General features: G+C 43.4%; 13 protein-coding genes across 28 annotated transcripts; 6 read left to right on the top strand and 7 right to left on the bottom strand.

Moving 5' to 3' along the window:
• Positions 1-27,584: 27,584 nt before the first annotated feature.
• LOC139415197 (spermatogenesis-associated serine-rich protein 1) lies at positions 27,585-33,278 on the bottom strand. The gene is made up of 6 exons (XM_071163099.1): positions 33,113-33,278; positions 32,217-32,341; positions 29,336-29,503; positions 28,434-28,539; positions 27,978-28,037; positions 27,585-27,779 (listed from the first exon to the last, which is right to left on the bottom strand). Exons 1-6 carry the CDS (start codon positions 33,223-33,225, stop codon positions 27,662-27,664), a joined length of 690 nt encoding a protein of 229 aa, XP_071019200.1. The 5' UTR covers positions 33,226-33,278; the 3' UTR covers positions 27,585-27,661.
• A 2,745-nt stretch (positions 33,279-36,023) lies between these two features.
• LOC139415196 (protein cornichon homolog 3-like) lies at positions 36,024-93,991 on the top strand. 3 transcript variants are annotated; one of them, XM_071163097.1, is made up of 7 exons: positions 36,024-36,341; positions 42,841-42,909; positions 49,560-49,607; positions 77,699-77,811; positions 89,399-89,542; positions 90,113-90,141; positions 92,494-93,904. In XM_071163097.1, the coding sequence occupies exons 1-7, from the start codon at positions 36,264-36,266 to the stop codon at positions 92,511-92,513; spliced, it is 501 nt and encodes a 166-aa protein (XP_071019198.1). In that variant the 5' UTR covers positions 36,024-36,263; the 3' UTR covers positions 92,514-93,904. The 3 variants fall into 3 exon arrangements, with proteins under 3 accessions (XP_071019198.1, XP_071019199.1, XP_071019197.1); XM_071163098.1 differs by lacking the exon at positions 90,113-90,141 and having other exon boundaries at positions 92,494-93,991; XM_071163096.1 differs by lacking the exon at positions 92,494-93,904 and having other exon boundaries at positions 90,113-90,438.
• Positions 93,992-208,898: 114,907 nt separating this feature from the next.
• On the bottom strand, positions 208,899-212,927 carry LOC139415608 (leucine-rich repeat-containing protein 15). The gene is made up of 4 exons (XM_071163721.1): positions 212,695-212,927; positions 212,260-212,448; positions 211,384-212,082; positions 208,899-211,201 (listed from the first exon to the last, which is right to left on the bottom strand). The coding sequence occupies exons 2-4, from the start codon at positions 212,441-212,443 to the stop codon at positions 211,011-211,013; spliced, it is 1,074 nt and encodes a 357-aa protein (XP_071019822.1). The 5' UTR covers positions 212,444-212,448; positions 212,695-212,927; the 3' UTR covers positions 208,899-211,010.
• A 5,662-nt stretch (positions 212,928-218,589) lies between these two features.
• On the bottom strand, positions 218,590-232,201 carry LOC139415179 (lamin B receptor). 7 transcript variants are annotated; one of them, XM_071163070.1, is made up of 14 exons: positions 231,925-232,201; positions 228,305-228,479; positions 227,865-228,026; positions 227,439-227,516; positions 224,699-224,870; positions 223,356-223,549; positions 222,706-222,760; positions 222,280-222,474; positions 221,877-221,980; positions 221,319-221,444; positions 221,063-221,231; positions 220,852-220,932; positions 220,598-220,720; positions 218,590-220,408 (listed from the first exon to the last, which is right to left on the bottom strand). In XM_071163070.1, exons 2-14 carry the CDS (start codon positions 228,467-228,469, stop codon positions 220,248-220,250), a joined length of 1,785 nt encoding a protein of 594 aa, XP_071019171.1. In that variant the 5' UTR covers positions 228,470-228,479; positions 231,925-232,201; the 3' UTR covers positions 218,590-220,247. The 7 variants fall into 7 exon arrangements, with proteins under 7 accessions (XP_071019171.1, XP_071019167.1, XP_071019166.1 ...); XM_071163066.1 differs by having other exon boundaries at positions 227,847-228,026; positions 231,925-232,134; XM_071163065.1 differs by lacking the exon at positions 231,925-232,201 and adding an exon at positions 230,634-230,793 and having other exon boundaries at positions 227,847-228,026.
• A 748-nt stretch (positions 232,202-232,949) lies between these two features.
• On the bottom strand, positions 232,950-371,707 carry LOC139415177 (protein enabled homolog). Of its 5 annotated transcripts, none has more exons than XM_071163063.1 (14): positions 371,333-371,707; positions 308,043-308,208; positions 297,696-297,873; positions 273,725-273,797; positions 252,335-252,780; positions 248,874-248,978; positions 245,228-245,538; positions 244,316-244,473; positions 243,980-244,028; positions 243,615-243,672; positions 243,317-243,383; positions 236,659-236,737; positions 236,175-236,232; positions 232,950-235,946 (listed from the first exon to the last, which is right to left on the bottom strand). In XM_071163063.1, exons 1-14 carry the CDS (start codon positions 371,335-371,337, stop codon positions 235,909-235,911), a joined length of 1,791 nt encoding a protein of 596 aa, XP_071019164.1. In that variant the 5' UTR covers positions 371,338-371,707; the 3' UTR covers positions 232,950-235,908. The 5 variants fall into 5 exon arrangements, with proteins under 5 accessions (XP_071019164.1, XP_071019162.1, XP_071019161.1 ...); XM_071163061.1 differs by having other exon boundaries at positions 248,874-249,614; positions 371,333-371,672; XM_071163060.1 differs by lacking the exon at positions 371,333-371,707 and adding an exon at positions 337,294-337,494 and having other exon boundaries at positions 248,874-249,614.
• Positions 371,708-381,960: 10,253 nt separating this feature from the next.
• Positions 381,961-384,201, top strand: LOC139415174 (signal recognition particle 9 kDa protein-like). The gene is made up of 3 exons (XM_071163055.1): positions 381,961-382,154; positions 382,587-382,655; positions 383,217-384,201. The coding sequence occupies exons 1-3, from the start codon at positions 382,083-382,085 to the stop codon at positions 383,328-383,330; spliced, it is 255 nt and encodes an 84-aa protein (XP_071019156.1). The 5' UTR covers positions 381,961-382,082; the 3' UTR covers positions 383,331-384,201.
• A 214-nt stretch (positions 384,202-384,415) lies between these two features.
• Positions 384,416-392,435, top strand: LOC139415173 (epoxide hydrolase 1, microsomal (xenobiotic)). Its single transcript, XM_071163053.1, has 9 exons — positions 384,416-384,500; positions 387,115-387,305; positions 387,425-387,605; positions 387,780-387,998; positions 388,142-388,271; positions 389,981-390,195; positions 390,937-391,045; positions 391,166-391,288; positions 391,483-392,435. Exons 1-9 carry the CDS (start codon positions 384,416-384,418, stop codon positions 391,688-391,690), a joined length of 1,461 nt encoding a protein of 486 aa, XP_071019154.1. The 3' UTR covers positions 391,691-392,435.
• Positions 392,436-392,977: 542 nt separating this feature from the next.
• LOC139415607 (transcription factor 24-like) lies at positions 392,978-394,289 on the top strand. The gene is made up of 3 exons (XM_071163720.1): positions 392,978-393,112; positions 393,480-393,770; positions 394,044-394,289. Exons 1-3 carry the CDS (start codon positions 392,978-392,980, stop codon positions 394,179-394,181), a joined length of 564 nt encoding a protein of 187 aa, XP_071019821.1. The 3' UTR covers positions 394,182-394,289.
• Positions 394,290-396,443: 2,154 nt separating this feature from the next.
• Positions 396,444-410,610, bottom strand: LOC139415172 (solute carrier family 5 member 6a). The gene is made up of 16 exons (XM_071163052.1): positions 410,483-410,610; positions 410,200-410,379; positions 409,267-409,736; positions 408,808-408,873; positions 408,620-408,671; positions 408,368-408,435; positions 408,098-408,252; positions 407,821-407,961; positions 407,578-407,707; positions 403,519-403,607; positions 403,213-403,325; positions 402,887-402,954; positions 402,613-402,699; positions 402,232-402,419; positions 401,824-402,049; positions 396,444-401,686 (listed from the first exon to the last, which is right to left on the bottom strand). Exons 3-16 carry the CDS (start codon positions 409,612-409,614, stop codon positions 401,522-401,524), a joined length of 1,896 nt encoding a protein of 631 aa, XP_071019153.1. The 5' UTR covers positions 409,615-409,736; positions 410,200-410,379; positions 410,483-410,610; the 3' UTR covers positions 396,444-401,521.
• Positions 410,611-430,176: 19,566 nt separating this feature from the next.
• Positions 430,177-432,632, bottom strand: LOC139415171 (ribosomal protein L7-like 1). Its single transcript, XM_071163051.1, has 6 exons — positions 432,563-432,632; positions 431,925-432,033; positions 431,645-431,808; positions 431,303-431,440; positions 431,042-431,151; positions 430,177-430,866 (listed from the first exon to the last, which is right to left on the bottom strand). The coding sequence occupies exons 1-6, from the start codon at positions 432,580-432,582 to the stop codon at positions 430,658-430,660; spliced, it is 750 nt and encodes a 249-aa protein (XP_071019152.1). The 5' UTR covers positions 432,583-432,632; the 3' UTR covers positions 430,177-430,657.
• An 844-nt stretch (positions 432,633-433,476) lies between these two features.
• LOC139415175 (nuclear receptor coactivator 1-like) lies at positions 433,477-536,456 on the top strand. 4 transcript variants are annotated; one of them, XM_071163058.1, is made up of 21 exons: positions 433,477-433,866; positions 446,521-446,702; positions 484,454-484,559; positions 494,748-494,914; positions 518,327-518,433; positions 518,964-519,141; positions 521,018-521,197; positions 523,118-523,219; positions 524,393-524,533; positions 524,736-524,883; positions 525,119-526,208; positions 526,743-527,166; positions 527,307-527,474; positions 527,628-527,745; positions 527,896-528,064; positions 528,355-528,636; positions 530,504-530,602; positions 530,971-531,358; positions 531,610-531,784; positions 532,086-532,266; positions 532,440-536,456. In XM_071163058.1, exons 3-21 carry the CDS (start codon positions 484,471-484,473, stop codon positions 532,605-532,607), a joined length of 4,374 nt encoding a protein of 1,457 aa, XP_071019159.1. In that variant the 5' UTR covers positions 433,477-433,866; positions 446,521-446,702; positions 484,454-484,470; the 3' UTR covers positions 532,608-536,456. The 4 variants fall into 4 exon arrangements, with proteins under 4 accessions (XP_071019159.1, XP_071019158.1, XP_071019157.1 ...); XM_071163057.1 differs by having other exon boundaries at positions 433,478-434,039; XM_071163056.1 differs by having other exon boundaries at positions 433,641-433,866; positions 527,893-528,064.
• A 2,339-nt stretch (positions 536,457-538,795) lies between these two features.
• Positions 538,796-539,524, bottom strand: LOC139415606 (putative peptidyl-tRNA hydrolase PTRHD1). Its single transcript, XM_071163719.1, has 2 exons — positions 539,315-539,524; positions 538,796-539,032 (listed from the first exon to the last, which is right to left on the bottom strand). Exons 1-2 carry the CDS (start codon positions 539,522-539,524, stop codon positions 538,862-538,864), a joined length of 381 nt encoding a protein of 126 aa, XP_071019820.1. The 3' UTR covers positions 538,796-538,861.
• Positions 539,525-546,889: 7,365 nt separating this feature from the next.
• On the top strand, positions 546,890-552,807 carry LOC139415605 (uncharacterized). Its single transcript, XM_071163718.1, has 5 exons — positions 546,890-547,020; positions 547,102-547,126; positions 547,302-547,700; positions 551,873-552,001; positions 552,186-552,807. Exons 1-5 carry the CDS (start codon positions 547,014-547,016, stop codon positions 552,397-552,399), a joined length of 774 nt encoding a protein of 257 aa, XP_071019819.1. The 5' UTR covers positions 546,890-547,013; the 3' UTR covers positions 552,400-552,807.
• Positions 552,808-576,716: the final 23,909 nt, after the last annotated feature.

Genomic DNA, 576,716 nt, shown 5'->3' with positions numbered 1-576,716 from the left:
GCTCTTTTAAAAAGTATGTGAAAATGGTAACTCAAATTGCCAAATTCAACCTAGCTAATTTCCGATTCATACGCAATTGTTTGACTACAGAGGTAGCAAAACTGTCATTCAAATCTATGATACTCTCCCACATAACATACTGCTTGACTAGTTGGGCCCAAGCTTGCTGTACAACATTAAAACCCATGCAGTGTGTCTACAAACAGGCTCTCAAAGTGCTTGATAGAAAGCCCAATAGCCATCATCACTGTTACATCCTCAGAAAGCATGAGCTCCTGAGTTGGGAATATCTTGTGCAATACACTGACCCATGTCTTGTATTCAAGATCCTAAATGGCCTGGCTCCCCCACCAAGTACTTTTGTTAAACAGAAAACCCAAACCCATGGCAGCAGATCCACAAGGTCTGCCATGAGAGGTGACTGTATAGTTCCCTTAAGAAAAAGCACCTTTAGTCAATCTGCTTTCTCTGTGAGAGATTACCATGTCTGGAACAAACTGCCACCAGAAACACATAACTGCACCACCTATCACACTTTCACAAAAAACATAAAGACATGGCTAAAGGCCAATCAGACTTGTGAACATAATCCCTAGCTGTGTATTGCCGCTTTTAATGTTGTCTGTAGTTTGTGAGGTGTGGAAACACTGTTGCTTTTATGTATTTTGTTTTGTTGCTTTTTGTGGTATTGCTCTGTCTGCCTGTTACGTGTTGCTTGTTCTAAGTTGCTCTGCATGTGCTCACTGCTCATTGTTTGTCTGTATTGTAATTGTTCTTAATAACCTGCCCAGGGACTGTGGTTAAAAATTAGCTGGTTGGCTAAAAAACGTCACTTTTACTGAAACGTTGAATGATGTGTACTGTCCCTGTAAAAATAAAAAATCAACTCAAAAATGTGATTTTCCTGTGTTTTATATGCATTTCTACACTATGAAATTGGAATTATACTATGAAATTGTGAAAATTACGATAATGTCCTTTTAGTGTAAGAGCTGTTTGAAAACATCGCCTGAAATTTCAGCCTGTTTTGGTGGGATGAAAATTAGTTGGGATTAAAAGTAATTAGCTAATAGACCAATAAGAAAGAGAGTTCAAAACCTCTCAGCCAATAACAGCTAGTTTTCCCCTTCCCACTCAGATCACTCCAAGACAGTCCTAGCAAACATTTTGCTTGAGAAATTGCTAATAAGCCATTTTTATTTATTTTTGACCATTTTAATTGAAAACAATCATACTAAGGTACCTAATTGTTACCCATAAATGATTTGATATTGAGAAATGGCTGTGTTGGACCTTTAAGGCCTAGTTTATCTTTGTGGCATTTTGACACGAGCCGTAAAATGGATTGCAAACAAAATTGGAGTTGAGGGCTGAGAGGGGACATAATGGATACGGTCAAGAAGTCATCTGGTATAGGCATGCCTCTTAAGGATCCGCCCCTTTTGTTCAATTTTCGCCTAAAAATGACATACCCAAATCTAACTGCCTGTAGCTCAGGCCCTGAAGCAAGGATATGCATATTATTGGTACCATTTGAAAGGAAACACTTTGAAGTTTGCGTAAATGTAAAAGGAATGTAGGAGAATATAACTAATTAGATCTGGTAAAAAATTATACGAAGAAAAAAACCAACCGTTCTTTTGTATCTTTTTTGTGTACCATCATCGTTGAAATGTAAGAGAAAAGCCATAATGTATTATTCCAGCCCAGGTGAAAATTAGATTTTGGCCACTAGATGGCAGCAGAGTATGTGCAAAGTGTTAGACTGATCCAATGAACCATTGCATTTCTGTTCAAAATGTTCTATCAAGACTGCCCAAATGTGCCTGATTTGTTTATTAATAACATGTTCAAAATTGTGCACTCTCCTCAAACAATAGTATGGTATTCTTTCACTGTAATAGCTACTGTAAATTGGACAGTGTAGTTAGATTAACAAGAATTTAAGCTTTTTGCCAATATCAGATGTGTCTATGTCCTGGGAAATGTTCTTGTTACTTACAACGTCATGCTAATCGCATTAGCCTACGTTAGCTCAACCGTCCCGTGGATGGGACACCAATCACTAAGAAGATGTATAACTCTCTGCACTTAAACTTGTACATGAGCCCTGTATGTCAGTGTCAGTGGATATATACGGTACAGAAAGGTCCCCTTCTATTTGTCTGTGATGGGGTGTATACCGCAAGACTAAAGGCCAGTTGAAGAAAAAAGCAGTCCAATTAATAATGTGAGGGTACAGCCGTCCCCCATGCAGTCTGAAACAAATCCATACAGAGTGCTGTGTAGGGTGTTTCTCTGATCAATTTGTGATAATGTGTTAGTCAATATGCCCTGAGGCCAAGCGTACTAGTGCAATAAAAGTAAAACCAAGCCTGAGAACTGGAATTGTACTGTTCCAGTCACATCACTGTGTCAGTAGAAATCAGGCCTTGCTAAAATGTGCATACTATAAGGGACATTCTGTATCTCAAGGAATGTTAATGAGAGCAAAAAACAACAACTTCACTCGGACTCCTGAGTGGCGCAGTGGTCTAAGGCATTGCATCTCAGTGCTAGAAGTGTCCCTACAGACCATGGTTCAATCCCTGGCTGTATCGTAAACGGCTGTGATTGGGAGTCCCATAGGGCGGTGCACAATTGACCCAGTGTCGTCTGGGTTAGGGGAGGGTTTGGCTGGGGTAGGCCGACTTGCCTAATAAAATAAATACTGTACACTAAATGTGGGTTGTAGTGCATTCCATTAATGTATCATAATCACCCACCCTTTGAAAGGGTAGCTGTATATTTTATCTTCTGTTAAGAACAAAGCTGTGTCCTACAGTATATCAGCCAATTGCCCACTTGCAATTTCTTGCCATGAGAGGTCAATGGAAAGATACCTTTGGGGATCTGCTTTTCTCCAGCCTATTGCGTGCCAAGGATTTGTTATTGCAGCAGTGACACAAATGTTTTAAAGGTAATCCTCAAAGCTTTGTAATTCTTGACTGAGCATGGCATTCTTCTTAATGAATGTCAGGGGTGTTAAATGTTCCATCATGAACAAGGCCGCTGCTTTACATTTCAACAGGCACTTTCCCTATCAAAGAATACCCGGTGTTTCTTCAGTTGTAGGATACACCTCCATACAGAGACTACACAGGCAACATGCAATACAGGTCATAATATTAACAAAGGAAATAGAGACTAACAGTAGGTTGGGAAAAGTATGTGAACCCCTAGGCTAATGACTTATCCAAAAGCTAATTGGAGTCAGGAGTCAGCTAACCTGGAGTCCAATCAATGAGATGGAATTGGCGATGTTGGTTAGAGCTGCCTTGCCCTAAAAAAAAAACACTGACAAAGTTTGGGCTTGCTCCTCACAAGACGCATTGCCTGATGTGAACCATGCCTCGAACAAAAGAGATCTCAGAAGACCTAAGATTAAGAATAGTTGACTTGCATAAAGCTGGAAAGGGTTACAAAAGTATCTCTAAAAGCCTTGATGTTCATCAGTCCACGGTAAGACAAATTGTCTATAAATGGAGAAAGTTCAGCACTGTTGCCACTCTCCCTAGGAGTGGCCATCCTGCAAAGATGACGACTGCAAGAGCACAGCTCAGAATGCTCAATGAGGTTAAGAACAATCCTAGAGTATCAGCTAAAGACTTACAGAAATCTCTGGAACATGCTAACGTCTCTGTTGATGAGTCTACGATATGTAAAACACTAAACAAGAATAGTGTTCATGGGAGGACACCACGGAAGAAACCACTGCTGTCCAAAGAAAACATTGCTGCATGTCTGAAGTTTGCAAAAGTGCACCTGGATGTTCCACACCGGTACTGGCAAAATATTCTGTGGACAGATGAAACTACAGTTGAGTTGTTTGGAAGGAACACACAACATTATGTGTGGAGAAGAAAAAGGCACAGCACACCAACATCAAAACCTCATCCCAACTGTAAAGTATGGTGGAGGGAGCATCATGGTTTGGGGCTGCTTTGCTGCCTCAGGGCCTGGACCACTTGCTGTCATCGACGAGAAAATGAATTCCCAAGTTTATCAAGACATTTTGTAGGAGAATGTAAAGCTATCTGTCTGCCAAATGAAGCTCAACAGAAGTTGGGTGATGCAACAAGGCAACGGCCCAAAACACAGAAGTAAATCAACAACAGGATGGCTTCAATAGAAGAAAATACACCTTCTGGTGTGAGTCCTGACCTCAACCCGATTGAGATGCTGTGGCATGACCTCAAGAGAACATTTCACACCAGACATCCCAAGAATATTGCTGAACTGAAACAGTTTTGTAAGAAGGAATGGTCCAAAATTCCTCCTGACCATTGTGCAGGTCTGATCCGCAACTACAGAAAACTTTGTTTGAGGTTATTGCTTCCGAAGGAGGGTCAACCAGTTATTAAATCCAAGGGTTCACATAGTTTTCCCTCCCTGCACTGTGAATGTTTACACGGTGTGTTCAGAGACATGAAAACGTAGAATTGTTTGTGTGTTATTAGTTTAAGCAGACTGTGTTTGTCTATTGTTGTGACCTAGATGAAGATCAGATAAAATTATGTTAGCAATTTATGCAGAAATCCATACTTTTCCTTGCCACTGTAGAAATGCTACCAAATATATTTATTGAACCTCGATACAAATGACGGAGTCTCCCATGATTCATCAAACCTACAGAAAGACTAAAGTGAAGAATAAATGACAGAGGAACTTCTTGATGCAATTAAAGCTTTTAAGTCTGGAAAAACTCCAGGGCTGGATGGCATACCAGTTGAGGTATACCAAACCTTGTTTGATGTACTCAGAGGACAGTTATAATAATGTTTTAACCACTCCTGTATAAATGGTTGACTATCAGATACTCAACAAGAAGGTCTGCTTTCATTATTACTGAAACAGGACCCAAGTGGTAAATATAAAGATCCAATCCATTTAAAACATTCACTTCAATGTTGTGATCATTGACGTCACCAGACCCAGACTTTTGGGGCTCCAGCCCCGAGTCTTTGCCCTGCTGGGATGGTGTAAAACAAGCTAGGCTACACTGCATTACACACTGCAATGGATACTCCAAACATGAGCCCTGTCCTGTCCTGTCCTGCCTTTTTAGTGCTGCCGAAAAACAGGATTTCTGTGTACAGTGGCACTTTAGGAGGCGGAGTCAAAGTGGTTTCCCAAAGTCATTTTTGATTCATCCAAAACAATTATATTTTGGCGCGCTTGTTCATTCTCTGAGGGAGAGAGCGCAAACGTAAGAAGAAGAAAACTTTGTTAGCTTGCTATTGCTATAGAACATTTTGTTAGCCCATGGTGAGGTTATTCAGAGTTATTGGCCTCACAGTAATCCAGACTCCAGTAACATACATTTCAACATGTTGACTCAAAAGCTGCAATGACAGATAACATTAAGCTAACTAACTAACATGAGGGACAACACAGTCTCGCTAGCAGTGCTGCTTCATTAGCAGCCTTGCAAAATGAGCAGGGTTTTGGCAGTACAGTTATTGATTAGCTACCACCAGACAAAGTATCACTAACTAACAAATTACTGTCTAATCAAGTACTCTCCAAATTATGCTAAAAGTTACTAATAAGGATAGCTAGCTAACTTAAGGTTAGCTACTTTTGGTAATGTTAGCTCAATAAGCTAGCTATCTATTGAAAAAACTAAGCTGGATAGCTGAGTTTAAAAAAAATCGTATGTAGAGAAGATGGACGTATAGAATTGAAGATGCAGCTCAGCAAACATAGAGATGGTTGTTGCATTTGCAGGAGTAAGTGAATATATTGTGTGTCTGTGTATACAATACAGGGATTTAGTATCTACAGTTGAAGTCGGAAGTTTGCATACACCTTAGCCAAATACATTTAAACTCAGTTTTTCACAATTCCTGACATTTAATCATAGTAAAGACCCTGTCATAGGTCACTTAGGAACACCACTTTATTTGAAGAATGTGAAGTGTCAGAATAATAGTAGAGGGAATGATTTAGTTCAGCTTTTATTTCTTTCATGACATTTCCATTGGGTCAGAAGTTCACATACACTCAATTAGTATTTGGTAGCATTGCATTTAAATTGTTTAACTTGGGTCAAACGTTTTGGGTAGCCTTCCACAAGCTTCCCACAATAAGTTGGGTTAATTTTGGCCCATTCCTCCTGACAGAGCTGGTGTAACTGAGTCAGGTTTGTAGGCCTCCTTGCTCGCATACGCTTTTTCAGTTCTGCCCACAAATGTTCTATAGGATTCAGGTCAGGGCTTTGTAATGGCCACTCCAATACCTTGACTTTGCGTCCTTAAGCCATTTTGCCACAACTTTGGAAGTATGCTTGGGGTCATTGTCCATTTGGAAGACCCATTTGCGACCAAGCTTTAACTTCCTGACTGATGTCTTGAGATGTTGCTGCAATATATCCACATAATTTTCCTGCCTCATGATGCCATCTATTTTGTGAAGTGCACCAGTCCCTCCTGCAGCAAAGCACCCCCACAACATGATGCTGCCACTCCTGTGCTTCACGGTTGGGATGGTGTTCTTCAGCTTGCAAACCTCCCCCTTTCTCCCCCTTTCTCCTCCAAACATAACAATGGTCATTATGGCCAAACAGTTCTATTTTTGTTTCATCAGACCAGAGGACATTTTGTAGCTAAAACTAGAATGCCCACCCTAGTCACACCCTGGCCTAACCAAAATAAAGAATAAAAACCTCATGGGCATAACAGTACCCCCCCCAAAGGTGCGGACTCCGGCCGCAAAACCTGACTCTAAATGGGAGGGTCCGGGTGGGCATCCCTTCATGGCGGCGGCTCTGGTGCGGGACGTAGACCCCCCTCCACCCGCAGATCCCTCCGCTTTGGTGGCGGCCCTGGTGCATGGACCTTCACTGGAGGAACCGGGCCGCAGATCATCGCTGGAGGAACCAGACCACCGATCCTCGCCGGAGGCCCCGGACTGGGGACCGTCGCTGGAGGCCCCGGACTGGGGACCGTCGCTGGAGGCCCCGGACTGGGGACCGTCGCTGGAGGCTCCGGACTGGAGACCGTCGCTGGAGGCTCCGGACTGGAGACCGTCGCTGGAGGCTCCGGACTGGGGACCGTCGCTGGAGGCTCCGGACTGGGGACCGTCGCTGGAGGCTCCGGACTGGGGACCGTCGCTGGAGGTTCCGGACTGGGGACCGTCGCTGGAGGTTCCGGAGTGTGGCCCGTCGTTGGAGGTTCCAGGCTGTGAAACGTCACCCGAAGCTCTGAACTGGGAACTGTCGCCGTAAGCTCTGGCCTGTGGTAGCGCACTGGAGGCCTGATGTGTGGGACCAGTACAGGTGGCACCGGGCTGATGACACGCACCTCAGGGCGAGTGCGGGGAGGAGGGACAGGACGTACTGGACTGTTGAGGCGCACTGGAGGTCTGGAGCTTAGAGCTGGCACAACCCGTCCTGGCTGGATGTCTATTTTTGCCCTGCAAATGCGGGGCGCTGGCACAGGACGCACTGGGCTGTGCAGACGCACCGGAGACACAGTGAGCAGAGCCGGCGCAGGATATCCTGGTCCGAGGAGGTGTACTGGAGACCAGGACTCTGCCACTCTCCCCCCCCCCCCCCCCTCCAAAAAAATATTTTTGGAGCTGCCTCTCGGGTTTCCGTGCTAGCTGTGTCCCCTCGTATCGTCGCCGTTCCTCTTTCACTGTTTCCACCTGTTTCCATGGCAGGGTCTTGTCCCCTGCCATAACCCCCTCCCAGGTCCAGGATGTCCTCCACTCTCTTTTCTCCCGGGCCCAGGATCCCTGCTCCTCTTGAACACGCTGCTTGGTCCTTTTTAGGTGGGTAGTTCTGTAACGATCATCGTATGAAGGAGTGGGCCAAAACGCAGCGTGGTAAGTGTTCATGATAAATGTAATACTCAAAACACTCGAACAAAATAACAAAGAGGGAAAAATTAAACAGTCCTGTCAGGTGCAGGCACTGAACAGAAAACAACTACCCACAAAACCCAAACGAAAAAGGACAACTTATATATGATCCCCAATCAGAGACAACGATAGACAGCGGCCTCTGATTGGGAACCACACCATCAAAGAAATAGAATCATAGATTTGCCCACCCAAGTCACACCCTGACCTAACCAAATAGAGAATAAACAAGGCTTTCTAAGGTCAGGGTGTGACACCTACTGCTAATACATTTATGCTGTTCAAACATAGTCCAAAACAATGGCAGCCTAAAATCCTAATCCAGCTGTAACTAGATTTTTTTTAATGCAAAACATTAATTCATTTTTGGTTTATGCTGCCACCATATGGAATATTTTGGAACTGCACAGTGCGCGCAGCATGACTAGCTCACATTAGTTATAGTATTGTGACTAACATCAACATGAGGCTTTTTTATTGCCAATCAAATATTGGACATGGTTTATGAAAACATTGCAACAAAATGATAAATACTATTTCCCATCAAAAAAATATTTAATGGAAAATGACGATATAGTTATGCACTTGTAATTAGTACTTGCTAATAGATTTAAAAAATATATTATTGACACAATATTCTATGGGTTTATTGACCACAATCCATTGAATTACTATTAAGAAGTGTTAATTATTTAGCATCAGGAGAACACAGAGCATGGAAGAAAGCAGTGAGATATGCAACATTAAGTTATGTTTCTGAAAAACTGCTAGGGTGAGGGGGCGTTATCCCCCCCTCCCCCCTCGGAGTCACCCTAGGTCTTCAGGGCTGAGCCCTGGATGTTCTGAATGTCTAGTGACGTCCCATGATGTTTATACTTGCGTACTATTGTTTGTACAGATGAACGTGGTACCTTCAGGCATTTGGAAATTGCTCCCAAGGATGAACCAGACTTATGGAAGTGTACAATTTGTTTTCCGAGGTCTTGGCTGATTTCTTTTGATTTTCCCATGATGTCTAGCAGAGGCACTGAGTTTGAAGGTAGGCCTTGAAATACATCCACAGCTACACCTCCAATTGACTCAAATGATGTCAGATAGCTTAACAGAAGCTTCTAAAGTCAGGACATCATTTTCTGGAATTTCCAAGCTGTTTAAAGGCACAGTCAACTTAGTGTATGTAAACTATTGACCAACTGGAATTGTGATACATTGATTTATAAGTTAAATAATCTGTAAACAATTGTTGGAAAAATGACTTGTGTCATGCACAAAGTAGATGTCCTAACCGACTTGCCAAAACTATAGTTTCGTAATAAGACATTTGTGCAGTGGTTGAAAAACGAGTTTTAATGACTCCTACCTGAGCGTATGTACATTTCCGACTTCAACTGTATATGGGGGATTGGAAATTATGCAGACAATTACACTGATGTAAGCCATAACCTATCTGCAATATTAAAACTGATCTACCCCCTAATAATTAAAACAATTATGATAATAAAATAAAATGAACATTCAATACAAGAACTAAGAGCCCATCCTTTATCAAAAGAATGGTGTTGTATGTGGATACAGTGTGTTTTTCCAACCTGGTCTCAAAGTATTTGGTATTATCCTGTATGTAAATCCGCAACACTCCATTTAGTATGATATCTTACAAATTAGAATTCACATTATATGTTACAAATTTACAAAACGTACAGTGTGTCAATAATTCGCATAACTATTATATGCTATGAATTCTAGCTAGGTTGCTAGGTGGCTAACATTAGCTAGCTGGTTAACGTTAGCTAGGCTAAGGGTTAGGCTTAGGGGTTATGGTTAAGTTTAGGAGTTAGGTTAACGGGTTAAGTTTAGAGTTAGGGCAGGTGTAGGGTTAGCTAAGAGGGTTAGGGTTAGGGGAAGAGTTAACTAAAAGGGTTAAGGTTAGTTAAAGAGTTGCTAATTTAGCTAAAAGGCTAAAGTTGTTTGTGATGAGATTTGAACTCGCAACTTTTGGGTTGCTAGACCTTCGCATTATACACCCACCCATCTACCCTGACCAATCATGTAACCATACCAAACATAACTTATCATACTAATTTAAGTATAACGGATTTACATTTACTATGTTACTATGTCTAGTCCAGACCATGCTGGTTATTCATATTACAATATTTGCCATTAGCCAGAATATCATACAGTAGGAAACAAAAGCTTTAGAATTTAAATTTCCAGAATCTTTCAAACCCTGATTTACTGAGTAAAGCTCTTTTTAAACGAAACATGACAATATTGCTATTGTTCTCAGAAAGTTAATTGTTCTCCAATTATAAAATAAAAAAGCAACACAATACATATTCTTGTGTTCAGTTCACCCAAAACAACTGCAGATTTCCATGCATTTTGAGTCAGTGTGAAAGGTCAGCGGTCAAGACCAGGGTCTGTTCCACCCAGATAAGGTAATAAATATTAAGCATGGGGGAACCATGAGTTAGAAAAACAGTGGTTAATGTTGTAAACAGATGCTCAGCCTATTGCGCAGCAGGGAGAGCCTGTCAGCCTGTGCTTCTAATCTCCCCCTCATCAGGGACAACAGGCATGCTCTGTGAGCTGTGGGTGGTCAAGCAAGGCTGCAGGTACATGACAATGACAAAATACAAGCTGGGGAGAGTCGATAGAACCGTAAGTGACTCTCCTCTACTCTCCTGGAACGAGGGAGGACCGGACAGTCAGTCCCTAATACACTGAGGCACACACAGGGAAGCAATGGCAGGTGTATGTTTTTACATGTACTGTAAGTTTACATTTAAATGTTAATGGTCACATGCACCAAATAGAACAGGTGTAGACTTTACCATGAAACGCTTACTTACGAGACCGTTCCCAACAATGCAGAGTTAAAAAGTAATTAAGATATTTGCAAAAAATATATACAGTACCTTCAGAAAGTACACACCCTGGACTTATTCCACATTTAGTTTTTTACAGCCTGAATTTAAAATGGATTAAATTAAGATGTTGTGTTACTGGCCTACACACAGACCCCATCATTTCAAAGTGAAATTATGTTTTTAGATTTTATTTGACAAATGACCAAAAAATGAACATCTGAAATGTCTTGATTCAATAACTATTCAACCCCTCTGTCATGGCAAGACTAAATAACTTCAGGAGTAAACAAATCACATAATAAATTGCATGGACTTACCCTATGTGCAACAATAGTGTTTAACCAACATTTTGTATGACTACCTCATCTCTGTACCCAACACATACAATTAGCTGTAAGGTCCCTCAATCAAGCAGTGAATTTCAAACACAGATTCAACCACTAAAACCAGGGAGGTTTTCCAATGCCTCGCAATGAAGAGCACCTATTGGTAGATGGGTAAACATTTTTTTTTAAAGTAGACATTAAATATCTTTTTGAGCATGGTGTGAATATGGTATCAATACACCCAGTCACTTCAAAAATACAGGCGTCCTTCCTACTGTAACTCAGATGCCGGAGAAGAAGGAAACTGCTCAGAGATTTCATCATTAGACCAATGGTTACATTAAAGCAGTTAAAGAGTTCATTGGCTGTGATAGGAGACAATTTAGGATGGATCAAAAACAATGTAGTTACTTTACAATACAAACCTAAACGACAGTGAAAAGATGCATCCTGTTTGGAATAAGGCACTAAAGTATAACTGCAAAACATGTGGCAATGAAATTGACTTTATGTCCTGAAGGCAAAGCGTTATGTTTGGGGAAAATCCAACACAACACATCACTGAGTGCCACTTTTCATATTTTCAAGCATGGTGATGGCTGTATGTCTGTCATTGGCAAGGACTAGTGAGATTGTTTAGGATAAAAAATAAATGGAATAGAGCTAAGCGCAGGCAAAATCCTAGAGGGAGACCTGGTTCAGTCTGCTTTCCAAAAGACACTGGAAGACAAATTCACCTTTTAGCAGGACAATACCCTGAAACAAAAGGCCAAGACCAAGACAATATTGAATGTTTCTGGGTGGCCTAGTTACAGTTTAGACTGAAATCGTCTAGAAAATCTATGGCACAACTTGAAAATGGCTGTTTAGCAATGATCAACCAAACAACTTGACGGAGCTTGAAGATTTTTTTTATGAATAATGTGTAAATATTGTACAATCCAGGTGTGCAAAGAACCTAGAGAAAGAAAGACTCACAGCTGTAATCGCTGGCAAAGGGGATTCCAACATGTATTGATTCAGGGGTGTGAATACTTAAGTAAATTAGATATTTCTGTATTTCACTTTCAATAAATTAGCAAACAATTCAAAAAACATGTTTTTGTTCAGTCATTGTGTGTAGATGGGTGACACAAATAATATATTTAATACATTTTTAATTTCAGCTGTAACACAACAAAATGTGGAATAAGTCAAGGGGTATGAATACTTTCTGAAGGTACTGTACAAGAAGTACCAGTACTGAGTCAATGTGCAGGTGTAAGAGGTAGTTGAGGTAAATGCGGTAATACAGTATGTACTCGTAGATAAGGGTAAAAGTGACTAGGCAATCAGGATAGATAATAAACAGAGTAACAGTCGCTTGTGAAGACTGTGAAAGAGTGTGAAGAGTGTGTCTATATGTGAGTGTGTGTGTGCGTCGTCAATATGCATGTTGTGTGTGTGTGTGTGTGTGTGAGCGTGTGATTGTGTGTTGGAGTGTCAGTTTAGTATGTGTGTGTGTGTGGGTAGAGTCTAGTGAGTATGCATAGAACAAGTACAAGAGAGTCAGTGCAAAGAAAGTAACAAATAATCATAACAGTAATGATACAGTCTACTGCATAGGGAGGCATCTGCATGTAAGTTCATATGTCAAATACAGTAAATAAAGGAAAACAGTCAAGCTTAGCTAAATAAGCTAACATGTACACACTCACACAGACAGACTTTCACGCTCTGTCACACTCTTCACATTCTTGCTCACTCTTTCACAGTTTTCACATGCTGCTGCTACTCTGTTTATTATCTATCCTGATTGCCTAGTTACTTTCACCCTTAACCTACATGTACATACTGTATTACCTCAATTTCCTCATACACCTGCACATTGACTCTGTACTGGTACTCCTTGTACCGTGCCTTCAGAAAGTATTCATACCCCTTGACTTATTAGCCATTATGTTGCATACAGTGCCTTGCGAAAGTATTCGGCCCCCTTGAACTTTGCGACCTTTTGCCACATTTCAGGCTTCAAACATAAAGATATAAAACTGTATTTTTTTGTGAAGAATCAACAACAAGTGGGACACAATCATGAAGTGGAACGACATTTATTGGATATTTCAAACTTTTTTAACAAATCAAAAACTGAAAAATTGGGCGTGCAAAATTATTCAGCCCCCTTAAGTTAATACTTTGTAGCGCCACCTTTTGCTGCGATTACAGCTGTAAGTCGCTTGGGGTATGTTTCTATCAGTTTTGCACATCGAGAGACTGACATTTTTTCCCATTCCTCCTTGCAAAACAGCTCGAGCTCAGTGAGGTTGGATGGAGAGCATTTGTGAACAGCAGTTTTCAGTTCTTTCCACAGATTCTCGATTGGATTCAGGTCTGGACTTTGACTTGGCCATTCTAACACCTGGATATGTTTATTTTTGAACCATTCCATTGTAGATTTTGCTTTATGTTTTGGATCATTGTCTTGTTGGAAGACAAATCTCCGTCCCAGTCTCAGGTCTTTTGCAGACTCCATCAGGTTTTCTTCCAGAATGGTCCTGTATTTGGCTCCATCCATCTTCCCATCAATTTTAACCATCTTCCCTGTCCCTGCTGAAGAAAAGCAGGCCCAAACCATGATGCTGCCACCACCATGTTTGACAGTGGGGATGGTGTGTTGCTTTTACGCCAAACATAACGTTTTGCATTGTTGCCAAAAAGTTCAATTTTGGTTTCATCTGACCAGAGCACCTTCTTCCACATGTTTGGTGTGTCTCCCAGGTGGCTTGTGGCAAACTTTAAACAACACTTTTTATGGATATCTTTAAGAAATTGCTTTCTTCTTGCCACTCTTCCATAAAGGCCAGATTTGTGCAATATACGACTGATTGTTGTCCTATGGACAGAGTCTCCCACCTCAGCTGTAGATCTCTGCAGTTCATCCAGAGTGATCATGGGCCTCTTGGCTGCATCTCTGATCAGTCTTCTCCTTGTATGAGCTGAAAGTTTAGAGGGACGGCCAGGTCTTGGTAGATTTGCAGTGGTCTGATACTCCTTCCATTTCAATATTATCGCTTGCACAGTGCTCCTTGGGATGTTTAAAGCTTGGGAAATCTTTTTGTATCCAAATCCGGCTTTAAACTTCTTCACAACAGTATCTCGGACCTGCCTGGTGTGTTCCTTGTTCGTCATGATGCTCTCTGCGCTTTTAACGGACCTCTGAGACTATCACAGTGCAGGTGCATTTATACGGAGACTTGATTACACACAGGTGGATTGTATTTATCATCATTAGTCATTTAGGTCAACATTGGATCATTCAGAGATCCTCACTGAACTTCTGGAGAGAGTTTGCTGCACTGAAAGTAAAGGGGCTGAATAATTTTGCACGCCCAATTTTTCAGTTTTTGATTTGTTAAAAAAGTTTGAAATATCCAATAAATGTCGTTCCACTTCATGATTGTGTCCCACTTGTTGTTGATTCTTCACAAAAAAATACAGTTTTATATCTTTATGTTTGAAGCCTGAAATGTGGCAAAAGGTCGCAAAGTTCAAGGGGGCCGAATACTTTCGCAAGGCACTGTAACTACCCAAATAATAAATGCATAAAGGGTTAGTGTGTATGCTGCAGGGGTATTCAAATGGAAATGTATCCAACATGCCCAGGGCCATTGTTCAACCCAAAGTCATTACCACAAATACAAATTGTATCTACCTCGTCATATCTACACTACCAAGACAGAGCAAATATCAGAAAATGACCTGTAGTTTGCATAACAATGCAGTTGTAAAGCAGACATTTGTATCCACATTACAAATTATGTGCTGACAACCCAGAGTTTCAGTCAGTTACCCGAAATGGGAGGCTTTTGCATTCAGCCCATTGAAAACAGTCAAAGATGGATCTGTTTTTAGGAGCCATGAATGGCAGCCTTTCTTTCTGTGATTAAATCCTAATCAATACAACAACAAACTCTAGAGAGAAACCTTGGGAATTAGGCCTACGTTGTTGTTACATGACGTTCTTGCCTTCTTTTATATACAGTAGTTGTGTAGGGTACTTATTAGCAAATTCTCTAAAATAAACTGTCTGGCAAACCGATTTCCAGAGGTGTTGTTGTTTGTGAAAAGGTCAACGTGCCCTACTGTCTTCGTCTTATGGGCATTTTTGGTTTTCTAAAAAAAAATAACTGTAGGTAGCAGGGCTAGCGTTATGGGCGGGCCCTAGGCGGCCTGCCCTACCTTACCTCCTTGCCAATCCCTACCAAAAATATTGAAATATGAATAATTTTGTTGACCGAGACGCGCGCCGACATAAAGACGCATCAATCTCAGATAAAGCATCCGAGCGAGCCAAACAGTCTGGACAAAAAGTATGGCATGTCATACTTTTTCTGGCGAGATGGCATCAGAAACATGGTCGCTCGCTAGTTTCAGCAGAGAGGAAGTGGCAATGCGCGAGGGCTCACTCTCACCAAAATCTGTCCTGAATAAGCCCAATGTGTTTCTATGGGCATAATATGCAGACCTAAGCTTGTCGCCTGCATTCCCGCCTTTGGGACAATGACTCGCATTGTTAGGGTGGAGACATGAGCATCTTGTCATTATATACAAATCTCTAATTTCAGCCACTTGCAAATTAAAGGAACATTGGCGGGTGCACAGTTTGGATGCTTGCTTCCTGCCAAAGTAAATTGATGTTTTGACAAAATTATATAATTACTCCTGTCTAAATTAAATCATTCAAAATATTTTACCAGAGAGCTTGGCTTAGCCACAAAGGATCATTAGGTTATTTAAAAAATAATGTAAATACAGTAGCTGTGGACTGTTTCTAATCACAAGTGTGTAGGCCTATGCATATTTGAGAAGCCAACAATTTGGGCAGGGCACGTGGCAATTGGCCTAGCTGATTATTGAGTTGCGGCTGTCTGTGAAAAACATCTTAAATGTGTGAAGATAATGTGTCTCGAGTATAATTTAAAATACTGAGACATGAAGAAGGGAGGGGAATGTAGAGAATATGGGCTCTTCATAATGCATGCACTCAGCTCTCCAGAATGTGCTCTGCTGTCTCCCACCGATTCTTGCACATTCATTGTATCATTGTGTGAATTGTTTGCCCTTTGATTGTTTCATTTATCAGTTCCTTGTTACATATGTAACCAGTAGGCCTAGTAAATGTACTGTTAATCCCCGTAATTTGGTTACATTAACTTTCCATAAATACATGATTGAAAGAACCTGCATTTTCATCAGCATATTTTCGATTGTTTTTATTTGTCGGCTTTAGGCCTATGTATTTTACCTAGATGGCAATGTAGACCTACTGCTGCATTGGCCTTTTGGCCATCTCTGAGTACCATGCATAGCCGCAGGAAGTAGTTTGGGGGTAGGGGTGCTGCAGAAGAAAAAGACTTTGCCTGCGCTGAAGACATCTATATTCAATTCAATTCAAGGGGCTTTATTGGCATAGGAAACATATGTTTACATTGCCAAAGCAAGTTAAATAAATAAACAAAAATGAAACGTTAACAAAAGCTCCAAAAGAATAAAGACATTTCAAATGTCATATTATGTCTGTATACAGTGTTGTAATGATGTGCAAATAGTTCAAGTACAAAAGGGAAAATAACTAAACATAAATATGGGTTGTATATTAGGCCCAGTGCACTACATTTGTGAAAAAATGTAAACTAAATGTGCTGTATTTAAGTGTAACTTGAGTCTGATAATTATCTGTACAAAACAGTTAAATCTGATAATACTTGTGAAATTTTATAATTTTTTTATTTTTTACAATGTTTTATATTGTAGTAACCAAAAAAGTGATAAACAAATCCAAATATATTTTATATTTAAGATTCTTCAAAGTAGCCACCCTTTGCCTTGATGACAGCTTTGCATACTCTTGGCATTCTCTCAACCAGCTTCACCTGGAATGCTTTTCCAACAGTCTTGAAGGAGTTCCCACATATGCTGAGCACTTGGTAGCTGCTTTTCCTTCACTCTGCGGTTCAACTCATCCCAAACCATCTCAATTGGGTTGAGGTCCGGTGATCGTGGAGGCCAGGTCATCTGATGCAGCACTCCATCACTCTCCTTTTTGAGCAAATAGCCCTTACACAGCATGGAGGAGTCCTGTTGATAAACAAATGATAGTCCCACTAAACGCAAACTAGATGGGATGGCGTATCGCAGCAGAATGCTGTGGTAGCCATGCTGGTTAAGTGTGCCTTGATTTCTAACTAAATCTCTGACAGTGTCACCAGCAAAGCACCCCCACACCATCACACCTTCTCCTCCATGCTTCACAGTGGGAACCAAACATGTGTAGATCATCCGTTCACCTACTCTGCGTCTCACAAAGACACGGCGGTTGGAACCAAAATCTCAAATTTGGACTCATCAGACCAAAGAACAGATTTCCACCGGTCTATTGCCTATTGCTCGTTTCTTATTGGTGTACTTTAGTAGGTGTTTCTTTGCAGCAATTCGAACATGAAGCCCTGAGTCACATAGTCTCATCTGAATAGTTGATGTTGAGATGTGTCTGTTACTTGAACTCTGTGAAGCATTAATTTGGTCTGGTAACTCTAATGAACTTGTTCTCTGCAGCAGAGGTAACTCTGGGTCTTCCTGTCCTGTGGCGGAGAGAGCTAGTTTCATCATAGCACTTGATGGTTTTGCGACTGCACTTGAAGAAACTTTCCGAAGAAATGTTCCGTATTGACTGACCTTCGTGTCTTAAAGTAATGATGGACTGTTGTTTCTGTTTGCTTATTTGAGCTGTTCTTGCCATAATTTGGACTTGGTCTTTTACCAAATAGGGCTATCTTCTGTATACCACCCCTACCTTGTTACAACACAACAGATTGTCTCAAATGCATTAGGAAGGAAAGGAATTTCACAAATGAACTTAACAATGCACACCAGTTAATTGAAATGCATTCCAGGTGACTAACTCATTAAGCTGGTTGAGAAAATGCCAAGAGTGTGCAAAACTGTCATCAAGGCAAAGGGTGGCTACTTTGAAGAATCTCAAATATATTTAGATTTGTTTACTACATGATTCCATATGTGTTATCATCACTATTATTCTACAATGTAAAAAATTGTACAAATAAAAAAAAACCCTGGAATGAGTAGGTGTGTCCAAACGTTTGACTGGTACTGTACAGTTCAGTTCAGTTTTTTTAATACTTTGCAAATGCAACTTATTTCTATGTGAAACTGAAATAAAGAACTCTCCGGGAAGAAGAGAAGCAGGGGTGTATGCTTCATGATTAACTACTCATAGTGTGATTGTTATAACATTTACAAACATTTAAAAGTCCTTATGTTCACCCCACCTAGAATCTGCTAACTGCTAGCTTGTTTAGCCCCGGCCTACTAACTGTTAGCTTGTTAGCACAGGCCTGCTAACTGTCTGAATCGCTGTGTCCTCAGCCAGCCCAACCACTCACTGGACCCATATTTATTTTCAATCTATTTTCGATTTTTAATTCGATTATACCTTCCGGTAACCTGCCTCACCCAATGTGATACGGAATCGCTATTATTCTTAATTTTAGAATACATTCAAGAACCTCCAGAATCTAACCAGCTAATTAGCTACAAGCTGTTTAGTCATTGTTAGCCACTGCTAGCGGCTTTTTTGCACAGCCAGCCCTGTTTTTAGCCTGGATAATACTCGCCAGTCTACTAGTATCGAACTGTCTCTCCACAACAACGCCGGATTCCTACCGTAATCCCAGGACCACTACTTCTGATCTTCACAGCTAGCTTGCACCCAGTACCGAAGCTATCCCTGAGGCCAACCTCCCGGCCTACTCAGCTGTTCACCCGAACCCCACTCATTCACGGCTAAAGCCCAATACTCCACCGGATCCTTGCTGTAAACTCTGGACCTTGGCTAACGCCACTGCCACGAAGCTAGCACCAGCTAGCCGTGAGCCAGGCACATCTCCCTGCTAGCAAACTAAATTCTACAATACCTCCTTCGCCATCTGGCTTTGATTCTCTGTCGACACGGCCCCCCGCCGCACCACCACGACTGGTCTGCCGACGAATACTCCATCCGCTGTGCCTTCAACCGGCCTCCGTCTGAGCAGATCCGTCGGCCCCAGCCGCGAACTCAGGCTCTGTGTGTAGTTAATCCGACCCTCTCTGCCTAGTCATCGCCATTTTACCTGCTGTTGTTGTGTTAGGTGACTAGCTGTTGTTGTCTCACCTGTTGTTTTAGCAAGCTCTCCCAATCAAGACCTGCGATTACTTTATGCCTTGCTGTATGTCTCTCTCAAATATCAATATGCCTTGTATGCTGTTGTTCAGGTTAGTTATCATTGTTTTAGTTTACAATGGAGCCCCTAGTTCCACTCCTCACACCTCTGATACCTCCTTTGTCCCACCTCCCACACATGAGGTGACCTCACCCATTATAACCAGCATGTCCAGAGATACAACCTCGCTTATCATCACCCAGTGCCTGGGCTTACCTCCGCTGTACCCGCACCCCACCATACCCCTGTCTGCACATTATGCCCTGAATATATTCTACCACACCCATAAATCTGCTCCTTTTATTCCTTGTCCCCAATGCTCTAGGCGACCAGTTTTGATAGCCTTTAGCCGCACCCTCATCCTACTCCTCCTCTGTTCCTCGGGTGATGTGGAGGTAAACCCAGGCCCTGCATGTCCCCAGGCACCCTCATTTGTTGACTTCTGTGATCGAAAAAGCCTTGGTTTCATGCATGTCAACATCAGAAGCCTCCTCCCTAAGTTTGTTTTACTCACTGCTTTAGCACACTCTGCCAACCCTGATGTTCTTGCCGTGTCTGAATCCTGGCTTAGGAAGGCCACCAAAAATTCTGAGATTTCCATACCCAACTATAACACTTTCCGTCAAGATAGAACTGCCAAAGGGGGAGGAGTTGCAATCTACTGCAGAGATAGCCTGCAAAGTTCTGTCATACTTTTCAGGTCTATGCCCAAACAGTTCGGACTTCTAATTTTAAAAATTAATCTCTCCAGAAATAAGTCTCTCACTGTCGCCGCCTGCTACCGATCCCCCTCAGCTCCCAGCTGTGCCCTGGACACCATCTGTGAATTGATCGCCCCCCATCTAGCTTCAGAGTTTGTTCTGTTAGGTGACCTAAACTGGGATATACTTAACACCCCGGCAGTCCTACAATCTAAGCTAGATGCCCTCAATCTCACACAAATCACCAATGAACCCACCAGGTACAACCCTAAATCCGTAAACATGGGCACCCTAATTGACATTATCCTGACCAACCTACCCTCCAAATACACCTCTGCTGTCTTCAATCAAGATCTCAGCGATCACTGCCTCATTGCCTGTATCCGCTACGGGTCCGCGGTCAAACGACCACCCCTCATCACTGTGAAACGCTCCCTAAAACACTTCTGCAAGCAGGCCTTTCTAATCGACCTAGCCCGGGTATCCTGGAAGGATATTGACCTCCTCCTGTCATTTGAGGATGCCTGGTCATTCTTTAAAAGTAACTTCCTCACCATCTTAGACAAGCATGCTCCGTTCAAAAAATGCAGAACTAAGAACAGATATAGCCCCTGGTTCACTCCAGACCTGACTGCCCTCGACCAGCACAAAAACATCCTGTGGCGGACTGCAATAGCATCGAATAGTCCCCGCGATAAGCAACTGTTCAGGGAAGTCAGGAACCAATACACTCAGTCAGTCAGGAAAGCAAAGGCTAGCTTTTTCAAGCAGAAATTTGCATCCTGTATCTCTAACTCCAAAAAGTTCTGGGACACTGTAAAGTCCATGGAGAACAAGAGCACCTCCTCCTCCCAGCTGCCTGCCCACTGCACTGAGGCTAGGTAACACGGTCACCACCGATAAATCTGTGATAATCGAAAACTTCAACAAGCATTCCTCAACGGCTGGCCATGCCTTCCTCCTGGCTACTCCAACCTCGGTCAACAGCCCCCCCCCCACAGCTACTCGCCCAAGCCTCCCCAGCTTATCCCTTACCCAAATCCAGATAGCAGATGTTCTGAAAGAGCTGCAAAACCTGGACCCATACAAATCAGCTGGGCTTGACAATCTGGACCCTCTATTTCTGAAACTGTCCGCCGCCATTGTCGCAACCCCTATTACCAGCCTGTTCAACCTCTCCTTCATATCATCTGAGATCCCCAAGGATTGGAAAGCTGCCGCGGTCATCCCCCTCTTCAAAAAGGGGGAGACACCCTGGACCCAAACTGTTAGACCTATATCCATCCTGCCCTTCCTATCTAAGGTCTTCGAAAGCCAAGTCAACAAACAGATCACTGACCATCTCGAATCCCACCGTACCTTCTCCGCTGTGCAATCCGGTTTCCGAGCCGGTCACGGGTGCACCTCAGCTACGCTCAAGGTACTAAATGATCATAACTGCCATCGATAAAAGGCAGTACTGTGCAGCCGTCTTCATCGACCTGGCGAAGGCTTTCGACTCTGTCAATCACCATATTCTTATCGGCAGACTCAGTAGCCTCGGTTTTTCTAATGACTGCCTTGTCTGGTTCACCAACTACTTTGCAGACAGAGTTCAGTGTGTCAAATCGGAGGGCATGTTGTCCGGTCCTCTGGCAGTCTCTATGGGGGTGCCACAGGGTTCAATTCTCGGGCCGACTCTTTGCTCTCTATATATCAATGATGTTGCTCTTGCTGCGGGCGATTCCCTGATCCACCTCTACGCAGACGACACCATTCTGTATACTTCTGGTCCTTCCTTGGACACTGTGCTATCTAACCTCCAAACGAGCTTCAATGCCATACAACACTCCTTCCGTGGCCTCCAACTGCTCTTAAACGCTAGTAAAACCAAATGCATGCTTTTCAACTGTTCGCTGCCTGCACCCACACGCCCGACTAGCATCACCACCCTGGATGGTTCCGACCTAGAATATGTGGACATCTATAAGTACCTAGGTGTCTGCCTAGACTGCAAACTCTCCTTCCAGACTCATATCAAACATCTCCAATCCAAAATCAAATCTAGAGTCGGCTTTCTATTTCGCAGCAAAGCCTCCTTCACTCACGCCGCAAAACTTACCCTAGTAAAACTGACTATCCTACCGATCCTCGACTTCTGCGATGTCATCTACAAAATAGCTTCCAATACTCTACTCAGCAAACTGGATGCAGTTTATCACAGTGCCATCCATTTTGTTACTAAAGCACCTTATACCACCCACCACTGCGACCTGTATGCTCTAGTCGGCTGGCCCTCGCTACATGTTCGTCGCCAGACCCACTGGCTCCAGGTCATCTACAAGTCTATGCTAGGTAAAGCTCTGCCTTATCTCAGTTCACTGGTCACGATGGCAACACCCACCCGTAGCACGCGCTCCAGCAGGTGCATCTCACTGATCATCCCTAAAGCCAAAACCTCATTTGGCCACCTTTCCTTCCAGTTCTCTGCTGCCTGCGACTGGAACAAATTGCAAAAATCTCTGAAGTTGAAGCCTTTTATCTCCCTCACGAACTTTAAACATCTGCTATCTGAGCAGCTAACCGATCGCTGCAGCTGTACATAGTTCATCGGTATATAGCCCACCCAATTTACCAATTTACCCATACTGCTTTTATTTTATTTACTTTTCTGCTCTTTTTTTTTTTATCTCTACCTGCACATGTTCATCTGATCATTTATCACTCCAGTGTTAATCTGCTAAATTGTAATTATTCACTCCTATGGCCTATTTATTGCCTACCTCCTCATGCCTTTTGCACACAATGTATATAGATTCTTTTTTTCTACTATGTTATTGACTTGTTTATTGTTTACTCCATGTGTAACTCTGTGTTTTTGTCTGTTCACACTGCTATGCTTTATCTTGGCCAGGTCGCAGTTGCAAATGAGAACTTGTTCTCAACTAGCCTACCTGCTTAGATAAAGGTGAAATAAAAATAATACCTCAATGAAATGCAGACCGTATTACCTCCCAAGAGAATTCTCTTCGGTTATAGTCACAGCCGTGTATATTCCCCTCAAGCCGATACCACGACGGCCCTCAAGGAACTACACCAGACTTTATGAAAACTGGAAACCACATATCCTGGGGATGCATTTATTGTAGCTGGGGATTTTAACAAAGCAAATTTGAGGAAAACTGTACCGGAGTTCTATCAACACATTGACTGTAGTACTCACTTAGAAAAACACTGGATCACTGCTACTCACCTTTTCAAAATGCCTACAATATCCTCCCCCGCACTCCCTTCAGCAAATCAGATTACGACTCCATTCTGCGCCTCCCTTCCTATAGGCAGAAACTCAAACAGGAAGTACCCGTAATAAGGTCTATTCAACGCTGGTCTGACCAATCGGAATCCACGCTTCAACATTGTTTCGATCACGCGGTCTGGGATATGTTCCGGGTAGCCTCTTAGAATAATATTGACGCTTACATGGACACAATGACTGAGTTCATCAGGAAGTGTATAGGGGATGTTGATACCAAGTTGACTATTTAAAATTACCCAACCCAGAAACCATGGACAGATGGCAGCATTTGTGCAAAACCACCACATTTAACCATGACAAGGTGACTGGGAATATGGTCGATTACAAACAGTGTAGTTATTCCCTCTAAGGCAATCAAACAGGCAAAACGTCAGTACAGAGACAAAGTGGAGTCGCAATTCAACGGCTCAGACACAAGACGTATCTGGCAGGGTCTACAGACAATCACGGATTACAAAGGGAAAGCCAACCACGTTGCGGACACCGAGGTCTTGCTCCCAGACAAGCTAAACACTTTCCTCGCCCACTTTAAGGATAACACAGTGCCACCGACGCAGCCTGCTCCCAAGTACTGTGGGCTCTCGTTCTCTGTGGCTGACGTGAGTTAGACATTTAAGCGTGTTAACCCTCGCAAGGCTGCCGGACCAGACGTCATCCCTAGCCGCGTCCTCAGAGCATGCGCAGATCAACTGGCTAGAGTGTTTACGGACATATTCAGTATCTCCCTATCCCAGTCTGCTGTCCCCACTTGCTTCAAGATGTCCACCATTGTTCCTGTACCCAAGAAAGCAAAGATAACTGAACTAAATAACTATCTCCCCATAGCACTCACTTCTGTCATCATGAAGTGCTTTGACAGGCTAGTTAAGGATCATATCATATCACCTCTACCTTACCTGACACCCTAGACTCACTTCAATTTTACTACTGCTCCAATAGATCCACAGACGATGAATTCGCCTTCGAACGGCACACTGCCCTATCCCATCTGGACAAGTGGAATACCTACAGTACGTCAGAATGCTGTTCATTGCCTATAGCTCAGCTTTCAACACCATAGGACCCTCCAACCTCATCATTAAGCTTGGGGACTTGGGTCTGAACCCCGCCCTTTGCAACTGGATCCTGGACTTCCTGACGGGCCGCCCCCAGGTGGTGAAGGTAGGAAACAACACCTCCACTTCACTGATCCTTAACCCTGGGGGCCCCACAAGGGTGCATGCTCAGTCCCCTCCTGTACTCCCTGTTCACCCATGATTGTGTGGCCACGCACGCCTCCAACTCAATCATCAAGTTTGCAGACAACACAACAGTTGTGTGCCTGATTACCAACAATGACAAGATAGCCTACAGGGAGGAGGTAATGGCCCTGGCGGAGTGGTGCCAGGAAAATAACCTCTCACTCAACGTCAACAAAATTAAGGAGCTGATCGTGGACTTCAGGAAACAGCAGAGGGAGCACACCCCTATCCACATCGACGGACTGCAGTGGAGAAGGTGGAAAGCTTTAACTTCCTCGGCGTACATATTACTGACAATCCGAATTGGTCCACCCATACATAGAGTGTGGTGAAGGCGGTGCAACAGCGCCTCTTCAACCACAGGAGGCTGAAGAAATTTGGCTTGGCCCCTAAGACCCTCAAAAACATTTACAGATGCACAATTGAGAGCATTGTGTCGGGCTGTATCACCGCCTGGTACGGCAACTGCACTCCCCGCAACCCAGGGCACTCCAGAGGGTGATACGTTCTGCCCAACGCATCACCGGGGGCACACTGCCTACCCCCCAGGACACCTACAGCACCCTGTCACAGGAAGGCCAAAAAGATCATCAAGGACAGCAACCAACCGAGCCATGGCATGTTCACTCCGCAAAGTCAGTACATGTACATCAAAGCTGGGACCGAGCTGAAAACAGCTTCTATCTCAAGGCCATCAGACTGTTAAATAGCCATCACCAGCCGGCTACTCAACCCTGCATCTTAGAGGCTGCTGCCCTATATACATAGACATAGAATCACTGGACACTTTAATAATGAAACAGTAGTCACTTTAATAATGTTCACATTCTGCTTTACTGATCTCAAAATGTATATACTGTATTCCATTCTACTGTATTTAGTCAATGCCACTGCGACATTGCTTGTCCTAATATTGATATATTTCTTAATTCCATTCTTTTACTTTAAGAATTGTGTAGTGATGTGAATTGTTAGATACTACTGCACAGTTGGAGCTAGGAACACAAGCATTTCGCTACACCCGCAATAACATCTGCTAAATATGTGTATGTGACCAATCTATTTGATTTGATTTAGAGCTCTGCTACCTTACCCGAGCATGACGGCCCCGACATTATACTGTACATCGGGTTAGGGCCACGTAGGGCCTGTTTTTCATCAATAACTAGGGTACAGGCAGGGCTCGGGTATCACTAAATTGATCAGAGCCGCTATGAGGCAATGGTTTTGCTAGTCCTGTGTGGCTCACTTGGTAGAGCATGGCACTTGCAATGCCAGGGTTGTGGCTTTGATTCCCACAAGGGACCAGTATGAAAATGTATGAACTCGCTCTGGATAAGATGGTCTGATAAATTACTCAAATGTAGAAATGTAAACGCGTGCAGGGAGTGAGTGACAGACAGAGAGCAGCAACTAATGGAGCCCAAGCTCGGCCCTTACATTTGGCAGAAGCAAATTGGGCCTGGGGTAGGCTAGGGCCTGAACGGCATGGCTAGGGCTCGGACTTAAAATTAATGCCCGTGCAGGGCTATAATGTGTGGAATTTGCGGTTTGCTTTCAAAATTAAAGTCCCTCACTGAAAACGATGCAATGGTTACCAATAGTGGAATCATGACATGTTTGGACTAGATAATGCTAAAGGTTGGAATGTTGTTGCCTAATTTTAAATTAAATACAATAATTAATTAGTTTGACAACAGAGAAACAAACTGTTGAAATCCCATTGTGGATGTATTAGACTGCATAATTGCATTGGGGCATACTTATATGCACTGTACAGCTTTACCTATGGATTGTGAACCCATCGTGTCAACAAATATGTAATAACATTCCAACCTTGTTTAGTATTATCTAGTCCAAATATGGCATTAATCCACTATTTGTATCCGTTTGCTTCACTTTCAATGAGGGACTTAGATTTTGCAGACGAAACACAAATTCCACTATTGTGGCTAGTGTCACATACGTAGAGAGAAGTGGGTAACAACGATGTATGTAAACTCTGGATTGCTGATGTTATTTATTGGCCATTGATAGGCTTTGAAGGCACCGGTTGGCCGTATTGGCACTCCCCAGTAGGAGCAGTCCTCCATAGGAATGAATGGAATTCTACAGTATTTAAATTAAATTTTGTTTTTTTGTAGTGGGACAGTAACATTAGTAATCTCAAAAAAGTACACTTAAAGGAAACATTCAAAAACGTTTTTTTTGTACTGAACATGCCCAGGCTAACCCACTGACCTATACGATTCCTGCTCTACCCTTTGCTTGTCGGTCTGGAAAGCCTCCGCAAATGAAAACGTACCTTAACACAGATGCTGCATTCATCACATGTCGGAACCTCCAAAATAAGTTATTTGCGTGTAGCTTTCTATTGGTTGATTCTGATACTTTCCAATTGGAAAACTCTGAACGACCTACCTCCTATCATCTTTCTACAATGTCGTACAAATTCTGAGTTTCCTTGATCTGACATGTCATGAATGCAGAGATTCATGGGACTATTATTAAAAACCTGTACACACCCCCTCCCTAACCTTGAGGCATGCTGAAGTGACTAAGCAGCTAATAGTGGCAGCCCTAGTTGTCCCTGTCTATCCTGAACGGGATCAGCAGTGTTGTTTTGCTGAATGAGGGATTGAGCCCACCACTTATCTTCCCCTGGGAATTAAGGAAATCTATGCGATGCACCTCTGCCAGACTATAAGGCAAAACAGAGGTCAGGTTATCAACTGTTGCTGACCTAACTGCTTTTGGAACTCATCAAAGTCAGGCCACCTGGGAACTTTTATTCCCTGCTTGGCTTATTGTTGCTTATCTCCCCTCAGCAAATTGCATAACCCAATTGTTCAAAAGTGAATAGTGATGGCAAAAGCTCCAAATGATGTCATGACAATTAGTCACACTTTATTACATCATTGATCCCCCCCTCCCACCAAACTTCCTTATCAAACTACAGTAGAATCAAAACCACGTGGCTGTAATCATGCCGAATGATCATAATATACAGTTTGGAATTGTTATCCATTTCTCCTCATTCATCCAAAAAACATTTTGACATGTCAGTTGTCCAGCACAGTTTTGAATATGACTGGTGCAGGCCTCCATTTACTCAGCTTCTTCACTTCTAGTATGTCTGCCTCCCTGTCCTCCATCCTCTTCCTCGCTACATATGGAATACTGCAGAAAGACATCACACACACCAGCCACAAATAAATGGCAAAACATACTATACATCTGGAATGCCTCTTCATCTAAACCTTGCATCAATCATGTACATTTGCATAAATAATATCACTTGTTAAATTCAATTCTTCTTCCACAGTTCTCCAGAAGTGCACAAGTTTAAACGTTATCTTAATTGGTTATATGTCTCACCATGTCTTTTTTGGAGGTGGCTGAAGAGGAACGAATGTATCTGCACTGAAGGTCAGTGACCTACAGAGGACAATTCCACTGTGAGTATGAAACCACCATCACACTTCACTGAGCATGCTGATACCCATCTTTTCACAAATGTGAAACTGTGGTTATGTCTCAATTATCTCTCTTTCCTTCCAAATTGTGCATTTGTCCACTCCCCTTCACTGATTTGAAAGGAAATATATCTACTGCCTTTAGATTTCACTTCAGGTGAAAGGAGATATTATTGGGATGCTCCCTGAAACTGGGCAATATAAAGCAATATAAAGACCAATAGCACCATCTTTCAGCCATCTGTAGTAATTCATGTATGAAAACAAGACAGAGCTACAGTATATCTACAGCACCGTAGCCTACTGTATCCTATTCCAATCAAATATACTATCAACACAAGGAAAACAAAAACCTTACCCAAAATGTGTTGTTGGTAATGTTGATCCAAACTTGTGAAAGTCAGGACTGTACTCAGGTGTTAGATAGGGTCTAGAACCAGGTGCAGAATGGCAGGTAAACCTGGCTGGAATGGAGGAACAAGCGGCTACATTATGATACATATATTCTCTTGTCTACAGACTACATAAACATAATCGAGCGTCTGACCAAATAATGCAAGATTTTAGTTCTGGGTTAACTGAGATTATAATACATCTAACACTGAGCATAACCTTGTTTAACCCAGAAATAAAATTGTGTGTAATTGTATGTTTACTTAGTCTGTCCAGGAGAAATTACTCAGAGCTGTCACGCCCCGGCCATAGAGAGGCTTTTATTCTCTATTTTGGTTAGGCCAGGGTGTGACTAGGGTGGGCATTCTATGTTCAGTTTCTATGTTTTGTATTTCTTTGTTGTTTTGTCCGGGTGTGGTTCTCAATCAGAGGCAGCTGTCTATCGTTGTCTCTGATTGAGAACCATACTTAGGTAGCTTTTTCCCACATGGGTTTTGTGGGTAGTTGATTTCTGTTTAGTGTTTTTCACCGTTCAGGACTGTTTCGGTTATTCCCTTTTGTTATTTTTGTATTTAGGTGTTCAGTGTCAATAAACAAACATGAACACGTACCACGCTACGCTTTGGTCCTCACCTTCTTCAAACAGCCATTACAAGAGCATAGCCAATCTAGAATGTATTATTCTATTAGCCTAAGTCATGCATTCCAATGTACCATCAGAAAGTCTAACCATAAACGCAGATAATCCTAAACTACTTATCAACTTTAACACAATAGCCTTCATCGGATAATCTTGTTGAAATAATACTTTGAACATTCTGCAAAACGTATGCGTTTTCACTGCTACTGAATATTTGCAGTACATACCTTGTTTTTTCCTCCCGATGGTGACCTCCAGAGTTCTCTCTGAAGAACACCGTATGGTCCTATAATGGTGACCTCCCTCCAGCAAACAGCGTTTGCCAACATGGAAGGTTCTGGGCTGACCAAAGTTGGGATAAAACGTCCACTCAGTCTGGGACACCATGTTGGCCTCTACAGAAATAAATAAAGAGAGTAATAGGAGTAAATAGAGGTTTGATAAATAGTATGCAAAACACCAGCGTTAGTGATCTAATAAAGAATGACGTCACACAGTTCTATTTATGATGTAGTACTGTACATTCAATAGGGGTTACTGACGAGGTACTGTTTGTCAGATTATTGGCACTTTATACACAGTGCACAAAACATTAAGAACCCCTTTTTGCCCTCAGAACAGCCTCAATTTGTCAGGGCATGGACTCTACAAGGTGTTGGTATTTTGTATTTATTAAGGATCCCCATTAGCTGCTGCCTCTTCCTGGGGTCCAGCAACATTAAGGCAGTTATATACAAGTTAAAATATTACATTTCTTAACACAACACATTAAGTGTGTTCCCTCAGGCCACTACTCTACTATTACATATCTACAATACAAAATCCATGTGCACATCCGTGTAGAGTGCGTGTCTTATCATGTACGTCTGTGCCTGTGTGTGTCTCTTCACAGTCCCCGCTGTTCTAGAAGGTGTATTTTTATATTTTTTAAATCTGATTCTACTGCTTGCATCAGTTACCTGATGTGGAAGTGTTCCATGTAGCCATGGCTCTATGTTGTACTATGCGCCTCCCATAGTCTGTTCTGGACTTGGGGGTTGTGAAAATACTTTTTTTGGCATTTTATTTGTATTTTTATTTAACTAGGCAAGTCAGTAAAGAACAAATTCTTATTTACAATGACGACCTATCTCGGCCAAACCCGGGTCAATTGTGAGCCGCCCTATGGGACAATCACGGCTGGATACAGCCTGGAATCGAACCAGGGTCTGTAATGATGCCTCTAGCACTGAGATGTAGTGCCTTAGACCGCTGCGGCACTCGGGAGCACCTCATGTCTTGTGGGGTATGCATGGGTGTCCGAGCTGTGTGGTAGTAGTTTAAACAGACAACTCGGTGCATTCAGCATATCAACGTTTCTTACAAAAACAAGTAGGGATGAAGTCTATCGCTCCTCCATTTTGAACCATGAGAGATTTACTGCATATTATTAACATTAGCTTTCTGTGTACATTTAAGGCCCAGCTGTGCTGCCCTGTTCTGAGCCAATTGTACATTTCCAAGGTCCCTTTGTGGCACCTTACCACACAACTGTAGTCCAGGCGTGACAAAACTAGAGCCTGTAGGACCTGCCTTTTTGATAGTGTTGTTAAAAATGCAGAGCAGCGCTTTATTATTGGCAGACTTCTCCCCATGTTAGCTACTGTTGTATCAACATGTGTTGACCATGACCGTTTACAATCCAGTGTTACTCCAAGCAGTTTAGTCATCTCAACTTGCTCAATTTCCACATTTTTCATTACAGTATTTAGTTGAGGTTTAGGGTTTAGTGAATGATTTGTCCCAAATACAATGCTTTTAGTTTTTTGAATATTTTGGACTAACTGATTCCTTTCCACTCACTCTGAAACTAACTGCCCTTTGTTAAGTCCTGCAGTGATTTCACTCGCTGTAGTAGCTGACGTGAATAGTGTTGACTCATCCGCATACATGACACACTGGCTTTACTCAAGGCCAGTGGCATGTCATTAGTAAAGATTGAAAATAGTAAGGGGCCTAGACAGCTGCCCTGGGGAATTCCTGATTCTACCTGGATTGTATTGGAGAGGCTTCTATTAAAGAACACCCTGTGTTCTGTTAGATAGGTAATTCTTTATCCACAATATAGAAGGGTGTGTAAAGCCATAACACAAGTTTTCTATTAGCAGACTATGATCGATAATGCCAAAAGCCGCTCTTAAGTCTAACAAAACAGCTCTCACAATTGTTTTATCATCAATTTCTCTCAGCCAATCATCAGTCATTTGTGTAAGTGCCGTGCTTGTTGAATGTCCTTCCCTATAAGTGTGCTGAAAGTCTGTAAAATAGCATTGTATCTGGACAAAAACAGTGTTGGTAACAGGCTGATTGGTCAGCTATTTGAACCAGTAAAGGGGGCTTTACTATTCTTAGGTAGCGGAATAACTTTAGCTTTCCTCCAAGAATGAGGTTACACACTTTCTAGTAGACCTAGATTAAAGATATGGCAAATGGGAGTGGCAATATCGTCCACTATTATCCTCAGTAACTTTCCATCCAAGTTGTCAGACCCTGATGGCTTGTCATTGTTGATAGACAACAGTTTTTTCACCTCTTTCACACTCACTTTACAGAATTCCACAGGGAGCATTCCAGATGGATGCTGGCCCATGTTGACTCCAATGCTTCCCACAGTTGTGTCAAGTTGGCTGGATGTCCTTTGGGTGGTGGACCATTCTTGATACCTACGGGAAACTGATGAGCGTGAAATACCCAACAGCGAAATACCAGTGCCCCTGGCAACTACTACCATACCACATTCAAAGGCACTTACATGTTTTGTCTTGCCCAATCACCCTCTGAATGGCACACATACACAATCCATGTCTCAAGGCTTTAAATCCTTCTTTAACCTGTCTCCTCCCCTTCATTTACACTGATTGAAGTGGATTTACCAAGTGACATCAATAAGGGATCTTAGCTTTCACCTCAATTCACCTGGTCAGTCTATGTCATGGAAAGAGAAAGAGTTCTTAATGTTTTGTACATTGTGAAATCATGGCCTCTTATATATTGGTAAATTAAATACATTTTTGTCAAACAAACAATCAATCAATCATTTGTAGACATGATCTAAGCCCAGTGACTCACGTGGGAAGGACCTGAGCAGTCTGGTCTCTTCAGGGAACTTGATCAATTTGATGTGAGGGAGTGGAGCATCACTGTAGCGAGGTGCAGGCAGCCACCGCAGACCAGAGCTCCAGTCAAGGTCACACCTGGAGAAGTACAGTACGCAGTCACCAATCCGTGTGCTGGACAGCTACTTGGTGTGCAGGCTTTTATTCCAGCCCAGCACTTACACACCTGACAGAGCTAATCTGTTAATCATCAACTAACAATCAATAGCTTGATTAGCTGTCTTAAGTTAAGGGTAAGGTGCCATAAAGATGAGGCAACATGAAATTGGTAAAAAATATATATATTGCAGATAAGGAGAGAGGTAGGCTGAGCTACCTTCTAGAAGCACTGCAGGATTACTGGTTGCTGGCTTGCTGCAGCTTCCTCTGCTCTGACATTGTGACATAGCTAATGATGAGACAGACAGCCCTGTCAGAATGCTATTGTGTCAAGCCAGTTCCAGAGACATGGGAGTGGTGTGAATAAACACTTTCTCAGTTAGTCTTTTGTGTTCATCTTACATTAACTCTGCCAATGACGTATCTTGGTATGTCAATGAATGAAGTGAAATTATAAAGGAATGCTATTGCCTACAGTCTGGTGTTCTTAGATCCTCTCAACGCGCTGGACTTGGATTTAGCTTGCAAAGGTCACTGTGCCTGTTCTGTATCTTAGCTACCCTACAAACAAACCGTGTAGAAAAAGAGAAAGCACACAAAATAATGTGATTGGTAGGTTACAAAACTTTAACCTCTAGACTATAGATTGTTGTTTGTAACGTAACCCTTTATCCCTGTACATTGAATCCCTTTTAACAACTTTGTTTATGTTCATACAATGTATACAATAGTCTAGAGACGATCACTTACTCTGTTAGGTTGGGCTCTATGTGCTGAATGTGCGGTCTGTAATTTCTCTCTCCTCCATGTGAATAGTGTCTGCCGTGGGGTCCGAGCTTGTCCAACGCGCCAAAGGAACACATGCTGAATGGGAACCACCTTTTGCACGAGTTTATTACTTTATATTTCAAGGAAGCGTCTCCTGATAGCTATTTTACTTTGACCGTGTTTTGCAGCGGGCATTCATGTTATCTAGATTAAGTTTAATGCGTCTCGCCCAAAAAGGTTGTTGGAAACAATAGGCCTCTATGACACGTTTGTAGCCTATAGAACGACCCAAGCTGTTGCTAGGAGAGAATGACAAACTTCTCTGAGAGGGGTGGGTCGTTCCACCAATTAGGTGTCTTTTGAGGAGTGTAACTTCGTGAGAGAAGAAAACGTGTTATTTCTCCCAATTGTAACATTCTGTCATAAAGAGCAAATGTTCAACTTAATAAAAACATGTTTCCCCATCTCAAGAGGTCAAATAAAATATCTACTATTACATTTACATTTGAGTCATTTAGCAGATGCTCTTATCCAGAACGATTTACAGGAGCAATTAGGTTAAGTGCCTTGCTCAAGGGCTCATCGACAGATAACAGGGTTGAACGTGAAGGTGCCCACATACATCGGGTTGGTTTGCTTCTAGCAGAACACCGCTAGGCGAAACAAACATCTGTGCTTGCATACTCCCTAAAGACTGTCAATATTGCTGTTTGTCGTTCTTGAGCCACTGTAGCAACAACATTGTCAGAAACACTTCCTCAAAATAGTCAGAATTAACCTAAAATAAATCAATAAATCTGTTCATCATTTCAACGTTTTTGCCCAGGAAGACTTAGTCACAATTTTAAATCTAACTACGATGTTTGGTGCAGTATTTCTCAAGTGAAAACATTTGCATGAAAACTAATCTCTCATTGAATGACAACAAACACTTTGTGTTCCGACTCCTACTACTAGTGTTTTTGACCAGTCACCGACAAAGAGGCGTAGACTTCGGCTACAAACTTTGACTTGCTTTAAGAAGAAAATGTGTGCTCAAACAGCCAAAAACAAACGTGCCGAATACCAAAACCAACAAAAACATCATAGAAGTTCTTCGTAATATATGTGCAGTTTTACAAGCATTCGGTAAACTTTAAAGTGTTGACGATTTCATCTTAAATAAATATAAAAATAGAGTCTGTCTATCTACAGTATGGGTAATGAGTGTTGATGTGTGAAGAGTAGAACCATCTCACCCACATTACACTATGATTTGATATTGATATTCAATGTTTCTTTTAAAGGAATAGTTTCACTATATTAAAACAATTCAGTTCACGTAACAGGGATTACCTTAAAATAAGGGAGTAAATTGTTGTTTTGTACCTTAATATGAATCACTAATCACATGAAATGAATAATAATCTTGAGAAATTAGGGCTTTACAATGATGGTGAAAGCTTGGAGAAATGTTGGTGTTAAATGGATTAAAATCTTGCTTAAAGTCACAGAGGATACACGAGGAACTTTGGCAAGTCTCTATTTGTTTAAAAAATCAGATTGGTTGACTTTTCAGTGCGTCAATCTAATTACATAATTTACAAAACCCCATTTTATTAAACCAGAGATAGCTGTGTGTGTGTGTGGGGGGGGGGGGGGGTAGTGCATCAGCAGTTTTCTACTTATTATGTCAGTCACTGACAGTCACTCAATTAGCCCATGTCAGCTAAAAACACATGTTGCAAAGTAAGGTAGTCTAGCCAGCCATCCAATAGTACTGTTGACCAAGTGCTGTTTACAAATGTAGACCTTTTCTTGTAGGCTACTATTTAAAAAGAGCATCATTTGCTTCTTTGTCATCATTATGGTCAGAAACGAGATATGGTTGTTAGCTGACATGGGCTACAAATGTTAGGTGACATGGGTTAATTGAGTGACTGTCAGTGACTGAAATAACAAGTGGAAAACCGCTGATGCACTACCAAATTTAGAAATTGCACCTTGTGTATTCTAATTTACTAACTCTCAACATTAAATTGAGTCCCCGACTGAGTTCCTAAGTTAAAAAATAAAAATAAACTGCCAGAGGCGCCTCTGATTATGGTGTCATTATCTGTCACAACAATTTATCAGTGTCATGTTTTTTTGTATGTTCAGACAAGTAAGCTATACTATGTAACCATAGTCACTAGATGGCGCCAACAGATAATTTACCAAGCATTTGCCTGGCTACTACCTAGTCAAGACATAAACTTGACTGTCTCATAATGGTGCCCTGGTGTGCCCTAGTCTAGATACATATGTCAAAGGCTTTGGCAGAGTAAATTGCAATTCGTATTGCTATCCCAATACATTTCACGGAGCCACACTCAAAATGTAAATAATCTGTGGCATCTTTTTACTTAGCTGTACTTAGATTTTTAAACCCTATCTATGTAGCCTAAATGTTGGATGTGTCTTATTATTTGAGATAATCTGTCGACTCTTCACTTGCTTGAAAACAATAGATTTCAGTAATTTATATTTGCTAAAACTTCAAAATCCTAAAAAGCATATGCTTTTGAATGGGAAATGGGAAGATAAATTAGGTAAACACTACTGCCTGAACACTGGCCCTTTAAATCCACCTGTTGGGGCGCAAGACTGCGCCTTCGGAATCGTGGAGCTATAGGTTAACTGTGGTTTGAAGACACCGTTTATTACGAGTGCCAGGAGTGTTGCGGAGCTCCTATTTTAATACCGCCACATTGTAGCCAACCAGATTATTTGTAGTAATTTGCCTGTCCAAAGCATTCTTCCTCTCCGGGATGTTTTTGAGCATAATTTGGATCTCTTGATATCCATTTCAAGACATCGCTTGGATTTATATTATTTATATTCTTGTTGTGTAATCTCTGCATTGAAATGTCTGTCGTTTTCATCAAGTCTAGGCCACTGGTCTAATTTCCAATTAAGAAATTGCGCCGCAAAACGTTTCGACTTCAAAGGGAGACCTTGGATGCGCGTTTCGTTGGAGACGTTCTGCAACCATTTGTTGCAAACATTAAAAGCAAAGTGATGGATGGAGTCGTTATCACCTCGGTTTGCCATAGCACTTTAATCATTTCGTTTTTTTAAATCCTCTTTTCGTCCTCTTTTCGTGTATTCAATAATGTTCACTTTCGCTGCCTTTTGCTATATGCTGTCACTGGTCCTCTGTGCTTCCCTGATCTTCTTTGCGATATGGCATGTAAGTGGGTGATTTATTACTTGTTTTTGTTGTTGATATACGTTTTTTAAGATGTGAAAATACATTTTGATATGATTATGAATGATTTTGGCTATGGACAATATTCCATAATGATGCGTAATAGCCCAGTGTATTTATACCTGCTCACAACCCCTTGGCCTTTTGCGCAAGATAATTAATACATTATTCGATGTATGCAAAGGTGCTGTTTCAATGCCCAACCTTTAACTTGAATTATAATTTTATTAAGATCCCCATTTGCTGATGCCACGCGCTCTAATGGGTAGGAAAATGCAATACATTCCCAAATTGACACGTGCGAACCTGTATCTCAGACGTTTAGCCTAAAACGCCACTCATTTCCACTTAATTGACTAAATGGTCATATCAGTTTTATTTTGTTTTTGCAGATTTTTTAGCTATGGTTTCATCAAAGGGTTTTTTACAATGTACTTGACTCAGTCATCATGCACCTCTGTAATCGATTAGGAAATCTGTTAGAGACGCTGGACACACTGAGACGAATTCTCCCCCGCACACAGTTTTTATCTGTGTGTTATTGTCTTTGTTCAAACCAGCCGGGAGACCCTGCAACACAGAAATACCAATAAGAACGTATTACAATATTTTGATAATATAATTATTTACTCTGAAAGCCCTTGCGCCCTCCTGCGGAACTTTATATAAAGACAGATTTCGGTCCACACAGTTCTTGGCCCCCATCGACCGGCGTACCTTTGCATAGCAATAGACCTGAGACTGAAGGAGAGCTTCAGGTTTACTTCTGAGCCCAGGCAATTACTGGAGGCATGGCATGTGTCAGGCCCATATGGTGTTCAAAGCAGTGGACAGATCTTATCTAGTCTGCTTGCTACTTAAGAACATACAGCTTATGCCAAGAGCAGAATTATCAACATGGATATTTTCATTCTGTTTATATTACTGTAATATACTGTAATATACACACAGACACAAATTCACACCCTCTGTTATCCAAAACAACTAACAGCTCATGCATACAGTATATTAAATATATCTGGCCCAACTGTGGTCTTGGAAAGCACCGTGTTCCAACCAACTGAGACTTATGGGAAACACAATGCTTCTGATGGCAGGGTGGCAATTTCAATTCACAAACACAGGCATAAACTACAGACAAATCAGAATAGTATGTTATGCAGGCTACATGGCGTGATGTCACATGCATAGTCAAATAAATGGGTTTTAATTACCAGCCCTTTTTCACATTACAGCATGCCTGTCATCCAGACATCATCTGGGTAATTGTAATACATGATCCTATACACTCTGACAGTGAAATGTACCCATACATCCTACAGTAAATATCCATCCCACTGGGCAAAAACTGGTTAAATCAACAGCAAAGAATCCAAGTCATTTCAACCAAAAATATAAATCTGATGATGTTGAATCAACATAGAAAAGCTCATTGGATTTGCAAAAAGTAATCAGTAATCAATGTATTTTCTTCACCCAGCTTTTAACCTAAATCCAATGACTTGGTGACATTTGATATTGATTTCACATTGAATTCACAGTTAGTTGACAACTCAACCAAATGTAAATAAAAACTATGTTGTACTGATGTCTGTGCCCAGTGGGACTTTATTCATTCTCTTTCATCTAATTGTCCTGCCAAATATTGCATCCCTCTACTTGACAGGTTTATTACAGTTCTGCCTGTTTTTCAGTGGACCTGTCAGGTGTAGCATGACCTACGTATCCTCCTCTTCACTCTCCCGACACGTTCAGAATATCAGGACTTGTCTTGTCATTAATCACTGCCTGTTAACAGGCAGTCTCATCTCTCACAGGGCATGTACTGTACTGCACTGAGGCTGACTGATGAGAACCTTATCAGACACTACGTTGACTGATGGATATGATTTGTTGAGCTTCCATGTCCAAGAAATCATCATTTCAGTCTCAGTGATGATGCTTCTCTACATGTCCAGACCGCACCGCACTCCCCATTCTGGGCTTCGGGGGACTCTGAAATGTTCTATCTAAGCAGTGAAATGTATTTTTTATGGTAGTGACAAAGTCAAGCTGACGTTCAGTCGTCAAGTTCATTGACTAAGCTGAAACCCTCGACTCTATCTAGCTTAACACATGTTCAAGGTTGATCAATAACAAGATAATCTCATTCAATACCCTTAAAAGTCATTCAGTCTGTGGAAGGAAAATCACACCTCGCTGGGTAGCTATCTAGCTTCTGTCCAGATTGAATGATCAGTAATCAATCATGTAATCCCGGTTACACCATCACTCCTGGGACTGCTTGTAACAGATTAGGGGGAATTTTAATTAACATACCCAATGAACTGTGTTCTCTTGCACTCCGCTCAGCTCCACACTCGCCGACAGAAAATGGTTGAGTGATTTCCCTCCATGTAGCAAAGCCCCTAATGTATTATGAGTGTCATTATCACCATGTGAACTGCTCCTCTGGATCCAGTGACTTATGGGAAAACCCCTGTGCCCATACGATGTGTAGAGAAAGTCCATTGGCTAAGAGGGCATATGTTAAGTTAACATCATTCACTTTCATTGTGGCCATAAAATTCCCCCTATTGTTGTTTTAGTTTTTCTGACGGTTTTAGTGGATGCCGGTTAGATTACCATAATCGTAGGAGGAGACTATGAACGAGTCATTTGTACGCTGCTTTAATGTGTGCCTCATGCTGGTTCCTTAGGCAAGTACAGGACATTCACAGGTCTAATGATCCTTCACAGGTCTAATGATCCTCAGAGCATGCTATTATTTGGAAAGGACATCTTGCCTCAAATTTCAATCTATGTGCAGTACAAGAACATTTCTCTTCGTCTTTGAGGCTGTGAGTAACCTAAGTGGCTCTATAAGAGTCCGCTTGGGTTTAGTTCAGTAGGGCTGTGCTTATAAAGGAAGCCCAATTCTGATATTTTTTTTCACAAACTAGTCTTGACTAATCAGGTGAGCTCTGACAAATTTCTGATGTGATTGGTCAAAAGACCAATTCTTGGAAAAAATATTTGGGGGCTGCCTGTATAAACACAGCCTTTGTGGTTGGTTTTGCACGTAGTCCCACACATTCATTAATTCCTCATAGGTTGTTCATCCATCAATGTGACATCAATTACATTAAGTTACATTGTTTCTCACTGTATGTTATATTGCCTTGTATAAATGAAATTGTATTTTCCTGGCAAGAGAAGATAGGAATTGTATTATTCTGAGCCAGGGGGAAAAACAAACATGTTCCTTGCCATGCTGGTCTTTGGAGATATACTGTAGGCCTATACAGATGTGAGCATGTTTTTAAGGCCAGTCAACCATGACGAAGCAGAAACGTCCAGTCCCAGATATGGAACCAATGCCATTAAAAAAAAGTATTGATAGAAAGCTTCAGGAAATGTAATAAAATAAATAAAACACACAGTATAAAGTCCATTCCCTTCATGTAGCTCTGCTGCCTGCAGCCACATCAAAAAGAGCAGCAATCCCCAAATGGGCAGTCTCCACTCACCGAGGAACCATTTCTGAAGCTTCCAAGCGGTTGCACTGGGCGCATCAGACATTTTATTGGTATTCAGTTTAGTGAGTTGATTTGGGGCGTCATCCTGCAATGACTGTGACTGTGAGCAGACCAGACCTGTCAGTCCATGATTGCCTTTCCAGTCATAGAGAAATCCTGCACCCAATGATGACAAAATTAACCAGTTTCAGGCGTTTTAAAATACTCCTGAATAATTCACCATAGCTGGTCAATTATTAACATTGAACTTGTCGTCTTTTTCATCAGAATTTATGTTCTCCGCATCACGGTTGTACTGTTATTTTTTATGTAATTATTTCTATATGAATGCCTAAAGTAGAATGGCAGTGACGTATGGTAGGGAATGTGTTCAAAGAGAGTCAGGGTCTTTCACAAACAAAGATAACAGTTGAGTTGCCAGTCGACCATAGAGTCTGTGGACCAAGGGCGGCCAGCCATCCCCATGTATGGATGTACACAACAATTCAAAAGTTTGGGGTCAATTAGATATTTCCTTGTTTTTGAAAGAAAAGGACATTTTTTTTGTCCATTTAAAATAACATCAAAATGATCAGAAATATGGTGTAGACATTGTTAATGTTCTAATTGACTATTGTAGCTGGAAATGGCAGATTCTTAATGGAATATCTACATAGGTGTACAGAGGCCCATTATCAGCAACCATCACTCCTGTGTTCCAATGGCACGTTGTGTTAGCTAATCCAAGTTTATCATTTTAAAAGGCTAATTGAGCATTAGAAAACCCTTTTGCAATTATGTTAGCAAAGCTGAAAATGGTTGTGCTAATTAAAGAAGCAATACAAATGGCCTAGTTGAGTATCTGGAGCATCAGCATTTGTGGGGTTGATTACAGGCTCAAAATGGCTAGAAACGAAGAACCTTCATCGGAGACTCATCAGTCTATCATTGTTCTGAGAAATGAAGGCTATTCCATGTGAGAAATTACCAAGAAACTGAAGATCTCGTACAACGCTGTGTACTACTCCCTTCACAGAACAGTTTAAACTGTCTCTAACCAGAATAGAAAGAGTGGGAGGCCCCGGTGCACAACTCAGCAAGAGGACAAGCACATTAGAGTGTCTCATTTGAGAAACAGACGCATGACAAGTCCTCAACTGGCAGCTTCACTAAATAGTACCCGCAAAACACCAGTCTCAACGTCACTAGTGAAGAGGTGACTCCGGGATGCTGGCCTTCTAGGCAGAGAAAAGGCCTGGCCAATAAAAATAAAATATTAAGATGGGCAAAATAACATAGACACTGGACAGAGGTACTTTGCCTAGAAGGCCAGAAGCCTCTTCACTGTTGACGTTGAGACTGGTGTTTTGCGAGTACTATTTAATACAGCTGCCAGTTGGGGACTTGTAAGGTGTCTGTTTCTCAAACTAGACACTCTAATGTACTTGTCCTCTTGCTAAGTTGTGCACTGGGGCCTCCCACTCGTCTTTCTATTCTGGTTAAAGACAGTTTGCGCTGTTCTGTGAAGGGAGTAGTACACAGCGTTGTACGAGATCTTCAGTTTCTTGGCAATTTCTCGCCTTCATTTCTCAGAACAAGAATAGACTGATGAGTTTCAGAAGAAAGTTTTTTGTTTCTGGCCATTTTGAGCCTGTAATCGAACCCACAAATGCTGATGCTCAAGATACTCAACTAGTCTGAAGAAGGCCAGTGTTATTGCTTCTTTAATCAGAACAACCATTTTCAGCTGTGCTAACATAATTGCAAAATGTTTTTCTAATGATCAATTAGCCTTTTAAAATGATAAACTTGGATTAGTTAACACAACGTGCTATTGGAACACAGGAGTGATGGTTGCTGATAATGGGCCTCTGTACGCCTATGTAGATATTCCAATAAAAATCAGCCGTTTCCAGCTGCAATAGTCATTTACACCATTAACCATGTCTACACTGTTTTTCTGATCAATTTCACGTTATTTTAATGGATAATTTAAAAAAAAAAGTACTTCTAAGTGACTGCAAACTTTTGAACGGTAGTGTATGTTTTCACCTGGTGAGCAGGAGGTGTCACTGTGTCAGTTTAGGCAACATTGAATTCAAAGACTTCTATTGAAACCACCCAAAGATGGCATGTCTGCTGTGTGCATACAAGATGTCACCTCATATGGTGAGGATGATAAGCATGAATATATAGCGTGTATTTGCTGAACATTCCATCTCCTCATCACACCCCACTGCCCCAGGTGTTTACAAAAAGTCCATCCATGTTGTTTGCCATTGGCCCGTGATGAATTAAGGGAGCATCAACACAGAGAGCCCGCCAGCCAGCCGCCAGAATCACACCATAGGGAAATATGGCTGGCTGGCTGGCTGGCTGGCTGGCTGTGTGTGTGTGTGTGTGTGTGTGTGTGTGTGTGTGTGTGTGTGTGTGTGTGTGTGTGTGTGTGTGTGTGTGTGTGTGTGTGTGTGTGTGTGTGTGTGTGTGTGTGTGTGTGTGTGTGTGTGTGTGTGTGTGTGTGTGTGTGTATGTGTGTGTGTGTGTGTGTGTGCACGTGTGCGTGTGCGTGTGTGTGTGTGTGTAACACAGAAAAAATTAATAAAATACACACACGCACACACATGACCCTAAGGACTTACATACATGCAAACACATCCACTCCCTGCCTCTGCTGTGCCGCTGAATGGCCACAGGGAATAGACATGCAATGTCAGCTGTCTCTATAAAAGACGATACCCCCCTATGCAATTACTAGCACTGCTTCTAGTCCTATTCCTAATGCAGCTCTGTCTGTCTGATTGATCCTGTTTGTCATGCAGTGTTGTAATCGCTGTGCTAGCTCCCAGACAGCCTATAGAACCACTGACACAGCTACAGCCACTGACACAGCCACTGTGTGTGATTAACACTGATGCAGGCAGAGAACTAAAACACATTGTTATTTTTCCTCACTTTGTCACTCTCTCTCTCTCACTCTTTCTCAGATAACAGCCTTTGATGAACTGCAGGCAGACTTTAAGGTCCCCATCGATCAGGGCAATCCACTCCATGCGGTACGTGTGTTTCTTTGCTGTGCTAATACACTTACATGTTACTCATGTACTACTGTCAAACATGCTCTACTGTCAAACATGCTCTCTCACTCCAGTAGTGAGTTTATTTTGGCGAACGTGTCTGGAATATGTGAGCGTGTGGAAAGTGTGGTGACTGTAGGATGTGCTCGTGGTGAATTAGTGTATGATGTGTCATGAGTGTGGTATCTGGAATATGCATGTGTAACCAGCGTGTTTAGAGCATGTGAGTGCGTCTGCTGATTGTTTTGGGCAAATATGTGGTGCGTGTGTTAGTGTATGCGTGCGTGTGTGTCTGCGTGCCTGATGCTTGCGTGCGCGTCTTTGTGTGTGTGTATCTGTGTGTGTGTGTGTGGGGGGGGGGGGGCGGGGGGTCTTGGAAGAGGTGTGTAATCAGCACCAGGGGCCGCGGCCAGGTGTAGTGCTACCCTGCTGCTCCAGAAGATCTCCCTCAGTCATCTGCAGCTCTGCATTAATACAACAGGAACCAGATGGCTGCATGCTGTTCAACTCCTCCTCCTCTGGACTGGGACTGAGTGGCTGACAGGCACCTCACATCACAGGTTTAAAGGCCACAACACCCTGGCTGTGTCTGAAATATCGTGCAATACTTTTGACCTGGGCCCACGTACAATGTAGTGCAATTTCAGGTGCACGCTCTGTATAAATTATATCCCCTTCATCAGAGGAGAGATGGGACACTGAGGTTGATAAAGGACAGGTTCCGCTCCATGAATCCCCCCTGGGGTTTCTGGGTTATTATTCCCTCTGGCTCCTTAATAGAGGAGAATGACTTGAGCAGTTTAGGTATGATGTCCCTGGGACAACACAGTTTAGAGGTGACTTTGACTGTACTGCCGCAGCACTTGAATGTTGACAGCTGTGTGTCCTTTGGGATAACTAGAGAGAAAAGGTGGATGGAGAGACAGCGTATTCGAGGAACAGGATTACTGAGCAGTTTCAAATGCAAATGTTTGAGTTACTTTTTTCAAAGTCATTGTTGCTTTGAAAATGATCTCAAAGTACAGCGACACTTATTTTTTGTAGCATTTGCTTTGCATGTAATTATGAACAGCACCAGGATACTTAACTTGATGCTAATACTTGTGATCTCAGAGAGAGAGAGAGAAAGAAAGAGCCTGAGTGTTCAGTCTTTGCCACTTAAAGAAATTGTGTCGTTATCACTGTGCAGATTTTGTTTCAAAGCCATTTTAGCTGTCGCACTAGCTGTTCGGTCAAAACGGATTCCCAAATGAAAATTTGTCAGGCTATGCAGAAGTTGCCTCCCACTGAGGCACACGTTGCTAGGCAACCCCTTGGACCTGCCCAGGCAGGCTCTGGCTCAAGCCAGTTTAAAAGACTTGCTAGCAAACATTTGTGCTATGGAACTAAATAAGTACTGCACTCTGACCACAAAACGTATTTGCTAGATTAGTTCATCGTGTTTTTATTCAAGCAATGAAAGTGAACTTCAAAACGTGGTGTAGTTTTATTGGGATTTGCAGCTGTTGTTGGTAAGAAGTGAAACTGCTAGCTTCTGATATGACATACTCAACCTTTAAATACTTTGACATAAAAATGTATTTAGTCAAATCCATTGCACAACTTCATAGTCTCTCTCTCCCCATGGCCTCCATGCTCTTTCCTTCCACTGTGACATGGATACTACCTTCCATTTTTCTCTCCCTCCATCTATCTTCTTCCACACTATTTCTCCCTCCCTCTCCTACCTCCCTCGACCACCTCATGAGTCCTGATTGGAGATTGATGGCCCTGGGCACCACCCTGCTCCCCTGCCACCCTTGCCACCTCTGCCACCAGCGGTGTCATTCCCATAGGGAGCACAGGGGAATGTGCCCCCTCAGATTTGTTTTTAAAGATAATTGTTTCTCTTTAAAACTACTTGCCATCTAGCAATTTTATGAAGTTGGCTTTAGCTAGCCCAGATACTGTAGATTCCCAATCTCCCAACCTCATAACTAGCCACCAAGAAGCCATTTCAGGCTATCAATCAAGTTAGAGTAGCTATCATAGCTAGCATGCCTGCTGCCAAGGTTGGTAGAGTTTTGAAAAGCAAGCAATAACTAAATGTACTGAATAAGACTCCCATTCCTCTCAATCTTTTACCCAGATTTTAGTAGAGCTGCAGAGAAAAATATATAGTTTATTTAATAAAGAACCACCAGTCAGGAGGATACAGACAGCTCAAGAGGTATGCTTAGATAAAACATGTTTTTACATAGAATTAAGCATAATGATTATGGCTCTAGATTGCAGGAACAAGCTGTTTCAGGTGTTTGAAAAATGCACAATCCTCCACCACCAGCCATTCTCACATACTTTGTGCCCGTTCAACATTTTGGGGTGCATGATGCCCCTGTCTGCTACATCAGCCTCACACCCAGGCAGCAGGCTAATTAGTGGCTGACTGTCATCTGCCCTTCCCCCAGGGGACTTTCTGGGAGTCAGGGCTCACACTAGACCTAGAGAAACCATAGTAGGGATCCACAGACACACAAACACACACACAGAGTCAAACACACACACACACACACACACACACACACACACACACACACACACACACACACACACACACACACACACACATATAGAATCCAACCTCACACACAAACATACACACACAGCTGTGAGTCTCTGGTTCTGGGGCTTCAGGCACATATATAAAGACAGGGCCTATTATCACAGGGAGGAGTGCCAACACAGAGAACAGTGGGCTGAAAAAAAGTAGGTTTATTCCTAGAGAGTTTGTGTTCGAGAAGGAGGTGGACGTGTGTGTGCGAACCCTTGTGTGTAGTGTATAAGTCCTCTGGGTCTATGGGGACGTACATTCAGGCCCAGATGTCTTTCAGCACTGCCAATGCTGTTTACTTTGAGGAGGCCAGTGCCTATCTGCCTATCTCTTCTGAGACTCTCAGATGACACACCAGTGCAGAGCCTGATGAGAATACATCATGCTTTAATACTTTATTCCCCACAGCGCTCAGGGCCCTTCTTGTGATGGGGCCCTGCTTTGTGATGCTGATGGCATATGTTGCTTCTCCGACTCTGAACTAACGTTCTATCAGCCAGGGATTAGCCTGAAGCGAATAATATAATCTAAGTCTTGCATTAAAAATCAGACTGATAAAACAGTGAATAAATTAATGCAAGGAAAGGGAAGCAGTTACCATAGTTGCATTATCACGCAGAGAGAGGAGTATTACTTATGTTATGATTTTATTTCCCAAGACTGATCGTGGAATTCTGTACTACTCATGTGTAACCTATAGGTTACATTTGAATTAGATCTCTAGTAAATTAGTACTATAAGTTATATGTCAGTGTGACTCCAAAGGGTGAAGGGTGGATTGGCATAATACTGGGTCCTGTCTAAAAACATTGTTGTTGTTGTTACAAGAAAAGCTTTACAGTAGGCCCATGTAATCGGCCAGATATCAAACCTGGGATGACGGCTCACTGGGTAAACTCTAGGTGTTAGCTCTGGGAGCCGACACAAGTCCTGAGATCTCAGGCAAGGTAAGTCATAATATAAAGCCAACTTGGAGAACCACCTGCACTATACTGACAGTACATCAGTCTCCACTACTGGATCGTCACATTTCTCCTCTCCTTATGAATATTATTGACGTCAAACGGGAGAGCCAAGGACACAGGTAGTTCCTAATGTTGTAAGATTCTGGTTAGTGTTTACAGAACAACTGGTTCTGAGAGATTAGGATCCGGACTTGCAATTGTAACAGTAAGCAGCTGTAACAAAAATGGATGACTGCAGTGTGGCCGTTATTATGAGTACATGTTCCAAATCAAATCACATGTTATTTGTCACATGCATCGAATTCAACAGGCGTAAACTTTACCATAAAATGCTTACTTACAGGCCCTTTCCCAACCAAACAGTTAAACATTAAGAAAAATGTGCAATAAAAAGAAGGAAATAGTAAGACATTAAAATAACAATAACGAGACTATATACAAGGAGTACCGGAACCGAATCAATGTGCAGGGGTATGAGGTAGTTGAGGTAATTATGTACATGTAGGTAGGGGTAACTGTGACTAGGCAATCGGGATAGATAATAAACAGAGTATTCAACAGCGTACGTGAGGAGTGTGAAAGTGTGTCTGTGTGAGTCTGTGTGTGTGTGTGTGTGTGTGGGGGGGGGGGGGGGGGGGGGGGGGGGTTGGCATATATGCATGTATGTGTGTGATTTGTGTGCATGTGAGCATAGGTAGTCTATGTGTGTGTTGGAATGTCAGTGTACAGTGCCTTCAGAAAGTTTTCACACCCCTTGACTTTTCCCACATTTTGTTGTGTTAAAGCCATCATTTAAAATGTATTATATTGAGATATTATATTGACATTGAATGTTCCTGAGTGGCCTACTTACAGTTTTGACTTAAATCGGCTTGGAAATCTATAGCAAGACATGAAAATGTCTGTTTAGCAATGATCAGCAACCAACTTGACAGAGCTTGAAGAATTGTTTGTCTATTCATGTTTTGTATTGTGTCATGTTTTGTGTGGACCTCCAGGAAGAGTAGCTGCAGCTTTGGCTGTAGCTAATGGGGATCCTAATAAAATATTAAATGCTCATCTCCAGAAAGTGAACCAGTAATTAGCCCATATTCATTCACTCCTCTGACAGAGCACTGTGTGTACTGTGTACTCTAGACAGTGAAGGTACACACTCCAGAGACGGGTTTCTCACCTGTCAAACACTCCTCTTCTTCTCTCAACAGCTCCTTGACCTCTCTAGCTCTCCTCTCTATCCTCACCCTGAGCCTCAGTTTACTTTTGTGCGTCTTATTTACAGTACCCCAACACACTTGCTTGTCAAGCAAATTCTCGCTGAGTAGCATTTCAAAGCGAGCCCTGTCTAATTGCTTGCTAATGAGAAGTGTTGATACCTCGGCAGTTATCTGGCGTCTCCATGGCTACCACTGGAATATATTAGCATGGCCTCGTTCATACTCCTCGAGATGGGAGAGGAGAGGAAAACATGTGTTGAGGCAAATTCAGGTTCGCCCAAATGAGGTGCTGCAGTCCCAAAATAGGGCTAATTTACGGTAACTTCTCATAGATGTTGTGGTTTCATATGCTGAACTACTGCAGTGGGTCGTGAGAGGACATGGGGAGGAGGAAGCAATGCAAAATGTGCTTGGAGAACATCAAAGTATTCTGCAGATTTGACTTCACGTATGCATATGAGACTACCCGCAGCTCAATTTGACGTCTCCTCAACCCCGTCCTCTTTCCTACCTCTACTCTTAATATAATACCACATTTCTCTCCGTGGAAGGGGACTTCCTTAAAGTCAAACTTTAAAGTGCATTTACAACATCTCAATACACTTGGCACTTTTAAAAAGAAAAACAGTACAGTAAAAGGAGGCAATTGAAGACATTTTCCACCGTCTTAACCCAGAACAATTCCAAGAGGACTGACGTGTAGATTATGTGTCGTATCAGATTTTGAGATGAGAGATAAAAAAACGTCTGATGCTCAAATGGAGATTAGCCACCAGACTGCACATTTTCCCCCACAGAGCCTGTAGAATCGTTGCAATGGTCTTAGTTCCAATGTACGCTAGACTGGCTTTCTACAGTAGTGTTACCTCAGATTACATTATTTAGAGGCGTACAGGCGACTCCATGATGAATTATACATCCCATCAGAGGAAGTTCTTCTGTAGTGTTTTTTTCTCTCCAAAATACTAATCAAATATGTATGTTTAGTCTTGATTAATGTAGCTTTTGGGAAATAACATTCAACCCCCCCCCCCCCCCCCCCCCCCCCCCATTTCACAGGCACTCTGCAGAGGAAGATAAGCCTGTTTGGGTGTCATTCATATATAATTTCTCCTCAAGATAGCACATCATCCCAAGTATGACAATTTTGCACATCAACCAAGTCAATTTGGTCTGATAGAGACACATGTAGAGACTGGGACTCTCAGGGCGAGGTATCCATCCACAACAGGCATAGGAACAAGCACTGCCCAAAATAGGGAACGTTTCTATGTAATCGCCATATGCCATGCTGCTCACATGCGCCATTCAAGAAATGGTGTCGCCTGGCATTGGTTTTTCTAAATATGGCCCTTGATGTCCTCGCCAGTTTCTGGTTGCACTGTAGTTCTGCAAAGAGAGGAGCGCTGGGCCAAGAAGTGGGGGGTAGACAAGTGCTTTAGGCAGTGCTGGGTTGACTCCACAAAGCCCCAGCACCACACACAGACAGACACAGGCAGAGGAAGATGCAGAGTCTGCTTATAGCTCAGCAGAAGTGGGAAGGTAGGAACCAGCATCATCCATGTCTCACTGTGGGCCTACACAATGCAAATCCAGCTTCACAGGCCAGCGGCATCATGCTACCCAAAACACTCCTGTATACCTAACACACTCCTGAAACATTCCTGATTCTCCCCAGCTTGTAACAAGTATGCTACAGGCCTTAGTGACTAGACAGTTGTACTTACTACATTATCTAGTCACTTAGGTGTGTAAAATACCCCTATTTTTGGACTGCTGAACCTCATCAGAACAACTGTTGTGTTTCCATATGTATATTTAATGCAGGTGATGTAACTGTTTCCTGTTTGGCTCCAACAGAGAGAGCGACTCCGGAACATTGAGAGGATTTGCTGCCTGCTGAGAAAGGTAAATAGCCACTGAACACTGTCCTATTTAAAACATTTCCTTTATTACTTCATGTGCATGTGTCATTTAGCCTACATTTTAACACCAGCAAAAGATCACTGTCTTCTATATCTAGACTGGTGGCCCGCTAGTTTGTGAGAGGTAAAATAGTAGAATACACAAGGTGCAATTTCTAAATTTGGTTGTGTATCAGCAGTTTCTCTCTTGTTATGTCAGTCACTGACAGTCACTCAATTAGCCCATGTCAGTTAACATTAGTCTAGCTAGCTATTTAAACCTGTAGTTATCATGGCTGAATTACCGACCAGGGGCCCCCCCATTGATTTTGTTAGTCACTCTAACTCAGATATCATATAAAAAAACACGTCTCTCCGCCCCATGGCAGAATGTGTAGAATTGAAGGAAATTAGCTGTAAAACTGCAACATTTTCTCTCCGCCACATGGCAAAATTAGTAGAATGAATTACATTTGTTATACATTGCAAAAAAAATTCTCTGCCCATGCCAAAATGTGTAAAATTGCCACAAATAAGCTTCAAAACTGCTATATTTGATCTATGCCCCATAACAAAAGAGGGGGGGCCACTAAAAATGTTTTGCTAGCAAGGTATATTTAATATTAGTATTTTATTAGGATCCGCTGCCAGGGCAGCAGCTACTCTTAATGGGTGCAAACAGGAAACAAAACACAACAAATAGAATACATAATATACATATACAATGCATAATACAATGCATAATACAATACATAATACAATACATAATACAATGCAAAATACAATACATAATATATGAAAAAGTCTGTGTCTCTTCACAGTCCCCGTCATGCCGTAAGGTGTTCTTTTATCCTAAAAAATATATATATATGGTTTTATTGCTAGCTTGAGTTAGCTGGGGTGGCACGGAGTTCCACGTAGTCATGGCTCTATTTACTACTGTGAATTTCCCAGCCTCTGTTCTGGAACTGGGGACTGCGAAGAGACCTCTGGTTGCATGTCTTGTGTTGTACCGATGAGTGTCTGAACTGTGGGCCAACTGCTTGAACAGACAGTTCGGTACCTTCAACACCTTGCACAAAGACCAATAGTGATGCAGTCAATCTCACCTCAACCTTGAGCCAGGAGAGATTGACATGAATGCCATTGACATTCGCTCTCCATGTATATCTAGTTGCAATATGTGCTGCCCTGTTTTGGACCAACTACAACTATGCCTATGTCCTTATTTGCACATGACCACACAACTGGGCAGTAGTCCAGGTGTGACAAAACTAGGGCCTCTAGGACCTGTCTAGTTGATTGAGATGTCAAGAAAGCAGCACAGCGCCTTATCTTGGACTGACCTCTTCCCATGTTAGCAACCATTAAGTCTACATGTTTTGACCATCACAGCTTGCTATCTTGTGTTACACCTAGCAGTTCAGTCTCCTCAACTTGCTTAAACGCCACATTATTCAATAATAGATCAGAGGTTTAGGGTTGAGCGAGTGATATGTCCCAAAAACGATGCTCTTAGTTTTTGCAATATTTAGCAGCAGCCTATTGCTAGTTACCCATTCTAAAAGTGACTGTAGCTCTATGTTAAGGGTGCCAGCTGTTTATTTTACTGTCATAGCCGACGTGTATACAGTTGACTCGTCAGACACACAGGCTTTATTCAAGGTCAGTGGAAGGTCATTGGTAAAAAACAGAAAACAATAATGGCCCAAGCCGACTGGCCTGATTTTGGAATGAGATGTTCGACAAGCAGGTGTCCACATACTTTTGGATGAGGTCATTTCGTCAAACTTGTGAGGCTCTCCATGCTCATTAGTTTCTCATTCAACATCATTTGCTGCTGCTTCACTCAGTCTCAATCCCGCTTGAAAAGCCTCCCTTCCTAGCTGTTTTACATTCCCTAAAACCAAATATTGGCCAAACATTCCCAGATTTTCATTAAATGGCCATACGTGGTCTCTCGTTTCTGCATCACCAAATTTTGCGGTAGGCAACCATTAGTTTGCTAGTTGCGCCGAGTGCTGTGTAGTGCTGCACTTCTCACAATAGTGCTCATTCAGTAAAGTTAGATCAAAGCTGAACCAATGTCTTGGAAGATCACATAATGATTCATTAGTATTCCACATAACATAACCAAGTATAATAGCATAGTATAATGTTGCTGTTACATCAAAAACACCATCTCATTTCATGAGATTTTAGGATGGTTAGCTGAATAGTCCCAAAGAAATCTCCAAAACTCAAAACAGTGCACCACTAGGTTGAATGTGCTCCGACTGAAACAAAACACAGGAGGGCTCTGTAGTTTAACACCAACTGCTCTAGTTGGCTCACAAAACACTTAAAGAAGCTCGAAATGCACATTCCCATGAAACTGATTGAGATCAAATGATTGGCAGGCAGACGCAGTTTGGACATTTTCACTGGTAAAACGTGAAGAATTATCATTCATAATTTACAGTGATGATGCCATGGCCTATTTTCAAATGGTGTTTGAGGGTATTAAAAATATATTTTTATTTTGAGACAATATGTGTGGGCATGGGCAGATGTTGCAATTGGAAGATGCATTTTATGCATATTCTATCATGATATTCAATAGTGTACATCTGTCAGTAAAATGTTTTGAAAATGATGACGTAATTTACATTTTGATTGCTCTCCGGCACTTAAAAAATGAGCGAGAGGTGTGGGTGTGTGTGTGGGTGGGTGGGTGTTGTCGTGGAAATTTCCTGTATTTACCAAATCATGAGAGCAAACCACACACAAGTCAGAGTTATCATAAATTCCATCTTTATTTATATAAGCTCCATCACAATCCTGTGACTCTCAGATCAATTCAGTGTCTATCAAGGAATTCTCTGAGAGTCCTTACACATTGCAACTGAGATCCTTTATAGCAAAGACACACATAGCCAGACAGCATTGGCTATAAATTATCGTTCAGCTTTGTCTCCTAAACTATGTTCTCATCTCGCTCTCAGGACCATAAAACAAATCCTCATGAACAGGCATATATCAAATACACCCCTCCTGGACAAGATCACAGAGACACAGTGACTGGCACACAGACATTGTGGAGCCAAGAGATAATTGATTTAAAAGATATGTTTACAAGCTTGACTCCTCCCCTCTCTGCGGCCCAAGTAACTTACCCCATGACAGAGAACAGATAACTGCAACCGGACAACAGTATTATACAAAAATAGACATTCTGATGAGAAGTAACTCACAAGCATATAATGAATATAAAACATCTTATCTATGTTACCCAACTAATTCTGATTATTCCCCAACATTCCCCTCTCAGGGACATTGTCCTAAAGAATCTTCTAAAGAATCAGAATATTAATTACATACTCAATATTTAAAAGAAAAGAAAAAATCAAATCCCCTCAATGTCAAATACCTTAGCTTATATGTAAGCTTTCTCCCTTCTGAAACTAAGTTTACAACCTTTATTCTACAAGACAAACTTGCACATGTTTAATAACACAGAATAATACATTTGAGGAAAATAAAAACACATAGAAATGCTCCCTAAGTTACATGAGAACCAGTATCTAAACACAGGCCTCCTCACAACATATAGGACAGACATCCCTCTAAGTCCTCATGCTCAGAAATATACTCAGGAATAGAGAATAGGTCAGGGAAATCATTCATATTCCAAATCATAAGTAACAACCCAACTATTTATCCAACCAATATTTAGAATGGCATTCCTCAGTGATTCAAATTTGTCTTATCACTCAAAGTAAAAACCTCAATTTAACACACATCAATATTAGCAGATTTACATTCAGTATAATTATCCCATAATTCTACTATTAACTTTTTTAATCATGATTATAATACAGATCAGTATCTCAATGCATTCTTAATCTAAATTACTACAATTTACATGGTGTAGACCTCTTCAATCAACCTGATACCACAAAAGTATAAACAATTTTATTGGCACAGTTGACCAACCCCCCCTCTCAGGCACTGATTCTTCTGGCGTCTCTTTCGTTCTTCTTCAGATAGCTTTACAGTTCAAAGTGGACGGCCCATGATAATGTCCCAATTTCAATGTCTCATCTTTACCACTCATGTCTTGTCCATTCGTCAACCAATATACCAGCATCATAAGAAAATGTTAGAACAGATCTTTCTCCATGATCACTCCAAGTGGACTCTCACTGTATGAGAGAAACATGAAAGAAAAGCAGTTGATAGCTTAGATCTGATACTGTACACCAATTTCTGGCTTGGTTCTTTTCTCTCAGTAGAAGTGGTTCGGAAAGCCTTCTTCAACGCCTTTGTCACTCTTCTTCAGCCAGTTAGAGGGGGTTTTGAGATACACACCCTATTCGGTCCAATTATCTCTTCCATGCATTAAGATACCGTCTGATGTCACTTTTCATGATAACCTCGAAAGAACAGATCAGAACAACAGTTTAGTTCAGTTCATTAACTACATGATAAATTATTACTTTTACCAATTATTCTTAATACACATATCTAAACATATTTCACAAAGAATATCAAAACATTCTATTGAAACTATTCTTTCAAATTGGTTTATACTCCCCATCTCACTGTCAACTCCATCGTAGAGCCAAGGATCAAGAAGTTAGACCTATACCCCTCGGGAATAGAACAAAACAAACACAACAATACAATACACTCAACAATACAATACACTCCTTCACATATAACTTAAGGTGTATAACTTCAATTCAAACCCTCAAAAAACAGAATCCTCCCCCATGTTTTACACATATCTCTCCATATGAGAGTAATGTAAAACAAAAACTGAAAAAAATATAAAACAACATTTCAACTGACCTAATCAAATTAAAATCACTAAACTGAAAAAACTCCACAAAGAAAAATTATTTAACCCCTATTGTCATAGGAAAATAGACTTAAAGCAGCATACCCTTAGTTAAAAGCAATGCCCTCTCCCTCTTCACAGTGGTCAAAATTACAAATATGGCTAAGAAACATATTTACCAATTACACAAATTATCTTGAAAGCAGTATTACAAATGACCATAAATTCATTATCCAAATGGCTTTCCAATGCGGGTGATCAAGCCACAACGGAAGGTCATCAGAAGGTCATAGGTCATACAAAACCCTTCAAAGCAGTGTTTTTCACTATATTAAACAAATTGCAAACAATAGTCAACTAGTTCCAACATTTTGTATCCCATGTTCCCAGAACATTCCTTTATCAAAATAATTAGCGTGTGTAATTAAAACTCAGAAAAAAACTCATTAAAATCCCATGTGGTGAGTGCCCCTTTAAGATACCTTTGCACTAAAACAAAAACCTCCAGGCCCTTTTCAATATGGTAGTTTATGGCCTCAATCTCACTCACTCTCCCCAAGAGTATAGTCCCTGGAAACATTCCAAAGAGAGACTATGAAATATCAATTTTCCCGGAGAAAACACAAAATACTTAGTTAGTATTCATTACACTACATCGATTCAGAAACTCAAACGTGAACTATAAACCAAACCTAATGATAATTCCACTGTACCTCAAATCATTAATCATAAGTTTTAATCAACATCAATGTATATGTATGATTCAATGTTTAATTAAGTTAAATCAACTCCTAAAACAAACCATAAGCAAATAAACAAACCCCTTTAATCAGCAATCTAATAATTTTTACCTGTTGATATAAATTTAGTAAAAACAATCCTGATTTTTTTAACAAATCTAAAATCTTTCAAATGTTGGCGCTGTCTCATCAGCGTAAAAATCAAAATCAAATCGCCCACTCATATCCACAAAGCTTTCATTCCCAAAAGGTCAATACTGTTCAGCACATCCATTAATTATCTTCCTTTAGTCTGTACAGGGTCTGAAGTTCCAATGTATGCAGATGATACAGTGATAAATTCATGCAAATAACAAACTACACAAGAACTCACTACTATAATGGTTCAGATGACAAAATTGCTCAGAGACTCATGTTTACATCTCAATAAAATAAAACACAGTCTGCATGTTCCTCAAAAAACAACTACTGATGGAAAAAGCTCCTGGTGGTATCTGATTTTAAGTGCCAAGGCATCATACTTGATTCCAACCTTTCTTTTAAAAAGCCAATAAAAAAGGAACTCAAATAACCAAATTCAATCTAGCTAATTTCCCAAAACATATGAAATTGTTTTGACTATTGCAGTAACAACACTATAATTAAAATCTATGATACTCCCCCACTTAACATACTAGTTTACTAGTTTGGCCCAAGCTTGCTTTTCAACATTCATACCCATTCAGTCTTCTGCCAACAGGCTCTCATACTACTCAACCGGCAATCAACTTTAATGACCTGACATTGTTCCACATAAAGGAAACATACTATAATGTTAGACTACATTAACTTTCCTGCTCAAATTAACTGGTGTTACTTAAACAATCAAACCAATAATCAATAACCATCAGAATCCATTTTCACAATGTTTTACTCACTCACAATTTAACATCCTATTTCTTTTCTCCCAGTGGGCAAAAATATAACCCCTCCCTTTTCAAAGTTTTTCCTTACCTCTATCGTAAGATTAAAACCCCAACTTTATAACTTCCTCTTCTCTTTGCTCTTCACACTTATGAAATGTATCCTATGTCTTTAAAAATAACACACGCAGTTCCAAAATTATAACATGCGTCAATCAATCTATAAGAATGAAAATCATTTCGGTAATCACTTTCTATCGCCATCATCTCTCCGCTATTATTCAGAATTTCTTTAACTTAGGTAACTGTCTTCTCTATTGATACAGTAATTTAAATACCACTCAATTCTCAATTTAGTGAACAGACATCGTCTTGCATCAAAATTCGCTTCGTTATTATTTTAAATTGAATTAGTCTATCAATTTAACCTAAACAATCTATTGTAAACGTTCAATTTATCCCTTCTATCAATTTGAACCAAACAAGCTTTTAAAATGTTCAGTTTATATCTTATACAAACACTAGCGACCATAATTTTCCAGGCAAAACATACAAATAGATTATTTACAATCAAAAACTCAGAATTCATTTAGCACATTGACTGGGAAAGGAACCCCGGCCTCCCGCGTGGCAGGCGAGAATTCTACCATTTAACCACCACTGCTATGCAAAAAAAACTGAGTTTCTTTTTTTTTTTTTTTTTTTTTTTACCCCTTTTTCTCCCCAATTTTGTGGTATCCAATTGTTGTAGTAGCTACTATCTTGTCTCATCGCTACAACTCTCGTACGGGCTCGGGAGAGACGAAGGTTGAAAGTCATGCGTCCTCCGATACATAACCAACCAAGCCGCACTGCTTCTTTAACACAGCGCACATCCAACCCGGAAGCCAGCCGCACCAATGCGCCGGATGAAACACTGTGCACCTGGCCACCTTGGCTAGCGTACACTGCGCCCAGCCCGCCACAGGAGTCGCTGGTGCGCGATGAGACAAGGACACCCCTACCGACCAAGCCCTCCCTAACCCGGGCGACGCTAGGCCAATTGTGCGTCGCCCCACGGACCTCCCGGTCGCGGCCGGTTACGACAGAGCCTGGGCGCGAACGCAGGGACTCTGATGGCACAGCTGGCGCTGCAGTTAAGGGAGGCCTTAAAATTATTTTTTTTTTAAAACTGAGTTTCTCCGCAAATAAACCCACTTTACAAGTAAAATCAAGCAATAGGTTATAATCAATGATATCAAAGCTGCACTGAAGTCTAACAAAACAGCTCCCACAATCTTCTTATTATCAATTTCTTTCAGCCAATCATCAGTCATTTGTGTCAGTGCTGAGCGTGTTGCGTGTTCATCCCTATAAGTATGTTGAAAGTCCATTGCCAATTTGTTTTCTGTAAAATAACATTATATTTGGTCAAACACTGTTTTTTCAGAAAGTTTGATAAGCGCAGGTAACAGGCTGATTGGTCGCCTGTTTATACCATTAAAGGGTGCTTTGCTATTCTTTGTCTCGCTCCTGCCCTGAGGGCACACACCATCTTCTAGGATTAAATTGAAGCTGTGGCAAACAGGAGTCACAATGCATTCTGCTTCCAACCTCAGCAATTTACCACCCAGACTGTCGGTACCAGGTGGCAGGTGGCTTTTTGCAGAACTCAAAACATACTGCGTTTGTCTTTCATTATTTGGTTCGATATGCATGAATATGAAGGCTCAGCATTTGTTGTTTGCATGTAATGCTTAAGTTTGCTAATCTTATCAACAAAAAAGTTATTAAAGTGGTTGGCAATATCAAAGGCTTTTGTTAAGAACAAGCCATCTGCCTCAATGAAAGAGGGAGCTGAGTTTGCTTTTTTGCCTAGAATTTCTTTTAAGGTACTCCAAAGCTTTTTACTATCATTCATTAAATAATTTATCTTTGTTCCATAGTATAGTTCCTACTTCTTTTTGTTTAGTTTAGTTACGTGATTTTGTTGGCCAATCTGCTGTGTTGTCAGACTTATTTGCGATTCCCTTTGCCTCATCCTTCTCAGCCATACAGTTTTTCAATTAATCACCTATCCATGGGGATTTGTCAGTTCTAACAGTCAGTTTCTTGATAGGCGCATGCCTATCAGTAACCGGAAGAAGCAATTTCATAAATGCTGCAAGTGCTGCTGTTCCTCATTACATACATCAGACCAACAAATATTTTTCACATATTTGACATGGGAATCATTGCTAAACCTCTTGTATGTTGTATATTCGCTTATACACAATGTAGTTTTTTCTAGATATGGCTATTATATTGTGATCACTACATCCGATGTAGTGAGGGGGGGGGGCTCTGTCTGACTGCAGATGTGTGTACGCAGACCCACGAGCCACTGCGGCCCCTCATGATATTTATATGTTATATATATATATATTTTATCCCAGCCCTTTCCCCGCAGGAGGTCTTTTGCCTTTTGGTAGGCCGTCATTGTAAATAAGAATTTATTCTTAACTGACTTGCCTAGTTAAGTTAAGGTTAAATAAATGATTTTTTGTGGCCCCCACCCCCATCAAAGTTGCCCATCCCTGATCAAGACTTTGCACAGGGGTGAGTACAGTACTTCAGTCACTGTATCTCAAAACATTAAAGGGATAGTGCGAGATGTATCGATTTACCAAGGGTCAGATGAACTCATGGATACCATTTTCATGTCTCTGCATCCAGTATGAAGGACGTTTGAGGTAGCTTGGAATGCTAGCTGTTCCAGTAGACTTCCAGTCATTGCACTTCCAGTCATGCTAACGCTAGTTAGCATTGGCTCGCGAAACTACCTCTAACTTCCTTCATACTGGGGCTGCTGGAATTGAGGCCGTTTTTGTTCTTTATCTCTGTTGTCAACACTGCCTTAGGCTCATCTGTCACTCCTGGGGACTGTTGCAGTACTGACCCAGTGAGAGGGTTGAGCTGCACCATCAACACCACATCAGAAGTTCATTTCCTGCCCTGCCTGGAGTCATAAAGCTTATTCATTAGATTTCATCGTTCCTAGAGGATCTTCAGCACTACATGGACTATGTGTATGTTACTGTAGAAATGTTTATTGTTTGTTCCTTGTCTGTTATAAGTGCATTCTCTCAGCATTTGCGGATATGAGTCACCCCACACAATATTACATAGAAAATGATCTTGGATAGATTGTGGGGTTTGTCTTATGGCAGCAGGTGCTGTACTTTGCAAGCCAGTCACAGAGGAGCACTAGCTGGTGGTTTTATTTCTCCCGCCCCGTTCGGTTTGTGACTGTAAAACAGCGGTGTTGTCACAGCAACAGAACCAACCATAGAGTGCTGCTCATCTATCTTTCTTTATTTTTTTGTCTCGTTCTCCCACCCCATTCCCCACACACCTCTGTGAGTACCGAAGCAGAAGCACAGAGGTGGTTAGGCCAGCGTGTTCATTTGCAAGGAGGCTGCAACCCTGCTCGATTCCTGCTCCTAAAATACATAGGAGTTCCATTTTCTCCCTCCCCTATCATTTGAAGGGAGATTAAATGTCGGTACAGTAGATGAGAGGAAGATAGAGAGGGGGAAAGATAGGAAGAGATGGAGGGGGAAAGATAGGAAGAAATGGAGAGCGATAGAGAGGGGGAAAGATAGGAAGAAATGGAGAGCGATAGAGAGGGGGAAAGATAGGAAGAGATGGAGAGCGATAGAGAGGGGGAAAGATAGGAAGAGATGGAGAGCGATAGAGAGGGGGAAAGATAGGAAGAAATGGAGAGCGATAGAGAGGGGGAAAGATAGGAAGAGATGGAGAGCGATAGAGAGGGGGAAAGATGGGAAGAAATGGAGAGCGATAGAGAGGGGGAAAGATAGGAAGAGATGGAGAGCGATAGAGAGGGGGAAAGATAGGAAGAGATGGAGAGCGATAGAGGGGGGGAAAGATAGGAAGAGATGGAGAGCGATAGAGAGGGGGAAAGATAGGAAGAGATGGAGAGCGATAGAGAGGGGGAAAGATAGGAATAAATGGAGAGCGATAGAGAGGGGGAAAGATAGGAAGAGATGGAGAGCGATAGAGAGGGGGAAAGATAGGAAGAAATGGAGAGCGATAGAGAGGGGGAAAGATAGGAAGAAATGGAGAGCGATAGAGAGGGGGAAAGATAGTAAGAGATAGAGAGCGATAGAGATGAGGGAGGGCTGCTGCTGTGGTCCAGTGATTCCAAGCCAATCAGAGCATTTCTGTCTGCTGTTGAGTCATGGAGGATTCCACTCCCCCCCATGGTGCCTGGCTGGACCCACGCCATGCCACCATGTCTGGATTTACAGACAACCTCCAGTCATTCAGGCTGCACTACCACAGACTGAACAGACAGCCTCCAGTCCCGACTCTCCAGGCTGTACTACCACGCATAGTTTTTAGCTCAGCAAACTAGACTTCTCACAACACTTGAGCATGTTGTTTGGCAATGGATGGGGAGTGTCATCCTGACCTACTGTATTACACTCAGGCACAGTTCAGCTCATGGAGAGTTAACAGAACACCTTGTATGCTGTTTTCCAATGTGTGGGGTTATGAAGCCATAAGGAGTGTACACCTTCTGACCTTCTGTCCTACTGTATTACCACCAGGCACAGTTTAGCTCATCAAGCTATACACTGAGTGTACAAAACATTAGGAACACCTGCTCTTTCCATGACATAGACTGACTAGGTGAATCCAGGTGCAAGCTATGGTTCCTTATTGATGTCACCTGTTAAAGTGAATCACTGTAGATGAGGGGGAGGAAACAGGTTAAAGAACGATTTTTAAGCCTTGAGACAATTGAGACATGGCTTGAGACATGTGTGCCATTCAGAGGGTGAATAGGCAAGACAAAATATTTGTGCCTTTGAACAGGGTAGTAGGTGCCAGGAACACCGGTGTGTGTCAAGAACTGCAACGCAGTGTTTTTCACGCACAACAGTTTCCTGTGGTATCAAAAAGGCCCACCACCCAAAGGACATCCAGCCAACTTGACACAACTGTGGGAAGCATTGGAGTCAACATGGGCCAGCATCCCTGTGGAATGCTTTTGACACCTTGTAGAATCCATACCCTGACGAATTGATGCAACTCAATATTAGGAAGGTGTTCTTAATGTTTTGAACACTGTGTCATTTGCACTCCTCCTGTTATGCTGTTTCCCAATCAAAGTCAAAGCATACATCCTCTTTCAGTGTGCACTATTAATGGAGCACAGTTTTTTTTTCTTCCTTTATTTACTAGGCAAGTCAGTTAAGAACAAATTCTTATTTTCAGGAACAGTGGGTTAACTGCCTTGTTCAGGGGCAGAGCAACACATTTTTACATTGTCAGCTCAGGGGATTCGATCTTGCAACCTAGTTACTAGTCCGGTTACTAGTCCAACGCTCTAACCACTAGGCTACCCTGCAGCGACATACAGTTATACTGTATGTCGCACACAGAAATTATGATGAAATATGAATGTAAATGATGACACAACCAAGGAAGAGAGGATTACCATGGATTATTAACGTTAGAGAGTCTTAGTAGATGTGTGTGTCTTCACAGGATATTGAAAATAAATTTTTACCTGATATTCTTAGATCTCTCATACTTGACTGTACTATCCTCTTGTCTTTCTAACAGCTCATCCCAGTTCCCAGCCCCACATTATTACACTACAGAAGGAGATATAAAAATAAGTCAATAAAAAAAAAACTCTTCCTCAAATCCTGCATGTGGCTTTGCATCATCCTGACAGAAAAACAACAAATCCTTGTGAGCTCAACAGTGATAAGGAATAGGACTGAGTGTTTCCTCAACACCCTCCCTTGCCCAGGTGCGTGAAATTGCCAACTTCTCTCTCCAGAATATTTTGAGTTTATGCAAAAGAACTGGAGCTCTGATCCCAGGCAGTGGGAGAGAGGGAAATAACACCCAACTGGTGATTGACAGCCTTCGCTAAGCAATTGGAATTAATATTAATAATGTCAGTGCAGTGTGTTTGGCATTGGAAATGGAACTGGGATATGAGTAGTGGGGAACATAGTGTTATTTGACTGTTGCTGGTGTTGTATGCTTGCAATGAAGGGATTGTACATTATAACAGTAGAATTCCATTCACCTAATAATTCATTTAAACTCATTTTGTAAGTTTAATCTCGGATCGATTCATTCATGTTTGCATTTATTATTTCTCCAAGTCATCCATTGATTTGGGTAACTCATGCAGGAGTTGCGCCTGTAGCCTCCAGTATTTTGATTAGAGCGCTGCTTTAGAGCTGCTCTACTCCTCTGCTTTGATACTCGGGCTGTCGAATAATAAAAATGTCCCCAGCAGGAAGACTTGGATACCAGCCTTGACCTCCCCAGCGCTTAACACATCCATCTGCATCTACTTTTCATCCCTTGTTCATTCCTCCTTTCCTCCCTAATCGAGTAGGGTTAAATGTCCCGGTTGCAGAAAACCTCCTGGATGAAGAAGCCTTGTTTTTTCTTCTTCTCCAATGTGAGTGTCAAGGTGAATCTCCCTCACATCCAATCAGTGCTCAGCGAGCGGTTGAGCACAGAACAGTCCCCGGTGGTTTCCGTAGCGCCTCATGTTTATTCTTCAAACGAGGAGCTACTTTTGATGTTTCAGTACAGAGTTTCATTCCTCTCCAATCCATTTGCATAGGATTGTCAGTTTGCAGAGAAGCAGGGAGGGAGGTAGGGTGGGTTGGGCTTGACAGATAAGATGTGTGCTTCACGTGGAGAAAGTAGATGTTACCAGGGTACAGACACAAGCGACTGGCAATGTAGTCAAATGATGTAGCTACAGTGTCAAATGTAGGCCATAGATGACTTGGTGGTTTGAAGAAGCTCTTGTAAGGACTGTTGATGTGGACCAGGAAGTACGACAATGCTAGGTACACTGCACTGAAGACCTGGGGCTATACTATACTGTGGTTATGGGTTTGTTTGTCGTTATGTTGATGTGTGGGTTATTTCAAGTGTATGATGTCCGAACTGTTGCTGCTTTGATTTTATGGTTGGATAGTGAGATACACTTTCACTCTCACGGTAATGCATATACATTAAGATATTTGCCCGATTGAGTTACTATAAAAAAAAAAAGACAGACTTTCTTTTCACTGCTCTGATAGAGAAAACACATATTTTGTAGAGGACCTGAAGCTGTATATATATATATATATATATATATATATATATATATATATATATATATAGTACATTAGGCTACTTCATTTACAATGTACTGATAGAGACAGGCACATAGACATCGTTAGACAGAGCGAGATAGTCTTTCTGGAAATCCCCCAAATCATTGGTTCAGACTGTTGAGCCCGTTAACTTACTTTGGTGGATATTGTGAACTCTGCATAAAATCAATGTTCATCTCTCTCTCAACATCAGTACAGTATAATGAAGGAATTCCCTTCAAGACTGGAACGAGATTTGTTTGTTTGAAATCCTGCAGTGATTCATTAAAGTTTCCCATTTGATTTGTCACATGCACAAGTACAGTGAAATGCTTAACTTGCAAGCCCTACCCAACAATGCACTATTCAATATCAAAATATTTTAACAAAAAAACACAATAAATCGGAAATAATAATGAAAGAATAAAAATAACAGGAGAGTGTAAGCAGGGTCAGTGCCAGTACCAAATGTACAGTGTGCAGGAATATTGGAGTAGTTGAGGTAGGTAGATAGTAGATATGTACATATAGGAAGGGATTAGGAGAAAGAGACTGGTAGCAGGATAAATATTAATAATATTAATAGTAAACAATATAACTGTGTAAACAGGACTGAAAAGTGACTGGTAGCAGGAATATGTAAATATTTATGGTAATATAAATGATAATATATACATGCAAACAAGTCATATTGACCAGTAGCAGGATAAATAAATGGATACTAATGGTAAATGCAATCAATAATAAATGAACAGCAGCCTAATGATAGTAATAAATCTAGTCAATAATCATTTTAGTAGCAGTGTAGGTGTGAGGGAGTCTGTGCCTGTGGGTCTAAGTATGTGGCTTCAGTAATGACTGCGTGAGTGAGGGTGTGTGTGAGTGTGTGCGTGTGCGTGTGAGTAAGAGTGACAGTGAAGGTGTGTATGTCTGAGTGTGTAGAGACCTGTGGATGGGCATCGAGTCATTGTGGCTAGATAGTCTGTGAGAGAGGGAGAGCAGTAGTTGTTAGCCATTTAACAGTCTTATGACCAGGTGATAGAAGCTGTTTAGGAGTCCGTTGGTCTAAGCCTTGATGCACCGGGACCGCCTGCCGGATGGTACTCATCCCCTTTGATGCGCTGGGCCGTCTGTACCAGCCTCTGTAGGGCATTCCGGTCGAGGGCGGTGCAGTTGCTATACCAGAGGGTGATACAATCACTCAGGATGCTCTCAAAGGTGCAGCTGTAAAAGTCCTCCCCTGCTCCCTGTTTCCTGTAGTCCATGATCAGCTCCTTAGTCTTGCTGACGTTGAGGAATATGTTGCAATTCAGTCCAGTTGTAATGGTGCTGTGCAGGCACTGATGTACTGTAGGGAGACGAGTGAATCAAGTTGAGTTTGTTTGCACAGTGACCGGATACAATACAAAGTACCTGTATTGCCTTACTACCGTACTACAAGGCCACAGAGAGGACCTTTACTTTCCTCAGGCACTGTGTCACAGCAGCAGTGAGCTGCTTGTGTTGTCTCAGACAAACCTGATCTACACCCTCTATGCTGTAATGCACTCTGAAGAAACAACCAGTACTGCCTGGAGCCTTTTGCCTTTAATGTGCTGTGGCCAGGGAAAATTGGAAGAGAGGAGAGGATGCACAGGGGAAACACTCTCTCTCTCTCTATATCTCTCTCTCTATGTCTATCTCTCTCTATGTCTACAGTGGCTTGCGAAAGTATTCACTCCTTGGCATTTTTCCTATTTTGTTGCCTTTCACCCTGGAATTAAAATTGATTTTGGGGGGCTTTGTATCATTTGATTAACACAACATGCGGAGACCCCGGGCTGGGGACCGTCGCTGGAGACCCCGGGCTGGGGACCCCGGGCTGGGGACCGTCGCTGGAGGTTCCGGACTGTGGCCCGTCGTTGGAGGTTCCAGACTGTGGCCCGTCGTTGGAGGTTCCGGACTGTGGCCCGTCGTGGGAGGTTCCGGACTGTGGCCCGTTGTTGGAGGTTCCGAACTGTGGCCCGGCGTGGAAGGTTCCGGACTGTGGCCCGTCGTTGGAGGTTCCGAACTGTGGCCCGTCGTGGGAGGTTCCGGACTGTGGCCCATCGTTGGAGGTTCCGGACTGTGGCCCGTCGTTGGAGGTTCCGAACTGTGGCCCGTCGTTGGAGGTTCCGGACTGTGGCCCGTCATTGGAGGTTCCGGACTGTGGCCCATCGTTGGAGGTTCCGGACTGTGGCCCGTCGTTGGAGGTTCCGAACTGTGGCCCGTCGTTGGAGGTTCCGGACTGTGGCCCGTCGTTGGAGGTTCCGGCTGTCGCCGGACGCTATGGACTGGGTACTGTCGCCGGACACTCTGGAATGCCGAGGCGCACTGTAGGCCTGGTGCGTGGTGCCGGCACTGGTGGTACCGGGCTGGGGACACGCACGTCAGGGCGAGTGCAAGGAGCAGGAACAGGGCGTACTGGACCATGGAGGCGCACTGGAGGCGTGGTGCATGGTGCCGGTACTGGTGGTACCGGGCTGGGGACACGCACGTCAGGGCGAGTGCAAGGAGCAGGAACAGGGCGTACTGGACCCTGGAGGCGCACTGGAGGCCTGGTGCGTGGTGCCGGCACTGGTGGTACCGGGCTGGTGACACGCACCTCAGGGCGAGTGCGGGGAGGAGGAACAGAGAGTACTGGACCCTGGAGGGTTATCTTTGGTCTTTTTGTTGCCTCTCTGATTAGTGCCCTCCTTGCCTGGTTTGGGAGTTTTGGTGGGCGGCCCTCTCTTGGCAGGTTTGTTTTGGTGCCATATTCTTTCCATTTTTTAATAATGGATATAATGGTTCTCCGTGGGATGTTCAAAGTCTCTGATATTTTTTATAACCCAACTCTGATCTGTACTTCTCCACAACTTTGTCCCTGACCTGTTTGGGGAGCTCCTTGGTCTTCATAGTGCCGCTTGCTTGGTGGTACCCTTTGCTTAGTGGTGTTGCAGACTCTGAGGCCTTTCAGAACAGGTGTATATATACTGAGATCATGTGACAGATCATGTGTCACTTCTGAAGGTAATTGGTTGCACCAGATCTTATTTAGGGGCTTCATAGCAAAGGGGTGAATACATATGCACACACCACTTTTCAGGTTTTTATTTTTTAGAATTTTTTTAAACAAGTAATTTTTTTCATTTCACTTCACCAATTTGGACTATTTTGCTGAATACTTTTCTAAGGCACTGTATCTCTCTCTCTCTGTCAATCAATGAGAAACAGCTTGGTAGTCCAAATTTAGTGGCTTTTAAGCTGTACATGTAAATGCTAAACTGGCTTGACCAAAATATGAGACAGAAAAAATAAATCAACTCTTATGCCTTGGTGTTTAAAGTCCCCTTCTAGCTCTCTTTCATTGAAAAATACATTTTCAAATCTCTACGATTTAAAAAATCGAATAGTACTGCATGCAGGATGTAATCAGCTGATGTGTCTTGCCGAGACCTGATGCGGCTGAGTTACTGTTGGGTGCGTGGCGGGGGCTGGGGGCTGGACGGAGCCATTAGTGTGTCACGCGTCGAGATGTGCAGCCAGTGGAGGTGTGAGATCGCCTCGCAGAACTACTGCATGTTATCATTAGTTGAAACACACTGAAACACACTGTTCTACATCTAGCCTGTGTCTTGATCAATAAGATCCTCTAGTATACAGTAGTCTACCCATTATCTCCTCACTTTGCCCCTCCTTTCTCTGTCATTGTATCTTGTTCTACCTCTCTTAGTAGGCTGTAAGGGTGAGTAAGGCATGTCTGAGCTCTGTGTTCATGATGCCATGACTCTTCCAAACGGGGTGTGTGGAGCAGAGCAGCTCCCTGCAGATTTCTGCTATGTCACTGGACACTAGATCAATGGGGGCTAGCAGCAGCACTCTGCAGCATCACTCTGCAGCAGCACTCTGCAGCAGCACACTCTGCAGCAGCACACTGCCTAGATACCTGCACTTCATTAACAAGGGTGTTGATGTGTCCCTGGAGACTGAGGATCAAAGGTCTAGTAGCAAAATACTGCAGAGATACCAGTTGCCTAGTTTATTGTCAAGTGTCATCTGAAGTCACTCTAGCTCCTCTTTATATGGAGACTTGTGGATTTGTTTTATTCCTGTACCCATGGGGTAGTGACCATGGCTTTCACTGGAATGGATTGGAGTGGAATTCAAACCATTTGTTCCTTTCATGTGTAAAAAAACAAGAATGGTACGCAGACTTTTGTGTTCAGAACATGAACCATGTTTCACCTGATTAGTAATAGGTTTTCCTGATCAAACTCTATCTTCAAGCATGTCAAATATCAGAGGTGCTGAGTGGGAAATTGTCGGTAAAAATGTTTTGAAGCTACTGTATGACTATCAAAGCAGTAGCAACTCTGTATGCTTGTAATGCAATTATACCGTTCGGTGAAGTCCGTTGGAAATCAATGTATGCGGAGTGCGTAAAGAAATAGAGCCTGTGTACACGTGTCACCTAATATTCTACAGAGGCCTTCCAGTCCAGCCTTTGGGGACAACTTTTCATCTATCCACAAAGTTTGACAAACTAAATGTACTTTGGACTCATTTGCTATTGGGTCTCAGAGGAACAAGTCTATTTTAAAGAGAAAATATGTATAATTATTTGCTACATTTAATTATTGTTGCTGTTGTAACGAGAGAGAGTAATTGGAGAGTAGGAGCTCTTTTGATCAGCAGAGGAAATTTGCTGCTGCTAAAATGAGAGCGATATCCAGATTAGTCACAAACACAAATGATTGAGGCGGAGAACAATATTGCATACATGATTGCGGATATGTTACAGGCGTTTCATATGATGGATGCCTGGAGAGGCCACTGGGTTTGCTCGACCAGATAAACTTCAGTTAGTTTCAACCCCTTTTCTGCTTCAAGTTAATTCAAGTAATTGAATGTATTCCTTTTTATAATGGACAAACTGCTACTGTATAATTATGAACGTACTGTACCATAGCTATTGATGGCAGCAACACTTGGCACTGTCATGGGACTTGTAGAAAGACGGATTTTCTGGGTTGGTGCTATGGTTTCAGACAGTTAGTAAACCTTGTTAACTTTTTATAACATTTGATCCTCTGGTTCCATTGTATTGTGAGTGTACTGAAGGCTACATGCACTCCCCTCCATGTTTTTGGACAGTGAAGCAATTATTTTACATTTGGCTCTACTCCAGCAATATGGATTTGGAATACAATGTGTCATATGAGACATATGAGACATATGAGACAGTACAGAATGTCACCTTTTATTTGAGGGTATTTTCACATACATAGGCACTTTATGTATCTAGTCCCCCCATTTGAAGAAGTCAATAGATATTTGGACAAATGCACTTATAGTTTATTAAAGTTGTCAAAAAGTGTTGTATTTGGTTCCTATACTCATAGCATGCAATGATTACGTCAAGCTTGTGACTCTACAAACTCATTGGATGCATTTACAGGTTTTTTTTGTGATGTTTCTGAACCCATCTAAATGAATCCTGATTATACCATGACTAAGACAAATCATGAATGAATCATGAATAATGATGAGTGAGAAAGTCTACAACATAACATGCTAACCTCTCACCTTTACCAATAACAGGGGAGGTTAGCATTTTTGGGAGGGTATGATCTTTGTGCCTCTGTAAATTTCCACTCATCTCATCGATGAGTCCATGTACCGTGGAGAGGTCGACCGGCTGGTGGCCTAGTGCAGTCACGATAACCTGAAACTCAACACAGAAAAAATCATGGATATGGAGGTTGACTTCTGGAAACACCCTGCACCATCTCTCCCCCTTGAGATTGATGGCTCTGCTGTGGGCACGGCTGAATCATTCAAATTCCTGGGGACCATCATTTCCCACAGTATCAAGTGGGAGGACAACATCACATTGGTCACCAAGAAGGCACACCAGAATATACTACTTTGTAGAGTCACACGTTTGATTTTGTCATTGAGTGCTAGGAATATGGGAACAAATACTAAACGTTTGACTACTTTAATAGACTGTAACTGAATTTTATACTTCTGACTTTCTAAAATGGGCCGACTAGATACATAAAGTGCCTTCATTTCTAAACGGTAGAACATATATGTATGAAAACAACCTTCTGTACTGTTGCCTCATATGAAACATTTGATCTCCAAACCAAAATGCTGGAGTATAAATTTTAGCTTCACTGTCCAGATCCATATGGAGGGGAGTGCATGTCATAAGGAGCCTTTGTAGTGTTGAGGGCTGTATAATCACTGTTAAGTGGTGTTAATTGGCCGTTGCAAGCAACCCAACATCGAGCAGGAGAGGAGGAGTGAAGGACTGTCGATCAGTGAGAGAGAGGGGAAGAATGGAAGGAGTGGGGTAGAGGAGAGTGGGCTATAGCTCTGTATATCACCAGAGTGGAGTAGAGGAGAGTGGGCTATAGCTCTGTATATCACCAGAGTGGAGTAGAGGAGAGTGGGTTATAGCTCTGTATATCACCAGAGTGGAGTAGAGGAGAGTGGGCTATAGCTCTGTAGATCACCAGAGTCGAGTAGAGGAGAGTGGGCTATAGCTCTGTAGATCACCAGAGTGGAGTAGAGGAGAGTGGGTTATACGTAGCTCTGTATATCACCAGAGTGGAGTAGATGAGAGTGGGCTATAGCTCTGTAGATCACCAGAGTGAAGTAGAGGAGAGTGGGCTATAGCGCTGTAGATCACCAGAGTGGAGTAGAGGAGAGTGGGCTATAGCTCTGTATATCACCAGAGTGGAGTAGAGGAGAGTGGGTTATAGCTCTGTATATCACCAGAGTGGAGTAGAGGAGAGTGGGCTATAGCTCTGTAGATCACCAGAGTGGAGTAGAGGAGAGTGGGCTATAACTCTGTAGATCACCAGAGTGGAGTAGAGGAGAGTGGGTTATACGTAGCTCTGTAGATCACCAGAGTGAAGTAGAGGAGAGTGGGCTATAGCTCTGTAGATCACCAGAGTGGAGTAGATGAGAGTGGGCTATAGCTCTGTAGATCACCAGAGTGGAGTAGAGGAGAGTGGGCTATAGCTCTGTATATCACCAGAGTGGAGTAGAGGAGAGTGGGCTATAGCTCTGTAGATCACCAGAGTGGAGTAGAGGAGAGTGGGCTATAGCTCTGTAGATCACCAGAGTGGAGTAGATGACAGTGGGCTATAGCTCTGTAGATCACCAGAGTGGAGTAGAGGAGAGTGGGCTATAGCTCTGTATATCACCAGAGTGGAGTAGAGGAGAGTGGGCTATAGCTCTGTATATCACCAGAGTGGAGTAGAGGAGAGTGGGCTATAGCTCTGTAGATCACCAGAGTGGAGTAGAGGAGAGTGGGCTATAGCTCTGTAGATCACCAGAGTGGAGTAGATGACAGTGGGCTATAGCTCTGTAGATCACCAGAGTGGAGTAGAGGAGAGTGGGCTATAGCTCTGTATATCACCAGAGTGGAGTAGAGGAGAGTGGGCTATAGCTCTGTAGATAACCAGAGTGGAGTAGAGGAGAGTGGGCTATAGCTCTGTAGATCACCAGAGTGGAGTAGAGGAGAGTGGGCTATAGCTCTGTATATCACCAGAGTGGAGTAGAGGAGAGTGGGCTATAGCTCTGTATATCACCAGAGTGGAGTAGAGGAGAGTGGGCTATAGCTCTGTAGATCACCAGTGTGGAGTAGAGGAGAGTGGGTTATAGCTCTGTAGATCACCAGAGTGGAGTAGAGGAGAGTGGGCTATAGCTCTGTAGATCACCAGAGTGAAGTAGAGGAGAGTGGGCTATAGCTCTGTATATCACCAGAGTGGAGTAGAGGAGAGTGGGCTATAGCTCTGTAGATCACCAGAGTGGAGTAGAGGAGAGTGGGCTATATCTCTGTATATCACCAGAGTGGAGTAGAGGAGAGTGGGCAATAGCTCTGTATATCACCAGAGTGGAGTAGAGGAGAGTGGGCTATAGCTCTGTAGATCACCAGTGTGGAGTAGAGGAGAGTGGGTTATAGCTCTGTAGATCACCAGAGTGGAGTAGAGGAGAGTGGGCTATAGCTCTGTATATCACCAGAGTGGAGTAGAGGAGAGTGGGCTATAGCTCTGTATATCACCAGAGTGAAGTAGAGGAGAGTGGGCTATAGCTCTGTATATCACCAGAGTGGAGTAGAGGAGAGTGGGCTATAGCTCTGTAGATCACCAGAGTGGAGTAGAGGAGAGTTGGCTATAGCTCTGTATATCACCAGAGTGGAGTAGAGGAGAGTGGGCTATAGTTCTGTATATCACCAGAGTGGAGTAGAGGAGAGTGGGCTATAGCTCTGTAGATCACCAGTGTGGAGTAGAGGAGAGTGGGCTATAGCTCTGTATATCACCAGAGTGGAGTAGAGGAGAGTGGGCTATAGCTCTGTATATCACCAGAGTGAAGTAGAGGAGAGTGGGCTATAGCTCTGTATATCACCAGAGTGGAGTAGAGGAGAGTGGGCTATAGCTCTGTAGATCACCAGAGTGGAGTAGAGGAGAGTTGGCTATAGCTCTGTATATCACCAGAGTGGAGTAGAGGAGAGTGGGCTATAGCTCTGTAGATCACCAGAGTGAAGTAGAGGAGAGTGGGCTATAGCTCTGTAGATCACCAGAGTGGAGTAGATGACAGTGGGCTATAGCTCTGTAGATCACCAGAGTGGAGTAGAGGAGAGTGGGCTATAGCTCTGTATATCACCAGAGTGGAGTAGAGGAGAGTGGGCTATAGCTCTGTATATCACCAGAGTGGAGTAGAGGAGAGTGGGCTATAGCTCTGTAGATAACCAGAGTGGAGTAGAGGAGAGTGGGCTATAGCTCTGTATATCACCAGAGTGGAGTAGAGGAGAGTGGGCTATAGTTCTGTATATCACCAGAGTGGAGTAGAGGAGAGTGGGCTATAGCTCTGTAGATCACCAGAGTGGAGTAGAGGAGAGTGGGCTATAGCTCTGTAGATCACCAGAGTGGAGTAGAGGAGAGTGTACTATAGCTCTGTTTATCACCAGAGTAGATATAGTGGGCTATAGCTCTGTAGATCACCAGAGTAGATATAGTGGGCTATAGCTCTGTAGATCACCAGAGTAGATATAGTGGGCTATAGCTCTGTAGATCACCAGAGTAGATATAGTGGGCTATAGCTCTGTAGATCACCAGAGTAGATATAGTGGGCTATAGCTCTGTAGATCACCAGTGTGGAGTAGAGTAGTGGCAGTCGCTCTGCAGCAGCAGCCCTCTGTCATTAGCTCTGTGTGCTGTAGAGAGCCTGCCTCCAAGTGTTGCTCTGCTCTCCCTCCCAGGGAGCTGCCTCAAATCACACTTGAAAAGCACTTTGGCACTCCGGCCTCTTGAACTGTGGCTGGGTTGGGCAATCACAGGAGTCCCCTCTAATTGGCCGACAGGTTGAGCCCTGCCTCGCCACTGGCTAGTGTGTGTGTATGTGTGCCCTGGGGTGGTCAGATGTGGAAGACAGAGAGGGAGGAACCCTTCAGGGCTCAGGGCTCAGAGCCCAGAGACAGATCGCTGATCCTAGCCTTGCCCGGCCCAGATGAGCCCCAAGCTCCACACAGCTGGATCAATACTATACCTTCAAATGGCCCGGCAGGGTAGCCTAGTGGTTAGAGCGTTGGACTAGTAACCGGAAGGTTGCAAGTTCAAACCCCCAAGCTGACAAGGTACAAATCTGTTGTTCTGCCCCTGAACAGGCAGTTAACCCACTGTTCCTAGGCTGTCATTGAAAATAAGAATTTGTTCTTAACTGACTTAAATAAAGGTTCATTTTCTTTTGTTTTTAAATCAACACAGAGCATCAAGGCTGTTACTTTCCCCTCGTCGTTAGACTTACAGTATCATGTAGCTGTGTTGCTCCGTGTGCCTCGCAACCAAATCCTTTGTCTTCCATCATGTCACTGTTTTAGTCACGGTTGGTGTGATGACTGCTACTGATGTATGTGCTCACAGTGTTTTTTAGATTGTAGGTTGAATTTAGTTATGCAGAAGCCCTGTACATTAGCATGGGAGTGGTTCATAATGTTTGTCTGCATTCAGCAGGAGTTTAGCAAGCGACAGCGAGGGTAGGATTGGGACTTGATGGATGGGGGCTGAGAATAAGTGGGGGTAATAAAAAGTTTAGCGTGACTATTTGTATTTTAATGAGCATGGCGAAGTGTCGTGTTTATATATAGATCTGTTTGAGCAGCAGTTTCTCCATCACCTGCTGTTAAGGAGCTTCTCCACTGTGCTCCAATGTGTTTTTATGTTATTAGGGAGTATGCAGCTCTGTGAATAATGTATAATAGAGCCAATGCACATCATGTACAAGTCCAGGTGTTTCAGACAAGGCTCCAGTTGTACCTTTAGCTTGTTAAATATACATGAACGTGTGGAGGGCTTCACATCAAATCAAATCAAATCACATTTTATTTGTCACATGCGCAGAATACAACAGGTGTAGACCAACAATGCAGTTTAAAAAAATAAAAATAATAAAAGAATACCTATAAAACTAAATAAGAATAAGAAATAAAAGAGTGGTCTATATAATTAAAGAACAGCAGTAAAATAGCATTAGGGAATAGCATTAAGCCTACGTACAGTAGCTCTCGGCCGGTGCTTCTCTCCTTCTGCTTCCCTGAAAGCTTTTTTTATTTTTAAATCGTTACATATTTTAGAGTTTTCAACAGTGCACATCTGTGGCACTAAGGAGCACAAATCCTGGTATTGTTGGTATTGCCTAGGATAAAACCTCCTGTATGAGTCAAACATAATAACCTTAAACCCCTTTCCGTGTGTTTACACAAACACAGAGCTGGAAACAGGGCTTACACCGTGAGCATTCAGGACTCAAGACATTGTATTTATCTGCACTGTGGTGGCAATCGCATTGAATTTCAGGTTGACTACGCACATGAATACAACTACTAATCCTGTTGTATTACCGTATTGATATCCTTAGTCTTCCACCACTATGTGCCAAAATAATCAATGGGATACGCTTATGACTAGCACGCCTGACTCGTACCATAATCATATCCACAAAGTTCTCTAAAAACTATTCAGAGCAGACGCAATTTAAACTAAGGCTTTCATTTTTGACTTGACGCATTAACGTTTATTGGGTAGGCTCCTAGCGTCCTCCAAATGTTTTATTTCACACAGCGTTCATTTCACCAGATGAAAGATGGCGCTGACTTTTTGGGGAGAGAGACACTGTATGTGGCCCAGCTAGTGCTAATGACTACTCTGTAATCTCGGTACTCACTCTTTGTCAGACTCTAACCATGTTTGGAGCTCCGCTCTGATGACTAATAGCTGCTGAAGCTGGATTCATTAAAGTGACCGATGGCAGTTTGCCACCATGTGTTTGACACCACTCACTCAATATGGAAAGCTTATGTACAGTAATGCTATCAAACACATGACATGGCACAAGATCAGTGAGTAACGTTTATGATAATTGCCCATGTATATTTGCTCCCTGGTGGCGCAGCGGTCTAAGGCACTGCATCTCAGGGATAGAGGCATCACTACATACCCTGGTTTGATTCCAGACTGTATCACAACCGGACGTGATTGGGAGTCCCATAGGGCAGCGCACAATTGGTTAAGGGGTTGGCCGGGGTAGCCCATCATTTTAAATAAGAATTTATTCCTAGTTAAATAAAGGTTCAAAAAAACTAAAACATTTACAGGCTAGCCAGTTGCTCAATGACATTGTGAAGCCCTGTGGGTAATTGTTTGGAGCTGTCTATGATTGCCATATTTTACTGAGTTACAGTTCATATAAGGAAATCATATGACTGTGAATACAGATATGCCTATGTTGGTCACAGATACCTATAAAAGTAGGGGTGTGGAAAACAGGTCAGTATCTGGTGTGAACACCATTTGCCTCAAGCAGCGCAACACATTTATTTCGCAAAGAGTTGATCAGGCTGTTTATTGTGGCCTGTGGAATGTTGTCCCACTCATCTTCAATGGCTGTGCGAAGTAGTTGGATATTGGCGGGAACTGGAACACACTGTCGTACACGTTGATCCAGTGCATTCCAAACTTGCTCAATGGGTGACATGTCTGGTGAGAATGCAGGTCATGGATGAACTGGGGACATTTTCAGCTTCCAGGAATTGTGAACAGATCCTTGAATCATGGTGCTTTGCATTATCATGCTGAAACATGAGGTGATGGCGGCAGATGAATGGCATGACAATGGGCCTCAGGATCTCATCACAGTATCTCTGTGCATTCAAATTGCCATTGATAAAATGGAATTGTGTTCGTTTTCCATAGCTTATGCCTGCCCATACCATAACACCACCGCCACCATGGGGCACTCTGTTCACAACATTGACATCAGCAAACCACTCGCCCACACAAAGCCATACACACTGTCTGCCATCTGCCCGGTACAGTTGAAGCCAGGATTGATCTGTGAAGTGCACACTTCTCCAGAGTGCCAGTGGCCAACAAAAGGGAGCATTTGCCCACTGAAATCAGCTATGAAACTACATATAAACTACAGTCAGGTCAAGACCCTAGTGAGGAAGACGAGCATGCAGATGAGCTTCCCTGAGACGGTTTCTGACAGTTTGTGCAGAAATGGTTTGGTTGTGCAAACCCACAGTTTCATCAGCTGTCCTTGTGGCTGGTCTCAGACAATTCCACAGGTGAAGAAGCCAGATGTGGAGGTCCTGGGCTGGCGTGGTTACACGTGGTCTAAAACGACGTTGGAGGTGGCTTATGGTAGAGAGATTAACATTCAATTATCTGGCAACAGCTCTGGTGGACATTCCTGCAGTCAGCATGCCAATTGCATGCACCCTCAAAACTTGAGAGATCTTTGGCATTGTGTTGTGTGACAAAACTGCACATTTCAGTATGGCCTTTTATTGTACCCAGCACCAGGTGCCCCTGTGTAATGAATGGTGGATGGATTATCTTGGCAAAGAAGAAATGCTCACTAACAGAGATGTAAATAAATGTATGCACAACACTTGCGAGAAATAAGCTTTTTGTGTGTATGGAACATTTCTGGGATCTTTAATTTCAGCTCATGAAACATGGGACCAACATTTTACATATTGCATTTATATTTTTGTTCAGTGTATATTTAGAGCTCTATTTTAACTAACCCAACACAATGGTAAATCTAAACGCAGGCGGTAGCACTATAGGTTCAGGGGTGTGTCAGAAATATTTGTAATATTTTCACTATTACAATTATCCGCACACTTGCTGGTGTTGGCGCAAAAGGGCTGGGTTTTGATGAATTAACAAGTTGTGGGTGTGTCAAGGCTTGGTCCATGGCGAAATATATGGTTGCTTTAGGTTGTGTATTTACTGTCTTTTATGCATTTGCCTTTGATTCAATTCCAATTTCAATGTTAGTCCGTAATAGTTTATCAAAAGGCTTATAGAAACAAAATAACAAAATATAGACCTATCCCATCTTTGCTAAATTTGCAGTCATTGTTCTAAGTAATCGTATGACTTCAATAGCATTCACACTGATACGGGGGCAAGGCCTACTGTAAAATGCATTATGGTTGAGCATGGACATACCAAACATTGTCAATAAGCAAGATTCAATTCATTATTGATAAGGCCTAAAAAGAGAATAAATAATTCTAATCAAATTTTAAATAAAACTAAACAGGCTATGCCACACTTACAGGCATATTATTTTCTCCCCGTGGGCATATAATATTAAAACAACTCAGACTATGGAGGATTTAATGCACATCCAAAACCTGCATGGCTAAAATAATGTGGGCCTGCCTACAATTCATAGATTAAAAGGGAATGTTAACTCACTGTTTCACTCCTCTCAAACTTGATATTTTAATAAAGTTTTGGGGATTAAGATTTATTTCCAAGAAGCCTCTGGAGCCAAACTCTTTACTGACAGTCTTTTTGATTACTTCCATATTGCATTGGGTCAACAAAAAAGCCGCCATTGAGATGAGGGGAGGCTATGCTTGGTTGTATGTTTCTAAATACGAAGTATGCAGGCTTCAAGTCACATTAGGCTACTCTTTTTGTAAATGTTTTGTTTTATTTGTTTGTCTTTGTCTTTTTATTTCTATTTTCATTTGATTTTTTATTTTAAATTTTTATTAACAACAAATCAATACAAAAAGTACATGAGGACATTAGGCTACTCTTGTTCCATAGGCTGTGTTTCCGCTGTCAAAATTCATGCCATAACCAACTGCGTTACCGCTAAAAACCAGCTTTTAGCACTTCCTGTCTTAAAAACATGACCCGTAAATAGCCAAACCTGGCGTTAGGGCTGGAAAATGCGAGTGCGCCAGTTTTTGCATGACGAACTGTGTTAGACACAAAGCACGGCCTTAACGCCATGTCAAATGGTGATGAATAATCTGTGAATGAGAAGATTTGATGTGAAATGACCTCTCTCAAGAGCATTTCACTTTCCCTCTTACCCCCCCTCTCTTCCGTTCTCTCTCCTTCCCTCCCTCCCAGTTGGTGCTTCCAGAGTATTCTATCCATGGGCTGTTCTGTATCATGTTCCTGTGTGCCCAGGAGTGGCTGACAGTAGGCCTCAACATCCCTCTGTTCTTCTACAACACATGGAGGTAACTATCGAAGCTAGACTAGTCTTTTCTTGTCTTTCTTTCATTTTGTATGATGCCATTAATTCAGTATGGTGCCCAGAAGATAAGCACTTATTTATGTATGTAGGTATTTTATTATGTATGTATTATATTATATGATGTATGTATTATATTATGCATGTGTTATATTATGTATGTATTATATTATATGATGTATGTATTATATTATGCATGTGTTATATTATGTATGTATTATATTATATGATGTATGTATTATATTATATTATGCATGTATTATATTATATGATGTATGTATTATATTATATATGTATTATATTATGTATGTGTTATATTATATGATGTATGTATTATATTATGCATGTGTTATATTATGTATGTATTATATTATATGATGTATGTATTATATTATGCATGTGTTATATTATGTATGTATTATATTATATGATGTATGTATTATATTATATTATGCATGTATTATATTATATGATGTATGTATTATATTATATATGTATTATATTATGTATGTGTTATATTATATGATGTATGTATTTAACGACTGGAGCATTTGTAATTTGACAGACAGGCTGTGAGTGACTTTGGTTATGACGCACTGAAATCTCACCTTGAAAATTGGTCACCTGTCAAGGCGTCCTCCCATTAATATGTTGTTTTCTCCCTTCTTTGGGCTTGTTGTTGTTTCGTTATTTGATGTGAATCACTTGCAGAACTCTGTGATTGTTTTGCTCAGCCAGTTAAAGTTACGCAGCAGCACTCACTGTTTCATTAATTGCAGACTCTGCCAGATGCCCAGTGGCTACAGATGCTGTTTTCTCTACACATCTGAGGGGAGACAGGGAGAGGGGGGGGGGGGGGGGGGAGAGAGAAAGAGAGGCACAGAGACAAAGATAGAGGGATGAAGAAATAAAGAGAGTGATACAGAGATATGGGGGAGGGTGACCCACAGCAGCTACAGATCTATCCATTTCTGTTTTCCTTCCCAGTGAGCACAGCTGATGCCTGATGTCTTCAGCGCGTCCCCCTCCTCTCCTCACCATCAGCCCCCACTGGCTCTGCCTCTGCCAGCCTCTCCTCCCCACCTCCACATGCAGCAGGGGCTCAGTGACACACAGGATAGTAGAGAGGTTTAGATGTAGGTTTAGCAGCAGCAACACACTGGAATGGAGCACCACTACCTGTGTAGCGGAGATAATGTACATACTGTACATGCCGATGTAAAGCAGTGGCTACATTTCTGAGAAAGACGTCTCAGTTTAAGGCCAATTCCAAAGCTTCATCAAAAGAGGAGGCTCATGGTTCTCACCCACTTCTATAGACTTACACAGTAATTATGAATACTTCCGGAGGACGTACTCCAACCTATCAGAGCTCTTGCAGCATGAACTGACATGTTGTCCACCCAATCAGAGAATGTATCTTGTACCGAAAGCATAACCTACAGCTAGCTAGCACTGCAGTGCATAAAATGTGGTGAGTAGCTGACTCAAGAGAGAGAGAAAAATAGTTAAACAGTTTTGTACAAATTCATTTCTTCCTAAATGAAGGGAGAGAAGTACAGAGAGAAATACAGAGATTTTGTCTTTTTTTCAGTTTCACTTACAGTACTTAGCTAGCAAATGCAGCTAGCTAGTTTAGCCTACTGAAACACCCTGCTCAAACAGCTATGTGTCACGCCCTGACCATAGTTTACTTTGTATTTTCTATGTTTTGGTTGGTCAGGGTGTGATCTGAGTGGGCATTCTATGTTACATGTCTAGTTTGTCCAGTTCTATGTTCGGCCTGATATGGTTCTCAATCAGAGGCAGGTGTTCGTCATTGTCTCTGATTGGGAACCATATTTAGGTAGCCTGGGTTTCACTGTGTGTTTGTGGGTGATTGTTCCTGTCTATGTGTTTTCACCAGATAGGCTGTTTAGGTTTTCGTTACGTTCATTACGTTCTTTATTTTGTAGTGTTTGTATTGATTCGTGTTTTACGTTTGTTTATTAAAACATGGATCGCAATCGACACGCTGCATTTTGGTCCGATCCTTGTTCTACCTCTTCATCAGAAGAGGAGATAGAAGAAAACCGTTACAGAATCACCCACCACAAAAGGACCAAGCAGCGTGTCAACAGGCAGGAGCAGCGCGAGGAGACGCGCAATAAGGATTTCTGGACATGGGAGGAAATCCTCGACGGGAGAGGACCCTGGGCTAAACCAGGGGAGTGTAGCCGCCCAAAGGTGCAGCAGGAGAAGAGGCAACAGGAGCAGCCCAAAGAGGAGGTATGGACATGGGAGGACGAATTAGAAGGAAGAGGACCCTGGGCTCAGCCAGGAGAATATCGCCGCCCCAAAGAAGAACTGGAGGCGGCGAAAGCTGAGAGGCGCAGATATGAGGAGGCAGCACGACGTAGCGGATGGAAGCCTGAGAGGCAGCCCCAAAAATTTCTTGGGGGGGGGCTAACAGGGAGTATGGCTACGCCAGGTAGGAGACCTGGGCAGACTCCCTGTGCTTACCGGGGGGCTAGAGAGACCGGACAGGCACCGTGTTATGCAGTGGTGCGCACGGTGTCTCCAGTGCGGGTGCATAGCCCCGTGCGGTATATTCCAGCTCCGCGTGTCTGCCGGGCTAGATTGAGCGTCGAGCCTAATGCCATGAAGCCGGCTCTACGCAGCTGGTCCCCAGTGCGTCTCCTTGGGCCGGCTTACATGGCACCAGCCTTGCGCTCGGTGTCTCCGGTTCGCCTGCATAGCCCAGTGCGGGCTATTCCACCTCGCCGCACTGGCAGGGCGACCGTGAGCATTCAACCAGGTAAGGTTGGGCAGGCTCGGTGCTCAAGAGCTCCAGTGCGCCTGCACGGTCCGGTTTTTCCAGTACCACCTCCACACCCCAGCCCTCCGGTAGCAGCTCCCCGCACCAGGCTTCCTGTGCGTGTCCTCGGCCCAGTACCACCAGTGCCAGCACCACGCATCAGGCCTACAGTGCGCCTCGCCTGTCCAGCGCTGTCGGAGCCTTCCTCCTCTCCAGCGCTGTCGGAGTCTCCCGCCTGTTTAGCGCTGTCAGAGCTTTCCGCCTCTACAGCGCTGCCGGAGTCTCCCGCCTGTTCAGAACTGCCAGTTAGCATAGAGCTGCCAGTTAGCTTAGAGCTGCCAGTTAGCAAGGAGCTGCCAGTCTGCAAGGAGCTGCCAGTCTGCAAGGAGCTGCCAGTCTGCATGGAGCTGCCAGTCTGCATAGAGCTGCCAGTCTGCATAGAGCTGCCAGTCTGCATGGAGCTGCCAGTCTGCAAGGAGCCGCCAGAGCTGCCTGTCTGCAGGATGCCGCCAAAGCTGCCAGTCTGCAAGGAGCCGCCAGAGCTGCCAGTCTGCAAGGAGCCGCCAGAGCTGCCAGTTAGCATGGAGCAGCCAGGGCCGCCAGTCAGCATGGAGCAGCCAGGGCCGCCAGTCAGCATGGAGCAGCCAGGGCCGCCAGTCAGCATGGAGCAGCCAGGGCCGCCAGTCAGCATGGAGCAGCCAGTCAGCATGGAGCAGCCAGTCAGCATGGAGCAGCCAGAGCAGCCAGTCAGCATGGAGCAGCCAGAGCTGCCAGTCAGCATGGAGCAGCCAGTCAGCATGGAGCAGCCAGAGCTGCCAGTCAGCATGGAGCAGCCAGTCAGCATGGAGCAGCCAGAGCTACCAGTCATCATGGAGCAGCCAGTCAGCATGGAGCAGCCAGAGCTGCCAGTCGACCAGACTCTTCCAGAGCTGCCAGTCGACCAGACTCTTCCAGAGCTGCCAGTCGACCAGACTCTTCCAGATCTGCCAGTCGTCCAGACTCTTCCAGATCTGCCAGTCGTCCAGACTCTTCCAGATCTGCCAGTCGTCCAGACTCTTCCAGATCTGCCAGTCGTCCAGACTCTTCCAGATCTGCCAGTCGTCCAGACTCTTCCAGATCTGCCAGTCGTCCAGACTCTTCCAGATCTGCCAGCCGTCCAGACTCTTCCAGATCTGCCAGTCGACCAGACTCTTCCAGATCTGCCAGTCGACCAGACTCTTCCAGATCTGCCAGTCGACCAGACTCTTCCAGATCTGCCAGTCGACCAGACTCTTCCAGATCTGCCAGTCGTCCAGACTCTCTCAGATCTGCCAGTCGACCAGATTCTCCCAGATCCGCCAGTCGACCAGATTCTCCCAGATCCGCCAGTCGACCAGATTCTTCCAGATCTGCTAGTCGACCAGGATCTGCTGAAACCGCCAGCCAGCCAGGTTCTGGTAGTTTCTACTACCTGCCTGGGCTTCCTCTCAGTGCTGAGCTTCTTATCAGTGCTGAGCTTCCTCTCAGTGCTGAGCTACCCATCTGTCCCGAGTTACCTCTGTCCCGAGCTGTCCCTCTGTCCCATGTTATCATTGTGGTGGGTAACCTATTTAGGGACGTTTAGGAGGGGGATTAAAACTGTCATGGAGTGGGGTCCATGTCCAGCGCCAGAGCCGCCACCGCGGACAGATGCCCACCCAGACCCTCCCCTATAGGCTCAGGTTTTGCGGCCGGAGTCCGCACCTTGGGGGGGGGGTACTGTCACGCCCTGACCATAGTTTACTTTGTATTTTCTATGTTTTGGTTGGTCAGGGTGTGATCTGAGTGGGCATTCTATGTTACATGTCTAGTTTGTCCAGTTCTATGTTCGGCCTGATATGGTTCTCAATCAGAGGCAGGTGTTCGTCATTGTCTCTGATTGGGAACCATATTTAGGTAGCCTGGGTTTCACTGTGTGTTTGTGGGTGATTGTTCCTGTCTATGTGTTTTCACCAGATAGGCTGTTTAGGTTTTCGTTACGTTCATTACGTTCTTTATTTTGTAGTGTTTGTATTGATTCGTGTTTTACGTTTGTTTATTAAAACATGGATCGCAATCGACACGCTGCATTTTGGTCCGATCCTTGTTCTACCTCTTCATCAGAAGAGGAGATAGAAGAAAACCGTTACACTATGACTATCCAACACAACACTGGAACTCTTCCAAGTCAAGGCAAGCGTTTGGTTTGACTAATTTATTGCCACCAGGGCCCGCCGGTGTAACTGCTTACTGTACACTGTAACGTTACTGCATGATTGTAGTGGGTTTACTAACGCGTTAGTTCTCTTAGCTATGCTGACTATTACGTTACTTTAGCTAATATGGTGACAACAATGTAGGCTGTGTGTAGCGGTTTGGCTTGGAAAGGTTTTGTCACCTGGTCACATACAGCTGATGTGTTGTGCATTGAAGTCCACAAGTGAAGGGAAGAAGTGAAAGGAGGAGAGCGCATAACGTAGATGCAAGAAGGAATACAACATGGCTATGAAGGAATTCAACGGGGTGTATTCAATCTTTCCGATTCTGTTGAAAAACGTTTCACAAAGAGAAGCAAACGGAACAAAACGGGGATAAACATACCTGAATTTATCCAATAGAAACTCTCGTTTGCAACTGTTGGACTAATGATTACACCCACTATCAGCTGGATGCAGGCAACAATGTGCAAGGTGGGATTGATTTCACTGTCTATCCATGTGTCACTGTCTGTCACATCAAATTTGTCTCTCGACCTGTGTGCAACTACGTTGTAAGCTTTCATTCATAGGCATGATGGGTATAGGCAAAATTTGAGTATCATGTAGTAGCCTAAACCTATGACTGTTACATTGAGCTGGGTCATTGGAATATGAATGACAGCCATCCAATATGATGTAATAGAAATAAGGCCATGGTCATAAAAAAAAAAATTGTCATCCTAATCTGAAACGGCACTGACCGCCACTGTTCTAAATGGTACCAGATAGGGGTTATTAAGCTTGTAACCATAGCGTAACCCTTTTTTGGTGCTATTGAAGGTTCAATAAAAAACCACGCTCATAAGGTTCTAAATGGAACCTGTATGTTGCTATAAAGAACCCTTTCTTAAGGTTCTATAAAGAACCATACTATTTATTTTCTATATAGCACCAAAACCAGTTCCGCTATGTTTACAACCCTATTTGGGGCTATATAGAACAATTATTTATGGTTCTTTATATAACCTTTATGGAGAAGGGTTCAATAAATAACCTTTCAAAATCTTAAAGGTTCTTTGTAGATTATTTTGAAGAACCACACAGGTTTTTTTTTATTCTGGTCAGACATATTATATTGTTAACATTAAATTCTTATTATTGTGTTCATTGACAAGTTGAATCAAGTGAGCTATCTCTGGAACAGCTGGGGGTCCCTGAGGAGAGAACCACTGACTGATTTAGTCAACTGTTCTCAATTGACACAAGGCCATACATGAGTCTTTCACAAGACACCGTCACTGGCCATAGTCATATACTGTATCATTATCACTTGTACACTTCGGTGCACAACACAACAGCTGTCTGTGACCAGGTGAAGAAAAAAAAACTTCATACCATAACCGCTACACACAACCTACATCATTGTCACCATATTAGCTAACATCATAGTCAACATAGCTACAAGAACTAACGCGTTAGTACACCCACAATCCAACCCATGTGTACAATCACACAGTAGTGTACAGCAAGCAGTTTAGCAGTTACACCGGAGGCCCCCGGTGGCAATACATTTTTAAAACCGAAAGCTTACCTTGAATTGGAGGTGTTGGATAGCCTTAGCCAGCTAGCTAACATACGTATCTTTTTGAGTCAGGATGTTGACCAGGCAAAATTAGCTAGCGTAAGTGAAAGTTTAAAAAAAAAACTTTTTGAGTCAGCTACTCACCATATTTTATTCACGGCAGTAATAGCTAGCTGTGGTTTATGATTTCAGTACTAGATTAATTCTCTAATCCTTTGATTGGATGGACAACATGTCAGTTCATGCTGCAAGGAAGATGTCCCCCGGAAGTCGTCATAATTACTGTGTAAGTCTAAGGAAAGGGGGTGAGAACCATGGTTTTGTATAGGTTTTGTATTGAAGTCAATGTACCCAGATGAGGACAGAAGCTAGTTGTCCTCCGGGGTACACCATGGTGCTACCCTACAGAGTGCTGTTGAGACTACTGTAGATCTTTAGTGCAAAACAGTGTTTTAATCAGTTATTTGGTGATGCAAATATATTTAGTATAGTTCTATCTAAGAAGGATAACTTTCTAATGTTTCACAATTTTTTTATTTTATTAAATTCACTGAGTAGGATGGTCCTCACCTTTCTCCTCTGAGGAGCCTCAAATGTAATATAGTATAATAAGTAACAGGATAACACAACACATTAGTGGAATGACACATTCACTCACTTTTGAGCAAAAAGAGCTGTATGCAAACCACACCCCAAAATATTGTAATGAGCTGCCTCCCCTACATTTTAAAAGAGCAAATAAACATTTTGTGAACTGTAAAGAACCATTGAAGAGCTCAAAGGTTTCTTTGTGTTATTATGGATCCCCATAGAACTATCACCCTTCCAAAATAAACTTGAGGAATCTTCTTTTTGTGTGTGTGTACAGTAGAAGGGATCCCGCTCTCTGTGTGTTTTGAGCTGAACACATGCTTTAGCACACATACTGTACAGACAGCTGCTCCCTATCCCCCACCATGGCCCCCTCACTGTCACAGAGAGGGATGTCTTTCTACAAACCTCCATGTGGGTCCCTCTCTCTGTGCCTGTAGCTCATGCTACCGCAGGTGCTGTGGAGCCCCACAATCAGGTAGAGTCAGTCAATGTGTTGTAGAAATATAGGCCACCCCACAGCAATGAGTTATGGTGTGCTGTGAAATAGGGCACTACTGTCTCAGGTGGTGCTTGTCCTAACAGTAGAGGTACTATATGATGCAAATGTGTTAGTGGAGTGGCTTACCAGGTGGTAGTAGTAAGAGTACTAGTAGTGGGTTGAGATTCAGGTTCAGCTGGGTTTTGCATGTGTTACAAGGTGCATGAGTAGAAATGGAATGGGCAGAATGGTTCTGATTTTGTATCATTTATTTTTGACTAACCTTTATTTTATCAGGTACATTAAACTGTCTGGCAAGACATTCTCTCACACATTCTCATTTACAGCAATCTTGTTCTACATGAATTTCAAAAGCCCTGTCACAATTTATTTAATAGTCTGTCTAGTACAAACGACTTATAAATCATTACTGAATAGTTTGTTAGTCATTAGCAAACTATTGGTAAATCATTATAAACCATGTGTTCATGTATCTATTAACATAATTAAATACATGTACAGTGCCTTGCAAAAGCATTCACCCCCTTGGTGTTTTTCCTATTTTTTTGCATTACAATCTGTAATTGAAATAGATTTTTTATTTGAATTTCATGTACTGGACATGTCACAAAAGTGAAATGTAAAAAATTACTTGTTTAAAAAAAAAAGGAAAAGTGGTGTGTGCATATGTATTCACCACCTTTACTATGAAGCCCCTAAATAAGATCTGGTGCAACCAATTACCTAGAAGAAACATAATTAGTTAAATAAAGTCCACCTGTGTGCAATCTAAGTGTCACATGATCTGTCACATGATCTCAGCATATATACTGTTCTGAAAGGCCCCAGAGTCTGCAACGCCACTAAGCAAGGGGCACCACCGAGCAAGTGGCACCATGAAGACCAAGGCGCTCTCCAAACAGGTCATGGACAAAGTTGTGGAGAAGTACGGATCAGAAAATTTGAACATCTCACCAAGAACCATTAAATCCATTATTAAAAAATGGAAAGAATATGGCACCACAACAAACCTGCCACGGGAGGGCCGCCCACCAAAACTCACGAACCAGGCAAGGAGGGCATTAATCAGAGAGGCAACAAAGAGACCAAAGATAACCCTGAAGGAAATGCAAAGCTCGACAGCGGAGATTGGAGTATATGTCCATAGGACCACTTTAAGCCGCACACTCCACAGAGCTGGGCTTTACAGAAGAGTGGCCAGAAAATAAATAAGCGAACATGTTTGGTGTTTGGCCAAAGGCATGTGGGAGACTCCCCAAACATATGGAAGAAGGTACTCTGGTCAGATGAGACTAAAATTGAGCTTTTTGGCCATTAAGGAAAACACTATGTCTGGCACAAACCCAATACCTCTCATCACCCCATGAACAACATCCCCACAGTGAAGCATGGTGATGCCAGCATCATGCTGTGGGGATGTTTTTCATCAGCAGGGACTGGGAAACTGGTCAGAATTGAAGGAATGATGGATGGCGCTAAATACAGGGAAATTCTTGAGGGAAACCTGTTTCAGTCTTTCAGAGATTTGAGATTGGGATGGAGGATCACCTTCCAGCAGGACAATGACTCTAAGCATACTGCTAAAGCAACAGTTGAGTGGTTTAAGGGGAAACATTTAAATGTCTTGGAATGGCCTAGTCAAAGCCCAGACCTCAATCCAATTGAGAATCTGTGGTATGACTTGATTGCTGTACACCAGTGGAACCCATCCAACTTGAAGGAGCTGGAGCAGTTTTGCCTTGAAGAATGGGCCAAAATCCGAGTGGCTACTGTGCCAAGCTTATAGAGCCATACCCCAAGATACTTGCAACTGCAAAAGGTGGCTCTACAAAGTATTGACTTTGGGGGGGGGGGGGGGGGGGGGTGAATAGTTACGCAGTAGTTCTGTGAATAGTTACGCTCAAGTTTTCAGTTTTTTTGTCTTATTTGTTGTTTGTTTTACAATAGAAAATATTTAGGATCTTTCTTACATACAACATACAACGCATGTTGTATAAATCAAATGATACAACCCCCCCCAAAATATTTTTTCCCCCCAGGGTGTAAGGTAACAAAATAGGAAAAATGCCAAGTGGGGTGAATACTTTCGCAAGCCACTGTACCTACGTACAGTGCCTTGCGAAAGTATTCGGCCCCCTTGAACTTTGCGACCTTTTGCCACATTTCAGGCTTCAAACATAAAGATATAAAACTGTATTTTTTTGTGAAGAATCAACAACAAGTGGGACACAATCATGAAGTGGAACGACATTTATTGGATATTTCAAGCTTTTTTAACAAATCAAAAACTGAAAAATTGGGCGTGCAAAATTATTCAGCCCCCTTAAGTTAATACTTTGTAGCGCCACCTTTTGCTGCGATTACAGCTGTAAGTCGCTTGGGGTATGTCTCTATCAGTTTTGCACATCGAGAGACTGAAATTTTTTCCCATTCCTCCTTGCAAAACAGCTCGAGCTCAGTGAGGTTGGATGGAGAGCATTTGTGAACAGCAGTTTTCAGTTCATTCCACAGATTCTCGATTGGATTCAGGTCTGGACTTTGACTTGGCCATTCTAACACCTGGATATGTTTATTTTTGAACCATTCCATTGTAGATTTTGCTTTATGTTTTGGATCATTGTCTTGTTGGAAGACAAATCTCCGTCCCAGTCTCAGGTCTTTTGCAGACTCCATCAGGTTTTCTTCCAGAATGGTCCTGTATTTGGCTCCATCCATCTTCCCATCAATTTTAACCATCTTCCCTGTCCCTGCTGAAGAAAAGCAGTCCCAAACCATGATGCTGCCACCACCATGTTTGACAGTGGGGATGGTGTGTTCAGCGGTGTTGCTTTTACGCCAAACATAACGTTTTGCATTGTTGCCAAAAAGTTCAATTTTGGTTTCATCTGACCAGAGCACCTTCTTCCACATGTTTGGTGTGTCTCCCAGGTGGCTTGTGGCAAACTTTAAAATACACTTTTTATGGATATCTTTAAGAAATGGCTTTCTTCTTGCCACTCTTCCATAAAGGCCAGATTTGTGCAATATACGACTGATTGTTGTCCTATGGACAGAGTCTCCCACCTCAGCTGTAGATCTCTGCAGTTCATCCAGAGTGATCATGGGCCTCTTGGCTGCATCTCTGATCAGTCTTCTCCTTGTATGAGCTGAAAGTTTAGAGGGACGGCCAGGTCTTGGTAGATTTGCAGTGGTCTGATACTCCTTCCATTTCAATATTATCGCTTGCACAGTGCTCCTTGGGATGTTTAAAGCTTGGGAAATATTTTTGTATCCAAATCCGGCTTTAAACTTCTTCACAACAGTATCTCGGACCTGCCTGGTGTGTTCCTTGTTCTTCATGATGACCTCTGAGACTATCACAGTGCAGGTGCATTTATACGGAGACTTGATTACACACAGATGGATTGTATTTATCATCATTAGTCATTTAGGTCAACATTGGATCATTCAGAGATCCTCACTGAACTTCTGGAGAGAGTTTGCTGCACTGAAAGTAAAGGGGCTGAATAATTTTGCACGCCCAATTTTTCAGTTTTTGATTTGTTAAAAAAAGTTTGAAATATCCAATAAATGTTGTTCCACTTCATGATTGTGTCCCACTTGTTGTTGATTCTTCACAAAAAAATACAGTTTTATATCTTTATGTTTGAAGTGAAATGTGGCAAAAGGTCGCAAAGTTCAAGGGGGCCGAATACTTTCGCAAGGCACTGTATATGCATAACCATGCATTACAATTCCTACAACCTTTAATCATGTACAACGTAATCATACGAATCATGAACAGTCAGATGTTTCATGTGTCCCCCTACTCATCCTCCATCTCTCCATTCTTCCTTTCATCTTCCCCTCCATCCCTCCGTCTCTACGGGTCAACTACCCCTCGTGTGTCGTGTCCCTATTCGGTAGGTACTTCCACAGCCCCACAGACACTAAGGAGCTCCTCTACGACCCAGCCTCGGTCATGAACGGGGACACACTCAAGTTCTGCCAAAAAGAGGCCTGGTGCAAGATGTCCTTCTTTGTCCTGTCTTTCTTCTACTATCTCTACTGGTGAGTGACGATGGCACTTTCCACTGTGTTGTTTGGTAATGTGTTAGGATTTCAGACAATGATCATCGTTCACCTCAGGGACTATCAACTATACACAGTACATCTAGCCTAAGTAGAGTATAGTTGTTATTCCTCTTGTACATTTTTCCGATGTTTAGTACAGGCCTTTACATGCTTTTACAAGCATGATATGTGCATATTGTTTTGTATTGCTAGGTATTATTACTGCACTGTTGGAGCTAGAAGCACAAGTATTTCGCTGCACCTGCGATAACATCTGCAAATCTGTGTACGCAACCAATAAACATTTATTTGATTTGATTTGACCAGGGATGGGGTCAATTCCATTTCGGTTTAGCCAATTCAGGTAGTGATTGGGTAATTTTCAATTCCCGAACTAAAACGCTTTAATAAAACGTTTTCATAAACCCATTCATTTCATTGACTAAGTTGAAATGGAATGGAACCCACAGTCCCTGGAGTACTCGTGACCTCTCACCAGAAGCACAGGGGTTTTTTCAATTGACCAATCAGAAGTGTTGAATGTGACTCTGCTCCTCTCGCCTGTAGCGTGTACTGGACCGGACCTTCCCCTAGTAGTGAGTCTCTTCAGTGGGTTTGTCACCTCGTGATACTGACCCCCTCACTGCCCCACGGTGCCCTGCCCCCTGCATACACCACCATACCACCCTGTGAATCTTTCCCTCTCTCTCTTTCTCTTTCTCTCCCCTCCTTTCTCCCTCTCATTCTCTGTTTCTCCTCACTCAGCGATACTGTAACACTAATGGACACAGCCTTTTCTGGAGAATGGGCCTCCTCAGGGAGATAATCTTTAACCCCTAACCTCTGACCTCCATTACTTCAGTCCCCCCTGACCTACTGGTGTTTGTTACAGTGGAGGTGGTCACTCTGATGTAGTCCAATATGGAGTCCAATATAACAACCGACCTCCATTGTTTAACCTTGATGAGATGTGCATTTTCTCCTGATGTTTAACCCCTGCTATGGATGTTATGTACTGTAACTGAATATGAATGCTTCCCTCTTTGTCTAATAAGTACCACTCCTAACTTGTTCTCACCCACTTCTCCACTTGTCTTTGGCATGATCTCTAACTCTTCCTTGCACGCACACACTTCCACTTACACACACACTTACACACACGCACACACTCACACTTACTGTACACACGCGCACACACACTGTTGAAGCTATTGAGCATCAGCTGAATAATGCTCTCCCACTCACAGATTGATGGGAAATCAAAGATTGACTCTGGAGGCCTAATCCTCCCAATTACAATGGCCAGGTTTGCTTCGGTTCATTAGCCCAAAAGCCGTTTAAATATAATGGAACAGGAAATTACTACGTGGCTCTGATAAGGAAGCAGAGCTCTATATAAATGTTTATGACAAACCCTCAGTGAGGAATATGCTATATTTGCCTGTGGAAGCCAAGCTACTGGGTGAATTGAAACAACCTCAATGACAGAGAGATGACAAGCTGACAGCAAGGACATATGTAGCATCTCTGTCTACCATGAATAGCAGTCTAAAGACGAAATGTGATGTCATTCACATCGTATGCCGTAATGTGATGTAATGATATAATGTTATGTTAATGCAGTGTCAAACTGAATGTAGATTCCAAGTACAGGGCTTGAAGTTTTTTTTTTACAGTACCAGTAAGTGGGAGATCCAGTAGCTAGAGAGTGTCTGTTCCACACATCTCCTCAGCTGTTGTTCAGCTTGTTGTCTTACTGTTTGGTGCAGTGTTGAAGACCAGACTTGGTCTTCATCAAGTGACCAGGTGATTAAACCAGTCTTTTTTCACCTAACAGCTGAGTAATAATGGAGATGTTTGTACGGTAGAATAGGCCCAGTGATCATGTGATGAGCTACGATTTGTAGATACAGGCTACTAATTAATCTAGCTACAGCTCTGATGGGTGATGGAGCCTGGGCATGATGGAGGTCATGATCTGTCTAAGCTGCCTCTGGGTCCCCTGCGTATGACACCTCCAGGCCACCATACGTATTGTGCGTCCATTATATTAGGAAACATGGATATTGATAACCCAGACAGACAGGTGAACTCAGGCTTCACCACAGCAGCAGGGATTAGTGTCTCACTGGCCAGAGGACACCAGACTGAATGCAAATTTCTCCATTTGGGAGAAGCTAAGTGATCATGATTAGTTTAAGCAGTAAATAAGCTATTATGGTACAGTTAGCTAGGAAGCTGAATTATTTTAGAAGATGTTTATTTACCTAAGGCTAAGAACAAATGTTAAGTATTGGCATCTGGGAGATCTAGGCTTGTCTGAGCAGCTCACAAAATGTTATTAGACTAACATGACTAATAGTTTGTAAAGAACAAAACTCTAGGACTGTCCTTACTTTATTAAACCATCAAATTGTATATTTCATGAGCAGTGTTGTCCCCGCTAAGACATAGACATACCTCTTAGTTCGAGCCCAGTTCTCCAAATGAATATTAAATATTACAATTTGGTTTATCGACAAGCTTAATCAAGCATAACTGCAGCGGCCTCACATCAATGTCTTGCTTATTTATTTGCTTGTGTTTTGAATAGGCAAAATGTTTATCCTTTGTAGTTGAGAAGGCTATATGCAGAACATTAAAGGGCTCTTTTAATTGCAACTTCAAATAAAGAAACACAAACAAATATCAGTGAATCTGGCAGGCACCCAGGCATGGGTCATAAAAAAGACTGAACACACTACTATACCACACATGGGTTAATCAGTTGTTTCTGAGACACTTTTAACATACACTTGAATGCTTATTAATTCCAGTGGATCAGTTTTAAATGGGATCATTTTTGGTACTGTTGATAGTTTTTGTTTTTACGGTTTGGTCCAATCATGTACTGTTGTCTCAGTCATTGATTTGTTATCTTGTGTTTTTCCTCCTCTCTTGTCTTCCAGTATGGTCTACTCCTTGGTAACCTCATAACAGCAGAACTCTCAGTATTTGAGCCATCCTCCGGATATCAGAGACTGTTTTCTGGAATTCAAACTAGCTAGCACAAAAACCAACTTTGCAGCAAAAAATAGCACTCTGGGTCACAACTTTTCTGTTTCGTCAGAAGGACAGTCGGTGGGTCTGGTCTGGGGGGAAGGGAAGAATTTCAGCTCCAGTCCCCATTGTCTCCTCAATGTATGTAAAGGGACATTACTGTTTACAGTTCTCTATAGGTCAAAAGTCCTTTATGAGTCACAGTGACCACCATATCTACTTTTGTCCGTCACTGCCCGGCTAATGTCTGTACTTACAGCCTGTCCTGTCCTGGAGAAGTACAGTAGCATCACCACTACCGTAGTAGGGTACACAGTAGTGTTTGCACAGTTTGTCTCAGGCACAGCACATAGAAACACAGCACAGCACATTCGTGTTTGTCATCGGGACAAACAGGTCTTCTTCTTCACCCATCTGCCCTTAGAGTCTCACCGATAGTAGCTTCTTCTTCACTGGTGGGAAGGGGAGATGACACATCCTGTACAGAGACATGGTGAACCTTCTGTTCAGGGACAAGGAAACCGGGTCCGCGAATGTTGCATTTTTACCTGCTGCAATACAATACATGGCCTGTGTGTTTATATACATTACATACCTGTATGTGAATGGCTTTTGTGATATGTGCATTTTGTGTATTCTTAACAAAATCATTTCTAATGGAAATATGATTTACGAAGAATCATATACAAATGGAATATTGTGTGATTCTCTGTGGTTGTAGTGTTGTTATTTGGTAGAGAAATTAAAGCTTGTTTTTAGAACTAGAAAATAAGTAATTCTTTGCACAGTAGTGTAGGCCTATATCATTTTCTTGCCAAATATTTGCGATGTTTGGTTGTGTTTCAATACTCTATAGTCTACCCAAATGAGCAAAGGTATCACTGTTTCCATAATGGACAGAATGTGGTACTTATTCATTCACTTAAATTATTCATAGTCATTTAAAATGAATTGTTTCCCTTCACACTTTGTCCAAAATACTTTTCTGCAAATATAAGTGAATGGCATATCAGCCTCCACTGTAAGATGACTAATATATCAACTGAACGACACTGTTAATGTTCTAACTACCCCCTCTGTCATTACCATTAGCTAGCAGATGCTGCCAATAATGAAACAGTGTCTGAAAACAGCTATGGACTTCAGAGCTTTTGGCAATGCTGTTTCATTTTATTGTCTTTCAGAGAATTCATTGAGAATTCAATGCTGTCGGTTTGCCGCATAGTTCGTAATCATGCATCTTTGCGCAGAAGTTTTGCATTAACCTTTACTCAAGGACAAGACAGGAATGCCCATATTGTTGTTTTCTTATTTAAGAGCATTTTGTATGTTTGCTGTGTATGTGTCAACCTAAGATGAATTTAAATAATTGTTTATGAAATAAAGTATGACTATTTTAAAATGTGACATCAGAGGCTTTCTCTTTTTGACATTTAATGTTTAAAAAAAATCCTGTCATGGTGTAGGTTTTTGAAATGGATAAAGGACTATAACCTATATCTGCACACATGCATTTGTTGTTTCCTAATCTCAGCACCTAGAACTAAATATATCACCAGAGACTAGTTGTTTCCTGATAACAATATTTGATGCAGTGACACTGTCAGAGTCCTACAGTCCCACATCTCTTGTCTCCTCCTGCTGTATCCTGTCCACCTGTCTGGCATCTGTATCAGTTCCTTAATGTGGTTACGAAAAGGTAGGATTCTTTGTTCTTCTGATTTGTGTGAAGAGCAAAGGAAGCTGTGATTCCTGCTGTTGTCATTTGCAGTCCTTACCTGTGTGATTATACAATGTGTGTGTGTGTGCGTGTGCGTGTGTGTGTGTTTTCATGCATGCTTTCTGAACTGTGCCTATGTCGCCAATGCGACGTGAGGGCGGCAACAGATCGGTGACAGCCTGTCCTCCCACAATACACCTGGGCACTCTCCAGATCACTACCACATGCCTCATAATTAAACTGCACTCAGACTGCCGTTACCCTCGACGTTTCTCTACTCTCCCTCCCCCTGCATTCCCCCCTCGCTTCCTCTCTGCTCCCCTTGGCAGCATCTGACGCTCCTCACTTATAGCCGTGAAATGGCATTCAGCTCATGTCGAACGCCTCTGGCACTCAATCTCAAACTCACTTAACTGATTCTGTGCTCCCACTCCAAAGACGCCCCTTACCCAACTACAGACGGCTGTGTTGTACAGTAGATGCGCTGTACTGCATGTGCTAAGAGGCTCCGTACAGGACATCTCTTTTTGATCTTTTCATTTTAGAGAGTAATAAGGTGACTGAGATGTTAATATGTCATGTCTTGCTACGCTGTAACGTCTCACCTCCTCCCTAAAAGTGAGTGACAGATTCCCGATCCCAGCTTTCTACCTACAGAGCCAGTCTGACCTGAAAATACCCCCTACGTCTAAAGCCACCTGCCTGTTCCTGCCTGTTCCTTCCACTCCCTCTAACCCTGGATCTGAACACATATGACACCCTGTGCTGTATCTCCCGTCATAACTCACCCCCGGTCCAGATCAGAGTCTGTCTCGTACTGTCCACTCCACTGGCTTTGGTTTACATGGGATACCAGACACAGTAGATGGGAGTCTGAAACAGTGTTATAAGTTATAACACTATGTATTTTTCAAAAGGAGTTTAAATAGATAAATAATTGAAATGCTAAAATAACTCTTGGCCTCAGCTGTAGATCAAAACGCAAATCTGAATGTGACATTAAAAGGGCATATAGAGTGCATTCGGAAAGTATTCAGACCCTTGACTTTTTCCATTTTGTTACATTACAGCCTCATTACAGACCCTTTTTTCATCATCAATCTACACACAATAACCCATAATGACGAAGCACGAATGACGAAGCAAAAACAGATTTTTTGAAAATGTTCCAGGTTTATTACAACAACAAAAAAAGAAATATCACAAAAATATTCAGACCCTTTACTCGGTACTTTGTTGAAGCACCTTTGGCATCTATTACAGCCTTGAGTCTTCTTGGGTATGACGCTACAAACTTGGCACACCTCAAGCTCTGTCAGGTTGGATGGGGAGCGTCGCTGCACAGCTATTTTCAGGTCTCCTGTTTGTGTTGGTTGTTTGCTTCGGGTCGTTGTCCTGTTGGAAGGTGAACCTTCACCCCAGTCTGAGGTCCTGAGAGCTCTGGAGCAGGTTTTCACCTTTACTCAGTACTTTGTTGAAGAACCTTTGGCAGCGATTACAGCCTCGAGTCTTCTTGGGTATGACACTACAAGCTTGGCACACATGTATTTGGGGAGTTTCTCCCATTCTTTTCTGTAGATTCTCTCAAGCTCTGTCAGGTTGGATGGGGAGCATTGCTGCACAGCTATTTTCAGGTCACTCCCAAGATGTTAGATCGGGTTCAAGTCCAGGCTCTGGCTGGGCCACTCAAGGACATTCCGAGACTTGTCCAGAAGCCACTCCTGCGTTCTCTTCATTGTGTGCTTTGGGTCGTTGTCCTGTTGGAAGGTGAACCTTCACCCCAGTCTGAGGTCCTGAGCGTGCTGAAGAAGATTTTCATAAATGATCTCTCTGTACTTTGCTCCGTTCATCTTTGCCTCGATCCTGACTAGTCTCCCAGTCCCTGCCGCTGAAAAACATCCCCACAGCAGGATGAAGACACCACCATGCTTCACCCTAGGGATGGTGTCAGGTTTCCTCCAGACTTGACACTTGGCATTCAGGTAAAAGAGTTCAATCTTGGTTTCATCAGACCAGAGAATCTTGTTTTTCATGGTCTGAGAGTCTTTAGGTGCCTTTTGGCAAACTCCAAGCAGGATGTCATGTGCCTTTCACTGAGGAGTGGCTTCCGTCTGGCCACTCTACCATAAAGGCCTGATTGGTGGAGTGCTGCAGAGATGGTTGTCCTTCTGGAAGATTCTCCCATCTCCACAGAGGAACTCTGGAGCTCTGTCAGAGTGACCATCTGGTTCTTGGTCACCTCCCTGACCAAGGCCCATCTCCCCCGATTGCTCAGTTTGGCCGGGCGTCCAGCTCTAGGAAGAGTCTTGGTGGTTCCAAACTTTTAAGAATGATTGAGGCCAAGATTCATCAAATACAAATTGTTCTTGGGGACCTTCAATGCTGCAGACATTTTTGGAACCCTTCCCCAGATCTGTGCCTCAACACAATCCTGTCTCGGAGCTCTACGGACAATTCCTTCGACCTCATGGCTTGGTTTTTGCTCTGACATGCACTGTCAACTGTGGGACCTTATATAGACAGGTATGTGCCTTTCCAAATCATGTCCAATCAATTGAATTTACCACAGGTGGACTACAATCAAGTTGTAGAAACATCTCAAGTATGATCAATGGAAACAGGATGCACCTGAACTCAATTTTGAGTCTCATAGCAAAGGGTCTGAATACTTATGTAAATAAGGTATTTCTGTTTTTTTATGTTTTATACATTTTCAAAAATGTCTAAACCTGATTTGCCTTGTCATTGTGGGGTATTGTGTGTAGATTGATGAGGAAAAACAATTATTTAATCAATTTTAGAATAAGGCTGTAAAGTAACAAAATGTGGAAAAAGTCAAGGGGTCTGAATGCTTTCCGAATGCACTCTAAATCAGCAGTAACCAGACATACAGTATACAGTATTTTCTATTTGGATAAACTTGACATTTTCAAGAAAGTTTCAGAAATTGTCTTGTCAGAGGTTATACAGTAAAGTGATTGTTAGTTTTAGGGAGGGCTTTAAAAATCACATATAAAACCTGTCAGATTACAGAATCATCCCATAATAACAAGTAATTGTTTCGTTGCCTCTTTAAATGATCCTCATCACACCAAAGATTATATTCATATCCAGCTAAGACTCCTCCTGATGCTTCAAATCAACCTCTGAATGTTCTGAGAGTTAGCATTCTAGTAACATCTTATTGCCTTCAGGTAAAATAGCCTACAGAGTTGGGATGCAGAGACAAAAAAACTGGATTAATTAAGAAATAATGAGAGACTTATCATTAATCACTTTACAACACTATCTGGCTCAGTGTTCAGGATTAGCTAAATGGCCAAAATGTTTTTCGCTCCTTGACTGAGATCTCTCTTTAGACAGTCGTTTCTGCCAGCATTAATGATGAAGTCAACTAGGTCAAGTTAAAGTACAGTCTCTCTTTTCAGTAATTAGCAGAGTGAGTGTTTGCCCGTGACACCCTGCAGGCCTGTCTCTAAGGGGTTTCCTGAAGCACACAGTGATGTATGGCTCATTAGTCAGTGGTGAAGTAAGCAGACTCTTAAAAATACTACTTGAAGTTACCTGACTGCTCCAGGCTTTCACTGTTGGGTTTGTCGGAGATACAAACACAGAGGTCATTAATATACTGTACGTTGAACCACATTAGTGCCTTTACTGTGTGTAGGTTGAGCATTTCATGAACCCAAAAAGGAGACACCTCTAGAATAATTATTGTTCTAATGGCGCTAGGCTAGACCTATATTAGAGTCATGGTCAGACAGTTAGACAGTTCGCTAAAGCCCATCCAGACAGATCTGGAACCAGGATAAGAGGGCAGTGAGTTTGGTTTCCTTCCACTGTGGATTGACTGGTGTGAATCAGATCCAGTCCACAGCCCACCAGGCCCAGTAAACGCACAGTGCAGAGAGCAGAGATCCTATTCAATTAATATGTAATTCTATGTCGCTGAGAGACAAACACGATGGCATCAGATTAAATACACAGCCTATGACTCTGTCTGCACCAAATATCTCCCCATTTACTTCCCACCACCTACATAGAACAAACTGCTGTCTAGAATATCCCACTGCCTTTCCCATTGTGCTCAGTGTGCTCAGTCATTGGCTGCTACGCTAACCTAACTAGAATAGATGACCCACTCCCTTTTGTCAGCCCGCGAATCAAAATCATAGTCTCAATTTATTGTTGAGAGTTAGACTAGTAGAATACAGTTTTTCTCTTGTTATGTCAGTCACTCAATTAGCCCATATCAGCTAACATATAATTTTTGGGGTAAGTTAGTCTAGCGGCCAGCTTTCTAAACTTATAGTAATCATGGTTGAATTACCAACCGGGGGGCACCCGCTCAGATATTTATGTTAAAAACAGAACATTTTTCTCTCCACCCCATGGCAAAATGTGTAAAATTGCATGAAATGAGTTATATAATTGCGAAATCTTCTCTCTGCCCCATGGCAAATGTGTAGAATGTCAGAAAACTTGCTTTAAAACTGCAACATGTTCTCTACGCCCATATGGCTCTCCGCAGTCGAGAGAGGGCCCGTTCAAATAGGTTGCTTGCAAAAAGCACACCACTGATATCACACATCACACTCTCTCTCTGTCTCTCACACACACACACACACACACACACACACACACACACACACACACATATATTCACAGCTTCTCTCAGCGGGAGCACAGTGGGTCAAAAGCCACTCCTTTCCAAGAAGATGCCAATTCTCATTGTTCCTGACCTTTCCTGATAACCTGTTCTGCTGAGGATCCTAATAAAATAGGAATTCTTCTAAGGAAAGCAGCAGCTCTAAAACAAGACACGGGCTCATAACTGTGGACCTCTGTCGGGTTGTTCTCGGCTTGTATTCAGATTGACTACAGCATGATACCACTTGTTCATTGTCTGCGGCATGGCTCACCATGTCTGTGTTCACTTGCTTTTCTATGTCCTTATCTCCCACCTGTTCTAACGCATGCTCTCTCTCTCTCTGTGTGTGTGTGTGTGTGTGTGTGGGTATGGATGTGAGTACGCAGTCACTGCGGCTCCTCATGATGATTTCAAAGTTGCCCTTCCCTGATCTAGACAAAAGGTCAGAAGACAGGCGAGCTATGCCATAAACACACACAGACACACGCAGAGGTAGGCTGTTTTTAGGAAAGACTAGATTCGTGACTGTCTGATGATTGCTGTATAGAACTACAGTGCCTTGCGAAAGTATTCGGCCCCCTTGAACTTTGCAACCTTTTGCCACATTTCAGGCTTCAAACATAAAGACAAACATCAGTTCTTTCCACAGATTCTCGATTGGATTCAGGTCTGGACTTTGACTTGGCCATTCTAACACCTGGATATGTTTATTTTTGAACCATTCCATTGTAGATTTTGCTTTATGTTTTGGATCATTGTCTTGTTGGAAGACAAATCTCCGTCCCAGTCTCAGGTCTTTTGCAGACTCCATCAGGTTTTCTTCCAGAATGGTCCTGTATTTGGCTCCATCCATCTTCCCATCAATTTTAACCATCTTCCCTGTCCCTGCTGAAGAAAAGCAGGCCCAAACCATGATGCTGCCACCACCATGTTTGACAGTGGGGATGGTGTGTTCAGCTGTGTTGCTTTTACGCCAAACATAACGTTTTGCATTGTTGCCAAAAAGTTCAATTTTGGTTTCATCTGACCAGAGCACCTTCTTCCACATGTTTGGTGTGTCTCCCAGGTGGCTTGTGGCAAACTTTAAAATACACTTTTTATGGATATCTTTAAGAAATGGCTTTCTTCTTGCCACTCTTCCATAAAGGCCAGATTTGTGCAATATACGACTGATTGTTGTCCTATGGACAGAGTCTCCCACCTCAGCTGTAGATCTCTGCAGTTCATCCAGAGTGATCATGGGCCTCTTGGCTGCATCTCTGATCAGTCTTCTCCTTGTATGAGCTGAAAGTTTAGAGGGACGGCCAGGTCTTGGTAGATTTGCAGTGGTCTGATACTCCTTCCATTTCAATATTATCGCTTGCACAGTGCTCCTTGGGATGTTTAAAGCTTGGGAAATATTTTTGTATCCAAATCCGGCTTTAAACTTCTTCACAACAGTATCTCGGACCTGCCTGGTGTGTTCCTTGTTCTTCATGATGCTCTCTGCGCTTTTAACGGACCTCTGAGACTATCACAGTGCAGGTGCATTTATACGGAGACTTGATTACACACAGGTGGATTGTATTTATCATCATTAGTCATTTAGGTCATCATTGGATCATTCAGAGATCCTCACTGAACTTCTGGAGAGAGTTTGCTGCACTGAAAGTAAAGGGGCTGAATAATTTTGCACACCCAATTTTTCAGTTTTTGATTTGTTAAAAAAGTTTGAAATATCCAATAAATGTCGTTCCACTTCATGATTGTGTCCCACTTGTTGTTGATTCTTCACAAAAAAATACAGTTTTATATCTTTATGTTTGAATTCTGAAATGTGGCAAAAGGTCGCAAAGTTCTATAATCATTGGATATACTGGATATATTAATTTTAACAGAACTACTTTTAAATGTTCTGCTCTTCACCAGAGCAGATATCCTCTATTGATCCTTATCATAGCAAGCTTTGGGCCGTGGATGATCAACACTATGTGATATTGCTGCTGAGGTTTGATATAGATCTGAGAGTGGATATGCTGAAAAATAAGTTGTGGGAAAGGCACTTTCTTGCTCCTTACGCCTTTTGACTTCAATGGAAATTAGTGATGGTAACTGAGATGTTTGTATGGCCAGCAGAAGTCTAGATTTGCATCCATCAGAGCAGAGGCATATCTTGGTGACACGTAGGCTGATTCAGTGTGTGTGTGTGTGTGCGTCTGTGCGTGCCAGGGTGCTCGTGCGTGCGTGGGTGTGTGTCCACGTGTGTGTGTGTGCGTGTGTGTGCGCGTGCGTGCGTGGGTGCGCGTGGGTGTGTGTGTGTGTGTGTGTGTGTGTGTGTGTGTGTGTGTGTGTGTGTGTGTGTGTGTGTGTGTGTGTGTGTGTGTCCTGCGGCTTGCTGAGACACAGATGCTGGGCTCTCAGTCAGAGTGCTAATTAGCACCGATCTGTTTCTCCTCGGCACTGAAATGACCTTCATCACTGTTCCCTCAATCAGTGCTACTGTATACACTGGAGTTTACACAAACACACACACACACAAACACCATAATGCTGTGCATAGAAAGCACACCGCTAATATCACACTCTCACACACACACACACACACACACACACACACACACACACACACACACACACACACACACACACACACACACACACACACACACACACACCTTTCCTGATAACCTGTTCTGGATCCTAATAAAATACTAAAACTTCTAAGAAAAGCAGCACCTCTGAAATAAGACACTGGCTCATAACTGTGGACCTCTGTCGGGTTGTTCTCGGCTTGTATTCATATTAACTACAGCATGATACCATTTGTTCACCGTCTGTGGAATGGCTCACCATGTCTGTGTTCGCTTGCTTTTCTATATCCTTATCTCCCACCTGTTCTAACTCATGCTCTCTCTCTCTCCCCCTCTCTCTCTCTCTCTTTCTATCTCTCGCTCTCTATCTCACACACACAATGTACTACTCAGCCCTACAAGTCCATGGACACAGAAATGTATGTTAGTGGTCTTTCCACACGCACCACGGCTCTCCGGTGTTATGTCATAACATGCATTCCCCTTCAGTATCTCTACATGGCCTATATGTGGGGTTCCCACAGTGATGATGAATGTGATAGCTGTCGTGTATCAGGCTGTATTTCTGTGGAACGGGGCTAGCCTGTGTCTGGTAGCCCATGGCTGTCCCTCTACATCAGGTATGTCAGCATGCCCACAGCCTGGACCCTACCAATGCCACTGAAGGCTGGCCAACACAGGGCTCCAGCACAGCCATGGAGCTACACACACATAGAGTAGAGAGGCACACACCCACATACACACCCACATAATGCACACATACTCGGCCCCCCTGATGTTAACCATACAATAACCTCACTCACACATACACACACACACACACACACACATTTATCTGTTAAACACACACAAACACACTCAGACACCGTATACACATACTCAGTCTCTCATGTACACACACACACACACACATACACTCACCATACAGAGAAACTAACACACACTTTCTGCACGCAATACACTCAAACACACCACACACTGTGTACTGGGGGAGCCAATGTGAGGGGGCTGTGTTTACTCGTAAACAAATCTATTAACAAAGAAGCTGCGGGCTGCTTCAGACGGAGGACCTCCTAAAATAGCCGAGCTCCTGTGTGACTACTGGGATGACTCCAGCTACTGCCTGCCTTCTGCATGCTACAGCTAGCTAGCTACATCTAACCCGCCGTCTGCAAATGGAGTGTGTTCAAATACTCATGGGAGTCCTGCTGTGGTCCTGAGAGAGGAGAGGAGAGGAGATGAGAGGAGAGGAGAGGAGAGGAGAGGAGAGGAGAAGAGAGGAGAGGAGAGGAGAGGAGAGGAGAGGAGAGGAGAGGAGAGGAGAGGAGAGGAGAGGAGAGGAGAGGAGAGTGGTATTCTCTCACAGGCTGTTGGTTTAACATTCTGGCAGCAGTTTGACTTATTTTTACATGTCTACAGATAGGAGCTGTTTAAATGTTGTTGCTATTTATATACAGTAGTTCTGTACTGTATGTCCCCCGTTCTTGCTTTGTGCTCTTTGGAAATGGAGGAACAAATAGGCAGTGACAGGGTATCAAATGTAAAGATAAGGGTATAGGCAGGGACAGGGTATATAATGTAAACATAAGGGTATAGGCAGTGCCTGGGCATCTAATGTAAACATGGCAGGGACAGGGTATATAATGTAAACATAAGGGTAGAGGCAGGGACAGGGTATATAATGTAAACATAAGGGTATAGGCAGGGGCAGGGTATATAATGTAAACATAAGGGTATAGGCAGTGCCTGGGCATCTAATGTAAACATGGCAGGGACAGGGTATATAATGTAAACATAAGGGTAGAGGCAGGGACAGGTCGTTCAATTTTTATATTTTTTTATTTTTTATTTCACCTTTATTTAACCAGGTAGGCAAGTTGAGAACAAGTTCTCATTTACAATTGTGACCTGGCCAAGATAAAGCAAAGCAGTTCGACACGTACAACAACACAGAGTTACACATGGAGCAAAACAAACATACAGTCAATAATACAGTAGAAAAATAAGTCTATATACGATGTGAGCAAATGAGGTGAGATAAGAGAGGTAAAGGTAAAAAAAAAGGCCATGGTGGCGAAGTAAATACAATATAGCAAGTAAAACACTGGAATGGTAGAATTGCAGTGGAAGAATGTGCAAAGTAGAAATAAAATAATGGGGTGCAAAGGAGCAAAATAAATAAATACAGTAGGGAAAGAGGTAGTTGTTTTGGCTAAATTATAGATGGGCTATGTACAGGTGCAGTAATCTGTGAGCTGCCCTGACAGTTGGTGCTTAAAGCTAGTGAGGGAGATGTGTTTCCAGTTTCAAAGATTTTTGTAGTTCGTTCCAGTCATTGGCAGCAGAGAACTGGAAGGAGAGGCGGCCAAAGGAAGAATTGGTTTTGGGGGTGACCAGAGAGAACCTGCTGGTGCGCGTGCTACAGGTGGGTGCTGCTATGGTGACCAGCGAGCTGAGATAAGGGGGGACTTTACCTAGCAGGGTCTTGTAGATGACCTGGAGCCAGTGGGTTGGGCGACGAGTATGAAGCGAGGGCCAGCCAACGAGAGTGTACAGGTCACCTTGGTGGGTAGTATGTGGGGCTTTGGTGACAAAACGGATGGCACTGTGAAAGACTGCATCCAATTTATTGAGTAGGGTATTGGAGGCTATTTTGCAAATGACATCGCCAAAGTCGAGGATCGGTAGGATGGCCAGTTTTACGAGGGTATGTTTGGCAGCATGAGTGAAGGATGCTTTGTTGCGAAATAGGAAGCCAATTCTAGATTTAACTTTGGAATGGAGATGTTTGATGTGAGTCTGGAAGGAGAGTTTACAGTCTAACCAGACACCTAGGTATTTGTAATTGTCGACATATTCTAAGTCAGAACCGTCCAGAGTAGTGATGCTGGACGGGCGGGCAGGTGCAGGCAGCGATCGGTTGAAGAGCGTGCATTTAGTTTTACTTGCATTTAAGAGCAGTTGGAGGCCACGGAAGGAGAGTTGTATGGCATTGAAGCTTGTCTGGAGGGTTGTTAACACAGTGTCCAAAGAAGGGCCAGAAGTATACAGAATGGTGTCGTCTGCGTAGATGTGGATCAGAGACTCACCAGCAGCAAGAGTGACATCACTGATGTATACAGAGAAGAGAATCGGCCCAAGAATTGAACCCTGTGGCACCCCCATAGAGACTGCCAGAGGCCCGGACAACAGGCCCTCCGATTTGACACACTGAACTCTATCAGAGAAGTAGTTGGTGAACCAGGCGAGGCAATCATTTGAGAAACCAAGGCTATCGAGTCTACCGATGAGGATGTGGTGATTGACAGAGTCGAAAGCCTTGGCCAGGTCAATGAATACAGCTGCACAGTATTGTTTCTTATCGATGGCGGTTAAGATATCATTTAGGACCTTGAGCGTGGCTGAGGTGCAACCATGACCAGCTCTGAAACCAGATTGCATAGCGGAGAAGGTGTGGTGGGATTTGAAATAGTCGGTGATCTGTTTGTTGACTTGGCTTTCGAAGACCTTAGAAAGGCAGATATAGGTCTGTAGCAGTTTGGGTCAAGAGTGTCCCCCCCTTTGAAGAGGGGGATGACCGCAGCTGCTTTCCAATCTTTGGGAATCTCAGACGACAAGAAGGAGAGGTTGAACAGGCTAGTAATAGGGGTTGCAACAATTTCTGTAGATAATTTTAGAAAGAAAGGGTCCAGATTGTCTAGCCAGGCTGATTTGTAGAGTTCCAGATTTTGCAGCTCTTTCAGAACATCAGCTGACTGGATTTGGGAGAAGGAGAAATGGGGAAGGCTTGGGCAAGTTGCTGTGGGGGGTACAGTGCTGTTGACCGGGGTAGGGGTAGCCAGGTGGAAACTCTGGCCAGCTGTAGAAAAATGCTTATTGAAAGTGACAGAGTTTCCTAACCTAACAATGCAATCATAAGGACAGTCATGCAGGTATAATAGGGCATTCTGGACTAGGTTTGAACCCAGAAACATGATTTGGCTTATGACAGTGCTAATATTGCTCTCAAACACATAAAATGACACCCCATTCCCCTCTCTCATTATCCCCCCCATTGGCTGTTTCGTACCACGTTAACCTCTGCAGGACATGTCTGTTTACTGAGGCATAAAGCCACTAAAACAAAGAAAGATGGAGCGGATGGAGCCTGTAAAACCCTACAGCAGCTGTCGGCAACAGGCAACCCACGGGCCAAAACAGGGAATCAGAAAAAAAATATTGTATTCCCACAAATAAGAAAAAAGACATACAGTGCATTCAGAAAGTATTCAGACGCCTTGACTTTTTCCACAGTTTGTTACATTACAGCCTTATTCTAAAATGTCTAAAATATTTTTTTCTACACACAATACCCCACAATGACAAAGTGGAAACAGGTTTTTAGACCTTTTGCAATTGTACAAAAAATTTCAAACAGAAATACATAATTTACATAAGTATTCAGACCATTTGCTATGAGACTCTGTGCATACTGTTTACATGTTTTATTGTATTTAACTAGGCAAGTCAGTTAAGAACAAATTCTTATTTTCAATGACGGCCTAAGAACAGTGGGTTAACTGCCTTGTTCAGGGGCAGAATGACAGATTTGTACCTTGTCAGCTTGGGGATTGTGAACTTGCAACTTTTCGGGTTATAGTCCAACGCTCTAACCACTAGGCTACCCTGCCGCCCCTCATTGATCATCCTTGAGATGTTTCTACAACTTGACTGGAGTACATCTGTGGTAAATTCAATTGATTGGACATGATTTGGAAAGGCACACAACTGTCTATATAACGTCCCACAGTTGACAGTGCATGTCAGAGCAGAAACCAAGACATGAGGTCGAAGGCATTGTAGAGCTCCGAGACAGGATGGTGTCGAGCACAGATCTGGGGAAGGGTACCAAAAGAATTCTGCAGCATTGAAGGTCCCCAAGAACACAGTGGCATCATTCTTACATGGAAGAAGTTTGGAACCACCAAGAGCCTTCCTAGAACTGGCCGCCCGGCCAAACTGAGCAATCGGGGGAGAAGGGCCTTGGTCAGGGAGGTGACCAAGAATCCGATGGTCACTCTGACAGAGCTCCAGAGTTCCTCTGTGGAGATGGAAGAATCTTCCAGAAGGACAACCATCTCTGCAGCATTTCACAAATCAGACCGTTATGGTAGAGTGGCCAGACGGAAGCCACATCTCAGTAAAAGGCACATGACATCCTGCTTGGAGTTTGCCAAAAGGCACCTAAAGACTCTCAAACCATAATAAACAAGATTCTCTGGTCTGATGAGACCAAGATTGATCTATTTGGCCTGAATACCAAGTGTCACGTCTGGAGGAAACCTGGCACCATCCCTAGGGTGAATCATGGTGATGGCAGCAACATGCTGTGGGGATGTTTTTAAGCAGCAGAGACTGGGAGACTAGTCAGGAACGAGGGATTGATGAACGGAGCAAAGTACTGAGAGACCCATGATGAAAACATGCTCCAGAGCGCTCAGGACCTTTGACTGGGGTGAAGGTTCACCTTCCAATAGGACAACAACCCTAAGTATACAGCCAAGACAATGCAGGAGTGACAAGTCTTTAAATGTTCTGGAGTGGCCCAGCTAGAGCCCGGACTTGAACCCAATCGAACATCTCTGGAAACACCTGAAAATAGCTGTGCAGCGACGCTCCCCATCCAACCTGATAGAGCTTGAGAAGATCTGCAGAGAAGAATGGGAAAAACTCCCCAATTACAGTTGTGCCAAGCTTGTAGCATCATACTCAAGAAGCCTCGAGGCTGTAATCGCTGCCATAGGTGCTTCAACAAAGTGCTGAGTAAATGGTCTGAATAATTTTATTTTTTATTTTGCAAAGATGTATAAAAATCTGTTTTTGTTTTGTTGTTATGGGATATTGTGTGTAGATTGATGAGGGAAGAACCTATTTAATCAATTTTCGAATAACAAAATGTGGAAAACGTCCAGGGGTCTGAAAACTTTCCGAATGCACAGTATGTTATCGTGTGATGTAATCAAGGAATGTCATCTTTTTGGATTTAATTGTGTTCAATTTGCAGTACACAAATTATTGTAATTATGTTCTGTTATTATAAATGTGTTTGTGTGTCTGTGCGTCTGTATGTGTGTGCGTGCATGCCTGGCAGTCAGAGACTGGCTCCTGCCTCTTTCCTTTCCGTGTTTCTATGTCTGAAGGGATTAAAGCCACAATATTTCCACAAGCACTCCTTATTCTCCAGCCTGTTTGCTGCACAACATCCAGCAGGAAGGAAGGGCTTAGCTTTCAATTAGGTCAAATGGTCTTCATGCAAACAATGGAAGACGTATGCACCAAGATGTTCACTTCACTGTCACTTTTTTACATTCAGAATTTTTTATGAATTCTGTTTTACGTGTTACTCCATTGACTAGAGACACTTTTTCCTAGATTCCTCAAATAGCCTCAATATGTGAAGGTCTTAATGCAGTTGAGCTGAATGCTGAATGTGTGTGTGTGTGTGTGTGTGTGTGTGTGTGTGTGTGTGTGTGTGTGTGTGTGTGTGTGTGTGTGTGTGTGTGTGTGTGTGTGTGTGTGTGTGTGTGTGTGTGTGTGTGTGTGTGTGTGTGTGTTGTCCTAGACTTCACACTTGACAGAGTGAGTGTAAAATGCAGCCTCTGGGGAGGCTAAAATAGCCTGGGTGAGAAGAGAACACAGGCTCTGCAGCCAGCTCAGCACTGATGCTTACTGCTTATGCATGGGGTTGTTTATTCTCCTTTATTCTTTATTCTCCCCCTCCTCCCTCCCCCCATTCTCCCTCTGTCCTCCCTCGCTTCATCCTCTCTCCATCCTCTCTCCTTTCATCCTCCCTCCTTTCATCCTCCCTCCCTCCAACCTTCCCTCTTTCCTCCATCCTCCCTTTATATTCCATCCTCCCTCCATCCTCTATCCTTCTCAGTCTGTTCCATCTTCCTCAGCAGATCTGTCCACGGTGGAGGAAAAAGGAGTTCCCAAACCCCCACATCAGGAACTATAAATGGCTTCTTAGACCAAATGTGACCTACAGGCTCGATTCGGTTTTCTGTAGCAAAATTTGACATTTGTTTTTTACATTTGATAAAAGTAGAGACCAGAGCTAGAAAATAGTATATCATACACTACAGTTGAGGGACAATGGGAAAGTAATTCTGCTTTGAAAGTTGATAAACGTGTAACCTCACTTTTGAGAAAATGAGCCTGGAATGTTTTGGTACACCTACCAGAGAGCTCTTCTTTGTCCACACCCATTCAGCATTGTTCACACCCTCTTGAGCCTTAGCCTCATCCATCTCTTTAAGGATTCACATGTGAGGCCCTGTACTAAACAGCCAAAGATTTCAAGACTAAAGGCTGGTTGTCGCAGTGACAACATTTTATTGTCGTCCAACATCAAACTTGTCATTGTCGTTATGAAAAAGTATAAACACAAAAAACTACAGGCTGCATTACAGCCTTGTGGTCCAAAATAGCATAACTAGTGTATTTTATCACCAATAAACCCACCCGTTTAAAAATAAATGTAGTATATGTCAATCTAGCAAAACATGCAACTAAAATCAACTTTCTAAACACTGTTTGGTTGTTTCTAGCTTGTTAGCTAGCTAGCTAATGTTAAGTTAGCTTGCTAGCCAGATCAAATAATGACCATATCATATACAGTAGCTGACAACGTCGTCACTTGTCATTTGTCTTCATTATTACAAGAAAATAGACTCACAACAAGATAATTATTTACAAGTTAATGGTGAGTCAATTACAGAAAATAGCTTACGGTGAGTGTGACAAAATAAAAGCAGGGCATTCTACCATTGAATTTTAGAACTCAGACACTGTCTTGTTGGCCTAACATTATATCCTAATTATACTTTGGTGCAGGTCATGTTGTTCATATTACCGTCTCTGGTAAACACATACTATATCAAATAAAATCAAAGTTTATTTGTCACATGCACAGGATACAGAAGGTGTAGCGAAATGGTTACTTGCATAGTGGAGTCTTTTTTTTTTTTACATGTTGCTAGCAATCAAACGCCAGAGATTTCTCCATCTCCTTAGCTATCATACTCTAATTCACGGAGTATTACACTGATTTCAAAACTCGGTCCTCCAGAAAGTGGAGAGCAACACTTTTTCAGTTCTACTAAGTGATATCTTTCAAAACAGCAGCGTTATAAAGGATTATCTACACATACTGAACAGCTCATGTTATAGACAGAAGCATGCAGACCAATCCAAACTCATCTCTTGGCATGTCCAACCCATCCATTATCTCAGCCAATCGTGGTTAGCGGGAAGGTTCCTGTCTTTTTCCACGTCTAAACCAACTAGGCTCATAATTTAACAATTTTATTCGTATTTACAGATGGCATACACATTTGTTATTGAGGCACATGAAAGTGCAAATGTTCCAGAAAGCATTTCTGCCAAAAAAAGCATTTTGATTTTTTAAAAGTTTACGTTTAAATGCCTCTCCTGTGATGTAGTGACACATAACATACGCCACGTTTCCTGAAACAAGTCACAAATGTTATGACAGGGTGGAGAGGCATTACTGTAGTGATTCTAGTTCTTGAAAAGTATCTCAATTGATCACCCTGGAGCCCTTTTCTTTGCTTGGTCCCCTAAAGGGAGAGGCGGTTTGAGCGTGGAGTTTTTACAGACGATAGCTGCTGGCCTTGCATGGCCTATTGTTCTGAACCATGGCACTCTGAGAGCCAAAGCCTGTATTTTCACCGTGCTTTCTCATTCATGTATGCACCAAACAGCATTGCTGATGTGATGTTTGACTCTCCTGTTGAGCGTATAATGAGAGTGCTCTGTAGTCCTGTTATTACCTGTGACACCCACTGTAGTGGAAATAAAAAGCTGTCAGGGCTCAGTAGAAAGAGAATCCAGATGTCAACGCTCACAGAACCTTCTGATTCCCACCACAGGTCCTGTCTCATTAGATATCATCCAAAAGTTTTAGCATATCTGTCTGTATGGAATGTGTTCATTCTCATAGTTGGATTTTACTCTCTGTCAAGGCTCAGGAGAAGACACAGATGCAGACAGTTTTGAAGTAACAAAAGATCATTACAAAAACAGGGGGAAGGCAATGACAGGTCAAGGGCAGGCAGAGGTCAGTAGACCAGAGCAGTAATCCAGGGTGATGTGACAAGGTACAGAACGACAGGCAGGTTCAGGATCAGGGCAGACAGAATGGTTAAAAACGGGAAAGCTAGAAAACAGGAATTAGAGACAAAGGAGCATGGGGAAAAATGCTGGTAGGCTTGATGAAACAAAACGAACTGGCAACAGACAAACAGAGAACACGGGTATAAATACACTGGGGATAATGAGGAAGATGGGCGACACCTGGAGGGGGGTGGAGACAAGAACAAAGACAGGTGAAACAGATCAGGGTGTGACAGTATCCCCTCTAGGGGCGCCACCTGGTGTCCTATCTGGGCGCATACCTGGTTTACCGGGGTGCTGGCGTTGGAACTCAGCGAGTTCGGGGGAAAAGTTTGCGGGACTCCACCCGGGGGGGCAGGTCTCAAATGGACAGCCATAACCTCTGCCCGAGGCGTTACCTAGGTTCAGGGACGGTCTGCTCGTCATCAATACCTGCAGGTAGTCTTGAGAAGAGCCATCCGGGCTCTCTTCCAGGTACGGTGACAGAGGCGGACAAACATCTGGGCCGAGGGTATGCCGACCTCTTCCTCTTGCTCCAGGAAGAGTGGAGGCTAATAACCCAGGGAACACTCGAAAGGTGAGAGCCCAGTGGCAGAGCAGGGGAGGGTTTTGCGGGCGTATTCTTGATTTGCTCGCTCTGACTGGCTGTTGGACTGAGGGTGGAACCCAGAGGACAGGCTGGCCGACGACCCAATGAGCGTGCAGAACGCCTTCCAGAACTGGGACAAGAACTGAGGACGCAGGTCGGGAGACCATGCCCACCGGGAGTCCATGGATCCGGAAGATGTGCTGCACCATGAACTGGGCAGAGGGTTGCTTGGGGAGATGAATGATCTGGGCGGCTTTGGAAAACCGGTCCACTACTATCAGGATGGCGGTGTTGCCATCAGACAGAGGAAGACCTGTGACCAAGTCCAGGGATATGTGAAACCAGGAACGGTGAGGGGCAGGCAGTGGTTGAAGGAGACCAGCGGAGCTTGCCAAGGAGTCTTGTTTTGCGCACAGACCGTGCAGGCGGCAACAAACGTGGAGACATCCGGTACCATGGCCGGCCACCAAAAGCATTGCGACACAAAGGCCACTGTCCGACGGGAGCCTGGGTAGCAGGCAAGCCTAAAGGAGTGGGCCCACTTCAGGACTGAGGAGCAGACAGCATCAAGAACAAACATCCGGTTATCTGGGCCCCCTCAGAGTTTGGCTGGGAATGCTGCGCTTCACGGACTTGCTTCCCTATTCTCCAGCTGAGTTCCGTCGCCAGCTACAAGGTGGGAAGGATGGTCTCGGGGTCCGAGGGTGTAGCCGTGGGGATATAGCGGTGTGACAGCACATCCGGCTTGATATTCTTGGACCCCGGTCGGCAGGAGAGGGAGAAGTTGAACTGGGTGAAAAGCAGGGCCCACCTAGCTTGCCTGGAATTGAGAGGCTTGGCGGTGTGGAGATATTCCAGGTTATTGTGATCCATCCACACAGTGAACGGATGTTCCGCCCCCTCTAACCAGTGTCTCCACTTCTCCAATGCAATCTTCACAATCAGAAGCTCACAATTTCCCACATTATAATTTCTCTCCGTGGCGTTGAGGCATTGGGAGAAGAAGGTGCAGGGACGTAACTTGAGGTCCAGGGCAGAACGCTGGGACAGGACAGCCCCCACTCAGACATCCGAAGCATTAGCCTCCACCACGAACTGACGGGACGGGTCAGGTTGAACCAATATGGGAGCTCTGGTGAAGCGGTGCTTGAGGTTCCAGAAGCCCGGTCAGCAGCTGGGGATGATGTGAATGGAACCATGGGAGAGGTGAGTCCTGACAGGGGGAGCCAGGGTGCTCTATCCCCGGATAAAGCAGCGATAAAAGTTGGCAAATCCCAGGAAACGTTGCAGCTGCACTCTGGACGTAGGCTGGGGCCAATCCACCACCACTCTCACCTTCCCGGGATTCATCTGTACATTCCCTGCAGCAATGCTGTAACCAAGGAAGGAGATGGTGGAGCGATGGAATTTGCATTTCTCAGATTTCACAAAAAGCTGGTTCTTCAGGAGGAGCTGGAGAACCTGTCAGATGTGGAGCATGTGTTCTTGGGCTGAGTGGGAGAAAACAAGGATGTTGTTGAGGTAGACGAAGACGAACCAGTTCAATATATCGCAGAGAACGTCATTGACCAGGGCCTGGAGCATTGCTGGGCGTTGGTAAGGCCAAATGGCATGACCAGTTATTTGTAGTGACCGCTGGCCCGTGTTGAAGGCAGTCTTCCACTTGTCCCCCTCCCATATCCGCACCAGGTGGTACGCATTCCACAGGTCCAACTTGGAGAAACGGTGGCCCCCTGGAGCAGATCGAAGGCCGAGGCGATGAGTGGTAGTGGGTAGCGGTTCTTCACCATGATGTTATTGAGGCCCCGGTAGTCGATGCACGGGAGCAGGGTTTTGTGCTTCTTCTCCACAAGGAAGGCGGGGGAGGCAGAAGGACTGATACACCCTGCAGCTAGGGAGTCCTCGATGTAGGTCTCCATAGCCTTGGGCTCCGGACCCAAGGCTACAGTCGTCCCAGGGGCGGTGTGGTGCTTGAGAGAATGTTGATCACGCTGTCAAAGGGTCGGTGCGTATGAAGTGAAGTTGCCCAGGCCTTACTGAAAATTTCCCGGAGGTACTGGTACTCCGCGGGAATGGAGGATAGGTCCGGGGCAACTTCTGAGCCCACCGGAAGACGTCCCGGGGAAGGCTGCGCTGACTTCAGGCAATAGGCTTGGTAGAACGGGCTCCAGCCCATGATGGCACCAGCAGTCCAGTCAATGAGGGCATTGTGTCGCTGGAGCCAAGAGCATCCGAATACTACGGGAACGGGAGGAGACTTAATTATCATGAATTGGCCTCGCTGTGGTTCCCTGACACTGGTAGGTTGATGGGAGTGGTAGTGTGGGTGACCCGGCCTATAGAGTGCCCATCCAGCTCTCTAACGTCCATGGGAATGGATAGGGGCTGAGTGGGGATGCCCAGCTCAGACACCAGGGTAGCGTCCATAAAACTCTCATCGGTCCAGAGTCGATGAGTAGCCGGAGAGATTTTGACAGGTTCCCCCACAGCAGAATGGCATGGAAAGGGGTGTGAGTAAGGGGAGAGGAAAAGTTCTGCGTATTGCCACCAGAGTTCTTGCCCCTACTGTTGAGCCTGGTCTTTTAGTGGACAGGAGTACACAAAATGACCAGTAGTCCCACAATAAAGACAGCTCTTCGTGTGAAGCCGGTGTAGACGTTCGGCTGGGGACAGCTTAGCTCTCCCTAGTTGCATCAACTGAGGAAGAGGGCATTTCTTAATTTAATTGAGGAAAATAAGAACAATCCAAAATGTATTTTTGATACTGTTGCAAAGCTAACTTAAAAGCAGCATTCCACAAGTGAGGATGGCTTTCACTTCAGCAATAATAAATTCATGAACTTCTTTGAGGAAAAGATCATGATCATTAGAAAGCAGATTACGGACTCCTCTTTAAATCTGCGTATTCCTCCAAAGCTCAGTTGTTCTGAGTCTGCACAACTCTGCCAGGACCTAGGATCAAGAGAGACACTCAAGTGTTTTAGTACTATATATCTTGACACAATGATGAAAATAATCATGGCCTCTAAACCTTCAAGCTACATACTGGACCCTATTCCAACTGAACTACTGAAAGAGCTGCTTCCTGTGCTTGGCCCTCCTATGTTGAACATAATAAACGGCTCTCTATCCACCGGATGTGAACCAAGCTCACTAAAAGTGGCAGTAATAAAGCCTCTTGAAAAAGCTAAACCTTGACCCAGACAATATAAAAAAATATCGGCCTATATCGAATCTTCCATTCCTCTCAAAAAGTTTAGAAAAAGCTGTTGTGCAGCAACTCACTGTCTTCCTGAAGACAAACAGTGTATACAAAATGCTTCAGTCTGGTTTTAGACCCCATCATAGCACTGAGACTGCACTTGTGAAGGTGGTAAATTACCTTTTAATGGTGTCAGACCGAGGCTCTGCATCTGTCCTCGTGCTCCTAGACCTTAGTGCTGCTTTTGATACCATCGATCACCACATTCTTTTGGAGAGATTGGAAACCCAAATTGGTCTACACGGACAAGTTCTGGCCTGGTTTAGATCTTATCTGTCGGAAAGATATCAGTTTGTCTCTGTGAATGGTTTGTCCTCTGACAAATCAACTGTAAATTTCGGTGTTCCTCAAGGTTCCGTTTTAGGACCACTATTGTTTTCACTATATATTTTACCTCTTGGGGATGTCATTCGAAAACATAATGTTAACTTTCCCTGCGATGCGGATGACACACAGCTGTACATTTCAATGAAACATGGTGAAGCCCCAAAAATTGCCCTCGCTAGAAGCCTGTGTTTCAGACATAAGGAAGTGGATGGCTGAAAACGTTCTACTTTTAAACTCGGACAAAACAGAGATGCTTGTTTTAGGTCCCAAGAAACAAAGAGATCTTCTCTTGAATCTGACAATTAGTCTTGATATTGAACAGTTGTCAACTGTTCACAAAACTGTGAAGGACCTCGGCGTTACTCTGGACCCTAATCTCTCTTTTGACAAACATATCAAGACTGTTTCAAGGACAGCTTTTTTCCATCTACGTAACATTGCAAAAATCAGAAACTTTCTGTCCAAAAAAGATGCAGAAAAATTAATCCATGCTTTTGTTACTTCTAGGTTAGACTACTGCAATGCTTTACTTTCCGGCTACCCGGATAAAGCATTAAATAAACTTCAGTTAGTGCTAAATACGCCTGCTAGAATCCTGACTAGAACCAAAAGATTTGATCATATTACTCCAGTGCTAGCCTCCCTACACTGGCTTCCTGTTAAGGCAAGGGCTGATTTCAAGGTTTTACTGCTAACCTACAAAGCATTACATGGGCTTGCTCCTACCTATCTCTCTGATTTGGTCCTGCCGTACATACCTACACGTACGCTACGGTCACAAGACACAGGCCTCCTAATTGTCCCTAGAATTTCTAAGCAAACAGCTGGAGGCAGGGCTTTCTCCTATAGAGCTCAATTTTTATGGAATGGTCTGTCTACCCATGTGAGAGACGCAGACTCGGTCTCAACCTTTAAGTCTTTACTGAAGACTCATCTCTTCAGTGGGTCCTATGATTGACTGTAGTCTGGCCCAGGAGTGTGAAGGTGAACGGAAAGGCTCTGGAGCAATGAACCGCCCTTGCTGTCTCTGCCTGGCCGGTTCCCCTCTCTCCACTGGGATTCTCTGCCTCTAACCCTATTACAGGGGCTGAGTCACTGGCTTACGGGTGCTCTTTCATGCCGTCCCTAGGAGGGGTGCGTCACTTGAGTGTGTTGAGTCACTGACATGATCTTCCTGTCTGGGTTGGCGCCCCCCCTTGGGTTGTGACGTGGCGGAGATCTTTGTGGGCTATACTCGGCCTTGTCTCAGGATGGTAAGTTGGTGGTTGAAGATATCCCTCTAGTGGTGTGGGGGCTGTGCTTTGGCAAAGTGGGTGGGGTTATATTCTTCCTGTTTGGCCCTGTCCGGGGTTATTATCAGATGGGGCCACAGTGTCTCCTGACCCCTCCTGTCTCAGCCTCCAGTATTTATGCTGCAGTTTTTTATGTGTCGGGGGACTATGGTCAGTTTGTTATATCTGGAGTACTTCTCCTGTCTTATCCGGTGTCCTGTGTGAATTTAAGTATGCTCTCTCTAATTCTCTCTTTCTCTCTTTCTTTCTCTCGGTGGACCTGAGCCCTAGGACCATGCCTCAGGACTACCCGGCATGATGACTCCTTGCTGTCCCCAGTCCACCTGGCCTTGCTGCTGCTCCAGTTTCAACTGTTCTGCCTGCGGCTATGGAACCCTGACCTGTTTACCGGATGTGCTACCTGTCCCAGACTTGCTGTTTTCAACTCTCTAGAGACAGCAGGAGCGGTAGAGATACTCTTAATGATCGGCTATGAAAAGCCAACTGACATTTACTCCTGAGGTGCTGACCTGTTGCACTCTCGACAACCACTGTGATTATTATTATTTTGTATTATTTTGTATTTTGATGTAAGAAGGGCTATATAAATCAATTTGATTTGATTTGATTTCGGAGACTCTCGGGGAAGCCTCAGAGGCAAGGTGGAATCCTTGCGTTGGCGAGTGGAATTGTACCCCCTCTCCTTCCTGCGTTCCCTTAGCCGCCCATCGATCCGGATGGTCAAGGCAATGAGCGAGTCGAGATCTGTCAGTAGTTCCCGGGCTGCTAGTTCATCCTTTACCTCCTCCGATACTCCATGCAGAAACATGTTGAACAGCGATTCCAGGTTCCAGGCACTCTTGCGGAAATCCACCGTATAGTCTGCCAAGCTGGAGTAACTTCCAGCTTCGGCCTCTCACTGACTATTGTTCTGACACGGCCGTAGCTCAGCCGAAATCCCTCCCGGACATCAGCGTGATGAGGTACGCTATTTTCAAGCGGTCCGAGGGGAAAGAGAAGGGCTGCAGCTGGATGATGAGAGAACACTGCGTGAGAAACACCCGACAGGTTCCCAACTCTCCAGCGAAGCAACTTCTAAATGCTTTATAATATGTTGTCGTTTTTAGGTGTCATTAGGGGTTAATTGGGAATTCAGTGGTGACTGAGCCCTATTTGGAGGGACTACGGTTAAGCCAGAGTTGAACATAGAGTAAGGCTAGGGTTAGGGTTATGGCTATGATTAGGGTTGAGTCGGGTTGCGGAAATGAAGCTAGGGTTAGGGTTATGCCAAGATCAGGGTAAGGGTTAGGATTAGGGTTACCATAGAGAGCAATAGTAATGGCATCTTTTCGTAGGCCCTAACAGATGCTTACTCCACTATGGCTAGCTGGCCAAAGTCTACGGGGAACACCTCACTGTCAGTTTTTTGTATGTTTACATTCAGATTTATTTTATCAATTCTGTTTTACGTGTAACTCTATCGACTAGAGACACTTTTTCCTAGATTCCTCAAATAACCTCAATCTGTGAATGTCTTAATGCAGTTGTGGGCTTGCATATGTATGTGTGTGTCTCTGTGTGTGTTTGTGTGTGTGTGTGTTGTCCTGGACTTCACGCCTGACAGAGCTCCAGCGGGACTGGAGTGTAAAATGCTGCCTCTGGGGAGGCTAAAATAGCCTGGGTGAGAAGAGAACACAGGCTCTTCAGCCAGCTCAGCACTGATGCTTAATGCTTATGCATGGGAGTGTTTAATCTCCCTCCATTCCTCCCTCTCTCCTCCTTCCTTCTATCCTCCCTCTATCCTCCATCCTTCTTCCCTCCATCTTCCCTTCTTCCTCGCTCACTGTGCTTTCTCATTCATGTATGCACCAAACAGCATTGCTGATGTGATGTTTGACTCTCCTGTTGAGTGTATAATAAGAGGGCTCTGTTGTCCTGTTATTACCTGTGACACCCACTGTAGTGAAAGTATAAAGCTGTCAGGGCTCAGTAGAAAGATAATCCAGACGTCAAAACACACAGAACCTTTTGATTCCCACGACAGGTCCTGTCTCATTAGATATCAAATAAAAGTTTTAACATATCTGTCTGTATTTCCCTTCTCATAATCTGGTTATGCTCTCTGAATTATGTGAAATCTTTAAGGTAAAACTTCCAAATGCTTTTAATATGTTGGGTTCTTTAGGTGTCATTAAGGGTTAAATTGGGAATTCAGAGGTGGCTGAGCCCTATTTGGATGGGTTAAGGTGAGAGTTAAGCCAGGGTTGAACTAGGGCTAAGGTTAGGGTTATGCCAAGATTAGGGTTAGGGTTATGGTTAGGTTGAGCCGGGTTAGGTTGAGCCGGGGTGTGGACATGAAGCTAGGGTTATGCGAAGATCAGGGTAAAGGTTAGGGTTACCATAGAGAGCAACAGTAATGGCGTCTTTTCGTAGGCACTAATGGCTCGTTGGCCAAAGCCTATGGGGAAATGAATGTTTTTTTAAAGGGGTCTGTGATAAATACAGGCTTAGGAGATATTATACATTTTTTTGTATAAGAAAATATAATCTCATCAGCTAACATCAGTTTTTGTGAATTTTGAAGCATTTATGTGATCAAATCAAGTAAAAAGCTAACTATGTGCTAACATTTAAAAAATTCAACTACAGCTCAGTTTGCATGCCTTTAAGTCTAGCTAACATGCTTAGCTTAGTGGGGGGAACCGACAAAACAAGAACCTACCAGCAGGAGAGATATGGTTGCAGCCTGGAGCAAAACAATATACAATCCTTGCGTTTTCGTTCGAGCTGGTACGAAGAAAGCTAACTACAGTAACTAGCTTTTTGGCGGACTGTAGCTCAGACTAGTTTGCGTAGTTGGCGTAGTGACAAACATTTTTGCAACTGTTGTTGTCGTTCCATTTCTCTGACCGTTAGCGACTGGTTAGCAACTGACACATTTTGAACACATAAAGGCTTCATAATTCATAAAGGTTATGTTAACTGACTGATATTATCTCACAGAACAAAACGTATAAAATCTCCTAAGCCTGTGTTAACCTCAGACCTTATTTTCAGCATATCCCTAAACTCCATTCTTGCCCTGCCCCCATAAGAATGCCCAACAAACCAGAGGTAGAAAATGATAACTAATTTCAAATTTTTAAGACTACAAACTGCGGAGCTCTATAACAGCTGTAGGTGCATTGCATTAATTTGTTATGGACTTGGTATTTTACCAAATAGGACTATCTTCTGTATACCACCACTACCTTGTCACAACACAACTGATTGGCTCAAACGCATTAAGAAGGATAGAAATTCCACAAATTAACTTTTAACAAGGCACTCCTGTTAATTGATATGCATTCCAGGTGACTACCTCATGAAGCTGGTTGAGCGAATGCCAAGAGTGTGCAAAGCTGTCATCAAGGCAAAGGGTGGCTACTTTGAAGAATCTCAAGTGTAAAATCTATTTGGATTTTGAAACTCTTTTTTTTGGTTACTACATTATTCCATAGGTGTTATTTCATAGTTTTGATGTCTTCACTATTATATTCATTATTCTACAATGTAGAAAATGGTAAAAATAAAGAAAATCCCAGGAATGAGTAGGTGTGTCCAAACTTTTAACTGGTACTGTATATACAGTACAACGATCCTATATAGGCTACCTGAACCTGGGTCCGACTGTTTTCTATACTGAGTATTGCCAAACCAGACATTGTGAATTATACTGCATGTCCATCACACTGCACACAATTTTAATGTAGACTTGAATGATTCATTCCAAGAAATACCAGAGATAAGGGTCTATTGATATTGCAGCCACACAACTCAAATGCCGATTCACTAGTATGAACAAAATTGCAAAACAGCTTTTTTTGTTCAAGCCCTCAAGAAATGTTTTCTGCTAAATATGATAATCTGTTTGCATCTGCCAATAGCCAAACAACTTGTCCTCAGAGCTTCCTTTACAGTTTACACTGTCTATTTGACTTCCCAGAGTTGCTTTTTTTGTGTTGTGAACATCCATTCCACAGATTTTACAGGTGAGTGGCTGTCTGAAGTACACCGCTGCCTTGTCTGGTCAGTGCTTCTGCAGCCCAGTGGGCGGTGTACCAACCATGGTCACTGAGACACATACACTGGGCCAACCTCTTACTGTGCCCAGAGACAAACTACTGTGCTGTACCACTGACCTAACAACACCTGTTTCCTGAAGCACAGTGTACACTGTTTATCCACAGAGAGTACACACACACACACACACCAAATCCAAAGTTAGTTTGGAAGAGGATGTACAGCGAGCACTACAGATAACGGACTCACCACAGGTGATTTTTGGAAGCAGTGGATATGGAGTTGGTTGGTTTTCCTAAAACTCTTTCCTTCCTCAAACGCTGCATGTCTGCTTGTACCCACAAGGCTTGTATCTACATGCCCTCAAACTGGGCATTGTAGAGCTAAAGCAGCCGCTACTAAAGTATACCTGGCTTCTATTTCAAATGGTGCCTAAACCAGAGTCACCACATTCCTTCAGCTCTATTGTGCAGCATGGGACCGTTGCATGCAGAGCATGCACACTAGTGCGAAGGTTCTCTCTCTATCGTTTTCTCTCTATCTCTCTATCTGCCTGGCTGTCTCACATATGCTCACTGTCTGCTGCTTCACTTCAATTATCAGGCAGCAGCAGGGAGAATGGAGCATGTGGCAACAGAGTTTTTTTCTCCTTCACTTCTCCCGCTCTTCTCCCCTCTTGTTTTCTTGGGCTGCTAATACAAGGGAGCCAGTAACAATGTCACGTCAAAGAATGTTCTGGATTGATTTTGTGGCATGTGTTATTGAATTGTGTCTTTCTGTTAGGCTAATGCCTCACTGTGAGGGTGCCATCTTCTCCCAGTCAGGGTTGAAAGGGTGTCAACAGCAATCTTTAGCATCCTCTTTCGACCTAACACGACAGACATTCCACATGAAAAAGTACTATAGTATACTATGATATGTATTTACTGTAGTATTGTCACGAACCTCGCCGAGGATGGTGCCTCTTCCTGTTCGGGCGGTGCTCGACGGTCGTCGTCGCCGGCCTATTAGCTGCCATCGATTCCCTTTCCGTTTGTTTTGGGTTATTGGTTAATTGGGTACACCTGTTTTGTATTAGGATTTGTTTGTAGGGTATTTAAGGGCACTAGGCCCGCTGGGTATTTGTGCGGGCTTGTTTTTGTTACTCTGTGTTTTGTTGGTGTGATTTATTATTGTATTTATTCTCCGGACTGTTTAGTCCTGTAGTTGTTTTGGACTAGCAACGTATTTACGCCCTGTGTGTTGGCGTGACTGTTTTTGTTGCGCTGGGGAATAAATCTGAGGAAAACGACTGAACCTGCTCTCTGCGCCTGATTCCACCCACCACACCTAGTAGATCGTAAAAGAAGCCCGCACCATTTGAAATGGAGTCAGCAGGAGCAGCGACCACTCCTCTCCCCACTATGGAGGAGCGCGTTCATCACCATACAGCTGTCCTCCATCGGATTGGTACCGCGATGGACCAGATGATGGAGAGGATGGAACGATGGGAGAGGAGTGGTCTCCCGACATCTACCCCACTCCCGACACCACCTACTCCACCTACATCGTCCTCTGGGTCCGGCGCACTACGTCTCTCCCCCCCGAGGGAGTACGATGGAGCGGCTGCTGGGTGCCAGGGATTTTGCTCCAGCTGGAGCTCTACCTGGCTACCGTGCGTCCGGCTCCCTCGGGTGAGGAGAGTGTGATCCTCCTCGTCTCCTGTTTAACGGGCAGGGCCCTGGACTGGGCTAACGCAGTATGGAACAGTCCAGACTCAGCTCGGGACAACTACCTGGAGTTCACCCGCCGTTTCCGAGCAGTGTTCGATCATCCACCAGAGGGTAAAGCGGCGGGTGAGCGACTGTTCCACCTCAGACAGGAGACGAGGAGCGCGCAGGACTTCGCGTTGGAGTTTAGGACCCTAGCTGCTGGTGCTGGGTGGAATGACAGGGCCCTGATGGACCATTACCGGTGTAGTCTCCGGGAGGACGTCCGCCGGGAGCTGGCTTGCAGGGACACAACTCTCTCCCTGGATGAACTAATAGACATGTCAATTCGATTGGACAACCTGCTAGCTGCCCGCGGGCGTTCAGAAGGGGTCCTGTTAATTCCACCGTCCAGCTCTCCCACTCCCACTCCGATGGAGTTGGGAGGAGCTGCATCTAGGGGGATCAGAGGGGGCTCCTCCTGCTCCTATTGTGGACGGAGAGGACACACTTCGGACCGGTGTTGGAGGAGTCCCTCTGGGAGTCGAGATGGTCGGCAGAGCGCTCCTCGGCCACCCCAGGTGAGTAAGCACCAAACTCACCCAGAGCTCCCTGTTGGTCACATGTTTTTGTTAGTTTTTTTCCCTGCATTTTTCCCCTCTCTTCAGCATAAGGCGCTAGTCGATTCAGGCGCAGCTGTGAGTTTTATGGATCGTGGACTCGCCCGTAAATTGGGTATTCCGTTAGTACAGATAGACCCACCTGTCCCCGTGCACTCCTTAGATAGCCGACCGCTAGGGTCAGGGCTGGTCAGGGAGGCCACGATTCCGCTGGACATGGTAACGCAGGGGAATCATAGGGAGAGGATCAGTTTCTACCTTATTGATTCACCTGGGTTTCCGGTGGTGTTGGGGGTTCCCTGGCTGGCTATTCACAATCCCCTTATTTCCTGGAAACAGGGGGCTCTTAAGGGGTGGTCAGACGAGTGTTCAGAGAGGTGTTTAGGAGTTTCCATCGGTGCCACGACGGTGGAGAGTCCAGACCAGGTTTCCACCGTGCGCATTCCCCCTGAATATGCCGATTTGGCTATCGCTTTTAGTAAGAGGAAAGCGACCAAATTACCACCCCATCGACGGTGGGATTGCGTGATAAACCTCCTGGAGAACGCTGCACTTCCCCGGAGTCATGTGTACCCACTGTCACAGGAGGAGACGCTGGCTATGGAAACATATGTCACGGAAGCTCTGAGACAGGGGTACATTCGGCCCTCCATGTCACCCGTCTCCTCGAGTTTCTTTTTTGTGAGGAAAAAGGAGGGAGGTCTGCGTCCGTGCATTGATTATCGAGGTCTCAATTCGATCACAGTGGGTTTTAGTTATCCGCTACCTCTCATCGCTACGGCGGTGGAATCATTCCACGGAGCGCGTTTCTTCACAAAACTGGACCTCAGGAGCGCGTATAATCTGGTGCGTATTCGGGGAGGAGACGAGTGGAAAACAGCGTTTAGTACCACATCAGGCCACTATGAGTACCTCGTCATGCCGTATGGGTTGAAAAATGCTCCAGCCGTCTTTCAATCCTTTGTAGATGAGATTCTCAGGGACTTGCACGGGCAGGGTGTGGTAGTCTATATTGATGACATCTTGATTTATTCTGCCACACGCGCCGCGCATGTTTCCCTGGTGCGCAAGGTTCTTGGGCGACTGCTGGAGCATGACCTATACGTCAAGGCTGAGAAATGTGTGTTTTCCAAACCAGCCGTTTCCTTCTTGGGTTATCGCATTTCCAGCTCGGGGATGATGATGGAGTGTGACCACGTTAACGCCGTGCGTAATTGGCCGACTCCGACCACGGTAAAGGAGGTGCAGCGGTTTTTAGGGTTTGCCAATTACTACCGGAGGTTTATCCGGGGTTTTGGCCAAGTAGCGGCGCCCATTACCTCACTGCTGAAGGGAGGGCCGGTGCGTTTGCGGTGGTCAGCAGAGGCTGATGGAGCCTTCAACCAGTTGAAGGCACTGTTCACTGGGGCTCCCGTGTTGGCGCATCCGGACCCTTCGTTAGCATTCATAGTGGAGGTGGATGCGTCCGAGGCTGGGGTTGGAGCCGTGCTGTCTCAGCGCTCGGGTACGCCACCGAAGCTCCGTCCCTGCGCTTTCTTTTCTAAGAAGCTGGGTCCGGCAGAGCGGAACTATGATGTGGGGGACCGGGAGTTACTAGCTATGGTAAAGGCCCTGAAGGTGTGGAGACACTGGCTAGAGGGGGCTAAACACCCTTTTCTCATCTGGACTGATCACCGTAATCTGGAGTATATTCGTGCAGCGAGGAGACTGAATCCGCGCCAGGCTAGGTGGGCCATGTTCTTTACACGTTTTAGATTTACGATCTCTTACAGACCAGGTTCCCTCAACACTAAGGCCGACGCGCTGTCCCGTCTCTATGACACCGAGGACCGGTCTATCGAACCCACTCCCATCCTTCCTGCTTCTCGGCTGGTGGCCCCAGTGGTATGGGAGGTGGACGCGGACATCGAGCGGGCGTTGAGGGTTGAACCTGCGCCTGCACAGTGTCCGACTGGCAGAAGTTACGTACCGCTTGGTGTTCGTGATAAGTTGATTCGGTGGGCTCACACACTACCGTCTGCGGGTCATCCGGGGATCGATAGGACAGTGCGGGGTCTTAGAGGGAAATACTGGTGGCCCACCTTAGCTAGGGATGTGAGGCTCTATGTCTCTTCCTGTTCGGTATGCGCCCAGAGTAAGGCTCCTAGACACCTTCCTAGAGGGAAGTTACAGCCCCTCCCGATTCCACAACGGCCATGGTCCCATCTCTCGGTAGATTTCCTTACTGATCTTCCCCCTTCTCAGGGGAACACTACCGTTCTGGTCGTTGTGGATCGGTTCTCTAAGTCCTGCCGTCTCCTTCCATTGCCTGGTCTCCCTACGGCCCTACAGACTGCAGAGGCTCTTTTTACCCACGTCTTCCGGCACTATGGGGTCCCAGAGGATATCGTCTCCGATCGGGGTCCCCAGTTCACATCTCGGGTTTGGAAGGCGTTTATGGAGCGTCTGGGGATCTCGGTCAGCCTTACCTCTGGTTATCACCCCGAAAGTAATGGGCAGGTGGAGAGAGTAAACCAGGAAGTGGGCAGGTTTCTGAGGTCGTATTGCCAGGACCGGCCAGGAGAATGGGCAAGGTACGTCCCATGGGCAGAGTTAGCCCAGAATTCTCTTCGGCATTCGTCCACGAATATGTCGCCATTCGAATGTGTACTGGGTTACCAGCCGGTCCTGGCTCCGTGGCATCAGAGTCAGACCGAGGCTCCTGCGGTGGAGGAGTGGGTACAGCGCTCTAGAGAGACCTGGCGGGCAGTCCAGGATTCTCTCAGGCAGGCCAGTGAACGGCAGAAGAGAGACGCTGACCGCCACCGCAGTGAGGCCCCGGTGTTCGCACCAGGGGACAGGGTCTGGCTCTCGACCCGAAACCTGTCCCTCCGCCTGCCCTGCCGGAAGCTGGGGCCGCAGTGTGTGGGGCCATTTAAAGTCCTGAGGAGGATAAACGAGGTGTGTTATAGATTGCAACTTCCCTCTTATTATCGTATTAACCCCTCGTTTCATGTGTCTCTCCTCAGGCCGGTGGTAGCTGGTCCCCTACAAGACGGTGAGGTACCGGAGGTCCCTCCACCCCCTCTGGACATCGAGGGGTCCCCGGCGTACACAGTACGAGCTATTCTGGACTCGAGACGCCGGGTGAGGGGCCTGCAGTACCTCGTGGACTGGGAGGGGTACGGTCCGGAGGAGAGGTGCTGGGTACCGGGGAGGGACATTTTAGATCCTTCCCTCTTGAGGGATTTCCATCGCCTCCACCCGGATCGCCCTGCGCCTCGTCCTCCGGGTCGTCCTCGAGGCCGGGGTCGGCGCGCTGCGGGAGCCGCGCGTCAGGGGGGGGGTACTGTCACGAACCTCGCCGAGGATGGTGCCTCTTCCTGTTCGGGCGGTGCTCGACGGTCGTCGTCGCCGGCCTATTAGCTGCCATCGATTCCCTTTCCGTTTGTTTTGGGTTATTGGTTAATTGGGTACACCTGTTTTGTATTAGGATTTGTTTGTAGGGTATTTAAGGGCACTAGGCCCGCTGGGTATTTGTGCGGGCTTGTTTTTGTTACTCTGTGTTTTGTTGGTGTGATTTATTATTGTATTTATTCTCCGGACTGTTTAGTCCTGTAGTTGTTTTGGACTAGCAACGTATTTACGCCCTGTGTGTTGGCGTGACTGTTTTTGTTGCGCTGGGGAATAAATCTGAGGAAAACGACTGAACCTGCTCTCTGCGCCTGATTCCACCCACCACACCTAGTAGATCGTAACAAGTATTTACAGTTAACTATAGTATAAATACTGTAGTAAAAGACCCCTTGACCTTTTCCACATTTTGTTACGTTACAGCTTTATTCTAAAATTGATTAAATTGTTTTTTTTCTTCCCCTCCTCAATCTACACACAATACCCCATAATGACAAAGCAAAAACAGGTTTTAATTGAAATATCTGAAAATATCACATTTACAAAAGTATTCAGACCCTTTACTCAGCACCTTTGGCAGTAATTACAGCCTTGAGTCTTCTTGGGTATGCGCTACAAGCTTGGCATACCTATATTTGGGAAGTTTCTCCCATTGCTATCTGCAGATCATCTCAAGCTCTGTCAGGTTGGATGGGGAGCGTTGCTGCACAGCTATTTTGAGGTCTGTCCAAAGATATTTGATCGGGTTCAAGTCCGGGCTCTGGCTTGGCCACTCAAGGACATTCAGAGACTTGTCCCGAAGCCACTCCTGCATTGTCTTGGCTGTGTGCTTAGGGTCCTTGTCCTGTTGGAAGGTGAACCTTCACCCCAGTCTGAGGTCCTGAGCACTCTGGAGCATGTTTTCATCAAGGGTCTCTCTGTACTTTGCTCTGTTCATCTTTCCCTCGATCCTGACTAGTCTCCCGGTCCCTGCAGCTGAAAAACAACCCTAAAGCATGATGCTGCCACCACCATGCTCCACCGTAGGGATGGTGCCAGGTTTCCTCCAGACGTGACGCTTGGCATTCAGGTCAAAGAGTTCAATATTGGTTTCATCAGACCAGAGAATCTTGTTTCTCATGGTCTGAGAGTCCTTTTGGTGCCTTTTGGCAAACTCCAGCGAACTGTCATGTGCCTTTTACTGAGGAGTGGCTTCCGTCTGGCCACTACCATAAAGGCCTGATTGGTGGAGTGCTGCAGAGATGGTTGTTCTTCTAGAAGGTTCTCCCAACTCCATAGAGTAACTGTGGAGCTCTGTCAGAGTGACCATCGGGTTCTTGGTCACCTCCCAAAGCCATTTCCCCCCGATGGCCAGCTCTAGAAAGAGTCTTGGTGGTTCCAAACTTCTTCCATTTAAGAATGATGGAAGCCACTTTGTTCTTTGTGACCTTCAGATCTGTGCCTCGACACAATCCTGTCTTAGAGCCCTATGGACAATTCCTTCAACCTCATGGCTTGGTTTTTGGTCTGACATGCACTGTCACCTGTGGGACCTTATATAGACAGGTGTGTGCCTTTTTTTGCTTTTCCCTTTTTCGCTTTTCCATTGTGTGTAAATGGATGAAGAACATTTTTTATTTAATATATTTTAGAATAAGACTTATTTTAGAATAAGCACTACACAATCAAGGGATACTACAGTGTGCAGTATAGTATTCTACTGTATACTATAGTTTACTACAGAATTTGGTAGTAAGTACTATAATATTCTATAGTAAACTTTAGTATATTTTCAAATGGGATGTTCACATTTTATACATCACAATAATAATGGGGGTCTTGCACACACTCAGATTAAGCTGACTCTTGGACTGTGAAGCTGTTTAAATGGAAGTACTCCAATCCACCCTAATGTGTTATTCTGTTATTCACAAAATGTGTCATTTCATTAGTCTTTCAGTATGGACACAATCATGAAGGTCCTTTGTTTACAAAGCCAAATATCACACGTGGATAGGATCTGTGAATCAATTTTGCATTTACGAAGTAGCAGAAATGCATCAGAGAAATTGCAGTCAGCTGAGTAAAGATAACACTAACAACACAATGATTCAGTAACATAAGTGTGCTCCTTCTGTTCCAGAGCTCCCAGCGAGCTTCAAAGGGGTTCACACACATAGCTTGTCAGATGATATGGAGGAGTTTCTAAGGCCCTTCTCGAGCTGAAAACAGGCTTCAACTCTCCTCAGAGCTGCTTGCTGGAAAATCTGTTTTCAACTCTACACATGAAGAAATCTCTCTAACTCGTTTAATAAATTACTCATAGCTCACTCCAGACTGTTAATGACTCACAGAAGACCTATGTATCTGGTTGAAACACACAGTGCTGGGTTTTCTGTGCTGAGACAGTCTAACAGTGTCAATAACTCCATTCCTACTCATACTGTCTGTTTTTCTGCACTGCAGCTGCTGATGGCGGAATGGAGAATACTGTGCTGTCATGCAGTTCAAACAGACCTATTCTGTCAGATTCATCCATCATACCGAAGTTAAATATCTACAGCGCTGTGGTGGCTCTATTGATCCTCTTGTCGTGTGTCACATGCTGTGGGTCCTACAGGAGGGTTGGTTGCAGGCATTTTCAGTGACTTCATATACTGTAGAAGCACTATGCACACAATGAGAATGAGTGCAAAGATCCATATTGCTAGTAAAAGAAATTAGAACGTAGATTCACCAGCTTGAGTGTTTTTCAACTCCCGGTTCGAGGACCGGCACTAGTCCCTGGGATGTTGCTGACTAGTCCCTCAGATGGGCTAATGTGCTTAAAGTCTGGGTTGCAAGGAGATTGCCGATCAATGGTAGAAATGGACAAATCACAAATTACACCCTATTCCCAATGTGGGTCTGGTCAAAGTAGTGCACTATAAATGAAACAGGGTGTAATTTCAGACACAATTGAGAGACACTGCATGAGAAATGTATCATTCATCATTCACCCCAAATCATCATTATTAAGCCATCCTCCATGTTATCATTAAAATGTTGTTGCGATGGTGGACGATTTAGTTTGACCAATCGAGAGTCTACGCACACAGTCTGTGTCTGTACAATCAAATGAGGGTTTCCAATACTATATTATTGCAGGCATTTCAGCTTAATAATTACATGCACTCCAGTGGCTATTAAAGTAAAGATGATTTTATGGAAAAAATACCCACTATTACATAATTGAGATGTACTGTGATAAAAACGAGTAGATTTAGAAACAGACAAACAACTTGTGCAATGGTAGACTTATTTCTGTCGTCTCCCTGTTTTTTGTGTGTTTTTTTGCATGATCTGCATTATGAGCTGTGGGGATGACTAGGAGAGATATAATCCAGTTAAGAGATGGAGATTAAGCTATTGTAGCTCAATTCTCTGGCTGATATCCTGCTAACAGAATGTAATGCTGACACACATAAAGTGAGAGGAAATTTAACCAAACAATTTATTATCGCTCGTTTGTAGGTAGAAATTATTGTAGCAATATGTTTTTTTGTTGTGTTGAAATGCCTATTTGCATTTGCCCCCTTATGGGGGCACCATAAGCCACTTTGGGTTCATCCTCTGGTCATCTGCCTCCGGTGCTGTCTCCCAGATGCCAGGAAGATTAGGAATACTGAGGCCTTTGTTCTGTTCCTCTAGGCTATCTCTATCTCGGTGACACCTACGACAACTTATCTATGGAATGCCAGCTGTAGGTTTTTACCTAGCCATCACTTAATCAGTTGCCAGCCCCAGCTTCAAAAAAACTCCTCTTCGTTCACTCAGAATGAAGGAAAGAAATGTCTTACTACAGTATTAGTTAAGTCAATAATAACTAACTATTAATCTCAAACAAATAAGGTGAATACATCATTCTCCCCTCACAATAGTCCGTAGAACATCTGCAGATGGTTGCTCCAAATAAAGTGTTGCCGTGTATTTTTGTACCTTTAGGCAAGAATATCTTGCCAACACCATCATTTGTGGGAACATTCCTACAAGTACACAATATTTGAATAATGAATAATAATACCTACCTTTGTGTGCCATCAGGAGATAACACATACTGTACAGTCAGCTATGGGAATCGTTATGGTAAGATTGTCATGCTGCGTTTCAGCTGTGTGACTATCATGGGCCTCCTTACAATTTTCAGTTGACATCCTCATTTGTCTGTTTCAATAGTAAGCCTACTATTAGCCTGCTTGCACAGTACAGCTTGGGTAGGCCTGACGGTGAAAGACCAATGCAGGATTTATAGTTTTAGGCCATTTAGGCCAACAGTATGTCACTGTTTCTCATATAATTTTTCACACAGGGTGCCTTATACAGCCACTTTTCCATTTACCACAACACCACCGAGTGTTTAATCTAGAAATACATGTTTCATATTGCAATACATGTTCATATGAAGTGATTGCCATTCACAATGCAATTCTCACATTACTTTTGATGCGATGCTCTTATTTATTTATTTTATGAGATGTTTTTACTATTACATAATCCGAATGATCTTCATTGATTGTCGCTTAAACGTTTGGTGAACCTAAAGATTTTACATGTGAACTGGCTTGTCTATTACAGATTCTGAGAACTACATAAGGAAACGGTATGACTGCAAATTAGAAACACAAAAAGTACGATAATATATAGTCAAATGTACTACGGTGATGATAAAATTGACAAGATCAGGGATGTACTGTATGTAACAAATCAAATCAACGTTTATTGGTCGCATACACAGATTAGAAAATGATACAGCAGGTGCAGCGAATGCTTGTGTTTCTAACTCATACAGTGCAGAAATACAATATCAATACAATACCAATACGCAAATAATCGAGAAAGTCCAAAAAAAGAATGAAATGCATCCCCTATACAGTAAACATCCTAAATAAAGTTGCTGAGGTAGGCTTTACTACTGTTACTGTTTAACACTCACATGTACAGGGTTGCAGGTGTGATTGCAAAATATGAAAACGTTATAAAGACAACAATAGAAATGGTGTTAAATGCGGAAGACACATTTCAGTTGAATGCATTCAGTTGTACAACTGACTAGGTATCCCCCTTTCCCTTCCCTTTCCTTTATATACATAATAACAACTGGGACAGTGATGAATAAATATATGCCTTTCTAATACGTAGCATGGACTCACTCTGTGTGCAATAATAGCATTTAACATGATTTTTAATGACTACCTCATCTCTGTACCCCACACATAAAATGATCTGTAAGGTCCCTCAGTGAAGCAGTGCATTTCAAACACAGATTCAACCACAAAGACCAGGGAGGTTTTTCAATGCCTTGCAAAGAAGGGCACCTATTGGTAGATAGTTTTTTTTTTTAAAGCAGACATTTGAGCATGGTGAAGTTATTAATTAAAGCTATTCAACTTTGGATGGTGTATCAATACACCAAGTAACTACAAAGATACATGCGTCCTCCCTAACTAAGTTCCAGCAGAGAAGGGAAGCCGCTCAAGGATTTCACCATGAGGCCAATGGTGACTTTCAAACAGTTACAGCGATTAATGGCTTTGACAGGAGAAAACGGATAACCAACATTGTAAACTCAGCAAAAAAAGAAACATCCTCTCACTGTCAACTGCGTTTATTTTCAGCAAACTTAACATGTGTAAATATTTGTATGAACATGACAAGATTCAACAACTGAGAAATAAACTTAACAAAAATCTAAAGTTTCTGTCAGTATCTGGTGTGACCACCAGCTGCATTAAGTACTGCAGTGCATCTCCTCCTCATGGACTGCACCACATTTGCCAGATCTTGCTGTGAGGTGTTAACCCACTCTTCCACCAAGGCACCTGCAAGATCCCAACATTTCTGGGGGGAATGGTCTTAGCCCTCACCCTCCGATCCAACATGTCCCAGATGTGCTCAATGGGATTGAGATCCGGGCTATTCGCGAATGAGCAGTATGGCTGGTGGCATTGTCATGCTGGAGGGTCATGTCAGAATGAGCCTGCAGGAAGGGTACCACATGAGGGAGGAGGATGTCTTCCCTGTAATGCACAGAGTTGAGATTGCATGCAATGATAACAAGCTCAGTTCGATGATGCTGTGTCACACCGCCCCAGACCATGACGGACCCTCCACCTGCTGTAACTCGGGCAGTTGTTGTTGCCATCCTGTATCTGTCCCGCAGGTGTGATGTTCGGATTTACCGATCCTGTGCAGGTGTTGTTACATGTGGTCTGCCACTGCGAGGACCATCAGCTGTCCATCCTGTCTCCCTGTAGAACTGTCTTAGGCGTCTTACAGTACAGACATTGCAATTTATTGCCCTGGCCACATCTGCAGTCCTCGTGCTTCCTTGCAGCATGCCTAAGGCACGTTCACACAGATGAGCAGGGACCCTGGGCATCTTTCTTTAGGTGTTTTTCAGAGTCCGTAGAAAGGCCTCCTTAGTGTCCTAAATTTTCATAACTGTGACCTTAATTGCTTACCATCTGTAAGCTGTTAGTGTCTTAACAACCGTTCCACGGGTGCATGTTCATTAATTGTTTATGGTTCATTGAACAAGCATGGGAAACAGTGTTTAAACCCTTAAACAATGAAGGGTTTAAACACTGAAGATCTGTGAAGTTATTTTGATTTTTACAAATTATCTTTGAAAGACAGGGTCCTGAAAAAGGGGAGTTTATTTACTCCACAATACTAACATAATTGGCAGAGTGAAAAGAGAGAACCCTGTACCGAATACAAATATTCCAAAACATACATCCTGTTTGCAACAAGGCACTAAAGTAATACTACAAAAAATGTGACAAAGCAATTCACTTTTTGTCCTGAATACAAGTGTTATGTTTGGGGAAAATCCAATACAGCACATTACCGTGTACCACTCTCCATATTTTCAAGCATAGTGGTGGCTGGATCATGTTATGGGTATGCTTGTATTTGTTAAGGACTCAGGAGTTTTTCAGGATAAAAGATTACTCATGTCACACCTACTCCTGCTCCCTCCCTCCAGTGCTCGACGTCGGCAGTCTACTAACCACCGGTCCTGGCAACCCACAATGTACACACCTGCCAAAAATCATTGCACACACCTGCTCCCCATCGTTAAACACACCTGAACTTCATCACCACCCTGATTACTCTCCCTTCATTTAGCCCTCAGCAGCCTCAGTAATCAGGCAGTATTGTTTTCTCTCACTTCAGTATGCTTCTCATGTTTGTTCTTCTGTACCGTTTCATTATTAAACTCACCTTCTGCACCTGCTTCCTGACTCCCTGCGTATACGTTACAACTCATTGTATTTCACAGGAAACGTATATTTTGGACCAATGCTTGTATGGTGAATGATGTCTACAAGCAAAATGATAGGTTTTGAATGGCTGTGTTAAAAGTGTTATCAGTTTGGAGTTTTGTGCTGAGTTTAGAAAATTCACATATCAAAGTGATTTAAAGAAATACTGTAAATGGAAGGTCTACCATACGAATAACACCACACGGAACACATCTACACCCTCTCCCTGCTTCCTGTGTGTGCATGTTCAATTGCGCATGTGTGTGCATGAATCAGTGTTTGTATATGTGCGTGTTTGTATGTCTCCTGGAGGGTCCCCACCATCAGAGCTCTCAGAGGGGTGTACTTCATGTAGGGTTCATGACCTTATCATTGCCTTGAAGCCAAAACCTCAGGAGCCAACCATTCAATATTAATGATTGGGCCATGCCAGTGACCCAGCACTCCGCACAAGGTTGTGACTGACTACTTCATGAATACAGATACCTTTAAAAACAGTCTGTAAAATGATCTGAATTATTTGATCATTTTCCTTCTACACTGAAAGTAAACACATACGTACTGCATGTGAAATGATGCTTATTCAAGGCTTTTTCGGGAGGACCGTGTGTAGGAATGTGTGAGAGGGCAGGGCCGAAGGCAGGGATGGTCAACTTTGATGGGGGAAGGGGCCGCAAATCTGAACTCATCATGAGGGGCCGCAGTTGCTCGCGGGTCTGCGTACCTGAGGGTGAATGGGCAAGACAAAACATTTAAGTGCCTTTGAATGGGGTATGGTAGTAGTTACAGCGGTTGTGTCAAGAACTGCAACGCTGCTGGGTTTTTCATGCTCAACAGTTTCCTTTGTGTCAAGAATGGTCCACCACCCAAAGGACATCCAACCAACTTAACACAACTGTGGGAAGCGTTGCGTCAACATGGGCCAGAATCGCTGTGTAATGCTTTCGACACTTTGTAGAGTCCATGCCCCGACAAAAGAGGTTGTTCTGAGGGAAAAAAGGGAGGGGAGGTGGGGTGCAACTTAATATTAGGAAGGTGTTCTTAATGTTTAGTACACTCAATGTATATGTACAGTGCCTTGCAAAAGTATTCATCCCCCCCTTGGCGTTTTTCCTATTTTGTTGCATTATAACCTGTAATTTAAATAGATTTTTATTTGTATTTCATGTAATGGACATACACAAAATAGTCCAAATTGGTGAAATAAAAAATGGAAAAGGGGTGTGTGCATAAGTATTCACCCCCTTTGCTATGAAGCCCCTCAATAACATCTGGTGCAACCAATTACCTTCAGAAGTCACATAATTAGTTAAATAAAGTCCACATGTGTGCAATCTAAGTGTCACATGACACTGTTCTGAAAGGCTCCAGAGTCTGCAAGCAAGTGGCAACATGAAGACCAAGGAGCTCTCCAAACAGGTCAGGGACAAAGTTGTGGAGAAGTGCAGATCAGGGTTGGGTTATAAAAAAATATCAGAAACTTTGAACATCCCACGGAACATCATTAAATACGTTCTTAAAAAATGGAAAGAATATGGCACCACAATAAACCTGCCAAGAGAGGGCCGCCCACCAAAACTCACAGACCAGGCAAGGAGGGCACTAATCAGAGAGGCAACAAAGAGACCAAAGATAACACTGAAGGAGCTGTAAAGCTCCACAGCGGAGATTGGAGTATCTGTCTATAGGACCACTTTAAGCCGTGTGGTACATTCCACAGAACTGGGCTTTATGGAAGCGTGGACAGAAAAAAGCCATTGCTTAACCTCTCTGGTATAGTGTCCCACCTCGACAACAGCCAGTGAAATTGCAGGGCGCCAAATTCAAAACAACAGAAATCCCATAATTAAAATTCCTCAAACATACAAGTATTATCTGCCATTTTAAAGATAATCGTATTGTAAATCCATCCACAGTGTCCGATTTCAAAAAAACTTTACTGCGAAAGCACACCATGTGATTATGTTAGGTCAGCACCTAGTCACAGAAAACCATACAGCCATTTTTCACGCCAAAGAGAGGAGTCACAAAAAGCAGAAATAGAGATCAAATTAATCACTAACCTTTGATGATCTTCATCAGATGGCATTCATAAGACTTTATGTTACACAATACATGTACGTTTTGTTCGATAAAGTTCATATTTACAAAAATCTCAGTTTTCAATGGCACGTTATGGTCAGAAATGCATTGTCTCAAACAAACATCCGGTGAAAGTGCAGAGAGCCACATCAAATTACAGAAATACACATCATAAACATTGATAACCGATACAAGTGTTAAATATACGAATAAAGATAAACTTCTCCTTAATGCAACCGCTGTGTCAGATTTCAAAAAGGCTTTACGGAGAAAGCACACTTTGCGATTATGTTAGGTCTGCACCTAGCCAGAGAAACCCATACAGCCATTTTCCAGCCAAGAAGAGTGTGATAGAAGACAGAAATAGCATTAAAATTAATCACTTACCGTTGATGATCTTCATCTGGTGGCACTCCCAGGTCTCCATGTTAGACAATAAATGTTCATTTTGTTCGATAATGTCCCCTCTTTATGACCAAATACCTCCTTTTTGTTCACGCGTTTTGTCCAGTAATACGAATGCTTAAGGCGCGTGCACTAATAAGTCCAGACAAAAGGTTTTTAAAAAGTACAGTAAAAGTTAGTAGAAACATGTCAAACGATGTTTAAAATCAATCCTACGGTTGTTTTTGTCATAATCAATAATATTTCAACTGGACAAAAGCTTTGTCAATAGGAAAGGAGAAACAAGAAAGGCGCATTCCCGATTGGGAGCATGGCTGATGAATGGAAATTTCCACTGGCCACTGATTGAAAGTGATGAATCTCCCTCATTTTTCAGAGTAAAAGCCTGAAACAATGCCTAAAGACTGGCCACATGTAGAGGAAGTCACAGAGCTCGTGAATTGGGTCCTAAGTCTTTGTATGGTGGATAGGCTTTCAATGGAAAAACAGCCTTTAAAAGTAATACTACTTCCTGGTTGGATTTTCCTCGGGCTTTCGCCTGCCATATCAGTTCTGTTATACCCACAGACATTATTTTAACAGTTTTGAAAACGTTATAGTGTTTTCTATCCAAATGTACTAATTATATGCATATCCTATCTTCTGGGCCTGAGTAGCAGGCAGTTTAATTTGGGCACGCTTTTCATCCAAAACTCAGAATGCTGCCCCTACCCTAGTGAAGTTAAAGAAAAGAATAAGCAAACATGTTTGGTGTACGCCAAAAGTCATGTGGGAGACTCCTCAAACATATGGAAGAAGGTACTCTGGTCAGATGAGACTCAAAATTAGCTTTTAGGCCATCAAGGAAAATGTAATGTCTGGTGCAAACCCAACACCTCTCAATACCCTGAGAACACCATTCCCACAGTGAAGCATGGTGTTGGCAGCATCATGCTGTGGGGAAGTTTTTCATCAGCAGGGACTGGGAAACTGGTCAGAATTGAAGGAATAATGGATGACGCTAAATACAGGGAGATTCTTGAGGGAAACCTGTTTCAGTCTTCCTGAGATTTGAGACTGGGACAGAGGTTTACCTTCCAGCAGGACAATGACCCTAAGCATATTGCTAAAGCAACAGTTGAGTGGTTTAAGGGGAAACATTTAAATGTCTAGGAATGGCCTAGTCAAAGCCCAGACCTCAATCCAATTGAGAATCTGTGGTATGACTTAAGGATTGCTGGTCACGAGCGGAACCCATCCAACTTGAAGGAGCTGGAGCAGTTTTGCCTTGAATAATGGGCAAACATCCAAGTGGCTAGATGTGCCAAGCTTATAGAAACATACCCCAAGAGACTTCCAGCTGTAATTGCTGCAAAATGTGGCTCTACAAAGTTTTGACTTTGGGGGGTGAGTGCACGCTCAAGTTTTTTTGTCTTATTTCTTGTTTGTTTCACAAGACAAAATATTTTGCATCTTCCAAGAGGTAGGCATGTTGTGTACATCAAATGATACAAACCCCCCCAAAAATCAATTTTAATTCCAGGTTGTAAGGCAACAAAATAGGAAAAATGCCAAAGGGGGTGAATACTTTCGCAAATATTCAGTGGGGAGAACAAGTATTTGATACACTGCCGACTTTGCAGGTTTTCCTACTTACAAAGCATGTAGAGGTCTGTATTTTTATCATAGGTACACTTCAACTGTGAGAGACGGAATCTAAAACAAAAATCCAGAAAATCACATTGTATGATTTTTAAGTAATTCATTTGCATTTTATTGCATGTATTTGGTCACCTACCAACCAATAAGAATCTCCGGCTCTCACAGACCTGTTAGTTTTTCTTTAAGAAGCCCTCCTGTTCTCCACTCATTACCTGTATTAACTGCACCTGTTTGAACTCGTTACCTGTATAAAAGACACCTGTCCACACACTCGATCAAACAGACTCCAACCTCTCCACAATGGCCAAGACCAGAGAGCTGTGTAAGTACATCAGGGATAAAATTGTAGACCTGCACAAGGCTGGGATGGGCTACAGGACAATAGGCAAGCAGCTTGGTGAGAAGGCAACAACTGTTGGCGCAATTATTAGAAAATTGAAGAAGTTCAAGATGACGGTCAATCACCCTCAGTCTGGGACTCCATGCAAGATCTCACCTCGTGGGGCATCAATGATCATGAGGAAGGTGAGGGATCAGCCCAGAACTACACGGCAGGACCTGGTCAATGACCTGAAGAGAGCTGGGACCACAGTCTCAAAGAAAACCATTAGTAACACACTACGCCGTCATGGATTAAAATCCTGCAGCGCACGCAAGGTCCCCCTGCCCAAGCCAGCGCATGTCCAGGCCCGTCTGAAGTTTGCCAATGACGATCTGGATGATCCAGAAGAGGAATGGGAGAAGGTCATGTGGTCTGATGAGACAAAAATAGAGCTTTTTGGTCTTAACTCCACTCGCCGTGTTTGGAGGAAGAAGAAGGATGAGTACAACCCCAAGAACACCATCCCAACCGTGAAACATGGAGGTGGAAACATCATTCTTTGGGGATGCTTTCCTGCAAAGGGGACAGGACGACTGCATCGTATTGAGGGGAGGATGGATGGGGCCATGTATCGCGAGATCTTGACCAACAACCTCCTTCCCTCAGTAAGAGCATTGACGATGGGTCGTGCCTGGGTCTTCCAGCATGACAACGACCCGAAACACACAGCCAGGGCAACTAAGGAGTGGCTCCGTAAGAAGCATCTCAAGGTCCTGGAGTGGCCTAGCCAGTCTCCAGACCTGAACCCAATAGAAAGTCTTTGGAGGGAGCTGAAAGTCCGTATTGCCCAGCGACAGCCCCGAAACCTGAAGGATCTGGAGATGGTCTGTATGGAGGAGTTGGCCAAAATCCCTGCTGCAGTGTGTGCAAACCTGGTCAAGAACTACAGGAAACGTATGATCTCTGTAATTGCAAACAGATTGCTTGATCTGTAGACCTGTTGGGGCGCTTTGCAAACTGAAGTGGGTCTACGGTGGCCGGGTAAGGTGTTGGCGATATGATCCTTGACTAGTCTCTCAAAACACTTTATGATGACAGAAGTAAGTGTCATTTCGTTCAGTTATCTTTGCCTTCTTGGGTACAGGAACAATGGTAGTCATCTTGAAGCATGTGTGGACAACAGACTGGGATAGGGAGTCAATTGAATATGTCTGTAAACACACCAGCCAGCTGGTCTGCGCATGCTCTGAGGACATGGCTAGGGATGCCGTCTGGGCCAGCAGCCTTGCGAGGGTTAACAAGTTTAAATGTTTTACTCACATCAGCCACGGAGAAGGAGATGGGGGGACACAGTCCTTATTAGCGAGCTGCAATGGTGGCACTGTACTATCCTCAAAGCGGGCAAAGAAGGTGTTTAGTCGGTGTCCGTGATGTGACTGTTTTTGTTTTTGTAGTCCGTGATTTCCTGTAGACCACATATGTCAGAGTCAAGGCCCGCGGGCCACATCCGGCCCGCAAGAAGGTTTTTTACGGCCCCTGGGATGATCTTGATTTATTATTAGAACCGGCCCGCAGCAAGCCGGCAGCCCGCAGATCTTTTACACGCACCAATACTACATTTCCCACAATGCAAAGGTGACGCACCGAGCAGTAGGCTGCTTCATTTCAATATTTATTGGCACAGCAGTCGTCAGCATCACAGTAAAATTAACTTTCAGATACCCATCAAAAATGGCAAAACGGAAGGTGGATACTGAGAACCGGGGGTTTCAAACAAGGTGGGAGTCGGAGTATATGTTCACGAAGGTAGCTGGAAAACCTGTGTGTCTTCTGTGTGGAGAAAGTGTGGCGGTACTGAAAGAGTATAATCTGAGACGACATTATGAAACGAAACACGCGGACACACACGCGGACGCAACTGTCAAGGCCAGTTTTATTTTGGCAGAAGAGATCGCTAAATCAGCCCGGCCATTTACGGAGGGGGATTTCATCAAAAACTGCATGATTAAAGTTTGTGACGAAGTTTGCCCAGAAAAAAGGCAACTCTTTTTAAATGTGAGTCTGAGCAGAAACACCATTGCCGAGAGAGTAGACCAGTTGTCCATCAATCTAAAAGAGCAGCTTGTGAAAAAGGGAAAAGATTTTATTGCATATTCCTTGGCTGTGGATGAGAGCACCGACATTTCTGACATTGCCCAGTTGTCAATTTTCATCCGCGGAGTGGACTCCAACCTAAGCGTGACAGAGGAGTTTTTGGCTTTACGTCCTATGCATGGCACAACTACGGGGCATGATTTGTATGAAGAGGTGTCAAGATGTGTAAATGAGATGGAGCTGCCTTGGGAAAAACTCGTGGGTTTGACAACCGACGGAGCACCTGCGATGTGTGGACACAGGAGCGGACTGGTGGCGAAGATACGGGAAAAGATGCAAGAGGAAAACGCGACAGGTGAGCTGACAGCTTATCATTGTATCATACACCAGGAAGCGTTGTGCGGTAAAGCCTTGAAAATGGAGCATGTAATGAGCATCATCACGCGCACAGTTAACTTTATCAGAGCCAAAGGTTTGAATCACCGCCAGTTCAAGGCATTTCTGACGGAGTTAGAAACGGAGCATGGTGATTTGCCTTATCACACAGAGGTGCGATGGCTAAGCCAGGGAAAGGTGCTTCAAAGATGTTTCGAGCTTCGTGAGGAGATTTGTCTGTTCTTGGACAGCAAAGGGAAAGACACAACACAACTCCGAGACGAAATGTTTCTGTGTGAAATGGCTTTTCTGTGTGACATTACGAGTCATCTGAATGCAATAAACTTGCAGCTGCAGGGTCGGGATCGTGTCATCTCTGATATGTACAGTACAGTGAAGGCATTTAAAACCAAACTGACTCTGTGGGAGACGCAGATGCGGAAAGAAAATTTGAGCCACTTTCCCAGCTGCCAGACCATGAAAGAGAAGCTCTCTACCAGTGCGTTCCCGAGCACACAGTTGGCTGATAAAATAGGTATGCTTGCCGCTGACTTTCGACGCCGATTTGCTGACTTTGAAGCACAAAAAAGCAGGTTGGAACTGCTCGGTAACCCATTTGCTGTTGACGTGGAAAGCTCACCACCAAACCTCCAAATGGAGTTGATTGACCTCCAATGCAATGATGCACTGAGGGCAAAATATGCGGCAGTGGGTGCTGCGGAGTTCGCCCGTTTCCTCCCCGGCACAATGCCCCAGCTGCGCATCCAGGCTGCTCAAACGTTGTCTATGTTTGGCAGCACATACCTGTGTGAACAACTGTTTTCTTTGATGAACCTGAACAAAACATCACACAGAAGTCGACTTACTGCTGAACACCTCCACTCAATTCTGAGGATTTCTTCAGCTCAGAGCCTTACCCCGAACATTGATGAACTTGTGGAAAAGATGGGACACCACCAAGTATCACCCTCAACCTCAAACAAGTGAACATTACTGTGCAATCACATATTTAGAGTTTTTACTCAGTTCAAGTTTAAAAGTTAAAATTTAATATTTGTTTTCACTGCATGTTACTTCTCCTTAAACAAAGTGTTGTTTTTGATTAATAGATTTTTGCACTTTATTTTTTTGTATTTCAATCCAATTATATTTTAAAAATATTTCAGTTGAGTGGATGATAGAAAATTGCTATTATTGTTTTTTCTTTTAAGTAAATTTAGCCCACTTTTGCTAAAATAGAAAATATAGTCTACTGATGGTGCCTTGAATACCGGTTTCTTTCATTTAATGTTCATGTTATGGGGATATTTATATAAAGGAAATTTGTCTTTTGTGTCTGTTGAAAATTAAAGATTACTGACAGAGCCATAAGAAAATATTGCTTTATTTATCTGATCATATTGTAATATATTTGTTAGGTTTTCAGTAGGTTCAATTAGGTTCACTAGACTATATGCGTCATTTAAAAATTTTTCAATGAACATTCGAACAGTCCGGCCCTCGTCTTGTAGCTGATTTTTTTATTTGGCCCTCCGTCCATTTGACTTTGACACCCCTGCTGTAGACCCTGCCACATACGTTTGTGTCTGAGCCGTTGAATTGCGACTCCACCTTGTCCACCTTGTACCGAAATTTTGCTTGTATGATTGCCTTGCGGAGGGAATAACTACAATGTTTAAATTCAGCGAATGCTGCCATCCATCCACGGTTTCTGGTTAGGGTAGGTTTTAATAGTAACAGTGGGTACAACATCTCCAATGCACTTCTTAATAAACACACTCACCGAGTCAGTGTATAGGTCAATGTTGTTTTCAGAGGCTGACCGGAACATATTCCAGTCCGCATGATCAAAACAATCTTGAAGCATGGCTTCTGATTGGTCTGACCAGCATTGAATGGTTCTCATCACTGGAACATCCTGTTTGAGTTTCTGCCTATAAGACAGAACAAGCAAGATGGCGTCGTGGTCGGATTGGCTGAAGGGAGGGCGGGAGAGAGCTGCATCAGGAAGTTAGAGTAGCAGTGATCGAGAGTATTAGCCCTGTGAGTCGTGCAAACAATATGCTGATAGAATTTAGGAAGCCTTGTTCTCAAATTTGCTTTGTTAAAATCCCCAGCTACAACAAATGCAGCCTCTGGATATATGGTTTCCAGTTTACATAGTCCAGTGAAGTTCCATTAGGGCCTTATTGGTGTTCGCTTGAGGGGGAATGTACACAGCTGTGACTGTAACTGACGAGAATTCCCTTGGTCGGTAAAATGGCCAGCATTTGATTGTAAGGAATTCTAGGTCGGGTGAGCAGAAGGACAAGAGTTCCTGTATGTTGTTATGATTGCCCTATGAGTCGTTAATCATAAAGCATAGACCCCTGCCCTTCCTCTTCCCAGAGAGGTGTTTATCTCTGTTGGCGCGATGCATGGAGAAGCCCGGTGGCTGAACCGATTCCGACAACATATCCAGAGAGAGCCATGTTTCCATGGAACAGAGAATGTTGTAATCTCTAATGTCTCTCTGGAAGGCAACCCTTGCTCGAATTGTGTCTACCTTGTTGTCAAGAGACTGGAAAAGATTGTTGGAAAATAATTCCTCATGAAGTTGGTTGAGAGAAGCCAAAGAGTCCGCAAAGCTGTCATCAAGGCAAATGGTGGCTACTTTGAAGAAAATATGTTTTGATTCATTTAACACTTTTTTGGTTACTACATTATTCCATATGTGTTATTTCATAGTTGTGATGTCATCACTATTATTCTACAATGTAGAAAACAGTAAAAATAAAGAAAAACCCTTGAATGAGTAGGTTTGTCCAAACCTTTGACTGGTATTTTGTATACACCACACTACCGTCCAAAAGTTTGGGGTCACTTAGAAATGTCCTTGTTTTTGAAAGAAAAGCACTTTTTCCGTTAAAATAACAGAACATTCATCAGAAATACAGTGTAGACATTGATAATGTTGTAAATGATTCCTTTAGCTGGAAACGGCTGACTTTTAATGGAATATCTACATAGGCGTACAGAGGCCCGTTATCAGCAACCATCACTCCTGTGTATCAATGACACGTTGTGTTAGCTAATCCAAGTTTATCATTTTAAAAGGCTAATTGATCATTAGAAAAACCTTTTGCAATTATGTTAGCAAAGCTGAAAACTGTTGTGCTAATTAAAGAAGCAATAAAAATGGCCTTCTTTAGACTAGTTGCGTATCTGGAGCATCAGCATTTGTGGGATCGATTACAGGCTCAAAATGGCTAGAAACAAAGAACTTTCTTCTGAAACTCGTCAGTCTATTCTTGTTCTGAGAAATGGCTATTCCATGCGAGAAATTGCCAAGAAACTGAAGATCTCGTACAAAGCTGTGTACTACTCCCTTCACAGAACAGCGCAAACTGGCCCTAACCAGAATAGAAAGTGGGAGAGAGTGGGAGGCCCCGGTACACAACTGAGCAAGTGCATTGAGTGTCTAGTTTGAGAAACATAAGCCTCACAAGTCCTCAACTGGCAGCTGTATAAAATAGTACCCGCAAAACACCAGTCTCAACGTCAACAGTGAAGAGGCGACTCCGGAATTCTGGCCTGCTTGTCAACTGTGGGACCGTATATAGACAGGTGTGATTCTTCCTAAATCATGTCCAAACAACTGAATTGGCCACAGGCTGGGATTGGAACGAAAATTCCTCTTCTTATTATTATTTTTTTCATTTTTTCATTCATTCCACAGTTTGAACCAGCAAAAGAAAGTTCTGAACCGGTTCGAACCAAAAAAGTACCCATTTACATCATTCCTTTCTGTTCCTTTTTTAACTTGTGAAATCAACAGTTTTTTTTTACATTTAATGACTTAACCAATCAGTGTGGATAGAACAGGCAAACTAGATCTTTACGTGCATGATGGACAGACAAGTGTAGCCTATGGCGCAAGATGCGACAGAAATCTTGGGTGGGGAGAGAGTGAGAGAGGGTTGGGGTGGAGGTTTGAAGCGCTGTGCATCTTGTTATGACATGCATTATCTGAATTAGGGCCACAGAATTGTATCTAGGAGGAGCGGCCTCTATGGAGGAACTTTGAATGTCCTTTGAGCTAGCTTAGGACATTCTGGTGCAGAGCTGCACCAGAATAAAAACATGTTTTACCTTTTTGCAGTTAATTAATTCAACGTGAAACATCCTAACTAGGCATCTATTATCCTCAACTAGTATTGATAAAGTTAATCCCTTCTTCTATAACTAATTAAAAAATCACTCTCCCTATCTTCTGATTCACGCTTGTAAAGTCAGTACAGTAGCCAATGCTTCAGATGGGGGAGTGGCAAGTAGCCTAACCATGCACACACACTGGCAAAGATTTTCAGACACTGGAATCCATTTCTGAGTGACAGCTTTGCAAAGGCTCTGTGTTGTGTTTTTTCGTGAGACTAGAAAATTATCTGGAAAGTAAAATACCGCTATGAACCGGTTCCCATGCTTTAAAATAAAGGTTCTGTTCAGAACATTACGGGTCACTTTCGTTCCCGGTTTTCAGTTCTGTTCCCTGGACCGGTTCCAACACCCGTTTTGCCCTTAGAACAGCCTCAATTCGTTGGGGCATGGACTCTACAAGGTGTCGAAAGCGTTCCACCGGGATGCTGGCCCATGTTGACTCTAATGCTTCCAACAGTTTTGTCAAGTTGGCTAGATGTCCTTTGTGTGGTGGACCATGCACACAGGAAACTGCTGAGTGTGAAAAACCCTACAGCATTGCACTTCATGACACAAACCGGTGCACTTAGCCCCTACTACCATACCCCGTTCAAAGGCACTTCAATCTTTTGTCTTGCCCAGTCACCCTCTGAATGCCACACATACACAATCCATGTCTCAATTGTTTCAAGGCTTACAAATCCTTCTTTAACCTGTCTCCTCCCCTTCATTTACACTGGTTGAAGAGGATTTAACAGCTGACATCAAAAAGGGATCATAGCTTTCACCTGGATTGACCTGGTCAGTCTATGTCATGGAAAGAGCAGGAGTTCTTAAAGTTTTGTACACTCAGTGTATGTTCTTTACTATACTCATTGATAGAAAGAATGAAGCATAGCATAAGGTAACCAGTCCATCCAGTATGCATAGTAATACAGTCCGCAATCAAAGGTGATTACCAGAATAAGTTTAATTATATAGGCTAGACCAATTATGTACCAAAGACACCTTAAATCATTTTTTCTGCCATGCATAATATGCAGTAGGTTATGTATTGTATAATGGCATAATCATTATTTTAATTCAGGTAATTTTTTCGAGCTTGAGCTCATGAGTATGCGTAAGCATATGGGTGTTTTGAATTAATCATCACCTTAGAAAGTGCTCTCCATTTCGTGGTGTTAGGCTTTGAAACAACAACCATGTTTTCCACTCAGATTCAACCTGTATTCTGAACTTCTTTCTTCAAATGTATCAATCACCGTGAGGTGAGTTTTAAAAGCACAAATTGTTTTGATGATAAGTGTTTGATGTCATTTTTGATTGCATTTGCATTGCTGCCATAGTGGTTAGAGGGACAATAGAGCCCTGAGTACCATGCCATTAGAACCTGATGGAGGGACAATAGAGCCCTGAGTACCATGCCATTAGAACCTGATGGAGGGACAATAGAGCCCTGAGTACCAGGCCATTAGGTCCGATGGTCATTAGCAAGTTGGGTATTACGAAAGCATGTCCAGAGTGCATAAAAGGAGATTACCGTGGAATTTTACTGTGGTCATGACTCATCACTGCCAGTGTGGGTGTAATATGGTCACCGCAACAGGCCTAGGTGCATCTCAATATTAGGAAAGTTCCTAATGTTTCTTATGTTTTGTACACTCAGTGTATATACCGTATAATGGTGTGTATAGACAGTATGAACAGTATATGAATAGAAAAGGTGTGTACAGCAGTAGTTATATAGGGTGATCCATGACTAGAATACAGTATATACTTATGAAGTGGGTAAAATGATATGTAAACATTATTAAAGTGACCAGTGTTCAATGACTATGTACAGTTGAAGTCGAAAGTTTACATACGCTTAGGTTGGAGTCATTAAAACTAGTTTTTCAACCACTCCACAAATTTGTTGGTAACAAACTATAGTTTTGGCAAGTCGGTTAGGACATCTACTTTGTGCATGACATAAGTAATCTTTCTAACAGTTGTTTACAAACAAATTATTTCACTTATAATTCACTGTATCACAATTTCACTGGGGCAGAAGTGTACATACACTAAGTTGACTGTGCCTTTAAACAGCTTGGAAAATTCCAGAAAATGATGTCATGGCTTAAGAAGCTTCTGATAGGCTAATTGACATCATTTGAGTCAATTGGAGGTGTTTCTGTGGATGTATTTCAAGGCCTACCTTCAAACTCAGTGCCTCTTTTCTTGACATCATGGGACAATCAAAATAAATCAGCCAAGATCGCCGAAAAACAATTGTAGACCTCCACAAGTCTGGTTCATCCTTGGGAGCAATTTCCAAACGCCTGAAGTTACCACGTTCATCTGTACAAACAATAGTATGCAAGTATAAACACCATGGGACCACGCAGCCGTCAAACTACTCAGGAAGGAGATGCGTTCTGTCTCCTAGAGATGAACGTACTTTGGTGTGAAAAGTAAAAATCAATCCCAGAACAACAGCAGAGGACCTTGTGAAGATGCTGGAGGAAACAGGTACAAAAGTATCTATATCCACAGTAAAACGAGTCCTATATCGACATAACCTGAAAGGCCGCCGCTGTTCCAAGGAAGAAGCCACTGCTCTGGAGAAAGGGGGAGACTTGCAAGCCGAAGAACACCATCCCAACCGTGAAGCACGGGGGTGGCAGCATCATGTTGTGCAGGTGCTTTGCTGCAGAAGGGACTGGTGCACTTCACAAAATAGATGGCATCATGAGGAAAGGAAAATGACGTGCATATATCTCAATACATCAGTCAGGAAGTTAAAGCTTGGTCACAAATGGGTCTTCCAAATGGACAATGACCCCAAGCATACTTCCAAAGTTGTGGCAAAGTGGCTTAAGGACAACAATGTCAAGGAATTGGAGTGGCCAGCACAAAGCCCTGACCTCAATCCTATAGAAAAAACTGAAAAAGTGTGTGCAAGCAAGGAGGCCTAAAACCTGACTCCGTTACACCAGCGCTGTCAGGAGGAATGGGCCAAAATTCACCCAACTTATTGTGGGAAGCTTGTGGAAGGCTGCCCAAAACGTTTGACCCAAGTTAAACAATTTAAAGGCCATGCTACCAAGTACTAATTGAGTGTATGTAAACTACTGACCCACTGGGAATGTGATGAAAGAAATAAAAGCTGAACTAAATCATTCTCTCTACTATTATTCTGACATTTCACATTCTTAAAATAAAGTGGTGATCCTAACTGACCTAAGACAGGGATTTTTTACTATGATTAAATGTCAGGAACTGTGAAAAACTGAGTTTAAATGCATTTGGCTAAGGTGTATGTGAACTTACGACTTCAACTGTACGTAGGGCAGCAGTCTCTAAGGTGCAGGGTAGAGTACTGGGGGGTAGCCGTCTAGTGACTAAGGTTTATTTAACCTTAGACCTTAACAGTCTGATGGCCTGGAGATAGTAGCTGTTTTTCAGTCTCTCCGTCGCAGCTTTGGTGCACCTGTCTCTCTCCGCCTTCTAGATTGTTGCGGGGTTGAGGTCCTCGATGATCTTCTTGGCCTTCCAGTGACACCGGGTTCTGTAGATGTCCTGGAGGGCAGGCAGCGTGACCCCGGTGATGCGTGAGGCTGACCGCACCACCCTCTGGAGAACCCTGTGATTGTGGACAGTGCAATTGCCATATCAGGCGATGATATAGCCCGACAGGATGCTCTCAATGGTGCATCTGTAGAAGTTTGTGAAGATATTAGTGGCCAAGCCAAATTTCTTCAGCCTACTGAGGTTAAAGAGGCGCTATTGCGCCTTCTTCACCGCACTGTCTGTGTGAATGTACCATTTCAAGTCCTCAAGGATGTGCACGCTGAGGAACTTGAAGCTCTCTCCAAGCCTTGTGAATAACACAGCCGCAGTGTCCTTATCTGACTAGGAGAAGTGGGAATTGCTTCTGAAATTAATCACAACTCAGTGAGGTGAGAAATTCAAATGAATCAAAATAGGATGCAGTTTAATCATCTTTAAAATATGCATTTGAATATTTCATGTTTATAATCTGGAATGGCATCTGCTTCTCTCTAAAGGAAAATGTATTAGGTGGTAGCAATTGAAATACTGTTCTATTCTATAGCAACGCACATTGATACTTTCATGTTGTACAATAATAACAACTATTGCAAAAACCTTTGGCTAAAAGAGAAAACTTAGCAAATGAAATCTCACATTGTTTCGCCAACATCAAAGGTATTTTGCTCTTCCCCTGCCAAGAATGAATTCCATTACTCAAGGATTTGTCTCTATTTTGGAGACCATTACACAGTAACTGTGTCTATGTCTACCCCTACAGCTACTGTAAGAGGTTAATGAACATTCATTTGCATCGAGCAGTTGGTTTAATGATCTTATTCCTAATGATAATGACTGTTGTTATGATCCATTATTTCACCATCCTACAGTAACTGTTGTCATTTGGCAACAAAGTCATGATGGATTCAGCAAAGAGGACAAATCAGACAAAATCACTGTTCTCAACATAGACAATGCTGTGGTTGTATTTAGTGATACTAAAAATTATGTTTGATGATGTGGTGATTGTGTGGGGTGTCTCGCTTTGCAGAGGGGTAGTGATGTTTTAGGATGCTCTTTTCCGCAAGACTAGGGAGGTTGGGGAAGCTGTGTGTGCTTGTGCATGCTTGCGTTTGTCTCGTTCTCCCCAAGACTGTGAGTATGTGAGTCACAGGTCTAATGGCAGTCTATTCAGGCAGAGTCTAACAGTCTAAGAGGATAGCCTCTCTCTGTCCTTTATATACACCGGGAGAGGTGTATATATTTTAGAATTAGAAATAAGATCATGTATTACTCTAACATATTACTGAGACTGGAGTATAGCCCCAAAGCACTTACTAAGCTGGCATAAGGAAATTGTATTTTTATGCACTTCATTTGTTTCCTATGAACATCTCGTATCTTCATCAACAAATCACATGTTCATACACATGTTCATACACACTAGGCCAAGCAGTCAGTAGCGCCTGTAACAGGAACACCGTGGACAGAAAAAAAACTGCAAATGTTTTCCTTCAAGCATGACACATTCATCTGACATCTCCCCATGAAAGAAACTGCTAATACAGTTGCTATGTACCCCCCCTCACCCACCTTGCCCTAATTTCATAGACAACACAGAAAACAGAAAAAGATACCTCTTCACGGTTTGCGTCTAAATGAGAGGCAATGTTTTAACATTTATCCACAGACTAAAGGAGACCTTTTTATCTGTGCAGCCGACCGTGCTCAATCCAGAGGATATATTTTTTGTGTAGTTATAATGGCTGGGATTATTGAAGCATAATGCCACTGCCTAGTCAAGGGTAGCAACATGACAGCATAACTCACAAGGCATGAATGACTGAGTTAGTAACACAGGGGGCATCATGTACTATACAGCTGTTTAAAGCACTGAGCGCAGCTGAAATGGTGTAGAAACAATGTGTAGAAATCAGTCCAGAGTGACGCAATCTGCTCTTCTATACTAGTAATACTCCATTGACTCAGGGTGTGATACTGTAGTAATTGTCTGCTGTGCTCTCATCTATATTATTCGTAGCCGTCTATTTATCACCACACGCCGATACTGGTACTAAAACCGCACTCAATGAGCTGTATAAGGCCATAAGCAAACAAAAAATGCTCATCCAGAAGCGGCACTCCTAGTGGCCGGGGACATTAATGCAGGCAAACTTAAATCCATTTTACCTAATTTCTACCAGCATGTCACATGTGCAACCAAAGGAAAACAAACTCTAGACCACCATCTACTCCACACACAGAGACAAAGCTCTCCCTGACCCTCCATTTGTCAAATCTGACCATAATTCTATCCCCCTGATTCCTGCTTACAAGCAAAAACGAAAGCAGGAAGTACCAGTTACTTGCTCAACAGGGAAGTGGTCAGATGACACGGATGCTACACTTAGCCGGTGACTGAGGTGGTATACTCCTCAATGCCATTGAATGAATCCCAGAACATATTCCAGTCTGTGCTAGCAAAACAGTCCTTAGAATAGGTTTCTATTTACTCCTCAGAAACAAAATGTAATCAAACTATAATATCTTACGTAAATAAGTATGTTCAATAGGAAACCGATTTTAGCAAGTGCATCCTTTCTTCATGGAGCGCGCAAACACGAATTTCCAAGACTGTGTCCCTGTACTAAAACTGATATTTCTTATTCGTTTTATCAGCCTGAAACCTTGAACATAGACTGTTGACACCCTGTAGAAGCCTTAGGAATTGCATCCTGGGAGCTCATTTTACAGAATGCCCTTATACCTCCCATTGTAAAAATTCTGGTTGTTTTTTCTCCTACCACCTCAGTCACCGGCTTCATAACAAATTGCATCGACGACGTCGTCCCCACAGTTACCGTACGTACATTTCCCAACCAGAATTAATGGATTACAGACAACAGCTATAGACTAGAGCTGCCGCTTTCAAGGAGCGGGACACTGGAGAAATAAGAAATCCCGCTATGCCCTCAGACGAACCATCAAACAGGCAAAGCGTCAATACAGGACTAAGATTGAATACTACTACACTGGCTCTGACGCTCGTCGGATGTGGCAGGGCTTGAAAACTACTACGGACTACAAAGGGAAACCCAGCCATGAGCTGCCCAGAGACATGAGCCTACCAGACGAGCTAAATGCAATTTTATGCTCGCTTCGAGGAAAGCAACACTGAAGCATACATGAGAGCACCAGCTGTTCCGGACGACTGTGTGATCTCGCTCTCCGTAGCCGATGTAAGCAAAACCTTTAAACAGGTCAACGTTCACAAAGTTGCAGGGCCAGACGGATTACCAGGACATGTATTCAAAGAATACACGGACCAACTGGCAAGTGTCTTCACTGACGTTTTTCAACCTCTCCCTGGACGAGTCTGTAATATCTCAAATGTTTCAAACAGACCACCATAGGTAACCTGTCGAAGGTACAAAATGACAAAATTATTACCGCCCTGTAGCACTCACGATGGTAGCCATGAAGTGATTTGAAAGGCAGGTCATGTCTTTTTTTAAACAAATCTTTTTCATTTCACTTCACCAATTTGGACTACTTTGGGCATGTCCATTACATGAAATCCAAATAAAAATCCATTTAAATAACAGGTTGTAATGCAACAAAATAGGAAAAACGACAAGGGGGATGAATACTTTTGCAAGGCGCTGTTGAAGCAACATGAGCTCATGGGCTCTCATTAAGTGTTTGATTTGATTTTCGACTCATTTGCATTGATGTCAGAGTGATTAGAGCATCTCTGCTAAAATATGGGTAAAAGATTGAAAGGAATGTCAATCTTATTCAGTACATTTAGTAATTGCTTGGTTTTATAAAGTCTAGCAACCTTGCCAGCAGGCATGCCTGCTAAGATAGTTAGACAAGCAATTCTAACTTCATTGATGGCCTGAAATGTCTTGGTAGCTAGTTATGAGGTTGGGAGATTAGGATCTATCTAGATGGCAAGCTAAAGCCAACTTCATAAAATTGCTAGGTGGCTAGTATTACAGAGAAACAACAAAACATATTTGTTTTATTTATTCATCAAGGATTAATGAATAGGCTACATATCTTGATCAAATTAATTTACAAACATACCTCCTGCGAGTTCTGTCCATCACCGGCAACTAAAATCAAATCACTGTACACTCTCTCTCTCTCTTGCTCTGTGGAGCACCTTGGAAGGAACCACCTACTAGGGAGAATAGGGGGGTCCAGTCAATGTGCCCCCTTCACAAAATACCACTGACAGAGGTTTTTATAAATAATGATGATAAACTGTGGGTTTAAAAATTAAGTTTAGTAATTATTCTAACATCTCTTTTTTTTAAACAGGACAAATCCGAGGAGGCATGACGCCTCTGATAGTCACTGTTCAGTATGGGATGAGCTACGCTGTCACGGCTTTCTTCTGTTGAAGGAGAGGCGGACCAAAACGCAGCGTGGTTATTTTGATACATATTTAATAAAGATGAAAATAGAACAATATACAAAAACAAGAAACGTGAAAAACCGAAAACAGCCCTATCTGGTGTAACAAACACAAAGACAGGAACAATCACCCACAAAACCCAACACAAAACAGGCTACCTAAATATGGCTCCCAATCAGAGACAATGACTAACACCTGCCTCTGATTGAGAACCATATCAGGCCCAAACACAGAAACAGACAAACAAGACTTCCAACATAGAATGCCCACTCAGATCACACCCTGACCAAACAAAACATAGAACATACAAAGCAAACTATGGTCAGGGCAGCTCGGGACAGAGGGGCAGCTCGGGACAGAGGGTCAGCTCGGGACAGAGGGGCAGCTCGGAACAGAGGGGCAGCTCGGGACAGAGGGGCAGCTCGGGACAGACTGACGACTCTGGCAGATCCTGGCTGACTGGCGGCTCTGGCAGATCCTGGCTGAATGGCGGCACTGGCAGATCATGGCTGACTGGCGGCACTGGCAGATCATGGCTGACTGGCGGATCCTGGCTGACTGGCGGCACTGGCGGCTCCTGGCAGACTGGCGGCACTGGCGGCTCCTGGCAGACTGGCGGCACTGGCGGCCCCTGGCAGACTGGCGGCACTGGCGGCTCCTTGCAGACTGGCGGCACTGGCGGCTCCTTGCAGACTGGCGGCACTGGCGGCTCCTTGCAGACTGGCGGCTCCTTGCAGACTGGCGGCACTGGCGGCTCCTTGCAGACTGGCGGCACTGGCGGCTCCTTGCAGACTGGTGGCACTGGCGGCTCAGGACAGACGGGAGCCTCTGATGGCGCTGGGCAGAAGGGTAGCTCAGGCGGCGCTGGGCAGACTGGAGACTCCGGCAGCGCTGGAGCGGAGGAAGGCTCCGGCAGCGCTGGACGGAGGAGCTCCGGCAGCGCTGGACGGAGGAGCTCTGGCGCCTCTGGACTGAGGGGCAGAAGCTCTGGCAGCGCCGGACAGGCGGGAGACTCCGGCAGCGCTGGAGAGGAGGGAGACTCCGGCAGCGCTGGACAGGTGGGAGACACCGGCAGCGCTGGACAGGTGGGAGTCTCCGGCAGCGCTGGACAGGTGGGAGACTCCGGCAGCGCTGGACAGGCGGGAGACTCCGGCAGCGCTGGACAGGCGAGGCGCACTGTAGGCCTGGTGCGTGGTGCCGGCACTGGTGGTACTGGGCCGAGGACACGCACCTCACGGCGAGTGCGGGGAGCTGCCACCGGAGGGCTGATGCGTGGAGGTGGTACCGGATAGACCGGACTGTGCAGGCGCACTGGAGCTCTTGAGCACCGAGCCTGCCCAACCTTACCTGGTTGAATGCTCCCGGTCACCCTGCCAGTGCGGCGAGGTGGAATAGCCCGCACTGGGCTATGCAGGTGAACCGGGGACACCGTGCGCAAGGCTGGTGCCATGTAAGCCGGCCCAAGGAGACGCACTGGAGACCAGATGCGTAGAGCCGGCTTCATGGCACTTGGTTCGATGCTCACTCTAGCCCAGCCGATATGCGGAGCTGGTATGTACCGCACCCGCACTGGGGACACCGTGCGCTCCACCGCATAACACGGTGCCTGCCCGGTCTCTCTCACCCTCCGGTAAGCACAGGAAGTTGGCGCAGGTCTCCTACCTGGCTTCGCCATACTTCCTGTGGTTCCCACCCCCCAATACATTTTTGGGGCTGCCTCTCGGGCTTCCTTGCCAGCCGTGTTCCCTCATATCGCCGGCTCCTCTCTCCGGCTGCCTCTGCTCTCCTAGCAGCCCCCACCTGTTCCCATGGAAGGCGATCCTTTCCCGCCAGGATCTCCTCCCATGTGTAGCAACCCTTGCCGTCCAATACATCATCCCATGTCCATTCCTCCTTGCGCTGCTCCTGCTTCCGCTGCATGTCACCACGCCGCTTGGTCCTGTTGTGGTGGGTGATTCTGTCACGGCTTTCTTCTGTTGAAGGAGAGGCGGACCAAAACGCAGCGTGGTTATTTTGATACATCTTTAATAAAGATGAAAATAGAACAATATACAAAAACAAGGTACGTGAAAAACTGAAAACAGCCCTATCTGGTGTAACAAACACAAAGACAGGAACAATCACCACCCAACCCAAAACAGGCTACCTAAATATGGCTCCCAATCAGAGACAATGACTAACACCTGGCTCTGATTGAGAACCATATCAGGCCCAAACACAGAAACAGACAAACAAGACATCCAACATAGAATGCCCACTCAGATCACACCCTGACCAAACAAAACATAGAACATACAAAGCAAACTATGGTAAGGGTGTGACATACGCAGTATGGGATGAGCTATGCAAAAATGTTGGAAATATCAGTGCTGCTTCATATCCACAGTCAGTTATGTCACAATCGATGAGAGTCCATTTTAAATCCTTCTACCAGACCAAAGACATCAGAGTTACCCTAGACTGTCCTTATAGAAGGTAGATAATACACTCATCTATCACTGCTCTAGTAGCCTCAACACCTACAGTCATTGCTCTAGTCCAGTCTACACCGAGACAGCTGAATTTTTAATATCCCTCACCTCTAACAATGACTAATAACCCCACTCAGGCACAGGTAGCTCTCTCACAGAGTGAGTCTCACCAGGGGTCCATAGCCTTTAAAAACAAACCAGAGCTTTCCCGCACATTGATTAGCCCTTTTATTCTGGGGTCACCAGTGACACCGTGATCCCCAGGCACCCTCTGACCATCTCTTTTCAAAAAGGACCTTTCTTCTAAGTGGCCATCGATTGTAGAAGAGGCTTGGTTCTTGTTTAAGAGTAGTCCCCTGGGTACAGAGAAACACAATCGCAGTAGAATGCCTTCCTCCTCACTTCATTTGTTCTCTCTCAGTCAATGCTCAGGAAATCTCCATAGAGCCTCTCACTCACTCACTCACTCACTCAACCCTGGTTTAAATGTCATTAGTGTGATCTGTTTGGAGAGAGGGTGGTGGAATTGGTTATGTAAAGGTAGGGTCATTAATTTGTGTCTAGAAGTGAATTGAGAGAGAGATGACTGGTGGATGTTGGAATGCTTTAATGGGGAGGGAATGTATGAGGTGGATCGATATAGAAGACACCACAAACCTTTTTTCCACACCATTTATCATTGTTGAACAGTCTCACTGTGCACTGAGAAATGGAGGGAAAGTCGAAGAACACATGGTAATTGAGGTCAATTAATGTCCTGAATACAAATTTTGTTTAAAGCCTGCATAATCACAGTTTCACCCCCCCCCCCCCCCTCCTCACCACTCCTCTCAGACTGACAACCTTCCACGGGGACATTGGCGCATCGTGCCTCCACCTCCCTCTTGAATAGCTGTCAAACTCACTATGCAACCGGAAGACTTTGGAAAGTTTAGAGGGGTGGAGTAGAAGGGAGAGGGAGGGGGACAAGGATTTAAGTTTAATACAAAGTTCGATCACAGACGTCTCGTCGTCGTGGTTATCTGTGGGGATGAATTGTGACGGTAGCTGAGCCTCAGGGTTTTCAAGTCGGTCCAGTAACTCCTTCCTTTTTTTTGAAGTCTTTTTGACTTCACACCCCTTAGGCATGAAGCAGCAGCTGTAGAATTGTTAGGATTCATTAGCAGACTCTCTCTTGTTAGCTCCCTCTCGACCCCTTCTGTCTTCACAAGTAGCATTAGTTCTTTATTAGGCAGAATATTTTTATGAGGAGAGGATGAGGGATTAAGTCCAAAGCAAGCAGCTGGTCTGGTCAGGCCTGTTTGTGGTGTCAATCTCCCTCAACTCTGGATGTGTACAGAATGTGGCTTTATGTATTATTAGGTTAAGAAAGATAAGTCCTCCCTGTGTTGTTTATCTCACAGGTTTGAGGCCAAATAATGGAAGCAATTATGGGTATTTGTTCCACTTTCTACGCAAGAAGTGTGAAAATGGGTGTGAGTAATACATACCTGAGAGTAGATGTGATGTTAAAGCTAAGATACTTAATGACTTGGATTCATTGATGTCATGGATGAGTAAGAAATTCAACAACAACAGTACATGCGCTACCCACCTGTGGAATATGAATGATTTTGATGATGATGCTCGTCAAACAGCCAAAAGTGCCTCCTCTAAAATATCTATACATCTATACCACAACAGCTGTATTCATCTCAGCAAGCTGAATGTGTGTGTGTGTGTGTGTGTGTGTGTGTGTGTGTGTGTGTGTGTGTGTGTGTGTGTGTGTGTGTGTGTGTATGTGTGTGTGTGTGTGTGTGTGTGTGTTCTGTTTTGTGTCTCTGCAGCTGTATTTCCTTGGCTACATCTTGTCTTTGTCATGCTACAACAGACTGAGCATGTAGCTTGCAGCCCTTCCCCTTCCTCCCTGTGTTGTGCATGCATGCTTTGTGGGCTGTTAGGGCAAACACTCTGCAGCTGGCCAGACCTTTGACAGAAGTGACAAGTTAAAGTAAGTGAGCTTGCAAAACAAACAAAGATCCCAGCTGCTATTTTTGCCATAAGAAATTCTGTCTTTGCTTGGGTTATGATAGTGTAATGCAATCGTCAGCATGTGTGGGTGTATGGAGCAGTCATGTCAAAAGTGGTTTGATTTACGACAGTTCATAACTGCATGTTATGTTTGTTGACAGATATGTTGGGATTGTTCGCTCGTGTCATGGACCAAAACTATTCTAGTTTCTTTGATGGCTAGATATAATGCACTTAGCAGAGATTTTTATACAAACGTATGTTCAGTGAAGGAATGAAACCCACCCCACTGGGCAAAAGTTGGTTGAATCAACCTTGTTTCAACGTTATTTCAACAAAGTAAGTAAATGTGATGCCGTTGAATCAACGGGGAGCAAATGTCTTTTTTTTCCTAAATCCAATGACATGGTGATTTTTTGTTGTTGATTTTACATTGAATTCCCTTTAGTTGACAAGTCATCCAAATGTTTTTTTAAAATAGACATTGAGCTGGCATCTGTGTCCAATGGGACATCCCTGGTGTTGCCAGCACCTTAACCAAACCTACATTAGTGGTGTTGCCAAGACCATGATCAAACCCACTGAGCCATCAGATAACTTGCTGAATTGCATTCTGGCTGCTTGTTGTTCCTACACTGCTGAGAGATTTACTTAGCCTAGAGAGTCAGGGCCCTGCTGACTGTGTAGAGAGTTTGACCTATAAAAATGGCGTACTGGTCTGCAGGGGGTGTCTCTATACCCTCGCTCTGAGGTGGTCTACCTACCTGTTAACTCACACGTACTGGAAAATACAAGTCCTATTCAAATGTTTACCTGGAGCTAACTCTGCAAATAGCACTGCTGGGTGAATTAAATAGTCATAGTCAATCGATTAATAATATAACAATATGTTTATCTTTAAATTACAATATGTAGAATCTATGAGAATAGAAAGGTTCAGAACGTTAAGGAAACATCACAGTACAGTTGAAAAATAAATGGCAAATAGAAATCAAAACTGGATGGTGTTCAGAGCTAGATAGGAGGGGTTGAGTGGAGCTGAAGGATGGGACTAAAAACAAACAAAGATAACTACTGTAAACTATACGTGTCCGTAAAATGTATATAGCACGTATAATCTGGAAGTAGAAGCCTAAGAGTTGTTATCCATTAGTTACTCCAATTACGGGAGGGATGGTAGGGTTAGGGGAAAATAATAAAGAAAAATATATTAAAATATATATATATATACAGTGCCTACGGACCCCTTGACTTTTTCCACATATTGTTCCATTACAGCCTTATTCTAAAATGGATTAAAAAATAGAAAACAATAATCGAAATTCAATACTCCATAATGACAAAGCAAAAACAGGTATTATGGAAATTAAAAACAGAAATACTTTATTTACATAAGTATTCAGACCCTTTGCTATGAGACTCGAAATTGAGCTCAGTTGCATCCTGTTTATGTTGATCATCCTTGAGATGTTTCTCAAACTTAATTGGTGTCCACCTGTGGTAAATGTAATTGATTGGACATTTTTTGGAAAGGCACAGACCTGTCTATAAAAGGTCAGAACAAAAACCAAGCCATGAGGTCAAAGTGATTGTTCGTAGAGCTCCGAGACAGGATTGTGTCACGGCACAGATCTGGGGAAGGGTAACAAAACATTTCTGCAGCACTGAAGGTCCCCAAGAACACAGTGGCCTCCATCATTCTTAAATGGAAACAGTTTGGAACCACCAAGAGTCTTCCTAGAGCTGGCCGCCCGGCCAAACTGAGCAATCAGAGGAGAAGGGCCTTGTTCAGGGAGGTGACCAAGAACCCGATGGTAACTCTGACAGAGCTCTAGAGTTCCTCTGTGGAGATGTGTTGGGAAAGTTATGATTAAATGACTGAACAAATCATTTTAAATGGAACTGTAACTAAGTAAACTTATACTCTGTTTTATTATATCTGATTAACAATATGAGTTCATACGATGGGATTGTGTGACACAGACAAGGAGTAATTAAAGTTAATGAACACCATTCCAACTAGGAAGAAACGAATGGGTTGTGGACTGTGTAAACAGATAAGGTTGTTAACCTATGGTTGAACCTACGGAACTGAGCTCTGGGGTTTTTAGATAAGACAGTGAGTGCATTCCAAAGTTTTCTGTTAATTAGAACTGTCAGCTCAGGGGTGATCGATAATGTCGAGGGGTCAAAAGTTACCTGGGAGTGTGTTAGTAAGTTAGAATGAACTTTTCACCTCACTTTGTCCCGGTCGAGAGGAGGGGATTCTGTTAAAACAATGAAATGACGTCACGATTTGTATATAAACTGCTGCTCGTGGTGAAGTGGCAGCGCGCTCCGAGAATAAATTCTGTTACCTATTATTGAAAAGACTGGTCTCCGTCTATTTTATGCAAACAAGAATCTTACAAATTCTCATAAAATAGATTAAGGGTTTTCAATTAATGAAAACACATTGGCATCATTAAATTACAGTAACAAGATGGGATAACCTTCCAGAAGGACAACCATCTCTGCAGCACTCCACCAATCAGGCCTTTATTGTAGTGGCCAGACGGAAGTTACTCCTCAGTAAAAGGCACATTACAGCCCACTTGGAGTTTGCCAAAAGGCACCTAAAGACTCTCAGACCATGAGAAACAAGATTCTCTGGTCTGATGAAAACAAGATTGAACTCTTTTACCTGAATGCCAAGCGTCACTTCTGGAGGAAACCTGACACCATCCCTACGGTGAAGCATGGTGGTGGCAGCATCATGCTCTGGGGATGTTTTTCAGCTGCAGGGACCGGGAGACTAGTCAGGATCGAGGCAAAGATGAACGGAGCAAAGTACAGAGCGATCCTTGATGAAAACCTTCTTCAGCACGCTCAGGACCTCAGACTGGGGTGACGGTTTACCTTCCAACAGGACAACGACCCTAAGCACACAACCAAGACAACGCAGGAGTGGCTTCTGGACAAGTCTCGGAATGTCATTGAGTGGCCCAGCCAGAGCCCGGACTTGAACCCGATCTAACGTCTCTGGAGTGACCTGAAAATGGCTGTGCATCAATGCTCCCCATCCAACCTGACAGAGCTTAAGATAATCTACAGAAAAGAATGGGAGAAACTCCCCAAATACATGTGCCAAGCTTGTGTCATACCCAAGAAGACTTGAGGCTGTAATCACTGCCAAAGGTTCTTCAACAAATTACTGCGTAAAGGGTCTGAATACTTATGTAAATGTGATATTTCATTTGTTTATTATTGAACTATTGACTGCGCCGATTGCTTTGGCCTCTTTGAGATGCTTTATCCAGCATGGTAACTAACCTTTTACTGCAGTGAGCTAAATCAGAGTGTTTCTTGGTAGTCTTGAAACCAAAGTATACAGCTCACACACATTGTTATGGGCTTAAACAAATAACTCACCTGTAGCATTTAATAAGAGATAGAGTTGACATGTATTACATTTTGAGTTTGCATCCCAATGTTACACTTGATATACATCACAAAAGACTGAAATATAACTAAACTGTTTAACATAGAAGCACCTGATTTTCTGTGGTAAAAAAAAGAAGTGTATTAATTATGAAATTATGAAAAATATGAATAGCATTCCACCCGAGGCCACTAGGTCATTTGACTGAGGGAAAGGGCTACGAAAGCTGTGATTAACTGAGATGTAATCTCACTAATTGACCCACTGTCTCCATATGTAATATGCACAATGTATAATCCAGACATGAAGGCATTAACCTTATCAGTCCCAGGAAATCCCACAGTGAAAAAAACTGAAATTCATTAATCTGCTTGCTCTGCCCTCATATTTAGCCTCACATGGAGGTGTTTTACCAATTTATTTTCAGGACAAGTAGAACACAAAACAATTTGACATAAGCAACTGCATTCATGAGTTTTATTGACAAATGTCAATAGAAAAACGAGATCCACCAAACAAAAAAACGGGGGGAAAAATGCATTTATAAGAATCCTGCAAGTACAGAAATTGTTTGCTAATTGGGAAAGTAATATCCAACTAGTCAGTGACAACTGTGTAGAGTTTGGAGTTTGTGTCGGTAACTATGTGAGCTTATTACAGTACTATAGACACTTTGGACATTTTCACAAATGGAATTCAGTATCCTGGTTCGGTTTCCTGGAGCGATTGTGAGAATTCTACAGAAAGGTTTTGCTTACACAAGACCTGAATATAACCCTATCAGGGTACAATTAGCAAGATGCACATTCTATTTGATGTTAGCGAGCTAGCTTGTTTACAACAGGCAATAAAGTGCAATGCCGCGTGTCAACCTGGTACACTGGTCCTACTCACACGGGTCCAGGATTAGTTTCAGCTAGGGTTAGTTTCCTGGTTCGGTTTCCTGGAGCGATTGTGAGAATTCTACAGAAAGGTTTTGCTTACACAAGACCTGAATATAACCCTATCAGGGTACAATTAGCAAGATGCACATTCTATTTGATGTTAGCGAGCTAGCTTGTTTACAACAGGCAATAAAGTGCAATGCCGCGTCTCAACCTGGTACACTGGTCCTACTCACACGGGTCCAGGATTAGTTTCAGCTAGGGTTAGTTTGCGTTTCACACATGCTTTATAGCGCAGATCAGGGTACCAAATGCTCCAGGATCCAGATCATAAGGGGATATGTGAAAGCACCCTATGTCCTGGTTTCTCTATGATCTTCTACAGTGCATTTGTAAAGTATTCAGACCCCTTAAATTTTTCCACATTTTGTTATGTTACAGCCTTATTCTAAAATGGATTCAATAAAATGTTTTCCTCGTCAATCTACTCACAATACCCCATAATGACAAAGCAAAAACAGGTTTGTAGAATTTTTTAAATTTACATAAGTATTCAGACCCTTTGATAGAGTGCCTTCGGAAAGTATTCAGACCCTTTGATAGAGTGCCTTCGGAAAGTATTCAGACCCTTTGTTAGAGTGCCTTCGGAAAGTATTCAGACCCTTTGATAGAGTGCCTTCGGAAAGTATTCAGACCCTTTGATAGAGTGCCTTCGGAAAGTATTCAGACCCTTTGATAGAGTGCCTTCGGAAAGTATTCAGACCCTTTGACTTTTCACACATTTTGTTCTAAAATGGATTAAATAAATTAAAATCCTCTGCAACACCAACCTCTGCAACTGGATCCTGAACTTCCTGATGGGCCGCCCCCAGGTGGTAAGGGTAGGTGTTAATAACCAACTAAAATTAATCACTCTGTCAAGTCATAAGGGGTTGTAAGACCCTTATTAGTATAAAATGGACAGAGACCAGCGTTTGAAATCAACCAGCTGTGTTTATTCTCGAGAGTACTGCTCATTACACATTTTACCACAGGTTATAAACTGAAAATGACGTCAGCGTTTTCTAAATGTTCCGTCTCTTCTTGACACTGGTAGAAAGGCTCTATAGTTCTCAAGCCTTCCCACCTCGCCTAGAGCCAAGGTCAGCCTGTGTAGATAAGCATTCTAGCCAGTCTGGCGATATAGTTCATTCATTTCTACCAAGGAACAGACAGTCATTGGTCTAATTCTTGATTATATTTACACACATTATATTCAGTACTAGGATTAAAAAGAAAATTCATACATACAGTAACATAATAGTATTCTGATTAGTACATATACAGTAACATAATAGTATTCTGATTAGTCAGTCCTGATTGAAATGTATACTTAATTAGTCATCATTGATAAAAATTCCCTTAACAGTAGGTAACAACACATCCGACACGCTGATCCTCAACACGAGGGCCCCTCAGGGGGGCGTTCTCAGTCCCCTCCTGCACTCCCTGTTCACTCATGACTGCATGGCCAGGCACAACTCCAACACCATCATTATGTTTGCTGATGAAACAACAGTGGTAAGCCTGATCACGACAACGATGAGACAGCCTATAGGGAGGAGGTCAGAGACCTGACCGTGTGGTGGAAGGACAACAACCTCTCCCTCAACGTGATCAAGACAAAAGAGATGATTGTGGACTACAGTAAAAGGAGGAATGAGCAAGCCCCCATTCTCATCGACGGGGCTGTAGTGGAGCAGATTGAGAGCTTCAAGTTCCTTGGCATTCACATCACCAACAAACTAACATGGTCCAAGCACACCAAGACAGTCGTGAAGAGGGCTCAACAAAACATATTCCCCCTCAGGAGACTGAAAAGATTTGGCATGGGTCATCAGATCCTAAAAAGGTTTTACAGCTGCACCATTGAGAGCATCCTGGTATGGCAACTGCTCAGCTTCCGACCTCAAGGCACTACAGAGTGTAGTGCGTATGGCCCAGTACATCACCTGGGCCAAGCTTCATGCCATCCAGGACCTCTATACCAGGCAGTGTCAGAGGATGGCCACCCTAGTCATAGACTGTTCTCTCTGCTGCCACACGGCAAGTGGTACCGGAGCGCCAAGTCTAGGTCCAAGAGGCTTCTAAACAGCATCCACCCCAAGACATAACAGCTAATCAAATGGCCACCCATACTATTTGCATTTCCCCCCTTTTTTACACTGCTGCTGCTGCTATTATCTATGCATAGCCACTTTAATAACTCTACCTGCATGTATATAATTACCTCAATAGCGACTCGAGGCTGCAATCGCTGCCAAAGATGCTTCAACAAAGTACTGAGTAAACTGTCTGAATACTTATGTAAATGTGATATTTCAGTTTTTTCATTTTAAACATTTATAAAAGCCTGTTTTTGCTTTGTTATTATGGGGTACTGTGTGTTGATTGATGAGGGGAAAAAACTATTTAATCCTTTTTAGAATAAGTCTGTAACGTAACAACATTTTGAAAAATTCAAGGGGTCTGAATATTTTCCGAAGGCACTGGAAATAAACATCTATGGGTGATAGACGTACTGGATGATTACATCATGCCATTCTCTGGAACTCGGTTAAAGCAGAGACTATACTGTAGGAGTAAAATCAAAAGTGCCATTTAAAATGGTTAAGATCTTGTACAATGTGTATCAGAATGATGACTTGTTTTCATACTTGGAGCACTGAAATGCATGTAATTGAATGTACAGTAATTGTAATGTGTTCCATAACTACACAATGTATTTCCTCATAACCCTGGTCATATAGGCACAAGGCAGATCAGGTCACAACAAAGTTCAACTCAGTCAAGCATGGCAAACCAAAAGGTTGTCCATAGACTAGATATCAGCTTTAACCACATCTCTTTTTCACAAACAGGATTGGATGAATACTACAGTACAATGCTTTAATGACACTATAGGAAGTTACAGCACGAGTTCATTTGTACTATAGTGTAATTGTAGGCGTTCCAGATTTGGTGACTCAGATGTACTGTACAGATGTACAGATCTTAATTGAGCCAGTTTGCTACAGCAGCAACAGGAAATGTGATTTATTATCTGGATTATAATTCATGGATATATTTGTAGGGGTTGATACCATATTTGTAAGGGAAAATCAAGTCTAAAATTTCTAAATGGAAATTGGGGGGTGCTTATATTACTCCAGAAGGCTTTTTAAACCTCAAATATGCTACAAGCTTAAAATGTCCTGCATTTCAGGAAAGTTCTCATGCAACAGGGTGATCAAATTAAGATCTGTACGTGTTAGTTCTCAGAGGAATGCAGATGGTACTGAGGAAGAGGTCAGTCACACTCTGTCGCTGTTAGCTGTTAACTAAGTGCTCACACAGGAACACAGACCCACTCCTTCCTCAGAATGTGTTGCTAATAATCAATTTTATCTTCTCTCTCTGCCACAGCCAGAGCAAATTATTAAAAGTGGAGATATGGCTTTGTTTCAAATTTGTGTGAATACCACTGGTGATATGATCTGATCTGATTACACTCTAACCCAGGAAGTCACAGAAGTCAAACGTGTATTAGCAGGAATACTAATTAGTGGAAAGATCATTGTCAATGTCCCTGTCTACAGAATAAATTATTGTACCTATTCAGACAAATGTTAAAAAACAACAAAAAAAACAAATCAATAACGTTTGGCTCAGTTGCTGGTGCATGGCACATACAATGCCAGGGTTGTGGGTTCAATTCCCACTGGGGACCAGTATGAAAATATATACACTCACTACTGTAAATTGATCTGGACAAGTACATCTGCTAAATAATTTTTTTATTTTTTATTATTAATGAATAAGTTGCTCCTGAATTCCCTAGGAAAGGATCCTTTCATTTCTGGCAGGTAACTGGGAGCACCTCTGGGAGCACTTCAAGCCCCAGAATGTTTCAAACTTCAGAAATGAAATAAATGTTTTTGAATTATACTAAAATCAACCAGCAGTGGGGCTTAAACCACAGACGGAGTGATGAAACAATCATGGGAATGTCCTGTTTTTTTGTGATAACAGAATTTTGCAGCCCAAACCCATCAGAAAGAAGCCCCTTAATCCAAAGAAGAGTTTTCAGCCCCCTAAAAAACAGATTGCTGTGCATCCATTATCCCAGTCACCTGGAATTACAGAGATGGCTTGGAGGAGGCTGCTGACATTGGATTGAAAGTTTCATGTAAAGGGGATTTCGAGCTTTCTGCAATCTCTTGGTTTTATGGTCAGTTGAAGGTACAAAAATGAGCACAAACCCTAACCCTGACCCTAACCCTATGTCTAAACCTAAGCCCAAGCCTAAACCTAAACCCAAGCCTAACACATATCAAATCACATGTTATTCGTCACATACACAGTTTACAGCAGCTATAAGGTGTAGTGAAATTAAATACAACAATGCAGTACATTAGTAATTAGTAAATTAGTCACTAACTCCCAAATTACAAAACTGCTTTTATGCAGGTGTAAGCAATGTGGTAAAAATCCCACCTATCAGAAGACAAGATGGAGCTGTTGCCATACTGCTATTTCCAGAATGTTAACCTACTGTACATGTATGTAATCCTCTCAGATCTACACCAGTGTCTAGAGGGGTCCCCTGTTTTAACAGTTAAATGGCCTTAAACAACCACTGACCTTCAGCAGATCAAAGAATGGTCAAATATCTATTTTATCAGGAAATAAATCAAAGTCTTTCATGCTGCAGCTATACACCCTCTTTGCTTTCCCAAGTCAACTCCATGTGCTTAAAGGTAATTCAGTTTACATTCAACCACAAAGATCAGGGACGTTTTTGTCAACAGTGTGCACAACTGGTGAACTGAAGTCAGGTGTAGGAGAGCAGAGATGAGTGAACAGGCACACTTTATTTGGCAGAAGGAAAACAGTCGGACACAACTGTATAACGACACTCCCGCCAAAGGCAAAAGCGAATAGCGCACTTGTCACAAATAGTGTACAGCATACAATACCACGGGTTCCAAACAAGACCCGGCGAAAAACCAGCATGACGCGTCACACATGACACGTAACAAACAATTACACACACAGACATGGTGGGAACAGAGGATAATATACACGTAGAGTGATGAGGGGATGTAAAACAGGTGTGTGGAAAAACAAGACAAAACAAATGGAAAATGAAAGGTGGAGTGGCTATGGCTAGAAGACCGGTGACGTCGACCGCCGAGCGCCGCCCGAACAAGGAGACAGTTTTCCAATACCTCGCAAAGAAGGGCACCTACTGTATTGGTTTAAGCAGACATTGAATATCCCTTAGAGTATGGTGAAGTTATTAATTAAGCTTTGGATAGTGTATCAATACACCCAGTCACTACAAATATACAGATCCTTCTTAATTCAGTTGCCGGAGAGGAAGGAAACCGCTCAGGGATTTCGCCATTAGGCCAACGGTGACTTTAAAACAGTTACAGAGTTTAATGGCTGTGATAGGAGAAAACTGAGGATGGCTCAACAGCATTGTAGTTACTCCAAAATACTAACATAATTGCCAAAGTGAAAAGAAGGAAGCATGTACAGACACGAATGCTGTTTGCAACAAGGCACTAAAGTAATACTGAGAAAAATGTGGCAAAGCCATTAACTTTTTGTCTTAAATAGAAAGTGTTATGTTTGGGGCAAATCCAATACAACACATTACTGAGTACCACTCTCCATAATTTGAAGCATAGTGGTGGCTCCATCGTGTTATGGATATGCTTGTAATCATCAAAAACTGTTTGTCAGGAGAAAAAAGAAGCGGAATGGAGCTAAGCATAGGCTGCTTTCCACCGAACACTGGGAGATGAATTCACCTTTCAGCGGGACAATAACCTAAAACACAAGGCCAAATCTACACTGGACTTGCTTATCAAGAAGGCAGTGAATGTTCCTGAGTGGCTGAGTTACAGTATTGACTTAAATCTGCTTGAAAATCTATGGCAAGACCTGAAAATGGTTGTCTTGCAATGATCAACAACCAATTAAACAGAGCTTGAAGAATTTTAAAAGAATAATGGGCAAATTACGCACAATCCAGGTGTGGAAAGCTCTTAGAGACTTACCCAGACTCACAGCTGTAACCCAGACAGCTGTAATCGCTGCCTAAGGTGATTCTAACATGTATTGACTCAGGGGGTTGAATACTTATCTAATCAAGATATATTAGTGTGTTATTCTTTATGACATTTATGACACTATGACATTGCAGAGAATTTTGTGTAGATCGAATAGGTGGGAATACCCAGAATACCTCGGAATATACCAGAAATCAGTAGAATTGTGACCCCATGAAGTCTAAACAGTCTCTGGGGTGTTCCCCTGCTTCCTCTCTAACACATAGTTACATATGTGGCTCTCTCCACCCTGGACAAACAGGACATTTGTCAATTACATATGAATAGAGTTACTATAGGTTCTCCTGTTGCTCAATATCAGATATTCATCAATATTCAGAGATTGAAAAAAAATATATTATCTGACAATGTTCCAGAATCTGTATTTCAGAGTGCACATGTTTCAGGGGTTAAAGTGGCAAGGAGGGATGAGGAGGGGGATGAGAAAGGGGGATGATGAGAGGAGTATGAAGGCTGTCGAGGGATTAATTAGACTTTGGTCCTTTATGAGAGCGAGGATCATTATGAGTTAGTTGTGAGGGTAACAATTGGTGTCAGTGTTGGACAGGGATTATCTAACACAGAGATATGACTCCTTCACTACTGTTTTTGGGAAACAGGAACAGGAAGAGCCCCCATCCAGATCCATTTCTCCATCCCACTGCCACCCATGTCAACACTTACTCCCTAACAATACCACAAAACTGATGACTCTAGCTCCATGGCCAGCAGTTTCACTGAGCTTTGTGTTTCAGTTTTTAGCTATAAGGGATAGATATTGCTTGCTTGCTGCAGATAGATAGTGAGCTATAATTACTCCCATTTTAGTCCACATGCTGTATCAATCTTTTATATATAATTAGGGTATTCAGGTCTGCTGTCCTAAGGGACAGAAACAGAATCTTGCCCCATAGATACGGGCAAACAGCTGGCGGCTGTGTAATTGAGATTTAGAGAGGTCTCCCTGACACTATGGGAATCTGCAAATGGGAACATCTTCAAAGGGTGGAAAACAACATTTAACTGAGAAAATGGAACGGGAAAAACACATTTATTTATTTAAGAAAATGTGGATTGCTTCAGGGCACTGGATCATAAGACTCATACCAATCAAAGTTGTCGAAACTATTATTACCACTGTAAATGATGAGTAAAACAAGAAGAGGCAGCATTACAGAAAACAGTTGTGCCAATAAATAGATGGCTGACCCTTTAGTCTGGTATGGTCATGGTCCTGAAAAGACCATGACTATACCGGGCTCCCAGAGGCCCTCGGAAAATGAGTGACCAAACTGGTGGCACTGCATGGTGTGTTTGTGTGTTGGACGGGAGCTTGGACAGAGCTGGGAGGCTGTTGGAGTGACATAGAGTGGTGTATGGAAGCAGGAAGCACCTCAGCAGACAGGATCACAATCTGACAGCAGCACATCAGGAGCTCAGACTCAGCTAGCTAGAGGAGATCTGCTGGTACGCTACACACACACACACACACACACACACACACACACACACACACACACACACACACACACACACACACACACACACACACACACACACACACACACACACACACACACACACACACACACACTCATAAACACACTCACACACACACACACACACACACACACACACACACACACACACACACACACACACACACACACACACACACACACACACACACACACACACACACACACACACACACACACACACACACACACACACACACACACACACACACACACACACACACACACACACACACACACACACACACACACACACACACACACACACACACACACACACACACACACACACACACACACACAGAGATAGAGAGAAAGGCATACAGAAATGTGTGAGCATTACACACCCCACACCCAGAGACACACTTTGATATACCTAGGTCATAGCATGATAATAACCAATAATATTGCAGCATATTTATTATTGGGAAAAACAAGTAGATTATTTTTTCTGTCAATTATTATCTATTGATGTCATATTTATTTTGTCCCCAAAATGTAAACAATCCTTTTAAATGTGAGTTGTCTTTATTAGTTAGGAGCTGAGTAACATGGACAGCCGCTGTGCCCTGGTAGAAGAGGGGAGCAGAACCCTGAGTATAATCCTCATCCAGAACCCTGAGTATAATCCTCATCCAGAACCCTAAGTATAATCCTGGTTCCTCTCTAGGTTTCTTCCTAGGTTTTGGCCTTTCTAGGGAGTTTTTCCTAGCCACCGTGCTTCTACACCTGCATTGCTTGCTGTTTGGGGTTTTAGGCTGGGTTTCTGTACAGCACTTTGAGATATCAGCTGATGTACGAAGGGCTATATAAATAAATTTGATTTGATTTGATTTGATTTGAATCCTCATCCAGAACCCTGAGTATAATCCTCATCCAGAACCCTGAGTATAATCCTCATCCAGAACCCTGAGTATAATTCTCATCCAGAACCCTGAGTATAATCCTCATCCAGAACCCTGAGTATAATTATCATCCAGAACCCTGAGTATAATCCTCATCCAGAACACTGAGTATAATCCTCATCCAGAACCTTGAGTATAATCCTCATCCAGAACCCTTTGTATAATCCTCATCCAGAATTCAAAACGAGCATATATATAAGCCCCCAGCTGGGTCTTAGACAGAGAGGGAGAGATAGAGATTTAGGGGGGGAGAGGCTGAGAGAGAGCAGGAGAGAGATGTTTAGAAATGGAAATGCAGAGAGAGAGAGAGAGAGAGAGAGAGAGAGAGAGAGAGAAGCAGAGAGAGAAAGCAAGAGTCGCAGAGTGAAATTCAGAGAAGGGGAGAGGGAGAGGGAAATTTGAAAAAAGAGGAGGGTGGTGATGATGGAAGACAGATCAGGCAGACAAAGAAGGGAGCGGATGAGGAAAACAGTTCATTGAGGGGGACATTCCCCAGTCATTCCTTGTCCTTGTGTGAAATTCGATTCTTGTCGTTGACCAACTGGGCAGTGATTGACAGGCGTGACAGTACCTTTGAAGGGAACAAAACAGGCAGAGGCAGGAAAGACAACAGCATCACAGCAATTTATGATCTGAAACTTACAGACAAACATGATAACATTACGTGTGTTTGTGTTTGGGTTTGAGTTTACAGTATGGTTTGTATGCCAGAGGATTTGATGAACCATCGCCTTCCCCCCTTATATCCTCCGGCACACTCAGTCATTTACATCTATAGAGTGAGAGGACAGAGGAAGAGTATCGTATGGGTAGAGTGGATGTGAACACCATATAATTAGATGTGCAGTATGCTTCAAGGGCACACATAAGGGTATAGGCTCTGTGGCAGTGAAACACAATACAACTCCACAGCTCCACAGCAGAATCAGGCTCCTTTTGAAGTGTTTGATATCAGCCCCCTCAAAGACGTGGCCACAGGGTTGAGCCAGAGCTCTCTGTGAGAGGAGAAATGAGCAGAGGAGGGAAACACAGAGGGAGTAAAAAGGGAAGCAGAGAAAAAAAGAGGGAAGAACAGCTCTATCTGGGACACAAAAATAGGTGGGATGTACGTACCTGAGTAGTATGTGCTTGTGAGTGTGTGTGCGTGTGCGTGTATGTGTATGTGTGCGTGTGCGTGTGTGTATGTGTATGTGCGTGTGTGCGTGTGTGTATGTGTATGTGTGTGTGTGCGTGAGCGTGTGTGTATGTGTATGTGTGCGTGTGCGTATGTGTATGTGTGTGTGTTTGTGTGTGTATGTGTGTGTGTTTGTATGCGTGTGTGTATGTGTGTGTGCATGTGTGCGTGTGCGTGTGTGTATGTGTGCGTGTGTGTATGTGTGTATGAGCTTGTGAATGTTAACTGATGTGTGTCCGCTGCCTCCATTCTTCTGCTAGCACATAAAGCCACAGGGTTCTGATTGATCTAAAGGCTAAGAAACACAAATCTGTTAGTATCAACAGAGACACAACTTTGCTTGCCGTATTCAATGAATATCTTCAAGTTCCCCTAGATAACATGAATGACTATAACAAGAAGGTTATTGCTATGTAAAGCTTATGTCCGTCACGAATGATAAATATATACTGAATCCAAAGTACATGAATACACCATCATTCCAGCATCATAAAATACATTCACTTTTATCTAGTCAACAGCGGTATGGTATAATCAAAAAAAGATACCCCAGCAATCCACCTGTACATATAGTACAGCCATACAGTACAGCATGGTTCTGGTGTCACCTCAGCGACGTGCAATCCTTCTGTGTCAGCTGGCTTATCTACACATTCATACCTCGTCTGTGTTCAGACTGGGAGCTTTGCACCCAACCGCCAGCCATCCAGCTAGTCAGACAACCAGCTAGCTAAACAACCAGCCAGCCAGCCAGACAACCAGCCAGACATCCAGCCGGCCAGACAACCGGACAGAGAGCCAGCCAGACAACCAGACAGACAGATAGACAGCCGCCAGCCATCCAGCCGGCCAGACAACCTGACAGAGAGCCAGCCAGAGAACCAGACAGACAGATAGACAGCCGCCAGCCATCCAGCCGGCAAGACAACCGGACAGAGAGCCAGCCAGACAACCAGACAGACAGACAACTATTACCCATTATCCAGGCTTGCTGTACTGTCTGTGAAGCACCTGGAGGGGCACAGTGTGATAACCGTGTCAATAATTTAGGGGTCACACATTGTCAACGCCTTAGTGCCAGACACCATCCCGTGATAACTGCTTTGACATCCACGTTCATGTGACACTGGCCACACTGCAAGAGAGATTAAACAAAAACCACAGAGTTAAAGCCTTCATGTCCTCTTAAGGAGATAACGGCTGCTACGATTGTGATATAACACCGGTGTAAGACTTAAGTCATTCAGCCATCTATCATTCTACAGTCCCCCCCCCCCCCCCCCCATTTAATAAAACAGATCAGACTTTCTTTCTCTCTCCTCTCTCTTTATTACTCTCTCTCTCTTTATCTCCTCTCTCTATCTCTTTCTCGCTTCCCCTCTCCCCTACATTTTCTGTCTCTCCTGATTTCTCTCTCTCCTTCTCTCTCTCTGTCCCTCGCTCTCTCTCCTTCTCTCTCTCACTCTCTCTCCTTCTCTCTCTTTCTCACCCCTGATTTCCCATCTCTTATCTCTACTGTCATGCTCAGTCCACAAAGGCTGCTGTTCATGCTTCTGTGAGGAAATTCATAAGACCTCGCAAAAATAGAAATGGTTGTCAAGATGTCAAACTTTGGAGAGGAAATCGCACACAAAAACAAGCCCCTTATTTTTACACATGCCATGGTCTGTACGACTGTGCATATTCCCTGTGGCTATTGAAAAAGCCTACCCATTCATTTAATGAGGCTCTGGCATCACTGTACTACATATACCCCATTCATTTAGTATACCCTTACCGCCAAATACCACTCAAATGTCATTATCTTCACTTTACTCTAGGTCAACTCGCCAATATGACAGTGTGTGTGTGGGATGCACACATCTATAAGGCAAACCATGTTATTAGAGGCAGATCTCTGGTAACCCTTCATTCTACAGCCAAGGTAGTAACTAGGTGTTACGATCAACTAGGAGTGGTGGGTGGAATCAGGCGCAGAGAGCAGAGTTCTGTCGTTTGTCAAATTTATTCACCAGCGCAACAAAACAGTCACGCCAACACACAGGGCGTATATAAGTTGCCAGTCCAAACAACAGGACAAAAATAGTCCGGAGAATAAAGACGCGAATAAATCACACCATCAAACACAGAGTAACAAAAAACAAGCCCGCACAAATACCCAGCGGGCCTAGTGTCCTTAAATACCCTACAAACAAACCCTAATACAAAACAGGTGTACCCAATTACCCAATAACCAAAACAAACAGAAAGGGAATCGATGGCAGCTAATAGGCCGGTGACGACGACCGCCGAGCACTGCCCGAACAGGAAGAGGCACCATCTTCGGCGAGGTTCGTGACACTAGGTAAATACCTAGTAACAAAAAATTACTATTTGGTCCCAAACATACTTACTACGATTCAAGCAAATAAGTATTAAATACTTAGTACTAAATACTTAGTAAATACAAAGTAACAGCATATAGTAAGTAGCCTTTAGTCCCAAAGGTTGTAATTAAGGACATATAAGTAAATACCTAGTCAGAACATTTATGTGTTCTTTTATTTACTTATCACTACGTATTTACCATATAAATACCTTGAAGTCAATCATCCTAACGTTGGTATTATCTCACGTTGTTTCTATGTACTTTGCCTTAAGTTACCAAATATGTTTGTTTTTAAAGGGCTGTAAAATGGGGCTCCTTCTGTAAATGGATTAGGGACGGTTGAGCTAACATTCGCTAATGTGATTAGCATGAGGTTGTAAGTAACAAGAACATTTCCCAGGACATAGACATATCTGATATGGGCAGAACGCTTAAATTCTTGTTAATCTAGCTGCACTGTCCAATTTACACTAGCTATTACAGTGAAATAATAACATGCTATTGTTTGAGGAGAGTGCACAGTTATGAACTTGAAAATGTATTAATAAACCAATTAGGCACATTTGGGCAGACTTGAACAGAAATGCAATGGTTCATTGGATCAATCTAAAACTTTGCACACACACTGCTGCCATCTAGTGGCCAAATTCTAAATTGCGCATAAACTGGAATAATACATTGTGGCCTTCTCTTGCATTTCAAAGATGATGGAAACAAATGTTTTTTAAATATGCATGTTTTTTTCTTTGTATTATCTTTTACCAGATCTAATGTGTTATATTCTACTACATTCTTTTCATATTTCCATAAACTTTAAAGTGTTTCCTTTCAAATGGTATAAAGAATATGCATATCCTTGCTTCAGGTCCTGAGCTACAGGCAGTTAGATTTGGGTATGTCATTTTAGGCAAAAATTGAAAAAAAGGGTCCAATCCTTAAGAGTGGATTAAGATTTTATATATCGACCCCACTGCAGAAGTTGTCACTAACAACTTGATTTCACAACCTTTTTCAGGGCACGAGACAAGGTTGTTGTCCAGCCAGTCCAGGACTCTTTCTTTTAGCGAGATAACCATTTGCCATTGCAGTAAGGGCCCACCAGTGAGTTAGTGGAATTAAAGCATACGATTTTGAACATTGAGTGGCCATTTATGCTGATGATACCCTCTTATTCCTAACAGATCAAAATAATTCTATCTATTCACTCTCCAATTTAATTAATAACTTTGGTCAATTTTCTGGGTTTAATGTTAATGAAACCAAATCTTCCATCCTTTCCCTCAACAAGCAAGAGAGACTGAATCCAGTAGTACAGCATCCATTTGTGAATGCAGAACATTAATTTATCTTGGTATTAAAATCACACCAGAAATGAGTTCCTTTAGTTGAACAAATTATGAACCCATAATAATGAATGTGACAGAATCCATCAACAGATGGACATCATTGCCTATATCGATTATTGGCCATTAAGATGAATATTCTGCCCAAATGTATTTATTTTTTTCAATCAATACCTCTGGCTCCACCATATTTATTATTCCCAAAGATCAGAAAGATACTCTCAAATGTTATCTGCATCAACAGAAAACCAAGGCTTAGATTTTGTCTTGTTTATTTGCCCTAAGACAGAGAAGGGTTACAACTTCCAAACCTACAGTGGTATTACTGGGCTGCACAACTGTCATGACGTTGGCCTGAGAGGGGGAGGTTTATGACCCCCATAAATACCTTTCCCCCTTTTTCTCTCTCTACTCTACCGATGTGACTATTGAAAATCCCTTTGTTAACATTGAGAGAGAGTCTGGTGACGTCAAAAGATGGGAACGGAACCATATTTTGGTAATCCAACCAGCTGAAAATATGCTTTGGTACTAAATGAATATGATGCCAGATCAGTTGGCATCTGAGACATTATTACTGATGATAGGATGACATAAACTGTATCTTGGAAAGTCTACACATTGTAGTTATCAGATTCACATGGGATTGTTGTGCAATTTAAATGTTTAAATATGAAACTATTTGTGAAAAGATTAAATGTAATTTTAGCTTCCAAATGAGAGAATTGGGTTTTCATGAGTGAACTATGCTCAACTCAGTGGCCCTGCCCACGTGAACAGACATTGGTTATAAACTATGAAACACGCCCTTCTCTTCCCTCCTATATAAGCCCCTTGACGAAAATGTAACGTTCTGTTCTGAGGACGTTAGGCCGACAGTCCTACGTTAAAAGGGCTCAGATAATAACCTGTTCCAAGGACGTGTGGACTTGAGGTCCCCACGTTTAAAGGACACAGACCACCTACAGAACTAAGCCAACCTCAGCAAGAATCTAACAAAATTAGCATTGAATTTCAATGTGAAGATGACGGTCAACACCCCCGAAAGGTTGAATTTCGACTATACCAGCCCGAATATAGCATGAGCTTAAAAGTATGGCAACTTGGTATGAACTCTTATTCACTAAAGAAGTGCTACCCCCTCTTCCCACTAAACGTGGGCTAGGAGAGGACGGACAGAGTATCCATTCTCCCACGCTCCAGTGCACCACTAGACAGTCTTCAGAAGACCAGAGATCCATAATGGACAACCCAAACTACCATCTACGACCAATCTACCGAAGCGCAGCTCAGAGAAAATATTTATTGCATTTTCCTTTTTCAAATGGGCGGTTATTTAGAATGCATAAGATTCTGTATTTACGATAGCATAGCTTCTCCCTTTGTTACTCAGTCTTCCCGCTCTTTCACTCAAGCACAACCCCCTCTCTTTGTGTAACCAGCTGTGATATCTGTTCCATCCGCTAAGGACGTTTTCCTTTATGACAAAGTTGTAGTCAATGTATGATACATTCTGTGTATATGTAATTCTGTGTGATTATTTAGGTATTTAGTAAATAAATAATGAAACCAAATTTTGCTTTGTTGATTCAACTTGTTAGCCAGGGTTTGTGAAGATAACCAAGAATTTACAACTTTCAGATGAGACTAAACAAGGTGACGATTAAATATTGACTGCTACTGACGTAAAAGATTACCACGTCTTTAAGAGTTTATTCGGGACGATAACAGCTCTACAAACATTATTTCGTGGTGCCACGACTTCCTAGTTAATTGTTTACCTGATTAGCTTAATCAGGTAATATTAAATACAGAGAAATGGTTTTATAGAATAGCATGTCATATCACTTAATCCGGCAGAGCCAAAGACACGACACAACTGGGGGCTGGAATGTTTTGGATTCTCCAAGGAACCATACTACCCTGACTGCAGACTGAAATGTCCACAAAAGACTTCACTTTGGATGGATATTTGTACTCTGCTCCCTTAAAGAAACTAAAGAAGAATACTACTAATTATTTTGTTAAAAACACCCTAACTATATCTGCATCATCCAGTTTTACACCAATTTGGGCAATGACAATTTCACACCTGGTGAAAATGACATGGGGTTTAAAGAATGTCCAAGAAAATATATTGTTAGTCTAATAGACTTATACAACGAAAAAGGGCTCATATTGTTTGAAGAACTAAAGGGCAAATTTAACTTACCACAAAAGCATTTTTTCAAATACTTATAATTGAGGAGATTTATTTTTTCCATACGAAAACAATCTGCCCTACCACCTCCTTTGACCACTTTAGAAACTCTCTCTGTTAATATGTGTTATGGGAGAGGTCACATGACGTTACTACGTATATGGGAAAATGGTAGCTACTGTACTCTTAAAGACAACTCCAATAGCAAAAGACTTCAGTGGATACAAGATATGCATGAAGATATTTCAGAAGAGGACTGGGGTATGATATGTTCTAGAGCTCACACACAGACAATAAACACCCGCCTGAGATGGTTGCAATACAATTGTATAATGAGAACATACCCTATATCACCCCTGTTAAGTGTAGTATTATCTAAAATAAGGACGCACAACAACGAGGTTCTAGCTCCAGCATGTTTATTAACCTAACCCTCGCATGTCATACCTAGGTACGGATACCCCCAAGGGGCATCCTACTACATCTTCCCCTCTCCCATGAACAAGAACTCAACATGCATAACCACTGAAGCATAACTGAAATGCAATTTGGAAACCAGTATTATTCTCTAACCTGCTACTTCCCATCCTGAAACAGTATGAAAGCATTAAATTACACAGTATGAACATTAACTTAGGTACAGTCTCTTTTTGCTGGGTATGGTCCCCAACAGTATGTTTTCTCTTCACGTAACATAGTCTTTCAGCCACTCTGGTGGCTTCACATCCCTTTTTGGGTGCGCTTGTGGCTCTGTGAGCATTCTCTCTCCTTCACCCTCTTTTTGTGCATTTTCTGTGGCCTCAGTCTGTGTGGCTGGTAGACCTGGAAGAGCTCTGAGGTGTGTTTTGTTCCTTCGTACCTCTTCTGAGCTTGTGTCCACCACATAGGAGCGCGAGGCATCCGCTTTCCTCAGCACTATTGCTAGTGTCTTTGAGTTTGTAATCCACACACTTTGACCTTCTGTCAGCTCTGGCCTTTCCGTAGCACGGTGACACCGATTAAAGTCTCCAGTTTGCGTTTGTTTCAGCCGTTTGTCCCTGTCAGCGAAGGCCTTCCTGTTAGGCCATCGGGGTTTAAGCTGAGCCGGCAAGACAGGCAATGGGGTACACAGCCTCCTGCCCATCAGGAGCTCGGCAGGTGACGGCCCATGATACAGAGCCCTGTATGGATCCTTGTTCTTTTTCAGCAGTCCTTTGACTGTTTTCACAGCTCTCTCTGCCTCACCATTACTCTGTGCATGGTAGGGGCTACTGGTTACATGTGTGAAGTCATATTCTGCGGCAAAAGCAGAAAAGGAGCTTGCAGAGAACTGGGGAGCGTTATCTGTAACCAGGACCTCAGCGACCCCTTGCCTGGAAAAAACTGACTTTAATCCATTGATAACACCAGCTGAAGTGGTTATGGGTATCTTTGCTATTTCAATGTATCTTGAATAGTAATCTACCACTAGCAGATAAGTGTCATTTTTGCAATAGAACATATATGCCCCTACCTTTTGCCATGGCTATTTTGGCAGCTCTGTTGCCATCATTGGCTCCGGATGACAAGGTTGACAGTTTGTACAGACCTCACACTGGGCCACCAGCTTGGCAATCTGAGTACTCAGACCAAGCCACCACACTGACTGTTGAGCCCTCAGTCTGCATTTGGTTATCCCCCATGTGTCCATCATGCACTCTGTCTAGCATTTCTGTTTGTAGAGTCTCTGGGATAACTATCCGTTGTTCTTTCATGAGAAGGGCTCCATTACAGTGGAAGTCATTTTGGTGCACCCAATAGGGCTTCAGCAGCTGAGGCAGTTCCTCCTGCCTGGGCCATCCCTTTTTGCACTGCTGCACTATCTGTCGGCAGATGGGGACTAGTTGTTGCTCCTCTGCAATCTGCTGCAGTTTGGTCTGAGATGCTGGTAAAAGAGAATAAAGTAGACGGCATGGGTCAAAATGTTGATTTATGACCCTATGTCCGGATGACGCATAAAGACCCAAATATGGGCATCCGGCCAGGACATCCGGTTCCTGTTGTCACGTGTTAGAGGGTGTGTTATTTTATATCTATGTTGCATCTATTCCTTTGAAGTTGTCATGATGATTGATGTGTAGGGACCTGGTTGAACTGGGGGGGGGTTGAACATTTCAAAGAGGGTGACCCCACACCCACCCTATTTTATTGCCCTTAGGGTTGTTGTTTATGAAGTAGGAATGTTCGGGGGGGTTGTATTTGCGGCAGACGCATTATAAATAAAGCTCAGAGCAAGACATGCGGCCCAGAACACTAAACAAGTTTTTTTTTAAGAAAACCCAGAACATTAAACAGAAAATTATGTCTCCTAGGCCAATTCTCGGGGTGCTATGCGTCTCTTGTCATGAACCCAATGACAAAAGCATCAAGGAAGTTTTGGGTGAGGCCCCTGAATGTTTTAAAGGAGTTTACGAGTGATCGACATATGTCTTACATATTCCAACCTGAGGATTCTATGGTTAAGATATTCCAGACAGCGGTCCCAAACCCATTTATCATGCAAAACCCGGGAGTTTTTCTCCTGCGCTGCGGATGAGAGAATGGTTTAAGATATGGCTAGCGCTCTGTCAAATTGAACAGGCCCTGAGTGGTACAACCCTGCCAGGATATGCAATGGAAGAACTGCTCTGCGGCCGCAGTGATCTGAAGGCCCTAAGAATCGCTTCAATGGCGTATAGCCCCGACTCCAAAGTGACAATTTTAGCATGTGAACATTTTGATAGTTCAAATGCGACGAAGTCTGTCAGTTCATGTGTTTTTTCCAAAGCCTGCAAGCATGTAAACTTTTTTATGCCCGTGTTTAACTTTAAATGGATTGATTATCCCATATTCATAACCCTGATGAATAAGCTGGACAGTCTTTTCCAAGATCGTGAACAATTACGGTGCTGGCAGCGTCTATCCTTAAGACATACCCAGGATCTACATGCCAGACGTTTGATCTATCCCTGGAGTGAAAACTTACCGAGCCTTGATGGGTCGTATGTGGGATATCCTGCGAGCAAGAGAGCCTGTCTTGACTCGGGTGATTTGGAGATGGATGCCGGTCAGGGCTAACCAGGCCCCTTTATCTATAATAAAGGAATAGTAAAAAAATAAAAAATAATTATAGCATGTTTTCAAAGGTCTGTACTAAAGATTTATAATTAAATTGTGTTAATGATATATCTCACCCCTTAACAAATGGGAATCTCTCGTTTTCTCTCTCGCCTCGGTCTGTTGGAATGACAAAGGAGAGTTCAGGGCTCTGTTGTCAGGGGTTCACATTTGCTTGACTTGCTTAAAAGTACCACGGCTGCCCACAAGGTTGCTGATGACAGAAGATAAATAGAATACTCTATATAGCTGTAGGCCGTCATTACTAGCCTTCTAGCAACATGGCTGGGTGGCGTCAGTTTCTTAAGGCCCTGGCAATCCTCAACATTCCCCTCTTGGGGGTACCCAACTATAAGCTTCGTCAACAGATTTAAGTTTTAAAACAAAAACCTTCAACGACCTACAGCACCCCTAAAGATGCCCCAACAACCCCTCCCCCCTATGAAAGGGATGATGGTAACTCATTTACCCCCCTGAACGTCTCCGAACCTTTTCCTAATCCCGATCACTCAGGGTGGTTAGACTTTTGAATTACTTTTGAATGACTATGATTAAATTTAATAAATTTAATTTGAAAAAATAAGCAATTTAACATTTGTGGCATTCTTGAAACATTTGACGTGAGTATACGCCTTGATTACACGGTCTTAAAGGACACACATTTGAACACTTTTGATATTTTCTAACAAAACAAGCTACAACGTTATCATTACTTCGTAAATCATCCTTATAAAGAGACATAACATCTTCAAAAGAAACTCCCCGGGCTCTTTGGCATAGGTAGAATACACAGTGTTGACCACATGTAGTGGAAAGGTTATCTTGCACTTGTTTGATGCTGTAGTATATCTTATATTTTTGGTCAAAAATTCTTTAATAGATTTGGGGGAATATGAAAAACCGGGGGGAACGCCGTAGGAATAAAAAAAAAAGCTTAGATTTTTCTTCCTCCTTCGTCTTCTAATGTCACAGCTAGCCAATGTTCACCCGGCATGTGTTTAGGATGGGTATTGCCAATAAACATGGCCGGCCGCTCCATTTCTCAATAGGTAATTCATCACAAGCCAACACTGTCACGCCCTGACCTTAGAGATCCTTTTTATGTCTCTATTTGGTTTGGTCAGGGTGTGATTTGGGGTGGGTATTCTATGTTCTATTATTTGTATTTCTATGTTTTGGCCGGGTAGGGTTCTCAATCAGGGACAGCTGTCTATCGTTGTCTCTGATTGAGAACCATACTTAGGTAGCCCTTTTCCCACCTGTCATTGTGGGAAGTTGACTTTTGTTTATGGCACATAGCCTGTAGCTTCACGGTTTGTTTTGTAGTGTTTATTGTTTTGTTCGGCGTATTTTCTAAATAAAATAATATGTACGCTCACCACGCTGCACCTTGGTCCAGTCCCTTCAACAGCCGTGACAGAACTTCCCACCAAGCAGCGTGGTCAGGAGGAGAGGACACGACGGAAACCTGAGAGAAAGCGCCAAAATATTTATTTTAAAATCTTGTTTAGTGTTCTGGGGCCGCATGTTCTGGGCTTTATTTATAATGCGTCTGCCGCAAATACAACCCCCCCCCGGACATTCCTACTTCATAAACAACAACCCTAAGGGCAATAAAATAGGGTGGGTGTGGGGTCACCCTCTCTGAAATGTTCAAACACATCCCCCCCAGTTCAACCAGGTCCCTACACATCAATCATCATGACAACTTCAAAGGAATAGATGCAATATAGATATAAAATAACACACCCTCTAACACGTGACCACAGGAACAGTATGTCCTGGCCGGATGCCCATATTTGGGCATGTACGCGTCATCCGGACATAGGGTCATAAATCCACATTTTGACACGTGCCGTCTACTTTATTCTCTCTCAGGTAGAGTGTCCCTTACGACATTAATGGACACCTGTACCTCACCCTTCTGATAATACTCCTCCGCTGATAATGGACATTTAATTGGGGCCCTGGAGAGTGCATCTGCTGTGATCAGTGCCTTCCCTGGCACATACACCATCTTGTAGGTGAACATCAGTAATCTGAGGCGGAAGTGCAGAGCTCTGGGAGGCAAGTCGTCCAGTGTTGTTGTCCCAAACAGAGCCAACAGTGGTTTGTGGTCAGTCTCTGCTGTAAACTGCAGGCCAATAAGGTATTGACAGAACCTTTCACATGCCCATGTGATAGCCAACTCCTCCTTCTCCACTTGTGCATACCTTTGCTCTGTGTCGGATAAGCTTCGGGAGATGTATGCTATTGGACGCCACTCCATGTTGTCCTGCATCTGTGTGAGGACCGCCCCTTGCCCAAAGGATAATACCTTTGTCTTAGTGTGGGGACGGTTCTGGGCCAGCACTCTTTTTGAGGCCAGATCTACTTTGAGTTTGTCAAACGCCACCTGTTGCACGTGACCCCATGACCAGTCATTATCTTTGGCTAGTAAGTCTTTCAGGGGTTTGGTTGTATCTGAAAACTGTGGGAGGAACTTACCCACCTATGTAGCCATGCCTAAGAAGCTTCTGACTTCAGCCACATTCTGGGGTCTGGGCATATCTGTGATTGCGCTGATCTTCTCCGGGTCCTGCTCTATTCCAGCTGCACTCATTTTGTGTCCCAAGAGCAAGATCTCTGACTCTGCAAAAGTGCATTTTTCATTAAGTGTCAGGCCAGTCTCCTGGAGTCTGGTCAGAACTGCTGTGAGCCTTAAATCATGTTCTGCTCTGTCCCTTCCGCACACGAGCACATCGTCCGCGTGGACTATGATGCCACTCAGCCCATCCAACAGCTGGGACATGCGTCTTTGGAAATGCTCAGGACCGGAAGCGATTCCAAATGGAAAAACATTAAAACAGTAACGGCCAAACGATGTTATAAACGTTGTGAGTGCCCTACTCTCTGATGAAAGCGGTATCTGCCAGAAACCTAAGCGGGCATCCAGCTTTGTGAAGACTTGTGAGCCATCCAACTGAGCCAGTGACTGCTACACTGATGGTAAGATGTGTCTCTCTCTGCAGAGTGCCTCATTCAAGTTAATGTCCACACAGATCCTTATGTCCCCATTGGCTTTTGGGACCACTACCATCCCTGCACACCAGTCTGTGGGACTCTCTATTTTAGACACCGCCCCAATTTCTTCCATCCTCCCCATCTCTTCCTTTACTCTGGCCAATAAAGGGATAGGCACAAGGCGGGGGGTAGTAAGGGCATAGGGGACAGCATCCTCTTTCAGGCAGATTTTGTAGTCACCTTCTATCCTTCCTAGACCAGAAAACACTTTTGGGAATTTATTTTTGAAAACCTCACCTGGTTCCTCCAGTTTGCTCACTCTCTCAATGAGTTGCAATGCTTCAATTGCTGGCAGCCCCAGCAACGTTCTGGCCAGAGAGTCAATGACGAAGACAGGCTGGATGGCACTTTTGTCTTTACTCTCCAGTTTAATCACCAATTGCCCTACCACTGGTAATACCTTATTACTGGGCCCGTACAGTTGTTTGTTTGTAGAGAGCAAAGGGCCATCTCTACTATAGCTATACAGCCTATTTGGGATAGCTGTCACTGCTGCCCCAGTGTCTAGTTTAAATGACACAACCTCCCCATTGAGTGTAATGTCTGAATGCCAGCCTCATTGTTTTATTTTACTTCTCCCAGAAAGATGCTGTCCTGCTGTACCTCCTCTGAAAACTCATGCATTTGCTTTAATCGACAGACAGCTGAAAAGTGTCCTCTCCTGTGACATTTCCTGCATTCCGCATCCTTTGCTGGGCAATCTTTCCATCTGTGGAAAGGGGATTTCCCACATTTGCGACAAGCACTTGAACTAGCTACTGGTGCTGTATGTGATTGTTTTCTCCATGTCTGTCTCTGTTCTGTGTTCTCCTCCATTTTTTTTAGCTAGGTATGAAAATGCATTTATTTCCTCACTCTCTTCGCTCTGCAAGGAGCTGCTGTCGCGCAGCATCGTCTGCTGTCTTTTTACTTTCTCACTCTGCCTAACCTGGTTCACAGCTTTGGACAAGGTAAGCTGGGAATCCAACTGTAACTTTTCAGAAAGTGATACACAGTGGGGAGAACAAGTATTTGATACACTGCTGATTTTGCAGGTTTTCCTACTTACAAAGCATGTAGAGGTCTGTAATTTTTATCATAGGTACATAGTTCTTGACCAGGTTTGCACACACTGCAGCAGGGATTTTGGCCCACTCCTCCATACAGACCTTCTCCAGATCCTTCAGGTTTCGGGGCTTTCGCTGGGCAATACGGACTTTCAGCTCCCTCCAAAGATTTTCTATTGGGTTCAGGTCTGGAGACTGGCTAGGCCACTCCAGGACCTTGAGATGCTTCTTACGGAGCCACTCCTTAGTTGCCCTGGCTGTGTGTTTCGGGTCGTTGTCATGCTGGAAGACCCAGGCACGACCAGTCTTCAATGCTCTTACTGAGGGAAGGAGGTTGTTGGCCAAGATCTCGCGATACATGGCCCCATCCATCCTCCCCTCAATACGGTGCAGTCGTCCAGTCCCCTTTGCAGAAAAGCATCCCCAAAGAATGATGTTTCCACCTCCATGCTTCACGGTTGGGATGGTGTTCTTGGGGTTGTACTCATCCTTCTTCTTCCTCCAAACACGGCGAGTGGAGTTAAGACCAAAAAGCTCTATTTTTGTCTCAACAGACCACATGACCTTCTCCCATTCCTCCTCTGGATCATCCAGATGGTCATTGGCAAACTTCAGACGGGCCTGGACATGCGCTGGCTTGAGCAGGGGGACCTTGCGTGCGCTGCAGGGTTTTAATCCATGACGGCGTAGTGTGTTACTAATGGTTTTCTTTGAGACTGTGGTCCCAGCCCTCTTCAGGTCATTGACCAGGTCCTGCCGTGTAGTTCTGGGCTGATCCCTCACCTTCCTCATGAATATTGATGCCCCACGAGGAGAGATCTTGCATGGAGCCCCAGCCCGAGGGTGATTGACAGTCATCTTGAACTTCTTCCATTTTCAAATAATTGCGGCAACAGTTGTTGCCTTCTCACCAAGCTGGTTGCCTATTGTCCTGTAGCCCATCCCAGCCTTGTGCAGGTCTACAATTTTATCCCTGATGTCCTTACACAGCTGTCTGGTCTTGGCCATTGTGGAGAGGTTGGAGTCTGTTTGATTGAGTGTGTGGACAGGTGTCTTTTATACAGGTAATGAGTTCAAACAGGTTCAGTTAATACAAGTAATGAGTGGAGAACAGGAGGGCTTCTTAAAGAAAAACTAGCAGGTCTGTGAGAGCCGGAATTCTTACTGGTTTGTAGATGATCAAATACTTATGTCATGCAATACAATGCTAATTAATTACTTAATCATACAATGTGATTTTCAGGATTTTTGTTTTAGATTCCGTCTCTCACAGTTGAAGTGTACCTATAATAAAAATTACAGACCTCTACATGCTTTGTAGGTAGGAAAACCTGCAAAATTGGCAGTGTATCAAATACTTGTTCTCCCCACTGTATTTATTTTTCCCACTACAATCTGATACCGGATCAGCTCTTCCCTGAGCTCGCCAAACTGACAAGGTTCTGCTAGTTTGTGAACAGCTGTGATAAAACTGTTGGTGGTTTCACCCTGCTCCTGTTTGCGCATATTAAACCTAGCTCTCTCAAATATAATGTTGTGTCTCCTTACAAAATGCGTTTCAAAACCGTCTTTAACGGCACTGTAGTTAAGTTTCTCTTCCTCAGTCAACGTTGAAGCATTTAATATATCCTCGGCTTCATCACCCATAGAGTAGATCAGTGTATTAACTTGAAATGCCTCATTTTTTCACGTTTAAGCTTGATGCTACCCTGTACCTTTACATTGAAAATTCTCGGAGGGACTAATGCGAAATTTGTCAGTACTAGCCACTGGCCTGTCCGTGTTTGCGCCAGAGCCAGTTGAACTTGGAGTCGCAAACCCTGAAATCCTGCCAGCTTCTTTCTCTTGCAACATGTTGCTTAGCAGTAACTTATTCCTTGCTCGTTAGCTAGCAAAATAATGATATGCGCTAATTTATCTCCAACACTGTGCCCTCCCTGCTTTAAAACCGCCTGAATGTATGATTCACTGGGTACGTCCTTCACCTTTATGTGATTATTAAAACCACTTCTGACACCATGTAGTATTATCTAAAATAAGGACGCACGACAACGAGGTTCTAGCTCCAGCATGTTTACTAACCTAACCCTTGCATGTCATACCTAGGTACGGATACCCCCAAGGGACATACAACCATCACACTTACAGGATATATACAGGGTAAGAGGAATGTAAAATGAAGCTGCTATATAATCATGTAAATACCAAATACTGTCAAGTTTACAACAGTGCCATAGACCCATTTTCCGGCCGTGTCATGAAAAGGTGTACACACAGTGCCTCATCAGAAACTAGCTATGTTTTCTAGTGGATATGATCACATGCCACTTCAAATGCAGCTCGTACAAGGTAACAAACATGTAATAAGCTATCAAGCCAGCGAGGCAAGGTAAAATATCACAAATAGAGCTAGAAAAACCAGAAGAATAATGTACTTGTTAAATGTATCTATAGCCATCAGTCTTGTGTGTTTTCATGGTCATCACTCACTCACTGTTAAGTTTGTCAAGGTCCAGAAATCAGTGTTAGATATCCTGCTACAGAGCTATTTGGTGCCGGGATGCAGGTGCATCACTGGAGCGTTCTACCACCCAAAGGACATCCAGCCAACTTGACACAACTGTGGGAAGCATTGGAGTCAACATGGGCCAGCATCCCTGTGGAACACTTTCAACACCTTGTAGAGTCCATGCCTCAACAAATTGTTCCTAATGTTTGGTATACTCAGTGTATAATTACATTTTGTTACTTTGTATTTACTAAGTATTTGGTACTTTCTTGCTTGGTTCCTAGTAAGTATGTTTGGGACAAAATATTTCCAATGTATTTACTTTTTGCTACTGGGCTGGGCTGTAAAATGAAACCAGCTCTCCCAGTAACTGTACCAAACGGTTGGGAAGGAGAGGTGCATCATGGGAAACCTACCAGGGTTTTATGTTCTCTGTAATCACCTCCCACTGGATTCATTATGGGAGACAATTTTGAGACAGCCTCTCTTTCTTCTGCTGCTACATCAGCACCCATTCTCTTCCTGGAAATATTATCTGCACCTGCTGGGGAAAAAAAGCTGACTGACATATTTTAGTAATGGCTTTTCAACGTGAAAAATCCCACTGGTGTGCCACACTGTAATGTAGCTAAACCCCAGCAACAAGGATAACAGGCCAATAACATATTTTTAATACCATGCACATATCCCTCACAGCACAAAGTGATTCTGCTGTGATTTCAAGAGAATAAGTGCTACCAGACCAGAGCAGAGAAGAATTGCAGTGTTTACAGCCCTCTCCACAATCTCTCCATCAATCAATCTTCTACAATCTCTCTATCCCATTCTGGGCAATGAGGAGCTCACCATGAACTGAGATGACCCCTAGGCTAAATCATAAAAATAAGAAGGTTATTATGTTGAGGTGGACTAGCCTAATGGGCAGGGATGGCTCTGTTATATAAGACACTAACTTCCTGGTTGACCTCCTCCTCCCTGTGTTTTGGCCCAGTCCTTTCATCTGTACATGTCCTCCCTCGATCGCCTCCTGATTCCATTAATTACTACTGAGTAGTAGAGGGAGATAAGAAAAAATTGCTGACACATGCAGATATAGTTGGCTAAGAGACCAAAAGGATCCCTAGTTCATTATTATTCTGCTCCAGGTTTCTCAGAAAGTCTGGTTTCTGAAATAATTTTCTAAATTAAATATCCGCTCATGATACAGGCAATACAAGGAAGAGATGTGTGATGTTGTTACAGGTGGAGCAAAGCAAGTATTATTGATCTAAGTCTGTATGAATATTAATCAAGACCAATAACAGACATCATCATCATCATGCAAAATGTATCTTGGGAGTAATGATACTGTCATTAATCATTTATGGTGACAGTCATGATTTGTATGAATCAATTCCTTCATCGCTGATGAATATTTAATAGAATTGTAAGAAGCTAATATGCTGTTCCAACAGAGGTTATCTAACTGTGAATTGAATTGAATCCATGTCAATCATCGGTGAATGTACGGATGCATCTATAAATGTATTAGTAGCGTGGCTAACATTGAACATTTTACCTTTTCGTTTGTGTTCAAAAGGTGCAATTCTCATACTTTAGAGACGGCATAGACACTCTATAATTATACTCCATCCAGAAAAAACTTGGCCTCAGAACTGGAGCTCAGTGTATTGACTGGAGAATTGGTCCAACTACATCGAAAGCCAGATTAAATAATCTGAGATGCTGTGATCTAGATACCCTGACCCAATGGCTTTTGGAGCCACACTATTAATGGGAATTCAAGCAAATTGGACAAACATTCAGGGGTTGAACAAACTGCAAACCCAAACTGGCTTTGTCATTTTGTTGTATCCTTGGTGCCACACTGAGCCTTTTGCTGGGAGAGAACTGAAATGTAGCTAAACGTGTTTTCTAAAATAACTGGACTCCCTAGAATATATTACATTTCTTGTTGTTTTGTGTCTGCTCTTCTACAATCTCTCACAACATGGTGAGATGCCCTGGTCACAAGTGTGTCCCTGTTGTGGGTTTTTCATCCTCCATCAGTGAGATGTAGATATACTGTAACTTTAACATTCAGATAGGATCTTAATTTGAGCCAGTTTGCTACAGCAGGATAATTATCCTGCAGCAACAGGAAATTATTATGTGGATTATAATGAATGACTGTTTTGTAGGGGTTGATACATTTTACTTTAGGGCAAATCAAGTCTGACATTTCAAAGGGGAAATTCCAAACTTTAGAATAGTTTTTTAATCTCAAATATACTACAAGTTAGCATTTCCTGCTGGGCATGAAAGTTCTCAGCAACAAAAGTGTGATCAAATCCTGCATCTATAATCTGGCGTTCAGGGCAATATCTCCGCAATTTGTCAACTTTTACTGTGTTTTCCTAAACCCTTCTATCACGCATTAAAGTCAAGGAAGATCAGACCCCCAAAATATTCATGGTAAAAGTGATTTTAGTGGAAGGACAAACTTGTTTAATAATGCACATTTTCAAGACACCATTGCGTTATTAGTTATATTTTATGCGTGGCCATGAAGACTTCCTAAATACTGTGCTTCCCAGTCCTGAGCCTCCTTAGTTTAACTGTTGCGTTCTACTGCATTATGTAGTCGTGTTAAATCAGTAATAAGCCTGTTAGATTAATGTGATGCTGCATGTTCCAAATCAATATGACAAGCTCAGTGTTTCCTCCAGTATGTTTGGGCTGAGATTTTGGCACTATAAGAACTGGTGGAACTCTCAACATCCTTTAAGCTCATGCGTCTCTCAAATTTGCAGACCTAAATGAATTACTAAAAAGTTGCATTCTTACTCTCTTAAATTGAAGCAGAAGTGTAGCGAGGCTTACTGACTTACCACTGAACTGTATGTGGTAAAATTCAACTATAGGGGCTATCAGTATGTTCTGAATCCGTGGAAGAATTGAAGTGTGATCCAGAATACTCCTCCATAGGAGTTCATTCTAGCTCAAATTGACCAAATATACAATGAAGGAAGTGTCCTGGCACACCCTTGAACAATCAGAGAGCGCTTTCCGGGTAGTTAAACACACTCTGTACCCGTCGACACTTTATCATCAAGCTCATTAAATGCCATTTATTCAGCTTTTTTTATGTTTCTATCATTAAAATGAACTATCCAGGGGAACATTTCAGAGACTTAATGCAGATTTTTACTGAAATTAAAGACAACAATGTATGAAAGGAAGTTGTAGGCGGTGGGAGATACAAAAGTAGGATTTCTAGAAATATCTAACATTTTAATCATACTGACAGGATCATGATGGTATCATTACTGCCTGGTAACCTCGCTTGAGGCAAGATGAGCTGTCATCTTGGTATATGGGAATATTCCACCTATCTAACTAGCAACCGTAAGTTGAGTAATCATCTGGTGGGTCTACATTAAAATATCTCCTTATCTAAGAAGCAACCATGAGGCATTGTACTGGCAAGTACATTCATCGCTGTTTAGAAGTCAGCTTCCCCACTAAGGTATAACACAGTAAAACCCGATAATGCATTAGTAGGCTGAATAAGATAAGTACTTATTAATCCCTCAAAGGGGAAATTGATTGCACCAGCCATTACATCCATCACAATAAATACACAATAAAAGCACACAAGGACACACAGACACTAAAAGCAGCACATTCTCAATGAATGTATAAACTCAGTGTTCATGTTGAAAGCCACATAGCATGTGGGTAAAGGATCTGAGAAAACATTTGTTTTGCACCTGGGTAAAATGAATGTGTCTGCCATCATACTGCGATGTTCCAAGCCATTACATGCATCACAATTGAAAGGGTATGTCACGACTTCTGCCGAAGTTGGTTCCTCTCCTTGTTCGGGCAGTGTTCGGTGGTCGACGTCACCGGTCATCTAGCAATCACCAATCCATTTTTTATGTTCCATTTGTTTTGTCTTGTTTTCACACTCACCTGGTTTCAATTCCCTAATTACATGTTGTATATTTTCCCTCTGTTTCCCCATGTCCTTGTCAGGAAATGTTTATTGTAAATTCTTGTGCTATGCGTTACTGGTGCGCTATGGGTTTTGTACCAATGTGTTTGTTGTTTTATATGCTGTTAGTTTTATATATTAAACTGCTCCGGCTATTCACCAAGTTCTGCTCTCCTGCGTTTGACTTCCCTGCCACCAGTTACGCACCCCTTACAGGGTAGCTAGTGTTGGCCTCTATGTCACCACAACTTAACCGTGAGCTCTTGGCTATAGCAATAATAGTAGCCATGCCATAACGACTGTTTTAAAAATATACATATTTCACCTTTATTTAACCAGGTAGGCCAGTTGAGAACAAGTTCTCATTTACAACTGCGACCTGGCCAAGATAAAGCAAAACAGTGTGACAAAAACATCAACACAGAGTTACACATGGGATAAACAAACGTATAGTCAATAACACAATAGAAAATCTGTATACAGTGTGTGCAAATTAAGTAAGGAGGTAGGCAATAAATAGGCCATAGTGGCAAAGTAATTACAATTTAGCAATTAACACTGGAGTGATAGATGTGCAGATGAGGATGTGAAAGTATGAATACTGGTGTTCAAAAGAGCATAAAAAAAACTAAAACAAATATGGGGATGAGGTAGGTAGTTGGTTGGATTGGCTATTTACAGATGGTCTGTGTACAGCTGCTCTGACAGCAGATGCTTGATGCTAGTGAGGGAGATATAAGTCTCCAACTTCAGTGATTTTTACAAATCGTTCCAGTCATTGGCAGCAGAAAACTGTAAGGAAAGGCGGACAAAGTAGGTGTTGGCTTTGGGGATGACCAGTGAAATATACCTGCTGGAGCCCGTGCTTCGGGTGGGTGCTGCTATGGTGACCAGTGAGCTGCAATAAGGTGGGGCTTTACCTAGCAAAGACTTATAGATGACCTGGAGCCAGTGGGTTTGGCAACGAATATATAGCGAGGACCAGCCAACGAGAGTATACAGGTCGTAATGGTGGGTAGTATATGGGGCTTTGGTGACAAAATGGATGGCACTGTGATGGACTGCATTCAATTTGCTGAGCAGAGTGTTGGAGGCTATTTTGTAAATGACATCGTCGAAGTCAAGGATCGGGCCAGTAGCTGCGGGGGGGTGCAGAGCTGTTGGCCGGGGTTGGGGTAGCCAGGTGGAAAGCGTTGCCAGCTATAGAGAAATGCTTATTGAAATTCTCTATTATCATGGATATATCGGTGGTGACAGTGTTTCCTAGCCTCAGTGCAGTGGACAGCTGAGAGAAGGTGCTCTTATTCTCCATGGACTTTACAGTGTCCCAAAACTTTTTGGAGTTAGTGCTGCAGGCTTTCCTAACTGACTGTGTATATTGGTTCCTGACTTCCCTGAAAAGTTGCATGCTCATTTAAGATGGTGAGGAAGGCACTTTTGAAGAACAACCAGGCATCCTCTACTGACGGGATGAGGTCAATATCCTTCCAGGATACCTAGGCCAGGTAGATTAGAAAGGCCTGCTCGCTGAAGTGTTTTAGGGAGCGTTTGACAGTGATAAGGGGCAATGACGCAGGCAATGAGGCAGTGATCGCTGAGATCCTGGTTGAAAACAGCAGAGGTGTATTTAGAGGGCAAGATCGTCAGGATGATATCTATGAGGGTGCCCATGTTTACGAATTTGGGATATTTGTTAGGTCCGTCGTTAGATTAGTGAGACCAAAGCGCAGCGTGGAATGTGTTCATGATTTTTTAATACTGAACTCCGACAAAACAACAATATACAAGACCGAACGTAAAGTTCTGCAGGGCTAGACAGCAACTATGCAAAAACAAGATCCCACAATCTAAGGTGGGAAAAAGGGCTGCCTAAGTATGATCCCCAATCAGAGACAACGATAGACAGCTGCCTCTGATTGGGAACCATGCCCGGCCAACAAAGAAATACAAAAACTAGAATGCCCACCCAAATCACACCCCGACCTAACCAAATAGAGAAATAAAAAGGAGGGTCCGGGTGGGCATCTAGCCTCGGTGGCGGCTCCGGTTCGCTCGCTGATCCCTCCGCTTCCGTGGAACCGGACCGTGGATCGTCGCCGGAGGAACCGGACCGTGGATCGTCGCGGACTCCGGACCGTAGATAGTCGTCGCGGGCTCCGGACTGTGGACCGTCGCTGGAGGCTCTGGACCGTGGACCGTCGATGGAGGCTCTGCACCGTGGACCATCGCTGGAGGCTCCGGACTGGGAACCCTCGCAGGCGGCTCTGCACTGGGAACCTCCTGTTGAACGCTCTAGGCTGCAGACTGTCACTGAAGGCTCCGGACCGCAGACTGTCACTGAAGGCTCCGGACCGCAGACCGTCGCTGGAGGCTCTGGACCGCAGACCGTCGCTGGAGGTTCTGGACTGCCGACCGTCGCTGGAGGCTCTGGACCGCCGAACATTGCTGGAGACTCCGGACCTTGGCTCATCGCTGGAGGCTTCGGGCCATGGATCATCACTGGAGGCTTCGGGCCATGGATCATCACTGGAGGCTTTGTGCCATTTGTGGTGGGATCTTCTGTTACGTCCATCGTTAGATGAATGAGACCAAAGCGCAGCGTGGAAAGTGTTTATGATTTTTAATACTGAACTCCGACAAAACAACAAAATACAAAACCGAACGTAAAGTTCTGCAGGGCTAGACAGCAACCATGCAAAAACAAGATCCCACAATCTAAGGTGGGAAAAATGGCTGCCTAAGTATGATCCCCAATCAAAGACAACGATAGACAGCTGCCTCTGATTGGGATCAATACCCGGCCAACAAAGAAATAGAAAAACTAGAATGCCCACCCAAATCACACCCTGACCTAACCAATTAGAGAAATAAAAAGGCTCTCTAAGGTCAGGGCGTGACAATGATACATTGCAGATGATACAGGACATAACAGCCAATGCATGAATTAGCACAAGCATTCACCTCTGCAATGTTATGGATACAGAGCCTAAATATCCACATGCTCCCACAAATGCAATAACGGCAGACATGCCTTTATACAATACTGTGTGAAGACAATGAAGCAAAGAATATCAGCTAAAACCTGAATGTGCTAGTATTGACTAGAGCAGGTATTCCCAAACGGGGATGTGCGTGCACCAGGGGTACGCCAAATAAAAACAGGATTCACATTAAAAAATAACAAATTTGAATGTTTTCTTCACATTTTCAAACAGTACATTTAGATTTTCCAGCACGGCTATACAGTTGGGTGAGGTTTTTTTCTCGCCTAAGTAGCCTCGTTTCACTGCCCATAAAAAAATTTACCATCTAGTGTTCAGCAAGATGACAACACATTATTAAAATACAGGTAGCCTAGTCAAATAATGAACATCCAATCACGTTAACCGTTACTCTCTCACGGGAATTTCACTAATGGTCCGTATGTAGCCAAACGTAGCTGCTGCTCATTCCATTTGCTCAAAAATATATTCATGGTTAATTAAAAAAAGAAAAGTCTGCATCCATGAAGACACATACCAGCTCTACTGGTAGTACTGCTACTACCAGCAGTACTACACCTGCACCTGTCGGCGACACAAGTTGTTCCGCTACCACAAGCACATTCAATGCTAGCACCAGTAATTCTACATTTGTTGTTAACCCAGCTAGCATGGACACTGAGAGTTGTGAATCTGATGCAGACGAAGAACTACTGCCCCCTTACACGGGAAAGCACCGAACAACAGACAGGGAAGTTGGACCATTGAAGAGGCGCAAATATGATACTCTACATTGATTTGGGGTTCACTTATAATGGGAGTAGTGCCTTTCCTCAGCCACTGTCATATGTGCAAAAGTACTATCTCACAACTCAACTATCTCTTCACTCTTACGCAGATATTTAGAAAAAAAACATGCCGTTTGAAAAATAAGCCACAGGAGTTTTTTGAGCGAGAATTAAGACGACTTTTGAGTAGTAAGACATGTATAAAAGCAACAGATACCATTAATAGGAAGGTGCTAGAAGCGTCTTACATGGTGAGCTACCGAGTGACCAGGACAGGCAAGCCCCATACTATTGTGTAGGACTTCCTGCTACCGCAGAAGCATACAAGCCAGTGAATGAGTCAACAGACATGGAGGGCCTGGCACAGCTCCTGGTATATGCCCATTATGTTTATTGGGGGTCAATTGAGGAAGACATCCTATTCTGCAAACCACTGGAAACCAGGACAGCAGGAGAGGATATTTTTAGAGTACTGGACAGCTTTGTGACATCAAATGATCTTTGGTGGTCAAGATGTGTTGGTATCTGTACTGATGGTGGAAAATTCATGACAGGGAGACATCATGAAGAGGTAACGCGCGTGCAAGCAGTTGCTGCCGATGCTACTTGGGTACACTGCAGAATCCACCGAGAGGCTCTTGCTGCCAAGGGAATGCCTGACATCTTGAAAGACGTTTCGGACACTACAGTGAAAATGGTTAACTTTGTTAAAGCAAGGACCCTGAACTCTCATGTATTTTCTGCATTATGAAATGATATAGGCAGCGACCATGTAACACTTTTACAACATACAGAAGTGCGCTGGTTATCAAGGGGCAAAGTATTGACAAGGTTTTTTTTTAAATTGAGAGACGAGCTTAAAGTTTTCTTTACTGACCATAATTTTCACTTGTCTGACCTCTTGCATTATGACAAGTTTCTCACACGACTGGCCTATCTGGGTGATGTTTTTTCTCGTTTGAATGATCTGAATCTAGGATTACAGGGACTCTCCAACTACATTCAATGTGCGGGACAAAATTGAGGCTATGATTAAGAAGTTGGAGCTCTTCTCTGTTTGCATTAACAATGACAACACACGTCTTTCCATCATTGTATGATTTTTTTGTGTGCAAATTAGCTCAAGCTTACAGACAATGTCAAATGTGTTATAGCGAAGCACCTGAGTGAGTTGGGTGTGCAATTACGCAGGTACTTTCCTGAAACGGATGACACAAACAACTGGATTCGTTATCCCTTTTATGCCCTGCCTCCAGTCCACTTAACGATATCTGAACAAGAGAGCCTCATTAAAATTGCAACAAGCGGTTCTGTGAAAATTTAATCAGAAGCCGCTGCCAGATTTCTGGATTGGGCTGCGCTCAGAATATCCTGCCTTGGCAAATCACACCGTTAAGACACTGATGCCCTTTGCAACCACGTACCTATGTGAGAGTGGATTCTTGGCCCTCACTAGCATGAACTAAATACAGGCATAGACTGTGTGTGAAAAAAATATTTGAGACTCTCTCCAATACAACCCAACATTGCAGATTTATGTGCATCCTTTCAAGCATACCCTTCTCATTAACCTGTGGTGAGTTATTCACAATCTTCGATGAACAAATAAGGTTTTATATGTAAGATGGCTAAATAAAGAGCAAAATTATTGATTATTATTATATTATTATTTGTGCCTTGGTCCTATAAGAGCTCTTTGTCACTTCCCATGGGCCGGGTTATGACAAAAACTCACACTCATTGTTATGTTTAATAAATGTGTCGTATAGTGTGTGTGTGTGGCAGGATTACAATGATGGCAAAAAACTAAATTTGAGAGTGTGCTGTCCCTGGTGCTAGAGGGAGTACACAGCTGGAGGTTGAATGTTTGAAGGGGTACAGGACTATAACATTTTGGGAACCACTGGACTACAGCATTAAGAATTGCAGCCTAATGATATATTTAGTATCTAAGATATGAAGATATCAAAATGAAAGCAGAAGGTGAATAAATAATAGTAGCTAATACAGTGCCGTCTGTAAGTATTCACACCACTCAACTTTTTCCACATTTTGTTATGTTACAAGGTGGGATAAAAAATGGATTTAATTGTCATTTTTGGTCAACGACTGTATTGTCAAAGTGGAAGAAAAATTCAAACATTTATAAAAAAAAAAATTATATAAAATAAAACACACATTCATTTTCCACATTTTGTTACGTTACAGTCTTATTCTAAAATGGATTAAATAAATACAAATCCTCAGCAATATACACACAATACCTCATAATGATAAAGCAGAAACAGGTTGAGAAATTTGCAAATATAATAAAACTAAATAACAGAAATACCTTATTTAAAAAAGTATTCAGAGCTATGAGACTCGAAATTGAGCTCAGGTGCATCCTGTTTCCATTGATCATCCTTGAGATGTTTATATAACTTGATTGGAGTTCACCTGTGGTAAATTACATTTATTAGACATGATTTGGAAAGGCACATATAAGGTCCCACAGTTGACAATGCACGTCAGAGCAAAAACCAAGCCATGCGGTCAAAGGAATTGTCCGTAGAGCTCAGAGACAGGATTGTTTAGCAAAACATTTCTGCAGCATTGAAGGTCCCCAAGAACACAGTGGCCTCCATCATTCTTAAATGGAAAAAGTTTGGAACCACCAAGACTCTTTCTAGAGCTCGCCACCTGGCCAAACTGAGCCATCGGGGGAGAAGGGCATTGGTCAGGGAGGTGACTAAGAACCTGATGGTCTCTCTGACAGAGCTCTAGAGTTCCTCTGTGGAGATGAGATGAAGATGAGTCCACCAATCAGGCCTTTATGGTAGAGTGGAAAGATGGAAGCCACTCCTCAGTAAAAGGCACATGACAGACCGCTTAGAGTTTGCCAAAAGGCACCTAAAGACTCTCAGACCATGAGAAACAAGATTCCCTGAATGCCAAGCATCATGTCTGGAGGAGATCTGGTACCATCCCTACGGTGAAGCATGGTGGTGGCACCATCATGCTGTGGCGATGTTTTTCAGCAGCAGGGACTGGGAGTCTAGTCAAAAATAGTCCAAAGAGATCCTTGATGAAAACCTGCTCCAGAACGCTCAGGACCTCAGACTGGGGTGAAGGTTCATCTTCCAACAGGACAATGACCCTAATCACAAAGCCAAGACAACACAGGAGTGGCTTTGAGACAATTCTCTGAAGGTGCTTGAGTGGCCAGGCCAGAGCCCGGACTTGAACCCGATCTAACTTCTCTGGAGAGACCTGAAAATAGCTGTGCTGCAACACTCCTCATCCAACCTGACAGAGCTTGAGAGGATCTATAGAGAAGAATGGGATAAACTCCCCAAATACATGTGTGCCAAGCTTGTAGTGTCATACCCAAGAAGATTTGACGCTGTAATCGCTGCCAAAGGTGCTTCAACAAAGTACTGAGTAGGGTCTGAATACTTATGTAAATGTGATATTTCCGTGGGGCGTTTTCTTCTAAAAACCTGTTTTTGCTTTGTCATTAGTAGATTGATGAGGTATTCACCCCCCTGAAACAGTACACGTTAGAAACACATTTGGCAGTGATTACAGCTGTGTGTCTTTTTGGGTAAATCTATAAGGGCTTTGCACACCTGGAATGTACAATATTTGCACCATATTCTGTTAAATTCTTCCAGCTCTGTTAAATTAGTTGTTGATCATTGCTAGACAGCCATTTTCAGGTCTTGCCATAGATGTTCAAGCAGATGTAAGTCAAAACTGTAACTAGGCCACTCAGGAACATTCAATGTCATCTTGGTAAGCAACTCCAGTGTAGATTTAGCCTTGTGTTTTAAGTTATTGTCCTGCTGAAAGGTGAATTTGTCTCCCAGTGTCTGTTGGAAAGCAGACTAAACCAGGTTTTCCTCTAGGATTTTGCCTGTGCTTAGCTCTGTTCCATTTCTTTTTATCCAAAGAAATCTCCCTAGTCCTTGCTGATGACAAGCATACCCATAACATGATGCAGCCACCGCCATGATGGAAAATATAAAGAGTGGTACTCAGGGATGTGTTGTGTTGGATTTGCCCCAAACATAACGCTTCGTATTCAGGACAAGTTCATTTCTTTGCCACATTTTTTGCAGATTTACTTTAGTCCTTTATTGCAAACAGGAAGCATGTTTTGATTTGTATTCTGTACAGGCTTCCTTCTTGTAACTCATGTAGGTTAGTATTAGTATTGTGGAATAGCTACAATGTTGTTGATCCATCCTCAGTCTTCTCCTATCACAGCCATTAATTAAACTGTGTAACTGTTTGAAAATCATAAGTGACCTCATGGTGAAATCCGTGAGCGGTTTCCTTCCTCTCCGGCAACTGAGTTAGGAAAAATGCCTGTATCTTAATAACTTCATCATGCTCAAAGGGATATTCAATGTCTACTTTAAAAAAAAAAATGTATACCTAACTATCAATAGGTGCCCTTCTTTGCAAGGCATTGGAAAACCTCCCTGGTCTTTGTGGCTGAATCTGTGTTTGAAATCCACAGCTCGACTGAGGGACCAGATAATACAGATAATTGTATGTGTGGGGTACAGAGATGAGGTAGTCATAAAAAAATCCTGGTAACCTTTACTGCAGTGTGCTAAATCAGGGTCACACAGAGTGTTTCTTGGTACACTCTAAAAAAATATGGGTTCAACAAGGGTTCTTCTAAGATCCTCAAAGTTCTTTTGGAGAACCTTAATACCTCTTTGGGCTGCAATCCCTTTAACGGGATGATATGACAACAGCCAGTGAAAGTGCAGGGTGCCAAATTCAAAACAACAGAAATCTCATAATTAAAATTCCTCAAACATACATGTATCTTATACCGTTTTAAAGGTATTCTGGTTGTTAATCCCACCACAGTGTCCGATTTCAAATAGGATTTATGGCGAAAGCACCACAAACGATTATGTTAGGTCAGCACCTAGTCACAGAAAAACACAGCCATTTTTCCAGCCAAAGAGAGGAGTCACAAAAAACACAAATAGAGATAAAATGAATCACTAACCTTTGATGATCTTCATCAGATGACACTCATAGGACTTCATGTTACACAATACATGTATGTTTTGTTTGATAAAGTTTATATTTCTATAAAGAAATCTGAGTTTACATTGGCGCGTTACATTCACTAGTTCCAAAATTATCCAGTGATTTTGCATAGCCACATCGATTCAACAGAAATACTCATCATAAATGTAGATGATAATACAAGTTATACACATGGAATTATAGATATACCTGTCCTAAATGCAACCGCTGTGTCAGATTCCAAAAAAACTTTACGGTAAAAGCAAACCATGCAATAATCTGAGATGGCGCTCAGAACAATCAAGTCAAAATAGCCGCCATAAATTACATGCTAAATATTCCCTTTCCTTTGATGATCTTCATCAGAATGCACTCCAAGGAATCCCAGGTCCACAATAAATGCTTGTTTTGTTCGATAATGTCCGTTATTTATGTCCAATTAGCTACTTTTGTTAGCGCTTTTGGTATACATATCCAAACGCTCGTTCTGGTCAGCGTTACGTCGGACAAAAACTTCAAAAAGTTATATTACAGGTCGAAGAAACATTTCAAACTAAGTACAGGATCAATCGTTAGGATGTTTTTAACATTAATCTTCAATAAAGTTCCAACCAGAGTATTCCTTTGTGTCTTCAGGAGCCATGGAACGCAGGTCGCTGTCATGTGCAATGCGCATGTTTTATAATGACCTCATATTTGGATTTTGAAATTCTGCATTACCACTAAAATCATAATAAACATTGAGAACAAAAATGTTGTGTATTGTTGTTATTGTTATGCATATCATTATCATTAATAGTAGTTCAAAATGAACCCCACAAGGTCTTCAAAGGGTTATTCCAGGATCCATTAAAAGGGGTATTTTGAAGAACCTTTTTAAAGGGTTCTTCTAAGAACTTATAGGGGTTCCCCCTGTCACGCCCTGATCTGTTTCACCTGTTCCTGTGATTGTCTCCATCCCCCCCAGGTGTTGCTTATTTTCCCCAATGTATTTATCCCTGTGTTTCCTGTCTCTCTGTGCCAGTTCGTCTTGTGTGTTGGTCAAGTCAAACAGTGTGTTTTTCCCGTACTCCTTTTGCTATTCTCCTTTGATAGTCTTCCTGGTTTTGACCCCTGCCTGACTATGGACTACTTTCCAGCCTGCCTGCTCATCCTGCCTGCCCTGACCTTTATTCTGCCTGCCCTTCGGTACCTTTTGGATTCTGAACTGGTTTTGACCTTTTTGCCTGTCCACAACCATTCTCTTGTCTTACCCTATTGGATTAATAAATATTGTAAGACCTCATCCATCTGCCTCCTATGTCTGCATCTGTGTCTTGCCTTGTGCCAAGATACCCCCACCGTTTCAACTTGAAGAACCCCTAAAGAATACTCCAGGAACCTTTTCTTTTTAGAGTGTAGTCTGAAACAAATCTATTTTGAAACAAAAGTATTCACCTCACACACATGGTTATGGGCTTACAAAAATGACACCTGTACCATGTCAGATATAGAGCTGAAATGTATTCCATTTTGAGTTTGCGTCCCAATATTACAATAATATCACAGAAGACCGAAATATAACAAAACCGTTTGACACAGAAACACAGGATTTTCAGCAGTTTAAAAAAAATTATGTTTCTTAATTATATTATTAACATCCACCCATGAGGCCACTAGGTCATCTGACTGCAGGAAAGGGCTACACACTATTATTGCACACAGAGTGAGTCCATGCAACTTATTATGTGGCTTATTAAGCACATTGTTACTCATGAACTTATTTAGGCTTGACATAACAAAGGAGTTGAATACTTATTGACTCAAGACATTTCAGTTTCTCATTTCTAATTCATTTGTAAAAATGTCTAAACGTAATTCCACTTTGACATTATGGGCTATTGTGTGTAAATTTCTCAATTTTATCCATTTTAAATTCAGGCTGTAACACAACAAAATGTGGAAAAAGTCAAGGCGTGTGAACACTTTCCGAAGGCACTGTAATTGTGTGTGTGGGGTACAGAGATGGGGGTAGTCATTCAACCACATTTTGACTCCTGAACCTATTTAGGCTTGCCATAACAAAGGCGTTGAATCATTTTTGACTCAAGACATTTCACCTTTTCCTTTTGTATTCATTTCTACAATTCCACTTTATGGGGTATTGTGTGTAGGCCAGTGACACAAATTCTCAATTTAATCCATTTTAAATTCAGGCTGTAACACAACAAAAAGTGTTAAAAGTCAAGGGGATATGAATACTTTCTGAAGGCACTGTACTTCATGACTAGAATGAAGCGATCACTACAATTAGCATACAATACTACTAGAACACAAAGACGGACTGACAGGGAGGAACTACATATGTAAAATGCATGACATATGATTAGAACATGGATAATAAATCAGCCTTAACCTACTGCTGCATGTAAGGATGATGACCTGCAGACAAATGGCCTGAAGCAGTATGCACTAATAAGACAGCAGATACTCTGACTTGCTCAGAGCAGAAAGCACCAGATTTGTATCTATACAAGCACACTAATCCAGACCAGTCTGCAAATTAAGTGAAATATGTTTATAGCTTAAACCTTGTAAAGGAATAAGGTTCCAAAGAATAGTCAGAAATCATTTGTACAACATTTAAAGTGTGACTGCTGCACTGATGGTGTGCCTTGCAGCGGTCTCCTGAGCTGCTCGACAAACAGTGATAGCTACTATCGATATTGATGCTGCACTAAACAAATGAACGGCTGCATAGAGACAGAAATACTGTCGAATCACTGTGCTAAGCAACATCTCCTGCTCATGATCAGAAAACATTGCTACTCACTCACTGTCTATCGACACATAGGCCTGTATAGCTAGCTTAGCATAGGCTACTTCCTCCTCGTATGGTCAAGAGATTATTCTCCATGATGGGGTGTGTGTTCACCGAGTGAGCGCACAGACTCTGCCCGAAAGCTGTCATTGGGAACAAACAAAGTATACTCTGACACTAATTATACTTAGCTAGTTGTAGCCGGCTATTGCCTGACAACAGTAGAGCAGCAACATGGCTCAATCTATAGCTAGAGGATATATCTCCAGGAGTGATTAGTAAAATGTTTGTCTTAATCTGATGTTGGTTATTTTGAGTACTGTCTGTCTTCTCAGTAGCCTACTTGGTGTGTGATTTTCTGACTGCTCATAACTTGCAACTGATTGTTGACACATCAACCAGTATTAAGGGGCAGAGAAATTTGTGACTGTTGTTGTTTGGCAATCAGTAGCTGTATTGGAAGGGAGTGGTTTCTTCTCTACTAGGCAATCAGCAATTAGTACCAGGAGGTGTGCCCTTCAGCTCTGCTAGGCAATTAGCAATTCATGTTAGTACTTCAGCATCCCCTGTTTTCTCAATGGCAGCTGTAAGCGGCGGTCTCGTCGCCAAAACAAAGACGGTTCTGCCGAGTTGTTCTAGGAAGGAAATAGAGAAGGCGGCACTTACTCACTTGAGTATTTTACCTAGTTATTTTCAGATTCTCATTTTGTTCTTTTGTATTTTTGTTAACTATGTGTGTGTTTTCTATACCTGTAAGCTCCTCTTTTTGTAGGAAATGAATGTGGACTACGAGAAAAGGAGGACCGAGCACACCCCCATTCTCATCAACGGGGCTGTAGTGGAGCAGGTTGAGAGCTTCAAGTTCGTTGGTGTCCACATCACCAACAAACTAACATGGTCCAAGCACACCAAGACAGTCGTGAAGAGGGCACAACAAAACCTAATCCCCTCAGGAGACTGAAAAGATTTGGCATGGGTCCTCGGATCCTCAAAGTCCTACAGCTGCACCATGGTTGCATGGTGCCTTGCTCGGCCTGTGACTGCAAGGCACTACAGAGGGAATTGTGTGTACATCACTGGGGCCAAGCTTCCTGCCATCGAGGACCTCTATACCAGGCTGTCAGAGGAAGGCCCACAAAATTGTCAGACTCCGACCACCCTAGTCACAGACTGTTCTCTCTGCTAAGGCAGGGCAAGCGGTACCGGAGCACCAAGTCCAAGTCCTAGATGCTTCTAAACAGCTTCTACCCCCAAGCCATAAGACTCCTGAACACCTAATCAAATGGCTACCCAGACTCTTTGCATTACATTTTTTTTTTTTACTCTTGCTCCTTTATTTATTATAGTTTTTTTTAAACTGCGTTGTTGGTTAAGGGCTTGTAAGCATTGATGTATTTGGTGCCTGTGACAAATAAAATTTGATTTACAGATGCTCAAACCCTTCTATTTTAGTGTACCCTGCGCACACAACCCATGTGGAATTCCTGGTCTTCGATCTGTGGTCAAGAATGGCGAGTTCATCTCAGCCTATGCTTGACTTTTTGGCCGTGACGGAGACAAGGATCACCCCAGAAAAACACTGCCACTCTCCATCGGAATACATGTTCTCTGATTGTCCGAGCATCTGGTCATCACGGTGGTGGCACAGGGCTACTCACATCTCCAAAGTGGAGATTTTCTCACTCACTCACCTGTCCATCTCCTCATTTGAATGTCATGATGTCACTTGTGCTGTTGGAGTTCCTTAATGAGTTTGACACCTTGATAAGCACATTTCCTGACGAAGGCTCATCATACTGGGCAATGTCTGCCTCCCAACGTCTGCCTTTCATAAATCTTCATTCTTTGCCCCTTTTTAGACCTCACCCTTTCCCAGTCCCCTCCTACTCACAACGCAGGCAATAGGTTTGACCTCATCTTTAATAGAGGCTGTTCGCCTATTAATCTCACTGCACCCCCCCCCCCCCCCCCAGGTCTCTGATCACTATTTTTTTTATTCTTCTCTCCGTCTCTCCAACAACCCTACCCACTCAGCCCCTACCCAGATGGTCATGAGCCTTTCCTCTCCCACTATTCTCTCCTATGCTATCATCTCCCCCTTCTGCTAAATACTTCTCTCTCCTGTCTACTGATTCTGCCTCTTCGACCCTACTCTCCTCCCTTTTCGCATCTTATGACTCGCACTGTCCCCTTTCCTCCCAACCGGCTCAGCCCTCCCCTCCTGCTCCGTGGTTGAGTGATTTTATTGCGAGCTTACAAAACAGGGCTGTGGGCAGCTGAGCAAAAATACAGAACTAAACATCCGGAGGATCTCTTCTCCTTTAACTCCCCCCTCTGTACCGTATCTTCCTCTGTATCTGCTGCTAAAACAACTTTCTACAGTGCCTTGCAAAAGTTTTCATACCCCTTGGCGTTTTTCCTATTTTGTTGCATTACAACCTGTAATTGAAATTGATTTTTATTTGGATTTGGAAAAAAAAAGGAAAAGTGGTGTGTGCATATGTATTCACCCCCTTTGCTATGAAGCCCCTAAATAAGATCACACAGGTGGACTTTATTATAGTGTCACATGATCTGTGTGTGTGTCTGTGTGTGTATATGTATATATATATATATATATATATATATATATATATGTGTGTGTGTATATATATGTGTGTGTATATATATACCTGTTCTGAAAGGCCTCAGAGTCTGCAACACCATTAAGCAAGGGGCACCACCAAGCGAGCGGCACCATGAAGACCAAGGAGCTCTCCAAACAGGTCAGGGACAAAGTTGTGGAGAAGTACAGATCAGGGTTGGGTTATAAAAAAATATATAAAACTTTGAACATCCAACAGAGCACCATTAAACCATTATTTAAAAAATGGAAAGAATATGGCACCACAACAAACCTGCCAACAGAGAGCAGCCCACCAAAACTCACAGACCAGGCAAGGAGGTCATTAATCAGAGAGGCTACAAAGAGGCCAAAGATAACCCTGAAGGGGCTGCAAAGCTCCACAGCGGAGATTGGAGTATCTGTTCATAGGACCACTTTAAGCCGTACAATCCACAGAGTGGGGATTTACAGAAGAGTGTAAATAAATAAGCAATCAAGTTTTGTGTTTGCCTAAAGGCATGTGGAAGACTCCCCAAACATATGGAAGAAGGTACTCTGGTCAGATGAGAATAAAATTGAGCTTTTTGGCCATCAAGAAAAACGCTATGTCTGGCGCAAACCCAACACCTCTCATCACCCCGAGAACACCATCCCCACAGTGAAGCATGCTGTGGGGATGTTTTTCATTGGCAGGGACTGGGAAACTGGTCAGAATTTAAGAAATTATGGATGGCCCTAAGCATACTCTAAGCATACTGCTAAAGCAACACTCTAGTGGTTTAAGGGGAAACATTTAAATGTATTGGAATGGCCTAGTTAAAGCCCAGACCTCAATCCAATTGAGAATCTGTAGAATGACTTAAAGATTGCTATACATCAGCGGAACACATCCAACTTGAAGGAGCTAGAGCAGTTTTGCCTTGAAGAATGGGCAACAATCCCAGTGGCTAGATGTGCCAAGCTTATAGAATCATAACCCAAGAGACTTGCAGCTGTAGTTGCTGCAAAAGGGGTCTAATAGTATTGACTTTCTGGGGGTGAATAGTTATTCACGCTCAAGTTTTCAGTTTTTTTGTCTTATTTCTTGTTTGTTTCACAATAAGCAATATTTTGCATCTTCAAAGTGGTAGGCATGTTGTGTAAATCAAATGCTACAAACCCCTCAAAAAATCTATTTTAATTCCAGGTTGTAAGGCAACACAATTGGAAAAATGCCAAGGGCAGTGAGTACTTTGGCAAGCCACTGTATCACTCTTACAGCCCTAGGAAACAATTTTCCACCTCTTTAATCCTCCACCCCCTCACCCTCCCTCCTCCCTCTCTGTGGACAACTTTGTCAACCACTTTGAAAATAAGGTTGATGACATTCGCTCCTCATTCAGCCTTTTTGAGTCTTTTGTTCCCACTCACACACAACTACCCTACGCCTTGACCTCTTTCTCCTCTCTTTCCAGATGACATCCTGCGGCTAGTGAGGTCCAGCCACGCAACAACCTGCCCACTCGACCCCATCCCCTCCTCCCTCCTCCAGACCATCTCAGTAGACTATTTCCCATTCCTCACTTCCCTTATCAACTCATGCCTGACCACAGGCGGCATCCCCTCTGACTTCAAAATGGCCAGACTCTCTTCTCCACAAGAAACACTCGACCTCTCTGACGCTCAACTATTTTTGACACCCAGTCTCATCTCTGCCTGCCCGCTTGGTTGTCAGCCCACCACCTCAAGCTCAACCTTGACAAGATAGAGATGCTCTTCCTCTGGGGGAAGGCCTGCCTTCTCCAAGACCTCCCCATCATGATTGACAACTCCATGGTGTCACCCTCCCAGAGTGCAAAGAACCTTGGTGTGTTCTTTGCAAACATCAAAGCAGTGACTCGCTCCTGCAGGTACATGCTCCACAAAAATATGTTGTATTGTCACATACAGCAGATACGTGCAATGAAATGTGTTGTTTTACAGGGTCACCCATAGTAGTACAGCGCCCCTGGAGCAAAGTAGGATTACCTCACACAGGAAGCGGCGCAGGTCCTAATCCAGGCACTTGTAATCTCCCGTCTAGACTACTGTAATCTGCTATTGGCTGGGCTCCCTGCTTGTGCCATCAAACCCCTGCAACTTATCCAGAAGTTCTCCCATGTCACCCCGCGCACTCTACTGGCTTCCAGTCAAAGCTCACATCCACTACAAGACCATGGTACTTTCCTACAGAACAGCAAGAGGAACCGCCCCTCCCTACCTTCAGGCTATGCTCAAACTCTACATCGCAACTCGGGTACTGCATTCTGCCACCTCTTGTGTCTTGGTCCTCCCACTGCCCTCCCACAGGACAGCTCCTGCTCAGCCTAGTCAAAGCTCTTCTCTGTCCTGGCACCCCAATGGTGGAAAGAGCTTCCCCCTGAAGCTAGGTCAGTCCTTGCTCATCTCTCAAAAACATCTGAAACTCTACCTCTTCTTTAATAATCCCACAGCACCACCCCCCACCCCCCTCGTATAAGAGCGTCTGCAAAATGACTAAAATGTCACATGTAATGCTTGACGCTCGCAAACAATGACATCCCCACAGCAGCCAAACATTGTAACATGAGCATATTAAACGACGCGGGCGAGGTTCAAACACAGCTAGCGAGCATTCGCAAAGAACATTTCATATCAGAAAACATCAGCATAGCGAGTACAGGTAGTTACAGCAGCGGCAAAATAAGCAAATGCCTACTAGCGGCAGGGTGTGTGAGCAGAACCAGTCATCTTAAATAGACCGCCAAACAAGGTAGGTACTAGAAACTAGCATTTAATTGTTGCAACCTCAGTTGATGCGTCAGCTGAGGTGGGCACTCAGGTTACCATTGTCAACTGGCTTCACTCTATTTGTCAACCATGTCTTTCTACAGCTATCCCCTTTCGGGGACCGGTTTTCCCATTTAGCTTGCCACACAATTTAGAATTACAATGGCTGATTCAATTTGCAACCTCCACACATCAACCCAATTGAATTAACTTGTTTATCTCACTTTCTGAGTTTTGAGTCGCCTCCCCAACCCTGTCAGCTGTCCCTGGCCTGATACATCATGATGTGTGTGGGAATGTAAGAGTGGGTTGTGAAGTCTCAGACAACCGATATTACAACATAGTCCATGGGCTGTTGTCTTCAGCCCAATTATATTTACAGTAGAGGGGGCCTCTATGCAATGTTGTATCACATACTGTTTGTACTATAATTTCAAACCTTTATCACACTGTTTTGATGTCAAACGTTTCCTCAATTGAATTGACAGATTTCTTTGACTTAATATCGTAATAGCGTTGTATTTCCCATCCCTTCAACAACGATTTCCCAATGCATGTTTACATTTATGGGAGGTAATTGAAGGAAGACAGCCAGCTTGCTATGCGGGAGACGCATAAAGAAGCAAACTAACCATGAGTCTTGCGACCATAAAAAGGTGGGGCCTGTGGTTTGGATTGTGCAGGTAAGGTGAGTGAGTGTCATCAGACAGCTTCTGGCTCCAGACTAGTGGGCTTTTCCAACTGTCCATTCCAACACCATCTGATGGTTCACTCTATCAGCACTGTGAGATCATGGACAACCAGGATTCAGACATTTTTGGAGCTAATTGATGACATCTATTCTTTCTTCTATATGCTGTGTGTCACTGACCATAATTGATTTGTTTTGAAGAGTAATTTTCTATACCAATACAGGTGATCCAAAAATACTTTATATACAGTATATGATTTAGAGCTGTAGAAAGCTAGTTACATAATAGCCTATTTTCACCGCATACTATAGGCCTGCCATAACTATACCCCCTACCTTATGTTGTTGCTGCTACAATGGAAAGTCAGCCATGTGAAAGGTAAGACAGGTTAGCATTTGCGACAGAACTGTGCCATGGTGGAAGTCCTGCCTAGATGCTCAGGTCTGCCTCAGCAGCCTGTCTGACTGGCTCTGGAATGTGGAGGTGTAACGATGACTTCTATGGAAGCTTACTCAGCTGTAACAATCTGATGAGGGATTCCTTATTCCTTCTCAGGTGGTGATGCGAGTTTACTGTCACTTTGCAAGTAAAAAGGATGTTTTAACCTACTTTCCCTCTTTGAAGCAGCACTTCTCTACACAAAAATGGCTGGAGCAGAAAATAGCTGCATTTTCTGAACTTATGAATCATTTTGCAGTTGGTATTAAGGCTTGAATAACTCTTGACGTGATGAAATCATGTGTATAAACAATATCTACTGAACCTCAGTAACTGTGAGAGATGACATGCTGTTCATTGCACAATGGCCTTTATTTCAAAATGTATGTACAGTATGAAATCAATTAGACTACAGACTTAGTAAATGCTGTTTTAGGATTGTACAAGTACAATGGCAGCACATATTTTTCACTCAATGGAAACAATAAGATATATTCATTGTGCTTAAGATTAGGAGATTCACTCATTACAACCTACAGAGACAAGCTCGGAAGCATAGCCAAATCCTCAAAGATATCAAACTAATAAGCATGGAATGATTCCACATCTGTGAAAATAATACAATTGCCCTATATACATATTGAGTTATGAAAAAAAGCTAATGTTAAGATGATAGGTTTATCAGCATAGGATATCACTGTAAAGAAGTGCTAGAAATTAATTTCAGTTAATATAAAATATGCAAGAATAAAAAATAAAGCAGGAGCAGTATTATTGAGGGTTTTACAGTAGCATGTTTCTCAGCGCACTTCGGGAATAGCAGGTTTAACGAACGTGTAAATTGTGTGTTTGGGGTTGATGGAAAGTATAATATTTCAATGACAGAAAGCTCAGGGCAAGCTATTACATATCCCCTTCAGCTCTTCTTTCTCTTTGGCTTGTACAGCTAAACTCAGCAAAAAAAAAGAAACATCCCTATTTCAAGTCCCTGTCTTTCAAAGATAATTCGTAAAAATCAAAATACCTTCACAGATCTTCATTGTAAAGGGTTTAAAAAAACGTTACCCATGCTTGTTCAATGAACCATAAACAATTAATTAAACATGCACCTGTGGAACGGTCATTAAGACACTAACAGCAGACCACGTGTAACAACACCTGCACAGGATCAGTACATCCGAACATCACACCTGCGGGAAAGGTACAGGATGGCAACAACAACTGCCCGAGTTACACCAGGAACGCACAATCCCTCCATCAGTGCTCAGACTGTCCACAATAGGCTGAGAGAGGCTGGACTGAGGGATTGTAGGCCTGTTGTAAGGCAGATCCTCACCAGACATCCCCGGCAACAACGTCGCCTATGGGCACAAACCCACCGTTGCTGGACCAGACAGGACTGGTAGAAAGTGCTCTTCACTGACGAGTTGTGGTTTTGTCTCACCAGGGGTGATGGTCGGATTTGCGTTTATTTGTCAAAGGAATGAGCCTTACACGGAGGCCTGTACTCTGGAGCGGGATTGAATTGGAAGTAGAGGGTCCGTCATGGTCTGGGGCGGTGTGTCACAGCATCACCGGACTGAGCTTGTTGTCATTGCAGGCAATCTCAACGCTGTGTGTTACAGGGAAGACACCCTGTTCTGTGCGTGATTTCCTGCAATACAGGAATGGCAGTGTTCTGCCATGGCCAGCGAAGAGCCCGGATCTCAATCCCATTGAGCACGTCTGGGACCTGTTGGATCGGAGGGTGAGGCCTAGGGCCATTACCCACAGAAATGTTTGCGAACTTGCAGGTGTCTTGGTGGAAGAGTAGGGTAACATCTCACAGCAAGAACTGGCAAATCTGGTGCAGTCCATGAGGAGGAGAAGCACTGCAGTACTTAATGCAGCTGGTGGCCACACCAGATAACGAAGGTGTTACTTTTGATTTTGACCCCCCCTTTGTTCAGTGACACATTATTCCATTTATGTTAGTCACATGTCTGTGGAACTTGTTCAGTTTATGTCTCAGTTGTTAAATCTTGTTATGTTCATACAAATATTTACACGTTACGTTTGCTGAAAATAAACAGGACATTTATTGCGGAGTTTATACTAACTTTCGCTTATGGTTGTACAGTAAAAGCTAATTGTACAGTTGTCAGTTATCGGGCCATGGCTGCCTAGATGTTGCACAATGGCATGTCATTCTGTGGCTGGACCTAGGCTAGGGTTGCAAAATAATGGGTAACTGTGCTGTCGTTGGACCATAGCTAAGTATTAAGTGTTGTATAACAGGTTACTCTGTAGCAGGAACATGTAAAAATGCACTCACTACTGTAAATCGCTCTGGATTAGAGTATCTGCAAAATATGTAAAATGTAAAAATGTAACGTGGTTTATGCAGGATGCTGGTGTGGAGGAAAGATTGGTGTGGCTTTAGTCTAGGTCTGGTAGCACAGAGTAAAGGTTGGTTTGGCTCTAGTCTAGGCCCGACAGCGTAGGTTCTGGTCTTTGAGGCTGCTGAGGGATTTGTTGCGGTACTCTGTCGGGGCAACACACCTCAGGGACTCCAGAGGGGAAAGGTTTGCCTTTGTCTGGGACACCCAGCGCACCAGGCCATTGATGTTGCAGTCACATGTCCAGGGGTTGTCATGGAGATACACCTCCCTCAGGCCTGGAGGGAGGTAGAGGACAATCAGATTATGCTCATTGTGACACTTTTTTTTAATAAAAGAAATGTATATGACTTTTTATGAACAAATGGTCAAACATGAAGTACACATATGACACATATAGTCCACAAATGCATTTGAAAAAACACCTAGAAAAGATTGTTGTACATTATTCATCTCTTACCAGACAGCTGGGTGAAAATGTTTCCATCCATGTTTTTAAAACGGTTTCCACTGAGGGCCAGCTGGGAGAGCTTGGGTGTATGTCTAAACAGGTCCTGGGGCAGCCTCTCCAGCTCGTTGTTCCTCAGGTAGAGCTCCTGAAGGTTGGACAGGCCCTCCAGAGTGGCTGAGGTCAAAGTGGACAGCAGGTTGTTATCCAGCACCAGCATCTCCAGGGAGGCCAGAGGCTTGAAAGCACCAGCCGAGATGCTCTTCAGACTGTTGTTGTCCAGGTTGAGGAACAGCAGCTCTGTCAAGCCCAGAAAGCCTTTGGGGGAGATCCTCTCGATGCGGTTGAGGGCCAGGTCCAGGACCTTTAGGGCGATCAGAGGCTTGAAGGCGTTGGAAGGAAGGGCAATTAGAGAGTTGAGGGGCAGGTCCAGGTCTGAAAGGTTCCTCATGCCTGTGAACATGTCTGGTTTGACACTGGAGATCTGGTTCTGGCCCAGCATGAGGAAGCGGAGGTTGATGAGATCCTGGAAGCCTTTCACAGGGAGTTTGTTGATCTGATTCCCATACAGGTTGAGCAGCATCAGCCTCTGGGCTCCAGAGAAGGCCTGGGGGTGTATTGATTTGATGGCATTGCGTTCCAAGTTGATGCTTTCGATCTTGGGGATGGGTTTCAGGACGTTTGCTGGGAGGTCGACTATTCCGTTCTCGCCTGGGACAAGGACCACAGAAACAGCATGAGAAATCAATACCATTGGAAGATGGTAACACTAGCCTCTTTCTTGTGGTTATGTCAATAAAATAACATATTGATTTGGAGCCAAATAGCTGGCACATACTAAAGTAAGACGGTGGTTTTCCCACAATTGCAAACAGTAAGTGGACTCACCCATCTTTAGGATCCAGGAATCAGGGGGCAGGTTGGAGGGAAATGTCCTCATCCCCTTCTTGTGGCAGTTGACCTCTGACCTTTCAGGGCTGGTTTTCTTGGTGCATTTACAGACATCAGGACAGCTCTCTACAGCTTCTGCCACCCAGAACACCAGCACTGCTAAACAGGCTACCAGCTGCATGCCTACTACACCCACAGGGAATAGAAAAAGTATTCAGCACTTGCAGACTGATTAAGTTTGACAATTTAGTTTGTGTTGGAAAGACGATTAGAAATTCAATTTAAGATAATCCTATTTAAATTATATGAGCGTATTAAGAATGAACATCTTGCAGACATGCTCCAAAAAAATATAGACAAGTGCAGGGTGAAAGGCTGCCGAGCTACAGTTTATGCTATTAGACTGATCAATATTTTCTTATCAGCATTTACCTGAACATTTGGTGAGACTTGTCGTCGCATAAACCTCTTCTTTAAACTGTCTACTTTGTTTTGCCTCTCAAAGCGAGGGAGTCAGATTTTCTTAAGCTGCCTGTTCTGCTGTCGTGTGACTTCCTGTTAGTCAGAGTGAATTAGCCCAGCCGTCTGCCCAGCAGCTACAGCAGCCAGCCTGCAAAACTACCAGCACAGCACCACTGCAATGTCACAGTCCCTGGAGAAAAATGCCATCCTCAGATTATGGATCAAAGCCACCTCACAGAAACCTCTGCCAAGTTAACTCCTCCATACCCTAGAGGAGTGCATGGGGGTGTGTGAGAAATAAGACAACTCAGTCAGTATGTGCCAGTATGTGTGTGTGTGTGTGTATTTGTGTGTTTGTTTGTGCCAGGAGAAGTGATATACAAACTACGCACAGATTGATGTCATGGAGTCTCAAAGACAGAGAGAGAGGATGGTGGGCACCTCAGAAGGCATGGCTCCCAGCCACCCTGACAGCCAACGTCATGGAGATTATACTGAGGTTCTGTGACTCGCGAGGAGCCCAGCCGCACACAGACGGCCCGAAAGGAAGTCACGCTCACAACTGTAATTCCTTATGAGGGGAAAGGAACAATCACACATGTCACTCTCTGTTACACAGGGCCAAGTGCTGAGAAAGGGAGGGGGAGAGTACAGAGAGCGAGAGAGAGCAAGCAAGAGCGAGAGAGAGATACGGAAAGGCCAAGCTCCCCAGTAGTGATAAGGGATTACAGAAACACATGTTGAGAATAGCAGCAGATTGACACGTCTGCTGAGTGAGACAATTTTATTGTATGCTAAAGATTAAAAGCTATTTTCAAGCCTAGCCAACAGCAAGACAATATGCAAGCCATCTGGAGCAGCGTAATTATGGTGTTCTGACTGAAGGCTCAGAGGAGCAGCCACACCAGTCAGCTCCTCTTCACTGGAGGGGAGAGAGAAGCCCAGCTAACACACACTGAGTTTTGAGGAACACACAAGAACTTCTACAGCAATATGATATCATTCACAAACTCTACTCAACTCAATGTGGTGGGCTGGGCATTCACTTGGCATGGCTTGGCTGAAATCATTCCAATATTATTGCCAATTTACAGCCAATTGATCAAATGCTGTTTCTATCGAGTGGCCCGCCTCAGTTTCTAGTGCATACTGACAGGAGGAAGATCATAAAAGCCATGTGTAAGGTCTTGTAAAAGAATAGATGTGAGAAGTCTCTATTTAACACGAGAGCTAGCTGTCTTTACATCCAATCGATTGAGTGGCATTGATTTATCTCCAATTTCTACAGTATGTTACTCTTCAGTTAGCTCCATCATAAAGTACCCTGACTGTCTTTCTACTGCACTGCACAGCTGTAGGCTCTAATGCACACCTAATGATGCCTTCCATTTGGATACACCTACACTTCAAACATCTCCGAAAATGATTGTTCTTCAATCATTTTCACAATATCAAAGCTGGCCATTCTTACAACATTCTTCTTTGTCATCTTGCTTCTGACCTTGTCACAGTGGCCTAAAGGTTCTGTCCAGTTTTACTTTGTAAAATAAGGATTTATGTTTTATTATAGATTGCACAAACCCCCCTTTGCATCTCCAAGGTAACGCCATCCTTCACACTAGTTTTGACAGATGTACTCTGCTCTCTTACAAACTACAGTGAAAAGCAATTTGTCACACAATGCATTCCATAATAAAGAACATTGTCTCAGCAACATGCTCCAAACCCCTCCTCACTGTCAAACGCTTCATTTTATTTCACCTGACAAAGGAGTGTGACAAAGACTATGAGGCCATTGGACCGTTATTCTCACTATTTGCATGAAATATGTATTTCATCTACATCCTGCAGATGCAAAACTGAGGTGTGATAGATTTGAATTGTTCAATGTCATAGTTTTTCCATTGATGCTAAAAAGCCAAGAAGTTTTCCCGGTTTTCCGACTAAAAGAGAGATGTGAGATTACTTTCCTAATGACAGCTCTTTGGGTTTCTATAAGACAGCAGTTGTGTCTAATGATGCTCACCTAAGCATGGCAGCCCAAGCACCTATTTCCTACGTAGAACATTTAGACGGCTGAGTCAACCACTGTCTAATTAACAGAGAAATCAAGCACTGCTATCACCAATGGATCTTCCTCATGGTCTTCATTACTACGCTCTATCTCCAGTTCAGGAGATAGTTCTCTTGCTCTGCAATTTGAGTCCCCTGGATCTGATGTAGGACCCTCAAAGGAACACAATTATCATGGCACTAGAACCATCTGCAGCTCAGGAGTGATTGTGGCTCACTTGCAGCATCTGGTGTTCAAGTCTATTATCACTGTAGCATTAATGTACATTTCACAGTCACATCAGAACCGTCCTATACCCTATAATTTCCCTCCTACAGAGCTGGATCTTGACTGTGTTTGGATGAAGTTTTCTGCTGCTAACAGATACACAGGTGGTTGTTTCAACATTTCTGACCCTGCTTAGTTGCAGAAGGATAAAGCGTTAGGTGTCTGGAGTGAATTTAGAGGACTCAGCTTGTAGTCGAATAGAAAGGGGTTTTAACTGGATTCTTAAACTGCCTCCTTTCTTTCTCTCTCTCGTTCTTCCTCTCATCTAATATCATCTATGCTTTTGTAAGACTTCCTTAAGACAGGCCACTACCAAACATTTGACTAGGTCTGGAGTAATGGAACACTCCATTGTCAATTAGATAGGGATAGGTGGTCTAGCTGAGTTGAAACCTGATTTGGGTGACTGGAAACAAACGAAGAGATATCAGCCACTAAAGCCTGTTTCAACACTTCAATCTATCATGAATATTCTATTTGCATTATTTAGTGCTGTTAGCACCACATATCACACCACGTGTATAGCTGTCAAAGGGGGAATGGTGATAGGCACTTGTTCCCTTCCATCTTTAGTACGAAAGAGACAACGATAGAGAGAAATATTGCCTTTGGCACCTGTCAGAATAGCAGAATCCCAGTCACACATGCACATAGTCAGACACAGATTCCACCATGACAGGCCCAGCGTACATGCATGCTTCAATCCATGCCTGACATGAGCTATGGAGAACAATCAGAAGTTTAGAAGGAAGTGCATTTCAAAGTCTACTGGAAAGTTTAAACTATGCCGTAAGTGTACAGAATTCACAACTCACCATCCATTTCATAAAATAAACTCAAATAGAGTCAGCTATTTCTCAACTGTCAGCAATCAAGGATTGTGAACATACTGTTTTTCCTCAAGAGTTTTCAAATATAGTATACAAATATTACAGTAACTCCAATCACTTTCATAACATGATGTTTTACTCTTTATTATCACTAGTGAGGGCTCTGGCTCTGCTGAAAATGAATAGCAGCCAGGAAAGAAATACCATTAGCTTTATGTAAGGGAAGAACAAACAGCAAAGGAGGAAAAAAATCACAGTGTTTTATGAGTCACTATTTCTCACTTCAAAGACATCTTAGAATCAATTACCCTTGTCAAAACAGCAGCCGCTGTGTTACAGTTTCTCCCTCCTGTATTCCACAAACCATGACCTCCATGTTGTGATGCTCAGTAAACACAGCTGAATGCAAAGCAATGCTGCTTTACTCTGATGTTATAAAATACACTGCTCAAAAAAATGAAGGGAACACTTATTAAACAACACAATGTAACTCCAAGTCAATCACACTTCTGTGAAATCAAACTGTCCACTTAGGAAGCAACACTGATTGACAATACATTTCACATGCTGTTGTGCAAATGGAATAGACAACAGGTGGAAATTATAGGCAATTAGCAAGACACCCCCAATAAAGGAGTGGTTCTGCAGGTGGGGACCACAGACCACTTCTTAGTTCCTATGCTTCCTGGCTGATGTTTTGGTCACTTTTGAATGCTGGCGGTGCTTTCACTCTAGTGGTAGCATGAGACGGAGTCTACAACCCACACAAGTGGCTCAGGTAGTGCAGCTCATCCAGGATGGCACATCAATGCGAGCTGTGGCAAGAAGGTTTGCTGTGTCTGTCAGCGTAGTGTCCAGAGCATGGAGGCGCTACCAGGAGACAGGCCAATACATCAGGAGACGTGGAGGAGGCCATAGGAGGGCAAAACCCAGCAGCAGGACCGCTACCTCTGCCTTTGTGCAAGGAGCAGGAGGAGCACTGCCAGAGCCCTGCAAAATGACCTTCAGCAGGCCACAAATGTGCATGTGTCTGCTCAAACGGTCAGAAACAGACTCCATGAGGGTGGTATGATGGCCTGACGTCCACAGGTGGGGTTTGTGCTTACAGCCCAACACCGTGCAGGACGTTTTTCATTTGCCAGAGAACACCAAGATTGGCAAATTTGCCACTGGCGCCCTGTGCTCTTCACAGATGAAAGCAGGTTCACACTGAGCACATGTGACAGACGTGACAGTCTGGAGACGCCGTGGAGAACGTTCTGCTGCCTGCAACATCCTCCAGCATGTCCAGTTTGGTGGTGGGTCAGTCATGGTGTGGGGTGGCATTTCTTTGAGGGGCCGCACAGCCCTCCATGTGCTCGCCAGAGGTAGCCTGACTGCCATTACGTACCGAGATGAGATCCTCAGACCCCTTGTGAGACATTATGCTGGTGCGGTTGGCCCTGGGTTCCTCCTAACGCAAGACAATGCTAGACCTCATGTGGCTGGAGTGTGTCAGCAGTTCTTGCAAGAGGAAGGCATTGATGCTATGGACTGGCCCGCCCGTTCCCCAGACCTGAATCCAATTGAGCACATCTGGGACATCATGTCTCGCTCCATCCACCAACGCCACGTTGCACCACAGACTGTCCAGGAGTTGGCGGATGCTTTAGTCCAGGTCTGGGAGATCCCTCAGGAGACCATCCGCCACCTCATCAGGAGCATGCCCAGGTGTTGTAGGGAGGTCAAACAGGCACGTGGAGGCCACACACACTACTGAGCCTCATTTTGACTTGTTTTAAGGACATTACATCAAAGTTGGATCAGCCTGTAGTGTGGTTTTCCACTTTAATTTTGAGTGACTCCAAATCCAGACCTCCATGGGTTGATAAATTTGATTTCCATTGATCATTTTTGTGTGATTTTGTTGTCAGCACATTCAACTATGTAAAGAAAAAAGTATTTAATAATATTTCATTCATTCAGATCTAGGATGTGTTATTTTAGTTCCCCTTATGTTTTTGAGCAGTGTATTTATAGTGTAGTTGAAAAGTTGCTGATTAGCTAAAGCTGTCTGTGATAAGATTCGAACTTGCAACCTTTGGGTTGCTAGACGTTCGTGTTACACGCCCGACCAACCTCCTTTCATTTTTGCCTTATGTAACCATACCCAACATACCATATCATTCTAAATGGAGTGTCTCAGATTTAAGTACGGAATAATACCAAATGCTCAGACTAGGTTGAAACTCGTCACTCCTGGTCATGCCAAACAATGTTTGGTTTAACAATGAAGAATGGAGCTGGCAAGAGCACAATCAGACCTTGGACCAGGCTACCAAACACCTGCAGAGATGACTTACATCACTGTGGTGTCGTGCTGAGAGAAAAACAAACACTAAACTGTCCCTCTAGATCAATTTGGGGATTTACTGCTCTTCACACCAGTCAGTGTGATGGATCACAAGATTTAGACATCTCTAATTGATTCCCAGAGGGTCTGCAGCAGGGGCCAGGGGGATAGTCTCTGGTCCTGTCCAGATCTACACCTCAGCAGGCAGTTAGCCCCATTCCTGACTTAGAGGACAGCACATAACCTCTATCTCAGGTGTTGAAATGCTTACTTTCCCAGTTACCTCCGATTGTTCGGTTTCACTTTGACTATTCACAGTGCATTATCTGTTGAATTGTTTGACACCTCTGAATAACATGGGGTAATGTAAGTGGAAATCTTTATTTTTTTGCCAAAATGTTTGTACAATGCAAGCTTTTCAGCCACTGTCACAGGTTTGATCTGTCTCCACCAGAATTGAATGATTCAAAAACCTTGGGTCTTCTTCCAAATTCTTAGTTACTTCCAACTTTTAGCTTTGACAAACTACCTGCTGACCAAAACAGGATATTATTACCAGTCCCATCCGCCACAAACACAGGGGTTGGGTACAGAACGTGGCTCAATGAGAAATAGTTCATGATAAATGACTCAAATCACAAGTAATCTTCTCAGATGACTGAGTCAGTAATAACGGCAGATCTAGCTGTAAACAAAAATGGCTACAATGGTAATTCAGGCAATTAACTTAAAAACAAAAGTTAAAATCAAATGTAACTTTAAATATCTACTTATGGAACATAATATCGATGATTACTACCATTAACGTGAATATTTTTGTTTTACTTAAAAAACAAATTTAGAATATGTACAATGCATTCAGTCACATAAAATGCCACATATTCTAGTTGACATATTGCTGCGATGCTGTTCATCTACAGCTGGGTCCAAAAATACTTGTTTGGGTTTGAGAATGCACAGGATAAAATACCAATATTGCCAGATGGCCACCACACTACACAGCATTGTGCAGAATGTCACAGTATAAACTTGGTGAAAATCCTCAAATAAAAATTATAAAAAGGAATATTAAAAAAAAAATCATGTCATTATTGACACCTTTTTTTTTTAAAGTACGGTCTTGAATAACTTAAGGTTTGTGGTGCTTGAATGGATACTGTCTAAGCACCCTTGCAAATTTTAATGGTTTTAAATAAGATTGTGTGTATGTAGAATTGATAATAGATGGGTAGTCTTCCCTCTAAAACAGTGACTATCACAGGAGCATTAAGCAACACCACCATCCAGAGGACTGGGGGGGAATTTGACAGAACCTGAGGTAGCAAAGACAAATAATAGACTTTGGCTATAAAACGCAATCTCGCATAATGCATTTAAAACCACCTTTTTTAACACTCTCAGTTAACACTAGGCTACATATCTCTATATAAAAATATATATAAATTAAAACCTAAATGCAATTTTGTGACAACATCGTGATCCCGAGGGAGAACGTTAATCCTATGTCAACTGTACAGTGGAAAAAAAGAGCATTTAAATCCCATCATTCACAATATACACAAGTAATGTATACCAAAGATATCATTACAAAATACTTCAAAATAAAAGCCAAGAAAATATTGTATTCCCTCGAATATGGGAGCAAAGAACACTTTAACACAGACCAAATATGCAATGTTGTTAGGTATCTTTCAGTTAAAAAAATGTATATGTACAAAAATATATACACATTACTTCACTAGATTATGAGGCTTATTTTTTCAAATGTTTCTCTCTAAACAAAGGCATAAACCAAATTCTGCCGGCCAATGAGTGTTTACCTTCCTAAAACCATGTAACTTCAAAAGAAAGCTGCTCGTGGTACTTCCAAGAATCAAGTGTCCCCCTTTCCAAAATTCAAATGTCCTCAAACTAATTTCCAAACAAATTGTTTTTTCTCAATGAACTCATGCAGCCGTGTGATGAGTCGTAAGCATGCAGAATTGAAGGGTGTGGTGTGGGGGCAGGGGTGGCATAGGCCTCAGTAGACTCTGGGGATGATGCGGTAGCGGACTTCTCGGCAGTAGTCATCCCACGCCGAACCGTACTTCCTCCTGCACTGGGCCTCGTCTCGGGCCTCCCGGTGAACGAGTAGGATGGATAGGTAGATCACATAGAAGTATGGCAGGATGTGGGTGAACCCTACAGGACGACCACAGACAACACAAAAGGTCAACATACACTACAGCGTCTCATCTTCACACTATAAACCCATCAAAACACGTCTAGCTTTACTGGGCTGTTTCTGATGCCTCGTCAGTACAACTCAGAAAAAAAGACATACAAAAAACAAATACCTGGTAACTAACTAGCTGATTAGACATCACTCACCACAGGGTAGGGACCATGCCAGAGCCATGATGAGGTCACCCAGGTAGTTGGGGTGACGGACTAGCCCCCACAGACCAGATACCAGGAGACTCTTCCCAGTGGCAGTAGGGATAGTTTTCAGATCTGGAAAACAGAGAGATACAGTGAGTCCAACAACATGATGGGGACTAACTCCACCCCTTTATCAAGGCAGAGAGCCTGCAAAATGGATAATGTTTATACATGAATAAGATGCACTGGGACTGAGGACTTACGGGATAATGTGGGGTCTGATGGATTTCTTCTGAAGGCGTTTTTCTGTGAGTTTGCTTTACGGAAGATGCTAAATCCAATGACTAACAAATGACAAAGAAAATGTCACTGTTGGTCATACAACAAAAAGAATATCACAGATGACATGTAGAACTAATATGAACATAAGCCAATACTAAAGGTCTGAGTACGGAGTCAGTACTACCGACTAACCATTGAGAGTGACGATGCCTATGATCCAGGGCAGAGAGAGGTGATTGGGGTGGTGAACCAGATAGTAGGCCTGGAGACTGAAGGTGAAGGGGACCCACATTAAGTCTCCAAATGCCAGCATGAAGCCAAACCCATCATGGGTAATATCCATATAGCTCAGGACGCCCTCCTGGGGAGCAACAATCCACCATTAGATTACAACCAAATAAATGGACTAAATACCAAATCGGGCAGAAAGAAAAATCAAGTTTTGTACCTCATGCCAGAAGGCATCAAGCACATAGAGCAGGTGGAAGCAGTTGACCAGGATCATGGCTGGTGAGGGGTAGTCCAGGTGGTGGAGTTGCATCTCGGCCAGAGCCATGGCAGCGTTAATCACCAGCTGGACAGAACAGAGATGTCAAAATCTAATCAAATTGTATTGGTCACATACACATATTTAGCAGATGTTACTGCAGGCATAAAGAAATGCTTGTGTTCCGAGCTCCAACAGTGCAGTAGTGTCTAACAATTCACAAATCTAAAAGTAAAGTAATGGAATTAAGATCACAGCTCTGAATAAACACTCTCATTGAACAGACAGTTAAACAAACTGGCTCCAAAATGTACAGTAGTATCATTTTAGGATTTACTCAAAGCAGTTTACATTTTACCACTAGAGGGAGTAATGAACACAATGGGAAACTGAACAGAGTTTATTTTGTATTCGCAGTTGTTTGGGGAAATAAACAGCTTAATCTACACTAAACGTCTCTAACATACAGCTGAAAAGTACTTTAATGGAAATATTTCAGTACACTACAGTGAAACTTACCCAACCAATCAATCCTGGGCGCAGCTCACAGAAGTATTTGAGATCAAAGCCTTTGATCCGGGGGTTAAGTTCACTTCCCATGAAAAAGTCATAAATAACACTCCCTGGGGAGGTGAGAAGAACAAATTAATCATATTATGTTGACCATTTGTGAGGCATCATCATTCAAATGGGTAGTACAGAAATACAGCTTTCACCTCGAGGATTGGAATGTATTCTTAAATCAGAATCAATTGAACATTTGATGAAAAAGATGGTGGATACTTTACCTAATTATATTCTATTGCTCTTAACCTTATGCTGGTCCATGTCATAATAGAGCCATTTCATGGAATCATATCACACCCAGATTGTAGAAGTATATTTACCAGTGACAACTACACACAACCACCCACCCACTCACCAGAGTTTCCTCCAGGGGCCAGCAGGTCCTGGGTTGCCCAGCGAGAGCGGACATACAGGTAGACACTAAGTAGGACAGAGCAAAGCAGGGAAGACACAGCCAGCTGGAGGAAGTGGCTGTGGATGTAGCTGAGGTCTATCTTGTGGTGCACTGCAGCCCCCAGGGCAGCCACCGTCAGCACAAAGGCATAGAGGGCTGGTGGTGGATGAGAGGGAGACATACAGGGTTAATACACAGGAAGTACCTCAACCAAAAGGTATTTCCTAGTTTCCTTTTACGACTTACATGTTAATGAAATACATTGGCATAGTGCTTTACTACAGCTATCAAAAGTGCTGGGGGTAACAGACTAGTTCATCTCATTTCATTCCTTTGAAAAAAAAGAAAAATAAAAAAAAGAAGACAAAACACAGAAGAATGCCTCACTGTTCATTCTGTATTTCAGCCTTCCTCCATTCTTCAGGGGCATTCCTTCCACAACCTGGGGACGACAAAAGCACACAGGTTGGACATTCATTCAACCTTACAGGAAATACATTATCTGAGAGGGTAAATGTAGATAGGACAGGTGACTTTTTGTACAACATCCCTTTTACTAATGTCTCCCAGACCTAGAGAACATGTGATTTCCTGGGAGCCATATGGTGAAAGTTTCATACATTCTGAAAAAGACACGTGTGCTTCAACAGTTTTCAGAAGGAAGATCAGGAGATTACGAAAATAAGAACAAAATGCCCCATTCTCTCCTGTAGAGTTCCAGTGTGGATCGTAGCCTACTCCCGCTGACTAATCAAATTTTTCTCCTCTGCTCCGGGTAATGAGCAGAAGTGAGTGCCGGTCATGTGCTCTGTTCAGGTTACAGATGGGAGTCATGTGTACTGCCTGCACTCTCAGGGGTGGTCGGTGTGTGTATTTGCCAGTGTGTGTAGTCTTAAGAGGGGTGGGAGTAGAAATTCTAAGAATGCAGTCATCTACGGTTCAGTTCTTTTTTTCTCTCCACAATGACTAGAACAGAATTAGGTGATTCTGATTCTACATGTGTGCCAACAAAGCAGTGAGGTGGGCGATCATGGTACCTTTCCAACAGGCAGCATGTAGAGCAGGGCCTGGAAAAGCAACCAGAGGACCACCATGCCAAACACCTGTAGGTCCCACAGGGAGTCAAGGGCAGGCAGGGGGGGGGAGCTCATCAGGCTAGCATCCTCCTGACTGCAAACCACCATCAGGCCCAACACCGTCGCAGGCAGGAGCAGAGTCATGCAGAACACTCCTGCAAATACAGTGGGAAAGACACTGAGTGACTGGAGCCAAGGGAAGTCAGCCTGGTCCTTCTCCAACTGTCTGACTTAGGTTTACCCTGTTACCGGCCCCTCAAGAAATACATTGCCAAAGGATTTACAGACTACCTCTCCAGAGGGTAGTGAGGTCTGCACAACGCATCACCGGGGGCAAACTACCTGCCCTCCAGGACACCTACACCACCCGATGTTACAGGAAGGCCATAAAGATCATCAAGGACAACAACCACCCGAGCCACTGCCTGTTCACCCCGCTATCATCCAGAAGGCGAGGTCAGTACAGGTGCATCAAAGCTGGGACCGAGAGACTGAAAAACAGCTTCTATCTCAAGGCCATCAGACTGTTAAACAGCCACCACTAACATTGAGTGGCTGCTGCCAACACACTGACTCAACTCCAGCCAACTTTAATAATGGGAATTGATGGGAAATTATGTAAAATATATCACTAGCCACTTTAAACAATGCTACCTAATATAATGTTTACATACCCTACATTATTCATCTCATATGTATATGTATATACTGTACTCTATATCATCTACTGCATCCTTATGTAATACATGTATCACTAGCCACTAACTATGCCACTTTGTTTACATACTCATCTCATATGTATATACTGTACTCGATACCATCTACTGTATCTTGCCTATGCTGCTCTGTACCATCACTCATCCATATATCTTTATGTACATATTCTTTATCCCCTTACACTGTGTATAAGACAGTAGTTTTGGAATTGTTAGTTAGATTACTTGTTGGTTATTACTGCATTGTCGGAACTAGAAGCACAAGCATTTCGCTACACTCGCATTAACATCTGCTAACCATGTGTATGTGACAAATAACATTTGATTTGATTTTGACTTGGTCTGGGTACCAGTTTGTTTAGCTATCATTCCACTCCTTGCTACGCCAAACATCTTTGACATACGACACGGAGCGCAAGGAGTGGAATGTTATCTAAACAGAAGGTACACAGGCTAGTGCAGACAAGCACCCTAGTGCAATTTGATTGGCAAAACATTGTGTAGACTAGCACCATTGTTTTTTTCCCTCACTTTATCCAGAACATGACAAGATGGGCTAGGCACAGCAACCACATTTCTGTTTCTCACCTAGCCTCCCTCCAAACTCCAGCTCAGTGGTGATGGGGGCTGTGGCTACTGCAGGCTTCTGCTCAACCTCCTCCGTATGCTCGGCTGGCTTGGCATCACCGTCATCCTTCCTGCGTCTCAAGTTGTAGCGGCTCTCTACTACTTTCTTCTCTGGCTCCACCTCTGCAGGCTTCTGGAAGTAGACACACAAGGGACAGGCTGACTGGTATTTATTTACACAGACATGAACATGTCTAACCAACTGTGACTTGCGCTTATGGGGGAGGTTATCGTAGAATAGACAACGTTTGGTCTAGAGGTCGACCGATTAATCGGAATGGCCGATTAATTAGGGCCAATTTCAAGTGTTCATAACAAACCGGAATTTTTGGACACCGATTTTTTTCTCTCTTTTTTTAATACACATTTATTTAATCTTTATTTAACTTGGCAAGTCAGTTAAGAACACATTCTTATTTTCAATGATGGCCTAGGAACGGTGGGTTAACTGCCTCGTTCAGGGGCAGCAGGGTAGCCTAGTGGTTAGAGCTAGTAACTGGAAGGTTGCAAGTTCGAACCCCCCGAGCTGACAAGGTACAAACCTGTCGTTCTGCCCCTGAACAGGCAGTTAACCCACTGTTCCTTTAAAAAAAGATATATTTAATGACAGATTTTCACCGTGTCAGCTCGGGGTAGCCAATCTTGCAACTAGTTAACTAGTCCTTGTGCACTCCACAAGGAGATTGCCTGTTACCCTGGCTTACTGTATTTGCGTAAGTTGCTAGCTAACATTAAACTTATCTTATTAAAAACAATCAATCATAATCACTAGTTAACTACACATGGTTGATGATATTACTAGATATTATCTAGCGTGTCCTGCGTTGCATATAATCTGAATGAACATACAAGGCGCATAAACATTCATTCAAACAGCACATTCATGCATTTTGCCAGCAGCTCTTCGTTGTGCGTCAAGCCTTGCGCTGTTTATGACTTCAAGCCTATCAACTCCCGAGATGAGGCTTCACTTGTAACCGAAGTGAAAAGGCTAGCTAGTTAGCGCGCCAAATAGAGTTTCAAACACCACTTGCTCTGCATGGGTAACGCTGCTTCGAGGGTGGCTGTTGTCGTTGTGTTCCTGGTTCGAGCCCAGGGAGGAGAGGGACGGAAGCAAAACTGTTACACTGGCAATACTAAAGTGCCTATAAGAACATCCTATAGTCAAAGGTTAATGAAATAGAAATGGAAGAGAGAGAAATAGTCCTATAATAACTACAACTCAAAACTTCTTACCTGGGAATATTGAAGACTCATGTTAAAAGGAACCACCAGCTTTCATATGTTCTCATGTTCTGAGCAAGGAAGTTAAACGTCAGCTTTCTTACATGGCATATCTTCTCCAACACTTTGTTTTTGAATTATTTAAACCAAATTGAACATGTTCATTTATTTTTTTGAGACTAAATTGATTTTATTGGTGTATTATATTAAGTTAAAATAAGTGTTCATTCAGTATTGTTGTAATTGTCATTATTACAAAAATATCAAAAAAACTAAAAAAAAACTAAAAAAAAAAACGCCCGATTAATCGGTATCGGCTTTTTTGGTCCTCCAATAATCGGTATTGAAAAATCATAATCGGTCGACCTCTAGTTTGGTCTCACACAGCTGGTGAGATGGGGGGGGGGGGTACAGAGTCTACAGACACCAAAGACTGGCGTCTCGTTGTGACACATAGCCCGAACGCGCACCTCCCCAATATTAAACAACCAACATAGCCTACGCGTCCTTTATTCATTTGAATGTGTTGACGGTTGGAGAAATTTCTTGAGCCGTGCTCAGAATTTAGAAAGTACGAAAGCCAGCGGTGAAATATTCTACAACACTGCTGCGTGTACACGTCCATGTTTTGGTTACACAGGTCAGACAAATATGGGGAAAATACGACAGCAAAATAAACAGTACGACTTTAATAAAAGGTGCAATGTCTCACTATACAGGCCAAAATCTATGATGCAAAGCCAGTGAATTCAGTGACAGGCAGACACTATGAGCGTTCCTGTCATGCCCATCCATTCTATTTGCCAAACAAATTAGCTTTAGATGTGCATCTGCTATTAAAGGGAAAAGTGAACACTTATCTTGTTATAGCAGGAAATACCATAAACCATTGTTTGGTTTTACTACTAAGTTGGCAGTGTTACATGGCCACGGGCATACTGATAGCCAAAGTCTTGGTATTTGTTTAACGTAAACTAGTCCTCATAACGTGCAATGAGAGCCTCTAAGGAGAGCAGAGAAAACAGGCAGCACATGTTCCAACAGCATGTTGGGGCGGCAGGGTAGCCTAGTGGTTAGAGAGTTGGACTAGTAACGGAAAGGTTGCAAGTTCAAATCCCCGAGCTGACAAGGTACAAATCTGTCGTTCTGCCCCTGAACAGGTTCCTAGGCCATCATTGAAAATAAGAATTTGTTCTTAACTGACTTGCCTAGTTAAATAAAGGTTAAATGTGACTGACTGATGGAACATTAGCAAGATGGTGTGCGTGTGTAGCTCAGTCAGGCTGACTCCCCCATACAGTCCTCCCAACACACAGGAGGTACAACATGCACGCATCATAACATTCCTACAAGCAGTACAGCTAGGGAGAGTTTCATTGTCTAATGCCATGACTTTGGTTCCCCCAACACAAACTTTTACATTTGTGATTATGATAATTATGGATGAAGAGTGAAAAAAATATTCCTGAAGTCTCACCTCGTTGACTTTGTTAGCAGTATCATTCTCCTCTGTCATTTCATGCTTATTGTTGATATTGTTCTCAATTGGCTTTGCCTGTGGTAAATTAAAACGGAGTGAAGGAAGCAAAAACATCAACATGCAGAAAAGGGGATGTGATGACCAACATCGCATGTCTAATGACTCTACTGAATTAACACTAAGTGGTTATTTCACACTACACGAAAAAAAAAAAATGGGTTAATTACGCCATTGTTTGCTAATGCTTGATCTATTAAATATCGCCATCTCTTTGGAGGCCATACATTTTACAGTACATCCTGAATACACAAACTCAGGCAGCAAACAAACATCAGTAGAGCAATATTTCAAAACAAAAAGCCATTCTAAATCCCTGCAGTGAGTGTGACATCACATGCTCCTCACCACAGGAACGAGTCTGACCTCCAGCACTTCTTTCAGTTTGTGGGTCTCCGCGATGAAGGTGCCGCTGACAGTGCGTGACGAGGAGCGCCTGGTGGTCCTGGCTGGGCTACGGGAGCGACTGCGCCGCCGCGACGGGGAGCGTGAACGAGAACGACGGCTTGGTTTGAACCCAGTGGGATTCTGGAATAACATAAGTTACAGCATTTAGCAAGGTTACAACTTGTTATTACATAGCTATTACATAAGTGAATTGTAAAAGACAATGGAGCAATCAACTTATTATAAAAGGCTCAACAGTTGATTATGTACTATATAATAATAATATAAGCTCAAAATATCTTAACATTCTCATGGTATAAAAACACCATCCAAAGAGAAGTCACATTATGTGACATTTATATTCATCTGGGTCACGTCTTCAGTGACATGGTTGCCATGGAGATAGATTGTGCTACTACCTTCATGTCAGCCTCTCTGAGCTCCAGTTCGGTGCCGTCCTTGTAGATAACAGTGTAGAGCTGATTCTTGGCATCGTAGCTCAGTACCTTGACCTCGTAGAACAGGCTGCTGCCGGGCCAGCGGCCCATTACTGTGTCCCCACTCTGAAACTTGATACTCGGCATCCTCGTTTACCTGACAGAGAGCGAGAGAGAACAAGTAAAAAATATATTAAAAAAAACAGGAAATACAAGGATTTTGAACCTTTGAACTAAGGCCGAAAATATTATTTCAGTGTTAAGACATGCTGCTTCTGTTCTCTTTCACTTTACCCCGACAAATTCAACAAAGGTGGCAAATTATAAGTAGGCCTATCACGTTAGATAAACTTTTTCAAATGAATCAGGTGTGCATACCAAAACCATCTACGATGGGGGAGAAACGCTCTTTCCCCAGGATTAGGCTAGATGAAACATTTACAGTGTGCATTAAGAAAATGTAAAGGGGGACAGACTCGTGTAACGCTTGACACAATGGAGCAGTGAGGTCAGCAGTATGGAAGGGGCTGCGGAGCTCACAGAAGTGCTGACGTGAACATCCCAACTAGGTTTAACCCCTTTGTCACTCTTTCAATAGCCTTTGTACACTGGATTTGAGTAACGGTCAAGTAACATCAAAAAATGCATTTTAGAAGTTTGACAGACATTGGAAGTTGTGCTTCTATCAAACTGTCAATACACATTACACACACACTTTGAAAACCTAGATCCTCATCAAAGCAGATATTATTTAAATAGAGGGAAACAGAGGTGAAATGCCTGACATATATTCCCAACTACTACCCAAGCTCACTGGAATTCCACAGCTCTTGTCCTTGTAATGACCACAATCAACTACTCAGCACTGGCCTGGGTCATATTTGTCATCTAGTATAAGTCAAAACGAGACACCACAGCTGCTGAAATGTTTTAGAAAAATAATAAATACGTTAAAAAGTGTCCTTTTCCTAATGGCCCACACAGATTATAAATAGAAGCAGTGAGCCAGCCCACTAATGTAGTAAAGCACATTCCATAACATCTCCATTAATGAATACCAACACTGACACACCAATAGGCTCTGTGATGGTGTCCTGGCGTCCCTGATGAATTCCATATGGTTAAAGGTATAGCTAAACGACGCGGACAGTGTTCCCTACTCCAGGAATGATGAAAGTATGCGCGGTATGATGTGGGTGGAGCTTTGAAAGTTAGCCCATACCTTGTGTGTCATACCTCGGGCACACAGCCTTTTAAATACAACACCCAAAAGTAAAATAGTTTCAATGAATAGATCAAAATACTCTAAATGGGAGTTTGTAATTGGTTTTATAGAAAGTAAATTCACCCAGCCCCCGCTAGTTCATTAACCTTAGAGAAGTTCAGCCGCCAGCTAGCTAGTTTCCTTGATGTGACTGAATGATGGATGTTACGCGCAAGTCTGTGTTGAACATATTCCCATAGAATTAGACGTTTAAAGTTACTTTAGAAATATATATATATATATCTCTAAAGGGGGAAAAAATGACATCTGTGGATGTTTGGTCGGAAATATATTTATCCATCTATAGCTAGCTAACTTAGTTGGTCAGAAAAACAAAGCGAGCAACAAAAAACTAACGTTATCTACAAAAAAAGGTAGGCTAGCTAGCCACCTTAGCTAGTCATTAGATTGAATTGGAAGAGCAATCAGAACGGTGTAGTGAAGCTAACTTTGGCGGTTAGCCAACGTCAACTATCAAAATGGGCAACCCAAAATATGATTCAATGTGCAAAAGGTAACCTTAGATTCGTGGAAAAGATTGTTCGAATGTATCTGCTCCTTTAATGACCATAGCTCCAAGTGACAGCGGGATGGAGGGAAAACGTCATGAATTCAAAACTTTGTTAGTAATTGTTGACCTAACTAGCTAGCTAGTAGCAGGCGAGCTAAACTCGGCGACCAAGTACATCACTGATGTCGTCAACGGTCGGTCATTGGAATAGGTCAACTAACATAGATACCTATGTTCCAGGGCATGTTTACGTTTTTGCAACTGTAAACACTGCACCGACGCATAAATAAGTGTAAAATAGTTGAATGAGTAGAGGCAAAACTAAGAGTTAGCCACTAATAAAAAGTTGTTCGCTAGATAACTAAATATGCTCAGCTGTAGTGGTTACTGTAGCTAACTTTAGCTAGCTGACCCCACGCAACCCCCAAACACACTCAAGAAAACCCGTTAGCTAGCGGCCAAGTTCTCAACAAAGACATTTAAAACGTTACCACATTTATGCACAATAAATGGTAAATATGCATCAACGCTATTACCTTTAGATAACACGTACGAATCCAATTAGGAAAATAAGATATGTATCCTGCTAAAAACGTGGAACAAAAATATAGCTAGCTATATTTGTAAAAATCCGTAGCTGAATGTAGAGCGCGTTCTCCCTCCCTCTATCCGCGATGCCCACCAGTCTGATGGCGCGAAGCTCGCTGATTGGCTACAATGCTTTTCTTTTAAAATTATAAAATGTTCTGATTGGTCGATAGAGGATTTTAACAGAGTGCGGATTGGTTGTAACCGGTTTGTCCTTACCACTTTTGTTGACGGTGTCAGATTTCTAGCCTTGCCAGTTACTTCAGTGATTCCAACTCGGTGTACTTGGTGTCATGTGCCATAAGATTTCTACAAGCGTCAGACAAAATGGAGGAAATATTTTTTGTAATTGTATGGAAGATAATCTTTGTTTTAGTAAAAATGGAAGTTAATGTTTAAACGGATTTTAATTACATCAGCATTATTGATGCATGGAAAATGCTATATCATACAAACCCTTTCTTGATTTATGTAGTAAATTGTAGAGCATTTACAACAATTTGTTAATAAACAAAGTAAACTGATTACAGTTGGTCATAAAATGTTATTTAAAATTGTATTAAACTTAAAACGAAACTATCAACAATTGAAATCCAGAAATCTGTAAATAAATGCGCATCATGTATTAACTTATTACTGCCCGTTAATTACACTAACGGAAAAAACGGTTAGACAGCACAGTTCAACACATTTTTCCACTTTCTAAAGTGCTCATGCATTCTAGACGTCATTAGATATTGAATCTAATTGTGAATTAATCTGACTGGAGCTGAAAACAGTGCAGAACCAGTGACACTATCTACCAAATGTCAGGTATATATTAGATGTTCACAACATCTTGTTGCAGGAGTTGCTTTCAACATTACAAACCAGCTGTAACATGGTGCTATGCCATCCCCTCTATGAAGCTCTGATTTATCTTCAACACATTGGGTTAACTGACCTCACATTGAATTGCACAATGTAGGATGTTGCTTTATAGGCTTAGAGATAGATTACAAAACTACATTCAAGGAGTCTGAGATATTGCGAAGAAATAACCAAAACATAGGATTATGAAAGATGATTATCATGAAACATATCTTCTCTCAGCAGTCAGTTATAACTGGGCATGTAAAGTCAAAACAGATGTCACAATTCAAAGTTCACACACAGTCATTTCATGACTACGGAAGGAAACCAAAAAATATTTTGAAAATTCAAACAAACTCTACAGTCCAATTACAGCGTTTTCTCCACCTGCTCTCTCTGAGGTCATGAAGCCAAACAGCCGCTTAGTCGATCTTCCTGTCTTACAGCAGTTTCCGTCCCTGCAGAGCCTTCTCTCTACTCCGGTACAGATGAACTGCAAATGGACTGGCATTCTTCTCAGACCCTCCTCCAGGAAACATCTTTCTACTGTTCATTATGTTGCAAACAACTGCACACAGTAGATTACTCCCACTGTGAGATCTTGTCACCCCTGTAAAAAGAAGCTGCAAGACCAGAAGCAGATGATTGGCCTCATTTTGCAATGGACATAGGCTTGGGTTCAGACAGCAACTGTGTGGGGGGGTTAAAAATAGCTTGGGCAACAGTCGAGAGATTTCTCTGCTTCATTTTCAGTTAGTCCTGCCTCTTCCTGTTCGCCTCAGCTAACCTGTGTCTGTAGAAGAGCACGAAACCCGAGGCTCCGATACATTCACTGCTAATCGGGTGTGAAATAGGGGGTAATGTAACACAATGTGACTGGTCTGCTACTAAGAATAGGCCTGCAGGGAATTCCCTAGACCTACTTAAGGAACAAGTGGCTGAGGCAGTGACTTGACTTGTGAGGGGACAGTTCTAAAGCAAGTACAGTCTTATGACCTCTTTATACCAAACATCTGTAAAGTATTCAACACAGATAGAGTAAAACACAAGGCTTATAATCACCATGAGACAAGACAAGTCCAAGATTTTCACCTAAGCTCAATTTCAGTGTTTCTGCTGAATTATTGTTTTCAAGCTTTTGAATATTTGATGAATGCCCTGCATGTAAAATGGTGTGATCTCCCACACATTCGCTTTGTTGCAGATAAACAAGTTATATTCAAAGGCTGAGAAGAGCTCTGTGAGAGAAACTGCTGATGCAGCACAAGTCCATGTATGGCTTCTTGACTCGTCAGAACAGTCTGAGCTCCTGTGGATCACATTTTGTCCCACAGCAGGAGAGAAATATCCAGATTAAAAAGTTAAGAATGAGTTACTGAAACTATGTCAATTGAACACCACAAAAAAGTTACTTTTTAATCATGTATTGCAATTTTTTTTTATTTAATTTGCTCAAACAATGTTAGCATGTAAGAAAATTCTAATTAACATGAGAACGGTATGGTACAATGTAAATGATAAAAGAATAAAGGAAACTGAAATTCCTTTCAGAGACATTCAATTGAATTTCTCAATATGTCCACCAGCTTCGGTTCCCTCAGTAGATGGAAAAATCTGATTTTGGGGACAAAAATGTAACTGTAGAGCACAGGAGGTTGGTGGCACCTTAATTGGGGAGGATGGGCTTGTGGTAATAACTGGAGCGGAATTGATGGAATGGTATCAAATACACCAAACACATGGTTTGATGCCATTCCAGTCGCTCTGTTTCAGACATGAGCCATCCTCCCCTCAGCAGCCTCCACTGCTGTAGAGGATATATACATTTTCAGATTTCCCAAGCGCTAAGAACCTAAACTATGTAACAAACTGCTCTGTAACATACAAATGGCATGAGGAAAATACACCACTTCTTGTGTTCAATTGTACTTTGTAACATAACTTCATTCTCCCATTAAAATAACTATTCCAGGACGCAAAAAAAACAATGATCATGTGTGAGATTATGACAGTTCCTAGAATTATTACTAGTCTTTTTAAATCTTTGACATATTAAATGTAAATTCAGAACAAGGCACAAACCATGAAGATCACAAACAGAATTATCCATGTAGATATGAATGATCCTTAATTAGAATGTTTCACTCCCCAATCCTAAGGACTCGATATATAGATATCTCCCTTTCTCTTAACAATGCTAAAACAAAAGGCGACTCAGTAAAGTGTGACGTGTGTAAGAGGAGATTGTAGCTGAAACCTTTGGTGTGATAGCCACACTATTGGCGATGGCTGCATCTTGTAAAGCAGGTTCATCATAGTATCATGAATTTCTATGGGTTTATAAAGTGCAATCGATGCTGTAAACACTCTTCTGTACAAACTTCCAATGCTTTGATTTGGAGATGAGAATGAAATAAATTTGTGTTTGAGCAAAACACTCACAAGGGGAGTGTAGTGAAGATAGCTCAGTCACCACGACCCCCTCAGCTGTTGCCACGACAGAACCCTGATCAAAGTCGATCCCCTTACCAGCAAGTCAAGAGAATAGAAGCTAGAGTTTTACATTGAAGACAGCTCTGTTTTACACGAGTCTCAGGTTGACCTCAGTTTGACCTTCTCTCAGTTGATTGTACATCGAGATTTTTAGGTAATCAAAAATGTTTTGTTTTGAAAAGGAAACATTTTCAATTAAAAGTAGCCATTCCCATATGAACAAAGTCAATCAAAGGGCGAAAGAAGTATGCCATTATCAGAACTTCATATTATTAGGAGAGGAAACAAAGGCAAACAAAAATGCTACAAATAATTATTAAGCACAAGTAAAACACTGAATGGCACCAGCATGGATGCGGATATGTCATGCCGACAAACTCATTTATGGGGTGTCCCTTATGTCTTTTTCATGACTATTTTTTGTATTTTTTTTCCTGCAAAAAACCATGAGTGCCATGAATTGATGGAAAATGGCGTACCTCAGTAAATTAAGTACATTATGGCTATAAACAGAGGGGGTCTGTCCATCTCATCTATTCTCTACCCATTTCTTTCAGAACACTTTAGAATCTATTAGGTGGATGTCCAGTCGTGAACAGAAGGAGGTACAGAATCACATCCTCAACAGGGCGCTGGAGTGGAGTTAAATGAACAGGAACATTTCAAGGAAAACATGTGGGGGAAATTCAACCCAGATGCTACACTTATTGCTTATAAACTGACAGACAATAACGCAACTTCTTGGCAGTCTCACCGTACATGCACCAAACACTTGACAGAAAATGAGAGGGAGGGAAAAAAAAGGTTTAGTTCATAATAACAGTACAGAGATTTCAAATAGCTCCATCTCCAGATCTGGTCATGGTGATTTTAGCAGTATTAACCGTCACTAATTGACAGAGGTTGTTTGGTAAAGAGCTACACAGATTGACTGTAGAAAGGCATGTACCCTTTGTGACCGTCTCATCAGCCTGCAACACACCGAAACAGTGAGAAGAAATGCAGTACAGTAGCTTGTTACAGCGATCATTTTGATAGAAAAAAAGAAGATAATGATATTCGGATATTAAGCCAAACAGACCAAAAGACCATCTTGAAAATATTTGATTAAGCTACTTGATATGGCCATGGTTTACATTAAAACAGACAATTGATAGACTTGTAGATATCATTTTTTCTTCTTTTGTACATATTCAGGTTAAAATAGTATTTGAGGAAGACAAGCATTACAGAGTCCTGCAGCAGTAGACAATACCAAGTCCACCAGTCAGTCCCTCATTCACATCAAGAGGCTCCCTCCAATGGCCCTATGGGAAACTGAGTCCTACTTCCCTTTCCCTCCCCTCCTGCCTCCAAACTTAACTCGCCCACTAAACGTGCCTTTTTGCTTTGAAATCACAAGTGCGCACCAACCGTTCCAAATCTTAGTGTGACCGCTGTCTGACTTCTCACACTTCAATGGTTAATACAGTATACAGTTCAATATAGTTAGTTTTTTGTTGATTTTCCTTGTTTTCTTGTGTTATCGACAAAGAGAGAAATCTTTGCATAATGACAGTCAATTCTCTTCATGACCGTGTCCTGTCCTCCAGGTGAGGCTGCGGGAAAATGGCAGCAACGGCCAGGCTTCACAAGATGGACGCCAGCAGTGCTTCCATGCTACACGCCTCCCGCACTCCCTCGTCCCCAGTTGTGTGCCTGACGCTGCTCCGCCCACAAACTCTGTCTGCTGTATTAATTCAGTTATTGTCATCATCAGCGCCACCTTTTTAAACTTTTTTTTTACCTTGTTTGTTGCTTTATAATATTGTCCTATCTGAAGTTGACCTGTCTCAGTTGTCCGGTAATAGGTGTAATTTACAGGGAGGTGAGATCCTTCTACACAGTGTTCGACTTGCCCAGCTCCTCTCTGATGGCTGTGGACAGACAAACAACATGTCAGTTATATTGTGTTTTGTGCTGTCTTTGCTGTGATATGATCTTAGCAGCGGCTTGAATGGTTTGATGCTAATTCTCTGATGACAAAGGTACAGCAGGCCTCGTAAGCGTAAGGACTTCCTCCCTGTGCTTTGAGGAACTTGTTTCACACCCTGTCACATACTACAGAGCAGTATGTGCATAAGGTTAATCAAGCAATCAGTTACCATCAATGAGTTCCTCTTTCAGTTTTGATAACTCCTTCCTCATCTCGTCCAGAATGTCCTGAAAATACAAGTTTGGAAGGTGAAGATTAGAGACAAAAAAACAGTGGAAAAACAAATAACTTGTATCAACCTTCAGGTTCTTTGGACATGTGAGATGGGGGAAAACAGAGAGCATAGCATCAATGAGCGATACTGTCCCAGAGAGCTGAATGAGTTTTAGTAAGCCCATAGTGTCACTCCTCTGTGTTACTGCTCTGAATGAGGCTGCTGCTGTGTGCACAGATAGGGAGGGTATATGAAAAATCTACACTTATCTAACAGGCTCCTTCATAGGGGAGAAGGGAGGGATTGCCGCAGCACAGGACACAGTCATTGGGCACACCCTCTCAGTGCTCTTTAGTATGCTGTGTAAAATACTACAGCTCCAGTGTACTGCCAGTAAACAGCAAATCAGGTCATTTTTTTACTTGTCTCCTCTGAATACCTGTTTCAATCTGTCATAGTCGAGACCTTCTGTTGGTACCCCGTTGGCACTTAGGGATCCAGTCGGTGTGGATTTTGGTCTGTAGACGAGAAACAGAAAAGTTAGAGTAGTATACCTAAACTGGGGCTATTGTCAAGGGGGCCTTCAGAAGTCCCTCTTGGAGGAAAACAAGACAGCTAAGTGCCGACTGTGGCTAGTTCATTCTCCTCCGCATTCAGTCCTCAGACACTTCAATCACTCTTTTAAAAAATGTGCAACTATAACATAAACAAGTTGAAAGAAAGCGCATTGAAACACCAAAGGAGGACATCTGAGATTTCAAATTGACGGTTTGATATCAAAACACAACAGGAAACCTAGGAAGTTACAGACTTAAACAAACAAAACAAACTGTCATCATATACCAACATTATTGTTTTAAATTCAGAATTTGGAAACTGATACACAAATATGACAATGTAGCGCATAAGAGTACCACAATTATTTTCAGGCCATTTCACATCAATTTGTCAGCATTGATCGACACTAGTGGTAAACAACTGAGCCTATTTGACAGGGTACCTAACAATTTGGCTGCCTACATACAGTATGAGGCTCCTTCATGAACTTAGTTAGTTCAAGCATCATTATGCTCAGAGCAAACTGAATCTAGATTTAGGCAAAGCGAACCAGTAAATTAAATGGAAACTGTAGAGTCCTATGACTGGAATCACAAATAGAATAGCTTAATGCCTTAGGTCAGGGATGAGCAACTTTGATGGGGTGGGGCCACAAAAAGCCTGAACTCATCACGAGGGGCTGTAATTAAATGTAAAATAATTATGTTAGCTGAAATGGGCTAATTGACTGACTATCAATAACTGACATAAGGGAATTGATCGGAGGGCCTTTAAATGGGGGGCCGCCAGTTGCCCTTCCCTGCCTTAGGTAAAGCCAGCCCAATGCACATGCTACACACACCAACCATTCGAGTTCACACACCAACTAATAGGAAGGAAACACACAACGGACATTGGGTAGTTTAGCCCGATTTAAACACAATCAAGTAAACTTTGGGAGCCAGAGACAGGCCGCTGTAGTTGCAGCATGCACACACAATTCAGCAGTCACACACAGCCATGCTTCTCTGCCATTGGATCAGCTGGGACAGGAACACCGTTGCCAACAAGGTAATCACCATGGTCTACAACTACAGGAATGATTCAAGGGAACTAAGGAAACTATCTGAGTGTGAAATCAGTGAAGAAATTAACTCTTGTCAGAGAGGAAGTGGAAGCCAAGAGGGGAAGTGTAACAATTCTCAATAGTTGTCTTCTGCGTGTTTGTGTATTTGCTCTCGTGGTCTCTCTGGCCTCCTCTATAGGTCAAATACTAAGGCCAGTTTATGTGAGAGAAATGTAGGATGCCAATGCAGGGCTGTGTGGCTTTATCTATTGGGTGCGTCTGGGTCAGAATTGGCAAGGAAGTGAATATTAACAGCACTGGGCGGGGTGATGTCTCCTCTAGCTTCCTCACTATACAGTAGCACACAGCCACAGAGTGTGTTGAGTATGTGTGTACATGTGAGTAGGGGGCACTTTGTGATGTGTAAGAGGGATTCCCTTTAACAGGAATTTAGCAAAGTAGGCACTGTAGGAGAGATGGACAGTAAAACAAAGATTGTAAAGCAACTGAAAACATAACATGACATAGACCTGTAGATTGCTTATTTTAAAACAAGAATAAACCAATGTATATATGTGGAATTCATTAGAAGTCTGGTGATGACTTTGCTGGCAAAACAGAGATACAGTATGTGGGAATTACAAGGCACTAACCCAAGCCCCCAAAAATATCACTTCTACTTCGATCACAGCAAATGACACAAAATGAGTAAAAAGAGAGAATTATCACTCTACAGGCCTGTATCCCTGTTTACGAGATCAGAACCCATCAGATTTCTCCACGGTGAGTCAAGTCCGTGAGAGAGAGACGACAGCTCTTAAAAGGCCTGTCCTGCAGCCCCAGGTCCCCTCCCTAAACCAACCCAAACCTACAGGCTACAGAGAAAACACGGAGTATAGCCGTATTGATGATATATTGACTTTGCTTTAAGTTAACTTTACAATGATAAAGCATTGTAATAGGAATTTTCTAGGGATCTGTTAATTGTCTGAAACTTTTCACATTAACACGCTAAAATGCAACACCAACCGACTTTAAAGGAAGTTCTAAAAAAACATCTCACATTCTCAGCGAAATAAAACAAAAAAGGACTTGTGGTGGAGGCAGTCAGCATTCTGTTTTGCATATGGAAGCTGGAGGTGCATTTCCAGGAACACGTTCTCGCCGACAAATTTAGAGCCCTGGAATTAGAACCTGGAATTTGGGGCTTTCATTGACACATCTCAGGAACACTCATTTTTCATGTATATTCTTCGTAGTGGTCTATTTACCACTACAAACCGATGCTGACACTAAGACCATACTCAACGAGCTGTATACGGCGCTCCTAGTGGCCGGGGACTTGAATACACTTAAATCAGTTTTACCTAATTTCTACCAGCATGTTAAATGTGCAACCAGAGGGAAAAATATATATATAAAAAAACTTTACTCCACACACAGAGATGCGTACAAAGCTCTCCCTCACCCTCCATTTGGCAAATCTGGCCATAATTCTATCCTCCTGATTCCTGCTTACAAGCAAAAATTAATGCAGGAAGCACCAGTGACTCGGTCAATAAAAAAGTGATCAGATGAAGCAGATGCTAAACTACAGGACTGTTTTGCTAGCACAGACTGGAATTTGTTGCGGGATTCTTCCGATGGCATTGAGGAGTACACCACATCAGTTACTGGCTTTATCAATAAGTGCATCGATGACATCGTCCCCACAGTGACTGTACATACATACCCCAACCAGAAGCCATGGATTACAGGCAACATCCGCACTGAGCTAAAGGGTAGAGCTGCCGCTTTCAAGGAGTGGCACTCTAACCTGGAAGCTGATAAGAAATCCCACTATGCCCTCCGATGAACCATCAAACAGATAAAGCGTCAATACAGGACTAAGATTGAATAGTACTACATTGGCTCCGATACTCGTCGGATGTGGCAGGGCTTGCAAACCATTACAGACTACAAAGGGAAGCACAGCCGCGAGCTAACCCAGTGACACGAGCCTATCAGACAAGCTAAATTACTTCTATGCACACGTTGAGGCAAGAAACACTGAAGCATGCATGAGAGGATCAGCTGTTCCGGACGACAGTGTGATCACGCTCGCCGTAGCCGATGAGAGTAAGACCTTTAAACAGGTCAACATTCACAAAGCCGCAGGGCCAGACAGATTACCAGGACGTATACTCCGAGCATGTGCTGACCAACTGGCAAGTGTCTTCACTGACATCTTCAACCTCTCCCTGTACGAGTCTGTAATACCAAAATGTTTCAAGCAGACCATCATAGTCCCTGTGCCCATGAACACTAAGGTAAACTGCCTAAATGACACCGACCCATAGCACTCGTGTCTGGTCATGGCTCAACACCATTATCCCAGAAACCCTACACCCGCTCCAATTTGCATACCGCCCCAACCTATCCACAGATGATGCAATCTCTATTGTACTCGACACTGCATTTCAGACCTGGACAAAAACAACTCTTACGTGAGAATGCTACTCATTGACTACAGCTCAGCGTTCAACACCATCAAAGCTCATAACTAACCTAAGGACCCTGTGACTCAACGCCTCCCTCTGCAACTGGATCCTGGACTTCCTGATGGGCCGCCCCCAGTTGGTAAGGGTAGGTAACAACACATTTGCCACGCTTATCCTCAACACGGGGGCCCCTCAGGGGTGCGTGCCCAGTCCCCTCCTGTAGTCCCTGTTCACTCATGACTGCATGGCCAGGCATGACTCCAACACCTTAATTAAGTTTGCTGATTTTTATTTATTTCACCTTTATTTAACCAGGTAGGCAAGTTGAGAACAAGTTCTCATTTGCAATTGCGACCTGGCCAAGATAAAGCAAAACAGTTCGACACATACAACGACAGAGTTACACATGGAGTAAAACAAACAGTCAATAATACAGTATAAACAAGTCTATATACGATGTGAGCAAATGAGGTGAGATAAGGGAGGTAAAGGCAAAAAAAAGGCCATGGTGGCAAAGTAAATACAAAAAGCAAGTAAAACACTGGAATGGTAGATTTGCAATGGAAGAATGTGCAAAGTAGAAATAAAAATAATGGGGTGCAAAGGAGCAAAATAAATAAATAAATTAAATACAGTAGAGAAAGAGGTAGTTGTTTGGGCTAAATTATAGGTGGGCTATGTACAGGTGCAGTAATCTGTGAGCTGCTCTGACAGTTGGTGCTTAAAGCTAGTGAGGGAGATAAGTGTTTCCAGTTTCAGAGATTTTTGTAGTTCGTTCCAGTCATTGGCAGCAGAGAACTGGAAGGAGAGGCGGCCAAAGAAATAATTGGTTTTGGGGGTGACTAGAGAGATATACCTGCTGGAGCGTGTGCTACAGGTGGGAGATGCTATGGTGACCAGCGAGCTGAGATAAGGGGGGACTTTACCTAGCAGGGTCTTGTAGATGACCTGGAGCCAGTGGGTTTGGCGACGAGTATGAAGCGAGGGCCAGCCAACGAGAGCGTACAGGTCGCAATGGTGGGTAGAATATGGGGCTTTGATGACAAAACGGATTGCACTGTGATAGACTGCATCCAATTTGTTGAGTAGGGTATTGGAGGCTATTTTGTAAATGACATCGCCAAAGTCGAGGATTGGTAGGATGGTCAGTTTTACAAGGGTATGTTTGGCAGCATGAGTGAAGGATGCTTTGTTGCGAAATAGGAAGCCAATTCTAGATTTAACTTTGGATTGGAGATGTTTGATATGGGTCTGGAAGGAGAGTTTACAGTCTAACCAGACACCTAAGTATTTGTAGTTGTCCACGTATTCTAAGTCAGAGCCGTCCAGAGTAGTGATGTTGGACAGGCGGGCAGGTGCAGGTAGCGATCGGTTGAAGAGCATGCATTTAGTATTACTTGTATTTAAGAGCAATTGGAGGCCACGGAAGGAGAGTTGTATGGCATTGAAGCTTGCCTGGAGGGCTGTTAACACAGTGACCAAAGAAGGGCCAGAAGTATACAGAATGGTGTCGTCTGCGTAGAGGTGGATCAGAGACTCACCAGCAGCAAGAGCGACCTCATTGATGTATACAGAGAAGAGAGTCGGTCCAATAATTGAACCCTGTGGCACCCCCATAGAGACTGCCAGAGGTCCGGACAACAGACCCTCCGATTTGACACACTGAACTCTATCAGAGAAGTAGTTGGTGAACCAGGCGAGGCAATCATTTGAGAAACTAAGGCTGTCGAGTCTGCCGATGAGGATGTGGTGATTGACAGAGTCGAAAGCCTTGACCAGATCAATGAATACGGCTGCACAGTAATGTTTCTTATCGATGGCGGTTAAGATATCGTTTAGGACCTTGAGCGTGGCTGAGGTGCACCCATGACCAGCTCTGAAACCAGATTGCATAGCAGAGAAGGTATGGTGAGATTCGAAATGGTCGGTAATCTGTAAGTTTGCTGATGACAACCGTGGTAGGCCAGATCACCGACAACGACGAGAACACCTATAGGGAGGTCAGAGACCTGGCCGTGTGGTGCAAAGACAACCTCTCCCTCAACGGGAGAGGTTTGGCATGGGTCCTCAGATCCTCAAAAGGTTCTCCAGCTGCACAATCGAGAGCATGGTTGCATCACTGCCTGGTAGGGCAACTGCTCGGCCTCCGACCGCAAGGCACTACAGAGGGTAGTGTGTACGGCCCAGTACATCACGGGGGCCAAGCTTCCTGCCATCCAGGACCTCTATACCAAGCAGCGTCAGAGGAAGAACCTAAAAACCTGTTCTCCTGCCACCCTAGTCATAGACTGTTCTCTCTGCTACCACATGGCAAGATGTACCGGAGTGCCAAGTCTAGGTCTAAGAGGCTTCTAAACAGCTACCCCCAAGCCATTAGACTCCTGAACATCTAATCAATGGCTACCCAGACTATTTGCATTGCCCCCCCCTTCACGCTGCTGCTACTCTGTTTATTATCTATGCGTAGTGACTTTAATAACTCTACCTACATTTACATATTACCTCAACTAACTGGTGCCCCCGCACATTGACTCAGTACCGGTACCCCCTGTATATAGCCTCACTATTGTTATTTTACTGCTGCTCTTTAATTATTTGTTACTTTTATTTCTTAATTTTGGGGGTATTTTTCTTAAAACTGCATTGTTGGTTAACGGCTTATAAGCAAGCATTTCACTGTAAGGTACCTGCAACAATTCAAATTTGATTTGATACAGATAGCCTTGCTAGCAGTAGCCTAGTGGTAAGCAGCAGCCCTGTGCTTTAGTCACGTTATTAACCAGTCATGAACCAGCAAGCCCAGGGGTCGGACCCCAGCAGTGAGCCATGCTCTACTACCCCCTGTGCTCCTTCTCTCCAGTTACATGATAATGAGCAGCAATGCAGAGGCAGTCAATGATTCAGACAGGTAGTGGATATTTTGACTCCGTTGTACTTGACCCAATAATGTGTTTAGAGACTCAGAGACTAACAATGTATTACCGTTTGTACATTTATGGAATGCTGGTACTTACCTTCCAATGACTGGGGATTTGCTACCATTCATAGTGTTACTCCTCTCCCATGGTTTCCTGGGCATGTCTGCGGAGGAGAGAAACACAAAAGCATTAGAGATAATTACACTGATATAACTGAACCACTTCATCAGAAGACAAAAAAATACTGACTGAAAAAATCTGCCAAATTACATTAACTGCTGGCCAACACGGACTAGGATCCTGGTGGTCTGAATGTGGAAGGTGCATGTTTCTGTTCTGGTCCTGTGTATCTCTGACCACTACAGTCCTGTACTGTATCCTGTACCCCACTCACCTGGTGTGCTACAGGCAGACACTTTAGGAGTCGTGGTGCCCTCGCTGCCACCGTCGTCCTATTAGAGAGTAGCACAGTGAGTTCAGAAGGTCAGAAGTTATAGGTCAGGCAGCTTCAGATGATCAGAAATGTGACCAGGCATTTAGTTAATAATCCACTGAGGGAGATCCATTGATCCTCTTTAATGCCACCAATGACCCTCAAATAGAAACATATGAAGCTCCAAAGACATCCAGAAGGGATGGATAGAGAATACAAACACCAGGCTACTGAATTATAGACAGACGGGTAGACTAGATAGGTACTGTCAAGCAGGATATACAGAGATTAACTTTGCCTGGCCTCTGTCTATCTGTCATACTCACAGCTCTCTGCTCCGGCTCAGGCGATGATCCCTTCTCTGCAATTCTTCTCCTGAAAAACACCACAAAATATTTAAGTTATAACATGTTATATTGTATGTCAAAACAAAAATTCTCTCACACCAAATTACTTTGAAATAATGTTAGGCTGACCGCGACAGCTACTGTACATGATCTGCAATGATATGGCACTCAATGAAAATATCTATATTGACAAGAAACATTTGGGCCTCAAGCCTTCCTCAATATTGCCCCCCACCCCCCACTCCCTGAAGCCACCCAAACATGCTGTATCCCTCCTCTCTCCATGTTTCAAACTGGAATGTAGTGTAATGTCACCTCCTGGCCAGGAGGGCGCTCATTTCCTCCATCAACCCCCCTCCTCCAGGTGCTCCTCCCAGAGGGCCGTTTCCTCCAGGTTTGGCCCCTGTAGCACCAGCCAAGCCCCCCGCCATGGCTGCAGCCAGAGCAGCTGCCGCATCACCACCACTATCACTCTGAAGGATAGAGAGAAAGGTCAGAGTCAGAGAAGTAGTGGTAGACTATATTACGAAATAATGACATTACAATGATTTGAGCATTTTAATGGAAATTCCAAAGGCCAAAATGTGGACCTGTCAGGTAGACAGGTCCACATCAATAGAAAATTGTGAAATTACTATGAAATAATCAAATATTTGAGTTGTGTATATTACTTAGTTTTTATTTGATTCTTCATTCCTTAAAGTCATCATTTCATCTCTGCTCAGGCAGCAGCAGTCAGCCTGCCAGGCCATCTAACGTTTCGTGCTCCCCATACTGTACTGTCTTTAGCCATTTTACTTAGCTAGCCAGCATAAGTACTGTAGCCTACAGTATGCTGCAGAGCTGTCTTGACAAAATAATTGTACTAGTTCTTCAAAGTAGATAAGGTATACTTTCACAAACTGTCTCTGTCCCTCTCATCGTTGTGTACATTAGCTTGATTTCTCAGATTTCTCTCGTGAATGAAACAGCGAGCTGGGCTCACCAAAAAAAGTGAACTAAACGGAATTCAAGTAATTGAACAGAAGTCGATTTAATAACCCCAAAAAACTATGAAATGTTAGTTATTAGCTCAGCACTATGTCCAATAGAGGGAATATAAAGTGTGACTGGTGCTGGGCAAGATCACAAGCCTGTTAGGATATGGTATGAGACAAACAGTGGGTGTCTGTGTAAGGGTAAGGGACTTGTGGGTGTGTTTCTGTTCTGTGCGTGTCGGCCTCTCACCCTTGGCACTTTACGCAGCTTGGCTCCAGCGAGGGCAGCGGCCAGCCCGGACAGGGGGCGGTCCTCCGAGGGGGAGAAGAGACCGGGCGGCAGGGGAGGGGCTGGTGGAGGAGGAGGGTGGGCCTGGCCACCGAGGGAAGGTGGGGGACCGGGTGGGGGAGGGGGGCCGCCGCTTGTAGGGGTGAGTGTGGGGGGTAAGGGGGGAGGGGGAGGAGGGCCTGGTTGGGCAGAGGCTGTGGGGGTCACAGTGGAGCCGGGAGGGAGGGGGGGAGGGGGAGGGGGGGTGGGCAGCACCGGCGTCAACACTGTGTCTGTATTGGGGGGGAGAGAAGAGTAAACAGTCAGTATCAAAATGTAGGACTCACAGAAAGAGCAGGGGTCACGAGTTCTCTCCTATTTACTTTATCCTCACACAAAAAAAAAACTCAGGCTTCCTTAAGCACCCATACTATATTCAGCATCAATACTAACATTATCAGGCTTGACCAACCTTAGACTTTAAAACTTGTGTGTGAAGACACGGCATGAAGTCGCTAACATCCTCTTGCTGTTTGTCATACAACATGCACATCAGTGAGTTGTGGAAATGGCTAAATGTATCCATTTGAATGAAGCAAATGGAGACATCCAACACAAAAACAAGACAGAAAATGCATTGGACACAGGAACTCTAGCAGCCTTAGTTAGGTCAATAGCGGCATATGCCTGCAAGAGCAGCCCTAAACCATGGAACCACAGAGATGTATTAACTGTAATAATTAGCTTGTAGAAAATCATTGTGATTCCTCAACCCAGACAGATGATTTGATCAATAAGCCATGATGGAATGTGCCCATATTGAGCTCCTGTTAATGAGGGCGTGACCTATAGAATTAGGAATTTGAATACTAATTATTAGAATAGTCATTTAAATGGATCTCTATAGAGTGACCAGTTTCCTTTCAGCCAAATGAGAGGAGACGTGAGGGCAGAGGTCACTAACACGGGTGGGTCAGTCCAAGTGAGAGAAATAGTCGTACTGAATCATCTACATCTACAGTGCATTCAGAAAGTATTCAGACCCCTTGACTTTTCACACTTTGTTACGTTACAGCCTTACACTAACATTGATTTGTTTCTCCCTCAAATCTACACACAATACCCCATAATGACAAAGCAAAAGAACATGTTTTAGACATTTTTGCAAATGTATTAAAACCTGAAATATCACATTTGCAAAAGGTATTCAAACCCTTTACTCAGTACTTTGTTAAAGCACCTTTGGCAGCGATTACAGCCTCGAATCTTCCTGGGTATGATGCTACAACCTTGGCACACCTGTATTTGGGGAGTTTCTCGCATTCTCCTCTGCAGATCCTCTCAAGCTCTGTCAGGTTGGATGGGGAGCGTCGCTGCACAGCTATTTTCAGGTCTCCCCAGAGACGTTTGATCAAGTTGATGTCTGGGCTCTGGCTGGGCCACTCATGAACATTACGACTTGTCCTGAAACCACTCCTGCGTTGTCTTGGCTGTGTGTTTAGGGTTGTTGTCCTGTTAGAAAGGGAACCATTTCCCCAGTCTGATGTCCTGAGCGCTCTGGAGCAGGTTTTCATCAAGGATCTCTGTACTTTGCTCTGTTCATCTTCGCCTCGATCCTGACTAGGCCCCCAGTTCCTGCCACTGAAAAACATCCCCACAGCATGATGCTACCACCACCATGCTTCACTGTAGGGATGGTGCTAGGTTTCCTCCAGGCATGACGATTGGCATTCAGGCCAAATAGTTCCATCAGACCAGATAATCTTGTTTCTCATTGTCTGAGAGTCCTTTAGGTGCCTTTTGGCAAACTCTAAGCGGGCTGTCATGTGCCCCTTACTGAGGAGTGGCTTCCACCTGACCACTACCATAAAGGCCTGATTGGTGGAGTGCTGCTGAGATGGTTGTCCTTGTGGAAGGTTCTCCCATCCCCACAGAGGAACTCTGGAGCTCTGCCAGAGTGACCATCGGGTTCTTGGTCACCTCCTTGACCAAGGCCCTTCTTCCCCGATTGCGCAGTTTGTCTGGGCGGCCAGCTCTAGGAAGACTCTTGGTAGTTCCAAACTTATTCCATTTAAGAATGATGGAGGCCACTGTCTTCTTGGGGACCTTCAATACTGCAGAAATGTTTTTGTACCCTTCCCCAGATCTGTGCCGACACAATCCTGTCTCGGAGCTCTATAGACAATTCCTTTGCCCTCATGGCTTGGTTTTTGCGGTGTGCCTTTCCAAATCATGTCCAGTCAATTGAATTTACCACAGATGGACTCAAATCAAGTTATAGAAACATCAAGGATGATCAATGGAAACAGGATGCACCTGAACTCAATTGAGTCTGAATACTTTAGTAAATAAATGTTTTATATTTTTAAAACACTTGGGAAAATGTAGAAAAACCTATTTTCGTTTCATCATTATGGGTATTGTGTGTAGATAGATGACATTATTTAGAATAAAGGCTGTGACGTAACAAATGTGGAAAACGTTATACTTTCAGAATGCACTGTAAATGCTACTGACGAGTTACTCAAAGGGCAGTTTTAATACACCACAATTGAAAACTCTATTATGTTACAAAATAGTCTCATTAATGCTTCTGGAGTGTTTGAATTATGTCAAATCTAAACTTTTGAAACTGCAATGGTTTTCAGAAAGATTTAAAAATGTTGAATTAAAATGTTATTTCTCATAAAGTTAAGAAGGTAATCAGATGTGGTGGCCGGTTAAGGAAGTATAATAAAAAGCTTGTCCTCATTTGACATGGTTGTTAGAGGTTATTCGTTTATTTGGATCCCCAAATCCAGAGGGGACAGACGTGTATGCTAACTATTCAATTTAGGAGAGGGAAAAAATGATCTTAATATTTTTGATTCCAGCTGCTGGAAAGCTTCCGACAGGGACAATCCCTCTAAAGACTGCCCCAGAGTTCAGTCAGTCATTTCCTAATCAAAATACATCTAATATCTATGTTAATTCCTCCCGTTCCCTTGAAACGTACAGTAGTGTCATGACAAGAAGCCTAAGTGAACAAGGACAGAGCAGAAATTAGTCTCCATCTATCAGTCCCTTTTGTATCACGTATACAAGCCTACGGTCACCAGGTCCAGTAGGCTTGATGAACACAACACTGACATGACAAGTGAGAATGAAAAGTCATGGTAACATACTAAGGTCATCACAATGGTGAATTGCAGAAAAATAATAGTTTGAGGTGATAAAAAAAAAAAAAAAACAAGAAGCAAAGGAGAAACAAAGAGACATTGATCCCTCCAGACATAGCTTCAGCGATCTATAGCTAGATGCAGCAGAGCCCCCTGTCTGTGAGTGCACACATACATGCCATGCCATGCCCAGACACCATTCAAACCAGTTCACCAGGCAACTCAAGACCACGAGCAATAGCATGGGCATACATGGCGAGAGTATGCTGACAGAGGCCAGACAGACACCTGACCAACACAGATTAACAAGCACCTAGCAGACCTAGAGCCACAGCCGTACTAGCCACCGATGCAGCCAGCATTGGCACCCAGAGCTGGGCCGAGCTGGTTAGGGCAGGCCCGCTACACCCTGGCCCCCGTTAGTGGGTGAGTGGAGGTAGAGAGAGAGGCTGAGAGAGGTGAGGCCTTACCCTGCTGGGCCAGAGGGTCTGCAGGCTGAAAGGCCTCTGGAGCCGAGGAGCAGGAGTCTCCCAGCTCAGAGAGGTTTACAGAGAGGTCAGCAGAGGCAGGGGGAGCTGTGGAAGGAGAAGGGACAACAGCAGGCTGGGATGAGGGAGAGGACACAAGGGGAGCGATGGGGGAGACAACAGGCGACTGCTGGCAGGACAGGGACAGGGAGAGAGGGGGCAGCGGTGGAGGGGGCGGCGGGGTGGGAGGGGGCGGCGGGGTGGGGTTGCTGCTGTTGCCAATGGTGACCGGTGAAGGGGCAGGGAACATAGGAGGCCCATTGGGGGAGGGGGGTTTCTGTGACAAGGGGCTGGGGACTGGGATGGCAATGACAGGGCGAGGGCCTGTTGCCTTGCCCGGGGGGCTACTGATCATGACGGGGGGCGATGGGGGCAGAGGGCTGAAGTTTGTTGCTGACCACACCAAAGACTTGGAGGGGGTTGCTGGGGCAGGGGTGGGGGGCATGGGAGGGACGGGCTGTCGCCTGGGGACTGTGGCGTAGTGGGGCAAGACGGGGTGGAAGGCGGAGCCTAGTGAGGTGGCAAAACGGGAGGCAGAGTGACGTAGAGGCGGGGTGGGGGGTGTTGCAGAGGAGGGTGACGGGGTGGGCGGAGGGTAGTTGGGGGTGGTGGGAGACACAGACGTAGAGGAGGTCTTGGAGGAGTACTCTGGAGGCGGAGGGGTGTAGAGGGTACTTTCAAACGCTGAACAGGACAGGAGAGAAGCAGCCACCGTGCAGCCATACAAAGGGGGAAAGAACACAGGAGAGGAGAGAGAGAAAGGGGGAGAAACAGAAAGAACAGAGAGAAGGGGGCAAATGAAGCAGGAAAAACCAGCACAGACCTAAATCTCCTTTTTCTATACGTGGTCCTTTCTCTGACAGAAAGGATGCTACTATTAGTACACAAGGTTAGCAGTTGAGACAGATCCTGAGGCACACTCTGTAAACAATGCGTCAATGTGAACACATGGATAGAGAGGCAGCAGAAAAACAGAGACCATCGTACATTCAGTCGGGAGCGCTTGGCCTGGCCGCTCAATGAATGAAGCCTAATCAAGTGATGCCCACTTCAAACACTTTATTAGCCTCTGGTGAAACTCCCAGGATCAACACACACCAGACACAGCACTGGTCAGTCGCTCACTCTATCCATGCTGCATCCAGCGGCTCCATTCCAGGACTGGGCAAGCAGAACATGTGTATTCTATACATTTAGAAGTCAAAGAACCACAATTGAGACATGTAACCAATTTGGACATGTTTTGTTCATTGTTCTTACAATAAGCAAAATGGTGCACAGACAATCTAAACGAACTAAATCAATAAAATGCTTCAATATTTGGGTGACTCCAGTTTAAATCAAACACCATTACCACCTAGTTCCTATTAGAACGATTTCAAGTCAGAATCTCCTCTTTCAAATGACAAGGAGTTCACAGAAAGTCTTACAAAACAAAGAAAAAAATACCATCACAAAGTCTGTCTCATCAACACACACATCAGTAGTATCTTCTCATCTCTCATGTAAAGTACAGAATTAGTGAGGTCAGCCATTGCGGGGGTAGTCTCGCTGGGTGGTCACACTGCCAGAGCCTGACTGCATGCTCTGAATTATCCATGCTCTGTTTTGTTGTGGCCCCAGCCAGCGTAGCCCCAGAGTTAGCCCAGAGCGGAGGCCTCTCATGCCATATGTTGAATGAGGGGCAATGCTGCTAATCCTTTGTGCCAGCCTCATTCTACTCCACTGACCCTCAGTGGCAGCCACACACACACACACACACACACACACACACACACCAACCAGAAGTGTTACTCTTGTCCAAATGTTTGTCTCTTCTTTCCTGATTCCCCCAACTGTCTCCCCCTCCCTCCGGCTGGTAAGTGGGCAGAGGCAGGCCCTAACTTTGCTCTGTGATCCCAGAGTAACAACACACACACACCTCACTAACCCCAAAATGGACATACACTCCATCTCCTCCATACACAATAACTAAATGTAGCCTAGTGTGTTCCCTAGGAGAGTGGCCTACAGAAGAAGTGGACCAGTATAGGGCGGGCCGGTCTAGAACCATCACATCAGTAGTAGGAATGGCTGGATTAAAGAGGTTGACATTCACACAAGGAAGCCCTTGTTCTTTTGAACGCGATAAAGGGGCATAGCTAATATGAGACAGACGCCACAGTGTGCTGGACACGTCAAGAAGCTCATCTCAGATAATAGTCCATGGAGCTGCGGATGCCTTATTAGCAGACCTCTCCTCAAGTTTTCAGTTAGAAGTTGAGGTATGGTTACACACAGGATCAGCATGGCCTCCATTAAACACTGACAACATCCAATTGAAAACTAAACATACTATGAATGAAATTGGAAATCCAACCAAAAGCTATTGCAAGGCTATGTACATTAGGCCAACAGCGCACATGTTTGTCTTTCCTGTAGGAAAGACAACTAGAAGCGTATTAAAAGTGCATATTCACACCTCAAACCCAAAAGCGGCCCAAATGTTACAGCAACATGCAGTGCAACATTGTTTCTTGTGTTGGTCTTGTCATGTTCCGTGTGAATTGGATCATTATGTATTGTATAAATGTCCTGGGGAGAAAAAAAGTGAACGCTATACCATGATATGTTAGTTATGTTGTTGTGCTCCTGCGGGGCAGGCAGCATGTTAGCTTTGATGGTTCCTTTTTCTCCTACTAACAGAGAATCTGGCCCAGCTAATGTAATGATTGCGGCACTGAACCATGCCAACACTGGCTCCCCCACTGACCCAATATGTAGCAGCAATGCCCATCTCCCATCCTTGATCCTCCCCTAACCAAACCCAGAGCCTGAGTCCTGCCTATGCTTTGCTGGGCAGGCTGGATGGGGTTCCCCCTACCATCCACCAACACATAGTCAAAGCCATCCCTGGTCAAAACAGGACCCAACAGGAGTAGGCAGAGAGAGCTGAGTGTGTGTCAGTGTGTGTGAGTTCTTGCCTGCTCGCTGAGAGAAGCACCTAAACACTCCCCCTATGCCCTAGCGCCACTCAAGCTGTTCCACGAGCCCGTCCAACACACAGGCAGATGGGCAGAGAGAGATGGGAGAGGAGCCTCGCTATAAGTCACACTAACTAATGAGCGGCCAAGGATGGCTGAGTAGAGTCAGCGTCTCCGCTTCAGACTCCAGCTAAATGTCAAGCTGGGATTTTACACCCAAGACGGCTCTTTGGAAGTACTACTGCTAAATGAAGTGAGACCTAAGCCCACTCACCTGTTGGTAACTATTCTGTCATTTTGTTCTGTCCTGTGTCGTCAGTGTGTACTGTACTACCTTGTCCTGTCCTAGACATCAGATGTGTGCATATGCGTGTTGGTGTGTGTATGTGTATGCATGTGGGCGAGTGTGTAAGAGGTAAGGAAAAAGGCTTGGCTGCTCACCGGCGTTGGAGATGCGTCTCCCTCTCTCCCAGTCCATCTGCTCTCTGTCCAACTGCTGCTCCTGGTGAGTCTCTCGCTCCATCCTCTCCCTCTCCTGCTTCTCGCTCTCCATCAGCTCCCACTCTCTCTCCGCCCGCTCTCTCTCCAACTGCTCTCTCTCCAACTGCTCTCTCTCCAACTGCTCTCTCTCCAACTGCTCTCTCTCCAACTGCTCCTGACGCTCACGCTCCAGGCGATCCCGTTCAACACGCTCCACATGCTGCCTCTCGGCGCGCTCCCTCTCCCTCTCGGCGCGCTCCCGCTCTCGCTCCTGACGCTCACGGTCTTGACGTTCCCGTTCACGCTCCCTCTCCAGCATCTCACGCTCCAGCCGTTCCCTCTCCTGGCGCTCGTGCTCCAGCCGCTCACGCTCCATCTCCTTCTGCCTCTGAAGCTCCTGCAGCTGCCTGCCATGGGGAGAGAGGAGAGAAGAGGTTAGAGAGAGGAAGAGAAAGGGGGTTGATGAGGAGAGACGAGAGAGGAGACACCAGACGAGGAGAACTAAGACAGGAGAGACCACAGAGGAGACACCCGATGAGGAGAACTAAGACAGGAGAGACCATACAGTCAAGAAAGGAAACCATAGAAGAAAAAGGAGAGACCATACAGGATAGTGGAGAAAGCAGAGAGGAGAAAGAATAGAGGGAGGGGAGTGGAGAAGATGGGGTAGTCTAGCGGTTAAGAGCATAGGGCCAGGTAACTGAAAGGTCGCTGTTTCGAAACCCAGAGCCAACTAGGTGAAAAATGTATCAATGTACCCTTGAGCAAGGCACTTAACCCTAATCACTCCTGTAAAATGTCAATGAAGAGATGAGACCCTGACCTCGTTTCACACGCTGGCCTAAACCACCACGCAGACCCACAGTCAGTGCTGTCACTTGGAAAATGCCCTTTTTAAAATCATTATATAAGCTTGTTGTCATTATGTAATTACGGTTCTGTGCAAGACAAACCGTTACGCAACCACAGCTAGCTCTGCACATTTGTTGTTAAACACAAAAATGTATTCTTCTGGCTACAGCCTCCCATTCTGTAGTGATAAGGACAGAAACTGTCTGTTATTCAGCTTCTACTGGCATTTACTTCATAACATTCACCAAATACCAAAACGCATCAGCTTGTTCATTCCAACTAGGTCTGCTGAGTTCGGATAGGAGCTTCCCAGGTTGGGAATGACTTATTTCTGCAGCAAGAAATCTCATCACTAGAGGGCAGCATGCTGTAATAAGAGGTGAGGCAGGCTGCCTCCTGGGGTAGCCTGCTGTAGATCACTTGTGACTGGCTGGTTGGCTGCAGCTCCAAGCCATTTCACAGACTCTTCTCGCTCTCCCCACATCACTACCATGGAGGCTGTGACTGGTACCCGCCCATTCTGTTTGGCTTCATCAGTCTCAACCAGGCCTGCTGACAATTATTACCCAGACTGTCATAATAACACTGCAGATACCCTATCCATGACTGTCAGTTTGGGACATTTTGGATTGGGTCACATCAATACAATTGAAGCCTTGACCAAATTAACCTGTGGTGCTTCACTTGTATAGGGACAAGCTGCGAGCCCTTTTCACTCAGTCACTCCTTCACCCTCCTGTTCAGGTTGAATCATCAACATCAGTCATCAGTTTCAAATGCTATCTGGTGTCACACCTCCCCCTCGCTCCATCTGGCCAGGAGCTAGCTACACACACACCTGTTCCGCAATGATGTCACAGCCAGACACCCCCCTCCAGGTTCACCCCCTGAATATTCCACCCCACCAGTCACCAACCAACTTCCCATTGAACCCCTCCTACTTCCCTGGCCCTGCATCCCCTGGTGGGGAAACATCAAGTCTCCACACACCCTTCAGAGAGGAACATGATGGGAATCAAACAGTTTCCTGCCCCAAAACAGGCCTGGAGGAGTATGATGTCCTATCACATGTGGTGTAAACGACTTACAATGCACCTGTTTATGAATAACAGCACTTCCGCTCCCCTTTTCCTATAAGTGCACTGTGTGTGTCTATTCTACACTATGTGCTCTAAGAGAAGCAGTGATAAGTCAAAGTGGAAACCGGACACAAATAAACCCTCAATGTGCCAAGTCAGTGGATTACAGGTTCAATCAATCCATGTTATTCACCCAGAATGACTTCATGGGTTCTAGTGAACTAAGACTAATGATTTACTGGAAGGCAAACCGTCGCTCTTCTCTTTTTGATGGAGCTCGAAAAAGCCTTGAAATAATCCATCATTAACATATATAGCTTAAGAATGACATGAAAATGATTTCAATGTTACTTAAGACTGTAAAGCTTCAGCTAGTAATAGAACTAGAAACAGTATTATGGGCCCAGGCAGCAATCCACTCTGTAGGCTAGAGTAGCCAGAGGAAGGGCTGAGAGAGAGTTAACAGATTTAGTTTGTGGAGATCCTCTCTCCCCCAGAACCAGAGTGGAAGCGGCTGAGGAGGCTTTCACTAGCTGTTGCCTCAGCCAGGCTTTCCCCAGTAACACTGACCCCATCATCCATATTCACCAGTCTCTCTACAAGGTGTCCCCATAACACACTGTGCTGTTATCGAAATGTAACTGTACCCAGCAGGCTCCCATGAGGATGGCTATTCTCCCCGCCACTGGTGCACTTCATAATGACACTGCCTTGTTACAGCAAGACGGGGAGCACAGAACAGAGCACTCCCGTCCTAACTTCACTAAAGCCCCAGTGCAGCCCTCATCTACCTCTTCTCCATTCTCACACACCTCCCCCTCCACCTCTTCCCCACCTCCCTCGCAGAGTTAATTAAAGAGCAGGAGTGTTGTACTGCTCATTAGGCGCTGGGCCACTAGAGGTCTGGAGGCAAGGTATCTGGCTCGAAGGACCACTCCCAGGGGTTTCGCTATAGGATAACATCCCCTTATCTCCATGCTGATATAGTTACAGTACAGCAGAGAGTCTACTATATAAAGTAGTGTATATCAGCGCTAAGATAAGAGGCATTACAGTGATTAGCATATACTCCACCCCAGGGGCAGTCTGCAAGGGGTGGGGGCAGCAGTTACTCCACAGAGAGTATCAAACTGCGACAGGAGTGCCGACAGTGCCGGAGACTGCTGTACAAGCAGGAGCCTCTAAAATATCACAATTAAAATGTAGAATATTATCAGTATGCCTGAGGTTAAATGTAGGCGGGATGGTGTTGAGAGCAGCAGGAAGGGTTGATTATGCACACCACTAGAACGAACAACAAGGTTAGAGAAGGTCAGTGGTGGATGATGCAATTGACGTGCAATGTCAATGACACCTATATGGGGAGTGGTTACACCGACCATAACAGAGTGAAACTGTATACAGGATTGGTTAGTAACGGATTACATGTAACAAGGATGACATATACCAATCAGCTCGGATTATGAGAAAAAAAAAAGATAATTGTGCTTGGTTCATAGAACCGGGCTTACGTCAGTAACCTGCGGAAGCCACTAGATGTGGTTTGTGTTTTCTTCCTGCAAATGTTGCTCTATCCTTTGAACGGTTTAAACTACAAAATATTATGACCCTATGCCTGAAAGATAAGATTCCCTTTACAATGCCCACAAGCAATAACAGAGTGGACAAGACTAGGAACTAAATCAGACTGGGGGGAAAATAACTATGATGATGATGTTATATTCTACCTTGAAGAGGTAAATAGAGGTTATATTCTACCTTGAAGAGGTAAATAGAGGTTAGAGGTTATATTCTACCTTGCTAAAAAAATATTGCCTGGTGAGCTTCTGAACTTCAATACCTTTCTGATGAATTTCAGTCACTCTTAACCATACTACCTTCAGCTTGAAATACTGTCAAAACTGTCAGACTGATTTGTAATAAACTGTCATAGCTACAATTAAAACAGTCAACATTGTCCGTCGATTACATTACAGTTTTTACATGGTGGGGTTTGGCGAAAAAACATCGAAATGGGCTCAGGGACCAAAACGTTTGGGAACCCCTGCTCTATACGAAACAAGGCTTCACCAAAAAGGGAATATGTTTTACAACGTAGACCTTTGGTTAACTTTGGTAATGGTGACATGACATTACATACCTGTCCACAGCAGTAGTTCAGACTATTTCCATCTAGTGTATTTATTGTACATGTAAACACTATCTGACACACACTGAATTCCCTGGCATACGAGACCATAACATTCCTACACAACACAGAGGAGAACAGCTATAATAAGCACTAGGCCTCACCATGTCTGTTAGACGAGATGGCGTGGCGAGAGGTGGTGGTGGAGAGGAGGAGCTGGAGGGGAGTCATAGGACAGAGTCTGCTTGCCATTCGTCAAGGGGATAGCAATTTGCTTACATCCAGTTTAACTTTCAAGGAAGGGATGTCATGTTAAAGTAATGGTATCCTTGAGATGAACATGGATATACAGTTTCAGTCAAAAGTTGACACACCTGCTCATTCAAGGGTTTTTATTTGTACTATTTTCTACATTGTAGAATAATAGTGAAGACATCAAAACTATGAAATAACACATATGGAATCATGTAGGAAGCAAAAAAAAGTGTTTCACAAATCAAATTAGATTTTATATTTGAGATTTTTCAAAGTAGCCACCCTTCACCTTGATGACAGATTTGCACACTCTTGGCATTCTCTCAACCAGCATCACCTGGAATGTTTTTCCAACAATCTTGAAGGAGTTCCCACATATGCTGAGCACTTGTTGGCTGCTTTTCCTTCACTCTGCAGTCCAACTCATCCCAAACCACCTCAATTGGTTTGAGGTCAGGTGATTGTGGAGGGCAGGTCATCTGACGCAGTACTCAATCACTCATCTTCTTTTTCAAATAGCCCTTACACAACCTGGAAGTGTGTTGGGTCATTGTCCTGTTGAAAAACAAATGATATCCCATCTGGTTTGGGCTTAGTGCGGCTGACTTATCGCTGCAGAATGCTGTGGTAGACATGCTGGTTAAGAGTGTATTGAATTCTAAATAAATCACTGACAGTGTCACCAGCAAAGCACCACCACACCTCCTCCTCCATGCTTCACGGTGGGAATCACACGTGAAGATCATCCGTTCACCTACTCCGCGTCTCACAAAGACACGGTGGTTGGAACCAAAAATGTCAAATTTGGACCAAAAGGACAGATTTCCACCGGTCTAATGTCCATTGCTCGTGTTTCTTGGCCCAAGCAAGTCTCTTCTTCTTATTGGTGTCCTGTAGTAGTGGTGTCCTTACAGCAATTCAACCACGAGGGCAGATGTGTCTGTTACTTGAACTCTGAAGCATTTCGTTGGGCTGCAATTTCTGAGACTGGTAACTCTAATGAACTCATCCTCTGCAGCAGAGGTAACTCTGGGTCTTCCTTTCTTGTGGCGGTCCTCATGAGAGCTAGTTTCAGAGCTTTTTGAATGCACTTGAAGAAACTGTCAAAGTTCTTGAAATGTTCTGCATTGACTGACATTCATTACTTAAAAAAAAAACACAATTTTGGTTACTACATGATTCCATGTGTTATTTCATAGTTTTGATGTCTTCACTATTATTCCACAAAGTAGAAAATAGTAAAAAGAAAAGAAAAACCCTGGAATGAGTCGGTGTGTCCAAACTTATTACTGGAACTGTATCTGAAGCAATAAGGGATAATAAATAAAACTACACTGAACAAAAATAAAAGCAACACGCAACAATTTCAAAGATTTTACAGAGTTCCAGTTCATATAAGAAAATCAGTCAATTGTAATACATTCATTAGGACTTAACCTATGGATTTCACATGACTGGGAATACAGATATGCATATGTTGGTCACAGACACCTTTAAAAAAGGTAGGGGCGTCGATCAGAAAACCAGTCAGTCTCTGGAGTGACCACCATTGCAGTGTGACACATCTCTTTTGCATAGAGTTGATCAGGCTGTTGATTGTGACCTGTGGAAAGTGGTCCCACTCCTCTTCAATGGCTGTGCGAAGTTGCTGGTATTGGCGGGAACTGGAACACACTGTCGTACACATTGATACAGATCATCCCAAACATGCTCAATGGGTGACATTTTCAGCTTTCATGAATTGTGTATAGATCCTTGCGACATGGGGCCATGCATTATCATGCTGAAACACACTTCTCCAGCGTGCCAGTGGCCATCGAAGGTGAGCATATCCTCTGAAGTCGATTACGACGACAAAGTGCAGTCAGGTCAAGACCCTGGTGAGGATAAGCATGCAGATGAGCTTCCCTGAGACTCTTTCTGGCAGTTTGTGCATTAATGTTTGGGTTTTGCAAACCTCAGTTTCATCACCTGGCTAGTCTCAGACGATCACACAAGTGATGTGGAGGTCCTGGGCTGGCGTGGTTACACGTGGTCAGCGGTTGTGAGGCCAGTTGGACGTAATTCTCTAAAACGACATCAGGGGCGGCTTATGGTTGAGGAACGAACATTGAATTCTCTGGCAACAGCTCTGGTTGCTGCAGTCAGCGTGCCAATTCCACACTCCATCAAAATTTGAGACATCTGTGGCATTGTGTTGTGGGATAAAACTGTACATTTAGAGTGGCCTTTTACTGTTCCCAGCACAAGCTGCACCTGTATAATGATCAAGCTGTTTAATCAGCTTATTGATGCCACACCTGTAAGTGGATGGATTATCTTGGCAAAAGAGAAATGCTCACAAACAGGGACGTAAAGAAATGTGTGCACAAAATCTGAGAGAAATATGCTTTTTGTGCCTATGGAAAATGTCTGGGATATTTTATTTCAGCTCACGTAACATGGGACCAACACTTTACATGTTGCGTTTATATTTTTGTTCAGTGTATTTAGGGATGTCAGTTTTGAGTACTAGTGTATACTGCACCCATAGCAGAACTTTCATTACATTCCAATATAGAATCTTTTTGGGATATGACAACTATAAAAAAACTCATACAGTCTAACAATACAATGTATCATCACTATTAGGGTGAGCCAAGCTGGAGCATTAACAATACATATCTGTCTCGCTGAAAGAGGGGAAGGCAGCTCCTTGCAGGTCGTACGGAACAGAACAATGGGACCAGATCAGAAAGGATCAAAGGATTCCTCAGCGCATGTCGACACACAAACACAGAATTTCCCTCACTTTCTCAGGAGCCCTACATGCACACCGAGCCGGGTGGGAAAAGGTTGATATGTACATGACTTCCTCTCTCAGATTTAAGGTATTGAAGGCTTCAAAGATGTGAAAAACCTTGGTGATCCATTTACTAGAGTCTCAGTTCCTGACATGCGTTGCCTGGGGAACGGTTGCTAAGGGAGTGTAGGCAGCACACGGCCTGAATCTGAACGTCTTTCAACAACTTACTACTACCACGGACTCAACACAAAAAAGCTTTGTCAGTATTTTTCAAGAAAACGAGAATCGCTTGAATGTGCTGTGTTTGACAAATTAATTATTTAGACAGTAGGAAACCAGTGCGGAGGAGGAGGACATTACAGTATGAAAGTGTCAGAACGAGGGCAGACTATTAATACAGACAAAATTAGAACCTAGGTTGGGGCAGGAGCTAGAGCTGGGCGATATAGCCAAAATATATTACAATATTTTTCACATTTCTGACGGCATGGCGGTATTTTATGTTTCTGAATAAAAGTTCTAAATATGTTTTATGAGTAGTGCATAACCCTTGAATGTAAACATATGAATTTGGAGTGCTTTTAATGAGTTTTCTCCATTCTGATGGTTTTATACTTAACCAAACTAGTACAAAACTGACGAAGTAGTACAATTTGTACAACTTTTCATTTTATTTAGCACTCTATCATAAAATCGTTATAGACAGTATTGCAAAAATCCATAACGGTATATGTTGATCCACACAGGTATACAGGTATTCATAATATAGTCGCCCGCCCAGGAGCAGATGTTAGACAACATGGTCTACATACAATGAAATTGCCAAAATACAATTCCACACTGAAGAGTGAGCATCTTTGGAGTGGTCTTGAGAACTAACTGCACACAGTCCGAGCGTTAGGGTGTAGCAAGTGTGATGCTTCTCAGCGGTCCTTGATTCTGACAGCCAAGGGAAGCAGAGCCGCACAATCACAAAGCCTGGCAAGCCCCCAGTCCAGTTGGTCAGAGAAGCTTTCCTCATTGGCCTGGCCTGAACAGTTCTGTATCAGTGGACTGAAGCCCAGTTAGCCAATATGGAGCTACACTATAAATGACTCCGTCCAACTCTACAGCTCACAGTTACTTCCAGGTGTCCCCTAACCAAGCGCAGCAAGTCAAACCAGGGGCCTCAGGAACGCACCAGGAACGCACACTCTCCATCAGTGCTCAGACTGTCCACAATAGGCTGAGAGGCTGGACTGAGGGCTTGTAGGCCTGTTGTAAGGCATGTCCTCACCAGACTTCACCGGCAACAACGCCGCCTATGGGCACAAACCACCATCACTGGACCAGACCGAAAAGCAAAAAATGCTCTTCACTGATGAGTCGCGGTTTTGTCTCACCAGGGGTGATGGTTGGATTCACATTTAACATAGAAGGAATGAGCATTACATCGATTTGGAGGCGAAGTGTCTGTCAGTCTTGGGCGGTGTGTCACAGCATCATCGGACCGAGCATGTTGTTATTGCAGGCAATCTCAAAGCTGTTCATTACAGGGAAGACATCCTCCTCCCTCATGTGGTACCCTTCCTGCAGACTCATCCTGACATGACCCTCCAGCATGACAATGCCACCAGCCATACTGCTCATTCTGTGTGTGATTTCCTGCAAGACAGGAATGTCAGTGTTCTGCCATGGCCAGCGAAGAGCCCGGATCTCAATCCCATTGAGCACATCTGGGACCTGTTGGATCGGAGGGTGAGGGCTAGGGCCTTCCCCCCATAAATATCCCAGACCTTGCAGGTGCCTTGGTGGAAGAGTGGGGTAACATCTCACAGCAAGAACTGGCAAATCTGGTGCAGTTCATTGAGGAGGAGATGCGCTGCAGTACTTAATGCAGCTGGTGGCCACACCAGATACTGACTGTTACTTTTGACACCCCCCTTTGTTCAGGGACACATTATTCCATTTATGTTAGTCGCATGTCTGTGGAACTCGTTCAGTTTATGTCTCATTTGTTGAATCTTATGTTCATACAAATATTTACACATGTTAAGTTTGCTGAAAATAAACACAGTTGACAGTGAGAGGACATTTCTTTGTTTTGCTGAGTTTACAAAGAGCAATGACAAATTTGATCAAATATTTTTGGAGGTGTTGGCAGAATGTTATCTTTTGCAGGAACTTAGGCTGTATTTGGAAAAGGACTGACAGTTTCTGAAAGACAATAAAATGGCACATTATTGTGGACATGTCAGCTCTTCTCACTAACAGCAAATGGCTGCATTTTTAAAATTATGTTTAAAAATAAAAAAATGTTTTAACAAATAATATTCATATCACCCATTTGCACAAAATACTTACTTACCAACCACTAGAAAATGTGCGTGCGCATGGTCTAAACTTGTGTCGAAGTAATGACATTCTCACACCAAGTTCAGTTTTTATAAATAGTAACCTTTGGGAGAAAATTGGTGCATGGTTGTTTTGAGATATATTTTGTATTTCATCACATGAGGCCCTAGAACACTAGTCAAGCCAAGGAGAGGAATTGGTTTTGTCCAACAGCAGCCAGCCCTGTGTGTTAGACAATAACAGAACACAAGCACTATATATATGTAGTCACACATACCGTGTGATCAATGTCAAGCAGCAGATAAATGCTCCTCATTAGCAGCTTGTCTCTAAATTATTCTGTCAATCGGGTACAGAGCACCACATCAATTCCAATCTCCCTGCATCAGTATGGAGAATATCTTCCTTTTGTCTCACCACCTGACAGATGCTAGAAGCAGGCACAGTGCTACAGTCAAACTGCTATAGTCTCACACCAGAAACGTATACATCCCATTAGACTCTTTTAATCTAATGGTAGGTTAATACTGGGTATCTCTGGGACTTTAAAGAGGCACCTAAAAGTCTTGGCTGTTGTGTGTTATGTCGTCAGAAGGACTGGGATTTGCGTTTGGAAGAGGGATTTCGGGGTAGGGAGAAAAACATCCAAATCCACACATTTGCTTATGTAATCTTCTGGAAACCACAGCCAGCGATCTTCTGACAGAGGACAGTGATCTAAATATTTATTTATAGCGTGGTTCAAAGTAGAACACTGAGAAATAGTCAGAGTAGATATAGTTATGCGTGACGAAGCACGGAATGTATTTAAGAGATGGATATATAAACAGCCAAGGCTCAATTCATGTGGTCATTCAAGAATTTGGTATGCCATTGTTGGACTGGATTGCGGCAAGCCTTAAAACAGAATTTCCACATTATGTGTATGAATGGCTTGCATTTCCCCCTCAAACACACACGTACATAGGATTTGTGACACACAGTCACACACACTGATCCCTGGGATGCCAGGCTGCTCTGAGGCCATAGCTGAGTAGCTAGAGCGATTTTGGCTGACAACGTTTAGCTAGCTCGTCTGGGCAGGTTGCTGTTAGCTAGCACATGGACAAGCAGTACTACAGTAGTCATACATGACACAAATTACCACCATAGCTGGATCCTTCGTTCTGTTTTGCACTACAGAATAAAGTTTGAGAACAGTCAGCCCTCAAATGCTGGTTACCTAACGTTAGCTAGCATATCCGAGTTGAAACAAGCTAGCTAGCTAACGTGAGCAAGCAGGAATTTTAGCTGGCCAGGTCGGATTTGCTTGGTTAGCTAGCTAGCTAATAGCCAATGCCATGGCAAGCAAGGTAGAAATTAAGTCAGCTAGCTAGACTTATGCTAACCTTTTAGCTAGCTAGCTAACGCCAGCAAGCTAAATACATGGCTCCGAGTCTAGCTGGCACTGGCAGGAGTATGGGGTCACGTTAGTTACAGCATGGTGAAGGGGAATTAATTTCTTCAACATCTTGCTAGCTAGCTAGCTAGCAAAATTAGCAAAGCCAGCTGTAGTCACATATTGGCTACCTTGCAACCTGACATAATTTCTGGAGGCAGCGGAAACAATTTGAGCTAGCCCACCAAGGCCAGCCCAACCTGGATTGACTTCAAAGTGCCAATGGAAACTGGGCTCAAGTCAGCTGGGCCTCTTTCTTTCTCTCCCCATCCCTCTAATTTTAATTATTTGACTTCTGCTCCCTTGATCCTTAGTATTTTATGAAGATATTCCAAATAGAGGAAGCAGCAAGGTCTCTCCCTTATCTGACAGAAATAACTTGTATGTATATGGAAACTGGTATGCATGTACGCAAGCATGACATTGATAGATGTGACTGGATGTAGGCCTTTAGTATAGGAATCTGTTGTTTTCTCAGTGTTTTGTCAGTACGGGACCATTATCATTTATTTATTCTAATTTTAAATGAATGTAGTTCTGTCCTTGAGCTGTTCTTGTCCCTTACGAATAAAGATTGCAGTCGGAGTGCAGTATGACTTCTGTACAGTGCAGTAACTGCAGTATGCTGTAAATACTGCATCCAAATTAACTTTTTTTTAACGACAGTAATGTTGCAGTGTAACTGCAGTTACAGTGTTCACTGTGTCACAATTCCAGTGGGTTAGAAGTTTACTGTGCCTTTAAACAGCTTGGTAAATTCCAGAAAATTATGTGATGGCTTTAGAAGCTTCTGAGAGGCTAATTGTCATCATATGAGTCAATTGGAGGTGTACCTGTGGAGGTATTTCAAGGCCTACCTTCAAACTCAGTGCGCCTCTTTGCTTGACATCATGGGAAAATCAAAAGAAATCAGCCAAGACCTCAGAAAAAAAAGTGTAAACCTCCACAAGTCTGGTTCATCCTTGGGAGCAATTTCCAAACGACTGAAGTTAACACGTTCATCTGTACAAACACCATGGGACCACGCAGCAGTCATACCACTCAGGAAGAAGATGCGTTCTGTCTCACAGAGATGAACGTACTTTGGTGCGAAAAGTGCAAATCAATCCCAGAACAGCAGCAAAGGACCATGTGAATGTAACAGTATAACTTTAGACCATCCCCTCGCCCATACCCGGGCGCGAACCAGTGACCCTCTGCACACATCAACAACAGTCACCCACGAAGCATCGTTACCCATCGCTCCACAAAAGCCGCGGCCCTTGCAGAGCAAGGGAAACCACTACTTGAAGGTCTCAGAGCAAGTGACGTCACCGATTGAAACACGATTTAGCGCGCACCACCGCTAACTTGCTAGCCGTTTCACATCCGTTACATGAAGATGCTGGAGGAAACAGGTGCAAAAGTATCTATATCCACAGTAAAACGAGTCCTATATCGACATAACCTGAAAGGCCACTCAGCAAGGAAGAAGCCACTGCTCCAAAACCACCATAAAAAAGCCAGACTACGGTTTGCAACTGCACATGGGGACAAATATCATATTTTTTGGAGAAATGTCCGATGGTCTGATGAAACAAAAATAGAACTGTTTGGCCATAATGACCATCGTTATGTTTGTCGGAAAAATTGGGAGGCTTACAAGCCGAAGAACACCATCCCAACCGTGAAGCACGGGGGTGGCAGCATCATGTTGTGCGGGTGCTTTGCTGCTGGAGGGACTGGTGCACTTAACAAAATAGATGGCATGATGAGGAAAGGAAAATTGAGGAAAGGAAAATGATGTGGATATATTGAAGCAACATCTCAAGGCATCAGTTAAAGCTTGGTTGCAAATGGGTCTTCCAAATGGACAATGACCCCAAGCACACTTCCAAAGTTGTGGCAAAATGGCTTAAGGACAACAAAGTCAAGGTATTGGAGTGGCCATCACAAAGCCCTGGCCTCAATCCTATAGAAAATTTGTGGGCAGAACTGAAAAAGCGTGTGCGAGCAAGGATGCCTATAAACCTGACTCAGTTACACCAGCTCTGTCAGGAGGAATGGGCCAAAATTCACCTAACTTATTGTGGGAAGCTTTTGGAAGGCTACCCGAAACGTTTGACCCAAGTTAAACAAAAAGGCAATGCTACCAAATACTAATTGAGTGCATGTAAACTTCTGACCCACTGGGAATGTGATGAAAGAAAGAAATCTACTATGATTCTGACATTTCTTAAAATAAAGTGGTGATCCTAACTGACCTAAGACAGGGAATTTTTACTAGGATTAAATGTCAGGAATTGTGAAAAACTGAGTTTAAATATATTTGACAAATCTTCCGACTTCAACTGTATTATGTCATGTTTCATGTAGACCCCAGGAAGAGTAGCTGCTTTTTTTTTTTTACCTTTATTTAACTAGGCAAGTCAGTTAAGAACAAATTCTTATTTTCAATGACGGCCTAGGAACAGTGGGTTAACTCCCTGTTCAGGGGCAGAACGACAGATTTGTACCTTGTCAGCTCGGGGATTTGAACTTGCAACCTTTCGGTTACTAGTCCAATGCTCTAACCTCTAGGCTACCCTGCCGGGGGATCCTAATCAAATAAACTGTACTCCGCATCCATTACACAGTCTATTTCACTCACCTCCAACACAACATGGGGCATGAGAGTAGAGACCAAGAGCCTCATTTATAAACGTTGCCTAGGCACAAAAGAAGGCGTGCGCCACTTTCTAAGCAAACTTTGGGATTTATAAAAAACTAACTTGACGAAAGAATGTGCGGTCCTCCACGGAGACTGACCAATACGTACGGACATTGTTCTGTTTAAACTGATGCCGTTTTCAATGCCTCAGTTAGGCAGATATGAGTGCACAGTTTCATATATTGTTATCACATGTTCATTGCGCAGAACTGTCAATGTGATAATGGACCTGCCAATGTCAGTTACAATCAGGGTAATTACCACACCTGAAGGTGTTACGCAATTAGGTAGCTTCGACAATCAAACGGGTGGGTATAAAAAGGCATGCAATTACAATGGCTGGTTTGGCACTGTTGGAAGATTTGGCGAATGGAAGAATTCCGAGATTGCGAATTTTCAGAGACCAGCAAGATTTACTGGCCAATGATAATAAGTGGCTTATGAGCCGGTTCTGATTACCAAGAGCTGTTCTCTTGGATCTCTGTGCTGTAGTGGGCTGTAGAGAAGCACCCGCAGAAACCAAGCCATGCCTGTCCCACTTCAACTCCTTGGCAACCTAGTTAATGGTGTTGATGGTGTCACTTTGCGTTTGCAGGACTGCATCTGTGAGGACACGGCCGCTGGAGGGTTGTGACGCACAAGGTGCAGTGGAGACACTGGGGCTGGGCGCACTCAGCTCCTGCTCAGCTGCAGCACCACCGACCCAGTGGAACACTCAGCTCCTGCTCAGCTGCAGCACCACCGACCCAGTGGAACACTCAGCTCCTGCTCAGCTACAGCACCACCGACCCAGTGGAACACTCAGCTCCTGCTCAGCTGCAGCACCACCGACCCAGTGGAACACTCAGCTCCTGCTCAGCTGCAGCACCACCGACCCAGTGGAACACTCAGCTCCTGCTCAGCTGCAGCACCACCGACCCAGTGGAACACTCAGCTCCTGCTCAGCTGCAGCACCACCGACCCAGTGGAACACTCAGCTCTTGCTCAGCTGCAGCACCACCGACCCAGTGGAACACTCAGCTCCTGCTCAGCTGCAGCACCACCGACCCAGTGGAACACTCAGCTCCTGCTCAGCTGCAGCACCACCGACCACCAACACAACTTGAATGCATTTGGTTTACTCTTCAAACGAGGGAATACTAATTACATACCTGGATCATCCGGTGCGTCTTGCATGTCTTGTCATCCTCCTTGAGCTCCAGTGTCCCCTTTCCCTGCCAGTGGAACAAACACTTTGTCTGTGTAAGGCTATGCGCCTTTTGGCCACTTTTATGTCGTACCACTTTTTTATTTCTGAAAGGGTCCGACCGTCTGAGCCAGCAGCATTCACAGCATCCGCCACATGCCGCCACTAACTCCTTTTTGACATTTATAATGCCCACACTGTGTCCACCAAACAATATTATTTTTTTGATTCAACCTCCCCACAAGAACTTCCATTTCACACTTGGTGAAATTTCTATTAAAAGGGTGGGTGTTAAAAGGGTGGGACTAAACGCCACCTTTTGACGTGAATCCTCCGCACAGTTTTATAAATGAGGCCCCAGCTCTGGAACACGGACACACTGGACCTCTGCATTACTGACCACAGAACAGTTCATAACCCTGGGTGTGAAAATAGACTAGTGGTGCTAGGCTAGTTCACTACAAGGCTCGATGAAGGAGGGTGTTATAGGAAACTACTATAACCAAAAGTGTCAGTCATTTCATCATTGGGGTTATTTATAAAAAGGGAAGAAAACAACCGTGACCTTTAAAATACATCCATCTCCATTCGGACACTAAAGACTAGAATGTGAGGTCATGGTAAAGTATGCCTAACCTTCAGGCTAAATCTATGGTGGAATTATAGACCTCGAAACAAACTGACTGAAAGTACTAAGCTGTCTCCTGATAGTAAAGTGTGTGCATGTTCGCGATTGCGTACATGCATCCATGTGTGGAGGTGTTTCTACACCTGTGTGTTTCTTTTTTATTTTTTAGAGAGTGCAGATGAGTGTGAGCCTGTGAGAATGTGTAGCCTACTCCATATCTCCAGGGTGCGCCAGGCAGGATTGTAGTGAGTTTGCATCACAGGGATGACACCAGGCATTAAGCACCCAGCCAGTTCCATTGACTGCAACAGCTAAATATGGACGAAGGCCAGAACAGAAGAGTCAGAGTGAGGGGGAAGCTCAGGGCCAGATCCGTTTCACACACACTAGTATAAGTCCTTTGAACACATCCAGGCCTTTTGTGTTAATGACAGAGCCACACAGATCGGGTCAGATATCCTTAAAAGGAGCCATCCTAAAGGAATGTTTACTCTACTAATACAGTACAGAGCTATGTTGGACAGACATGTTGCTATGTCAGGTATGTCTTTGTATGAGGTGGTCCACCAGCCAAGGAACATTTGGAACGGTCCATGGACATTCTTCACAGGGAGGCCTATGTCTGAATGTATACAGAAAGTGTTTTAGACTAGGCAATCACTCAACAAGCTTGAGACCAGGCCACCCACTTCTCAAACTACCCTCCATGTGTGTGTGCCCCATGTTAGCGTGGAGCAATAAACCAGTTTGTTAATGATGGGGTTAATATCAAATCCATGTCAGGATTCAATTTTATGACTTTCAGATGGGAGAATGTGGGTTGACTTTACAAGGCAGCAAAACCACACACATGCACCTGTGTAAATCAACACTTATAACTGCTCTAGTGCAGGATAAGAATCAGATAGGGCTTGCCCCGACAAAAAAAATAATATATATTTGGGGCAATCGATTGGTAGAAATATATATATTTTTAAACATATATTTTTCAATATATAGGCGGTTTTAATCAAATCAACTATATATACATTGAACTTCTCTGATGCTTTAAGCTCCCTATTTGATGAAATAAGACAAATGACTAAAAAGGGAGCCAGATATCAAGATAACCAGAAAAAAAGAAAAAAATGAACCTGTCCCAACCATCCTCCTCCTGTTCCTACTGGCTTTCAAAGATTCTACCGTTACTCTCCAGAATTTGATATACGAGGAGTCAGCTAAATGTATCATGTGGAATAGCAATTTATCTTACCATTTCTACCGATCTGCCAGTTATGTTTTCATATGCACATTTTTGTGGAACAGTTTCATTTCATTTATAATAACGTCTTCGTATCTCAAAACCATGGCTATGTGGTTAGTCAAAACGCTATCCAAATCTAAAAATGATAAACCTAAAAACGATGTAAAAATAGCCTAGAAAGCCAACAAATTAAAACATTGCAGCCTGCAGGCAGAACATTTCCTGATAAAAAATAAATATCCTATAAATCGCATTTGCTATGCATGGCCTGTCTGCAACCAACTTGAAACATTGCATCAACTATTAACTTGGGTCCGGCCCGAAGCTCCTTGCAACATTGTATAAAATATTCTGGGCCCTCAGAGTTTCCCGCCCCAGTGAGCTCAGGACAGACACAGCTGTAGGCTATTTGCGCAAGGGACAAGAAGTAATCAGGCAGGCCTATTTTATGACGTTTCCTCTGGATCAGAGCATGACATTATTCCCTTTCACGCTGAGTGGATATTGAAAGAGAGTTGGAAAGGTTTTTCAAATACGTTTGTTGTCATTCTCAATGGATGTAAAAACAGACTTTGTTTGCTTACTGTTTGAGGTGAAGAAACATTACTTTGAGAAGCTCCACAGCTCATTAGTGGTGGTGCATTAAGCCAATCAGAAATACTATCAGATACCGAAATGGGCAAATTTATATGCCTGCATTTGCGCGCAGGCCAGGTAGCCTATAGGCCTACTTCTATGCATAATCAGGTGAGCGTCCTTACTCAACATTAACAGGAGCGCTCCAAACAAAAGACATGGACTAAATTGACAAAACTCGTAAATGGAATAAAATAAACCAGAACTTGTTTCTCACTAGTGTAGCATAGGTTGTGCGCTCTGCAAACAACATGTCCACTCCGACAATGAGAACGGTAAAAGACTGGAAAAATTATATATTGAATGCATTAACAGACATGAAGTAACCAAACAGACATTGTAGATTAGAAATTATAGGATAAACGGTAAATGTACTACTGATAATATAAGTATTGGGGAATTGATAAACACTAACAATCAAATGCAAACAATTCACACAATGAAGTTATGAAACAACGAATGTGCACAAATTGGCAGCAGAGAGCGCATTCTGGAGACAGAAGTGGACTGCACAGCCACACTCCCCTTTTTGGACTTTGCCATTCCCGTGGCCTCCACAATGGATTAGTCTCGGCCTCCAGATGGATTAGTTCACTGAGATGGGCGCGAACAAGACAGGTGTCTCGTTTGCAAATAAATAAATCAATAAATAAATATGCTACTGCTCAACTAAAAATAATCTTGGTCCACCAACATCCTTTCAACCAGTCAAATAATTGGGGTCAGCCGTAGAATCAGAGATGCCATATACCCTGTGGAACACCTCATCTGAGACTAACAGGGATGGGTATGAATGATATGACAAGTCCATCTCACGTACAATATACTACAATGACATCCCCAAGGCAGTCGCTGCCAATAAACTGCTGCTAACCAAATTGCCAAGTGGCCTTACAGCAGGCCTTGGGGTCTCAGTGAGCCTGCTGAAACAAGAGGATTCATTTAATGAAAAGTGTCATTGTGTTTGCTGAGTCACCATACATCATGGGACGACAGGAAGGGACCGCAAAGACACAAATAGGCCAGATACACACCTATTGGACGGACACACGAACACAGAATCGTCAAACTCTTTCTTACTCACAATCTTCAGAGTTAATTCTCCGTAACGACTAGTGGGTACTAAAGCAAGCAAATCTAGGCCGATTAACAAATAACGTCATGGATGAGTTCTCTTTCGATTGTAAAGTTAAATTCAAAATCCCATGGGCAGGTTGTCTGGGATTGAAATGACCCTGACTCACATACAAACAGTTATCATGATAAAGCTCAACATAGAGCCAAGTCTCTCCATCTTAAGCTTACTTCTATTGCAGCTCCTTTTATGGTCAGACACATACAACATATACTGCTGCCATACCAGGAGTCTGTTCATCATTCATATCACAGCACCCTGACCACCAGCAGCCGCCTACTCTGCAGGCATCACACACACACTCTCCCGCCATACTACTAAATCCACAGCACATTACTCTGTAAATCGGCTGCAGTCAAGAGGACAAGGAGAGAGGGCCAGGGGCAATCCAAACTCCAGATGCTCTCTACCAAACCACCGATGTTCTCTGCTGCTGTGACGCAGGATATGGCACTGAGGGAGGAGGAGGTCATATCGTCATGATGCCATGTCTGTGTACATGGGGACAGGACAGGTGGCAGTCCCTGTGTGGTCCTGTGAGATCAGGCTGCAGGCTAATTCAATAACGTTTTATAGGTTTCTAGGAGTAGGTAATAAAATAGCTGACAGACAGCAGCTGGCTCAGATTAATACTGCTGCTACAGTGATACGCTGGACTGCACTGTCCTGTGGTGCCCCACTGAAGAATGGGGGGCCCTGTACCACACAGAAACTCAGTGTTAGCTGCACATTATCACCACCTAAAGGGGAATAGGTTCATTGCTATTTAAGGAGAAGGAAAAACAATTACAGGTACAGTACTACCTCTAAGAGCTCGCTTGAGTCTGAGCCGCAAAACAGAAGTGATTGCACTAGAAAACACTCTTAACAAAATGTGTGTTAGCCTAGGTAAACGCATTTGAATATGAACACGGACGGATCTCATGCCAAGCGTTATTGAGTGTGTGTGCAGCAGGAGAGAGAGACTCAAAGGATTTAGAACAGTGTGTTTTCAGAATGGGAGAGAAAGCCAAAGTCCCCTGAGAGTGATAGGGGTTCACTGTAGAATAGCTTTTCATTAAGAAAGCCTCTATCAGTCCATTTCTTCTTTTGAAGTCTCCAAACACACACAACATGTCTGCCTCTCTCACTCTCTGATGCACACCAAGTCAGATATGCGTTCTCATACGCACACACTTCTCATGCCTGTGTGTGTGTGTGTGTGTAAGAGAAAGCCAGCTCCTAACCTCAGGCTGTGAGTGTACCATTGCACTCAGCAGTGTTTTGTGATTCCACCTGAAACACTGATGTGGTGCCTGTATACTACAGCCTGCCACAAGCGCTATCATTCTCTCACCCAGCCCTGCTCTACTCCAGGGGTGTCTGAACACAAACTGGCAGCCATCAGCCTCACTCTGTGCCAGGATGTGGAAGAACACCACCTGCAGGCAGGCAAACACTACACCTGCCTAGTTAATATGGGAGTGGAAGTGGTGAGGGCTGGAGAGGTAACAACCTTTTGGAGCATAAGTCCAAAGCCGGATGAATCCATTCAAAAGTACAGCATATAGTCAAAAGTATGTGGACATCCTTTCAAATGAGTGGATTTGGCTATTTCAGCCACACCCTTGCTGACGGGTGTATAAAATTGAGCACACAGCCATGCAATCTCCGTAGACAAACATTGGCAGTAGAAAGGCCTTACTAAAGAGCTCAGTTACTTTCAATGTGGCAATGTCACCTTTCCAACAAGACGGTTCGTCAAATTTCAGCACTGCCACAGCTACCCCGCTCAATTGTAAGTGCTGTTATTGTGAAGTGGAAACTTCTAGGAGCAAAAAAGGCTCAGACGCGAAGTGGTAGTCCAGACAAGCTCACAGAACTGGACTGGCGATTGCTGAAGTGTGTAGAAAATGTCTGCCCTCGGCTGCATCATTCACTACAGAGTTCCTAACTGCCTCATGAAGCAACGTCAGCACAAGAACTGTTCGTCTGGAGCTTCATTAAATGGGATTCTACGGCCGAGTAGCCGCTCCCGAGCGATTCAGGTCTAAGGCACTGCATCTCAGTACTAGAGGCATCACTACAGAACCTGGTTCAATCCCGGGCTGTATCACAACCGGCTGTGATTGGAAGTCTCATAGCGGCGGCGCACAATTGACCATTGGACTCTGGAGCAGTGGAAACGCGTTTTCTGGAGTGATAAATCACGCTTCACCATTTGGCAATCCATCAGACAAATCTGGGATGCCAGGAGAACGCTACCTGCCCCAATGCATAGTGCCAACTGCAAAGTTTGGTGTTGGAGGAATAATGATCTGGGGCTGATTTTCATGGGTTGAGCTAGGCCCCTTAGTTCCAGTTAAGGGAGATCTTAACTCTACAGCATACAATGACATTCTAGACCATTCTGTGCTTCCAACTTTGTGCCAAACAGTTTGGGGAAGGCCCTTTCCTGTTTTAGAATGACAATGACCCCATGCATAAAGCGAGGTCCATACAGAAATGGTTTGACAAGATCGGTGTGGAAGAAATTGGCTGGCCTCCACAGAGCCCTGACCTCAACCCCATCAAACACCTTTGGGATGAATAGCAACGCCGACTGCGAGCCAGGCCTAATCTCCCAAAATCAGTTCCCGACCTCGCTAAGGTCCCAGCAGCAATGTTCCAACATCCAGTGGAAAGCCTTCCCAGAAGGGTGGAGGCTGTTACAGCAGCAAAGAGGGGAACAACTCTATATTAATGCTAATGATTTTGGAATGAGATGTTTGATGAGCAGATGTCCACATACTTTAGATCATGTAGTGTACTTGGATCAATATATTTAGGCAAGCAGGTAGTGTTAAGCAGGTAACTGACTGATTGGCTCATATTTGATTGAAACACTGAACTCTGTATCTACGAGATGGATTGGGGTCTGAGTAACAGTATTATATTTAGTGCTGTCGTGCTGTGTTAAGGGCTGTTGTAGGCTCAGATCTTACTTTCTCTGCATCTCCAGGTCCTCTGGCGTAGGTCCATTCTGAACCTGGGGGCTCTGTCTTGGCAACGTCGGGCCTGGAAGGAGAAACACACAGAGATGGTCAGAAATCCGCTCTGAAGGAAACGGCCTCTGGACTCATCGCTTTTTACTCAAATCTCAACGCCTAAATATTTAGTGTAGTCTCATTTATTGAGGGAATGCAACACCAACCCAGTCATTTGTCTCAGCATTTCATTCAAAGTTTCAGTCTTAAATTTGTTTCAAAATCAGAATCAAATCCAATTCACACAAACTACACTGTCTCCTTCCCAACTATTTCTTCTTTCAGGCCAGACCGATCCTTTAAGCGTAATTCCCTGTCGGCCGGCTAGGTTGTGACCTAACGTCTGTCATACTGATCCATTCCCAGAGCTGTCTATTAGCCTGCTCTCACAGCTACTCCAACCAATCAGCCATCATATCCACTGACAGCACTGGACCACTGCCAAACAGCCACAGAGTTACAAAACAATCTATTATCTGGTAGTTGTAGAGACGACAAGACCATCGAAAGAAAATCAACACAAAACAAACATACTAATTTGATTGTAAGAGAGCTCCACGTTTGGCCAGGGATCAAAGACGAGTCAAAAGTTTGGACACACCTACTCATCAAAACTATGAAATAACACAGGGGCTTGTTCTGACTGGACTTGCCTGGGCTGAGGTGCAAGTCAATAATACCTTTAGTTACAACAGTTTTGTATTATCAATCCTCTTTCGTCGTGGGTAATGGTTATGGAGCTTTTCTAATAAACGTTTGTGATATCAAAGCTTGTTCAGCAGATACTGCTGTTGATGAGGAGTGTGGAGAGGGCTGTGGTTGTGGTGAACTGTCACTAGCAGGTCTGGTGTAGGAACAGAAGGTTATATATGAGTCACTGCTGCCAAACCTTTATAGATAAAAGCCTTATTCTTCCCTCAGATTTAGAGCTCTCTCCATCTGTCTGGAATAGCAGATCAATGCATCACTGCTCTACACAGACACTAGCCAGCCTGAATACTGATAGCATAGAGAAGACTCGTCTCTTTTGGTCAGATCCAAGCCCTCCAACGTCCGGCTACACTGGACTTTGAGTCTGGCCATAACCGCATTGGCTTTTCACCTATCGGACGTAGACTTCAGTGAATCACTTAAAACCACTTTAACGTGTATACATTTGATCAACAAACAGTACCAGTCAAAAGTTTAGACACATCTACTCATTCCAGGGTTTTTCTTTATTTTTACTATTTTTAACATTGTAGAATCAAAACTATGCAATAACACATATGCTTGCCCGTTGGTATGAGGTTCTTACTGTGGAATGCAGTGTTTGGTTTTTACCATGCATAATAGGGCCCATGTCATCCAAAAAGTTATACTTTAGAATCTGTCCATAGAACATTCTAACAAGAGACTTGATCATCCTCCAGGTGCTTTTTGGCAAACTGATCCCAGGCCTGTTATAAGGAGAGGGGAAATTGCATGTGTGACAGTCTCAGTGCTGTGGTCACGCTCACCAAACAGCACACAGCTGAGTCGTAAACTCAGCAGAAACGTTCTCCGTGGCCAATTACCTTATCCCGGCACTGATTATAAAAGTAGCATTTAATAGATCACAGTGTAAACACTAGTCACCCAGAACATGACTCGCAGCAGGCCTGAGATGGGGTGTCTGTCTGGACAATAACAGTGTTGTAGAAGGGCCACTCCCCTTGCAGACAGTTAGAAATTGAGGTAAATAAAATGTTCCGACATGAGACTAGGTAGCAATGCATTTAGATGATCTCATTATGTAAATGAGAAACAATAAGTCCAGGGGGAATGGTTTATTTTTGTTTAATTTCATACTGTACACCAACACTGAACAGTAAAGAAACTAGCTCTTTCTAGAAGGCCTAGATTTATGTTCTGTAAATTAATCACCAAACCTAATAAAATCCATAAGTATTAGAGATTAGGACCTAGACATTTTTTTTCTCATGGTTGTCATGTGCCGTAAAGGCAGCATAACTTAATGACACTTTTTACATCATGTTTCTGATCAAATCGTCTTCCCGGCACCCAATCAAATAAAAATGTCCTTCAATGTGAATATGAATTAAGATGTTAACGCATCATATCCTAAAAACAGGTCAAAGTAAAATGGGCAGTAGCCCACAGAATGAAATCAGACTACGCACGGCTGCAGTCTGGGAGTTCCACTCAGTGGGCTAAATGATCATTATAATCAGCCATTTCAAGGTCTGTAGGCCTATGTGTCCATTTCTGAGCTGATCATGGCGAAGAAGGAAAATGCAGTTCTTATTTTCAAGGTAACATGAGTGAGTTGAATTTGGAGAAGCTAAGAATTGATCCTACCATTTCTACCGATCTGCGTGCGGGTTAGGATTTTCATATTCACATTTTCGTGGAACAGCTTCAATTCAATAACTTTTTAAAATTGTCAACATTATTGTCACGTGGTTAACACAAATCTGAATTACAATTTTTTTAAATCTAAAATTCAACTAACGTGAGAGCACCAGCCTCTGCCATATGGACACATTGATAGGCCTAAACCGTGAGCCATTGGCTAAAGAAATTAGTGCATGGAACTCAGATGGCCTATAGGCCAAATTGGCCAATGCAGCAGCAGACTTAACACTTCCATTGTCAACTTGTCAACTAAGTAAAAATACATAAAGCCAACACAAATAAAAACAGTAGATGAACATTCAGGTTCTTCCAATCACATTCATATCTACGCCCATATCTATCTGCCTCCCTTTCTATCCTTCTGGACTTCTGCTCTCTCTAGTGAAGTGCAACATTGATTTTATACAATAAATTGGAATCTGTCCTCCAGCCTTCGCAAGCGAACTTGTAACATTGTATTAACTAGCCTATTCCGGGGGCCCTCAGTGTTCTGCGCCAGTGAGCTCGAGACAGCTGTTTTTACGCAAGGCCAGGGAAAAGTGTTCAGGTATTTTATGACGTTTCCACTGGATATATGGGAACATCAGAGCATGACATTTTGCTCTTTCACACGGCCTGGCGATTACCGAGGGGGAGAATGTTGGAAAGGTTTTTCCACTACTGTGAGGAACTATTAGCCTATCATTCGCAATGGATGTAAAAAAAAATAACTGACTTCATTGACTTAATGTGTGAGGTGAAGAAAAATAATTACTGAGAAGCTCAGCTTATCATTATTGGTGGTCAGAAATCAGAGATCCCCATATTGGGCACTTTCCTACATTTGTGCGCAGCAGGCCAGGTAGCCTAGGCCTACTTTATGTAGGTGTGCGCACTCCGTCAACATTAATAGGACATAGAAACAAGACAGAGTCCAGACACATGCTCATTTGCTCACATGGAGCACTCCAAAAATCTAATTTAATTAAAACTCGTAGGGCCTAAATGGTATGAAATAACTTGTTTCTCACAAGTGTAGCAGGTTGTGAACTCTGCAAAGAACGTTGCCACTCCGAGAATGAGAAAATAAACGACAGTGAATCGGTGCCACCCCCCTCCGTGGGTCGGTTGAGCTAACATAGGCTAATGTGATTAGCCAGTAACAAGAACATTTCCCAGGACATAGACATATCTAATCTAACTGCACTGTCCAATATACATAAGCTATTACAGTGAAAGAATACCACGCCATTGTTTGTGGAGAGTGCACCGATATGAACTCGAAAATGTATTAATAAACCAATTAGGCACATTTGGACAGTCTTCATTCAACATTTTGAACAGAAATGCAATGGTTCTTTGGATCTGCCCAAAATTTTGCACATACACTGCCACCATCTAGTGGCCAAATCTAAATTGCACCTTTTTCCTTTGTATTATCTTTTACCAGATCTAATGTGTTATATTCTCCTACATTCATTTCCACAAACTTCAAAGTGTTTCCATTCAAATGGTATCAAGAATATGCATATCCTTGCTTCAGTTCCTGAGCTATAGGCAGTTAGATTTGGGTATGTCATTTTAGGCGAAAATTTGAAAAGGGTCCCATCCTTAAGAGGTTTTAATACACACATGAAAATAAATGAATGTAGGCCTAATCAAATGACAGGGATTAAGTATTTAAGTCTTTTTACACCACTACACCCCAGTAAGCACAGAAGTATTTTATTTACAATCAGCACAAGCAGTAATCCAGTCTCTTCTGACAGCAGATATACTGCCACAGTGCATCATCAGGCAGTCATTAGGTGCTCCAACCACAGCCCTGGACAAGGTCCCAACCATAGTCATAGACCCAGTACCAACTAAAACCCCAGATCCAGCCATCATGGCTCCACAAGGCTCATATCCTGGGAACTCAGCGCTCCATGTCCCTCTATCACATGCTAACACACACAGTGCCCTGAGCTGCTACCTACCCACACACCACGCCTGGAGCCAGGGCTATGCTACACAGGCAGGGAGGTGTCTACGGGATGTGGTCCCACGCTCAGGTCAGTCCGCAAGTCGTGTAAAACCTTGTCCTGATCAATTATTCATGGATGAGTGGGCAAGGCATCCTCCCACCTCCCCCGTCACATCACACCGCACGTGTGTCAATTCGAGACAAACCAACTAAAAAACCCAGAGGGAAGACAAAAAAAGAGAAAGAAAGTAAAAAGGAAACAGTGGCACAGAAAATAAGAAGAGTGATGAATACTAGAAAAAGAGGTACAAACAAGAAATCTGATCACACTGCATTGGTCCCTTTGTGCGTTTCCTCACCAGCCCATAAAAGTATTGTACAAACACAGGATGATGCGTTTCCTCTTCTAATCTATTCTTTGCTAATTAACTACATGTTTCTTTCCTCCCAGATCTACGGAGGAGATGAAAGGAGGGGAGGTTGAAATGAGGGTAGTCTTGGGGGGGTTTTCCTCTCTGTGATTCTGTGAAACAGTCCTGTTGTGTTTCAGCCCCATACAGCCCTCGTAGTGCATCTATTCCCCAGGTCCAGCCTATCCTGTCTTATTTCACTTTTCCTGGGTCAGGAAGACATGAATCACTCCCTGGCCCGCTGACCTGTAATCTGACCTGGAACCTGTGAGTTGGGGGTCTTTGGGGATGAGTCATCATGTTAAAGAGGACCAGGCAGAGCTCATACATACTGCTGAAGTCAGAACCATGGCATCCAGTGAAAGTACTTCACACACAGTGATATAACTAATAAAGAGTAAAAATAGGTTTTAGAATCCTGAAAGAGGAATGGAAACACTTTGAATACATCTCTTAGCTTAGATGTAATTCCTAATCAAAATGGCGATTTACATTTACAGCTGGTTGGCGTTCTAAATCCTAGTGTTTCCATTCCCCTTTAAACTTTCATATTAGCATTCATTATGATGTCACACCAGAGGTCAAATTCAAGGCTCTAATTAATTGGTATTCAAACAACTCCAAGCAGGCTGCCATGTTTCTTTTACGGAGGTGTGGCTTACATCTGGCCACTCTACCATAACGGCCTGATTGGTGGAGTGCTGCAGAAAGTTGTTCTTCTGGAAGGTTTTCCCATCTCAACAGAGGAACTCTAGAGCTCTGTCAGAGTGACCATCGGATTCTTGGTCACCTCCCTGACCAAGGCCCTTCTCCCCCAATTGCTCAGTTTGGCCGGGCAGCCAGCTCTAGGAAGTCTTGGTGGTTCCAAACTCTGTGTTCTTGGGGAACTTCAATGCCGCAGAAATTTTTTGGTACCCTTCCCCAGATCTGTGCTGCGACACAATCCTGTCACGGAGCTCTACGGACAATTCCTTCGACCTTGTGGCTTGGTTTTTGCTCTGACATGCACTGTCAACTGTGGGACTGTCCAATTAATTATTTTATAGATTTTTTATTGCCGACCCCACTGCAGTTCCCCCGCGGTTGCGACCCAACTTTCAATAGCACTGCCATAATGTATGAAATGGTTTATTCATTTTTCCTAGCCACCGTGCTTCTACACCTGCATTGCTTGCTGTTTGGGGTTTTAGACTGGGTTTCTGTACAGCACTTTGAGATATCAGCTGATGTACGAAGGGCTATATAAATAAATTTGATTTGATTGAAATTATTTGGACATTTCTATTTATTTCACCTTTATTTAACCAGGTTGGCTAGTTACGAACAAGTTCTCAAGATATAGCCAAGCAGTTCGACACAAACAACAACAGAGCTACACATGGAATAAACAAACATACAATCAATAATACAGTAGAAAAGTCTATACAGCATGTGCAAATGAGGAAGGATAAGAGAGGTAAGGCAATACATAGGTCATGGTGGCAAAGTAATTACAAAATAGCAATTAAACACTGGAATGGTAGGATGTGCAGAATGTGCAAGTTGAGATACTGGGGTGCAAAGGAGCAAGATAAATAAATAAATATATACAGTATGGGGATGAGGTAGCTCATCTGTAAATAGCCCATCCAATCTATGTACAGGTGCAGTGACCTGCTCTGACAGCTGGTGCTTAAAGCTAGTGAGGGAGGTAAGAGTCTCCAACTGATTTTTGCAGTTGGTTCCAGTCATTGGCAGCAGAGAACTGGAAGGAGAGGGGGTGACCAGTGAGATATACCTGCTGGAGCGCATGTTACGGGTGGGTGCTGCTATGGTGACCAGTGAGCTGAGATAAGGCGAGGCTTTACCTAGCAGAGACTTGTAGATGACCTGGAGCCAGTGTGTTTGGCGACGAATATGAAGCGAGGGCCAGCCAACGAGAACATACAGGTCGCAGTGGTGGGTAGTATATGGGGCTTTGGTGACAAAACGGATGGCACTGTGATAGACTGCATCCAATTTGTTGAGTAGAATGTTGGAGGCTATTTTGTAAATGACATCGCCAAAGTTGAGGATCTAGTGAGGGAGGTGTCATTTGATTTAAAAAAATTTTATTTAACGTGACTTTTTTTCTCCAGTTAATGTTACAACCGTGGAAACGTTAGTGACCTGTCAAACACACCCCGGTAATGGCTGAAATGTGCTCAGTAGAATACAAATGAATACAAAACACCAACGATTGGCTGAGGATTTAACCCACCGTCTCGACACATCACAAGAAAAACACTATTTTGGCGTGTGTAGATTTTTTTGGCAATTAAAAAAAGTCATTTTAATACAGTAATGTGCTGAAATGAAAGCAATTTTCCAAAAAGGAACACTGGGATAATAGTGATATTATGTCTGATCTCGCAAACAATGTTCAGTATTTATAGATAGGTATAATCTAGAGACGAGTGTTTTGATTTTAAATTGCGTGGGTATCCTTCTCTTTACACACTTGTAGAATTATGGTAACAGAACGTGACAACTGTAATGGATCATTAATGAGGAAGTCTAGACAGCACAGTTTATGATTAGAGATAGTTTGTGGTTTCACCTGTTTCAACCCTTTATATAAATGTATTCATGTATGCAAATACACCCAGTCTATATGCAAATAAAATTGTAGTTATATATATTTTTTTTAATACCTGATAGTGCGTTAAGAAAAAAAGTGACATATTACAATAATTTGAATTACCACCAAAAAGCCTGAAGTCCATTATTTGTCCATGCCAGTACAGTCTTAATGTGCTATAATTTAGTCAGTATATGATGGATTTAAACCATTCTAAAAGTTCAGAGTATCTTCATCCATTGTCCAGTGGTTGTATTCATCAGCATTGTATTTAAACTACACTGCTCAAAAAAATAAAGGGAACACTTAAACAACACAATGTAACTCCAAGTCAATCACACTTCTGTGAAATCAAACTGTCCACTTAGGAAGCAACACTGATTGACAATAAATTTCACATGCTGTTGTGCAAATGGAATAGACAAATTATAGGCAATTAGCAAGACACCCCCAATAAAGGCTTTCTGGCTGATGTTTTGGTCACTTTTGAATGCTGGCGGTGCTTTCACTCTAGTGGTAGCATGAGACGGAGTCTACAACCCATACAAGTGGCTCAGGTAGTGCAGCTGATCCAGGATGACACATCAATGCGAGCTGTGGCAAGAAGGTTTGCTGTGTCTGTCAGCGTAGTGTCGAGAGCATGGAGGAGATACCAGTAGACAGGCCAGTACATCAGGAGACGTGGAGGAGGCCGTAGGAGGGCAACAACCCAGCAGCAGGACCGCTACCTCTGCCTTTGTGCAAGGAGGAGCAGGAGGAGCACTGCCAGAGCCCTGCAAAATGACCTTCAGCAGGCCACATGTGCATGTGTCTGCTCAAACGGTCAGAAACAGACTCCATGAGGGTGGTATGATGGCCTGACGTCCACAGGTGGGGTTTGTGCTTACAGCCCAACACCGTGCAGGACGTTTTTCATTTGCCAGAGAACACCAAGATTGGCAAATTCGCCACTGGCGCCCTGTGCTCTTCACAGATGAAAGCAGGTTCACACTGAGCACGTGACAGACGTGACAGTCTGGAGACGCCGTGGAGAACGTTCTGCTGCCTGCAACATCCTCCAGCATGTCCAGTTTGGTGGTGGGTCAGTCATGGTGTGGGGTGGCATTTCTTTGGGGGGCTGCACAGCCCTCCATGTGCACGCCAGAGGTAGCCTGACTGCCATTACGTACTGAGATGAGATCCTCCTTTAGTCCAGGTCTGGGAGATCCCTCAGGAGACCATCCGCCACCTCATCAGGAGCATGCCCAGGTGTTGTAGGGAGGTCATACACTACTGAGCCTCATTTTGACTTGTTTTAAGGACATTACATCAAAGTTGGATCAGCCTGTAGTGTGGTTTTCCACTTTAATTTTGAGTGTGACTCCAAATCCAGACCTCCATGGGTTGATAAATTTGATTTCCATTGATCATTTTTGTGTGATTTTGTTGTCAGCACATTCAACTATGTAAAGAAAAAAGTATTTAAGAAGAATTTATCATTCATTCAGATCTAGGATGTGTTATTTTAGTGTTCCCTATATTTTTTTGAGCAGTGTATTTAACAACTTTGATACCCATTGCTACTTTATCTGGGCTCCATACAGAGAGAAACCTTCCTCAACCATCAGCAAGGTCATCCATTCACTTGGGCTGGGGCAAGAAGAGGAAGAGGCCCCGTGCCCAACTTAAGGAAGTAAACATTGTAATACCATAAGTTATTTTTAACTGACAGATTTTCCTTTGAATTCTTAGCCATAAGATTAGAAATGACCAACATGTGAAGCTCAATAATCAAATATATCCTGTAGGTCATGTGGAGATGTTTATTAGCTATCTATTTTGGTTCACCGAAAGAGGGGAAGTAAGTTGGAGAGGAAATTATGACTGATGTACTGTACTTGAGGGGAGCCAAAATTACTTTTTGGGAGGCCATCTCAGGTAATGGTTATTGATCAATCATGTTGAGAGAGACGGGAGGCCAGAGTATTACCCACAGTCTCTCTACATTTTGCTAACAGGGACAAGCGAGGAGACAGTTACACATGAGTTGGCACATCTGCCAATTATCATTCCACTGCACATGCATTTTCAGGTCAAATAGACAAACTGTACTGTCAACATTGTTTACTGTTCAGGACTTTGGTATCAGAAAAGCAAAAACACAGTGAAGCAATAGCCATGTTCTATAGCAATCAGTAGTAAGTAATTGAAAACTGTACTCATTTCCAGTGAATCAAATCTCATGAGAATTGTCACCCAATTCTACCAATCAGGAATCAAAGCAACCACAAGAGGGCCAAAACAAGTCTCCATCTCCACCAAAACATCAGCTTGTTCTCTCGGTCTCAATCTCAATACAGATCTCAATACAGATGGGCGATACAAAATTATGTGTGGCAATAGACATAATACGTCGTCAAGTGTTCCATCATTAGCATTGCTGCAGTAACACCGTCCGTCTCATTCCAACCCCAACACCGCTGCACTAACACCGCCCGTCTCATTACAACACCAACACCAACACCGATGCAGTAACACCGCCCGTCTCATTACAACCAACACCGCCCGTCTCATTACAACCCCAACACTACTGCTGTAACACCGCCCGTCTCATTACAACACCAACACTGCTGCAGTAACACCGCCAGTCTCATTACAACACCAATACTGCTGCAGTAACACCGCCCGTCTCATTACAACCCCAACACAGCTGCTGTAACACCGCCAGTCTCATTACAACACCCACACTGCTGCTGTAACACTGTCGCCTCAGTAGAACCCCAACAGCGCTGCAGTAACACCGTCCGTCTCATTAGAACCCCAACACAGCTGCTGTAACACCGCCAGTCTCATTACAACCCCAACACAGCTGCTGTAACACCGCCAGTCTCATTACAACCCCAACACAGCTGCTGTAACACCGCCAGTCACATTACAACACCCACACTGCTGCTGTAACACCGTCGCCTCAGTAGAACCCCAACACCGCTGCTGCAACACCGTCCGTCTCATTACAACACCAACACTGCTGCTGTAACACCGCCTGTCTCATTACAACCCCAACACAGCTGCTGTAACAACATCCGTCTCATTACAACCCCAACACCGCTGCTGTAACACAGCCCGTCTCATTACAACCCCAACACTGCTGATGTAACGCCGCCTGTCTCATTACAACCCCAACACTGCTGCTGTAACGCCGCCTGTCTCATTACAACCCCAACACCGCCCGTCTCATTACAACCCCAACACCGCTGCTGTAACACCGCCCGTCTCATTACAACACCAACACTGCTGCTGTAACACCGCCCGTCTCATTACAACCCCAACACTGCTGCTGTAACGCCGCCTGTCTCATTACAACCCCAACACCGCCCGTCTCATTACAACCCCAACACCGCTGCTGTAACACCGCCCGTCTCATTACAACACCAACACTGCTGCTGTAACACCGCCCGTCTCATTACAACACCAACACTGCTGCTGTAACACCGCCCGTCTCATTACAACACCAACACCGCTGCTGTAACACCGTCCGTCTCATTACAACACCAACACTGCTGTTGTAACAACATCGTCTCAGTAGAACCCCAACGCCACTGCAGTAACACCGCCCGTCTCATTACAACACCAACACTGCGGTTGTAACACCGTCATCTCAGTAGAACCCCAACACTGCTGCAGTAACACCGCCCGTCTCATTTCAACCCAACACTGCTGCTGTAACACCGCCCGTCTCATTACAACCCAACACTGCTGCTGTAACACCGCCCGTCTCATTACAACCCAACACTGCTGCTGTAACACCGCCGTCTCATTACAACCCAACACTGCTGCTGTAACACCGTCCGTCTCAGTAGAACCCCAACACCGCTGCAGTAACACCGCCCGTCTCATTACAACCCCAACACCGCTGCAGTAACACCGCCCGTCTCATTACAACACCAACACCGCCCGTCTCAGTAGAACCCCAACACCGCTGGAGTAACACCGCCCGTCTCATTACAACACCAATACTGCTGCTGTAACACCGCCTGTCTCATTACAACCCAACACTGCTGCTGTAACACCGCCCGTCTCAGTAGAACCCCAACACCGCTGGAGTAACACCGCCCATCTCATTACAACACCCACACTGCTGCTGTAACACCGCCCGTCTCATTACAACACCAATACTGCTGCTGTAACACCGCCCGTCTCATTACAACCCAACACTGCTGCTGTAACACTGCCCGTCTCATGTAACACTACTGCTGTAACACCGCCTGTCTCATTACAACCCAACACTGCTGCTGTAACACTGCCCGTCTCATGTAACACTGCTGCTGTAACACCGGCCGTCTCATTACAACCCAGCACTGCTGCTGTAACACTGCCCGTCTCATGTAACACTGCTGCTGTAACACTGCCCCGTCTCATGTAACACTGCTGCTGTAACACTGCCCGTCTCATGTAACACTGCTGCTGTAACACTGCCCGTCTCATGTAACACTGCTTGCAACCCGCAAATGAGCCCCCCCAAAAAGCAGAGGAGTCCGTAGTCTCTCAGCATAACACTCACAAATATGCAGTGTCTAAACAATAGGCCTGTGAATATACCAGTATCGCAATATTTTTTCAAAGGCAAAAAAGAAAACATGAAGCAGACCAAAAACTATTTGGTCCTTTAAAAACATGTTGTATGTCAAATATTTTAGTGACATAGCTTGCAAAACAAACAAATGTGACTGGATGACAACATAATTAGGTTTGTTTCCAAGTACCACGATACTGGTATCGTCACAGCCCTATTAAACAATGGCTAACCCCATTTTGTGAAATTGAGTGCTGCCACTGTGAACAGGCCAACAGATGTGAGGATGAAGTGTCAGAGCGCAGATGATTGGTCCCCCTGACTCCGCAGGCTCTCTACGCCTGGATAGGATTGGCTACAAACTTCAAACTGTTTCACTGCAGTTTGGGGGGCCAATCAGGTTGAGCAGTTGTCACAGGTCAGTTCACCGTCCGTGGCAACAGGACTGGGGGTGTGGTGATGGATGATGGTAGGTGTTGCATGTCAGAACATTAAGCCTACTTCCTTTACGGTTACAAAAACAGCTTTCGAGGAGTCACAGACAGCCTGTGATACATTATTCATGGCTGCTGCAGTGCAACCATCTCCCATAGGAAGACAGGCATAGACAAACGGGAAGACGTGTAGACAAACGTAATGACAGGGCAGGCTGTATACACTACCCCCAAAACCTCTATCCCTTTCACCTCCACCCTCTTTTCCAAGGTGGGGTCTTATTCTGGGGCAGAGGGAGAGGCTGGGGGTCTAGGTGTCACTAGGAAAGTGCCCCCTCCCCCACCTGTCCTTAGCAGGGCTGTCAGTAGCACAGCTAGCCATATCCATTTCCACAGGCAAGGCCACTGACACTGAGACCCAGCACCTGACACCAGGCCAGCTCAGGGGGCCGGATGCCTCAGCTCAGGTCTGATGTAAAGTTACCAAATAGAAGCTGCCCTTCTCAAAAACAGTACGCCCATAAGCAGACGCAGTGCAGGCCAGGCCCCCTTCATCCATAGGAGAAGGTAAACATGTTATTTCTGGCCCAGCCACCATGTTAGGGGAGGGGCCTGGGCTATACAACCCCAGATCCTGCCAACCGGCACCTGAGGATGAGTTCATCATGGAGCTCTGCCAACACCTCAGAAGTAGCTGCCCCCACGGAGCATCCAGGAAACTAGCCCCAAAGACACAGCACCCAGGGAACTAGCCCCAAAGACACAGCACCCAGGAAACTAGCCCCAAAGACACAGCACCCAGGAAACTAGCCCCAAAGACACAGCACCCAGGAAACTAGCCCCAAAGACACAGCACCCAGGAAACTAGCCCCAAAGACACAGCACCCAGGAAACTAGCCCCAAAGACACAGCACCCAGGAAACTAGCCCCAAAGACACAGCACCCAGGAAACTAGCCCCAAAGACACAGCACCCAGGAAACTAGCCCCAAAGACACAGCACCCAGGAAACTAGCCCCAAAGACACAGCACCCAGGAAACTAGCCCCAAAGACACAGCATCCAAGTGCTAGACCCAAATGCAACTGTTTTGCATTGTTAGAACATGTGTGTCCCAATTTCATTAGCAGCCATGCTTTTAGCACCTGATAGTCAGCAGGATTGTTGCCTAAACACACAGCCTATTTTAATGAGAAAGCCCTGGTGTTCTGCTGCTGATCCCAACAGCACTATAGGAATCATCAGTTTTGCGAAACAAGCAGCGTGCAACAAAGACATATCCTCATGACCCTAATGCTGGCACAACCGAGAGAGGAGAGACCGGGCTTTCCACAGGGATCGCCTCCAACCGAAAACAGAGCTAGCTGAACGAAGTCAACTGAACACTGGTGTTGAGGGCATGAGAATGGAGCAGAATTCAGAACTATGCCTTTTCTCTCCTCTCCCTCGAGGGTTGAATTATTTGTGTGGACTGAACAGAGCCTGTGTTTGACTCCGTAGCTAGGTGACTCAGGAACACTTTTAAGTGATTTTATTATCTTTCAAAGATCGTCAAAGCACAGAAACAGAGGTCAAGGCTGCCCTCCATCTCCTTGCCATTTTTCTTTCAGCCAGGGGCTTCTTAGACTGATGCTACAGAGCACCAAAGTATTGAACACAGCTTAGCCAATCAGAAGAAAGAGTAACTGATCTCTGACCAATCATAAGAGGACTCCATCTTCCTTCCAGATGAACTGTGTCCATCGCCTATCGGGACAGTGTATAATATATAGCAGGTTACACTACAGGCAACCAACACTTCATTTTCCCTGACATCTCGAATAGAGCATAAAACATTCATATTATACAAGTTACATAAGGACTTGTTATCACTAGTTGTGTTAGTAAGAGAGGAACTCAGTCAGTCGTGCTTCCTGTTCAACTAACGCTCTGTAACATGCAATCAGTGGTGTAGTCATCTGCTCCCTCCCACTCCTGCACCACCCTTTCTTCCCATCAGCTGTCTCACTACACCCCCCAAATCCTCCTCCAAATCAAAACCCCTACCAACCCCCTCCAGTCCAGCTCTACTCACTGCTGAGGATGATCTGAGCGCGACTGATAGTCTGCTGCAGTTGGAAGTGGCTCACTCTGGGAGCAGGCATGTCTGTGGACGCCTGGAGGGCCTTCCTCTGTCTCTACAGTGCCAGCACCAAACAGCAGCAGCAGTCTCTCCCCCTCACAGAGGAGCAGAAGAGGGCTGAAAGAGAGATCTGAGGCAGCAGGGTGTGGAGCACCAAACAGAACAGCACCACCCTGGGCTGGGACACAAGTCTAAAACAGCAGGCCCTGGTCCGTCTCTGGATCACGCTGCTCTCACCGTCTGGTTTCTCCCTCTCTGGTCGCCTTCCCTGATAAGTACAGTGTTGTAGTCTCTGGTAGGCACAGTGCTGGGGTTTCACTCGCTGGGCCATGCAGGGCAGCTGTTCTGTCAGTGTTAGTAGCAGCAGGCTGGCTAGCTGGAGAACCTCTCAGCAGCGTGGGTTATTATGGCAGTATGGTGCAAAAGAGCATGAGCTCATCAACAAAAAAGTGAGGCAGGCAGTCGGGACTCACGTCACACCAACCTCCATCTCGACTGGCCCAGTGACGCAAATGGGGTTCACATGGTGGCATGACGTAAGAAAGCAACACACCCTGAGACACGGTGGAGGGTGTCAGTGTCCAACCCCCCTACTCTGTCTGCACCCATTTAAAAAGGCAGGGACTTTAGCTGCAAAAACAAACTGATTTTGGCTCAGGGATGTTTCTATGACGGGCAACGGTGGGCCAAACAGAACCACAGTCAACCTAGCTCCCGCGTTGTTGTCACACTGAGGAAGTCATGGTAACAGACACACTCGCCCTGTATTCTGCTCTGGCAACATGCCATCACAACACAGTATTTATACCCACAAAAAGGTGCCCGTCAATAAATCTACCCCTGGTCCCTCACACCATGCTGCCAGGCTGGGCTGTGTTGCTAGGGTGTAGTGGGCAGAATGGGGGCTGCACAGGGCAGTGGGTGGAGGTTTAGGGGCCAAAGAGAGGGACCCCACTGTGCAGAGTCCGACTGTGTTCAGCTGTTTGTCCCGGGGCTCAGATGGCCGTCTGACAACATGAAGATCCAAACAGAAGCTGTGGAGTATTATGCTACAGGACCACGTCTGAAAAACACTTTCCCTCTACCTTTCAACTTGGTGCTTTGTAGCCTTACATGGACCTTACCCGCACACTGCCTCATTTCTCTTATGTCTCTCTTTTTCCTCTCTCTCCATATCAATCTGTCCACGGCCAGATGAAGAGGGGATTACAGCCAGACCAGAACACTGACCGGCGTTCAGCGGCCTGACCAGAACACTGACCGGCGTTCAGCGGCCTGACCAGAACACTGACCGGCGTTCAGCGGCCTGACCAGAACACTGACCGGCGTTCAGCGGCCTGACCAGAACACTGACCGGCGTTCAGCGGCCTGACCAGACCACTGACCGGCGTTCAGCAGCCTGACCAGACCTTCAGTCCAGTCCTTTTTTTACCCATTTTAGGAGAGCAGAGAGAGGGAGGTAGACTGAGGACATCTGTCTGTATGGGCCTCTATGGGTTACAGGACATGACTGACAGAGTGAGCCCAGGTCAAAGCCCAGAACTAATGTCACTACTGCCCAAAACATTTAGCACCACACTACAGCTCTTTGACTTGGGGTTCAATGAGGTTGGACCTAGACATGGGGAGAACAGTTGCTTTGGTGTGACCTGAGGAGGGTCACAGACAGGCTCCACCAGACTCGACCCCTCAGTCATCTGACTGACGTGTATTACCAGAAACACTCGACCTTCCAAACGTCACACGACCTCACCAGGCCACAAACACTGCCTCGTCTCTGACGGTAACCGATCGCTCCTTTGTCTTGGCGTGCACACACACCTTCTCGGTAAAGAGGACGAGAAAAACACTCCCAGTGCTGTTATGACAACGGTTCATATTACATCACCTGGGACTCGGTGCTCAACACAGAAAAGGTACAGTTTGTTTTGGTCCGGATGGTTTCTGTGTAAACCAAATTTCACATTACACATTTCCATACAGACAGTCCGATAGCTCATTGTTAGAGTATGTACTCATCTGTCTGCGGACTACAACACCTCATCACAGGGCCTAAACAGAGCAAACATGAACTCTGAACCCATTACGTCCCTGACCCTGATCTCCAGGGGTCTGCTCTGCCCTTTGTCCTGTGGCTCAGTCACTTCCGTCATTTAGTGTTCTGACTGGGAAGGAATGTGACAACAGCCATTTATTTGAGAAAAGCCCACATGCCACACAGTCTCAGGCAATAGCAGCACGGTAAGCGGAGACAGCTCCGGTGTCAGTCTAGCTCCGACTGCCTGCCATGTGATTCCCAACCACACATTTCACTCTGCTAAAATTAGACCAGATACTATAGAGATCGTAGAAACTCCAGGGATATAGGGAGAGAGGAGGGCTTTCTGGAAGTACAGTAGGAGACACGCATGCGCACATATAAAGCACACACACTCATTCATTCAAGAGAAAGAGCTACACACTTACACCAAAGGCAGTAAAATCCTGCACTGCCAGCAAAAGACAGAACCATCACCCTGCGTTTTTCTTCTCTCCTCCTCCCAAGCAGCAGCATCAGTTTTCCAGTGGAGGAACAATGGAGAGAGAGGCAGGACTAATCACAGTGCAGAGTATGCAACAGAACACACAGCAGCTTGATCTACATTCAGCACAGACCACAGGCAGAACAGGCCTCAGTAAATCATGTCAACACTGGATTTAGCTAGCAGTGAAATAAATAACAAGTATTATAAAAAGATAGACTAGCGTGACTCCGTTCCTCTCTTGTCCGGTGATAAATCCCAGTCCGGGAGTGAATGATGTTGAGCCTTGTGTCATGGAAGGCTTATCATGTCTAAAAGGGACACCTAATAGAACAGGAGTGTCATCACATTGGATGATAAGAATAACATTGGAGTGCCTCTGTGCGCAGTTCTATGTACGACCAACAGGAGGCAGAGAAGAGCAGAAAATCAGATCCATATCTTAACTACAGTTCTCAAAGTGCCTCTCAAACAGGGTTGCTGTACCTCAGCTGTAGCCTGGGTGGACTCAACCGAACCCGTGTAAGTGCTGAGCTCCTCTCTGCACACCCCTGACGAGAACTACTGCACACAATACGTTTCCATCTCAGTTAAGGACAAGTATAGGAGAAAGCTTGGCTGCACTGAGCCCTCCAGTGGCGGGGCCCTCCAGTGGCGGGGCCCTCCAGTGGCGGGGCCCTCCAGTGGCGGGGCCCTCCAGTGGCGGGGCCCTCCAGTGGCGGGGCCCTCCAGTGGCGGGGGCCTCCAGTGGCGGGGGCCTCCAGTGGCGGGGGCCTCCAGTGGCGGGGGCCTCCAGTGGCGGGGGCCTCCAGTGGCGGGGGCCTCCAGTGGCGGGGGCCTCCAGTGGCGGGCCAGCCTGTTCCAGCCCTCTATGGTCGCTGAAACCCCATCAAGTCAGGCCTATCCAGCCCCATCAGGCCCCATTACTATGCTGGATTGTGCTGCTGTAAACAGCTTACTGAACACAAATGTGTCTCTGACTGAGGCTGGGCCAATTAGTGTCCCATCGTACCTCGCCTCCCCTTTTCCCTCTGTCAGCCTGGCAGGGCTTTGGTAGGGCCAGGCTAACACTCTCTGCATTATAAAGCCTGTGGCGCTCCAGCTCCCAGCCTCCACCCCAGTCTAGCCCATATGCAGCCTCGGCTACAGAGCAGATCCCCTGCCCCGACAACGAGCCTCAGCCTCTAGCACCAAGTCTAAGCCCCCAACCAAACACAGGGGAATTCTGCAAACTCTGCACTGGAGGAGTTCAGCAAAAAGAATAACAGCTAACAAACCCCCCTTCTCTAACGAGGGGAGAAAGAAAAAGAAAGGAGAACAGCAGAGCGAGAGAGAAGGAGGATAGAGAAGGGAAGGAAGGAGAGAGGAAGAGGGCGTCAGAGAAAAGTCCTTGGTTATGTCGTTATTAAGACAGCTCACACTACAAACGTTGTTGCAAACAGACAAGGGAATTGGAGAGGACTGAAACGTCCTCACTCACTCCCTCCCTCTCGCTCTCACACACATACATGCACACTTTGAGGATATCCTTAGACTCCTTCAAAGTGCAAGCAGACCCCAGGGTCTCCTCCTGTCAGAGGCAGGCTGCAACAGGCAGGCTTTGATAGTGTGAGAACACCCACACCGCTGGAGAATGTCATCACCATTCCCATAATCAAGCTCATCACTATCGGGTAATTAATACAGGCTAGAAAAGTTCAGTGAGAACCAAGCATTCAGCCTCAGGGAGAGATGAGGGCTAGAGGTCACTGGGGAAAACAGACCCAGATACACTAATCAGGCGATAGGCTACTCGGGAACAAAGAGCTGATGGACAGGGTCAGAGTCAGGGGGGGAGACAGGGTCAGAGTCAGGGGGGAGACAGGGTCAGAGTCAGGGGGGGAGACAGGGTCAGAGTCAGGGGGGGAGACAGGGTCAGAGTCAGGGGGGGAGACAGGGTCAGAGTCAGGGGGGGAGACAGGGTCAGAGTCAGGGGGGGAGACAGGGTCAGAGTCAGGGGGGGAGACAGGGTCAGAGTCAGGGGGGGAGACAGGGTCAGAGTCAGGGGGGGAGACAGGGTCAGAGTCAGGGGGGGAGACAGGGGCAGAGTCAGGGAGGGAGACAGGGGCAGAGTCAGGGAGGGAGACAGGGGCAGAGTCAGGGAGGGAGACAGGGGCAGAGTCAGGGAGGGAGACAGGGGCAGAGTCAGGGAGGAGACAGGGGCAGAGTCAGGGAGGAGACAATGCAGATAGCCCGATTAGCCAATGTGCGGGAGGACTGGTTGGTCGAGCCAATTGAGGTAGTATGTACAGTATAGTTGAAGTGTACCTATGATGAAAATTACAGGCCTCTTTCATGTTTTTAAGTGGGAGAACTTGCACAATTGGTGGCCAAATACTTTTTTGCCCCACTGTAGATGAATGTATAGTTAAAGTGACTGTGTATATTTGATAAACAGAGAGTAGCAGCAGATTTGATGTACTGGGCCGTACACACTAGCCGAGAAATTCCCGTACCAGGCATTGATGCAACCAGTCAGGATGCTCTCGATGTTGCAGCTGTAGAACCTTGAGGATCTCAGGACCCATAGGCCATGTCGTGCCCTCTTCACGACTGTCTTGGTGTGTTTGGCCCATTCTAGTTTGTTGGTGATGTGGACAGCAAGGAACTTGAAGCTCTCAACCTGCTCCACTACAGCCACGTCGATGAGAATGGGGGCGTACTCGGTCCTCCTTTTCCTGTAGTCCACAATCATCTCCTTTGTCTTGGTTACGTTGAGGGATAGGTTGTTATTCTGGCACCACACGGCCAGGTCTCTGACCTCCTCCCTATAGGCCATCTCGTCGTTGTCGGTGATCAGGCCTACCACTGTGGCCCGTCAGGAAGTCCAGGATCCAGTTGCAGTGAGAGGTGTTTAGTCCCAGGATCCTTAGCTTAGTGATGAGCTTTGAGGGTACTATGGTGTTGAACGCTGAGCTGTAGTCAATGAATAGCATTCTCACATAAGTGTTCCTTTTGTCCAGGTGGGAAAGGGCAGTGAGGAGTGCAATAGAATTTGCATCATCTGTGGATCTGTTGGGGCTAGGGTTTCTGGGATAATGGTGTTGATGTGAGCCATTACCAGCCTTTCAAAGCACTACATGGCTACGGACGTGAGTGCTACGGGTCTGTAGTCATTTAGGCAGGTTGCCTTTGTGTTCTTGGGCACGGGACTATGGTGGTCTGCTTGAAACATGTTGGTATTACAGACTCAATCAGGGACATGTTGAAAATGTCAGTGAAGACACCTGCCAGTTGTTCAGCACATGCCTGGAGCACATGTCCTGGTAATCCGTCTGGCCCCTCAGCCTTGTGTATGTTGACCTGTTTAAAGGTCTTACGTCGGCTACGGAGAACGTGATCACACAGTCATCCAGAACAGCTGATGCTCTCATGCATGCCTCAGTGTTGCTTGCCTCGAAGCGAGCATAGACGTGATTTAGCTCGTCTGGTAGGCTTGTGTCACTTGGCAGCTCGCGGCTATGCTTCCCTTTGTAGTCCGTAATAGTTTGCAAGCCCTGCCACATAAGACGAGCGTCGGAGCGGTGTAGTATGATTCAATCTTAGTCCTGTATTGACGCTTTACCTGTATGATGGTTCGTCGCAGACAAGATAAAGCGTGCCTATCTATATAATGAATAGGGTGAGTTGAGATGATTAAATATAAAAGCACTAAACCTCTCTGAAAGCTTCACTCATTCAAAAGTTTTATTTGAACCCTAAATGCTTCAAGTAGATTACTAAGAAAAGCTCATCCATTGCTTAAAATTGCATTTTTGCCTTTGTGCAGATGCCATGTCTCATTTTCGATTAATTGAAAATTATGCTCTTTTTTAAACAAGCACTGCAGAGCTGACTACAATTTCAATTTCATCCCCCTGAAAAGATACAACAAATATTATGGCTGAAATAACTGTATTTATGGGAAAGATATTTGAAAACGGTATATTGTTTTGAAATTATATTGTAAATTGGAATGGTAGATTTGTCTTTCATGGAGTTTTCTGAATTGCATGGGAACTCAATCCAAGATTACAACCAATTGATTACAGCTTTACCCCAAAAAATGGAGGAGACCGGTGGCAGTGGGAGGAGGTAGGGAACTGGTCTGTCTGCCCAATATAAAGGATCAAAACTGGCAGAGGAATAAAAACAGCATAAATAGGAAACTATACCAGTTTCATTTGAGGACCAGGATGTTGACAGCTGTGCCAAACCGATTGCAAAATAGTTCGGAAGAGATTTATGATGTACCGATTCCACGGTACAGGATTCAAGACTTTTCAGCTAAAATTATTATATGAAATTCTTGCCACCAACAAAATGTTGAATATTTGGGCCATACAATCACCGAAGCTCTGCAGATTTTGTTGTGAGGATACAGAATCAAGATCATTTCTTTTGATGTTGCCCTCAGGTAGTATGTTTCTCGTCTCAGGTTCAGGAATGGCTGAAAATGCATAACATTTATTAAAAATTGACCCTAGAAATAGTACTGTTGAGAGACTGGGTCAGTCAGTTACTAAAACTCTTAGTAAAAGTATTTATCTTCAACTCACAATCTATCTAATCAAATAGAATCCATGGATTGCATGTATTTTAAACATCACAGCATAGTGGAAAGATATATGGTGTATAGAAATCCACATGTGGAATTGAAGACAGGTGGGAGTAGAGTTGCTGGGCGGGGGATAGAATGACGGTCAATGATAAAAAGTTTAAAAAATAAAGTCAAAATAAAACATAACAAAAAGTAAGTTTGAATGACACTGAGGGGCAGTGTTGTTACAGTTAATGCCGGATTGCCTAAGGCTGATGAGGTGCAGGTGTTTGTACACATGCAATATACACACGCTCTCATTCAAATGCACACATACACGGACACACATGTAAATAGTGCCATACATGCACTGAAACATATTCAGTTGGCCTTGCTGTTATGATTTTTGTTGTATTTGATGTCTTCTGTTTTTTGCTTTGTTGTTTTTTTATATTTTGTTGGTGTATTGGGGGGGTGGAATTATTGCATTTATTATTCTTTTCTCGGGGGGGGGGGGGCTTATAGCTACCTCAATTACCTCGTACCTCTGCACATCAACTCAGTAATGGTACTCCCTGTGTATACAGTGGGGCAAAAAAGTATTTAGTCAGCCACCAATTGTGCAAGTTCTCCCACTTAAAAAGATGAGGCCTGTAATTTTCATCATAGGTATACTTCAACTATGACAGACAAAATGAGAAAAAAAATCCAGAAAACCACTGTAGCTACAATATCTTCTACTCCCTATATAACAATGTTATTTTTACGCATAATTTTTTATTATTTATTCACTGTGTATTTATTCCAAGTGTCACTATTTAATTTGATACTTTTTAAAATCTCTCATCATCAACTCTGCATTGTCAGAGAATGGCCAGTAAGAAGGCACTGTTAATCTACACCTGTTGTCTACGAAGCATGTGACAAATACAAGTGTATTTGCTTTGAAACCTGGATTCATTCATACAGACCTGGTTAAATAGCTTCTGAACTTCAGTCAGTCTTATTCCAAACAGTGGCAAGGAGACTATAAAACAATAACTTTCCCCTCAGGGAAGAGATTGGGTGCAGTGTGCAATTGGAAAACAACAACAACCGTCAGATCTCACAAAATGACTGATGATCCACTCTGCAATCATATTACCAACAACCAAACACACCTCTCTCTGTCCCAGGCAGCCAGCCCTCATTGAGAAAATATCACCAGAGCTACAGTGTGTATATTACTCAGGCGTGGTGGTGGAGATTACAGGAAAGCTATTCACATTAGACGCAGTGGCTCATCGCATCCGTCAACAAATTAAGCGAAGGCAGCGCAGGCAACCAGCATAATCACAGTCTGTTCCAAGGCCACTCCATCTGAGGTAACTGTGGGCTGGGCTCAGCAGACTGCTGCTTGGAGAGAATACAAATACATTGTAGCTATCCCCCCAGAACACTGCCAGGCCAGCCGCTAGCTAGCCTTTCCAGAGATTAAGCATATCTGGAAAACAGAAGTGGCCGCCACTGAAAACAATGCATAATTTGTTAGCAATAAGTAAACAGTTTGACTAAAAGGCCTAAACAGCCCGGTGAGAGATACTAGGCTCAGTGTGACTGCTGTTGTGTGGAACCCCTGAGGGCCTAGTCAGTCACAAGTTGTTGCAGCCACAGAGGGAGGGGTTCAGGAACAGGGCCTTGATTGAGCCCCTCACTAGGCCCCTGCGCCAGACCCAGAGTTCCCCAAACACACACACAACCTCCCAAGACACGCATCAGAACGTCTAATTGCATCCAATTTTACGAGAGCAGGTCCTCAGTAAACATTTGATCTCACTCTGAGGACAAGAGAGTCATTCTGCCAAACCAATATAAACAGCGGATCAAAACGAATTAGACGCAAATCATTTCTTTGTATTTATTTATTTTTTCCCTTCACCCGACCATATTCAGCTTAGTGAAGCAAAAAATTCTGCAAAGTGAGGCAAAACATTGATGAGTCATCTGTGTGGACTGTAAACACAATAATATTTTTTTTAAAGTGCCTTCGGCAAATGTCTGGTCAAGTACTGTAGTTTTAATGTGACGCTCAACTGTGATGACATTTATAGAGGGTTTCGCTCTACCTCTTGGGTCCTGCTTAAATCTACCAATACCTAGTCAGATGAACAAGTGTGTCTGAGAACAGCACTCCAAGGCTAACCCTTACTCAGCTTCTACATCAGCTAAGAGTTGTGCATCCTTGCCCACTAAACATGCAGGACACCTCTCACTACGACTACTTGCAATGGGTGAAGCAACAGAACGGCAACAGGCAAGACCACCTCGCATTTGTCAAAACACCAAAGAGAGCTGGATATCTCAGGTCATTACAGCAGATATACTTCCTGTCGGTCAGCAGAGCTCACCCTCACCTGAGTCCTGAGAGTTGAGCACCTCCAGGGCATGCATCATGGCACTGGCGAATACGTTGGCATCCTCTTTGCTGCCAAAGTTGAGTCCGTAGACCTGCCTGGCATCTCGCCACTGGTGGAAGGTCTGTGTGGCCTGGTTGTACTTGAGCCCCTTGGGAATGGCACAGTTTATTACCACCTGGAGAAGGATAGAAAGGGGGAGAGAGAGGGGATCGAGAGAGATGGGGGGAGATCGAGAGAGAGGGATGGTTTTTGAGATGGTTTTGATAGCTAATTTCAATTCCTTAGAGGACTACTTCTGATGCTCAAAACAATTATCAAATGTATTTGTCATGTGTCGAATACAACAGGTGAAATTAAATGCTTAATTACAAGCCCTTAACTCTATTGTTGGTTAAGAAAATATTTACTAAATAAACTAAAGCAAAAAATGTAATAAAAAGTAACAAAATAACAAGGCTATGTACACGGGGTACCGGTAGCGAGTCAATGTGCGGGGGTACCGGTAGCAAGGCTATGTACACGGGGTACCGGTAGCGAGTCAATGTGCAGGGGTACTGGTAGTCAAGGTCATTTGTACATGAAGTTAGGGGTAAAGTGACTATGCATAGATAATACACAGCGAGTAGCAGCAGTGTAAAAAAAAAAGGGTCTGTGTCAATGCAAATAGTCCGGGAGGAGTCTTATGGCTTGGGGGTAGAACCTGTTAATAAGGAGCCTTTTGGATTAGACTTGGTAGCAGAGAGAACAGTCTATGACTTGGGTGACTGGAGTCTGATAGTTTTTTGGGCCTTCCTCTGACACCGCCTAGTATATAGGTCCTGGCAGGAAGCCAGGAAGCTTTGCCCCAGTGATATACTGGGACGTACTCACTCCAGTCTGTAGCGGCGTACGGTTGGATGCCGAGGAGTTTCCATACCAGACAGTGATGCAACCGGTCAAGATGCACTCGATGGTGCAGCTGTAGAACTTTGAGGATCTGGGGAACCATGCCAAGTCTTTTCAGTCTCCTGAGGGGGGAAAGGCATTGTCGTGCCCTCTTCACGACTGTCTTGGTGTGTTTGAACCATGACAGTTTGTTGGTGATATGAACACCATGGAACTTGAAACTCTCAACCCACTCCACTACAGCCCTGTCGATGTTACCGGGTGTGTGTTCAGCCCGCCTTTTCCTGTAGTCCATGATCAGCTCCTTTGTCTTGCTCACGTTGAGAGAGAGGTTGTTGTCCTGGCACCACACTGCCAGGTCTCTGACCTCCCTGTAGGCTGTCTTATCGTTGTCGGTGATCAGGCCTACCACCGTCGTGTTGTCAGCAAACTTGATGGTATTGGAGTCGTGTTTGGCCATGTAGTTGTGGGTGAACAGGGAGTACAGGAGGGGACTAAGCACGCATCCCTGAGGGGCACCAGTGTTGAGGATCAGCGTGGCAGGTAAGGGTTGCCTACCTTCACCACCTGGGGGCGGCACGTCAGGAAGTCCAGAATACAGTTGCAGGGGGAGGTGTTTAGTCCCAATGTCCTTAGCTTAGTGATGAGCTTTGAGGGCAATATGGTGTTGAATTCTAAGCATTTTCACATAGGTGTTCCATTTGTCCATGTGAGAAAGGGCAGTGCGATTGAGATTGCGTCATCTGTGGATCTGTTGGGGCTGTATACGAATTGGAGTGGGTCTACGGTTTCCGGGATGGTGTTTATGTGAGCCATGGCCAGCCTTTCAAAGCACTTCATGGCTACTTTCATGAGTGCTACAGGGTGGTAGTCATTTAGCCAGCTTACCTTTGCTTTCCTGGCACCGGGACTATGGTGCACTTCTAGGGAGAAGGATAGGGAGAGCGAGTGAGATGGTTTGGATAGCTATTCTGAAGTACTGCGAGGACTACTTGGGTTGTGCCGTGGCGGAGATCATTGTGGGCTATACTCTGCTTTGTCTCAGGATGGTAAGTTGGTGGTTGAAGATATCCCTCTAGTGGTGTGGGTGCTGTGCTTTGGCAAAATGGGTGGGGTTATATCCTATCTGGTCCGGGGTTATCGTCGGACAGGGCCACAGTGTCTCCCAACACCTCCTGTCTCAGCCTCCAGTACCTATGCTGCAGTAGTTTGTGTGTCGGGGGGCTGGCCATGCTGCTGCTCCAGTTTCAACTGTTCTGCCTGCGGCCTTGGAACTCCTGACCTGTTCACCAGACGTGCTACCTGTCCCAGACCTGCTGTTTTCAACTCTCTAGAGACAGCAGGAGCGGTAGAGATACTCTCAATGATTGGCTATGAAAAGCCAACTGACATTTACTCTTGAGGTGCTGACTTGCTGCACCCTCGACAACTACTGTGATTATTATTATTTGACCTTGCTGGTCATCTATGAACATTTGAACATCTTGGCCATGTTCTGTTATAATCTCCACCCGGCACAGTCAGAAGAGGACTGGCCACCCCTCATAGCCTGGTTCTGGTTCTGACCCTGCTGGTCCTAGGTTTTGGCCTTTCTAGGGAGTTTTTCCTAGCCACCGTGCTTCTACACCTGCATTGCTTGCTGTTTGGGGTTTTAGGCTGGGTTTCTGTACAGCACTTTGTGACATCAGCTGATGTAAGAAGGGCTTTATAAATACATTTGATTGACTATTTGTGTTGCTCAAAACAAGTGTATCGTGATTACAGGTAAGGAAATTATGTTTTTAGAGTTCATAAGAGTCATACATTACAGCTAATACAATCTCAGTCAGTCAGTCTACTACCAATGTTCCCTCAGAGCTGTGTGAATGCGCACAGCTCCCCTCAGACTGCCGTGCAGAAGAATAATGAGCCCGCTACAGTTTCCCCCCATTAGTTAACACTCAACGTTTCGCTCTACTGCCGGAATTGTGTTCGAATCAACACAATATTAGCCACTTTCAGTATAATTTACCGAAACAAAACAAACTAGGCAAGATTTAGTATGCAAACTTACTGTGCAAGAGATTTTCTTGTAGGCAGAGGGCATTGGATTAGGATTCTATTGCATTGACAGACTCAGGCCCGTACTCTACACAGACCGGAGCGCCATAACCAATCAGAGCTGAAGTAGGCCTATATGGAAATCGCCATATCACTTTGAACTGGACTGCGTTTAGTCTATAGTATGAACGGTCGGGAGTAAATGTGCTTGTTTTGAGATCAAAGTGAGAGCTGCATGTAGCCACGTGAGCACATTTGTTCATATTCTTTGGTAGTGAGTTATTAGCCCAGTTAACTCATTTCTAGTCAACAATGGGAGAGCGGTTTCTTCCAACGAGAGCAGAAAATGTGTGTATTTCTAGCCATCTTTGAACAGGGAGTCAGGTAAAGAGACTTATGTCTTAAAGGGAAAGTGTTGTATTTTGAGACGGTCTTGAATAAGCTAAGTAGCCAATAGGCAGAGAATGGGAATAATAATTATTTATTTTGTAAAGTGGTTTCTTGCCTCAAATATGTTCAGTCACCTTGTCTGAAGGACAAGTGGATAAACAGCTTCATGTCAAGCTCTGCATGTTTTTTTGTCTCATGGAATGTAGGCATTGAACACCACACATTGGCTGCTACTGTAGGCTAAATGATAGAACAGCTATTTCCATGTTAAAATGTTATGGGATGTGTTATCTCCATTTTTTTGATGGTAGGCCACTTTGGTAGTCCTACATTATAGTTAAATAGCCACAGTAGCCTACTTGGCCACTGTTAAAACTAACTTAAAGGGGAGTACCTAGTCAGTTGAACAAACTGAATGCCTTCAACTGAAATGTGTCATCAGCATTTAACCTAACCACTCTGAATCAGAGAGGTGCGGAGGCTGCATTAATCGACTTCCATGTCTCGGGCGCCTGGGAAACAGTGGGTTAACTGCCTTGCTCAAGGGCAGAACAGATTTTTACTTTGTCAGCTCGGGGATTCGATCCAGCAACCTTTTGGTTACTGGCCCAATGCTCTAACCACTAGGTTACCTGCGAAGCGGGTACAGCCTCAATGTTCACAGTAAACGTGCGACGGAAGTTACACAGAATTTTCACAACATTCAAGTTCGCGCTCAGCAGACAGGAAATTTGTTCAGTGCCCAAATTTTGGGGAGGGAACATTGACCATCACCACACTTGACCTTGAATGATAAATGTGGTTATTTAACAGCTTTGGCAAAAACGACTAAAGAGCAACCCTGTGTCTATAGTCTTCAGGTCAGAGAAACATTAGCACACCTCTCATAAACAAATGGAGGGTATCGAATGAGCTGCGTTCAGCTCACAAGCAATCATTCAGAGCCTGAGGTAGTTCTTCACTTCTAGAATCCTAAGGTTTGCGAAAAGCCGTAGGGAAAAAAATAGCTAGAATATCTGCACCAAGTTCATTTCAAAAATCTATAATTAAATTAGAACATTCCTTTGGCTCTTGAAAGTGAAGATTTCTCACTTTTTTTCCCTCTAGGCAGCCAGGCCAGAGATTTATATAATCTGTTCTATAATTTATTGTTGATGAGCTCACTGAGGCACACAGAAGAGCAGAGAAAACGAAACGGTGTCGGTTCGACTCCAGCCAGAGAAACACAGCACACAAATAGTTAAACTAGCCCCTATCAGAAATCAGCTGTACTGTATCCTGGCCGAGAATCACTCTGGACCCCTATTAGACTTTAAACAAGTCAGGCTCGGAGAGGCATTCAAGGCCTAGCTATAGATTTCACTGCTGTTGTCACCAATTGAAAGAGTCATTGCAAAGGGAAAAGTAGCCCATAGATGCTGCAATTGAAGGATAAACTGAATGTGCTAGTTCTTGGTCATGTTTTTGTTGGGTTCATATTGCATTCTTCAAATAGAAAGGTTCTCTGAGGGGCCAACGCCACAACCAGACAGATAGTCTTTCTCTTAACGATTCCCTTAACGATTCCCTCCACTAAACAGATTCAGACAGGTCAGTCGGATAATAATAAGAGCTATTAAATCGACGCATTTTGCATTTATCCTGTCTCAAATTTGAGATAGAAGTCAATAATCACATCAATCCTAAATCACGCAGTGCGTGTACTTTTGAACTTCTCTGCTTATTATGAGAAACCAGAAATCCATCAAAGAGCCTAATTAATACGCTACAGGATTATGTAGATTCAAGTCTGTCAGTGTATGAAGTCTGACCGAGTTATGATGCAATATAGAAACAGGTCCCTCTATTATCAACTTACTGACTTACTAAAGCAGAGTATGAACAGAACATTTGTGACGACATAAATCCTATTGCAGGTCGATGTTCCATGTCATGCAGTTTAGAGTTAACTCTTGGGTTTGGGTTATACTTAGGGCCGGGATGATACCAATATTGTGATACTCGTTAGTATTGTGGCAAGGAAACCAAACTTACTGAGGAAAACAGACCTAATGTTGGAAACAAACTCACCCCGACTCACATGTATATATTTTCCAAGCTATAGCATGCAATGTTTTACATACAACAGGTTTCTAAAAGGACAAGAGAGTTCATTTTTACCAACAGAAATATATTACAATACTGGTATCTGGCGCACAATTGGCCCAGCGTCATCCGGGTTACGGTTTGGCCGTGGTAGGCCGTCATTGTAAATAAGAATTTATTCTCAACTGACTAGTTAAATAAAGGTTCAATAAACAATTATTATCTCTTAATCGTCCCGGGTCTAGTCATCCTTAGATGGTACATAACGACCAAGTGCTTATGAAAGTCTTACAAATGCTTCACGAATATCTTATCTAGTCCTTGTGCTACTACAATGTAACCAGTTAGCTGCGACAGACGCAGAACGCAGACACAGAACACTGTCAACATGGGCTTACACTGTGTCTAATTATCATGTGAACCCAGTTCTAAGAAGACTAGTTCCTCCTACATGTGAAAGATAAATCCTCAGGTTCAGATGGAGATGTGAATGGAGCTTGGCTGGTGTGGGTGGTGTGTAAGCAGTATCTACGAGTCGTGTGTGCACGTTATGTGTCTACAGTGATGATGTCTATGTGAGAAGGGATTTTTTTTCTTCCATTGTGTTGACATGAACAGCAGCAGGATTAAAATGACAGGCCCACAGGACGGGAGATGTCAGGGAGAAGACAGAGAGGGTTCTGGGATTGCTGATAAAGCACATGGTGACCGGCACCGCTTCCACCGAAACCTGAGTGTTGGATGGATTGGTCACACCTCCTCGTCATACACAGCGTCACTGGGTAAACAGCCTCCCATGACGCTGTTCACACACACGGTCACACACGCGCAGTGTCTTCACACACACACTCCTGGGGTCTGTCTGCTGTGCTCATCCATCACAAGGCATGGCTGGGCCTTGAGGGTATAGATTCTGCATCGCTCAGCAGCTGTGGAGACAACAGCAAGACCTCGCTACACTGGAGACTGTACTATGAAAACCTTCGTCATCACAGGCGAGAGACTACTGGATCAGTATTTAGAAACTGAAGTGTGTTTTTAGTATACGCAATATACATCAACTGTAAGGACAAAAGTGACTGACAGAAGCTCTTTATTGCATTGGTAAAATGAAACAAGATCATAGAGGCTTTTCCACTGCGTTAAATACCTCTGCTCTACAGCAAGTAGCCTAGTAGGCAGGAGGACCGGGGTCAGGCACTCCAGAAACAAGACCTTCACAAGGTGAATGGGGGAAGGAACTAGGTCAGGGCTTATTGCTTCAGGGGAAACAAAAAGAACAGTGGTTTTTCATAAAGTCTTTAAAGAAGAAAAAAAAATCCAATAGTGAAATAGTAGGATTGCACTCAAATCGGTCATTGTCACCCCCTGCATCAGGGCTGGCTTTGGTATCGTCTTTAACTGGCCTCCGTGGAATCAGTTCTCTGAGGGGAGCGAGGCACCGCGCTGAGAGTCCAAACTTCCTGGATTTACTCAACCTTATTATGGCAGGAAACTGTGAATCAGGAAGCCACTGTGGCTTATGTGCTTATGTCTGACCCCCTCCCCCCAATACCACACCTCTCTGTCTGAATCACTGGCTGCATGATACTCACCAGAAACATGTCACAGAGAGAATAAAAGCCTGTCAACTGAGTCCAGTAAGTTTAACTATTAAGCTTCTGGGAGAGTTGACCATTCCAATAAAGAGGGACACTAGACTTAGAACTAAAATACACTTTTAGAGTTTGTAACCAGCCAACTGACATGATAATGATATGTATACTTTAGCTAGAAATGCAGTGCCTCTTTCCTCCAATCGTCTGACCAGTCCTCCGCTCCTCCATCCTGCTCTCCCCCCATGGGCCTCTCCTGAGGCCGCTACAGTATGTAACAGGATCTACCACCGCAGCAAAAGGCCCTGTCCTCTCCTCTGTGCCTCTGGATCAGAGACGGCCAACTTTGATGGGGGTGGGGGCCACAGAAAAATCTGAACTCATGAGGGGCACAGTGGCTCGTAGGTTTGTGATCAAACATCCATTCCATTTTTGTGGCCCCCCTCTTGATAATTTTTTGTACGTTTTGGAGTTAATTTCATGCAATTATACTAACTTTGCTATGGGGTGGAGAGGAAAATGAGCTGTTTAACAGCTTATTTCCTACAATTTTACACATTTTACTATTTGTTTATAGGATGTGTGTGTGGGTGACGGTGACTAACAAAAATCTAAAATGGGGCCCCCCCAGCCGGTAATTCGACCATGAAAGTAATTTAGCTTGTTAATTGACTGACATAGACTTGTTAATTGACTGACATAGACTTGTTAATTGACTGACATAGACTTGTTAATTGACTGACATAGACTTGTTAATTGACTGACATAGACTTGTTAATTGACTGACATAGACTTGTTAATTGACTGACATAGACTTGTTAATTGACTGACATAAGCAAAAAACTGCTGACGCACAACCACATTTTGAAGTTGCACCTTGTGTATTCTACTATTCTCGCAATAGTAAATTGAGACCGACTCCGTTACTAAAAAATACACACTGAACATAAATAAACGCAACGTGTTGGTCCCATGTTTCATGAGCTGAAATAAAAGATCCCAGACATTTTCCATTAGGCACAAAAAGCTTATTTCTCTAAAATTTTGTGCACAAATTTGTTTACATCCCTGTAAGTCAGCATTTCTCCATTGCCAAGATATTCAATACACCTGACAGGCGTTGCATATCAAGAAGCTGATTAAACAGCATGATCATTACACAGGTGCACCTTCTGTTGTGAACAAGGCCACTAAAATGTGCCACACAACACAACGCCACAGATGGGGTTGAGGGAGCATACAATTGGCATGTTGACTTCAGGAATGTCTACCAGAGCTGTTGCCAGAGAACTGAATGTTCCTTTCTCTACCATAAGCTGCCTCAAACGTCATTTTAGAGAATTTGGCAGTACGTCCAACAGGCCTCACAACCACATACCATGTGTATGGCATCGCGTGGGAGAGCGGTTTACTGATGTCAACGTTGTGAACAGAGTGCTCCATGGTGGCTGTGGGGCTATGGTATGGGCAGGCATAAGCTACGGACAATGAACACAATTGCATTTTATCGATGGCAATTTTAATGCACAGAGACACCGTGAAGGGATCCTGAGGCCCCTCATGTTTCAGAATAATAATGTAGCAAGGATCTGTACACAATTCATGGAAGCTGAACATTTCCAAGTTATTTCATGGCCTGCATAGTCACCAGATATATCACCAATTGAGCATGTTTGGGATGCTCTGGATCGACGTGTATGACAACGTGTTCCAGTTGCCGCCAATATCCAGCAACTTGGCACAGCCATCAAAGAGAAGTAGGTCAACATTCCACAGGCCACAATCAACAGCCTGATTAATTCTATGCGAAGGGGATGTGTCACGCTGCATGAGGCAAATGGTGGTCACACCAGATACTGACTGGTTCTGATCCAGGGTATCAGTGACCAACAGATACACATCTGTATTCACAGTCATGTGAAATCCATAGATTAGGGCCTCGTGAATTTATTTAAATTGACCGATTTCCTGATATGATCTTTGAAATGATTACATGTTGCATCAGTTGCCCATCCCTGGATGTACACAATGCCTCAGTGGACTACACTAGTACTGCACTCAGCCCTCTACACAAACACTCTTCCTGCATGCCAATGAGGCCCTGGGATCCTATATCAACAAAGGAACAGCACTAGATGGTGTGAAAGTATATCCACTGACGAACACCATTACAGTGAAATCAACTAAATCACAACAGTCTGATGCACTGAGGGAGTTTCTCCCAGACAGGTAGAGGAAACTCTTTTAGGACAAATGCAGGATCAAGTCAGACCAAGCTAACCATCTGTTCAGTCCCAACCATGGCAGGATAATAAACCTCAGCTCAAAAACTAAAAACAATTCACTCTTAAAGCTGAAAACAGTCCATCATGGCTTCCTTCAAGTCTATTTCAGGGGATACATTTTCAGGGGAAAGAGAGAGAGTTGCAGATAGGAGGCTCACGAACCAGTTTGTTTGTAATGAGAATAACGGAGTTTGTCAGTTCCTGCTGACATAACTGAATTGAGGGGTGGGGGGGGGGGGGGGGGGGGGGGGTTCTGCTAAAAACCCAGGAGCCGGTTTCGGGCCGAGGTCATCAGTAGTGTGTACACTAGAAATACACAGAGGGCTACAAAACAGACAATCAGCTCAGACACTAATCCGCCAATCAGAGCGGTGTAGTCTGGTGCCGTGGAAACGATTCAGCAGCACCTGGTGTTGCGTTTCTCGAAATAGGTCTTTATTTTTCCTGAGAACAGGCCATCCTCTAATTTTTCACTAAAATGTTCCCTTCATTAAATACAGATGTGTATCACTGGCTGTCTGGTCGATCAGATCATATGGAGTAAGACAGTAAGCCAGAGTCAGTGGAGAGGAATGCAGGAGACTTACGTTTCCTCTCTGGCATGGAGCTACATTGTTGCCCCCCTCTGTTGACTCTATAGCTAACCATGGGCTTCACTCTTGGACCAGGGACAAAGACAGATTGATTGATGTTTTTGAGACCTTGGCTCTGCCAGTCCAGACATGGCTGTCTTGTGCTAGTGACTGGTGGAGCAGGAAAGCTCTCAGACCTGTTTTCAATTACAGCGCTGGTCATTCCTGAGAGACACTGGGTCGTCCTGAGAGACACAGAGAGGCAAGATGGCTGCCAGACTGCTTTCCTACTGACACAGGTCAGACAGAATAAAGTATAAAGAAGTCTAGAGTCATCAGATCAGCGCAGTTTCAAGTCACATGTGAAATCCCAGTCCCACTTTAAACTAACCACAACTTTTAAAAGCTTTATATACTGTAGCATTTATATTCATATACAGTAAGCACTACTATGCTTCACACATCATCTAGGCCTAAGTCCCAGTGAGTCACCTGATGGTCCTGTATTTTGCGTCCCACCACCCGGAAGGCGTTGTTGCCCGTGTGGTGGTATATGTGCACTCTGCTGAAGCCCGTGGAGCCGCCGGCTGGAACCCATTTCTTGTTGGCATCGTCATACACCATGACAGCGGCCCGCGCCTGACAGATACTCTGTTCACTGCAGAGAGAAGGAGAAGGAGAGAGAGAAAGAGAGACACATTAACAAGCAGCAGTACACAGGGGGACATTGGTTTTTACCTTAAGCAGAGCAGTAAGAATGTACTACCCCTCCAGATGATCAGAGTTAATCAAGCCTGGCCATCCCAGCGACATCCTTGGTCTCCTGAAAGTCAGGAAGTGATACAGTGGCTGTCTGGGCGGGAAATGGTATTGGAGAAGTCGTTTATGTAATGACATTGGACATGATTAAAAGGAGAAGAGTCTAAGGGAGTCAAATATCCATAAAGATATATCAGAGTGAGTGAGTGTGAATATACATGATAGGCAGTCCACCTGCAGAGGGGAAACCATATAGCCTAGGTCTAGTATTTAACAGTCACCCACCAGACTCCTGTCTGTCCACAGTGAGAACTGACAGGTCCATCTCACCACACAGGGCTCTGTTCAAAACGAATGCACTACACACCGAGTGTAAAAAAGGACACCTGGTATTTCCATGGCAGACAAAGCTATGATCCCTTATTGATGTCACTTGTTAAATCCACTTCAAAATCAGCATAGATGAAGGCTTAAAGAAGGATTTGTAAGCCTTGAAACAATTGAGACATGGATTGTGTATGTGTGCCATTCAGAGGATGAATGGGAAAGACAAAATATTTAAGTGCCTTTGAACGGGGTATGGTAGTAGGTGCCAGGTGCACCAGTTTGTGTCAAACCACAACACTGCTGAGTTTCACACGCTCAACAGTTTCCCATGTTTATCAAGAATAGTCCACCACCCAAAGGACATCCAGCCAATTACACAACTGTGGGAAGCATTGGAGTCATGGGGGGTGCAACAAAAAAATAGGAAGGTGTACTTACACTCACTGTATAGGCTATAGTAATGGGTGTCATTTGAGACTTGTCCAATGACAGTTGTGTAGGGTGATCCCTGACAACTGTTACCGACTAGCGGGACAAAACAAGTAGGCCAAGGCCCTGCCAGGCAGCAGAGTGAATGATTCACCAACGTGCTTCACCCAGCCTCCCACTCCATAGCAACTACTCCAACGGGAGGAGACAGAGGAGCAGAATGTGAGAAGAGGAAAAGAGAAAGGAAAAAAGTAAGAGAATGAGGAGAGAAAGCCAGGGGGACAAGGTACAGGATAGCAAAAGAGAGCCAAGGGACAGTGAGAGGAGAGAGAGAGAGAGAACCTCCCCACACAAACTCTCACCATGTGAGTGTCAGCAGGGGAGAAGGCAGTGTTGTTCAACAACAAACCATGCAGGGGAAACGCCCGCGTTTTCCACTTTCTTCTTTGAAAGAGGCTTGAAACATCTCTTCTCCACAGCTCTGCTTGATAAATCAGAATCCATTTCATCTGGCGGTTGTTACAAATCTAATCAAATCGTATTGGTCACATGCGCAGAATAAAACAGGTGTAGACATTTACCATGAAATGCTTACTTACGAGCTCTTTCCCAGCAACGTAGAGTTAAAAAGAAAATTCACAAGTAAAAAAATTAAGAAATGGTAACACAAAATAACAAAACTATATACAAGGAGTACCGGTTCCGAGTCAATGTGCAGGGGTACGAGGTAGTTGAGGTAATATGTACATGTAATTAAATAATAAACAGAATAGTAACCGTGTGTGTGAAAGAGTGTGTGTAGCGACAATATGCATGTGTGTGTGTTGGAGTGTCAGTGTAGTTAGCATGTGTGAGTGTGCGGGTAGAGTCCAGTGAGTGCGCGGGTAGAGTTCAGTGAGTGCGCGGGTAGAGTCCAGTGAGTGCGCGGGTAGAGTCCAGTGAGTGCGCGGGTAGAGTCCAGTGAGTGCGCAGAGAGCCAGTGCAATAATGGGGTCAAAACAAATAGCCATTTGATTAACAGTTCAGCTGTTTTATGGATTGGGGTAGGAGTTGTTTAGGAGCCTTTTGGTCCCACACTTCGCACTCTGGTACGGTTTTCCGTACGGTAGCAGAGACAACAGTCTTGGGTGGCTGAACACATTGAAAATGTTTAGGACCTTCCACTGACACTGCCAGATATAGAGGTCTTGGATGTAGAGCTGGGCGGTAATCCCATATTTTACTATATACCGGTATTGATGCAGGGACAGGTTTGGGTTTTTACTTTACCTTCTATAAAGGGCATTTGAATGTTTGGATAGTTAAATGTGACACCCTGTATGTAGTGTCCAATTATATAGTTTACATTGCTACTTGAGTCATCTCTCTATGCTCCCTTTCTCTCCATGTCACTTTCCACAGACCTAGCACCGCCCGTCACTCAAGGAGCGAATGTTGTTCCTCGACCACGAGACACTTGCTTTTTTACGGTCAACACAGCACATGCAGCAATGTTGATGACAACGATGCTGTTTTCACTTCACTTCTTAATATAAATCCACTAGCATTCTATAATTACACTATTAGTTTGTGTTTGTTACATCTGCAAATAGTTTGTATTTTCTTAGCAAGTTGGGCCTAAATCTTGATAGCAGCTAATGCTAATCGCTAGTTAGCTGGCTCGCTAGCTAATACATTTACAGAGCAAACGTAATTAGCTATACAGTCTGATAATAACAGTGATGGTGTAGACCTGAATCAGCATGTTGTTTATGCAACAGTATCTTCTAAATCAAAGACGAATATGAGAAGCATGAATATTTTCGCTACATGAAGTAGCTAAGAGAAAACATTCAGATGTAGCCAAAGATTATAATGTCCCCTAGGAAACACTTAACAATTTTGGTTCCTAACCTGTCACAATAACTCCTCCCTGGCATTTTAACTCAATGTCATGTCAAACTACACTGTATTCAAAGTACCCACTATTATATTCTATAGAATAATCATTATATTTCCATGATTCCAACAGGTCACCCAAGTGTTTTGCTCGAAATCTCAATTTCAATATTTGGTTAAACATAAGGCCTACATTGTTTGCCCATATCATGCTGCCCTGCGTGGCAGTGTCGAAATGACCTCAAATGAGTGCAGGATATGTAGAAATGTAAGAAAATGCTTCATTTTGGGGGCTATCCTCTGTAGCGCATTGCGGTCAGATGCCGAGCAGTTGCCATACCAAGCAGTGATGCAGACAGTCAAGATATTCTCAATGGCGCAGCTGTAGAACTTTGAGGATCTGAGGGCCCATGCCAAATCTTTTCAGCCTTCTGAGGGGGAAGAGGCGTTGTCGTGGCCTTTACACGACTGAGGAAACCAACGGGTGGAACAATGATTATTGATCTCTAGTCAGACCGGAGCTGGCCGAGAGACCGAGAGCAATTCCACAAAAGCCTCAAAGGGAGAAAACAAGATAAGAACAGAACTGCAAGGCTGGCTAAACACTGACAGGCCCTAGGCCAGACTTAATGTGGGAAGTGGAAGCTTTGGAAGGGAGGAACAGGGGAGGGCCTCTTACTCAGCAGTACCGTCCTCATCTCACTCAACCCACGCCTCACTCTCAGCACCCATCAGCATACAGAACTAAAAATAAACTAAGCCCAGCCAAACAGACAGAGCCATGAAGGTCACCAGCCTCGCTCTACAAAGGAAAACAACCAATAAGCAACCTCATGCTCACAGACAAGCCTCACTCCATCTTTGATATGATGACCCATGAGAACAGGGTAGGCCATAATAACCGCTATGCTTACTGGCTGTACATTAGAAGGTAATTGGAACATCAAATTGCTTTGTCAATAACACAGTACGAGTCTATTTTTAAGTTACTCTTAAAAAAAAGCACTAAAATATTTCAAAATCGGAACAGTATTGTGGCGTAGCTGGAAGGTGATCGATCCTCTTTCATCAGAGAAAATCATCATTCCATTTTTGCGTTCTATTAGCTACTGTGACTATCTTTAGAACTGAATTGCTTTAGCCGGGCAGAGACAGTTCTATATCTGCCTGCCTGCTGTAGCCTGTCTGTAGTGACAGTTCTATATCTGCCTGCCTGCTATAGTCTGTCTAGTGACAGTTCTATATCTGCCTGCCTGCTGTAGTCTGTCTGTAGTGACAGTTCTATATCTGCCTGCCTGCTATAGTCTGTAGTGACAGTTCTATATCTGCCTGCCTGCTGTAGCCTGTCTGTAGTGACAGTTCTATATCTGCCTGCCTGCTGTAGCCTGTCTGTAGTGACAGTTCTAGATCTGCCTGCTTGCTATAGCCTGTCTGTAGTGACAGTTCTATATCTGCCTGCCTGCTATAGTCTGTAGTGACAGTTCTATATCTGCCTGCCTGCTATAGCCTGTCTGTAGTGACAGTTCTATATATGCCTGCCTGCTATAGCCTGTCTGTAGTGACAGTTCTATATCTGCCTGCCTGCTATAGTCTGTCTGTAGTGACAGTTCTATATCTGCCTGCCTGCTGTAGCCTGTCTGTAGTGACAGTTCTATATCTGCCTGCCTGCTATAGCCTGTCTGTAGTGACAGTTCTATATCTGCCTGCCTGCTGTAGCCTGTCTGTAGTGACAGTTCTATATCTGCCTGCCTGCTATAGCCTGCCTGTAGTGACAGTTCTATATCTGCCTGTAGTGACAGTTCTATAACTGCCTACCTGCTGTAGCCTGTCTGTAGTGACAGTTCTATATCTGCCTGTAGTGACAGTTCTATAACTGCCTACCTGCTGTAGCCTGTCTGTAGTGACAGTTCTATATCTGCCTGCCTGCTATAGTCTGTAGTGAAAGAGTGCTAATAACCTGCCAAGAGAGACTTGAACCCACGAATCCCAGTAGACACAGTAAGTTTCCTAGTCCCAACACACACACCTCCACTAGACACAGTCCTGTTCCCAGTGTAAACACACACACGACAGCAATAAACCCCACAGTCCTCGGTAGAAAGGAAACACTGCATAACACAGAATGGAAGTATTGTGCAACAGTCAATCCTACTGCTTAGATAAAGAGATGACGCGGAATAGGAAAGGATGTGGATTCACATTCCCACTGGTTTCCTTGTATCAGACGAGTCATGAAGGAGATGAGTCATGAAGTACAGTATGGTGCTCTAGTCTAAACCACCAGAGAATCTGAAACATAACGCAGGCCTTTGGTAGCTGATCCGCCACCACTTTCCAACCACAGGCAACTGGAACTCAGAGGAATCCAACCCCAGACTAAGTGTCCAGGGCAGGGGAACATGTGTTAGTGGAGCCACACACCCCTCTCAGTGGGATTGAGGTAGCAACGTGGCATTGGTGGTGGCAGGGCTGCCCTTCCCCATAAACATCAGCGAGGGCATTCATTACCCCTTCACTTTATTAAAATCTGCACAGTCATCTAAGCAATGGTATTGGCTGACCACCAAACACATAACGGTTGAGTAATGTGTGTGTGTGTACCATAGCTTACTGTTGTCATAACACAGACACTGACCCAGAAAGGCTCTTCGCATCACTGAAGCTAAGGGAAATCAGAATAATTGACAAAGCGAAACAATGAAGGTACTGTAAGTAGCTAGCTTCCCAGTGAAGGTTGTTGTGGAGCCCTGCCTAATAGATGTGTAGTGAGGAGTGTAGGAAAACAAAGCTAAGGACACTGGCTTCTCTCTCGTTGCAGATTGTAGTATTTCAAGTCTGGCCTTAATGCTTTGTTAAGTAGACCCAGACAGACACACACCCTCTCATTATAGTCCTGATTCCATTCAGAGTCTCCTTATCTCCCCATTAGGCCCTCTCAGTACACCTACACAGCTGGCTCTGCATGGGCTCTGTTCAGCCTCTCTGAAGGACAGGGCAGAGTACTCCTCTGAGTATCACCACCCCCTTAGAGACATATCAGAAGGGGTCATATAGCGTGAACTCTATAGTAAACACAGTACACACAAAGCTGTAACGTTTGAGCTAGGTGGAATTGTAACACGAATAGGGGAGCGTTTTCCTTCTTTCCCTTCATTAATGTTAATGTCTCTATACCAAAATATAACATCAAAGGGCCTGGATGTGAGAGATGAGGGAGAGCAAGCTAGCGGTGGTGACGTCAGAAAAGCACTCCAGGGACTAGCTAGACCTGCCTGCTTACGCAATACAGCGCCTGCCTTCTATATCCCAACCAAAGAATACATGGCAACATATTACCGCTCTGTTTCTTACTGCTTAGAACAGGAATGCAAATTATTTTGGAAGGAACACTCCATTATTTAGGTGTGGAAACGGGTCCAAATCATTATTTTCATCAACACAGTCGAATGAACAGACCCCATGTGGAGGTTTGTTTGACTGTCCAAGTCTTACAAATAAACTGCAGAGAACAGTTTTTCTGGATTTCCTTCAGACTCCTCAGTCAATCAGTCAGTCTTCCCTGGGGAAGACCGACGGCACTTCCTCTGCCCCCTGTAGGCGCTACACCACAGGGAGGCCTCTGTCGATGGTTGTGTGGTTTCTGATTGTCCACATTGCCACAGAGAGAGCAGAGCAACCCTGAGCCTTAAGTGGTGCGCTGGCATGCAGTGGTTAGGGCTAAACAAACAGGAATGTTGGTCTAGGAATCAGTCCGCAGTTTTAATGCCATGTTTGCTTTAACAAGCGGCTGAACTATGCTCTATACTGCAAACTAAATCCGAGGACGAACCCTGTAAATCTAAACAAAACAAAAGTATGACAAAAGAAACACAAAGGACAATGTTTTTTCCCCACAACTCATGTTCTGAGCCTCTGTGTAGATCTAGATAGAACTTGTTTGTTTTGGACTTAGCTCTGAATTTCCATGGCCAGCATTGTCGGCTCTGTGTGGCTGGATGAGAGGGCCAGGGGCCAGGGAAGAGGGCAGGGTTGAGGGATGGGTTGCTGTTCATGGAGCAGTGAAGGGAGACAGGCGCCCACAACTGCAGCATCCAACGGACACTCAACACTGGGGCAGAATTACTGCCCAATGCAGACAGAGCTAAAGGGGGAAGAGGCATCCAGGTATGGACACAGGAAGGCTGTACAACTCAATTAGCCACTAACTGCTAACTAGAACCAGTCAGTTTAAGCAGTCAAAATACCACGCTAAGGGAAATGTGCAGGGAATGAGAAGGATATAGTAGTACTAAAACCACATCTAATTGTTTGTTTGAAAATGGAAAACAAAAAAACATGAGTAGCCACGGTTACCAGACAAATCGTGAATAGAATGTCAGCCACTGTGACAGAAACCACCTCCAATGAAGGTGTCTGCTAAATTACTGATATGTAAATGTAACAGAATGCTCATTTACCTGGAGAGTCTAATGAAAAATATAAATATGGATCTCTCCACAGTCAACCAAAGCAATATGGGTCTCTCCACAGTCAACCAAAGCAATATGGGTCTCTCCACAGTCAACCAAAGCAATATGGATCTCTCCACAGTCAACCAAAGCAATATGGATCTCTCCACAGTCAACCAAAGCAATATGGATCTCTCCACAGTCAACCAAAGCAATATGGATCTCTCCACAGTCAACCAAAGTAATATTGATTTGTCAGTTCAGCATTCTGCCTGACGTGGTTACGTGTAATCACGTGTCAGTGAGGGGAAACAAAATAATTATTCCAGTCCATCTGGAAGGCTTTAGGGGAGGGGATGGATGGGAGGTCCACAGGCAGTGGTATATAAAGTGTGTTGAGGGACTGGTGTGGGTCAAGGTTATGGTTCAAGACTTCAACTGGACCCAGAGTCCTGTAGAGCCAGAGTGAAGACTCCTAAGGGACATACCCCACTGGGGCTAGCCTAGAACACTTTGATCCACCATTGGCTGACACACACACACACACACACACACACACACACAGCTGGATAGTGCAGCAGCACACTTCCCCACATGGGCCTCCCGTGCATCAGAGTGAACATACCAGTACTAGCCTCCACTGCCTGAAACCCAGAACCTGGCCCCTACTCAGGTGGCTACTGGCTTGTAGTGTCCCTCACACAATGAATGAGGAGGAGCAGAATCTCAGGGCTAACCTAGCTTGACACCAGAGAACTGCTGGCTAGAGATGGGATGCAACGGTACCCTTAACTCAACATGTGACCAGAGAGTGGACTGTTCTGTTCCTAGAATGCTTCCTTCAGAGCACAAAACGTGATATGCTTTAATTTGCTCAGCAAACAGCTCACAGAGGTAGTTTAAACACTCCTACGTTTTAACACTTTCTCCACAGCTCCAGAGGGCTACAGACCTATAGCAGACAGAAATAATACTGTGGATTCCTCTCAGCTATGGTAGAAGAGCAGAAGGGGAGGCGTGAGAAATGTCACTGCTGTAAACTCACTGATGGTGGTGCCAGAAGCCTGCTGTTGTTCAGACTGTTAGAGGCCCAGTGTAGATAGAGGTGTTGGACTGTGACCACCAGACCCCTGCTGAGAAATGGAGGTCCAGTATCAAGGCTAACGCTAGCAGGCTAAATCAGGCTAACGCTAGTATGCTAATCACTGAAAGACCTCAACCTCCCACTCCTCTTCCGCTTGTATTCAATTTTTAAAAAGACACCCGACTGATTACAGAGGTAAGATCTTAATTTGATCACCCTGTTGCACGAGAACGTGTAGTGTATTTGAGACTTGATTTTTCCTTACGAAAAATGTATCTATCAACCCCTACAAAAATGTCCATTAATTATAATCCACATTCCCTGTTGCTGCAGGATCATTTTCCTACTGTAGCAAACCGGCTCAAATTAAGATCCTACATCTGTATGTCATCAATAAGGAATTCATATGACTCATAGATGGTTTGGTGATAGTCTGGACCATCTGTATAGCTTTGGCGAACATGTCTGGCATGACAACAATAGTCAGAGGCAGATCGTTATAAGAGTTGGCTAGATAACACAGCGCTCTGTAGCCAGGATCGTTTCCAGCAGAAGCATTGGAACACTTTGTGGTCTTGTTATCCTTGAATGCACTTTAAATCCCAGTGTAAGAATGAAATACCATGAACACACTACATTTTTCTGAACAGACTAAATCATGTAGTAGAGATGGAAAGAGAAAGCCTTGATTGTCAGGAGTAGTGCTACATGAACACTGAACAGTACAGTCAGTCATTTCCAAGTTCAAGCTGTTCTCTTAAATGGCTGACAGTTGTACTGATGTCCCTAAAAAGACAAGGTGTGTGTGTGTGTCGCTCTCAACCCCCTCCACAGCATGTCACAGTGCAGAAGGAACATTCTCAGTGGAAAGAGTGCCGAAAATGGATTCCTTTTCATTCCCATGAAATCTCCCTCAGACCTTTCACACCATGTGAAACTAGTAATACGCAAGACTGGTTGAAGGGGGGCATGTTGTGGAAATGTGCAGTGAGCCCCCTCCCTCACTAGACACAATCCTTCATTGGCGCTTCACAAATTTTCTCCAAACTACAGCCATCGCCTTAGCAACACTGTGTAGGTGGGTGGGTTTTGATCTGGATCCCTGACTGCTTCCGCATAGCTGGGAAAGAGCGAGACACCCAGACTAAACCATTCATCGCTCTCACTGTTTCACACAGTCACACACATGCTCGGAGAGCATCAGATACGAGGGATGGACCTATTGCCTTGGTGTGTGTGTGTGTGTGTGTGTGTGTGTGTGTGTGTTATGTCACAATGCTTGCATGTCCACGGGTGGGGAGGGAGTGAGAATGTAAGATCACAACTGTTGTACTCTGTCATTACATCCTGCAGTCTGATTATCCTCCTTTCTCACACACACACACACACACACACACTCACCAGCAGCTGTTTTCCTGGTCCTGCCATACGTACCGCCAACAACTCAACACCCTACCTCTTACCTCCACTCTGACGCCAGCCATACAGAGGGAGCCCCCTCCTCACCACCAACCAAACAAACATAGTATAGCACAGAGGGAGCAGACCAACAGCTTAAAAATACACACCACTCACTGCCATGAGTCATGCATAACAGAAGCAGATTTGGTGGGATAGACAGCGAGAGCAGGGATAGGGAGAGAGAGAGCGAGAGAGACAATGTTCATTCATGCTGCTTGATAGGCAGGACAATGTGAGGCATCACTGTAAAAACATTCAGGCGGGCCAGCTGCTGAGGTGACATCTCTGAGCTGGCTGAGGCTAAACTATATGGGCTGTATTTACGAGGCAGGGGAGGCCTGCCCTCAGCCACTGGCACACAGACTGGAACACTCTAAAATGGGACAGTTGGGAGGCGACTGACTGACCATTAATACCTTCATAATTTTATCTAACCTTTATTTAACCAGGAAGGGCTCATTGAGATTAAAATCTATTTTTCAAGAGTGCCCTGGCCAAAATAGGCAGCACCAAGTCATTACAAAAAATCACACAGACAACATGAAAAACTACAAGTAATCTAGTAAAAACCATTGTATTCACAAGAGTATAACATTTAAAAAACAACAAATTAAAAACATTGACAGGTCAGGGAATCAGCCTCAAAATCCTTCATCAGTGATTTAAAAACACTAAATCGGGACAAGTTCTTCCACTTTAAAAGTATTTTGTAAGGTGTTCCAAGATGATGGCGCAGAGTACATAAAAGCCCTTTTACCAAATTCAGTTCGGACATTTGGAACAGTTAAACAGGATAAAGTCCAGAAAACAAAGAGAGTACCCACCACATTTCTGAACAATAAAAATGCCCAAATAAAAAGGTAGTAAACCCAACATGGCTTTGTAAACAAAAGTATACCAGTGACTAAGCCTACAAGTGATTAGAGGGCCAGCCAACCCTGGTATACAAAGTGCAGTGGTGCGTAAGGGTTTGTAGTTTAAAATAAATCTCAAAGTGCCATGGTAAAGAGTGTCAATTGATCTCAAACACTGAGTGGAAGCATTCATATATAAAATATCCCCATAGTCTAGTAAAGGCATAAATGTAGCTGATACGAGCCCCCTTCTGGCTTCAAAAGAAAAACAGGCCTTATTCCTAAAATAAAATCCCAATTGCAGCTTAAATTTTTTTGTAAGTTATTGAATATGCAATTTAAAAGAGAGGCCATTATCAATTAAAATTCCAAGATATTTATGAGGTTACAACCTCAATCTCCTTGCTCTGACAGGTAGTAATAGGTGAAAGGTTCAGAGGTCTATTTCTTGCATTAGAAAACACCATTAGTTTAGTTGTTAGTATTAAGGATAAGCTTCAATTGACACAAGGTATGTTGAACAGTATAAAAAGCAGTTTGAATGTTCTGGAAAGCTTTTGTAAGAGACGAGGCACAACAGTAAATAACAGTATCATCAGCATAAAAATGAAGTTGAGCATTTTGGACATTTTTGTCTAAATCATTTATATAAATAGTGAATAAGAGAGGACCAAGTGCAGAGCCTTGGGGCACACCATTCAAGACAGACAATTTAAGCCCATCAAATTGAGTGCACTGAGTTCTATCAGACAGATAGTTAGCAAACCATGCAACTGCATGCTCCGAAAGACCTACACTCGACAATCTCTGCCTTAGTATTGCATGATCAACTGTATCAAAAGCCCTAGAGAGATCAATAAAAAGTGAGACAGTGCTGTTTTTTGTCAATGGCTTCAGTGATATCATTTAAAACCTGTAAGTGGTTCAGCTATGAAATCAGCTGCCAGATTTAAAAAGCAGGGATCCAAAAGATCAGGACCTGCAGGCTTTCTTTGATCTAAGGATTTCAGGGCTTTATGTGCCACCTACACTGAGAATGGCAAAAAGCTAAAAGTTTGACCAGCTCTCACTGGTTCATCCGCACAGGGTTGTACAGAGACATAGGACACTGAATCAAACAGCCTACAAGATGATACAAAGTGCTCATTGAAACAATTCAGCATTTCAGTTGTGTCATATATAGCAACAGAGTCCTTCAAAACACATGACGGTAATTCATTAACATTACTGTTACCAGACATAGACTTAATAGCCTTCCAAAACTTTAGGGTCATTCAGGTTATCAGTGGTAACAGACATAAAATATTCAGACTTGGCCTTCCTGAGAAGAAAAGAACACTAGTTTCGTAACTGCCTAAAAATAAGCCAATCAGCATCAGAACGTGATTTCCTTGCTTTAGCCCAGGCTAGATTACGGTCGTGAATAATACAAGACAGCTCAGAAGAAAACCATGGATTATCCCGCCCTTTAACCCTGAACCTGCGGAATGGGGCATGTTTGTTTACTATTTTGGAAAAACCATCATGAAAGACTTTCCAGGCAGTTTCCACATCAGGGATAAGCTCAATCTTGCTCCAGTCAAAATAAAACAAATCATGAAAGAACGCCTGCTCATTAAACACTTCAAATTTCTCGTACGAATAAAACGTGGGTTTGTCTTTGGAACCTTAGTATTTCTAACAGCAACAACAGCACAATGGTCACTTACATTATTACAAAAAACACCAACCGCAGAATATTTATGTGGAACATTTGTCAATATCAACTCAATCAGGGTATATTTATCTGGGCATTTAAGATTTGGGCAAGTGGGTCAGTTAATCAACTGGGTAAGATTCATAGAATTACAATGATGACTTTGTGAGCTGTTCACACTGGGGCTCACTGAGGCAATCACAAAGCACAATTCAAATCTGAAAAATAGCTCAACTGGAAAACAGGAGGCCTTCACTTGCTTTCAAGAGATAAGTAGAAATTGGGCATAACTTTATTACCTTCTGTGAAGCCACATTCTGAACGTGTGATATTTTCAGTACATGTGATGCAATCTTCCGGTCAGATGACAAGGGGCAGTACCAGCTCTCGTTCATCGGAGCAAGCGTGTTAACTGGTACATTATAACCGTAGTGAAATGGTTAGCTAGTTAGCGCGCGTTAATAGCGTTTCAAACGTCACTCGCTCTGAGCCTTGGAGTGGTCGTTTCCCTTGCTCTGCATGGGTAACGCTGCTTCTAGGGTGGCTGTTGTCGATGTGTTCCCGGTTCGAGCCCAGGGAGGAGCGAGGAGAGGGACGGAAGCTATACTGTTGTTACACTGGCAATACTAAAGTGCCTATAAGAACAAAGGTTAATGAAATACAAATGGTATAGAGGGAAATAGTCCTATAATTCCGAGAATAGCTACAGCCTAAAACTTCTTACCTGGGAATATTGAAGACTCACGTTAAAAGGAACCACCAGCTTTCATATGTTCTCATGTTCTGAGCAAGGAACTGAAACGTTAGCTTTCTTACATGGCACATATTGCACTTTTACTTTCTTCTCCAACACTTTGTTTTTGCATTATTTAAACGAAATTTAACATGTTTCATTATTTACTTGAGGCTAAATTTATTTTATTGATGTATTATATTAGGTTAAAATAAGTGTTCATTCAGTATTGTTGTAATTGTCATTATTACAAATAAATCAAAACATACATTTTTTATTTATTTTAAAAATCGGTCAATTAAATCGGTATCGGCTTTTTTGGTCCTCCAATAATCGGTATCGGTATCGAAAAATCATAATCGGTCGACCTCTACTCAGTACCGCATCGCCATGCGCCTCCCAAATTCTGTAACAACGTGGATGGCTCCATTGACATGATTGGTTGACGGTAGGTGGGGCAGTATATCATGTATAAACACAAACTCACTTCATTGACAACAGCTTTTCACTGCGCCACCCTAAATTCTGCTGAGGCCATATTACCATAACTGCAGCATGGCCAATGCAGACATCGGCTTGACCATGCGCCCAGGTGCACAAAACACTTCTGTCCAGAATTCGCTCTCTCCACCAATTTGTTTCATAACTTTGAGTGAATTGTTTGCGTTTGATTGTTAGTGTAAATCAATTCCTTCATTACATTCTGTACATCACCAGAAGTGCATGTACCATTCATTCCTATAACTTGTAATATACAACGTTTGTTACATTGGTTATGGTAAGGTAGCCTAGCGGTTAGAGCGTTGGACTCTTAACCGAAAGGTTGCAAGATCGAATCCCCAAGCTGACAAGGTAGAAATCGGTCGTTCTCCCCTTGAACAGGCAGTTAACCCACTGTTCCTAGGCAGTCATTGAAAATAAGAATTTGTTAACTGACTTGCCTAGTTAAATAAAGGCATTCAATATTATTTTTCCAGTCTTTTGAGAATTTTACAGTCTACACTTGTGAGAAATACGTTTGGTTTTATTTCATTCCATCAACTGAGTCTTTGTTTGGAGCACTCCTGTTCATGTTCAATAACAACGTGCATGCATAGAAGTAGGCCTTTAGGCTACCTGGCCTGAACACAAATAAAGGTATAGAAATGTGCCCATTTGGGGATCTGATAGTATTTCTGATTGGCTTAAAGCACCACCACTAATGACCGACCTGTGGATCTTCAAAGTAATGTTTCCTTCACCTCAAAACAGCAAGCAAACAAAGTCTGTTTTAACATCCATTGAGAATGACAATAGTACCTCAAATGTACTTAAAATCTTTCCAGCTCTCTCCCTTTCGATAACCACTCAGTGTGAAAGGGAAAAATGTCATGCTCTGATCCAGTGTAAACATCATAAAATCGGCATACCTGATTACTCATTTTGGGTGCTGCTGCTGTTTATATTTTAGGTACAGGAGCACCACAATACTTTTTAACTAATATTCTACAAGAGGAACAGGAGCTCAAGCAGTAGAAAACTGGGAGGTGACGGTACTCAGCACCGGTGAGCTGCTGCCCAAGTCCTGCTGCTTATCTCTTGAGCAAATAGCCTACATCTGTGTCTGTCCTGAGCTCACTGGTTAGGAAACTGAGGGCCCAGAATATTTTATACAATGCTGCAAGTTTGCTAGCACAAGTCTCTGAGCCAGACCCAAGTTAATAGTTGATACGTTTCAAGTTTGTTGCAGACAAGCCATGTGTAGCCAATGTGATTTATTGGATTTTTATTTATAATTATTTTTTGTTTAAAATCAGGATATTTTCTACCTGCAGGCTACAATGTTTATAGTTGTTGGCTTTATGTAGGCTGTTTTTACATAGTTGGCAATAGAAGTTACTTTAGGTTTTTGTATCATTTAGCTGTGGATAGAATTTTGATTAAAAACATGACAATGATTGAGATAAAGATATTATTATAAATGAAATGCAACCATCATGAACATGTGCATACAAAAACCATACTTGGCACGCAGATCGGTTTAAGTGGTAAGATAAATTGGCATTCCACATGAAAAACATTGTCGACTCCTCGTGTAGCCCATTACCGGCAACTTCGGGAGAGTAATGGCAGAATCTGCGAAAGCCAGCAGGAGAATAGTTACATTTTTTTTATGTTTATCCAGATCTCTGGCGCCCTCGAGGCATGTCTTATTTCATCATACTGTAGGCTTAAAGAGTCAGACAAGCTGATTTGTTTTTTTAAACACATAGGGTGTGTATGGAAAAATACAAGTTAAAAACGTTCAACCAAACAGATTGGTCGAAAGTAGATTACTTTCAGTCGACTAAGATTCATTTTTTGGGGGTCGGGGACATCAATCCTGATTACCAAGTCACTTTTACCCCTACCCACATATACATATTAGCACAATTACCTCTACCTCGTACACTTGCACATTGACTCGGTACCAGTACTACCAAACAGGTTCCACATACTGTAGTAACAGACCATTTCCTTTTTTATTCTTAGCAAATTTGCCCTCCTTTTTAACTTCGCATTGTTGATAAAGGGCTCGTAAGTAAGCATTTCACAGTCAAGTCTACACCTGCTGTATTTGGCAAATGTGACAAATAAAATTGTATTTGAGGTCTGTCTGGGGTTCTAACTGCAAGAGGTTGTAGTAGAGAGAGGTGTGGGAGAGACATTGTAATACAGTGTTGTCATACCAACACTGCACCATGTGTTCTCCTTCTGAAACCGCCAGGTGTGAAGGATCATAACTCAATCAAAAAGCAGAAACAAACCAAACAGGTGCCACATAAACGGAATGAGACTGCAAAACGATGACATGGCAACTGAAAGAAAAACATGTCATACAGAATGTGTTTGAGGAGAAAATCAGTTTGCGTGCAGCCTCAACCCTCCAGAGGCTCCAACTTGTGAACACACTGCTAGCTTATGTGTGAGTGACAGCAGCAGCACTGTGTTTGTGAACAAGCTAACCTCATCAGGCGTTTGAAGGGTGGCTAGCGGGACGGTGTGAAAGTGGCAGGTTAGTGCTAACTTGGACCAGTTCCTCCTCTGGAGGCGTTTTACCCTACTGGGCACTGTGGGCTGCCATTCAGCCAGTCACCGAGAGGAATTCATATGGAACACAGCCATCAATCTACCACCATCCCTTTGGCTAACAGAACAGGCCCTGTTGGGCGGCATGGGAACTGGCTGGACACCACTGGTTTTTGTCTCATGGATGACTGGCCACATTGTGTTGTTACTCAACATCCATGCTTCGCAGTGGGAAATACATATGCAGAGATCATCCATTCACCAACTCTGCGTCTCACAAAAACACGGTGGTTGGAACCCAAAAGGACAGATCTCCACCAGTCTAATGTCCATTGCTCGTGTTTCTTAGCCCAAGCAAGTCTCTTCTTATTGGTGTCCTTTAGTTGAGGTTTCTTAGCAGCAATTCGACCATGAAGTCCTGATTCACACAGTCTCCTCTGAACTGTTGATGTTGAGATGTGTCTTATTTGAACCCAATTCATTTGGACTGCAATTTAATTTGAGGCTGGAAACTATTGAACTCATCCTCTGCAGCAGAGGTAACTCCGGGTCTTCCTTTCCTCTGGCAGTCCTCATGAGAGCCAGTTTCATCATAGTGCTTGATGGTTTTTGCGACTGCCCTTGAAGAAACATTCAAAGTTCTTGACATTTTCCAGATTGACTGACCTACAGGTCTTAAATTAATGATGGACTGGACAATTCCGCGCAGAGGGGAGGGGGGATTGATGTGGGGGTTTTGTGACACCTCACGCCCGGACGTAAATTGTATGCAGCAAAGGACTCTTTTTACCAGTTAGTATTGGTGATTGGAATGTGACTTTGTAACAGACTCTTTTTCTACAACCAAAAATTCTTAAGTCCACAATTTTTTATTTAACTAGGCAAGTCAGTTAAGAACAAATTCTTATTTACAATGACGGCCTACACCGCCCAAACCCGGACAATGCTGGGCTAATTGCACGCCGCCCAATGGGACTCCCAATCCTGGCCGGACACTGGAACAATATTCCTAACATCTGAATGTGGGGAATGATGAGAGATGGTCTATGGAAAACTAATATCTGTTTTGTGATGTCATGAAACATTTATTTCAACATTATAACAAAAATATTGTTCCTTGAACACTATACACACTGCATGTCAGGTTTTCATCCTTTACGTTGCGTAGGAAATATCAAAGACAATGAGTGTTTTTGTTAAGATAGGAATGTGATTAGTTTTCTAACGAGATCATAGTTTTGATGATACTTTGCCTTAGTAAGTAGCCACACCCGAGGGAGCTCAGAGAGTGTGTCAGCATGACAGAACCCCCCCCCCTTTTACCAGAATATAAAGGATGAGTTGAGAATTAACATATCAGACCAGAAGGACTCTAGCTGCAGCATCGGTCTCCATTGGTTACAACCCTGAAAATCAACACGAGGTGAAGACGACAAAGTAGCCTCTCTAACAATCAATGTTACAGCTGAGTAGCTGTTATAAGTACTGTATCTAAGAAAGTTATTTTAAGTAGGACCATCCTGTTATTCTCTTCAACCCGATGTCTACTACACTGCTCGTATCACCCCACTGGGGATCATCGACACGGCTGATTAGCTGTCTTCAGAGGACCACTCTTCCAGAACGACTGAAAGTAAACACCATTCTGTTAGTTCTGCTTCAGACTACAGGATAAGGTATTGAAGCCACAGACAACTAAGGAGGACATTGTGACCTCTTGTAGATAAATCAGAGCCTTACACTTAAGAGCTGGGGAGAAGGCATAACAGAACCCTTTACAAAGGCCTGGGTCCAACAGAGATAAACAACAAAGGAAGACATTCAAAACACATAAATACATTCATTATCTCTTACTCCAAACAGGCAGCGGTTCAGGGGTAAAGTATTATGATTACTTTGAGCATAGCTTCAAGTGTTTAAGTGTTCCGTTTCTCCATTTTCCCCCCTCCACTTCACCCTCTTTTGATAAACAAGCAGTCATGCTGTTAGTCCGCTAGGAACCTGTTTTGATCGTATTAAGTTTCTAATCAATAACCTATACAGTGTATGTATGTATGTTAGTAAATAATTAAATCAATGTGTGTGGTACGGAATGATCAGTAAAGCTGGGGTTTGTGCAGATGCAATGAGTATGCTAATTATGAGACCAATATGAGGTAATGATTAATACTTATCAATATATATCTAGAGTTTAATTCGGGAGATGGTAACTCGTAAAAACAACTTCCGTGGTGCTGCAAATCCTAATGAGTTGTTATATAATTTAATTGAGTAAAAACGAAACCTAGTTAGTTGATTTGATACATAACATTCATTAGATTAATGTCACGTCATGTGTTATTTCATAGTTTTGAGGTCTTCACTATTATTCTACAATGTAGAAAACAATTTTAAAAAAGAAAGAAAACCCCTGGAATGAGTAGGTGTCCAAACTTGTGGCTGGTAGTGTATATGCCGTTTGAAATTATGATTTTGCTTCAGCCCCCAGTAGGCAGGGGCTAAATACGCTCAGTGCACATAGAGCAGATATGTGAAGGAACTGATATTAATATTTGATGAAGATTCTCCTTTGCTTAACTTGATGTTTATGGCTTGCTTAATGTTCCGGCAGCCAGACTAAGTAGTGTACATGTCTACTGCTCGTTGGGGAGCTAGGCAGGAGAACGATACAATGAGCATAGAAACAGCAGCATCTGACAACTACTTCTAGTAACATCAACATCCGCGTCAGGAAAAACAATAATTATATATATATATATATATATATATATATATATATATATATATAATGTCATACCAGAGGAATAATGGAACAATTTAGATATTAATGGACCAAACTCTTCACCTATTTCATAGAACAAGGCTTCATTTGAAGCCGTTCCTGTCCAACCCTTCAAGCTGTGTTTAAGATGCCACAAGCCTGGAGACTCTGCTTGAAAAATATGCAACAGTTTATTTGATGAGGAAGACACGACTGCAGGGCACATTCTGTACTGAGAGAAAACCCCCAAAAAGATTCTCCAACGTAGAGAGAGGAGGAATCTAGTACTATATTAGACTATACAGTACAGAAGGTAGGCAGGATACAGTACGTACCGGTAGATGTCCATTTTGGAAGACAAGCAGCATGATCTTTCATTATGGATGAAGCTGGAAGCCTTGCGGTGTGTGGAGGTATGGAGCTGCATGGCTCTCCCCCAGCACCCCACCCCCCTCCTCCTCGACGCTCCCCTTGACTCAGCTCAGCGCCCAATGCTCGCCGTTACTGCTGCCAGAGTCAGGGCAGTGCAGTCCGTCCCACCGTCCACCTTCCTCTCTACCACCCTCTCGGATTCATGTTGCCCCCTTCTTAAAAAGTCAGTGAATCATGATGAAGTGCTGGATGGGTGCTGCAAGTCAGCGATTCTGCTGCTCCATGCTAGCCTAGCACTGATGTGAACGGCTGCTGATGCGGAATCCGGCTTCTCACAGTGGTGGAGGGGTAACCTAGCAACAGGCTCTCACCCCACCCCTCACCTTGCAGGCAGACAGTTGTTAAATGAAGATCACGTTTGGAGAAGATTAAATCACTGCGAGCGCGCACACACACACACACAGGTGTTTATAGCTGGCCTCAGTTCAGCAGAGCTTTCTTCTCCTCTCCCTCTTATTCGCTCTCTATCCCCCACTTACCCCTCATCTGTCTCCCTCCAAAATAGACTTATCATAATAACCAGGCAGAATAGCGGTGTTTCTGAGCTTATTAACAAGGCTTAACCAGGCATTGCCATGAAGTTATGACACACACGTTGACAGGAGGAAGTCTCCCTTTCTGCAGGTGATGATTATAAAACTACAAAACCAAAAAGAGGACCCATTGTCTGAAAATGAATGGATATGACCAGAATCAGCAGTGCTTATATAACAGTTTTCATGTACAGTATGGAAAGAGCACTGAGGGTATGGCATTGCTCCTGATGACAGGTTCGTCAACACACACCCTTGAGCGAACACTCTCCCACACACAACCATCAGCCAACAACATTCATCTGGACACACCCCTCCTGTACTGGCTACTCCATGCTTGTTATCAGCAGTCACTCAGCACAGTGAGAGAGGATTAACCATGTGATAGCCCCAACAACCCTGGCTGATAAAACCATAGAAACCAACTACTCTCAGAGTCACTATATCATCTTGAGGTCAAAGCTGTCCATAACCACATATTTAGGGTCAGATTGCCAGACCCATAATCCTAATCTTAGGCTAACCGTTAGAGAGGTTACCGACTCCACCTCTAATGATACTACTTTCCCCTTCCATAAAGCCCCAGAAGGGCTGACAGAACAGATGCATTCTGGTCCTGGTGTGTGGCAAGGGTGGGCGGTAGAGAGAGGGGTGATTCCAGACCTCACTGCGTGTGAAGCGGCGGTTGGTTCGCCATGGGAATGGGAGTGAGTAACAGGTCAACTACAAGGACACCGTCAGTAACAGACAGAGCAGGGCTGCCCATGCAGATGCATGGTCATAATCAGGACCCCCACCTCACTCATGAACCCATAAACACGTGTATTAATTATATAGGTGATGACTAGGGAACCCCTGATTGGACAGAAACATTTCAATACATCTTCAACCAGACTAATCTCACTATGGCTGACTAAATCATTGAGCAGCACAGAGACTGTTTACATGCTCAAGAAGAAATTACATAATTTAGAATATGACAACTCCTCTGTTTACCTGTTGATGTATCCTCATCGGGATAGTATAATTGAAATATGCACAACATAAATAAAAAGCATAAAACCTCAGTTTAGAAAAATATATCTGCCCTGGGAATTAATTGTATTGTTGGATAAAAGCACTTACATGAGAACTATTCGTCCCACGTTCAGTAACCCACAAGTCAAGAGCTGTCACTGCTCTCACATTAAGAGCTGTAGGATTCAATTAGGAGCACTCGCAGAGGAAAACACACACTGCTGGTGGGGTATTCTTTACAATACACGTAATGAGAACACATTGGAGACACTAACTGGCACATAATGGCAAAAAAATAGGACCAAAATCCACATTAGAGCACAGATGCATATGTTTCATACCACAACCACTGCCATTGACAGCAGGAAAAGGTATCCAGCTGTGTAATGCCAAGCCCCTCAAGCTAGTGAAGCCAGGCCGACCACATGAGGAGATTCTGCTCTCCACCACTCCATTTCCCCTCCCTCTGCCCATTTTGCATTAAATGTTACCACAGGTGGGGCATGGTTGGCAGGTGACTCAGAGCCATCTCCGTTGAGAGCGAGCGAGCGTGCCAGAGTGTTTGTGCGCTCCCTCGCCCCCACCCCAGACAGAGCCCACTCTTGCCCGCCCCCCAGACAGAGAGCGCGCCCGCAAGCCCTGCCCAATCAAGGATCTCTGTACTTTGCTAAGTTCATCTCCCTCTATCCTGACTAGTCTCCCAGTCCCTGCCGCTGAAAAACATCTCCACAGCATGCTGCTGCCACCACTACGCTTCGCCGTAGGCATGATGCCAAGTTTCCTTCAGACGTGAAGCTTGGCATTCAGGCCAAAGAGTTCAATCTTGGTTTCATCAGACCAGAGAATCTCCCATCTCCCATCTCCACAGAGGAACTCTGGAGCTCTGTCTCCCTGACCAAGGCCCTTCTCCCCTGATTGCTCAGTTTGGCCGGGTGGCCAGCTCTAGGAAGAGTCTTGGTGATTCCAAATTTCTTCCATTTAAGAATGATGGAGGCCACTGTGTTCTTGGGGACCTTCAAAGCTGCAGACATTTTTTGGTACCCTTCCCCAGATCTGTGCCTCGACACAATAAAGTCTCTGAGCTCTACGGACAATTCTTTCGACCTCATGGCTTGGTTTTTGCTCTGACTTGCACTGTCAACTGTGGGACCTTATATAGACAGGTGTGTGCCTTTCCAAATCCTGTCCAATCAATTGAATTTACCCAGGTGGACTCCAATCAAGTTGTAGAAACATATCAAGGATGATCAATGGAAACAGGATGCACCTGAGCTCAATTTCAAGTCTCATAGCAAAGGGTCTGAATACTTACGTAAATAAATGTGCAAACATTTTTAAAAACCTGTTTTCGCTTTGTCATTATGGGGTATTGTGTGTAGCTAGATGAGGGAAAAAAAATATTTAATCAGTTTTTAAAAAGGATGTAACGTAACAGAATGTAGAAAAAGTCAAGAGGTCTGAATAATTTGCAAATGCCCTGTATAGTATCATCATAATTTCTTATTGCCAGGTCACTGGCAATTCCCAGCCCTAACAAATACCCTGCTTAGATCACCTCTACCCATTCCAACTGCCCCATGACAACATAACATCAGAATTCCAGGAAAACACAAGTTTTAAGAAGCCCTTTAACCCTATACCACTGAGGGGACATACATCAGAACTGATATACAGTATCCTCCCCTTTAATCTAACTGTACAGGGCTCAGTCTATCCTCCCCGTTATCTGTCCAGCATCTGGGCATGTGTGGATGAAAGCAGAGAAACAAAGAGCAGAATGAGTCAATTACATCATTAAGCAGTACGTCACCACTTTTCTGCCCTCATGGGAGGGTAAAAAGATCACGGCTGAGTCTGGTCAGAGACAGGCAGCCGAGGCAGTTCAGAAGAAAACGTACAACAAAGAGAACAAGTGCGATGAATACATTTGCCCTTCGCTGCTAAACTAAGGACGACACCCAGCTGCCCAAAGGCTCTTCTCTTTCCCAGCGGTTTTATCTGCACAGACAAGCAAAATCAACCTCTATTCAGATCACACTGGGAAAAACAGTCATGTGTGGCAGCACTTCCGAGCACTGTGGGATCCAGGTCTGAATAACAAAAAGAGTAGGGGGAAAAATAGTGAGAAAAAGGGAGGAAATCAGGTAAGTGTTGGGCATTCTTTTGCCTTTAATTGACTTTGCCAGGCAACGCAACGCACTGCATCATGGCATCAATGACTTCAAAGCGTCAGGGACTATTAATTATATATCAGATGAGATGCGCCAGGTGTCCAGGGGTCTTAGGAGATCAGTGGAGCAGACCAAGTCACGACCAGGAGGAAGAAACAATGAGATGGGGAGAAGGAGGGAGGAGAGGGGGATCGTGTTACAGTACAGACAGCTGTTAAACATAACTGGGTTAGCAACCGTGCGCTGGTGGCGAATGTAACCCTGCTGCAGTGTAACATCAGACTCTGCACCCCCTTGAAGCCCAGGCCTACCCGACAAAGGGGAGACTTTGAAGGGGACTATACTGAGCTCCAGCTCCACTGAAATCAGCGGAGTAAATCACTGATGACGACATCCTGACACCTGCACTGTCACTGCAATACAGGACATCTTAACCCGAGAGGGAAGGAAAGGGACAAAGGGAGACTGAGTAGAAGAGGGACAGGCACATAGTGAAAAGGAGAGAAGCTAGAAGAAAGGACAACAGAATAAAAAGAGAGCTCAGAAAGAGAGAGTTGAGGAAAGTCAAAGAGGACTTGAGAGGTTGAATGAGAGCTCAAGATAGAACGTGAGTGACGAAAGTAAGAGGTAGAAGTTTTGCCAAGGCTGGGCTTTAAAAAGGAGCCTCCCAAGGAAAGCTGTGTTAGTAACACTGTTCCAAGTATTAAGGCTGTCACAGGCCCAGACAGAGGTAATGGATAGCCAACACAAGGAAAAGACCCCCTGCTCCACCAGATGACTTTAACCACACTGCAGACAGTCATGTTAGTCTGGCTAACACCTAACTCTCAAAGTTCTCCTGACTTCAGAGTCCGGAATGACTCTGATGTTGTCGGCGCAATTCATTGACAAAGTGGGCTGTGCTTTTACTGTTTGGTTCTCTATGTCTTTCTCACTCAAACACAGACATGCAGAGCCCCTGAGCACCGCCCTCTTCCATTACAACAGTTGGATTTTCAAATCCAAACAATTTGAGGTCTCAACCCCCAAGTAAAAAAAGTATATTTGAGAGAACCAATCAAACAAACAGCTTCCTTTCCAGACCAGTGTGGTCACAGCTCTCCCTCTGCCGTGAGGCACGTGGGTCGCGTCAGCCAGGCTACAGTTGTGCTGCAATGGTTTCACATTTCGATGTCAAATAGAGGTACATAGGGGGTGTGAGGGGGCGTACAGTATGCGAAGACTTTCCTTGGATGGCTACGGTCTGTGTCCAACCACGTAATAGAGCAGGTCAAATATTTCTGACATCCAGCTCAGTAGAGATATGATCACAACAAGTCACCATGAGGGCTATAACCTAAGTAAAACTGATCATGGATCAGCGTGAAGGGCAACTCCCACAAACAATGACAGATACTGAACACAAGGATAAATATCAACGTCCCGACAGGACAAAAATCGATAACTCCTTTTCTTACACTGATCAGAGGATGGAGGATACAGATGGGACTTCATACACAGGTTATTCACCAGCAGCTGGCCGGTGACGATGGCCAGCTATATGAAATGACACGTGTAATTGAAACTGCTTTGATGGGAAAAGGAGACAGAGGGTAGCAGTCAGACTTACAAACATAGGGACTCCTAGCCTGGGTACACAGTTTATCATGCCGACTCGGATTTCCAACCTTTGACCAAGAAGAGCAGGAAGTAGTTTAAGTCCTCGAGACATACCCTGTTCTTTGGATCATTTTACAGGACAACACATACAGCAAAAGGCAACAACAAAATAGTACACAAAAGCAGGTGTGGTGTGCAAGAAAGACTTCTCATTCCTTTTCTGACAAGGTTGCCCCACGAAACAGACCTGAAAAGCAACATAGTTTACTCATCCATCCTGACAAAGATTAGGCAAGGTGACGGCTACGTGCACAGGTGTGTCACCCAACAAAACCCACTGAGTGATTCACACCAACATTAGCTCTGCTACCTATGTATGGGAACTGTCAGAATGATGAAGGTGGTTAGGAAACTTCACCCGATATGAAGAGAAGGCTTGTTGTTTTAATGCCATGGCTACCTAACCTCGTCCCCAGGCTAATTTCTAAAGAGCCGGATGGTGGACAAGACTACTACCTAATCCACACATCTCCAGAATAACATACAAAAGTTACTTGGATTCCTTGTATGAGCAGAATACAAAAATGGGAGAAGTGCTAACTTTTAGCTCAATATCTAACTCCTGATTTTGTTGTTGTATTCTCGCCAACCATAGTCTGAACAATGATGTCATTGTTGCTGGGTGCTGTTGTCATGAGCTAGAGATAGGTTACGGTTGAAAAAAGCCCCAAACTTCTCCCTAGGGTGGGGCCATGAAGAGAAACAACCAAAGTCTCCCAACAACCAAATGTCAACACCTGTCACACCGGCACCATAAAACTATGTTGACATTCACTATATACACACAAAAAGTATGTGGACACCACTTCAAATTGGTGGATTTGGCCATTTCAGCCACACCCATTGCAGACAGGTGCTTAAAATTGAGCGCACACCCATGCAATCTCCATAAACAAACATTGGCAGTATAATGGCCTTACTGAAGAGCTCAGTGACTTTCAATGTGGCACCATCATAGAATGCCACCTTTTCAACAAGTCAGTTTGTCAAATTTCTACCCGTGCTGTTATTGTGACATGGAAACGTCTAGGAGCAACAACGGCTCAGCTGAAAAGTGGTAGGCCACACAAGCTCATGGAATCACAGAGAGCTGAAGCGTGTAGCGCATAAAAATCGTCTGCCCATGGTTGTAACACTAACTACAGAGTTACAAACTGCCTCTGGAAGCAACATCAGCGCAAGAACTGTTCTCATTGGGAGCTTCACGAAATGGGTTTCCATGTCCGAGCAGACGCACACAAGCCTAAGATCAACATGCAATGCTAAGCGTAGACTGGAGTGGTGTAAAGCTCGCCGCCATTGGACTCAGTGGAAACGTGTTCTCTGGAGTGATAAATCACACTTCACCATCTGGCAGTCCGACAGATGAATCTGGGTTTGGCGGATGATAGGAGAATGCTACCTGCCCCAATGCATAGTGCCAACTGCAAAGTTTGGTGGAGGAGAAATAATGGTCTGGGGATGTTTTTCATGGCTCGGGCTACGCCCCTTAGTTCCAGTGAAGGGAGATCTTAACGCTACAGCATACAATTACATTTTAGTGATGATTGTACTTCAAACTTTGTGCCAAACAGTTTGAGTAAGGCCCTTTCCTGTTTCAGCATGACAATGCCCTCGTGCAAGGTCCATACAGAAATGGTTTGTTGAGATCGGTGTGAAAGAACTTGACTGGCCTGCACAGAGCCCTGACCTCAATCCCCATCGAACACCTTTGGAATGAATTGGAACGCCAGGCCTAAATCGTCCAACATCAGTGCCCGACCTCACTAATGCTCTTGGTGCTGAATGGAAGCAGGTCCCTGCAGCAATGTTCCAACATCCAGTGGAAAGCCTTCTCAGAAGAGTGGAGGTCGTTATAGCAGCAAAGGGGAGGAACAACTCCATATTAATGCCCATCATTTTGGAATGAGATGTTTGACGAGCAAGTGTCCACATGACCTAAAATATCTCTAACTCTTGATAAAACAGCTCTACCACCCCAACTCCATCGGTTCCTGCCATAGCATATGGCAACGTGTCCAATGTACTGTAGCTGCATCTGAGAGCAGAAGAGAATCTCTAAAGTGCAGCCGGTTAGGAAAATGACCATCAGGGGAGAAAGAAAAAACAGCTACGGCCATTAAGTCCAATCGAGTGGAGGCTACTGATAAACCGGTTTTGTAGAACAGCATAGTAAACGGAACAAACAAAACACATTTGTCTCAATGTACTGTACTCCAATGTAAAACACTTATATTTCACGCACACATGGCTGAACATACATATTTACAGTACATATACATTAACACACCCCAGGGTATGACTTAGCTAAAGGGATTTTAATGAACTGGTTCTGTGTGTGCATCAATAAATATAAACCCCCAGCAGCAAGCAGCTGAATGCTCCGGTCACATCACAGGAGAAATTCTACACTCTAACCAGACATCAACTATATCTGAATTGATTCTAAAAAAAATAGGATATTAGTGATAAAAATCTAAATCTGGTTATTATTTTATCATTATTGATGCATCATTTCGTTTTCACAATATCACAGCATTGTCGCCCTAGTCAGCTGTACCTGCAACAAAATTCCAGTATTTTTCCTTCATCATCTTGTCCCTCCGCAGCAGACATATGGTGAGCAATATGTTTAGAATACTGCAATAAAAATCATAATATTGAATCGCAATACATATAGAATCGTTAAAGTTGCAATACATATTGTATCGGCACACAAGTATCATGATAATATCGTATCGTTAGGTCCCTGGCAATTCCCAGCCCTAGAGGACATGGTCTATAAATATGAGCTATTCTGCTTGTAGAAATCAACTCTTATTAGACTAGGCTCTATTAATGATGCAGTACTGGGATGGGGAGTAGAGGCTCATCGGACAGAAGCTAAAGCTGTTCAATCAGCGCAGAGGAGGGCACAAACAGACTAAGCTCTAATCCAAACTGGGAATCGCATAGTCACTGGTCAACTCTAGAGCTTTAAAACACAGAAATAGTGAGGAAGAAAAACATTTACCATTACACTATTACATTACAAACACTATCTGACAATGAAAACAGCCCTCCAAGTCTCCCCAGTACATGTCTCCTCCTCGGCCTTACCCCATCATGTGCCCCATACTAGAGGTCAACCGATTAATTGGAATGGCGCAGATTTAAAAAAAAAATATATATATATATATATATTTTTTTTTATACCTTTATTTAACTAGGCAAGTCAGTTAAGAACACATTCTTATTTTCAATGACGGTCTAGGAACGGTGGGTTAACTGCCTCGTTCAGGGGCAGAACGACAGATTTTCACCTTGTCAGCTCGGGGGATTCAATCTTGCAACCTTAGTTAACTAGTCCAACGCAATAACGACCTGCCTCTCTCTCGTTGCACTCCACAAGGAGACTGCCTGTTACGCGAATGCAGTAAGCCAAGGTAAGTTGCTAGCTAGCATTAAATTTATCTTATAAAAAACAATCAATCATATTCACTAGTTAACTACACATGGTTGATGATATTACTAGATATTATCTAGCGTGGCCTGCGTTGCATATAATATGACTGAGCATACAAGTATCTAAGTATCTGACTGAGCGGTGGTAGGCAGAAGCAGGCGCGTAAACATTCATTCAAACAGCACTTTCATGCGTTTTGCCAGCAGCTCTTCGTTGTGCGTCAAGCATTGCGCTGTTTATGACTTCAAGCCTATCAACTCCCGAGATGAGGCTGGTGTGACCGAAGTGAAATGGCTAGCTAGTTAGCGTGCGCTATTAGCGTTTCAAACTTCACTCGCTCTGAGCCTTCTAGTAGTTGTACCCCTTGCTCTGCATGGGTAACGCTGCTTCGATGGTGGCTGTTGTCGTTGTGTTGCTGGTTCGAGCCCAGGGAGGAGCGAGGAGAGGGACGGAAGCTACACTGTTACACTGGCAATACTAAAAAGTGCCTATAAGAACATCTAATAGTCAAAGGTTAATGAAATACAAATTGTATAGAGGGAAATAGTCCTATAATTCCTATAATAGCTACAACCTAAAACTTCTTACCTGGGAATATTGAAGACTCACGTTAAAAGGAACCACCAGCTTTCAAATGTTCTCCTGTTCTGAGCAAGGAACTGAAACATGAGCTTCATAGCACATATTGCACTTTTACTTTCTTCTCCAACACTTTTTCTCTTCATTATTTAAACCAAATTGAACATGTTTCATTATTTACTTGAGGCTAAATGTATTTTATTGATGTATTATATTAAGTTAAAATAAGTGTTCATTTAGTATTGTTGTAATTGTCATTATTACAACAAATAAATAAATAAATAAATAAATAAATAAATAAATAGGTATCGGCTTTTTTGGTCCTCCAATAATCGGTATCGGCGTTGAAAAATCATAATCGGTCGACCTCTACCCCATACCCACCATGCTCCCATCCCATGTTCCCCCTTTGCCACTACAAGGACTTACGAGCCACGTGTCATGTTGGCGGTGGAGACAACAGGTGTATCCAGCACCAACACCTGAAAACTTTGTCTGTGAGAGGGTCTGCCTTTTTGTCAGTGTCCTGTGAGGTCCGGAAAGAAGTGTCTCAGTAGCTGCCCAACAGCACAGTGAGGAGACCATGTAGACTAGAGGCTCCAACAGGTCTGCTGCCACTAGGACCCCTCCTCCAGAGGGCTAAAATAGGGCTGTCCAGGCAGTCCCCTGAAGAATGTTCCCTTCAGCCCAGGAATAAACATGCTGACTGAAAGGAGTCTTGGAACGGTTTTATTGCGGGGGTTTTCTGAGACTAAGCGCACCCCCCCCACCCCCCACACAACTCAACTCTCCGTTCTCCTCCCTGGCTCAAAACCCATACATACACCCAGCCCAACACCCCTAGTATGCTAGCTGTACAGCACTCTGCCATGTTGGTCTGGTGAGGAAGATGGTAAATGTAGATATGACAGAGGGACAAGCTTCTGTATAAATGTCTGTAAAGCTGTATCATGGTAGAATATCAGGTTGGCCATATCACCCATCTCAATCCAAGTCTCTAGCTAAATCAATTGGACCATGTGGGATAAATGATAGGCCCTTGACTTCAGAGATTTGATGATATAATCCTACAGCGGGTGAAGCACTGCCTCATATTGATTTATCAGACTCTATTCGGTGGTGTTTTCAATCAATATCTAGACTTTCCCATCAACTGTGATTTAGTGAGTACGAGAATGATTCCGTCAGTAACAATGTTTCCATCCAACTATTTCATGCGGTTGAATTATCTGACGTAAAAAAAATAAACTCAAGCCAGGTCTGATGGAAACGTCCCAAAACAAAGTGGGATCATTTGTGTGTCTGTGAAATAGATTCCGCAACAATTGTGGTGGAAACTCCATGCGCACAAAGAAACCATCATGTCGAAGTAAATGGAGTTACTCGATGATATATCTACCACCACCACGTGGAAAAGCATTAAGAGTTTATAGGCCAATGAAATAAGTTAAGTGACGGATGGTGATGAGCTTGATGCAAATTTCCAATAAATATCGAGGGTATTATTTGAATGCTGGTGACATGAAGATTGATGCTTGGCTGCCAATGATTTTTTTTAAAGTTAAAATTTGATTATCGGTATGCCATCATATTACCTACCCTGTCAACTTAAATCAGAGGACTGTTGTCTAGAGAGCATGTGGCAAAAACACATTGGGCAAGTTTGCTATTTATAGCAACAGTTTGTTACAAAACCATTGGTAGAGTAGAAAATGTGATGCACATGGAAACATCCTAAACACAGCGATAAATGTATAACGTCTTAATAAAAAGAGAGCTCTCTCCCTCTCTACCGAACACACCTTTTATCCTAATGATTTATTGATCCTGTTTCTATGGTGACGTGGCCCTTTCATTCCAGCATGGGGAAATGGGCCAGTGGATTTACAGGATTAGGGAGACAGAGGAGCGAAGCCTTCGTTTGGCCTCTCACAGACACATTGTGTGTGTGTGTGTGTGTGTGTGTGTGTGTTACCTCCCTATCTGGTCCCGGGTCTAAAACATCCTGTGCCACTAAAGACAGTGTGAAGACACGGTTCAGCCCAGGACAGGCTGTGATTTAGTAGTCTGGTGGGTCGGTACTTAACACAGCTCAGTGAAGGCCAAATCTCCTAGCCTAGCGGAGGAAGGCCCGACTCTCTCGTCGGGGCACAGGGCCCTGCATATCACCGGGATGACAGATTAAAACTGCAGTGGTGAGAGGAGCTGTGGCTGTGAGATGCCGGAGGAGATTGGCCCACGCAGTAAATCACAGTAGTGCCTTAAACCGCACATAAATCAGAAGCGTGCGGAGCTAGCTAGACGGCTGGGGAGAAGCTTGTCTTGTTTGATAGCAACCAGCCGTTGCTACAATAACCTCCAAACCGGTAGAAGCAGCGTTGTGTAGTCTTCTCGTCGGTGGTTGTGAATGTTCACTGACGCACAGCAGAGGTCTGGGGATACATGGAGTTGTGTGCCTGCATACTAACACACACAAAAAGTGTGAAGTCAGTCACTATCTTGATACTGTGTGTCAACTGAGCTTTGGCCAGTGGTAAAATACAATGGTTTGTCCCCAAAGTCCACACAAGTTCATATTACTTTGTTGGCATCTCCATTGGGCATTCTGTTTGGTCCGAGATATGAGGAAGGTCAGTGCGGTCCCTGTCTCCTAGTCAGTCCCTCCAAAACATCCGTAGTAGGCCTTGAAAAGAGACAGGTTCACTTTAAAAAGGACCGCTACACAGAGAGGTGTCGCTCCAGTCAAACAAGTTGGAATATAATCTGCCCTTTAACGCTCTCTGACAGGAGAGAGAAAGTCTACAGACTCCTGGTCTGGTATGTCCATCTGAATGCCAAAGGGCCTCTTGTTCTGTGCAGAAAAGAGTTGAGTGATGAGGGCGGGTCCTGGTTGTTCATCTGTCGATCATCACACATTGAGAAGCATGAGCCTGCTGGCATTCACTATGCCTTCACAGCACTGATCTCTGTGGACCAAACACTGCCACAGGCACTGCTTTAATTTCAGACTCACGTCTGGTTGGGAATGCAGCAGAGACCGTCTCAAGCTGAAGGGAACAGGTTGAGATGGAGAAAATATCTAAGAAGTAAATCCACCACAGGACCAATTTCTCCTGAACTACCACACAGGCATCTCTTAATGAATGTGAAGCCACCGTGCTGTTGTGTAATTGCACCCAACAAGCATCAAATGCATTTGATGAGGGACTAAATCTGTCCGCTTGTTTTGAAAAGATGATGACTTCTGTCAATTTCCCCTGGTCGATAGAAGACTTACATGGCGGGATACGTGGTAAGGTCTCCAGAGAGGTCACCAGGAGAGCAAGGCTGGGTCTGCTCCCTTGACATCACAGACGGGCACAGCCAGGGGTAATGCAGATGCTGGGACCACCGGCCGAGTTGGTAAAGACCCCTGTAAGGCCGCCTGAGTGACAGGTTGGAAGAAGCAGTCTGCCTTGTGTGTTCAATCAGTCAGCTTATCAACAGACTTCCCTGCCTGGTCACAAGCTGGAGCTGGCCCTCTGAAACGCTGAGACCATAATCCCTAAATCTTTTAATATCATGTTGAACATGCTCTACCGTATGGACAGAAAAGGCATGAAGGACAAAGATGAAGTTTCACATCAATGATGAGTTTGGACTCTTGGGTTGGGCTGAATCTGATAAATGATCAACCAATGCTCAGTGCTACCCACCAACCATGGAGCTATACTAAAACAAGTTAGTACTGCAATTTTATTTCACGCTTGGCCAACACTGGCCAGCAATAACATCCATCACTAGGAGGAAGTGATGAATCAGTGAGTTAGATGTGTCACTCCCACAAACAGAGCACCCAACATGAGTGGAATTCCACAGTCAGCATAAAGCCAGTTTCAACACCAGAGTGCTAAACAAACAGGTGATCTGCATCTGATTACACTAACAAGGACTGGTCAGGAGGTCAACAGAAACCATCACAGTATAAATCTGCCCACTTGTTTGGAAAAGATGATTACACAGTGTGACCTCTGGCGTGGACACGGGCACAAAGTTGCAATGATAATTTAACAAGACGACCAAGTGGTGCAAAGTGAGGAACTGGACCTAAAATATAACATCTGATCTGTCAGTATCACTGCTTCAACTATCTATAATAATCCCTACAGTAACAGGAGTTGACAGAACAATGAACCAATAAACGTGATTAAAGTAGGTGAATAAGTATAGTGGTCTCTCGTCCAGGTTAAGGAGGGCTGTTTGAGTCTCTGGGATGTCTAATCCTTTCCTCCTCTCTCTGAGGTAATTTAACCCACGAGGTGAGACGGAGTCTCTTTGGTACCAAACATGGCAATCACAACCTGATGACTCACACTCCCTGTTAAGCTGCCTGAGCCCTGGCTCTCTCATCGGATCATTCAACAAGAGGGGTGTCTTCACCGCATTCCTTCCACTTCATCATCATCATCAGCACTGTAACAGGGAGGCCCAGGCTGGAAAATGTAGAGAAGCAGTCAACACAATATATTCACCACAGAGCTGGGTAAATTAAAAACCTTCAAGCTAGGAGATGCACAGGAGAGCAGTGCTTTAAACACAAATTACATTCTAACATCACTCTGTTTTGAGGCCCGGTATTTAATTCAGTTCTTGATGGAATAGCATCTGTAAAGCCTTGTAGACAGGAGGAGGGACAGAGTTAGCCAGGGAAAACATCCGTTTCTGGCCTGAGGAGAAACAAACATGATTTCTGCTGTGCTTTTTATAGCCCAAACATACCATGTGATGTGTGGGGGAGGGGGAGTGGTGTAATGCCCTGGTATCATGCCCTGCCACTTTTGACTCTGACAACTGAGTGACGTGATGTGCAGGGAGGGAGGGAGGCAGCAGTAGCAGCAGCAGTCCCTAGGGAAATATCAGCAGTGGTGTGGCCAGCGAGTCTCCAACTGGCCTAGGGCGCTTTCCAAGACACGTGGATGCAGAGTCAAAGTGCTCCCATGCACAACAACACAATGAAATAATTTACTTGGAGACTGTGCTGCTCTAAATGTGGCTTGTGGACATTTGTAGAAAGAGCTAGGCCAGACCTATAGAAATAAAGATCTCACTCTACACTCACCTCTACAGACAGTACCAGGACTGTTTGGAACATCGATCTCATAAATGACCCAAACAATATAACAGACGACAAGTAGAGACATACTTGGACTTGGTCTTTTGTCTTCATCTCAATAATGTACCTAGATATAGTTCTCACTAAATCTTAAGGCAGCAATAAGCATTCCTCTGCACGAGGAAGAGAACACAAGGGGACGAGTCTAACGATCTAATACAGAGCCACAATGACTTGTGAAATGTCCAGGGGCCAGCAGCTCCACTGTGTACATATGCTTTTAAGGGAGCCTGCAATGAAGCTGAATAACACTACAATATCAGCAAGAGAAACATCCAGCACCATTTCTCCCATACCATTTAGATCAAATGACATTTCTGCTTACTGCATGAGTTGATGGTACCACCACCCTCTTTTCCTCTTCTCTCCTCCACTCCTAGCACATCCCATTGCATTGCATTTTAAATTAAGCCTTGCTTTGGGCTTGGCTGTTGGGTAAGCTGGTCTTTTGTGTTGGGTATAATTTCCATTATACCCAAGAGACTAGAGAAAAGACGGACAGGGAGAAGAGGGAAAGAAGAGGGGAATTCTTTACATTTTCACTCCAGGCTGGCCGTGTGCCATGAGAACCCTCTGGATGCCTTTTCAGCAGGCAGACAACATGAAGAGTGAGGAGGCTCTGTGTTAATATTCTCAGATATTCTCTCAGGCCTGTTGTCAACGTCACTGAGGAGGTGTGGTGTGTGGGTGTGTGTTTTGGAGGCAGCTCAGAACTGACCTACACGGCAGATACATTTGTTTGTGTTGGTAGGAGAGATTATGTTTGGCATGCAATATAAATCCTCGTAAGACACTGCAGTCCTGCATCCCATAATCGCACTTCAGCAGCCTGAAATCCTACTGAAAAGCTTGGAGAGTGTTTAACAGCTTGATGAACATCAGAATGGCCATGGAAGTCTTTGTATTGAAGAAGCAGGCTGAGGCCCACCTGTTGTTGTGGCCGTGAGAGAGGAAGGGAAGGAATGAGAGAGGGAGAGCAATAGCCAGGGACCAGCTGACGCCTATGGCAAGGTGATTTATGCTAACCTGTCAGAGTCAAAGCAGCTTATTTAAGACCTGATCATCTGTGCTTCACTTAAGGCACTTATATTACAATTAAGGCTGTTCAACAACCATATTAAATGTTTTATAGTACAAATGAAAAAGCACAAAAAGTTGAGTGAGAGAAAATCCACAATTGGGGCTACACTTCAGTACTTCTGGATGCTAAGGAAATAGGGAAAGTCTTTGTGGCAGGATAACAGCTTGGCCTGCAGTGTGGGAAAACCCAGTGCCGGTGACACCAATTAGTCCAATGATTTCCCTTCTTCCCCGAGCCTCCTGACTCCGCCATCAGAGACTGGAAACACTACAGAGCAGCACCAGCCTTGCCATCAACTAACACGGATTAAAACAGACTTAAAGGAGAAGTTTACCTAAAATCGTACATTTCCCAGGTGATTCCATACATTGAATCTACACTTAAAAATGTAAATGCAACATGAAAAAAGTGTTCGTTCCATGTTTCATGAGCTGAAATAAAAGTTCCCAGAAATGTTCCAGATGCAAAAAAAGCATATTTAACAAATGTATATATATCCCTGTTAGTGAGCATTTCTTCTTTGCTAAGATAATCCATCCACCTGACAGATGTGGCCTTTTATTATCCCCAGCACAAGCTGCATCTGTGTAATGATCATGCTGTTTAGTCAGCTTCTTGATATGCCACACCTGTCAGGTGGATGGATGGTCTTGGCAAAAGAGAAATGCTCACTAACAGGGATTAGAGGTCGACCGATTATGATTTTTCAACGCCGATACCGATACTGATTATTGGAGGACAAAAAAAAGCCGATACCGATTAAATCGGACAATTCATTTATTTATAATAATGACAATTACAACAATACTGAATGAACACTTATTTTAACACCAACAAAATCAATTTAGCCTCAAATATATAATGAAACATGTTCAATTTGGTTTAAATACAAATGCAAAAACAAAGTGTTGGAGAAGAAAGTAAAAGTGCAATATGTGCCATGTAAGAAAGCTAACGTTTAAGTTCCTTGCTCAGAACATGAGAACATATGAAAGCTGGTGGTTCCTTTTAACATGAGTCTTCAATATACCCAGGTAAGAAGTTTAAGGTTGTAGTTGTTATAGGAATTATAGGACTATTTCTCTCTATACGATTTGTATTTCATATACCTTTGACTATTGGATGTTCTTATAGGCACTTTAGTATTGCCAGTGTACTTCCAGCGCCGACAGAGATGGTCGCCTCACTTTGCGTTCCTAGGAAACTATGCAGTATTTTTTTTTTTACGTGTTATTTCTTACATTGGTACCCCAGGTAATCTTAGGTTTCATTACACACAGTCGGGAGGAACTACTGAATATAAGAGCAACGTCAACTCACCATCATTACGACCAGGAATATGACTCACCCGAAGCGGATCCTGTGTTTTGCCTTCCACCCAGGACAATGGATCGCATCCCAGCCGGCGACCCTAAACAACGACGCCGTAAAAGGGGCAAACGAGGCGGTCTTCTGGTCAGGCTGGAGACAGGCACATCGCGCATCACTCCCTAGCATACTACTCGCCAATGTCCAGTCGTGACAACAAGGTTGATGAAATCCGAGCAAGGGTAGCATTCCAGAGAGACAGAGACTAACGTTCTTTGCTTCAAGGAAACATGGCTCACTCGAGAGACGCTAACGGAGTCGGTGCAGCCAGCTGGTTTCTTCACGCATCGCACCGACAGAAACAAACATCTTTCTGGTAAGAAGAGGGGCGGGGGTATCAAATACCTTGATTAACGAGACGTGGTGTGATCATAACAACATACAGGAACTCAAGTCCTTCTGTTCACCTGACTCACAATCTGACTCACAATCTTCTGTTCACATGGGGGAACGGCATCCCCAGCCGCGTCCTCAGAGCATGCACAGACCAGCTGGCTGGTGTGTTTACGGACATATTCAATCAATCCTTATCCCAGTCTGCTGTTCCCACATGCTTCAAGAGGGCCACCATTGTTCCTGTTCCCAAGAAAGATAAGGTAACTGAGCTAAACGACTACCGCCCCGTAGCACTCACTTCCATCATCATGAAGTGCTTTGAGAGACGAGTCAAGGTCCATATCACCTCGATCCTACCCTACACCGACTCCAATTTCCTTACCACACTGCACACTGCCCTAAACCATCTGGACAAAATGAATACCTACGTGAGAATGCTGTTCATCGACTACAGCTCAGCATTTAACACCATAGTACCCTCCAAACTCGTCATCAAGCTCGAGACCCTGGGTCTCGACCCCGCCCTGTGCAACTGGGTACTTGACTTCTGATGGGCCGCCCCCAGGTGGTGAGGGTAGGTAAGAACATCTCCTCCCCGCTGATCCTCAACACTGGGGCCCCACAAGGGTGTGTTCTGAGCCCTCTCCTGTACTCCCTGTTCACCCACGACTCTGTGGCCAGGCACGCCTCCAACTAAATCATCAAGTTTGCAGACGACACTACAGTGGTAGGCTTGATTACCAACAACGACGAGACGACCTACAGGGAGGAGGTGAGGGCCCTCGGAGTGTGGTGTCAGGAAAATAACCTCACACTCAACGTCAACAAAACCAAGGAGATGATTGTGGACTTCAGGAAACAGCAGAGGGAAACACCCCCCCTATCCACATCGACGGGACAGTAGTGGAGAGGGTAGTAAGTTAAGTTCCTCGGCGTACACATCACGGACAAACTGAATTGGTCCACCCACACAGACAGCGTTGTGAAGAAGGCGCAGCAGCGCCTCTTCAACCTCAGGAGGCTGAAGAAATTCAGCTTGTCACCAAAAGCACTCACAAACTTCTACAGATGCACAATCGAGAGCATCCTGTCGGCTGTATCACCGCCTGGTACAGCAACTGCTCCGCCCACAACCGTAAGGCTCTCCAGAGGGTAGTGAGGTCTGCACAACGCATCACCGGGGGCAAACTACCTGCCCTCCAGGACACCTACACCACCCGATGTCACAGGAAGGCCATAAAGATCATCAAGGACAACAACCACCCGAGCCACTGCCTGTTCACCTCACTATCATCCAGAGTCAGTACAGGTGCATCAAAGCAGGGACCGAGAGACTGAAAAACAGCTTCTATCTCAAGGACATCAGACTGTTAAACAGCCACCACTAACATTGAGTGGCTGCTGCCAACACACTGACTCAACTCCAGCCACTTTAATAATGGAAATTGATGGGAAATGATGTAAAAATATATCACTAGCCACTTTAAACAATGCCACTTAATATGTTTACATAACCTACGTTACTCATCTCATATGTATATACTGTACTCGATACCATCTACTGCATCTTGCCTATGCCGTTCTGTAACATCACTCATTCATATATCTTTATGTACATATTCTTTATCCCTTTACACTTGTCTTGTATAAGGTAGAAGTTGTGGAATTGTTAGGTTAGATTAGTCATTGGTTATTACTGCATTGTCGGAACTAGAAGCACAAGCATTTCGCTACACTCGCATTAACATCTGCTAACCATGTGTATGTGTGACAAATACAATTTGATTTGATTAACAGTATAGCTTCCGTCCCTCTCCTCGTCCCTACCTGGGCTCGAACCAGGAACACATCGACAAGAGCCACCCTCGAAGCAGCGTTACCCATGCAGATCGGTTACACCAGCCTAATCTCGGGAGTTTATAGGCTTGAAGTCATTAACAGCTCAATGCTTGAAGCACAGCGAAGAGCTGATGGCAAAACGCACAAAAGTGCTGTTTAAATGAATGCTTATGAGCCTGCTGCTGCCTACCACCGCTCAGTCAGACTGCTCTATCAAATCATAGACTTAATTATAACATAACACACAGAAATACGAGCCTTAGGTCATTAATATGGTCGAATCCGGAAACTATCATCTCGAAAACAACACGTTTATTCTTTCAGTGAAATACGGAACCGTTCCATATTTTATCTAACGGGTGGCATCCATCAGTCTAAATACTCCTGTTACGTTGCACAACCTTGAATGTCATAATTACATAAAATTCTGGCAAATTAAGCGGCCCAAACTGTTGCATATACACTGACTGCGTGCAATGAACGCAAGAGAAGTGACACAATTTCACCTGGTTAATATTGCCTGCTAACCTGGATTTCTTTTAGCTAAATATGCAGGTTTAAAAATATATACTTCTGTGTATTGATTTTAAGAAATGCATCGATGTTTATGGTTAGGTACAGTCGTGCACCGATTGTGCTTTTTTCGCAAATGCGCTTTTGTTAAATCATCCCCCGTTTGGCGAAGTTGGCTGTCTTTGTTAGGAAGAAATAGTCTTCACAGTTCACAACGAGTCATGTTAGCAGGCAATATTAACTAAATATGCAGGTTTAAAAATATATACTTGTGTATTGATTTTAAGAAAGGCATTGATGTTTATGGTTAGGTACACATTGGAGCAACGACAGTCCTTTTTCGCGAAAACGCACCGCATCGATTATATGCAACGCAGGACATGCTAGATAAACTAGTAATATCATCAACCATGTGTAGTTAACTAGTGATTATGATTGATTGATTGTTTTTTACAAGATAAGTTTAATGCTAGCTAGCAACTTACCTTGGCTTACTGTATTCGCGTAACAGGCAGGCTCCTATTGGAGTGCAATGTAATCAGGTGGTTAGAGCGTTGGACTAGTTAACTGTAAGGTTGTAAGATTGAATCTCCGAGCTGACAAGGTAAAAAATCTGTCATTCTGCCCCTGAACAAGGCAGTTAACCCACCGTTCCTAGGCCGTCATTGAAAATAAGAATGTGTTCTTAACTGACTTGCCTAGTTCAATAAAGATTAAATAAAGGTGTAAAAAAAATACATTTAAAAAGCCAAATCGGTGTCCAAAAATACAGTTTTCCGATTGTTATGAAAACTTGAAATCGTCCCTAATTAAAATCGGCCATTCCGATGACTCGGTCGGCCTCTAAAAGGGATGTAAACTAATTTGTGCACAAAATGTGAGAAATTATTGTGCGTATGGAACATTTTGGGGATTTTTTTATTTCAGCTCATGAAACATGGGACCAACACTTTACATGTTGCATTTATATTATTCTTCAGTGTGGTTTTAATGTAAGGAATTACTTAGGAAATTTGGGATTTTAGTTCAACTTCCCCTTTAAGAGTTTGGGTATTTTTGCATACCCTTCATAGGCCAGTTGCAGTAAATTAATAGATCAATATTAATGAGAAAATGTTCTAATGAAAAGAGAAACGAGATTATCAAGATCTGGTCCCGAGTCTTAGCAGCTATGAGTCACCCCACCCCCGAAACAAAACACACCTCACACACAGAGAACAAGGACACTACTGTTACCGAAGTGACAGGTGTGTTCTCTTAAAGTCCAACGGACTGTGTTCAGCTCCCCTGGGTCTCCCTAACCTACTACTACAGAAAGAGATTGGAAATCTTGGCTCCGGGAACCTGGCAACATGACCCCGAGTCTGGAAAGAAAACAAGGCAGGGAGGTGGAAAAGTAGCCATGGGGAAACTGCTGTTACCATGGAAAGATGGGCAAACATAGGAGCCACCTGTTCAGAAACCCTGCCCATGGACTGCCCTGGCCTCAGCTAGCTACAAGACTCCCAGCCCAACTCCCCCACTGCCCTGGCCTCAACTAGCCACACGTCTACCAGCACAACCAAGGCTTCCTGGGGGTTTCAAAGACCTGAGGAAAGAGTGGGAAAAGGGGGAGAGAGAGGCAGGGGTTGAAAAAGGAGGGAGAGAACAAAGCGAGAGAGAAGGTGAACATAAGACAGATGGAGACAGTGGGAGAGAGGCAGACATATCCTTATTCTGCAATCATGCAGAAATGACAGGCAAGATAAGACTGCTCTGTCCATCCATCAGGTTGTCTGTCGGAGGTCATTTACTGGGGGAGGAAAAACACCTCTGTGGTCCAGATGAGTTCATTCTACTTCAGGCTCACACACCAAAGACCAGCGCTGTGATAAATCAAAGACCAGTGAAAGTTGCACGCCTCAGTAGTGATTATATCCTGCCCATGGCTCCTGCATGGCCTGCTACATAAGCAGGCAGCACCAGATACCATCCCCCCTCTTATGTCTTTCCATTTTTCACTAGTGACATCTGCTGCTGCTAAATGCCAGTATCCAGGCAGGCAGGCCCATACACACAAAGAGACCAACAGAGATACACAGAGACCAAGACACACAACATCCATCAGGCCAGTATGGAGCACTCTCACGGGTGTCCCTGGGTGCTCACAGGTCACTGATGTGTGCTGACGTATGATAAATATAATTGAGAGGACGTCCGATCTGTGTCCGCTGATTGACTGTACCACAGAAGGCCCTACAGTATGGCTTCTGATGGAGATATGGCTGGCCATACAAATCACATGAATAATTCCCTGTAAATGCATTTAATAGTAGTGCAGAGTGATTAGTCCGTTCTGAAGTCTTTTTTTACAGTACTGAATCCAAACAAAAGAATGTAAACTGAAATTCTTATCTTAAAATTATTTTAGCTTTTTAAACAATTAAATAATTCCATTGTCGTTTTACAGTTTAATTTGATTACTTTCATTCCTTAGTTATAATCTCATCTCTGCTCAGGCACTAGCAGCCAGCCAGCCAACCATCTAACATCTCTGTTCAGGCACTAGCAGCCAGCCAACCATCTAACATCTCTGCTCAGGCACTAGCAGCCAGCCAGTCAACCATCTAACATCTCTGCTCCGGCACTAGCAGCCAGCCAGCCAACCATCTAACATCTCTGCTCCGGCACTAGCAGCCAGCCAGTCAACCATCTAACATCTCTGCTCCGGCACTAGCAGCCAGCCAGTCAACCATCTAACATCTCTGTTCAGGCACTAGCAGCCAGCCAACCATCTAACATCTCTGCTCAGGCACTAGCAGCCAGCCAGCCAACCATCTAACATCTCTGCTCCGGCACTAGCAGCCAGCCAGCCAGTCAACCATCTAACATCTCTGCTCAGGCCCTAGCAGCCAGCCAGCCAGCCAGCCAGTCAACCATCTAACATCTCTGCTCCGGCACTAGCAGCCAGCCAGTCAACCATCTAACATCTCTGCTCCGGCACTAGCAGCCAGCCAGCCAACCATCTAACGTCTCTGCTCAGGCACTAGCAGCCAGCCAGCCAACCATCTAACATCTCTGTTCAGGCACTAGCAGCCAGCCAGCCAACCATCTAACATCTCTGCTCAGGCCCTAGCAGCCAGCCAGCCAGTCAACCATCTAACATCTCTGCTCCGGCACTAGCAGCCAGCCAGCCAACCATCTAACATCTCTGCTCCGGCACTAGCAGCCAGCCAGCCAGCCAGCCATCTAACATCTCTGCTCAGGCCCTAGCAGCCAGCCAACCATCTAACATCTCTGTTCAGGCACTAGCAGCCAGCCAGCCAACCAACCATCTAACATCTCTGCTCAGGCCCTAGCAGCCAGCCAACCATCTAACATCTCTGTTCAGGCACTAGCAGCCAGCCAGCCAGTCAACCATCTAACATCTCTGCTAAGGCACTAGCAGCCAGCCAACCATCTAACATCTCTGCTCAGGCACTAGCAGCCAGCCAACCATCTAACATCTCTGTTCAGGCACTAGCAGCCAGCCAGCCAACCAACCATCTAACATCTCTGTTCAGGCACTAGCAGCCAGCCAGTCAACCATCTAACATCTCTGCTCAGGCACTAGCAGCCAGCCAGCCAGCCAACCATCTAACATCTCTGCTCAGGCACTAGCGGCCAGCCAGCCAGCCAACCATCTAACATCTCTGCTCAGGCACTAGCAGCCAGCCAGCCAGTCAACCATCTAACATCTCTGCTCATGTACTAGCAGCCAGTCAGCCAGCCATCATCTCTCTGCTCTCCAACGGGTCATCCTATTTAGCTAGGCTAGCAGCTGCCAATGCAGCAGAGCTGTCTGACAAAAATTACTATTTCAGTTCTTCAAAGTAGATAGGGCATACTTTCAAGACTGCTAATTACCAAGTCCAACTATCAATCGGGTAGAGCTACCACACGAACAGTCTATCACTCTCGTCGTTGTGTTGTATACATTCCTTTCTAATACCGTCTGCGTGTATCCATCTGTTCAGGGCCGGGAAGAACATGGCAGGCAGCACACATGCAATGGATTAGGAGCATTGTAGTTCATTCATTGTTTTCTGTGGTGAACTAGGTTGAATATTTTCCTGTTGAAAACAACTTCCTATAGCGTCACAGTTTGATTTCTCTCGTGCTTGTTTTTCTTTCTCTAGAGTAACGCCTCGTTGAGAAAAAAATGTAATTCAAGTAATTGAACCGATGAGGGTCACTTTTTTGTTTAATAACCAACAACATGTTGAATAATCACAGAGCACTATTTGATAGAGATTATGCCCTTGCATTGGGACAGAATTAGCATACTGTGTTTAACTAGAAGAATTTAAGAACAATTGAATTGGAGACCGACTTGCACTATAGATGGCCACACAAGAAATCAAACCAAGACGTTTTGCCGCCAACTTTAGCATGCCGCCAACTTTTCTTTATATCTGAAAGGTGTTGCAGCCAACAAAGCCTGTACTTTTATTTACGCCAAACTAGTCAAGATTGCTGTAACATGTTTAAAAGTCCCACCAGTATAAAATGTCCCCTTTCATCTTACCGGCTTTGGCACCATTAAATCATGAATATTCTATAAACTCCGTACTTGTCATTATGAAAAATTATAAACAAAATGGCAGTCTGCATGCAGCACAGCTGGTCCAAATAGCAATGTTACCAGCTCTATTTTATGCACAAAAAAACCCACCTGTTTGAAAATCTATTTAGGTCAAGATATGAAGTAAATCTAGCAAGCCAGGCAACTAAAAGAAACTTTCTTGACAATGCTTTGGTTTGTTGCTAGCTAAACTTAACGTTAGTTATCTAGCTGGCTACCGGCTCATATACAGTGTACTCTGAAAGTATTTAGACCCTTAACTTTTCCCATTTTGTTATAGCCTTATTTCTAAAATTGAATAAATAAAACATTCCTCAATCTACACAGAATACCCCATAATGACAAAGCGAAAAAAGTTTAGAAATGTTTGCAAATGTAAAAATGAAACAGAAATACCTTAAGTATTCAGACCCTTTGCTATGAGACTCAAAATTTAGCTCACGTGCATCCTGTTTCCATTGATCAAACTTGAAATGATCCTACAATTTGATAAGAGCCCACCTGTGGTAAATTCTATTGACTGGACATGATTTGGAAAGGCACACATCTGTCTATATAAGGTCCCACAGTTGACAGTGTATGTCAGCGCAAAAACCAAGCCACGAGGTAGAAGGAATTGTCCTTAGAGCTCCGAGACAGGATTGTGTCGAGGCACAGATCTGGGTAAGGGTGCCAAATACTTTCTGCAGCATTGAAGGTGCCCAAGAAGACAGTGGCTTCCCATCATTCTCAAAATAGCAGTTTGGAACCACCAAGACTCTTTCTAGAGCTGGCCGAACTGAGCAATCAGTGGAGAAGGGCCTTGGTCAGGGAGGTGACCAAGAACCCGATGGTCACTCTGACACGATGGTCATTATATACAATAGGTGTTGTGTAGAATCAGAAAATATGAAGGCCTCTCGGGTGGCGCAGTGGTTAAGGGCACTGTACTGCAGCGCCAGCTGTGCCACCAGCTGTGCCAGTCTGGGTTCGCGCCCAGGCTCTGTCGTAACCAGCCGCGACCGGGAGGTCCGTGGGGCGACGCACAATTGGCCTAGCGTCGTCTGGGTTAGGGAGGGTTTGGCCGGTAGGGATATCCTGGTCTCATCGCGCACCAGCAACTCCTGTGGCGGTGCGCCACAGTGAGCCTCTCAAGTCTCACACTCCAGAGTTCCTTTGTGGAGATGGGAAAAACTTCCAGAAGGACAACAATCTCTGCAGCACTCCACCAAATCAGGCCTATGTTATAGTGGAAGCCACTCCTCAGTAAAAAAGGCACATGACAGCCCACTTGGGAGTTTACTTGTTCCACATTTTGTTCCGTCACAGCCTTATTATTACATTTATTAAATTGTTTTTTTCCCCCTCAACAATCTACACACACTACCCCATAATGACAAAGCAAAAACAGGTTTTTAGAAATTTTAGCAAATTTATAAAAAATGTCAAACTGAAATATCAGACCTTTTTTACTCAGTACTTTGTTGAAGTTGCTTTGGCAGTGATTACAGTCAAGTCTTCTTGAGCATGATGCTACAAGCGTGGCACACTTGTATTTGGGAAGTTTCTCCTGTTTTTCTGGAAAAAACAATTTAATAAATGTAATAATAAGGCTGTGACGGAACAAAATGTGGAACAAGTAAACTCCCAAGTGGGCTGTCATGTGCCTTTTTTACTGAGGAGTGGCTTCCACTATAACATAGGCCTGATTTGGTGGAGTGCTGCAGAGATTGTTGTCCTTCTGGAAGTTTTTCCCATCTCCACAAAGGAACTCTGGAGTGTGAGACTTGAGGCTCACTGCCTTCTGGCATTGTCAGACCATGAGAAACCAGAATCTCCGGTCTGATGAAACAAAGATTGAACTCTTTGGCCTCAATGCATCACATCCGAGGAAACCTGGCACCGCTCATCACCTGGCCAATACCATCCCTACAGTGAAGCATGGGTGGTGGCAGCATCATGCTGTGGGATGTTTATCAGCGGCAGGGACTTGGACACTAGCCAGGATCGAGGGAAAGATGAACGGAGCAAAGTACAGAGATCCTTGATGAAAACCTGCTCCAGGGCGCTCAGGACCTCAGACTGGGGCGAAGGTTCACCTTCCAACAGGACATCGACCCAAAGCGCACAGACAAAACAATGCAGGAGTGGCTTTGGGACAAGTCTCCGACTGTCCTTGAGTGGCCCAACCATAGTCCGGACTTGAACCCGAACGAACATCTCTGGAGAGAATCCAGAAAAACAGGAGAAACTTCCCAAATACAAGTGTGCCACGCTTGTAGCATCATGCTCAAGAAGACTTGAGACTGTAATCGCTGCCAAAGCAACTTCAACAAAGTACTGAGTAAAAAAGGTCTGATATTTCAGTTTGACATTTTTTATAAATTTGCTAAAATTTCTGTGTAGATTGTTGAGGGGGAAAAAAACAATTTAATAAATGTAATAAGGCTGTGACGGAACAAAATGTGGAACAAGTCAAGGGGTCTGAATACTTTCCGAACGCACTGTAATTACCAGAACACAAGATTGAGTTTAACTGTAGCCAACTTTTTATTCACCCTAACAAGAAAATTAACACATTATAGGGTAATTATTTACAAGTACGGTGAGCTGCTAACTAACTGTTGTGAAAGTCAAGAAATAAAAGCTAAATCTGTCAGAGCAATTTAGAACAACTTGCTGCTGTCACATGACAACGGTCTCAACAACGGGGTCAAAGTTGAATGTCTTGCTCCTTGCCGACTAAAGCAATGGCGATAAAAAAAACGGTAATGCCGACAAGAAAGAGGTAGAAAGGGGGCTGATCGTATAAACATTTCCCAATTGTTTTGACAGGCAACATAACGTGAATCCTATGTGAAAGCAGTACTATACTCCTCTTCATCTTTTTCAGTGGCTCTTGACCTGTGGCATAACAGAAGACCCCAAAATACACAGACTTCCTCACTTCCAGTGAACTGATAAACCCATGGTTATTGTAAGGGAAAGGCAGTAGAGCACGGGGGTGATATTTAACATTGTATCATTGGATGAATGTCTTGGTTCAGCTCTACTCCTTTCTCTCCTGGCCCGTCTTCAGGGTTAATCAGCCTAATGTTCACTAGTGGGAATAGTCACAGACCAAGAACCAGTGCCAGAGAAATTAAGTAAAAAACACTTCAACCTACAAACAAACAACTGCGTGTGTAGCCTAGCGACAGGTGATGAGCCAAATGGTTTTTAGAAGCAGCTGGGTGGCAGACAGTGAGTCAGATACAGGCATGAAAACACAGCCTACAATTGAGACTTTCAAAATCAGCTCCATTTTAGATCATGGTTTCTGTAAGACTGCTTTTGACAGCTTCCTCTACTGTGCTGTGCTACATGGGCTGGTGCTCACTGTTCAGTGGGAGGCCTTGGGCATATTATCCATCCAAAACAAAATGAGCAGCTATGGAGTGCCGTCAAAGCCAAGTGGAGCCCCAGCTCTAAAACAATCAGTCAGGGAGGAAAGTCTGGATTTAGATTAGCACACAAAGACTGAAATCCATTAGAGCAGTTCAAATAGCACTGCCTTTCACAGTCAGAGGAGGTTGGCACTTTTTTCTTCCTCGCTTCACTTTTCTTAGTGAGCGCTTCAATTGCAAATCGAATTTCGTGCTCCTTTCTGTGGTCCAACTTGGCTCAGTGAAAGCCGTTCCAGAACAGTTGAGGTCAACGGGTCAACATTCACAGCCCAGTAAATGGCAGCTCTGAAACAGTCACCCCGGCCTTGGTCTCACACTCCTCCCTCCAGACCTCAAATATTATGCTACTACTTACTATACACAGATGAACAACAGTGATTTGCACCTGTCAAAGTAGCAATATACAGAACCAACACATTGTTTGTCTGTTCAAACTTTGAAGCAAGGCCTCTTGGGTAATTTGTTTCATATACCATGGAAGGGTAGGGTACAATTGGAACACCTTTAGGCAATTAGATAATTCCATCTTGGGAATATTCTGACAGTATTTTCCACAGAGAGCTGGATCATACGAGGACAGTCAGCCAGACCAGCGGCTTGTCCCCATGAGTGGTTTAGAATGTCAGAGCCTAAAAGGGCAGTGGAGAATTTCAGTAGGGTCGACATGGCCAACCGCCCAGGACGGCATCTTGCCGGGGGCGCTACGGGGCGCCTGCACAAAATGTTTTGGAATGGTGACATTTACGCGACCGGTTTTCTATCGCTCATTTGCATGTCATGTCAATGACATGTCACCGTGTGGAACTGTGGATCAATCAACCTTGTCAGAGTGGGAGCCCTGATTCTAGTTGGTGAGCTAGGCAGGCTACTGCCTGGGAAGGTCTCCCACTCAGAGGTATGAGATGGGGAGGGGGGCATGTTGACCTCAGGTCTCCCCATTGGAAGCCCGAGGTAGGGGAATCTATCAACTTTGTACAGTACTAATGCAATTAGTCAAATCAGTCACTACGAAATTCTACCAAATAAAACACAATTCATTCACAATAATGTGAATTTGGAGTTTGACGTAGTTTAATTTTTTTTCTGGTTTGTTACGAAATCGTTAAAAATAATATAAAACCAGTCTGCACACCACCAAGGTGAACTGGTTTAGTTTTGACTCTTGGTTGACAGTGTTGGGGGAAGGGTAATGTATTGATGCTCGAGTGCCAAATCAACACAACTGGATAAGAAAAGGTCTAAGCCATCAGGTGCCCAGTTTAGGAAAAAGAGGAAAGAAGAGGAGAAACACTCAAAGATAAAAGGTATGCAGCTATGTCATCTCTTTATGAGTATAATATTATGCATGTAATGAAGTAGGCTAGTATAATACTTATGTTTGTTAGTCTATATTACTTGCTATGCTATTACACATAGGGCGACAATATTCCATTTTATGTCCAACTAGCTTATATAACATTGGATGTAATTTCACACAGTTTCATCATGATAATGTGTGTAACCTGCAGCAAAATGATTACAACCTAACTAGCACACCATTGATTTGGTTCACTTTCATTGAGGTGACATCATAAAGGTGAATATGCACATTGTATTGTGTTGACTTGGTCCTGAGCTCAGTAAGGGGAATTTCCAATGCTGTAGGCCATCTTAAGACGTATATACACTGCTCAAAAAAATAAAGGGAACATTAATTTAACACATCCTAGATCAAAATGAATTAAATATTCTTATTAAATACTTTTTTCTTTACATAGTTGAATGTGCTGACAACAAAATCACACAAAAATTATCAATGGAAATCAAATTTATCAACCCATAGAGGTCTGGATTTGGAGTCCCACTCAAAATTAAAGTGGAAAACCACACTACAGGCTGATCCAACTTTGATGTAATGTCCTTAAAACAAGTCAAAATGAGGCTCAGTAGTGTGTGTGTCCTCCACGTGCCTGTATGACCTCCCTACAACGCCTGGGCATGCTCCTGATGAGGTGGCGGATGGTCTCCTGAGGGATCTCCTCCCAGACCTGGACTAAGGCATCCGCCAACTCCTGGACAGTCTGTGGTGCAACGTGGCGTTGGTGGATGGAGCGAGACATGATGTGCCAGATGTGCTCAATTGGATTCAGGTCTGGGGAACGGGCAGGCCAGTCCATAGCATCAATACCTCCCTCTTGCAGGAACTGCTGACACACTCCAGCCACATGAGGTCTAGCATTGTCTTGCATTAGGAGGAACCCAGGGCCAACCGCACCAGCATAGGGTCTCACAAGGAGTCTGAGGATCTCATCTCGGTACCTAATGGCAGTCAGGCTACCTCTGGCGAGCACATGGAGGGCTGTGCGGACCACCAAAGAAATGCCACCCCACACCATGACTGACCCACTGCCAAACCGGTCATGCTGGAGGATATTGCAGGCAGCAGAAAGTTCTCCACGGCGTCTCCAGACTGTCACGTCTGTCACATGTGCTCAGTGTGAACCTGCTTTCATCTGTGAAGAGCACAGGGCGCCAGTGGTGAATTTGCCAATCTTGGTGTTCTCTGGCAAATGCCAAACGTCCTGCACGGTGTTGGGCTGTAAGCACAACCCCCACCTGTGGACGTCGGGCCCTCATACCACCCTCATGGAGTCTGTTTCTGACCGTTTGAGCAGACACATGCACATTTGTGGCCTGCTGGAGGTCATTTTAGAGGGCTCTGGCAGTGCTCCTCCTGCTCCTCCTTGTACAAAGGCGGAGGTAGCGGTCCTGCTGCTGGGTTGTTGCCCTCCTACGGCCTCCTCCACATCTCCTGATGTACTGGCCTGTCTCCTGGTAGCGCCTCCATGCTCTGGACACTACGCTGACAGACACAGCAAACCTTCTTGCCACATCTCGCATTGATGTGCCGCACTACCTGAGCCACTTGTATGGGTTGTAGACTCCGTCTCATGCTACCACTAGAGTGAAAGCACCGCCAGCATTCAAGTGACCAAAACATCAGCCAGGAAGCATAGGAACTGAGAAGTGGTCTGTGGTCCCCACCTGCAGAACCACTCCTTTATTGGGGGTGTCTTGCTAAATGCCTATAATTTCCACCTGTTGTCTATTCCATTCGCACAACAGCATGTGAAATGTATTGTCAATCAGTGTTGCTTCCTAAGTGGACAGTTTGATTTCACAGAAGTGTGATTGACTTGGAGTTACATTGTGTTGTTTAAGTGTTCACTTTATTTTTTGGAGCAGTGTATTATGCTGGCTGATATCTTGTATCTTTTGTGATATATTGCGTCTTTTGGGGTGTCTTATGCCTCGAATTAGCCAAGGAGGTTGTATGGTTCATTTGGTTCCTATTATGAAAGTTTGATCAATTGTGCATAATGACATGTATATTTAATTGTGCAACAAATGGATTTAGGGTGTCAGACTCATACTGTATACCAATGTAAATTCAGGGGCACCTCTGAAATATTTTGGAGCACCCTCTGGCATTGGCCAGGATGAGAAGTCATCTACCTCCTCAGCCACACAGGCCTCTTCAGAAATGACCTCGGAGCCTCAGGATGAGGAACCATCCACCTAAGCCACACAGGCCTCTTCAGAAATGACATTGGAGCCTCAGGATGAGGAACCACCTACCTCCTCAGCCACACAGGTGTCTTCACAAATGTTGTCTGAGCCTGAGGATGAAGACCCATTCACTTCCACTTCTCCCCAGCAGGATTCTTCAGGTGTGTTTGTGTGCACGTGTGTACGTGTGTGTGTGTGTGTGTGTGTGTGTACACGCACGTGTTATTGTGCGCATCCCTGCATAAATAATTTTCCTTTTGTAAATTTTTACGTTTCTATTTTGTAGGTAACAATGATGATTGTATATATATGTGGGATGTTCCACCACTATAAATGTGAATAACATGTGTAAACTAATGCCCATGTGCTCTCCATTAGAAATGCCTGTAGCAGCATCCCCACCAAATCCTGCTGCCGAGGCTGAACCAGCGTCCACAGACCCTGCTGCCGAGGCTGATCCAGCGTCCACAGACCCTGCTGCCGAGGCTGATCCAGCGTCCACAGACCCTGCTGCCGAGGCTGAACCAGCGTCCACAGACCCTGCTGCCGAGGCTGAACCAGCGTCCACAGACCCTGCTGCCGAGGCTGAACCAGCGTCCACAGACCCTGCTGCCGAGGCTGAACCAGCGTCCACAGACCCTGCTGCCGAGGCTGAACCAGCGTCCACAGACCCTGCTGCCAAGGCTGAACCAGCGTCCACAGACCATGCTGCCGAGGATGAACCAATGTCCACAGACCCTGCTGTCGAGGATGAACCAATGTCCACAGACCCTGCTGCCGAGATGAACCACCGTCCACAGACCCTGCTGCCGAGGATGAACCACCGTCCACAGACCCTGCTGACTGGCCTTCAGTTCTGAAGTATTTCAGGAAGACCTTGGTGAGTGGTGAAAAGAAATCCCTAGGAGGTTGGTTGGTGTATTCTGAAAGAAACAACAGCCTCTTCTGCTGCAAACACTTTTCTAAGAAGAAAATTGACTTAGCAAACTCAGGACTGACAGACTGGAAACATGCAAGTTGTTTGCTGACTTCACACGACAGCAGTCCAGAAAACAAACTGCATAAAAACATGGAAAGAACTGGAAATGAGGATCAAAAAAGGGGAAACGATTGATCAGCATGAAATGGCACTTATGGAGGCTGAGAGGATAAGATTGAGAGAGGTGTTGGCGTCTGATTGCTATTGTGCAGTCTCTGGCAATTAGAAATCTGGCACTAGAGACACTCAAGCACTCTACTCTCCGTCAAATGGAAATTTCCTCAAAAGAGGTTGAACTGATGGCAGAATTTGATCCAGTCATGAAAGAGCACCTTAACCATGTCCAAAAAGGGACCTCGAGTCACACCTCCAGCTACCTTGGCCACCAAATACAGAATGAACTCATTGATTTTTTGAGCAGCAAGGTCACTTCAATAATGGTGAGTGACATCAAGCTGGCAAAATTCTTCTCTGTCATTCCAGATTGCATCTCAGATGTCAGCCACACTGAACAGTTGTCAGTTGTGATTAGAATTGTGTCACTGGAGGAAGAGTCCCAGATAAAGAAACATTTTCTGGGGTTTCTGGAGGCAGAGGAGTCCATGGGCCAACATTTGGCATCCCGGATTCTCAAAAGATTAGAGCTAAAAATTCATTTTGAGGACTGCCGAGGACAGTCTTATAAATGTGTCCAAGAGCTCTATTTGTGCCATGTGGGGCTCACACATTGAACCTGGTTGTGGCGGATGCTGCCAAAATGGGCCATCCTGAAAAAACATGTGGACATCACTTTGAAGATGTGGACTGACACAAGGTGGGAGAGTAAAGTCAAGAGTGTAGAGCCACTGAGGTATCAGACAGCAGCGGTGAGAGAAGCACTGATTGAGGTGAGGGATCCAACCGAAGACCCTGTGATAAAGATTGAGGCCCAGTCCTTGTCAGAGGAAGTTAACTATTCAATGCAATTATATTTGTGTATGATAGGATTTGTGCAATTTAGTTGTGTGTTTGTTGTTAGCAATAACATAATTCGATTCACTTTATTTGCACTTATATACTACAATGCATTTCTATTTGTCTTTGTTACTTTTTGATATTTATGAGTCTTATTTTTGTATATAAATATATACAAAGACAAATAGATATATATATATATATATATTTTTGTGTTGTTCCAAATGTCTGAATAAAAATGACAGGGCAGAATCAAGGTTTATCTGGGGGGGGGGGGCTCGTCCATGGAGCCAAACAAGCTACAGCCTCCACTGCTAAAGGGTCAGTGAATCAGGAGTGTAAACTGCTGTGGGCTAGTAGGTTGAGGTGTCACACACTTTCACTGACACCCCCCCCCAATCCCCCCCCCCCCCCCCCCCGTTGTGCTGAGAGGCTGTCATTAAGCTTTGTGACAACATTATCGACCATTCATTCAGCCAAGTTGTATGTTGGATATGCACTTAAGTACTGGATATAAAAAGGGCTGAGCAGATCTCTGAATGTAGATAACACGAAACCGAATATTCATACAAGGAGAACTTTGTATTGAACCTGAATGTTTACAGGCTTTATTACATCCTCCATGTGGAGCAGCAGTAGTGAGGCAGTATGTTAGGCGTGTGTAATGTGGCAGTAGGACTGTGTTTCCCTTTGATTATCCTGACCCAGTAGTGATTAGTGATTTCCTGTGGGGCTTCACATGGCTCTCTCGCTGTCCCTTAGCACTAACAGTGTCAGATTACACACACACTGACACAGCCTCTTAGCAAGGCAAGGATCTAATCACATGGACATTTGGCCAAAGGACTGAAAAATCTTGTCACATTTTAAAGGACGCTAACAGAGGGACAGGAGGTGCAGTGGTGCAGTGTGGGTAATAAGCTCCACTGCTGTACAAAGGTCAGGTGGTGCGAGTTTGGTTTTAGTCAGACTCCGGTCGAGTACCTCTCCTCATAGCTACAGTAGTTAGTACGACAGTGATACTGACTGCTCCGGCTCTTAAACGACATCTATGGAAGTGTTGGCTAAAAGTCTCTAAACAATCCATCATACTGTCATATTATGACATAGCTAAACCAAAACCATATATGTGACCCGTTTCAGGAAGCTAGGCGTATGTCACAAGTCATAAGTTCACAGGAGAGCCATTTGAATGTTGTTTTTTTTGTTTTGTTGTGTTCTAAAAATATATATAAATGCGTTTTTTGGCTGAAATTACTTCTAGAATGTGAACTTTCATGTGCCTTAATAACAAACTTGTATGCCATCTGTAAATAAAAGTTACAATTACGAGACTTGTTGGTAAATCCACAGAAAAAGCCAGCAACCTTCCCACTAGCCATGATTGGCTGAGATAATGAGTGGGCTGGACATGCCGAGAGATAAGTTTGGATTAGTCTGCCATATAGAAGGCTTCTGTCTATTTGAGCTGGTTGGTCTGTGTTGGTAATCCTGTGGAACGTTGTTTAAAATTTTTTTTTAATGATTATGTGGTGGAGCTGCAAAAGTGTTGCTCTCCACTTTTTGGAGGATCGGGTGGAATTAGAGTACGATAGCTAAAGCGATGGAGAAAACACCCATCTCCGGATTACATCTTCAAACATGGGGCAACCGTGGCATGGCATCCATGACATGGAGATGCGTGCATCATGCAGGATGGTGTTTAAGGATAAGATAGTCTAGCTAGCAAAATTTCAGATATTACGCAATTATAATTTTGACAAAACGGATTACTTTCAAGCTAAAGTGTACGGTTAGCTGGCTGGCTCCCTAGCTAACGACACATGTATGACATTATTATTCATATCCCAGAACCGTTTGCTTGCTAGTTAGAGCCTAATGTTAGCTAACTAACAGTAAACCTGGTTGGTTTGCTCCCAGCAGATTCATGCAGGGTAGTAATGACATGATTTGGCACTATGTTCATTGTTGTTTAACTAACTGGCTGGCTCATTAGCTGATTTTACACGTTATTTATCTGGCTAGGTTCATTGTTTACCTAGCTAGCTACCTTCCTACCGGTCTTAAGCTAAAAAGTGTACAACACCTGTTGAATATGGCCGGTGTCAGTAAAAGCATAATGAGGCCTTCCGAGTAGCGCAGTGGTCTAGCTGTGCCACTAAAGATCCTGGTTTTAGTCCAGGCTCTGTCGTAGTCAGCCGCAACCAGGAGACCCATGGGGCGGCACACAATTGGCCCAGCGTCGTCCGAGTCAGGGGAGGGTTTGGCCGGCAGAAATGTTCTTGTCCCGTCGCACACTAGCGACTGCTGTGGCGGGCCGGGTGACGCTGACACGGTCGCCAGGTGTACGGTGTTTCCTCTGACACATAGGTCCGGCTGGCTTCCGGGTTAAGCGGGCATTGCGTCAAGAAGAAGTGTGGCTTGGCTGGGTTGTGTTTCGGAGGACGCACGGCTCTCGACCTTCACCTCTCGAGTCCGTCCGTAAGGGAGTTGCAGCGATGAGACAAGACTAATAACCAAATTGGATAACACAAAATAAAAAATAAAATAGAAAACATTAAAATTGCAGAACTGGTTAGGCTGTTTTCATGTTGGAGGTAAACAAAATCGTCCAGAGTGTCAAGTGTGAGCTCTGAACGCACCAAGAGCGAAACGAGATAGGCTTAAAAGGGTGTGAACAATGCTGAATGGTTGTAGACAAAGCAAAGCTCTTCACTAGATACCAAAACATTCAAAGGCCATTTTCTCAAAAGTGAGTTTACAAGTTGATCAACTTTAAAAAGGATAATTACTTTCCCAATGTTCCTCAAAAATGCAGTGTATGATAACATTTTGTAGCTTTGAATCTTTACTTTTATCCAATGTAAAAAACACAATTTCAAATGTTGCTACATAAGACCAAATCCAGGTGGTGAGTCACATATTTAAACCACAAAATATTAGGCAAAAGCATACCTGCTCTCCACAATAGGGGCCTGATGCGTGCTTGGTTTTGATAATAGGTCATTAGAAAGCTCTAGTGTTTCCTGGAATCTCCACCCCTACATAGAAGAGAAGTTAAACTCTGGCGGGGTTGTCTTGGCTCTGCCCCCACAGCTTTTCTCCCACCAACGCACACTAATTAGTTGAGCTTTTCAGGCAGTTCACACTTTGCTAAAAAGAGGCCCTTTCAGAAGATCTGCTTGTACTTCGCCAGTTCTCTTTCCCCTAGAAGTAATGTGTTTCTTTTCTCAATCAATGCGCCGAGCGGTCACGAAACAAAGGAGAGTGTTCTCAGTCAGGGGAGTTCATGTGTCAAATTATTCTCTTTCAGTGTTCCATTGATTGTCACACAAACAAAGGAAAGATGTTTGTACGGGTTAGTTTATTATCTAGGGCATTGTGGGGTTCCTAACTCAATGCCTTCACCTCCACCATAACCTTGGAAGCTTTTCACCACCTCGCTCTTCCTTTAAAGACTAGACTTTTTCGGAGGCGAACAGAATTTAGATTTCCCTGCATTTTGTGTTGCCTGGGCAACCCCTTTTATGTGGAAAAGTATTCTGCGTTAACTATTCAATGCGCTCAGCATGGAAGACTGCACACAGGCATACGAGGCCAAACAAAGCAAGGCTGCATTACAGAGCTAAACTGCTGGTCTGTCTCATCTGTATGCGTGGATCGATGCACCCTGCTCTCAACAAATTCGTCCTTCAGGCAGGACCATTTCTGATGTATGCCACAACACTGAGAATTCATCAATTGTGAGCAAAGAGAGAGAGAGAAAGCTAAAAATCATGACATTTCCAGTGTGTTCTGGTGGGTCTGCATAATCACCCGTGTCCTCCTCCATACAAGCACAGCTACATCTGCCCTCTACCCATACTGGCCCTAAGCTTCTCACAAATGACAACTTTGCATCTAAATGTCTCCATATATAGTGACAGGGCCGTGCAGCAAGGCTCACTGCTGTGCTGCTGATGCGTTCGGCTCCTAAATGGGCTTCAAGTGTTCTACAACAAGCAAAAGGGAGCAGGGTGAAAAGACAGGGCTGTGTCCAAGCACCCAGAACTTAGCACCACCGAATATTATGCAGAGTATGTAAAGTGATGGCTAACATGGACACACAATAACACAGACAATCCTAGCAGAGTGCACAGCTCCAGATGCATGGGCACTGCAGTGATTCTAGCCCTATGGGGTATAGTTGGCACTGGAAACAGAGGTCACGTGCTCCAGAGCTAACCCCTGACAGGGGTTTCTACCCAGGCTGTAGAGCAAGAGAATGTATGAGGATAATTGAGAGAGCGACTGCCACACTCAATAACACAGGCTGGCTGCCTACGCTACAGTAGCATGCGGCAGCAGTAACAGGGTGAATAGCTTGCAAGAGCTGAATTTAAAAAACACACACACACCAGTCAGCGCTCGGCAGGCAGCTCCAGTCGTATTGAAAGATTTCCAGAGACAGCTTCTGCAGCAAGGACGACCAACTTGTTTTACTGTCTCCATCAGTATAAACAGGGTTCTGCTTCTCAAAACACCAGGTTTCAAAGGATCTACAGGAGGCTAACAATACTTTGACGCTGTCACGGATCTGGTGAGCCGGCCGAGTGTTCATTTCAAGCATCTGTAGTGGACAGTGACCTGCTAGCTAAGGGTTCACCATGTTAGCAGTGCAGGGGCAGCAAGGGCGCAATATTAATCCCTTTAGCCAGCACTGTAGGAGTCTCTGTAGGTCTGTTTTTACTACAGCTTCAGGTCACATTCCAGTGATCACCAGTCAATCTCCCTAGAGACCCACCCTGCTTTTAGAGAACAGATCAGAGCAAGGTAATCCCATTGTCCAAGCCTGGCACATCTGTTCCAGAGTGGCACTGCTGTGTGGCAGGTGCGCCGGCACGCTATGGAATGAAGGCCTGTCTGTGTCAGTGAGCCATACAGCCTGCTGCGTGTCAACTCACTGATATATGGGGTGGGGAAGGCCGTGTAGGCCCCCTCTAACACGCTCTTCCCAGACATTTCTTATTCAGATCAATAAAACATGAATTGATATCAATGGGAGACTTATGAGTCATGTTGCTCATAATCCGCAGTGAGAGTTAAGATGGTGGACGGATGGGAATGGACTGAGGAGAGCATGCAGAGAGATGCACATCTACGACCTGCCACAGGAAATCATGCTTGTTGAGGATCCCACGAGTGCGTCACGCACACATGACTGAGCAGCCGTGCCCTGCACTGCCCTGTCGTAACCACGCACTGACCAGAGAGAATGGGAATGACCATGTCCAAAAAACTATTAGGTCAAATACACTAAGTGTACGAAACATTAGGAACACCTGCTCTTTCCATTACAGACTTACCAGGTGAAAACTATGATCCCTTATTGATATCACTTCTTAAATTCACTTCAAAATCAGTGTAGATGAAGGGAAGGAAACAGGTTAAAGAATCATTCTTTAACCTTGAGACATTTGAGACATGGATTGTGTATGTGTACCATTCAGAGGGTGAATGGGAAAGACAACATATTTAAGTGCCTTTGAACGGGGTATGGTAGTAGGTTCCAGGTCAAGAACTGCAATGCTGCTGGGTTCACACTCAACAGTTTCCCCTGTGTATCAAGAATGGTCCACCACCCAAAGGACATCCAGCCAACTTGACACAAGTATGGGAAGCATTGTGTCAACATGGACCAGTATCCCTGTGGATGCATCCCTGTGGAACGCTTTCCACACCTTGTAAAGTCCATGGCCCGACCAATTGAGGCTGTTCTGACGGCAAAGGGGGGGTACAACTCAATATTAGGAGGTGTTTTTAATGTTCGGTATATTCAAGACACACCCAAGACCCCAGGGTAACTGATCCCAAGGACAACAGGAGAGGGGTGAAAACCACATTGGGCCAAAGGCAGAGAAAGCACTGAGCATTTCTTTATAAAACTCTGATATTTAATCTTAGGACTTGACAGCTAACAGGTGTTAGTGGTAAACATTGCCCTTTTTAATATAAATAAATTGGGTCCGGATCGGATTGTCCTCAGGTGGGACCAGAGAAGACCTCTACCGTACACAAACAAGACCTGTCAATCAAAACTCTACATCCACACCCCTCAAAAGGTGCTAATCTTTGACCCCTGTTATAGATGCCAAGTTTACCTTGCAGGCAACTATTCCATCGCCAGAGAGTGAGAAAGGAAGGGAGAGAGTGAGAGTGTGTGTTAGAGAAAGAGACAGTGGGCTGGGCATATGTCAGGGTTTTATCCCCTTGCCACCTGGCCCAACCACTCAACCCCCACAGCAGGGGGCAGGGCTCATGGCTTCGCTCCATAGGGACAAATGGTAAAACTGTAGGCCGAATCCTGTTTCAGGTAAACACAATGTAATATGTAATTTTTTTAAATGCAGTCAATGTTTTATAGACCGTAATAAATGGTAACTGATATAATTTGTAAGGTCATACCAAAGAAAAGGTTGGAAAACTTGGAATAATACCTCAGGAGGTTAAAATAACATTCCTGTTTTAAAGAGCGAGACGACAGGAAGTTATAACAGAGCTTAACATAACCTATTTCCACCAGGACTTTAGAGCAGCATTTAAAAAAGGACTGTTAGCAAAAGCAGCATTGTTCACTTTATAAATAATGCTGCTCTCATAATAAAAGGAAGCCATTATAGTAATCCTGTGTCATTTGACCAAATATAGGAGGTTTAAAACAAAAGTTGTCCGCTTCCTGTTCCATGAAAACTGAATACAATGTTAAAAGCATAATTACAAAAGGGTGACTTGACACTGAGGAGTTGACACTGGTTGCTTGGTATGCAGGCGTTGAGGTACAGCCGATTGATGCTGTGGTACTGAGAGGCCAGTCATTCTAATGGAGGAGAGCGTCGCCCTGTCAGCATACAATAACTTTCTACTCCAGTACAGAAGAAGAGCAAGAAAGAGAAGAAAAAAATGTCCAATACAACTGGACAAAAACAAGAAATTCCTCACTGAGCCTGTCACTTTGGCATCCTCCAGGCTCCCTGTACTGCGGCAGTAAGTCACAAGGCCCTCTTCACCGAGCTCCACCATGTGTAGAGGAGTGATTCATGTCAGAGAGACAAGGCAAGACAAATCCTCCATATCTTTAACAATGGATCCAGTTCTGTTCCCCTATTTTACTTGTGGGTTGGCTCAATTAAGTGGCAAAGCAGAGGCATGAAGAACACAAAGGGTGAGGTGGGGTGGGGGTTGAGTGAGTTATCAGGACACACTGACAGCCCTTTGGCTCTGCTGCTACGGTCTGATATAACTCACCACCACGAGATACGTCACCAGATAAAACTGTGTCCACGCACACAAAGACAGAGCATCTTACTTATACCCATTTAAACTGAGCATCACACACAAAAGGTGGGGGGGGAACACAACAGACAAAAATGTTTTAATGAAGTCAGTGGATTAAACATTACATAAAATAATTTGAGTACAAAGTCACTTGTCTCCTGTGAAGCAGCCCTAATCCTGGTGATTCCCTCCTGGGTCCACTTTCCTTGGAGGAACAATCGCTCAGAGATAACTGAGTCTTTTCACATTGAAAGATGGAACTCCTCTGCAATGACGTCAGATAGAGGCCAAAAGAATAAAAAAAAGTGTTATAGAAAGGCTGGTTTGCAGTTTTCCGGTGAAATGATGAGAAATGAGAGATTAGGGATGGATAGCCAGAGAGAGGGAGGGAGGGACAGGGCGATGAAAAAAGCAGAGAGCAGATGGTAGAGGGTCGAGCGGGTGATGGAGCCTGAAAACGTCAAAAGAAACCATTGGAGCACAATAACTTCTTTCTTACATCCTATTCTGAAGACTCATGCCACAGTCTTATGACAATCAAATGAGAAATGAGATCCCGTTACTGCTGTATGGTAGAGACTATCTGTCATTAAAGCCTGGCTTTCCTCTCGCTCACAGCTGACTGTGGAAAGAGACACACACACCCCTCTGTTCACCCCTCTTGACTGCTGTCTGATGAGCCACTAGCACAAATAGGCTCAAGAAAAACTTGGTTCAAATGATTTGTTTTACGGTTTTGGGGGTTAATCCATTCCATTAAAAACCAGAGGCTGAATATAATTGTGGCAGTCACCAGGAAAAACTCAATTGAAATACCAGCAGCACTTATACAAATGTTTTTGGTGTGATCAAACATAAAATATACAAGAATTACTAAAATCAACCTCTAAAAGTTATTACCCATGGTGTAAGAATAACATAGGCTAATAACAATAATAGAGTAAATCTCAATACCAGCCTTTGTCTTTTAATCACATGAGAGTGGTTGTCTTATATGAGTAAAGCTTGGGGCCATTTCAGTGGCTGCTATTTCTCAGCATCAGTGTGACTGCAAAAGGCTCCTCAAAAGGAAAATGCAGTCAGGGGTTGTTACTTTAACACATCACAGCAAAGTCATCTGATGCTCAATTATCTAGTGGGACTGATACAACATCAAGTGTGCTTCACTTCATATGATGCATAACAGACTCGTGGCTCTATTTTGGCACATCATGGGTTAGGGATTTAAAAGGAACAAGTACAGTTCAGCATTCATCACTTTGACATAGTGAAGGTGTCTTATGTTGACAGGTCTTTCGGCTTATAGTGCCTGATTAGTTAATGGAGAAAGACAACCTCCATGCGGCCTGTCCTGAGACACACCAATAAATGGCCATGAGTCTGTCAGGCCAGCAGCTTGGCCAGCCAGTAAACCCAAACACCAAACCCACCAGTCACATCTAATAGCCTAGCCCCCCTGTTGGCACTCATGTTTGTTGACTAATGAACAAAAAGAGAACATAGAAAACAAGCAAACATAGTACAAACATAGCAAACATGTAAACATAGTAAATGGTGGGTGAATTGGAAGTAGTATTCTGTCATTTACTATTTCCATATAACACTACTTCCACCATTTACTGTCATCTACTATTTCCATGGAATACTACTTCCACCATTTACTGTCATCTACTATTTCCATGGAATACTACTTCCACCATTTACTGTCATCTACTATTTCCATGGAATACTACTTCCACCATTTACTGTCATCTACTATTTCCATAGAACACTACTTCCACCATTTACTGTCATCTACTATTTCCATAGAACACTACTTCCACCATTTACTGTCATCTACTATTTCCATATAATACTACTTCCACCATTTACTGTCATCTACTATTTCCAAAGAACACTACTTCCACAATTAACTGTCATCTACTATTTCCATATAATACTACTTCCACCATTTACTGTCATCTACTATTTCCAATAAGTAATACGATCACGGATCACCAATCAGCAAGGTGGATAAAAATGATTTGAGAATTCCAGCAGTGTTTTAGTTCCTTGGAGCAGTCAGAGCCATTGTTAAATGAGGTTCTATTGGAGAGATGCCAACAGCTGGCCCCATTTAGGACTTGTTGAGTCATGGATCTGAGTAGGGGTCACCCTCTGACTGTGACCCAGGTATTGACATTTTGAACTCTCCCTAGCCCACAGACAACTCCCTCCACTACAATGTGATGAGAGCACTAACAATGAGAGTCCTTTTTTTTTACAAACAGCCACAAGACTATGTCACTTATACACTTATGATAATACACTTATCTTTATCAACAACTTCTCACTGCTTGAATACAGGCATAGACAAAATATAAGACTATCTGAGATGTTTTTTTTTTGTTTTGTCCTGGGATTAAACCTGCAGAGACAACATGGGACACCGGAGTGCAGAGGAGTGCATCATCATCAAGCATGATGGGAGAATGGGAGAATGACCTTAGAGCACTAACAAATCATTATGAATTATATAAATCATACTTAACAAATACAGGTTTTAAATGGTGTATAAATATGTTCAATGAGAATACATGTGTTTGTTTCAAGACACAGCAGTCAGTGAGTGCACAACCCTTGCGGAATGAACCTGCATATTTGTTTGTTAAGAACTGAATCTTATTTACAATGACGGCCTAGGAACAGTGGTTCAGGGGCAGAAGACAGGCCGAAAGACAGATTTGTTTGTTTTTTACCTTGTCAGCTCGGGGATTCGATGTAGCAACCTTTCGGTTACTGGCCCAACGCTCTAACCACTAGGTTACTTGCCGCCCCATAGCCCTGTCGAGTTGTCAACATTAACGAAAAATCGGATGTTATAATTAAATGTATTTGTCACATTAATTCTATCATTGTCGTGGATAATCCCCAAGATAATATGTATTTTTTAAATTAAATGACACAATGAATTAAACCCTATTGACCGTATCATGCACAACCCTAGGGGAAATGTTTCTTTCTGGAGGCGTGTGTAGGTGTGACATTGTATGAAATCATTTGTTTTTCAGTAAACCCTGTAATGAGCAACCACTGACAATTGCGCACTACATGCCTTGCTATTTGACATGCAAGGAGGCAACATCCATATCGATATTGCTGCACTGCAATTTGCTGTACATGCAGAATATAAAACCATTTGTGCAAGACAAACCACCAAATAACCAAACGAATAACCTGCATTTTATCGCTTCCGAATAGAAACGTTGGACATATAGCTTCACTAAAAGTTAGTCGAGTGAATTTACTTAGATTTTGGCATCATGTTGCATCCTTTAATGCTTTTTTAAAATCAAGACTTTTATCAATTACTCACCTCATGATGATTCTGTCACAGGCCTAAAATAGTCTCTTCGTCGAGGGCTTAAAATGTTATCTGACTGATGACTTATCTCGCAATAGTTTTCAGAAAGTTCGCACTTGAATATGTCACAAAATAAGAATATCAATGTAACGCCGCAGGACGAATTTGGTTCACAGTTACATCCAGTAAAGTAAAAAAAAAATGTTTTTAGTGATTTATCCTACATGATCTAGTGCATCTCGTCACCGTTTATGAAAGTCTAATGAAAGAAAAGAGGAGAAAACAATGGTTTTCACTGCTGAGACTCCAGTCGTTTCATGTAGCGGCAGCGTGCCGCTGGGATCCCGGTCTCTCTGCTTCAACACTGACGCAAAGCTTTTCTCAACTACGTGAAGTACGTACAGACGCACAGAACATACAGGACGACACCATAGAGATTTGTAGATGACTCTAGTTCCCCAAAACTCATTGTAGCATGGGCACGGCCATCGAGGACTTTCACCATTTTGAAGTAGTCAACTGGCTGAGACTTCCTATGTGTTAATGAAGGATCACATAATTCCATCCAGGTTAGCCAATGCATTATACTTATGAGCAAAAGCTGAATTCCATAACTGCAGATGGCAGTAAATCGCCAACCTTGACAATATACCTGTTCAAACAACACACTCCAGGTGGCAGGCAGTATGCACCCTTTCAGTTTGTTTACCAACTTATAAAAGTAGTAGAAGAAGAAAATGGACTACTTAAAATGTTGATTACTTCAATGGTGCTGCCCTTGTGCTCACATATGCTAAAATGGGACAGATACAACATTGAGATCTCTATACGTTTTTATGGGCCACACCCCCTGGGATTATTGAGAGCTCAAAACGCAACAGAGATAGTGCAAACGTTATTTTATACCTCAAGGGGTGCAAGTGCCCCCTTGCGGAATTTTTGAATGAGACCTTTCTGAGGGTGTAATAAGCAACCTCAGTGCGCCGCTATGTGGATGTCGCTTATTATTGTCCCCCACGATGAAATCTATGGAGGATTAAACGTGCCATAAATTATAAATAAATACACGCACACATAAATAGATAAATAAATGAACAAATACACAAATCCAGACATAATTAAATAAATGTGAAAGGAAATACAAAAATACTGACCAAAATTCATACATTCTCTACATATCTGTACGTATTTAATTATGTATCTGCGTATTATCTAATTATTCAAACTTTAATTCATTCTATTATTTTACATATGTATTCATTCATTTATTTATGAATTTCTTCCTCCAATATGATAATGAGGGGGTGTCAATCAAATGTCTGTGGGTGGTATCACAGCGTTGTATGAGATTGTCAGTTTCTTGGCAACTTCTTGCATGGAATAGCCTTCATTTCTCAGAACAAGAATAGACTGACGAATTTCAGAAGAAAGGTCTTTGTTTCTGGCCATTTTGAGCCTGTAATCGAACCCACAAATGCTGATGCTCCAGATACTCAACTAGTCTATAGAAGGCCACTTTTATTGCTTCTTTAATCAGAACAACAGTTTTCAGCTGTGTTAACATAATTGCAAAAGGGTTTTCTAATGATCAATTTGCCTTTTAAAATTATAAACTTGGATTAGCTAACACAACGTGCCATTGGAACACAGGAGTGATGGTTGCTGATAATAGGCTTCTGTACGCCTATGTAGATATAACATTAAAAATCAGCCGTTTAACAATGCCTACACTGTATTTCTGATCAATTTGATGTGATTTTAATGAACAAAAATGTATTTAAAAAACAAGACAAGGACATTTCTAAGTGACCCCAAACTTTTGAATGGCAGTGTATACCTCTGAGCCTCTCTAGCCTCTCTCTGCACCTGGCATCCACCAAATGCTGCACTATGTTCCCCTCCACAATTACAACACTTAACCTTCACATTGCCCCCACATTCACTGTAATCCTGTTCCCTTCCACACTTAGCACATATTTTATTTCCTTTACACTGAACAGCTACATGTCCCATTCTTTGGCATTTAAAACACCGCAATGGGGATGGGACAAATTCTCTGACATTGAAACTAGGGAATCCTATCTGTACTTTTCCAGGCAAAACCTTCTCAAACGTCAGCAGCACTGATAAGCTTTCACTTCTTTGACTCTCTTTTCTACTGATTAACCATTTGGCCTCAATCACTCTATTTCCTTCACATTTTCCTGAATATCATCTATGGAAGTATACAGTGCATTTGAAAAGTATTCAGACCCCTTGACTTTTTCCACATTTTGTTACGTTATACAGCCCTATTCTAAAATGGATGAAAGAAAAAAAATCCTCATCAATCTACACATATAAATCCTTATTAAAAATTAAAAACAGAAATACCTAAGTATTGAGACACTTTGCTGAGACTCAAAATGTTCATCACAGGCATCCTGTTTCCATTGCTCATCCTTGAAATGTTTCTACAACTTTATTGGAGTCCACATGTGGTAAATTCTATTGATTGGACATGATTTGGAAAGGCACACACCAATCTATATAAGGTCCCACAGTTGACAGTGCATGAGGTCAAAGGAATTGTCCGTAGAGCTCAGAGACAGGATTGTGTTGAGGCACAGATCTGGGAAAGGTACCAAAAATGTCTGCAGCATTGAAGGTCCCCAAGAACACAGTGGCCTCCATCATTCTTAAATGGAAGAAGTTTAGAACCACCAAGACTCTTTGTTTAGCTGGCCTCCCGGTGGAACTGAGAAATCGGGGAGAAGGGCCTTCGTGGGGGGGGGTGACCAATTACCTGATGGTCACTCTGACAGAGCTCCAGAGTTAATCTGTGGAGATGGGACAACCTTCCAGAAGGACAACCATCTCTGCAGCACTCCACAAATCAGGCCTTTATGGTAGAGTGGCCAGACGGAAGCCACTCTTCAGTAAAAGGCACATGACAGCACGCTTGGAGTTTGCAAAAAGGCATCTAAATGACTCAGACCATGAGGAACAAGTTTCTCTGGTCTGATGAAACCAAGTTTGAACTCTTTGACCTGAATGCCTAGCCTCACTTCTGGAGGAAACCTGGCACTAGGGAGATGGGAGACTAGTCAGGATCGAGGGAAAGATGAACTGAGCAAAGTGCAAAGAGATCCTTGATGAAAACCTGCTCCAGAGTGCTCTGGACCTCAGACTGGGGCAAAGGTTCACCGTACAACAGGACAACGACCATAAGCACACAGCCAAGACAACGCTGGAGTGGCTTCGGGACACGTCTCTGAATGTTCTTGAGTGGCCCAGCCAGAGTCCGGACTTGAACCCGATCGAACATCTCTTGAGAGACCTGAAAATAGCTGTGCATGACGCTCTCCATGCAACATGACAGAGCTTGAGAGGATCTGCAGGGAAGAATGGGAGAAACTCCCCAAATACAGGTGTGCCAAGGTTGTAGCGTCATACCCAAGAAGACTCGAGGTTGTAATTGCTGCCAAAGGTGAGTTAACAGAGTACTGAGTAAAGGGTCTGAATACTTATTTAAATTTGATATTTTAGATATATTGAGCCTGGTTACCACAAAATATTAACAATCTACCATTTCCAATGAAACGGGCTAATTTGACTTCACCTATCTCGTTTTCTACAGCATTGGTTAGTCGGATAGGGTGTAAATGGTTTCATCAAACCCCATCCCCACTTTCCACTCCGACACATTATTACTCATGCTTCTTACCCTGGCCCTCTTTATGCTTTCTTTACAAGACACCCCACTGCTTTCAGTATCATGCTCTCTCGTCTTTCCACTACAGACCATTCCAGTCCTTGACCCTCATCCTCCCGCTCCATATCATCAGAACCGGCACCCATATTGTCCACATTCCAGCACAGCTGCTGCTCATTCTTCTTTTTCAAAGTTTTATTTACAGACTACATCAAAAAATGTGTATTGCCCCGACCTACTGAGTGAGGTAAAAACTAATACAAAAAAGGATTAATACGCATTAGTTTCAAAAAACGAAACAAAAGTCAATGTATTCCTTCACTTAGTAAAATGTACTCAGAGCACAACATAAGGTCTGGGGCCTGAGAGGGGGAAGCATCTTCAGACAGTATTCTCTGCAAGGTTTCAGCCTTGAAATCCTGGAGATCCAATAACCTTTTAGCAAGTTTCTTCTATTTTTTTGTTCGCTTGTCCTGTACAATTAATCAGCTGTGCAATAAACGCAACAAAATCAACCTTCTTCACAATTAGTATTTTGGGATCTCTCAACTGACTGACATTCACGGACTGTTGGGCATCATCAACTGCCATAGTTTCATTATCTCTACTCTCTGCTTTGACAGTTTTCACTGCCTCTGCATAGGAAACCTTCAACAGCCCTGATCCTTCCTACTTTGACCTCCTTCACCCTAACAGGGCACTCAGGGAACTCTGGACCGTTATTCCCATCACAACTGCAATACCGTGCATCCTCAGAGTCTTCAACAATGATATTCCGATTACAAAGTCTTGACACGTGGCCAGACTTTTTACATTCATGACATTGAAGTGGCTTTTGTACATAAGCTCCCAGCGCATAACTCATATCCCAGCTTTACATGGGCCGGGAGAACTTCATCAAACATCAATAATAAAGAAAGGCTTTCCTCCTTTCCATTCACAGTGCGGGATATAAGCAACTTGAATCAACTATTCCTGTCATATTCATCTTAATCCATGAAGCCTCAATATCCATCGACACACCAGCCAGGTATGGCATCTTTTATCAGTGCCCTACTGTTAAATATTACACCTGAAAGGTCTTGGCTGATTACTTTTGATTTTCCCATGATGTCAAGCAAAGAGGCACTGAGTTTGAAGGTAGGCCTTGAAATACATCTACAGGTACACCTCCAACTGACTCAAATGATGTCTGTACAGTGAGCAGAGACTTGTAGATGACCTGGAGCCAGTGGGTTTGACAACGAGTATGAATCGAGGGCCAGCCAACGAGAGCGTACAGGTCGCAGTGGTGGGTCGTATATGGGGCTTTGGTGACAAAACGGATGGCGCTGTGATAGACTGCATCCAATTTGTTGAGTAGAGTGTTGGAGGCTATTTTCTGAGTGACATCGCTGAAGTCGAGGATGGGTAGGATGATTTGATTTCGGCCATTACCACAAAGAACAGCGCTTTGCCGTGGTATATTGGCCATATACCACAAACCCCCAGGGTGCCTTATTGCTATTATAAACTGATTAACCAACATAATTAGAAGAGTAAAAAGTATGTTTTTGTCATTCCCGTGGTACACCGCTGATATACCATGGCTGTCAACCAATCAGCATTCAGGGCTCAAACCACCCAGTTTATAATTATAAATAAATCCCATTTGCACATGTGCATAACTATAGATAAATCTGAGAGGAGAGTTTGAGTGATGAAAGTTGGACAGAGGATCTCGAAATCTCTGTGCATGAAACACTTGGACAAACTTCAAACACCGAATGTTAGGCTATTTTCTGGCATTATGTGCCAGATGTTAAGACTACAACCCAGTTTAAATGGCCTATTTGGGAGATTTACTTGTTTTTTCAATATGCATAGGCTACTGACTAAAATCTAGGTTTATAATTGCATTAAAATTTTGCCATTGTTTGCTGAGCAAGATGCAGGTAGCCTATACCCCTGACAGGCCAACATGCAAACATCTCATTTCAGGGAAACGTCTACAATGAAACTGACATTAAATGTGGCGAATGATACATTTGCAAAAGAGCTGTGACCATGATCACAATTGATAACTTCCAATTTAATTATTGGCCATTAATAATTGTATAATAACACAAGGCTTCAACAACAAACTGAGTTATAAGCTATTTATTAAATATGTTTGCCAGCTCCAGGTAGACTACACAAGTGGCACATTTTGATTTGCAATGACTCCAGTGATATCTTCATTTCATTACTTATTTATTGTATCAAATGGTAGGCTACAGTAGCCCGCAATGGCATATAAATTAATAGGTGACTTGATGGCCATCATATGCACATGTAGCTTATCATCTTCACATTTAATGTAATTTTCATTTCATTCTCCACTTCGACCAATCTTTCTAGCCTACCTACAATTGGTAAAAAGTTGTCACGACGTGCGCGCGTGCTGCTCTGTCTCCGTGACTCAGCTGCCTCTGCTGCAGCACTGCTCACACACTTGCGTCTGGGAGCCAGCCAATACAAAATTCTCCAGACCTCCAAGGGAGGAGTAACAGCGACATGATTTTGGAAGTATGGCAACACAAGACTCTACTACTAAGCTAACATACGGAATTGTTTTAAGATGGTCATACCAACGATAATTTAGCTATTTGATTTTGAGTTTTAGGTCCCCTGTTGGTAAAAAAAATGAATTTGGTCTTAGTGATATTAGCCCATAGAAACGCATTGAATAACAGATTCATACATGTAAAAAACGGTCGAAAATGCAAAACTGTTATCGAAAGCAAGTATGTTTTGAAGGGTCTGTCCGATATCTGAAAGATAGACGAAAGCTCAGGAAAATGAAAAGATTGTGTGGAATTATGTGGAATTCCCTTTATACCTTTGATGTGGAAGATTCATTTTTGCGGCCCGGTACTGGGTTACCTTCAGACGAGTCCGGTGACACTTTAGAGTTGTCATATGGTCTGACAAACCCCGTGTAGCTCTGCCACAGTGGATTGAGACGCAACCCATGAAAAACAGATATAATTACCTTAAACAGACACACTTTGATGGGGATTTATTTATTTACTATGACTCGAGTGGAGCATGGGGGGGGCCTCAAGCAGATACATTTTGTAAAAAATATATTATGCCCAGCTCATAAGGCTCCTTGATGATGTGTGGCCTGAGGCAATGGCGTCTTCTTCCTAATGGTAAATCCACCAATGCTTGTTTCAGATTGAGGATTAATTATAGGCTACATGAAAACTATACATTATGCTTTTGTTTGTCCTTCCTGGAACAGGGAGGAGAGTCAGAGTATCTCAGAGACTGAGATGAAAGCTGATATAGACCTATGATACTGGCCTTGAGATTCAGTGGCCTATTTGATTTCTTATTCAAGTTCATTTTTACCTGGTCTGTGCAGCAGCAATTAATGTAGTTAAATCATAAATAGCTATTTAAACTAATTATTATACAAAACAAATAGTGTGTTATATGTCCGGGGTGTGGTCAAATTTTTACTCTATAGAGAAAAAAATTACTCCAAATCCAATCCTCCTACTATACACCCAGAATTGCAGTGCCTTTAAGGGTGTATTATAGGCCTATCTGGCTGTTAGTGACAGAGGTCAGAGATGAGCCTATTTCTACATGATGTCCTGCCACAGGTGGCCTGAACTTGTGACTTGTGGCTGGGTTAAATCAGGGAGACAGCCCTTTCACTGTCATCCATCAATCTAATCTATAAAATCACTGTGTGAAACAAATATGCAACTCTGATGTCACCATCACTAAAACGGACCACTAGTGACATAGCCTGCCATGTTAGTAGCCTATGTGACAAGGGTGATGATTATGATACAGATAAATAGAATATGAGTGAATCGTCCCAAAATGTATCAAATGTAAAGTGCATAATGCCAGTTGTTCAATGTTCCCTAAAAAGAGGAGGATGAAAACTAGCTAAAAGTCATGTTCATCAAATTAAATGTACATTCATGTCCAGGTCTGCTTCACTAAATTCAGAGGTGGAAATGGAAGTTGTTTGTAAAATTAATTTGGTTAATAATATATACAGTGCCTTGCGAAAGTATTCGGCCCCCTTGAACTTTGCAACCTTTTGCCACATTTCAGGCCTCAAACATAAAGATATAAAACTGTATTTTTTTGTGAAGAATCAACAACAAGTGGGACACAATCATGAAGTGGAACGACATTTATTGGATATTTCAAACTTTTTTAACAAATCAAAAATGGAAAAATTGGGCGTGCAAAATTATTCAGCCCCCTTAAGTTAATACTTTGTAGCGCCACCTTTTGCTGCGATTACAGCTGTAAGTCGCTTGGGGTATGTCTCTATCAGTTTTGCACATCGAGAGACTGAAATTTTTTCCCATTCCTCCTTGCAAAACAGCTCGAGCTCAGTGAGGTTGGATGGAGAGCATTTGTGAACAGCAGTTTTCAGTTCTTTCCACAGATTCTCGATTGGATTCAGGTCTGGACTTTGACTTGGCCATTCTAACACCTGGATATGTTTATTTTTGAACCATTCCATTGTAGATTTTGCTTTATGTTTTGGATCATTGTCTTGTTGGAAGACAAATCTCCGTCCCAGTCTCAGGTCTTTTGCAGACTCCATCAGGTTTTCTTCCAGAATGGTCCTGTATTTGGCTCCATCCATCTTCCCATCAATTTTAACCATCTTCCCTGTCCCTGCTGAAGAAAAGCAGGCCCAAACCATGATGCTGCCACCACCATGTTTGACAGTGGAGATGGTGTGTTCAGGGTGATGAGCTGTGTTGCTTTTACGCCAAACATAACGTTTTGCATTGTTGCCAAAAAGTTCAATTTTGGTTTCATCTGACCAGAGCACCTTCTTCCACATGTTTGGTGTATCTCCCAGGTGGCTTGTGGCAAACTTTAAACAACACTTTTTATGGATATCTTTAAGAAATGGCTTTCTTCTTGCCACTCTTCCATAAAGGCCAGATTTGTGCAATATACGACTGATTGTTGTCCTATGGACAGAGTCTCCCACCTCAGCTGTAGATCTCTGCAGTTCATCCAGAGTGATCATGGGCCTCTTGGCTGCATCTCTGATCAGTCTTCTCCTTGTATGAGCTGAAAGTTTAGAGGGACGGCCAGGTCTTGGTAGATTTGCAGTGGTCTGATACTCCTTCCATTTCAATATTATCGCTTACACACTGCTCCTTGGGATGTTTAAAGCTTGGGAAATATTTTTGTATCCAAATCCGGCTTTAAACTTCTTCACAACAGTATCTCGGACCTGCCTGGTGTGTTTCTTGTTCTTCATGATGCTCTCTGCGCTTTTAACGGACCTCTGAGACTATCACAGTGCAGGTGCATTTATACGGAGACTTGATTACACACAGGTGGATTGTATTTATCATCATTAGTCATTTAGGTCAACATTGGATCATTCAGAGATCCTCACTGAACTTCTGGAGAGAGTTTGCTGCACTGAAAGTAAAGGGGCTGAATAATTTTGCACGCCCAATTTTTCAGTTTTTGATTTGTTAAAAAAGTTTGAAATATCCAATAAATGTCGTTCCACCTCATGATTGTGTCCCACTTGTTGTTGATTCTTCACAAAAAAATACAGTTTTATGTCTTTATGTTTGAGGCCTGAAATGTGGCAAAAGGTTGCAAAGTTCAAGGGGGCCGAATACTTTCGCAAGGCACTGTATGTGTATATACACTGCTCAAAAAAATAAAGGGAACACTTAAACAACACAATGTAACTCCAAGTCAATCACACTTCTGTGAAATCAAACTGTCCGCTTAGGAAGCAACACTGATTGACAATACATTTCACATGCTGTTGTGCAAATGGAATAGACAACAGGTGGAAATGATAGGCAATTAGCAAGACACCCCCAATAAAGGAGTGGTTCTGCAGGTGGTGACCACAGACCACTTCTCAGTTCCTATGCTTCCTGGCTGATGTTTTGGTCACTTTTGAATGCTGGCGGTGCTTTCACTCTAGTGGTAGCATGAGACGGAGTCTACAACCCACACAAGTGGCTCAGGTAGTGCAGCTCATCCAGGATGGCACATCAATGCGAGCTGTGGCAAGAAGGTTTGCTGTGTCTGTCAGCGTAGTGTCCAGAGCATGGAGGCGCTGGGAGGAGATCCCTCAGGAGACCATCCGCCACCTCATCAGGAGCATGCCCAGGCGTTGTAGGGAGGTCATACAGGCACGTGGAGGACACACACACTACTGAGCCTCATTTTGACTTGTTTTAAGGACATTACATCAAAGTTGGATCAGCCTGTAGTGTGGTTTTCCACTTTAATTTTGAGTGTGACTCCAAATCCAGACCTCCATGGGTTGATAAATTTGATTTCCATTGATCATTTTTGTGTGATTTTGATGTCAGCACATTCAACTATGTAAATAAAAAAGTATTTAATAAGAATATTTCATTCATTCAGATCTAGGATGTGTTATTTTAGTGTTCCCTTTATTTTTTTTAGCAGTGTATATAAAAAAATACAAATAAATCAATAATCATATAGGTCAATGGACTGCTCTTGTTTGTCAAATCTCTTTGGTTTGTTGCCAAACGGGCCATTATTTAATTAAAAGTGGAAATAAATATTGAAATATTGAGTCGAATTTCTTATACTGTGTGTTTTATTCTGTTGAGAATAAGAATTTTGTCAAGAAGAATGAAACCTAATTATATTAATTTCTGTTCCGTTCACTTTCTTCTAATGAAAGCTCTCTCTTGCGCTCTTGAAAAAACATACCGTAAACTGCTTCTTTCTGCCACCTACTGGCTGATGTGTGAAGTCCGCCGTAGTTGAATAGCAAAGATTGTGGGTTTCTCTCTGGAGGAGTATTAATGTCTCGTAGCTAAGTAGAATCTTTGCTAAAATTACGACGTACCTTGAACTCCACAGTATTGTGCTCTGTGATTGGTCAGCACAGCACTCGTCCAATCACAGACGTTTGTATACATCGGTCTTTTCTGTCTGGTGGTTCGCTGATGTGGTTTTTAAGAAGTTAGCTTGTAAACCTCACAGGCCAATTTAACCAGTTTTTCTCTTAGATTTTAGTTCTTATTCACACGGATTATGCCTTATTATCAAACATGGGAAGAGTTCGCTCGTGCAGCAGAAAAACTATATTTGACAGATCCAATGAAGGTAGCTAGCTATCTACGACATTTTTCTGTTGAGAGCAAGCTTGAAATCTTGATAGCTAACGTTAGCTAGCGAGCAAAATGTATTTAGGAATGGTTATTTTACAGCACAAATAGATGTGTAGCCAATAATAACTATCACTGTTAGAGGGATGGAGTCTAGGTGCAGGATAGCTAGCTAGTTTGTTAGCCGTTTTTAAAAGCAATGCAGCCAGCTGTTAACAGTAGTTAACGTTACATATGCTGGCAAATGTGAATTGGAAGGAAAACGACTGCCTAACTAATGCTAGTCAACTTTTGAAATATGTGTGAGCATCATGAAGATAATCAACCATGGTGTAATGCATATATGCAGCTATGGCTGTTGCCTATTTCAATAAATAGGCTAAGCGTTTTCAGTTATGTTTGTGCTTTCTTCTCTCTCCTTTTGATACAGGTCAGGGTGGTTCTCAAATACAGACACTGTGATGGTAACCTTTGCATCAAAGTCACTGATGATGCAGTGGTAAGTTCAAGAGAAGACAGTCTGCTCCCTTTGATCAGATTTTGCACATCTGTTTGTATTCTATATAGCCCAATAGTGGACTAAGGGAGCCTGATGTAACTCCTAGTCTAGGGATCTTACATGCTCTGGAGCCAAAACGTCCAAATACTCCCACCTAAACCTGAATTGATTCTCAATTGTGGTACGGTTCTAAAAACATGAATCCCTCTACTTTCATATCACATCAACATAATTTCACAAATGCAAAATACACACTTTACTGTACACTGTCAACTGGTTTTAACACAGTTACAGCTGACAGTATTTTTCATTGACAACATGTTTGTGGCGTCAGTCTTCCTTATTAACATGTTTAGAGCAAGCATCAAGGCTCTTAATAAAACTCCCCCAATCAGAAGATACTATTGTCATATCCTACATAGCTACACTAATCTGTTGCTTGCAAGACTTTGTTGACATGTAGGTTTTTTTTTTTTTACAACCAATTTTGGCCTCATGTTGTGAACTATTCTTCTGTTTCCCTCTACCTAATCCACAATTCCTTCTCATATTCCATTGCAGTGTTTACAATACAAGACGGACCAGGCTCAGGACGTGAAGAAGATCGAGAAACTGCATGGCAAACTGATGAGGCTTATGGTGTCCAAGGAAAGTGGTGCCATGGAAATGGACTGAACACCCTTACACATAGTTGTATTAACTCTTCTTTGAGTCTAGACTGTGGTGTCAATAGCACAAACGGAAGAGAACGGAGCTGGAATGACGACATTGGATCATGAGAGGGGAAATCAAAAATGAAAATGGAGAGCATAACCTTCGCTGCTCTAAAGAGGGATTTGCTGAACCTCTTTTAAAAGAGTTTTTATTTATTTTCAGTTTTAAGATGGACTAAAAACAGATGGAGAGACGCATGTCTATTTATGTATGTTTTTTTTCACATCTGGAAACGTTCATGAACATGTTTAAGTGAACATGAATGAAGCATGACCTTTTTGATATTCCCACATGCTATTTTAGTGGAAGAAACATGCCTCCAATGTAATTTAGTAAACTCTAAAAAATAATTGCGTTACTCAATAAATGTTTATATACCCCCATAACAGCCAACATCTCTCAATAACTCAAAGATTTTGACTTAAAGCATTGTATGATTCCATTTCAATATCTCCCCATATTGCTTTTGTTCAAGCTACCATACTAAGCATACAGTGGCTGAAAGTTTTCAAATGTTCCCTATTAATAATCAAGAATGCCTGATTTTCTGACCCTCCATTGATTTGAAAATAACTTCTCCTCAGACCAGGTCAGCACCATGCTTTGAGAAGCATCTGTTCATTCTCTTATGCGTTTGCTCATCATGTTTGCACATTTGCGTCTTAAAGTAGAACTCCAGTCTCATTTTCACCTCATTTAATGCCTGATTTTCTTAACAAAAGAAACCTCTCAATAGGTGGTCCAGGTAAGTCAAAAATGGCACGGGGTGGGGGACGGGACTTTACTCGTGTTCTTTATTGCGCCTCTATTGTTCCTCAAGCAAGGGGAGAGGCCAATGGCATCGAGACTTTCTATCAAACCAACTCCTTGCATGCACTACTCAAAGTTTGCAGTTGTGTCTAAATATACACTATTTTGCAACAAAAAAAAAGCCCTTTAGTGCATATACTTTACTGTATTTGTACTTGGGATATCACTTTTCAACAGGAAAAGTTCAAAAATCACTAGAGGACTTCTTTATCCAGTAGACAAGAACTACATTTCCCATGAATCATTGGTCTCCATTTCGACACAACTGTGGCAGAGGGCAGAATTGTCATTGCATTTTTTGGAACAACGAACCAGCAGCAGGTGAGATTAACTCCTCTAGCAAGTAATACATTCAAAAATAATAGCTCCAAAAGTATTGTTGGTCAATATTTCTTATCGATAATGTATTAATCGATATTTCCTCATACATATGGAATGTAGGATAATAAAATATTGTTGCAAGTTGATCCAATTGAAAGCTGTGAATTTTGGATTGTTGTGATGAGATGACAGTCAGGTCTATCAATAGAACTGGAAGGCTAGAATATTTTTCATAAAATAATAATTGTACATTTCTGGGTGATTTGATAACAATTTTGGAAAAGCAGCATCCATCTATATTTCTAGTAGGTTAAAACTTTGTAGCCTATCCATTGTAGGTTTATATAACTGTTATCTGAAATATCTCAAATTAAGTTTCAGGACTGATGTAATATGTCATACCAGGCCTGTTTTTGCAGGTTGCCATCTGCTTGTTCCAGAAAAAAAGCTTGTTTTGTCCTCATGGAGGGAAATTCCAGGGCTCAGTACTTTCATTTTATAGTTTGTAATCACAAGATCCAAAGGGAAACATTTGCAGCCCAAATAAATATGGATAACTTGTTTTTCCCCTGACAGAAAATTATGTCAGTTGTAAGTATATCAATAAAGAGATACTCACAAAGAAATCGGATTGATATGTTTCTAAATTTTTTATGAAAGTTGTTGTGGTATCAGAGGCCGGCCAGAGAAATGCTTTGTCATGCATTTTGGCCACCATGAATTGTGACTATGGGGCCTTGTCCACTCCATTCTTTACCTAATCCTTTCAGAAAGGAGTTATGTGCAACAACAGTGCTACTTTGTTCTATTTTTCACATTTTCTGCAAACCATTTTCTGCAAAACAGTCAAGTAGACTTGTGTGTCTGTGTAAATCTGTAGTGCTTGTAAACATACATTTCAGGTATTGCTGATTCTTTTTCTACTGTAAACCACATGCAACACATGTATCCTACTTACAAAAACTATTAATTCACTCACTACTAAGCATTTACATACAGTACCAGTCAAAAGTTTGGACACACCTACTCATTCAAGAGTTTTTCTTTAGTTTTACTATTTTCTACATTGTAGAATAATAGTGAAGACATCAAAACTATGAAATAACACATATGGAATTAGGTAGTAACCAAAAAAAGTGTTTAATGAATCAAAATCTATTTTAGATTTTAGATTCTTCAAATAGGCACCTTTTGCCTCGATGTCAGCTTTGCACACTCTTGGCATTCTCTTAACCAGCTTCACCTAAAATGCTTTTCCAACAGTCTTGAAGGAGTTCCCACATATGCTGAGCACTTGTTAGCTGCTTTTCCTTCACTCTTCGGTCCAACTCATCCCAAAACATCTCAATTGGGTTAAGGTCAGGTGATTGTGGAGCCCAGTTCATCTGATGCAGCACTCCATCACTCTCCTTGGTCAAATAGCCCTTTCACAGCCTGGAGGTGTCCTGTTGATAAACAAATGATAGTCCCACTAAGCGCAAACCAGATGGGATGGCACATCGCTGCAGAATGCTGTGGTAGCCATGCTGGTTAAGTGTGCCTTGAATTCTAAATAAATCACTGACAGTGTCACCAGCAATGCACCCCCACACCATCACAGGTCCTCCTCCATGCTTCATGGTTGGAATCACACATGCGGAGATCATCCGTTCACCAACTCTGCGTCTCACAAATACACAATGGTTGGAACCAAAAATTTCAAATTTGTAGTCATCAGACCAAAGGACATATTTCCACTGGTCATTGCTCATGTTTCTTCTGCTTATTGGTGTCCTTTAGTCATGGCTTCATTGCAGCAATTCGACCATGAAGGCCTGATTCACGCAGTCTCCTCTGAACAGTTGATGATGAGATGTGTCTGTTACTTGAACTCTGTGAAGCATTTATTTGGGCTGCAATTTCTAAGGCTGGAAACTAATGAACTTATCTCCTGCAGCAGAGGTAGCTCTGGGTCTTCCTTTCCTGTGGCGGACCTCATGAGAGCCAGTTTCATCATAGTGCTTGATGGTTTTTGTGACTGCACTTGAAGAAACGTTCAAAGTTCTTAACATTTTTCGGATTGACTGACATTCATGCTTTAAATTAATAATGGACTGTCGTTTCTCTTTGCTTACTTGAACTGTTCTTGCCATAATATGTACTTGGTCTTTTACGACGTAGGGCTATCTTCTGTATACCACCCTTACCTTGTCACAACACAACTGATTGGCTCAAACATTAAGAAGGAATTTAAGAAGGAAATAAATTCCACAAATTAACTTTGATCAAGGCACACCTGTTAATTGAAATGCATTCCAGGTGACTACCTCATGAAGCTGGTTGAGAGAATGCCAAGAGTGTGCAAAGCTGTCAAAGGTGGCTACTTTGAAGAATCTGTTTGTTTGTTTAACACTTTTTTAATTACTACATGATTCCATATGTATTATTTCATAGTTTTGATGTCTTCACTATTATTCTACAATGTAGAGAATAGTAAAAAATAAAGAAAAACCCTGGAATGAGTAGGTGTGTCCAAACTTTTGACTGGTACTGTATAAGGATCATGAATGCCATTATAAAGGGCATTGATTGTAACATGTCTGCTATCCCTGATTTGTTTCTCCTGTTCACCCAGAAAGCACCATGTTTACAGAGGTTATGTTAGCCCTGGTGGTGGGAGGAGTGATCTACTTTCTGGTGCAGAAGAGTAAGAGGCCTCAGCTGAAGAGTGAAGATGGCTGGTGGGGGGAGGGGACTCCCCTGGACAGGGAAGAAGATGTCAGCATTCGCCCGTACACAGTCCGGACGAATAAGGAGGAGTTGGAGGTGAGATTGTGCAGAGGGATTATGGGCCTAGAGGAGAGCCAAACTTGCTCTTAGAGATTTAAGGCTTATGCAACAGTGTTTAGTTGTTGATTAGTTGAACCTCATATTGCTCCCCCCAGGACCTGTACAGGAGAATAGACCAGACCCGATCCTTCCCTTCTCTAGAGGATAGCCAGTTCACCTACGGCTTCAACTCCCAGTATCTGCAGAACGTGGTCTCCTACTGGAGACATGATTTTGACTGGAGGAGGCAGGTGGATCAACTGAACAAATACCCACATTACAAAACCAACATCGAAGGTGAGATGGTGTGTAGAGATTGATCAATGATGTGCCAATCAGTTGTCATTTGCCAATAAATACTATGTAACTTTAAGTCAACGTCAAACTTTGCATAAAAAAATAATAATAATTTTAGTCCAGGAAAGGACTTGGTTCATGGTTCATTCAAGCATTCTCTGACCCATGTATCAGGCATTGACGTGCACTACGTCCATGTGCGGCCCAAGAACCTCCCTGAGGGCGTGACTGCTGTGCCTCTGCTCATGGTGCATGGCTGGCCAGGCTCTTTCTACGAGTTCTACAGGATGATACCCCTCCTGACTCAACCCTCCAACCCAGACGACATCGTGTTTGAGGTGGTCTGTCCCTCCATCCCTGGGTACTGTTTCTCTGAGGCTCCACATAAGAAAGGTAATCGGTTAGAAGCCTGGCTGGGGTCAAGGGTCACAAATGCCTAGCCCTTTGAATCTAAAAAAGAGTGTCTGCAAGATGAACTTTATATCAGGTAACTTAGTATTAGTTTTCCCTAATGAATGATTATTTTTATGTTTCAGGTTTTGACTCAGTTTGTGCGGCTCGTGTGTTCCACAAGCTGATGAAGAGACTAGGTTTCCAACAGTTCTATGCTCATGGAGGAGACTGGGGATGGATCGTCACCACCAACATGGCCCAGCTGGAGCCCAAGTAAGACAGACAAACACACAGAGATATGGCCAGATCTTAGCCTAGGCCATGGGAGACATAGCCAATATTATGTTTGATCCCTCATTTAGGGTATTTAGAATGCGTGGGCGTGTTTTATGAGTTACAGTGCCTTCAGAAAGTATTCTCACCATTTCACTTTTTCCACATGTCATTGTGTTACAGCCTGAATTTAAAATGTATTAAATTGAGATTGTGTCTACACACAATACCCCATAATGTCAAAGTGGAATTTTGTTTGTAGAAAAATAAAAAGCTGAAATGTCATGTCGATAAGTATTCAACGTCTTTGTTATGACAAATCATTTCAGGAGTAAAAATGTGCTTAACAAATAACATATTAAGTTTAAGTAAGAACTCATTCAGTGTTCAATAATAGTGGTTAACGTGATTTTTAATGACTAACCCATCTCTGTACCACACACATATAATTATCTGTAAGTTCCCTCAATTAAGTAGTGAATTTCAAGCACAAATTCAAGCACAAAATCAGGGAGGTTTTTCAATGACTCGCAAAGAAGGGAACCTATTGGTAGATGGGTGAAAATAGACACGGCATATCTCTTTGAGCACGGTGAAGTTATTAATTAGGGTTTGGATCACTACAAAGATAGGCTTCCTTCCAAGCTCAGTTGCCGGGGAGGAAGAAAACTGCTCAGGGATTTCAACAAGGCCAACGGTGATTTTAAAACAGTTACAGAGTTTAATGGCTGTGATATGAGAACTGAGGATTGATCAGTAGAATTGTATTGCTCCACAATACTAACCTAAATGACAGAGTGAAAAGAAGGAAACCGGTACAGAATACAATATTCCTAAACATGCATCCTGTTTGCAACAAGGAACTTGTAATACTGCAAAAAATGTGGCAAAGAAATAAACCTTTTGTCCTGAATACAAGGTTTGGGGCAAATCCAACACAACACAGTGGTGGCAGCATCATGTTATGGGTGGGTATGCTTGTCATCGGCAGGGACTAGGGAGTTGTTTAGGATAAAAAGAAATTGAATATGGCTATGCACCAGCAAAATCCTAGAGGAAAACCTGGCTCAGTCTGCTTTCCAACAGACACTGGGAGACGATTAACCTTTCAGCAGGACAATAACTACATTAGAGTTCCTTACCATGACAACATTGAATGTTCCTGAGTGGCTTAATTACAGTTTTGACTTACATCGGCTTGAAAATCTATGGCAAGACTTGAAAATGTCTTTCTAGTAATTATCAAGAAACAACATGACAGAGGTTTAACATTTATTTTAAGAATAATGGGCAAATATTGTACAATCCAGGCGTGCAAAGCTTTTAGAGACTTACCCAAAAAGACTCTGCTGCCAATGGTGTTTCAAAAATGTTTTGTCTCAGGGGTGTGAATACTTATCTAATCAAGATATATGGCCATTTTATTTTTCATAATTTTTTAATAAATGTTAGAATTTTTCTACTACTTTGACCACAATTTTTAGATCGTTGACCAAAAATGACAATTAAATCCATTTTTATCCCACTTTGTAACATAACAAAATGTGGAAAAAGTGAAGGGGTGTGAATACTTTCTGAAGGCTCTGTATTAGCTACTGTTATTAATTCAGATGTTGTCATCTGTGAATGATATGAAGTCAGAAAGCCTCGCAGTTTGACTCAGATTCTGTGTTGTACTACATCTCGGCTCTCTGGTTTTGTCACCCCAGAATAATCAAAGGCTTGCATCTCAACTTTGCTCCCCCCTCCAAGCCGGGCCTGCCCATGGTTCTGTCTATAATGCTGGGCCGCCGTTTCCCCAAGATGTTTGGCTTCAATGAGCACGACATCCAGCGCATCTACCCCGTTGTGCAGAACCTAGTGGTGGAGTCTGTCAAGGAGTCAGGATACATGCACATCCAGGCCACCAAGCCTGACACTGTGGGTAAGAGCAGTGGTGGAAAAAGTACCCTATTTTCATACTTGAGTAAAAGTCAAGATACCTTAATAGAAAATGACTGAAGTAAAAATGAAAGTCACCCAGTAAAATCCTACTTGAGTAAATGTCAAAAAGTATTTAGTTTTAAATATACTTAAGTATCAAACGAAAATGTAATTGCTAAAATGTACTTCAGTATCAAAAATAAAAGTATAAATCATTTCAAATTCCTTATATTAAGCAAACCAAATGGCACGATTTCTTTGTTTTTTAAATGTACTGATAGCCAGGGGCACACTGCAACAAAGCATTTGTGTTTAGTGTGTCCACCAGATCAGACGCAGTAGGGATGACCAGGAATTTTCTCTTTAAGTGTGTGAATTGGACCATTTTCCTGTCCTGCTAAGCATTCAAAACGTAACGGGTACTTTTGGGTGTCAGGGAAAATGTATGGAGTAAAAAGTACATTATTTTCTTTGGGCATGTAGAGGAGTAAAAGTAAAAGTTGTCAAAAATATAAATAGTAAAGTACAGGTACCCAAAAACGACTTAAGTAGTACTTTCTAGTATTTTTACTTAAGTACTTTACACCACTGGGTAAGAGAGGGAACCAGTTTTGAAGGGGAAGCGTTCTGGGCTACACACATCTTTAATTGCTGCTTCTGTATAGACCAGGACCAGGAATAAGTACTGTAACTATGTTGTAACATTTATCTGGTTCTATATGTGTCTGCTCTCTTCCTGCAGGTCGAGGGTTGAATGATTCTCCAGTAGGTCTTGCTGCTTATATCTTGGAGAAGTTTACCACCTGGACTGACCATGACTTCAGGAACCTGGATGATGGAGGACTTACGAGGTAGAACATCTTAGACCTGAACCACAGCCTTTGGTGTAAAATAGCATAGTTAATTAGTATTCAAAGGCTTCTTTGTCAAATTACCATGGCCATGTTTATGGCTTCTCCCTTGCCTTGCAGGAAGTTCAGTCTGGATGACCTGCTGACCAACGTGATGATCTACTGGACATCTGGCTGCATCATCTCCTCCATGCGCTTCTACAAGGAGAACTTTAGCAAGGGTCTTGACCAGCCACACTCAAAGTGAGAGGACTGTTGTTATGGAATGTAATATCTACTGTATGTATGTGATGTAACAGTCTAGCTAGCATGAGGCACTCCACATTCAGAACATACAAAACTTTGTCCTGATAAGTCATGATGTTAAAGTAGAAAGGACTCAAACCAATTTTATGTTTCAGTAAACTAATATACTTCTTCGCTTCCTCTTTACCCAGGATGCCAGTGCACGTGCCCACCGGTTTTGCCTGCTTCCCCAACGAGCTGATGCACTCCCCCAAGCTGTGGGTGCAGCAGAAGTACCGCGAGCTGAAGACCTTCACGCCCATGGCCCGAGGAGGACACTTCGCCGCCATGGAGGAGCCACAACTCATGGCCCAGGACATCCAGAACTTCACCAAGATTCAGGAGAAGAGGAAGAAGTGATCCTTTAGTCCGCACATCAGCCTTCCTTGTTTACCAAACAGCACCAGTTGCTAGATCAGCTAGCACTGGTGTTATGATAGCACTGAAATGTGCCAGATAAACCCATAGAGAGAGAGACCTCTGCCATAGCTGGCTGTTTTACACCCATGAGCATATAATACTAGCCAGGTCCCAGATAGGTTTGTGCTGTTTTGGCATGACAACCACAAACAGTGCAGTCTGGTCTGTGACCAGGCTAATATAATACAGTAAAGCCCATGGTTGTGGTCAATTCCATTTCAATTCCAGTCAATTCAGAAAGTAAATCAAATTCCATATTTTACTCCTTGAAAAGCATTGAAGAGAATGTACTTCCTGAATTGAAATATAATTGACCCCAACCCTGGTAAGGCCTCTCAATGCCCACTGCAAATGAGGTGGTGTAGAAAACATACTCTCTAGTTAGGGAATTATGAATGGATCAATGGATGAGTGAATAGAAGTTCATTTTGTTTAGGTTGCTCTTGAATTTTGAAGAGGAGAGCACAGGCAGTTCTTCGTTCAGATTACTGGCATAGTCTATGCCCGAGTGGTTATCAAATGATGCATAAATTATCAGGTGATATGTATTTTACTTTGAACACCGGTTCTGTTCTTATTTACTCAACATTATTTACAATGTTATAGTATTACATGAATAGCACTTTGTATTTCAGACACTAATATCCTGATCTATACATATTAATAAACATTTCAATTAAATTAGTGTACTGTTTTTCTGCTAATGTCTTGGGCACACCTACAATATATGGGACATTCCAGGTTTTATGACAAAAATAATATGATGATGGTACCAGGTGCAGTAACATCCTCCTAGTTGTCCATCATGGTGGGGCCAGAGGTACCTCCAGCTGCTGCCAGGTCCTGGTGTTTCCCAAGCTCTGAATCCTGCCCTGGGACACCCCACCACCTCTCTGAGGCTGCTTCCCTTGGCAGAGCACACCCGGGGGAGGCGTGGGGGGGGGGGGGGCGGGGGAGATGAGGGCTGCTTGAAGATCCCTGCATTACCTCACCAGTTAAGTCAAGGGGAGGGAAAGAGACACTGAGAAAGAGGGATGGTTGGAGAGGGAGGATGTAGGACCACGATGCGCAGCGGAGAAGCCGTGATTGGAGATTGTTAGAGGTTCTGGGTAGCTGCGGTTAAGAGCAGTCGAGCTCTGGGTCTCTGTGGGTCTTCGTTAGGGTGGCTGGATATCTGTTTGGGGCTGGTTGGTCTTCGTTAGAGTAGCTGGGGGTCCTGAAGAATTCATGGCTGAAAAGCAGCTGGAGGATCCTAAGTCCATTCCAGCAGAGCAGACCAAGATGTATTCACAGAACCAGTTCAGTCTGAGAACCCCGCAGCCTGGACACAGACAGTCCACACGTAGGGATCCTAAGAAGTGGGTAAGTAAAAACCTCTACATAATCTGGAGGGAATAAAGATGAGCAGTGGGCACTTCAGGGATATAGTAATTGAAAAAGTAATTGAAAAGTAGACAGGTCATCTCAGCTATACTTGCTTCTATTTATGTTAATTAATATTTACACAATATTTAGACCCTTCATGTTAAATATTTGCTAAATCAACTTCACATGTCAGATCTTATGGTATGGAAACAGATGTTATTGTGCACTCTGATGTTGTTTACCAACTTAAATCTGTCATTTGAAATTCATTGTTCTAACATTATTTTCTCATTTCCTATCTCCATATAAGTGTTGATTTACCATGTTATCGTATACGTGTCTCTGCCCCTCCTGCGTGGTCCAGGTGAGGTCTGGGTGTGTTAATGGGGTGCAGCCTAGCAGGGCCATGAAGTCCCATCACTCCCCAGAGAACGCGGCCAGGGAGAGGAGCCGTGTGCGCAACCTCCGTCAGGCCTTCCACAGCCTGCAGGCAGCCCTGCCCTCCGTCCCCCGTGACACCAAGCTCTCCAAGCTGGACGTCCTGGTCCTGGCCACCGACTACATCGCCCACCTTACTGAGACTCTGGATCAGGGAGGGCCTCTGTCTGAACTCCCACTACCCCCCAGGGCAGGGGGCTACCTCCACCCAGTCAAGGTTGGTGACATCAAACTAGCTGGGTGCTTATCGTTTTCATTTCTTAGTCATCATAGCTTATAACCCTGATCTGTTCCTCATTATCTCTGTGTTTCATGTCATAAATTCATGTCCAGAAGTTTAATTAATATCAGACGTAAATTGTTGCGTAATATTAGAAATATAGTAGGGATCAATACTTAGATTATTTCTATGACTATAATCTATCATTTGTTAGGATTTATTATAAGCATACAGACTAACTACAGTTGAACATGTCTCCTGTACTGACAGAAGTGGCCGATGCGCTCCTTGCTGTACTGTGGGAGTGTGGGAGGACTGCTGTCAGCCAATCAGACGCCAGTGTCAGGAGAGAAGGCGACGCATCCACTGACCCCTAGCCCAGAGGTCAACATGGACAGATCCATTTAGTACTAGGAGCGATGAAATAACAATATATCCAACTTAACTTATATCCAACTGCTTATGAAACTGCAGTGAATTGTAATGTACTTGCTGAACACGGAAACTCCTACAATGTCCAGGGGATTAGATACAAAGATTAAGATATAAAATACAAAACCAAAGGATCACTTTGCTTAGCACATTGTACCACTTATTTATTACACAGCATAAAACATAAATCACTAAAAGTGTGTAAAATAATTTATGATCAAAGAGTGCAAATGTTTTGAGGGTCTCAGAGCAATGTTGACCATTTCAGTGACTTGTGTTTTTAGCTTTAGGATGAATTAAAGTTGATCTTTATCCCTGTCTCCTGGATTTGTTTTATTTTTAGTGTTGTAGTTGTGTTTGGGGTGGGAGTGAAAGGATGGACAGATTAACAGAAGGGGAGGATTGTTGTGAGAACACTTGGCAACCATGTGTTCAGCTGTGGAGCCCTGAGTACTAGTCCATATCTGTGTAATAATGCCCACTTGCGAGTAAACATTTATTCACACAGCAAACTTTGCTAAGTTGATGTAAATGACACGTTATGGCTTTGTATGTGCTATCTGACATACTTGCACTGTTGAGTGATCTTAAAGACTTTACTTCATATTACAGTATTTTGGTGTGTGTGCGTATCATTTCTTGTCTCCTAGCAAAAGTTATCTTCCAGAAAATATACATTACCATGACATAATGAAGTCATGTGACTTTGGTACACACATTTTATATTCTGATATTAACCAAGAAACACACTTTAACAGACTGTATTGCTAAACTGCTTAAAGTATTTGTGCTCAGGCAGACAGAGACAGAATTTGTTGGCTGTAACATGGACGAGACCACAGAACCCCTTGAGCAACATGGGCTCAGGTCCACGAGAAACGGTACAGCGTTCAAGGCTAGCTCTATAAATCTGTCAGGGGGGGGGGGGGGGGGGGGGGGGGTCTGATAAACCCCCCTCTCATATTAATGGCTAATTTGGACATGCCAGAGATGTGCTACTGAGGCAGGGTTTACAGAGGGAAAGGAAGAAATGTTGGCGAAACAATGTGAGACAGACAGTGGTGCACAACGTTCCAGCATTCCCACTGAGTTTACTTTCTAGTCTAGATCATAGAGGATAAAGCATATCGGCCAATAGAGGCTCTGTTGCACTGGTCAATATAATGCATGCGCATATATTTAAACAATCACATTCTCATTTTAATGGCAAGCCCATACTGTATGCCAGGACATGGATTATCCAATGGCGTTATTTCTGTACCAAGTGACCTCAACGTGAGGGTCATCAACTAAACAAACTTGATTTAAAGGCCCTTTTGGCTTGAACTGCAAATAGATCTTTAGGTGTGTCTGAATGTGGATGTTTGTGCCAATAAACCCATATAACCCTGATCTCCCTTCATGTTAGGAGATAATCAACATAGTTTCTGTATCTCCAGCTCATTATATCCAGTACACACTGATTGCTGAGTGAATTTATTAAGCTTTCTGTCCAGCCTCCCCTCGTTGGCCTGGCCTAGCTGGAATCACCAGAGGAATAGAGAGAGGGAGGACAAGGAGGAAGGGAAGAAAAGTAGGGAGGAAGGCACAACTCAACAACTTTGTCAATAAGAAAAATAATATTTAATGTACCAGACCGGTTGATGGCTTGGTCCAGAGAGATGGCCAAGACAGGTTCCTAATGAGTAAAACCCAGTCTGTCGAGGTTCGTCTGAAAGACAACCATACTTGGCAAAAGTTAGCGTTCCTTCTGCGAGTCTACCACTTGAATTAGTATATGACCAGAAGGAAGAGCTGTAGTTGGGCTGAATGAGGGGCTTGGTGTGGCGGCAGCAGAGGTTGTTGTGGCAACAGAAGGTTTGCGGTCCTTGGCACAAAGCTGGGATGGAAAGTGTTCCAACATCATGCGGAGAAAGACGCCACAGGAGTGGCATGTGACCCGGTGACACAGTCACAATGACCCACCAGAGAGAAGAGCTAGGAGTAGTAGGGAGAATGAAGGCTAAAGGATACTGCAGTGATAACAGCCCTCCCTTGGGATAGGAAAGGAATGACACAGTGGAAGGCTCTCACTCCCTCATCCTCAAAATGAAGGCTGATTGAGTCCTCAAAAGTTTGTTTTATCAAATTGACCTACAAGAGGTTTCCTCAATAATGGGTTTAGTTGACGTATCCACTGTGTCCATATGCATACTTACCGGAGGACAGGACACAAGACAAAACATCTGACAAAGCACGTCCAATCCAACGTTTTATTTAAAAAAAACAGAGCAACAACAATTGTTACCAAAATTCATTCACTTAAACATTTAACCTTGAGAAATCATGTCCACCAGGGTGGTCAGACACAGATACAGCCACTACTGAAGACTTCGCTCACAGACCTAGGGAGTGTTCAGTAATGTCCAAAACAGAAAATGTTTGCAAACTGAAAAGGTACCACTTGAGCTTTTCCAAAAGGGAAGCTCGATTCAGTTATTTTTTAAAACCTTGGCTCCCATTGACATAATGAACAGGACACAGATCTCATTCTGCTTGGTAAATGAGAGTTCAACTCCACCCTATCACAGCTGCCCCTTTGTAGTGTGCTCCTAGTACGAGCTAATCAACTTCCATGACATCCAACAATATGAAAAAATAATCATGATACAGAGATCATATGAAGGCACAGCCAAAGCAGTGTAGTTGACCAAACTCCACTGCTTATGGTTTTGGGGAATGCATACTAGGAAGAATTCATACAAATTGGAGAACAAATATTAATAATAAATATTGAGTCAGAATATTTATTATCTTTTGAAATGACCAAGTGCCATGCTTCTCTCTCACGGCCAAGTGCATTTTAAATGTACTCTAAACTAAACACATCTCATAGTAAATTGGTATGGATAGAAGCTATTCAGGATTGATCATTTTTAGGACGCAATGGTTTACAGATCTTCTACTTTACGGTTCAGGCTGTAAATTGACTTAGTCCAATCTATGATTTAGCTGGTGCAAGCAAACTCAATACAACCGTTTTGCCCTTCATATTTCACGTGTCACTTTACAACTCATCTTTTCTAGATAGTTGGCCCTGTCAACTTCAAAACAAGATCACAGAATAGGTCTCGATTGTGCTCTGAGTAGATGTCAGCATTACTAAAACAAAGTCCTAAACTCACATTGGGTAAATTGACATCTTGAATAACAGTATCTCAGCACTGCAGACTGTAAATTCATCCAAAACATGTCCTGGAAAGGGGTGGTCTTCACTTAATTTAAAGTTTAGCGTTACAAACACTTCCAAGTCATTTCTGGTATGATTAAAAAGGAATTAATTCAGTCATATCTTATCACAGACTATCAAATCAACTTTATCAACAAAATATCAACTTTGTCGGTCACAGGATGTCAATTAAAAAAGGACTAAAAAAAAAAACTCTAAGAACGATAGAAATGTTTGTGAATGTTACAACAAGAAGGGATAGCCCTAACTTCATTACGTACAAACATACAGAAAACGCTAGCTTGAAGTTGCTTTGTTGTGCAAACACAGAAATAGTATAACAACTACTTGACCACTTCTGCCCTCCATTCACAAAACATTTTAATGGTACTTGCACATAGAAAGGGGGATACCTCGTCAGTTGTACAATGTATTCGACTGAAATGTGTCTTCCGCATTTAACCCAACCCCTCAAAATCAGAGTTGCGGAGAGCTGCCTTAAATCGACATCCACGTCATCGGCGCCCAAGGAACAGTGGGTTAACTGCCTTGCTTAGGGGCAGAGCGAAATATTTTTATCTTGTCAGCTCGGAGATTCGATCCAGCTACCTTTCGGGGTACTGGCCCAACGCTCCAACCCACCAGGCTACCTGCCGCCACTCAAAAGTTCCACAACATAGTTCCATTTGCAACAAATAGTAATGAAGTCAATGGAAATATATACATATTCTCTCTTTTGGTAATAAACTATCAAAACAAAGCGATGACATCATTTTCTATATGCTTTGAACGAGAAGAGGTATTTTTTCAGTGGGGATGAATGAACAACATTCCTTGCTCGTATCGGACTGTAGCCATAGGATCCAATGCAAAATTTGCCTGTATGTCATTGATAACAATGGTGTCAGAAGCCTAATAGCATGGCATTCAGTCAGTAGTGCCACAACATTAGCCCCACAATAAATAAATAATATATCTATCTGCCCATAGCCAGAGTTTCTTTATTCCCCATAAAGGTAGACGGGGTAAAAAGGCAGGTAGAAAATGGCTCTACAGAATTTATGTAAAAACTCTTTGGAAACAATTAAAGCAGATTGGTATGGGCTGAATGAGTCACTATGTAGTCAATCAAAAGTTATCCCAACCCAAACCACAGTAAGACAGATGGACAGGCATGTCACTCGAGTCCCCAACTACAGAAACAACCACAGAGAGACAAACACACACAAGTAGAGTCCCTGTTTGAGGGACAAACAGGCCATATGGAATCACAAGCTCACCACATACCAGATCATCTCAGAGTACTACCACATTACCCTGACTTGAATTCTGTAGTGTGGTTAGGTATTCCAGTAGATGGGAGGAGTACAAAATGAAGATTTTGAACAGAGAATGACATGAGAATTCTTCAGATTGCAAATAGGACCTTGAAACATGAATATGAAACACTTGACAAATGATCATTAAAATTCAACATCTGCTTTCATACTCATCGAATGACCAAAAAAAATAAAAATAAATGTCTTCATAATAACAATGTTAAATCAACCGCCGATACTGTTCTGGAAAAACATTTACATCATTAGATAAAGTGGCCACTTACAAAAACACTCCATAAAACATTGTACTTATTTCATTTGAAAATTATTGGAAGTTTCCCCCTGGTACATTGAACATCAAGAAACAGTGAAGTGCCAAAAGGAAACCAAGTCCTTCAAAGATACAACCAAAGAACATCACATATATTAGTCTACCCTAAGATTTCTGAGTACTGAACTCTGTTGAGCTGCAGTTTTCCAGTTTGAACCAGAGCTGTCCCCTTCACTGTAAATATGCTCTGTTAGAGCAGTGGGGTGGACGAGACACAGGTCATACATGTAAATATAACAAACATCGAAGACACATATGGAGAATCATTATACATGTACTATGCAGTATAAGTATACGGTATCACAATCCTAATTACACACTGATCAGTAATCAAAATTAAACTACATTCACACACTGCCTACTAATGAGGCACCTGAAGTAACTATGGGATCTACAGTGTGAATGGACTGCGAGGATAAGGTATTCTACATGCATTAATGTCACTAGCTAACCAGCAGGTTATATGGTTCTCGATGAAGTAGTAGTGCAGACTCCATGACCTGAAAATGTGATCCCAGTTAATGGCAAATGAGGTGATGTCTTGAGCTCCATCTACAATATATAACTGTATGGCATGTTAAGAGTGTTTAAGGTTATCTACCTTTTTATTAAGTTACTATAGCAAGCCAAATAAGGCCATGTAAAGGAGCTTTAGGAACCGTCTACAGGGACCTAAAGGATTATTATTATTATCTTTTAAAGGCCAAGTTCTCTGGAACCCTCTTCCCGATAGCTAAAGGTTTGAAGATTCTGGGCATGTGTGGGATTCTGTACTTTACACAGTCTATGCTCTACTCGTTCAGCTGCCCAGAGAACAGGCTACACTGGCGAACGGTGCTGGTTTAATAAAGTTGGATCAAAGTGGAATCAATGTCTGTAAGATCACAATCAACCTTACGCACACATTGTGGTCAACCTCCCTTCACATTTCTCACAGTCAATCATTAAATGGTAATTGTTGGAAGTTTTATTGGTAAAATGTAAATGCAGCATCTGCATGCTAACCATTTGATCTCAGTTTAATAGGGTTATGCATTTACATCTCTACAGTGTTGTTTTGAACAATGTAGTGAGCTAATTATTTAGTAGATGGTGCTAACAAGCTGTAGCATGCTTGTGTTTGGTTTCAATCAGGCACATATTTTGCCTGGTGGCGCATGTTGTTGAGCTTCGGCCACTTGAGAGAAAAATGCGACCCGTCGCACAATCGTCCTAAAATGAGGTTGTTCGTCCTACAGCAGCATAATGTTCCACTATGCCATTATATGTGGCTCTGTTATGTAGAATACTATCATTATGTGGTCTTGCAGACATGGATTCAGCTTTGATCTAATTTTATTAAACAAGCACCATTTCACTAGAGTAGCCTGTTCTCTGGGCACCGTGGGCAGCCGAAGGAGTAATACAGACTGTGCGTAAAGTAGAGAATCATGCACATGCACAGCTTCAAACCTTTAGCTGTTGGGAAGAGCATTCAAGAGAACTCGGATCGCAGCCACCCGGTTTTAAAAATTCTTATAGTTCATCTGACGTACCGGCTTAATCTTTTCTATAAAAATAATATGCAATGACAGTTAAATCTAAAGTACCTCTTCTCCGCCTGCTAATTTGACATTTTAGTCATTTAGCGGACTCTTATCCCAAGCGACTTACAAGAGCAATTAGGGTCAAGTGCCTAACTCAAGGACACATAGAATGATTTTTTACCTAGTCGGCTCGGGGATAAAAACCAGGGACCTTTCGGTTACTGGCCTAATGCTCTTAATCACTAGGCTACCTGCTCTCTACCCGATTCTCTGAGAAACAAGAGACTTGGGTCCATTTTCACAGTCATTTGAACAACTTAGTGCATGTGTATGTCCACAACCTTTCAATCATACATTTAACAAAATAACAGAATGACAATCACAGCCCTTTTGTTCAGTCCAGGCTCTTAGATCTACTAACTGGACAACAATGAGACTTCTCCTCAGCACGGCGCATGATTGCCACTTGTGTTGCGCTAGCATTTCTCCATCCAGGAATCCACCTCAATTCAGACATTTTGGCTCTTCTCAAAACTCCAGGCTCATAAGTAGTGATTTCCAGTTACTTCAGTTTAGGGAAACTGTGACCAGTGCCATCCTTAATGACGTATCATTGATTTCAAGATACACGATTAGTGGCTGGGGGGGTCCAGTTGTAAGTGCACTATTCTTCATTATAGCAGAGGACTCTGGCACTCTTAAAAACCACCATATATTTGTGGTGTATCAGTTTTTCCAGGGAGTAAGGGTCAGGGGTGAATCTCCCTGTTTCTCCACATTGACCCTGTGGTTCTTGATGGAAGTCATGACCAGGCACACTGGATCTCCGCTGCCTCTCTGGCCCCACGTGGGTCCTCTCCCCAAGGGTTGAGAGAGCTGAGGGGGGAGGGGGGGTTGTGGAAGTGGTGGGGCATGTGTGTAGGGGGGGTCTGTTACAAGGCCGTCTCCTGCACTGTGTGAGCCAGTCGGCAGGAAGGCTGAGGGGTGGCCCTCTCCTCGTCCTTCTTATCCTTCTCTATTTTCTCCTCCTCTTTGTGTTGGGCAACGCCGTTGCTCTCCTGAGCCATCTGGTACGGCTGCGTGTTGATCGCTTTGGGCTGCACAACATTCCCACACACATACAAAAAACATGGTAATTAAGTAATCAAAGTAAACATTGTTACAATTATATTAGAAACAGAGTGTGGCTAACAAAAACTTTAAGAAGAATTCACTGGATAGATCTGAGGGCTACCTTGTGTGACAGTGGAGTGACACAGCAGAGCTTCTCCCTGTAGCGTTCAGGCAGGAAGAAGAGCAGGTTCCCCAGGACAGGGTACACAGTCCCTGGGGTCAGGTCTTTCTCCTTCATAGGACCGGTCAACAGGCTGACTATCAGTCCCACTATCACCACAGTGGTAGAGTTATGAGCACTGTACCACAAATAGGACAGATTGTACAGGGCCTGCACACCTGTAGGCCTGGAGAGAGGAAAACACAGATACTTGGTCAGATTCATATCATCATTCTTATGCAGTCATCCTTAAAACATGTACAATATTTGGTGGGATAGAATGGGATACAACTCAAGCGCTTCATGTTTGATAGTGCTGTAATGGTTCAAATGCCATCATTTTAACGAGAAGGGAAAAAAAGAATGTACTTTGGTTTAGCGGTGATTGAAGTAATCAGGGTTGTCATGACAGCGGTAGTCATGTTGCCGCGGAGGGGCATAGTGGTGGCGTTGATGATGGGGAGCAGAGGGGTGGGCACGGCCATACGAGACACAAAATTACCAATGCCAATCCAGAACGCCATAGCCAGGCCTGCCACCAACCCTACAATCGCACCCTGTGGACAGAGAGAGACAGGAACAGCTGGATCAAATCAGACAGATGTCTCCAATTCACCACAGATATGATGAAAAAGTTTATATATTTTATTGTGCAGTAAAAAAGTAAAACAAAATGGTGTCCTGTAATTGAATATCCCTCAATGCTAGCCAACTTGACCCCCGTGTTAACAAGGCAGCATTTTGACTTACAGTGGAGTTAGCCCAGGGGAAGAACATTCCAAGACAGAAGAGGCCAAGGAGAGGACCACCCACCATCCCAAAGATACTGAATGCTGCCTGGAGGAGAGTGAGGGAGTGAATGAAAAAGAGGTTTAGAATTCTTGAAAAACTCCTATGAAGCCACTGAATGATAGTAGTAGGTGTAAGGGGGGGGGGGGGGCGTATGAGTGCAACGTTGCTAAATGTAATTCAGTACCCATTAACTAAAGCAAAAGTCAGCAGGGGAAATGTGTGAGTCCCTCACCTGCAGCACTGAGCCCATGAGAGATGCGACGTAGGCCATGGTCAGACATACCAGACCGTAGGCCAACGCTGGGAAAACAGAAGGGAAGAGAAACACAGGTCAGGACCATAGCAGTACAGTACTCATTCAATGTGCTCCACAAGTTACAAAAAAATAAACATACTCCACAGTATTTGGACGGTGAAATCAAAATTGGTTTTACACTCCAGCAACGTTACTTAAAGAAAAGCTCTATAAAATCCACATTACTTTCATCAATCATGAAGACTGCTGCCACTGTTTAGAAACACTGCCACTGTGTGGCCACTCAGGGAACAGCAGCTCACCCAGTCCCTTTGAGAGCAGCGTGGCTTTGGCCTCTGTCATGGCCGGGCAGTAAGGCTTGATCAGGTCCTCCATGGTTACCGTCGCTAGGGAGTTAAACGCTGATGAGATGGTACTGAAACGCAAGAGGGAGGGAAGCTGAGAGTAATGTCCTGGGGCTAAATTGCATGGTGTAGTGCATTCATAACGGTATCATAATACAACCTCAAGTGGTGTACCACAACACTATGACATTAATGTAGCATAGAAACAGGTCTCACTAGTACTACAGACCGAACATGAGAGCCATGGGCAGTTAAGTAAAGTACCTGAGAGCTCCGCTGAACAGGCAGGCTACAAACAGCCCTGGGAGGCCTGGCAGGTCCCTGAACACATCCATCACAAAGTACAGCACCATCTGCAGACAGGGAGAAACTACCACTTAGACTGGATCAACAGCGCCAAAATGAAGCCTCACAAATTACAGTTATGGGAGAGCTTAACCAAACAATGGCCTCAACTCAAACATCAAGCCTTTGATTGGCAATGATCTGAAGAGAGACATTAACATAGCCAGTCACATCAGGATGCCAGTGCAGTGAGGTATGGCTTGGCGGTATACCCTATTTTACGATATACCGGTATTGATGCATGGACTGGTTTGGGTTTTTACTTGACCTTCTATAACGTAATACGCCATGTGTAACGTCCATTTGTATAGTTTACGTCGCTCCTTGAGTCATCGCTCTAAGTCTCCCCATGCCACTTTCCACAGACCTAGCCCCGCCCCCTGTCACGCAAGGAACTAATTTGTTGTTCCTCAAGAGACACTTGCATTCAGTCTGTATGGTCAATGCAGCACATGCAACAAGGTTCATGACAACAATGCTGTTTGCACTTAGCTTCTTATTATAAATCCATTAGCTTTCTATAATTACACTATTATTTTGTGTTTCTTGCATCTGCAAATAGCTAGTTTGTCTTTTTATAGCAAGCTGTTACTAAATCTTGTTAGGCGCTAATTGTTAGCTGCTAATTGCTAACTAGCTAATAAACGTACTGAGTCAGAGCAAACGTAATTAGCGATACAGCCTGGTTTAGACTTAAATCAGCACCTTGTTTGTGCAACAGTATCTTCTAAATCAATGAGGAATACGCAAAGCAAGAATATGTTGGCTACATGTAGTAGCTAAGTGAAGACATTTTAATGACGCCAAAGATTATAGGGTCCCCTAGGAAACACTTATCAACACTTTTGGTTCCTACCCTGTCACACCAACTCTTCCCTGGCATTTTCATTCGTTGTCAAACTAGACTGTATTCAAAGAGCCCCCTATTATATTCTAACTATACAATTAGAATAATCATTATATTTCCAGGATTCCAACAGTTCACCCAAGTGTTTTGCTCTAAATCACAAGTGAAATAATAAATAAATAAAAATACTACATTGTTTGCCCATATCGTGTAGCCCTATGTGGCTGTGTGGAAATTATCTCAAATGAGTGCAGGAAATGCCTAAATATATGAGAGTTAGCAAAGCCTCAGGCTGTTATGGAGGGAGCTAGTCCTGAGGTTGTCATGGAGGGAGCTAGTCCTGAGGTTGTCATGGAGGGAGCTAGTCCTGAGGTTGTCATGGAGGGAGCTAGTCCTAAGGTTGTCATGGAGGGAGCTAGTCCTAAGGTTGTCATGGAGGGAGCTAGTCCTAAGGTTGTCATGGAGGGAGCTAGTCCTAAGGTTGTCATGGAGGGAGCTAGTCCTAAGGTTGTCATGGAGGGAGCTAGTCCTAAGGTTGTCATGGAGGGAGCTAGTCCTAAGGTTGTCATGGAGGGAGCTAGTCCTGAGGTTGTCATGGAGGGAGCTAGTCCTGAGGTTGTCATGGAGGGAGCTAGTCCTGAGGTTGTCATGGAGGGAGCTAGTCCTGAGGTTGTCATGGAGGGAGCTAGTCCTGAGGTTGTCATGGAGGGAGCTAGTCCTGAGGTTGTCATGGAGGGAGCTAGTCCTAAGGTTGTCATGGAGGTAGCTATTCCTAAGGTTGTCATGGAGGTAGCTATTCCTAAGGTTGTCATGGAGGTAGCTATTCCTAAGGTTGCCATGGAGGTAGCTATTCCTAAGGTTGCCATGGAGGTAGCTATTCCTAAGGTTGCCATGGAGGTAGCTATTCCTAAGGTTGCCATGGAGGTAGCTATTCATAAGGTTGTCATGGAGGTGGCTATTCCTATGGTTGTCATGGAGGTAGCTATTCCTAAGGTTGTCATGGAGGTAGCTATTCCTAAGGTTGTCATGGAGGTAGCTATTCCTAAGGTTGTCATGGAGGTAGCTATTCCTAAGGTTGTCATGGAGGTAGCTATTCCTAAGGTTGTCATGGAGGTAGCTATTCCTAAGGTTGTCATGGAGGTAGCTATTCCTAAGGTTGTCATGGAGGTAGCTATTCCTAAGGTTGTCATGGAGGTAGCTATTCCTAAGGTTGTCATGGAGGTAGCTATTCCTAAGGTTGTCATGGAGGTACAGTGCCTTGCGAAAGTATTCGGCCCCCTTGAACTTTGCAACCTTTTGCAACATTTCAGGCTTCAAACATAAAGATATAAAACTGTATTTTTTTGTGAAGAATCAACAACAAGTGGGACACAATCATGAAGTGGAACGACATTTATTGGATATTTCAAACTTTTTTAACAAATCAAAAACTGAAAAATTGGGCGTGCAAAATTATTCAGCCCCCTTAAGTTAATACTTTGTAGCGCCACCTTTTGCTGCGATTACAGCTGTAAGTCGCTTGGGGTATGTCTCTATCAGTTTTGCACATCGAGAGACTGACATTTTTTCCCATTCCTCCTTGCAAAACAGCTCGAGCTCAGTGAGGTTGGATGGAGAGCATTTGTGAACAGCAGTTTTCAGTTCTTTCCACAGATTCTCGATTGGATTCAGGTCTGGACTTTGACTTGGCCATTCTAACACCTGGATATGTTTATTTTTGAACCATTCCATTGTAGATTTTGCTTTATGTTTTGGATCATTGTCTTGTTGGAAGACAAATCTCCGTCCCAGTCTCAGGTCTTTTGAGAATCCATCAGGTTTTCTTCCAGAATGGTCCTGTATTTGGCTCCATCCATCTTCCCATCAATTTGAACCATCTTCCCTGTCCCTGCTGAAGAAAAGCAGGCCCAAACCATGATGCTGCCACCACCATGTTTGACAGTGGGGATGGTGTGTTCAGCTGTGTTGCTTTTACGCCAAACATAACGTTTTGCATTGTTGCCAAAAAGTTCCATTTTGGTTTCATCTGACCAGAGCACCTTCTTCCACATGTTTGGTGTGTCTCCCAGGTGGCTTGTGGCAAACTTTAAACGACACTTTTTATGGATATCTTTAAGAAATGGCTTTCTTTTTGCCACTCTTTAATAAAGGCCAGATTTGTGCAATTTACGACTGATTGTTGTCCTATGGACAGAGTCTCCCACCTCAGCTGTAGATCTCTGCAGTTCATCCAGAGTGATCATGGGCCTCTTGGCTGCATCTCTGATCAGTCTTCTCCTTGTATGAGTTGAAAGTTTAGAGGGACGGCCAGGTCTTGGTAGATTTGCAGTGGTCTGATACTCCTTCCATTTCAATATTATCGCTTGCACAGTGCTCCTTGGAATGTTTAAAGCTTGGGAAATCTTTTTGTATCCAAATCCGGCTTTAAACTTCTGCACAACAGTATCTCGGACCTGCCTGGTGTGTTCCTTGTTCTTCATGATGCTCTCTGCGCTTTTGACGGACCTCTGAGGCTATCACAGTGCAGGTGCATTTATACGGAGACTTGATTACACACAGGTGGATTGTATTTATCATCATTAGTCATTTAGGTCAACATTGGATCATTCAGAGATCCTCACTGAAATTCTGGAGAGAGTTTGCTGCACTGAAAGTAAAGGGGCTGAATAATTTTGCACACCCAATTTTTCAGTTTTTGATTTGTTAAAAAAGTTTGAAATATCCAATAAATGTCGTTCCACTTCATGATTGTGTCCCACTTGTTGTTGATTCTTCACAAAAAAATACAGTTTTATATCTTTATGTTTGAAGCCTGAAATGTGGCAAAAGGTCGCAAAGTTCAAGGGGGCCAAATACTTTCGCAAGGCACTGTAGCTATTCCTAAGGTTGTCATGGAGGTAGCTATTCCTAAGGTTGTCATGGAGGTAGCTATTCCTAAGGTTGTCATGGAGGTAGCTATTCCTAAGGTTGTTATAGAGGTAGCTATTCCTAAGGTTATTATAGAGGTAGCTAGTCCTAAGGTTGTTATGGAGGTAGCTAGTCCTAAGGTTGTTATGGGGGTAGCTATTCCTAAGGCTGTTGTGAAGGTAGTAAAATCTAAAGTTGTTGTGGAAGGAAGTAGTCCTACTTGCCTGGTCATTGGTTTTGACGTAGCCCTTATCAAGCGGGCTTTCCTCACCATAGCGAGCAAACATCACCAGGCCCATCAGACAACCTAGACACAACACCACCTGCTGGCAGGGAAACACCACGTAGCATGACCTGGAGACACACACCACAACATAAATTAACATTACGCACCTAAGCAATTGTTAATTCTTAACATGATCTTTAATGTGAATCCAGTTCAACCAGGTGTTAGTGTTGATGCTTACATGACAGCCTCCCTCTCAGTGCGGGAGCTGAGGTACCTCTGAACCTGGGCCTGGTTGACCCCGTACAGAGCCAGCATGAGGAATACCCCGCCCACCCCCAGCGTCCAGAAAGTGTGCCTCTCCGTCGGGTCAGGGTTGAGGCTGCACAGAGCGCAGGTCAAAGGGGAGGAGGGTTACAACACTTTTCCTACACACAGAGCAATTGACCAGTTCCAATATCATTCGTAACTGGTCCAGGGACCGTTACGTCTCTTTCGGTGAACTGGAGAAGACTCACTCCAGGCTAGCGATGCGGCTGCCGTTCATGGCCTTCCGCCAAACTTCTCCCATGCCCCCTGCCTGGTGGGCCCCCACTATGATGACCGCCAGCTGGCCAGCAAACATCACAATGGTCTGGAACACATCTGTCCAGATGACTGCCTTTAGCCCTCCCTGACAGACAAGAGATACATACTGTAAATCCAGACATATATATCATAATTGCCTTCAGAGTTGTAGGGAGATGGATGACTGAATTGAAAACTCACTGATGAAAAGAGAAACTCACCAATGTTGTGTACAGGGTGCACACCAGTCCCATGGCCAGCACTGCCCCCCAGAGGTCAAATCCAGTCACTGCAGGTGGACAGTATCAACAGCACACATCACCAACAGATGTCACAATTACAGCACACCGGTCATTGACCATCTATAAAGCCAGAAAAGGTACTAAAGCACTCACTGAATGTAATCAGTACAACTATTATTCTACCACTTAATAAAGTATGACGTAGTAAATCCATGTGACAGATCCCTTTACCTGCATTGAGTGCGAGTGCTGGGGCATAGAGGACCACCCCCATATAGATCACCTGAGGTGACAAAACATTTTCAACATTCAGAGGGAAGCAAACAGATGTAACATAGGGGGTTGATTAAAATACAGACACATTACACGAGCATATACACAGACATAACTACACCAGTGTAAAGGACACACACACACACCATCTGAAAGATAAAGGTCACGGTCCCCATAATGCGCACCGTCTTATTGAAGCGCAGCTCCAAATACTATAGAGGAAGAAAAGACAGAAAAGATTAGAGAGAGGAGAAGAAGGAAAGGGATGTTAAAGCCCATCACAGATCATAAAGCAAGAGTCATCTGTGAATGTGTCTATTCTGAGGACAATACAAGTGAAGACTTGGTGCACTTTCCTGTTGTTAGCGACACTCACCTGCTGCACAATGATGCTCAATGGAGAGACGGACTCTGGTTTACACTTAGCTATTGTTTCGAAATTAACAGACATGCTGACAACATTGTTTTTTTTGTTGCATTCAACTAGACTTCCTTACCAGGGTTCTAGCAAGACAGACACACAGAGATACTCAGCTGCACAAACTCCTCCTCATAATCAACAGACACTGTTCTCTCTCTATGTAAGGTAATGGCTTAGAGCTCACCTCATAAGCGCTGGTGAGGCGGAGCCTGTAGAAGACCGGTATGAAGACGTGGGCAGGGATAAGCAGACCGAGGAAGTAGGAGACTCCCAGGAACCAGTACTGCGTTCCATAGGTGTAGATCTCCGAGGGCGCTCCCAGGATGGCCACGGCTGACTGGAAGGTGGCGAGCAGTGACAGCGACACGGGCAAGCAGCTCATAGAACGGTCAGCCAATAAGAACTCCTGTGTGGTGCGCTGGCGCCCGCCGGACAGGGCGTAGAACAGGCCGATGCACGTGGACGCCACCAGCAGCAGGGCGAAGATCACATAGTCCGGCGTTGTGAAGTGCATCTGTACTACGTCCCCCATGATGTCAGTGGGTGAGAGGCTCGGAATGGAGATGGGGTTGGGGGGGATGGTAGCCGTAGGTGGCACAGCCCGGGTGGATCAGGACGGTGTCTGATTAGACACTGAAGGGGATGAATAAAATGCTGTAGTGAGAGAAAGAGGGGAGAGGGAGAGACTAGTTAGTTATCTTTGTCGCTGGCTCTCTTAGTTTCTCTTCAAGCATGAGGAGCTAGATACATGCAATGAACACAGTAGGTGCTTAGATGGAAACATTTTACACCACTAGATTGCTTAAAATATCATTAACACCTAATCATTTTCTATTTGGTTATTCTACCATTTCAGAGCATTAGGAGGTCTCAGTAAGCACAATGCTAGTTAATTAAACATTGAAACCACAACATAACTCCACAGTAGGCATGTCTGCCGGTCCTGGTAATATTGCTAATCAAATTGGCATTAGTTCAAGGCTCCCACACACTCCTGGACGGTGGTCTATTGACACATTCCATAGTGAGTGTGAGCCAGGGCAGACTGACCTAACCTCACGCCTAAACATCACAACAGCCAGATAGCTAGTGGTTAATCAGATGACGATAAATTCACCTCACAACACGGCTGGCAGTGAATTTACCAGGAGTGTCTGAGGTCTTCACAGCCTGTCTCACACCCTCAGCGAGAAGAGTCAACAAAGTGGGGCACGCCTACAGTATGCAGTTTACGTCACCTCACTGATGCAAGGACACTGTCCTATTGTGACATCGGGGACCCTTGAAATCAGCAGGGCTGGGGGAACAATGATTGCAAAAGAAGTAAGAGGCCTTGAAGAGAGAATGAGGGAGAGAGACAGAGACAGAAAGACAGAGAGAGAATCAATAAGTGGTCTTACCGTGCCAGTGGTTGGGCTGGCTGGTGAATGGTGGTCTGGGGAACCTAGGACTTAAATAGTCAAGCAGTGGGAGTGTCTTCCTCATAGGCACCCATCTTAAACCACCGTGGAAGGCAAAGGGAAGACCAGCAAAAATAATACAAAACATTTTTAATAAAACTTACCAAATAAATAATTTAAAATCTAATACAACTAGGTTCTTGTTTTAAAAGTGTTAGTGCACATCATAAAAACAAACATCATCCTACACTTCATAATTTGTACGGCAACTAAGCAAACTATAATTTACAGTCTCCAATTACTGGCAATATTTGTACTATCAAGTGTCAAAACACATCTGGACTCCCCACTGCACTCATCACTTTCACTCCTCTCCCATTTAAAACATGTAATACTATCCATCTCTCTTTTGTTTTGACAACACACCAACTCCAGCTGATCTGAACTGTCATGCCTTGGTAACTGGCAGCTTCCTGCAGAGCAGCTTTGTGAGACGCAGCTCTCCATTTCGATTAGTCCTCAAAGCAAGCGGTCATGTGTTCACGCGAATGTGTGAGTGTCAGAGCGTGAGCTAGTGCACGTGAGAGGTCATGGAGGTGCCATGGCATGCAAACTTTAGACCTTACATTGTGCAATTATATAAACAAATACCTTCATTGCAGGGGTGCAGAGGTTAAAAGCTCTAGCTGTGTGCTAGCAATGAACTACCCGACTTCAACTCATTCACTCCAGGTTACACTTCAAAGTAGGACGATACAGTATGACTGACAAATAAATCCTCTCACGTTTCCAACACGACGATCAGTGCATGCCGTTCCGAGGTTTCAGGGTTAGATACACGCAGGCCTACTGCATATTTATGGGTTATTTGACACGTGTATGAGTAGCCAAGTGTCTTGCAACAACTTCACTGTCAATGATACAATACAACGACAGGTGAGGAGTAAACTGTAACCTGTATCCAAAAATAATGGCCATTTGCTGCTGCATTCTTCAGCATTGGTTTCAGCTATGATCAATATAAAAATCTAACAAACATACCAAAGTTATTCTATATGACCATACAATAGATTACACAATTCAATTTAAACCATACAACTACACACAAAGACTCCTTTTAACAATTTACACTGAACATTTTATAAAAACACATTTAGTGGAAAAACTGTGTAGATGCAAAGTTTGGTAACAGAATTTCGGTAAAATCTCAGTTTTTTCACGTTTTCCAAATATCTACTCCAAATTCAAATTCAAAGATAAAAGAATGGGGTGTCAGCAATGACATGACACCTTCACATTGAAAAAATCTGTTGGTTATTGAACTACAGTAAATTAAGTGGATTTAGACCTGGTAACAAGGGATTACATCATGGGTCCCGGATCTGTACTATACAGAAATGCATCATTCTGGATATGAATATCATTCTCTTCATAGCGTTAGAGCCTGAATAGGTACACAAAAAAGGTACAATTATGCAATATCCTCCTTTGCATTGTTGGGTTCTGAGAATATGAAATATACTTATGTCGCTGAGGGAGAGAGGGTAATGTATAACGTTTACATTATATCAGGCATCCTATTGAAATATTGAGTGCAGGGAAGCGATCACATGTCAGGCATTGATAAGGGGAGAGAGCCATTGATTAGTGATGGGGAAGGGGGACAGAGATCAGGTCACGTTAAGGGAGAAATAAAAAAGTTTATGGTTGGTATCACTTAGTGTCCTGCCTAGGAGTAAAGACAATGTTTGTACAGATGTGTAGGAGGAGACTCAGCCTAGGAGGAAGGGTTAAATATCAGTAATTGTGTGAAAATGTTTGTCTAATGCAGCTGCATTGATCCTCTCAGAAGAATAAACTTGGTTGAGTTTTTTACTCTTGAGAATTTGAACCGAACAGCATATTTGGTCACATTTGTGAATTATTTACACTGGCTATTATTTTAATAAGCTCCGCCCCCAAACAAGACCATGTTTGGTTGGTCGGGGCCAAATCTGAAACAATAACAGACGACATTTATGTTTTGCGAGTTTGGACATCAAAGTACAGTATAGTAGAGCTCAGTATAGCACATTATACTGTACTCCACTCGTGTGCTCTACCGTACTAAACTCTCCTACACTATTTTACAGTACAGCACAGGACTTTACTGAACTGTTATTTTACTGTACTCTACTGGACCAAATCTGAACCAATCATCCCTCCGCCGCCATCAACTCATGTTTCAGCAAGGTTCTGTACACAATTCCTGGAAGCTGAAAATGTCCCCGTTAGTCCTTGGTCTGCATAATCAGACATGTCAACTGCTCCGGTGTACATTCCTGCAGTCAGCATGCCAATTGCACGCTCCCTCAAAACATGAGATATCAGTGGCATTGTGTGTCAAAACTGCACATTTCAGTATGGCCTTCTATTATCCCCAGCACAAGCTGCACCTGTGTAATGATCATGCTGTTTAAGCAGCTTCATGATATGCCACACCTGTCAGGTGGATGATTACTTTGGAAAAATGCTCCCTGACGGGGATGTAAAAACAAACATACAATGGGACAAACACTGTGTTTTGATACATTTCTAATACCGTAAGACCTTCTGGTAGATGTTTTCTAAGACACCTTACTTCATTTGTAGGATGGAAAATGGTTGAAAACATAATTTCTTAAAAAGATAGACTCTTAGGAGCATGTCAAATGAAAAGGTATGAACTTCACATGTTGGTCCTTTTACATGGAAATGCCCAAAGGCTACCAGCTGGAGAACAATAGCTGTGACCGGCTCTGAGGGCATCCATTCCTCTGATAGATGTGGAGCGACAGATAGACTGGGGGGAGGGGCTCTAACTGGCTCATCTCCAGAGCATTATAAAACACAGCATTGTCCTTTACAGGCACTGAGTCACAACCCAAGTCTATTACATTTTTTGCAGTGATACTTAAACCATGTGACTTCATTTCATAGCAGTCATCGTGACTGGCTTTAAAGTATAGGCCTAGGCTAGGCCAATTATAATTATGGATAATTATGGCAGCTAATTTGATTTCCTCATGCCTGACAATACTGAGTTGTTCTTAATGATGGGCTCAAATTATAGGTAATGAAAATATGTACCCTCTCAGGGGATGATCAGTGTAAAGATCGTGGATCAAGAGGTTCAGATATGTTCTGTTCCTGTGAAAAACCAGGCTGGCGAAAGAGAGAGATACTGTATTATTGTGAAAGGGACAGGAACGTCAAGAAAAAACAGATTTGCAATACAGATTTACTGTATCATACTGAACAGGAAAGGTCATTAGCATTTCCACAAGAGTTGTGGGGACGTTCTCTTATCTGCTAAAGGATAAACAAGGTTGAATGTTGTCTTTACAGTGTCTAAAGCCAATTTAAACAGCCTTGTGTTTCTTCCTGAGAGTCTTTAAAGTCTGCACTTAAACATTAGCATTTTCCCTTTCTGTAAGGTTAAAGAGTACAAAAATGTCTACCATAGCTTGACAATTTCTGACAAGCTAAATGCTTAGAGCCCACTGCACTGCGGTAAAATAGTTAACTTGCGAACATATACCATACCTGTCCATTTCAACAAGTAGGCTACAACATGGGAAAAAGCTGAGTCAGAGTCTATAAAGGAGAGAAATATTTGAGTGAGAAGTCAGGTTTACCAGGACTGTAATCTCTCAAAACAATGGTTTATTGAATGAATTACCTCTGCCAGTTATAGGGCCTGTGCTGATCAAAACGGTGGAAGCCTGCCATGACTGTCTGATTCTCCTGAGCCTGTGTGATCAAACCCAAGTGTGTCTGACCCATTATCACATCTTACAAGTCATCACCTGAGGTACAGACTACTAGCGAGAGCAGCCTATGCCACAGCATCACCTCTACAGTAAAATCAAAAACACACGCATTGAGCACCAGCAGTTAGGAAAATAAGGTCATCTGAGACGAGTCCAGAATCAACAAAAAGGCTAGGTACAGTAATTGGTAAAAAGTTCTAGGGCCTATTGAAAATCAACCTACTCACTTGCAGTCATGCTTTATATTATTAGAGGTTGTACGTACAGCTGCTGAAACAACAGTGGGGTCTTAATGGGGCTTCACTGGCCCTGTGACAAATCAAATCAACCTTTATTGGTCACTGTTACATTCCCCAATAAGAAAATATTTTCGCTCAACAGGCGGTGTCCATTGAAAGTTGACAAACAATAACAATCTGGGTCCTAAAAGACATCCACTATAAATTCCCACTAAATTTGTCTCAGAAAATGAAAACCAAACTAAAAACAACACACCAACTTATGTGGAACAAACCCAAAAGAGTGGGGAACACAAAATAAAAGGCTTGTTTTTAAATCAAACAAAGAGAAAGAGCTAAATTGCAGTCAAGCACATCCAACATCTTTTGCCAACACAGGTGAAACTAACGAGGTGACAGGTGCAACACATCCTGACCAACGAGGATGATTCCAGGGCAAGCCAAGACAACAATATAGCCCATATTTTTGTTGGACAAGTTTGCTCACAACCAACAACACCCATTTCACATCATGATCAACTTAAATGCGTCGCCTTCTCCAATATAAACATGGTGTTAACTGTCAGTCTTGCATACAAGACAGACACTATGCGCGTGTGTGTGTGTGTGTGTGTGTATATAAACCCATCAAAAAAAAGATGGGTTTATATACTGTCAACTGCGTTTATTTTCAGCAAACTTAACATATGTAAAGACTTGTATGAACATAAGATTCAACAACTGAGACATAAACTGAACAAGTTCCACAGACATGTGACTAACAGAAATGGAATAACGTCTCACTGAACGGGGGGGGGGGGGGGGGTCAAAATCAAAAGTAACAGTCAATATCTGGTGTGGCCACCAGCTGCATTAAATACTGCAGTGCATCTCCTCCTCATGGACTGCACAAGATTTGCCAGTTCTTGCTGTGAGATGTTACCCCACTCTCACACCAAGGCACCTGCAAGATCCCAGTCAATTCGGGGAGGGGGGGGGGGGGGGGGAATGGTCCTAGGCCTCACCCTCTGATCCAACAGGTCCCAAACGTGCTCAATGGGACGTGTTGAGATCTGGGATCTTCGCTGGCCATGGCAGAACACTGACAAGCACAGAATGAGCAGGATGCCTGGTGGCATTGTAATGCTGGAGGGTCATGTCAGGATGAGCCTGCAGGAAGGGTATCACATGAGGGAGGAGGATGACTTCCCTGTAATGCAAAGCATTGAGACTGCAGGCAATGACAAGCGCAGCCCGATGATGCTGTGACACACCGCCCCAGGCCATGACAGACCCTCCACCTTCAAAATCGATCCCGCTCCAGAGTACAGGCCTCGGTGTAATGCTCATTCCTCCAACGATAAACGCGAATCCAACCATCACCCCGGTGAGACAAAACCACGACTCATCAGTGAAGAGCACTTTTTGCCAATCCTGTCTGGTCCAGCAACGGTGGGTTTGTGCCCATAGGCGACATTGTAGCCGGTGTTGTCTGGTGAGGACCTGCCTTACAACAGGCCTACCAGCCCTCAGTCCAGCCTCTCTCAGCCTATTGTGGACAGTCTGAGCACTGATGAAGGGATTGTGCATTCCTGGTGTAACTCGGGCAGTTGTTGTTACCATCATGTACCTGTCCTGCAGGTGTGATGTTTGGATGTACCGATCCTGTGCAGGTGTTGTTACATGTGGTCTGCCACTGCGAGGACGATCAGCTGTCCATCCTGTCTCCCTGTCTTAGGCGTCTCACAGTACGGACATGGCAATTTATTGACCTGGCCACATCTGCAGTCCTCATGCCTCCTTGCAGCATGCCTAAGGCACGTTCACGCAGATGAGCAGGGACCCTGGGCATCTTTCTATTGGTGTTTTTCAGAGTCAGTAGAAAGGCCTCTTTAGTGTCCTAAGTTTTTTCATAACTGTGACCTTGCCTACCGTCTGTAAGCTGTTAGTGTCTTAACGACGGTTCCACAGGTGCATGTTCATTAATTGTTTATGGTTCATTGAACAAGCATGGGAAACAGTGTTTAAACCCTTTACAATGAAGATCTGTGAAGCTATTTGGATATTTTCAGAATTATCTTTGAAAGACAGGGTCCTGAAAAAGGGCCGTTTCTTTTTTTGCTGAGTTTCTTATTTATTTATTTTTTTACATTGTTTGCAAACTGATAAGTGCCCTAAATTGTAATAACTGTGACATTAATCGCCTGTAAGCTGTTAGTGTGTTAACGACCGTTCCACAGGTGCATGTTACTTAATTGTTTATGGTTCATTGTTTAAACCCTTTACAATGAAGATCTGTGAAGTCATTTGGATTTTCCTGAAAAAAGGACTTTTCTTCTTTGCCAAGTTTATTTTTTCACACACCTACTCATTCCAGTTTTTTTTACTATTATCTACATTGTAGAACAATAGTGAAGACATCAAAACTATGAAATAACACATATGGAATCATGTAGTAACAAGAAAAAAAAAGTGTTTACCAATCAAAATACATTTTATATTTGAGATTTGTCAAAGTAGCCACCCTTTGCCTCGATGACAACTTTAAACACCCTAGGCATTTTCTCAACCTGCTTCATGAGGTAATCACCTAGAATGCATTTAAAATGAACAGGTGTCCCTTGTTAGAAGTTAATTTGTGGAATTTCCTTCCTTAATGCGTTTGAGCCAATCAGTTGTGTTTCGACAAGGTAGGGATGGTATACAGAAGATAGCCCTATTTGGTAAAAAAAACAAGTCCATAGTATATTAAGAACAGCTAAAATAAGCAAAGAAACGACAGTCCATCATTATTGTAAGACATGAAAGTCAGTCAATACGGCCAATTTCAAGAATTTTGAAAGTTTCTTCAAGTGCAGTCGCAAAAACCATCAAGAACTTTGATGAAACTGGCTCTCGTGATGATCGCCACAAGAAAGGAAGATCCAGAGTTACCTCTGCTGCAGAGGATAAATTCATTAGAGTTACCAGCCTAATTGTTACCAGCCAAATTGCAGCCCAAATAAATGCTTCACAGAGTTCAAGTAACAGACATCTAATCATCAACTGTTCACAGGAGACTTCATGAAATCAGGCCTTCATGGTCGAATTGCCGCAAAGAAACCACTACTAAAGGATACCAATTAGAAGAAGAGACTTGCTTGGGCCAAGAAAAATGAGCAATGGACATTAGACTGGAGGTAATCTGTCCTTTGGTCTGATGACTCCAAATGTGAGATTTTTGGTTCCAACCTTAACGCAATTGAGATGGTTTGGGATGAGTTGGACCGCAGAGTGAAAGAAAAGCAGACAAGTGCTCAGCATATGTGGGAACTCCTTCAAAACTGTTGGAAAAGCATTCTAGGTGAAGCTGGTTGAGAGAATGCCAAGAGTGTGCAACGCTGTCGGCAAGGCAAAGAGTGGCTACTTTGAAGAATCTAAAATATATGTTGATGTGTAACACTTCATGGTTACTACATGATTCCATGTGTTATTTCATAGTCTTGATGTCTTCACTATTATTCTACAATGTAGGAAAAAAAATCTTGAATGAATAGTTGTCCAAACTTCACTTGTACTAATATACATATACACAGACACACTACCGTTCAAAAGTTGTGTCACTTACAAATGTCCTTGTTTTTGAAATGAAAGCAAATTTGTTGTCCATTAAAATAACAAATTGTAGACATTGTTAATGTTGTAAATGACTATTGTAGCTGGAAACGGCTGATTCTTCATGGAATATCTGCATTGGCGTACAGAGGCCCATTATCAGCAACCATCACTCCTGTGTTCCAATGCCACGTTGTGTTAGCTAATCCAAGTTTATCATTTTAAAAGGCTAATTGATCATTAGAAAACTCTTTTGCAATTATGCTAGCACAGCTGAAAACTATTGTACTGATTAAAGCAATACAATTCTTTAGAATAGTTCAGTATCTGGAGCATCAGCATTTGTGGGTTCGATTACAGGCTCAAAAAGGCCAGAAACAAATTCCTTCCTTCTGAAACTTGTCAGTCTATTCTTGTTCTGAGAAATGAAGGCTATTCCATGCAAGAAATTGCCAAGAAACTGAAGATCTTGTGCAACGCTGTGTACTACTTCTTTCACAAAACAGGGCAAACTGGCTCTAACCAGAATAGAAAGAGTAGGATACCCCGGTGCACAACTGAGCAACTGAGCAAGAGGACAAGTACATTAGTGTCTAGTTTGAGAAACATAAGCCTCACAAGTCCTCAACTGGCAGCTTCATAAAATAGTACACACAAAACACCAGTCTCAACGTCAACAGTGAAGAGGCAACTCTGGGATGCTGTCCTTCTAGGCAGAGTTCCTCTGTCCAGTGTCTGTGTTCTCTCTCCCCCCCCCCCCATCTTAATCTTTTCTTTTTATTGGCCAGTCTGAGATACGGCTTTTTCTTTGCAACTCTGCCTAGAAGGCCAGCATCCCGGAGTCACCTCTTCACTGTTGACTTTGAGACTGGTGTTTAGGGCAGAGCTTGAAAATGCAAGCACCTTAGGTGCTGCCATAGAGTTAGATTAAAAGTGCCCATCCAAGAAGGCCCAAGGTAATTGGCCACAGGTAAAATTATGTCAATTCACGTTATATCTACAGTAGCTTTGATTGGACTGATCGTGTCAACATCATACTTCCAAAATCTTAGCTAGCAGTCATGAATCAAGTCGAAAATCTGGCAAATAATTTTTAATCCTTGTCATATGAAGATAAATAATTAAGAGAAATTATAGATAAAGCGTATAGGTGCTCATCGGCCGTTGGACATAAACATTACACAAGATGGAAATCAACATTACACAAGTTGGAAATCGCAACTTCAACAATAACTGGTTTGGAAGGAATCAGTGACAATCTGCAAGCATCGCAAAGCAATCACTAGCCTGCTATTAAGTGGAGTTGGTGTGTGGTCCAAATTATTGATCTACGGGTCTTTTTTCCAATCTTAAAATGATAAACATTAGACATTGGCCATGCTGTCAATCCAGAATGATTTCTGCTGCGCTTAAAACAACAACTCAGAAGAGAGAAATCTGACAGTGAATTCAAGAAAACTGGTAACTCAGGAAAAAAAATTGCTCCAACTGTGAAAATACATTTTGAACGGTCATCCCAACGACCTGAAAATCACTGACGTCATCATGATTCAACTTTGTCCTCGCCTCGCCCCCCCCATAGTTCCCAGTTGTCCCAGCACCATCAATCCAGAGAATGTCAGACTTGGATGAGTAAGTTTGCCCACAAAAGGACCGCCGCGCCTCCTTCCTGTTCAAGTGGGCAAAGCACAAGGTGAGTCCAAAAATGTATTGTATGCTGCTGCATTAATTATGTAATATGCCAGGGAGATATGTATATTTGTAGCTAAGAGAGTAATACTAAGTGTATGCTGTGTAGTAAGCTGTTAGTAGCCAATGTGCCTCACCCTAATAATTTGGTCTAGTTTCCCCTCTTAACTTCGCCTACGGTTCTGACTTGGTCGTGCACATGTAGCCTATAACCTGTTTTAGAGAAATGTAATCATTGAATACTGTAAGAGCTTTCATTGTCTGCTTATATGCCCCCTTTATTTATCCTACGGTTCTGACTTGGTGTACAGGGAGAACACTAAGAAGGTCCCATGTTCGGAATTCCGTCGCTGTACATTTCAAGTGCTAAACAAATAGCTATATTGACTACACCCGTCCTAGCTTGTTATTTAATGGTCTTAATCTAAATTACGGATTGCCTCTAATCCGCTTGTCATCCCCTTATGCCATTGTTTGTACATCTTAATTGCCAGTAGAAACCACATTTGTTTAAGCAAGTCAGCCTTATCAGATGTGTATTTTTTAAAGGCAGTAAATGAGGCTCAATGAACTGTTTTGCAGCCAGACAAGGCTCTGCTGATAAGAGTTTGGGACAGCTTTATGTAGGCCGTAACAGTTTGTGGGCACCCTTCTTCACTGTTACAATGCACTTAATGTATTTTTTAGTGTTGTGGCTTTGCTGGCATGCATCGCTCCAATTTTAGTTTTTTTGTGCCCCACCAAGATTTCCAAGCTAAAATCGTCACTGCCTCTGGCTGGGACCAACTCACAAGCCTAAAGGATAGCAGCTTTAACAGTGTCATAATCTGAACTGTGATCAAGAGATAAAGCGGTGTACACTTTGAGCTTTACCCACAAGAACACTGGAGGAGCAGTGATCAGATATCACAGTCGTTTTAAGGATGTGGCAATCCGGTCAAACAGAGTAAAATATACGTCCACTTGCTTTTCATTGAAAGGCGGTACAAGACGGCTGTTCCGACCAAGATCAAACTCTATTGAGGGTGCAGGATGGCCCAACTTGATTCAAAGTGCTTGCGGCACTCTCTCTTTGGCATCCTTCCATCTCCATCTCTTTTAATCGAATGGCATGCTCCCGTTTCTTGTTCTCTGGCTGCACGTTTTATTCTTGTTCCATGGTTTTACCCAAATGGCCTTGCGCCACACTAGAGGTCGACCAATTATGATTTTTCAACGCCGATACCAATACAGATTATTGAAGGACCAAAAAAAAGACGATACCGATTAAAAAGGGGATTTTTCATTCAGTATTGTTGTAATTGACAATTACAAAAATACTGAATTAACACTTAACTTAATATAATACATCAATAAATCTATTTAGTCTCAAATAAATAATGAAACATGTTCAATTTGGCTTAAATAATGCAACAAAATTGTGTTGGAGAAGAAAGTAAAAGTGCAATATGTGCCATGTAAGAAAGCTAACGCTATACTGCAGTTAAGCACTTCAAACATTTCACGCTAACTGGACCAGTCACTCTTAAATGTAAACTCTGCCAGCACAGGTGAAACTAACTGTCACGCCCTGGTCTTAGTATTTTGTGTTTTCTTTATTATTCTGGTCAGGCCAGGGTGTGACATGGGTTTAATTATGTGGTGTGTGTTGTCTTGGTTTTTATTGTAGGTATTGGGATTGTGGTATAGTGGGGTTATCTAGAAAAGTCTATGGTTGCCTGAAGTGGTTCTCAATCAGAGGCAGGTGTTTATCGTTGTCTCTGATCGGGAACCATATTTAGCCAGCCATATTCTTTGAGTGTTTTGTGGGTGATTGTTCCTGTCTCTGTTTGCACCAGATAAGGCTGTTTAGGTTTTCACGTCACGTTTCTTGTTTTGTTAGTTTGTTCATGTGCAGTTTCTTTATTAAAGAACCATGAATCAAAATAACCACGCTGCATTTTGGTCCGCCTCTCTTTCGATAGAAGAAAACCGTAACACTAACGACTGACTGACTAACTAACAAGGTGACAGGTGCAACATCCTGACCAACGAGGATGATTCCAATCATGGCAAGCCACACCCAAACATACCCAACCTCTAAATCAAAAACAATAATTTAGCACAACAGTCACGTACACAGAGTTGCAGATGTTATCGCAAGTGCAGCGAAATGCTTGCGTTTCTAGCTCCAACAGTGCAGCAATACCTAGCAATACAAAGTAAAGAGAAATAAATAAAATGGCGGAATGAATCCAATTAACAACACAAATAGCACAAAGAGTAATCCAAATCTATACTAGAGGTCGACCGATTATGATTTTTCAACGCCGATACCGATTATTGGAGGGCCAAGAAAGCCGATGCCGATTAAATCGGCCGATTCCAAAAAAAATTTTATTTGTAATAATGACAATTACAACAATACTGAATGAACACTTATTTGAACTTAATATAATACAAAGAAAATAAATGTAGCCTCAAGTAAATAATGAAACATGTTCAATTTGGTTTAAATAATGCAAAAACAAAGTGTTGGAGAAGAAAGTAAAAGTGCCAATATGTGCTATGTAAGAAAGGTTGTTTCAGTTCCTTGCTCAGAACATGAGAACATAGAACTTTTTGGTAAAAACTCAACTCGTCGTGTTTGGAGGACAAAGAATGCTGAGTTGCATCCAAAGAACACCATGCCTACTGTGAAGCATGGGGGTGGAAACATTATGCTTTGGGGCTGTTTTTCTGCAAAGGGACCAGGACGACTGATCCGTGTAAAGGAAAGAATGAATGGGGCCATGTATCGTGAGATTTTGAGTGAAGACCTCCTTCCATCAGCAAAGGCATTGAAGATGAAACGTGGCTGGGTCTTTCAGCATGACAATGATCCCAAACACACCGCCCGGGCAACGAAGGAGTGGTTTCGTAAGAAGCATTTCAAGGTCCTGGAGTGGCCTAGCCAGTTTCCAGATCTCAACCACATAGAAAATCATCACTGCTCTAGAGGAGATCTGCATGGAGGAATGGGCCAAAATACCAGAAACAGTGTGTGAAAACCTTGTGAAGACTTACAGAAAACGTTTGACCTCTGTCATTGCCAACAAAGGGTATATAACAAAGTATTGAGATAAACTTTTGTTATTGACCAAATACTTATTTTCCACCATAATTTGCAAATAAATTCATTACAAATCCTACAATGTGATTTTCTGGATTTTTTTTCTAATTTTGTCTGTCATAGTTGAAGTGTACCTATGATGAAAATTACCGGCCTCTCATCTTTTTAAGGGGGAGAACTTGCACAATTGGTGGCTGACTAAATACTTTTTTGCCCCACTGTATTCCCTAAGGTGTCTACAGCCTTTAGACGAATTTTCACGCCTTTATGTTGAAGAGTGAGCGTAAAGGACCACATTGCGTAAGTGGCCAGCTGAGGGCTCTGAGTGATTCTTGCGCAAAAGACAGAGGTAGCCATTTTTCCTCTCGGTCCTACTGAAAAGCCAATTGTCCCAGTTGATATATTATAGAATAGATATTTTAAAAACACCTTGAGGATTGATTAAAAAAAATGTTTGCCATGTTTCTGTTGATATTATGGATATAATTTGGAATTTTATTCGGGCGTTGTCGTGACCGCTATTTCCGGTGGATTTCTCAACACAAAGTGACAAACAAACGGAGGTATTTTGGGTATCATTTTTTTTTTTTTTTTTTTAAATCAGGCCACACACACTACTGAGCCTAATTTTGACTTGTTTTAAGGACATTACATCAAAGTTGGATCAGCCTGTAGTGTGGTTTTCCACTTTAATTTTGAGTGCGACTCCAAATCCAGACCTCCATGGGTTGATACATTTGATTTCCATTGATAATTTGTGGGATTTTGTTGACAGCACATTCAACTCTGTAAAGAAAAAAGTATTTAATAAGAATATTTCATTCAGATCTAGGATGTGTTATTTTAGTGTTCCCTTTATTTTTTTGAGCAGTGTATATACTGTACTCTATACCATCTACTGCATCTTGTCTATGCCGCACGACCATCCATATATTTCTATGTACATATTCTCATTCATTCCTTTACACTTGTGTGTACAAGGTAGTTGTGAAATTGTTAGATTACTTTTGCATTTCGGTACACTCGCATTAACATCTGCTAACCATGTGTATGTGACCAATAAAATTTGATTTGACTACATGGGTCATTTATGGAGTGTTCTTGAATGCACGCGGTGCAAGAACAGACCATATAAAGTGATCTTTCAGGGATAGTCTTGTGGTAATATGATGACAACATGATGGTAATATGGTAAATAATATATAGTATAAATATACTATAGTCTTTCCTACGAGGAACTCCCATAAGCTGTCTGTCAACTACCCTCCCGTGACTGAGGTGGGGGAGCATGAACTTAATACACGTGGTAAATAAGATCATACCCAAAGGTCAACGGTCAGTTACAGGGTCCTCTGGCTCTTTGCTAGGCTCCCTCTGCTACAACCTTTTGGGATCACTGAAATCAAATTTCATGGATGGAAACTTGACACCAGCCATGCAGTGTAGACACGCCACGGAGGAGGGAACTATTAATTCACTAGCGGGGGGAAGCCCTGGAGGAGATATTCCTATCTTAATTAGCCTGCCCGTTACAACATCAAAAATGTGTCCTAACGCAGCAACCTTTTTCTGCACCAGTAGGGTGTGACGAAGTCAGAAGGCAATCACGATGTAGGCCTGTGTGATGTCTTAAGAGTCTGACGATGTAAAACCATTTAGCTACAGTAGTACTAATGACTCTGACTATCCCCAATCCAAAGGCCTGGTTTTAGGATGCGTCAAGAGAGGGCATGGGAAGGAAGGACATCTAGACAGACATCAGTGCCGCTTTCACATGCTAAAGACCAGGATGGAAAGCCACTGTTGCCTGGCAACTGGGCCGAACATTGTACATGCTCTTGGGAAACGCAGCCTGCCCTGCTTTAACGTAACCCCCTTCAGTGTAATTTGTGTAAAATAGAAATCCATTTTACCTTCAATATTGGCAGGGGGAGTAGAACATAATAATGGGAAGGGATGCAGCTGAAATCGACAGACCCTGCAGTATCAGACCTGTTTAGTGCTAGTATACACCATAGGAAAGATTAGAAGATAGGCCTATGTAATTAACAGTTTAGACATACGTTCAAACATTTTTAATTTCAGGAGAACAAATTATGTTTTGGGTCAGGTCAAGTAATCTCCAACAGAGACAACCGTTCAGTTGTGCAGACAAATCAGTCTCAAATTGTAAGAAACATACCGTACACCTCTACAGGCACCGAGTCTTCTCAAGGTAGCATCTCAAGACTTACCTTGACGCATGCTCCTCACCTAGTCATGGCATACAGTGGTAAACCCGTTCACACCAGCATGTGCCTCAGAGAGTTTATCACGGCTGCCCAAAAGGGCAAGAATCTGAGTAAGAATCTGAGTTAAACCCTCCCTGAATAAGATGAACGATTGAGTCCCATGAATGCTGCTCTGACAAAGTACAGCATGTGTGTTTGAGGAGGGGTTATGGTAAGACTGGGAGGGGTATACAAATATAAATATTCTGAATCAGTGTGTGAGATATAGTAGCGGTGAGCTGTCACTATAACCACAGTTGGCAAAGATTTGTGTAGCACAAATCCTGAAGTTCTTTTTAGTACCAAGGTTCAAAATGAAGGTTATTAGCTTTCCAAAAGAGTTGAGGGTTTTTATCTACTGAAGGAGTTCCGTGATAAGGTGGCCATGAGCCATGATAGTGTAATGAAATTATCACATGGTGAAAGGTGACAAATCAATAAAGATAGTGGAAGAATGAGAAAGATACGCTAGTCAATAATTATCTACACCAGCGATCATCAACTAGATTCAGCCGCGCGTCAATTTTTTATTGAGGGGATAGTTGGGAGGCCAGAACATAATTACAAATCATTTGTAGTAAAGAAATGTGTAGTACTGCAGTAATTTGTAGACAACAAGAAGCCCAAACAGATGTATTTGACTAAAACAATCATTTCAAACCTTGCTTACATTAGTACATGATCACGTCCTCTATCTATTATGCGTGGGAATACTTGGGAACAGATTTCCTAAATTAAAATGCTTGGAGCTGATTTCCTGTAGTTTTTTTAAAACTGTATTTTTATGTCCAACAATGAAAATTAAACACATTCTCTCTCTCTCTCCAACTGTTTTTTCTTTGCACAGAAAACTTGGGGGCCAATTTGGCCCGCCTGCGGGGCCGCCAGTTGGGGAGCCCTGATCTACACAATTCTTCTGGTCAATGGCTAGAAAGAATGTGGCCTCTGAAATGGTCGGGCACCCATTGAAATCAAATCGTCTAGGATGACACGTGCTGTTGTTTGACAGGTGAACCTTGAAACATGGAATCAGTCTAGAGATTTGGAACGTTGTAACCTGACCATAAGAGCTTGATAAATAAAACACTACAGAAATGCAAAGGTTGCAAATAACAATCAAAATATACTGAACAAAAATATAAAACACAGCATGTAAAAAGTGTTGATCCCATGTTTTATGAGCTGAAATAAAAGATTCCAGACCTTTCCATGCGCACAAAAAACATATTTCTGTCAAATTTTGGGCACAAGTTTGTTTATATCCCTGTTAGTGAGCATTTCTCCTTTGCCAAGTTAATCTATCCACCTGACAGATGTGGCATATCAAGGAGCTGCTTAAACAGCATGATCATTACACAGGCGCACTTTGTGTTGGGGACAATAAAAGGTCACTATGGTTGTGTGTACACTTGACACTTACATGCGAGTTCTGCTATCAGAAAACGAGGCTCGCATTGAATCGACGGGTCTAGACACACAAAAGACGCCTTGTGGTCTGATTGTGTTGAGATCGGTCTGACCACTTCAGGTGGTGGTGGTGGTCAGGGACGCATTGTGTGCGGATTTCTCCTTAGTCTGGAAGCAATCAGGCTACTGAAAGTGCATACAGCGGGCGACATCATCAGCACTCCTCCCACAAGTTTCCAGCAAACTTGTGTTTTGGGAAGAAGAGACATGAAAGAAGAGACAGGAGGAAATATATGCCTAGCATGTAAAGTAAACACGCCTCAAATGCCAGCTAGCTAATTTAGAATTTAAAAAAAGTGTTTGACGAGAGTTATGGTAACTCCTTTGCAATCCCTTAGCGTTGCTTGCTATGCTAACGTGCTGGCTAGCTACTTACAATTGAAGTCGGAAGTTTACATACACTTAGGTTGGAGTCCTTAAAACTCACCTTTCAACCACTCCACAAATTTCTTGTTAAAAAACTATAGTCTTGGCAAGTCGGTTAGGACATCTACTTTGTGCATGATACAAGTAATTCTTACAACAATTATTTATAGAGATTATTTCACTGTATCACAATCCCAGTGGGTCAGAAGCTTACATACATTAAGTTGACCGTGCTTTTAAACAGCTTGGAAAATTACAGAAAATTATGTAATGTTTTTTTGTTGTTGTAATGGCTAATTGACATCATTTGAGTCATTTGGAGGTGTACCTGTGGATGTGTAACGGATGTGAAACGGCTAGCTAGTTAGCGGTGGTGCGCGCTAAATAGCGTTTCAAATCGGTGACGTCACTTGCTCTGAGACCTTGAAGTAGTGGTTCCCCTTGCTCTGCAAGGGTCGTGGCTTTTGTGGAGCGATGGGTAACGATGCTTCGTGGGTGACTGTTGTTGATGTGTGCAGAGGGTCGCGCCTGGTTCGCGCCCGGGTATGGGCGAGGGGACGGTCTAAAGCTATACTGTTACACGGGCCTACACCTTTATTTGGCACAGCCCAGAGCAGCCTTGATTTCCACATCCACTGGTTTTTGATCCAGTCCGTACCAAATCTGAACCAATCATAGACGTTTATGTTTGGTTCAGATTTTGTCCAGACTTGATTTAGCCCAAATATAGACATCCATAAATTACATATTTAATTCAGAACCAGAAAAAGTGCCTCATTTTAACATCCTGAAAATACATAACATCTGGAAAATACCTATTTTCACCTTTCATTCAGAACCTAAATTGAACCTAACTTCAACATCTGGAAAATATATATATTTTCAACATCCTTTTGCTTACTGGGACTATTCTAGTTTTACAGGGGGCAGCATTTTTTCGTCTTACCTAGGGTGGCAGAACTGCAAGGACCGGCCCTGGTTGTCACACCATACTGACTGGTTTTCTGATACTGTACCTTAAAAAAAGTAGGGGTGTGTATCTGTGACCAACAGATGCATAGCTGTATTCCCAGTCATGTGAAATCGATAGATTAGGGCCTAATGAATTTATTTCAATTTATTTATTTACCTATATGACCTGTAACCCAGTCAAATATTTAAAATTGTCGCATGTTGCGTTTATTTTTGATCAGTGTACAATGTTACAATTTTTTAAAAGTTAAATGTTAGCAACCGAAACGCTGGGTTCATCATTTGAAACAATGAATGTTTAGATAAATGATAGACAACACCGTCATCAGCGATTTTTACATAGCACTCGCTGGCTAAATGTGTTACATTAGCTTGCTAACTAACAAGCAAGCTGTATTTCAATCAATACAAATAAATATCAATGACAGCAAAACACCTTCTGCCTCGCTAGTATGCTAACAAACTATATAATTAATGAGCTTACGTCCGCGTGGTCCTCTTTCCACGAAGCGAATGTTCAACTCGTCGTGCTGCGGTTCATCAGCAAAGCTACCGCGTGAGGTTACATTGAACCAATGGCAATGTACTAATGTAGATTCAAGAGCGTGTCATGATCCCAATGGCTTGTTAAATGTCAAATCAACACACATCGGCTTCTATTTCTTGTACTTTGCTGATTCTAAGGGAGTAAATTAACATCTCACCGTGATCAGACGCGTGCGTCTCTTTTCATTCGGCTAACTATGGAGGAGACCGAGGTCATGCTCGCGATACGAACCGCCCATTTTCCTTGACAGCTCGCTTTCTTCACACACTGCTAACATGCGGCTATTACTGCTAATAATAGTCTTCCGTCACAAATTATGTGCATCATCTTGAATAATAGCAGGAAAGGCTTATTTGGCTGTTTACCTTAAAAATCATGGATCATACAGGACACACAGGAATTCACCAAATATATATACATTTATTTTAGTCCAGCATCGGCACTGTATATCACGCCAGACAGTGTTGCACAGACTGATCTGTCTGTCATTTTGCCCAATGTGTGATGCAACCTTCATTTCTCAGACATTGATTGATTACCCTGCCCCTTTGATATGCAAATATCGGACCAGAACACCCTGATGTGATGCAAACCAGCTGGATTGATGTGTAACCCACCCCCCTTTGCTGTTTGCCAAAATAATCCATCCACCTGACAGGTGTGGCATATCAAGAAGCTGATTAAATATCATTATCATTACATAGGTGCACATTGTGCTGTCAACAACAAAAGGCCACTAAAAGATGCAGTTTTGTCACACAACACAATGCCATAGATGTCTCATGTTTTGAAGGAGTGCAATTGGCATGCTGACCAAAGAAATGTCCACCAGAGCTGTTGCCAGATAATTTAATGACCCTTTCTCTTCCATAAGCTGCCTCCAGCGTCATTTTAGAGAATTTGGCAGTACGTCCAAACGGCCTCACAACCAGACCATGTGTAACCACGTCAGCCCAGGACCTCCACATCCAGCTTCTTCACCTGCAGGATTGTTTTGAGACCAGCCACCCGGACAGCTAATGAAACTGAGGAGTGTATCTGTCTATAATAAAGCCCTTTTGTGGAAAAAACTCATCCTGATTGGCTGGGCCTGGCTCCCCCCAGACCCACTGACTGCCTAGTCACGTGAAATTCATAGATTTAGGAAACATTTATTTATTTCAATTGACTGATTACCTTATATGAACTGTAACTCCATAAAATTGTTGAAATTGTTGCATGTTGTTTATATTTTTGTTCAGTATAAATGTTGCTGCCACAATTAGCTTGTGTCGTGTCCCTCCATTGCAGCACCCTGGGTTGCAGTTTCCCAGGTCTCTCCCCCTCCACTGGGCTAGATGAGTCACATCTAGCTAAATTGATTGTTATTCTGCAGAGCCAGTGGCAGGAAAACCTTTGAGGGAAAAAACGATATACACTAATGCAACTGCTACAGAAATAGCAGACACCCCCTCAATTACTACACTTGGTGCTAAGTGATTGGACAGGCAATGGCCAATCACATCAGGCCTAACCATGTACACTTTCTCAGTCTTAACATCTGTATCACCTTCTGAACTCTGGGACTGACTCCTTTTAATCCTGCAGACTGGCCTCAAGAAAATATTTGCTTCAGTTTATCATTGCTATACTTTTTTGACATTACAAATCATGTGGCAACATTTGATGCACCCCAAAGTACAAAACAAGTTCCTGTTTCAGTTTATTATTTAATAAACATACTGTAATCTCACATACATAGTAAGCATAATGACATCTCTCTGAACACCACAGGGGCAAAGTAAGTAGTGATATAATTCGCATCTCCATAGAATGGCCTTATTGCAACTACAGAGGTGGCAACATATTGAGAATACCAATTTTTCAAAAAAGGGAGGGTAAATTACTGCCGTCTAATCACAACATAGTCCAGAAAGGCACTGTCTGACTAGGCATTCAATTCTGATCAGGTCCAATATGAATTCTGCCAGCTGGGACCCTGGGGTCCTAAGATGAATTAAATCCTTATGAATCTGTAAGGGATCTCTTTCCTCATGCCAGACCGGGTAATTCAGAGTATTGATATTAAAGGAAGGAATTAAAGAACAACGAATGAGTAGGCTATGACGAAAGAAAAAAGTTCATCATTGGCCCCAAGAAAAGGTCTGACGTGAAAGTGTCTCGTGCAGCCTCAGTTGAGCTGCCTGATTATTGAGTTTATGTCCGTCCCTCTGGGTCCTGGGTTGCCTATGTCCTTCAGAAGACCTGCCTTGTCCCTGGCAGCGTGTCGAGCCACAGACAGCTTGAACGGCCATATGAAGTTGCTGACCACCCGGAAGTTCTTCCCCACAGAGTAGATCTCATGGATCAAGTCCTCCAGACAGATGATACCATACTTGCCTGAGAGGAGAGGGTATGATGTAAACATTGTAATGAATATGTATCTCAATGAAAATCACGGTGGTAAATTATCTGCAGGACAACTTTGCTACACTACTATTTTGACATGCATATACAAGACTTGTAACTCCACACGCTGATAAAAAAAATACACATTATAAATTGTGATCCTCACCCATATGCTGCTCAATGAGTGTGTTGTCTGTGAGAGCGACCCTTCGCTTGTCAATCTTGGCCTGTCCTCTTTTCAAGATCAACTCACGAACTGACTTCAAATTGGGAAACCTGTTAAATTTAAATGATTTGCCATTGTTATTACAATACATTGTCCAACTAGTTGATTCCACACGTCAGGGTGGATTCATCTCAATACATGAAGTAGATTTGCTGTTCAGAGTCCCTAGGTCCCCAAAGTCTGACCCCCATTCTCACTTACCCCCATGCTACATAGGGCTCAACCATTTTCAACATGGCCATAGAAGTCTTGTTAACTTTGACAAAGGCACCGCTGAAGATCTTTCTCAGGCGTAACATCTGGATTACCTTCTGAACTCTGGGACTGACTCCTTTGATCCTGCACAGAGAGAGAACAGATGAAAATATTACTCCAGTATTCAGCCTGACCACTAAAGAGGAGCTGATGGAATACTGTATTTCTAGATGATTGTGACTGCATAGCCACTTACTGTAAGTATAGAATAGTCAGGCAAGATTTGCTAAGCTTTATTTGCACCACTTTTAGAATCACATCATGTTACTACAGATTTCAGTTACTCACTCTCTGATGCGGACAGCGAAGGCCAGTCTGTTCTTTGCAGGGGGCATGGCTGGAGCTGGTCTGTGACCTGCTCTCCTGATACGGGTCTCATCGCGATGCTTTCTATGGCTATCCTTCAGGAAGTCCTCCAAGCGCTTGAACTTCAAGGGTTTCCCTTTAGATACCTGAATGGATACATTTACACTTGTTGATGGCCTACAACTTTATACAAATCAAAACAATCATAGGTAAGTGATTAAAAGGCCACCATGGTAAAACATTGACCCCTCCAGTGTGTTACCTTTCTCTTCTCAAGAAGTGCACGTTTGGCCTCAGTGGCTTTGATGGCTTGGTATGCTTTCCTCTTCTTCAGAAGGTTCTCAGGAACCAACTTTATCACCCTCTTCACTCTTAGCACAACATTTAATAAACACTCATATCATACAGAGAATACAGTGAGATAAGGACAAAGTCCACAGAACTATCGACAAGATTATTCCCATATCCATCTGCACCAAAAACCATGACACGGATCTGATTCATGAGTGAAATGAAGTTACCCAGCTAACAGTAGCTAGCAAACTTGGTTATTATAAATTATCTTTGCAGGCAAACCAAATAACACAAATTTAGCTCTGCCATTCTGGTCACATTACATCATTATTTGATAGCAGATTTTGTTTCGTGTTACTTGTGTCGAAACATTAAAATGTCATTATTTAAGTTGGCGTTGCGTTATGGCTAATGGAATATCATGCCTATGTGAAACATACGCAATTATCTAGCTCTCTGTAATGAGCATCTTTCAGACAAATCATACAAATACATGGCTTGACGGAATCCTGTTAGTCTAATTTCACATTTATGCTATAGACATTTTTGGAAAATTATAAATGTAGCAAAGGATGGACTTAGATCAACATGTAAACAAATACGTACTCAGACTCCTGCTCTGCCATCACGAATCCCGACGTGTGAGTGAAAACGTGTGCCGGCGCAGACAAATTACGTCATCAAAGACTCCCCAGCCCTTGCTCAATCTGCCACCTTGTGGAGTGGAGTACGAAAAACAACAACTGCTCTCTTCCTCAAAAAAAAAAAAATATATATATTTTGTGCATTCAGTCTTGAATATATTTCCTACGTGAGAATGTTTATCACAGGTGGCTGGTGGCACCTTAATTGGGGAGGACAGGCTCATAGTAATGGATGGAACAAATTAATTTATAAAGCCCTTTTTACATCAGCAGATGTCACAGAGTGCTTATACAGAAATCCAGCCTAAAACCCCAAACAGCAAGCAATGCAGACGTAGAAGCATAGTGGCTAGGAAAAACTCCCTAGATAGGCAGGAACCTAAGATTAAACCTAGAGAGGAGCAGGCTCCAAGGGATGGCCATTCCTCTTCTGGCTGTGCTGGCCATTGAGGCCATATGGTTTCCATGTGTTTGATATCATTCCATTCCAGCCATTATTATCAGCTGCCTGCGATGTGTATGAATAGTACAATGTGTTCTTTGAACTGTGGACCCTGACTTCTTGGTAAAACAGACAATTTTCTCTCACACTGATGCAAACATCTCTATACTAGTGCCAGTACCACTAATACAAGGCTATCCCACTAACTAGCTATGTAAACTTGATTTCCGAGATAGCCTTCAATACGCATGCTTGAAAAATAAAGCATTCATAAGAGCCTGTTCCGTGCAACCGCTTTTCAGATATATGGTGATATTGCAAGTAGTTACAGAACACTGGGCAGACAGAGGCAAAGCACTGCTTGCTTCTTTGCCCTCTCCCCATGAACGAGCATCGTACTGAACTTCTGTCATTGTACGTGCACGAGCTAAACTGTTTGCGTAGGGAGATGTTGAAAATGGCGGAGTATAGAGACCAACGCGACAATTAAAATATTAGTTAACCGTGAATGACAATTTCAAAACAAACGCAAGTTCTATTTCGGAATAACTTAATTTAAGGAGAGACATGGAGTATAGTTGAACACATCGAATTGGTTTTGAAACTGGCTTTGAATTAGCTAGCGTTGCTAATCTCGCTAGTTTCAATAGTGTGATTTAAAAAAAATTTTTATCGCAGGTTTGTTTGTCAACAGCTGACGTTTAGCCACCAACCAACTTTTCCCTTACCAGTGCCAAACTACAGCACCAGATCACATTGTCCATAGCGTGTGGAAGAGACTTTTACGGAGCGGCGGATCAGAAAATCAAGGCAACCGAACTAAGGTTAGCTGGTAGGCTAGCTCACGGCTTTAGCTGACAAATATTTACATTAAATTAGCCACCTAATGCATAGTAATTGTGCATCTAACGTGACAACTCTGATAGCTAGATTGCATTGAAATCGAGTAAATACAGAAGAGAATCACCAATCAACTTATAAGGGGCCTGACAAAAGGGTAAGTTAGCTAACTAAGCACAACACCTTGCAAAATTGCAGCAAAATAGTTTGGACTAAAATACCCTATTTGGCCGCTGATGGCGAGCTAGCCAGCTAGTAACTAGTACCGGAGGATAAAACGTGGACAAGTTACCCAGAGAACATTAGCCAGCCAATCAATATCACATTCAATTACAGCAATGTATTTGTTATAACATGCTAAATTGTGAGATTGCAAACAAGTTGATTTGTTTGAGGATCTAAACATCCCCTGCAGATCTTTTGATTAAGGCATTTTAATCCTTCTTGAACTAGTGGATGTGTGCATTTTGGCAGTCACTCATTATTTAGTAGAGCACGTGCCTTTTGTTTGCAAGACGGCTATATTCTAGCGATACAATTCATTGTTTTCATTAGTGCAACTAACCCTCTTTGGTTAATCAAAATGGTATTGTATCTTGTTCAGGACCACGCTAGAACATTCAAATGTTTTGCTAGCCACCTGTGCCAGTTGAATTGGGCATATTTTTCGGTCTAGTTTTGTAATCAATTAGGGATACATTTATGACGACGATAAATTGATTGATAGGTTTGCACCAATTGCGTGATTGGAATGGAGGGTGAGGCTCAATTATGCAATTATTGCGTTGGCCGCACCACCAGTGAGTGAGGCATTTCGTTCGGATCAAACATCAAAGGTCATGTTAGTCGACAACTTTTAGGTCTTTTATTGCACTTTACAGCATTGTACATTTTTTGAATTGATATTAGCTTTGTGGGGGAGTATTTATGAATCCATTTAAATTCTTGTTTCTTTGTGTGCGTTTTGGTTGTTAGTGCAGTGCAAGTAGACTAGGCCTAACGAAACGTGTATTGTGCGTAGGCTATAGGCTACGAGCCTAGACCTCAAGGACGGAAGTCAATGCAAACAGGCCTCAACAATGCAGGTCAAAGTTAACAATCACTTCACAAGCATTTTGTATTTGCTATCAGCTGTCGCACAACTATCAAGCTCCGGAACAAAAAGTTGATATTTGACAACCAGTTTTCCCAACTTAATCACATGTTAATACCGTTTCTTCTCCCTCGCTGATTTTCTTTCTGCATGCAAAGGGAAAGTAAGATATGTATCACACTGGAAGAATTATGATGGCGGGGTGTTTGTGAAATGAACAATATGAAGCAAGAATCCACACCCTTGTGTAACCAGGAACATTCCAATATAGTAGCAGATGCATTGATTTGAGCATTCATCAGTAGAGGGAGAAATGACTGTTGGACACAGTTATTGTGTTTTCCTGTTTTGCAAAGAGGAGGAAGATGGTTATGGTTAGAGTAACCAAAAGGTTTCTTGTTCGAATCCCAGAGCCGGCAAGGTGGACAAATCTGCCGTTCTGCCCTTAAGCAAAGCAGTTAACCCTCACAGCAACTGCTCCCTGGGCGCCGATGATGACGATTAAGGCAGCCCCCACCTCTCTGATTCAGAGGGGTTGGGTTACATGCGGGATGCATTCAGTTGTGAAACTGACTACGTATCCCCCTTTAATTAACACTTTTTTGTGACATTATTTTGACCAGTAGGAGCATTTGATATTACAGTATGCTCATAAAGGGGGAGAGGATGTGGGGGGAGCTATGTCAGACCAGATCTTTTAAGATTTGCCTAAAAGCGCAACCATTCTCAACAGCCTTTTCAGCGTTCAGCGTTGTCATGTTTAAAGCATTCCTTTTCACAAGCTTAGTGAGTCATTTGTTTTTTTTTAACCCTGAGGCACATGCAGTAGGCTAAGGATTTCAGGTGTGCATTTAGCAAAGTGGTTCATATTGTAGATGACAATATCAAGTGAATGTAATAGCCTAAGAAGTTGAGAGAAATTATTTAGTCAATATTATAGTGAAAATTGGCCTTTATGATTAAATGGTACCATTGATGCATGATCCAAACCCTTGTGAGGGTGATCAGATTTGTGGGTGTGTGTTGTGCTGTGTCCCTCAACTCTCTCTCGCCCTGTTTCGGCGCGAGGCACACACACACTTCCGCCGCTGCTGCGAGTGAAAGGAACGGAGTGGGGCGCTCAGCTGTGCCTCCCCAGCCGTCAGAAAGCTGACCTACATTCTCCTCTCCCTGGAAAGAAAGCTTGTGCAGCAGACTGTGAATTTGTGGGGGTAGGGAAGGAAATATAGCGAGAGAGAGAACGAAGGAAGAGAGCATTGTGGCACACTCACAGAGCAAGCTGAGGAACCAGATCCCAGTGTCCCATTTCTTATCGGGGCACGCTAGGAAGAGAACTGAGACAACAGTTTGTAGAGTGGGACTAAGCTGTGGGAGGGAGCTGCTTGGCTAGGGTTTGGCAGGCAGTGTGACTGACTCACATGGCCCTCCCTTTAACTTGTTGTGGTGAGGGGGGGGGGGGGGGACTTTTCTCTACTACAGTAGCATCTGCTGACTGGATCCGTGCCCTCAGGAGTCATTTTAACAGATTTGAGAAACTGTAGTGAAAGTCTCAACCCCAAAGTTTAAAGTACAGGATGTTGTAACCGGTTCAGTTTGGGTTTTTGTTCAGCTCCCCAGATGGGGATCAATGTATGGCCTGTCAGTTATATAATATTTCCTCACAATGGAGGGATGAGCTTTAGGCTATTGGCTGCTATCGCATCTCAGTACCTGTTGGATATTTGTGGTTGCTCATTTCTCAGAGAGTATTCCCCCACAACTGTCGCCTCAGGCTGAGGTTAAATTAGTTATTTTTGTATTTATTTGTATTTTTTCACCTTTATTTAACCAGGTAGGCAAGTGGAGAACAAGTTCTCATTTACAATTGCGACCTGGCCAAGATAATGCAAAGCAGTTCGACACACAACGACACAGAGTTACACATGGAGTAAAACAAACATACAGTCAATAATACAGTAGAAAAAAGTCTATATACGATGTGAGCAAATGAGGTGAGATAAGGGAGGTAAAGGCAAAAAAAGGCCATGGTGGCAAAGTAAATACAATATAGCAAGTAAAACACTGGAATGGTAGACTTGCAGTGGAAGAATGTGCAAAGTAGAAATACAAATAATGGGGTGCAAAGGAGCAAAATAAATAAATACAGTAGGGAAAGAGGTAGTTGTTTTGGCTAAATTATAGGTGGGCTATGTACAGGTGCAGTAATCTGTGAGCTGCTCTGACAGTTGGTGCTTAAAGCTAGTGAGGGAGATAAGTGGTTCCAGTTTCAGAGATTTTTGTAGTTTGTTCCAGTCATTGGCAGCAGAGAACTGGAAGGAGAGGCGGCCAAAGAAAGAATTGGTTTTGGGGGTGACCAGAGAGATATACCTGCTGGAGCGCGTGCTACAGGTGGGTGATGCTATGGTGACCAGCGAGCTGAGATAAGGGGGGACTTTACCTAACAGGGTCTTGTAGATGACATGGAGCCAGTGGGTTTGGCGACGAGTATGAAGCGAGGGCCAGCCAACGTGAGCGTACAGGTCGCAATGGTGGGTAGTATATGGGGCTTTGGTGACAAAACGGATGGCACTGTGATAGACTGCATCCAATTTGTTGAGTAGTGTATTGGAGGCTATTTTGTAAATGACATCGCCGAAGTCGAGGATTGGTAGGATGGTCAGTTTTACAAGGGTATGTTTGGCAGCATGAGTGAAGGATGCTTTGTTGCGAAATAGGAAGCCAATTCTAGATTTAACTTTGGAGATGTTTGATGTGGGTCTGGAAGGAGAGTTTACAAGTCTAACCAGACACCTAGGTATTTGTAGTTGTCCACGTATTCTAAGTCAGAGTTGTCCAGAGTAGTGATGTTGGACAGGCGGGCAGGTGCAGGCAGCGATTGGTTGAAGAGCATGCATTTAGTTTTACTTGTGTTTAAGAGCAATTGGAGGCCACGGAAGGAGAGTTGTATGGCATTGAAACTTGCCTGGAGGGTTGTTAACAGTGTCCAAAGAAGGGCCAGAAGTATACCGAATGGTGTCGTCTGCGTAGAGGTGCATCAGAGACTCACCAGCAGCAAGAGCGACATCATTGATGTATACAGAGAAGAGAGTCGGTCCAAGAATTGAACCCTGTGGCATCCCCATAGAGACTGCCAGAGGTCCGGACAGCAGACCCTCCGATTTGACACACTGAACTCTATCAGATAAGTAGTTGGTGAACCAGGCGAGGCAATCATTTGAGAAACCTAGGCTGTCGAGTCTGCCGATGAGGATGTGGTGATGTGCCTTGGCCAGATCAATGAATACGGCTGCACAGTAATGTTTCTTATCGATGGCGGTTAAGATATCGTTTAGGACCTTGAGCGTGGCTGAGGTGCACCCATGACCAGCTCTGAAACCAGATTGGTTTATTATTGCCCCCCCATGACCTTGAATATGGAGCTGCATGATTAAGATGGAGTTAAAACTGTTTTGCTATGTTCTAAGTCATGTTTTTTTTTAACTGGCTAGCGTTCAGTTACGTCAGTGAGGTTGATGTGTTTTTACATTTTAGGTTGTTTTGGTCACTAGAGGTGTCATGGCTAAACTCTTGCACCTCTCCAGGGCTAGACTGCCATATGGACTACATATCCCTAGGTCTACACATTAATCCACATTATGTTTATTTTTGACTTTAAAGCTAGTGTGTTAGTTGGAGTAGGCTGCCTTGGATAGGTTAAACAAGAAGAGATTGGTCAAGAGAGAAATATTTGACATAAACAAACTACGACGAATGAGTTTAGCATGCACTTAATCCTGAAATAACCTGCCACTGACCCATCTGGGCTGTGTCATACTAGTGTCTAAAGTTCAACCATGTTTTATGCAAGAACTATAAGTTTACAGAAACATACAAGTGTCTTAGATTCACATTGTAATGAATTTAATTTAGTTTAACATAACGTCATGCCTTTTTGGATTTGGTCCAGCGACTATAAATCAAGAAAGAGGTCATAGCAGCTCATAATGAAGCATATTGGACAGCGCTCTCTGTGTATGAAATACATTTTTAATAATTTGGGATTGATGGTGATTATAAGGAAGCCATCATTTGCATCAACAAGCGAGTTGAGCCTATTTTGAGAGGGAAAATATAAAATCAATTATTTGCCACTATTTCTCACCTCCAATTAGTAACTTTAACCTGGTCTTGATTTCACCTAGAGCCCTACACCTGTCTTGTTTCAGCAGAAATGCAGGTCACTAAAGTGTGGTTACTCAAGCACTCAAATTGTTTTGCCAATACCGTAAGTGCCTGGGTGCACTGGACAGGCTATAAATCTCAAGGAAAAACTGGTTTGGAAGCAGTACAAAGGAATTATCTCACCCTGGCACACTAGCCCCCTCAGTGTCATTGACTTTTTATGGCGACAACCAAGTTCATAATCTCTCTCACACAAACAAACCCTCCTCACTCTATGGAGGTGTCATTGATGATGCTGTCCTTAGTGAATGGTCCGCCATGTTCACATACAGATACATTTCCTTCCTAGTATCCTTCCCAACCTCTTTTCAGACATTATGCCATTCAGTTAAAATGACAAGCAGCGTCAGTCTGACACATCATTCTATCCACCACATTCATCCTTTGGTTTATTTTTTTTATTTCAACTTTATTTAACCAGGTAGGCTGGTTGAGAACAAGTTCTCATTTACAACTGCGACCTGGCCAAAGTAAAGCAAAGCAGTGCCACACAAACAACAACACAGAGTTACACATGGAATAAACAAACACACAGTCAATAATACAATAGAAAGTCTATATACAGTGTGTGCAAATGAGGTAGGGTAAGGGAGGTAAGGCAATAAATAGGCCATAGTGGTGAAATAATTACAATATAGCAATTAAACACTGGAGTGATAGATGTGCAGAAGATGAGTGTGCAAGTAGAGACACTGGGGGTGCAAAGGAGCAAAATAAAATAATAACAGTATGGGGATGAGGTAGTTGAATGGGACATTCACACATGGGCTATGTGCAGTGATTTGTGAGCTGCTCTGACAGCTGGTGCTTCAGTTATTTTTGCAGTTCGTTCCAGTCCTTGGCAGCAGAGAACCAGAAGGAAAGGCGGCCAAATTAAGAATTGGCTTTGGGGGTGACCAGTGAAATATACCTGCTGGAGCGCGTGCTGCTAAGGTGACCATTGAGCTGAGATAAGGCGGGGCTTTACCTAGCAGAGACTTATAGATGATCTGGAGCCAGTGGGTTTGTTGACGAATATGAAGCGAGGGCCAACCAACGAGAACATACAGGTCGCAGTGGTGGGTAGTATATGGGGCTTTGGTGACAAAACAGATGGCACTGTGATAGGCTGCATCCAATTTGTTGAGTAGAGTGTTGGAGGCTATTTTATAAATTACATTGCCGAAGTCGAGGATCGGTAGGATGGTCAGTTTTACGAGGGTATGTTTGGCAACATGAGTGAAGGATTCTTTGTTGCGAAATAGGAAGCCGATTCTAGATTTAATTTTGGATTGGAGATGCTTAATGTGTCTGGAAGGAGAGTTTACAGTCTAACCAGACACCTAGGTATTTGTAGTTGTCCACATATTCTAGTCAGAACGTTCCAGAGTAGTGATGCTGGACGGGCGGACAGGTGTGGGCAGCGATCTGTTGAAGGGCATGCATTTAGTTTTACTTGCAGTTAAGAGCAGTTGGAGGCCACAGAAGGAGAGTTGTATGGCACTGAAGCTCGTCTGGAGGTTAGTTAACACAGTGTCCAAAGAAGGGTCAGAAATATGCAGAATGGTGTCGTCTGCGCAGAGGTGGATCAGAGAATCACCAGCAGCAAGGGGCCCCACAAGGGTGCGTTCTGAGCCCTCTCCTGTACTCCCTGTTCACCCACGACTGCGTGGTCATGCACGCCTCCAACTCAATCATCAACTTTGCGGACGACACTACAGTGGTAGGCTTGATTACCAACAATGACGAGACGGCCTACAGGGAGGAGGTGAGGGCCCTCGGAGTGTGGTGTCAGGAAAATAACCTCACACTCAACGTCAACAAAACAAAGGAGATGATTGTGGACTTCAGGAAACGGCAGAGAGAGCTCCCCCCTATCCACATCGATGGGACAGTAGTGGAGAGGGTAGTAAGTTTTAAGTTCCTCGGCGTACACGTCACGGACAAACTGAATTCGTCCACCCACACAGACAGCGTTGTGAAGAAGGCGCAGCAGCGCCTCTTCAACCTCAGGAGGCTGAAGAAATTCGGCTTGTCACCAAAAGCACTCACAAACTTCTACAGATGCACAATCGAGAGCATCCTGTCGGGCTGTATCACCGCCTGGTACGGCAACTGCTCCACCCACAACCGTAAGGCTCTCCAGAGGGTAGTGAGGTCTGCACAACGCATCACCGGGGGCAAACTACCTGCCCTCCAGGACACCTACACCACCCTACATGTCACAGGAAGGCCATAAAGATCATCAAGGACAACAACCACCCGAGCCACTGCCTGTTCACCCCGCTATCATCCAGAAGGCGAGGTCAGGTGCATTATAGCAGGGACCGAGAGACTGAAAAACAGCTTCTATCAAGGCCATCGGACTGTTAAACAGCCACCACTAACATTGAGTGGCTGCTGCCAACACACTGACTCAACTCCAGCCACTTTAATAATGGGAATTGATGGAAAATATATCACTAGCCACTTTAAACAATGCCACTTAATATAATGTTTACATACCCTACATTACTCATCTCATATGTATATGTACAGTGGGGGAAAAAGTATTTAGTCAGCCACCAATTGTGCAAGTTCTCCCACTTAAAAAGATGAGGCCTGTAATTTCACAGACCTGTAACTTCTTCTTTAACAGGCTCCACAGTCCTCCACTCGTTACCTGTATTAATGGCACCTGTTTGAACTTGTTATCAGTATAAAAGACACCTGTCCACAACCTCAAACAGTCACACTCCAACCTCCACTATGGTCAAGACCAAAGAGCTGTCAAAGGATACCAGAAACAAAATTGTAGACCTGCACCAGGCTGGGAAGACTGAATCTGCAATATGTAAGCAGCTTGGTTTGAAGAAATCAACTGTGGGAGCAATTATTAGGAAATGGAAGACTTACAAGACCACTGATAATCTCCCTCGATCTGGGGCTCCACGCAAGATCTCACCCCGTGGGGTCAAAATGATCACAAGAACGGTGAGCAAAAATCCCAGAACCACACGGGGGGACCTAGTGAATGACCTGCAGAGAGCTGGGACCAAAATAACAAAGCCTACCATCAGTAACACACTACGCCGCCAGGGACTCAAATCCTGCAGTGCCAGACGTGTCCCCCTGCTTAAGCCAGTACATGTCCAGGCCCGTCTGAAGTTTGCTAGAGAGCATTTGGATGACCCAGAAGAAGATTGGGGGAATGTCATATGGTCAGATGAAACCAAAATATAACTTTTTGGTAAAAACTCAACTCGTCGTGTTTGGAGGACAAAGAATGCCGAGTTGCATCCAAAGAACACCATACCTACTGTGAAGCATGGGGGTGGAAACATCATGCTTTGGTGCTGTTTTTCTGCAAAGGGACCAGGACGACTGATCCGTGTAAAGGAAACTTTGTTAACTTGGCTTTTGAATACCTTTAAAAATGGCTAAATCCACTCTTTCACGACCCATCAGTGACATGGCAGGAGATGTTTTGAAACAGTTACTGCTTTGCATACAAACCAGTGAAATATATGCGTTACAGCTGGATGAGTCAGTAGACGGGCGGGCCTGGCACAGCTCCTGGTGTATTTCCGCTATGTTAATGGAGGGTCAATTAAGGAAGACATCCTCTTCTGCAAACCAGGACAACACGAGAGGATTTTTTTTTAAGGACTGGACAGCTTTGTGACATTAAATGGACTTTGGTGGTCAAGATGTTGGTATCTTTTCTGATGAAGCAAAAGCCATGACGGGGACATAGTGGTGTGGTAACGCGCGTGCAAGCAGTTTCTCACAACGCACTGCAGCATCCACCGAGAGGCTGTTTCTGCCAAGGGAATGCCTGACTTGAAAGCCGTTTTGGACACTACAATATATATATATATATATATATATATATATATATATATAATATGACAATTACAACAATAGTGAATGAACAATGAACACATATTTTAATTTAATATAATACATCAATAAAATCTAGTCTCAAAAAAATAATGAAACATGTTCAATTTGGTTTAAATAATGCAAAAACATAGTGTTGGAGAAGTAAAAGTGCAATATGTGCCATGTAAGAAAGCTGACGTTTAAGTTCCTTGCTCAGAACATGAGAACATATGAAAGCTGGTGGTTCCTTTTAACATGAGTCTTCAATATTCCCAGGTAAGAAGTTTTAGTTTGTAGTTATTATAGGAATTATAGGACTATTTCTCCCTCCATACCATTTGTATTTCATATACCTTTGACTATTGGATGTTCTTATAGGCACTTTAGTATTGCCAGTGTAACAGTATGGCTTCCGTACCTCTCCTCGCTCCTACCTGGGCTCGAACCAGGAACACAACAACAACAGCCACCCTCGAAACAGCGTTACCCATGCAGAGCAAGGGGAATAACTACGCCAAGTCTCAGAGCGAGTGACGTTTGAAATGCTAATAGCGCGCACCCGCTAACTAGCTAGCCATTTCACATCACATCGTTACACCAGCCTAATCTCGGGAGTTGATAGGCTTGAAGTCATAAACAGCAGAGCTGCTGGCAAAACGCACTAAAGTAATGTTTGAATGAATGCTTATGAGCCTGCTGGTGCCTACCATCGCTCAGTCAGACTGCTCTATCAAATCATAGACTTAATTATAACATAATAACACACTGAAATACGAGCCTTAGGTCATTAATACCTAAGGCTGCCCAAACTGTTGCATATACCCTGACTGCGTGCAATGAACGCAAGAGAAGTGACACAATTTCACCTGGTTAATATTGCCTGCTATCCTGGATTTCTTTTAGCTAAATATGCAGGTTTAAATATAAAATATAATATAAAATATAAAAAATATATTAAATATATACTTCTGTGTATTGATTTTAAGAAAGGCATTGGTGTTTGGTTAGGTACACGTTGGAGCAACGATTGTCCTTTTTCGCGAATGCACACTGCATCGATTATATGCAACGCAGGACATACTAGTAATAGGACATACTAGTAGTAGATAAACTAGTAATATCATCAACCATGTGTAGTTATAACTAGTGATTATGATTACATTTAATGCTAGCTAGCAACTTACCTTGGCTTCTTACTGCATTCGCGTAACAGGCGGGCTCCTCGTGAGGCAGGTGGTTAGAGCGTTGAACTAGTTAACCGTAAGGTTCTAAGATTGAATCCCTGAGCTGACAAGGTAAAAATCTGTCGTTCTGCCCCTGAACAACGCAGTTAACCCACCATTCCTAGGCCGTCATTGAAAATAAGAATGTGTTCTTAACTGACTTGCCTACTTAAATAATGATTGAATAAAGGTTGTACAAAAATACATTTAAAAAATGGCAAAATCTGTGTCCAAAATTACGGATTTTCGATCGTTATGAAAAATTCAATCGGCCATTCCGATTTAATCTAGTCCACATCTACATCCCAAAACATGGGGCCAGTGATATGGGAGGATGGAATGATAGGCTGGAGGACACTCACAGGACTCTCAAGTGACATGGAACCACAAGGCAATGGAAAGCAGGTCCTCCAACATCCGGATGCCGAGGCAGTGATTTTCATCCTCGACCAGGAGATGGTGGGGTCATGACTTTGGAGCCACGGAAAGCCGAGGATGACTTTTGTGTACAGGAGCAGTGATGATGAGGAAGGGAAGGATTTCTTGGTGCATGGTTCCCATAGTGAGGGTGAGTGGTGCTGTGATAGTGCTGGATCCCAATGGTTGTTTATCCAGGGCTTGGACTAGAAAAGGAGAGGAGAGGAGAGCGGGTACACTGCAGGCACGAAGACGAAGGCCTGGTCAATAAAATTCCCCGCAGCACCAGAGTCCACTAGAACTGTAGAAACAACACCTGAGGGACAGCCAGCCAGTGAAATGGAAATCAGGAAGGGTTTGGCGGGAAATGATGATGTTACTCTGTGAGACTGATGATCACGGGGCTGTCCCTCTGCCCCAGTGGACTTTGGATTGGGATGTACAAAACATGTCGCTCTGCGGAGGAGAGGTGTGTAACCCCTATCTTCATGTGTTCAGGATCTGCCCCAGGACGTCCAAAAGAGGGCGAGCGGAGCCAGTGCGATGAGTGCGGCCAGGGACTCTGTCTGGACCTCCTCGTGCAGTCCTCTTTGAAATAGGGTGCTGAACGCCGGCTCATTCCATCCGCTGGAGGCTGCCACGGTCCGGAAGGTGAGGGCATACTCCAACGGTCTGGGCACCCTGCCGGAGTTGGAGTAGTCGTTCACCTCCAAGTCTGCCCTCCGGTGGATGGTCGAAGACCGCCCTGAACAGAGCCATGAACCTCTCGTAGGAACCCATCCATTCCTCTCCTCTTTCCCAGATGGTTGTAGCCCTCATTCATAGTTGTGCCAGCTGATCATGGTGTTTGCGGATTAGATGTCCTTGTTCGTCGACCGTCTGGGAGACGTCCTTATCTTCTGCTGCTTCCATTTTTGAAGTGGCAGTATTCTGTAACGTACATGCAGGGATTCAGGACACAGGTGCAGAAGGTGAGTTTAATAATAATCATGAAGATAATACAAAACACGAGAAGTGTACTGAACGTAACCAAAACAAATACTGCCTGACTACTGAGGCTACAGAGGTCTTTATGAAGGGAGAGTAATCAGGGTTGTGATGAAGTCCAGGTGTGCTTAACGATGGGGAGCAGGTGTGCGCAATGTGGGTTGTCAGGACTGGCCACGTCGAGCGCCGGAGCGGGAGTAGACTTGCCAGTGAGCAGAAATGCATGTGGGGATGCTGTGTATTTGTGAGCACAGTAACTTCAAAGTCTTGACATGTAGTAAGTATCTCAATAAAACAAAAATCTCTGCTCTCTAATTCATATTTTGCGTGCGGTAATGATGTTCTGCTCGCTCAAAGGCACACTTTCAACTCGAGTTTAAAAGTTTTATTTGCGCGTCCCCTGCTGCCTCTGCGTTCGTGGGACCCATCCTATGCTTGCTCCACCACATTATGCGCTATCTACTGGCTTGTGTGCTTGCGGGACCCATCCTCTGCACTTACTCAATTATGCTTCATCTTGCTCAACAGCGCCATTTCGCGAGAGCTCGACTTTAGAGATCGATTTGAAACCATAGTTCTCATATTTATCATAAAGTTACTGTTACACTGTGTTACTCTAGTAACAACATTATATTAAGTTGTTACTTGGTCATTTAGTAGGCCTAATTGCATAGTATTGAGGTGACCCTTACATCTTTTGACACACAAGCTGTAATAAGTCTGAACAACATTCTAATGGTGTTTAAATTGATATAGCTTCTCTTTTGCCTTGTTTAAAATGAACTGATATAGCTTAAATGTACATTTTGGTGTCCCAGATTGGCCTCCAGTAAACACTGAATTTTCTCTTTCAGGTCCAGCTCGCTCGCCCCTCCCCAAGTGGGATGGTGCTACATGACGGGGAGGCCATGGCGCCGTAGCCCCCTTTCCTGGATCCTGCCTGCCAGCCAGCCCGCCACACCACCACCCCCCTCAGAGCAGAGGACCACCGCCACAGCAGCCCCCCCATGAGTCACCCTCTGGAGCCCTAGATCAAGTATGTGGACCCCGTCTTCCCCTTTTATATATACTGTACTTACCTCAAGTGCATCCCCTGGTTGCTGTCTATGTTTCTTGCTTCATAGGTGGGGTTCCTTGCCTGTCCCCTTAACTTGCGATGCGCACAATTTGGTTGCTGGACACGGGAGTTCTCAAAAAAAATGCCTCCATTTACAGGTTGCTAATGAGTGCATTTCACACTACTTTTGGATTGTAATTGGATTTTAATGCTCATATGAATGTCCTGCTTAGTATGTTTGTCATCACAAATCAACTGTATTATACTTCAACCAGTAAAATGGCTCTTTGACTAGCTTTGCTATTAGCCTATGTCAATGAGCGTTAGAATTCTAGCTAACGACTGCTGCATCCAAAATAGGTATTTTGCAAAGATCACGACCAAAATAATCTTAGCGACTGTTTAAAACAACATTGCAAGTGTATTGTATGACGACTCAAATATATGGCTCCGGTTACAACAACCTATGAATGTTTCTTTGTGGTGCTCACTGACGATTGGTAACTTCCTGCTTTCTGCATCCAAAAGGCGCGCACATCCATGCGTGAAGAAAAGGGCCATATAGGCCAGGTTCATTCGTAAATATATTAGAAGGAAATTGGATTGATTGCTCAATTACTTTATTCATCTACCCCCTCCTCTTCAAACTCTTCCCCCCTACAGTGCCTTGAAAGAGTAAATATCAATACTTCAAAATGCCATCGCTATGATCTGTTTTTTCTGTCACTGATCATCAGAAAGTTGATAGAATAATATGGCAGAAACGTGACTTTACACTGACGTACTCACTATTATATTGTTTACACCTTGGTAGACAGTCCTTTCAGATCAGTGAGGGGGACACAGAGACCGGTCAAATCAATCGATCAATAACATTTTAATTGTCACATGCTGCATAAAGAATAGGTGTAGGCTAACAGTGCAATGCTTACTTAAGGCCCTTCCCAACAGTGCAGAATACAATAAAAACAGTAATAATAATAATAGGAAAAATATACTGAACAATAATACAAATGCAACATGTAAAGTGTTGGTCCCATGTTTCATGAGCTGAAATAAAAGATCCCAGAATTGTTCCTTATGGACAAAAAGCTTATTTCTCAAAAATGTTGGGCACAAATTTGTTTGCATCCCTGTTAGTGAGCTTTTCTCCTTTGCCAAAATAATCCATCCACCTGACAGGTGTGGCATATCAAAAAGCTGATTGAACAGCATCCTCTTTACACAGATGCACCTTGTGATGGGGACAATAAAAGGCCACTCTAAAATGTGCAGTTGTCACACAGCCCAATGCCACAGATGTCTCAAGTTTTGAGGGAACGTGCAGTTGGCATGCTGACTGCAGGAATGTCCACGAGTTGTTGCTAGACAATTGAATTCTAATTGCTCTACCATAAGCTGCCTCCAATGTGGTTTTAGAGAATTTGTCAGTGCATCCAACCGGCCTCACAACCGCAGACCATGTGTAACCACGGCAGCCCAGGACCTCCACATCTGCCTTCTTCAGCTGCGGGATCGTTTGCACCTTTATGAACAGAGTGCCCCATGGTGGTGGTGGGGTTATGGTATGGGCAGGCATAAGGTACCTACAACGAACACAATTACATTTTATCTATGGAAATTTGAATGCACAGAGATACCGTGATGAGATCCTGAGGCCCATTGTCGTGCCATTCATCCACCGCCATCACGTCATGTTTCGGCATGATAATGCACTAGAGGTCGACCGATTTTTATGATTTTTCAACGTCGATACCGATTTTTGGAGGACCAAAAAATACTATTTTATTTATTTATTTATTTATTTGTAATAATGGCAATTACAACAATACTGAATTAACAATTTTATTTTAACGTAATATAATACACAATTTTAGCTCAAATAAATAATGACATGTTCAATTTGGTTTAAATAATGCAAAAACAGTGTTGGAGAAGAAAGTAAAGTGCAATATGTGCCATGTAAAAAAGCTAACGTTTTAAGTTTCTTGCTCAGAACATGAAAGCTGGTGGTTCCTTTTAACATGAGTCATCAATATTCCCAGTGAAGAAGTTTTAGGTTGTTGTTATTATAGGAACTATAGGACTATTTCTCTCTATACCATTTGTATTTCATATACATTTGACTATTGGATGGTCTTATAGGCACTTTAGTATTGCCAGCCTAATCTTGGGAGTTGATAGGCTTGAAGTCATAAACAGTGCTGTGCTTCAAGCTTTGCGAAGAGCTGCTGGCAAACACAGGAACGTGTTGTTTGAATGAATGCTTACGAGTCTGCTGCTGCCTTTCACCGTTCAGTCTGACTGCTCTATCAAATCATAGGCTTAATTATAATACGCAGAAAGAAATACAAGCCTTTTTTAATATGGTCAAATGCAGAAATACAAGCCTTTTTTAATATGGTCAAATCCGGAAACTATCATCTCGAAAACAAAACGTTTATTCTTTCAGTGAAATACGAAACCGTTCCGTATTTTATCTAATGGGTGGCATCCATAAGTCTAAATACTCCTGTTACATTGCACAACCTTCAACGTTATGACATAGTTATGTAAAATTCTGGCAAATTAATTACGGTCTTTGTTAGGAAGAAATGGTCTTCACACAGTTCGCAACGAGCCAGGCGGCCCAAACTGCTGCATATACCCTGACTGCTTGCACAGAACGCAAGAGAAGTGACACAATTTCCCTAGTTAATATTGCCTGCTAACATGATTTTTTTTTAAACTAAATATGCAGGTTTTAAAAAATTATACTTGTGTAATTATTTTAAGACAGTGCTTTTTTCACGAATGTGCTTGTTAAATCATCACCCGTTTGGCGAAGTTGGCTGTGATTCGATGATAAATTAACAGGCACCACATTGATTATTTGCATTGCAGGACAAGCTAGATAAACTAGTAATATCGTCAACCATGTGTAGTTAACTTGTGATTATGTTAAGATTGATTGTTTTTTTACAAGATAAGTTTAATGCTAGCTAGCAACTTACCTTGGCTCCTTGCTGCACTCCCGTAGCAGGTGATCAGCTTGCCACGCAGTCTCTTTGTGGAGTGCAATATAATCGGCCATAATCGGCATCCAAAAATGCCGATTACCGATTGTTATGAAAACTCGAAATCGGCCCTAATTAATCGTACATACCAATTAATCGGTCGACCTCTATAATGCACTGCCCCATGTCGCAAGGATCTGTACACAATTCCTGGATGCTGAAAATGTTCCTAGTTCTTCCATGGCCTGCATACTCACCAGACATGTCACCCATTAGGCTTGTTTGGGATGCTCTGGATTGACATGTACAACAGTGTGTTCCAGTTCCCTGCGATATCCAGCAGCTTCTCACAGCCATTGAAGAGGAGTGGGACAACATTCCACAGGCTGATCAACTCTTTGCGATGGAGATGTCACGATGCATGAGGCAGATGGTCACACCAGATACTGGCTGGTTTTCTGATCCACACCCCTACCCTTTGAAAAAGTTATGTGACCAAACAGATGAATATCTGTATTCCCAGTCATGTTAAATCCATAATGAATTTATTTCAATGGACTGATTTCCTTATATGAACTGTTGCATGATGCGTTTCATGTTATTGTTCAGTGTATAAACACAAGGAATAAATACACAATGAGCAATGATAGCTTGGCTATATACACGAGGTACCAGGTGCAGGGGTACGAGTAAATTGAGGTAGATATGTACATATAGGTATGGGTAAAGTGACTAGGCAACAGGATAGATAATAGACAGTAGCAGCAGCGTGTGTGTGTGTTGGAGTGTCAATATGTGTGAGTGTGGGTAGAATCCAGTTTGTGTGCATAGTCAAAAAGAGTTTGTGCTAAAAGGGTCAATGCAGATAGTTCCGGTAGCTATTTGGTGAACTATTTAGCAGTCTTATGGCTTGGAAGCTGTTCAGGAGCTTTTTGGTCCCAGACTTAGCACTCCGGTACTGTTTGCTGTGCGGTAGCAGAGAGAACAGTCTATGACTTGGGTGGCTGTAGTCTTTGACAATTCTTAGGTATAGAGGTTCTGGAAGGCAGGGAGGTTGACCCCAGTGATGCACCTAGGGCTGTTGCGGTGACCGTATTACTGCCACATTGGCAGTCATGTAAATTTCCATGTGACTGTTGAGTCACGGTAATTTCTTATGCACTCTGGACATGCGTTGGTAGTAGCCAACTTGCTAATGACCATTAGATCCTAATGGCCTGGTATTCAGGGCTCTATTTGTCTCAGGGCTCTATTGTTCCTCCATCAGGTTCTAATGGCCTGGTACTCAGGGCTTTATTGTTCCTCCGTCAGGTCCTAATGGCCTGGTACTCAGGGTTCTATTGTCCCTCCATCAGGTCCTAATGGCCTGGTACTCAGGGCTCTATTGTCCCTCTATCAGGTTCTAATGGCCTTGTACTCAGGGTTATATTGTCCCCCTATCAGGTCCTAATGGCCTGGTACTCAGGGATCTACCACCCTGACAGCAATGCAAATGCAATCGTAAATCACGCTTTTAAAACTCACCTCACTGTGACTGATCAATTTGAAGAAAGAAGTTCAGCAACAGGTTGAAACAGTGTAAAGCATGGTTGTTGTGGTTTCAAAGCACCCATACACATATTTGAGTTTATGCATAGGCTTATGAGCCCAAGCCCAGAAAAACAACCCTGAATTAAAATTGTGATTGTGCAATACAATACATAGCCTGCCGCATATTACGCTTGGCAGAAAAACATCAAACTAAAACTAATTTAAGATGTCTTTGGTACATAATTGGTCTTAGCCTATACTCCAAAATTAATCAAGCTAGAGTAATCGTCTTTGAGTGTGGACTGTATTATGCATAATGGACTTGGTTACCTTATGCGACACTCCAAAATATATATCCATGAATCTGGGAGAGAATCTAGGCAATGCTGTTGGTTTATTGATAGCCTACAATTTAGTGAATTTGTATTTGATTTTGAATAGGGATTTAAAAAATATTTTCATAATTAATTTGCTGACACATTAGCTATATGGAATATCTCACCACCATGCGTTTCCATCTCCTCTCTCTCCTTCAGTCCTTTAACGATCACACAGATGGGTTGTTAACCGTTTAGTGAAACATGTTTTGGTTATAAAAACATGTTACTATCAATGTTCCCCAACAGATTTCACTTGTTTTTCTAAATTAAGCACTGGGTAGCTGCAGGAACAAGGTTGGAGGGCCAATGACATACAGAGTTTGGGCATAATATCACCTGTCAGGGAGCGAGAGCATGCTCCTCATACAGTGGTTGATGTGTGGAGTGGAGTAAGTGCTCAGCTGCTCATATCAAGCACATGTTCCAGTATAAAACCGAAAGCGTGTGTTCGCTATTCGAGTGCATACAGATGACATGTATTTTTTTCTCCTGCCCCTGTTCCTGCCCATTTGATAATGGGCCATTCTAAATCTAAACAAATGTTTACATATTAGTAAAGACGAGATTCATTTGAGAATAATCACTTGATGAGAGAACAGCTGTGCAGCCTGAGACAAGGAATCATCAGTAGCCTATTGTCACACCATACAGCCCATATATGTTTTGATTTCTCAGACATTCTAAGGTTTGTATCATTCACAACTAAAGTTGCCAAATAACTCTAAATCTAGCATATTGGACCTGTTTCAAATTATCACTTTTACGCTCAACATAGCCACTTCATATGTGCACTCGTTCTGTAATGGGAAAGATATCCTTTCTAATTCATTCAGGTAAGTTCAATTATATTTTTCTTACTGTAAAATCATATAAAATAATGACACTGTACTTATAAGCATATCTTGTCAGCTAAATGAACAAGTCTAGAGCCTATATAGCAGGGAGCATAGCCAGATAACATCGGTCTACAGTAGGCCAACTCATATACTGTTCTCCTGAAATACTTTTTCTTCATTACATAATGTTTCTTTAGTCCTGCCTAAAATAAAGAATGGGTTTATTGTGATGGTGTATATTAAATTATTTATTAGTCATTTTTAAATGTAGATGTTCCAAAGGTTCACATCAGCGGCTTGTATGTGTGGAGGCCTGGAGATGCTAAACGTATTTATGTTAATTAACGGTCAATTACTGTGAGACCGGCAGTCTTTAGCATGACAATAACCGGCTGACAAAATGTCATGACTGCCACAGCCCTAACTGGGCCCTACGCACTACCCTCTGTAGCACCTTGCGGCTGGATGCTGAGCAGTTGCCATACCAAGCGGTGATGCAGCCAGTCAAGATGCTCTCAATGGTGCAGCTGTAGAACTTTGAGGATCTAAATGCCAATGACAAATGTTTTCAGCCTCCTGAGGGGGAAGATGCGTTGTCTTGCCCTCTTCCCGACTGTGTTGGTGTGTTTGGACCATGATAGGTCCCTAGCGATGTGGACACCGAGGAACTTGAAGCTCTCGACCCGCTGAACTACAGCCCCGTCGATGTGAATGGGGGCATGTACGGTCCTCCATTTCCTGTAGTCCACGATAAGCTCCTTTGTCTTGCCCACGTTGAGGGAGGGGTTGTTGTCCTTGCACAACACTGCTAGGTCTCTGCAGCATATATCTATCTATATGCTGCTGCCTGCCACATGTAATCACATTTACTGTAGCAAGGCATCACCAACCCATGATATACTGATAGGAGTCATATGCTCCATAACATACTCTGGCACTGGGAAACCAAACCAGCATTGTGACATTTGTTTCTTCTTTTATTTATTTTTATTGAACCTTTTTGACGGAGTCAATGCTGAGACCAAGGTCTCTTTTCCAGATGAGCCCTGTATAAACATCAAAATACAATAAACACATTAAACTACACATTCATATGCACATTCAAATATACATTTATTATACACAACAATACATTAAAAGCAAAACACAATCATTAAAAAAAAAGACCCATTCTTCAGTAAAAAGGTGCCCTAACGGCTGTCTGAAATGCCCTAGACTGAGGCACCGATTCCTCCCGAAAGGGATTATACATGGAGTTTGAACTGCATAGTTCATTCTCAACAGAATATTCATCAAAACTGGTATAAAAAAAAAAACACACTGACTTAACCCCCCTCCCTTTACAAGGCGTCACCCTCTCTCCCCCTCACCTGTCTGTGCTTAAAGATTAGCTGTGTTCCGGTAGTTAACAGCTCCTCAGTTGTTGCCATGGGAACGTGAAATCTGACCCAGCCTGCTCTTATCTACTGTATTGCACTATGCAATGAAATCGACTGAATCATTTACAGTATGTCGTTGCATGACTGAATCATTTCTACAAATGTACATTTAAATTGATTTCATGATATTGTATATTTCCTTTGGCAAAGGTTTAGTATTTTTCCTTTAGAATAACACCAAGTCAAGTTTCATCATAAGACACTTACATTAACAGTGATTATGTAACATAAGTGCGGTCTTGTTATTTCTTTGGGTTTCCTTTATACCGTAAATTTTGAAGATCCACTTTTTGTATAGCAAACACAGTCCTGTTAGAAAACTGGTTCATCATGAAGTAACCCACTGGGCACACATGTCCGTCCGTTCAAGGTCTAGTTTGGTTTTACATTTGGTTGAGTTGTCAACTAATGTGAATTCAACGTGAAATGAACACCATAATGTCACCATGTCATTGGATTTATTATAGGTTAAGAGAAAAAAGACTTCCCTTCCGCTGATGACTTCAAATGAGTCAGGGTCCCAACTTAGGCTACTGTTGAGGGTTAAAATAGCATAATACCCAAGGTGCAAAACATTTTCACTTAGGTTCCCCAAAAGGCTAGGGCTGGCTCTGACTATGTGTGGGGTGGGTACGCAGACCCACGCGCCACTGAGGCCCCTCATGATGTGTTCATATCTTTTGTGGCCCCCACCCCCCATTAAAGTTGCCCATCCCTGAACTGAAGAGTACTATCTACATACTCATGGCTATTCATGGCTATATGATTAGCCATTCCCATTTAAGGTGACTCAATGAATCAATACCATTTTCTTTCAAGACGTTGCAGGGTGGATGGGTTGCTTAGAAAAGTGGCTGAATTAACGGCCAGCGTGTCTTCACTACCTCACCATAAGATGGGTCTGTCTCTTTCTGCGTTTAATGGGTCTTCAATCTAATTTTAAGAGAGCCAATTAGTTCAGCCCAAATGATTTGTGTTTTCTCTGAGGGCTGTAGCACTAATGAAACAGTGTGAGATGTCGCACACACACACAAACACAACGTGGTGCACATACACAAACACACTTACACACTGCCACCATTTGCATCTCGGGCCTGTGACTTCTCACCCCCGTCCTGCTGCTCTGCTCTGTGTGCGTGTTTCCAAAACTGCTCTGAGTCTCACAACACAGCAGAATGATCTACTCTAATCACCTAGGCGGGTCACACTCACAGCTCACCAGGTGTCTGACAAGGATCTGAGCGTTGTATTGATGAGCTACTTTCTTATCTGCTCCTCAGTCTCATCATTAAGCTAAGCCTGAATTCCAGTATTGGGAGTCAGTGGGACTGAGCAATGCTGCTTGTATACCTGGCTTGTTATCATGCAGAGTGAGTGTGGGTGTAGATGCAGGATATGTGCCACTGATGTACTTGTTCTGTACTGCAGGGATCCTGTGATCTAAAAAGCCATACCTTTAGACCAGGGCTGTCAAAGTTTAGAAATAGCCGCACCCTATTCCTTTCCTCAACCTGGCACAGTCAGAGCTCTACCATATTTTAGCCATACTAGCTGTTGCCATAACAATGGTCATAACTGTTGCCTAAAGTGTATGTAAAGCCAAAATGGCAGTTTTAAGTGGTGCCATAAGTGTCCATTCATGCCATGACCATTGCCTTAGCCCAAACCCATGCCCACGCCACAGCAATAGTTCCCATAGTCATTATCAGTGCCATTATCCATAAGCTTTAGCCAAGCATAATGTGTTGCATCATCCCCGACCATAAGCTTCAGCCAACCAGAACTGTAGCCATAACTGGCTGTGTCCCCTAGACATTCTGGCAGGCAGGCTGCTGAAGTATCCTATGCTAGGCTGGGCCTGGCCCCTAGGAGCATGAGGAGAGGACCACTGCTGTACTGTAGCAGTATTGAGGAGCTCTGACTTCACCTGGCCATTTCCTCCTCTGGGTAAACATCCTAAATCGGGGTGTAAACGGGGGGGAGCAATACTTTGAGGGGCAGGGAGGGTAGGGGGCCAGTCTTGACTCCCTGTCCCTCGGGCTGTCTCCATCCCCGCCTCAGGTGCTAGGCCTGTCTTGCAGGTAGGGGCCATCACATAGGCCTAGCTGTCACCTGTCTGACCCCTCACCTAGCTGTAGCCCGCAGGGAATGCTTTACGATCCACTGCTACGTTCATACACACACGTACGTGTTGCTACACAGAGCAACATGGCACTATATCCATGACTCATTATTATTTGTATTCCTTATTTTACCAAGTGAGTTGGCTGAGAATGAATTCCCATTTACAACAACAACCTGGGGAAAGTTATTTAAAAAAAAAAAGTAATGACATAGCCTACAAAATGTATAAGCAAGCAAAAAACAAACAATATTTTAATTTTTTTTAAAAGCATAGAATTATAAGAGTCATTCTTCCTTAAAAAGGTACTCACACAGCTGAACTGCCTCTGAGGCACCAGTTTCTCCAATTTCAGCCAACTCTGTAGACCGTCCCACAAGCAAGGTGCAAAATAGCTAAAGGTAGATTTACCTAACTCTGTTGAGATCAAAGGGATCTCCAGAGTTAGCCTGAGACGGTGTCTGATATCTTGTATTTCTGTAGGTTAACAGAGAAGTACGGTGGTAGTTTATGCAAAGGACTCTATAAACAAAAAAACGTGCAATGCATAGATCTACGATACTTCCAAGAGGATCAGCCTACTTCCCGATGCAGTGATGTGTGCTGAAACTATCGCCTGTGATAAAGTGTAATGCAGTATGATAAACTGCTCCAGTGGCAGCTGCATTCTTACAGACGATATTGCCATAGTCTACGTCCGGAATGAATGTCGACTGAATTATTTGTTTTCTGCTATTTAATGAAAGGGATGACCGATTCCTATAAATAAAGCACATTTTTATTTCTTAAGTAACTCATCAACATGCTTTTTGAGGGAAAGCCTATCTATCCAGATGCCTAGACATTTATAAGCGGAGACACGATCTATGAGGTTACCATCCAATGTATGCATAAATCATCAGATAAACGTTTACGTGATTTGGAAAATAACATATGCTTGCATTAAGTAGGAGATTGCGGTACGCCAGGCATTGAGTAATTATTTAAGTACGAGAGCAAGACAGAGAGAGCGGGTGAGAATATTAGTGGTGTGGAGAATTGACTTCTCCTAATTTTAAATCAGGAACTAGGATGTCTCAGAGTGGGGTCTGAAGAAGGGCAGGTCTGTGAGTGTGAGCAGGTACTGTGTGTGTGTGTGTGACAGCCAAGCAGGCTGATTAATGAGGGGGACTAGCTGAAGAATGAGGGCCTGTTAGAGGGAGACATGAGACCTGGGGGTCTGTTGGGTGGTGAAGGGCTCTGGCCTAATCCGGCCTTTCAGACAGAAACAAACGTGAGAGACCGGGGTGCAGCTCTAGCGACGATGAGGAGGATCAGGTTGGTAACGTGACACCCCGGGGGAAGTGGGTCTTTCTATGGAGACGTGGCCAAATGAGGCATGAAACATACACAGAATTGTTGAAATTCTGTGTGTTTACTGATGTTAATTTTAAAGTGACATGATTTGTGTTTCTGTCTTAACAGTGCTGACCCACGTTTTGAGGTCCCTTAAAAAATTCACACAACGTATGTGGATGGTCCTTAATTCTACAACTGCCTCCGTTTTGATTACTGCTGTAATTTGAAACAAGTTGTTTGCAAGCCATTCAGGATACAGTGGAGTGTAGATAAAGCGGTGCTTTGAGTCATACATACAGGCCCAGCTAGGCCTGTGTTACTGCATTCAGGCAAATCGTATACATTCTCCTGCTGTGTCCTATATTTCAGGGAGGAGGGACTCGGCAACAGTGACTGAGCAGCTTCTCATGGAGCAAACCATTTCAGCCAGGGTGAGTGGGAGGGGGGAGTCCTGTGTGCAGTAAAGCATGGGGGATAAGTCCGTTCCTAAAGCGTGCGCGGTTAAGCTCCCAAGGCTCCTCCACGAGGGGTCTCTCCTTGTGAACTGTCTTCTCGCTGCCACAGAGTCTCCCTCACTCCATTCACAGTGCTTGGGGACTGAGTTCATAACCACCTCCCCCTCTTTTTCGCTCCGTGGTGGGCTGTCCTTCTCTCTTATTGCCATACATCGCTGTTCTGTCTGTGAGGGAGGTGATTAGAGTACCCTGGTGTGAGCGAACGAGCGAGGCCTGGAAAGCTCAGTTAAAGAGAGGAGACATGGAGATAGCAGCCAGCCTGTGGAATGGAGAGCTTGTGGCGGTGTTCTGCCTCTCCCAAAACCCATGCTGTTGGACGAGTTAGTGCTCTGGCCGTGGACTGCAGCTTCTTCTTTTGCTCTCAGCCCACTCCTTGAGGCTGCTGCCTGGCACCTGCTTGTTCCTCCTCTGACTGACTGCCGGGCTCCTCTACATCACACACATACACATATAGGCCAACGCTAGGACGAGCTTAGCTGAGCTGGGCTTCAGGTGCGTGGATCTCTTACTGGATTACTCCTATTTTCTCTTCTCTCACTTTCTCTCTTTACTTTTGGCTTGAGCTAGTTGTTTACCTTTTAGGTTACGTCATGTGGTCTGTTGTTTTTGTGTGTGTGTGTGTTTTCTGAATAATGAGTGGGGGCTGTGGGGCAAAGGGCCTCTTGATATTTGTGTTTCGGAATGAGTGACTAGGTAGCTACATGTTTTGCAGAGTGTCGTTGGAGGTGTGTGTTTTAGTTTTTCTCAGCCAGCATTGAGCTTTAGGTGAGGAGAGAGGGATTTGTGAGACTTGCAAAGGTTACTTGTGTGTGTGTGTGTGTGTGTGTAAACCCACCTTGGATTTAGCTTCTTTTTTTTCACTCCACAGCATGATGAGTTTTTGCTCAGCTCTACCCCTGACCATGTGGTTTCAGGGGCCGTCACATGGGCTGCATTTTTGTCATGTAATTCAGATGTCTAAATGTTATTCAGTTAGCTCATACTAGCCTATGTATTACATACTTATGACTCATCCACCTAATAGACGGGTTAGTTGTTTAGCAACAAAACCGATGTGTGCAAAACAGACTGGTCGGCATAGATTATTGACATGTAAACTATATTTTGTCTCCAATGTTTATTGAAAACAAATACATTTGCCCAACTGAGCACTTGTTGTCTCTTATACATTGTTAGTTGTTGGTTAGCTACTTTAGTGAATCTTAGCCATATTAGCATTGATGTGAAATCAGTCAAAACACCACAAAACAAGACATGGTATCAAGAACAAGATGAAACTAGCTGAAACGAGTCACTTACGTTTGTTGTCATTATTTGTAGCTATCTGGCCATCCAGAATCACAGCAACTCAGTCTTCTGCCCCATTGAAGCATGCACATCGTTTTTCGTGACGTTCAGCTAACCTATCTATTATAGTGCTATGTATTATTGTACTGGACTATATCTATGGACAAAATTGTGATGCGTTGTGCAGACCTCACTACCCTCTGGAGAGCCTTACGGTTGTGGGTGGAGCAGTTGCCGTACCAGGAGGTGATACAGCCCGACAGGATGCTCTCGGTTGTGCATCTGTAGAAGTTTGTGAGTGTGAATTTCTTCAGCCTCCTGAGGTTGAGGAGGCGCTGCTGCGCCTTCTTCACCACTCTGTCGGTGTGGGTGGACCAATTCAGTTTGTCTGTGATGTGTACGCCGAGGAACTTAAAACTGTCTATCCTCTCCACTACTGTCCCGTCGATGTGGATAGGGGGGTGCTCCCTCTGCTGTTTCCTGAAGTCCACGATCATCTCCTTTGTTTTGTTGATGTTGAGTGAGAGGTTGTTTTCCTGTCACCGCACTCTGAGGGCCCTCACCTCCTCCCTGTAGGCCGTCTCGTTGTTTTTGGTAATCAAGCCTACCACTGTAGTGTCGTCTGCAAACTTGATGATTGAGTTGGAGGCGTGCCTGGCCACGCACTCGTGGGTGAACAGTGAGTACAGGAGAGGGCTCAGAACACACCCTTGTGTGGCCCCAGTGTTGAGGATCAGCGGGGTGATGTTGTTACCTACCCTCACCACCTGGGGGTGGCCCGTCAGGAAGTCCAGTACCCAGTTGCACAGGGCGGGGTCGAGGTCCAGGGTCTCAAGCTTGATGACGAGTTTGGAGGGTACTATGGTGTTAAATGCTGAGCTGTAGTCGATGAACAGCATTCTCTCAGATATTCCTCTTGTCCAGATGGGTTAGGGCAGTGTGCAGTGTGGTTGCCATTGCGTTGTCTGTGGACCTATTGGGGTGGTAAGCAAATTGGAGTGGGTCTAGGGTGTCAGGAGGTGATATGGTCCTTGACTAGTCTCTCAAAGCACTTCATGATGACGGAAGTGAGTGCTACGGGGCGGTAGTCGTTTAGCTCAGTTACCTTATTTTTCTTGGGAACAGGAACAATGGTGGCCCTCTTGAAGCATGTGGGAACAGCAGACTTGGATAAAGATTGATTGAGAATGTCCGTAAACACACCAGCCAGCTGGTCTGCGCATGTTCTGAGGACGCGGCTGGGGATGCCATCTGGGCCTGCAGCCTTGCGAGGGTTAACACGTTTAAATGTTTTACTCATGCCGGCTGCAGTGAAGGAGAGCCCGCAGGTTTTGGTAGCGGGCCGTGTCAGTGGCACTGTATTGTCCTCAAAGCGAGCAAAGAAGCTGTTTAGTCTGTCTGGAAGCAAGACATCTTGGTCCGCGACGGGGCTGGTTTTCTTTTTGTAATCCGTGATTGACTGTAGACCCTGCCACATACCTCTTGTGTCTGAGCCGTTGAATTGCAACTCTACTTTGTCTCTATACTGACGCTTGGCTTGTTTGATTGCCTTGAGGAGGGAATAGCTACACTCTTGGTATTCGGTCATGTTTCCGGTCACCTTGCCCTGATTTAAAAGCAGTGGTTCGCACTTTCAGTTTCGCGCGAATGCTGCTAACAATCCACAGTTTCTGGTTGGGGAATGTTTTAATAGTTGCAGTGGGTACAACATCGCCAATGCACTTGCTAATGAACTCGCTCACCGAATCAGCGTATTCGTCAATGTTGTTGTTTGACGCAATGCGGAACATATCCCAATCCACGTCATCAAAGCAACCTTGAAGCGTGGAATCAGATTGGTTGGACCAGCGTTGAACAGACCTGAGAGCTTCCTGTTTTAGTTTCTGTCTATAGGATGGAAGCAACAAAATGGAGTCGTGGTCAGCTTTTCCGAAAGGAAAAGCTGGACATGTCTTCTTAAGAAAAATAATAAATAGTACACAGAGCCTGCATACCAGTACAACATTATTTTAATTTACTCACGTGAAGAACAAGGCTTTATGTAGCCATTCAAAAGCAGCCTAGCCTTGTGTTTGTGAGAGAAAAACGCATATATGCAAGCTTAGTGGTTTGTGACGAGTGCCATCATGCCCTATGTTGTGTGACTGAGAGAGCACTTCAGCTGTGGCCGTATGGGCAGACCAATACACAGACAGGAAGGGCTGTTTTGGGGTTATGACTAGATGGTAGACAGCTATGGACAGGACAGAAGTAATTATCTCGTTGTTATGGCAACAGAACTTGCTAGCTAAGTTAGTTAGCTAGCTAGAGTCCCTAGGCGATGACCACAAATATACTTTTAACTAACTGGTTTCCCCATTCATATGTGATGACAGCTACTTTAGTGTTTATATGGATGTCCGGTGACATGTCACTTTGCTAACATTTCTGCCCTCTAAACACGACGACAAGGCAAGCCTGTGCGAATGACCAGTGCACCGTTGTGCTTCCCAACGTGAGGTGCTTCCCACTAGGAAGCTGTATCACGGTGTCACCGACATTATCAGGATTTGATTTCATGTAGCCTACACGAGAAATAACTCATATTTGTAACCATCTCAATGTCACCGTGATAGTCTACTAATGGGGAGAGCATGAACAGCAACAACACCGGGACACAGTGTCCCACACTCTCACTTGCCAAGCACTATTGTTTCGCACCGGCTTTGGAAGTAGCTAGTAGCCACTATCAGGGAGTGACGGTCACAGTAAGCACGCATACAATGCATACAAGCAACAGTACACTCATCAAGTACTTTCAGAAAAAATAAACAATCGTCCGTTTTATTAACTGAAACTGTAAAAAAAATAATTGTAAAAAATTGTTTGTAAAACTAACAGTGAAATCCGACTCTGGCTTCATAACCTCAGTCAACCTTTGTGGTAAATTTGTCCGTAGCTGTATACCATCTATCTCAACCTCGTTTTGGCGAAGTGGCTCCGCTCAGCCACAATTGTCATGCACATCACCTCTTCCTTTAAAGTGTTGTGGTGACAAAGTGGCAATAGAGCAGTGTAATTTGCCCATTGTCACCAGGCCAGGAGATAACCCAGTGACTGAGTGAGTTCACCACTGCGTGTGTGTTTTCTGGGCTCGCTTACAGGAAGTAGGGCTCACAGGCGTGCGCAAGCGTTGCACAATTTCGAAATCTATATTATTCAATTATTGCACAACACTGCTCGCGCACCAACGAGCGTCTGCGTTGCCGAGGGCTAAAATAGAAGTCAGTTCTATTTCTGACGCAGATCGCGCTGCAAGTCCTGCCTCTCCCATCTCCTCATTGGTTTATAGAAGCAGGTACCCACGCTCCATCTCCTCATTGGTTATACCCATGTGGGTGACTGAAAGACGAACAAGGTCGGTGGTGGTAATGCACCTAATTTATGAAAGTTGCCAATCGCAATATAAAGTTAAGAGAAGAAAAAGCCTAGGAGGAGAGATGACTAGAAACGATTCGGTGTACCGTTTTGTGTGTGGATTAATTGCCGGAGTAGAGGACCTTTTGTGCATTTCAGGTAAAATAACAACTCAATGTTTATATCCCAGGATAAATTAGCAAGCAACAGAAGCTAGCTAAATAGGACAAATTAGCTAGCAAGTGCAAGCTAGCTATATTGCCATAAAGGTTTAATGCTTTTCGACCTGTCCCCAAATTAATGTAATTGGTTTAGAGTTTATTTTAATATTTTAACCTGCATGTCGTGACTGCGTTTGGTGTGGGGGGGACAAAATAAATGTATGCAAGATGGTGCACGATGGCGCATGCGCGCAGCCGGTTTGGGTTCTGTGTTGGGGCATGTTGATGACAAGGGACAGTTAACAAAAACAAACAGTAGGTGATAGCCAGGTTAGGGGAAAGCAGAAATGGAACCCAGTGAAAGAGAGAAAGGCACATGGGAAATGATGTCGAGAGAGAAGTGGTGGCAAAGCCACAAACCTGGAAGTGCCAGAACATGGGATCATTACTCTAATTGATAGTTTGAAAAGGGGTCACATGACTCGTGACTTTGCTGGATGCAGGCCTCGCTCTGCTCTGTTGCCAGTGAATTAAGGATTCAGAAATCAGCGAAGCGTGGACAAATTCATTGTTTTATTGAAAGTGTATTGGCTAAATGAGCTATTTTTGTTAAGTACTATTGGTTTTGAGTCAGTAAATATGCACTTTTTCACCAAAATATGTGTGATTATTTTATATAGAGTACCAGTCAAAAGTTTGGACACACCTACTCATTCCAGGGTTTTACTTTATTTTTACTATTTTCTACATTGTAGAATAATAGTGAAGACATCAAACGATGAAATAACACATATGGAATGATGTAGTAACCAAAACCGTGTTAAACAAATCTAAATATATTTTGTATGAGGTTCTTCAAAGTAGCCACCCTTTGTCTTGATAACAACTTTGCACACGCTTGGCATTCTCTCAACCAGCTTCGTGAGGCAGTCATCTGGAATGCATTTCAATTAACAGATGTGCCTTGTTAACTCAATTTGTGGAATTTCTTAATTTCGAAATACATTTCTGCCAATCAGTTGTGTTGTGACAAGGTAGGGGTGGTATACAGAAGATTGCCTATTTTGTAAAAGACCAAGTCCATATTATGGCAAGAACAGCTCACATAAGCAAAGAAAAATGACTATCCATCATTACTTTAAGACATGATAAAACTGGCTCTCATGAGGACCGCCACAGGAAAGGAAGACCCAGAGTTGCCTCTGCTGCAGAGGATGAGTTCATTAGAGTTAGCAGCCTCAGAAATTGCAGCCCAAATAAATGCTTCAGAGTTCAAGTAATAGACACTTCTCAACATCAACTGTTCAGAGGAGACTGTGTGAACAGCTAATCAATTGTCTACCCAGACTATTTGCATTGCCCCCCTCTTTTATGCTGCTGCTGCTCTCTGTTATTATCTACGCATAGTCACTTTAACTCTTACCTACATGTACATATTACCTCAATTACCCCGACTAATCGGTGCCCCCACACATTGACTTTGTACCGGTACCCCCTGTATATAGCCTCACTATTGTTATTTGACTGCTACTCTAATTATTTTGTTACTTTTATTTCTTATTTTTTCTTAACCAACAATGCCGTTTTAAGAAAATTAAGTGTTAAGGGCTTGTAAGTAAATATTTCACTGTAAGGTCTGATTATTCCTGTTATATTCGACAAATAACATTTGATTTGAATCAGGCCTTCATGCAAAGAAACCACTAGTCAAGGACACAAATAAGAAAAAGACACTTCCTTGGGCCAAGAAACACAAGCAATGGACGTTAGACTGGTCCTTTGGTCTGATGAGTCCAAATTTGATATTTTTGGTTCCAGCCCGCCGTGTCTTTGTGAGAACTGAAGTTGGTGAACTGATCTCCACATGTGTGGTTCCCACCGTGAAGCATGAGGAGGTGTGGGGGCGCTTTGCTGGTGACACTGTCTGTGATTTATTTAGAATTCAAGGCACACTTAACCAGCATGGCTACCACAGCATTCTGCAATACGCCATCCCATCTGGTTTGGGCTTAGTGGGACTATGACCCAACATACCTCCTGGCTGTGTAAGGGCCATTTGACCAAGAAGGAGAGTGATGGAGTGCTGCATCAGATGGCCTCCACAATCAACCGGCCTCAACCCAAGCAGCCAACAAGTGCTCAGCATATGTGGGAACTCCATCAAGACTGTTGGAAAAGCATTCCAGGTGAAGCTGGTTGAGAACACACGTCACACTCTTATTTTTTCAGCAGTGAAGTGAAGACAGCGGTAAACATTCATTATACAAAGCAAACAACAACCTACACATTTGTCTATTGACAGTGGTGTCATCTAACCATATTCATTTTGAGCCTGAGTATTCGTACGAAGAATTTAGGCAAATGGAGCTTCAGATGGCCACTGCTGCTCTAGCTGCTGCAGCAACTGGGCCACAGCCACAACCCATCCCCAGGATCAACACAGACTGGTGGCGCAGTTGTGGCAATTGCGCTCCAGTGCCAACAGATTATGGAAGTTTTTGCTGCAGAGAATTCTAATACATGACTACACAGAAATGGAGGAACGTGATGATGATGAGAAACAGTTTGTTTTCTTTTGCGACCATGCAGATTTTGCATCCCACACAAACTCCGGGGTACTTGAAACATTTTCCGTCACTCAAAAAAGGAATTGGAGACAAACCTGATTTTATGAAAGAAAGCGAGCAGAATGCGATAACACTTTCAATTTTATTCTATTCTGCAATGTAAGGTAAAAGTATTGTCTCTCCAACCCCCTTTCTCATAAATACATAAGGCAGATATGCTAACCTGTAGAGATCCTAGGCCTATATGTCTACATGATATGGTGCAATGGCAATAACACAAGAACGCTGGGAACTTCAAGGATCAGGTTGAATACCTCCTTTGTCACTGAAGCATTTGCTACACGCAGCTTCAGGAGTATTTACACTACCGGTCAAAAGTTTTAGAATACCTACTCATTCAAGGGTTTTTCTTTATTTTTACTATTTTCTACATTATAGAATACTAGTGAAGACATCGAAACTATGAAATAACACATGGAATCATGTAGTAAGCAAAAAAAGAGTTAAACAAATCAAAAAATCAAAATATATTTGAGTTTCTTAAAATAACTACCCTTTGCCTTGATGACAGCTTTGCACACTCTTGGCATTCTCTCAACCAACTTCACCTGGAATGCTTTTCCAACAGTCTTGAATTTCCCACATATGCTGAGCACTTGTTGGCTGTTTATCCTTCACTCTGCGGTCCGACTCATCCCAAACTATCTCAATTGGGTTGAGGTCGGGTTATTGTGGAGGCCAGGTCATCTGATGCAGCACTCCATCACTCTCCTTGGTCAAATGGCCCTTACACAGCCTGGAGGTGTGTTTGGTCATTGTCCCGTTGAAAAACAAATGATAGTCCCACTAAGCGCAAATCCGATGGGATGGTGTATCCCTGCAGAATGCTGTGGTAGCCATGCTGGTTAAGTGTGCCTTGAATTCTAAATAAATCACAGACGGTGTCACGAGCAATGCACCATCACACCACCACCACCTCCATGCTTCACGGTGGGAATACACATGCGGAGATCATCTGTTCACCCACACCGTGTCGCTCATAGACACGGCGGTTGGATCCAAAAATCTCAAATTTGGAGTCATCAGACCAAAGGACAGATTTCCACCGGTCTAATGTCCATTGCTCGTGTTTCTTGGCCCAAGCAAGTCACTTCTTCTAATTGTCCTTTAGTAGTGGTTTCTTTGCAGAAATTTGACCATGGCCTGGTTCATGCAGTCTCCTCTGAACAGTTGATGTTGAGATGTGTCTGTTACTTGAACTCAGTGAAGCATTTATTTGAGCTGCAATGTCTGAGGATGGTAACTGTAATGAACTTATCCTCTGCAGCAGAGGTAACTCTGGGTCTTCCTTTACTGTGGTGGTCCTCATGAGAGCCAGTTTCATCATAGTGCTTGATGTTTTTTTCGACTGCACTTGAAGAAACTTTCAAAGTTCTTGAAATGTTCCTTATTGAATGACATTCATGTCTTAAAGTAATAATGGAATGTTGTTTCCAGAGGTGGGACCAAGTCATTGTTTTACAAGTCACAAGTAAGTCTCAAGTCTTAGCCCTCAAGTCCCAGGTCAAGACAGGCAAGTCCGAGTCAAGACCGTCAAGTCTCAAATCCTAAACTTTGAGTTTCGAGTCCTAAACAAGTCATAATGTGCTCTTCACCAAATGTAATACCATTTCATATTTTTAACAAGAGTAAGTTAGTATATTACATTTATGCAAATCATGAATGCTTTTAAAATATCTATATATTTTTTACTTTCCAAATAAACTTTATATTTCCATGGAAATACATGGGTAGCCATGAGAAAGGACCCCCCCCCCCCACTATTGAGTATTGCTATGGGGCGCAATCGGGCGATGTATGCTTGTACACAATCGCCCAACCTTAACATACACACACACACAGACACTCACTCTGGGTGGTTACATTAGGCTAACGTATGTCAATGGTTTTAGGAACAGCAGTAACATCAGGCAGGATTTAGGCTACCAACTGCCTAGCCAGTTGTAGCTCAATCTTGGGTGCAATGATCACGTTCCCGCACTGACTGACTGTGGAGGCTCATTGATTTAATGTTACGTTAGCCTACACTAGTAAAGTAATAAAATATATAGCGGTCGGCTTCAAATGTCGAACAAAGTTGGAAATTGTTGCGCCTCTGTCTGTAATTTTCTTCATGTTTTGCAAGTTGCAGTCTGTTTTTTGTTGATACAGCATAGTCTTTATATCTGAAAATAACATTTTTGGGCATCATCTTTCCAAGGGCTCCATCTGAATCTCCACCAACGTTCCTGTGGAATGCTACATTTTCTCAGCTGGCACAATTTGATTGGCTGCTGTCCGATTCAAACTCTAATCCGTTAAATGAAGAGTTGATGCGGTGCACACTTTTTTTTAAAAATAGCAACATTTTCTAATATTTGGGCTTGAGGAGGGTATCAAGTCAGGTCAAGTCATAAGGCTCAAGTCCAAGTCAAGTCACGAGTCATTGGTGTTAAAGTCAGTCGAGTTGCAAGTCAGTATATTTGTGACTCGAGTCCAAACCTCTGGTTATTTCTCTTCGCTTATTTGATCTGTTCTTCCCATAATATGGACTTTTTCCAAATAGGGCTAACTTCGGTATACCCCCTTACCTTGTCACAACACAACTGATTGATTCCACAAATGATCTTTTAACAAGGCACACCTGTTAATTGATATGCATTCCATGAAGCTGGTTGAGAGAATGCTAAGAGTGTGCAAAGCTGACATCAAGGTGAAGGGTGGCTATTTGAAGAATCAAAAAATATATATATATTTTGATTTGTATGACTCTCAAACCCGTATCCGGGAGCGTAACCATAGCCTCAAACTAATTAGCATAACGCAGCGGACATAAATCTTCCTAGAAAATCTTCCTATTCATGAAAATCACAAATGAAATATATTGAGACACAGCTTAGCCTTTTGTTAATCACACTCATCTCAGATTTTCAAAATATGCTTTATAGCCAACGCTAGACAAGCATTTGTGTAAGTTTATCATGGCATAATGCTATGCTAGGCTCTGCTACCAGCAGGCAACATTTTCACGAAAATAAGAAAAGCAATCAAATTAAATAATTTACCCTTAAAGAACTTCGGATGTTTTCACTCAGGAGACTCACAGTTAGATAGCAAATGTTCCTTTTTTCTAAAAATATAATTTTTGTAGGCGAAATAGCTCCGTTTATTCCTCACGTTTGGCTGAGAAATCGACCGGAAAATGCAGTCCCTACAACGCCAAACTTTTTTCAAAAATAGCTCCATAATATCGACAGAAACATGGCAAACGTTGTTTAGAATCAATCCTCAAGGTGTTTTTCACATATGTATTCGATAAAATATCCACAGGGACAATTGGTTTCTCATAAGAAGCGATTGGAAAAATGGCTACTTGTGTACTTTACGCAAGATTTTCTGCGGGAGCCATCATGTGACCACTTGCTCAATGTGGTCCCTTACGGCTATTCTTCAACATAAATGCGTAAAAAGACGTCACAATGCTGTAGGCACCTTGGGGAATACGTAGAAAACGTAAGCTCATTCGTAGCCCATCCACAGCCATATAGTCATTGGCATGAAGCGGTTTCAAAAAATGCGGCACTTCCTGATTGGATTTTTATCTGGGTTTCGCCTGTAACATCAGTTCTGTTGCACTCACAGACAATATCGTTGCAGTTTTGGAAACGCCAGAGTGTTTTCTATCCAAAGCTGTCAATTATATGCATAGTCGAGCATCTTTTCGTGACAAAATATCTTGTTTAAAACGGGAATGTTTTTATCCAAAAATGAAAATACTGCCCCTAGAGTCTCAACAGGTTTAACAGTGTTTTGGATACTTCATGATTCCTTATGTGTTATTTCATAGTTTTGATGTCTTTCTTCACTGTTATTCTACAATGTAGAAAATAGTTTTTAAATAATAAAGAAAAACCCTTGAATGAGTAGGTGTTCTAAAACGTTTGGCCGGTAGTGTACATTGTATGTACTATTTCAAATTGCTACTAACCATCTTCGTCTCTCGTATCTTTTATCGGAAAACTGTCAAATTTGATGCCTTCTTCCTATGCATTCCTGTATGAAGTGCAAATAGGGAACGAACATCAGCTTGCTCTTGCTGCCAACTCTTTATCCACTTCGCGTAACTCACTTTACTTGCGATATGCCTAACACTTATCAACGTTCGCACCAGCTCCTTGTCAGTCCAATTTTTTTTGTCTGTGACAAAAGGTCCTTATATGGGCATATTGTGTAGTTTCTACATCGCAGGGATTTCCCCCAAGTGCACATCTGCAGTTGTTACCAATCTCCGCTGCTATGGCAGTCGGCTACAAAAAATAATTCTATAAAATAATCGCAAACGTTTGAGGTGGAAACTAGTAACCTGAAGGTTACTGCCCCTGAACAGGCAGTTAACCCACTGTTCCTAGGCCGTCATTCAAAATAAGAATTTGTTCTTAACTGACTTGCCTAGTTAAATAAAGGTAAAATAAATCAAACTCTAAACCAATAGTTAATAGGTCATTTGGCCAAACACTTTCAATAAACCATCAAATTTGTCCACACTGAATTATGAATTCACTGGCAACGGAGCAGAGCGAGGCCTGCATCCAGCAACGTCATGAGTCCAGTGACCAGTTTTTTTTGCAGCTGTTTCAGTACAGCACTACAGGGAGGGAGAGGGCAAACTAGTTTTAATGTATGGAATCACTTGGGAGTTTCTGGATTTTGGATACATTTATCCTTTAAGTGTGATTTAAAAAAAATAATGTTTATGATAAATGACTAGCTAGCCAGCAAGATAACTTTAGCTAAATTGCACCTTAGTATCAGATTATCAGGATTTCACAAATATATGCCCACAATATATGCCCACAAATATAGGCGCACATTATATAGGCCAACAAAGTCCGAACTGTCTGGATCTCACGTTTATGTTTTTATCTAAACATAATCCCCCATTAATACCATTTTGTAGGTTGCTTAGCTATGTGTTTGTGTGTTCATGCGTCCCAAGTCCAGTCTACATGGTTGCTCTCCATTGTGAAAATAATATGTTGTTGTAGCCTGTGTGGCTGTTTACATACAGAACAGTATATTTGCCTCGGCCCTCGCCTGTATTTGCCTGTTTTCAGTTCAGTCGGTGAGTTCAATATGGGATTGTGTTTATGAGAGAGCTAGGACTGTCAATCTTCCTTTAGTAGAGACCCTGACCCTCCACCTCAAGCTGGCAATAGTTCACTTATCATTAATCAAAGAGAACATGCATGGTTCTGGTGTTAAACAGAGTAAACCTATTAAAAGGTGTAGAAATGGATTCCCAACAGCAATGTGTGGTTTTGTTTTTGGTGAGATGAATAAGCAATTCAAGCATTGTACCAGAACACTGTTAGTCAAGCAGGACGGAATACGGTTCATTTTATGGCAGGCTGTTAATAATTGGCTCATTTGGATATATTTGGCTGTTTTCAATGCATAACACTTAGTTGTTCCTTTTCAGGTTTAGAAGAAGTGACTGCTAAATGCGAACTCCCAATCATATAAGCTGGTTGCATAGCTAGCATACAGAGATCGGTGGTGGTAGTCAAAGTTGTTTTTTGCTGGGGGGCAACGAGGAGATTCAGGATCTCCCCCCCCACACGTTTCCATGGCATTTCCATTGTTTGGATCGAATTCCATTGAACTCTACCGCATCTATAGGTGAGCAAGACCAAGCCATAAGGCCTAGCCTTGTGCAGTGCAAAGGTGTTGCTGACTGTCGTCCTTCAAGGACCAGCCTGAGCAACCCACCCACATTCCAGACCCGGACAGCAGCTATCACAGTCCCAGATAACTAGCCATGCTAGAGGGGACAGGAGCAAAGCTGAGTCTGAACAGAACGTTGCCCCAAACCACAGATCTAGAATCAGAGAGAGGGAATGGTTTATTTTAAATTCAATAAGGTGACATTACATAGTATTAATGGCAGCTAATGCAGAATTATTTGGCACAATTTACACTAGTCATAAATACACAATAGAGCTGGAATGGCTGAACCTGGCATGAAAGTGACATACATCACAGTTGATTCATGATTTGCCTCATGGGTGTTAGGCCTGGGTGATTTGTGTTCATAGTGATAATCATTATTTGTTTGTAGATCAGTTCATTGACTGGCACTACCATTTATTATTTACCTTGGCTGAGAGAGCATGCTGCTAGTGGACTCAGTGAGTTGGATGCATGCAGGCACCGAAGCAGTACTGTAGGCAGGAACACAGAATAGAGATACAGTACTGTAGGTAAGAACACTTCACAGGGATACAGTACTGTAGGTAAGAACACTTCACAGGGATACAGTACTGTAGGCAGGAACACAGAATAGAGATACAGTACTGTAGGCAGGAACACTTCACAGGGATACAGTACTGTAGGCAGGAACACTTCACAGGGATACAGTACTGTAGGTAAGAACACTTCGCAGGGATACAGTACTGTAGGTAAGAACACTTCACAGGGATACAGTCCTGTTGGTAGGAACACTTCACAGGGATACAGTACTGTAGGCAGGAACACTTCACAGGGATACAGTACTGTAGGCAGGAACACTTCACAGGGATACAGTACTGTAGGCAGGAACACTTCACAGGGATACAGTACTGTAGGTAAGAACACTTCACAGGGATACAGTACTGTAGGCAGGAACACTTCACAGGGATACAGTACTGTAGGTAGGAACATTTCACAGGGATACAGCACTGTAGGTAAGAACATTTCACAGGGATACAGCACTGTAGGTAAGAACACTTCACAGGGATACAGTACTGTAGGTAAGAACACTTCACAGGGATACAGTACTGTAGGTAAGAACACTTCACAGGGATACAGTAGGTAAGAACACAGAGATGTGTTCAAACCTCTGCGCTGTGACTAGTTAAATGAAGGTTACATTTAAAAAAAAATTAGCTACAGGACTGGGCTGACCCTAAATACAGCTGCCTGCACATCAAATGAGCTGCAGCGGACTGGGCTGACCCTAAATACAGCTGCCTGTACATCAAATGAGCTGCAGCGGACTGGGCTGACCCTAAATACAGCTGCCTGCACATCAAATGAGCTGCAGCGGACTGGGCTGACCCTAAATACAGCTGCCTGTACATCAAATGAGCTGCAGCGGACTGGGCTGACCCTAAATACAGCTGCTTGCACATCAAATGCTAATTTCGGTGTAGATTTCTATCATGTCTGGAAACCATTGTTATGTGGCTTCAATGCCCGGCCTCAATGTAAAACGTATTTAGCTGGCCTCGGGGCTTGTGTTGGAGAATCTGGTTCATTAAGTTGAGCAGACCATTGTTTACTGTGGTTGGTTCTCACACACAGGTGCTCGTTAAATAATGGTCGACAACAGAGTCATCTCATTGACCACTGGCACCAAACTATCAGTGTCTGTATAAGTCTCATACATTAATATGGAAAGGCCCCATCTAGGCCTTTGCTCCCGAGTGGCGCAGTGGTCTAATGCACTAAAGGTGTCACTACAGACCCTGGTTCAATTCCAGGCTGTATCACAACTGGCCGTGATTGGGAGTCCCGTAGGGCGGCGCACAATTGGCCCAGCGTCGCCCGGGTCAGGGTTTGGCCGGGGTAGACCGTCATTGTGAATAATAATTTGTTCTGAAATGACTTGCCTAGTAAAATAAAATAAAAATTGTCCTAAAGGCAAAATGGGCTGTAGGGAAATTTCAGAGGGTGAGATGTGAAGCTTTTGTTGATGTTGTTTGTGGATGTGTGTGTGTGCATGCAGTGTTTTGGTATGTGTCTAAGTTAGTTGCAGTCTTGTTTTGGCCTGTCTATGGTGCTGGTGTTTTGACTTCTGAGGTGTTTGTGTTGTTGTTTGCTGGACTGTTTATAAGGTATTACCTTTCCAGCCTGTGTTGAATTGTAAGGGGCTGCTATTCTGGCCTGTGTTGGAGGCTCTGATTCGAGGTGAAATGCTGCAAATGAGGCTAGTGGGGATTAGGGCCGTCCTGCGCGGTGCGTGGCTGCCCTGGGTTTCTGTTCTGTGACAATAGTGGCTTGTTTCGGTGCCTTTGGATCAAAGCTTGAGTGAGCTGGGAGAGGGTGGTGGTGGCGGAGGGGACACGGGGGGCGAGTCTTGGCCTGAGAGGTCCTGAATAACGCTAGTCACAGTGGCCCCCCGTCAGGAATGCAGCACACTGAACTATACACCAGAGCACTGGCTGCTGTTGACACTGGCCATACCAATGATGTGTGTATGTGCAAGGCTTGTGCTCAGTTCAGAAATTAATTGAGAATGCCTCAAATTCCAATAAAATTCTTGAATTTGAATTGAAGTGGTAAATCGTATACAGAATTGCAATTCAAATTTTAATTCAAGAAATATAATTGAATTCAGTGAAATTCAATGAAATTAAAATGCCTCTTCTATTCTATATTATTGTAATGTCCATACAAATATACATAAAACGTCGTTATATACATGGGTATAAAATATTGATGAAACAATTGATTTTCATGACAAACTCTTAAAATTAATAATCAAGGAAAACAAAACATGTACAGTGCTTTCAGAAAGTATTTATACCCCTTGACTTTTTCCGCATTTTGTTGTTACAGCCTGAATTCAAAATGGATTAAGTAGATTTTCTTACCTAATTTAGCTAATTTATTGAAAATGAAATGCAGAAATATCTCATTTACATAAGTATTCCCACCCCTGACTCAGTACACATTAGAATCCTCTTTGGCAATGATTACTGTATGTAAGCCTCTGAGAGCTTTCACACCTGAATTGTAGAATATTTGCAAATTATTCTTAAAAACAAAGCTCTGTCAAGTTTTTTTTCTGTTCATTGCTAGAAGGCAATTTCAAGTCTTGCCATAGGTTTTCAAGACGATTTAAGTCAAAACTGTAACTAGGCCACTCAGAAACATTTTATATCATCTTGGTAAGCAACTCCAGTGTATATTTGGTCTTGTATTAGGTTATTGTCCTGCTGAAATTGTGAATTTGTCTCCCAGTGTCTGGTGGAAAACAGACTGAACCATGTTCTCCTCTCTGATTTTGCCTGTGCTTAGCTCTATTCTGTTTCTTTTTATCCTATTAAACTCCCAGTTCTTGACAATGACAAGCATAGCCATAACATGATGCAGCCACTGCCATGTTTGAAAATATGAAGAGTAGTACTCAGTGATGTGAAGTGTTGGATTTGCCCCAAACATAACGCTTTGTATTCAGGACAAAAAGTTAATTTCTTTGCCACATTTTTTGCAGCTTTACTTTAGTGCATTATTGCAAACATAATGCATGTTTTGGAATATGTTAATTCTGTACAGGCTTCCTTCTTTTCACTCTGTTATTTAGGTTAGCTTTGTAGAATAACTACAATGTTGTTGATCCATCCTCAGTTTTCTCCTATCACAGCCATTAAACTCATAACTGTTTTACAGTTGCCATTGGCCTCATGGTGAAATCCCTGAGTGGTTTCCTTCCTCTCCTGCAACTCGGAAGGACGTCTGTATCTTTTTATTGACTTGGTGTATTGATACACAATCCAAAAATGTAATAAACTTAACAATGCTCAAAGGGATAGTCAATGTCTGCTTTTTTATTTGTTTTAACCCTCTACCAAAAGGTTTTGGTATTTTATTAGTATCCCCATTAGCTGTTGCAAAAGCAGCAGCTACTCTTCCTGGGGTCCGCACAAAGCATGAAACATAATACAGAATTACATAATATAGAACATCATTAGAAAGAACAGCTAAATGACAGAACTATATACATTTTAAAAAGGCACACGTAGCCTACATATCAATGTATACACACAAACTGTCTAGGTCAAATAGGGCAGAGGCGTTGTGCCGCAAGGTATTGCTTTATCTGTTATTTGAAACCAGGTTTGCTGTTTATTTGAACAATATGAGATGGAAGGAAGTTCCATGCAATAATGGCTCTATATAATAGTGTACGTTTTCTTGAATTTGTTCTGGATTTGGGCACTATGAAAAGACCCTTCGTGGCATGTCTGTTGGGATAAGTGTGTCAGAGCTGGGTGTAATTTGACTATGCAAACAATTTGGGATTTTCAACACATTAATGTTTCTTATAAAAATAAGTGATGCAGTCAGTCTTTCCTCAACTCTTAGCCAAAAGAGACTGGCATGCATATTATTTTTATCAGCCCTTTGATTACAATTAAGAGCAAAAAGTGCCACTCTGTTCTGGGCCAGCTGAAGCTTAACTAAGTCTTTCCTAGCCGCACTGGACCACATGACTAGACAATAATCAAGATTAGACAAAACTAGAGCCTGCAGAACTTGCTTTTTGTAGTGTGGTGTCGAAAAAGCAGAGCATCTCTTTATTACGGCTAGACCTCTCCCCATCTTTGCAACCATTGAATCTATATGTTTTGACCATGACAGTTTGCAGTCTAAGGTAATGCCAAATAATTTGGTCTCCTCAACTTGTTCAACAGCCACACCATTCATTACCAGATTCAGCTGAGGTCTAGCACTTAAGGAATGATTTGTACCAAATACAGTGCTCGTAAGTTTTAGTGATGTTCAGGACAAGTTTATTACTGGCCACCCATTCCAAAACAGAGTGCAACTCTTTGTTAAGGGTTTCAGTGACTTCATTAGCTGTGGTTGCTGATGTGTATATGGTTGAATCATCAGCATACATGGACACACATGCATTGTTTGATGCCAGTGGCAGGTCATTGGTAAAAATAGAAAAGAGTAGAGGGCCTAGAGAGCTGCCCTGCGGTACCCCACACTTGACATGTTTGACATTAGAGACGCTTCCATCAAAGAAAACCCTTTGAGTTCTATTAGATAGATAGCTCTGAATCCACGATATGACAGAGGTCGAAAAGCCATAGCACTTACGTTTTTTCAACAACAAGTTATGGTCAATAATATCAAAGGCTGCACTGAAATCTAACAGTACAGCTCCCACAATGTTCTTATCAATTTCTTTCAACCAATAATCAGTCATTTGTGTCAGTTCAGTACATGTTGATTGCCCTTCTCTATAAGCATGCTGAAAGTCTGTTCATTCATTTTTTTACAAAGAAATAGCATTGTATTTGGCCAAACACAGTTTTTTCCAACCGTTTGCTAAGAGCTGGCAGCAAGCCTATAGGTCTGCTGTTAGAACCAGTAAAGACCGCTTTACCACTCTTGGGAAGCAGAATTACTTTGGCTTCCCTCCAGGCCTGAGGACCAAGACTTTCCTCTATGCTCAGATTGAAGATATGACAGATAGGAGTGGCTATAGTCAGCCACCATCCTCTGTAGCTTTCCATCTAAGTTGTCAATGCCAGGAGGTTTGTCATTATTGATCGTTAACAATTTTTCCACCTCTCCCATTCTAACTTACAAAATTCAAACGTGCACTGCTTTTCTTTCATTATTAGTTTTTTATGCATTAATATCATTGCTCACATTTCCTGCCTAAGTTTGCCCGCTTTGCCAATGAAATAATCATTAAAATAATTGGCAAAATCAAATGGTTTTGTGATGAAAGATGGAGTTGAATTTGTCTTTCTGCCCATAATTTAATTTAAAGTACTTTTTTCAATCATTCTTTATATCATTGATCTTGGCTTCATAATTTTTCTTCTTCTTTGTGTTGAGTTTAGTCACATCATTTCTCAATTTGCAGTAAGTAAGCCAGTCAGATGTCCAGCCAGACTTATTAGCATACATGGACACACATGCATCCTTTTGCCCCATTTCAACCATACAGTTTTTCAATTCTTCATCAATCCATTGAGCCTTAACAGTTCTAACAGTCAGTTTCTTAACAGGTTCATGTTTATCAATAATTGGAAGAAGCAATTTCATAAACTTCACTTCTATTAAGTGCAGTATCTGGATGCTCCTCAACACTTTTTTTGTTGTTGAATTTTTACCCCTTTTTCTCCCCAATTTCGTGGTATCCAATTGTTTTAGTAGCTACTATCTTGTCTCATCGCTACAACTCCCGTACGGGCTCGGGAGAGACGAAGGTTGAAAGTCATGCATCCTCCGGTACACAACCCAACCAAGCCGCACTGCTTCTTAACACAGCGCGCATCCAACCCGGAAGCCATCCAAGGAGTCGCTGGTGCGCAAGGACGCAAGGACATCCCTACCGGCCAAGCCCTCCCTAACCCGGACGACGCTAGGCCAATTGTGCGTCGCCCCACGGACCTCCCGGTCGCGGCCGGTTATGACCGGTTATGACAGAGCCTGGGCGCGAACCCAGAGTCTCTGATGGCACAGCTGACACTGCAGTACAGCGCCCTTAACCACTGCGCCACCCCACCCGGGAGGCCTCAACAAATATTTTTAACATCATCCACATAACAGTCACAGCAAAGTATTTTGTATGATCTCTGATACACTATTTTAGGCCCAGCTGTTGGAACTTTGGCTTTCCTGGATATAGCCACTATATTGTGATCACTGCATCCAATGGGTACGGATACAGCTTTAGAACAAAGTTCTACAGTATTAGTAAAAATGTGATCGATACATGTAGATGATCTTGTTCCTGTAGTGTTTGTAAACACCCTGATAGGTTGATTAATAACCTGAACCAGATTACAGGCACTGGTTACAGTAAGAAGCTTCCTCTTGGACAGCTAGAGGAAAACCAGTCAATATTCAGGTCCGCAAGAAAGTAGACCTCTCTGTTTACATTCCATACACAATCGAACATTTCACACACATTATTTAGATACTGACTGTTAGCACTTGGTGGCCTATAGCAACACCCCAAAATGAAAGACTTTAGATGTGCCAAGTGAACCTGCAAGCACAACACTTCAATAACACTTGACATAAGATCTTCTCTAAGTATTTCAGGGATATGGCTCTGAATATATACAGCAACTCCTCCCCCATAAGAATTTCTGTCTCTTCTATAGATGTTAAATCCTTGTATTGCTACTGATGTATCATCAAATTATCTAAATGAGTCTCAAATGGCTAATATATGAATGTTATCTGATGTTAGCAAGTTATTGATTTCATGAACCTTATTTCTAAGGCTACACATATTAATATGGGCTATTTGCAGCCCTTTCCTGGGTAGCTTATCAGAAATAGACATAATATTGAAAAGAGCAGACAAAGCAAGATTTTTTTTAAAATACATTCAGCAGTCCATTAACTTCTTCGATATAGGGGGTGCTCTTTTTATTTTTGGATGAAAAATGTTCCCGTTTTAAACAAGATATTTTGTCACGAAAAGATGCTCGACTATGCATATAATTGACAGCTTTGGAAAGAAAACACTGACGTTTCCAAAACTGCAAAGATATTGTCTGTGAGTGCCACAGAACTGATGTTACAGAAAAACCCCAGATAAAAATACAATCAGGAAGTGCCATATTTTTTTAAACCGCCTCATGGCAATGACTCCTTATATGGCTGTGGAGGAGCTAGGAGTCAGCTTACCTTTTCCACGTTTTCCCCAAGGTGTCTGCAGCATTGTGACGTATTTGTAGGCATATCATTGGAAGATTGACCATAAGAGACTACATTTACCAGGTGGTCGTTTGGTGTCCTCCGTCGCAATTATTGCGTAATCTCCAGCTGCAGAACTTTTCAGTTTTCTTCTGATGAGAAGCCAGCTGCCACCACTCCGCCACACCACACCATATCTATTCGATAGATTATCGAATAGATATGTGAAAAACACCTTGAGGATTGATTCTAAACAACGTTTGCCATGTTTCTGTCGATATTATGGAGCTAATTTGGAAAAAAGTTTGGCGTTGTAAGTGACTGCATTTTCGTTTTTTTTTCTTAGCCAAACGTGATGAACAAAACGGAGCTATTTCTCTTACACAAATAATCTTTTTGGAAAAAATGAACATTTGCTATCTAACTGAGGCTCGTCATTGAAAACATCTGAAGTTCTTCAAAGGTAAATGATTTTATTTGAATGCTTTTCTTGTTTTTGTGAAAATGTTGCCTGCTGAATGCTAGCCTTAATGCTATGCTAGGCTATCAATACTCTCACACAAATGCTTGTGTAGCTTTGGTTAAAGCATATTTTGAAAATCTGAGATGACAGTGTTGTTAACAAAAGGCTAAGCTTGTGTTTCAATATATTTATTTCATTTCATTTGCGATTTTCATGAATAGGAAACGTTGCGTTATGGTAATGAGCTTGAGGCTATGATTACGCTCCCGTATACGGGATTGCTCGATGCTAGAGGTTAATCAATTGGTGTGTGTGTGTGCTGCTGGGTTGAGGCTACAAACCGATAGGCTTGGCTCTCTCATCCCTTCCAGGCTTCTGGGAGGGAGGGTGGACAATGAGTCTGTCGTAGCAGATGTACTCAATGTCCCCACGCGCTCCGGCAGCTTTCATGGCTGGGATCAGTTCTTTCTTCTTCTGGCGCATGGCTTCAGGATAGTCCTCGTTTAGGAAGATATACGTTCCTCTCAAGTTCTTGGCACTTTCCAGAACAGCTACCTTGTCTTTGAACCTCAGGAACTTGACCACTATCGGCCTGGGCCTATCACCTGGGGCCGGTGGAGAGTTTTCCAATCCTGTGGGCGCACTCCACCTCAGACCACAGGAAGTTTATCTTCAATTTCTCAGATAATTTCCCTCATTTTGTCCTCAGACTCCATCCAGGTCTCGTGTAGAGATTCTGCAATTAGGTCCACAACCATGTTGTTTCGCCTTGATTGTCCCTCGAGATAGTCAAATTTATCTGTAATTGTTATCACAGATTCATAGATCAGATGTCCTCTCTCAATGACTTACAGATTGCTGTCATCTTGCCGTTCTCCTGTTTCAACTTGTCGAGCTGACCCTGGGAGAACTGCAAACTGTTCTTCAGGTCCTGGACCTCTTTGGTCAGGTCATACATTCTTTTATTAGTAGAATCCACAAGTATTTGGACAAAATACTTTAAACTATTTTGTTGTTATTGTAACAACTGCTTATAGGTCTCATTTTGTTTGCTTAAAAGGTACTTCACGTGTGATCGAGATACACCACTGGCACTGTCCTCAACGGTACTCCAGTCGACTTTGGTCTTTGTCATGGTAGCTAGCAACGTATGTTAGGCTGTTACTCTTTGCAGTTCCAGACAGGGCAGTTCACAGGGAAAATTGCTAACCACAAACAGTAGGGATCTAGACAGCCACAAACCCAGCACAATCCGCAGCCCCAGCCACAATGGCTAACCGCATCGCGGGCTGCGTTCAAGAACACCTCGCTAGCTTGATGACAGGCTAGCTAGCAACTAGGCTAGCTGAGACGCCAAATAGCTCCTCAGACCCATCCTTGGTCGGTAGGATCACTGGAAAGATACAAGCAGTCCTAGAAACTGATGCCAACGGCGTTGCGGCATCCAACATAAGAAGAGGTTGGGATAATACTGTGAAACTGAAACTGACCATGCCCTTTTAGTGTAAGATCTGTTTGAAACAACTGCCTGAAATGTCAGCCTGTTCTGGTGAGATGGAGTTTTGGCATCCCTGGTGCCATCACCAGCTGGCAAATTAGTTAATAGACCAATAAGGTGACACCTTCATTGCGAGGCATTTAAAAATGTCCCTGGTCTTTGTGGTTAAGTCTGTGTTTTGAAATTCACTGTTCGACTGAGGGACCAACCTTACAGATAATTGTGTGGGGTACAGAGGTGAGGTAGTCATTTAAAAAATAATGTTAAACACTGTCATTGCACACACATTGAGTCCATGCAACTTTATTATGTGACTTGTTAAGCACATTTTTACTCCCGAACTTATTTAGGCTTGCCATAACAAAGGGGTTGAGTACTTATTGACCCAAGATATTTCAGCTTATAATTTGTATTAATTTGTAAACATTTCTAAAAACATTATCACTTTGAAATTATGTTGTATTGTGTGTAGGCCAGTGACACAAAATCTATTCCATTTTAAGTTCAGGCTGTAACACAACAACATTTTGAAAAAGTCAAGGGGTGTGAATAGTTTCTGAAGGCACTGTATGTGAATATTCTGTTTCATTAACCTCTCTAGGGTATGTGGGACGCTAGCGTCCCACCAGGCCAACATCCAGTGAGATTGCAGAGCGCCAAATTCAAATGCAGAAATACTCATTATAAAAATTCAGAAAAGATACAACTATTAAACATAGGTTTGAAGATGAACTTCTTGTGAATCCAACCACGGTGTCAGATTTAAAAAATGCTGTACGACAAAAGCATACCTTACAATTATTTGAGAACATAGCCCAACAGTCAAATCATTACAAACAGTAACCAGCCAAGTAGAAGAGTTACACAAGTCAGAAATAGAGATAAAATTAATCCCTTACCTTTGATGATCTTCATATGTTTGCACTCAGAAGACATTCATTTATTCAATAAATGTTCCTTTTGTTCGATAAAGTGTCTCTTTATATCCGAAAACCTTCGCATTTTCTTCAGTAATCCACAGGCTCAAACGCAGTCACAACAGGCAGACCAAAAAATCCAAATTGTATCCGTAAAGTTCATAGAAACATGTAAAACAATGTTTATATTCAATCCTCAGGTTGTTTTAGCCTAAATGATCTATAATATTTCAACCGGACAATTATGTCGTCAATATAAAAAGTAAACCAGAAAGGCACTCTCTCTGGTCGCGCGCATGAAAAAGCTCTGTGACACGGCAAGGTCCACTCATTCAGACTGCTTTTACTCCCTCATTTTTCAGAATACAAGCCTGAAACAATTTCTGAAGACTGTTGACATCTAGTGGAAGGCATAGGAACTGCAATTTGAGTCCTAAGTCAATGGATACTGTAATGGCATTGAATAGGGAAAAAAATCCTACTTCCTGAATGGAGTTTTCTCAGGTTTTCAGTTCTGTTAGACTCACAGACATTATTTTAAAAGTTTTGGAAACTTTAGAGTGTTTTCTATCCAAATCATATCCTATCTTCTGGGCCCGAGTAAAAGGCAGTTTAATTTGGGCATGCTTTTCATCCAAAATTCCCCCCCAAAAATTTTACCTTTATTTTACTAGGCAAGTCAGTTAAGAACAAATTCTTATTTTCAATGACGGCCTAGGAACAGTGGGTTAACTGCCTGTTCAGGGGCAGAACGACAGACTTTGTACCTTTGTCAGCTCGGGGATTTGAACTTGCAACCTTTCGGTTACTAGTCCAATGCTCTAACCACTAGGCTACCCTGCCGCCCCAAATGCTGCCCCCTACCCTAGAGAAGTTAATCACGTAAATATTAGTTTACATTGGGAAAATACTACATTTCCCAGAATGCATTAGTTTAACCCTCAAAAGGAGCCACACAAATTAAATGGTTGGTGGAAATACAATTGGCTATTTTAAGCACTAAGGTCAAAAGTTTCAAGATGGCGTCGGATAACACGTTTTCCATGTTTCTAGCTCCTAGACAACATTGAAGTATTTTTTATTTTTTTTGTAATGTGTAATTTCTTGCATAAGCATTTCACTGCACCCACTAACATCTGCTAAACTGTGTACACGGCCAATAAACTTAGATTTGAAAAGTATATGAACATTGTTTCTAGAGAGAAGTGATATAACTCTGTAACTCTGTGTTGTTGTATGTGTCGAATTGCTACGCTTTATCTTGGCCAGGTCGCAGTTGCAAATGAGAACTTGTTCTCAACTAGCCTACCTGGTTAAATAAAGGTGAAATAAATAAAAAAATATATTCTTTGGTATCTGGAAGTGTGACCTGTCAGATTCAGTGAAACTCTAATGTTCTATGACTGAATAGAATTGCTTTGAATTGCACCGATTTAAATTCTACTACCTGCCACTCAAACTCAAATTCTACATCCTGTGGGATGTGGTCAATTCCATTTGAATTTCAACTTGTGAGTTGAATGGGAGTCAATTTGGAATTGAGCACAACCCTGGTGTGTGTGTACTGTGCATATGTGTTGTATTACCAATCTGTAGGACCGGTGTGATCCATGGTATGTTATGTAGGTTAGGTATGATCCATGGTATGTTATGTAGGTTAGGTATGATCCATGGTATGTTATGTAGGTTAGGTATGATCCATGGTATGCTATGTAGGTTAGGTTAGGATCCATGGTATGTTATGTAGGTTAGGTATGATCCATGGTATGCTATGTAGGTTAGGTTAGGATCCATGGTATGTTATGTAGGTTATGTATGATCCATGGTATGTTATGTAGGTTAGGTATGATCTATGTTATGTAGGTTAGGTTAGGATCCATGCTTTCATGAGACTGATGTTTTAGAGCTGTGTTTTTCTCAGTCAGACAGATGAGGTGTAGAATTCCCTCACAGAAAGACTCTTGCCTGAGCGTGTCCAGTTGCCATGGCTACAGCTAGTTACTGACAACACCTGATGCAGGGACAGAGACAGAGTGACAGAGAGAGGTAGCATCCTGCTGTGCTCTGCAAATCAACAACCGATCCTGTGGGGCCAGTGGGGAGGCAACCACACACAGCCATCTGACCACGTTGTCACACCGGTCGACCAAAGGTTGACCAAACAGTGTCTGCAGCCTCATATACGTAGTAGGTATATGGCTGCAGACAAACACAAACCATAGTTAATGTTGAACCCCAATCAGACATCGCACTGCTTGTGGAGCATAGAGGAGGCCGAAGAGTCAACCAAAGGAAAAAACAATCACAGCTAAACAAAAATCAGCCATAACAGCACTTCAGGCTATATTTGAGCATTATGGAAACCCCTAATAAACTCCATGACTCTTTACCAACGCCAGTCAGTGTGACGCACAAATATGAGTTTAATTTTTTTGTCTTTTTCATTAACAACAGCTGTGATGGATCACTGGGAATTCCAGCGCCACAAATCTGCACTGGACATGCCTCTTTAATTTAACCAGTCTTAGTCTTCGACTTTGATCTGTGGTGCTGTATGTCTCCCCTACAGTTACAGTACATGCCTGTGACCCTCAGCCATGTAGCCAGCCGCAGAAATCCCCATCAAACCCCCCAGCACAGACTCACTACCGATAACCCTGCTTGGGTTAGGGCTGCAGGGCAAGGTCAGGGGGTGGATAAAATGCACACTAATTAGGCCAGCGATAGGTGTGTGTGTGTGATCGGAGGGGTCCCATTTGCTTCCTATGCCTGACCTGGTTCTGACTCAGTCCTCTTCTCTCCCCAGGTGTGCTGAAGCTCAGAATGAGTGCTGTAGGGGAAAGGGCACTGGACCCTGCCACGTCAGAGCCTCGTAAGAGGAAGGGCTCGCTATGCGACATCTCAGGCCAGAGGTAAGTCACTCAGAACTAGCAGACACTCTCATCCAGAACGAAGGACAATGAGGATGATGATGATCTTTGTCCTTCATGCATAAATTCTTTTCACTACTCTACATACTCAATAAGAAGCATCCTCTCAGACATATAGCCTAGCTAGCTGCCAACAGATATGGCCTTTTATGTTAATCTGTGTTTGCATAGTCACCCCAGTCACAACACACAGTCACCGCGTCAATTGTCACCTTGCTTGACAACTCAACTTAATTCATACGGGTGTTCTGGCTATGGCCCAACCCATCGATTTCGGGGACCAATCAGACGGTCTAGAATGTATTTCCATGCTAGAAATTGTCAGGGAGGTACTCAGATGCAGACTCATTGCAGAGAAGAAACTAATGTCCGTGGGCATGGCATAGCGTTTGGTTGGAGCAAGGAGTTCGGGTAGCCAGGCAACTTGTCATTTGCTGTCACTTGGTCATACTTATTGGTCTTTCACTACCTGCTTCTATGGCTGCATATTTCACATACCCTGTTGGTGTTGAGGAATAGGAGTTTGAGCCAAGAGCACAGTAAGGGCAGAATCTCAACCTGACTTGCACACTGTTAGCGCACACGTATTAAACTTGAATTCTTGTGTAATCATGCAGTTATGTCAAAGGGAGATTTGTGTAAGAATTTGAAAGATTTTGAGAAAGTAGGCAATGTGTGCTGATTTGGCCCTATAGACGCTGTGTTAGTGGATGTAGGTTGCCAAGGAGGATTGTGTGTCTGTGGTGTTGGACTGGAGCAGGCTGATCTGTCTTGCTGAGTTATAGCTAGGGCCTCCTCTACAAGGCCTCAATAGGCTAATGTAACTGCAGTCTGATCAACAGCACTGTAAAGCACAGCACAGTACAGAGCTGCCTTTCTGTTTCTACAGCAACCCCACACAGCGCCTGACCTGCACACACCCTACACACACCACACTCAATACGCCTGCGCACAAGCAGCCTTGGCAATGCACTGACCTACTTTCAGTGCTCTTGTCTCCAACACTCACTCACTTGCATATACATACAATACACACACATATATACACTCACATATACAGACACACATACACAGCAGTTATATGTGCACTCACTCCCCCTCACACACAAATATTAGCCTGTGGGCCAGGGATTGCCGAAGACAGCAGAACAGCCCTTATCAATCCTATCCTATCCTCCTCACTTCTCAAGTATCACTCATATATATTTTATCATGTTTACCACATTTCTTCTGCAACTTACTTTCAAATTCAGCGGGCTAAAAATGTATTCTTCCGTTGTGGAATTTGAGAGAAGGTCAAGCTGATCCGTAGTCAGTCCCTGCATTCCTCTTATATCTCACACATGGTCAGTGTAGAGCTATTAGTCATTCCCAGCAGTCAGTGCTAGGCTAACCCAGTTAGCTGCTGGGCTGCTGCTAGAGTGTGGATGTGAGCGCATCCACTGTGTGTATACCTGTGCAATTGAGTGTAAATGCATGCGCCTCCCCTGTGTGTGTGTGTTTGAGCATGCCTGCCCTGTGGCCTGGCTCCAGGCCCGGGATTCCAGCCCACCCACCAAGCGGCCCTGGGAGCTCTGATCGGCCCCCAAGGTAACGAGACGCCCCTGTGTGTCTCTGAGAGAGAGAGAGAGAGGGGTCTAGGGTTCGCCCACCAACCAATAATTCACAAAATGGGACAAACACCAAATTGAGACTGCATGCAGAATTCTGCAAAAATATCCTCTGTGTACAACTTAAAACACCAAATAATGCATGCAAAGCGGAATTAGGATGATACCCGCTCATTATCAAAATCTACAACCACCTAAAATTCTACAACCACCTAAAAGGAAGCGATTCCCAAACCTTCCATAACAAAGCCATCACCTACAGAAAGATGAACCTGGAAAAAAGTTCCCCTAAGCAAGTTGGTCCTGTGGCTCTGTTCACAAAAACAAAGAGACCCAACCAAATCATGAGAAAACAAAAATATAATTACTTGGCACATTGAAAAGAATTAACAAAAAAACAGCGCAAACTAGAATGCTATTTGTCCCTAAACAGAGAATACACAGTGGCAGAATACCGGACCACTGTGACTGACGGTGCAGCAGAGGGGGAAGACGAAGCGGCCACCTGGTCAGGCTCCGTAGACGTGTACATTGCCCACTGCTCCCAAGTATACTGCAAGCCAATGTAACATTCTCTGTTTCACGGAAACATGTCTCTCCATGCATCGCGCCAACAGAGATAAACACCCTCTCTGGGAAGAGGAAGGGCGGGGGTGTATGCTTCATGATTAACGACTCATGGTGTAATCATAACAACATACAGGAACTAAAGTCCTACTGCTCACTCTACTTAGAATTCCTTACAATCAAATGCTGGCCATTTTACCTACCAAGAAAATTCTCGTCAGTTATAGTCACAGCTGTGAACATTCCCCCACAAGCAGACAGCAAGACGGCCACCAAGGAACTTCACTAGACTATATGCAAACTGGAAACCATATATCCCGAGGCTGCATTTATTTTAACTGGGGATTTTAACAAAGCAAAATTGAGAACAATGCCACCTAAATTCTAACAGCATATTGGTTGCGCCACGCGCATGGGAAATACCCTCAACCACTGCTACTCCAACTTCCGCAATGAATACAAAGCCCTCCCCCTCCCTCCCTTCGGCAAATTCGACCACGACGCCATCTTGCTCCTACCGTCTTACAGGCAGAAACTCAAACAGGATGTACCAGTGACAAGAACCATTCAACACTGGTCCGACCAATAGGAAGCCACACTTCCAAGATTATTTTGATCACCCGGACTGGAATATGTTCCGGTCAGCCTCAGAGAATAACATCGACCTATGCGCTGACTTGTTGAGGGTGTTTATAAAGAAGTGCATTGGAGATCTTGTACCCACTGTGACTATTAAAACCTACCCTAACCAGAAACCTTGGATGGATGGCGGCATTCGCTCAAAACTGAAAGCGCGATCCACCGCATTTAACGGTTGAAAGAGGTCTGGGAATATGGCTGAATATAAACAGTGTAGTTATTCCCTACGCAAGGCAATCAAACAAGCAAAATGCCAGTACAGGGACTAGATGGAGTCGCAATTCAATGGCTCAGACACAAAATGTATGTGGCAGGGTCTACAGGAAATCATGAACTACAAACAGAAAACCAGCCACGTCACGGACACCGACGTCACGCTTCCAGACAAACTAAACACCTTCTTTGCCCGCTTTGAGGATTATCCAGTTCCACTGTCGCGGCCCGCTAACAAGGACGGCACCCTCCCTCCTCCTTGGTTGATGTGAGTAAAACATTTAAACGTGTTAACCCTCGCAAGGCTGCTGGCCCAGATGACATCCCTAGCCGTGTCCTCAGAACATGTGCAGACCAGCTGGCTGGTCTGTTTACAGACATATTCAATCGCTCCCTATCCCAGTCTGTACCCGCCAAGCTCATCATCCAGCTGGAGACCCTCGGTCTCCACCCCGCCCTGTGCAATTGGGTCCTGAAGTTCCTGACAGGCCACCCCCAGGTGGTGAAGGTAGGAAACAACATCTCCACTTTGCTGACCCTCAACACTGGGGTTCCACATGGGTGCTTGCTTAGCCCCCTCCTATACTCCCTGTTCACCCACGACTGCGTGGCCATGCACGCCTCCAACTCAATCATCAAGTTTGCAGACGACAGAACAGTAGTGGGCTTGATTACCATCATTGATGAGACAGCCTACAGGGAGGAGGTGAGGGCACTCGGATTGTGGCGTCAGGAAAACAACCTCTCACTCAACGTCAACAAAACAAAGGAGATGATCATGGACTTCAGGAAAAAGCAGAGGGAGCACCCTCCTATCCATATCGAAGGGACAGCAGTGGAGAAGGTGGAAAGTTTTAAGTTCCTCGGCATACACATCACAGACAAACTGAAATGGTCCACCCACACAGACAGTGTGGTGAAGAAGGCGTAACAGTGCCTCTTCAACCTCAGGAGGCTGAGGGAATTTGGCTTGTCACCCAAAACCCTGACAAGCTTATACAGATTCACAATCGAGAGCATCCAGTCAGGCTGTATCAACCGCAAGGCTCTCCAGAGGGTGGTGCGGTCTGCACAACGCATCACCGGGGGCAAACTACATTGAGACCCAATCACACACTTTTTAATAAACTTTATACAATGCCACTATGAATAATGCCACTTTAATAATGTTTACATATCTTACATTACTCATATCACTATTGCACCTTGCCTATGCCGCTCGGCCATCGCTCATCCATATACACTGCTCAAAAAAATAAAGGGAACACTTAAACAACACAATGTAACAACAAGTCAATCACACTTCTGTGAAATCAAACTGTCCACTTAGGAAGCAACACTGATTGACAATAAATTTCACGTGCTGTTGTGCAAATGGAATAGACAACAGGTGGAAATTATAGGCAATTAGCAAGACAACCCCAATAAAGGAGTGGTTCTGCAGGTGGTGACCACTGACCACTTCTCAGTTCCTATGCTTCCTGGCTGATGTTTTGGTCACTTTTGAATGATGGCGGTGCTTTCACTCTAGTGGTAGCATGAGACGGAGTCTACAACCCACACAAGTGGCTCAGGTAGTGCAGCTCATCCAGGATGGAACATCAATGCGAGCTGTGGCAAGAAGGTTTGCTGTGTCTGTCAGCGTAGGTTCCAGAGAATGGAGGCGCTACCAGGAGACAGGCCAGTACATCAGGAGTCGTGGAGGAGGCCGAAGGAGGGCAACAACCCAGCAGCAGGGCCGCTACCTCCGTATTTGTGCAAGGAGGAGCACTGCCAGAGCCCTGCAAAATGACCTCCAGCAGGCCAGAAATGTGCACGTGTCTGCTCAAACGGTCAGAAACAAACTCCATGAGGGTGGTATGAGGGCCCGTCGTCCACAGGTGGGGGTTGTGCTTACAGCCCAACACCGTGCAGGACGTTTGGCATTTGCCAGAGAACACCAAGATTGGCAAATTCGCCACTGGCGCCCTGTGCTCTTCACAGATGGAAGCAGGTTCACACTGAGCACATGTGACAGACGTGACAGAGTCTGGAGACGCCGTGGAGAACGTTCTGCTGCCTGCAACATCCTCCAGCATGACCGGTTTGGCGGTGGGTCAGTCATGGTGTGGGGTGGCATTTCTTTGGGGGGCCGCACTGCCCTCCATGTGCTCGCCAGAGGTAGCCTGACTGTCATTAGGTACCGAGATGAGATCCTCAGACTTGTGAGACCCTATGCTGGTGCGGTTGGCCCTGGGTTCCTCCTAATGCAAGACAATGCTAGACCTCATGTGGCTGGAGTGTGTCAGCAGTTCCTGCAAGAGGAAGGTATTGATGCTATGGACTGGCCTGCCCGTTCCCCAGACCTGAATCCAATTGAGCACATCTGGGACATCATGTCTCGCGCCATCCACCAACGCCACGTTGCAGCACAGACTGTCCAGGAGTTGGTGGATGCTTTAGTCCAGGTCTGGGAGGAGATCCCTCAGGAGACCATCCACCACCTCATCAGGAGCATGCCCAGGCGTTGTAGGGAGGTCATACAGGGACGTGGAGGCCACACACACTACTGAGCCTCATTTTGACTTGTTTTAAGGACATTACATCAAAGTTGGATCAGCCTGTAGTGTGGTTTTCCACTTTTTGAGTGTGACTCCAAATCCAGACCTCCATGGGTTGATACATTTGATTTCCATTGATAATTTGTGTGTGATTTTGTTGTCAGCACATTCAACTATGTAAAGAAAAAAGTATTTAATAAGAATATTTCATTCATTCAGATCTAGGATGTGTTATTTTAGTGTTCCCTTTATTTTTTGTATTTTTTTGAGCAGTGTACTCGGAAACTAAACTCAGCAAAAAAGAAACGTCCCTGTTTCAGGACCCTGTCTTTCAAAGACGATTCGTAAAAATCCAAATAGCTTCACAGATCTTCATTGTAAAGGGTTTAAACTCTGCTTCCCATGCTTGTTCAATGAACCATAAACAATTAATGAACATGCACCTGTGGGACGGTCGTTAAGACACTAACAGCTTACAGACGGTAGGCAAGGTCACAGTTATGAAAACGTAGGACACTAAAGAGGCCTTTCTACTGACTCTGAGAAACAGAAAGATGCCCAGGGTCCCTGCTCATCTGCGTGAACGTGCCTTAGGCATGCTGCAAGGAGGCATGAGGACTGCACAGGTGGCCAGGGCAATAAATAGCCATTTCCGTACTGTGAGACGCCAAAGACAGTGCTACAGGGAGAGCGGACGGACAGCTGATGGTCCTCGCAGTGGCAGACCATGTTTAACAACACCTGCACAGGATCGGTACATCCGAACATAACACTTGCGGGACAGGTACAGGATGGCATCAACAACTGCCCGAGTTACACCAGGAATGCACAATCCCTCCATCAGTGCTCAGACTGTCCACAATAGGCTGAGAGAGGCTGGACTGACGGCTTGTAGGCCTGTTGTAAGGCAGGTCCTCACCAAACATCATCGGCAACAACATCGCCTATGCGCACAAACCCACCATCGCTGGACCAAACAGGACTGGCACAAAGTGCTCTTCACTGATGAGTTGCGGTTTTGACTCATCAGGGGTGATGGTCGGATTCACGTTTATCGTCGAAGGAATGAATGTTACACCGAGGCCTGTCCTCTGGAGCGAGATCGATTTGGAGGTGGAGCGTCCATCATGGTCTGGGGGCGGTGTGTCACAGCATCATCGGACTGAGCTTGTTGTCATTGCAGGCAATGTCAACGCTGTGCGTTACAGGGAAGACATCCTCCTCCCTCATGTGGTACACTTCCTGCAGGCTCATCCTGACATGACCCTCCAGCATGACAATGTCATCAGCCATACTGCTTGTTCTGTGCGTGATTACCTGCAAGACAGGAATGTCTGTGTTCTTCCATAGCCAGTGAAGAGCCCGGATCACAATCCCATTGAGCACGTCTGGGACCTGTTGGATCGGAGGGTGAGGGCTAGGGCCTTCCCCCCAGAAATGTCTGGGAACTTGCAGGTGCCTTGGTGGAAGAGTGGGGTAACATCTCACAGCAAGAATTTGCAAATCTGCTGCATTCCATGAGGAGGACATGCACTGCAGCTGGTGACCACACCAGATACGGACTGTTACTTTTGATTTTGACCCCCCCTTTGTTCAGTAACACATTATTCCATTTCTGTTAGTCACATGTCTGTGGAACATGTTCAGTGTATGTCTCAGTTGTTGAATCTTATGTTCAAACAAATATTTACATATGTTAATTAAGTTTGCTGAAAATTAATGCAGTTGACAGTGAGACGACGTTTTTTTTTTTTTGCTGAGTGTAGAAGCACATGCATTTTGCTACACTCGCATTAACATCAATGCAATTTGACTTTGACCCAAACTTAAAGAAAGCTTTGACTATGTACAGAGTCAGTGAGCCATAGCCTTGCTATTGAGAAAGGCCGTAGGCAGAACTGGCTCTCAAGAGAAGACGGGCTATGTGCAAACTGCCCACAAATTGAGGTGGAAACTGAGCTGCACTTCCTGACCTCCTGCCAAATGTATGACCGTATTATGGACACATATTTCCCTCAGATTACACCGATCCACAAAGAATTCGAAAACAAACCCGTTTTTGATAAACTCCCATATTTACTGGGTGAAATACCGCAGTGTGTCATCAAAGCAGCAAGATTTGTGAACTGTTGCCACAAGTAAAGGGCAACCAGTGAAGAACAAACACAATTGTAAATACAACCCATTTATATTTATTTACTATTTGCACATCGTTACAACACTGTATATAGGCCTAATATGACTTTTGAAATGTATTTTTTGAGTGTATTGTTTACTGTAAATTGTTTTCTACTTTTGTTTATTATCTACTTCACTTGCTTTGGCAATGTTAACATATGTTTCCCATGCCAATAAAGCCATTGAATTGAATTGAGAGAGACGGAAGGTAGAGCGAATGGTTGACAGAGAGAGTGAGAGAGAATGATAGATGGGGAAAAGGAGAGAGACAGTGGGTTTGAGAATGGGAACGAGGGGGGAAAAAGAGAGAGGATGGACAGCATCTTAGCAGGGTTCCTCTCATCCCCCTTGTCAGGTGATGATGCCCTGCTGGGTGAAAGAATAACAATCTGGCTGCAGGGTTAGTCCTCCTCTCCTCAGCTGTTCTCCCACTGCTCTGCACTGGTCTTCTACACTGCTCTGTCAGGCTTCTCCATCTCTCTCTCCCTCTCCTTTATTGGTATGGCGTAACAATGTACGGCGTAACAAAAAGCTTACTTTGGATATTTACAATGTTAAGATAATAAGAATCAAAATTGTCAACGGGACAACAGTAACAACAATAACCAAGGGTCAAAATAACCATACATTGAACAATAAGCATACGGTAGAGGACATGTGCAGGTTCTCTCTCTCTCTCTATGCTGGCCTCATGTAGGCCATGAATTATTGAGAGGCTCGCTGTCCCTGTAGATCCGACAGCCCTGATCCTCCTCTCCTCTCCGTCCTTGCCAGGCACTCGTTGGTACCAACCCAGCTGCAGCAGCTGACAGACAGTCTGCCTGGATACTCTCTGATGAGCCCAGGGCCGTGATCTCATCTCATTCACCTCTTTGTCTCCTGTCCTTCAGGAAATCCTTCATCTCCAGACTTTGTTGTACTCTAGAACTAGAGATATCTGTTTGTGTTTCATGGCCTGTGTCAAGTCAAATGATTATTTATTGAACCTTTAATTAACTAGGCAAGTCAGTTAAGAACAATTTCTTATTTACTGGGATAACACATCACGACGAGAGACTCCATAACACTACATAAAGAAAGACCTAAAACAGCAAAATAGCATGGTTGCAACACCACATGGCAGAAGCACAACATGGTAGAAGCACAAAACATGGTACAAACATTCTTGGACACCGACAACAGCACAAAGGCAAGAAGGTAGAGACAACAATACATCACGTGAAGCAGCCACAACTGTCAGTAAGAGTGTACATGATTGAGTCTTTGAATGAAGAGATGGAGATAACTTTCCAATTTGAGTGGTTTTTTTGCAGCTCGTTCCAGTCGCTAGCTGCAGCGAACTGAAAAGAGGAGCGACTCAGGAATGTGTGTGCTTTGGGGACCTTTAACAGAATATGACTGGCAGAACGGATGTCATATGTGGAGGATGAGGGCTGCAGTAGGTATCTGAGATAGGGGGGAGTGAGGCCTACGAGGGTTTTATAAATAACCATCAACCAGTGGGTCTTGCGACCGGTATATAGAGATGAGGAGTATGGAGTGCAGTGATGTGCCCTATAAGCAGCATTGGTTGCAAATCTGATGACCGAATGGTAATGAAACCAAAACAAATCAAACTTTTATTTAAAGTGCATTTAAATTTGCCACACATGAAAACAATCCTAAAATATCATACACAGAGGATGTGTAAAACAATCGCCTATTAAAAGCCTGGCTAAAAAGGTGGGGTTTTAACAGTTATTTAAAAACATTAATAGTGTCTGCTCCTCTTACGTGACAGTGCAAGCCGTTCCACAATTGAGGTGCTTTAATAGAGAACGCTCCGCCCCCTGGTTCTGGATCAAGGAACCGTAAGCAGACCAGTTTCTTGGGATCGGCGCACCCTCACTGGGTTGTATGGGGAACGAGCATGTCTGTCAGATAAGAGGTGGCAAGGTCATGCAGTGCCTTAAAAGTTAAGAGTAAGATCTTAAAATCAGACCGATACATTACAGGCAGCCAATGTAGTGCAGATAAAACTGGAGTGATGCGCTAATGGCTTCTAGTGTTGGTTAAAATCTGAGCTGCAGTGTTCTGTACCAGTTGTAGGCTTCTAATAGTAGAGTCTAAGCAGCTGGAGAGGAGGGCATTACAGTAGTCTAGCCTAGGTGAAACAAATGCATGGACTGATTTTTCGGAATCTGGCTGAGAGATGACGTGTCTAATTCTGGAAATGTTCCTGAGATGGAAGTATATTGTTTTGGATATATTTTGTATGTCGTCTAGTGACCCTTTATTCTCCGCCGACCATCGTGCGATCCTTACTATTGTGAAGGGAAATTCACTTGGTTGCAGCTAACACTCCATGAAATCACATTCAGCAAAGTTATGAACATTTCTCAACTACAAACCTAACCTGTGTGTGCGTGTGTGTGTCCCTGCAGTGTGGAGAAGCGTCGGCGGGAGCTGGAGTGTCGTTACATAGACGAGCTGGCCGAGCTCCTGTCTGCCAACATGGGCGACATGGCCAGCCTCAACGTCCAGCCAGACAAGTGCCACATCCTCAAGAGCACCGTGGACCAGATCCAGCAGATCAAACGGCGCGAGCAGGGTGGGCACCAGCGCATTAGAAACATACACACACACTTTGGCTCAATCCCAATACCCCTCCCCCTCGTTTCCGAGTGTCCCTCAGTGTGGGATGGAGCAGCTAGTGATGGGGAGAGATGAATCACATTGTAGAATGGGACATCACTACATCATTCGCGATCAGCAGAAGCGGCCAAAGGGTATCCTACCACTCAATTCATTGACGACAAGCCTTGTTCTTCCGAAATGACTGTACTGACGGCAGTAATAGCTTTCCTTATATTTCTTATTCACCCAATAAGTACTTTAATATGCGCAACAAATGAGAACAGCAGAACACCAATGTGTCTGTAATGTACCATCATCTGGCTGTGGTTCAATGTGGAGTAGTAATGTAGCCGTCCTCTGGCTGTAGTTCAATGTGGAGTAGTAATGTAGCCGTCCTCTGGCTGTAGTTCAATGTGGAGTAGTAATGTACCCGTCCTCTGGCTGTAGTTCAATGTGATGGAGTAGTAATGTACCCATCCTCTGGCTGTAGTTCAATGTGGAGTAGTAATGTACCCGTTCTCTGGCTGTAGTTCAATGTGGAGTAGTAATGTACCCGTCCTCTGGCTGTAGTTCAATGTGGAGTAGTAATGTACCCGTCCTCTGGCTGTAGTTCAATGTGGAGTAGTAATGTACCCGTCCTCTGGCTGTAGTTCAATGTGGAGTAGTAATGTACCCGTCGTCTGGCTGTAGTTCAATGTGGAGTAGTAATGTACCCGTCCTCTGGCTGTAGTTCAATGTGGAGTAGTAATGTACCCGTCCCCTGGCTGTAGTTCAATGTGGAGTAGTAATGTACCCGTCCTCTGGCTGTAGTTCAATGTGGAGTAGTAATGTACCCGTCCTCTGGCTGTAGTTCAATGTGGAGTAGTAATGTACCCGTCCTCTGGCTGTAGTTCAATGTGGAGTAGTAATGTACCCGTCCTCTGGCTGTAGTTCAATGTGGAGTAGTAATGTACCCGTCCTCTGGCTGTAGTTCAATGTGGAGTAGTAATGTACCCGTCCTCTGGCTGTAGTTCAATGTGGAGTAGTAATGTACCCGTCCTCTGGCTGTAGTTCAATGTGGAGTAGTAATGTACCCGTCCTCTGGCTGTAGTTCAATGTGGAGTAGTAATGTACCCGTCCCCTGGCTGTAGTTCAATGTGGAGTAGTAATGTACCCGTCCCCTGGCTGTAGTTCAATGTAGAGTAGTAATGTACCCGTCCTCTGGCTGTAGTTCAGTGTGGAGTAGTAATGTACCCGTCCCCTGGCTGTAGTTCAATGTAGAGTAGTAATGTACCCGTCCCCTGGCTGTAGTTCAATGTGGTGGAGTAGTAATGTACCCGTCCCCTGGCTGTAGTTCAATGTGGAGTAGTAATGTACCCGTCCTCTGGCTGTAGTTCAATGTGGAGTAGTAATGTACCCGTCCTCTGGCTGTAGTTCAATGTGGAGTAGTAATGTACCCGTCCTCTGGCTGTAGTTCAATGTGGAGTAGTAATGTACCCGTCCTCTGGCTGTAGTTCAATGTGGAGTAGTAATGTACCCGTCCCCTGGCTGTAGTTCAATGTGGAGTAGTAATGTACCCGTCCTCTGGCTGTAGTTCAATGTGGAGTAGTAATGTACCCGTCCCCTGGCTGTAGTTCAATGTAGAGTAGTAATGTACCCGTCCTCTGGCTGTAGTTCAGTGTGGAGTAGTAATGTACCCGTCCCCTGGCTGTAGTTCAATGTAGAGTAGTAATGTACCCGTCCCCTGGCTGTAGTTCAATGTGGAGTAGTACTGAAGCAGGACTTTCATTCCATAATAGCAGTTTGAAATGTAACAGTCCCATTTCCTTCACTCAGTCATTTTCTGCAATTTCTTGGGGATTAATGGCTGTTCTGAACTATTGTGCCAAACGTGTTAGGGTCCATGCACAGATCAGCTACGTAGCTACTCATCCATCCATAGACATACAATAAGCAAGAAAAGAGTTAGCTACGTTACTTCAGCTGCATTGCATGACTATCTTTTTTATGTTTTTATTTATGAACAGCAAGGCAAGCTTACAAAATTGTTTATTACATTTGCAGTAAATGCTTTAGCTAGATACTTTATATCAACTGGGTTTCACAAGATGACACCTTGGTTTGCTCAGGAGTCCCTAAAACATCAAACAACACAAACTACAATTCATAAAAATGTTAAATGCCCATATAGCAAGCTAAATGTATAGCTACAGTAGCTGGCTAATGTTCTTTTAATGATTCTTTAGGAAGTTATAATTACTTACATTTGCTTCCATAATAGTATTCTTGTCAGCTATTATTCTTGAAGCAACTTGACAGGGTTGGGTTGCAGAGCTTCATGGGAGTTTTGGGAAACACTTGATAGAAAGACTGCATGTTGATTTGCTTCGTTTATTGTGGGCTGAAAAGGCACTATGCCTTGCTCCAAGTTGAATTGTGATACCACTCTGTCTTGATGGGGCTCAGGGGATTGCACAGAACGGAGGGGGAGGGTATTGGGATTGAGCCTCACTTTCACTCACTAATTTACCACTCATTTGAACGCACATATGCACTCTCTTGCTGTTTCTCTAGTACACAAACACACACACCTTTACATCGCTCTCATTCCCCTCAGTCACTCATTTACTGACCCACATCCTCCCTCACTTCTCTGCGTGTTTGCTCTTATTTTTTCCTCAATCCCCCACTCCTACTTCCCCTGAAGACATCAGGTCTAGGTCTCTAGGGGAATTTTGCACAGCAGTAGGGACCCCTGGGAAATCATACTTTTTAGTCCTTAGAGCTAAATGACAAGCCAGACTAATCCCACCCTTAAGACACTGAAAGCTCGCTGTGACATCATTCTGCTGCATCTTATGTGTCCTTACATGTCCTTATGCGTCTTACTGTATGTTGGTTTGCTTAAGACATAGACAGAGTAATATCTCTGTTTATAGGCCCATATGTCTCTGATGCTTACATATCATTGTGTGCATCTTATGTACCCTTACACGCAAACCTCACGGCCACGTTGGGAGCGAGCGAGTGTTGCAAAATATATGTACACATACATGTTATTCAATCATTTCACCACATGGCTCGCAAGCGTGAACGAGTGTCTGCGTAGCCAAGCGCTAAAATACAACGTGGTTCTATCTGAGACGCTCCACGAGCTTCAAGTCTCTTCTTATTGGATATCAGGAAGATACAGACCCACTTGCTTGAAAGACAAAAAAAGAGAGATGAATTAATGATAACTAGGTTTCCCTTTTTATCTGTGGATTAATAGTCGGGGTAGAGAAACACACAATTTTGTATGACTCCTGGTGAAAATTCTACAAAGAAACGAAAAAGAGGATCATGCATTTCAGGTAAAATAACAGCCTAATGCTATTCTCCCAGGACAAACTAGCTAAAAACGATAGGTAGCTAAATGTCCATAAATATTTAATGTGTATTTCAAAATGCCACCAAATTAATATAGTTCGTTCACAGTTGGTTTTGGTATTTTAACTTCCGTGTCATGATCGCGCCTGGTTTGGATGGACAAAATCAACATGCGCGCAATGGCGCACGTAGACGGACGCGTGTGGCCGGTGGAGTCAGCGTGTTACATATCCTTAGTTCCATGCATCTGGTATGCCCTTACTCACTTCCAGTTAGTTCTACTTTAGTGTTGTCAGTGGTGGTGCGTGTGCACCCAGATTGTCTCTTAGTAATCATTCACTGGTCAGCGTTCTTGGGAAAAGCCATAAAACAATAAGAATCACTGAGTGGAATGGTGTTTGTTCCAGGTCACACTCACCACAGGCGTGGGGTCGATGGTTGAAGTCCCCCTCTGATCTGGCTCCATGCATGGTCCTGATGTCGCACACACACACGGTCAAATCAAATTTTATTAGTCACATGCGCCGAATACAAAAGGTGTAGACCTTACAGTGAAATGCTTACTTAAAAGAACCTAACCTACAGTGCAGTTTCAAAAAATACAGATGAGAATAAGAGATAAAAGTTTAAAGTAATTAAAGCAGTAAAAAATAACAAAATATACAAGGGGGTGCCGGTACAGAGACAATGTGTTGGGGGACCAGTTAGTTGAGGTAGTATCAACATGTAGGTAGAGTTAATTCAAGTGACTATGCATAGATGACAACTGAGAGTGGCAGTGGTGTGGAGAGGGGAGGGAGGCAATCTTTGACAATTTTAAGGGCCTTCCTCTGAAACAGCCTGGTTTAGAGGACCAGGATGGCAGGAAGCTTGGCCCAAGTGATGTACTGGGGCGTTCACACTGCCCTCTGTAGTGCCTTGCGGTCGGAGTCCGAGCAGTTGCCATACCAGACAGTGATGCAACCAGTCAGGATACTCTAGATGGTGCAGCTGTAAAACCTTCTGAGGATCTGAAGACCCATGGCAAATCTTTTCAGTCTCCCGAGGGGGAATAGGTTTTGTCGTGCCCGCTTTACGACTGTTTTGGTGTGCTTGTACCATGTTAATTTGTTGGTGATGTGGACATCAAGGAACTTGAAGCTCTCAACCTGCTCCACTGCAGCCCCGTCGATGAGAATGGGGGCGTGCTCGGTCCTCTTTCTCCTGTAGTCCACATTCATCTCCTTTGTCTTGATTACGTTGATGGAGAGGTTGTTGTCCTTGCACCACACGGTCAGGTCTCTGACCTCCTCCCTATAGGCTGTCTCGTTGTTGTCTGTGATCAGGCCTACCACTGTTGTGTCATCGGCACATTTAATGATGGTGTTGGAGTCGTGCCTGACGGTGCAGTCATGAGTGAACAGGGAGTACAGGAGGGGCTGAGCACGCACCCCTGAGGGGCCCCTGTGTTGAGGATCAGCGTGGCGGATGTGTTGTTACCTACCCTTACCACCGGGGGGGCCTGTCAGGAAGTCCAGGATCCAGTTGCAGAGGGAGGTGTTTAGTTCCAGGGTCCTTAGCCTATTGATGAGCTACAATTCTCACATAGGTGTTCCTTTTGTCCAGGTGGGAAAGGGCAGTGTTGAGTGCAATAGAGACTGCATCATCTGTTGAGGTGGTGTACAAATTGGAGTAGGTCTAGGGTTTCTGGGATGATGGTGTTGATGTGAGCCATGACCAGCCTTACAAAGCACTTCATGGCTACATATGTGAGTACTACGTGTTGGTAGTCATTTAGGCAGGTTACCTTAGTGTTCTTGGGCACAGAAGCTATGGTGGTCTACTTAAAACATGTTGGAATTACAGACTCGGACAGGGAGAGGTTGAAAATGTCAGTGAAGACACTTGCTAGTTGGTCAGCGCATGCTCGCAGTACAAGTCCTGTTAATCCATCTGGTCCTGCGGCCTTGTGAATGTTGACCTGTCTAAAGGTCTTACTCACATCGGCTGCATAGAGCGTGATCACAGTCTTCCGGTACAGCTGGTGCTCTCGTGCATGTTTCAGTGTTATTTGCCTCGACACGAGCATAGAAGTAGTTTAGCTCGTCCGGTAGGCTCGTGTCACTGGGCAGCTCTCGGCTGTGCTTCCCTTTGTAGTCTGTAGTGTTTTGCAGGCCCTGCCACATCCGACGAGCGCCAGAGCCGGTGTAGTACGACTCGATCTTAGTCCTGTATTGACACTTTGTCTGTTTGATTGTTCATCGGAGGGCATAGCCGGATTTCTTATAAGCTTCCAGGTTAGGGTTCCGCTCCTCGAAAGCGGCATCTCTACCCTTTAGCTCAGTGCGGATGCTGCCTGTAATCCATGGTTTCTGGTTGGGGTATGTACGTATGGTCACTGTGGGGACGACATCATCGATGCACTTATTGATGAAGCCAATGACAGATGTGGTGTACTCCTCAAATGCAATTAGAGGAATCCCGGAACATATTCCAGACTGTGCGAGCAAAACAGTCCTGTAGCTTAGCATCTGCTTCATCTGACCACTTTTTTTATTGATCTCGTCACTGGTGCTTCCTGCTTTAATTTATGCTTGTAAGCAAAAATCAGGAGGATAGAATTATGGTCAGATTTGCCAAATGGAGGGCGAGGGAGAGCTTTGTATGCGTCTCTGTGTGTGGAGTATAGGTGGTGTACAGTTATTTTCCCTCTGGTTGCACATGTAATATGTTCATAGAAATGAGGTAAAACTCATTTAAGTTTCCCTGCATTAAAGTCCCCGGCTCTGGGTGAGCGTTTTCTTGTTAGCTTATAGCGGAATAGAGCTCATTCAATGCTATCTTGGTGCCAGCCTCTGACTGTGGTGGTATATAAACCGCTACAAAGAATATAGACAAACTCTCTCGGTAGGTAATGTGGTCTGCAGCTTATCATGAGAAACTCTACCTCAGGCAAGCAATGACTTAAGACTTCCTTAAATATCTGGCACCAGATGTTGTTTACAAAAATACATAGACCGTCGTCCCTTGTCTTACCAGACACCGCTGTTCTATCCTGCCGGCACATCGTATAACCAGCCAGCTGTATGTTGATATTGTCGTCGTTCAGCCACAGCTCCGTGAAGCATAAGATGCTACAGTTTTAATGTCCCATTGGTAGAATTGAGGGTAGTGGGGGTTTATTCGATCACCTCCTACTCCTCAGAAGGCAGCCCGCCCTTTCGGCCTCTCTTTCTTCGCCTCTTGTTCACGCAGATCTCTGGGGTCGGGGCCTGTTCTCGAGGGATCCGTATATTCTCGGGCTCGTCAGAGTCGTGAAAGAAGAAAAGGTTTTCTGATAGTCCGTGGTGAGTAATCGCAGTCCTGATGTCTGGAAGTTATTTTCGGTCATAAGAGACAGTAGCGGCAACATTATAGACAAAAATAGTTTTAAAAAACAAGTTACAAACAGCACAGATAAACAAACAATAAAACACAATTGTTTGGGGGCACGTAAAACGTCTTCCTTCTGTTCCGGCGCCAGCACGCTTGTGCATACATTCACTGCACTCATTGGACAATAATATTTATCATGTTTGATATTATAAATACCTCACATGCACCTCGTAATAAGACTAAGCAATTAGCCTATTAAATGAATTATCTTTATCTGACTCTATAAGGTAATTAGCAATATGCAAGAGAATATGGTTGAGTTAAAGTAATAGACAATGAAGAAATGTCAGAGAATTGAATTTGAAATCCAAGTGTATTTAATTACTATATTTATGGATTCACATGCAAAGCATAAACTTAAGTTACAAAGCATTTACATGCATTACAAGACATTCTAATCATGGTCAGAGAGAGAGAGAAACCAAAAGTCCATGGGGGGGGGACAAACAGAAAAGAAAGAAAGAGAGAAAAGAAACGGGGGGAATAAAAGAGAAAAAAAGAGAGAAGAAAGAGAGAAAAAAGAATCTCACCACAGCTGGGCAGAAACAAATAAGAGAAAGAACAATGAATCTTAGACCCTTGTATAACCATCTGAGTTGTTTGGATTCAAAACCTTGTTGACCACTAGTATTACTTTAAAGTTAACCTCCAATCAGATATCAGACTTACATGATGTCACCTCTGCTTCTCAGTGGTGTGACATTGGTGGTTGGCAAGACCAACACAGAGAATGTTGATTTCCTAAGACGACTCATAGCAAATTCTTGCATAGAGTTGATAAGACGAGTCACTTCTGGGACTGGGCTTGCCCTACACACACACATGTTCAAACACACACACACACACACACACACACACGTTCACACACACCCTGCCAATGGGAGAAGCCATCCATCCATAGGGTGAGCGAGCATATCCATCCAGGCAGGGTCCATTCCTCTCTGATGGAGAGAGGAATATTTTCTGATGTGATGACTTATTCATTGTGCCAGTATGAATAATGTATGTTGTACGCTGGCATGAAGCATACTGTGGTACTAACAGAGGAAGGAGTGTCGTGCCAAGACCCCTCTCAGGGATGAATGACCAGATTAGTTCCATCATGTTGTGGGGGATTATGATGACAGGGATCATTATTGATTTGGCTGACTATATTAGATAGCTAAATCAGGATTAGGATTAACATCATTAGGATATTTGGCCAACAGAGGATAGTTGGTAACAGAGACTGAGCTGTCAATGCTCTCTCTCTCTGTCTGTCTCTGTCTGTCTCTGTCTGTCTGAACATAACTAAAGGCCCCCATATCACCACCATACCTCAGTCTTCATCCCCAGGGCCCAAGCCACTCTGAGGGGTACTACACTGGCAAATTTCTAGGCCTAACCAGAGCCCTGAGTCAATTTCTGGCTTTGAATTTGACCTCAGGGCTCTGCAGAAGGGCGGTCACACTGGTTGGCCTATCATCCAACACGTTTAACAGAGCTTCTCACAAGGCAGCTTTCCTTCAGGTCTTGACCCCTACCCAGTGTTGTTTTAGGGTTAACCATTAGATAACAACCTGAGGGGTATAATATTTTTCTAGTGGTCCCAAGCCATCCTGTGATCAGCTTTGTGTTTGGGGGTCAATTAGTTCTTAAATCAAAACCAATTTAGTTTTAATGTAGCTAGCTGCACGTCGCTGCTAGGAATGGGAACCTATAGACTTTGAAATGGTGGGCTAGGCCTAAGTAATGCAGGAGATTAATTTACAAGCCTTTAAATCCCTCTGTTGCGAAAAACCCGGTCCGATTTAGGTCAGAGCCTTAATGTTTATTTCACTTGAGACCACTCTGAGCATGGCAATCATTATGCTACGACTGCACCATTGGAGTAAGAAACATGTTAGTTTCCACCGTCATAGCCCGAATGGAAACTAAAGCAGTTAGAGTAGGATGATGACGTTGTCCCCCTAAACACTGATCTATGTTCAGATTAGTATTTTTCACTCTGATGTTTAAGTTTAGGATTTGGGGAGGGTAAGCTTATCTAAGATCTGTGTCTAAGGGATTACATGGTTAAGCATGTATTTTCCCTGTTTTCCCTCTGGTCAGAGATTCCATTAAACATCCTGTTAGAATGGACACACACAACCAGCAGGCATTTATAAGCAGCACTGTAATGTATACAGTCACCTCCAAAATGATTGGCACCCTTGATAAAGATTAGGGGGGGAAGACTGTATAAATGAATAATACACATACTGAGCTCTATTGTATTATAAAAAAAGGATATTCCATTATTTTATACTAATATAATTACTTAGGGAGATGATAGATTCTCTTTAACAAGTTATATTGTTTTCTCTCAAAAATATGTGTCCAAATTGTTGGCACTCCTAAAGATTCTTATAGATAAAATAAAACAGAAATAAAAATCTGTTAACATTCTACTTTTTTAAGTCATTCTCAAGGCTCTGACCATGTAAAATCCATTTGTAATCCATCACCGTGGGGAAAGGTAAAGAACTCTCAAATGAAAAGAGACAATTGTTTGTTGACCTTCATAAATCAAGCAATAGGTACAAGGAGGCTAACTCCACCATGGCTCGTTGGGAAAAGCCTATGGGGGGAAAAAACATTTTTTTTGGGGGGGGGGGATAAACGCAGATATTAAGGGATCTTATGTTTTGTTCTATGAGATAATCTTCTTCGGATAATGTCACTTTTTGTGAATTTTGAAGCATTTATGTAATCAAAAAAAGTAAAAAGCTAACGATGTGGTAACATGTCTAACAAAAAAAATACACTGCAATGCCTTTGACGTCACCAACACTACGTACAACTTCACAGCTAAATAAAAATAAAAAAACAAGATATGGCTAGATAGCCATGTAAAACAACTCTGTGATATTGACAGCCATGAGTAACTGGCTTAGTTGCTCTACCAGTAAGTTAGTAAGTTATAACGTTAGCTTTCCCAAATTGTTTAATTGTAAATGTGGATGGAGGGCAATGCCATTCTAGCTAGCTAGCAAACCTAGCTAACAGGCTTAACTTATCTTATCAGATGGACACAAAGTCTCCTCTGGACATTTCATCAACCTAAATAAAGAGGTATATTAAAAATAAAATGTGAAGCCACAGTCAAACAGTTCCTGTCTAAACATTGACTCCTACTGGTATATGAGGGGTAATGCACTTAAAACCTGTTTGGGAAAGTCGACAACATCCGGTGAAATTGCAGAGCGCCAAATTCAAATCTCTCTAAATATTTAACTATCATAAAAATCACAAGTGTAATACATCAAAATAAAGCTTCACTTCTTGTTAATCCAGCCGCCGTGTCAGATTTCAAAAAGGCTTTACAGCGAAAGCAACCATGTGATTATCTGAGGACAGCGCCCCGCATACAAACACATGAAAAACATATTTCAACCAGGCAGGTGCGACACGAAAGTCAGAAATAGCGATATAAAAAATGCCTTACCTTTGATCTTCTTCTGTTGGCACTCCAAAAGGTCCCAGTTACATCACAAATGGTCCCTTTGTTCGATAATCAAATAAAATTGTATTTGTCACATACACATGGTTAGCAGATGTTAATGCGAGTGTAGTGAAATGCTTGTGCTTCTAGTTCCGACAATGCAGGAATAACCAACCAGTAATCTAACCCAACAATTCCAAAACTACTACCTTATACACACAAGTGTAAAGGGATAAAGAATATGTACATAAAGATATATGAATGAGTGATGGTACAGAACGGCACAGGCAAGATGCAGTAGATGGTGTCGAGTACAGTATATGAGTAATGTAGGGTATGTAAACATTATATTAAGTAGCATTGTTTAAAGTGGCTAGTGATATATTTTTACATCAATTTCCATAAATTTCCATTATTAAAGTGGTTGGAGTTGAGTCAGTGTGTTGGCAGCAGCCACTCAATGTTAGTGGTGGCTGTTTAACAGTCTGATGGCCTTGAGATAAAAGCTGTTTTTCAGTCTCTCTGTCCCTGCTTTGATGCACCTGTACTGACCTCGCCTTCTGGATGATAGCGGGGTGAACAGGCAGTGGCTTGGGTGGTTGTTGTCCTTGATGATCTTTATGGCCTTCCTGTGACATGTAGGGTGGTGTAGGTGTCCTGGAGGGCAGGTAGTTTGCCCCCGGTGATGGGTTGTGCAGACCTCACTACCCTCTGGAGAGCATTACGGTTGTGGGCGGAGCAGTTGCCGTACCAGGCGGTGATACAGCCCGACTGGATGCTCTCGATTGTGCATCTGTAGAAGTTTGTGAGTGTTTTTGGTGACAAGCCAAATTTCTTCAGCCTCCTGAGGTTGAAGAGGCGCTGCTGCGCCTTCTTCACGTCGCTGTTTGTGTGGGTGGACCAATTCAGTTTGTCCGTAAAACTTCCTACCCTCTCCACTACTGTCCCGTCGATGTGGATAGGGGGGTACTCCCTGAAGTCCACGATCATCTCCTTAGTTTTGTTGACGTTGAGTGTGAGGTTATTTTCCTGGCACCACACTCCGAGGGCCCTCACCCTCCTCCCTGTCGGCCGTCTCGTCGTTGTTGGTAATCAAGCCTACCACTGTAGTGTCGTCCGCAAAGTTGATGATTGAGTTGGAGGCGTGCATGGCCACGCAGTTGTGGGTGAACAGGGAGTACAGGAGAGGGCTCAGAACGCACCCTTGTGGGGCCCCAGTGTTGAGGATCAGCGGGGTGGATATGTTGTTACCTACCCTCCCCACCTGGGGGCGGCCCGTCAGGAAGTCCAGTTGCACAGGGCGGGATGCGATTGCGTCGTCTGTGGACCTATTGGGGCGGTAAGCAAATTGGAGTGGGTCTAGGGTGTCAGGTAGGGTGGAGGTGATATGGTCCTTGACTAGTCTCTCAAAGCACTTCATGATGACGGACGTGAGTGCTACGGGGGGCGGTAGTCGTTTAGCTCAGTTACCTTAGCTTTCTTGGAAACAGGAACAATGGTGGCCCTCTTGATGCATGTGGGAACAGAAGACTGGGATAAGGATTGATTGAATATGTCTGTAAACACACCAGCCAGCTGGTTTGCGCATGCTCTGAGGACGCGACTGGTGATGCCGCCTGGGCCTGCAGCCTTGCGAGGTTTAACACGTTTAAATGTTCTTCTTTATATCCATAAAAACTCAGTTTAGCTGGTGCGCTTCAGTCAATAATCCATCCAGTTTCCCTCCATCAAAATGCATACAAAATTAATCCCAAACGTTACTAATAAACTTTTCCAAACAAGTCAAACAACGTTTATAATCAAACCTTATATATACTAATATGCAAATAAACGATTACATTTAAGACGGAGAATAGTATGTTCATTACCGGAGATAAATAAGAAAGAACGTGCTTTCCTCCACGCGCTTGGAAACACTACAGCCAAAATGGGAGCTACCTAGAAAAACTACAATATCTGGGTATTTTTTCCAAAAACCAGCCTGAAACTCTTTCTAAAGACTTGACATCTAGTGGAAGCCCTAGGAACTGCAATCTGGGAGGACTTGGTCTTATAATTATAGTACTATCCATTGAAAGTAGTTGTAAGCTGAATTTTTTGGGGGGGGTGGTTTGTCCTTTGGGTTTTGCCTGCCATATCAGTTTTGTTATACTCACAGGCATTATTTTAACAGTTTTAGAAACTTTAGAGTGTATTCTACCAATTATATGCATATCTTATCTTCTGGGCCTGAGTAACAGGCAGTTTACTTTGGGCACGCTTTTCATCCGGACGTCAAAATACTGCCCCCTAGCCCAAAGAAGTTAAATGACAACAAGTCTACCATGTATATACCCTGCATAGCTTTGGAAACAAGCTATGTCTGATTCTGCTGAGCTATCATTTCAACACATTCTAGGGAGCCAGGCTCAGGCAAATATAATCATCCCCCCCCCACAAAATGGCTTTATTACAGACAGAAATACTCCTCAGTTTCATCAGCTGTCCAGATGGTTGGTCTCAGACAATCCCGCAGGTGAAGAAGCCGGATGTGGAGATCCTGGGCTGGCGTGGTTACACGTGGTCTGCGGTTGTGAGGCCGGTTGGACGTACTGCCAAATTTTCTAAAACAACATTGGAGGCGGCTTATGGTAGAGAAATTAACATTACATTCTCTGGCAACAGTTCTGGTGGACAATCCTGCAGTCAGCATGCCAATTGCACGCTTCTTCAAAAATTGAGACATCTGTGGCATTGTGTTGTGTGACAAAACTGCACATTTGCGTTTTATATTTTTGTTCAGTATAATATCACATGCGCCAAATACAACATGTGTAGTCCTTACAGTGAAGCGCTTACTTACAAGTCCTTAATCAACAATGCAGTTTTAAGAAAAAATACCCCTCCCAACAATGTTTAAGTAACAAATAGCAAGGCTATACAGGGGGTACCGGTACAGAGCAAATGTGCGGGGGCACCGGTTAGTCGAGGTAAGTGAGGTAATGTGTACAAGTAGGTAGAGTTATTAAAGTGACTATGCATAGATTATAGACGGAGAGTAGCGTCAGCATAAAGGGGGGGAATGCAAATAGCCATTTGATCATGAATTAGATCATGAATTAGAATCTAGCATCCTATTTACAGGAGCAACGGTAACTACTTCTAAACGTCCGAAGATCCTATAAACCATGCATGAATGATAGTATAACTAGCTACATGTTGAAATGATGGTGTCTTTTGTTGGGCGAATCAGATGTCGACGTAGCCTACATGAACCCAAACTTACTCTGAATTTACCTTCACATACAGCTTGAGTCTACCATCTAGATGCCTACCTCCATGTACCCTGCTTCGCCTGATTCAACCAGTGTGTGCCCAGTGGGACCTCTATGCCAATAGGCTCTTCAGAAGGGTTGCTAGAAAAAAAGCATTTTTCACAGTAACACCTGGAGCTTGCTAAACAGCACTGACACTTGGATTGGAACCAGGTGCTATGGTCGTATATGTGACGGAAATGGAAGTCCTTTGGCCATGCACACCAACGGTGCGTTTGACAAATACATATGCATAAAATAACTTCATACCTTCTGGTTGTGGATATTTCATGTCGTGAGGATGTTTTGCTTAGACTGGTCCTGGGGCCAACAGCATCATGAACTCTACCAAGTACCAGGATATTTTAGTCAAACATCTGGTTGTCTCTGCTAGAACGCTGAAACTTGGTCCCAAATGGATCTTCCAACAAGACAAAGCCCTTAAGCACACATCAAAATCCACAAAGAAATGGTTAATTGACCACAAAATCACCAATTTGCAATGACCATATCAGGGAAATTTCATCGTTATGGACGTGACATTTGCACACAAAATAAGAAACAAAATGTCTCACAGAATTTACTTATCAAGCATAAATGGAAATGTTAAGGTGTTTATTTGTACAGTGGTGGAAAAAAGTACCCAATTGTCAAAGTGAAGATTCCTTAATAGAAAATGACTCAAGTAAAAGTCACCCAATAAAATACTACTTGAGTAAAAGTCTAAAAGTATTTGGTTTTAAATATACAAAAGTATAAAAAGTAAAAGTATAAATTATTTCAAATTGCTTGTATTAAGCAAACCAGATGGCACAATTTTTATTTTATTTTCGGATAGCCAGGGGTACACTCCAACGCTCAGACATAATTTACAAACAAAGCATTTGTGTTTAGTGTGTCTGCCAGATCAGAGGCAGTAGGGATGACCAGGGATGTTCGCTTGATTAGTGCGTGAATGGAAATATATACAGTGCCTTGCGAAAGTATTCGGCCCCCTTGAACTTTGCGACCTTTTGCCACATTTCAGGCTTCAAACATAAAGATATAAAACTGTATTTTTTTGTGAAGAATCAACAACAAGTGGGACACAATCATGAGGTGGAACAACATTTATTGGATATTTCAAACTTTTTTAACAAATCAAAAACTGAAAAATTGGGCGTGCAAAATTATTCAGCCCCTTTACTTTCAGTGCAGCAAACTCTCTCTAGAAGTTCAGTGAGGATCTCTGAATGATCCAATGTTGACCTAAATGACTAATGATGATAAATACAATCCACCTGTGTGTAATCAAGTCTCCGTATAAATGCACCTGCACTGTGATAGTCTCAGAGGTCCGTTAAAAGCGCAGAGAGCATCATGAAGAACAAGGAACACACCAGGCAGGTCCGAGATACTGTTGTGAAGAAGTTTAAAGCCGGAATTGGATACAAAAAGATTTCCCAAGCTTTAAACATCCCAAGGAGCACTGTGCAAGCGATAATATTGAAATGGAAGGAGTATCAGACCACTGCAAATCTACCAAGACCTGGCCGTCCCTCTAAACTTTCAGCTCATACAAGGAGAAGACTGATCAGAGATGCAGCCAAGAGGCCCATGATCACTCTGGATGAACTGCAGAGATCTACAGCTGAGGTGGGAGACTCTGTCCATAGGACAACAATCAGTCGTAAATTGCACAAATCTGGCCTTTATGGAAGAGTGGCAAGAAGAAAGCCATTTCTTAAAGATATCCATAAAAAGTGTCGTTTAAAGTTTGCCACAAGCCACCTGGGAGACACACCAAACATGTGGAAGAAGGTGCTCTGGTCAGATGAAACCAAAATTGAACTTTTTGGCAACAATGCAAAACGTTATGTTTGGCGTAAAAGCAACACAGCTGAACACACCATCCCCACTGTCAAACACGGTGGTGGCAGCATCATGGTTTGGGCCTGATTTTCTTCAGCAGGGACAGGGAAGATGGTTAACATTGATGGGAAGATGGATGGAGCCAAATACAGGACCATTCTGGAAGAAAACCTGATGGAGTCTGCAAAAGACCTGAGACTGGGACGGAGATTTGTCTTCCAACAAGACAATGATCCAAAACATAAAGCAAAATCTACAATGGAATGGTTCAAAAATAAACATATCCAGGTGTTAGAATGGCTAAGTCAAAGTCCAGACCTGAATCCAATCGAGAATCTGTGGAAAGAACTGAAAACTGCTGTTCACAAATTCTCTCCATCCAACCTCACTGAGCTCGAGCTGTTTTGCAAGGAGGAATGGGAAAAAATGTCAGTCTCTCGATGTGCAAAACTGATAGAGACATACCCCAAGTGACTTACAGCTGTAATCGCAGCAAAAGGTGGCGCTACAAAGTATTAACTTAAGGGGGCTGAATAATTTTGCACGCCCAATTTTTCAGTTTTTGATTTGTTAAAAAAGTTTGAAATATCCAATAAATGTCGTTCCACTTCATGATTGTGTCCCACTTGTTGTTGATTCTTCACAAAAAAATACAGTTTTATATCTTTATGTTTGAAGCCTGAAATGTGGCAAAAGGTCGCAAAGTTCAAGGGGGCCGAATACTTTCGCAAGGCACTGTATATATACACCTCTAACCCTAGTCTCCGGAATTGAAACACCCATTTCCTTTCCATGTTTATTTGAGCTAACTTGAAATAAGCTTGGGCTGTATACCGTATACCGGGGTATTTGGAACAAGTCACGAGATGGCTTTTCAATACCGTCAATAACATTCAAACAATTTATTTTGAAGTTTATTTTTATACATTTGAATATTTATAGCTACTTTTTAAGTAAATACCTGCAGTCAACAATGTGAAATAAGATAAAGAAGATGGCGTTCTTTGTTTCACCTGTCACATAATTTTTCATAATAAAACGTACCGGTAGTCCCCAGTCATGTGGTGGTTGTTTGGTTTGCTAATTTAGTAGCTAGTTAGCTATCTAGCTAAGTGGTTAGCTTATTTCAAAATCAAGTTTAGCTTGGTAACATCAGAGAATCCCCTCCTGGCTCAAGAGTCTTGCTGTCTAATTTGTTTTGTCCATGCAGCAAACTGGGAGTAGCATTTTGGACATACTTTGTAGTTTAGGTCAGAGACTGTATAAAATGTATGCATTACGCTCGTTAGCATTTAGTTAGCATTCTCTAAGAGATTTTACATGTGCTTGTTAGCATTGCTAACCTTCGGATTAGTGGGTTTGAAAACAGCAGCCCTCGTGTTTATTGCCGATATTGCCGAAAATCCTGGTAAGGTCGGTATGAAGCTGTAACAATCCGGATACCACCCAAGCCTAGCTGGACTCATTCCTCACTCATCCCTTGTCATCTCCTGTACTCCCTGTTCACTCATGACTGCACGACTCCAACACCATCATTAAGTTTGCCGATGACAACAGTGGTAGGCCTGATCTACGACAAGACAGCCTATAGGGAGGAGGTCAGAGACCCGACCGTGTGGTGCAAGGACAACAACCCCTCCCTCAATGTGATCAAGACAAAGGAGATGATTGTGGACTACAGGAAAAGGAGGACCGAGCATGCCCCCATTCTCATCGACGGGGCTGTAGTGGAGCAGGTTGAGAGCTTCAAGTTACTTGGTGTCCACATCACCAACACTAACATGGTCCAAGCACACCAAGACAGTCGTGAAGAGGGCACGACAAAACCCTGCACATTGACTCTGTACCGGTACCCCCAGTATATAGCCTCGCTATTGTTATTTTACTGCTGCTCTTTAATTATTTGTTACTTTGTTACTTTAAGGTATTTTTTTTAAACTGCATTGTTGGTTACGGGCTTGTAATTAAGCATTTCACTGTAAGGTCTGTTGTATTCGGCGCATGTGACATACAATTTTATTTATAGCTTGACGTTTTCCTATGAAGGGTTAAACTATTCTTCATTTTCATTACGTGAAAGGGTTAAAAAAAAAAAGTTTAATTGAATTGTAACCTACCAGTGAACGGCACAGGGTTCGCACTTTCGACTAAATTTCTTGTCAGACCGTAAATCACCTCAGGCTTGACAGCTGCAGTTCACAAGCGCGCAAAGTACCTGTCACACCGCAGGGCAGACCAAACAGATACAGACAAATATTTTCACTGGGGGACACCTGTACTTACTCAGGGAAGTAAACAAACTCAGCATGACTGGTAAAAGTGTCTTATGGATTTTTAAGACCTTAATTATGTGTATTATTTTAAGACCTTTATTATGCCATGTGATGTGATCACATGCTATGCTCCAGGCAGCAGAACAACTCATGATTGCAGTTCATAAGCGAACGTGAGATCACCCAAAATAGATCGCACAGATAGATTGCCTGCTAGCTTGTTTGCTAACATAAATGCACTTCGAAAGTGGTATGAAGGGCATGAATGTTTTTCCATGATCGCGTTATGCAGTGATGCTTTCTAGTGAGTCCATGATCCTGTTATGAAGCGCCAATAACGGTCACATCTGTTACGCTTAGAACGAGTACTGACAAAGAGAGAAAGGAAAACGATTATGCATCACCTAAGCTCGTTATGAAAGTTAGCTTTGCACAGAAAGTTTGCATACAATCAATCATACTCGAAATGTATCTACAGTAACAACTTTTCCTCAAATGTTAAGGATGTGACACTGCCTGTCCAAATTAGCATTCTATTTAGATTGTAGAATTCTATTCTAGCACTCAATGGACTAAAATGAGTTTGATATTGTATCATTAACCTTCCGACTTGGTCAGAAACACAGGGAGACAGATATCAAGGATCTGGAAGGATTCTATATGGAGGAATGGTCTAAGATCCCTCCCAATGTGTTCTCCAATTTCTTAAAACATTTTAGATAAAGCCTGCATCGTTTTCCTTTCAAGGGGAGGGTGCACAAACTATTGAAAATAGGGGTGCCAATAGAAAAAAAAGGTATTACTTGTTAAACAAAATATCTTTCTCTGAGAAACTGTGTTAGTATAAAATAATATATATATATATTTTAGAGCATACAATATAGCTCATTATTTTTGCTAATCTTTTGCAAGGTTGCCAATAATTTTGAAGGTGACTGTATACTCTACACACCACAGCCCTTAAAGGAAAACGCCACTATTCTTTAGTCCACTGTTGATATAGTCCCACAATGTTTTGAATGGCAGCAGTCAAGTTAAGATATTGAACTTTCAGCAAGCAAAGTGGGACTTGCCACATCATCATGATGATGCCAAATGTAACGTGTGAGTTTCTGGGTGGATTTTTCCTTTAAGAGTGCTACCTAACATGTCACTCAAACATCTGCTTATTCCTGGCCCTGATTCCCATCTTATTCCTGGCCATGATTTCCATCATCACAAACAGGCTTGGGTGTAAATTAGAATATTCCTTCCAACCCTGATTTCCTATCTGGGATAGGGTAGTACCGGAGGCCCAAAGGAGGGAGGACTGGTGTTGGCCTTGAGCAGGCAGGCAGGGAGACGCAGTGGAGTAGAAGTGTGAGAGTAAACAGCAGCGGTTGCTTGCCTGCACCAGAATTAGCACACGCAATGGTGGCTCTCAGAAGGTGCCATTTTCCCTCTTTCAGCCTCAGTGAAATGAGGGGAAATATTTGTGTGTGTGTGTGTGTGTGTGTGTGTGTGTGTGTGTGTGTGTGTGTGTGTGTGTGTGTGTGTGTGTGTGTGTGTGTGTGTGTGTGTGTGTGTGTGTGTGTGTGTGTGTGTGTGTGTGTGTGTTTTCTCCTCCTCCTCCTATGAATGGCTCAAGGAGTTCTTGAACGAGATCCCCTGTTTTTCTTCTGCTCCCAGCATGAGGAAAGAGCCTAGCTAGGGTAGAGGATGTGGCAGAGGTGACATAAAGCCTACTTAGAGCTGACATAGCCATGACATGAGGATGTCAGGGGCCCAGTGGCCTCGCCAATGTATCACTCTGGAAGAGGGCCTTCTCTTCTGTTTTTGTTTCGCGAGCTCAGGCGGGGGAGGGGGTTGGGCGTGTGAGAAAGCAGCCAATGGCTGAGCTCCCTGCCCCTTGACCTTGTGCAAGAGGGCCTCTTGCAAAGCCCAGCTTCCCTTTCCCCTACGCTTTCTACACAGAGAGAAACAGGAACACACACTGCTCTGCTCTCCCCTCCTCCTCTCCCCCTCTCCCTAGGCCTGCACTCCCCTCTTCTGTGTCTCTCACATCTCTCTCTTGCAACTCTCCCCTCTTTCACCTCTTTCCCCCTCTCTGTCCCTCCACTTCCCCTTTCACCCCTCTCCTATCTGATCCTAAGACGGACAAGGACATACCCTGGCCTCTCTGAAGACACCATACAGATGTAGGATCTTAATTTGAGCCAGTTTGCTACAGCAGGAAAATAATCCTGCAGCATGAGGAAATGGGAATTATTAGGTGGATGATAATAAATGGCCATTTTTGTAGGGGTTGATACATTTTTCGTGAGGGAAAATCAAGTCTGAAATTTCCAAGTGAAAACAAACTTCAGAAGCCTTTTTAAAGGGTAGGAAGCATGTGTTTTTACTCACCAGAGTAACTACAGTGTGGTCAAATACTTAGTAACTTAGTTGTAGTCACGGTCTATACCTATAACTACAAACAGTTATATTTTGGAGTTATTATATATTTATAAATGTATTTCCAGATGTCTTTGAAACTACCCACTGCACTATTTCTCAACATCATATGGAGAATCTACTCTGTGCCACCGAGTTCGTATGCTAGCTCGGTAGCTAGCTCAAACTTGCTAACGTTAGCATCCTCATGCTCGTCATAGGCTTTGGCTGTGTTATCTACCGGCATGCCTTCTTGCCGTGGGCTAAAAACGAAATAAAAAATCATACCTGCTTGCTCTATTTGTGTAGTACCTTGTCTGTTATCATTTTTGTTTTGGCATGTTCTCTGTGAAGTAGGCTACGTGAGTTTTGTAACTTCCTTGGCTCAGTGCTAGCTTCCCCTCGCATTGGTAGCTAACTCATCGGATGTGCCCCAGCCATCAATCTGTAAGCTCTTGTTTAGCTTTTTTATCATAATTTTTTTTACCCATTTTTCTCCCCAATTTCATGGTATCCAATTGGTAGTTACAGTCCTGTCCCATCTCTGCAACTCCCGTACTGACTCGGGAGAGGCGAAGGTCGAGAGCCGTGCATCCTCCGAAACACAACCCAGCTAAGCCGTACTGCTTCTTGACACAGCGCTCGCTTAACCCGGAAGCCAGCCGCACCAATGTGTCAGTGGAAGCAATTGGCGATCGTGTCAGCGTGTATTGCGCCCAGCCCGCCACAGGAGTCACTAGTGCGCAATGGGACAGGAACATCCCTGCCGGCCAAACCCTCCCCTAACCCAGATGACACTGGGCCAATTGTGCACCGCCCCATGTCCAGCCGGCTGCGACAGAGCCTGGACTTGAACCAGGTTCTCTAGTGGCATAGCTAGCACTGCGATGCAGTGCCTTAGATCACTGCGCCACTCTTGAGGCCTTCACTTTGCTTTTCTTCTGCGGTTATGTTTTAGTTGTTTTATTAGTTGTGTTCTAGCTGGTCTCCAGTTGTTGGGCTTTGGCTTGGTGGTTAGCTAGGCTAATAGCTAGTTGGCTAAATAGCTAACGTTAGCTGGCTGGCTAGCTTGCTGGCTGAGATAAGTATAACTTTAACATTTATTAATACTGGTAGGACTAAAGTTAGTGGGCTAGTGAGCTAGCAACCTTGCAAGTTGATATGTAACAATACATTCATAAAGTATTTGCTTGTAAGTTGAAACCAGTAGACATGAGTGCGAACAGTTTGGATTCATTTAAAGTTATACATTTAAATTTATTTCTGTTGGAGTTTACATTATAGGAAATAGGCTGGCATGCCCGGGTCCTCCATATTACATCACACCCCGGGAAAAACATTTTCCGACATGACTTCCGTTATTCTGCAGAATTCTGATCGGTTTTATGTAATAACAAAACATTGGGACTTTGAATTGGTACTTTTGGAGTGTATATTAATGCTAATCTATATGTTGCATGTGGTTACATTTATGCTTCTTACCCTTTGAACCTCAAATACACTAAGTTAAAATAATTCCCGAATTCAAGAAAGTTCTCCTGCAACAGGGTGATCAAATTAAGATCTTACATCTGTATGGGTTACTTAACTATGTATTTTAGGGAAGAAAATAACATCCTCTACAGGAGAAAAATACACATGTCTCTAAGCCAGACCAATTCCAAACAAATGGACTTGCCTTGTAAATATACATTTTCAGTATGCATTTGCAAACTTAATATGTGCAGTTGCTAAAGATGTGCAGTTGATGAACATCTTATTATTTTGTGAAGTTAAACCCTGCTCTGGTTTAAACAGTGGTACAGTAGCTATCTAGTGATACAGCAGTGTAGTTGAGCAGTAGAGCAGCAAGTGTCCCAACAGGCAGGCCCGCTGCAGGATATTAATGTCTCAGGCAGTAAAGTCCTCACCCAGCCCTGGTTGTTTTGTCAATAACCTAATCACGGCTTTGTGTTTTTGGTTTCATTTCTTGGCCTCCTGGAATACAGAGTGTAATTCACAGTGATGTGCTCACTCGCCACCCTTATTTTAAGACCTGGCCACCAGCCAGACCGTGCTTGATAAATATACACTCCTGTTTTTTTTTCTCCCAGGATAAGAGAGACCGGTCGGGGATAAAGGAGAAAGTACCTCTGTTTCTCTCTTCCTCTTTTCCTCTCCTTTTCCTTCCTCTCTTTATAGTATCTCTCTCTCCTCTCATCTCTTCCCTGGCCTCTCTTCTAGCTCTTGGTTGTTTGCTTACTTGGTGGGGACAGGTCAGTATAGTGAGCTCTGTGTGCTGACATCCCACCCATCGTGACCGGTTCAGGGGTCAAAGACCGGGCCAAGACTGCTACCATGGCAATGAGCCCAGTGAGTGAGGAGAGAAGGAGTCAGGCCTACAGTATAGTAATGACGTGATGGATTGTCCAGCACCTATCTCTCTCCTTCTCTCTCTCCGATCCAGCTCAGTACAGTCCTCTGTATCTGTACTGTGTTCTACCCTGCTAGCCTCAGGCATCTCTCTCGCTCTCGCTCGCTCTCTCTTTCTCTCTCTCTCTGTCTCTGTCTCTCTCTCTCTCTGTCTGTCTTTCTCTCTCTCTCTGTCTCTGTCTCTCTCTCTCTCTGTCTGTCTGTCCCCGCCAGAACCTCAGCAGCCTATCATCAGCTCATTGATCAGGAAGAGAAAAAACATTTATCAGTGGACAATCCACAGTTCCACTATTCCTCTCTCTCCTCCTCCGTGGTTCCCTCCCTCCCATTCTCCACATCACTCTCTTACAACCTTGACTGAAACTGTAAGATCAATACACCAGGTCCAAGAAGAGATTTGGGTCATTGTTGAATAGCTTTTTAAGAGTTTTTGACATTGTAGATATGCATCTACAGTACATGGTTTAATTATAAGTACTCCTCAAAGCAGTATTTGTTGGTGTCCATGCCAGAATAAACAGGCTGTTTCACTCAAACTTCCAGTTGTTGGCTTCTGCTGCTGTACAGTAACAGTACAGTAGATTTACAGTGTGCTGTAGTCATGTGTTGCGTTGATTCCCCCTAACCCTTTGATCGGGCTGATGTCATCAGAACACAATTCAGCAGAAGTCCACAATGTTCATTATTCTGTATGAAATACAGTCATTATGCGGGGAATAACTTATGTAACAAGCTGTATAAGAGTTATTACTTGGAATTGCTAAGTAATTGCATAATGCCTGTGTAATGTTTGATGTCAGTAAAATAAAGAAGACTAAACATGTGTGCTAGCGATGGCTGATCACCCTGAGTTCAGTCCCCCTCCCCCCCTTTTTTTTTTTACTGTTCCTAAGATCTCTGTGTGTGTTTGTCCCCTGCAGAGAAAGCGTCTCTAATATCACCAGAGGACAAGGTGCAGAGGAGTGACATTTCGTCCAGAAGTCAGGGCATGGTGGAGAAAGAGGCTCTGGGGCCGCTGCTGCTCGAGGTGAGTGAAACAATAAAGCTTGGTTGAATTTGAATTTCAGTGACAGACACAGGAAGTATCAACTTATCCATTGATTGGATCATTTAGTCATGCTGCTTTCTAAGCACAGGTACTCTTTCATGAAAATATAATCATATTTTTGGTTGCTCATTGGTAAATGAATGCATAGTAATTAGAGTGCATCTGCTCACAGTAAATTTACATAAAGTTAGTTGTGTGTATTTTTTGTGTAAAAATGCCATTTTCGGGGACAACTGAAATTTTGTTCTAATCTCTCTGTCTTCAGTATTTTCTCTGTTTTGTCCAGAGTGATTCAGTGACTCTGTATGGTTCCCAGGACTTAGTTTCCCAGTGAGGCCCAGTGTCATTATGCTTTCCACGTTAGTTCCTGGCACACTTTCCCCCTGGCTGAGGCTGGGGCTGTGAGAGAGAGAGAAAGGCTGAAGTCCCCCTGCTCTCTTTGTGTGTTCCCCTTCCTCCGGAGGTGTCTGTTTCACTCCTCTTTTGTCCCTCCCTCTGTTTCGGGCCAGGCCCTGGACGGCTTCTTCTTTGTGGTCAACCGCGAGGGCCGGATCGTGTTTGTGTCAGAGAATGTGACGGGTTACCTAGGTTACGCCCAGGAAGAGCTGATGACCTCCAGCGTGTACAGCATCCTCCACGTGGGAGACCACAATGAGTTCATCCGCAACTTGCTGCCCAAGAGCCTCGGTGAGGATGACAGGAGAGGAGGAGGGGAGGGGACGAGAGAAGAGAGGATGGTGAAGGAAGGAGAGGAGGGCGAGAGAGAGGGGGGAGGGATCAGACAGAGGAATAGAGAGAAGTAGAAAGGAAGAGAAGAAGTCGAAAGAAGAGGAAGTCGAGCAGTGTGACAAGGACAAGAGAAAGGAGATGAGGAAGGAAGGAAAGGAGATGAAGAAGAACATGATAGAGGGAAGACGGGTAAGAGAGAAAGACAAAGAGGATGGAGAGAGGAGGTAAGAGAGGAATCTCTGCTATAGGCATGGTATCATGCAGTATGAAGCAGCCAGAACACGTGACAGCTATAAGAGCATAGTAACCAGGAGACATGAAAGGGTCTGTGTCTCGTGAAGCCCCTAGTAATTCCTCTCTATATAGGCCAGGCCAGACAAGATGGGTTAATGTCAGCAGAGATGGACAGGTCAACTAGCTACTATCTACCTGCCTGTCTTCAGCTTAAACTCTCACTACATAGTGACCGCGTTTACATGCACACCAATATCCCGTTATTATTAAGTATTCTGTTTTTGAGTTGACTCATATAAATGTCATATCCCGTTTACAATAACCCTAAAAAGCTTGTATCCTAGTTATGAGAAACCCAGATAAGATGCCTGGGACATGCTGATCTAAGACGGGATACTGTGGGATGTAAAAATCGTATCCTGTTTATTGTTGTTTTTGTGGTCTGCGCAGACTCAGTTTTGCGTATCATTGGTGTTGTTTGATGATGTTTTCATCTGACTGTCAAACAAATCACTTCAAACAGTTCAATCCACCATAATAATTTTGCCTACTATAATTAATTTACTATAATTAATTTACTATAATTCAAATTCAAAAGTTTTTGCTTATACTTTCTGACATTTGGTAAGGCCATTTGTTTGCCAACTATAGTTAGATATATGCAGCTTCTCTTCTGTCATAACTTGTTGCCCCAGAAGACTAAATAAAGTAGTGCTCACCAGAATAATGTCTTACATTGATAGAATGCATTAGCAATCTAGTTAACACCGGTAAAGTTGTCTGTTTCGTTTAGGGACCAGGAGGAAAACTAACTCCAAAACAGTGGAAATATTGAACATGTGCAAAATGTCCAAATGTCATCGGTTTGACCTGTTTTAAGGAAATGAAAAGCTGAGAAAATGATTAAACACGTTTCTGATAAGACTTCAGTTCGTCTTGGCTGCATATTGTGTATGGTTAAAATACCGTCTGCTCGCATAACAGTGTCAAAGATAACACATTACATGCACATTTGCATTTTCTCAAGAGATGCTGAAAGAAAGAAATCATATTTCTACACTCCTGTTCCCGAGACTAAAGTATATATTGTATCGTTTTACTGCAATAAATGCACAATTCTGCAGGAGTTAATAGTATAGGTTATTACGCAGTGTTACAGGTGAGAGGTTATACGCCTACAGTCAGTGTCCAGATTTCAGTTACTATTCCATTTAACCCATAGGAATTTAAATGAGGAATATTCTGTTTATTCATGACTACAGGGATACTCCAGAGCGGGATATCAAAGGTGCATGTAAACAGCTTCTCCCGAATGAGACCTTAAGCAGGATATTAGCTACTATCCGGAATACTGGGCACATGTAAACGTCGTCACTCACTACTGTTCTCTGTCTTGCTTATTCTCTCCCCCCTCTTCTCTTGTCTATATTGTATATATTTTGTATCTGTCTCTCTACCCCATATGTCATTCCTGTCTCTTTTCAAGCCATTATTATTACATCACACACACATTGGTTTACCTGTCTGTGTCCCCGTTCCTAATGATTTGTGTGTGTGTGTCTATACCGTTACTTGTGGGTTTGTGTGTGTGTGTGTGTAGTCAACGGGGTGCCGTGGCCCCAGGAACAGGGCTGGAGGAACAGTCACACGTTTAGCTGTCGGATGCTGAAGAGGCCCCCTGACGAGGTGGACTCCGAGAACCAGGAGGCACGGCAGCAGTACGACATCATGCAGTGTTTTACTGTCTCCCAGCCCAAAGCCATGCAGGACGAGGGAGATGGTGAGTACACACACACACACACACACACACATACATACAGTGGGGAGAACAAGTATTTGATACACTGCCGATTTTGCCGATTTTCCTACTTACAAAGCATGTAGAGGTCTGTAATATTTATCATAGGTACACTTCAACTGTGAGAGACGGAATCTAAAACAAAAATCCAGAAAATCACATTGTATGATTTTTTAAGTAATTAATTAGCATTTTATTGCATGACATAAGTATTTGATCACCTACCAACCAGTAAGAATTCCGGCTCTCACAGACCTGTTAGTTTTTCTTTAAGAAGCCCTCCTGTTCTCCACTCATTACCTGTATTAACTGCACCTGTTTGAACTCGTTACCTGTATAAAAGACACCTGTCCACACACTCAATCAAACAGACTCCAACCTCTCCGCAATGGCCAAGACCAGAGAGCTGTGTAAGTACATCAGGGATTAAATTGTAGACCTGCACAAGGCTGGGATGGGCTACAGGACAATAGGCAAGCAGCTTGGTGAGAAGGCAACAACTGTTGGCGCAATTATAAAAAAATGGAAGAAGTTCAAGATGACGGTCAATCACCCTCGGTCTGGGGCTCCATGTAAGATCTCACCTCGTGGGGCATCAATGATCATGAGGAAGGTGAGGGATCAGCCCAGAACTACACGGCAGGACCTGGTCAATGACCTGAAGAGAGCTGGGAACACAGTCTCAAAGAAAACCATTAGTAACACACTACGCCGTCATGGATTAAAATCCTGCAGCACACGCAAGGTCCCCCTTCTCAAGCCAGCGCATTTCCAGGCCCGTCTGAAGTTTGCCAATGACCATCTGGATGATCCAGAGGAGGAATGGGAGAGGGTCATGTGGTCATGTGGTCTAAACTCCACTCGCCGTGTTTGGAGGAAGAAGAAGGATGAGTACAACCCCAAGAACACCATCCCAACCGTGAAGCATGGAGGTGGAAACATCATTCTTTGGTGATGCTTTTCTGCAAAGGGGACAGGACGACTGCACTGTATTGAGGGGAGGATGGATGGGGCCATGTATCGCGAGATCTTGGCCAACAACCTCCTTCCCTCAGTAAGAGCATTGAAGATGGGTCGTGGCTGGGTCTTCCAGCATGACAACGACCCGAAACACACAGCCAGGGCAACTAAGGAGTGGCTCCGTAAGAAGCATCTCAAGGTCCTGGAGTGGCCTAGCCAGTCTCCAGACCTGAACCCAATAGAAAATCTTTGGAGGGAGCTGAAAGTCCGTATTGCCCAGCGACAGCGAAACCTGAAGGATCTGGAGAAGGTCTGTATGGAGGAGTGGGCCAAAATCCCTGCTGCAGTGTGTGCAAACCTGGTCAAGAACTACAGGAAACGTATGATCTCTGTAATTGCAAACAAAGGTTTCTGTACCAAATATTAAGTTCTGCTTTTCTGATGTGTCAAATACGTATGTCATGCAATAAAATGCAAATTACTTACTTAAAAATCATACAATGTGATTTTCTGGATTTTTGTTTTAGATTCCGTCTCTCACAGTTAAAGTGTACCTATGATAAAAAATACAGACCTCTACATGCTTTGTAAGTAGGAAAACCTGCATAATTGGCAGGGTATCAAATACTTGTTCTCCCCACTGTATATACTCCCACACAGACACGCATGTACACTCACAGACGCATACATATATACACATGAACACAGCTAGATGCACAGATACATGCCACTTCTGCACACCGACGTTTACATACACATTGAAAAAGGTGCAGCAGCGACATGAGAACACTGGTCTTTACCTTGTCCTCCTAGCTAGCCCTGAGCCATATTGGAGGGATAGAGTTCGACATAGTGACGCCCTGTGTATTACAATGAACACACACACACACACACACACCTGTCAGAGTCTTAACTCTGACCTTTGATTGGTGTTGTGCCCAGACCTGCAGACCTGCCTGATCTGCATAGCCTGTCGGATGCCTCGCCCCCAGCAGCTCCCCGCTATCAGCACTGAGTCCTTCATCACCAAACAGGATCCCACAGGTATTAACCCCTGACCTATCACCTTTTACATCGCAACTGCTGTTGGCACACAAACACTCCATACGCACACACTCCAATGTGTGGATTAGAGAGCTTTCTTTTTGTGCCAGAAGGTGAACTAACTAGAGAGTGTTGCTCCAGAAGGTTGACTAACTAGAGTGTTGCTCCAAAAGGTGGACTAACTAGAGAGTGTTGCTCCAGAAGGTGGACTAACTAGAGAGTGTTGCTCCTGAAGGTGAACTAACTAGAGAGTGTTGCTCCAGAAGGTGGAATAACTAGAAAGTGTTGCTCCAGAAGGTGAACTAACTAGAGTGTTCTCATTTGCAGCAACGACCTGGGGAATAGTTACAGGGGATTAATGAGCCAATTGTCAACTGGGGATTATTAGGTGACCGTGATGGTTTGAGGGCCAGATTGGGAATTTAGCCAGGACACCGGGGTTAACACCCCTACTCTTACAACAAGTGCCATGGGATCTTTAATGACCTCAGAGAGTCAGGACACCCGTTTAACGTCCCATCCGAAAGACGGCACCCTGGGGCATTGGGATATTTTTTTAGACCAGAGGAAAGAGTGCCTCCTACTGGCCCTTCAACACCACTTCCAGCAGCATCTGGTCTTCCATCCAGGAACTGACCAGGACCAACCCTGCTTATCTTCAGAAGCAAGCCAGCAGTGGTATGCAGGGTGGTATGCTCCAGAAGGTGAACTAACTAGAGTGTTGCTCCAGAAGGTGGACTAACTAGAGTGTTGCTCCAGAAGGTGGACTAACTAGAGTGTTGCTCCAGAAGGTGGACTAACTAGTGTTGCTCCAGAAGGTGGACTAACTAGAGAGTGTTGCTCCAGAAGGTGGACTAACTAGAGAGTGTTGCTCCAGAAGGTGGACTAACTAGAGCGTTGCACAATAAGCAGGCCTGTTGGTAAACCTACCTAGAGATGAAAGAAAAGGACAGGGTTTCAGCTCTCACTACTGCTGCCATTTACATCTGAGTGACTCAAAACTCACTTTGAGTGGTCCACAATGTGGCAAAAACAATATGTATTTTGTATCATTGTGGAGCTCTAACTCTGACCTCATAATGTAACTCCATCTGGGTTTCATCACCGAGCCTTAGTATCTCTGGTTACAGATGTGTGTTTTTTGTGTGTGTGTGTGTGTATGTTTATCTCCAGGGAAAATCATCTCCATAGAGACCAGTGCTCTGCGGGCGACGGGGCGACCAGGCTGGGAGGACCTGGTCAGGAAGTGCATCTACGCATTCTTCCAGCCACAGGGGAAAGAACCCTCCCACGCCAAGAAGCTGCTCCACGAGGGTGAGGAGAGGGGGAGGGGGAAAGAAGTGGAGGATGAGGAAGAGTAGGGGGGAGAGGGGAAAGAATCTTTCTGCACTTTTCTCAATAATGAAACTGTAATAACAAAGTACAGTGTGGTACCATTGCAAAAACATATGTTTTTTCTCCTTAAAAGTAAGCCACAATGATAAGTAGGCTAATTTCTGTTTGTGCGTGTTGTCAGTGATGACCCATGGCACGGCCATCAGTCCTCTTTATCAATTCAATCTGAGCGACGGGACCCCCCTCAGCGCTCAGACCCGCTGCAAGTTCTGCTGCCCCCCCAAATCCGACGTTCAGCCCTTCATCATGGGCATTCACACTATTGACAGGTAACACACACAACCGAGCAGGCACGGAGAACACACACACGGGCAGGTCATGTGGAACAAGTAGAATTGATTACTTTATTGCCCATCAACGATGGTTGCAAGGGTAGGAATTTTATAGGATTGTATAGGCTGATGGGAATGTGTTTTTGTGCCAATGATATAAACAAACAGTACTTTTTCCAGAATATTTCTCTCACCCAGCTGATGTTTTACTCATGTTTTCCTTCTCTTGTAGGGAACACAACACTGCTAGCTCTCAGGAAAACACTAACTCCAGCCTTCTACTGACCCATGGGAGCCCTGCTTCCTCCCACCCTCCCTGTTCCCCTGCCCTACCCACGGGCATCGAGGCCAGTCAAGCCCCAGGCCCCACCTCAAGCCTCCATCTCAACAACGGAAACAGCTCCGGCACCACCACACCCACCAGCCATTCAGCAGGGTACCTGACGCCCAACCGGTTGTGTCCTCAGCAGGTCAACAGCCCCTCACCCCTGGGCAGCCCCCTCACAGCCATCCCTACCTCATTCATGTCGCCCAGGCCCCCCAGGGGCAGCCCGGGGCTGGGCGGCAGCCCGCGCGTCCCAGGGAACCCCTTCTCCCCTTCCACCCCTGGCCTGCACTCTCCAGCAGGGGCCTTAGGAGGTGGAGGTGGTGGTGGGAGCGGTGGAATCCTCAGCAGGCAGCACTCTGGTGGGGACGGTGGAGCAGGGACACCCCTGGGTTTCTCTCTGCCCTCCCCTCTACCTCAGAGGAAGGCCAGCACCCCCACCAGCTCCCCAACGCGCCCTCCCCCCGCCAAGCCCCCTGAGGGAAAAGGAGGAGGTGGGGGAGGAGAGTACATGGGGGGTAACTCCAAACTCAACCAGCTCCTGGACAATGGCAGAGTGGGGCCGCCTGGGGACCCCAACAACACCGCTCCTAACACCCACCCCAACACACTCACCTCCACCCCTCAGTGCCCGGCCTCCCACAGCACGCTGACGGAGCGCCACAAGATCCTCCACCGCCTCCTGCAGGACAGCAGCCCGGCCGAGGGCGGCAACAGCAAGGAGTCTGAGATCAAGAAGGAGCCTCCTGCTAGCCCTGCCACCGCCAACCCCAACGGACCCCCCACCACCCCCCAGGACCACCAGCTGCTGCGCTTCCTGCTGGACACGGATGAGAAGGACTTGAGAGACCTGCCCCCTCCGGCCGCTCTCAGCCTGCAGACGGTCCGGGTCAAGACTGAGAAGAGGGCCACCGGGGAAACTACGCCCTGTGCTGCAGCCTGCGCCAGCCCCAAACCCAAACCCGGCCCTGCAGACAGCAGACCGCCCAGAGACCCGGTATTGTCTGCAGCCCTACTCCCCTCATACACAGTGCTAGTAGTATCCAGAATTGGCAAGATCCTGTCCCAGACATGCTGAACTTTCAGACAGTTTAAGTTTGGGGTTAAGGTTAAGGTTAGGAATAGGGTTAGGTTTTAGGGTTGGGGCCGGGGGTTAGAATTGGGGACTTTGGATATGTAACTCTGGATATCCCTGTTGTTGTAGTTGTCAAAGTGTCTGGAACGTGATGGAACGTGAGAGTGCCTTGCTGGCGGGCTGCCTGAGTGCATGCTGCTGCTGCCTTCTAAAGGGAGCATGTGATTCGCTGCTGTATTTGTTCTATTTACGTTGAGCGCATAGTAACACTCCCTCACTGCCCTCTTATATCAGGATCTAGTTGTGTTCATTTGTGGCCCCTCTAGGACTTTGTCTCTCCCCAGCACAGAGCTTCCAGCGGCAGCCTTTGAAGTTATTTGACCTTTGCTTTCTCTCCCTGTTCCTTTCTCCCCCCCTTCCCGTACTTTCCTCTTTGCCCCACTCCCTCTCTCTTAGTTCCCCAGTGGACCTGCTGACCTGGACCCTCTCAGCCAGCTGCTGCCCACCCTCAGGGGCCCCGCTGGGGCCAAGCAGGGCAGCAAGGAGAAGGGTGACCCTCAGGCCCTGTCGTCCCATAGCCCCCAGACCCAACCTCAACCTCGGCTCCAGTCACCTCCACAGCCTCGGCTTCAGTCCCCCTCCCAACCTCAACCCCAACTTCAGTCCCCTACTCAGGTCCAGCCTCAGAACCATCTTCAGTCCCCTCTCCAGTCCACTACCCATCTCCAACCCCAGAACCAGCTTCAATCCCCTTTCCAGTCCCCTACCCATCTCCAACCCCAGAACCAGCTTCAATCCCCTACCCTACTCCAGCCCAGCGAGGCCAACGTACCCAGAGCCATGAACGTGAAGAGGGAGCCTCCCGGAACACCAAGCCGAGGTACAGCAGGGATTAGGGGGGGTCAAGGGTGAGGGGTCACCATAGTGGGTCACCCCACTGTATGCTGCCTGTCTTCATTTTACGCGTGGCCACCCAGGAAAGGACTGATCCTGACCGTGTGTCTGTTTGTGTCTGTGCAGAGCTCACGGATGGCTCCTCCAGCCTGCAGAACCAGTCACACTTTGACTTCTGCAGCCCCACCACCCCCAGCCAGGGACAGGGACAAGGGGAGCCATTCCAGACACCGAAAGACAGCAGCAGCCCCTACACAGAGCCTGGACTCATGAACTCGTTCAACTCCAACACCGGTATGAACTAGAATATGCTCATATCAAACAATCCTCAGTTAAATATCTATAGGGCATTTCCGAAAATAGTTAGAAATTACATAATGATTACAGAAAAATATGGAATCTATGTGTTATGGGGGTTCATTAAGAGTTGTGTGTGCTGTCTTTCAGGGTTGTCTAAGATGGAGACGGACTCTCAGCAGTTCCGGCCCCTGGCCCTGACTGACTCTCTGTCCTTTGATGGAGGCATGGGAAACCCTGTGCAAGCCTCTCTGGCCTCCCCTCAGGAGTGAGTATAGTACTTCTTTGTGGACACACAGACACATACATTCCTCATTGCTCACATTCCAATTCACACGCACACAGAACCAAACCTTCCACATCATTACATTGAATGCACAGATTCCCATGTTCCTGACTCCCCCTGTGTGTGGAGCAGGCAGTGTGTCCCGTGCCCGCTGGACCAGCTGTTGTGCCCCCCCACCACCCCAGAGGGTCGTAACGATGAGAAGGCCCTCCTGGACCAGCTGGTGTCCTTCCTGAGTGGGACGGACGAAAGCGAGCTGGCAGAGCTGGACCGAGCCCTGGGCATCGACAAGCTGGTACAGGTGAGATCACAGGAGGAGGAGAATGATAGTAGATTACATTAGCATTCTTCAAGTGTTATCTATATAAGAGGACAGGCACTGTCATACAACCTGATTCTACTACACTGCAGAGCTGAATGAGAGCTAAATATAGGGAATTTAAATTCCTGTCCAAAGCACCACAGAATCATTACTCTCCAGAACAGTAGTGCAATCATCGATACATGCTTCACGTAATGATTCGTTTGGTCCTGGAGAGTTTGTTGGACTGTAATTAACCCAGTATTGACACTATCCATTCCTCTCCCTAGGGCGGCTGCTTTGACCCCACCCCTCAACGGTTTCCCTCCCAGCCCCCTGCCGCCACTCCCATCTCCATGGACCCAAAGCTGCCTGGCTACCCCTCTCAGTTCAGCACTGGCGCCCCTGCCCAGTTCCCTCGAGAGATGGGGCAGGGTATGGGGGTCTTTGGGGCACCCAGGGGGGCCTTCCCCGTGGGAATGGGCAGAGCGCCTGGCGTTGCCAACCAGCTCCGACTGCCACCTAACCAGCTGAGGTTACAGCTGCAACAGAGGCTGCAGGGCCCACAGCAGGTAGGATGGGCTGGGCAGAGCTGGTACATTAGGGGTTGCAGACTTTTGTTCAAACCCAGCCCTAATACACCTAATACTGAACAAAAATATAAACGCATCCATTTCAACGATTTTACTGAGTTACATTTCAAATAAGGAAATCATTCAATTGAAATCAATGGGCATTGGTGCAGCCATGGGAGGGCATAGCCCCACCCACTTGGGAGCCAGGCTGACCCCCTTGGTAGCCAGGGCCAGCCAATCAGAATGAGTTTTTCCTCTCAAGGGGGCTTTATTACAGGCAGAAATACTCTTCAGTTTCATCAGCTGTCTGGGTGGCTGGTCTCAGACGAGCCCACAGGTGAAGAAGCCAGATGTGGAGGTCCTGGGCTGACGTGGTTACACGTGGTCTGCGGTTTTGAGGCCGGTTAGACATACTTCTCTAAAACGACGTTGGAGGCAGCCCAGGACCTCCACATGGTAGAGAAAGGAACATTACATTTTCTTGCAGCAGCTCTGGTGGACATTCCTGCAGACAGCATGCCAATTGCACGCTCCCTCAAAACTTGAGATGTCTGTGGCATTCTGTTGTGTGACAAAACTGCACATTTTAGAGTGGCCTTTTATTGTCCCCAGCACAAGGTGCACCTGTGTAATGATCATGCTGTTTAATCAGCTTCTTGATATACTACACCTGTCAGGATTAATGGATTACCTTGGCAAAGTAGAAATGCTCACTAACAGGGATACAAACACATTTCTGCACAACATTTCTGGGATCTTTTATTTCAGCTCATGAAACATGGGACCAACACTTTACATGTTGCGTTTATATTTTTTGTTAAGTATGAATTAAACCATGACACCACTGCTCAAGAAGAACAGAGTTACCTAGCCAGGCTGGCCCACTCCCCTGGTCCATCTTTCTAACGTGGGCGTAGTCCTCTCCTCTACACAGGAGGGAGGTGAGTTTTAACAGGCCTTGTTTACGTTAATGAAGCCTGTATCACGCAGCGTTGCCTTTTAATCCTAGTCAGAGCCAGCGCTCGTTAAACACTGGCTTGGCAATAGTACATCTCCCTCCTGGCCAACCGGGCAGCCCTGCATTGTGTTAATGTGCCATTGTGTTGAAATGGATGGTCGTGTGAGGAAGAGAACCTCTTATGCTCCATTATGGTACAGCAGAACAAACACATGGGAACTAAATGGCTGCTACAAGCCCATCTATGGTGGGAGAGTACTGTATGTGCTGTATATTCACTGGGATTGATTGTTTATTATCCTTTTTGCTCTATATGTAACTCTGTTCACACCGAGAGGGAGAGACCACCTGATGTGTTGTCAGCCTGCTCCCACACAAACGTGGCTCACATCTCTCCTTTTTTTATTTTTCCTTCAAGGTCTCTCTCCATCCCGCTCCCCTCACACATGCTGCTCTTACTCACGGTTCCCACACAGCGGTCTCCGCATATTATTACTAGTGCTTCTTCTGCTAGCTGCTCATGTTGATTTAAAAGACCTCATGGCAAAGTAAAGGATATTAAGAATCTGTATTTCAGCACAACTCCTTTGTTCTCATTCCTGGTCCTGTTTTATTAGTCTTTAACACACGTCTCCTGATCAGATGTTGAGTTCCCATCTCCCGTTTCCTTTCTATCAGTTCTCTTCTCATGAGCTTTTTCTTTCACACACTTTTCACTCATCAGTCCATTTTTTTGAATCTCAATCCTGTCTTTTCCTTCTATCTGCTCTCACTCCTCTCGTCTCTATCATTTCTTCACTTAGTCCACTCCCTTCCTCCTCTCCTCCCTCTATTGTTTGTCCGCTCCCTCCCTCCTCTCCTCTATCAGTCGTGTGACTCACTCCCCTCTCACTCTCTCTCTGCCAGCTGCAGAACAGGCTGGCTGCCATGAGCCAGTTCCCAGGGGGAGCTCACGTTGCCATGGGGATGCGTCAGGGAGTGCAGCAGCCTCATATACCCTCTCAGGTGAGTGTTTCTGGGGAACTCACGATCATCATCAATCCTGTCCTCACGCTTCCTTCTCTCTTGTTCTGGTAATTGTTTTTCTCTGTTTCCAATCCTTTTCTCTTACTCTGTTTCTCTCTCTCTTTCGGCATGATGTGTATTGAGGAAGTCCTAAGCATCATAGCTAGTTATACTGAGTTATTGGTACGAAAACAAAGTGCCTGTTTCTCTTCTCTGTCCATCCATCTCCCTCTCTCTGAAAGAAGTACCTTCCAGTCTATTTCAAATGGTATAGGTCATTTGGGAATCTATGCATAAATGTTGTGAGGGCTGTTTTGCGGACAGAAGGTGTCTCCTATAAGTCCACTATCCTCTCTCTCTCCCTGCAGCCTCCTCTAAACGCCCAGATGCTGGCCCAGAGGCAGCGGGAGCTCTACAGCTTCCAGCACCGCCAGAGGCAGCTCCTGCAGCAGAAGGTCATGTTGATGAGGCAAGGCATGGGGACCGGGGGGCCTATTGAGGCCACCAGGGGACTAAAAGGACCCCAGCCACAGCAACAACAGTTTAGCTACCCTCCAGGCTACAGCCCCATGTCAGGAAACCCACCCAGCTCTCCCAGCCTCTTCAATCCCATGGGAGGGCCCCTGGACCCCAAGCTGTCGGGCCTGGGCCCCATGGGCAGCCATTCAGCCATGATGGGTGGGATGCAGGGACAGTTTGGGGGGGGGGTGAACTCGGCGGTCCAGCCTGGGCTCTTCCAGCAGTTTGGAGGACCGGGTGAGTGACTGGGCTACCTAGGCACCCACCATAATCACTGCTAGATCATGTCTGGTTGGTGGTTCTGTCTCGATAGCATCAGGAATTGTCAGTACAATGTGCTGACATTGTCCATATCAAAATGTGATATAAAGTAGTTTGCAGACAGGATCCATAGAAAATGGAATACAGTGCTGCTGACAAATATCAATATGAAAATGTTTTAGACTCTAGAATGTTCTAACACTATCTCTCTGTCCTTTTCCTCAAAGGTATGGTCCAGCAAGGAGACCCCTCGTTCCCTCTAGAGCTCAGCCCCACCAGCCCCTTGCTGTCCCCTCAGAACTCCACCTCCCAGAGTCCTCTGCTCCAGCAGGCCCAGCCTCCTCCTGGGTACCAGTCACCTGACATGAAGAATTGGCAGCAAGCTGGCATGGGCGGCAACAGGTGAGGTGGCCAGAGCCATGCCTGTGTAAACGTGTAAATTGCATAGCCCGTTATTGACTTGGCATCTACATAGAAATGACACTGTCAGATGGTTATTACATCCTTATTACATAATAATGACCTGTTTGTTTCTTAGAGAATTATTTCTAACAAGCACTTATGTAACATTATACCAGATGTGGTTCATTCTTTGAAGTCTATATATTATCTTGGTAGTTATAATGACCAGATATAGCACCTGAAAGAGGAGTGTACATAAAACTACTGGTATCATGACTTTGTGTTCTGTCTTGTGTGTCAGCTTATTCAGCCAGACTGGTCAGACGACGCCCCAGGCCTTTGGGCAACAGGGGGTCTACAACAACATGAGTATCACCGTGTCAATGGCAGGAGGCTCAGGGGGTGTGGGCTCACTGCCTCCCATGGGACCACCCGTTGGCCTGGACAACAGTAACCTTGGCAACTCCATGTGTAATGATCAGGTGAGGGTGCCACACCTGAAGTCAGCCGCCGCAACTTAGAAGTCGTCGAGTAGAAAAGCAGCAACAGACCAAACTGCCATTTGACCAAAACTGTTGTGGTATCACTTTCCTTTCCTTCTGTTTTTCTCCCTCCTTTCTCCACTGATGTTCTCTCTCCCTCCTCTCCTCATCAGGTACAGCAGGTTCAAGTGTTTGCCGACGTCCAGTGTACGGTGAACCTGGTGGGCAGCGACTCCTACCTAAACCAGCCGGGGTCCATAGGCCCCCAGAAAGGACCCCAGGGGCCTCAGAGCAGCCAGTCCCAGCAGAAGAGCCTCCTCCAGCAGCTCCTCACAGAGTGACTCCTCAGCTCAGCTGCCTGCCAGCGGAAAGGTTCTCCATAGACCACCACAACCTCTTTTCTTTTTCACCTTTGGTTTTAGACAGCTACCTGCTGAACTGGTTAGGAAGGCCCTGGGAGGGAGACTGAGGTCCAGGTAACAGCGTGTCTGTCTACCTACCTGACAGCCTCAGCCCGTACTGTAAGACCGCAACGATCGTTCAGCACTCATTCCTGGTTACATACTTTCAACACAAAGTCTGCTTCCTGTTCTGAGAAAGGAATCAGGTTCCGGTTTTGCCAAGTCGTCGCGGTCGTCAAAACATGTCCCGGTTCCTTATTGGCCCGTTCCATCAGGCCGTCACAGCAGTACGTTTTGGGAGTACGAGCAGCGTGCAGCTGAGCTCAGCTTTGGGTGGTTAACCCGTCGTCTTGCCTTTTTGCCTCGCGCGGGGCAGGTGGGGCGATGTTGTGGGGACAACGTTTTAAGAATGTTAGGTTTTTAACCTGCAATGGAAAGCTCAGTTTCAGCTGGATCTGTGACTGACTGGCTCTCTCCACTGCAGTGCCTGATGGGAGGAAGTTCCCAGCTCTCATTTTTGTTCTTCTGTTCTCGTCATCTGCGTCGTCAGGACAACAAGCATCACGGCCAGGATGGGATGGGAGACTGCTCTGCTCTGTTCAGTTGGCAACACTGTCTTTCCTGGGAGGGCATTTTCAAACTACCTGACTGTCAAACTAACTGTCTGTCCGACACATTTTTCTCCCCAGCATCTGTGAATACGAGCCACAATGGGCTCTCTTTGGCCTATCAGTGTTGTTTTTCCATGTAGAAACGCGCAGCTGGGTAGTATTGTCCAGCAAAGATGAGATTAATTCACACTATCCTCTTTCCTTTCAAAAGCGTAATTGAATTACTCTAAAAAGCAACTGTCATTTTGAGCTCAAACTATACATTGCGATTCATTGCAGGTTCCCCCCCCCCCCTTTAAAAAAAAATGCTGAGTCTAAGATGTCAGTTATGTTTTAAGGCGACATTTGGCATAATGTAACACTGCTAAATGTTGTTGTGGTGGGGAAACTGTCTCTATTCTGTATGTGAAAAAAGAAAATCTTGGTATAAGAATTTTTGTGATTGATTTAGAAATGGCTAACTCTGCTCTTTTGGCATCCCATTGAATGTTTCAATATCCTTAAATTAACCTCAAAACAAACAGGAGTGGATTATCAATATCACACAATGACATGAATATGTTGTAGCTAGTAACCGTAGAATTTCCTCACTAAGAAGTGATGGATGTTGAATGGGGTGTTGTCTTGGAAACACAGCTCTCTCTATCTCTCTCCTCCGACTCTGCCCGTGATGATGTCACTCCACTGGCCGCACACTACAGCTCTTTTTGACTGCTCATGTGACCTACTGTTGCCCAGTCAGACACTGTCTATCAGCGCTAACCTCTGTTGATATTTACTATACACATTCATTCACATAAAGTCCTGCCAACAAACACAATGTTTTTATAGGGGTAAACAAGAACCTATTAACAAGCAATAACCATAATTGAAGAGACAAAATAAATGTTTTGCGACGTTGTAATGATAATGATGAAAAATCAAGTCTACTTTGGCTTCTCCGCTCTATCCCGGGTACCTGTATTTCTGATTAACAAGGCTTTCTAAAGGAGAACTGTTATTATCCAACTAGATGTCTCACTGCTGTGTATATACAAGGTATTTCACAAGGTGTGCAACATTACCCGAGCACAGCTAATAACTGAGGAGGGTTAGGGATGATCAGTTGAAATAGCATGTATGATCACCATCCTCCTCCGGAGACCTCAAACCGAACACCAACTCAAACTGAACGCCAATGTTCTATGATTTGTGAATCACTTTATGTACAGTTTCAATGGTCTGTGTGCGTGTGCTTTATACTGTACCCAAACAGTGGCTCAGGCATACAACTCAAATTCAACCTGGAAATGGGATCATTTCGTGTGATGTCGATTACAGTTGACATAAAAAGCTGGTAGCAATGTCCATTTGAATACTTTTACAGAAAAACCATTTGTGAAACAGATAAACCTTGATTTTTACATACCAATTGTTCCTGTGTATATTAAGACACTTAAAATGTTGCTTTGCTTTTACCCTATTGCATAAATAATGAAATGAGGTATTTCAATTTCATTCTCTTCTGATAATGTTACATTTTTCTTTTCTATTTGAACGGGCCGTGGGTTAACAGTATTTATCAAGGTTAAAGCCATTCCTCAGCCACTGTTTGGTTTATGTAAATAAACATACACTTTACAAGACACATGGAAGAAACACAAATTAATAACAGAATGTTTTTGCGGAAGGATTTAATTTGTTTCCAGTATACGTGTACTATATGGGGTACCAGCTAAAGGTTTCACACTCACAGAAGTATTACAAAGGATAACGTGTTTGTTTGTTTTCATCTTCTTCACATTCTCTCCAGCCTTTGCTCCTCATTGAGGAACAGGCATTTCTGTATGAATAGTGGTAATAGAACCGCATCAAATGTGGAAGTTAATCCGATCTGTTAATATCAACTGTTTAGCATTTGGGATATAATATGCCAAATTCAAAGCACCATTAGACAACGCTCATTAACAAACAGACATTATTTTAAGCAAGACCTGCTCAATGGCAAAGACAGTCCATTCAGTACAGGTACAAGGTAAATATTTGAACTGGTTCTTCAACATGTTAACATGTATATAACAGACAATGTGAATATGTATTTGTTCAGAATCAACAAAATGTAGTGCTCCAAGTTTGTGGTATTAACTACTCGCTTCCATTTTATTTTCATTTTTTTTCCCATTTTGATGTATATGACTGTCTGAGTGTGTGTATGTATGTGATTAATACTGTGTATCTGGTGTTTAAGATGGAAACCGATTATGTCCTGATTTGATTTCTTCTTCCTTTTACATACCTGCAAGTTTCCCTGTGGGTGTTGTTCAGATTGCTCTTTATGTGAGGGAATGGGTTAGCGACTGCTGAATGTGATTTTACTGAGAGAGAAGCAGCATGGATTGGCTTTTGTACGGGTTAATTTAAAAAGGCCATATTATTTAATTTATCTGTTATCAAAAAGTTTAAACAGATCTGAGAAAGTGGAACCTTGGATTCTGAGAAGCATCGCTTCAGTAGTTAAGTGGGCTTTTGTAGATTGCCTGATGTAGTTTTTTTCCATTTTCAGAAGTAATGACCAAAGCTTCAAGATGTTTAATTCATATCATATGCAAGCCTCATGCAATTGGATGAGACAAAATGTAGCGTTTGTTCAATTTTCTAAAATGAAATAGTCTCATACCTATACATACTAGCTCCTCTTTGACCACATGACTAATTTGTGGTAGTTTGTGCTTTGCCTGTTTGTCCTTTATTTCCTTTTTGACACATTTTGTCCTAAGATACTGACAAGTGACCTATCAGCTATAGTATTTTTATGTAACTTGTATTCTTTGGAATTTCCCAAAGTATGATCAGTTAGAAACGTATTCTCCCTGTTGCCATTGACTCCTAGCAAAGATGCAAAAGGTATTGCATGGCCTGACGTGCTGTCATTGTTTACAGGAAGAGAGAACCTTGCAACAGCTAGCTATGCACCTTAGCGAAAAGCATTTATTTTACACTGATTTAAGTATTCAAAGCCACACTAGAATCTGAATCAATTATTTAAATCATGGTATTTTCAGTCATTAGTTTCTTGAAGAGGAGAAAAAAACTACCTAACTTTCCTTTTTTTAACTTAAACTAGTGTTGTTGATAATTGTCTGATCTATCAACTGAATCTCATTAAAAAATATTAATGTATTTAGCTAAATACTTTATACCAAATTTGAGGTGCCTCTTGTATATATTTTCTGCATAGAAGACTGCTCCTCGCTGTTTGATGATAATGTTAATGAGGATTTTCTTATCTTTACCTTTATAAAACAAGTTTGCTGTATTTTACATGACTTTTTTACTAAATATCTAAATATTCCAGGAATTTGCAAGAAATACAATCTAGTTTTGCACTTTATATCAGCATTATTAAGAGGAAACAGGCCATCATGAATACTGTTCAAATCAGATTACTATTTCACGATTAGGAAGAAAAAAAGGAAATCCCCTGAATGTATTACAAAGTAAAATATTGATTTGACTTTTCTTTAGCAATCCTAGTCATTTCTCAGGTTCTTAAAAACAAAGAACTTGGTTGTATAGCCCATCAATATGATGACTAAAGAGAAGTGTACTTTCTCTACAACTAATCTATGTAGTTTCAGTTCTCTCTGCCACAGATCCTCAATCTAAACTATGCGTATCTTCTTCAGGTGATCCACTGCCCCTTCCCTCGGCCATCAGCTAACTAACGCGCGTACACTCATACGTCTTGTCTTGCAGCAGCTTCAACTGTTAAAAACATTCCCCCTCAGCTATGCTCCCTGCAATTATTGTACTCTGCTATATAGTGTAGCATCAGTTCTATTCATTATGTTTCTAGGCTTAGTAATACCTACCAAGCAGTAACAGCCCTACATATGTTTACTGCTATCCCTTTTGCATTTCTTTACCACCTTATCACATACTGTCTAATACAGAAGTAACATCCTTAGATAAGAGTACTGCACTCTACCCTACACAGATAGTACCTCTCAACTGTTAGATTATTGGAGCAACTGTTTGCTGATGATGTTTGTCAAGTATTGTAAGTGCTGCCTTATCGAGACTGAAGTTGGTTGTGGTTGGAGAACTCAAAAGCTTGTATCTCGCCACTTATAAGGGCAATGATTTCTCATTGAAACGAGGTTCCACTTTTTCCCCTGTAAAATGAATATATATATTTATATATATATATATATTTTACACATTTTGTCCAGTTATGTTTATTATACTTGTATAAACTTGTTTTTAGAGAGGCATCGGAGCAGCTGTGTAGGACAATATGAATGAAGTATCTGGAAGAATTATGCATGTTTTTATTTCTGTGTCCAGGTGGAATACCTGGGATAAATCCTACCTTTTCTTAGGACATTGTAGACAATCAGTCTCAGGCTGGGTCCAGTACCTACAGGGGGTCCCCCCTGTAGGCTGAAAAACAAACAGTTTTTGCATCTACTGAAATGTCTTATTTGTCTGTCCGTTTTTTTGGGAGGTATGTGGCTGCTCAGACTGGGATTAGTTCAAAGTTTACACACTTCTACACATACACCTCGTGCGTTCGGTCCCTCTGTTGCTTTTTCAAGGTGAAGATGCTGACCTTGAAAGGAAATGATGCTTTGACTAACAAATCTATAACATCCATGAATGTGAGAATGCAACACATCGCAATAAAAGCACCGTGTAAAACAGGTTATGTAATGTTGGTTGATTCTCTATTTTATTACTATATACTTCACTCTTCATTTCATTACTGTCACTAGGGCTCCCGAGTGGCGCAGCAGCCTAAGGCACTGCATCTCAGTGCTAGAGGTCTCACTACAGGCACCCTGGTTCGATTCCAGGCTGTTTCATAACCGGCCGTGATTGGGAGTCCCATAGGGCGGCGCACAATTGGCCCAGCTTCGTCTGGGTTTGGCCGGTGTAGGCCGTCATTGTAAATAAGAATTTGTTCTTAATTGACTTTCCCACTAGCTACATTCTCTTTCAACCTTTTTATTTATTTTATTTATTTCACCTTTATTTAACCAGGTAGGCAAGTTGAGAACAAGTTCTCATTTACAATTGCGACCTGGCCAAGATAAAGCAAAGCAGTTCGACACATACAACGACAGAGTTACACATGGAGTAAAACAACCTTAATTTATTTATCCTGACTAATAATACAAGACACAAATTATAATCATTAAATTGTTTTATTGCATCTACTATGTTTGTAAACAGATTCCACTCATCAGCAGCTAGAGAAAGACCTTACATAACCTGTCACCAATTCACCCTTTCATTGAATCACAACGTATGTGGCCACATTAAATTACATGGCCAGACATCCACTCATTAAATGGCCATTTTATGGTATGGTTCAGTGAGTGATGTCTCCCCTGTTACTGTAGGGCAGATAATACACTGCTTATCAGAGTGAGATTTTTCCTTGTGAATCTGAAGCAGACACGGAATGATGGTTCCTCACCGAGATGCACAGGTCAACCCCCCCCCCCCCCCCCCCCCCCAAAAAAAAATAACATCTTAACTGGTGTGGAGCCCTGGTCCAGACTCCAGATTCACCACATGCATGTACAGGGTGTGTCTGTGTCATTTGAACAGTTTAAACTTGCGCAGCAGAGGGTGTACAGTGTCTTTAGGGTATGGCTTCAGGGCCAGGCAGGTGGGGACGTTCTCTGGCTGTTTGACCCACAGCTTGTGAGCCACCCCCTTTTCTGTCAGCGTCTCAGACAGGCTGGACAGGGAGGCCTGGTCCAGAGCCTGACAAACACAGATGATGAGAAATAATCACTTCACAAGCATTAGTTTTATCTACATCCCATCTTATACCACTGCATAACTTCCATCCTACTATATTTACATTACATAAAGAAACGTACAAATTATTTTGTATTGAGAGGCTACTTTTATGCAGCTTGATATGAGCCAACTACGCATGTGCAGAGTCAATTTGCGCACACGTTTGCGCACTACGGAAAATACTGGCATTTAGTTAACTAGTGGAAGTATAATGTTGATAAACTTGCTAGCGGTCCCAACTACCTGAAGCACCACTTTGTGCATGCTGTCCAATTCTGCCAAGTACTCCTGCGTGTCTGGATCGTTGTAGTTCAGATGAATTGCGGCGGTGGCAGCATGACAGGCTTGCGATATAACCGCTCCCAATGGCCAGGACAACGTATGGACCAGATCCGAACGGACTACAACATACTGGACAAGGCAACGGGGGGCTGCGGTTCCTGACGCCGCCATCTTCAGTCGGCAATGGTGGCGTGAGGCAGCTTAAAGGCTCTTGCTGGCTTTGCTGCAAATTCTGGTTTATTTATCTTCCGGGTAGGTACTGTATGCCACCTTATGGCCAAAGAACGAGACACATCCCTATCTAAAATATTTGTCAAGTGGCTTGCATTGCATGACAGCACAGCAGACAGCAATGTCGCTTGTTTTTCATACCCCAGTTATCAAATGATCATGTTTTTGCATGTATGACCTGGAAACCGATGTTTATGCCAGGCAAATATGCTGCTAATGAGGGAGATTATTGTCTTCTAACTGTTAGCCTGTTTTTGTTCTCCTCATCTGTCTAGGCCAGGGCCACAGACACCTGTAGTCCCACATGGAGGAATCCTGTTGTGGAGGACCATAAAGATAAGACTGCTGTCCAAACTCCAGTGCCCTGTATCCTTAGGTGGCATGGGTCAGGCCCAGTGGTGATTTTAGATTGTAAATATTGTTGGGGCAAACAAAACAAAAAATGTGGGATGTATGCCAGCAAAGACACAACACTAAACAATACATTCATTGCGCTATAACGGTGACAAATGGTGCCCACAAACTGTTAGGGCCTACATAAAGCTGTCCCAACAGCAGTCCCAACATCTTACCACTGCTACACCTGGCTCTCAGCGGAGCCTTGTCTGGCAGCAAAACAGTTAATTCAGCCTCATTTAATGCCTCAAAAAAAGACAGCTGATATGGCTGACTTGCTTAAACAAATGTGGTTTCTACTGACAATTGAGATGTACAAACTATGGCATAAGTGACAACAAGCTGGTAAGAGGCAATCCATCATTTTGATTCAGATATTAATGAGCGAGCCAGGATGGACTTCAATATAACTATTTGTTCAGCACTTTTGAAATGTACAGCGACAGAATTCAGAACATGGGCCATTCTTACAGTGTTCTCCCTGTACACCAAGTCAGAACCACAGGATAATTAAAGGGGGCATATAAGCAGACAATGAAAGCTCTTACAATATTCAATGATTACATTTCTCAAAAGGGTAATAGGCTACATGTGCATTGCCAAGTCAGAACAGTAGGTGAAATTAAGAGGTGAAAATAGACCCTTATTAGGTTGAGGCACATGGGCTACCAACAGCTTAATACACAACATACAATTAGTATTACTTTCTTAGCTACAGTATACATATCTCCCTGGCATATTACATTTATGTAGCAGCATATAAGACATTGTTGGACTCACCTTGTTGTGCTGTGCTCACTTGAACAGGAAGGTGGTGCAGCAGTCCTTCATGGGCAAATTTTGTCAAACTTTTATTATTACCTGCCATTATCTGGATTTATGGTGCTTTCAAGACAACTGGGAACAGGTTGAATCATGATGACATCAGGGATCTTCAGGTCGAAGCTCTAGAAAGAGACCCGAGTTCCCGATTTACAAGTTGGTGTTGGATGAAAGTTCAAAACTTATTTCACATGCGTAGCTTGTTTTTTCCCAAGTTCCCATTTTTCCCCAAGTTCCCAGTTGTCTTGAACTCACTAAAGTCAGATTTTGCAGTGCCAAGTTAACAGTTGTTTTGAGCGTGGCACAAATCATGCTTCATTGACAGCATGGCCAATGTTGAATGTTAATCATTATAAACTAGGAAAATAGACCCTTAATCTTAGACTATGGACCAAACAGCCAGTCCTCTGAATAGCAGGCTAATAATTGCTTTGCAATGCTTCCAGTTAGCCACTGATTCCTTCCAAACCACTCATTGTTGAATTTGCGATTTCCAACTTCTGTAATATTTATGGCCGATGAGCACCGATACGTTTTATCTATAATTTTTCTTCATTATTTATCTTCATATGACAAGGATTAAAAAGGATATGCCAACAGATTGTCGACTTGATTCATGATGATGACTGCTGGCTTTTTGAAAGTATTTGAAAGTATGATGTTGACATGATCAGCCCAATCAAAGCTACTGTAGATATTAATTCAGGATTCCGATTTGACTCAGCCATGCCTCCTTGCCTGTCCAACATTTCCTCATCTCCCACCCCTTCTAATGCGACTAGCCCTGACGCTTCTCCCTCTTTTTCCTTCTAAAAAGCTTCTCCCTGCAGGCGGTCACTGAGTCCGAGGTGCTAAAGGAGCTCCTGAAACTTGACCCCAAAAAAACATCTGGGTCAGATGGTTCAGACCCTTCTTTAAGGTTGCTGCCCCTATAATCGCCAAGCATGTCTCTCCTTTCTGGGGAGGTTCCCATTGCTTGAAAAGCAGCCACCGTTCGTCCTTTATTTAAAGGGGGATAGCAAGCTGATCCTAACTGTTATAGGCCTATTTCTATTTAGCCCTGTTTATTGAAAGTGTTGGAAAAAATGGTCAATAATCAACTGACTGGTTGTCTTGATGTCTATAGTATTCTTTCTGGTATGTAATCTGGTTTCCGCTGAGGTTATGGATGTGTCACTGCAACCTTAAAGGTCCTCAGTGATGTCACCATTGCCCTTAATTCTAAGCAATGTTGTGCTGCTATTTTTATTGACTTGGCCAAAGCTTTTGATATGGTAGACCAGGTATTCCCAAACTGGGGGAACGCTCAATGCCGTCGGGGGTACGCCAAATGAAATAAAATGAATCTTCACATCTGTCTTATACTCAGCTGGCCCCTCCCCTAATTTTGTGTTAAACACTACAATAAAGCAATCTTAGTGTCCAACAAACAGTCTATTTATATTTTCCAACAGGGCTATACATTTGGGTGAGGTTTTTTTCTCACCCGAGTAGCCTCGTTTCACTGCCAAAAATAAAATGAAACCATCTAGTGTTCAGCTAAATAACAACACAATGTCAAATACAGGTAGCCTAGTCAAATAATAATTAACATCCAATCACATTAACCGTTACTCTCCTGCAGGAATTCCACTAACGGTCCATATGTAGCCAAACGTAGCTGTAAGACACTGATGCCCTTTGTAACCACGTACCTATATGAGAGTGAATTCTCGGCCCTCATTAGCATGAAAACTAAATACAGCCACAGGACTGTGTGTGGGTAATTATTTAAGACTGAGACTCTCTCCAATACAACCCAACATTGCAGAGTTATGTGCATCCTTTCAAGCACACCCTTCAAATGAACCTGTGGTGAGTTATTCACCATTTTTGATTAACAAATAAGGTTTTATATGTAAGATGGTTAAATAAAACGCAAAATTATAGATTATTATATTATTATTTGTGCCCTGGTCCTATATGTGCAACTTTGTCACAACCCGGCTTGTGGGAAGTGGCAAACTAACACTCATTCTTATGTTTAATAAATGTATCATATACTGTGTGTGTGGCAGGCCTACAATGATGGCAAAAAACAACATTTGAGAGTGTGCTGACTCTAGTGCTAGACGGGGTACGCAGCTGGAGGTTGAATGTTTGAAGGGGTATGGGACTATAAAAGTTTGGGAACCACCGCGGTAGACCATTCCATTCTAGTGGGATGGCTAAGGAGTATTGGTGTCTCTGAGGGGTCAGTGTATAAAGTCAGAACATCTGCTGTCTCAGCCACTGCCTGTCACCAAGGGAGTACCCCAAGGCTCGATGCTAGGCTCCACGCTCTTCTCAATTTACAACAACATAGCTCAGGCAATAGGAACCTCTCTCATCCATTTATATGCATATGATACAGTCTTATACTCAGTTGACCCCTCCCCTGATTTTGTGTTAAACACTACAATAAAGCAATCTTAGTGTCCAACAAGCTTTCTCTACCCTTAACCTTGTTCTGAACACCTCCAAAACAAAGGTCATGTGGTTTGGTAAGAAGAATGCCCCTCTCCCCACAGGTGTGATTACTACCACTGAGGGTTTTGAGTAGTCACCTCAAGCTCTAGGTACTTGGAAGTATGGCTAGAAGGTACACTGTTGTTCTCTCAGCACATATTAAAGCTGCAGGCTAAAGTTAAATCTAGACTTGATTTCCTCTATCGTAATCGCTCTTCTTCCACCCCAGCTGCCAAACTAACACTGATTCACATGACCATCCTACCCATGCTAGATTACGGAGACATAATTTATTAAGGGTGCACTCGAGCAGCTAGATTTTCTTTAATGCACAAGCATTTCGCTACACTCGCATTAACATCTGCTGACCATTTTCAGTTCGCTGCAGCTAGCGACTGGAACGAGCTGCAACAACACTCAAACTGGACGGTTTTATCTCAATCTCTGAATTCAAAGACTCATTCATGGACACTCTTACTGACAGTTGTGGCTGCTTTGCGTTATGTATTGTTGTTTCAACCTTCTTGCCCTTTGTGCTGTTGTCTTTGCCCAATAATGTTTGTACCATGTTGTCATGTTGTGTTGCTACCATGCTGTGTTGTCATGTGTTGCTGCCTTTCTATGTTGTTGTCTTAGGTCTCTCTTTATGTAGTGTTGTGTTGTCTCGTCGTGATGTGCGTTTTGTCCTATATTAATATATTTTTATTTTTAATCCCAGTCCCTGTTCCTGCAGGAGGCCTTTTCCCTTTTGGTAGGCCGTCATTGTAAAAAATAATCTGTTCTTAACTGACTTACCTAGTTAAATGAAGGTTAACATTTATTATTATATATATTTTTTAATATAACGTGATTTGACATTTTATCTGTGGCCAATTACCTTAAGCCTTCTTGGATGGGCACTTGAAATGTAACTCTATGGCAGCACCCAAGGGACTTGAATTATCAAGCTCAACCCTTAGACTTGGCTGTGACGTAATGTCCCCATGAGTGACAGAACACTGAGCCAATCACAGCGCAACGCTCCATATTTTCTGCTGCTTGCCCCACCATCACAGAAAGCTCTGAGCTAGGCTGAAACACCTGCATTTTGGAGCTGCCTTACTCAAGAAAATAAAAAAGAGACCATGTTTGTATGCAGCTTTATTAACTCTTTGATAGATTGATATATATTTATCAAACTCAGCAAAAAAATAAATGTCCTCTCACTGTCAACTGTGTTTATTTTCAGCAAACTTAACATGTGTAAATATTTGTATGAACATAACAAGATTCAACAACTGAGACATACACTGAACAAGTTCCACAGACATGTGACTAACAGAAATGGAATAATGTGTCACTGAACAAAGGGAAGGGTCAAAAGGGACAGTCAGTATCTGGTGTGGCCACCAGCTGCATTAAGTACTGCAGTGCATCTCCTCCTCATGGAATGCACCAGATTTGCCAGTTCTTGCTGTGAGATGTTACCCCACTCTTCCACCAAGGCACCTGCAAGTTTCCGGACATTTCTGGGGGGAATGGCCCTAACCCTCTCCCTCTGATCCAACAGGTCCCAGGCGTGCTCAATGGGATTGCGATCCGAGCTCTTCGCTGGCCATGGCAGAACACTGACATTCCTGTCTTGCAGGAAATCACACAGTATGACTGGTGGCATTGTCATGCTGGAGGGTCATGTCAGGATGAGCCTGCAGGAAGGGTACCACATGAAGGAGGAGGATGTCTTCCCTGTAACACACAGCGTTTACATTGCCTGCAATGACAACAAGCTCAGTCCGATGATGCTGTGACACACTGCTGCAGACCAAGACGGACCCTCCACCTCAATCGATTCCGCTCCAGACTACAGCCCTCGGTGCAACGTTCATTCCTTTGACGATAAACACGAATCCAACCATCACCCACGGTGAGACAAAACTGCAACTCGTCAATGAAGAGCACTTTTTGCCAGTCCTGTCTGGTCCAGTGATGGTGGGTTCGTGCCCATAGTCGACGTTGTTGCCGGTGATGTTTTCATTACCTGCTTTACAACAGGCCTACAAGCCCTCAGTCCAGCCTCTATTAGCCTATTGCGGACAGTCTGAGCACTGATGGAGGGATTGTGCATTCCTGGTGTAACTCGGGCAGTTGTTGTTGCCATCATGTACCTGTCCCGCAGGTGTGATGTTCGGATGTACCGATCCTGTGCAGGTGTTGTTACACGTGGTCTGCCACTGCGAGGACGATCAGCTGTCCGTCCTGTCTCCCTGTGGAACTGTCTTAGGCATCTCACAGTACGGACATTGCAATTTATTGCCCTGGCCACATCTGCAGTCCTCATGCCTCCTTGCAGCATGCCTAAGGCACGTTCACGCAGATGAGCAGGGACCCTGGGCATCTTTCTTTTGGTGTTTTTCAGAGTCAGTAGAAAGGCCTCTTTAGTGTCCTAAGTTTTTTCATAACTGTGACCTTGCCTACCGTCTGTAAGCTGTTAGTGTCTTAACGACGGTTCCACAGGTGCATGTTCATTAATTGTTTATGGTTCATTGAACAAGCATGGGAAACAGTGTTTAAACCCTTTACAATGAAGATCTGTGAAGCTATTTGGATATTTTCAGAATTATCTTTGAAAGACAGGGTCCTGAAAAAGGGCCGTTTCTTTTTTTGCTGAGTTTCTTATTTATTTATTTTTTTACATTGTTTGCAAACTGATATGTGACACGTATTAATGCCAAAATAACATGCAAAACAGGCAATCCCCAAAAACATGTGGGGTTCAAAACAGGTGGGGCTCTGAATAATGGGTCGCCACTGGTCAGGCCACATGTAAGACCACATGTAAGTGCTTGTTACAGTGAGATACTGTTCTATTACTGGTACTGCAGCTATATTTTATTTCTGTTTTACACCCTGTCCAGTATTATCCATTAGAAGGCAATGCAGTGTGTTTATATGAGACACACATTGCTCCATCAAGCAAAGTTTCACTTAATTTCTATTTCTACATAAACACACATCAATCTCATAGATTTTCTGCAACCACATCTAACTTGTCTTTCAACTTCTGTAATCTACATAATTACTTGGCATCATGACTCACTTCAAATTAATTGTCAAAATAAAAATATATCAATGATATAAATCCTTTAATTTGAATTGGTTTGATTTGATGTAGAAAGATGGAAAGCTTTATCTCACAGTCCTATTAGCAGGACGGACTGTACATGTGTGATTGCAGGTGTGGGAGGAGACATGATTTCGCTATTCAGGAAGTGCAAGCAGTGACAACACTTTTATTGTATTTATTTTATTCAACGATGGATGTACCACAATTAGGGTATGCTATTATGTCTATTGTTGATGTACTAATTTAGGTGAAGTAGTCATTTTCATATTTGCTTGTGGCTAGATTTTGGATGTCTGATGTTCCGTCATATGGAAGATGATGATTGAACAATATTTTTGAAATGACTGGCATTACATGATTTCAACATAGAACCACAGGATTTGTAAGCACATTTAAGTTTCAACACTTGCTGAGTTTTGACTCTCTTGCACATTTTGAGATGACCACTGAACTGTGGTTAAGCATTAACACATTGAAGTTAACATTTAGGACAGTTTCAATTCGAGTCTACGTGACGTATGAAATCCGCCATTATGACTCAGCCATGAACATGTGCATTTTTTCGGCAACAGACCCATCCATGACTGGATAGCTCTTCAGAGGACACATGAACGTTTAATTATGGAAGGTAGGCATACCCTTTTTTCACATGATAACTTTAAAAGCATCACTCTTTCCTTTTTTTCTAAACTTTACATTTGTATTACAGCTGGGCAGTTGGCAGAACCCACCAGGTATGGAATAGATAAAACAATCATAGTGCTACACAGTTTGCTTGATTTGGAATGTTATTTATTTCTATATAGTATCTGATTAATCAGAATATGTCACTGTCAAAAAATCTGATATTGTATCCAAAACAGAATGGGTTAAAGCCAATGTATATTTTTGTGTTTCTACATTTTTCAGCACTGATGATATGATTAACCTGAGTTACCTATTGGCTGGGGGAAGCTATGGTGCATACCAGTTCGGCAATACTTGTGTTATAGACTCCATTTTGGCTGGAATTCATGTTCTTGCCAAAATGTATCCCCAAATTCGAGATTTGTTCACGAGGGATAACAAAATCAATGCGGTTATACGTTTCCTAGACTTCGCCAAGGTCAATGAGGCAAAGGCACTGTGGCTTATTAACTTGAGCCTTCGTAAGGAAAAAAACCTCATGCAAAATGAATTTGTAGATATCAGAGGTTATGTTAGAGACCACTTGTCAAACTTCATTGAGCTGGTATGTGCCAACTTCGACTATGATGACTCGCAATCAAGCTCCACACCATGTGACACAGTTCTCAACAACATATTGAGGTAATTATTCATTAGGTGTGCTTGCTGAAGGCAATGCACAACTCTAGATTTCTTACATACTCATATTATTATTATTTGATTTCTTTAGCCCAATCTAGAGCTAAAGTAATATAAACTATAAACATGAAACCAACTTTAAAAAGTACAGACTGACCCAACTTAGATTGCTTGTGAAATTATTTTTTATAGCGTTTACACTTTTTGAACTATAATAATATTTAATTAAATGAGCTCCCAATGCATTTCAAGGACCATAGACTTGAATGGTAAAAAAAATACCAAAGTTGACCACAACCACAAAACTACTGACCACAACCACACAACAATTGACCATGACTAGTAACCAAATTACTGACCACACAATGACTGAACCACACAACTACTGACCACAACCAACCACACTTACTTGAACACAACTACTGCTCTGGTCTGCACTAGCTCTGGTCCGGAGCATAGCTAGTAGTTAGCTAGCTCTGGTCCACACTAAATGGTCTAGCTTTGATCTGCACTAACTTGCTCTGGTCCAGGGTGTAAATAGTTGCTAGCTACCTCTGGTCCCCATTAGCGGTGGTTTAGGTCTGTTCCGCACTAACAAGCTCTGGGCCAGCTCTGGTCCACGGTGTAACTAGCTAGCTTTGGTCCATACTAGCATTGGTCTAGCTCTGGTCCACACTAACTAACTCCGGTCCAGGGCATACCTAGTAGCTAGCTCTGGCCCGCACTAGCTCTAGTCCAGGGTCTAGCATTGGCCTAGCTCTGGTCCACACTAGCTCTGGTCCAGGGCCTAGCATTGGTCTAGCTCTGGTCTGCACTAGCTCTGGTCCAGGGCATACAGACTGACTTGACTTACATTTCTTCAATAAAGCTTTATGCTAGAATTGACCACAGTCACTTCTAATACCACTGCAATTGCATTAACTACCACTACAACTACTACCACAACTACATCCACAGTCCCCACTACTACTACCACCAACATTAATATTTAATTATTTGATTTATTATTATTAACTACTGACCACAATTAATGACCACAACTACTGGCTACTGCCACAACTGTCCACAACTATTGACCATACAACTAATTACCAAAATTACTGACCACAACCACACAACTACTGACCACACAATTGCTCACCAGAACCACACAACTACTGACCACACAACTACCTAACCACACAACTACTGACCACACAACTAATTACCAAAACTACTGACTGCAACCACACAACTACTGACCACACAACTACTAAACCACACAACTACTGTCCTCAACTACTGACCACAACCACTGAACACAACCACACAACTACTGCTCTGGTCTGTACTAGCTTTGGTCTAGCTCTGGTCTGCACTAACTCACTCTGGTCTAGGGCGTATCCAGTAGCTAGCTCTGGTCCAGGGTCTAGCTCTGGTCCGCATTAACTGTTCTGGTCCAGGGTGTACAGACTGACTCCACTTAGATTTATTCAATAAAGCGTTATGCTAGACTTGACCATGGTCACAACTAATACCACTGCTATTACAGTAACTACTACTACCACCACAGCTACTGCCACAGTCCCCACTACTACCACCACCACTACAGCCACAGTCCCCACTACTACCACCACAGCCACAGTCCCCACTACTACCACCACCACTACAGCCACAGTTCCCACTGCTAACACCACCATTACTATTAAAATGTTAATCAAATCAAAATATATTTGAGATTCTTCAAAGTAGCCGCCCTTTGCCTTGATGACAGCTTTACACACTCTTGGCATTCTCTCAACCAGCTTCATGGGGTAGTCACTTGGAATGCTTTTCAAACAGTCTTGAAGGAGTTCACACATGCTGAGCACTTGTTGGCTGCTTTTCCTTCCCTCTGGGGTCCAACTCATCCCAAACCATCTCAATTGGTTTGAGGTTGGGTGATTGTGGAGGCAAGGTAATCTGATGCAGCACTCCATCACTCTCCTTCTTGGTCAAATAGCCCTTACACAGCCTGGAGGTGTGTTTGGGTTCATTGTCCTGTTGAAAAACAAATGATAGTCCCACTAAGCGCAAACGAGATGGGATGGCGTATCGCTGCAGAATGCTGTGCTAGCCATGCTCGTTAAGTGTGCCTTGAATTCTAAATAAATCACTGACAGTGTCACCAGCAAAGCACCATCACACCTCCTCCTCCATGCTTCACGGTGGGAACCTCCCATGCGGAGATCATCCGTTCACCTACTCTCCGTCTCAAAGATGAGGCGGTTAGAAGCAAAAATCTCAAATTTGGACTCATCTGAGCTAAGGACAGATTTCCACTGGTCTAATGTTCATTACTCGTGTTTCTTTGCCCAAGCAAGTCTCTTATTATTATTAGTGTCCTTTAGTAGTGGTTTCTTTACAGCAAATCGACCACGAAGGCCTGATTCACCCAGTCTCCTCTGAACAGTTGATGTTGAGATGTGTCTGTTACTTGAACTCTGTGAAGCATTTATTTGGGCTGCAATTTCTGAGGCTGGTAACTCTAATAAACGTATCCTCTGCAGCAGAGGTAACTCTGTGTCTCCCTATCCTGTGGTGGACCTCATGAGAACCAGTTTCATCATAGTGATTGATGCTTTTTGCAACGGCACAAGTTTTAGATTTTCCGTATTGACTGACCTTCATGTCTTAAAGGAATGATGGACTGTCATTTCTCTTTTATTATTTGAGCTGTTCTTGCCATAATATGGACTTTTACCAAATAGGGCTATCTTCTGTATACCACCCCTACCTTGTCACAACACAACTGATTGGCTCAAATGCATTAAGAAGGAAATAAATTCCACAAATTAACTTTTAACAAGGCACACCTGTTAATTGAAATACAGTGAAGCTGGTTGGAAGAATGCCAAGAGTGTGCAAAACTGTGGCTACTTTGGAGAATCTAAAATATAAATATATTGATTTGTTTAACACTTTTTTTGCTTATTATATGATTCCATATGTGTTATTTCATAGTTTTCATACCTTCACTATCATTCTACAATGTAGAAAATAGTAAAAATAAAGAAAAACCCTTGGATGAGTAGGTGTGTCCAAACTTTTGACTGGTACTGTAAGTATTCAGACCCTTTACTCAGTTCTTTTTTGAAGCATCGTTGGCAGCGATTACAGCCTCAAGTCTTCTTGGGTATGGCGCTACAAGCTTTGCACACCTGTATTTGGGGAGTTTCTCTCATTCTTCTCTGCAGACCCTCACAAGCTCTGTCAGGTTGGATGAGGGGTGTTGCTGCACAGCTCTTTTCAGGTCTCTCCAGAGATATTCGATTGGATTCAAGTCCGGGCCACTCAAGGACATTCAGAGACTTGTCCCAAGGCCACTCCTGCGTTGTCTTGGCTGTGCGCTTAGGGTTGTTGTCCAGATTTTCATCAAGGGTCTCGCTATACTTTGCTCTGTTCATCTTTCCCTCGTTCCTGACTAGTCTCATAGTCCCTGCCACTGAGAAACATCCCCACAGCATGATGCTGCCACCACCATGTTTCACCGTAAGGATGGTGCCAGGTTTCCTCCAGATATGACGCTTGGCATTCAGGCCAAAGAGTTCAATCTTGGTTTCATCAGACCAGAGAATCTTCTTTTTCATGGTCTGAGAGTCCTTTCGGTGCCTTTTTGCAAATTCCAAACAGGTTGCCATGTACCTTTCACTGAGGAGTGGCTTCTGTCTGGCTACTCTACTATAAAGGCCTGATTGCTGCAGAGATGGTTGTCCTTCTGGAAGATTCTCCCATTTCCACAGAGGAACTCTGGAGCTCTGTCAGAGTGATTGCTCAGTTTGAGCGGGCGACCAGCTCTAGGAAGAGTCTTGGTGGTTCCAAATTTCTTCCATTTAAGAATGATGGAGGCCAATGTGTTCTTGAGGACCTTCAATGCTGGAGACATGTTATCTTTATTCCCAGTCATGTGAAATCCATAGATTAGGGCCTAAGGAATTTCTCAATTGACTGATTTCCTTATATAAACTGTAACTCAGTAAAAATCTTTTAAATAGTTGCATGTCGCATTTATATTTTTGTTCAGTGTATGTAAAATAACAAAAAAGAAAGCCATTGGAAGTTTAGAAAGAACATATAGTACACTATGAAAACACCCCAAAAATTGTTTCAACCATAACTTTACATTTAATGATCTCCCCTTAAAATGTGTTTTATAGGAAGTTTGAGGATTACGGTGAGGTAAAACCCTTAGGCACTTCTCGTCATGAACCCAAACTCATCCTGGTAGACATTGATGACCGGATGTGTATCCTACCTCCCCTCTCCATCACTGATGATTATGAAAGGTACTAACTATACTGTATGTAGCAGGTTAAAGTCAGTCTTCGTGATATCTCTCAGCTAGATTGATCCACTGACTTAGACTAGTCTGTATTATGTGATGTTATTTCAGAAGAACTATAGTACTTTAATGCTTAAGGACCACAATGCAGGTTCAATTGATATAACCCACTGGCCTCAATGTTTCAGGACATACGAGCTCCAGTTCCTCCTGATGGGACAGAGTACACCCCTGTCCAACCACATGGTCCTGTTCCTGTGCACTCAGCTGACTGGCAGATGGATGATCTATGACAACATGAAAACACCCCTGGTCCAGGACATTGGTGTGAGTGAACTACAGAGAGCCACAGAGAGGGACAAGTATGTTTCCTATCTTGCTGCTTATGTGAAGAAAGAATAATAATAAGGCTGCTTCGGGAGTCAAGGGCATCTTCTTTAGATTTTAGTTCTGTATTTCTGAGATCCTGTCCCAACTACAACTATTAGCATTATAAAAAAATCCCCATAAAATTCTGTCAATTTAAGATAGAGATGTTTTTTTGCATTGGTGGTAAAGGATGACAGAGCTTAAGCCATGTTTGTCAGACCATGAGACATCCCGAAAATCGGTCTTTTCACAAAATCGTCTGTAGTGTTTGAACAGTTTAGCCTATAAAACTATTATAACCCCTCTATTGAAAGATGAGACTCTCGCGAACACAATGGTATTTGCCGTTTGGGACACGTCTGAAGTTGGTACAGAAGTTGGTGCCAACATCTGTCTGTAGTCTCCGAACAGTTTGGAGTACACACTAATGCTTCTCTGTGGAAAGGTGACATGCCTCACAAGACTCCTCTGAAGGTGTCCCGGTACCAGTTGAAAAAATGAGTACAAGTACAATACCGTTCAAAAGTTTGGAGTCACTTAGACATTTCCATGTTTTTGAAAGAAACTTTTTGTCCATTAAAATAACATCAGATTGATCAGAAATACAGTGTAGACATTGTTAATGTTGTAAATGATTATTGTAGCTGGAAACGGCAGATTGTTTTTTAATGGAATATCTACATAGGCGTAAAGAAGCCCATTTATCAGCAACCATCACTCCTGTGTTCCAATGGCGCGTTGTTAGCTAATCCAAGTTTATCATTTTAAAAGGCTAATTGATCATTAGAAAACCCATTTGCAATTATGTTAGCAAAGCTGAAAACTGCTGTACTGATTAAAAAAATCAATAATACTGGCATTCTTTAGACTAGTTCAGTGTCTGGAGCATCAGCATTTGTGGGTTTGATTACAGGCTCAAAATGGCCAGAAACAAAGTACTTTCTTCTGAAATTCATCAGTCTATTCTTGTTCTGAGAAATTAAGGCTATTCCATGCAAGAAATTGCCAAGAAACTGAAGATCTCGTACAACGCTGTGTACTACTCCCTTCACAGAACAGCACAAACTAGCCTCGCTACTTTTATAGCCTGTCTTTTTACTGTTGTTTTATTTATTTACTTAACCTATTGTTCACCTAATACCTTTTTTGCACTATTGGTTAGAGCCTGTAAGTAAGCATTTCACTGTATGGTCTACACCTGTTGTATTCGGTGCACATGACAAATAAACTTTGATTTGATTTGAAACTGTATATAACCAGAATATAAAGAGTAGGATGCCCTGGTGCACAGCTGAGCAAGAGGACAAGTACATTAGAGTGTCTAGTTTGAGAAACAGACGCCTCACAAGTCCTCAACTGGCAGCTTCATTAAATAGTACCCACAAAACACCAGTCTCAACGTCCACAGTGAAGAGTACAGGATGCTGGCCTTCTAGGCAGAGTATCTCAGACTGGTCAATAAAAAGAAAAGATTAAGATGGGCAGAAGAACACAGACACTGGACAGAGGAACTCTGCCTAGAAGGCCAGCATCCCGGAGTCGGCTCTTCGCTGTTGACATTGAGACTGGTGTTTTGGAACACAGGAGTGATGATTATGAGCCTCTGTACATCTATGTAGATATTCCATTAAAATTCAGCCGTTTCCAGCTACAATAGTCATTTTCAACATTAACAATGTCTACATTGTATTTCTGAACAATTTGATGTTATTTTAATGGACAAAAAATGTGCTTTTCTTTCAAAAACCTTTGAACGGTAATGGACATATAGAGACTGTTTAGTGCCAAAAATAAAATAAAAAATAAAATAAAAACGTTTTAATTAAATACATTAATTAATGTTTCCTGACCTATCTTATATCTCGCCGATATAGGACAAACATTTCAGAACAAACTTCATTTTATGTATTTTTTTTGGGGGGGGGGGGGACTATCTGTTGTTCCATGTATTGAATCTGTTACTCCATGCGTTTGAATGGGCTAATAGCAGTAAGGCCCAAACTTGTTTTGTATCAAATATTTTTTACAATATTTTGGGGGGATACTTCAAGGAGTCTTAAAATTCTAAATCAAATAGCTAAATGATCGTTGGTATAACCTTCTTAAAACAATTCCATGTAGCTTTGTAGAACCCCCTCCCCCATGACTGTACGTCACTTTGGATAAAAGCGTCTGCTAAATGGCGTTTAACTTATTTTCAGATTATTTTTATAATGTTACTTAATGTAATAAGCTCTTCAGACTGCTCTTTTTTTTAATGTTGACAGCAGTTATAGCCAGGAATAACATACAAGATTGACTAGTGTTAAGTGTTGTCACAGAAAGAGGTCTAAGAATGCATTGATGCTATGGAACCTTTTATTCCTGCAACTATGAACATTTATTTTACAATAATTGTGGTCCTGTCGCACAGACGAGCTACTACAACAGGAAGAAACTGAGTAACTGACACTCCAGATGTTTTTAAATGTTTGTTCTGTTTGAATAAGCTTAGCTATCACTAACAAGCAGTAGCTTGTTTCATATGGCCAGTATTAATATGTTTACCGTTTATTATTGACAGTTTCTTTGCCAGTTCATTTGATATTTCCTTTATATATTCTGTACTACAGTATATGGTCACACTGTACAGAGCTGTGAATGGGTATGTGAACCCCTACACTGTTTTCACATATTAAAAGGTGAAATATTTGTTTGAATAAAAAATAATACAATATTGAGATGTCTTGTGTTAATAAGTATGTGAACCCCTGAGTCAATACTTGATGAAAGCAAAAGTTCAAGTGTTGATAGGGGACAGAATGCGGTCGGACCATCAAATAATTGGCATATACAGTGGGGCAAAAAAGTATTTAGTGAGCCACCAATTGTGCAAGCTCTCCCACTTAAAAATATGAGAGAGGCCTGTAACTTTCACCATAGGTACACTTAAACTATGACAGACAAAATGAGGAAAAAAAATCCAGAAAATCACATTGTAAGATTTTTAATGAATTTATTTGCAAATTATGGATGAACTTTGAAACCCGAGGCCACTGTGGGACCCCTGACTCAGGGCCAGTGCCAGAACAAATCAGTTGGTCCATAGAACCTCCAAGACGTCATTTAACTGAGGCCACTGTGTGACCCCTGACTCAGGGCCAGTGCCAGAACAAATCAGGTGGTCCATAGAACCTCCAAGATGTCATTTAACTGTAAACATGTAGGAGTGATAAAGAGTGCAAAATTAACATTTTAAATTACATCATTTCTCAATCAATACCGACAATACCGACACATGTAGTCTATTGAATATCATTGTAGAATAGGCCTATGCATAAAATGCATCCTCCAATTGCAACATCTGCCTATGCCCACATATTGTCTCAAGTACAGTTTCTATTTTTAATACCCTCAAACACCAAGTTAGGCATACGTAATTTAAAAATAGGCTATCATCACTGCAATTGTGAATTATCATTATTTACCTCCAAATTGTGTGCTAATCATTTCAAGTTTCACGTTTTAATGTGAAAGTACAGTGAAATGTCTTTCTTGCAAGCACTAAACCCAGCAATGCCGTAATCAATATCAATGTACAGTAGTACTAAAAATAAAATAAGAACAAAATAAGAACACAAGAAGTAAGTAAGCTACACACAGGGTCAGTTCCAATTCCATATTTACAATGGGCAGTGATAGTTGAGTGAGGTGTATATACTGTATGTATAGGGTAAGGTGACTAGGCATCAGAGACAACAGAGTAGCAGCATCATATATATGATGATTGTATGTGAGTGTATGTTTATGTGTGTAGAGTCAGTACAAGTGTGTGTTGGAGTGTCAGTGGGCGTGAGTGTGTTTGAGTGCTGTGAGTGTGCATAGAGAGAGTGAAAAAATTAAATACAAGGGTCAACTCAGATAGTCTGTATAGCTATTTTGTTACCTATTTAGTTAGCTATTTAGCAGGCTTATGGCTTGTTAATAGAAGCTGTTCAGGAGCCTGTTGGGGTCAGACTTAATGTACCGGTTCCACATGTCGTGCGGAAGCAGACAGAACAGTCTATGGTTTGGGTGGCTGGAGTTAACAATTTTCCGGGCCTTCCTTTCACACCGCCTGATACAGAGGTCCTGGATGGCAGGGAGCTCGGCCACTGATGTATTGGGCGGTCCGCACCAGACTCTGTGGTGATTAAACCAGTCAAGATTCTCTCAATGGTGCATCTGTATAACTTTTTGAGGATCTGAGGGCCTACTTCACGACTGTGTTGGTATGTTTGGACCATGACAGGTCCTTAGTAATGTGAACTCCAAGAAACTTGAAGCTCTCAACCTGCTCCACTACAGTCTCGTCGATGTGAATGGGGGCATGCCCGGCCCCAGTTCCTGTAGTCCACAATCAGCTCCTTTGTCTTGCTGACGTTGAGGGACAGGTAGTTGTCCTGGCACCACACTGCCAGATCTCTGACCTCCTCCCTATAGGCTGTCTCATTGTTGTTGGTGATCAGGCCTACCACCGTCGTGTCATCGGCAAACTTAATGAATGGTATTGGAGTCATTCATGGCCACATAGTCATGGGTGAACGGAGAGTACAGGAGGAGACTGAGAACGCACCCCTGAGGGGCCCCCATGTTGTGGTTTAGCTGATGGCTGGCTGATGTGTAGTTGCCCGTCAGTAATTCCAGGAACCAGTTGCAGAGGGAGGTGCTCAGTCCCAGGGTCCTTAGCTTAGTGATGAACACAGAGAGCACTATTGGGTTGAAGCTAAGCTGTAGTCAATGAACAGCAGTCTCACGTAGGTGTTCCTATTGTCCAGGTGGAGTGTGGAGTGCAATAGAGATTGCGTCATCTGTGGATCTGTTGGGGTGGTATGCGAATTCGAGTGGGTCTAGGGTGTCTGGGATTATGGTGATGTGAGCAATGACTCATCTTCAAAGCATTCCATGGCTACAGATGTGGGCACAGGGACTATGGTGGTCTGCTTGAAACATGTAGGTACTATAGACTTGGTCAGGGAGAGGTGGAAAATGTCAGTGAAAACACTTGCCAGCTGGTCAGCGCATGCTTTTAGTACGTGTCCTGGGAATCTGTCTAGCCCTGCGGCCTTGTGAATGTTTACCTGTTTAAAGGTCTTACAGTACTTACATCAGCTTCATTTTAACAAAGCAAATTTGAGAACAAGGCTACCTAAATTCTATCAGCATATTGATTGTAGCACTCATGCGGGCAATACACTGGATCACTACTACTCTAACTTCTGTGATGCATACAAGGCCCTCCCCCGCCCTCCCTTCGGCAAATCCGATCACGACTCCATTTTGCTACTACCGTCCTATAGGCAGAAACTCAAACAGGATGTGCCCGTTACAAGAACTTTTCAATGCTGGTCTGACCAATCGGAATCCACGCTTCAAGATTGTTTTGATCACGCGGACTGGGAAAAGTTCCAGGAAGCCTAAGAGAATAACATTGATTTATACGCTGATTCGGTAAGTGAGTTTATAAGGAAGTGCATTGGAGATGTACCAACTGTGACTATTAAAACCTACCCTAAACAGAAACCGTGGATAGATGGCGGCATTCGCGGAAAACTGAAAACGTGAACCACCGCATTTAACCATGGAAAGATGACTTGGAATATGGCCGAATATAAACAGTGTAGTTATTCCCTCCACCAGGCAAATGAAACAAGCAAAATGTCGGTATAGCGGAGTCACAATTCAACGGCTCAGAGACAAGATGTATGTGGCAGGGTCTACAGGCAATCACGAACTACAAAAAGAAAACCAGCCACGTCACTGACACTGACGTCTTGCTTCCAGACAAACTAAACACCTTTGCCCACTTTGAGGATAATAAAGTGCCACCAATGCGGCCCGCTACCAAGGACTGTGGGCCCCCCTCTCCTTCTCTGTGGCCGACGTGAGTAAGACATTTAATCGTGTTAGCCCTTGCAAGGCTGCCGGCCCAGAAGGCATCCCTAGCCGCGTACTCAAAGCATACGCAGACCAGCTGGCTGGTGTGTTTACGAACATATTCAATCTCTCCCTATCACTGTCCCCACATGCTTCAAGATGCCCACCATTGTCCCTGTACTCAAGAAGGAAAAGATGACTATCACCCCGTAGCACTCACTTCTGTCATCACAAAGTGCTTTGAGAGACTAGTCAAGGATCGTATCACCTCCACCTTATCTGACACCCTAGACCCAGTTCAATTTGCATACCGCCCCAATAGGTCTACAGACAATGCAATCGCCATCACACTGCACACTGCCCTATCCCATCTTGACAAGAAGAATACCTATGTAAGAATGCTGTTCATTGACTACAGCTCAGCATTGAACACCATAGTACCTTCCAAGCTCATCATTATGCTTGATGCCCTGGGTCTCGACCACGCCTTGTGCAATTGGGTCCTGGATTTTCTGACGGGCCACCCCCAGGTGGTGAAGGTAGGAAACAACATCTCCACTTCGGTGATCCTCAACACTGGGTTTCCACAAGTGTGCGTGCTCAGCACCCTTCTGTACTCCCTGTTCATCCATGACTAAGTGGCCATGCACGCTCCAACTCTATCATCAAGTTTGCAGACGACACAACAGTGGTGGGCTTGATTACCAACAACAACGAGACAGCCTACAGGGAGGAGGTGAGGGCACTCGGAGTGTGGTGTCAGGAAAACAAAGGAGATGATCGTGGACTTCAGGAAACATCAGCGGGAGCACCCCCCCCCCCTCCACCCCCATCCACATCGACGGGACAGCAGTGGAGAAGGTGGAAAGTTAAGTTCCTCGGTATACACATACATACACGCGGACAAACTGAAATGGTCCACCCACACAGACAGTGTAGTGAAGAAGGCGCAACAGTGCCTCTTCAACCTCAGGAGGCTGAAAAAATTTGGTTTGTCACCTAAAACCCTCACAATCTTTAACAGATGCACAATCGAGAGCATCCTGAAGGGCTATATCACCGCCTGGTACGGCAACTGCGCCACACACAACCGCAAGGCTCTCCAGAGGATGTGCGATCTGCACAAAGCAATACCAGGGGCAAACTACCTTCCTTCCACGACACCTACAGCACCCGATGTCACAGGAAAGCCAAAAAGATCATCAAGGACAACAGCCACTGGAGCCACTGCTTGTTCACCCCGCTACCATCCAGAAGGCGAGTTCAGTATAGGTGCATCAAAGCTGGGACCGAGAAACTAAAAAACAGGCCATCAGACTGTTAAACAGCCATCACTAACACAGAGAGGCTGCTGCCTACATAGACTCTAAATAATTGGCCACTTTAATAAACTGATCACTAGTCACTTTAATAGTTTACATACTAATCTCATATGTATATACGGTATAAAATACAATCTATTGCATCTTGCCTATGCTGCTTGGTCATCACACATTCATATATTCATATGTACATATTCTTATTCCATCCCTTTAGATTTGTGTGTATTTGGTAGTTGTTGTGTAATTGTTATATTACTTGTTAGATATTAGTACACTGTCGGAAGTAGAAGCACAAGCATTTCGCTACACTCGCACTAACATCTGCTAACCATGTGTATGTGACCAATAACATTTGATTTGGATGAGGTAGTCACCAGGAATGCATTTCAATTATAGGTGTGCTTTCTTAAAAGTTAATTTGTGGAATTTCTTTCCTTAATGCATTTGAGCATAATGCGTTTCAGCATACTCACTGTTTATTATCTATGCCTAGTCACTCTACAACTAACCTGTACCCCCGCACATTGACTCGGTACCGGTACCCCCTGTATATATATTATTGTTATATACTGTAGTAGGTTCAAGGGTATGGGGTTTCCACGTCACAAAGTTCAATAACCAAACACGCACAAGGAACACGACTAGAATGCAAATGGAGAGTTTATTAGGGAGTTTTGCACACTGGGGAAAAGGGGGGAATTCACCAACCATTTCACAGTCCACAAGCAGTTATCGTTGTCTGTTCCGTTCCCCAGGGGTAATCCTAAAACTTGGGTCCTCAGCCAAACTGGTTTGGTTCACAGTGGGCGTAATCAGACAGTCCAGGTCACAACGGGTAATCACACAGCTATTTCTTTCTCTTCTCACGCTCTTCATACCACACACTTCCCTCTTCATTCTCTGCCCCTTTGTGCATGTTGCTTCCTCTTTCATCCCCAAGCACTCCCTGGCTTAATGGTCCACAGGCTCGCCACGTTGGGGAAGGAAGTCCATATAAGGATCGGGGGTGGAGCCAGGTAAGCTTCAATCATCACTCCCCTCACCTCTCCTTGCTGTCTGCCACAATTTGTGTTACTTTTTGACTGATTAGATTTTTTTACTTTAGTTTATTTAGTAAATATTTTATGAACTGTTTCTTGAACTGCATGGTTGGTTAAGGACTTGTAAGTAAGCATTTCAAGGTAAGGTCTACACCAGTTGTATTCGGCGTAAGTGCGAAATAAAATTAGATTTGATTTGAAACCTTCTTCCATCCCCTTTCTCTGGCTTAGCTAGCCACTGGTTACACTTTATCTAGCTAGTTAGCAGAGCAGAATATCAAAACATGATTTTGTATTACTTAGCCTAGATAATTGTTTGTACAGTATGTCAACTTTGGTGTCTATTTCAGACCGTATGGCATTTAAGGATGAGCATAAGAGCATTAAAAGGGAAGAAGACCACTATAAGCCTGGCCATGTAGAGAAGTGCAGCGATAGTGAGGGGCAATTTACTGGTTTGGTCAGTGCCAGCATGAGGGATATATGATTGATACAATATGCCAAGTGATACAATCCCAAGTTATCAAGTAAAATAAAAATTGCACTTGTGAAAATTACAATTCATAAAATATTCTACAGCTGTAATGTCATCAATCAAATCAAATGTAATTTATACAGCACATTTCTTACAACAAATGCATTTCAAGGTGTTCACAGCCATGCATTGAAAGGCATGTGTGACTTAACATCCTTCCTCTTGGCAGGTCTCTATAGGTGACCAGGAGGTTCTCTCTACCACATGTAAATTCCTCCGTGCAGATCATATGTGTAGCCATGCATGCTATTTTGGCGGTTCACAACATTGGCCATACAGATGTGGAATGTGAGTGGAGAAAGCCAGCCGTGCCCAGCCAGGTGCAGACAGTTAGTGAAGGACCTGTACCCGGCTGAAGACTACAACCCTCTGTCCCGAGAGCCTACTGATGAGGATCTTCAGTGGCTAAGAAGCCATCTCCGGGCCAGGTTCAGTGGAATGGCAAGTCTTCTTGAACTTGAGCTTGAACAACCGCTACCCTCCTTGCTGTCCCTGTCTATCTCGGACATTGTTGAAAAACAAGGGCACCTGGGGCATGCAGGCATCCTGGCTGGCATGGCGCAGCAGGAGGCTACACGGCAAGCAAGAGTTGGACAGCGCACCAACCCCAACTGGCACACCATTTAGGAGAGGGAGGTCCTCACTGGAACAAGGTCCAAGGTCAGCTCCATATCACTGGAAGGGACACCTGCTTCTTCGTTGTGTAGACCACCAAAGACTCCATCACCGTCCCCATCCAGCGTGACAACCTCTGACAGACTCATATTGTTCCTCCTGTCAGTGCCTGTTTTCAGGGAAGCTAATGTCCCAAATATATTCCACATAGTTCATACACACACAAGGCTCCCAGAATAGGTTATATTACATACAAGTTTTGCTCAAAGCAGCCAACTAAAGTAACATAGTTAACTTCATGGGCACAGTGGGAATTTATATCTATGATGTTCAAATGATTACTTACTTCCTGTGTCTTACTTGCTGAAGGCCCCAGTCATCCCTGCCTGTACCTGACATTGTTGAAAAATACATGAACAATTAATAAAGATTATACACAAACAATAGGCTCCTAGAATAGGTTAAATTTCATTCAAGTTTTTCTGAAAGCAGCCAACTAAAGTAATTAGTTAACTAAAGTAAGCTCAATCACAAAGGCTGGTCTGAGTTCATCTCCACACATTCAGTAGTACAACACAATTCACTTTGCATGTTATCATGGGCACAGTGGTAATTATTATCTGAGATGTTTAAATGATGTCTTAGACAAACCAAGAGGTGTAATTGGTTTGCAAAAATATGTTGCATAAAGCTTACTTCATTATTCTAAGTTTGATATTTTTTCTGCACCAGGGATAGTGTACACAGACGTTTCGGCTGTACAGCGTTCTTCAATGTGTAGGTACAATTTTATTTAATTCAAAACAGCCTTTGTAAAGAACAGATGAGCATCAGGTACTTCTAATCAGGGTTGCCACTCATCTGCCAATCGGGTACGCGGTCTACTATAGAGTTATAGGGTACGGAAGCACGAAGGGCAACTCCCAAATCAAACGCCCCAGGTGTCCGCTCACCTAAATACATCATATCAGTTCATGAGAGAGCCCATCACAAAGGACATCAGGCATAGCCGTTCATAAATATGTGGGGACAACTTATAAACAATATACACAATCTGATATGGACAGCAAATTACTCCAAAGAGAAGCCATGTGTACATATAAATTACATTCTGTATCTCAACGTGGTTTAAATAAAATATTTGATTTCACCTCCTTCCTATAAGCCACATTTATACAAGAACAATGTCTATCAGATTTTGTATGTTATTTATTTTAAACATTTTTATTTAACCTTTATTTAACTAGGCAAGTCCGTTAAGAACAAATTCTAATTTACAATAACGGCCTACCAAAAGGCCTCCTGCGTGGATGGGGTCTGGGATTAAAAATAAAATGAGTTGGCCCCCAAATTTATGGGTTGAGCCTGATTTTCCGCATGTCATGTCTAAAACATGGGGGAAAGGGGAAACAAAGACATTTGGTCACTGGTTCTGTAGGTCTTTTTCAATGCTGTATCACCATCTTTATCTGGACACAAAACCCATTGTTTATCATAACACAAACCCAGTTTAGACAATGTGACAAGTGGTCCCTCAACACCCAATCCTCATTGTTCATTCTTGTTTCCTAATCAACAGTTCTGGATTTTCCTCTTTTGGCATGGTGGATGAGCTACCTTTTCTGGAAATACAGGGCCATTTCTCTTTCCCACTGGAAAATGGCAGCTGCAGACCTGAGTCACTGGGTTTCCGGGTCCTCTCGTCTGAAGTACTTTTTTTTTTTTTATGTAAAAATGTTTTTAACTTTTGCTAGCTAGCTAAGTTGATTACTAAAATGGGAACATCTGTATTACAATACCACAACCTACAGACTTGACTATAGTAACGGTAAATAGCAACTAAAATCCCTTCTATGTGAATGGACATTTCTGTTGAGATGGAGGAATTATCTGGAATGCTCAACTAGATGATCAGGACAGTCTAGGGTACTATTTGTCCGAAGAGGTGACATATTGCGATGAGCTACTACTGTACTTCTGATTCTAATTCTCAAGAAGAAAGTTAAAACCCTCAGCCGTGAGGTCACTGAGGAGGACCGTCTGAAAGGGACTGGCATGCAGGGATGAAATTTTGCGCACTGGCCATCAGACCACGACTTCTAATAGCCCAGGTAACCTTCAGTTCCTAAATCTGTGGCTTGCAATGTTTGTAAAGGCAAAATTTCACTGCTGTGTCAGGCTAGTTTGGCACATTTTCTACTTGCCATTTCACAGCTGTGTCAGGCTAGTTTGGCCCATTGTCTACTACAGTCTGAAAAGTACTAGCCTTGGGCTAGCTTAATTTCCATCCCTGCTGACATGTAGAACTGATTTCACAGGTCATTTGATTAGTCATGTAGAACAGATGCACTCATGGAACAAAACCAATAGTTTTTTCTATGGGAAAACATTGAGCCCAAAAGTCCTTTGTGAGCTAGCTAGACAGCTAGTTAAAGTTAGCTCACCATTCATGTAGTCAAACTTTTCCACGTGGTCACATCTTCCCACATCTTGGAATCTCCCTCCAACACACTGCTGCGGCATGCCCATAAACGTGACACGTAAAACACAGCAGTGTATTCGGCACAAAAGCTTTAACAGCATAACTCTTATATCCTAACATTACTTTGCCAGGTGAAGACTCTAAATCAAAGCTCAAAAGAACAGACTGTCACCTGTTTCGCCACACTCTCCGCCAGGTCTGCGTCACAAACATCAAGAATCTTCCAACACCAGGAATCTTCAATTGCTCCACCGCTACCCCTGAACTCACTCCCTTCAATGGTGCCCTGTACCTAAGCGCAAAGCAAGATACAGGTCTTTCCCCAAGTTGCGTCGCACGGAAAGCCTTCTCCCTCTGATCTGAAGAGACAGAATTCGAACTGGCGTCCGGCTCACTCTTCCTCGACATACCCTCTCCCTTGTTATTGCTAGCTTCAACAGATTAAAACCGATCCTCTGCCTCTCTGTCTTTTCAACCTTCATGCTCTTTAACGTTCTTTCACTTTTCCAAGCCAAAATCTATTTTTAGCCTCCTCAAGAGACATGGTAAGCCCTGTACACCTTCCACTTCAAACTCTCTTTCGAGATTAATGAGCTTGAGTGAGCCCTAGGGGCTGTCAAGACAGGTGAGATGGACGTCATTACCTTAATTCTGTCTCTGGTTATCGTGGTAATTTCAGCGCATTTTATATTAGGGGGAAATTACCCGAATGCTCCTAGATGCATAAAATGATCGATCCTCTTGTTCGGTAAATCTCCTCTGACTTTCATCTCTCAACCCAGAGATAAGGTAACAGATATCAGGTGGTTGGGCTCTATGCTATTCAAGCCTATATTTGATTATTTCTCTGAATATGATGAATTCGACTCTATGAACTAAATGTTTCTTTTTTCGAATGCGACAGATGTGAGTTTGACCCATATACTGTAGGCACATCTCTGAGATGTGATCGTGTCAACAAGATCTTGTCTGATGTTGATCATTATATTTACAGTTTGTTTTATAGTTTCTACAGTGATCTAGCTTCTGCATCCCTGTGATATCCATCCATTGTCTCTTTCACTATTACACACAAACACACACATTTGTATTGAGCCAACTCAGGTTAGCCAAATTCAAAAACAATTGCTGAATACCTTCTTGTAGAGTTTTTTGGGGTAAATATTTGCCTCAGTGTCACGCCCTGGTCTTTATATTTTGTGTTTTCTTTATTATTTTGGTCAGGCCAGGGTGTGACATGGGTTTATTTATGTGGTGTGTTTTGTTTTCGTAGGTATTGGGATTGTGGTTTAGTGGGGTTCTCTAGCAAAGTCTATGGCTGTCTGAATTGGTTCTCAATCAGAGGCAGGTGATTATCGTTGTCTCTGATTGGGAACCATATTTAGGCAGCCATATTCTTTGAGTGTTTCGTGGGTGATTGTTCCTGTCTCTGTGTTTGTTTTGCACCAGTATAGGCTGTTAGGTTTTCGTGCTACGTTTATTGTTTTGCATTTGTTCATGTTTATATTTTATTAAACATGTATCAAGAATACCACGCTGCATTTTGGTCCGACTCTCTTTCACCTAAAGAAAACCGTAACAGAATCACCCACCACAACAGGACCAAGCGGCGTGGTGACAGGCAGCAGGCAGGAGGAGCAGCGATCACAGGATTTCTGGACTTGGGAGGAGATATTGGACGGAAAAGGACCCTGGGCACAGCCTGGAGAATATCGCAGCCGAACTGGAGGCGGCGAAAGCGGAGAGGCGCTGGTATGAGGAGGCAGCACAGCGACGCGGATGGTAGCCCGAGAGTCAGCCCCAAAAATGTATTGGGGGGGGGGGGGGCTCACAGGGAGTATGGCTACGCCAGGTAGGAGACCTACGCTAACTTCCTGTGCTTACCGGGGGGCTAGAGAGACCGGGCAGGCACCGTGTTATGCTGTGGTGCGCACGGTGTCTCCAGTGCGGGTGCATAGCCCGGTGCGGTACATACCAGCTCCTCGTATCGGCCGGGCTAGAGTGGGCATCGAGCCAGGTAAGTTTGGGCAGGCTCGGTGCTCAAGAGCTCCAGTGCGCCTGCACGGTCCGGTCTATCCAGTACCACCTCCACGCATCAGCCCTCCGGTGGCAGCTCCCCGCACCAGGCTTCCTGTGCGTGTTCTCGGCCCAGTACCACCAGTGCCAGCACCACGCATCAGGCCTACAGTGCGCCTCGCCTGTCCAGCGCTGCCAGAGCCTTCCTCCTCTCCAGCGCTGCCGGAGTCTCCCGCCTGTTCAGCGCAGTCAGAGCCTTCCTCCTCTCCAGCGCTGTCGGAGTCTCCCGCCTGTTTAGCGCTGCCAGAGCCTTCTGCCTCTACAGCGCTGCCGGAGTCTCCCGCCTGTTCAGAACTGCCAGTCTGCAAGGAGCTGCCAGTCTGCAAGGAGCTGCCAGTCTGCAAGGAGCAGCCAGAGCTGCCAGTCTGCAAGGAGCAGCCAGAGCTGCCAGTCTGCATGGAGCAGCCAGAGCTGCCAGTCTGCATGGAGCAGCCAGAGCTGCCAGTCTGCATGGAGCAGCCAGAGCTGCCAGTCTGCATGGAGCAGCCAGAGCTGCCAGTCTGCATGGAGCAGCCAGAGCTGCCAGTCTGCATGGAGCAGCCAGAGCTGCCAGTTAGCCAGAATCTTCCAGATCCGCCTTTCAGCCAGGATCTGCCAGTCAGCCAGGATCTACCAGAACCACCAGCCAGCCAGGAGCTGCCAGAGCCTAGTACCTGCCTGAGCTTCCTCTCAGTGCCGAGCTTCCCCTCAGTCCAGTGGGGTCCTTGGTGAGGGGTATTAGGCCAAGATCGGCGGCGAGGGTCGCCAATCAAAGGACTCATTACAAGGGGACTAAGACTTGGTTGGAGTGGGGTCCACGTCCCGAGCCGGAGCCGCCACCGTGGACAGAAACCCACCCGGACCCCTATGGGTTTAGTTGTGCGGTCGGGAGTCCGCACCTTGGGGGGGGTTCTGTCACGCCCTGGTCTTTATATTTTGTGTTTTCTTTATTATTTTGGTCAGGCCAGGGTGTGACATGGGTTTATTTATGTGGTGTGTTTTGTTTTTGTAGGTATTGGGATTGTGGTTTAGTGGGGTTCTCTAGCAAAGTCTATGGCTGTCTGAATTGGTTCTCAATCAGAGGCAGGTGATTATCGTTGTCTCTGATTGGGAACCATATTTAGGCAGCCATATTCTTTGAGTGTTTCGTGGGTGATTGTTCCTGTCTCTGTGTTTGTTTTGCACCAGTATAGGCTGTTAGGTTTTTGTGTTACATTTATTGTTTTGCATTTGTTCATGTTTATATTTTATTAAACATGTATCAAGAATACCACGCTGCATTTTGGTCCGACTCTCCTTCACCTAAAGAAAACCGTAACACTCAGATAGGTCTGACTATAGATACAGTATATAGATAGAGGATCAGCAGATAATTGATGTGGACATATACAGGTATCAAATCAATCAAAATATTATTTGTCACATGCTTCGTAAACAACAATTTACGTAAGTATTCAGACGCTTTGTTATGAGACTTGAAATTGAGCTCAGGTGCATCCTGTTTCCATTGATCATCCGTGTATATACAGTGGGCTCCAAAATTACTGGCACCCCTGACTGGCAATGCACAAACAATGCTTTAAACAAATATAAACAATATAATTATAGAGAGAAACTCAAAATACCAACATGTGAGAAATACTGTACTTTATTAATGTTTCAATGGAACCAACCACAATGATTTATTTATTGAATTAAAAATCTATGTCCTCCAATTCAAGGTTTCACAATTAATGGCACACTTAAAGATTATTGTAAATAACATCTACCAAAATTAAACCACAAATTAAATTCCACTTATTTAAGTTTATCTACAGTGCCTTGCGAAAGTATTTGGCCCCCTTGAACTTTGCGACCTTTTGCCACATTTCAGGCTTCAAACATAAAGATATAAAACTGTAGTTTTTTGTGAAGAATCAACAACAAGTGGGACACAATCATGAAGTGGAACGACATTTATTGGATATTTCAAACTTTTTTATCAAATCAAAAACTGAAAAATTGGGCGTGCAAAATTATTCAGCCCCCTTAAGTTAATACCTTGTAGCGCCACCTTTTGCTGCGATTACAGCTGTAAGTCGCTTGGGGTATGTCTCTATCAGTTTTACACATCGAGAGACTGAAATTTTTTCCCATTCCTCCTTGCAAAACAGCTCGAGCTCAGTGAGGTTGGATGGAGAGCATTTGTGAACAGCAGTTTTCAGTTCTTTCCACAGATTCTCGATTGGATTCAGGTCTGGACTTTGACTTGGCCATTCTAACACCTGGATATGTTTATTTTTGAACCATTCCATTGTAGATTTTGCTTTATGATTTGGATCATTGTCTTGTTGGAAGACAAATCTCCGTCCCAGTCTCAGGTCTTTTGCAGACTCCATCAGGTTTTCTTCCAGAATGGTCCTGTATTTGGCTCCATCCATCTTCCCATCAATTTTAACCATCTTCCCTGTCCCTGCTGAAGAAAAGCAGGTCCAAACCATGATGCTGCCAACACCATGTTTGACAGTGGGGATGGTGTGTTCAGGGTGATGAGCTGTGTTGCTTTTACGCCAAACATAACATTTTGCATTGTTGCCAAAAAGTTCAATTTTGGTTTCATCTGACCAGAGCACCTTCTTCCACATGTTTGGTGTGTCTCCCAGGTGGCTTGTGGCAAACTTTAAACGACACTTTTTATGGATATCTTTAAGAAATGTCTTTCTTCTTGCCACTCTTCCATAAAGCCCAGATTTGTGCAATTTACGACTGATTGTTGTCCTATGGACAGAGTCTCCCACCTCAGCTGTAGATCTCTGCAGTTCATCCAGAGTGATCATGGGCCTCTTGGCTGCATCTCTGATCAGTCTTCTCCTTGTATGAGCTGAAAGTTTAGAGGGACGGCCAGGTCTTGGTAGATTTGCAGTGGTCTGATACTCCTTCCATTTCAATATTATCGCTTGCACAGTGCTCCTTGGGATGTTTAAAGCTTGGGAAATCTTTTTGTATCCAAATCCGGCTTTAAACTTCTTCACAACAGTATCTCGGACCTGCCTGGTGTGTTCCTTGTTCTTCATGATGCTCTCTGCGCTTTTAACGGACCTCTGAGACTATCACAGTGCAGGTGCATTTATACGGAGACTTGATTACACACAGGTGGATTGTATTTATCATCATTAGTCATTTAGGTCAACATTGGATCATTCAGAGATCCTCACTGAACTTCTGGAGAGAGTTTGCTGCACTGAAAGTAAAGGGGCTGAATAATTTTGCACGCCCAATTTTTCAGTTTTTGATTTGTTAAAAAAGTTTGAAATATCCAATAAATGTCGTTCCACTTCATGATTGTGTCCCACTTGTTGTTGATTCTTCACAAAAAAATACAGTTTTATATCTTTATGTTTGAAGCCTGAAATGTGGCAAAAGGTCGCAAAGTTCAAGGGGGCCGAATACTTTCGCAAGGCACTGTAAGTCTTAAGGAACTATATTACATCACTTCCTGTTTCACTAGGGTATAAAAATGAGGTAACAGACATGCAATATCCCGCTGTCATCCAACACCATGAAGAAAACAAAAGAACTGTCAGTTCAAAAGAGACAGATGGTCATAGACCTTCATAAATCTGGTAATGGCTACAAGAAGATCCACAAACAATTGAATATACCACTGAGCACTGTCAGGGCAATTATAAAAAATTCAAAAGGTATGGAACAGTTGAAAACCTCACGGGTAGAGGACACAAATGCATTTTGCCCTCCAGGATAGGGAGGAGGATGGTGAGAGAAGCAACAAAATCCCCAAGAATCACTGTGAAAGAATTGCAGGCCTTGGTGGTATCTTGGGGACACCAGGTTTCAAAAAGCACCATCAGACGCCACCTCCACAAACACAGGCTCTTTGGAAGGGTTGCCAGAAGAAAGCCCTTTCTGACCCCAAGACACAGACGCAAGCGCTTGGAGTTTGCCAAACTTCATTTAAATTATGACTGGAAGAAGGTGCTCTGGTCCGATGAGACCAAAATTGAACGTTTTGATCAGATACAGCATCAGCATGTTTGGCGTCGAAACAGAAATGCATACAAGGAGAGGCACCTCATACCCACGGTGAAATATGGAGGGGGGTCGGGGATGTTTTGGGGCTGTTTTTATTCCAGAGGTCCAGGGGCACTGGTTAAGATTGATGGCATAATGAATTCCACCAAGTATCAGGCAATTTTGGCTGACATTCTGGTTGCCTCTGCCAGAAGGCTGTGACTTGGCCGTAGGTGGACTTTCCAACAAGACAATGACCCGAAGCATACCTCAAGATCCATACAGAAATGGTTCTGTGATAACAAAATCAGTGATCTGCCATGGCCATCTCAGTCACTGGACCTCAATCCAATCAAAAACCTGTGGGCTGAGTGGAAGAGGGGTGTTGATGAGCGCAAACCCAAGAATGTGAAGGATCTTGAAAGGATCTGCATAGAGGAATGGTCCAAAATCCCTCCAAATGTGTTCCTTAACTTTGTCAAACATTACAGGAAAAGACTCCATGCTGTTATCCTTGCCAGAGGTGGTTGCACTAGGTACTAAATGAGGAGTCCCAATAATTATGAAACCTTGATTTTGGTTACATTTATTTTGTATTAAATAATTGTATGATTTTGGTTCCATTGAAACATTAATAAAGTACAGTATTTCTCACATGTTGGTATTTTGAGTTTCTCTCTAATTATATTGTTTAAAAAAATGTAAGTATTGTTTGTGCATTGCCAGGCAGTGGTGCCCACTGTATATGTACAGTTGAAGTTGGAAGTTTACATACATTTAGGTTGTAGTCATTAAAACTTGTTTTTCAACCACTCCACAAATGTCTTGTTAAGAAACTAACTAAAATTTTGTTACGACAAACTAACTAAAGTCGGTTACGACATCTACTTTGTGCATGACACAAGTAATTGTTCAAACAATTGTTTACAGACAGATTATTTCACTTATAATTCACTGTATCACAATTCCAGTGGGTCAGAAGTTTACATACACTAAGTTGACTGTGCCTTTAAGCAGTTTGGAAAATTCCAGAAAATTATGTAATGTATGTAAACTTCTGACCCACTGGGAATGTATTCTTTTTCATTCCTTGTATAAGGTAATTGTTGTGAAATTGTTAAGTTAGATTACTCGTTGGTTATTACTGCATTGTCAGAACTAGAAGCACAAGCATTTCGCTACACTCGCATTAACATCTGCTAACCATGTGTATGTGACAAATCAAATCGAAAAAGCTGAAAAAAATCATTCTCTCTAATATTATTCTGACATTGCACATTCTTAAAATAAAGTGGTGATCGTAACTGACCAAAAACAGGGCATTTTTACTAGGATTAAATGTCAGGAATTGTGAAAAACGGAGTTTAAATGTATTTGGCTAAGGTGTTTGTAAACTTCCGACTTCAACTGTACAGTTGAAGCCGGAGGTTTACATACACTTAGGTTGGAGTCATTAAAACTAGTTTATCAACCACTCCACAAATTTCTTGTTAACAAACTATAGTTTTGGCAAGTCGGTTAGGACATCTACTTTGTGTATGACACAAGTCATTTTTCAAACAATTGTTTACAGACAAATTATTTCACTTATAAATCACTGTATCACAATTCCAGTGGGTCAGTATTTTCCATACACTAAGTTGGCTGTGCCTTTAAACAGCTTGGAAAATTCCAGAAAATTATTTCATGGCTTTAGAAGCTTCTGATAGGCGAATTGACATAATGTGAGTCAATTGGAGGTGTACTTGTGGATGTATTTCAAATCTCAAGACATCAGTCAGGAAGTTAAAGCTTGGTCGCAAAGGGGTCTTCCAAATGGACAATGACACAAAGCATACTTCCAAAGTTGTGGCAAAATGGCTTAAGGACAACAAAGTAAAGGTATTGGAGAAGCCATCACAAAGCCCTTATCTCAATCCAATAGAGAATGTGTGGGCAGAACTGAAAAAGCGTGTGCGAGCAAGGATGCCTACATTCAAACTCAGTTACACCAGCTCTGTTACACTGACTCAGTTACACCAGCTCTGTCAGGAGGAATGGGCCAAAATTCACCCAACTTATGTGGGAAGCTTGTGGAAGGCTCCCTGTAACTGGCTGTGCACTGAGGTTGTTCACTGCTGTGATGAGTCACCTACTTGGGATGTGTAACTCTTCTGACCCTCCTTTTACCATGGAGCAGTTCAAGGAAAAGTTTGCCTTTCATGACAAGGGCTTTGAGTATGGTTACCAGACATGTTCCTCAGTTCAGCGTTGATCCCTTCCTGGTTAGTCTGGTGATGTTTCTGTCTGCAAACTAGCTGGCAGCTGACTGGAGTGGAGTAGGATGCACATTACAGTGTACAATTACAGTATAACTGCTTAGGTCTAATATACGACAATATCAATTGGACCAATATACTGTATATTTATATTGGACCTAAACCCTGGCTAATCTTAGTCAAATGGTACCATTTACAGTATGTTTATGTCATCTGCCCACGAGAGATTATGCCCTGGCTAATATTAGTTTGGTCACATGGAAAGATACACAGACAAACCCAATTCACCCCACTCTCATGGAAGCAGTATAGAGTTCATGTACTAAGGTGCTCGTTGGACTACATGCTTATAGCAAATCCCTGGAGATTGAGGGCAAAATGTCTGTGTAGAGATGTACAGTAGGCCTATCTCAGCATAAACAAGGCAGTCTGACCAGAATGTTGATATAGGTGAAAAGCCAACTTTATTGACATAGCGTTGATGTGGTACTTATGTTGTACAAGGGAACCTTGGAATCCAAGGCTTCAATGTTTGAGTGAACAAAATTGAATTTTGAAAGGCTGGTCATGCGAAACTAGGTACAAGGCAACTACAGCACTGTATTTCTGAATATAGTTGTATTTTGGGGGCAGGGAATGGGCCAGTTCAAAATGGTGGCTTCTGTCCCTATTGGGGAACATGCTGGTCAAAGCAGAGGATGATGAGACATCCAGTGAAACAGGCAACAGGCTGAGTCCTATCTTTGAATAGAGAAAACAGTTTTACATTTTGGATGCTTGTACTAGGATTCTATTGAAATTCTGATTCATTTGCATACTGGACATTTGACATTCAATCGTCAATTAACTCAACAGTTGGTCTAACTGATAGAAGAATTTGTATGTTTAAGATAATGACTAAATTATTCCACCCTGAACCCATATAATTGTATGAAATGTGTTAAGAGTCATAATCCAATAATGTGTGTGACTAGGCCATTGTGCTACTATTTCACAATATGAGCTGGGTATAGTTGAGACATTCAAGGACAACTGAATTGTCGACTTGTGATAACGGTGAAACTAATAACTGGAAAGAGGCCTCCCCACCCTAGGGAGGAGAAAAAACAGTTTGAAATGGCTAGGCTTGCGGAAGATGATGAAACATGTTGCAGAAGGGTGATAAACAATGTATGTGAACTTTGGAAGAATTACAGCCCACCTAAAGAGAGGTGGAGTTTCTACTGATGTGAGTTCATTTGTGTGTGTGCGTGCTATAAAAATATATTGTTCTCATTTTGAAGACAGAGCGCTCTCTGAATATAGTATTGATCTATTGCAGAATCTGAGACTTTGTCTAATTCTTCATTAACCAGAGCCTTACATCCTCTGGGAATTGGTCAAAGCTATAAAATTGTTCAGTTAGAACATTGGGATAGAAATTCTCGTAACACTAACTTCACGTTATTTTATGTTAATAATTTCACCAAGGTTGTCTTTTGTAGATGGATGCAATGATACTTTATGGGAGGAGATGCACTTTGGCAGTTGTCCCAGTTGGGAAATGAATCATGACGTCACTCGCTCATTGTCATCCACAAATATTATCCATACCTCTGATTGATGAAAGGTCATTGGACCAGGTGAAATCTGTCCCAGACAGCTAAGATAGATAGCTGCTCACAAAATGTTAGTGCTGTTCCTGGCCAGCATACATACTGGTGTTGTAAAAGTAGTATAGTATTTGGCCCTATGTATAATGACTATCAAATACCTGTATAGTGAATCTTCCAAGGGGATGGAATGTATAATATCTGTTGTATTTAGACTTTACTTATTGGAAATGATGGTTGTCTTTTTGTAGACATTACCACCACACCTTGTCACCTTAATCACAGACAAATTCCTGCCCAACTATGGATTACTGATGTTATGCGCTTGCCAACGCAATTCCAGTGAGTACTTTTTAAAATTATTACCACTGATGAGTGGGAGCATCAAGATTATGATTTTTTCTGATAGTTTACTTTACAACTACAGTGCCTTCAGAAAGAATTCAGACCCCTTGACTTTTTCAACAATCTGTTACGTTACAGCCTTATTCTAATTTTTTTATTTTTTTATCCATCTACACAAAATACCCCATAATGGTAAAAAAAAAAAAAGATTTTAGGATTTTTTGCACATTTATATGAAAACAAAACTGAAATATCACATTTAAGTATTCAGACCCTTTACTCAGTACTTTGTTGAAGCACCTTTGGCAGCGATTACAGCCTCAAGTCTTCTTGGGTATAACACTTCATTTTTTAAATGTATCCTTTATTTAACTAGGCAAGTCAGTTAAGAACAAATTCTTATTTACAATGACAGCCTACCAAAAGGCAAAAGGCCTCCTGCAGGGACGGGGGCCTGGGATAAAAAATAAATAAATACAAAAGGACAAAACACACATAATAGCTTGGCACACCTGTATTTGGGGAGTTTCTCCCATTCTTCTCTGCAGATCCGCTCAAGCTGTGTCAGGTTGGCTGGGGAGCGTCGCTGCACAGCTATTTTCAGGTCTCCCCAGAGATGTTCAAGTCCGGGCTCTGGCTGGCCCACTCAAGGACATTCAGAGACTTGTCCCGAAGCCACTCCTGCATCGTCTTGGCTGTGTGCTTAGGGTCGTTGTCCTGTTGGAAGGTGAACCTTCTCCCCAGTCTAAGGTTCTGAGCGCTCTGGGCTCTGTCAGAGTGACCATTGGGTTCTTGGTCACCTCCCTGACCAAGGCCCTTCTCCCCCGATCGCTCAGTTTGACCGGGCGGCTAGCTCGGTGGTTCTAAGTCTTGGTGGTTCCAAACTTCTTCTATTTAAGAATGATGGAGGCCACTGTGTTCTTTGGGACCAATGGAAACAGGATGCACCTGAGCTCATTTTTGAGTCTCATAGCAAAGGGTCTGAATACTTATGTAAATAAGGTATGTTTTTTTTATTTTTAATACATTTGCAAACATTTCTAAAAAATATGTTTTGCTTTGTCATTATGGGCTATTGTGTTAGATTGAGGAACAATAATAATTGTATCAATTTTAGAATAAGGCTGTAACATAACAAAATGTGGAAAAAGGGAAGGGGTCTGAATATTTTTCAAATGCACTGTACATCACCTGAGCTTATCTTTCAGATACTGTATTTAATTTGGCATTTAAACTGGTCTAATTAGAGATATCATTCTATTTGATTTAAAATATCTTTGTTATGATTACCTTCATCTTGTTCATTCACATGTCTTACCAGCCAGCCATGGTGCATATCAACGCAGCATTTAAAGACCAAGGTGAATTACAGTACAGAATCTCTCCTCTGTTTTACAGCCTCTCACTGACACATGCCCCATTTTAGCTAATCTAAACTGCTGTGCAGTATGTAAGATCCTGATGACCTGGAGTCGATTGGCCTATGGTGCTGGATGTAGTATTTTAACATGGGACAGAATGAAGGATATACAGTATGTGCCATTTACAGTGTGGTTTGACAGAGTAAACTTATGACTGCTTTTCAGCACGAAATTGTGTTTTTTTCCACTGTTGTTAACATGACTGGAAGCAGTAGTCATTTTACTACATTTGTCTCTCCATCTTATCTCACATTAGTCTCTGACCATTTCCCTAAACCTCCAGTAGGTGTCGGCAGTATCTCAAAAATCACCTGCCACAAATGTTTTTTCCTGTTTCTAGGGAGTTCTAAGGATTATGCTCAATGGTAACGGTAATCTTGACAAGAGACTAGATTCAAGTCACAGTAATTTAGTGAATTTTCAATAATCGAAACCTTTGAGACTTTCAATTATACTTACATGTGCAAATCTTCTAATGAAATCCCACGTAACCCTGCTGAGTCTGATATCTAATCACACCTGCTCTGCACTGCATACTTAAACAGCACGGGTTCTTCTCATCAGATCAGTGGTAAACCCAAATCTTTATCATAACACATGTAGATAAAACATTCAGATAGTCTTGTGTGTGTGTGTGTGTGTGTGTGTGTGTGTGTGTGTGTGTGTGTGTGTGTGTGTGTGTGTGTGTGTGTGTGTGTGTGTGTGCAATAGATGCCCTATGTGAAGTGGTGCATCCTGGAGGCCATCGTGCTTCAGGCCTCTGGAGCCATCACACACAGGGT

Source organism: Oncorhynchus clarkii, chromosome 8 (assembly GCF_045791955.1).
Source record: "Oncorhynchus clarkii lewisi isolate Uvic-CL-2024 chromosome 8, UVic_Ocla_1.0, whole genome shotgun sequence".
Lineage (NCBI taxonomy): Eukaryota > Metazoa > Chordata > Actinopteri > Salmoniformes > Salmonidae > Oncorhynchus > Oncorhynchus clarkii.
This window is presented reverse-complemented; position numbering and strand designations above follow the sequence as displayed.

Coding starts and splice junctions, on each gene's coding strand:
- LOC139415605 (XM_071163718.1), top strand. Junction 547,127..547,301: donor CAGTTGGCAGAACCCACCAG/GTATGGAATAGA, acceptor TACATTTTTCAG/CACTGATGATATGATTAACC. Junction 547,701..551,872: donor GTTCTCAACAACATATTGAG/GTAATTATTCAT, acceptor TGTGTTTTATAG/GAAGTTTGAGGATTACGGTG.
- LOC139415177 (XM_071163060.1), bottom strand. Junction 297,874..308,042: donor GCAAAATACAGGACCATCAG/GTGACTCACTGG, acceptor ATCCTTCTCCAG/GTGGTAATAAACTGTGCCAT. Junction 244,029..244,315: donor AGCGCCCTCCTGGCCAGGAG/GTGACATTACAC, acceptor GGTGTTTTTCAG/GAGAAGAATTGCAGAGAAGG.
- LOC139415197 (XM_071163099.1), bottom strand. CDS start 33,225: ATGTGTTCCTTTGGCGCGTTGGACAAGCTCGGACCCCACGGCAGACAC. Junction 28,540..29,335: donor CATCGGGAGGAAAAAACAAG/GTATGTACTGCA, acceptor CCTCCATTCCAG/CCAGGTTTACCTGCCATTCT. Junction 27,780..27,977: donor CCACCTCCAAAAAAGACATG/GTGAGACATATA, acceptor GTCTTTCTGCAG/TATTCCATATGTAGCGAGGA.
- LOC139415196 (XM_071163096.1), top strand. CDS start 36,264: ATGTTCACTTTCGCTGCCTTTTGCTATATGCTGTCACTGGTCCTCTGT. Junction 36,342..42,840: donor TCTTCTTTGCGATATGGCAT/GTAAGTGGGTGA, acceptor ACTCTTTCTCAG/ATAACAGCCTTTGATGAACT. Junction 49,608..77,698: donor TTTGCTGCCTGCTGAGAAAG/GTAAATAGCCAC, acceptor CCTCCCTCCCAG/TTGGTGCTTCCAGAGTATTC.
- LOC139415173 (XM_071163053.1), top strand. CDS start 384,416: ATGAATCATTGGTCTCCATTTCGACACAACTGTGGCAGAGGGCAGAAT. Junction 390,196..390,936: donor CACCAAGCCTGACACTGTGG/GTAAGAGCAGTG, acceptor CTCTTCCTGCAG/GTCGAGGGTTGAATGATTCT. Junction 391,046..391,165: donor GATGATGGAGGACTTACGAG/GTAGAACATCTT, acceptor CTTGCCTTGCAG/GAAGTTCAGTCTGGATGACC.
- LOC139415175 (XM_071163056.1), top strand. CDS start 484,471: ATGAGTGCTGTAGGGGAAAGGGCACTGGACCCTGCCACGTCAGAGCCT. Junction 518,434..518,963: donor TGGGGCCGCTGCTGCTCGAG/GTGAGTGAAACA, acceptor GTTTCGGGCCAG/GCCCTGGACGGCTTCTTCTT. Junction 532,267..532,439: donor ACTCCATGTGTAATGATCAG/GTGAGGGTGCCA, acceptor TCTCCTCATCAG/GTACAGCAGGTTCAAGTGTT.
- LOC139415607 (XM_071163720.1), top strand. CDS start 392,978: ATGGCTGAAAAGCAGCTGGAGGATCCTAAGTCCATTCCAGCAGAGCAG. Junction 393,113..393,479: donor GTAGGGATCCTAAGAAGTGG/GTAAGTAAAAAC, acceptor TGCGTGGTCCAG/GTGAGGTCTGGGTGTGTTAA. Junction 393,771..394,043: donor GCTACCTCCACCCAGTCAAG/GTTGGTGACATC, acceptor CTGTACTGACAG/AAGTGGCCGATGCGCTCCTT.
- LOC139415608 (XM_071163721.1), bottom strand. CDS start 212,443: ATGCAGCTGGTAGCCTGTTTAGCAGTGCTGGTGTTCTGGGTGGCAGAA. Junction 212,083..212,259: donor TTCCTGGATCCTAAAGATGG/GTGAGTCCACTT, acceptor TCCTTGTCCCAG/GCGAGAACGGAATAGTCGAC. Junction 211,202..211,383: donor CATTTTCACCCAGCTGTCTG/GTAAGAGATGAA, acceptor ACCTCCCTCCAG/GCCTGAGGGAGGTGTATCTC.
- LOC139415171 (XM_071163051.1), bottom strand. CDS start 432,582: ATGGCAGAGCAGGAGTCTGA. Junction 431,152..431,302: donor GAGCCCTATGTAGCATGGGG/GTAAGTGAGAAT, acceptor TAAATTTAACAG/GTTTCCCAATTTGAAGTCAG. Junction 430,867..431,041: donor ACTCATTGAGCAGCATATGG/GTGAGGATCACA, acceptor CTCTCCTCTCAG/GCAAGTATGGTATCATCTGT.
- LOC139415174 (XM_071163055.1), top strand. CDS start 382,083: ATGCCTTATTATCAAACATGGGAAGAGTTCGCTCGTGCAGCAGAAAAA. Junction 382,155..382,586: donor ATTTGACAGATCCAATGAAG/GTAGCTAGCTAT, acceptor CTTTTGATACAG/GTCAGGGTGGTTCTCAAATA. Junction 382,656..383,216: donor AAGTCACTGATGATGCAGTG/GTAAGTTCAAGA, acceptor ATTCCATTGCAG/TGTTTACAATACAAGACGGA.
- LOC139415606 (XM_071163719.1), bottom strand. CDS start 539,524: ATGGCGGCGTCAGGAACCGCAGCCCCCCGTTGCCTTGTCCAGTATGTT. Junction 539,033..539,314: donor TGCACAAAGTGGTGCTTCAG/GTAGTTGGGACC, acceptor TGTGTTTGTCAG/GCTCTGGACCAGGCCTCCCT.
- LOC139415179 (XM_071163066.1), bottom strand. CDS start 228,469: ATGCCGAGTATCAAGTTTCAGAGTGGGGACACAGTAATGGGCCGCTGG. Junction 223,550..224,698: donor GGAGTTTGGAGGGAGGCTAG/GTGAGAAACAGA, acceptor CTGTATTTGCAG/GAGTGTTCTGCATGACTCTG. Junction 222,761..223,355: donor ACATGCTGCCTGTTGGAAAG/GTACCATGATCG, acceptor TGTCGTCCCCAG/GTTGTGGAAGGAATGCCCCT.
- LOC139415172 (XM_071163052.1), bottom strand. CDS start 409,614: ATGGGGGACGTAGTACAGATGCACTTCACAACGCCGGACTATGTGATC. Junction 403,608..407,577: donor ACGTCAAAACCAATGACCAG/GCAAGTAGGACT, acceptor CCCTGTCTGCAG/ATGGTGCTGTACTTTGTGAT. Junction 401,687..401,823: donor TCACTCCACTGTCACACAAG/GTAGCCCTCAGA, acceptor AATGTTGTGCAG/CCCAAAGCGATCAACACGCA.